This window comes from Nuphar pumila, chromosome 2, assembly GCF_984573655.1.
Source record: "Nuphar pumila chromosome 2, dmNupPumi1.hap1.1, whole genome shotgun sequence".
Classification (NCBI taxonomy): Eukaryota; Viridiplantae; Streptophyta; class Magnoliopsida; order Nymphaeales; family Nymphaeaceae; genus Nuphar; species Nuphar pumila.
The window spans coordinates 83922190-84498905 of record NC_143250.1 but is presented as its reverse complement, the minus strand read 5'-3'; the positions used below and the strand labels follow the sequence as shown (position 1 = coordinate 84498905).

Genomic DNA, 576716 nt, shown 5'->3' with positions numbered 1-576716 from the left:
GCATAATTCTCATGGCTTCTTGCTCTAGGAGGGATACCAATATCTATTAAATCCTATGTCTTTGTAGGTTATATGATAAGAGTCTACCACCTTGCCATAGGTCTAGAGGTAAGTATTGATTTCTTCTAGCAAACATTTTTCTATTTCATTCTAACCTCTGCCTCTGAGGCAATCGTGTGACCGAAGCTTGCCATCTCAACATGGATCCAAAGGTAAGTATTGATTTTTTTTCTCTTTCTTCCTTTTCTTTTTTTTTCAATATTTTTTTCTTGAGATAAAAGAAAAGGCTCATTAGGAGACCAACCTATGAAGCATATTTGGCACTGAAGATATTCAACAACCAACCCTTTTCTTGTTGAGTTGGTCGCCTAGGTGGGTTTCTACTAGATCTATATTCATGCATTGATAATAATTTTGTACCCCTATAATTCATCCTTATAGACTCCTGAGCTAAAATTATTGGTGTAAAGTTCATTGGCCTCAGTGTATCACTACCTTATTTTTTTATAAGAATTGAATATCTTATGTGATACACTCTCCTGTTGTGAACCTCAATATGGACCCATAGTTTGTCATTGTTGATCAAGCACGAGCAAGAGCCACAACTTTAGCTATAGGGAAAGCACATGGGTAAGGTTGAACCTGCACATGTCACATGCATATGTTGCACGACCAGGGCGCATGCACCAGGGGCATGCGAATGGAGCACAAGCAATGTATGCACACACGCGCAACGCACAAGCAATGGGCACACATGCACGAGCGTGCAACACATAAGGGCGAGGTGGCATGCACACGATGTGCACTGCTGGAGACCATGCACATAGACCATGACTCTACATGAGTGAAGTGGCAATATGGAGATAAGGTCCTCTGATTAGAGAAGTTAGCAGGAGCCAACTTTGACTAGCCACATCAGCATGAGTTGACTAAGAAAGGAGCTTTCACTGTGTAACCTGGTTGGGCCTATAAATAGGACCTCAAGCCCTTCATTTGAGAACTCTTGAATCTTTGGAATTAAATAAAGATTTCTTAGCTCTCTTTGAGAGAAGGCCTAACTCATGTCATCTCTCACCTCTCCACTTGTCTCCTTAATTCTCCACATCAATTCCTATCATTCTCATCGTAGGATCTATTTAGATCTACATTACCTACACAATTGCATATTTGATCATTTACATAATGGTGCAACGGATCAGCAGTGAAATCACAATGTGAAGACACCATTTGATCACTTTACAAGCAATAGAACACTGATTTGAGGAAAGTCGATGTTTGATCTGCAGATCTGTTGATCGATTGATTATAGGAGGAATTTCAGAACTACTTTAGGTTGATAAGAACTGTGTAGAGACTGTAGAAAGGATTTAACCATACAGATAATTCTTGCGAAGCTACTATAGCTATTGATTCAACCTTCGAATCTAAAATTACATCGCAGATGTTGTGCTTCATGCCACATACTGCATATCTTCTGGTTAGATGCTCGGGAGAAAGATCAATGTCCGAAATGTTCATGCTCATACGTCGGATGATGGATCCACTTTTATTAGCAACGTCTTCGACTGCAAATCTCTGCAATTCACTTTAGAACATTGGAGCGAAAGTATAAGTTCATATTTACCATTTGATCCTTGCAAATTCAAGTGAAGAATTGTTGATCGAGGTTCATCATTGCTGGATTCTATTGCAGATCATCTTAACTGCATCCTTACCTCGACAAATCGAAGTTCTATTCATTTAGATCAAGTTCATCTAGTTTTTATCAGAATTCAGGCTTCTTGAATGTCTTTTCTGTTGCAAAATTTATTTCGGTTAGTTGATAGCACTTCAACTAAAGATAATTGCATATTCAAATTCCTCAGATCAAGGGCTATCAAATCAAGTACTTATATGCCAAAAAAAGAGTGGAATTCACTTCTGAAAGTGACTTCAAAGTTCAGTTCATCTTAGACATGCACATGTCACTTGGCCAAATTCTTGAAGCTATTTTCTGACAAATCATACACGCATTCTCGGTAAACATTTAGTTTATGCTGGCAACTCACATATGATGAATCTCATGATGGCATGCACTTGGCCAATTGAGGAATTCGAACTTTGAGGATTGTTTGCACATACCGCAGAGACTTGCTCAGGTTTGTGAAGGAGCCTAACTGCAGATTAATTGCTCGTGCACAAGCGTTCCAGGTGTGTCTCAACATAGATCTTGGGAGTTGTGAGGTCACTCCACAATAAATGGTATCAGAGCCATATGTCATGAAATTCCTTTGTGAAACGTGAATTAAAGCATTATCAGATCATTGGTTTGCTTCAACCGATGGTCAAATCGCACATGTTCATTGTGATCATTTAATCGTGCAGTGAGGCCTTTCATATAAAATTATTGTTACGAGAATTTTGTGAGTAACCTGATCATACAGGAAGTAACTACGACATAAGGTCTTGGGAAGCAATCCTGAAGGGACCGCAACAAATGATATTAAAGCAGTTTGTTGATAATATCAATGCCGAAAAGACTGCAAAATATAATTGTTCTAGTTCACACTTTAATCTGATCAAGTGCGGAGACCGAACACTTTAACATTGAACGAGCTCAACCGTGAGGGAGAGCATATGAAAGCATGCCTCCATTGCGGTTCTTCCATCTTCATTGTTGTTGCAAAGAATGTCAAGATCACAATGCTCATCCATAGAATCAGTGAGTGCTTGACTTCTTTACAGAATTTCCCATTGCACTTTAACACACATCACTTACAACTGTGCACTCATTTTGTTGATGTGCTGGATATTCAACTTGGAATGAGAGTAATGGCGCATGCACCGAACAACCCTTGTAGTTGATGCATGGTTGCAAGCTCTTCTTGCATTTGCCAAAATTGAAGGGAGGTTTTCTGCCAACCGAGTGCACACAACCACTACAAGAAAAATGCGTATTAGCAATGGACTCTATCCATCACTAATCCATCACAAAATCTGTCGCTAACGTGTTTAGCAACGGATAGCGTCCGTCGCATAACCCTAGTCGCAAAACTGCGACAAAATTTATTTGTCATCAATCCATCGCTACTTAGTGACAGTTCATGTCCGTCGCTAAATAGAGATTGATTTAGTTATGCGATAGAATTTAATTCATCGCTAAGCTGTAATGAGGGATACATATCTGTCACTAATGTCTGTCGCCAAATTGGCGATGGACATTAACGATGGCTTAAATTTCGTCGCAAACCAACGACTGATTTAAATTGGCGATGGAGTAGCAACAGATAATATCGGTCGCTAATTTTTATTTTTTATTTTTTTTTTTTGAAATATGAAACTCGAGAAAAATTTCTCCTTATACAATTTATATAACCCGCATATAAAAAATAAAGTACACATAAAAAATACATATACAAGTGAAACAAATTTAACACAAGTTCTAAGTTAAACAACTTTAATAACCAAATACAGTCCTTGTCAAGTTATAATTAGTTACAAGTACGTCAAACAAATTAAACACATGAATCTAATCCTCGCCAAGATTTTGGGCATCATCCTCTTCATTTTTTCGATCTGCCCCTCCCTCCATGCCTCCATCAGCTCCTCTACGCTGATCATCTCCAGCATCCTACAAGAGAACCAAAATGTTAGTATTTATAAACAAAATATAATGAAATAAATTATATGCAATGCACCTAATCTAATACAATAAAGTAAATGGCTGAATGACACATAGACTAGCAATAAAGTGAAGGATATTAACAAAATTCAAATATCTGTTCTAAGTCTAGAAACAAAATTTATAGCGATTCAATCATGCTGATATATATTCTAAGGTTGTCAAAGAATGTCATAGTGATTCACATATGCATATATGGTTTATAAGGTTGTCAAATAAATGTGTTATATATCACAATCATGCACATATGTGTTACAAGGCAGTCAAAAAACTTTCATAGTGATAAAAGCATGCTTATATGTGTTCTAAGGTTGTCAAAAAACTTTCATAGTGATTCAATCATGCTCATATGTGTTCTAAGGTAGTAAAAAAACTTTCATATTGATTCAATCATGCATATATGTGTTCTAAGGAAAATTTTATAGTAATTCAATCATGCATATGTGTGCTCTAAGGCAATAAAACAATTTCAGTGATGAAAGCATGTTTGTATGTATTCTAAGGTTGTCAAAAAACTTTCATAGTGATTCAATCATACATATATGTGCTCTAAGGTTGTCAAAAAACTTTCATATTGATTCAATCATGCATATATGTGTTCTAAGGTTGTCAAAAAACTTTCATATTGATTCAATCATGCATATATGTGTTATAAGGCAGTAAAAAAACTTTCATATATGTTAATATCATGCTCATATATGTTATAAGGCAGTCAAAAAACTTTCATAGTGATTCAATCATGCTCATATGTCTTCTAAGGCAGTCAAAAAACTTTATATGTGATTCAATCATGCATATCATGTTCTAAGGCAGTCAAAAAAATTTATAGTGATTCAATCATGCATATATGTGTTATAAGGCATTAAAAAACTTTCATATATGCTAATATCAGGCTCATATGTGTTCTAAGGTTGTCATAGTGATGAAAGCATGCTTGTATGCATTCTAAGATTGTCAAAAAACTTTCATAGTGATTCAATCATGCGTATGTGTTATAAGGGTGTCATAAAAATTGTATAGTGAATCAATCATGCATACATGTGTTCTAAAGGTGTCAAAAAAATCATAGTGAGGCAATCATGCATATATGTATTCAATCATGCATATACTAGCTTGGATTCTAACAACATGAAACAAATGACATGAATCTTTATACCTGACGGGCACCAGAGCTCATGTCGAATGCAAACAAAGTTTTCCTGTCCTGAAAAAAGTTGCACAACTCATTATGGACAATGTTGGGAATGACTTCATTTAAAGTATCATAATCATCTTAAAATCTCTATGCCCGACAACCGTGTAGGTGGACCTTCTATTTCAAATGTGCCTGCTTGGAACACATTCCTTTGTTGTCAGAACGCATTATCGTTGGGTAAAAATCGACGGTGACAATCAAACCAACACGGCTTCCTTTCATGCATCAATCTAAAAGATTTTGTATCCTCCATGTAGTACACACATGTCAACCTCTCATGTGTGCTCCAACCAGATAACATATCATATGCAAGGAAGCCACTAATTGTCCATAGAACAACAACCTTTATATTAAAGTTTTATTTTTTGTTGGCATCGTACGTGAGAACACCGTCATCCCACAATATTTTCAGTTCATCAATCAATGACCTTAAATATACATCAAGATTTTGGCTCGGAGAAGTTGTACCAAGGATCAATAGAGACAAGTAAAGATTTTGACGCTTCATACACAAGCTTGAAGGAAGGTTGTATGGGGTGACAAATACCGGCCAATATGAGTATGGGATTGATCTACCGCCAAATGGATTAAATTCATCTCTACATAAATCAAGCCTAACATTTCTCATTTCCATTGCGAAGTTCTGATGAGTACGATCAAAGTGCTTCCAAGCATTCGCGTCAACAGGATGTGTGATTTTGTCTTCATCATGTCAAACCTTATTTGCATGTTATATCATGTGTTTAGCTATCCTTGAAGACATATACAGTCGTTGCAATCTAGGGGTGAGAGAGAAGTAGCAGAGTGACTTGTATGACACTTCTTTTGACCCCGTGCTACCATTTCTTCTTGTCTTTAGCTTGAACCGAGGATGCCCACATGATAGACATGATCTGTTATTTTCTTGATATTTGAAATACAACATACAATGATTTGGACAAGCATCTATCTTTTGATACCCCATACCTAGAGCGTTGATCATAACCTTTGCACGGTAGAGATTTTTTGGTAATTTCTCATCTTTGGACAACACACTCTTCATAATATAGCACAGACGATCAAAACATGATTGACTCAAATTATACTCTGACTTCAAATTCAGTAGTTGAAGAACTATAGACAAGATAGTGTGACTCTCGCAACCATTAAGTAAGTCATAAAATTTACTAGCTGCATCGTTTGTTGATTCTTCCTCTACCCCAGTTGGTATATCACTAGGTTCCATAGCAGAACTCATTTATGGTCCTGCGACATCAAATATCAAATCCACATATAGATTATCGTGCACTACATCCATCCGTGCATCAAAATTATTATAAATTTTTTTACCATGAAGCATCCAATTCTGATAACCACTAATAAAACCCTTCTTGTATATGTGATGTCTAATGCCATGAGGTTCTATAAATCGATTGTTCTTACACATCGTGCAGAGGCATCTGATCCGACCGATGGAATCCACTGTACTGACACTTGCCGTTGCAAATTCAATAAAATTGTCAACATCATCCATATATTCATGCGACACCTTATTATCAACTATCTTACGGTACATCCATTCACGGTTTGCAGCCATTTTGTCCTATAATGTTACGAATATTATCATCACCAGTTAAAAGAGAATCATAATAATGCTATAATAAAAAAATATCTAATTAATCTATTAATTCTTGTTTGGTGATCGTTTGTGAGTAATTTTTTTATTTCAGTTAATGCATAAATTTTTTTCCCTCTATACCATAAACATGCTTAACATAAAATGCAATTTTATGAACTATTATGCATGTATTGATATTTCAATATTTTCGTGTGTAACACCATGACATCATATTTATACACATCACGAGGATATTTAGAAATATGAAATCACATTTCATAAAATGATACATTCATTTAAAATATATTTTCATGATACAATTTCACATAGAAGGCATAATCAAATGAAAAATAACTTCATACAGGCATAGATACAGACACATCAAACATTGAAATACATTCAAATCATTCATATCAAAACAATGTCAAACATGTACCTTCAGCAAACACACTCCAATATCTCGCTAACTACTACCATGCCTAGCATGAAATCCGAACTTCAAAAATAAGAACACTTCTATTTTCATACATTAAAATCATGCTCAACATGATCTTCAAACTCCATCAAAGCATTCCTAGATATCAACAACTAAGTGAGTGTGTGAATAAAAAAATGTTGCATCCAAGAAATTAAATAACATGTGATGCGCTTGCATCACTTACTCACCACGGGTATTTACCCGATTTGCATTGCTTTTGCCTTTGCATTTTTTTCTTTTTTTTTTTGCATTGCATTTTTAGCCGCATGCGATGCTTAGCACTAAGCATCACATAATTAGCTCAGCAACGTACCTGCGAAGCATAAATATATAAAACAATACAAGGAGGAGGCTCGACCCCTCCCTGACGAAAAAGAAAACAAGGAGGGGTCAGAGACCCTCCCTCGCATCTCGTAAGCCAAGGAGGGGGCTCGGCCCCTCCCTCTCATCCCGTAAGACAGGGAGGGGGCTCAGCCCCTCTCTGGCGAAAACAAAAATAGGGAGGGGGCTCAGCCCCTCCCTGGCGAAAAAAAACAGGGGGAGGGGGGGGGGCTCGACTCCTCTCTGGCGAAAAAAAAATAAGGGAGGGGGCCGAGTCCCTCCCATGCATCCCTTAAGATAGGGAGACAAGGAGGGGGCTCGGCCCCTCCCTGGCAAAAAAAAATAGGGAGGGAGCTTTGCCCCCTGCCAGAAAAAACAAAAGGAGCAGGGGGAGCTCTGCCTCCTGTCGGAAGACACACAAAGGCAGGGGCCGAAAGACAAAACCGAAGGCAGGGAGGCTCGCCCCCTATCAGGAAAAACAAAAAGAGACAAAGGGGCGACAGGGCTTGACCCCTGCTCACATGCCGAGAAAAAGAAGGGGAGGCGGAAAGGGCTTTTCCCCCGTTAGCCTACCAACCAGAGGCAGGCAGGGGGGGCCTGCCACCCTGCCAACCAAAACACAAGGGCCCCTCGGGAGCCCTTTCTCAAGTCGAGCGAAGAAAACGGAGGCAGAGGCTGAGGCCTCTGCCAACTGAAAAGAGAAAGGGCAGCAGAGGCTTGGCCCCTGCCAGCCATTCGACCCAACGCATGCGACAACCCTACTGCCTGCCGAAGGAAGAAGGTCGAAGAAGATGAAGGAGAAGAAGGCTAAAGAAAAAAGGGGGGGAGGAGTTACCTGAGGAGAGGAACAGAATGAGAGGCGTGGTGATGCTCGTTGGAGCAACAACGACAACACTTGGCAGTCGAATGGGGCTCGGGGTTATGTCGACGGCAACCGGGAGGGTTTGGGGGAGGTGTCGCCAGAGAAAAGAGGTCGTCAATCGAGGGAGGCTCCTAGAGAGCGAGGTCAGAGAGGGACGACAACGTGGAGATCATCGACACAGTCGCCGACGGCTCTAGTCGTCGGCTGCTGGGAAACGAGAGGAGACACAGAGAGGGGGGGGGGGTTCTCAAGGTTGTCGGGTGTCTTCTAGACATAGGGAGGAGGAGGTGGACGGGGCAGTCACCGGAGAGTGGTAGCTGTCCAGGGCGGTCGCCGGTGAGTGGTAGGTGGCCAGGGCGAGCAACATGGGTGAGAGAGAGAGAGAGAGCAGAGTTAATTTCGTGCCCTAGATGGGCGTTTTACATCGAAACTCAGTGACGAATTCACGATGAAACAATGTTATTGCCAACACTTACGCTACTGAGCGATGGATTCGGGACGAAAACATTCTGTCGCTAATAAGCGACATAGTAGCGACGGGAAAAAACCGTCGCTAATCCATCACTAAGTTGCGTTATAGTTTGCGATGAATGTAATTCCGTCGCTAATTAGTGATGGATTAGTGACGAAATTGTTCGGTCGCAAATTCTGTAACTAAATCAAATTTTAGGGATGACTCATTTTCTCTCGCTAATCCATCGCAAAATTGTGATGGATTATTTCCGTCACTAATTGACATTTTTCTTGTAATGAACGCATCAACATGAAGAACAACATGACATTCATTCCAAACTTACCGCTCATTCCAGGATCGCGTTTCATCTACAACAGTTAAGAAATCTCTATGGGCAGGGTGCTAAGCAAGCATGGTGATGGGTAATCCCTTGCACCACTCTTGTGCGCGTTGTTCTTGTCAAACGTTAGGCAGTTGTGTCATCAGTGCAGCCTATGCCACCGCACCTTCATGTGCACACTTGTGTTTCCCTGCAGTGCGCTAGTATCTGCAGGCGCTCAACACCGCATGTGCATGCGCAACACCCAGAGCCGGACCTGTAAAGAGGCCAATGAGGCTTGGGCCTCAGGCCCAAAAAAATTTTAGGGTCCCATTTTTAAGACGAATGAGTATTGTCTAGGTAGTTTATATAAATATTTTATATATTTTTATTTAATATAATATAAATATTTGAAATATTATATTTGTTTAAGGTGAATGCAAATTTTATTGTTATTTTGATTGGGAGGCACTGCCCCAGAACTCACTATTAATAGGGGGCCCATTTTTTCCCTCCGCCTCAAGCCCCATGAAACACAGGTACGGCTCTGGCAACACCTATGCTTATCGCAGAGTGTGCATCTGTCAGCACACGATGTGCAATGTACTCATGTGTTTGTGTGCTTGCCGTGTAACACGCAACCTCAGTTGCATGCACAACTACAGCCAACGCCAGTGAGTGTCGAGCCTTCTGTTGCACCTGTGCATTGATGTTCATGCCTGTGCTTGCATCCCAGTACGAGCCGCCTATGGTCATGCTAGCGCCTGCGCGTGCCGCAAGTCAAGTGTGCCTTCCTGTGATAGCTCAGTGCATGTGTGCAATACAGAGCTCATAGTCCTATAATAAACTCTGTGCACAGGGCCGATTGTTGTGAGCCACCTGTGCACAAGGTGCACCTATTGTGGTGAGCCTGGACATGAGATACAGGAGTAAGTTGCAACGTACGACCAACCGGGCCACAGACTTCCACCGTAGACTGCATCCGCAAGTATGGAGCATCTACAACAACATATTGATGAATAACTAGAAGTTGCTGAAGACTGGGTCACCTCACTAGAAAGAAAATTCTCTGCAGTAGATGACCGAATGGCAGGGGTGGAGTCTCAACCAGCTAACTCAAGCAATGGGCAGAATATGAGCAAGGATATATGCAGATAAACAGAGTACATATATGTAAAGTGCACACATGGAAGATCTTTACGAGTAAGGAGCATAAGCGTAGAATGCATTCCTATATGTTGCACATGCATATGGTGTGCACACGCATGACGAGCATGCATATGCCATGCACGGCCATGCCATACACTGGCATACTACGCACACACAATCATTGCACGCGCAACCCACGTATGTGCTAGCAGTACCATAGCATGTCGCACATGTGTATGCCGTGCATGCACCCGCAGTGTACGCACAAGCATTCACGCGCAATGCTGCTACATAAAGCGTGCGATGCACGAGCGTACATGCGCAACACATATGCGTTGAATGTTTTTTCACCATCTGCTTATTCTTGATGTTCAAGAGCAAATTCTTCATTTCATCGGCGTTGTGAGTTTTGTCTCTCCATCCATGAGAAACAAATTTTGCAGGACAAGTATCAATCACAAAATGCAGGAATAAAATAATATGTTTGCACCATTTCTCTCTATTCTTATCAAAATTCTCTAAACTGATCCAATTGACAAGCAAACCATGCAATGTCCTTATTTCAATAAGTTGTGTTATTATTGTTGATCAAAGAGTACATCCTTGAGCATTCCACTGGCAGCAGATTAAAAAAAGACAATTAACATTGAATGGGGCATATCATGTGTCTTGAAGATGACCTTAAAGAAGTACCTTCTTTTGATCAAAATCTTAGCCTTTCAATTGGATTTATGTGCATGCAAATAAATTGTGAAAATATATTATAATACATAAAAATATTCAGCAAAAATGTCCTAGTTAAATGCATTTCTAAAGCTTATAATCTTCTCAAATTTCATAACACATGCAGCTTTAAGCAAGAAATATCCTACTGAGATGCTGATCGAACTACTTTTGCCAATATTCTAGACATATCCTACTTGAAGCTCAATATGAAAGAAAGTCAACTCACTTTTGACCATCAAAACCCAAGTAAAATACTTAACAATTGAAGTTTTATGTAATACAACTTTATACATAAAAGAGGGTGTGTGTTTGGGGCTTTGGTTTGCTTGTGTGGAAGATATAAATTTACCAATGTCCATACTAAAAATGTTCAATGTCTCAAAAAAACACTACTTATAGAATATCAAATTTCAGATTCTCATGGTCTTAAATGGTTGACAACTTATTTGACTTAAAATGTAATAACAAATCAGACCCCATGTTTCACATTCACTGAAACTTAGGAGACCAAATAACGACCAATGCTTTGACCGTTGATCCAAACCTTCCCTTTTCCATTGCTTGAGAGATCCAAAGCAACATGTGTTGGGGTTTGTCTCAAAATTAGTGAGAAATAACCTAGCTATAGCCTATCTATTCACCATCATTTGCCTAAGTTTGGTTTCTGGAGGAAAACTACACGTTTTTTAAAAAGGTTTACTCCTGGAGGTAAAGAATTGAGGAAACTTCTCATGATTTAAATAGTGTAGAGTTGCATTTATGGGCAAGGACCATTGAGGGCATATCAATTGAACTTTGGATCTTGGATCATAGACTTTGGGTTTGGGTTTAAGTGTAGGTCTGACCCCACCCGACTCAATTCGATTTAGTCTTGATCATGGTCATTCTTTGATTTTGACTAATTTTTTTAGCTCTTGAGACAATTTTATCCCCAAGACTTTGACTGATCCTCTTTAAGCCTTGATTGAACCATTTAATGGGTTTTAGCCATCCATTTTGGACCTAGACTCAGTCAACTTACTGTTGGAACCTCATTTAACATAGTCCAATGTTCCTGCATGCATCTCCTTAACGGTCCAACATTCCAAAATCTTTCCTCTTAATTCCAAACTATTGACGTTTGATTGCATCCCTCTTTTTTAATGAATTTGATCATGAGAGGGTCATTTCTGACCCTTTGACTATCCTTTTCATCATTGAAATTAGCCCAACTTTTAATCCCCTCTCCCTAGTCATTGGACCCTCTTGAAGGCTATTTTTTTTTGTTCATTATGGCTAGTCGGTAGGCTGATGGTTATATATACCCCTACCGTCTCACATTCCCTCTATTGTACTCCCAAGGCTTGTTTGATTGCTTGTCCAGGATTGGATGAAATGAATAAAAAAAATGGATAGAACATTAGTTTTGTTTGTTTCGTAACAACTATACCAAGTTCAATGTTTGTTTGGACCGTACTTAGATGTGTTTCAAATGGCCTTTATTTTCGATCGTACGACCCGATCAATCCACCATTTTACATGTTTTAACAAGTTTATTTTGGATTTTTGGCCTAGATATGGATCCAATTATGAAGTTATGTCTAAAATCATGGATTTTTGCCCCGAATGTAGATCTTGAATTGGATCCAAATACCAAAACATACAAAAATGTATGTAAAACAACTACACAATAAATTTTTTTATATGTCGACATTATAATTGGTATCGGATATGGATTTAATTATGAACACATGTCTAAAATAATGTATTTTGGCCTCAATATGGATCTTAAATTGGATCTAAATACCAAAACATACAAAAACATATATGAAACAAATAAAAAAGCCCTAATTCAAACCCTAACCAAAGAAAATAAAAAAAAATCCCTAATTGAATAAAAGAAAAACTTTAATCAAATTATCAATTAAAAGCCTTAATTAAAAAATTTTGATTCAAAGCCATAATCATAAAAAATAAAAACTATAATCAAATCAAAGAAAACCCCAATCAAATTAACTATAAAAAATTATAATTTAAAAAATTTGATTTGAAGCCCTAATAAAAGAAAATCAAATAAAAAACCTAATTAAATTAACTATAATAAAAATATAAATATATCATAAACCTTGAAATGCAAGAAAATTATTCATAAATAAACCAAAAAACCCTAATCTATAAGAAAAATAAACCAAAAAACCTAAACTATAAGAAAAATAAACCATAAATAAAAAAAGAAAACTTAAACTAAAAGAAAAATAAACTAAAAAATCATAAACTACAAGAAAAATAAACCACAAAATTAAACATACAAAGCCCTAATTCAAACCCTGATCAAAGAAAAATGGAATCCCTAATCAAAGAAGATCAAAGAAAAAATTAAAGCCCTAATAAAAAAAAATAAAAGAAAAAATCAAAGAAGATCAAAAAAAAATCAAAGCCCTAATAAAAAAAAAGCCTTAAAAAGAAGAAGAGAAGAAGAAGAAGAATAATGAAGAAGGAGAACAAAGAAGAAAAGAGAGAAGAAAAAAGAAAAATGAAGAATGAAGAAGGGGAAGAAAAGAAGAAGAAAAAAAAACTTGCCACCGGCCGCCCCTTCGATCGTTGCATAGGAGAGAGAGAGAGAACATGTGAACGAAGCATCGAGGGACCCCTAACTTTCTTTTTTCTTTGGTTCCCCTCATCCCTGTTCTTTTCGTAACAAGAGGGGTGGAATGGTGATGTGTATCTGCCACATCCAACGTTTATTGAAAACATTATTCTTTTTGGATTTTTCATTCCATATGATAAGCATGACACACCATCAAATGTGCTCTCTCTCTCTCTCTACTCTTTTGAGATCTCTAGCTTAAATGAGCTTTCTCTCTCACTCACTCTCTCTAGTGCTCTTCCCGACTCTATCTCTTAAGTGAGTTTAGACCTTCACTTAGTCAAGGCTCTACTTAAGTTGAGCTAAGGATCTAACCTTAGTTGCGCATAGGGAAAAGTTGCACAAATACTTATTGCACCAAGGACTTGATCCTAGTCAAAAGTCTATTTAAAGTAGTTTGTGTCGAGTTTCTCGGTCTCATCCAGTGTAGGCATGATAGGTGAAAACTCGGTTGTATCCTAAGAGAGAAGTTGCACAAATACTTATTACACTAAGAACTTGATCCTAAGTGGGGCAACTATTGCTTGAAAGATAGTGTCTAACACGTGCCCTCAAACGCTCTTGATTCAAGTTGAGATGTCATACCCATTGAGTTAATTTTCTAACAATATGTTCTCATCAAAGACTTTATGAAGAGTTATTACAATTATTAGCAAGTGACACCAGACATGATGGTCGCACATTAAGCACATACCCAAACTCCAATTGCAAAGGTTCTTGCTGATGTTGATGGAGTAGCACTAGGAAATCACTTCCATGGGAGTTTAACCCACCGATGATGTTGGAAGAAGTAGCTACACCAAGGGGTTGTTGCCATGTTGAATAGCCAGACAGAATATCATCAATAGATATGGTTGTTTGCACAAATTGCTTTAGCAAGTCAGAGTGGGACTTTATCAATGGTTGAGCAAATGTTGCAACCCTCTCAAACCAAGTCTCCCTTGGATCCATGTACCAATTGTGTCGGCATGCTAGTGAGACTACAACACATCTCTTCGTTGAATGTGAGGCGATTAGAAAATTGCATAGGCTGTTTTGGAATCAATGTATGCCTGTGTATATCTATAGCTCACGTGACTTGTTCCTTCACCGTTGGCAACACAGGGAATGGGGGGGGGGGGGGGGGGGGGGTTAAACAACTTAGATTGGAGGTGCTGGGTTGTCACAGTGTGGAAGCAAGTCTGTATGCATAGAAATGAGGTTCTCTTTGAAGGTGCAGTCTGAATATAAAGTTGATCCAACCGAGGGTTGGCCGAAAGTGCAGAGAATGGAAGAGGCTCAAAGCTTAACTAGTCGGGACAACTCACCTCCCATATTGCAGATTTAGAAGGCCGCATGGCTTTCTCATGGGCCCCAGGTGATCTCTCCTCACCCACTTTATGGCTTGAAATTTTTACACTATACTGCCTGCTCATGTTATTCGTAAGGTTATGAATAAAAGTTTGATTCAGACTTTTTCTCAAAAAAAAAAAAGTCGCCCTTGGATCCATGAAAGGATGCTTGTAAAAGGGTAGGGTGGTCCACAGTTGGCACGACCAAGCTTCCAGTGTGATGACCAATTATCTCTGCATGCAATGCAGCAAAGATCTCAACATTCAACGTTGAATGAAAGAAGGTTGTTGGGCAATTTTTTTAGAGGTCATGCATGAATTGGAAGAGGTCTCAGGTCTCCAATTTAGCAAAGAAAAGTTGATATCCATTCCATTTAAGGCCAATCACATTCATATTGATCAAGTTTTCAGCTTGTATATACTAGTGGCGGTTGAGAGGGTTACCTATCGATTATCTAGAGCTAGGGTTGCCGAATTTTCAAGGAAGCCTAAACATTGGCAGAGTTATATTACCACATACCAAAGTAAAATTGATTCATGGTGTGGCAAAATGCTTTCCTTGGTAGATAGGGTGGTGCTTCTGGTGTCCATTCTTTTCATCTTTTTAATCTATTGGATGATGTGTTTACAAATGACAAAGGTGGTGATTAATAAGTCAGAATACTTGTGAAGCAGTTTTTGTAGTGTGGGAATGAGAGTCATAATAAAATGCTCTTAGTTGGGACATGATGATATGCAAAACCTCATTGTCAGGGAGGGTCGGTGTTTTTTTTAAGGAATAATAATTCATTAAAGAGAAAAACAAACAATGCAGTGCATAGGGTGATGAGATATCACCCCTGCCAGGACCCCAAAGTAGCCTCAACAAAATATAGAAAGGAAGAGACATAACATAATAACCAGTACTAATTTTAGAAAGACTTAAAAGTCATAAATTAAGCATTCCTAGCTAGCTAAATCTTCTTGGAAAGTAGCTTAACTATCCTTGGATGAAAATGAAAATTACATAAGTCAAATACTACATACACAAATTGCATGTGGTTTGGTTGAAAGTGGGACACATATCTTGGGGTTGGAAATCAGTGAGAGTAGGGGACACACATTATGGGGTTGGAAACCAGTGTGACTGGGGATTGATATAGTGAAGGGTGCTCGATGGAAGTTGGGATCTAGTGCAAATGTTGAATTCTGATTCGACCCCTATTTTGGCTATTTCTTCCCTCACAAGCCTCCTCGAGGGAAACATTGCAAGAGATTTCTATAAATCCGTGAGGTTCATACCAGCTCATCAAGTTGTTGCTAATCATGATTTCATGTTGTAGTACCTTTCTGTTTTTTATGTGCATGTACCAAATTCGATGATGCAAGCATTAGTGAGCTAGACAGGTACGGGTCTCGATCAGCTGGCATGGACAAGATCTCAGGAACTTAATTCCAAAGAAGCTAGGGTGATGGTGAGATATCATGGCTAGGCATTCCCTTTGTACAAAGTAGTTTGGGTAGTGGTCATGTTCCTCGATTTGCTTTGATGCAGGAGCAAGAGTGAGATACCACTGGACTAAGTATTCATTTAGATCCATTTTGATTATTTGGTTTTTTTGTTAGTTTGGATTTTAAATTAGTTTTGTATCTATCTTAAATCCGTGAGCGATTCTCCTGTCCACTGCATCATGCCTTCACCTTGAGGATTGTCATGGAAGACCAGCTGATTGCTCAGGTCAGACTCCAATGCCTTGGGCAGCAAACGAGGTGTAAATGCAACTTGTGTGATGCGGGTGTGGAATGCAGAACTCATTTCTTCCTTCATTGTAACATAGCTTGGAAAGTTTGGATTGAAGCTTGTAAGGCAGATATGAGAAACTATGAGCAAGGTCACCTTCAACGATGGAGGAATGTCAGGGATGGAGGCATCCACTTCCTCGATGGACAAAACATTAGCCATGCATTTTCAAAAGTATCATTCTTTTAAGGGTATTTTAGTCATTTTATAATATTAAATTAATCTAATGTTAGATTAACCTAATAAATATATAACTTTAAGCATGTTTGTCTCTAGACAGACAACAAGAGATGAACATAGGGGTGTCAAAAAAATGTCTTGAACCGACTAGACCTGTAAAACCTTTAATTTTTAAGGATTATTAATAAATAAAAAATTTGGCTTTATCTTAAAGTTAGAAATGTGTTTCTATCTTTTAAATTTCATTTATTGGTGTTTTACATGATCAATTACTCATTTTTGGCTAACAAGGGGTAAAATTGGTATTTTTAAAATTATTTTAAACAAAATATTGTTAAAATGTTTAAATTATTATAAAAACTATTTGTTTTAGTGAGTCACAAACTCATCCAGGTGGTGCCGTGGTGTTTTAAACTCAACTAGATGTATTTTGATGGTTTTCTAAAAAGAGTTTTCAAAAGGGTGTTTTGGTAAACAATAATTGAAGCGGATATTTTAACCTAACACAATTAGTTATTAATAAGTTTTTAAAACAATGATTGGCTTAAAGATTTGATAGTGTATTTTGTTAGTGAAATATAGGATTTTAGTTAGTAAAGGAAACAGATTTACACATGGAGCTGCAGTCCATATGGTTGGACCCAAATGGGTCGACTCAGTTAGGGTTTTAGGGTTTTTGATGACTAAACAAAATATCAATTAAGTATAATTTGAACTTTAAACCAACATTTGGAAAGAATATAAAATATATTAATGTAAGAATTGAGGATTTGGGAAAGACATGAATGTAAAAGGGCTTCTCGCCCCTTCTCCCATCATCTATCTTCTTCTTTTCCTTCGCATTTTATCTTCTTCAAACTTGTTTTCTTCTTTTCCATTTCCATTGCGGGACCATAGAACCATGAACCTCATCTCCATTAATTAGCTAATTGTTGCTGCCATTTTCGGTGAGTTACAATGAAGCTTGGGTCGCCATAGATGTTCGATCAACGTCCGTGCCGGAGTAGGCATACACCCAGCGAATTTGAGGCCTCTTCTGACGTCTACAACTCCAAAAGGTCAGAGACAGTAGGCTGATCAATCTCTTAAGGGCATTGAGTGCTTGAAACTCATCTTGCGATTGTCTAAGACTCGTCGGAGTTCGTCGATCGAATTTCTGTTTCTATTTGCCAGAAAAGGATTGCAAGCACATGTCAATTTCAGCCATCTCTGACGATAGATGATTGATCTGGGTCCAGATCCATATTCTTTAGATATTGGTTAACTATCTAGACTGAAATCAGCCTGATCCAATGGTTTGATCTCTGGTGTGAGTCACTGGAAGTCCTCGGACTGTCACGCGCATGCTCAGGTGCGTGACTAGGTTTCGTCTACCATTCCCTATAAATTCTGACCACCGGAGCACTTTCCATCTACGCTCTTGGGATTTCTATGGGCAACACCCCCTTCCCCATCGATCTGGCTGACCTCCACCAACGGAAGGATCTCCGGCGAGCCCAATGCCAGCGACCATCTTCTGTGCACGTGCAGTCGAGCTGCCTCTTGCAGCCATTGTGCATTGCATAGGTGTTGCAGCCACCTGCGGCCAATGTGCACTTGAGCAAGGTGTGCATCAATGTGTGCACGCATCCTGAGGCACCACCTTCTCTATGCTTCCAGTTGCACCATTTCATGCGCCACCTCTTTGTCACCACAACCACTTGTGGCAGGGCCCTCGAGGGAGGGTGGTGTATGTTCTCCCCCGATGATTCACTGAATCCCACGTCTGTGTTCGGGGGTCTGAATGAGCACCACGTATACGAGCACATGGGGCTCGTATTCTCGTGTATGTTGACATCACTTAGCATTGGAGTCTAGAGTGGTTGTAAAGACTTAAGTACCCTTTCTTGCTATTCTTCTCATAAAACGATGGTTTGAGAAAATGATAAAAATGCTCTTCATTCAAAAAAGAAAAAACAAACGGTTCAAAAAAGGACAAACATGTCCTCAATCTAGAAAGTTGAGGATGATGTTGACTCTTTAAAGTCTACACAGTGAAACAAACCTTAATCGTTTCGCCGATGGTGATCCAGCGAAACGATGGTGAGTCGACGATCCGATGGTGAGTCGACGATCCAATGGTGAGTCGACGATCCGATGGTGAGTCAGCGATTCGATGGTCATCCGGCAAAACGAACCTGAGCCATCAAAAATGTCTGTTTGAACTTTTCATCGTCATCTTCTTCTTCTTCCTTCTCCGTAAAACGCTGTAAAACCCTCTCTCTCTAGAGAAGAAATCAAGGGGGGCAAAGAGTTTCCCTTAGAAAAGGCCATGAACATCAACCCTCTCACTTTCTCTCCCTTCTTTTTCTATTTCTATGCACATCCAGCAGACGATCCTACATTGCTCCATCAAACATCGACTGACTTGCACACTGACTGTAACATCATTCAACTTGATGAGTTGTGGAGCCTGATTCATAGTTTTTGCCCTTACAGGAGGGGGTTTGGAGGCTCCTCTCAGCGTGGGTAGCATCATTCAACTTGATGAGTTGTGGAGCCTGATTTAGAGTATTTTCCCTTACAGGAGGGGGGTCCGGGAGCTCCCCCCGGCGCGGGTCCCGCTGATCGCTATAGTTGTAATGCCCCAACTTTTTATAGTGAAAATTTTGGAGTAAATTTTTTTTTTTTTGAAATAGCGGAAGTGCGTAAAATACAAGTCGGTCGCATTACAGGGTAAAACAGAGAAGTACTAAACATATCATTCATTAATTGAAACATTAATGTCATTAATTTCATCCCATAACAGAATTGTAAATCTACTAATCAGAGTTCAAACATAAAATACTGAATAAATGAGATCTCTTGGCTTTATCCAAAACGACACCTCGATGCTCCAATTAGTTGCTACCTGAAAAACATTTAAAGCAGAAGGGTCAGACTCCCCTGTCTGCGTAAGAAGCATTATATTTATATGTGGTGCTCAGTGACCTGTGTACAAATATGTGCAAGTACTGCAGATATAACTAGCATGAAAGTTTATAACATTTTAAGAAGATGATTATGCTTTCTAATTCATGATACAGTGCAAAGGATGACTGAACTAGAGGTATATTTATCCACATTAATACAAGTTGTAGATTCTACAAGTTTTACTAAAGTCAACTCAACAGAATGTAATTCTTTAGAGATAAGTTTCTAGTCAACTTAAATTATTTAATGCTTATCTTACTCTTACCCTGTGGGTACGCACAGGCATAGACATTGTAGCGGACCGAGACCATACGGGGGTCTATTATTTAATAACCCGTATGACTAGCCGTACGGATATCCAAACGGGACGGTCAGTGACCGAGAGAGAAGTCCCCAGTGGCTAGAACAAAAATTAGGATGCACCCTGTACTTCTGCAGAAGACATGGATCTACCACCTAGGACATACTGGTAGTCCTGGTCCCCTAACTTCGTGGACTGGGGACCGGGTGAGGCACCTAGCTCTCACAAGAACAAGAATATCCATGAAGCTTGTACCACCTACCCTCTCCAAGGTAGACCATGGGTCCAGTAACATACACCATCTTTCAGGTGTACCCAGAGCCCTGGGAAACCAGTAACATATACCATTTTCAGGTATACCCAGAATCCAAAATATTTAATTTATATGTGTATAAATTTTCATTCTTACTTGTTTGGATCCAGTAACATACATCTTCTTTCAGATGTACCCAGAACCCTAAGAAACCAGTAACATATACCATCTTTCAGGTATACCCAGAATCCCATATTTAATGTGTATTTATTCTTATATGCAAGTCTTTGCACCACAGGGAACTTTCACAACCCCAATTTGTACTCAAGTTGATCTTAGTATATGCACATTACCCATCGAATGCCTCAAAGGCACCGACCACAATTTCTCATAATTCTGGTTCAACTTTGTGTCGAGTACTTAAACATTCGGCATTTTCAGTTTTGTTTATGAGCTCGAGTGTACGTTTCCTACCCCCACTGGTTATGCCGCAACATGGCAATATCCAACTTTATCATGTGTGTTTCATGTATTGGACATAATCTTAAAGTCCATATGTGAATCACTTATTTAGTTTACCATCAAAACTATTTTTTTCATAGATATTTCAGTTGCATTTCACCTAAAAAGTCTTTAGAAAACTTTTCTAAAAAAACCCTTCATGAAAATCCTTTTAGAAAACTCTTTACTCAAATTTTCATGTTTATTAGTCGACGAATAGGCTCACCGGTCGACCAACCCTTTTGGCTTCAAATCTTTTAAGCAAAACGTTATTATTTTTTTTTTGTAAAATTAGTCGACCGAAGAATTTATCAGTCGACCGGACAAAATGTCTGTTTTCTGGAAAAGTTTAGCAGCAGTCGACTGAAGGGTTTATCAGTCGACTGATCATAAAATTAGTCGACCGAAAGTTTTATCAGTCGACCGGACAGAATGTCCGTTTTTTTAAAAATTTAGCAGCAGTCGACTGAGGGGTTTATCAGTCGACTGAACAGAATATCAATTTTCTGAAAATTTTAGCATTAGTCGACTGAAGGTTTTATCAGTCGACTGATCAGAATATCTGTTTTCTGGAAAAATTTTAGCATCAGTCGACTGAAGGTTTTATCAGTCGACTGATCAGAATGTCTATTTTCTGGAAAAATTTTAGCATCAGTCGACTGAAGGTTTTATCAGTCGACTGATCAGAATGTCTATTTTCTGGAAATTTCTGCAGCAGTCGACTGAAGGTTTTTATCAGGCGACTGAACATATTATCAGTCGACTAACTATTGTCTCAGTCGACTAATTTTGCCGTTTTTCTGTAACTTTTTAAAAGGGCGTATCTTTTTATTTTTCAAACATTTTGATCATTCTAAATAGACTGTTTTGCCACCCCTTTTATCCTCAATGTATGGAATCTTTCAACTATAAATATGAGTGCATTCTACACTCAAAAACATCGAATCCAATCGAATTACCCAATAGGAATGATATATCTTTATTTTACCATGATGTGAAATAGCAATCACGTATACATAACTTCAGACTTGATTAAAACCATTCAATCTACAAAGTAGGAAAGGTGTATTGAACAAGAAAATACAACCAAACAATAATTTCATGAATAATAATCCAAGATACTTAAGGTTCCACGCCATTTGCCTACTTTATTTTTTGTTTCGATCTTGAATCCATCATGGCTAACACCCACACCAAAAATATATGCATCTTCCTACATAGATTCGAACTGTAGGTTTTGATATGAGTACTACCTATTACCAGGCACACACATAGGAACAAAATGCCCTTACAAAGAACACCACAGTGCCCCAACGTTGGCCAAGGGTGAGAACCATTGGCTGAACCACTACATATTGACCTATTGGCCAGTAGGTGTTTCAACTCATGCCACCTGGGTCTCAAGGCCCTAAACATACCTACATATAGGTGGTGCTTGTCACGTAACCTCTATGTTATTGCAACATAGATGTGCAACAAGGCATCAAGCACTTACATACAAATAACAATGCTCCTTACCTTTTTGGAGTCTCACGACGGCAAGGCTGCAACCCCTTCTCTTCGTTAGAGCGGCACCCCACGTCGATAATGGATGTTCACGCGTTCAGCAAGGGAGGTCCACACAGTCCAACAATGGAGGTCGACCACCACCGTGAGAGAGAGATGGTGAGAGAGAGATATACGTCTAATGTAACTCCTTACCAAAAATCTCTCATTTAACTCCTCTATTTAGGGGGAAGTTACCAAATTTTAAAAGCATTTAATCTTCACCCAAATCTTACGTTTTTTGTTGGGATAGCATCTCTTCCGATTTTGCCCTTTACTCCATGTGTCATTTTTTTCAACCTCCACTCTCTTTTTTCCTTATTGTGGTACCCCTCATCCCTTGATGCATGGTATTCTCCTCTATCTTTGGTAAGGTGAGAGGAGTTGCTCACGTTTTTGGTGGAGAGAGACAAAAAAAGTAGGGTTTAATTTGAGCCCACGTTTTTACCCTTTTCACCAAGGTAGAAATCATCACTTTCTTGTGAAAAAAATAATTTGTTCATAGGGGGTTTTGAACTTGGGTTGTCGTATCACACACCGTGTGTCTTACCACAACACCACACCATCACTTGGTGTTTACTTTTGCAAAAATATTCTTTTTATGTCATATTGGGGCGTTTTTCTTTGTTGATGGATTTCTTCCATTTTCAAGTGGATTTTTCACCCGTTGGTTTTAAACTTGCACTCGGTTACTTTAAATGTGCTTTGGATCTCACGCTATCATCCTGAAACCATCGGTTTTCCTTACTTGGACTCGTGAACCGGGTCGGATCATCGGATCTCGTCAAAGTCCGGATCCAAGTACCCTTTCCAGTATTCGTTTTTGGGTTCGCTCGACTGACTCGCAAGCCTCAAAATCACATTGAATATCTCATAAACCATATTATTTCACGTAAACACACATTTTTATTTCATTGAAAATTCTTTAAAATTCATGGGTTTTACAATAGTGATTTGCAAAAGACACTACAAATCGCTATAATGAGATCCAACAACACTATAAATCGTTGTGGGGCTCGATGGAGACCAAAATACTACAAATCGCTATAGTGATTTGCGAAATACACTACAAATCGTTGTTGGAAGACCGGACAACACTATAAATCGTTGTGGGGCTCTTTGAAGACCCGACAACACTAAAAATCAATGTAGGGGAGTCATTGAAAAAATCGTGGAAAAGAAACAAAAAAAGAAAATTAGAAAAATCGTGGGAAGGGGTGTTACGAAAACCTCGAGCAAGAAACAACTGAAGGAAACATGCGCCCCACGATTAAACAAAACGCTTTATTGCTCTTTTTCGATAGTTAAAAGAGGAAAATAAAATAAAAAAATTATACAAGGCCCAAAGAAAATTTGGTCCGGGGGCGCTGCCCTCCGCCAAGGGCGGCCCCCCTTGGACCCCTGCCCGGTGATCGCACAACGGGACCCGCGCCGGGGGGGGGGGGGGGGGGGAGAGCCCCCAGACCCCCCTCCTGTAAGGGCAAAAACTCTAAATCGTGCTCCATAACTCATCAAGTTGAATTATGCTATCCACGCTGGGAGGAGACCCCAAACCCTCCTCCTGTAAGGGCAAAAACTCTGAATCAAGCTCCACAACTCATCAAGTTGAATGATGCTACCCACACTGGGAGGAGCCCTCAGACCTCTCTTCTGTAAGGGTAAAAACTCTGAATCAGGCTCCACAACTCTTCAAGTTGAATGATGCTACCCACGCTGGGAGGAGCCCCCAGACCCCTCTCCTGTAAGGGTAAAAACTCTGAATTATGATCCATAACTCATTTAGTTGAATGATGCTACCCACGCTGAGAGGAGCCCCCAAACCCTCCTTCTGTAAGGGTAAAAACTCTAAATCAATCTCAGTCGATGCTTGATGGAGCAATATAGGATTTTCTGTTGGATGTGCACAAAAGTAGAAAAAGAAGGGAGAGAGAGAGTGAGAGGGTTGATGTTCATGGCCTCCTCCAGGAGAGATTTTTTTCTCGGACAATCCTGCAGTGCAGAGACTGGGTCTTAAATAATCATCTTTGGGGCACTTAAGTCTTTACAACCACTCTTTTTCTAGAATCATCATTTTTTTTGGCGCCAATGGATGAGAGGGTACTTAAGTCTTTGCAATCGCATCAAACTCCAACGCTAATTAATGCTGACAAACATGGGGATACGAGACACACATGCTTAAATACGTGGTGCTTTTTGGGACCCCCAAGCATGAGATGCCCTGTTTGGGGGGGGTAACATATAACCTGCTTTGCTCGAGGTCCTCCTTCCCTATAGTGCAGTACCAACCTCACTGTACACGTGTCTCGCGTGCACACACACATTGAGTTTCTCACCAAAGCACCCACGGTCCCAAGATCAGACAGTGTTACTGTCAAGACAGTTTGGATAGTGCAAACTATTTGGGACAACATGAACAGAATGGACAGAACAGAAGGCCCTACTTTGCTTATTTGTATTTTGTTTTGATTCTTTTGATTCATTTTATTTTTGGGCTTATAATAAGGACCTATATACCACCATCGAGCCCCGTATCGTTGCCTCGCTGCCCCAGACACCTTATATTGCATGCAGTCATCATGTAGAGTCTTGTTAGCATGCAAAATGCCCCAGTCAATCCATTATGTGCCCCCAATTTTGAAGCTTTTAGCATTTTTTACTGCACACTAAGTGTTGAGTGCTTTATTAGCTTGAGCCATCTTTGCAGATTTTGAAACCCCTCGGTCTTTGGGGTTTCAATTCGTTGTTCTTCATATTATTAGTTGTAAGGTACCTTAACTAAACTTGTAAAGAGCATGTGTACGCATTAATTATGTAAGCAAATTATACGCACACACTGCACTTAGTTGTGTATATCTAGGGTTGTTATGTATGCATAAGTTTCCCTATATGTTTAACTGATCTGAGTGTAGGAAATACAAAAAAATGTGATACTTATACTAAGTATCAAAACAACTATAAATTAACATGTATTGAATGAAATATAATGCAAAATGCAAATCGGGTAAATACTCATGGTAAGTATACATGATACAAATGCATCACACAATAATTTATTTTTATTGTATGCAATACTTGCATGTGCATACATGCCACTTAGTTGTGGATATCTAGGACTGTTGTGCTTGAAGCTTAGAGATAATGCTAAGCATGATTTGAATGTATGATAATATAATTGATTCTCTTGTTGTGGTTCAAGTGATCATGATTTTAGATAATGGAATATGGAGTGTGTTTGTTGTAGGTACATGTTTGAGTATGCATTATTGAAATGAATGTTGCATAATTGATATAATAACATAACTAAATTGAATTGCTTGTGAAAAACAATATTTTTATGAAACATGTTGTGTATATTATGAATGAATCATGCACGAAAGCATGTGTGATAGATTCATATTATGATAGGATTATGCAAGTACCGTTATGCATAGGCTGATAAACACATTATATATGAAATGTTTGCTATGCATATTAATTCACATGGTGAAAATATATATATATGACTCGAATCATGTGTGCATAACTCAAAATACGTAGGAGTTATATATATTCAGGTTTAATTTCTTTGTATTATGGAATATGCATGTTCATGTATGCATGCTTAAAATTACAAGTCTTATTACACATGTTTTGAGGTTTAATTTATGAAATACAATATTTTTTGTGGCAATATTATGATATGAATGATGACATGCTTCTGTATGACATGATTGAAACATCTCATGATGTGAAATAATAAATGCATGTGATAAATGTTTATGTTTAGGATTGAGCTATGGTTCATGGAACCTTGTCGGCAAAATATATGATTTTATGAGTTAAATGTCATGATATATAATGTGATGCATGTTTATTGACACATAAAATGAGATATGCAATGGATCTTGTTGAAATCAATTTAATGTTCAAGCCCGAATAGTTGCTCATGACCTTATGTTCGGTCGATTGAATTGATATGTATTGGTGCTCCGAAGTACTAACCTAAAATCTTGTGATTTGCCAATTGATTATATACATGCTTATGCCCATATATTGATGCATATATGACAACAGTTTTCACTAGATAAGGTATCCGTTGAAGAATTATTCTCGAGGAATTCTTTGTGAGGGTGTGCATGACCAAATTAGGTAATTTGGCTAAAGCAGTAAGCTTCTATGAGAAAGTACATTGTCCAAGAGCAGGTAGCCCGCAAAGACGGTATACCCATATGAAGAAGTACATTGTTTAAGACCAGGCATGTCATCCGTCTAAGGCAATAGCTCCTTATGAGGTTGTACATTTTTCAGACCAAGCACCACAACAAAGCAGTGGATTAGCGACGACCACATTCTGTCGCTAACCAGCTTAGCGATGGATTAGCGACGACGAGGCGACGATATGCTTATGTCATGAATTTTTCAACGCTAACTGGCGACGGAATAACTTCATCGCCAGGTCCGTTGCTAATTGCGACGAAATAACGAGCGATGTATTCCGTCGCCAATCTGGCGGTACTAAACGGCGACCTCGGCTTGGCGACGGATTTACGTCCGTCGCAAAGACGTCACTAGATTTATATGCATAGCGACAAATGGTTCCGTCGCTAATCCGTTACAAACACGGAAAAAAATTAAGTTTTTTTTTTTTAAATTAAATACCAAGAACGGTACAATTTATATTTCCTATATAAATTATATTTCCTGTAAATAAAAAAAAACTACACAAAAAAATCCATATAAAAGAAATCTACAACAATTAATTGTTTCACCTTAAAATTAACAAGTTTAATTATTTACAATTCAACAATTACATTTAAGAAACAAAAAAAAAAAAAACTTCTTCAACACAGTTCTCTAATCCTCGCCAAGATTTTGTGCATCTTCTTCTTCATTGCCTTTATCTGTCCCTTCAGCTCTGCTACGTTAATTATCACTAACAGCCTACACAAAAAAAGAACAGTCAATATTGATAAACAAAATATAATGAAATAAATTACACACTATATGTGATTCTATCATGTGCTCATATGTGTTCTAAGGCAATAAAAAAACTTTATATGTGATTCTATCATACTCATATGTGCTCTAAGGCAGGCAAAAAACTCTATATATGATTCTATCATGAATTATATGTGTTTTAAGGCATTTAAAATATGCGATTATATCATGCTCAGATGAGTTCTAAGGCAGCTAGAAAAACTCTATATATGATTCTACCATGCTTATATGTGCTTTAAGGCAGGCAAAAAGCTATATATGTGATTCGATCATGCTCATATGTGTGCTAAGGCAGTCAAAAAATTGAATATGTGATTATAGCATGCTCATATGTGTTCTAAGGCAGACAAAAAAACTCTATATGTGATTCTATCATGCTCATATGTGCTCTAAGGCAGGCAAAGAAAAAAACTTTATATGTGATTCTATCATGAATGATATATGTTCTAAGGCAGTAAAAAAACTCTATATGTAATTTTGGCATGCTCATATGTGTTTTAAGGTAGTCAAAAAAATGAATATGTGATTATAGCATGCTCATATGTGTTCTCAGGCAGTCAAAAAACAAAATATGTGATTATAGCATGCTCATATGTGTTCTAAGGCAGTAAAAAAACTTTATATGTGATTCTATCATGCTCATATGTGCTCTAAGGCAGGCAAAAAACTTTATATGTGATTATAGCATGCGCATATGTGCTCTAAGACAAACAAAAAACTATATATGTGATTCTATCATGCTCATATGTGCTCTAAGACAGGCAAAAAGTTATATATGTGATTCAATTATGCTCATATGTGTTCTAAGGCAGACAAAAAACTGAATATGTGATTATACCTGAGAGGGACCTGCAATCGAAGATCCCCTGTTCAGCACAAGATTGTTGATCTCATCTCGGAGAAAGGGGGCGACGATGTCATGGAAGTAGTCATTCATTGTGTCCTTAATGATCTAGCATACATCATCACCAGAAAGAATAGGTTGTTGCTTGGAGCTTATGTCGGCGACAAAAGTCTGTGAGTCGTAACTGGAAGAAGCAATAACTGGTGAAGTGTTCAGATTATTCCCAAACCCGAACACGCGACCTTTTTTGGGTTCACCTGCTGCAGTCACCCATGCTGCAGGATCAAATGATGGATGCTGAGTAGCGTCATCGCTATATCGCTCTATCATATGTTGCTCATATGCCTCCTACAAAATAATGTTTAAAGTATGCATTAATAATTAATGATAATATTATGATAACTTGCATATTGCAATGATTATTAATAGAATAAAAACATACCATTGTCGTTCTCGCCTTCTCTGATACGAAGACTCCCATGGTCTTCCATTTATGTGTTTCAACAAACACATCCTTATATGGTACAATGCCTCCTTTTTCTGCTTCCTACGAAGTTAAAGGACAAAAGATTTAGTTCACAAGTTTGCAACAATACTTATAAAATTAATATTATATATTGATGAGTTACCATTTTCTTCAGGTGACTCCCAAATGTCTTAGATCCACCTGTGTGTAGATGGGTTTTAGGCATTTTCGCTCGATTTTGTGCAGCCTTCGCAGAGCGATTTCGAAATGCATATCCCCCGACCACTTATCGCATATTTCATCTCAATAATCTCTCCTGATAGTAATAGGGCCATGGCCCTTCCACTGTAGTGGATCATCTATTACACTAGATGCTTTTTTTGCTTTAGTCTTCATATTGTGCAGCATATCTGCAAATCAATTGGCAGTCACCTTCTGTCACACCTTCCATGCATCATTTTCTTCCACCGTAGTTGCGAAGCGATTCGAAGCCTACAAATATTTTCAGAAAGTTAGTAGACATTACTTAAAAAAATTAAATATGAAACACATTAACTATGAGAAACAACTGTATACTGTGTATGAGGACCACAATCTGTCTAACACCTCCTTTGGGTACTCTTTCTATTGAGCAACCGGTCCTGGTAGATGTTGAAGAAGTGAATTCCTAATCTCCCATACTACTTCTTGTGGCTCAAACCTCGTGTTGAACATGAATTGGTACACAGTAAATATCAATATAAAATATTTATAAGATATGCAATAATTGAAAATGAAATACTTACAGTCGATTATCGATATACACTATTCGAATGAGTCTTCTTATGGCAGACTGAGAAGACCCTGCTTTCTGTGTTGGCTCATGACTTGTGTGATCAACTGGTGTAGGTGGGTCGTGTACAGGCAAAACATCATCTATAAAAAAATATGATAGAAATTCTCAGAATGCGCATTTGAACTGATCAAGCATCCAATTAGTTAAATGATATACCTATCACAGGAGCCCGTGAAGATGAAGGTTGGGCCTGGCTACTACTGGATGAGTGACCACTGTAACCTCCACGAACCATATTTTAACAAATAACATATGTCATACAATATATTCAAATAATTCACATCAAGTATTACAATACATTCAAGTCATTCGCATCAAGTATTACAATAATTAAAATCATTCACATCAAGTATTGCAATATATTCAAATGATTCGCAACAATTATTACAATACATTCAAATCATTCATATCAGGTACTGCAATGCATTCAAGTCATTCACATCAAGCATTGCAATGCATTCAAATCATTCGCATCAAGTATTACAATGCATTCAAATAATTCAAATCATTCACATCAAGTATTGCAATAATTCAAATCATTCCTTGCATAAATTATAATACATTCAAATAATTCAAATAATTCACATCAAGTATTGCAATGCATTCAAATCATTCATATCAAGTATTACAATACATTCAAATCATTCACATCAAGTATTACAATGCATTCAAATAATTCATATTAAGTATTACAATACATTCAAATAAAATTTTTAATCATTCAAATCAAGTATTGCAATACAACTCATTCATTCGCATCAAGTATTACAATACATTCAAATAATTCAAATCATTCACATCAAGTATTGCAATGCATTTAAATTTAGGTTTGTATTACAAGATTTTGCTCACTAGCTTGAGAATTCTTCCTCGTCACTTGTTTGACTTTCTTCTTCTTCTTATTCTTCTTCTTCATTGTTTGCCCATCCACTTGGTACATCATTTGGATCACATTCCTCTATGAATGTTTCATCGGCAAATGGAGATATGACATGCATATCATGCGCAACATCGTGACCATAAGCGAAGTCATAGACATCATCTGATTGATAGTAATCGCTGTCTTCAGCTAACTCATCTTCCTGTAACTGATCATACTCAAGGTATAGTTTGGACTTCACCTTGCAAACTACCCACCGTTCATTTCTATCTGACTTTTTTATACTCGGATATGAAGTATAATAAACTTGTTGAGCTTGCGAGGCTAATATGAATGGTTCATATGTTCCAAACCTGGATTTATGATTCACCTCCACAATGCCTGAAGCTTTGTCGAGTCTTGTTGCAGTTGGATCAAACCAATGACACTTGAATAAAGTTACCCTGTTATTTATGCCTAAGTAAGTCAACTCCATTATTTCCTCTATAACACTGTAGTAATCATGTTCATTTTCACCGTAGCTGCTACCCTTGACACACACGCCACTATTCATCATTGATTTGTTTATACCGTAATCTTTTGTATGGAATCGATAACCATTTACGATTTACCCGTTGTAGCACTGCACAACTTTGGTCAGACCATTTTCTAAATCACATATTCCTTGGTCTTTAACATCACCATGGCGAACCTATGTACAGACATAAACAATGATTATGATCACGATCAATTAAGTAACTTAGTGTTGTTTATAAGTACAAAATTTATGTTAGCTTCTTTACCAACTGTTTCAACCACTCCACAAACTTAGTTTCATGTTCTTTTTGTACTTCTGCATCAGTGAGATGTGAAACTTCTCTTTGCAACTCCAGATCAAATCGTCTGCAAACCATAAATACTTATATTACCGAGCCATGTATCCATATATAGAACATAAAAGGATTTATAATTATGTTGCGTCTACATATACTTACTCGATGTATGGGTCGATCGCCGAGCAATTAAAAAGAATATAGATGTGTGATGCGTCTTGCTCTCGATCTGTCAAACGCCTTGATCGACAACTACCAAATGCATGCTCAAGTGGTTGAAATATCGACAGTTTGTCAACTAAAGTTACTTGTTCTCCATCATCGTTACGAGGCGGGCATGTGTAACGTGTTGGAATATGAGGTTCAAAGTACATAGATGAGAAATTTGAAATCTCTTCTAAAGTGTACGCCTCACAAATAGAGCCTTCTACTCTTGCTTTATTACAAACCTTTTTTTTGAGGTCGAACATGCATCTGGCAAAAATATACATTTCAAATTTTAAATATCTATCATTAAAGAGACAAATATAAAAAAACATATACCTTTCAAATAGGTACATCCATCGATATTGCATAGGGCCACCAACTCTTAGTTCATATGGCAGATGTATGATCAAATGTTTCATAACATCGAAAAATGCTGACGGAAATATCTTTTCCAGCAGACAAACAGTGGTGATGACAGAGTCCTCGAGATTCTTTACATATTATACTACGACCTCTGATGCACACAATGTTCTGAAAAATCTGCTCAACTCAGACAATACCCCCCATATAGGTTTGTCTAACATATTATGGAATGCTAGGGGTATCAATCGTTGCATAAAGATATGACAATCATGTCTCTTCAACCCATATAACTGTCCATCGTCAATCTTCATAGCCCGAGCAATGTTAGAGGCATATTCATATGGAAATCTCAATTGTCTCAACCATTGAGATACGTGTTTTATTTGATCAGGTCCGAGCACGTACTTTGCCTTTGGTTTCAGTACTTTTCCATTATACTCTTTGAGTTCCAATTCTGGTCTTTTACATATTAATTTTAAATCCATACGGGCCTTCGGATTATCCTTCGTTTTTCCTTTAACATTCATTACTGTATTGAACACATTATCAAACACATTTTTCTCCACATGCATCACATTCAAATTATGTCGTATCAATAGAGTCGGCCAATACAGTAGTTCCCAAAAAATAGATTTCTTCGTCTAATTATGATCCTTCCCAAAACCACGAAAGGGTGTAGGACTGCGGGCATCTGTTAATACATCTGGAAAGTATCACAATCTTCTTAGAATCTCTATGCCAAACAATCTTGAGGATGGACCTTCCATTTTAGTTGTGTCTGCTTTAAACACATTCTTTTGTCGTCGGAACGGATGGTCGCTGGCTAGAAATTGACGATGACACTCAAACCAGCAAGGCTTTCTTCCATGCCTCAATCTAAAAGCTTTGGAATCCTCCATGCAGTACGGACATGCCAACCTCCCATGTGTACTCCAACCAGATAGCATACCATATGCAGGGAAGTCACTCATTGTCCATAGAACAACGACCTTCATGTTGAAATTTTGTTTTTTGTGGGCATCATACGTGGTAACACCGTCATCCCACAGTACTTTTAGTTTATCAATCAATGACCTTTAATATACATCAAGATTTTGGCCAGGTGAGGTCAGACCAGGGATCAATAAAGACAAGAAAAGATTTGGACGTTTCATACACAAGCTTGGTGGAAGGTTGTATGGAGTTACAAATACTGGCCAGCATGAGTATGGAGTTGATCTACCCCCAAATGGATTAAATCCATCTGTACATAGACCGAGTCTAACATTTCGCACTTTCATTGCAAAGTTCTGATGAGTACGATCAAAGTGCTTCCAAGCTTCAGCGTCAACAAGATGCGTGATTTTGTTTTCATTGTGTCGAACTTTATTTGCATGCCATCTTATATGTTTAGCTATCCTTGAAGACATATACAATCGTTGCAATCTAGGAGTAATAGGAAAGTAGCGGAGCGACTTGTATGAAACTTCCTTTGATCTCGTGCTACCATTGCCTCTTGTCTTTGGCTTGAACCGAGGATGCCCACATGACTGGCATGATATGTTGTTTTCCTGATCCTTGAAATACAACATGCAATGATTTGGATAAACATCAATCTTTTTGTAACCCATACCTAGAGCGTTGACCATAACTTTCGCACGATAAAAATTTTGTGGCAATTTCTCATATTTGGGCAACATACTCTTCACAATCATGCACAAACGGTCAAAACATGATTGACTCAAATTATACTCGGACTTCAAATTTATTGGTTGAAGAACTGCAGACAAGATAGTGTGACTCTCGCAACCATTACAAAGTAGCTCATCAGCATCTCTAAGTAAATCATAAAATCTACTAGTTGCATCGTTTGGTGATTCTTCATCTACGGCAGTTCTTACATCACTAGAACTTATAGCAGAACCCAGTTTTGTTCCTGCAACATCAAATATCAAATTCGTATATAGATTATCATGCACTACATTCACTCGTGCATCAAAATCGTTTCTAAATTATTCTCCATGAAACGTCAAGTTCTGATAATCACTCACAAAACCCTTCATTTATAGGTGATGTCTAACGCTATGAGGTTCTACAAATCGATTATTCTTACAAATCTTGCAGGGACACCTAATCTGACCTGTGGGATCCACTGTAATGACACTTGCTGTTGCAAATTCAATAAAACTATCAACACCATTCATATATTCATACGATAACTCATTGTCCACTATCCTACGGTACATCCACTCATGGTTTGCAGTCATTTTCTTATGATGTTACGAATAATAGCCTAACGAATTAAAAGAGAACAATCAGAATGCTACGATGAAGAAAATATCAAATTTATCATGCAATATATGATGTCATACAATAACAAGAATTTTGATGCATGCATTGATAACTTAATATTTTCATGTGCAAACTATTAATGACACGATACAAACATTTGAAACATGCTTTCATTATACAATTTTACATGGAAGTCATAATCAAATTGAAAGTAACTACATGCAAGCATGAATACAATTACATCAAACATTGTAATACAACGTAATCATTTATATCAAACAAATGGCAAACATGTACCTATAGAAAACACACTTCAATATCTCACTAACTACTACCATGCCTAGCATGGACTCCGTACTTCAAAAATAAGAACACTTCAATATTCATACATTAAAATCATGCTCAGCATGATCTTCGAACTCCAACAAAGCAACCCTAAATATCAACAACTAAGTGAGTATGTGAACAATAAAGTGTTATATCTAACAAATTAAATAACATGTGATACACTTGCATCACTTACTCACCACGGGTATTTACCCGATTTGCATTGTTTTTGTTACTTACTTACCACAGGTGGCTGAGCACGAGCTAGTTTCTTTGAAAAATCTGCACAAAAAAATACTGTTTTAAAATGAAGTCACCACGAAGAAAAAAAGAGGTCGACCCTCAGCCTTTTCGCTAGTGAGTCGACCCCCTGTTTGGGCAGGGGGTCGACCCCCAGCCTTTCTGCCAGTGAGTCGACCCCCTGTCGGGGTCGACCCCCAGCCGCAAAGGCAGGGGGTTAAACCCCCTGCTGTTGCAGGTTAAACCCCAGCCGGAAAGGCAGGGGGTTAACCCCCTGTCGGAAAGGCAGGGGGTCGACACCCTGCCGGAAAGGCACGGGGTCGACACCCTGCCGGGGTCGACACCCTGCCGAGGGTCGACCCCCAGCCGAAACAGGCATGGGGTTAACCCCCTGCCTGTTCTGGCAAAGAGTTAACCCCCTGTCGGAAAGGCAGGGGGTTAAACCCCGTGCCGGAAAGGCAGGGATTTAAACCCTCTGCAGGAACAGTTGGGGGTTAACCCCCTGCCGGAAACGGTAGGGGGTTAACCCCTGCGTTTTTGGCCGGGGGTCGACCCCCTGTCGGAAATCGCGGGGGGGTGGGGGGGCGTCCTTTACCTGTCTCCGGGCGGTGGGACCGGCAGACAATGGGACCGGCGAACGGCGGGAGTGGGATCAGCGAACGGTGAATGGCGAACGGCGGGAGCGGCGAACGGCGAGAGCGGTGAACGGCGGGATCAATGAAAGAAGAAAAGGAAAATTTGTCTGGGATTAGGGTTATTCGAAACTTAGCGACAGCTTAGCGACTGAATTAATTCGTCGCTAAGCCAACGTAAATCAAATTTACGAAACGAGCGACAGACTATATTCCGTCGCCAAGTCCGTCGCTAAGTAGCGACAGACTAGATTTTGTCGCAAAAGCTGTCGCCAAATGGTGCGGCCGTAACGACAAAACAATATGTCACAAAATCCGTCGCTAAGTAGCGACGGACTGAGCGACAGACTATATTCTGTCGCTATTTTTGTAAGCTTCATTAATTATAGCGACGGATGTTTGTCGCTCGTTAATCCGTCGCTAACTAGCGACGGAATATTTCTGTCGCTAACAACGTATTTTCTTGTAGTGAAGTGATCTGACAGATCTTGTGAATATTTATTATGATTAAATGAAATGTTATAATAAATTATGATAATCTTCGGAGTTAGTTGAAATAACCAGTTATGAATCTCTGGATTTGGTTTTTCGATTGTAGCATAATTATATATTGAACTCATATGTGAGAATCAAATCCTTATAGATTTGCAAATCTTGATATGAGGTTATGATTAGGATTCTTATGTTAGTGTATATAGGTGAATGATACATCACGCCTACAAATGACTAGATTGACTTAATTGGTGAATGACGCATCACACCTACATAATCTTGTTGCAAATGATTGTACTATAATTGTCTGATTAAGATATATCATACCTATATATCATGATTGATATATATCATGAATATCTAACTGATTTACTTAGAAAGTATCTATATGTGTTTCACATTAGAGTGGTCAAATATGATTTGACCTATTATTTATAAGAATTATTAATGCATATGAAAATGATGCAATGACCTGAATGTCTTATATATATATATATATATATATGAGATGACTTGTATGTTCTCAATGCATATAGATTATGCTTTATGATGTGAGTTAAGGTTGAATGAAATATTAAGTGATGGAATGCTTTTAAATGTCTTATGTTTAAATGCTTGAATGGATGACTTATAATACATTGTTCTCTTATCTATCACTTAATAATTGATGAATAATACATCATGTCTTTACCTTTGAATGCTTGATATGTTTTCTTCAAGTTTGGGTTTGGGTTGCCCTACTAAACTTTAGTGAGTCTGACCCTATTTTATGAGAGACAGGTAATGCAGGTAAATTATAATGAGTAGTTGAAGTGAAGGACATGTCAAATTGCATCCTCAATGGTCTACTTTTACCTTACGATCTTGGTAGACATGATCTTCTTATTTTAAGTATTTGATCACGTAGAAACTAAATTGTTGTTTTTATACTCTGATTTGAAATGAAATTAAAATTTTTCATATTTCAGTCTTATATTGTATGTAGTTTCAAAATGTGTATATCTCACACATTTTGATTTGATTGTTATCTTTAATGTAACCCTGTTCAAAGTCTTAACCATTTTTTAAAATTATTTTCACATTATAAGATCTGATTTACTTATAATTATACTTATAAAAAAAAAATTGTCACCAAATTTTAATATTGGTAAAATAATTAAGGTTAAAATTTTGAAGGTGTTACAAAACCAGACCCGACCTGATTCTGACAGACCTATGGACTTGGGTTTAGATCTAAACTTGTCTAAGAAATATATTAGTTCTTGGGTGAAAAAATGTAGACTCAAACCTAATCGTACAAAATCCACTTCCATGACCAGACAGTTTCTACATATATAAATTGCACCCAAATTGACCTGAACTTAAACATGATTTTGTACCCAAACGTGTGTCATACCTGAACTGACCCATCACTTGAATCGACCCAAACCCAGTTTGTACCCAAACAGGTTTCAAGTGATGTTTTTTACATCTATAAATTTTGGTATATTTTAAAATAGTGATTTTTATAAGTTTTACGATTTCTAAGTGCTTACATTGAAATTTTCTTTCTATTTAATTTTCTGAATTGACAAGCTTTATGCTGGTGTTAATTTGTTAATATACAATCCTGTTAAATGGTAATGTCTGTTCAGATTAAAAAATGAACCCAACCTGTTTATACTTGACAAGGTTTATACCAAACTCATTAACCCATATGGGTCTACAATTTGAGTGGAACCACGATTGAATGTGAACTTGAATAAATTTGAGTTAGGCTCAAATTTTCACACCAGATTAAAAAATGGATCTATTTAAAACCTGATCCATTTACAATCCCATTTCAAAAACCTGATGTAAGATCTGGTTGATCAAGAATACGCAAGAAAAGCTTAGATGCTTATAGATATTTTCTATGTAGATTTGTAGATGGTTGGTTTATGAATGAATTTTGAGTATTTTCTTTCAATTTTTTTGCTTATTTTTCCTTAAATTTGAGCTTTCATAATTTAGTTACATAAGTGTAGTCTGTAGAGGTAGATTTTCTCGTAACTTCGGATTCAAGGTTACATCAAAGCCTGACCTTAAGAAAGTGTTTGACAATTGGTATAAAAAGTCTAGGACAACTCGTCCTTGATGAGTTGTTCTAGACAAAAGAACCGCACTCCTAGCAGAAAAACAATGAGACAAGTTGTGTGGAAGGGAAGTAACAGTGCCAATTTTTTTCCCGATGTGGGGCCCACATGATTTTGGAACGCAGTCTCCCTGGATCGTTGCATGACAATCAAACGACCCTGAATTCGAACTACACGAGAGGGTGGTGTATGTTCGCCCCCGATGATTCACTGAATCCTACGTCTGTGTTCGGGGCTTTGAATGAGCACCATGTATACAAGCACATGGGGATCGTATTCCCGTGTATGTTGACATAACTTTGCATCGGACTCTGGTGTTGTTGCAAAGACTTAAGTACCCTTTCTTGTTATTCTTCTCATAAAGTGATGGTTTGAGAAAATGACAAAAATGTCCTTCATTCAAAAAAGAAAAAACAAACAGTTCAAAAAAAGGACAAACATGTCCTTCATCCAGAAAGTCGAGGATGATGTTGACTCTTCAAAGTCTTCTTCTTTTTCTGTTCAAAAAAAGGACAAACATGTCCTTTATCCAGAAAGTCGAGGATGATGTTGACTCTTCAAAGTCTTCTTCTTCTTTCTCCGTAAAACACTGTAAAACCCCCCCTCTCTCTCTCTTTCTACAGAAGAAATCAAGGGAAACAAAGAGTTTTTCCTGAAGAAGGCCATGAACATCAACCCTCTCACTCTCTCTCCCTTCTCTCTCTACTTCTGTGCACATCCAACAGACGATCCTACATTGCTCCATCGCCATCTTCTTCTTCTTCCTTCTTCGTAAAACACTGTAAAACCCTCTCTCTCTCTAGAGAAGAAATCAAGGGAGGTAAAGGGTTCCTCCTGGAGAAGGCCATGAACACCAACCCTCTCACTCTCTCTCCCTTCTCTCTCTACTTATGTGCCTGATTAAAGTTTTTGCCCTTAAAGGAGGGGGGTCCGGGGGCTTCCCCTCCGGACCAAATTTTTTTTGGGCCTTTCAACATTGATTTGTAGTATTATCGGGCTTTCCTACAGCAATTTGTAGTATTTTCGGGTCTCCAACGAAACGCTATAGTGATTTGCAGAAGACACTACAAATCGCTATAGCGATTTGCGGAAGACACTACAAATCGCAAATCGCTATAGCGATTTGTAGTGTCTTTCGTAAATCGCTATAGCGATTTGTAGATTCTTACGCAAATCGCTATAGCGATTTGTAGATTCTTCCGCAAATCGCTATAGTGATTTGTAGTGTCTTCCGCAAATCGCTATAGCGATTTGTAGTGTTATTCAGTAAGCAAATCGCTGTAAATTGCTACCCGAATTAGGACCAACTTGTCAGGGCCATATCTCCCTAACCGGAGGTCATATTCCAAATCCGTAAAAAGTGGTGTCTTTGTTATTGAGTCTAGTTTATTTTTGTAAATTTTCAGTGATTTCTATTGTCATTTCATTCTCCATTTTAACTTCAACGATACATTACAACCACAATCATCAAAAGAAAGATTGCCCAAGCTAAAAGTCTTGAGAGAGTAGAGGAGGGTCTCACCACCCACCAAACAACAAAAAATACAATGACTCAACTTCAAGTGCAGTAAGAACCCAGAGTCGAATAAATTTAGAGGCAGCTCATCAGTAAAGACCCACAACAGTCAATGTGCAAGTCAGTCGGTGCTTGATGGAGCAATGTAGGATCTTCTGATGGATGTGCACAGAAGCAGAAATAGAAGGGAGAGAGAGAGTGAGAGGGTTGATGAGCCTCCAAACCCCCCTCCTGTAAGGGCAAAAGGCCATGAATACGCTGGGAGGAGCCCTCAGACCCCCCTTTTGTAAGGGTAAAAGCTCTGAATCAGACTCCATAACTCTTCAAGTTGAATGATGCTACCCACACTGGGAGGAGCTCTCAGACCCCCATTTCTGTAAGGGTAAAAACTCTAAATCAGACTCCACAACTCTTCAAGTTGAATGATGCTACCCACGCTGGGAGGAGCCCCCAGACCCCTCTCCTGTAAGGGTAAAAACTCTGAATCAGGATTTACAACTCATTTAGTTGAATGATGCTACCCACGCTGGGATGAGCCCCCAAACCCTCCTCCTGTAAGGGTAAAAACTCTGAATCGGGCTCCACAACAGTCAATGTGCAGGTCAGTCGGTGCTTGATAGAGCAATGCATGATCTTCTAATGGATGTGCACAGAAGCAGAAATAGAAGGGAGAGAGTGAGAGTGAGAGTTGAATGATGCTACCCACGCTGGGATGAGCCCCCAAACCCTCCTCCTGTAAGGGTAAAAACTTTGAATCAGGCTCCACAACAGTCAATGTGTAGGGTCAGTCGGTGCTTGATGGAGCAATGTATGATCTTCTAATGGATGTGCACAGAAGCAGAAATAGAAGGGAGAGAGAGAGAGTGAGAGTGTTGATGTTCATGGCCTCCTCCAGGGGAGATTTTTTTCTCGGATAATCTTGCAGTGCAGAGACTAGGTCTTAAATAATCATCTTCGGGGCACTTAAGTCTTTACAACCACTCCTTTTCAAGAACCGTCATTTTTTTTGCACCAATGGAGGAGAGGGTACTTAAGTCTTTGCAATCGCATCAAACTCCAACGCTAATTAATGCTGACAAACATGGGGATACGAGACGCACATGCTTACATACGTGGTGCTCTTTGGGACCCCCGAACATGAGATGTAGCTAACTGCCCTGTTCGGGGGGGGGGGGGACATATAACCTGCTTTGGAACTACACCCATAGATGGACCAAAGGATAAAGCCATCAGCTATTCTTAACAAGGATGCATGTCCACAGATCCAGGCATAACTGGAGTTTGGGGAGATTAATTTGCTTAATGTGAACTCTGAGCAAGCCTTGCTGTAGGATGGACTTATGCTTGTAAAGTGCAATTTGAGGTTAGTGTCAATTGGTGTGGATTTGATTTCCCCAGTTTCCTTTGCAGATAGATAAGTATCCCTACTTTTGGTTAGTTTTAAATCTCTTCACTTTGTTGGATATGCTTGGTGTCTTATGTCTCGAATCATGGATGCTGCTTTCTGTTATTGTTTTTTCTTCTCAGAAAGGGGTATCATATATGGCCATGAAGTTGATATACAGAGTATCATTCATCATTTCATTAGGCTCTCTGCAAAAAAGTCATCTTGGTGCTTGGTCTCTGTACATAAGATAGGAAGAAAAATTACGTGAAGATTAACTTCAAACGAGTTGGGTCGCCGGATCCTCGTTAATGGCTTGCTTTTGTTTTTCTGGGCTGCACTCATTCTCCTTGCTCTTCCCACACAGCAACATGTAAAGGCCAATGACCATCACCACAGATCCTAACACGCTGCACAAATCTGAGAGTATCAGAAGACACTAAAAGTATACTAGAAAAGAATGACCTCTTTTATGTGAAACCACAATCAGAATGGAACAATCTACAAGATAAAGAGAGGAAGAAAAAAAACAGGACACAAGATTTATGTGGTTTAACACTCAAGCCTGGCGTAAGCTAAAATTTCACTAGCAAGCTCCAAGGACATACAGTGGCTCGATGCAAAGCTCTCAAAACCTTAATCTTCAATACACCCAAAAACTCTCATACCCAACTCTAAAAAGGTGATGACAATATATATATAATGAAGGGCAGAAAACCCTGACTAGTATAAAAAGAAAACTTACAAAACTAGACAGGCCTATACTGCAAGGGCTCTGTCAAAAACTAGACAAGTCTATACTGCAAGGGCTCTGTCCTGGCACCCCTGAAAGAATTTTGTGATGGGCTCCAAACTTGTGTTATCAGCCCAAATCCTCCACGACCAACACAAACATCATGGAAAATTCTTATTGTACAGTCTCCAAAAATATTTTCAAATCGGGTCATCGATCAAAATGAGTCCAAGATTCAAGACACCCAAATTAAACAACCTCAAATGAGGGTAATTGAGAGCTCATCTAGTGATGTTTATGCATCATATCTTTGGTGGTATGCATTGGATGCCCTTATTAGGACTCAATGTGAGTTATAATGGAATACGGGTCCCATCATTTGAAATAGGACGGGTTCCATCATACATTCAATCCTTGCCATCCGTTTCCTGTTCAATGCTTTCCATTTGTAGATAAGTGTGACCAATCAAAATGGAGCCCACCATCACCTACTATCTGCTAATTGATTGAGATCAGACATAAATGAAGAAGAGGGGGAAGGGACCCACCTTCCTAGATGCAATCGTTCGTGCAGAAACGTGACCTCGATGATGGCAGCCACCAGCTGAATGAGTGGGCTGAATGCTGCAGTGAAGACGGGGCCCCTCTTCTCAACACACCATGCCATCAGGGTGTAGGCTAGGCAAGCTCCCACAGCACCCTGCATCCAAAGTGCAAATTCTCAGCCAAATTTGGGAATATTAGCACTAACTCTGCTTCTTCCTGTAGTCCCTCACGCAATGCTAAACTGCCAGTCTTTGGAAATTAATTGACGGTGCCCCCTGTTTGTTGCCAATTTTATCAACCTAGAGCCAATTGTGAGTTGAGCTCGGCAACTACTCTTTTTGGCTAACTTGCAATTTCGAATTCTATGCAACAAATATCAGCTACATTTTTGTAAATATCGGGATTTTATCGTGATATTTTCAAAAGCAAATAAAAAGTGCCATACTTTCAAAATAACACCTACTTTGAAAATAAAACATTTGTTTTCAATATTAATGTGATGAAACCACATTTTCTATTTTTTTATATTTTTGTATTTTAATTAAAGCAATATAATTTTTACATTTTTTATTTTTTATATATGTCAGTATTATCCTCCCAAAGATCTTCACTGGTATCTAAAGCATGAGAGGCTGATTTTTTTTAATGGAACACCTTGATGTTTTTAATTAAACGTCCACTCTATATCTTGGTATACACCTGCCTGGGTTGCTTAAGTGGGAGCGGGCCTGGGGAGAAGGCGATAATCCCTTAATTTGTCCCAAGTTTAACTCCCACAGGGTGTGCTACTTGAAGGATTGGGTGTTGGTGACACCACCTGAGGTTTACCTCACGGGTTGGTGAGCCCATTAGGTGACCGGGTTCTCAGCGAGAGTTCCTTGTCATAAAGCAAGAAAAAAAAAACGTCATAATTAAAACACTTACAGCGTACATGACTGTGATAAGCTGGAGTTTTCCTCTGAGTACCCACAGAGAAGGTTCCCGGTGAAGCACCAACGTGAGGGCAGCAGACTGAAGGGCGCTCAGGAAGGACACGATGGCGTTATTGGAATAGAGGGCAGGGTAAGACTTGGCGATCTTGGCTTGGATTATGAACCAAGACGCCCATGCAACGCTGCCGGCAAACAGCGACAGGCAGCCAAGGATCCACTCCTTCTGTGACTCCAACTTCTTTGAGGCTTCATGATTTTGGTGCAACTCGGATGAAGGGTGCGTGAGTGCTCTGCCTTTGTACAGGGTCAGCAGCATCGCACCGCCCACGCACACCACCGTGCCCATCACCTTTCCCACTCCTGACTTGCTTTTGATGTTCACACTCTCCATCCTGCAAGACAAACAAGGAATAAGGGACGCCCCCTACGCGTGAAGTCGTTGAGATGAAGGCACCAGATCATCAAACCTCATTAAAGCACGGGTGTGTCTGGAGCTTTTAGAGGTGCCCACCTAGTGTTGATTTGCAAAAGAGTGGGCGATGCCCATGAGAATCGAACCTTTGACTAACTAACGTCTGTCATTGCTTATTTACCGAAAAACATGCTTTAGATTGAATTGATTCATCAAAAAAAAAAAAAACTCTAATATTTTATCATCAAGTGTTTTTGCAATATAATATGATTGCACCGTCCAATCCAAATAAATAAAACGTTCCAGTGTAATATGAACCACTGATTTTTTACCTCGCTAGAAAATAGATAAGAACGTGAAAGGTACCTAATCCAATACGTGTTTACTATTGATCAGTTATAAACTATGAAACTAGATTTGTATTCTATTTATTTCTTACTACTTAGCTAAGTTTACGTTGTATTCCTTCAGCTAGATTGGACTGGAGTAGATACGAGTTAATTAAATAGGCACAAAACAACTGTGGAAAATGTGAATTTTTCGATTTAAAAAAAATGTATAAGAAAAAAACACTTAAATTGTTTTTGAGCTTTTTTTTTCAGACTTAGTTGGTACTCCAGTTAGATCGTTTTAATTAATGTAAGGAAATAATTCATTTAGGGACCAACCTTTTACACTGATCTAAAAAATGAGGGGTTCGTATTTTCTTAATTTCCTGATATTTATGAGCCTCCATTTTCATGGAAAGAGACCTACTCTTATGCCATACCCATTTTCATGGAAAGAGACCTACTCTTATGCCATACCCTACAATCCTAGCATCGGCAGAGTAAAACTTCAGGCTAGGACGCGTGCCCCTCAAGGCCTATCCTAGGAGTTGGCTTGTGCAGAGGGGCGTGCACCCATGAGAATTGAACCTTGACTGTCCATCTAGCAGCTAAGGCTCCACCCCACTAAACCAACCCGGCCGGTTGAGGCTTGAGAGCCTGATTGAATTGATCAATTCATAGAATTAGCAAATGAGGGTACCATCATATGCCATATGACCTGTCCCATTCTCCATTTTCTCATACCATGCAAGGGTTGATGTGACTAGGGGTGGCAAAACCTGACACGCCAACCCGCCTCTTAGGCGGGCTCGGGTTGGGCAAAAACGAACCTGTGTAATAAATGGGTCGACCCGCCTGCCTAACCCGTTTATTAAACGGGTCGGGTTCGTGTTAGGGGTATGCCAACCCGCCAACCCGATTGACTCGTTTAATAAACGGGTTAATTAGCCAGGCAGGTCAACCCGCTAACCCACCAACCCGTCCGCCAACCCGACCACCAACCCGCCAACCTGACCCGCTAACCTGCCAACCCGTTTACCCGACCCAACCAGTTTATTAAGCGGGTTGGCGGGTCGTGTCGGGTTACCCGTTAAATAAACGGACCGGGTTCGAATTGAGGTATGCTGACCTGCCAACCCTACCCGATTGCCACCCCTAGATGTGACTTTCCCGAGTTTCCCATTTGCATTTCAAAAGCTCAAAAGTCAACAAAACCACGTGGCATTCATCCAAAATACAAACAGACGGCCACGATGTCCGCATGAGCAAAAACGCTCATTTTCAGCATGACCTGATCTGCTTCCCATGGCTTTGGCAGTGGAGCTTACGTGGTGGGGGCGAGCAATACGGTGACAAAAGTTAAAAACGTCAACACATCGGCAACCAAAAACTTGTAAATCTCATGTTTTTCAGCAAAATTTCCGTAATAAAAAATAAATGAAAATATAAAATTTTATAAGGAAATATAAATAAAATTTATTCAAAATAAAAAACCATACGTTTTTTTCACAATAAATAGCCATAAAAATATAATTATCACTGTTAAAACACGTTATTTATATTTTTGATGAAAAACTCTCAAGAAATTGAAAATAGCACGAGAAAAATACCATTTTTTGAACTTTTGGGTAATTTCTCGCGATATCTTGGTGAGATTTTCATAAATCTCCCCAGATTTGTCACAAAACGAGCAACACATTAGCTTCAGAATCATATATATTTCGAATTTTCAGTACTACCAGAAAAGTTGCGTAGCGACAAAAAAAACGACAACCATGAACGCATTGGTTATCAGCCTTAGTCTTAGCTAGGGACAATTGTGGGACCCAACAGTGAGATGGAGGGCAGTCAGGTGCTGCCGGTCACTTTTGGTGTACACCTGATCTGCACTAACGGATGGCTCAGGTCCGGAAGGCAGATCAGGTGCAATCACATTGTAAACTTTAAGTGTACTGCTGCACGTCTCTCGAGCATTGTCAGCTGTGGGGCCCAATAGAAGATGGAAGGCAGATCAGCAGCAGCACATTAAAGTGTGCAGTGTGATTGCACTTGATCTGCCATCACAGGTTTGAGGCATGGCTGTGGAGTCAAGTTTCTTGCAAAGGTCTCTAAATCTGATCTTTCTAAGCCTATAGGTCACACGCTAAACATAGTTTTTCATAGAAGAAGGATCCGCAGATTCATGGCTCTCTAGCTTGAGAGGGTTCGGAGAAGAATTCTCTCTCTCTCTCTCTCTTAGACGCGAAAAGAAGTGGAGGACTATTTGGAGAGTTTGGTTATTTACAGTGTGGTGGTTTATATGAATGACCAGAAATGATGTTACTTTTCGGGATGTTCTGTTCAACCTTAATCTTTTGACTCATAGGGTCTTGGCTTATGTGTATTCTATCTTACGTATATATCTCAAAGACCTGCCTCTGCCTTCAACCGATCCTCATCTAGATGTCTGTTGTCTTTGATGAGTTTTCTGTTTTGTGTTTGGGTTTTTCTGTTTTTGTGTAAATGATGTTTTCATGTTGTGCGGTTGTGTTTGTGCTTGTGCTTGTGGGACTCATCGCTTTGTTGAGTTTCTCTTCAAGGCCAAAGCACCCGAGTCAGAATCCAACATCTTAGAATCTCATATCACCTCAGATCTGAGATCTAAAGCAATCAAACACACCCGTAGGGCCTCACCCACCACTATGCAAGACACTTGAGCATCCACCAGAATATCATCAAAGGGTCATGGCATTTGACTGACACCTTTTCAGCAAACCAAGCCAAATAACTAGGTTTATGTGCCTTGGTCCACATAAGGGGCTAGCTATTGTGGATAGAAGGCTAGCAATTATACAGTGCTTGTGTGTGCTTTCTCAAAAAAGCAAAAGCACGAGCTAAATAATGTGCCTAATACATCAGTTAGTGCACCAAACGTTATCCCACCACCACTAAGGAGACACACTGCAGTCAGTATTATTGTTGATAGTTTGGCTTACATACCCGAATGGGAGAGCAAATAGGAACGTCAGCACAGGGGTCATGTTGATGAAGGCGCAGCCGAACGTAGCAGAAGTGTGCTCCAGCCCAAAGAAGAAGAAGTACTGCGTCCCTGTCATCCTGAATCATGCCCAAAAGTTTCGTTATCAGTTGTGCCTACCTCAATTGAAAAGTATAGGAACTGTAGCCATCACATAAGCGTTGCATCCTGGCTTTTACTTTTTGCTATCATATGAATTTGACGCAAAAACAGAAATGGTTGGCTTTTACTCTTGTATTTATAAAAAAAACAGAAAAGAAAATAGTTGTTTTCAGCACTTGACATAAATGAAATGATGAAGAGCCGCACAAACGTAGGTGGTGCATGCACTCATGTCACATCTTATTGGTAGCCATGGTGTAGGGTAGGGCTGGTAAATGAACTGAACAGCTTGCGACTCGGTTAGGCATGAGCTCATTTGTGATCGGCTCATACAGCTGGTGAGCCGAGCCACCAGCAGCTAGTTTAGCTTAAATAAGTCGAGCCCGAAAGCAGGGTCATTGACTTGGCTTAGCTTGGGTGAGCTCGTATAAATAAAAAATATATATATTTTTAGGTGTAATATATATTTATATTTTAAGTATCTTGTGCTCGAATCGCCTTGTTTAGGGACAAGGTGGCTAGACACGAACTTGATCGAGCTGACTCATGAGCCCACTCCAATGGTAAACGAGCCAAACCCAAACATGCCTTATTTGATCCATTCGCCTCGTTTACCAGCTCTATGTAAGGGAAATCAAATTCTCAGAAGCAATGGAATGTTATTGTTTTTCCCGTGTTTTAATTGAAAAATATCAAAAAAATAACTAAACAAATAACAAAAACAATAAAAATTAAATAAAGTGACTCACTTTACCCAAGATATAACTAATATAAAGCGTAAAAAAAAAATCCGTTAAAACAATAATATTGTAGATGATTAAAAACATCGTAATATTTTGGCCTTTATGGCATCTTCAAAATATGGCCAATATTTGTTGCTTTGTTGGTTGGCACACCTACTACTGAACATAGTATTCACCATGCTGCATCATCTACAGTAGGGTATAGACCCACACTCCCATAAGCATTAAAGATGGCAGTATTTGTAGGATCAAGCATGGTAATGGTGCGCTGGATCATCTACAGTAGCACAGCTCTTGATCCCTATGGTCACGTTTGGAGTCAAATGGTGTCCTTGTATGTCTCGACCATGGAATCAAGAAAAGGAAAAAATGGATAATGTAATAATCATAGTTTGGAGGCAGACATGCTTACCCTAGTAAGGCACTTAAGAAAAGGAGCAGAAAGATGCTGATGGTTATTTTGGGCCTCTTATTCCTGCAGACAAAAATTTCATGCATGTTATTAAAAACATCCCTACATTGTATTATAAAGAAGCTACTCCTATATATTTAGCCCAAAAAAAATAAAATATATCATAAAGTAATGAAATATTAGATGTCATATCACAAAAGTAAATCCCCTTTTTAGTTTCAAATATAAAAAAAAAAGGACAAGAGCTATATATTTAATATAGTTAATTGTACGTACAATCAAGTGGGAATCTTGTAAATGCATTAACATGATCAATTTAATGGAAATCGACCCTTGTATGATGTTCTTTTAGTAAAAAAGGACGTTTTATAAAGTCGAAAAAAATGAGTGCATTTGCAATTTTTCACCGTCAGGGAAACCTATACACAGTTCAGATTCCAATGATCTAAATAAACTAATTCCTACTGAAAACAACATGAAGAACTGGGGTTAGGCAGACCCCTACCAGTTATACAACTATACCATTGGGTTTTGCATCTGCAACGCTCCAACACAAGATGATCTAAATAAACCAATTCCTACTAAAAACAACATAACGATCGCATCCATGAAGTGATTTTTTTTTTGAAAGGCAAGCTAGGGTTAGGCAGACCCCTACCAGTTATAAAACTATACCATTGGGTTTTGAACCTGCAACGTCCCGACACAAGGTGATGTGCACTAGCTGCTCCTAACAGACAAGCAGAGCCTCGTTGGTATCCATGAAGTCATTTTTACCAAAAAAAAAAAAAACAGGAGTTTGCTAAATAGTTTATATATACAAATGATCATATAAATGAAAAGATAAAATGTAATTCCTTCTTTTGTGTCCAAGGCAATTATCACAAACCACTATATAAGTTTCTCTTTTACGACATCTCCTTTTTTGGCTGTCAAGTGCTCACTTTTCTAGCATGGGCACAACATAAAGAGATTTAGAAACATATGTAGCAAAACAATCATCAAGTCGACTTCTTAGTATCATAAACCAATACACATGATCTCCCGAGTAAATGGTCAAATATATATTACTAAATTAATCATATCAGAACAATCAAGTTAGTTGTACTCTTAGTATTTTAAATGAATGCACATGATTGCACAAGCAAGTGACCAAATATTACTAAACTAACGAAACAAAATGCATTAATGTCACCCATTGAGTTTCCACGGCTCTAAGCTATTAATAAATACAAAGGTTGAATACATGTGCGCTACGAGTTTGCCCATTTTCCTTTTCAAGTTTTCAACAACAATTCATCCATTGAAAAAGGATAATAAAACTTCCAAGAGAAACTCAAGTCTCAAGCCATCGCAGTAGTTTCACCATACGATACCTTTTTTTAATAAAAAAAAATATATTTTTTATTTAAAAGCATCATTCTCAACATTTAGAATCATAGACCTTTTCTTTAATGATGAGGAACATCTAACACTATCTGGCAACTAGATTAACCAGAAGTGTGTTATCGGGCACAAAGGACACCCACCAGGCAAGCCACCAGAATGATAGGATAGACCTTGGAACTAGAGTAACCACACAATATGCTTACCAATCCATCTAAGACTACCTGCATGATTCTAATATCACCGATCAAAGTAGGAGGACGGGATTTTGTACAGGAATGTGGAATATTTCTGTAATTTTGCTAGACATGACTTTGCTCAATGGAAGGGGGCCTACCCCCCCCCCCCCAACACACCTCTTATTTCCTCTTTAGAAAGAAAAAAAATTATCAGTACCTCTCCACATAGTAAGCTATGGGACCAATGAAGATTGTTGCAACAGACTGCCGATACGTGATCAACACAAAGCGGCTCATTCCTTCATCCAGAACTTGCTTGACCAGCACATTCATCACAGCAAAGGCAACCTGCACCATCAGCACCACGGCCACCGGCAGCCAAATGCTGCTACCACTCTGTGCCTGTGAAACCATTTTTTTTTCTTTTTGATGACGAAGGGAAACCCTCACCTAGAACCGGGTCACTTAATCTTTGATATGATTTTCTGTTGAACCTTACTTTGGAGACCTGGCCGGCAATCTCAGGGATTTTATAGTCGTTTGGAGGTGGTGTGTAGTGGTCTAAACTCTAAACTTTATTCTGTGGAAGTGGGGGCAAACCAAAAGATTAAATTCTCCAGTGTCACTTCCCTACTTTATGTTACCTACCTTTTTAGGTTTTTAAAATTTTCCTTTTAATCTGTCAAAAAAAAATTTCCTTTTAAGAGTGCAAATCACAGGAAGATCACTTCCCATCATACTCGTCGATATCGCTGATATTTTTTTAACATCAGAATTTTATTACAATATTATACAAAAAAAAGAGAGAGATATTTTCAAGATAACAACTATTTTTAAAATATTAAAATTTAACCCGTTAATTATTAACGCAACCAAAACACTTCTTCGCCTAGTCTTTTGTATTATTTATATTTATATTTTTGCTTTTATATATATATATATATCATAAAGTTATATAATCTCCTCAGAAAACCCCATTTTTTCAAAAGCATCACGTGCGGATTTTCCCTCGCTGATGCTTTATTGTGACTATGCTTCCATCGATCGTTCTCCTTAGAAAATAAATCTAAAAGTGATCAAGGATTATGTCCTTTTCATGAAGGTTTTTTAATTACAATATAATGATCCTTAATTAAGAGGGAACTTCTTCCAGATCGAGTAGCGGCAACTCATAGTGGATCACTATGAAGACCTTTTAATTTATACCTTAGTTGCCTGGAGCTTTGATAGAATTTGAAACAGTACTGTTCCATACGCATGAGCATTCCCAATTAGGAATCCAATGATAAAGATTTATTTATCAACATGCAGTTTGACATGGTTGAGTACAACACAGTACCCCCCCCCCCCCCCATCCAATCCATGGTATTTGTCTTTGTTGTTTTTGTTAGCCAAGTTGGTGTTTGGCACGATTGCACCACCTTCACTCATCCATAGAATAACAGTTAAGTCAGCATAGTATTGCTAGCTAGCTTGCTACACATGCAGGAATGCTCTCATTTGTCTTTTTCACTTTTTAAGTTGACAAAATGATATGCTTGATAGACCGATCTTTAAAAAGCATTTGATTCTTTAGATTGAAAATTCTTGGTTTGTAGCATGAAAAACATAAGCTTTGGTGACAGATGGATTTTTTGGATTGAACGTTTCTTACAAGCTACTTCAATTGAGGTTTCTATGAATGGTGTGAGAGGTGAACCTTTCGAACCACGTTCGGGCCTCCGCCAAGAGAATCCTCTTTATTCTTTTCTATTTATTTTGGTCAATGGAGGCACTTTCTGTTATGATTAATTTGGCCGAGGGGCAGGTATTTTTTGTGGTTGTAATGTGAGCATTTTTCACCTCTTGTTTGCGGATGACCTATTGTTATTTGGTGAAGCTATGGATGAAAACATGTAGAGATTGAAAACATCGATGTTGACTAGTGATGGAATCTATTCTACTTCTTCAATGTACAAGGCGTCTGCTACACCATCAATGCAATGGCTGTCAGCGAAAGCACTTTGAGGAGGCGGGTTACTGTTAATGAGCTCATTCACAGGGTGGGTTATTTTGCAGGGCGGAATCAAAATAGAATGCAGGCTTAAAAACTTGGGTTTTCAGCTATGTAGCAGGTGTTCACTTTGCCGAGGCACCTATTTTGGGACTACAAACTCATGAGGTTTGTAGGAAAAACGAGATTGAGAAATATAGGAATTGGTTGAAGCTCACTTAATTGAATTTACAACCTCCTACAATCAATGTATATATAGAGGAACAAGTACAATGATAATCTCATTATCTTCTCATGATAAACTCGACTTCCTTATCTTCAAGTTTGACCGAAACTCTTGAATTGACCGATATTCTTAAATCTCATGCTTGGCCAGGACTTTATGGTAAGATATAACAACCGACCCAACAAGCGTCTATACATCCCTGGATCTTTGAGTAAAACACCATCGTCATTGTTGACTTTGACGTGCAGTTCCATGGGAAATTGGCTGGGCTTGGCTCCAAGGAGGCCCATATCCTGCAAAATATCAAGAGCATATTTACGCTGAAAAAAAAATACCAGCTTTGGATCATGTAACTTTAATGCCGAGAAAGTATTTCAGGCGACCAAGGTCTTTCAATCCAAAGTGTTGATGTATGTTAGACTTAAGTTGCTCGATGTATTGAATATCATCACCTGCAATGATGATATCATCCACATAAACTAGAACAAATATATGTGCCCCATTAGGGATCTTGAAGAAAAGAGAGTAATTGACCTTAGATTGTGTAAAACCTTCATGAAGCAGATAATGTGAGAGCATGGCAAACCAGTATCTAGATGATTGTTTAAGGTTGCACAATGACTTGTGCAGTCTACAAACCTTACACCCCCCCCCCCTGAACTGAAAAACCGGGTGGTAATGTCATATACACTTCTTCTATGAGATCCCTGTGAAGAAAAGTGTTATTAACATCTACTTGGAATAGATGCCAATTGAAGACCGTAGCAAGGGCTAGCAAACATCGCACCGTGACTAACTTGGTGACAGGAGCGAAGGTTTCATTATAATCCAAGCCTTCAATCTGGGTGTAGCCCTTGGCCATGAGTCGGGCTTTGTATCTTTCAATGGAACCATCATAATGATATTTGACTTTGTAGACCTACTTGCAACCAACTGGGTGTTTTCCCACAGGCAAGTCTACAATCGACCAAGTGTGATTGTCTTACAATGCCCGAATTTCTGAAGTCATAGCCTCATGCCAGTCCTGGGACTTCATGGCATGGGAAAAGGTTTTGGGCTCTGTGGTTTGAGAGATGGAACTTAAGAAGACACGATGGTCCAATGAAAAATGGCCATACCTTAGAAATTAAGAAAGCTCATGATCGATGGTGGGGACCGCCTCTCGTGTCTCAATCGACTAGAATATGGGGGCAACCGTGTAACAACTATAGTCCTTGAGATGCAATGGCGGTTGTTGACTTCTTTCAGATCGATGGGGATGGGTGGGAATGGGATCAACGGATTCAGAATTTGGATCAGGAGGAATAGTGGGAGCTTCAGGGACTGGGTTGGCTGAAGAATATTGAGTTTCATAAGATTGGGGCTAAAAAATGGGAATGGGTAGGATGTGCCCCTCTTCTTCATCCAGAGTGTTATGATCTTGAAAAGGAAAAATATTTTCATAAAATTTAACGTCTCGACTGACAAATATATTGTTTGTCCTTGAGATGCACTGGCAGTTGTCGACTTCCTTTGGATCGACGAGGATGGGTGGGAACAGGCTCAACAGATTCAGAGTTTGGATCAGGAGGAATAATGGGAGCTTTAGGGACTGGGTTGGATGAAGAATCTTGAGTTTCATAGGATTGGGGCTCAAAAATGAGAATGGATAGGATGCTCCCCTCTTCTTCATCCAGAGTGTTATGATCTTGAAAAAAAAAATATTTTCATAAAATTTGACGTCTCGACTAAAAAATATATTGTTTGCTTTATGATCATAAACCCGGTATCCCACTTGACTATATGGATATCCGACAAACACTCTCTTTTGTGCACGATTGTCAAATTTATGAGAGTGACGTATGTTGTGAGCGTAACATAGATATCAAAAAATGCAAAAGTGTTCATAAGTCAGGTTCTTCTTATAAAGTAACTCGTAAGGAGTTCTGTCCATTAATGATTTGGAAGGAATGCGGTTGATGATATAGGCAGCCGTTAGAACGCATTCTCTCCAAAACTTGATGGATAAAGAAGCTTGAAATCTCAAAGCTCTGGCAACGTTTAGCAGATCTCTATGTTTATGTTCAACAACACCATTTTGTTGAGGGGTTGCAACATAACTATGTTGATGCTCAACACCATTATTTTAAAAAAATGCATATCATTTAAAAAAAACTCAGTTCTATTGTCAGATCTGAAGCTTAAAATTTTACTGTTGTATTGGTTTTCAACAAACGAGAAAAATTTATTGATTTAAGCAATGACTTTGGATTTGTGCCGCAAAAGGTGAACCCATGTGGTTCTAGAATAGTCATCTACTATGGTCAAGAAATATTGCTCTCTGGATAATGAAGTGGTTTGATATCCTTCCCATATATCACAATATATGAGTTGAACTAGTTTTGTCGAGGAAATAGATTCACTGGGGAAGGGCAAACAAATTTGCTTGGCCATGTGGTAAATGTCGCAATAATCATGAGGAACACAACCATGCAGTCTATATATTATTATCAATAAGGGTTTGTAATCTAGTATTTGAAATGTGTCCAAGTCTTAAGTGTCAAATACTAGAATCAAAAGAAGAACTCTTTAATGAAAAAATATCACTGATCTCAAGAACATAGAGTCCTCCTTGCAGCTTACCCACTCCAATCTTCCGCTTTGAGAGATGGTCCTATAAAACACAATGATCACGATAAAAGCAGACATCACAATTTAGATCTTAGATCAATTTATTCACAGAAATGAGATTAAACTTAAAATATAGAATAAAAAGAACATTTGAAAGGTTGAGGTTTGGTCCTAGTTGGGCACTGCCAGTGTGGGTTACTTGTGCAAAAGACTCATTTGGCAAGCCAATAGGAGAGAAAACGATGAGTTTAGGAAGCATTAAATTTGATAAGGAATTAGTAATATGATCTATAGCACCTATATCTATGATCCAGTTTTCAGGCGGTAAGGAACAAGCAAGGGAGACATGAAGATTACCTATTAGGTTGGCGGCAAGTGTTGGTTTGGTATTACCTAGATTTATTGCGGCTAATATCTGATCGAGTTGCTTTAGGGTGAAGTGTTGAGGATTTTGGACGGGCATGGGTTTGTTGCCTTAAGAAGTCATCGAAATTGCATTGGCCTAACTCGATTGTCGGGCATTGGTGGGAGAACTAGATCGATTCGAAAAGTTGTGAAGATGAAAACACTTGGCCTTTACGTGGTCGAGTTTTCTGCAACGGTCACACTTTGGGCGGACATGATTCTGTCAATTTCTGTTAGGATCTGCACTAGTTTGAGCATTGAAACCTTTTACACTTGCCGCAACCAGTTCTTGGATTGACGTGATTCTAAGGTCATGTTGCCTTTCCTCTTGCACGAATAGTTCAAAAGCCTTGGAAATACTTGGCAATGGTGTCATTAAGAGCACTTGGGTCTTTATGGCACTGTATCTCACATTTAGCCTCATTAAAAACTATATTAGCCTTTCCTGATCTTGTTGTTCATGAATGTCCTTTGTCATGTCGCATGTACATAGATAAACAATCATATATGTGGACATCTCATCCTAGAGACCTTTCATCTTTGTATAATAGGCTGCCACAAAAGTTTGCATCTGTTTAAGATTAATGATCTCTTACTGAATCTGGTATATGTGTGGAGTATTCGATTAAGAGAATTGCTCGTGAAGTTCGGCCCATACCTTGACTACAGTCTCGACGTAGATGACACTTGATGATAAATGCGAATGCAATGAATTGAGAAGCCATGATAGTACCATGTTATTGCAGTGTTCTCATGCACTAGTAGATTTTGTTGGAGACATCGGTTTTTTGATGGATCTATCTACGAATCCAAATTTATTTTTCACAAATAGTGTCATGGTCATTGCGCGACACCATCTAGTGTAGTTATCACCAGTCAATGGTTGTGATACCAGTGCCATACCGAGATCGTCTTAATGATGGAGGAAAAAAGGGCTCTCCATCTCTTCAGAATACATGGTTGATGTACTTTCGACTTCGCTATCCATATATGCACAGAGAGAAAAGAAGAAAATCTGGGCAGTCGATAAAACGTCGATCCGGTCTTGCAGTAGGGGTTGAATATTGTGCTTGAACGAAAACTATAACCCATGCTCTGATACCATGTAGGAAAAACAAGAACAAGAAATATTGGAATCAGTTGAATTATTGCTCACTGAATTGAATTTATGACCTGTTACAATCGATGTATATATAGAGGAACAAGTACAATGACAATTCAATTATCTTCTCATGATAAACTCGACTTCCTTATCTTCAAGTTTGACTGAAACTCTTGAATTGACCGGGACTCTTAAATCTTATAAGCTTGACCATGACTTGTGAATAGTCCTTAACATTCTGCAGTGTGAGAGTCTTGCAGTGAGAGAGTCCTTGATAATGTCGACAATCAAGGACTGTGAGTGTCCTTGAGAGTAATGTCGATAATCAAGGACTCGATCTCATGATCTTCATATTATCAAATATGAAGATCATGTAAAGCTTTTAAGGTTCTTGTTGACACAGGCTTGGGGCAATCTGGGAATAAATTGAGACAGCATTATTTTCCCCAGGCAGGTTCTTATTGTGGGTAACCTGCAGTCCAAAGGCAAGAAGTGGATCTTTTTGTGGTGCATAAGGGTGTTGATAGCATGGAAGTTGGTGTGGCAATAGCGCAACCAACATATTTTTAGGAGCTTACGTAACATCTCAGAACTATTGCTTCACCAACTGCGTTGAGAACTTACTTATCAGGATCGCAGGAGGTGGGTGGCTTGATCGCCCGATGAGTTGGATTGGCTGCAACAGAAATCTTTACTGAATCACGGGGTGTGTAGCGTATCTTCATCGATTTTTCTGGGTCCAACTGATTTACCATTGTACCATGTTTTTCCCCTGTAGCCTGATTTTCTCCTATGTTGTTTCTGGTTTGTTTTCGAGTGGGATACCTCATCACACTCCTTACTTTTAAGCTCTGAATGAATATTCTTCTTTTGAAAAAAAATATGCTTGATAGACCGACCCATAAGGGCGTCCTTTGCTGCATGGTCGAAGATGAGTGTATATTGCCCAGTAAAAAGAGGATACCTCAAGGGTTCTTAATGTAGTGATATGGGCAAGCTCGAGGAGAATGTGATGAACACCACAAGAAAAATGCCAATTAGCGATGGATTTTTTCCGTCGCCACTTTGTGATGGAGTTAGCGACAGAAACTTATTTGTCGCTAAGATTTGTAATATTGACGGATGTAGCGACGAAAAAACGTTTGTCGCTACATCCGTCTCTAAGTAGCGGTGGATTAGCGATGACTCATTTTTGTCGCAACAGATGCAAGGATTAGCGACAGATTTAGCGATGGCTAGTTTTTCGTTGCTACTTAGCGACGAAATTAGTGACAAAAATATTCCGGCTCTAAGGAGTCATATAAATTTACGATGGAGTTGCGACGAAATTAATCCGTTGCTAATTTTTGCGTAAATCCCTAATCAGAGCCCCTTTTCCTCTTTCCTGTTTCGTCTCTCCCACCCGACCGACGCAACCCTCTACTGCTCGGCGCACTCCCTGGCCTGCCGGCCGCCGCCCGTCGCTCCCTGGTCCGCCGCCCGGCCCGTTGCCCCCCAGTCCGCCGCCCGGCGCCCCCCGTTCCTCCTGGTCTGTCTTCCCCCGTTCTGCCGCCCGACGCACTCCCCGGCCCGCCGGCCACCGCCTGTCGCTCCCCGTTCCGCCACCCGGCCTGTCTCCCCCCGGTCCACCGTTCGTCGTCCCCCGCCCGCCGCAGGTAAATCCCAGTTTTTTTTACATGTGGCAAGGGGGGCGTCTGCCTTGTGTTTTGTTTTTTCCGGCAGGGGGTCGACCCCCCTACCTAGTTTGTTTTTTCCGGCTAGGGGGGGCGACCCCCTGCCACTTTTTGTTTTTTCAGGCAGGCGGTCGACCCCCTGCCTCGTTTGTTTTTTCCGGCAGGGGGGGCGACCCCCTGCCGCGTTTTGTTTTTTTCGGCAGGGGGTCGACCCCCCTGCCTCGTTGCCACTTTTTTTTTCGGCAGAGGGGCGACCCTGCATGTTTTTTTTTTTTGGCAGGGGTCGCCCCCGTGCCTCATTTTTTTCTTCGGGCAGGGCGTCGCCCCCTGCCTCGTTTGTTTTTTTCGGCAGGGGGGGTCGACCCCCTGCCGCGTTTTGTTTTTTCCGGTAGGGTGTCGACCCCCTGCCTCGTTGTTTAATTATTCGGGCAAGGGGTCGACCCCCCTGCCTCGTTGCCACTTTTTTTTTCCAGCAGGGGAGGCGACCCCTGCATGGGTTTTTTTTTTTCGGCAGGGGGTTGTCCCCATGCCTCGTTTTTTTATTCGGGCAAGGGGTCGCCCCCTGCCTCTTTTTTTTTCTGGCAGGGGGACGACCCCTGCCTCATTTGTTTTTTCCGGCAGGGGGTCGCCCCCTGTCATTTTTTATTCGGGCTGGTGGTCGCCCCCCTGCTTTTTCGACAAGGGGGTGACCTTGCCTCATTTTTTTTTCGGCAGGGAGTGACTTCATTTTAACATAGTGTATCTTACAGATTTATCAACGGAACCTGCTTGTGCCCTGCCACCCGTATTAAGTAAGTGACAAAAATAATGCAAATCGGGTAAATACCCATGGTGAGTAAGTGATGCAAGTGCATCACATGTTATTTAATTTATTGGATGCAACACATTATTGTTCACACACTCACTTAGTTGTTGATATCTAGGACTGCTTTGTTGGAGTTTGAAGATCATGCTGAGCATGATTTTAATATACGAGAATAGAAGTGTTCTTATTTTTGGAGTACGGATTTCATGCTAGGCATGGTAGTAGTTAGCGAGATATTGAAGTGTGTTTGTTGCAGGTACATGTTTGACATTTTTTTATATGAATGATTTTCATGTATTGCAATATTTGATGTGATTGTATCCATGCTTGCATGTAGTTACTTTCAATTTTATTATGACTTCCATGTGAAAATGTATAATGAAAGTATGCTTCAAATTAATGTATCGTGTTATGAATAGTTTGCACATGAAAATATTAAGTTATCAATGCATGCATCATAATTCTTGTGATTGTATGACATCATATATTGCATGATAAATTTGATATTTTCTTTGTCATAGCATTCTGATGGTTCTTTTTTAACTGGTTAGGATACATTTCGTAACATCATACGACAAAATTACTGCAAATCGTGAATAGATGTACCGTAGGATAGTTGACAATGAGTTACCGTATGAATATATTAATGGTGTTGAAAGTTTTATTGAATTTGCAATTGCAAGTGTCAGTACAGTGGATCCCACAGGTCGGGTTAGGTGTCCCTATAAGATTTGTAAGAATAATCGATTTGTAGAACCTCATGGCGTTAGACATCACCTATACAGGAAGGGTTTTGTGAGTGATTATCAGAATTGGATGTTTCATGGAGAAGAATTTAGAAACAATTTTGATGCACGGGTGAATATGGTGCACGATAATCTATATATGGATTTGATATTCGATGTCGCAGGAACAGAACTTGGTTCTGCTATGGGTCCTAGTGATGTAAGAATTGCAGTAGATGAAGAATCACCAAACTATGCAGCTAGTACATTTTATGATTTACTTAAAGATACTGATGAGCCACTTTGGAACGGTTGCAAGAGTCACACTATCTTGTCTGTAGTTCTTCAACTAATGAATTTGAAGTCCGAGTATAATTTGAGTCAATCATGTTTTGATCGTTTGTGCATGATTGTGAAGAGTATGTTGCCCAAATATGAGAAATTGCCACAAAATTTTTATCGTGCGAAAGTTATGGTCAATGCTCTAGGTATGAGATATAAAAAGATAGATGTTTGTCCAAATCACTGCATGTTGTATTTCAAGGATCAGAAAAATAACATATCATGCCTGTCATGTAGGCATCCTCGATTCAAGCCAAAGACAAGAGGCAATGGTAGCACGAGATCAAAAGAAGTTTCATAAAAGTCGCTCTGTTACTTTTCTATCACTCCTAGATTGCAACGATTATATATGTCTTTAAGGACAACTAAACACATGATATGGCATGCAAATAAAGTTCGACATGATGAAGACAAGATCATGCATTCTGTTGACGCCGAAGCTTGGAAGCACTTTGATCGTACTCATCAAAACTTCACAATGGAAGTGAGAAATGTTAGACTCGGTCTATGTACAGATGGATTTAATCCATTTGGGGGTAGATCAACTTCATACTCATGTTGGCCAGTATTTGTAACTCCATACAACCTTCCATCAAGCTTGTGTATGAAGCATCCAAATCTTTTCTTGTTTCTATTGATCCCTGGTCCGACCTCACCTTGCCAAAATCTTGATATATATTTAAGGCCATTGATTAATGAACTAAAAGTACTGTGGGATGATGGTGTTACCACGTATGATGCCCACAAAAAACAAAATTTCAATATGAAGGTCGTTGTTCTATGGACAATCAGTGACTTCCCTACATATGGTATGTTATCTAGTTGGAGTACATATGGGAGGTTGACATGTTTGTACTACATGGAGGATACAAAAACTTTTAGATTGACACATGAAAGGAAGCCTTACTGGTTTGAGTGTCATCGTCAATTTCTACCCAGCAACCATCCGTTACGATGACAAAGGAATGTGTTTTGAGCAGGCACAACTCAAATGGAAGGTCCACCCACAAGATTGTTTGGCATAGAGATTTTAAGAAGATTGTGATACTTTCCAGATGTATTAACAGATGCCCGTAGTCTGACGTCTTTCCTTGGATTTGGGAAGGATCACAATTGGACAAAGAAATCTATTTTTTGGGAACTACCATATTAGCCGACCCTATTGATACAACATAATTTGGATGTGATGCATCTGGAGAAAAATGTGTTTGATAATGTGTTCAATACAGTAATGAATGTTAAAGGAAAAACAAAGGATAATCCGAAGGCACGTATGGATTTAAAAGTAATATGTAAAAGACCAGAATTGGAACTCAAAAAGTATAATGGCAAAGTACTGAAACCAAATGCAAGGTACGTGCTTGAACCTGATCAAATAAAGCATGTATGTCAATGGTTGAGGCAGTTGAGATTTCCAGATGGATATGTCTCTAACATTGCTTGGGCTGTGAAGATTGACGATGGACAATTATATGGGTTGAAGAGCCATGATTGTCATATCTTTATGCAACAATTGATACCCCTAACATTCCATGATATGTTAGACAAACCTATATGGGGGGTATTGTCTGAGTTGAGTGGATTTTTTAGAACATTGTGCGCATCGGAAGTCATAGTATCTGATGTAAAGAATCTCGAGGACTCTGTCATCACTACTGTTTGTCTACTAGAAAAGATTTTTTCGCCAGCATTTTTCGATGTTATGGAATATTTGATCATATATTTGCCATATAAACTAAGGTTGGTAGTCCTGTGCAATATCGGTGGATGTACCCATTTGAAAGGTATATGTTTTCTTATATTTGTCTCTTCAATGACAAATATTTCAAATTTGAAATGTATATTTTTGACAGATGCATGTTTGACCTCAAAAAAAAGGTTTGTAATAAAGCAAGAGTAGAAGGCTCTATTTGTGAGGCGTACACTTTAGAAGAGATTTCAAATTTCTCACCTATGTACTTTGAACCTCACATTCCAACACGTTACACATGCCCGCCTCGTAACGATGATGGAGAACAAGTAACTTTAGTTGACAAACTGTCGATATTTCAACCACTTATGCATGCATTTGGTAGTTGCCGATCAAGACTCTTGACAGATCGAGAGCAAGACGCAACACACATCTATATTCTTTTTAATTGCTCAACGATCGACCCATACAACGAGTAAGTATATGTAGACGCAACACAATTCTAAATCCTTTTATGTGCTATGCGTGCATATATGGTTCGGTAATATAAGTATTTGTGGTTTGCAAACGATTTGATATGGAGTTGCGAAGAGAAGTTTCACATCTCACTGATGCAGAAGTACAAAAAGAACGTGAAACTAAGTTTGTGGAGTGGTTGAAAGAGTTGGTAAGGATGCTCACATAAATTGTGTACTTGTAAACAACACTAAGTTACTTAATTGGTCATGATCACAATCATTGTTTATGTTTGTGTGTAGGTCCGTCATGGTGATGTTAAAGATCAAGAAATATGTGATTTACAAAATGGTCCAACCAAAGTTGTGCAATGTTACAACGGGTACATCGTAAATGGTTATCGATTTCATATAAAAGACTATGATATAAATAAATCAACGATGAATAGTGGCGTGTGTGTCAAGGGTAGCAGCTACGGTGAAAATGAACATGATTACTACGGCGTTATAGAGAAAATAATGGAGTTGACTTACTTAGGCATAAATAATAGGGTAACTTTATTCAAGTGTCATTGGTTTGATCCAACTGCAACAAGAGTCGACAAAGCCTCAGGCATTGTGGAAGTGAATCATAAATCAAGGTTTGAAATATATGAATCATTCATATTAGCCTTATAAGCTCAACAAGTTTATTATACTTCATATCCGAGTACAAAAAAGTCGGATAGAAATGAATGGTGGGCAGTTTGCAAGGTGAAGTCCAAACTATACCCTGAGTATGATTAGTTACAAGAAGACAAGTTAACTGAAGAGAGTGATTACTATCAATCAGATGATATCTATGACTTCTCTTATGGTCACGATGTTGCGCATGATATGCATGTCATATCGCCATTGGTCGATGAAACATTCATAGAAGAATGTGATCCAAATGATATACCAAGTGGATGGGCAAACAATAATGAAGAAGTTGAAGAAGATGAAGACGAAGAAGAATATGAAAGTCAAACAAGTGATGAGGAAGAATTCTCGAGCTAGTGAGCAAAATCTTGTAATGCAAACCTCTATTTGAATGTATTACAATGTTTTTAATGTAATGCAATACTTGATGTGAATGATTTGAATGTATAGAAATGTATTGCAATGATTTGAATGTTTTGAATGTATTATTGCAATACTTGACGCGAATGATTTGAATGTTTTGAATGTATTATTGCAATACTTGATGTGAATGATTTGATTGTTTTGAATGTATTATTGCAATACTTGATGTGAATGATTTGAATGTATAGAAATGTATTGCAATGATTTGAATGTATTATTGCAATACTTAATGTGAATGATTTGAATGTATAGAAATGTATTGCAATGATTTGAATGTTTTGAATGTATTATTACAATACTTGATGTGAATGATTTGAATGTATTATTGCAATACTTGATGTGAATGATTTGAATGTTTTGAATGTATAGAAATGTATTGCAATGATTTGAATGTTTTGAATGTATTATTGCAATACTTGATTTGTATGTTTTGAATGTATTATTGCAATACATGATGTGAATGATTTGAATGTTTTGAATGTATTATTGCAATACATGATGTGAATGATTTGAATGTTTTGAATGTATTATTGCAATACTTGTTGTGAATAATTTGAATGTATTGCAATACTTGATTTGAATTATTTGAATGTATTGAAATACTTGATGTGAATGATTTGAAAAAATTTGAATGTATTGCAAGATATTTTTTATTTGTTAGAATATGGTTCGTGGAGGTTACAGTGGTCGTTCATCTAGTGGTGGCCAGTCTCAGCCTTCATCTTCACGGGCTTCTTTGATAGGTATATCATTTAACTAATTGGATACTTGATTAGTTGAAATGTGCATTCTGAGAATTTCTAACGTATTTTTTTACAGATGATGTTTCGCCTGTACATGACCTACCTACACCAGTTGATCATACAAGTCAGGAGCCAACACAGGATGTAGGGTCTTCTTAGTCTGGCACAAGAAGACTCATTCGAATAGTGTATATCGATAATCGACCGTAAGTATTTTGTTTTCACTTATTGCATATCTTATAAATATTGTATATTGATATTTACTGTGTACCAATTCATGTGCAGCACGAGGTTTGAGCTATAAGAAGTAGTACGCGATATTAGGAATTCACTACTTCTATCAGGACCGATCGCTCAATGAAAAGAGTATCCAAAAGAGGTGATAGACAAATTATGGTCCTCATTCATAGTATACAGTTGTTTGTCATAGTTAATGTGTTTCATATTTAATATTTTTTTATAGTCATGTCTACTAACTTTCTTAAAATATATATAGGCTTTGAATCACTTCGCAACTACGATGGAGGAACATGATGCAAGGAAGGTGTGACAGAAGGTGGTTGTCAATTGATTTGCAGACATGTTGCACAATATGAAGACTGCAACAAAAAAAACAACTGGCGGAATAGATGATCCATTACAGTGGAAGGGTCATGACCCTATTACTATCAGGAGAGATTATTGGGAGGGAATGTGCGATAAGTGAGTGGGGGATGCATTTCGAAATCGCTCAGCGAAGGCTGCAACAAATCGAGCGAAAATGCCCGAAGCCCATCTACACACAGGTGGATCTAGGACTTTTGGGAGCCACCAGAAGAAAATGGTAACTCATTAATATATATATATATATATATATATATATATATATATATATATATATATATATATATATATATATATATTGTCAATTTTATAAGTATTGTTGCAAACCTCTTAACTAAATCTTTTGTCATTTCACTTCGTAGAAAGCAGAAAAAGGAGGCATTGTGTCATACAAGGATGCGTTTGTTGAAACACATAAACGTAAGACCACGGGAGAGTTCGTATCAGAGAAGGCAAGAGCGACAACGGTATGTATTTATTTTATTAATAAACATTATAATAGACAAGTTACTATGAATTACGTTATCACAAATATTGTAATTCTTAATTATTAATTCATATTCTAATCATTACATTGTAGGAGTCATACAAGCAGCAAATGGTACAACAATATGGCGATGACTCCACTCAGCATCCGCCTTTTGATCCTGCAGCATGGGTGACTGCAACCGGTGAACCCAAAAAGGGTCGTGTGTTCAAGTTTGGGAGTAACATGAACACCACACCAGTCGTTGCCTCCTGCAGCCCGGGCTCACAGAGTTCTCCCGCCAACATCAACTCTCAACGTCCTAATGACCCTGCTATGTCTTGGGATGGTGTCTGTCAGCGTCTTGAGGACAAAATGCAGTACTTTTTAAATGAAGTCATTCCCAACATTGTCCGTAATAAGTTATGCAACTTTTTTCAAGACAGAGGAACTTCGTCTGCATTCAACATGAGCTCTGGTGCCCGTCAGGTATACAGTTTTTTTACTGCCTTAGAACACATATGAGCATGATAGAATCACATATGAAGTTTTTTTACTGCTTTATAACACATATGAGCATGATAGAATCATGTATAAAGTTATTTTATTGCCTTAGAACATATATTAGCATGATAGAATCACATATAAAGTTTTTTTACTGCCTTAGAACACATATGAGCATGATAGAATCACGTATGAAGTTTTTTTACTGCCTTAGAACATATATGAGCATGATAGAATCACATATAAAGTTTTTTTATTGCTTTATAACATATATGAGCATGATAGAATCACGTATGATGTTTTTTTATTGCTTGATAACATATATGAGCATGATAGAATCACGTATAAAGTTTTTTTACTGCCTTAGAACACATATGAGTATGATAGAATCACATATATAGTTTTTTTACTGCCTTAGAGCACATATGAGCATAGTAGAATCACATATACAGTTTTTTTACTGCCTTAGAGTACATATGAGCATGATAAAATCACATATACAGTTTTTTGTCAGCCTTAGAACACATATGAGCATGGTAGAATCATATATACAACTTTTTGACTGCCTTAGAGCACATATGAGCATGGTAGAATCACATATACAGTTTTTTGCCTGCCTTAGAACATATATGAGCATGGTAGAAACAAATATACAGTTTTTTTACTGCCTTAAAGCACATATGAGCATAGTAGAATCACATATATAATTTTTTTACTGCCTTAGAGTACATATGAGCCTGATAAAATCACATATACAGTTTTTTGCCTACCTTAGAACACATATGAGCATGGTAGAATCCCATATACAACTTTTTGACTGCCTTAGAGCACATATGAGCATGGTAGAATCATATATACAGTTTTTTTACTGCCTTAGAGCACATATGAGCATGATAGAATCATATATGAAGTTTTTTTACTGCTTTATAACACATACGAGCATGATAGAATCATGTATAAAGTTTCTTTACTGCCTTAGAACATATATGCGCATGATAGAATCACATATAGAGTAGGTTATATTTCAGCATATTTTGTTTATCAATACTGACATTTCTTTTCTCGTGTAGGTTGCTGGCGATAATCAGCGTAGTGGAGCTGAAGGGACAGATCGAGACATTGAATAAAAGGACACACAAAATCTTGACGATGATTAGATTTATGTGTTGAATTTGTTCTACCTTCTTTTTGTTTAAAAAATGTAAATGTTAAATTGTAAATAATTAGAACTTGTGAATTCTATGGTGGATCGATTAATTGTTTCAGTTTCCTTTTATATGTATTTTGATGTGTATTTTGTTTTTTATTCACAGAAAATATAAATTGTATCACGAGATTTTTTTTTCGATATTTAATTTTCAAATATTTTTTTAAATTTTTTTACTTTTTTTATGATGAATTAGCGACAGATATATCCGTCACTAATTACTATGGGTGTTGAATTTAGCGACAGATTAGTAACGACTCTAAATCCGTCGCCAAACTGAAGTCGTCATTTAGTGATGACAGCCTTGCGACGGATTTTGTCATTCATTATTCCGTCACAATTTAGCGACGGACCTGGCGACAGATACAGTCTGTCGTTACTTAGCGACGGAATGGGCGACGGATATATGTCGTCGCTTATTAGTGTCGAAAAATTCACGATGAAAGCTATTTGTCGCTAATTCATCGCTAATCCGTCGCTAAGCTGTTTAGCGATGGATTTAGGTCGTCGCTAATCCGCTGGTTTGTTGTAGTGGAAGCCACATTTGTGCCTAAGCCAAGCCCCCCAGGGTTAATGACATCATTTCTGGATTTAAACTTTCAGAATTTATTTTGTCAATATTTGACATAAATTTTGTCCAAAAATTAAATTTTTTTTGAACATTTAAGAATTATTTTTTATTTTGAATTAGGATTTATCTTTGATTAAATCATCGGATCAGGGGTTCTAAGATAGGTTTTGTTTTTATTTTAAAGTGGTTGAACCTATTGAGCCATAAAGAGCCTTCATTAGACAAAAAAAAATAGTTGTTGGACTCAACCCAATTCATTGGGTAGGGTTATGTGGTTATTCAAAGCTCTTCTTTTCCTCTCCCTTTGGGTTTTTATGGAGGAGAACCCTAAAAACGTAAACAGTTTTGTTTGCTTGAGAAACTATTGTTTTAGGACAGGTACCATCTCTGAGTTTGTATGCATCTGTTGCATACTTTAATGTGGGCAGGGAACCTGGTTGGACGTGGTTCAATTTGCTCCAAACTTAAGTAAAATTTCTGTTATTGATTTTGTTCAATGACTGTTAATTCTGATAGTTAGCGTTACAGAAAATTTAGATGTTCCTATCGTTGTTAGGCAGAGGCGTTAACCTAGGGTCGTATTTCTTCGGAGTTGCATCAAATTTGATTGTGTTATGCTTTGTTTTGATTCTGTTTTGGACTGAATTTTGTGCTTGTTTGAAACATATCGAGTCTGAAATTAAAAGTTAATCTCTCTTTATTTTACTGCTGATCAAACAGTAAAATAAAGCACAAGAGTCAAAATGAGCATCCCGTGTGACATAGGCTGCACACTAGGGACACAAATGGGTCAGATTTCTAAGCAGTGTTCAAACCAGATCCTAGCCATATTGTTGGATGCGGATGGTATGTATTTAAATCTGTGCCAGATCTGTAACGGATATACTTGACTCTATTAAGATTCAGGTCGGAATTATTCAGCTAGCAATATACGACTGAACCTGGATCAAAATGGGGACAAAAGACCCATTTACCTTGCTTCAATTGAGTCATTATTTTCTCCTGTTTTGGTTGTATTCAATGTCATAGGATACTAAACTCCAATATGTGATCCAAGTTGGCTGATGATCTAGAACTAGATTGACTCTTCAATTTTTCGATCCAGTGCCTGATTGAATTCATGCAACTCATATCTGACCCATGTTGCATCCCTACTGCACACCACTCCATTACTAGTATCATGCTGCTGCCGATAGGGATGGCAGTGGACCGGGGGAAAGCGGAGCCCCGCCTCGTCCCGTTTGGACCGGGGATGAACACTACAAGAAAAACGTTAATTAGCCACAGAAATTGGTGACTGATTATTTCTGTCATCAATTTGTTAACCAGAGAAAATTAGTCGTCACTAAGATTAAAATTAGTTACAAAATTAGCGACGGAAAAAAATTGTCGCAAAAACTGTCGCTAATTAGTGATAGATTAGCGACAAAAATTTTTTGTCTCAAACTTCATTGCAACTTCGCGACGGATGAGCGACAAAAAAATTTCGTCTCAAACACCGTCGCAACTTCGCGACGGATGAGCAACATAATTTTTTTGTTGCTAATCCTTCGCTAATTAGTGACGGTTTTTGCAACAGAAATTTTCCGTTGCTACTTTTTATTATAAAACAGTGTGAAATTCTCCCTTCCTCGCTTTCTCTCTGATTACCCCCAAAGGGAGGTCGAAGAATTCTGGTTTCTTCTCCTTCGTGAACTTTGATTCCTTTATAAGTGGATTCTAGGGTTTCTGATGAAGGATGTGTTAGGATTTTTCCCTCTTCCTTCATTTTGTGCTTCTTTTGAGACGGAATTGAAAGGATTTCCGTAGAAGAAGCGAGCGTTTGTACTTTTTGTTCTTGTTTTTTTGTCTTCTGGTTGTTCTGAGATGGGATTGTTGAGGTTTCTGCACGGGAAGTTAAAGCTAAGTTGTTTCATCGTTTTCTTTGAGTATATTCGTTCTCTGGTTGTTCTACAACGCGATTATAAGGGTGGAACATGGGGGTTTTTGTTCTTTTCTTTTTGGATTTGTGGTTATGGTGAGACAGTTTTTAGCAGAGATCAGTGGCTTATGAGGGGGTTTTGCTTGTGATTCGTTTCAATGGAGATTGTGTCGTCGAAGGTGTCGATCAAGGGAAGCGGGAGCAACGAGATTCAACAGTGCTTCTCCTCCACGTGCAGCGAGCCGAGCAATGGCGGGATGTTGCAGAAGGCTACAACGGAGCTGCTGAGGCAATACAACGGGTTTGCGGCTGGCGATGAAGGTAGTCTCTGTCGGGGATAGGGTAAGCTTTCGGATCTCAGTTTGGGTTTCGTGTTTGCTTGGGATTTTGTTGGAGGATGAGGAAAAGCTTAACTTTCATTTTCTGTTTTTTTCACTCTTTTTTGTTGATTTTGTTTTAGAAATGCAGGATCCGTTGTACAATGAGCTCTGGCATGCATGCGTCGGACCGCTGGTGACTGTTCCGCGACAAGGCGAGTAGGTTTTCTACTTCCCCCAGGGTCACATAGAGCAGATGGGACGGGATTTATCGATCTAGTGTTGGGGCGAAGGGTTTTTTAGAGGGGTTTTTGTAACGACCCGATCCAGGGCCTCTCAAGCCCGGGTTCATGGACATTAGTTCCCAGAGGGAAATTACTCAATAATCTCAAAAGCAACTCCAAACCATGACAGAAAAGTTCTTTTTCATTTAATAATTAAAGGTCTATACATCCAGTTACAATATCATAACCATCCAAAGACAAAAGCAGAATAGAAAGTAAAGGTAAACCATACTTCTGAAGTGGCAGAGTCGCAGTCTTATACTAGGTCCTGTGAGTGATGGAAGCAATTCCTGAACCTACAGTTGCAACCAAAAGAAGGGGGTGAGTCTACAACCCAGTAAGATTTCATTTACAAATAGACACGACCGTTGCAACTGTAGTGAGCTCTAAGCTCCTAGTCTTAGTTTAGTTTGTTACTTATGCACATATGTTGTTATAAGTTTTACCCCCTTTACCGCATCTCTATTATCATTTTCAAACACATCTTCTACTCTAATCGGCTATTCTAGACATAGCCTCCTCGGGTGTAGCAACCCATGTAGACAACTCAGAGTCTACGATGTTGGTTAGACTTATGAACCACTCACAACAACGCAGTCCAAACCGGCCCAGACTATGGACACAGGTGTTGCAGCAGCTCGCCGGTTGCAAGCTAGGAGCGAAGGAACTCAAACGGTAGCTAGTCGAAGAGCCAGGGTGGCTATACCTGCCCTCAAGGTGTCTCAAGGAGCTATACCTGCCCCCAAGGTGTCTTAAGAAGCTATATCTGCCCCCAAGGTTTTGTGGTTCATGCTACGTCCTACATGTGTCTAGTGGGCAATGTTCTAACCCCTAAGGGTCACCTAGAAACGTCTAAGATATTCTTAGGTTACTCATGAGGTACACACCCCAACATTACCCTAGACCATGCCTCCTAGTAGAGTTCCCATCACACACCGGGTGGTCATCCTATAGATAACTTTTACTCAACATTCACATCTTGAATTTAGTGTGTTATATGATCCTCAATGTATATCCACTAATTACTTTTTAACATATATTTACATGTCTGAACTGTTAAGGATGGCAACCCACCACAGATTAATTCATGACACTTACAATTCTCCTCCCAAGGCATAAGCGTGACATTTCCCAAGGTAATACCTACCCTGAGACTCTGGAACTCTACCCTCAATTTTCACATAACACATCAACCTCATACATGCAATCATGTCATGCCACTTTTATTTCATAACTCAAAAAATATGCATGATCAAGTTTAAGCATTACACTTGAACTTTATAGATTCCTAGGCATGCAAAACAGTGTCTCTTTACAATAAACAAAACTAGCATACTTGAAGCACATAGAATCATATATAAAGATGCCTAAACTAACTAGCATGTGTTTTAATCAACTAAAGAGAAATTTGTAAATATTCACTTACCTGGAACGCTTAAATTCCAATTGCAATCATTGATCCGAAAACAACAAATATCTCGTATCATCAAAATTATCAAAACACCCTTAGAATTAACTGTCAAACTCTGACTCCATTCTTTCAGAGTTTGTCCTCACATCCCCTACTAATAGATTCTACTCAAGCAGTAGAATCTACGGATTCAAGAATCACATGAATCTGACTTTGGGGCACTTAGTTATGTCTTGTATGCTTTGTAGGCATATCAAGGGAAAAATGGTCTTTCTGCTCTTTCAATCATTCATAATGACCTCTATGTCATCTTTACTTCATGTTACTTTAAGATCCACCTCTATACTAAAATTTGACCCCTTAGGTCCTCAACTCAACTCCAATTTGGATCTTGGATTCAGTACTCTTGATCCAAACCCGCTTGAAATAGTTTGTCTGGATCTAAATCGAGTCATCTTATCAAGTCTAACTTGAGTTTTGGGTCCAAACTGGGATCCAACCCTGAATCCAATTTGTAATGAAAAAATTGAGTCTTTACTACTTCAATTTTTTCACCACACGCGCACACGTATCTTTATGTACCTTACACATCCGATCTATCTCGGTCTAGACTAAGTCGGTTTGACACATATTGGGCCCACCTTTGGTTTGGACCGAATCGATCCCCCATTACAAACCCGACTCTGTCTGCTTACTAATCCGGACCCGACTTGGTCTGAATAGACCAAGACGGTCTGTCACGGTATATAGCCCCGACTTGGTCCGTTAAGACCGAGTCGATCTGTCAGAGTACTCAGACCTTGGCTGAGTTGGCGTTGATCTGGCTCGATCCGGGTCATGCCCAAACCGAGCAATATGGCCCACTCGGTCTACAAAAAATGCAAACTGAGTTTGCACTGTATTGACTCTGCAACAATTATGGCGACACCATTGTCACCGAGTTGTTGCAGCTTCTGCATATGGGCTGATGCCTGTGGTGATGAGGGCAGCAGTCGAACCTCCTGCCTCCTCGCGATAGCCGATCCTCCCCTCCCCGTTTTTGTCACCAACGAGAGACAATAACAGAGGGGAAACCCCTATGTCGCTCTCCCTCTTCTATTGCAAGGCAGAGACAGGGTTCTCCTTGTCCCTGTTTTATTGCAACTCGCCAACAACTTCATAGTTGTCGGCGACCCCCGTATTTAAACAAACAACGAGAGGGAGAGGGCTTATCTGACGGAGACCGACGACGGCTGCAACACCTCCTCCCGTTTCTCCCTTCATACTCCCTCTCTACTCCTCTGGTGATCGAATAGGGAAAGGGGAGTAGCCCCTCCATGGCTTTTATAGCGATGGGGTCGGTTACCCCATCCCTTCTGTAATAAATGGGGCAACCCCCTTCCTCTCCCATGATCTGATTCGTGGGAGAGGAAGTGGCATTGTTTCCCCCTCCTTCCGTAACCCCCCCACAATGGGGGAAGCGTTACAATTTTGCTCTTGTATTCCCTCAGATCTGAATGCTATGTGTTGTTTTCTAAGGTGCTTGTGTTCTGTTTCAGGTGGAGGCATCGACGAATAACCAAACACTTTCACCATGTCATTCCAAACCATCATAAAATTTGTGTCATAGTGGGATCAACCAAGCACAAGATTCTCTACTTTTTTACTGACCATTGTGGTAGCATGCATACTCTGGAGGATCTCTTTCCTAATGGTACTAAATTCAGACTTTGATTTTTGACAGGTGTCAACAGTTACAAGCTGAATATGTACTGCTAACTTGAGATGTCAAAATTTGCCAAAGTTTCCTTCATCTTGGAGATCCTGCAGTACCTAGCTTTCCAAAGTGGATGGTCTTATTTTTTGTCCTGAAGAAGATTTGTCTAATTGAGATTTAGAAGAATCTCATCCTCCTAGCCAAGATGTTAAACTGAACCCACCAAGTATTTCACTTTGTCTTGGTGAAGTTAGTTTCATGGATAGTTTGTCACAGGTGCTGCAGCTGTTGGAAACATTTAGATATTTGGCTTGCCTTATGTGTCCATTCCTAGGTTTAGGCTCCAACTATGTTGGTGTGTCCTACTATATTGAACTATTCTCCACTACTGAGCTTCTCCATTCAGCATGTCATATGTGTTTTCCTTTTTTCTGCATTTTTCATTTTGTTTCACTGCATGTAAGTGGTTGGTTATTGACTTGCATATGAGTTCAATATAGTAGGATCCGAATCCGAAGCAGTATATTTTACTTGTTAATGGTTGCAGTTATGCAATATATTCACTATGTTGGTGTAAGTGGTTGTTTCACTGCAGTATATTTTACCTGTTAATGATATTCCCGAAATCATTTTTGCACTTGATAAAGTATTGCTTAAACTGCATTAAATTATTTTTTTCTCTTGTTTTGCACAGATCCGAAGCCATGAACATAAGTACTTTTTGAAGGTTCAAAAGAATGGCACAAGTGAGCATGTGCCACCCCCTCGACCCATGCGGAAGGCAGCTCATCCATATCCACAAAAGGCTTCTAAAAATGTTAAGCATACTTCATCAAGGTGTTTGACAAAAAATGTTTGAGTCTGAGCTTAATCAAATCTGGGGCAATCTTGAATTTAAAGTCAAGTCTCTGACCATATTATCTGTCAGTCAACACTTATTTGTTATCCTGTTAGTTATTTGTGTGTTCTTTTGGGACTTGGCTCAGCTTTCGGGTCTCATTTAAGTTGTCTTTTTTTAATTGATTTTGTGGTACAACAAAATAAGTGGGTTCTATCTGGACAATTTTGCAGCCCCACTTCTACCACAGTTATCAGGAACTCCACAACAATTGTAGCGGTGCCTTTCTGGGCACACAACACCATTCTCCGGGTGAATTTGTCCCATATTAGTAAAGGTTTTGGACATGACTTCTCTGTCTGCTTTTTTTTGGTGCTTTGCTTTTAATTATCAATTTACTCAGTTCATTGTCTTTATAGACAATATGAGAGCAGCAGGGCCAGGAGTATTAAATAATTGCAGTTGTAGTAGCAACAAAATCTCTCCCAGACAATGACTTACACATCTATTGTCTTGGTATAACTATAAAATTTAGTTATGCTTTTAGATCATGGTTTGTTCAGATGTGTGCTTTTGAATTTATGTCTGTTTAGTAACTCTTAAATTCCAAATGTTATAGGAAACAAGAAGAAGAAAAAGAGACTCAGAACACCTTCTAATTGTAAGTCCCTACTCCCTACCCATGTATTTCTATAGGTCAGTGTGAAAACCTAATTAACCAAAAATTGTTGTATGGCTTGAATTATAATTCTAACTTCTTTTCTTATTTCAGCTATGGACATGCAATGGGGAATTTCTCAAGATTTTGGTGTTGAGATCTTTGTAATGCTTTATTTTTAAGTTGTTTACAAGATATGGAATCAACTATTTCTGCAGTTTACTTGGTTTCATGGTCTAATTGTATGGACAATTTGTGCACAAATTGTTCTTACATATAATCTTTCATCTTGTTTTAATGTGAAATTCAGGACGGATTATGATCTTGAACGCAAATTGTTGGCTGAGGAACTTGAGAAGCTCCATTCCTCTGAAGGGCGATATGTCAAAAATGGACTTCATGGGGATGCAACACAGAATAATCTAAAGTAGCTTTGTTGTCATCTTAGTTTCTGAATTTGGGGAATCCCTCATGTCTATAAAGAATGTTATTAATCACCACCATCGCTTGCCTGGGTTTGTTTTGCAGACAGCCTTCTCATATTTCATGGCATATCTGTCTGGATGTGTGTGTGCATATTGGGCCTGTGGGTGTGCATACTGGGCGTGTGGGTATATGTGTATATTCATGCCTGCATGCATGCAATGTATGTGGTTTACCTCTGAACAATGATCGAGAATATTGAAACCTCTGAAGTTTTGTGCTTCTTGTTGGAAAACATCATTCCAGATATTGATCATATGTAGGCACTTGGGCATCTGTTGACCAATTAGCAACCACTGTTATTTCCTCAACTCCTGTGTTGCAGCCTATAGGCACTGAATTCATCACTGCTTTATACTTACTGTAAGTTCTTACTGTCTATTTACTTCACAAGCTGCTGAAAGGCAAAAATCAAATGTGCTGCATCAAGATTCATCTTCAAAAGAACCTTCTACATAAGTAGTTCTTCTTTTTCACATTGCTATAAGCTTCACACTTTAGCAATTACATGTAATAATACAAGGTCTAAAAAGTATTACCCTTTCTCTTTTACCTCATTGTCCATTGCAAAATTACACAGTCAAGAGATCTCATCAACCATGATTTGGCAGATTGGACAGGAAATGGTTCTCTAAGTTTTGACAGTTCATATGCCATCTGTTGTCACCCACAGAAATTCCTTTAAGAGGTAAGAATATATACCTTATTATCTGTGTGGTTAGGATATAATCATTCTTATATTCCTTCCTGATTTGTGTTTAGTTGGGTCTTCATCGTGAATTTTAAATGTTGAACTGGGTGCTTTATCATCGGCAACTTTCTTTTTTGCTTATGAAATGATACTGATTGTTGATATTAGTGAAATGCTATGCTAAAGAGACTCAACAAAATAGGTGCCGCATCTGCATCGACGCGATGCGATGCGGGTGCGGCACCGGGTGCGGTTCATCTATTTTTTGGCATTAAAAAAAAATCCCCCGATGAAAAGGAGGATTAGGGCAAAAAATTTTTTGCCCTAATCTCTCCTCTCTCGCTCAACTCGAGCTCTCTCCTACCGACACCCCGACACCACCTCCTAGGCTTTTCCTCTCCTTTCGTAGGTACATACCCTCTCTCGCTCTCTTCTTGTGTCGGCAGGGGAGGGGCAAAGCCCCCCGTGCACCTTCTCCCTCTCTTGTTGGGTCGACAGGGGAGGGGTCGACCCCCCCCCCCCCTCTCACTCTCTTGTTGGGTCGGCAGGGGAGGGGTCGAGGCCCCCCTTCCCTTCTCACTCTCTTGTTGGGTCGGCAGGGAAGAGGCCAAGCTCCCCCCCCCCCCCCTGCTCTCTTGTTGGGTCGGCAGGAGAGGGTCTGAGCCCACCCACCCCTACTCCGTCCATTTTCAGCAAGGGAGGGGTCGATCCCCCCCCTCTCGCTCTTTTGTTGGGTCGGCAGGGGAGGGCCGAGCCCCTCCCCCCTCTCGCTCTCTTGTTGGGTCGGCAAGGGAGGGGCTGAGCCCCCCCCCTGCTCCCTCTGTTTTCAGTAGGGGAGGGGCTGAGACCCTCCCTATTTTTGGCAGGGGAGGGGCCAAGGCCCCCCTCTTACTATCTTATTGGGTCGGTAGGGGAGGGGCTGAGCCCCCCCTGCTCCCTCTATTTTCTGCAGGGGAGGGGGTTGAGCCCCTGTCCTTGCTCCCTCTTATTTCAGGGGAGGGGCTGAGTCCCTCCCTGTTTTTGGCAGGGGAAGGGCAGATCTCCCCTCCTTGCTTTTGATTTTATATATATTTTTATATCAAGATAATGTCTGTATAATTGATTTGAAATTTTGAATGTATTTTTTTTTATGTTTTTAGGATAAAAATGATGAATAAAGGAAAAGGACTTATGTCATCCTCATCCCAACATGTGAGTTATGTTGCTAGTTTTGCTGATAGTTATAGTGGGATTGATGATATGGGGCCACTATGAGCATATATAGATAAACTTGCAAAACTGGAGAAGGAGGTGGTGAAAACAAGAGATTTTGATGCAAACTCTACGAAAAAGATTTTATTGGGTCTTATACAAGAGTGAAGGCTCATTTGTTGAAGATACCAGGACATGACATTTTAGGATGCAGAAAAGTTGATGAGGCAATACGAAGACAATACAAGAAGAATATGAGAAGAGAAAGGCAATGGCCGATTCATCTGCAGTTAGTGTGCCATTTGCAAGCCACCAAGAAGATGCTGAAAAAAGAAAAGAAAAGTCAATGTAGGAGGTAGAGAAACGATACAAGCATCATTCAATACATATGGGAGAGAAGAATTGGATAGAAAAGTTAGGAGGTATTTTTATTCTAGTTCACTCCCATTTAATGCGGCTAGAAATCCTTATTGAAAGGATTTAGTAACATCCTTGGCAGATTGTAATTTGAGTAGCTATGTGCCTCCAAGTTCAGAAAAAATACGAACCACACTTTTTGCAGAAGAGAGGGCAAATGTGGAGAGGTTGCTGGAGATTAAAAAATATTCATGGGATCAAAATGGAGTTTCTATTGTGTCTGATGGATGGATAGATATTCAAAGGCGTCCACTGATCAATTTCATTGCTTGTTCGCTTAGTGGCCCCAATATTCTTGAAAGTAGTTGATGCATCTGGGGAATATAAAAATGCAGAGTATTTGAAGGGATTGTTTTTAGAAGTCATAAAAGAAGTGGGTGATCAGAAAGTGATACAAATCATTACAGACAACACACTAGTTTATAAAAGTACAATATTGAGTTTGGAGAGTGAGTACCCTCATAATTTTTGGACTCCTTGTGTAGCACATAGCTTAAATCTGGCCCTAAAGAGCATCTGTAACCCCAAAGAAGAAGAAAATTCACAAGCATATGCTTTATGTTCATGGATTGAAGATTTAGAAAGAAATGTCAAAAGCATTAAAAATTTTGTTGTTAACCACCATCATACTAATGCTATATTTAATAGGCATTCTGACCTAAAATTGTTAAAGGTCACTGAAACGCATTTTGGGTCCATCATTGTGATGGTGAAGAGGATTAAAAGAGTGAAGAATGCTTTGATTGACATGGCGACTGATGAAAATTAGACATTCTATCATGCTGATGATGATATCAAGGCTAAAGAAATTAAAAAAATCATTTTTGATGATGAGTTTTGGGATAAAGTGGTATACTTCCTTCAATTTACGCAACCTATTTAGGAAATGTTAAGAGAAGTTGATAAGGATGAGCCCATGCTTCACAGAGTTTATGAAATGTGGGATAATATGATTGAAAAAATACAAGCTATAGTTTTCAAGCATGAACAAAAAAATCTAGCATTGGATGATTCAGAATTTTTTAATCATATTCATTCAATTTTAGTCAGAAGATGGGATAAGAGCAACACTCTTTTGTATTGCATGACACATTCTCTTAATTCAAAATATTATGCAAATAAGTGACGGGCTGGTGGTATTGGTCGCGTCCCTCCAAATTTAGACCCAGAGCTATCAAGACATAGAAATATGTGTATGACAAGACTTTTTCTAGAAGCATATCTTCTACATCAAGTCACACAAGAGTTTGGAAAATTTTCATCTTCGAGATTATATGGACCAACATTATTCACGAGATAAGAGGATAATATAGATCCTATCACATGGTGGTCAACATTTGGATCAGAAACACCTCTTCTCCAACGTCTTGCATTAAGATTGCTATCGCAACCTACTAGTTCATCTTGTTGTGAAAGAAATTGGAGCACATATTCTCAAATCTACAACATGAAGAGAAACAAACTCACCAGCAAGCGTGCAGAGGATTTAGTATATGTTCATTCAAATCTTTGATTACTTTCGTGAACCAATGATGAATACAGATACTAATTTGCTCTTTTAGTTATTTGATTATTTCTTAGTTTTTCATTTAAATATACTTGTATTGTATTTAACATTTGCAAATTGAGTTTGTAACGCAGACAAGGAACATCCAAATTTGGGGATATAAACCCAGAAGAGTGTGACTTCGAGGGCGAGCATGATTTTAACATAACAAACATAGATTTAGTTGAGCCCAGTATTCCTTCTAATAATGCATTTGATGATGAATAAGAAAATTATTAAGATCAATTATTTCATCAGGATATACTTTGGTGTATAATTTAGTTCTTTTCTGCTTTACTTATTTGATTGATATTTAGGTTGATTTATGTAATTGCTTTACTTATTTGATTGATATTTAGGTTGATATATTGCATGATTGATGAATGATATTATGACAATGTTAAATGTTAACCGTTAAAACTTCAAAATTATATATATATATATATATATATATATATATATATATATATATATATATATATATATATATATAATTTTGTTTTTACATTTTTGCCCCTACAACACCCCTGCACCCTAGGTTTTTGAAAGTGCCGCACCCCTGCACCCATGTGACATAAATGAGACGGTTGTCTTTGCTGTCATTAGTGATTTATCATGTTTAGTGTACAAGTAGGTGAGTTTTCACCAGTTTGATGAAACAAATGGTTTCTTGGACAATCCTAGTTCAAGTAAAATGAGGATTATGTGGCTTTTAAATTACTTTATACTATTTTGGTTATAATATAAATCCTTTATGATTAGGCCTGTCACATAAACACAAATACAACTATGAGACATGAAATGAACACATATGGTATGACATACTAGTTTTGTAAAACTAGGACAGTAGGACATGGCCACACATGATGCTTATGTGCGTATGCACACATATAGATGTACATTTGCATGCACACTCCCCATGAAAATTTTCCCTTTATCATGAAAGCATGAGCTGACATCCGTCCTGTTTTTTTGGAAGTGACAAGCATGGGTTTTTGGACTAAGAAAGTGCTCTCTCTCTCTCTCTCTCTAATTCATCTTGTGATGGTCATTTGTTAGTTGCTTTCCTTTTTTTCTTTTTTTTTATACATCAGCGAATTACAGATTGATGAGATTTGAGCCTTGTTTATAATTTAATCTTCAAATCCATTCTTATAACGGTGTTTATTGGATTTCTTGGATCGCAGGAAACAACCTTTTGTCAGTCTCGAATTCATGGTGTTTGGCCTGTATTGATTGACATCCTCTTTGCAGATGTTTTGCTGGACAAAGATGGGGCCTAATGTAATGATTCTACTAAGACTGTTAAGAAAAGTAGGAAACGTAGTTCCACAGAGAAAAACCTTGCCAAAGCGTGTTGAGTGTTTTTGTAGCCTTTTAATTGAAGAACCTAAGACTCTTCAAGTTGGTCTTGGGGTGCAATGATCTTGGGTTACAAGCTTTTCCAGAATGGACTTGACAATGTGCCGCCTGGTAGGCGTCTTTAACAAATACTTTCTGCAACATGCTTAATTAGTCCCAAATGCTCATCATCTTTGCCATTGGTACTGTTGTCGACACCAAGATCTGTCATCCGAGACACTTTGATTTTTACATGTGTGCTCATGCAGGAATGATAGTAACTAGTAAGCCTTCTCTCGTGGTTCCTACTTTACCCCACAACTTAGACACAATTGTTTTAATTTTTCTCTCGCGGCTCCTGCTGCTGTGGTCAACTGGCGGGGGGTTATAAGGGGGCAGCACCCCCCTTAAAAGATTTTTTTTTCTCGGGCTTATGTTCGGGACCCGATTTCTTATGGATTAGACCCGATTCGTTTAGATTTTTGTTAATTTTTTCTTAAATTTTGTGATGGATTAGCGACGGATAATATCCATCGCTAATTTTTGGTTTTGCAACAGAATGTAATATGTCGCTAAAATTACGATGGATTATATTCTGCCGCAAAACCAAATCTGTGCTTCTTTAGCGACGGATTACATCTGTTTCTAATTAGCGACAGATCAGTTCTGTCGCTACTTAGTGACTAGGATTATGCAACGGACACTATCCGTCGCTAAACGGATTGGTGATGGATTAGCGACGGATATCATTCGTCGCTAATTCACAGATTTCTTGTAGTGGAAGGGCATGAAATGGGGATGAAGGTTAAAATTCATCCCCGTGTGGGGATGGACTTATGCTTTCCCCCGCCCCGCCCCCATCCTTGTCTCAATCCCCGCCTTGCCCAGCCCTGTTCCAATCCCAATCCTTCTAAGGGATGACACTAAACCGAGGGGAAATGCCCCCCCCCCCCCTGTTTGGTCCAGGGACGGAGGACATGAAACGAGGATGGAGGAGGGGGTGGAGGTTAAAATTTATCTCCGTGCTGGAATGGAGGTTCAGATTTTGAGACGGGGCGGGAGTGGAGACCTTGTCCCCCGCCCTTGCTCTGGTCCATTGCCATCCCTAGCTACCGACAAACACAACCTATGCACTAGAGGTAGATCAACCCTGCCCTATTGGAAGGTGGGTTAAACCAACTGGCTCTATGTTTGGAGAGTCGCTTATGTATGGGGACTTTCATAGTCATACGACCACTGTTTTGGAAAGCAGATCAGGTCATTTTGAAAATGAGCCTTTTGCTCATCCTAAAATCGTGGTTGTCCATTACTCATTTCAGATAAACACCACGTGTTATGTAACTTGTTTGTTAATGGCATCAAATGTTAACATTTAAATGTAAAGAAAAAAATAATAAAAGATTTTTTTTACGAATCCGCCTTTCGGGTCCTTTCCCTCTCATCTCTCTCTGCAGACATTGCAGTCCCTACCTCCTAGCTACGCTATCGTTCAGGAGGGTTCTCTTCCCACTGCTTTGCCGAAGAGCTTCGTCCTCTCCGACGTCATTGACGAAGGCGATGATGACTCTATTAACGAATATAACAGATATGGTGTGATACCTTTTGGTGTGCTGGTTTATCTCCTCCAGATTTGGTGCTGGAGATATTTTTGGTTATTGGTATATTTTATGTTTATCTGTTAATATCTGATATGTCAAGAGGGTCCATCAAATATGGAAAGACCTTCCTTTATATTTTGGTTGATGTACCTCCATTGAGAATGAGAAAAATATCATTGCTGCCTTCCCGTGGATGTAGGTCTACCATGACCGAACCACGTATCTTTTCTTCTTCTTTTTTGTTTCTGATTATTGAGATAGTCATCGTATGCGACAAAATCTTCAACATGGTATCAGAGCGCTCTTGAGAGCAATCGATCTGCGAAGAGAGATTCGTCTTCTTCAAGATGTGTAGCAGCGGTAATCCGCAGTTGATTGACGACTCCTCTTCGAACATCGAGTTATCATCCGCAAGGTGGATCATTCATGATCAAAATCCCAGTTTGAAGATCACATCCGTTCTTCTAAATGGATCGAACTATCTTGGGTGGTCGAAGGTTGCAAGCCTGTTTCTTAGTGGAAAAGGGAAACTCGGGTATGTGAATGGTAAAATCTCTAAACCCGATCTTAATGATTCTAGCTATGATGAGTGGGAATCCTCAAATCATCTCATCATGTCTTGGCTTCTTAACTCGATTGAGCCAACTATTGCGGAAGGAGTACTATTCCTTGAAACAACCCAAGAAATGTGGGCTAGTCTCAAGGAAGTGTATGGGGAGCAAAATCACCTGGCTCGGATTTATCAAATCCAACAAGATATTGCTCACCTTCAACAAAGCGATAAGTTGTATCATATGTATCTCGGCCAATTTCATGGGTTGTGGGATGAGATGCTTCAATATCGACCAATATTGATCGATTCTGAAGTGATTAAGAGAAGGTTAGAAGAAGATGAGATCTTTAACATGCTTGCGGGTCTTCGAGAGGATTTTGACACTATTAGAAGTCAGATTTTGATGTCACAAACTCTTCCTTCATTCAACTCTGTTTGTCAAGTTATTCAAAGAGAGGAAACTAGGCGACAAGTAATGGGTAAATCTTCTAAAGCAAAAGAACCAGATCAGGTGCATGAAACTGTGGCATGCAAGGCTGAAAACAAACATGATTTCAACATCAGTGATAAACTTCCAAACTTCAGTGAAAATCAGATGTCGAACTGTCAACGCCCAAAAATGAGATGTTCTTATTGTAAAAAGGTCGGGCACACTAGACAACGATGTTGGGATCTCAATGGGCGTCCATCGAAGCCGAGAGCTACACGACCTTCATTCTCATCAGCTAAGCAAGCCAATGTTGCTTCCATAAGCATTGATGACCTAGCAAAGTTTTTCCAAAACATAAGTCAAGCGAGTCTGGCCACTACTACTTCTACCGATCAACAAGTTATTGAAAAATCAAGTACATATCTCGCCATGGCTGCTTATACTAACTCAGATTTCTGGATTATAGATACGGGAGCAACTGATCACATGACAGGGCAAAAGACACTTCTAAAAAATTACCGACCAGCATATAAACAACCTGTTTGCATTGCCGATGGGTCCAAATCATCTGTTTTGGGAACCAGTGAAATCAATTTCTTGAATAAAAAATATGAAGTTTTATACGTTCCTGCATTTCCTACCAGTCTATTATCGGTTAACAAACTCACAAAACTCATCATTGTATAGTTGTTTTTTCTGCTGATGGTATGGAGTTTCAGGACAGAGTGATGAAGGAAGTGATTGGTAAAGAATCTCTACACAATGAGCTCTATATCTTGGACTCTGATCTTCAGGCTCTTACAACAAAAGAGGATGATAGCGTGTTGTGGCACGAGCGTCTGGGGCATCCATCAATAAGAGTGTTGAAAAGTCGTCTCCCATATGTTTCACAATCTGTTTTAAATAATAAGTCATGTGATGCATGTGAATACTCAAAATCTACTAGAATGTGCTTTCCTAAATCAGGAAGTCAGTCTGATAGCATTTTTCAGTTGATACATAGTGATGTTTGGGGCCCAGCACCGGTTAAGTCACATGCTGGCTTTATGTATTTTCTTACCTTTATTGATGATCATTCTTGAATGACGTGGGTCTATTTTCTAAAGCATAAGCATGAAGTTGCCAAATATTTCAAAGAATTTTATGACATGGTTTTTACTCAGTTTAACATCAAGATCAAATTGTTCAGATCCGACAATGGTGGTGAATTCATCAATGCCATGATGAGTGACTTTTTCAAAGAAAAGGGAATACTTCCACAAAATACTTGCGCAGGAACGCCCCAACAGAATGGGGTTACTGAAAGAAAAAATCGCCATCTCTTGAATGTAACCCGTGCCATAATGTTCCATATGAACATACCTAAGGAGTTCTGGGCTGAAGTTGTATCCACGACATGTTACTCTATCAACTGTCTTCCAAGCAGCTCCATTGCAGACAAGGTGCCTATGGAAGTTCTCTACAATAAACAGGTATCTCTTACCCATCTTCGAGTATTTGGTTGTAAATGTTTCATTCATCTCCAGCAGAAGGATCGTGAAAAATTGTCACACAGAGCCGTAAAATGTGTGTTTCTCGATTATTCCTTGATAAAAAAAGGTTTTAAGTGTTATGACCCCTCCACAAAAACCTGGTACATTTCTCGTGATGTTCATTTCTATGAACAAGAACCATTATTTGACATCCCTCTTACATCCGTGTTCGATGATGAAGTTAACCGTGAGGGGGAGAACTCACATCATGAAACCGAGATCGTGCTACCTAACCTCTATGCTGAAGAAAATATCAATCCTTCACCCATAAACCATGAAACCGAGAGCCTCAATGATTCATGCGATACTACCTGTGAAATTCCTCCTTCTGATGTTGTTCCCCTCAGGAGGTCCACTCGCATTGCTCAGCTCTCCTCTAGACTTCAAAACTACTTTACATATCTAGTTTCTAGTTCTAGTGACTGTATCTACCTGATTGAAAATTATATCAAGCTAGATTGATTGAATCCCATGTACTATGCTTATATTGCCCAAATCTATAACCAAACTGAACCAAGAACGTTTCTTGAAGCCAATCAGGATCCAAAGTGGAAGGAAGCTATGGAAGAAGAGTTAAAAGCTTTAAAAAAGAATAATACCTGGGAATTCATAGAACTTCCCAAATACAAGAAACTAGTAGGATGTCGATGGGTTTATAAAATAAAGTATCAAAGTGATGGCAGTGTAGAACGATACAAAGCTAGGCTTGTGGCAAAGAAATATACCCAAGTTGAAGGCATTGATTATAATGAAACTTTTGCTCCTATAGCAAAAATAAATCCAGTTCGAATTTTATTGTTTGTGGCCGCTAATTAGAGATGGCAAACATATCAGATGGATGTAAAAAATGCATTTCTAAATGGAGACTTACTCAAAGAAGTCTATATGGAACCACCTCCAGGTGTTGCCCCGCCAAAGGTTGGTATGGTGTGTAAACTAAAAAAGGCTCTTTATGGTCTGAAACAGTCACCAAGAGCATGGTTTACAAAGTTGAGAGAACCTCTCTTAGAACAAAATTTCGAGCAAAGTAAAGTAGATCACACTATGTTTTCCCAAGTTCAAAAGTCAGGAACTGTGATCATCCTTGTGTATGTTGATGACATCATCATTACAGGAAATGATGAAGAAAACATAGCACACATTAAACATATCTTGCGAAAAAAGTTTGAAATCAAAGACTTGGGAAAGTAAAGGTATTTTCTCAGTCTCGAAGTTGCTCATTCTGAGAAAGGATTGTTTATTTGCCACCGTAAGTATGCTCTTGATCTGTTGAAAGAAACAGGCTTACTCGAATCAAAGCCAGTCAACACTCCCCTTGAAGCCAATCATCAGCTAAACAAAAAAGATGGTCAAGTTCTCACCGATATAAATGCCTTCCAACGATTGATAGGGCGGCTAATATACTTGATTGTTACGCGACCTGATATTTCCTATGTTGTAAGTGTGTTAAGTCAGTTCATGCATCAGCCTCGAGAACCACATTTGAAAGTTGCATACAGAATTCTTCGCTACATTAAAGGATCCCCAGGATGTGGCATTCTTATGAAGAGAAATGACAATCTTGAAGTTGATGGGTATACTGATGCTAATTGGGCTAGAAATGTCGATGATAGAAGGTCTACAACAGGTTTTTGCATATTTGTAGGAGGAAATTTGGTCACATGGAGAAGCAAGAAACAAAACGTGGTTGCTAGATCAAGCACAGAAGCAGAATACAGGGCTATGGCTCACGGTACCTACAAATTGGTATGGGTTAAGGCCTTATTAAAAGACATGGGTATTCACATCAAAACTCCTATGAAGCTCTACTGCGATAATCAAGCGGCTATTTACATAGGAGCTAATCCGGTTTTTCATGAAAGAACAAAGCACATTGAACTGGACTGTCACTTTGTTCGTGAAAAAAACAGTGCAGGAGAAATCCAAACTCCACATGTCAAGAGCAAAGAACAACTCGCAGACGTGTTTACAAAATCTTTAAGTTGTGACAATCATCATCATCTTATTCGCAAACTGGGACAAATTGATATTTGTTCACCAACTTGAGGGGGAGTATTAACGGATATAACAGATATGGCGTGATACATTTTGGTGTGCTGGTTTATCTCCTCCAGATTTGGTGTTGGAGATATTTTTGGTCATTGGTATATTTTATGTTTATCTGTTAATATCTGATATGTCAAGAGGGTCCATCAAATATGGAAAGACCCTCCTTTATATTTTGGTTGATGTACCTCCATTGAGAATAAGAAAAATAGCATTGTTGTCTTCCCGTGGATGTAGGTCTACCATGACCGAACCACGTATCTTCTCTTCTTCTTTTTTGTTTCTGATTATTGAAATAGTCATCATATGCAACAAAATCTTCATCAAACTCTACCACCATGAAACTACAGGTGGTGACGGCGACAGCCCCGTGGTCCCTAGATCTCTTCGCTTCATTGTACAAGATCAACGACTGGGGCGCCCCCTACTTCTGCGTGAACGCTGCTGGAAAACTTTTTGTTCGGCGGCACGACATCGCCACCATGCCGCACACGGAGATCAATCTCATGAAGGCTGTCAAGAAGATCACCGAGCCCAAGTCACTCGGCGGTCTCGTTTTGCAACTCCTGCTCATTGGTCATCTCCCAGACGTTCTCCGCTACCAGCTCGAATTGCTGCAGTCGGCGTTCGAATCGGTGATCCGCTCGCAAGGGTATGAGTCGAGCTACCAGGGCGTCTACCCCGTGAAGTGCAGCCAGGATCATTACATCGTTGAGGACATCATCGACTTCGACCTTGAGGCCGGGTCGAAGTTGGGAGCTCCTCCTCGCCACGAGCGCGTTGTGCAAGGTAAACCCTGAATTTTTCCTCGTCTGCAACTGTTGGTATTTGTGTATGCTTTGAAACTCTTTGTTTGTTGTGTCGGTTGAATCTTTTATCTTAAAAAAGAAAAAGAAATTTGTTATAAGTGAAATGTATGATTGTTTATCAAAATGTTCATGGCTGATGTTTTGGTTCTGTGTGTTTCATACAAACATGTACACAATGGCACACACATAGTCAATATGTGAAAAGGCAACAACTTGACCAAATCTATATTTCCTAGTGCACCGTGTAAGTTCTTTATTTTATTTTGCTGAAGATTTTTTGTGCTTTATTTCGTTTTGAGCATTGAAGATTACGAATTTTCTGTTGGTATTACTATTTACCATTAAATCATGATGTTTGTCAAAACAATCTTTCTTGAAAACAAGCACCTCAAAGAGAGACTGCACTGACTTTTTTATTTAATGAAAAGAGCCACCATATGGTTTTTCTTACATCCTATACCTATTGCACAACAAATCTTATAGTTAAATGATTTTTTGAAATTTCGAAAAAGAAAAAATAAAAGGTCTTAGAATGTTTAGATCTATATTGTTTGAAGCAACTAATCAAGCTATATCATTCTTATTTTTTTAAAATTTTGAAAAAAAGAAAGAAAGAGAAGGAACCATAAAAACTTGCACTAACTAGGAGATTCCCTAACTGTTTGTCATCAAGCTTTCACATTAGTTAGTTGTCAACACTTTAAAGGCTAGAGCTGTGGTATCAATCAGTTCATGGATTTAGTCATACAAAAACTTAACTCTCTTGTGATATTGGACAAAAAAAAAGGATTGGATTCAAACAACACTAGTGTTCTAATTGCACACAACATTTATGTCTCTTTCTTGCTTCTCTGAAATTGTCATTAATACTTTTGATCAACGTCTTTGATTTGGCCAATATCAGGATGCGACTGTTGAAGAAGGCAAGAGCCTTGCTAAATCAGATGAGATGTTCTTCATAGAGACCTTTGCACTGGATTCGACAAGCGTTAGAACCGCCTTCGAGATCATTATTCGGGAGATCTACAACAATGTCACTCGGAAAATCTTGAACTCTGACTCCTACGAAGCACAACTATCAGCAAACAGGGACGTGAGCCTTGTCAACAATGGGGTGTCTGATGGATCTAAATCCCAGAAAACTACAAACAGCTTCTCTTGTTCGAACAGTCTCTCCAATATGAAACAGTTTCCAAATCATAGGTTGTTCAATTGGTCATTTAGATTTTCCTCACTTTTCTAGAGAGTCTTTTATTTGATGGGTTGTATTGCTATAAAACAAAACCAAGTTTCTTGACATTAGTGTGTCATAGATCGTCCTGCTTGAAAACAGAGGCATGCAAAAAAAATAATGCTCCATGGTTTGAATAAGAGTACATTCAATACAAGTATGGAAGCCTATTTTCTACTTGCCATTGTTCTTTTTTACTTCCACATTACTGGACAAATGATTCCCATTTAGTCCCATCTCATTCAACTTTGATATATTTCAATAACTACTTGACCAGGTTATCAATGTTATGTTTAAGGTGCATTTGTGTGCTGCAGAAGAAGGTTGTGTGCCATGGGAAGTGTTCTTGTCCTGGAAAGGGGGTTTCCTGTTGAAAGCAAGCTCCTCTTTCCGTGGGAAATCAATTTAACGAAAAGATGGTGATAAGTCCAAGGAAGTTGCTAAGAAGCAATCGGCACATTTTCATCATCACCACCATTATTATCACCTCTTGATATATTTCAATAACTAGTTGGCAGGCTGCTTAGTTTTTAATAATTCTATTCCATTGAAACCAATTTAGTGGAAGAATATGATCCTTTTAATTTAATGAATTAATCATTGAATTCTTGAGGGAATGAAAACTCAAATGTTCCAAGTGAATAAAAGAGTATCAGTTATTAAAAAATCTTTCATTTTTTTAACTAGTGCAATACGAAGTTGAGGGGAGCCCTGGGTGCAAAACTGATTCAGTGCCCAACTCACTTGCACAAGGGCCACCACCCACTACTACCCCCAACTAATTTCAACAGCCAACAAATGAAAAAATGTTGCCTGAAATGATGAAAGCGGCAAAAGCAGTACAAGATCCCACATTAAATATGAACAGCAATTGTAGTTATCCACCTAGTCACATCTGCAACATCTCCTATTTGAAGAACTTTTTGAATTAGCTATTTTGCTCGTCTCACCTACCATCTATGTCACACGGACTCGGCTAGGGAGGCGCCGCACCCGAGTCGACATGCCCCGACATGGGTGCAGACACAGGTGCGGCTTTGGACTCGGTCAACGCTGAGTCGGACTCGGTCAATGAGTCGAGGCCGAGTCCATCCACATTTTGGACTCGGTCAACTTTGACCGAGTCCAAAAATGTCTATTTTTAGGACAAAAAACAAAAAAAACAATTTTTATATATCTTTTTTTAAAAAATATATATATAACCAGACTGTGCAATGCAGTTGCGCAGTCACAGACTGTGCAACTGTAATTGCAATTGCAACTGCACAGTCACTACACACAGTCTATGACTGTGCACAATCTGTGCAACTGTTAACGTATAAAGTTTAAACATTTGAATGTCAAAACTGAATAAATCACAAAGATGTGAATGCTATAGTAAAAGGGTCATTTCAAAAATTGGACCAATACAGATTATAAACCATTTCAAAAGTTCATAGTTTCAAGTTTTTTTTCCTTTAACCATGGCCCATAGATGTGTTTACCTTAATTTTAATTGTTTACTAGAATTATTGTTATACATATATACTCGAGTCCCCGTGTCCAAAAATTTTGAAATTGCGCTGCACCCGTGTCCCACCCGCACCCGCACCCATGTGACATAGCCTACCATCATTGATACAGCATATGTGGCCCATTCTAGCCTTCAATGATTCATGCTTCATGGAATTGTCTGAGATTTCCATTGTTTGGCCCTCTCAAACCCATTCTTGTAGTAATGATAGTCATCAATAGTTTGGTCAATCTTAGGTTGGGTGTTCATCACAAATAGACAATATTGCACAATAGTTTCATTCATAGGCTAACCACCAATGAGAACAAACCTCAGTGGCTTTGAGGATTTTTTCCACACACTGAGGCAATATCCATGGCACAGAACCAGAGCATGGTTAGCAGTTGCAGGTGAGAAATTGGTGTTTTGGAGGACAGCCTCGCCTTCGATGATGTACACTAAGGCATTCCATGGCTCTAGAATAGGTTGATGCACTTGAGCATCGGGTTTCAGTGTGAAATCCAAATACATTGTTGTGTCCTGGTTTAAACTAGTGATTTGATTCTCATTGATTCCCTAGCTATAACCCGGACTTCTACGCCATTCATCTCTGCTCCATTAACGTCTTCCTTCTGCAATTCTTGATATCAAGGTTCAATCCTGTGATTTAAAAGTGAAAGTTATAGTTTTCCCACTAATTTACTTTTATTCTGAATGCAACAAAGTATAAAAAACCACCACTTTGGTTCTGCTCATTACACTTTCTCCTTTGGTAGAGAGATTGATCCATAGTTGCAAGCCTTTTTGGGCCCCTTCCCTAGCTGGCATTTCTGAATGAATGATCCCTCTTCCAGTAGTCATACACTGTAGAGAAATCAAGGTTCAACAAAGACCAAGATATTAAAATTTTTTCCATTTTGATTGATATCATATGCTTAGGAGACGGCCATTTTCATAAGTATACCTGCAGAACACTAGTTCTAATTGTCCTCGTATGCTCTGCAAAATCTTGATGGGTGAAGGCTCCCTGAAATTCAGAATTTCTACACTTACACATATAGAAAGAAAACTGTATTGCAAATGATCAAAAATAAAAGATCAACACACTTGCAGCATGCATGTAACAGTTTCAAATCCAGGAAAAACAGAAACCCATTCCAAGAACCAAAATTAAGAGATATAAACTCTTCCCTAGATCTGAAACATCAAATCCATGGAAAACTGATGTAAATCAAGCGGTTTCGATTTACGAGAAAAATCTATGTTACACTACTTCTATGCATAGAAATCAAGAATAGTGAAAAAATATGAGAAAATGACCAAAAAGCAGGAAGATATAGGAAATAAAGAGGAAACAGAAAATTAAAGGAAAGAGAATAACTGATTTATCTCATTCAATTGTTCATCTACAAAGATCCATCATCTATAAATAGATGAGATTTTACCTAATTCTAATTAAAGCAAATTACCCGATATGATAAAAAGATAAGATTTATCCTAAAAATATGGATTTGATATAGTGATCCAAACACAAAAACCAAATAAAAATCTAAAATGAAAATAGATCCTTATGGACCAGGTTCTTCTACTATGCTTCTGCATCATTCTCCTTGGGTTATAGAAGACTTGGCCTCAAGTTTGGATCTGGCTTGAGCTTTTTTTAATCCCATTCTACCTTATGGGTTATGGGCCCAAAATTCAGAACTGAATTCTTATATTGCACCATAAATTGAGTAGTCCAATCAGGATTAGTTTTAATAAGTACTTGAAAACCTGAAACATTCTTTCCAAACCAACCAAAGTTAAGCGGGACACCTCCAATGTAAAATGGACCAAACAGATCTAGAGCCGATGCTTGAGATAAAATTTTAATCCACTTTGAAAGAACATCATTCATAGCCACTTATGGAAGCCCATACTGATCTAGTTTGAGCAAGTCCAAGGTCTTAAATGGGTTTAGGTTATAGAATATGGATTTAGGACAGCCATTGATCTAATGGTTAGGGTTGGGATCAAGTATATGTTTAGGCATGGGTAAGGTTTATGAAAGGTCACTTTAGTTTGGGTTAAGTGGGTCTAGGGTTGGATTGACTGGGTTTTAGGGAGAAAATGGATCCAAAAAACCAAAAAATAGGTTCTAGATCCCATATACGGGTTGAACCAGGTTCAAATTCCCAAGAACCAGTTCTTAAAACTCGATTTGCACAGGTTTCTATGTTGTTCCAGGGAAGAACCGGCCTATCCACCCAACCCAGATAAATCGGGTGGGAAAACCCCAACCGCATGAGGCTGAGGTGGAGGAACCCCCGACCCAGCCTGCAGGTGGGGTGTTTCGACGGGGACAGTGGCCTGCAGCCATGGCTGTCGCTAGCCAAGGAAGGTTAAGAATGGCTCGCCGATCATTCTCCAACCGACGGTCAGGCCGCCGGCCGACCATTGGCCCACCTGACCACGGCAAAGATGAGGGTTGGCTCCCCCTCTATCGGGCTCCCACGGGGGTACCTTGACGAACCACCCAGTCAGCATGGGTCATGCGACAGAGGGTCATCGAACCTGGACTGTCCAACGGTGGTGGTGTGGTAGGTTGGGAGCAACCCAAAAGGGAATAACCATAACCTTAACAAGAAAGGGATCTCGATGATAGCATCGCTACCTTCGGCTCCCTCAGCCATTAGAGCCCTTTCCAGATGGGGATCTCGATGATACCACTTGATGTAAATCAAGATTGCTCGATTTATGAGAAAAATCTATGTTATGCTACTTTTGTGCACAAAAATAAAAAATAGTAAGAAAATGACCAGAAAGCAAGAAGATACAGAAAATAAAGAGGAAATCAAAAAATTAAAGAAAAAGAGAATAACTGATTTATCTCATTCAACTATTCATCTACAAAGATCCACCATCTTTGAATATATTAGATTTTACCTAATTCTAATTAATGCAAATTATACAATATGATAAATTTCTAAAAAGATAAAATTTATCCTAAAAGTATAAATCTGATATAGTGATCCAAACACAAAAACCAAAATAGAAATCTAAAATGAAAATAGAACCAAATGGATCCTTGTGAACCGGAGTCTTCTGCTCCACCCCTGTATAAAAAAACAACTCTTTATACAAAGAATAAAACGATCAGCAACAAGCATAATCAAATAGACAAACAAAAAACCTATACTTTCACCAATCTACCAAAAATAAAAAAAGATCAGTAACTCATAGAAAGAGTTTCAAAGCACACACAAATACCAGTCGTTGCAAACAAAAAAATAATCAGACTTTCCCTTAGCACGCTCATGGCGAGGAGGAGCTTCGACTACGACACGACCTCGAGGATGAACCCAAATGGCTAGCCGAACTTGATGATATCCTCGATGATGTAATGATCCTGATTACACTTCAGAGGGTAGATGCCTTGGTAGCGCGACTCATACCCTTGCGATCGGATCACTGATTTGAACGCCAACTATAGTGACTCGAACCGATCGCGATGAACGTTCGCGAGGCAAACAATTAGCGGGAGGTGTAGAATGAGACCGTTAGGGGACCTAGGCTTGGTGACCTTCCTGATGACCTTCAGAAAGGTTCCTGTTGGTGATGTTGTGCATTCTGACATAAAGGTTTTCGGTGGTGGTCACGCAGAAGTAAGGGGTGCCCCAACCATTGATATTGTACCCCGAAGCAGAGAGATCTTGGGACCATAGTAACAAACGTTAAAAATGGCAAAATCTCATTTTTCAGAAACTTGCAAGAATTTGAAAAAAAATCATAATCTCTCATTTTTTGGCAAAATTTTGACAATAAAAATATAAAAAATATTTTTTGTAAGAAAATATTAATAAATAGTATTTTAAAATAAAAAACATGCAGTTTTTTCATGATAAATTGTTGTTTAAAATGTAAATATCATGTTTAAATTGTGGGTATTTATTTTTTTCATAAATGTCACGATATTTTAAAAATCTCACAAGAAATTACTGTTTTAAACTTTGAGGCAATTTCTCGTGATATTTATCACTATGCTTGGGACCACAGGATTGTCATCATCACTATCAACAGTCCTACGATGGTAGAGTCATAATCGTCTTCATCGATAACACCAAAAAGGATGAACCTCTTATTCTTTGATCGAAGCAGGTTATATGTTCCCCCCCCCCCCCCCCGAACAGGGCAGTTAGCTACATCTCATGATCGGGGGGTCCCAAAGAGCACCACGTATGTAAGCATGTGCGTCTCGTATCCCCATGTTTGTCAGCATTAATTAGCGTTGGAGTTTGATGCGATTGCAAAGACTTAAGTACCCTCTCCTCCATTGGTGCAAAAAAAAAATGACGTTTCTTGAAAAGGAGTGGTTGTAAAGACTTAAGTGCCCCGAAGATGATTATTTAAGACCCAGTCTCTGCACTACAGGATTATCCGAGAAAGATATCTCCTCTGGACATCAACCCTTTCACACTCTCTCTCCCTTCTATTTCTGCTTCTATGCACATCCAACAGAAGATCTTACATTGCTCCATCAAGCACCGACTGACCTGCACATTTACTGTTGTGGAGCCTGATTCAGAGTTTTTACCCTTACAGGAGGAGGGTCTGGGGGCTCCTCTCAGTGTGGGTAGCATCATTCAACTTGAAGAGTTATGGAGTCTGATTCAGAGCTTTTACCCTTACAGAAAGGGGGTCTGAGGGCTCCTCCCAGCGTGTTCATGGCCCTTTGCCCTCACAGGATGCTACCCGTTCGGGCTCATCAACCATCTCTCGCTCTCTCTCCCTTCTATTTCTGCTTCTGTGCACATCCATCACAAGATCCTATATTGCTCCATCAAGCACCGACTGACCTGCACATTAACTGTTGTGGGTCCTTACTGATGAGCTGCCTCTAAATTTATTCAACTCTGGGTCCTTACTGCACTTGAAGTTGAGTCGTTGTATTTTTTGTTATTCGGTGGGTGGTAAGGCCCTCCTCTACTCTCTCAAGACTCTTATGTTAGGAAAACCAAGGCGACCATGGCTACCATCGACGTGGGCCTATGACAGCTGCGTGAGGTTTGGAAGGGTGAAGCCCAACTGTTGCAGCCAACCGTTGGAGAGGTGGAAGAAGAAGAGGAGGTTGCGGCGTTTGAGACGTCGATGGAAATGCCACCCCTCGAAGCCGAAATCAAGTCCGGCAGGGCAGATTGATCCGGAAATTACAGGTTAGAAGGTGCAATGAGGCCGCTGCCCGGGCTGTCCGACTGGTTTCGGCGATTAGAACCCAAGTTCGGAGGAGGTTGGAACAAGGTTGGGATCTATGGGGCTTTGAAGGCATCCTTAGGGAACATAAAGTGTCAGACCAACGTGATAAGGGCTCTGTTTGAAGCATGGTGCTGGGAGACCAACACCTTTGTGTTTTCGTGGGGAGAGATGACGATCACCTTGGAAGATTTGGCGATGATGGGACTCCCATTGCTTGGAGAGCTCGCTCGAGAGGACCCCAACAATTTCAAAAGCAACAGTGCAGAATCCGGCAAAGAACTGAAGGAACGATTCAAGAAGCTTCTTAAGCGTGGTTCAAGCAGGGTGACGTTTGCTATGTGGATGGAAGAGTGGGCGCGAGGCAAGGAAGAAGAAGAAGAGGAGGAGCCTTCAATGCAAGAGAACCAGGCGTTCTTGGTGTTGTGGCTGTGCCGCAGCGTGATCTGCTGCTCGAGGGGGCAGTGGGTGAGGAGGGGAGTCTTCAAAATGGCGGTGCGCCTCTCTCTAGGCCACTCCGTAGCGCTCGCTCCGACCGTGCTCTGCCTCATTTACGACGTTCGTGAAAATGAAAAAACTGCCCTCCATCGATATCGCGGGAAAAAGTTCTGCAGGTGCTTGTAATGTATCGTTGAAGTTAAAATGGGGAATGAAATGACAATAGAAATCGCTGAAAATTTACAGAAATAAATGCCCTCCTTCTAGAAAACTGAATCGTCGGTTCCTCTTCCTCGGACGGACATAAATGCCCTCCTTCTAGACAACTGAATCGTCGGTTCGTGAAAATGACAAAACTGCCCTCCATCGATATCGCGGGAAAACGTTCCGCAGGTGGTTGTAATGTATCGTTGAAGTTAAAATGGGGAATGAAATGACAATAGAAATCACTGAAAATTTACAAAAATAAATGCCCTCGTTCTAGAAAACTGAATCGTCGGTTCCTCTTCCTCGGACGGACATAAATGCCCTCCTTCTAGAGAACTGAATCGTCGGTTCGTGAAAATGACAAAACTGCCCTCCATCGATATCGCGGGAAAACGTTCCGCAGGTGGTTGTAATGTGTCATTGAAGTTAAAATGCGGAATGAAATGACAATAGAAATCGCTGAAAATTTACAGAAATAAATGCCCTCCTTCTAGAAAACTGAATCGTCGGTTCCTCTTCCTCGGACGGACATAAATGCCCTCCTTCTAGAAAACTGAATCTTCGGTTTGTGAAAATGAAAAAACTGCCCTCCATCGATATCGCGGGAAAACGTTCCGCAGAGTTTGCGTATGTAGCAAGCGTTATGTTGTATGATACAAATAGTTCAAAAAAATCCTTTCTCGCTCTATGCACTCTACCGGAGATTCTTTGCTTTCATCTCGAGTTGCCGGAGCATCCTTTCCTTTTTACCAGAGCATCTGTTTCCGTCTTACGCGCAGTTGCAGCATCGTTGCCACCTTCTGTTGCGTATTAGTTGTTACTGTTGCTTACTCTACAGTTGGAATATCCAAATTCCCATCGTTTTAGTGAGTTTCGTGTAAGTTTTCTTTCTTCAATCTGAAGATTGGTTCTTATACAAGGATTTGTATTATGAACCCAAATATTCCGACGATTTGTAATGATGATGATCGTGTATTGTGTTGTGCAGGTTAGCAATGTTTGCGCCTCATCAGATTAGAGATACCCCGTCATTCTATGGGTTGTCTATTAGAGAAGTGATCTGCAAGTCCCATCTATCTAAAGTTTTTGAAAGATACCAAAATATACTTAAGATTGAGAACGATGAAGACAGGGAAAAAGCCTTGGAATCGTATTTTGCGGAGGATTATCCATCAGATATCGAGGCTGCGGACCAAAGGAAGAACTCTGAAGAACGAAAGATGCAGAACAAGGATGACGAAGAGAAGGCAAAGGCCAGAAATATTGATGAGAATATAAATAGACGGCGGAGGATTAACGCACAGCAGATGGAAAAGAGGAAGAAGAAGGCGGAGGAGTGGGAAAGGGATGTTAGCAATATGATGGCGGAGGCTCATAGGAGAAACTTGGAGAGTAGAGCAATGAGACACAAGGCAAGGCTACTGAAGGAGGCGGAGGAGAGGCGAAGGCAAATGAATAAGGAGGAGGAAGAGAAGGAACAGAATATTCCTCAGTTTGAGGAAGAAAAGGAAAGGCGAAGGACGAAGTTGGAGTTCGAGGAAGCTAAGGAAATGCAAAGGCAGCAGAAGGAGAATGAGGAAAAGAAGGAAAGGCAACGGAAGGAGAAGGAGGAGGAGGTAGAGAAGGAAAGAGAAAGGAAGACGCGGGAGGAAGAATTGTAGGAAAGAAGGAAACAACAACTGCAAGAGAAAGAAAGGCGGCGGAAGGAGAAGGAGGAAGAAAAGGAAAGGGAAAGGGAAAGGAAGAAGCAGGTGGAAGAACTGCGGCAAAGAAGGAAACAAGAAATCAAAGAGAAAGAAAGGTGGCTGAAGGAGAAGGAGGAGGAAGAAAAGGAAAGGGAAAGGAAGAAGCAGGAGGAAGAGGCGAAAAGGGAGAGACAAAGGAAGCAGAAGGAGGAGGAGATAAAGGAGAGAGAAAGGAAGGAGGAGGATGCGAAAAAGGAGAGAGAAAGGATGCAGGAGGAGAAAAGGGAGAGAGAAAGGAAGGAGAAGGAGGAGGAGAAAAGGCAGAGAGAAAGGAAGCAGAAGGAGGAGGAGGAGAAAAGGGAGAGAGAAAGGAAGGAGAAGGAGGAGGAGAAAAGGCAGAGAGAAAGGAAGCAGAACGAGGAGGAGGAGAAAAGGGAGAGGGAAAGGAAGGAGAAAGAGGAGGAGAAAAGGCAGAGAGAAAGGAAGCAGAAGAAGGAGGAGGAGAAAAGGGAGAGAGAAAGGAAGGAGAAGGAGGAGAAAAGGGAGAGAGAAAGGAAGGAGAAAGAGGAGGAGAAACGCGAGAGAGAAAGGAATCAGAAGGAGCAGGCGAAAAAAGAGAGAGAAAGGAAGCAGAAGGAGGAGGAGGAGAATAGGGATAGAGAAAGGAAGCAGAAGGAGGATGAGAAAAGGAAGGCGAGAGAAATGAAGGCGACGGTGGAGCCGGTAGAGATGGAGATTGAAAGGCAGTTCGAGGCAGTGGACCCACCAGAAAGTCCCAGGTTGGAGCGAGAACAGCAGAAAATAGCGACCAAGGTAAATATATCCGTCCTGTCTGCGAAGATTTAATAATATGTTTAGCGATTTTGGTATAGCGATTACTGTGTTAGGTATTGATATTTATAGCGATTACTGCGATAGTATGTCTGCAATCGATATTATTTATAGCGGTTAGTAGAATAGTATTTATAAGTACAAATGAAAGTAATTTATAATTTGTAGGAATAATATGTTATTTTGTGTTACAGGGAGGTCACAGGAGAAGTAGAGCACCAGGTGAAAAGCTCGGAGGTCGCTGTCAATGGTCTGTAGTTCTGTCTTGGTATGGTCAACTGAGTGCATATCAGAAGGACCGACTACGAAATATGCACTTCGGTGGCCTTTTGGACCAACAATATTTTGAAACTGGCTGGAATACCATAACTCACCTGGTAAATAAGTGGAATGATAAGACTAACACATTCTAGTTTGATTCTTTTGAGATCACCATGACTCTAGAAGATGTGGCGAGGATCACTGGCCTTAAGTGCGATGGCAGTGCTGTCCTATTATGGCATTCAAACTATAACGCAAGGGAAAACTGCACTGTCCTTCTAGGAATGTTGATGGACGAATGAAGTCAATGTATTTCTGGTGGAAGCAATTTCACATCAATGAAGGTCTCAGTTTTTCGTAATAAATGGGAAGGCCACTCCGCTACTTGTGCATCTGAAACAGCTGACCAAGAGTTGCGCGGCTTCCTTCTATATTTTTTTGCTCTTACATTATTTTCCGATTCTTCTGGTTCGAGAATAAGTTTCATGTGGCTGCAGTACCTGGCAGACTTAGACGAAGTCGACAACTATGCCTGGGGTGCCGCTATGCTCGCACACCTGTACAGTCAACTCCACCGTGCGAGTAATGGTACGAAAACAGTTGGCGGATTTTGGCCATTTGTTCAGGTATTTGTTGATTACATACTTAGTATTTGTAGACAAATCTCATTGCAGTCTGTGGCGTTGCTAATAATATTTTTTTTGTTAGGCCTGGGCATTGGAACATATTATACCATTGCGTCCACGGTGTGGCCCTCCGATTTGTGGTTTTCCAAAGATCGGTCGCTGGGCCAGAATAAACGTCGCAGTTTATAATGCTAAGTCCATTTTAGATGGGCTGCAATTAAACGAGGTAAACGTTCTAAAATTGTTTACAATTGCGTCAGCATTTACCATTGAGTATTATAAGTCGTTGTAATGTTCAGCATTCTTAAGTATACATCGCTGCAGGATTGTCTTCCGTAGTGCATATCGTTGTTGCCATATCATGCGTAAATAAATTTTAATATATTTGTCATTCGTTATTAAAAAGAATTACCAATGTACAGGTTTTGTGGAGACCTTATGGAGATGGGGGCGATGATGAAGACGTTGTTGCGGAGGCTGCCAGATTGTCTGACCGCGATCTGTGGCTATTTTGCAATTTTGAAGCCGAGTTGCAGCAAGGTAGTTGAGTTCTCCTACAATCTGGCTTGGGGCAGTCTATCCCAAATAAGCCTTTGGAGGTGAGAAGGAAGATGAATATTGGTGGGGGCAGGCACGTGAATTGGAGCGATCGCTACAGGAACGAATTATTAAATTGGAACTCAGGTGGTTTCCCTACCGTACCGTATGATCATGAAGGACTACAATTTGATCCCTTCTATTTCGAAAGCTATTGGGAACCAATGCGGCGAAATCGGAAGATTGAGAAAATTGTCAACTCATGCCTCCCAATTGTCCCTTCTCATGTTGTAGCCCAGCCTCTACAACCAAAACGTCGTCTCGCTCTGGTTAATAAGACTAGTCCATCAGTAACAAATTACGAGGAAGACCGAACACTTGCTCCAAAAGAGAAGACTGTCTCTGCCGCAAGGTTCGAACTTATTGAGAGGGAGAATAAGAAATTAAGGACAGAAGTAAGCACTATGGGGACCCAATTGAATGCAGTGGTGGACATGATGACCAGTCTTCTTAGGCAAGGTTTCGCAACGAGGAGGCCACCCAGGATAGACAGTCCACCAATAAAAAGTGAAAGACAAGTCTATGAAATTTTATCAGATTCATCCAGTGACTCGGAATAAATCCTAGATTTTCATTTTTATCACGCTATACATTTATTGTAATTGTATAATGAGTTGCGGTAACATGAAATTCTTTTACTGTTTAATTCTTTATTATTACATCTTTCCGACTTTGTGGAAAACCCAATTTTGCAAAACAGGTTCTCCCTACGTTACCAACCTGGTTTAGAACAGGGGAGGGAGGCCTATTTCCCACCCCTTCTTCTCTTCTAGAAGAAAAAAAAAAACTCCACCATCAAAACTGAGTTCGGCCATCAGTTGAGAAATGGCTGGATCTGTGGAAGAATCAAAGAAAAAAGAAAAGTTAAAAATAATAATTGAATGAAGGCACACATGAAACAGACAATGCACGTGGTTTGATTCTAATAGGAATCTACGTGAATAATAGAAAACCTCACTCTCCACTCTTTCCTGGTCTATTATCTTAATTTAAATAAAGATTACAACGCAATTTAGAAGGCAATTCTATCTTAGGAAGATACAGAATATTTTCCTTAGCTTTACATTTGTTGTTATCAGATTGTTTATTCTCATCCGATTTTCTTTGAATCAACTCTTGGATTTTAGGATCCGATTTCTCCAGCTCAACATGTTCCCTGATGTTATCGATATCCTTAATATGCCCCATCAAGCTTAAGGGGTGGTCACGGAGCTTGAGCTTGTCCCTAAGAAAGATGAACTTGGTTGTGCCCAAAGCTTTTATCAGAATATTGCTTAACCTCTTTGGCATCGCTAAGATATAGCATTTCTGTTTAGCAATCGCTGTATTTGTCTTCGCCTCGAAAGAATAACGCACAAAGTATTGGCGATCTAAGCCATGAACAATAATTTAACGAGTTCTGACGGCACAAAGGTTTGTATCCATATACGATAATCGTGAAAAGGTATTTGTGTTAAATAATCAATAGATAAGGAAAGGATTTGTTGTCATCGCTGGATACTTCGTGCTTTGAGTCGGAGAGCGATCTGTGGCATCGCAGCATAGTGATTTGTGGGTATTGTTCGAATGTCAAATCACACGTGGAAAACGTATTTTTGAATATTTAAAACTTAATGAGCGGCATGGAAAGACGTATTTTTGAATACTTCGAACGCAAGCATTTAATTTGGCGGTGGTTATCAAAAAAAGGCGTCATGCGAAAAACCGTATTTATATTTTTTTTAAAGGCAATCAATTAATTAGCGGGCTGTTTTCAAAAAATGGTTGCACGTTAAAGGACTTTACCTTTGTAGGTGAGGACGGCGTTTCAGTATCTCCGTTGCAAAGGTGCCATCGATATCTCCGTCCAGACATGGCGCTGAAGAAGGGGACAATCAGAGCAGTACGATCAGCCATGGTGGACAAGAAGAGGACTAGTGGAGCAATACGACCCGACACGACGCCAAAGACGATGGGAGCACTACGACCGGGCACGGCGGCAACGGAGAGGACGATGGTAGCAAAACGACCAGGCACGGCGCCAGAGGAGTGGACGAGGGGAGAAAAATGACCAGGCACGGAGCAAACGGATAGGAGGATGGGAGCTAAACGACCAGGCACGTTGCCAATGGAGTGGACGATGGCAGCAAAACGGCCACGCACGGCTCTGAACAAGAAGACAACCACATCCACAGTACCAGGACTAGCGCTTAAGAGGTATATTCTTTGAAACGCCTGAGCGGTTTAGTGAACATTTGGCTTTTCATGTCGTATTTGGACTAGTGTTGTTTACTGTAGACAATAATTTCAATGTCAATCCTGAATACCACACTCATGGTGCACTTAGTGCAACGACCACAGTCTCGGGTGGGCGACAACCCCCTGACGAGTTCGTAGATGACATCGAGCAGATGCAAGATGAATTTGCAGATGGGAACACTATCAGTAATTTTGTAAGTATTTGTCCACTATCAATTTCTAGGTCATCGGTTTGCATGTTCTGAAGTTCGTAACTTTGTGCAACCAGACAATGTATGATTTTGTCAATTACATTCAGAGCAACCCAACGAGCAATACAGTACGCATCATCAGCCCGTATTTCATGGTATGTCTGTGCCGCTGTTGTTCTGTTTGCTTTCATGACGTACTCACGTTTCTTGGTGGTTAAACCTTGCTATTTCGTGCAACAGATGTACGTCCGGCGAAAGCCATACGGCATAGGATTCGAAGATGCACTACCTTGTTGGAACAGCGATGATGAGTGCATAGACATTTTGAAATTTGGAAAGGTAAGTGAACGAACCTCTTATCCAAGGTTTATTCGTAACATCCCCATCACGATAAGTCTCTGGAATGAAACATGATTTTATCGATTCACAGATTTTACTTCCTACACTCTGGCAACATCCAGACCATTGGGTCCTATACGAGATGAATTTTCAGCTAAAACAACTATGGTGCTATAACTCATTGGACTGCCACAGTGGCGTAGAACGCGATGCTATGCATTTGGTAAGCTTGTACCCAAAGGTGAAGTAGCTATTCGAGGTGGACCGGACTATAATATATTATCCCTTTTTCACAGGCGGGATTCCTTAACGGGCAAATGGGTGTCGACATTGGTGAGTGGATGTTGCTCTGTGCTGACGATGCTCCGTTACAAAGTAATGGGGTCGATTGTGGCATATTCGTAATGAAGCATATTGAAGCAATATTTAATGGAGAACAACCTTGTTTCCACGCTGTATGAGCTTCGTATCCGATGTTATTGGGTATTCCTGTTATATATTGGTTTCACATTACCTGTTTTGTTGCAGGAACATATGTGGGTAATACGCGACGAAATATGCGGAAAATTGATTAAGTTTAAAATGAACGGCAGACAGAATAGTATAAAGTGAAACCTATCGATTGCTCTGTCTGTACAACCTAACGAGACCCTCCATCACCGTTCTCGCCGTCCTCCTCGACAGTAACCCAGTAGGTGCAGTCGCGCTGAGGGTGGCCAGCAGGAGCTCCGCCAAGTCCTCTTCCTCTCCCTAGCGAGGTCTAAGCGGATTTGTCGTTCCGGTGACGGGTGTTCATCTCGTTCCGTTGACGGGTGTTCTATGAAAAGTAAATTGTATTCAGAAATAGTTTTGTGTTGTATACGCATAACCAATGCTGGTAAAGTTGTTCTTAAGCAATGAAGAATACTGTACGGCGAAAGATATTTCTAAATATCGCATTACGTGAACTTATCAATAAGAAAGGTTTGTTCTTAGAAATTGCTGTATTGATGAACCGACGGTAATGTACACCTAAGGCGATTTCTTTAGACGTACTTGTAGATTTATTTGAGACCCAAAGATTCGGTCAAATCGCATTGACTACCATTCAGAATAGCCCTCTGGCATGACATTGTTTTCATTAATGCGGAGTGCTTTTTTATTTAAGATTTGCTTTTGGTTTAATGAAACTGACGTATATACTCGAAAACTGACGGAGGGTGATAGGACATTTCATTAATATTTGAATGACACATCACACAGTTCCACTTTGCTTCGCGAATAAGGAACCGACATAATCGACAATTCCTGCATACACGACTTATTCTTGAATCGAGTGCATAGGCAGCTTCGACGCAGTTGTCGTATCCGTCTATACCTTTTTCATAGGTCTGTAAGATCATAATTGAAGAAACCGTCGTTTAAAATTCAAGCAATTTTCAAATGCTGGCACAGGTTTTCATGGTCGTAGCAGTGTAGTTTGACGTTAGACCACCAAGCGTATCGCTTTGTACTATTCGTAAAATACGAACGCGACATTAAAGCGATGTTTAAGCATACAACATTTCATAGCGATGTTGAATATTATCATTTCGAACATTAGAAGTCTTTGTTCATTGCACACATCGCAGTCTCACCCTGCGACTGTCAATCACGCGGGTTGAGCGCACATCTTTTATCAATTACAAGCCTTTTAGATCCTCGCCTCCGTCAGTTTCTCCTCCGAAATTAGAAAGGACGTCAACTTTTTGCAGAGTTCTTCGCGGAATCCGGGTATATCAACCAGCAAAAACAGATTGTAAACTAGAAGCAATAGACATGCCCTTAATTGCCAATAACAGAGGCCAAGGAATGGCATACAGCGTCGAAACAGGGTTCTGCACCATTGTATATCGCTTCAATGTACTTCATTACAAATACGTTGCAATCAACGCCATTATCTTGTAAAGGAGCATGGTATGCCGTGCGATAGATCCACTCGTTGTCATCGACTCCCAAAATGGCTATGAGGAAACCGATCTGAGAATAATGCGATCGAAAGTAAATTCATGACCCCAGTACACTACATGATACTCATATAGATGGAATCTTACGAGATGGGAAATGTCTAGCCGTAAACCACTGTCAACTTCCAACGAATTGTAACACCATAGTTGTTTTTCGCGTAAATCCATCACGTATAAGACCCAATGCTTTTCAGACTGCCAGAGTGTAGGAATCAATATCTGCAAATAGATCGAAAAAATGTTGTTACCACTGTCACGCTGTAATATTGCACTGTAGGTTTGTTTGCTTACCTTTTTCACTTGTCATAAGGTCTCTGCAGTGATTACCGTTAACCCAATAAGGTTTGCCGTCTTGAAATCCACTGGAGTATGGCAAACGGCGTAATATAGTCTGCAAACCGAAAGAAACATTGCTAACACCAACGTTAACATACGAATCAATTGGATTAAATCAATAATGAAAAGCAACATAAAATACAACCGATATACCATGAAATATGGGCTGACGACGCTCATAGTCTGGCTTGGTGCGTTACTTTTAATATAATTTACGAAATCGGATATAGTCTGTTTGCAACAAATATGGTGTTGTATTGATCATACGTACACATGGCTTACGTTTATAGACAACTACTACTAGTTTCATACTAACAAAATTACTGATCATGTTGCATTGTGTGAATTCACTGCGCATTCGGTTGATGTCCTCCAGGAGTGATTGACTAAGTTTTCGCCCAACTTTGTCAGTGGATGTTCGACTGAAATGAATGCGGACATTGCAACGACCGATATTTAAATTACATTATATAGTACACAAAAACAAATCGCAAAAAACGCATGAAAGAGACGGATTTTGCTGAACATGTAGACTATGTGTAGACAATATACCCATGATTCGCCATTGTTGGTCGTGTAGCTGTCTTCGTCTGCCTCACCGACTATAATTTTCTATGTTCGAGGGCGGATCTCCAGGTTTATGAAGGAACCGTCGGTTTGGTTGTTGCTGGTTCACGAAGTAGAAGACAAACACACCTTCCAGTGCTTGTGCGACTATTTATGACCTAAAAGATGTACTGCTCAACCAACATGATCAATGAATACTGTACGACAACTCAAACATTTATGGGTATTCATTGGAAAATACACATTGAGTAGCTTTTTATTTATAATATATGGATACAACTTTTCACAAGATAACAATAATGATTTCAAAAGGCAAGTGGAGGTGTCGGGAACGCGAAAGATTTGCTGGAGAAGAAGTTGACTGGAGGTGTATGGCGATTTGTGGTTATCGTTGAATAGCGATCTGTGGCATTGCAGCACAGTGATTGACAGTCCTACGCTGCGATGCCACACATCGCAGCACACTTGAACAATCCTTCGCATCACGCTAAGATTGACAGTCCAACAATAATCAACAACGTTCTACGCTGCGATGCCACATATCGCTATTCAACGATAACCACAAATCGCCATACAGTGATGTCATCATTCGCCTTCCTGCAGAAGCAAAAACCCGCTATCTATCGATTTGAACAAATTCAACCACGAACCGCAAGTCATCAATGACAAACGACTATAAACTCTCAAAAAATCTGGCATTGTGGAGATCGAGTCATGCAAAGAGGCATGACAACTAAGTTAATAGCCCACACGAGATTCCTGTGTCCCAAACCTATCTGTCGACTGCATCATAGCCTGTCATGAAAGAGAAAATATTAGACATTGAATTATGTTACACAAGAAATGCGTACCTCCTCGCAACATCGATTACATACCAAAAGCCTTGTAAAACTGTAGCGATCGTTGCCGGAAATCTGGTATGGAGGAATGTAGGTTTGAACGTTTGCCGGTACTTTTGCAGGGTATTGCTGCATGATGGACATTACACGAGTTAGCTATTTGACAAGCTTCACGCAATGGGAAGCAATATAATGTTTTACATACCTGTTCATTCGAAGGGCTTTGTTGTTTTTTATTACAGGTTGGTTGTTTCTTAGTCCTTTTCTTGCCAACCAATTCTAGTGCACCCTTTGCCCTCCGACGACTGCGATCAGAGGCAGGTTTTCTTTTGATACCCTGCGCTTCATGAATATGTCCATCATAATCAACAACGTTCACTACTGACTTGTTGAAGATAATGTTTACGCTTCGGCGCAACTTCTCGGGAGTGTCAAGCGAGACATGATTTTGACCTATGTTGTTCGATCCCATTATCTTCGGCTGGTATTCATTCGCTGCAACAGACTTAATGTGAATTAACTCCACGTTTTCAAGTAACTCCGTTGCAGCTTTTCTCACACATGCATAGCCTTCTTTGCTTCTCGATGCCAAATCAGCAACATGCATGAATGACCTACACAGTTGTTGGTAATGGGAGGCTATGTGGCACTTCTCGTCAACACCAGATTTACTCGCATTGTCCATAACGAGCATTTCAATCTTCGCGCGTCTTGTCCATCTTCGCATTACGTAAGACTCAGGTATTTCTTGTATCTTCTCTTAATTGAGTGCCTTTAATGCATGACAACATAGGATACCTTTGAATTCATACATTTTGCACGAACATTCTACCCTTCTGTTGTCAACATTGTACGTGACATGCGCTTCTTGCCTTTCCTGATGCTTTTCGCCCTGACAAAAAATATGGTATTTGTGCATATTCTCGGTTTGCACCAGTTCTTTTATTTTGTAATTCATGACATGCAACACCTCTTTCTTAATCCATTCAAATACAGTTAGTGTATACAGAGCTGCAGGTCACATCAATATTTTCATGCCAAAAGTTAGAGGTCGTGTATTGAAGCATTTCACGTCTTGTTCAAGCTCATTCTGTCTTAGACCGTCTATAAATAATTCATATTGTTCCATGAAACGAAACATTGTTAAACATGAATACAGGGTTTTCTTCAGCGTGGCATGCATAGATTCGGCTCTTTGTGTGCTTATCATACCTGCACAAAAGTATTGTCTTCCATATGCCAATGCCCACTTCTCTTTTTCTGCATATAAATTTTGTAACCACAGACAATCAGCAAGGTCGTATGTCTTAATCATTTTGTCCCAATCTGACTTAAAGGTGACCTCGTCTACGCTATGAAGTACACACCTTGTAAAATGTTTGTCAAACCCTGTATTCTGATTAAATATGTGTCCTATGTTCTTTGCTGCATTTTGAAAGATATGCCACAAACACAGGCAATGATGTGCATCTGGCCACACATGAAGCACTGCAACCGCAATTGCGTGATCACCATCTGTAAGTACAGTTTCAGGATGCTTCCCGTTCATTGCCTGTGTAAATACTCTGAACAACCACTCAAAGGTTTCCTTGGTCTGGTCATACACAAAAGCACCGCCTAATATACAACTTTGTGCGTGATGGTTCACTCCCACAAACTGCGGAAATGGCCACTGTTCAGTGTTAATCTTTACTGTAGTATCAAACACAAGCACATCATTGAAGCATTCATAATCTAATCTAGACCTTGAATCTGACCAAAACATATTCACGGCATATCCATCTGCGTCCACTTGCATTGCACTAAAGAAACCATGTTCATTACTTGATTTATTCTGTAAGTAACGAACCAAACAACATATTTCTCTGTTTTTCATGTTATCTGTCCTCTTCCTGCTCAAGTGGTTTCTAAGATCCAAAGGTGTGAATGGCACATTTTCGCGACCACCATCAATGCGGGTAAAAAAATTGTATGTATTCCTTGGTGCAATGCCGGCGCTATCGGCTATTTCAGCCATTGCAGCATGAGCTACAGTTACTTTACGATGTGACCTTAGCATAGGAGTCATAAATGATGCAGATAAATCATGATTATGATCACTGATTAAAGTACACACGATAAATTTCCCATTCGGATGTCTTCTCAAAACCAATCTCGCCTGACATCCACATCTTGATTCTGGCGTGCTCCTAGTTGGATTTCCCATTGATTTCTTCCAACCTTGCTTGGAACAAACATATGTCTTTCTAACCAAGACACCCTGTGCATTTTTTGACCAAGAAAACCTTCTCACACTGAAGCCAACTTTTAAGGCATAATCATTGTAAAATTTATATGCATCTTCTTCGTTATTAAAATGCATTCCTTCTACAGGAACATAGTCAAGTGCAATTCCATGTACATTCCCAGTTCCTACGGTTTTATTAAGTGTACTGACATCAAAATCAGGATCATTATTGAATTGCATTTCTTCTCCTGAAACATTGAAGTCAGGTGTACTTCCGTGTACATTCCCGGTGCATACACTTTTATTATGTGCGCTGTCATGGTAGTCTACCTCATCATTGAATTGCATTTCTTCCATTGGAATATTCAAGTCAATAGTGGGTCTAATGCCTGCACCCTTCTTTTCATGTGCATCGTCAGTGCAGATGTTCAATTCTTCAGTTGGGTCATAAGTATAGATATTCAATTCTCCAGATCTTTCTATTGATTGAGCTACATCGTCTTTATTACAACCTGATGATAAGCTCAATAATGTTTTAAGCAATATATCAATTTGTGTTTGCAGTAACATGGCAAACAAGTCGATATTATCTCACAAAAACGAGAGTCTGTTACTAATACAACGGTTTGAGATACAATGCATATGATGAGTGAATGTAGGATACCTGATGGGGTAGAGGCCCTTCCTAGCATCTGCAAACAAGCATTCCTGTCAACAGGTCCCAGCGTCTTACAAATATCGATAAGTTTCCAACCTTCGTAAGAACAAGATCTACCTGCAATAACCAAACAAAGCCTTAATGACACACAAGACGACATGCCTTCTTCATCGATAGCATGATGCTGGGAAGCTACTCACGCCGCCTTGATGAAACTGGTTGGAATGTTTGTGCATCATTGCTTTCTTCCTTAATGCCTAACAACAACGACAAATAAAAGAAGACAGTGGAATGTTTTGTAAGCAATATATCAATTTCCGTTAGCAAGCGGCATAGGTTTACTACGATTTAATCAGGATGCATATAAGAACGGATACCACTAGGGTTACGCAAGTCAAAGCAACGATTTAATGAATGAAAGTATCAAAGCAAGTGCGGTTTGATGTTTGCTTATGCTGAGCATCGACGTGTCGCTTACCATGCCAATAAAATAAACATGTCGTACATGTGTGTTGACGATAACGCTCTCATAATATCCACGAGGCTCTAAAGCTAGTTCAATAGAAGTCGCTGAGAGAGCAACGATATGCATGCGAAAATCGCCCCGCCATGCGTGTCAAGATGTGTTTCTGCACCCAAACGTTTTCAAAGTCTGTGTACAAATATCTTACAAATACATATTACAAAACATATAATATCTTACAAAACGATATGTATAGCGATTTGTCAGATATTGAAAATCGATACGGCAGTTCAGTATTTATAACTTATAACTCGACGATACAAAAACATACTATCTAAAAGGTCGATAAATATATCGCACAATAAATTACAAATCGATAAGGAAGAACTTGAACATAATAGCAAACAAATCGATATTAACTAACAAAAATGTATCTCACAAAAACGAGAGTCTGTTACTAATACAGCGGTTTGAGATACAATGCATATGATGAGTGACTGTAGGATACCTGATGGGGTAGAGGCCCTTCCTAGCATCTGCAAACAAGCGTTCTTGTCAACATGTCCCAGCGTCTTACAAATATCGATAAGTTTTCAACCTTCGTAATAACATGATCTACCTGCAATAACCAAACAATGCCTTAATGGCACACAAGACGACATGCCTTCTTCATCGATAGCATGATGAGATGAAAAGCTACTCACGGTGCCTTAATGGCACTGGTTGGAATGTTTGTGAATCATTGCTTTCTTCCATGATGCCTAACGACAGCAGAAATGAAGAGAAGACAATGGAATGTTTTGTAACACAAGGCAGGCACGAGAAGGCAGCAGTGTGTTATACAACAGGATAAAAAACAAGGCGGAAAGCTCGACTGGAGACGAAGGCAAAGTTTGCGTTGATAATGGGAGCACTGTTACAGCAGATGGCGCAGGCGAACGTCTCCACTTTAAATGGTTAACATCAAACTTTCTGGAAGGAGGATTTTTTTGTCCTTTTCCCCACCCGTCGTTTCACAACTTTTGAATGAAGGATATTTTTGTCATTTCCTCGAACCGTCATTTCAGGGCAAGAAAAGCAAGTAAGGGTGATTAAGTCTTTGCAACAGCACCAGAGTCCGATGCAAAGTTATGTCAACATACACGGGAATACGAGCCCCATGTGCATGAATACGTGCCGCTCATTCGATCCCCCGAACACGGACGTGGGATTCAGTGAATCATCGGGGGCGAACATACACAACCCTCTCTTCTTTGATACATGCATAGATTGTCTTCAGAACGATCATGCCTTGATCTAGTGGTTCCCCAGGAGTCTCGAAGGGGTAGCTTTGTCTTGGTTTTCTACCTTAGATGTTCATCCAATCCACTACTTCCCCACTCTCATGAATTTGTTCATTGAGCGCTTATGTTTCAAGATAGATGCTCTCCCGCTCGGTTACACGATTTTTTATTGAAGAAAGATGAAGATGCCCAAGACTTCATCAATCGATGGAGGTAGATCCTTTCCCAATGAAAGCGTAGCCAGGAGGCAGGAGAGAGAGAGAAGGGGAAGGGAGAAGATGGGAATAGAGAGAGAGAGAGGTCCAAACTAGTTGAGAGGGAAAGGACCCAGAAAGGAAGTTCTGTACAATTTTTTTTTTATTTTTTCCTTTACAATTCTTTTTTTTAGAGAAAGAATAATTAATTCTGAAAATTATAGAAGAAGTTAGGTCCAATGACGAGAGATCACCAAGAACCTCAAACAGATAATAAAATCATAAGAATACATATTAAGAAATCTAAAGGCATAATGTGCATTAGACAACGCCCTTGTGGCATCTCCTATCAGACGATTTCCAATCCACAGCAACGACTTGCCTGGTCATTTTAACTGCACATGCTCCCGGAATATGAGTTTGATGGACTGAAAAGCAAACCAGATAAACTAACGTGTCCCACGAAAGAACCTATTGTTCCTTTCCAAACACACACACCTCCACATGATAAGGAACCAACAACGCCATACAAACACCAATTTGAAACCTATTCCAGCGATCTCTTACGCCACTAACAGCTATCTTAAGTCAGAAAATGCTAAAGTTTGATGCCGTTAACGGAAAAGTTACATGACACGTGGTGTTCATCTAGAATGCATAACAGATGGCCACGATTTTTGGATGAGCAAAAGGCTCATTTTGAAAATGACCTCATCTGTTCCCATGGTTTTGTGCTTGGCCACAAGTTGAGGTTCGAGCTACACATAGGCATCTAGGGGGGAGTGGGGATAGGGTGGGAAATGGGTTTTGCATGTAAGCAAGTTTTTTAAGGGTTTTGAAAATCAACCTCCCACGAGGTACCAAAATTTGATGACTCAAAAGTTATGCCCCTATATCTGAAAAATGCATTCCAAGTTTCCATCCTAAGCAAATAAACCATGCCAGATAAATCTCTCTTTTATATATATATATATACATATATATATATATATATATATATATATATATATATATATATATATATATATATAAGAGAGAGAGTGACAGGTTGATCATGATTTATATATAGAAAGCAAAACCATTATTTGGGTTGATGGGGATATATTTTGATCGCACTCAACATTCTTAGGAACGTGTAGAATGGGGATAGAATCTAACGTCTGTCACTGCAATCTTTGTTGGACGTTGCTGCTCTGCATGTGGTGGAGGGTACGTGAGAGGACGTTTGGTTTGATGGCCGGTGAAAAACAAAACATGCACCAATGACACGCCCTTGTCCTTGTCCAAATCTAATTCCCTTCTCCAAAGGTTTGAATCAGGTAAACCGTGGGCCTTCAAACACGAAGAGCAGATGGGGGTAGTTACGGCACTGTTTGCTACAGTACATATATAAGCATGTGTGGCTCGTATTTTCATGTGTGTTGGCATCACTTAGCAATGGAGTCCGGTGCGATTGTAAAGACTTAAGTACCTTTTTCTGTTATTCTAACCATGAAACGACGATTCGATAAAAGGACAAAAATATCTTCTATTCAAAAAAAGGAAAATGATGGTTCGAGAAAAGAACAAAAATGTTCATCCCGAAAGTCGAAGATGATGTTAACTCTTTAAAGTCCAAACGTTCCATTTTCGCCCTAAGCAGTAAACTTTTGCACCATCTGTTGTAACAGGAGTTCCCTTTGACGACATACCCTTTACCGTCGTCTGCTGCCGTCGGAGCAACCTTTGTCGTCGTCTCGAGTCCAGGTTCCCGCCTTGGTTTTTAGCTTGTGTTACAAAACATTGCCGCCTTCTCCTTCCTGCCTTGTGTTACAAAACATTCCTGGGTTCGCGATCGACTAGTTCGATCATTGGTGGGCATCATAGGAGCATTTGTCGACCATCTCTTTTTTACAATTCTCTTCTTTTTCGTTGTCGCTAGGCAGTACGGAAGAAAGCAATGATGCACAAACATTCCAACAAGTGCCATTAAGGAGTCGTGAGTACCTTTCTATGTCATCATGCTATTGTTGAAGAACGTATGTCATCGTGAGTGTCATTGAAGTGTTGTTTTGTTATTGTAGGTGGATCTTGTCCTTTCGACAGTTGGAAAATGAAAGATATTTGTAAGACGCTGGGACCTGTTGACAAGAATGCTTGTTTACAAATGCGAGAAAGGGCCTCTACCCCATCCGGTATCATTCATTCACTCAGTATATGCAATGTATCGCAAATCGTAATTGTAATAACATACTACAGATTTGTGAGTTATTGTTTTATTTGTTAATATCGATTTGTAAGCTATTATGCTGAATTTTTGTATCGATTTGAAATATATTTTGTGAATATGTATATCGATTTGTATGATATTATGTGTTTTGTAGTGTCGATTTTTAAGCTATTATGATGAATTTCTGTATCAATTTATAATATATTTTGCGATATGTATATCGATTTGTAAGATATTATATGTTTTGTAGTATCGATTTGTAAGCAAAAAAAGATGATTGTCGTATCGATTTGTAATATATTATGCGATATGTATATCGATTTGTAAGATATTTTGTGTTTTCTAGTATCGATTTGTAAGATATTTGTAGAAAGAATTTTAAAATGTGTGCATGCAGAAATACATTGTTGCAAGCTTACGGTGATGCTTTTTGTATTCAAATCGCTGTTCATTTAGCGATTTCTATTAAAATCGCTTCACAACGTCGTAGATATAATTAAATCGTTGTCACATGAATCACTATTGTCAACACACATATACAACAAATCATTTTTTTATTGGCATGGTAAGTAACAACTCAATGCATAGTATAAGCAAATAAGAAATCGTTGTTGCTTTTATATTGTGATTCATTCAATCGTTTCTTTGAATTTCTTAACCTTATCGGTATCCGTTTAACTCAAAATGATATCTTGCTTATGACAGTGGTGAGCTTATCATCTGGTTGCAATGAAGATGATCTATCTTAATCATTAGAAAGTTATGGAGAAGTGAACATGTGCACTAATGATGCATATGATAAGAAGGGTGTAGGCATTGGATTCACTCTTGACTTGAATGTTCCAACAGAAGAAATGCAATTCGATAATAAGATAGGCGATCATGACAGTACACTTGATAAAGGTGCAGGCACTGAGAATGAACATGATAGTACACTTGATTATGTTCTCACAGAAGGAATGCAGTTTAATAATGAGGAAGTTGCATATAAATTTTACAATGATTATGCCTTAAAACTTGGCTTTAGTGTTAGAAGGTATTCTTGGTCAAAAAATGCATAGGGTGTCATGGTGAGAAAGGCATATGTTTGTTCTAAAGAAGGTTGAAAGAAGTCAAGTGAAAATCCAATAAGGAGCAAGCTAGATTCAAGATGTGGATGTCCAGCGAGCATGGTGTTAAGAAGACTTTCGAATGAAAAATATGTAGTTTGTACTTTAATCAGTGATAATAGCCATGATTTATCTGCTTTATTTATGACTCTTATGTTAAGGTCACATCGTAAAATAACTAAAGCGCATGCTGCAAATGCTGAAATAGATGATAGCTTTGGCATTGCACCAAGGAAGACATACAATTTGTGCACACACATAGATGGTGGTCGCGAGAATGTGTCATTCACACCTATGGATCTAAGAAACCACTTGAGAAGAAAGAGGACAGATAACATAAAGAATGGAGAAATATGTTCTTTAGTTGATTACTTACAGAAAAAATCAAGCATTGACCCTGGTTTCTTTAGTGCAATACAACTGGATGAAGATGAATATGTTGTGAATATGTTTGGGGCAGATTTAAAGTCAAGAGTTGATTATAAATGCTTCAATGATGTACTTATTTTTAATATGACATTGGAGATTAATACTGAATAGTAGTCATTTACGCAGTTTGTCAGAGTGAACCATCACTTACAGAGTTGTATATTAGGTGACACTTTTTTGTATGATCAGACTAAGAAAAGCTTTGAGTGCTTGTTCAGTGTATTTACATAGGCAATGAATGGGAAGCAACCTGAAGCTATACTTACAGATGATGATCACGCAATTGTGACTACAGTGTCTCATGTATGACCAGATGCACATCATCGCCTATGTTTATGGCATATCTTTCAAAATGCAGCAAAGAACATAGGACACATATTTAATCAGAAGTCAGGGTTTGACAAAAAGTTTATAAGGTGTGTACTTGAGAGCTTGACGAGGTTACATTTATGTTTGATTGGGAGGCAATGACTCAGATATATGACCTTAAAGATTGTTTGTGGTTACAAAATTTATATGTAGAAAAAGATAAGTGGGCATTGGCATATAGAAGGTAATACTTTGTGCAGGTATGATAAGCACACAAAGAGCTGAATCTATGCATGTCTCACTAAAGAAAACTCTGTATTCATATTTAACAATGTTTCGCCTCATGAAACAATATGAATTATTTGTAGATGGTCTTAGACAGAATGAGCTTGAACAAGATGTGAAAAGCTTCAATACACGCTCTGTAACTTTGGGCATAAAAATATTGATGCGACCTGTAGATCTGTATACAATAACTATATTTGAATTGATTAAGAAGGACGTTCTACAGGTCATGAATTATAATATAAAAGGATGCATGCAAATCGAGAATATGCACAAATATCATATTGTATGAGAGGGCAAAGAGCATCCGAAAAGGCAAGAAGCACATGTCACGTATAATGTTGACAACAAAATAGTTGAATGTATGTGCAAAATGTATGAATTCAAAGGTATTTTATGTCATCATACATTAAAGGCACTTAATCAAGAGAAGGTACAAAAAATACCTAAGTCATATTTAATACAAAGATGGACGAGACAAGCAAAAATTAAACTGCTAGATACAGATAATGTTAGTCAATCTCGTGTTGATGAGAAGTGCCACATAGCCTTCTGTTACCAACAACTGTGTAGGTCACTTATGCATGTTACAGATTTGGCATCGAAAAGTGAAGAAGCTTATGTATGCATGAAAAAAATGTCAAGGGAGTTACTTGAAAACATGCAGTTAATTCACCATCAGTTCGTTGTAGCTCATGAAGGCTAGTCCAACAACATGGGAGCGAACAACGGAGGTAAAAATCATGCTTCCCTTGACACTCATGAGAAGTTACGCCGAAGTGTAAACATCATCTTCAACAAGTCAGGAGTGAACATTGTAGATTATGATAGAAAAATTCAACTAGTGAAGGGTATCAAAAGAAAACCTGCCTCTAATCGCAGTCGTCAAAGGACAAATGATGCACTAGAATTGGTTGACAAGAAAAGGACTAAGAAACAATCAACCTCTAAGCAAAAGCAACCAAGCCCTTCGCATGAATAGGTATGTAATACATATATTGTTTCCCATGTAAATTGCATTACGTGCAACTTATCAATATCTAACTTGTGTAATTTTCAACATGCAGCAATACCCTACAAACGTGCACTCCAACGTTGTAACATTCAATCTTTCCGACCAATTTTTTCTGGAACGATAGCTTCAGTTTTTTAAGTCTTTTGGTATGTAATCAATGTTGGGAGGATGTTTGCATTTCTTGTGAAACTTAATGTAGTGTCTTATATTGTTCTGTTTCATGACAGACTCATATCAATTCGAAAGTGTGCTATAGAACACAAGAATCGCGTGTCAATTCTGTTTAAGTCTTATCATAAAGTTAGTTGTTATGCCTCTTTGCATGACCCAATTTTCACATTATCAGATTTGTTAAGAGATTAACAAAACAAAAGTTGAATATCCTTATACACTGGATGGTCTTATTAAGAAAGAGTTTTTGGCTGAAGTCATTTTCATGAATCATGAGCCATAAAAAAAAATTGTTAACATTTTTGTGGATCACCATTCATGAAAATGGCTTCATCTAAAAAGCTATGGAACACTGGAATGGTGTGTGAATTCTATTTAATAATGTATCTTTCATATGTATAAATCATTGTAATATGTATCATTCACATGTATAAATTATTGTCTCATCTAGCCTACAGAGCTACAATTTTGGAACTGTAGGTAAATTGCCATTGCTTAGTACTTATACAATTAGTGAAAATTGTTGTCTCATCTAGCCTTCACATATACAAATCGCTATACATATATTGTATCATTTATATTGTATGGGAGGGCCTCTACCTCATCTGGTATCGTCCATTCACTCAGTATATACAATGTATCACAAATCGTGGTTGTAGTAACATACTATCGATTTGTGAGATATTGTCTTGTTTGTTAATATCTATTTTTAAGCTATTATGTTGCATTTCTGTATCGATTTGTAATATATTTTGCTATATGTATATCGATTTATAGGATATTATGTGTTTTGTAGTGTCAATTTGTAAGTTATTATGCTGAATTTCTGTATCGATTTGTAATATATTATGCGATATATATATATATATATATATATCGATTTGTAAGATATTATATATTTTTAGTATCGATTTATAAGATGTTATACCATGTAGTGTCCTATCGCAATCTACACAATGACGTCTATGTCGGCCATAACTGGATGAAAATCGCAATGTGCATGAGTACAAATCGCGATAAAAGTTTGTGAATACAAATCAATTTCGTTCACAAAGACTAACAAAGACATATCATTGTTGTGGTAACTTCATAAATATAAATTGATTTCGTTCACAAAGACTAACAAAGACATATTATTGTCGGGGTAACTTTAAAACTATAAATCGATGTGATTTACAACCGCAATCATTTACAAAAAAACCTATTCTTTTTTACCTGGCCACAATCAACCACAATCTATTTGTGTACATGTGCGTAAAACCCTGCAAAATATAAAACCCTAATATAGATCTATATATAAAACCCTACCTGACCCGTTGTCCAGGTCTAAAACCCTAATCTATTTAACCTCTCTTCCTCTTTCTTTTCTGTGGCAGCGCAACTTCTTCTTCTTCTTTTTTCTCCTCCGCCTTCTTCTTCTCTTTCTTCTTCTTCTTGTATTTTTTCTTCTTCTTTCCTTCTACTTGTGCTTGATGGATGAGGTTTGATGCTAATAACGGAGTTGGTTTACACCATGAGGAAAGATTTGTATAATCTTCGATGATGATTATGGTGGTTATCTTCTGTGTATACATCAATATATTCATGACACATACGATTGTGGCATATTTGTCATGAAGTATATCGAAGCTTACGCAGAATATAACGACCATAATTATTGTCATCATACCGCCTAACCCTCCATTGTTCATAAACCATACTTTACAGTTAAAAAAATATTGGACTAATCTTCGATATACTTCATGAAAAATATGTAAAAGCGATTTATCATGTAACCCATCAGTTCCTTCAAGGGGACAATGCCTGAGCTGAAGTTTTTGAAGCATATTCTCAAAAGTGCACCATTGCTAGAGTCTCTAAGAATCAGCCTTAGTCCGAGGAAAATGGTGCAATGGGTTGCCATTACTAACGAGCTCATTTTCTTGGAGAGGATGTATCCTCAACTGCACATAAAATCACTTTGTAGCAGGAAATGAACTCGATGATGAACATTATAGATATTTTGGTGATGTCTTCTGTAAAAATGGGAGTCTCTAAAAGATAGATATGTGTTTGCCAGAAATGTCCTTCTATAGATATTATAACTAAATAATAATATTTTTTTTGTATATGAATGTGGTTGTAAATCATGTGGATTTGTAGTTACGAAGTTACAGCAAGAACGATATGTCTTTGTTTGTCATTGTGAACAAAATCGATTTGTATTTAAGAAGTTAACTCATTTTGTATCGTTGAAGTAAAACTCAAAATCCTTAAACCTAAAACCTAAACCCCAAAACCTAAAACCTAAAACCTAAACCCCAAAACCTAAAACCTAAAACCTAAACCCTAAACCCTAAACCCTAAATCCTAAACCCTCAACCCTAATCGCTTGTAAAAGCGATTAGAAAATATCGTTGACATAGACATAGCCCGTAAAAGCAAATCGCGCTAGCACGTAGCCTTCATACGTTATTGTGTAAATCGTGATGTTACATATCATTGACATAGACAAAGTTCATTGTCTAAAAGACAATGGTATAATGATTTACACAATGACGTATATGTCAGTCACAACTGGATGAAAATCACACTGTGTATGAGTACAAATTGTTGTAAAAGTGCATGATCAATGTTTGTGCAAATCATTTCAGTTGTTAATCAATGTTTGTGCAAATTGTTTCAGCCTTATATAAAGGCTTGTTCAATTTTAAATTACGAAGGTCGATTATTATAACGATTTGTTCAGTGACATTTGTGTGCTACACTTACAGAATGTCACGTTACAGAAAATAACTCATTTCTACTGTACACAAGGCTAATTGCTTTTACGATTTTTATTTATGAAGGGTGAACATAACAACGATTTTCCTTTACTATAAATAGCAGTTCAACTTATTGGCGTGTTTAGTAAAATTGAAATTTTATTTATTTCAACCTAGAGAGATTTACATAATTTGTATACAGTCGTACAAAATTTGTATACAAAATTTGGTTATACAGTCTATAAAATCTGTTAGAAGTTGATGTACATCATATTACTCCTGAGGGGTCACATCGTTCGTTGCCTTCTAGGTATTCTTGTTGTTTGAGTTTTTTTCTCTTTCGTAATTAGAAACTCCTTTAATTTTTTGCATAATTCTGTGCGAAATTCAGGTATATCATCCTGCAACAAAAATGTAATGTGACACCAATATATAAACTGAGTCTCCAATAATAGGGGATAATAAAGAGCATACAACGTCGAAATCAGGTTCTCGTCTATTGTATATTGCTTCAATATACTTCATTACAAATACGCCACAATCAACACCATTATTTTATAAAGGAGCATCGTGTGCTAAGTGAAACCTCCACTCACCAATGTCGACACCCAAAATGTCTTTGACGAATCCCACTTGTGGTTAGTGGAGAAGCAAGTAAATTCTTGGCCACCGTATATGATATGATACCCTTATAGATGAAAACTTACCAAATGCAAAATGTCACGATCTGCACCAGTGTGAAAGTCGAATGCGTTGTAGCACCATATTCATTTTTTCTGTAAATCCATCACGTATAAGACCCAAGGCTAAGCAGTTTGTCAGAGTATAGAAATCAATATCTTCAAATCGATAAAATATCTTACAAATTGATAATACAAATCATGTTAGAACTGTTATGCGTAAACCTTGGACAAGAGGTTTCTTCACTTACCTTTTCACTTGACCAAAAGTCTCTGCAATGATCATCGTTGCCCAAGTATGGTAGTCCATTTTGAAATCCAATGGAGTATGGCATCGGTGAACGAAACTCTGTTGAACGAAACAATCATAATAGTAAGGTTAAAACACGAAGCAACAAGAGTAAATCAAAAAATAAAATAAACATATAAAAGAACCGATAAACCAAGAAATAAAGGGTGACGATGCATCTAGTATTAGTTGTTGTGTTGCTTTAAATATACATGACAAACTCAGATATAGTCTGTTTGCAACAAATATGCATGTGTTAACATGCATACCCATGGCATACGTAATATATAACTGATAGTAGTTTCATAAGTATAAAATTACTAATAGTGTTTGTTTCTGCAAATTTGTTTTGTAGTCGTTTGATGTTATCTTGGAGCACTTTGTTGAGTTTTCGGGCACCACTTTTTTTTTATGTTTCACTGACATTAACAGAATATTCAAGAAACGATATTGAAATTCCTTTCTACAGTACACAACACAAATTGAATATACGCCATAAAAGAGACAAATTTTGAAGAAACTCATCATGAGGTTTAAACAATATATGCCTGATTTGCCATCGTTGGTTGTGTAGCTATCATCTTCTCCTTCCTCATCTCCTTCCTCGACATCGATACCCCCTTTACAACGAAGCAAGTTATATATTTGATTCATGAACACGTCGTTTATAAAGGAAACGTCGGTTCATGTGTTCTTTGTTCATGAAGCAAAGTGAAGTGACACTGTCCTGAACTTGTGTGATGTGTCATTCATATATAAAAGAAATGTTGTTTCATATACCGCTAGTTTTCAAAAAATACTGCCAATTTTCAAAAAGTGTGAGCAAATAAATTTCATTGTGCATTAATTAAATTAAAAAATGTTATTTCAACTACCTTTTACAAAACTAGTCAATGCGATAAAATGTATCAAGCAAATCGTGTTAGCATGTATAGTTACAGTGAAATTGATTTGCAATTAAGTCTCAATTTGTAGTTTACTAAGTTTAAACATCGTGTTAATTTATTTATTATTTTTCTTGACATATCGTTCACATTGACAAAGCTCATAACAACAAATCGTGATAGGAAAATCGTTCATATTACCAATAAACATCATGTCAATTTGTTTTTTCATCATCTTTTTCGTCTTTTAACAGTCATTATGTAAATCGTGATAGGAAAATCATTAACATAGACAAAGCTCATCAAATCAAATCGTGATAGGTCAAATCGTTGCATTGACATCAATTTGCAACTGTGACTTAAATCAGTATCAAGTTATAAATCGATTTATATTTAAGAAGTAACCTCGATTTTTACTTTATCTATTCTAAACATCGTCTCAATTTTTTTATTGTTTTAGTTTTCTACCTTTTATTAATCAGTGATTGTGTATATCACGATAGGATATATCGTTCAAATAAAAAAAACTCATAAACCCAAAACCCTAAACCCCAATTTCTAAAGCCAAAAACCCAAAAACCTAAAACACAAAGCTCAACAATCACTATATTATATATCGATATCAATCATAAAGATAAACAAAAACATATCATTGTCGCAGTAACTTCATAAACCCTAAACCCAAAACCCAAAACCCCTAAAACCATAAACCTAAACCTTAAATCCAAAACCCCTAAAACCATAACCCTAAACCTTAAACCCTACAACCTAAACCCTAAACCCTAAACCCTAAACCCCTAAAACCCTAACCCTAAATCCTAAATCCTAAACCCTAAACCCTAAACCCTAAACCCCTAAACCCTAAACCCTAAACCCTAAACCCCTAAACCCTAAACCTAAACCCTAAAACCTAAACCCTAAACCCTAAACACTAAACCCTAAACGCTACTGTGAACACCCCAAATTTTTCAAAATCTTGTAAATATTCTCTTTTTCCCTTGGCCCCATTTTTCTGAGAAAATTGAGTCAATTTCAATCTAAATTTTAGTTATTCTTTGGATTAACTGGAAACAGAATCCATTTTCTATAGCTGACTCAATGTCAGATCCGGATCTAATATCAAAATCTAAATTTGAGCCTCATTATCCAATTTTTAAACCAACATTACAAAAATGCCAAAAATAGTTTCTGAAAGGCTCAGATAGTCCATCCGGTGTCCATTTGGATCCACCATTCTATATTTCTCGGTTCAAAGTTCAAAAACTCAAATATTTCCTCAAAATCTGGATTTAAACCCATTTTTTGAAGAAATTTCAAAACTAAAAACCCGGGTTATCAGAAAATCCCTTTTTTGTAAATATTTCCCAAAAGTACAAAAAAAAAAGTTTTTAAACCCCTCATTTGCCTAGATTCTAGAATATATTCCAAAATCACAAAAAAAATGTAGAAAATGCAAAGAGAAAAAGAGAAAAAAAATCAAAAATAGAAAAAGGAAATCGAAAAAAATAGCTTTTTAAATACTCTTTTTGAAAAGAACGATAAGAGAACCCTTGTTTGGAAAATTTTGAAAACATGGAGGGTCAGCTTTTTGAAAATCTCGAAATCAAAGGGGACCTCCTTTGAAAGAAGCCTAACGGCCTCCTGTTATAAAACAGGAGGTGCAGGTCCCTGATATCCCATTCGTTTTTCACCATCGCACATTTCTCCTTCTCGATTCCTCTCTCCTCTGGTGTTTTCCCCTCTCCACTAAAGGAAGTCCTCCCTCCTTCAAAATTTCTGCAAAGCAAGGAAGCCAGCCTCTACAACAGGATCACAAAGCCACACTTTCCTTCTCTCAATCGAAGCTTAGTCGTGGTTAGAGGACCCCTTTCCTCCTCTCCCTTAGTTTGATTTCTTTTCCCTAGTTTTTTTTGTCCTTGCTTCAGTAAAGCACCGACTGGTAGTATCGACTTGCGCATAGCAATACCAATCTATCGATGTGCAAAATCAAGGGGGCGATCATGTTCCAACATCCCTTGTCGGTTTTCTTTTCTTCTTTTCTTTTCTTTTTTTTTTATTTTTCTTCTCATTTATTATTTTCATTCTGTAAAGTTATGATTAAAAAAAATGTGTTATTCATCTTGATGATTGGCATCTTATGGATGACGCTTCTGTAAGTTGTGAATTAAAGGGGCTATTCATCTGGGTGACTGGCATTTTCGGAGAGAATATCCCTACGATTAGTTGCTAATGTATATTCTCAATCTAGTTTTCATCTCATCCATGTTAGGTCTTTTCTCACCCCGTATACCGCAATTCTAATTTGAATCTTGTTTTATTTTTTATTTCCCTTTCTTACCTCGATTTCTCGGTTATATTTACTCCATGATCCATTCATCACTAAACGGCGCGCCTCTCTCAAGTGTAAGAGGTGTCTTCGATTAATGTGAATATGGCCTTGATACAACAACATTCATCCCCCTCCCCTTTTGATTTTTCATAAAAAAAAATTTAGGTATTTCTTTGTTTTGATATTATTAGTTACTTTTCTTGCTTTCCTTCCAAACATGATTCACGGTGTCGATGTTGCACCTGCGTGTCATGATATTAGTTTGTTTCCTTTTCCCCATTGTTTACATTCAGCATGCCATATACATTCGTAGCATAATGTTACCTTGTTTCATTTCATTTCTTCCACATTGTTCTAACTTTTTCCCTTCGCCTTCTCTTGTTTATGGAAGGCATAAGAGGTGGCACCGGTCTACTTATAGGCGGTACCGACCTACACATTGCAACAGGGTACAGGCTTCATTCTGTCTGCGTTTACCATCAGATTGTTTATGCTTCAGAATGTTGGTCTTTTGCAACTCATTATTTTATTATTATTGTCAGAAACGATTTACTTATTTCTGTTTCCATCAACATCTATCATGCTAAATTCACTTCTTACATTTCAAGTTTTCATGAAAATTGGGCTAAGATCTCTGTTCCATTTATGTTTGCACAAAGGTTTGATTTATAGTATCAGTTGTTGGTTGATTAACAACATTTCCTTTGTTGTGTTATCTTCTTGTTTGTTTATCCCCTTTCGTTCTTTAGCATATCCTGTTAGGTGCAATTACTTCTATGGATTATTGTATAAGTTTGCAATATATATGCATTCATGGTGTTCTGAACACCCATTTTTCATTCACATTTAGTCATATATTATAGTTTCATTATATATATTTTATCGCCCATGCATCTCATCTGATTGTCTTTCTCATCTTGCATTATGTCACTGTGTCTTTCATTCCATCCGTACAAATTGAGTTGGACATACTTTGCTCAAAGATTGCCCTGCATCTTTGTTGCATCTTTGTTCCATCCCTTATGTCATTGATCCACCCCCAAACTGTTTTCCAAACCTGCTAAACGGCCTGGCAAACAAGATTATACGTCTTTTCAGCATCAAATATGACCTGTGAGGGGTATCTCTAAGGCCCCTGGACTCGCTGCTCTCAATAAAACTCATTCAGCAGTTTGGTCTATAGATGTGTCAGAAACAAGAAAGCATTTCATCAAATCTGGAATCCAGAAACTTATTCATAGCTAGTTTTGGAAGCAACAACCACTGAAATACTTCCCCTGCTATTGACTGTGTCTATTCCTGTTCAGATTGTTGTCCATGACTCAGTATAAGCTCTGGAATTTGAGCAATGCCAAATGTTGTTAAGCAAGGTATAGGTCTGTCAACATCCTCTTCAGATGGAAATACAGATATCTGTGAATACTAAATGATCCACTCAATATCTGGGAGAAATTTGACCATTTCTGTCTCAAAAATTGGTCACATGAGCCCATCATTCGTTGGTTTGATGATTTAAATTCGTTGTCATGCATGACAATCCAAGCTTGTGGGCTATAATTAGCTCAACTCCCACCAGATTTTTATATACAACTCTATGTGGATGCATTTTGTGTAATGAGAGGGGTGTTGGTGGCTCACGTAGGCAATAAAGTCATCCAGGGAGTTAGACCCTGCAGCTGGATGCATGGTGGAATCCAACCTAGGCTACTCAAGATAATACCTAAGCAGCCACTATTGTTCCGTGGATTGGATATCGGCTGATAGAAATGATGTTGCTGACAGGTTGTTTGCGACACATTCACCCTTTCCTGCATCCCAAAGTTGCAGTTACTTGTCTCTGGAATCCCTGTGTAAATTTTCTGATATTATATGCTACTATATTTCCAGTTCATCCATATTACATTAGTCTTCCATGTATGCCACATTCTCATTTTCTTGTATTTGATGCATCTTCATATCATATTTTCATGCTTTTGCATCCTATTACTGTCTATCTCCTAAATCAAATGGGTGTTCCTATAGCATCACATTTGATTTTACAGTGTGTCGTATCATTGGTAGGTCATGGGATTTCTTGACAACATTCAATCCTTAGAGCATGTCATTAGATTTTCTTTTAACAGCGTCCTACAGTATACCACTAGATTCTCCCTACAATATGTCATTAGCATATCACTGAACACATGCTTCATTGCACAGCCTTTTGTGCACTCCCCACTCTTGTCAGCACATGCACACTTTCTATTCCCTCACCTCATTGAGTTCACTATTGCCTGTATTCCATCATCGCCACTCACTGTTATACTTTCAACAAACCCAGTCATACTTCTGATCATATATCATGAACCTTCACGTCCAGTTTCAGCCTCCACCCTTCATTAACCATATACAATATCTTTTCCATCATACTATTACAACAATATTCTGCTGTAATTTTATTTCATCTTTTCACGTGTTTCCTCCATAGCCGTTTGCACCCAACCCTTAGCATCAATTGTACTATTAACAACTACCCTTCTTCATTGCATAACAATACAACCTTCCACTTCGTAGCCATCATACAATATCCAGTCATTTTATCTTCTTCCCTACACTTACATCTCTTGCTATAGTTCCCAACCCCAGTTACCTGCACTTAGATATTAATGAGAACTTTATCTTTTCAAGCATAGATTAGAATGTATGAGCATGTAAATATCATGAATTACCTGTTTCATATTATTTTGCTTTTATTTCAAAAACCCACAAATGGTGAAACACGAATGACACGTGCACCATTCTAATAAAAGGTGATTAAATCCTAAGTTGACGATTTGCATCAATGGCCATAATCAGGATGTGAACAAAACTTAGGATTTTCATCTTTTATGGAATAACACTGAATCTTTTTCAAAAAATCATCATATTTTCCAATATTTTCTCCTTTTATCAGAGCTTAACTTAAAATTAACTCAAAATATATATCAATGGCCATAGTCAAGATATATTGAGAGTTAATTTCATTTTAAACTCTGTAAAAGCACTAAAAAAATATATATTTTATTCCCCACCTGAATTCAAATATAATTATTATATAATACATTCAATGACCATAGTCAGGGATGTATTATATCTTCAATCTTATTTTAATTCACTTAAAGAATGAAATATGCTTTTCAAATCCAATTTCAAAATCTTTAAATTCATTCATCATTTACGATAGAATTGTATCATATTTCTTCTTCAAAATCCAAGTGATCTTGAATATCTTTCTTCAAATTCTATTTCAATTCATCAATTCTATCTTATTTCAAGATTCAAAATTCAATTTCAAAGTCCAATTTGACTTTGAAATTTCAAAATTCTTTTTTATATTCAAAGTTCCATTTCAAATTCAAATCAAATTTCAAAGTTCAATTCAACTTTGGAATTCTAAATTCATTTTCAGGATTCAATTTTGAATTCAAATTAACATCTCAGATCAAAATTTCAAAGCTCAATCTAAACTTTGAAATTCCTTATTCATCTTTTAAAATTTAAAACTTCAAAATCAAACTTATTTTTCATCTTCAAAGTTCCACCTAAAGATTGAGTCCCGATTATCAATTAAAAATCAAAGTTTTGAGATTGATTCTGAATAGCAAAAATTCAATTTTTTTTAAATTTTAAATCCAATCTGGGTTTTCAAAACCCAGATCCATCTTCAAAAGTCCCATTTGAACTTTCAAAATCTAAAATTAGAACCCAATTCTAATTTAGATCCAGATCCAATCTCCATTTTGGATCCCAGACTTCGGATCCAATTCCATTTTAGGATTCCAAAATTCAACCTCATCTTGGATCTCAGACTTCGGATCCAGATTCTATTTAGGATTCCAGATTTTGAATCCAACCCCATTTGGGATCTCAAACTCTGGATCCAGATTCCATTTAGGATTCCAGATTTCAAAAGCCAATTCTATCTTGATTTCTATATTCTAAAAATCAATTCCATTTTTTCATATCCCATCTAGATCTCTTAAACCCAATTCTATTTTCAAACTCTATTTGGATTTCTCAAATCCTAATTCCATCCTGATTTCAAACTTCAAATATGTAATTCAATTCTATTTTAAATTTCATCTCCTCTCCTAAATCCAGGTTCAAAATTCCAATTCAAAGTCCATTTTAGACTCTGAAACTTCATTTCTTTTTTTCTCAGCTTCAAATCATTCTTTTCAATTCAAGATTTATTTTCCCAACTCTGATTATTTCAAAGACTTAGAACTTCAAATATCTTTCCTGATCTATCTCAAGTTCTAAGTTAGATTCAACTTTCAAAAACAATTTCTTCACTTCATTATCAAGTTCATCTCAGAAACACTTGGAAATTTCTAAATCATTTTTTCAAAAGAGCATACATCTTCGCATTCACACAAGCATGATTCTTTGTGCATTTTAGACTTAGGATAAATTATTAGGCAAAGTAAACATAAATTTGATCCTTGGTTCGATTACCCCTGGTAAAGGCGTCAGGAACGGTCGAACCTCATACCGACGAGCGAATCCCGTCTCTCCATTTTTCCCGCAAATTTTCAAAATGGAGGCGAGTAATTTCCTAAAATATTTTCAAAATTAAGGTCAAGTGAGACCTTCGCGAAAGAGTTCCTCTCTCTCTTCTTTTCTTTTATCTTCTCTCTTCTTTTCTGTCTTTTATTTTCTCCTTCAAAAAGGGAAAATAGAAGTTAGAAAGGAAAAGAGAAAGAAGAGAAGGAAACACAAGAGGAAAAATTTTGCGATGATCACACCTACACCCTAAACCCTAATCCCTAAACCCTAAACCCCAATCCCTAAAACATAAAATCCAAAAACCTAAACCCCTAAACCCTAAACCTTAAACCCTAAACCCCTAAAACCCTAAACCTAAATCCTAAAACCTAAACCTTAAACCCCTAAAACTAAATCCTAAAAACCCTAAACCCCTAAAACCCTTAACCCTAAATCCTAAACCATAAATCCTGAACCCCTAAAATCCTAAACCCTAATCGTGATTGGGCATATGATGATGTCTGTTTTCTATGATTTATAGTTTACTAAGTCTAAACATCATGTCGATTTGTTTATGAATCAGTCATTGTGTAAATCACGATACGATATATCGTTCACGTAAAAAATACTCGTAAAAGCAAATCACGATAGGAAAACAAACCCTATTTTCAATTCTTACTAATATAGCATTATTGTGTAAATCACGATTTTTATTTATGAGTGTTAAACGTGAGTTGATGATTTATAATAACAGGTTCTTACTAATAACAGGTTCTTACTAATATAGCATTGTGTAAATCATGATAGGACATCGTTCACATAGACAAAGCTTGTAAACGCAAATCATGATAGGTCAAATCATTTCCGCTTTATGTTTGTTGTTATACAGATCATGATAGAACACCTTCTATAAAACAGTGTTAGCGATTTGCAACTTTTATTAAAAAATTATATCAAGTTGTAAATCGATTTGTACTTTACTAAGTCTAAACATCAAGTCAATTTGTGTAGATGTGGGTAAAACTCTATTCTATATAAAACCCTAATATAGATCTATGTAAAACCCTATTCTATGTAAAACCCTACCCGACCTGACCTGACCCGTTGTCCACGTCTAAAACCCTAATCTATTTAACCTCTTTTCTTCTTTTCTGCGGCAGCATAACTTCTTGTTCTTTTTTCTCTACCTTCATCTTCTTCTTCTTCTTCTTCTCCTTCTTCTTCTTCTTTGTATTTTTTTTTCTTCTTTGTTCTTCTGTGTTCCTTCTACGTGTGCTTGATGGATGGGGTTTGATGCTGATAACGTAATTGTTTCACGTCGTGAGGAAAGATCTATATAATCTTCGATGATGATTATGGTTGTTATCTTCTCTGTATACATCGATATATTCATGACACATACGACTGTGGTGTATTTGTCGTAAAGTATATCGAAGCTTACATAAAATATAATGACCATAATCATTTTTAATCGTTGCCGCCATACCGAAGCAAGCACAGACATTTTGCATGATAGACAAGGGGTGTTGCTGATGTCCATCTATTTGATCTATTCCTATTGTCGATCCCTCCATTATTCGCAAACCATACTTTGCAATTGGAAAAATATCTGCCTAATCTTCGATATACTTCATGACAAAATGATGCAGTACAATGGAAGTATCCTCAACTGCACATAGAATCATTTTGAGTTCATTTTCTTGTAGAGGATGTACCCTCAGCTGCACATATTATCATTTTGCAGCAGAAAATGAACTCGATGATGAATAATATGGTTGTTTTTATGATCTCTTCTGTAAAAATTGGAGTCTCTAAAAGATAGATATGTGTTTGACAGAAATGTTTTCCCATAAATAGCTTTCCATGATGTATTGTAACTAGTGAAGGCCACTTAGTAAATTGGAGGTGCTAGTCGTACAGGTTGTATCTTCTCTGCCTGTTGCAATCCATGCCTTTGATATACTTCAGTTCTGCCTGAAAGCAAGCTGGATTTCATGCGCACCTGGATTGCACTCGAAGCACATAACTATTTGGACGTGGGGATGATGCTGATGATGATATTTGTTTTCTTTGATGATGATGGTTATGTATTGTAACTAAATACTCGTATATTTTATAAATGAATGTGGTTGTAATGTATCGTCTAAGTAGATTTGTATTTATTCACATTTTATCAGTCAGTGTAAATCGCGATAAGACAAATCGTTGTACATATAATGTATCTGAATCGTTATACCAGATATTGTCCGAGAATGATTTACACAATGACGATGTCAATTTTTTCTTTACTAAGTCCAAACATTATGTCGATTTATGTAAATCGTGATGGAACGTATCGTTCGCTTAGACAAAGCTCGTAAAGGCAAATCGTAATAGGATATTCAAACGGATTTGGTTCGATTATTTGATGGGTTTTGGTGGCATGGTTGTACAGATCGTGATGTAGTAAATCACGATAGTACGTAGTCTTTATACATACAAATCATTTCATTCTTTTATCAATGTTTGTATAAATCGCAATATGAAGAATGCTCATAAAAGCAATTCATAATTTATGCAGTACACAATGTTAAACGCTTCTTTGATTTTTTTTTAATGAAGGTCGAACATTACAATGATTTGTTCAGTGGCACTTGTGTGTTATGCTTATTAAAAAAAAATTATATATTTATAGAATGTTACTTTACAAAAAAGAGTTATAGAATTACAACAAAGAATTATAGAAATATAATAAATAAATATCGGGATAAAAATATCATATAATGTTTATTCAGTGGCACTTGACGACTCAGATAGACTTTGACATACAAATCATCTCTTTCTTTTTCTTGGTGGACTCTCTTTCCTTGGTGGCCTCTTGGTTCTCTCGATCTTATTAAAACCACTGGTAATCAACTCTACCAGTGACCGTATTTGTCTCACCTGCTTTCGTAACTCTTTATTCTCCCTCTCCAACATCTCAAACATGGCAGAGACTACCTTCTTTTTAGTGAGTTGTGTTTGCTCCTCATCGTGTACTGCAACTAAGAGAATCGTTGTTGTAGCTGGAGGGTCACGATGAATGTATTTTCTATGCTGGGAGACGACATGATGGGGGACATTAGGGACACATGGGTTTTTAACATTTCCACGTTCCTTATTCTCAATCTCCAGATTTCGACACATGGGTTCCCAATATTTTTTGAAATAGTTGGGGTCATATTGTTGTTCTTTATAATCATATACTATGGCATGAACACCTTCTTTGTTCCAGCTATTGAATTGTTCCATGAAGCGATTATGCCCATTCACGTTCTTGGACCCACCACTTTTCATCTTCCTTCTCACTTCCACAGGCTACTTTGGGGTAGACTGTCCAAAGCCAGCTTGTAGGAGAACTCGACTACCATGCTGCAACTCGGATTTATAATTGCTAAATAGTCAAATATCGCAAGCAGACAGTCTCGCAACCTGAGCAACAATCTCTTGGTCCTCGTCCTCCCCATCTCTATACGGTCTTCACACAACCTGTACATTGAAGATTATGGTTTAGGTATATACATAATTATTCATGCTAATGAATGCTAATATTAAAATGATTTATAATAACGAGTGCTAAATATATTAGAACAAATGTTACTAATGAGAACTTTGTATTAAAATAATTTACACTAATGCATGCTACATATTACAATGATTTACAATAATGAATGTTAAATGCTAAAAAGATAACGCTTTGTACTAACGAAGAAATAATCTTGAAAAAATCATTACTTAAGAAAGCTAACGATTACAACGATTTACACGCGATAATGATTTATACAAAGGAATACAAAATCCTGCAACGATCATTACTTAAGAATGCTAAGGATTACAATAATTTATACTAATGAAAGTTAAATGCTAAAGCAATAATGATTTTTACTAAAGAATATAAAATCCTGCAACAATCATTACTTAAGAATGCTAATAATTACAATGATTTACACTAATTAAAGTTGAATGCTAAAGCGATAACGATTTGTACTAAGGAATACAAAATCCTGCAATGATCATTACTTAAGAATGCTAACGATTACAATGATTTACACTAATGAAAGTTAAATGTTAAAGTGATAATGATTTGTACAAAGGAATACAAAATCCTGCAACGATCATTACTTAAGAATGTTAACGATTACAATGATTTACACTAACGAAAGTTAAATGCTAAAATGATAACAATTTGTACTAAGGAATACAAAATCTTGCAACAATAATTACTTAAGAATGTTAAACATTAAAACAATTTGTACTAACAAAGTAAAAATCCTGCAGTGACGATTACTTAAGAATGCTAAACATTTCAATGATTTATACTAATGAATGATAAATGTTGAAACGATTGTAAACGATTTTAAACAATTTACCTCATTTAATTGCAAACCATCTAAAATGAACTTAGCATTATCTTGCTTTACATTTATTCTAGCCCACCAGCCGATCTTTGAAAAACCATAAATTACAGGGCCATACTGATGATGCAAGGCGGCAATATGCTCCCACAACCAGGCCTACAAAATCATATATATTAGTATAACTATAACCTTCAACTATCTTAGTCTACAACTAAAAATATGTAATAAATAATTACCTAAACAAATGGCCAAAACCCTGCAACGGTTTTTATACCATTACTCGCACGGTAAAGTTGACTATACAAGTGTGTGAGCATAGCAGCACCCCATGCATAGTTGTCGACTTTATCTAAGTCTTCTAAGAATTGCAGTCACTCACAGGTAACTTATTCTCGAACCAGACAAATTAGAAGTAAGTTCAAAAAAATAAAGACGGAAGTCGTGCAACTCTTGGTCAGCTATTTCAGATACACATGTAAGGGACCGGCCTTTCCATTTATTACAGAAAGAATAAACTTTCATCGATGTGAAATTGCTTTCACCAAAAATACATTGCCTCCAGTCCTCCATCGATATTCTTAAAAGGGTCATGCACTTGTCCCTTGCGGTATAGTTTGAATCTCGTAATAGGACAACACTTACATGACACTTAAGGCTCGTAATCTGCATCACATCTTCTAGAGTTATGATGATCTCAAAAGAATCAAATTAGAATGTGTTCGTCTTATTACTCCACTTATTTACTAGATGGGTCATGGTGTTCCAGTATATTTCAAAAGAATGTTGGTCCAAAAGGCCGTCGAAGTGTATATGTCGTAATCGATCCTTTTGATATTCACTCAGTTGTCTATACCACGACAGAACTGTAGGCCACTGACACGACCCTCTGAGCTTTTCACTTGGTTCTCTACTTCTCTTGTGACCTCACTGTAATACAAAATAGCATATTATTCATATCAAATCAAAATTAGTATCACTTCTACTTCTACATGTTGTATATTATAATCGCTATAAATAATAATCATTGCACACTCACTATACATAGTAATCGTTATCACAGTAATCACTATACATAATCATACCTATAATAATAAATCATTCATAGTAATCGTTATCACAGTTATCGCTATCACAATAAATCATTCATAGTAATCACTATACATAATCATACCTATAACAGTAAATCATTCATAGTAATCACTATACATAATCATACCTATAACAATAAATCATTCACAGTAATCGCTATACATAGTAATCGCTATCACATTAATCGCTATACATAGTAATAACTCTCATAATTAATCGGGATAGACAGAATCGATTTATGTACCTTGGTCACACTTTTCTCCTCTTTATTCCCTCCCTCCATCCTTTGACTTTCTTCTTCCTTCAGCTCCCTACTTTGTTTTTCAATTACTTCTTTATTTTTCATTTCCTTCTCTTCATCTTCCTGCTTTTTTCTTTTCATTTCCTTATCTTCATCATGCTGCTTCTTCTTTTCCCTTTCCTTCTCTTCCTACTCCTGCTTTTTCCTTTCCCTTTCTTTCTCTTCCTCCTCTTGCTTTTTCCTTTCCCTTTTCTTCTCTTCCTCCTCCTGTTTCTTCTTTTCTCTTTCCTTATCTTTCTCGTCCCTCTCCTTCTTTTGCCTTTCATTCTCTTTCTCCTCCTCCTTCTTCTTCCTTTGTCTTTCCTTCTCTTTCTCGTCCTCCTTCTTCTTCTTTTGTTTTTTCTTCTCTTCTTCATCCTGATGCTTCTTCATTTGCCTTTCCTCTTCCATCTTCATCATTTGCCTTTCCTTCTTTTCATCCTCCTTCTTCAATTGTCTTTCCTTCTCTTCCTCGTCCTCCTTATTCTTTCTTTGCCTTTCTCTCTCCTCCTTCTTCTCCTTCTCCTTCTTCCTTTGCCTTTCCCTCTCCCTCTCCTACTCCTTCATTTGCCTTTGCTTTTCATTCTCCTCCTCCTTCTTCCTTTGCTTTTCCTTCTCTTCATCATCCTTCTTCTCTTTCTTCAGTGATCGTTCTTCCTCATGCTTCCTTTGATCTTCAGCCTTAATATCTGATGGATATTGCTCTGCATAATATAATTTCAACGCTTTGTCCCTTTTTTTATCATTCTCAATCTTCATTATAGTTTGGTACCCTTTATAACGCTCATATAGATGGGAATGGTGGATCATTTCATTAAGTCTCATGAAATTGAACTGCTGGGGATTTCTTGTCTGACAAGCTTTATACATTGTTAACTTGCACAACACATAAATTTAATTGCATCATTATATGTTACAACTGTCTCCCCAAGTATATAATATTACAAATTATCCCATTCACTAAACAATCACCAACATTATAAATCATCGCAATATTTGGCTTCATAAGTAAAGATCGTTGTAAGATTTAGTAAACTTAAGTATAAATCGAGGTAACTTCATAAATACACATCGCTACTGCTTTAAATGTATAAATCATTGTTGCTTCAAACTTACAAATCATTGTAGCAATCACAACCTTCATAAGTAAGTATATATTGTTATAACGTTTGGGCTTCATGCGTGAACATTGTTGTACGATTTATCAATCTTAAGTACAAATCATGGTAATTTCATTAAATTGTTACTGCTTCAAACATATAAATCATTGTTGCTTCATAAAAACAAATCGTGCTAACTGTTTTTCGACACCCAAAAGGTGAATAGGTATAAATTGATTTTTTTAGTATGAAAATAGGTGTTATTTAGCATGAATAGTAAAACCAGTTGTAAGATTTAGAATTCAGATTTATAAATCGATTTGTTTACATAACGAAACCTTACACGAAACTCACTGAAACAATAAGAGTTTTGGTAATTTGACAGTGGAGGAGAAACACCCAAAACCAGAAGGTAGACGCAACCGATGATGACAATGATGTTGCCACTGCGTAGAACGTTTGGATGCTCCGGTGGTAGCAGACGACGACAAAGGGTGCTCCGGTGGCAACAGACGATGGCAAAGGGTGCTCCGGTGGAAGCAGAAGATGACAAAGGAGGGTTACGATGGCAAAGGCTGCGTCGTCAAAGGGAACTCCTGTTACAACAGATGGTGCAAAAGTTTACTGCTTAAGGCGAAAATGGAACGTTTGAACTTTGAAGAGTTAACATCATTCTAGAATCGGTGTTTTCACTTTTCTAGATGGAGGATCTCGATCCGCCGTTCCACTTTTCTAGATGGAGGACATTTTTATCCTTTTCTCGAACCGTCGTTTCTTGGCGAGAATGTCGGGAAAGGGTACTTAAGTCTTTGCAACCACACCGGACTCAGATGCTAAGTGATGCCAACATACATGGGGATACAAGCCTCATGAGCTTATATACATGGCGATCATTCAGACCCCCAAACACGCACTGTAGCAAACAATGCGTCTTCGGGGGGAACATATAACCTGCTTTGTATGGGAGCTGATATTTTAGAGTTTATAGCTTTGGAAAGGTGTATGCTACCAATTGTTGGAATTCTCAATTACCACCTATAGGAGGTGATAGTAAATTGATGTTTTGAGTGCAATGCACATGGGATATTGTCGGCATTTCCTTTCTCATTTCCATGCTACCTTCTCAATGTCATTCTCCCAAACAATCAGCCTAGTAATTTGATCAAATTTAAACCCAGATCTTCAACTCCCGTCCCAACTACCATCTCCTAATCATGTCCTAAATGCTAGTTCAGGTTATAAATTGGGCTGGAAAAGTAGAGATAAGAGCTACTCGTTAAAGTTTAATAAGTCAAGTGCAAACAAGGGATGTTTGACTCAGCTTGGCTTGGCTTGCATAAGCTAGTTATACACACAGTATAGAAATCAAATCCTCTAAAAAAACATTTCCATATACAAGAAAACTTCTCTCCTTAATAATAGACTTGATATTAGGCTTGCCATATGACATTCTTATCTCCAGCTTCCTTTCTCAATCTCCTCTCCAACATTAGTATCATATTCAGTTTGCCTTTTCAATCCTTTCCAATATTTATGCCCAATATTTCTTAACTCTAGATTTTAGATATACTCTAATACTCCCCCTCAAGTTGGGGCATGTGCGTTAATGATGCTCAACATGTGTACTAATTGTATAAATTGATCTCACTCGAGCACCTTAGTAAGGATACTGGTCTTTTGATGCTTTTTTGGAACATATTTAGTACATATGATCTTTTGTTGAATTTTCTCTCTGATTACATGACAGTCGAGCTCAATATGTTTCGTTCTTTCATGAAAAACAGAATTAGTTGCGATATGCAAAGCAGATTGATTGTCACAATAAAGTTCTACAGGTTCGGATGAGAAAATCTGAGATTCGTCAGTAGATATTTTAGCCACTGCTAGCAGTTGCTATGGATTGATATTTTGCCTCAGTTAAAGATCTGGATATAGTAGTTTGTTTCTTTGTCTTCCAGGATATCTGACTTTGTCTTAGTGCAGTAGCATGTAGTTGACCTTCTGGTAAATGGATATCTGGCACAAACGGGGAATCCTTATAGCAACTCAGTTGGATTGTACTATTGGCACTTGACAGAATTCTCTGTCATGTAGTGCCTTTTAGGTATTGTAGTGGTTTCATGGTTGCACCCCAATGTGGTCATCGTGCTTCATGCATGAACTGGCTCAATATTTTAACTGAATAATTGATGTCCAGATACATAATAGTTAGTTTAATCAGGTGCCCCACCAACTTTCTATACTGAGTTGAACCTTTGAGAAGATCTCAAATGTGATCCATGTTGTTGCTCCATGGGAATATCACTTGGACAGGATCCCAAATATCTGGTTTCTTGTAGAAGTTCTAAGGTATATTTCCTTTAATTGAGAAATAGCCTTTGTTTGGATTGAGCTACTTCAATCCCAATAAAATATTTTTGCTTTCCCAGGTCTTTAGTGTGAAGCCAAGAATGTAAACAACTTATCGATCATGGATTCATCATTTTCATTGACAATTATGTCATCTATGTAGACAATTTGCAAGTGACTCGCAAAATCTAGCTTGTTGGAAGGCTCGAGAAAAATTGACAAACAATTGCCTTGAAGCCTATTCATTTTACCAATTCTGACCTGGATCAAGTGAACCTGGCAGTACTTTTTGTTCTGGATATGACCTGTTTATAAAACAAAAAAATTGTTTTGTTATATTGATTGTGATTAGGGATGACCAGGGCAGAGGTGGGGGACAAGGTCTCCACCCCCTCCCCGTCTCAAAATCCTGCCCTCCATCCCCGCCTGCATCTCTATTTCATGTCCTCCATCCCCGCCTGCATCTCTATTTCATGTCCTCCATCCCCGGTCCAAATGGGGTGGGGGCCCGTTTCTCCCTGGTCCACTGTCATCCCTAAAGGTATTTTACTAACGAGGATCGAGGACAGGGCGGGGGAAAGCGTAAGTCCATCCCCGCCTCCTGCACGAGTTTTGATTTTAACCTATATCCCTGTTTCATGTCCTCCATCTCCTGTCCAAACTTGCCATCCCTAATTGTGATATACGTAAGGTAAGGCGCGCAAGGTCCTCTAAGCGATAGTACAACCCTTGCATGGGCTTAGTCGTTTCAGGAAATGTGGCCAAGTTTGAGTATAATATGCTTGTGCAGTTCAGGAAAGAATTGGGCATAATTTTTAAAAATTAATAATAACTCCTAACTGAGGTGTTTATATTTATTCCCATACTCAGGATCATATTGGTATTGAGGAGAGGATAATATGGCCATTGCCTTTCTCTGAGCTCTGTGTGGTCTCTGTTTTTCCTTTTTATTCTTTGTGATTTGGTGACATCTTGTCACTCCCTCGTTTCTTATGTTTGCGTTTATAAATTGAATGGATTCTTTAAGGAAAAAACAAGGAAATGTGGACCAAGTTCACGATCTTTGGGGCTATCCCAAACTAGCTCATGAAGTAGGTCACGTGATTAGTAGGGATGGCAGTGGACCAGGGGACAACGGGCCCCGCCCTGCCTCGTCCCGTTTGGATCGGGGATGAAGGGCATGAAATGGGGATGAAGGCGGAGATGAAGGTTAAAATCTATTCTCGTGCGGGGATGAAGGCGGGGATGGACTTATGCTTTTCCCCGCCCTGCCCCATCCCCGCCCCGCCCCGCCCCCAAATCCTTCAAGGACTATAGACTAAGGGGAAACGAGGCCCCGCCCGGCCTCGGCCCCATTTGGACCGAGGATGGAGGACATGAAATGCGCATGGAGGTGGAGGTTAAAATCCATCCACGTGAGGGGATGGAGGTTCAGATTTTGAAATGGAGGCAGGGGTGGAGACCTTGTCCCCCGCCCCGCCCGGTCCACTGCCATCCCTAGTGACTAGGGCAAGCATTGTTAATAGAGTTCATGAACGTTGTCACACATCACATCATTACTTTATGTAGAAAAAACTATGGGCTAAAATGCCATGTTTCTTCCACCAGCAATATAGTGGAATCTTTGCTTTACCATTGCATAAGATACAAAGTTTTTTGAGGGGTAAAAAATAAAAGATAAGATACAAAGTTGATAGTTGTACTCTTTTACGAACAATATGTCTAGTCATATCTTGTCGATTTACATATTTAAAGGATGCTTTCAGAAGGCCTACTCGTGTTGTCACTGGGGTGGTGTTTAGAAGAAGAATTCCAACGTGCAACCATGGTGTGAAAAGATAAAAAAATTCCGCACGTTTAGATGTAATTATTTAAGATGGCTCCTAGATTTTTCAAGCCCATTGCTACTAGAAAAGCTCTCAAGGTGCAAGAGTTTTTATGTTTTTGGTTTTCCAGTTCCATTTTAGTGGAATCCAAAAGCATGTTTCCATAACCCGGTTTTGAGGCATGGTTAGGGGATCAGCCCTTGAGCCACACAAAATACAGAAAATCGCAAAAGCGTGAGACAATTTTCACCGTCTACTGCATCAGTATTACTCCAAAGCTACATTGTTTCATGCAAATGCCATTTTAACTTCTAGGTATAATCCAAACTTTCACCTTCTACCTTATCTCAAAGCCACACACACACAGAGAGAGAGAGAGAGAGTTGCCTAAATCGTCAGAGCATCCCATACTAAACCATGAGCGCATCCCTCCTCTAAGTGTAGTTGCCTAAAATTATGGTCGTTTATCTTGTAGTCTTTTTTACGGCTGAGGTGTAACGGATCTAGGGGATTCAACCACGATATACCATGCACTCACACAACACACACAAAGACAAATTTACATCGTTTGACTATGTCCACGATAAGAAGGATCTGCTCTCTCTCTACCAATGATTTTTAGAGGGAGGGAAAGGTCTATATTTATATATTTCATTTAATTACAATGGAGAATAGGACTCTTGAAGCTTCCCTATTGCAATAACTTTGACTCTCATGTTTACAATCTTTTATAATATTTCCTTGAATATGACTTAGAAATTTTCTTACTAACGTGAGTAGTCCTTCTTGGAGTCTTGATCTTGATCCTTCTTGAAGTGTTTGGTAGATCGTAGAGACGCAGACTCTAGTCTAGAGAAGAGTGGTTTCTTCCACATTTCCCGTCAAGCCAATCTCCTTGAGATTGAGCTTGTCTCTTCACTGACAGAAGTGTGACCCTGTCAATGTATCTGCCAATGCTGATGTGACGAAATGAGCTTGATTTCTATTTCTTGCCTTGCTATATTTTGTCTAACAAAATAAAATTTAATTTTCACATGTTTGGTAAACTTTAGATTTGCATCTAAATAGCTTCCTCCCATATTGTCGCGCCATAATATATGAGACACATGGGTGCTGACCCCAAGATCTTTCACCAATTGATTTAGAGGATCCCTTGTACTCAACTTTAGTGTTGGATTTTGCTATGGAGTGATGTTTATTTGAACTCCACGATAGCAGATTAGGCCCCGTAGCCACCTATAGACCTTCTGTTATTCGGAACATCTAGGACATCTAGCCTTGTCAGCATCAGTATACACCCTAAGCCAGAGGGACTTAAAACATATTATATGGTGACCTATATTTATTGTGCTTTTAAGATATCTGAGAATTCTCTTGACATGTGCTCAGTGTTAATGCAGAAATTGACATACTTTATTAACTAAATATGAGATGTTTGGTCCTACAAAAGCTACATATTGTAGATCTTTCACAATACTTCTATATTTTGTATAGTCGTCCAATGGTTTCCCTGCAAATTTGGATAACTTAATGCTTGATACAGTTGCCATTTGAGAGGCTTTGCATTCTCTATCCTAGTTTTGACAATATCATAAATGTGTTTTCATTGGGATAGAATTATTCTATTTTCATTGGGTATGACGTTTGTTCTTAAAAAATAATGTAGTCTTTCAAGATCTTTTATAAAAAAAAAAAATTGTGTTGGACTTTACTACTAGAGTAACCTTTGACAATTATATCAGACATAGACTAACACATACAACGTTATTTCTTGGGATATCTTAATAAAGAGAGATGTGTTTGTATTTGAACCCACAAAATCCAACCGAAGTAAATGTTTTCTTCACCTGTCAAACTAGGCTCTTGGTGCCTGTTTCAAACCATACAGAACTCTATTGAGTGTACACACATAATGAGGAAACCTTTTGTCTTCAAACCCAATTGGTTGATTTATGTACACTTATTCTTTGATATAACCATGCAAAAAGCATTATTAACATCTAGTTGGTGCATAATCTAACCTTGGTTGATGGCTATGCACAACACAGTCCAAATAGTAGTGGGTTTTTATAACAAAGTTGGTCTCAAAGTAATCAATACCTTCTTATTGGCTATAACTCTTAGCTACCATTTGAGCAATTATATCTTGCTATAAACCCATCAATATGTTGTTTTATGCGGTATATCCATTTGCAACCAACAATATTATGAGACTTATAAGGAGAGATAAAAGTTCAAGTATTATTTCTAATCAAGGCATCAATCCAAGTATATATTATTTCTAATTAGGGCTTCATATTCACATCTCATGGCTTCTTGCCACTTGGCATCACCCGCAACCTGCTCAAAGGAGTTTGGTTCATTTTCTTGGACTAGCTCGCTTAGGAGTCCCATCCAAATGCATATCTTGTGGCCATAAAGGTTTTTGGTTTTAAGGTAACTTCCTGTGACCTGGTCACCATGTGGTGGGTCCTGCTGGAAGGAAGGGAAGGTCCAATTACTTCATGTTCAATGGTTTGAGTGGACTCTTCTGGAGACAACTCGGTTTGGTGAGCCTCAGACTTGATTTCTTGTGTGGACTCACTCATTTGATCTGGCTCAGTGAGAGGAGCAACACCAGACTGATTGGAAAGGATGTTTACAAGTTCAACAAATTTTCTATTCATAAAAGGAGTTTTGTATGCTAGACTGCATGTCGATTGAGAGGTTTGTTGGTCTTCTTTAACTAGCATAACACTTACAAGAAATTTTTTTCATTGAAAACATGTCTGGAGATATAGACTCTTTGAGCTACCGGATCAAAACACAAATAACCTTTGTAACTGGGTTCATACCAATAAAAACGCATGCCTTGAACTTAGGTGACAACTTGGAGCTAGCATAAGGAGTAATCTTTACATGTTCATACACAGGATGTTTTCTCAATAACAACTTATAAGGGGTTTTTCACCTAATTTCATGCTTGGAAGATGATTTATAAGATGAGCAGCATCTCTAAACTCATCAACACAAAACATCAAATTCAGTTAGGCATAGGTAAGCACACTAAGACCACAATTAATAATATGTTTATGCTTGTGTTTTACAATACCATTCTCTTGAGGGGTATGTTGACACGTAATCCATCTTATAATAACATGTTGGTCCAAAAAAATCATTGAATGCATTATTAATTTCTCCTTCTCCATCACTATAAAATATTTTAATGTGATGGCCAATTTATTTTTTTCATGATAACCTTAAATTTTGTAAAACATGCTAATGTGTCTGACTTATTTTTCAATAGAAATAACCAACATAATATTGAAAAATCATCAATAATAAGCAGATAATGTCACTACAAGAAAATACGTTGTTAGCGACGGAATACTTCCGTTGCTAGTTAGCGACGGATTAACGAGAGAAAAAAATATGTCACTATAATGAATGGAGTTTACGAAAATAGCGACAGAATAGCTCCCGTCGCTAAGTAGCGACGGATTTCACGACATAGTGTTTCGTCGTGACAGACACAACATTTGGCGACGGCCTTTGCGACGAAAGATTTTCCGTCGCTATGTAGCAACGGATTGGGCGACAGAATATTTTCTGTCGCTAGTTTCATAAATTTCATTTACATCGGCTTAGCGGCGGAATTAATCCGTCACTAATTTTCGAATAACCCTAATCCCAGACAACTTTTCATTTTCTTCTTTCGCTGCTCACGCTCCCACCATTCGCCAGTTCCGGTCGTTCGCCCGCTCCCGCCGTTCGCCCACTCCCGCCGTTCGCCGGTCCCACCATCCGCAGGCCCCGTCGTTCGCCGTCGCCCGGAGACAGGTAAACGAGGGGGTCCCCCCCCCCCACATTTTTCGGCAGGGGGTCGACCCCCCTGCTTTTTTCCGGCAAGGGGTCGACCCCCTGCCTTTTTGGCAGGGGGTTAACCCCCTGCCTGTTCCGGCAAGGGGTCGACCCTGGCAGGGGGTTAACCCCCTGCCTTTCCGGCAGGAACTTAACCCCTTGCCGGAACAGGCAGGGGGTCGACTCACTGGCGAAAAGGCTGGGGGTCGACCCCCTATCGGAACAAGCAGGGGGTCGACCCCCTGCTAGAACAGGGGGTCAGTTAACCCCCTATGTTCCGTAAGGGGGTCGACCCCCTGCCGGAACAGCAGGGGAGTCGACCCCCTGCCGGAACAACCTTTTTTTTTGTGGTGACTTCATTTTAAAACAGTGTTTTTTTGTGCAGATTTTTCAACGGAACTGTGAACACCCCAAATTTTTCAAAAATTTGCAAAATGACCCTTTTTGCCCCTGACTCCATTTTCTGAGAAAATCAAGGCAATTTCAAAGCTAAATTTCAGTCATTCTTTAGATTTTCTGAATTAAATTCCACATTGATATATTCAAACTCAACTCCAGGTCTGAACCCAGTGTCTTAAACCCAAATCTAAGCCCCGTTGCCCCATTTCCAAAATTAATTACAAAAATACCAAAAATAGTTCTAAATGGCTCGGGCAATTCATCTGGCACTCTGTCGGATTCACAATCCTATATCTCTCAGTTTGAGATTGTAAAACCTCGAGTATTTCCTAAAAATCCGGATATAAATCCACTTTCTGAAGAAATTTTCTCAGAAATCGTCTTGAGTTCTCAGAAAAACTTCTTTTGTAGATATTTTTATAAAAACACCAAAAAAATCAGTTTTAATCTTTATTTCTCCCGTAAAACCTTAGGATTTTATTCTAAAAATACGAAAAAATAGAAAAATAACATGAAAAACCAAAAAAAATTGGGAAAAGTTACAAGAAAAACAAAGGATTTTAAGCCTTGTGAAACAATTTTGCTAAAAGCCTCATTCCCCTAACCATTTTTTTCAAAAATTTCTTAAAAGGAGTCTTCTTTTGGAAAAAGAGAAAATTCACAACAAACTCTTCCCGCGCCCCCTCCTCTCCTCTTTCCATCGTTAATCTCAAAACGGCCTTCTTCGCTCTTCACCCTCGATCTTCAACGGACCTTCCTCTCGAACCTTCGTTCTTCCCCTTTAAGAGCAACACTCGGGGAAGAACGGGGGATCCCATTTTTTTTTCACATCATCAACCTTCTCCAAGTAATACATCGTTCATCAGGTTCTTCCTGAGAATGAAATTTTCCAATCCAATTTTCACCTGACAAACCGCCCCTCCAGGCCACTGAAGGACTCCTTCATTCCAGATTTCTGCTTCGACCATCGATTTTTCTTGAGAAGAAAGGACTTCAATCCATCCAGCATCTCTTTCATCCAGGAATTTCACCGGCGATCGGATTCTCCATCTTTCCTCCCCTGCAAGGACAAGAAGAGGAATTCCCCTGCAAAACCAGGTAAGGATCAATCTCTTTTATCATCTCTGAATCTGTTTTTGATTTTTATGAAATATTAGTGCTAGTTTAGAATTCAATCCCTTCTGTTTTAATCTATAATTCTATGTTTTAGGGTTCGATGTTTGTCTTTATTCTGAATCTATGGAGATTTTCGATTTTCTCTCACTTGGACGCCTTTCCTTTCATACTGATATCCGACGATGCCTCGCAATGGCATCGTCGGATCATCTGAACTTCAAACTTTAGTTTTATCTTCACCCTTTTGCTTACCCTTTTTCTTTTCTTTTCGACGCCATGATTCTGTTTCAAAAGCCTCTTGGTGATGTCATCATTGCTTATGGCAGCATTGATCCACCAATGCGCTACAGCGACTGGAATGTTTCATTTCAACATGGTTCCCCTCTCAATTTTTCCTGCATTTTATTCTTTTTTTTTTCTTGCAGTAGCTTGTGTTTTTAGACCCCTTTAATACCCCGATTTTCCTGATTATTCCGCTAAATAGGTGTATCCTAATTTTATCTCTAGTTCATCTTCTGTTAATGTTTCTTTCCTTTAATTCACCCCAACATCCATTTGTTCTGGTTGGTTTCACAGCATCACGACATACTAAGCCCCAGGCACCATTCCTCCTTAGGATCGGTTGCCATCCACCCTTGGCTTTTCATCTGTGATATTTTTTTTTTTTTTACATAGCATCGGCCTCCTTCACTCTGCATTAGCATTTCTTTGATTAAGGTCCTGTTGCACTCTCGTTATTTGATTTTTGGCTATGTTTTTGTTAATTATAACTCTACTTTGTCTTGTTCATATTTTCTGTTATATTCTGGCTAGCGAATTTTCAGTCTCGATTATGTTTCTGATTAATTTCCTGCTGGGAGTCTTTATATTTGGTGTTAATCAATCAACCCCCAAGCCCCTTCACATCCATGGAAGAAAGAGCCATGATCTAAGACATCATTTGAAGCATCTTGGTCATCTCTGCTGCAAGTTGAGCTGCCCATTTCTACTAAGGCTCCAAAATCTTTCGTTTTAGTCTTACTACCCAGCAAAATAGAGTTGGTTGCTCTTTGGATATTATTGTTTGCATGCGTACTGATAGAACCACCGCTACAGCTCAAACTCTGATGGCCCTTGCAGCCTTCGTTGATTATCATGGTGGCGCCTTTGATGCTCCCATTCTGGTTGATTCTGTCATGTCTGAGAGAATGTATATGTTTAAACTCGAAAATCTCTGCAGGTAGATGCTACAGTACATTACATGGTTTGAGTTACGGTATACAATGAATTGTGAAAGAGCTGATACAAGTCGGCAACAGTAGAAGTGTCATTACAGTGGAAAAGAAAGAGCCCCTGCAACACTTGGTATTTTTGTATATCCTACAGCCAATCACCACATTTTTTTTTCCCTCTGTGTTGGCACATCACACAGCACATCCATTACATCTCTATACCCTCCAGTATATGCCACGTCACCTGCATTCACTGCACAACATCAACATCCTTTTCGTCATTGTTGTATCTGCTGCACTTACACTTGCCACACCTACACCCCTAGCATCACCATTGCACTTATCTAAAATCACTTTAGCCACCTGATGCCATCGGCTGTTTCATTACCACCTTTTCCCAGCTGCATATTCAACCTTCCTGTTTCGATAAATATACATTCATTCACATTCCTCTGCGTTGATATACAACCAGACTCGATCAGGTGTTGGACTTGTCCCCTTATTTTTCTCACCTCTGCTGTAGCAATGTTGCTTAGAACATGTATCTGTCTGAAAGGGAAACTCGCTTTGGAAGTTCAGGATAATGATAAGTCCCAATTTGAGTTCGCTAGTTGAAGAATTTGTTGATTCATCTTCTTCTCATTTTACAGTAAATCAGTATAACTTTTGAAAGTGAAACAGGTAGTCAAACCCATAACCTGCGCTCTTAATGATAAGTATCTTAAGGATGGAGTCCTTGTCATGACACAAGGAGAGCATTGCATTGTGAGGTGTAGGTTCGATACAGTTGGTGTTGGACTGACCAACCTTCTTGTTTCAGCCTCGCGTGATCGAGGAATAGGTTGTGGAAAATGCAGTATCATACTGTAATGCTGGGTATCTAGTTTTGTCCAAAAAAAAAGAAGAAGAGATTCAATCTACTGAAACCTTGCTGAAAGTGATTTGAGAAATTGATTTGCTCATACAAATCCATTGGCTTTTACCCATGCCATACTCTATTTAAGACCAGATTTTAATTCATTTTCAAAATGCTTTATTCAAAACCATTTGTGATCTACTACAAAACCCAGACCCTGCCGAGTCAAACTTAGATTTGTTGTGCTTCATTCCACCTGCATTAGGTATGGCATCAGCATTTACCTCTTTCTTGTGGCATCCTCACCCCACATGTACACTCACTCTCACTCATATCACACAGTCACTATGTAATCACACTCAGCAGCACTACCACCTCTTTATGGTTCCTCAACACTGTAAAGGCAGCTGCAGTTTCAGCATAATTGCACCTTGTCACCATCACCTACAGCAACACTCTTATTCATTTATAGTGAGTGCATATCACATGTGATATACATATATATATATATATATATGTATATATATATATATATATATATATATATATATATATATATATATATATATATGTTCATATATATGTATAGGCAAGCATGTATATACATGTACATAAGTATATATGTCGTTTTCCATCTTTCTATCATTTATGTCTTGACATATGAGCCTTTCATCATTGATATGTACAATTCCTTTTATATTAATCAAGTGTTTTGCAGGGGATATGTGGAAGATATCATTACTTGGAGTCATAAAATTTTCATATCTTGTAATAATTAGATCTTGAATGAAAATTTATATTTCCTGTCTTAGATAGAATGAATGAGCATTGTAAATCTCATAAATTGTTTATTTTCATGCTTTTTGTCTTTACTTCTCAAAATCCCCACAATGGTGAAACACGAATGTCACGTGCACCATTTCGTAAAGAGGTAAGTTAACTCTAAGTTGACGATTTACATCAACGGCCATAGTCGGGGTGTGAACAAAACTTAGAATTCTTATCTTTTACGAAATAACATCGAATCCACACTGGATCCACTTTCAAAATCCATCATATTTTCTCAAAATATTATTTTCTTTTATCAGAATTTAACTTAGGATTAACTCAAAATATATACCAATAGCCATAGTCAGGGTATATTGAGGGTTGATTTCATTTTAAATTCTATAAAAGCACTAAAAATGTATTTTATTCTTCTTTTTGAATTTAAATATATATTATCATATAATACATTCAATGACCATAGTCAAGGATGTATTATATTTTTAATCTTATTTTTAATTCATTTAAAGAATGAAATAGCTTTTCAAAATCCAATTTCAAACTTATTCAAATTCATTCATCATATAGGGTAGAATTGTATCATATTTTTCAAAATTCTTTCAAAAACCCAAGTGATTTTTGAACATCTTTTCTATTTCAAATTCCAAACCTATCTCAATTTCAAAGTCCAATTTGACTTTGAAATTTCAAAATCATTTCATATTCAAACTTCAAATTTCCAAACTCAATTCAACTTCAAAGTTCAATTTAACTTTGAAGTCTCTAAATTCATCTTCTGATTCAAAATCCAGTTTTTCTTCAAAGTTTTAAATCAAAGTTGAGATTAACTTTGAATCTCAAAAACCCAAATCTTCTCAAGTTCAAATCTGGATCTTTAAAAAACCCAGATCATCTTTAAAAGTCCCATTTGGACTTTTCAAAAGCCCAAATCCAAAGTTTAAACTCTAAAAATCCCAACTTGGATCCAAATTTCCAAGTATAAAACTCTATTTCATTTTGGATCTCCCATCACAGATCCAAATTCCATTTAGGATCCAAATCCTTATTCTACTTTGGATCTCCAATCACAGATCCAAACTTCATTTAGGATCCAGACCCTCATTTTATCATGAGATCTCAGATTCAGATCCAAATTTCAACTCTTAGGGTCCAGAATCCAACTCTACTTTGGATCTCAGACTTCAGATCCAAATCCATCTTAGGGTCCAAAATTCCAATTCCACTCTGGATCTCGAATTACAGATCCAAATTCCCTTTAGGATCTAGAACCCAATGCTACTTTGGATCTTAGACTTCAGATCCAAAATCCATTTAGGATTCAGATCCCATTCTACCATTGGATCTCATATTCAGATCCAAATTCCAATTCTTAGGATCCAGAATCCAATTCTACTTTGGATCTCGGACTTCAGATCCAAAATCCATTCTTTAGAATCTAGAACCCAATTCACCTCGGATCTCAGATTTCAGATCCAAGTCCAGTTTAGGATCCAGATCCAACTTTACTTTGGATCTCCAACTTCAGATCCCAATTCCATTTTGGATTCCAAATCTTGAATCGGATTCCATTCAAAATTCCAAATCCAAAACTCCACTTTAAATTCCAAAAGCCAATTCCATTTCATTCTTGATTTCAAATCAAGTTCCCATTTCAGATCCTAAATTCAAAACTCAACTTTGAACTCTATTCAGAATCCAGAACTTGGATTCGGATTTCATCTTATTCCAACTTTTACAAAATCCCATTTCTCAATTCCTTTAGATTTCCCATTCAAAAATTGGAATTCAATTCCATTCCAAATATTCATTCAAGTTCAAACTTCTAAATTCAAAGTCCCTTTTATGACTTTTGAAAATTTCCTTCATTCTCTTTTTTATCTCAAAAACTTTAAAATTAATTTCCAAATTCCAGATTTATTTTCCCAAGCTCTTGATTATTCTAAAAATTTAGAACTTTAATCTTAAGTTCTAAGTTAGAAAACATTTCTTCACTCTATCAGATTCACTTGGGAATTCTTCAAAACATTTTCAAAAAGATCATACATCTTTGCATTTGCACAAGCATGATTCATTGTGCATTTAGATTTAGGATAAATACTTAGATAAAATCTTTGCAAAGCAAAAGGCATAAAATTCGACCCTTGGTTCGATTACCCCTGGTAAAGGCACCAGGAACGGTCGAACCTCGTACCGACGAGCGGATCCCGTCTCCCAATTTTCCCGCAAATATTTCAAAAACGGAGGTGAGTTATTTCAAATATTTTCAAAATTAAGGTCAAGTGAGACCCACAAAAGAATTCCTCTTCTCTTCTCTCCTTTCTTTTCTCTTCTCTCTTCTTTTTCTCTCTTTTATCTTTCTCCCTTCAAAAAGGAGGAAAATAGAGGTTGGAAAAGGAAAAGAGAAGGAAGAGAGAGAATATTATAAAGAGAAAAAATTTTGCGATGATCACAGGAACCAGCTTGTGCTTAGCCACCTGTGGTAAGTAAGTGACAAAAACAATGCAAATCGGGTAAATACCTGTGGTGAGTAAGTGATGCAAGCTTATTACATGTTATTTAATTTATTAGATGTAACAATTTATTGTTCACATACTCACTTAGTTGTTGATATTTACACTACAACAAAGCAGTAGATTAGCGACGACCATAATCCGTCGCTAACATGGGTAGCGACGGATTAGCGACAACGAGGCGACAGTATGGTTACGTTGCGAATTTTTCGATGCTAACTGGCGACGGATTTATTCCGTCGCCAGGTTCGTCGCTAATTGTGACGGAATAACGAGCGCTATATTTCGTCAACAATCCGCCGGTACTAAATGGAGACCACGGCATGGCGACAGATTTACTTCCGTCGCTATGCCGTCGCTAGATTAATATGAATAGCGACGGATGGTTCCGTCGCAAACACGAAAAAAAATTAAAAAAAAATTATTTGAAAATTAAATACCGAGAACTGTACAATTTATATTTCCAGTACAATTTATATTTCCTGTAAATAAAAAACAAACCACACAAAAAAATTCATATAACAAGAATCTACAACAATTAATCGTTCCACCTTAAAATTAACAAGTTTAATTATTTACAATTCAACAATTACAATTAGGAAACATAAAAAAATAAAACTTCTTCAACACAGTTCTCTAATCATCGCCAAGATTTTATGCGTCTTCTTGTTCATTGTCTTTATATGTCCCTTCAGCTTCACTACGCTGATTATCGCTAGCAGCCTACACAAGAAAAGAACAGTTAGTATTGATAAACAAAATATAATGAAATAAATTACACACTATATGTGATTCTATCATGTGCTCATGTGTGATCTAAGGCAATAAAAAAAACTCTATATGTGATTCTATCATGCTTATATGTGCTCTAAGGCAGACAAAAAGTTATATATATATATGTGATTCTATCATGCTCATATGTGTGCTAAGGCAGTCAAAAAAGTGAATATGTGATTATAGCATGTTCATATGTGTTCTAAGGCATCTAGAAAAAGTCTATATGTGATTCTACCATGCTCAGATGTGCTTTAAGGCAGGCAAAAAACTATATATGTGATTCGATCATGCTCGTATGTGTGCTAAAGCAGTCAAAAAATTGAATATGTGATTATAGCATGCTCATATGTGCTCTAAGGAAGGCAAAGCAAAAAAATTTATATGTGATTCTATCATAAATGATATATGTTCTAAGGCAGTAAAAAAACTCTATATGTGATTTGTGCATGCTCATATGTGTGCTAAAGCAGTCAAAAAACTGAATATGTGATTATAACATGCTCATATGTGTTCTTAGGCAGTCAAAAAACTGAATATGTGATTATAGCATGCTCATATGTGTTCTAATGCAGTAAAAAAAACTTTATATGTGATTCTATCATGCTCATATGTGTTCTTAGGCAGGCAAAAAAACTTTATATGTGATTATAGCATGCTCATATGTGCTCTAAGGCAATAAAAAAACTCTATATGTTATTATAGCATGCTCATATGTGCTCTAAGGCAGTCAAAAAACTGAATATGTGATTATAACATGCTCATATCTGTTCTTAGGCAGGCAAAAAGTTATATATGTGATTCGATTATGCTCATATGTGTTCTAAGGCAGACAAAAAACTGAATATGTGATTAAACCTGAGAGGGACCTGGAATCAAAGATCCCCTTTCCAGAACAGCGGCCTTGATCTCATTTCGGAGAAAGGGGGCGACGGTGTATTGGAAGTAGTTATTCAGTGATTCATTAACGATCTGGCGTACATCATCACCGGAAAGAATAGTCGGCTGCTTGGAGCTTATGTCGGCACAAGAAGTCGGTGAGCCGTAACTGGAAGAACCAATAACTGGTGAAGTGTTCATATTACTCTCAAACCCGAACACGCGACCTTTTTTGGGTTCACCTGCTGCAGTCACCCATGCTGTAGGATCAAATGATGGATGCTGAGTAGCGTCATCGCCATATCGCTCTACCATCTATTGCTCATATGCCTCCTACAAAATAATGTTTAAAGTATTCATTAATAATTAATAATAACATTATGATAACTTGCATATATATTGCAATGATTATTAATAGAATTAATACATACCGTTGTTGTTCTCGCCTTCTCTGATACGAAGACTCCCGTGGTCTTCCGTTTATGTGTTTCTACAAACACATCCTTATATGGTACACTGCCTCCTTTTTCTGCTTCCTGCGAAGTTAAATAACAAAAGATTTACTACACAAGTTTGCAATAATACTTATAAAATTAATATTATATATTAATGAGTTACCATTTTCTTCAGGTGGCTCCCAAATGTCCTAGATCCACCTGTGTGTAGATGGGCTTCGGGCATCTTCGATCGATTTTGTGCAGCCTTCGCAGAGCGATTTCTAAATGCATCTCCCGCCCACTTATCGCACATTTCATCCCAGTAATCTCTCCTGATAGTAATAGGACCATGGCCCTTCCACAGTAATGGATCATCTACTACGCCAGATGCTTTTTTTATTGCAGTCTTCATAGTGTGCAGCATGTCTGCAAATCGATTGGCAGCCACCTTCCTTGCATCATTTTCTTCCACCGTAGTTGCGAAGCGATTCGAAGCCTATAAATATTTTTAGAAAGTTAGTAGACATTGCTTAAATAAATTAAATATGAAACACATTAACTATGAGAAACAACTGTATACCATGAATGAGGACCACAATCTTTCTAACACCTCCTTTGGGTACTCTTTCCATTGAGCAACTGGTCCTGGTAAATGTTGAAGAAGTGAATTCTTAATCTCCCGTACTACTTCTTGTGGCTCAAACCTCGTGCTGCACATGAATTGTTACACAGTAAATATCAATATAAAATATTTAAAAGATATGCAATAATTGAAAACAAAATACTTACGATCGATTATCGATATACACTATTTGAATGAGTCTTCTTGTGCCAGCCTGAGAAGACCGTGTTTCCTGTGTTGGTTGTTGACTTGTGTGATCAACTGGTGTAGGTGGGTCGTGTACAGGCGCAACATCATCTGTAAAAAAATACATTAGAAATTCTTAGAATGCGCATTTGAACTAATCAGGCATCCAATTAGTTATATGATATACCTATCACAGGAGCCCGTGAAGATGAAGGCTGAGTCTGGCTACTACTAGATGCGCGACCACTATAACCTCCACGAACCATATTCTAAAAAATAACATATGTCATACAATACATTCAAATAATTCACATCAAGTATTACAATGCATTCAAGTCATTCACATCAAGCATTGCAATGCATTCAAATCATTCGCATCAAGTATTACAATGCATTCAAATAATTCAAATCATTCACATCAAGTATTGCACTAATTCAAATCATTCGTTGCATAAATTATAATACATTCAAATAATTGAAATCATTCACATCAAGTATTACAATGCATTCGAATCATTCGTATCAAGTATTACAATACATTCAAATAAAATTTTTAATCATTCACACCAAGTATTGCAATACAACTCACATCAAGTACTGCAATACATTTAAATAGAGGTTTGTAGTATAAGATTTTGCTCACTAGCTTAAGAATTCTTCTTCGTCACTAGTTTGACTTTCTTCTTCTTCTTCTTCTTCTTCTTCTTCTTCTTCTTCTTCTTCTTCTTCATTGTTTGCCCATCTACTTGGTACATCATTTGGATCACATTCCTCTATGAATGTTTCATCGACCAATGGAGATATGACATGCATATCATGCGCAACATCGTGACCATAAGCGAAGTCATAGACATTATCTGATTGATAGTAATCGCTGTCTTCAGCTAACTCATCTTCCTGTAACTAATCATACTCGAGGTATAGTTTAAATTTCACCTTGCAAACTGCCCACCATTCATTTTTATCTGACTTTTTATACTCGGATATGAAGTATAATAAACTTGCTGAGCTTGCGAGGCTAATATGAATGGTTCATATGTTCCAAACCTGGATTTATGATTCACCTCCACAATGCCTGAAGCTTTGTCGAGTCTTGTTGCAGTTGGATCAAACCAATGACACTTGAATATCGTAACCCTGTTATTCATGCCTAAGTAAGTCAACTTCATTATTTCCTCTATAACACCGTAGTAATCATGTTCATTTTCACCGTAGCTGCTACCCTTGATACACACGCCACTATTTATTGTTGATTTGTTTATACCGTAGTCTTTTGTATGGAATTGATAACCATTTACGATATACCCGTTGTAGCATTGCACAACTTTGGTCGGACCATTTTCTAAATCACATATTCCTTGATCTTTAACATCACCATGGCGAACCTACGCACAGACATAAACAATGACTGTGATCACGATCAATTAAGTAACTTAGTGTTGTTTATAAGTACAAAATTTATGTTAGCTTCTTTACCAACTGTTTCAACCACTCCACAAATTTGTTTCACGTTCTTTTTGTACTTCTGCATCAGTGAGATGTGAAACTTCGCTTTGCAACTCCAGATCAAATCATCTGCAAACCACAAATACTTATATTACCGAGCCATGTATCCACATATAGAACATAAAATGATTTATAATTATGTTGCGTCTACATATACTTACTCGATGTATGGGTCGATCACTGAGCGATTAAAAAGAATATAGATGTGTGCTGCGTCTTGCTCTCGATCTGTCAAGAGCCTTGATCGGCAACTACCAAATGCATGCCCAAGTGGTTGAAATATCGACAGCTTGTCAGCTACAGTTACTTGTTCTCCATCATCGTTACGGGGCGAGCATGTGTAACGTGTTGGAATATGAGGTTCGAAGTACATAGATGAGAAATTTGAAATCTCTTCTAAAGTGTACGCCTCACAAATAGAGCCTTCTACTCTGGCTTTATTACGAACCTTTTTTTTTAGGTCGAACATGCATCTGACAATAATATACATTTCAAATTTTAAATATCTGTCATTAAAGAGACAAATATAAAAAAACATATACCTTTCAAATGGGTACATCCAATTCTGGTCTTTTACATATTAATTTTAAAGCCATACGGGCCTTCGGATTATCCTTCATTTTTCCTTTAATATTCATTACTGTATTGAACACATTATCAAACACATTTTTCTCTACATGCATCACATCCAAATTATGTCGTATCAATAGGGTCGGCCAATACGGTAGTTCCCAAAAAATAGATTTTTTCGTCCAATTGTGATCCTTCCCAAATCCACGGAAGGGTGTAGAACTGCGGGCATCTGTTAATACATCTGTAAAGTATCGCAATCTTCTTAGAATCTCTATGCCGAACAATCTTGAGGATGGACCTTCCGTTTCAGTTGTGTCTGCTTTAAATGCATTCTTTTGACGTCGGAACAGATGATCGTTGGGTAGAAATCGACGATGGCACTCAAACCAGCAAGGCTTCCTTTCATGCCTCAATCTAAAAGCTTTGGAATCCTCCATGCAGTACGGACAAGCCAACCTCCCATGTGTGCTCCAACCAGATAACATACCATATGCAGGGAAGTCACTGATTGTCCATAGAACAGCGGCCTTCATGTTGAAATTTTGTTTTTTGTGGGCATCATACGTGGTAACACCGTCATCCCACAGTACTTTTAGTTCATCAATCAATGGCCTTAAATATACATCCAGATTTTGGTCAGGTGAGGTCGGACCAGGGATCAACAGAGACAAGAAAAGATTTGGATGTTTCATACACAAGCTTGGTGGAAGGTTGTATGGAGTTACAAATACTGACCATCATGAGTATGGAGTTGATCTACCCCCAAATGGATTAAATCCATCTCTACATAGACCGAGTCTAACATTTCGCACTTCCATTGCGAAGTTCTGATGAGTACGATCAAAGTACTTCCAAGCTTCAGCGTCAACAGGATGTGTGATCTTATTTTCATTGTGTCGAACTTTATTTGCATGCCATCTCATGTGTTTAGCTGTCTTTAAAGACATATACAATCGCTGCAATCTAGGAGTGATAGGAAAGTAGCGAAGCGACTTGTATGAAACTTCCTTTGATCTCGTGCTACCATTGCCTCTTGTCTTTGGCTTGAACCGAGGATGCCCACATGATTGTGATCACGACCATGGCGGACCTACACACAAATAAAAACAATGATTGTGATCACGACCAATTAAGTAACTTAGTGTTGTTTACAAGTACAAAATTTATGTTAGCTTCTTTACCAACTGTTTCAACCACTCCACAAACTTAGTTTCACGTTCTTTTTGTACTTCTGCATCAGTGAGATGTGACACTTCTCTTTGCAACTCCAGATTAAATCGTCTGCAAAACACAAATACTTATATTACCGATCCATGTATACACGTATAGAACATAAAATGATTTAGAATTATGTTGCGTCTACATATACTTACTCGATGTATGGGTCGATCATTGAGCGATTAAAAAGAATATAAATGTGTGCTGCGTCTTGCTCTCGATCTGTCAAGAGCCTTGATCGGCAACTACCAAATGCATGCCCAAGTGATTGAAATATCGACAGTGTGTCAGCTACAGTTACTTGTTCTCCATCATCGTTACGGGGTGGGCATGTGTAACGTGTTGGAATATGAGGTTCGAAGTACATAGATGAGAAATTTGAAATCTCTTCTAAAGTGTACGCCTCACAAATAAAGCCTTCTACTCTTGCTTTATTATGAACCTTTTTTTGAGGTCGAACATGCATCTAACAAAAATATACATTTCAAATTTTAAATATATGTCATTAAAGAGACAAATATAAAAAAACATATACCTTTCAAATGGGTACATCCATCGATATTGCATAGGGCCATCAACCCTTAGTTCATATGGCAAATGTATGATCAAATGTTCCATAACATCGAAAAATGTTGGCGGAAATATCTTTTCTAGCAGACAAACAGTGGTGATGACAGAGTCCTCGAGATTCTTTACATCTGATACTACGACCTTCGATGCGCACAATGTTCTGAAAAATCCGCTCAACTCAGACAATACCCCCCATATAGGTTTGTCTAACATATCATGAAATGCTAGGGGTATCAATCGTTGCATAAAGATATGACAATCATGACTCTTCAACCCATGTAACTGTTCATCGTCAATCTTCACAGCCCGAGCAATGTTAGAGACATATCCATCTGGAAATCTCAATTGTCTCAACCATTGACATACATGTTTTATTTGATCAGATTTGAGTACATACTTTGCCTTTGGTTTCAGTACTTTGTCATTATACTCTTTGAGTTCCAATTCTGGTCTTTTACATATTAATTTTAAATCCATACGGGCCTTCGGATTATCCTTCATTTTCCCTTTAACATTCATTACTGTATTGAACACATTATCAAACACATTTTTCTACACATGCATCACATCCAAATTATGTCGCATCAATATGGTCGGCCAATACAGTAGTTCCCAAAAAATAGATTTCTTCGTCCAATTGTGATCATTCCCAAATCCACAGAAGGGTGTAGAACTGTGGGCATCTGTTAATACATCTGGAAAGTATCACAATCTTCTTAAAATCTCTAGGCCAGACAATCTTGAGGATGAACCTTCCGTTTCAGTTGTGCCTGCTTTAAACACATTCTTTTGTCGTTGGAACGGATGGTCGCTGGCTAGAAATCGACGATGGCACTCAAACCAGCAAGGTTTCCTTCCATGCCTCAATCTAAAAGCTTTGGAATCCTCCATGCAGTACGGACATGCCAACCTCCAATGTGTGCTCCAACCAGATAGCATACCATATGCAGGGAAGTCACTGATTGTCCATAGAACAACGACCTTCATGTTGAAATTTTGTTTTTTGTGGGCATTATACGTGGTAACACCGTCATCCCACAGTACTTTTAGTTCATCAATCAATGGCCTTAAATATACATCAAGATTTTGGCCAGCTGAGGTCGGACCAGGGATCAACAGAGACAAGAAAAGATTTGGACGTTTCATACACAAGCTTGGTGGAAGGTTGTATGGAGTTACAAATACTGACCATCATGAGTATGGAGTTGATCTACCCCCAAATGGATTAAATCCATCTGTACATAGACTGAGTCTAACATTTCACACTTCCATTGCGAAGTTCTGATGTGTACGATCAAAGTGCTTTCAAGCTTCAGTGTCAACAAGATGCGTGATCTTGTTTTCATCGTGTCGAACTTTATTTGCATGTCATCTCATGTGTTTAGCTGTCCTTGAAGACATATACAATCACTGCAATCTAGGAGTGATATGTAAGTAGCGGAGCAACTTGTATGAAACTTTTCTTTGATCTCGTGCTACCATTGCCTCTTGTCTTTGGCTTGAACCGAGGATGCCCACATGACGGGCATGACATGTTGTTTTCCTGCTCCTTGAAATACAACATGCAGTGATTTGGACAAACATTAATCTTTTTTTAACCCATACCTAGAGCGTTGACCATAACTTTCACACGATAGAAATTTTCTGACAAATTCGAATCTTTGGGCAACATACTCTTCACAATCATGCACAAACGATCAAAACATGATTGACTCAAATTATACTCGGACTTCAAATTTATTAGTTGAAGAACTGCAGACAAGATAGTGTGACTCTCGCAACCGTTCCAAAGTGGCTCATTAGCATCTCTAAGTAAATCATAAAATCTACTAGCTGCATCGTTTGGTGATTCTTCATCTACGACAGTTCTTACATCACTAGAACTCATAACAGAACCCAGTTTTGTTCCTGCGGCATCAAATATCAAATCCATATATGGATTATCGTGCACCACATTCACCCATACATCAAAATCGTTTCTAAATTTTTCTCCATGAAACGTCTAGTTCTGATAACCACTCACAAAACCCTTCTTGTATAGGTGATGTCTAACGCTATAAGATTCTACAAATCGATTATTCTTACAAATCTTGCAGAGACACCTAATCTGATCTGTGGGATCCACTGTACTGACACTTGTCGTTGCAAATTCAATAAAACTTTCAACACCATCCATATATTCATGCGATAACTCATTGTCCACTATCCTACGGTACATCCATTCACGGTTTGCAGTCATTTTCTTATGATGTTACGAATAATAACCTAACGAATTAAAAGAGAATAATCAGAATGCTACGATGAAGAAAATATCAAATTTATCATGCAATATATGATGTCATACAATAACAAGAATTTTGATGCATGCATTGATAACTTAATATTTTCATGTGCAAACTATTAATGACACAATACAATCATTTGAAGCATGCTTTCATTATACAATTTCACATGAAAGCCATAATCAAATTGAAAGTAACTACATGCAAGCATGAATATAATTACATCAAACATTGCAATACATCGTAATCATTCATATCAAACAAATGACAAACATGTACCTACAACAAACACTCTTCAATATTTCACTAACTACTACCATGCCTAGCATGTCTCTAACATTATTGAATATGGAAGTGTTCTTATTTTTGGAGTACGGAGTCCATGCTAGGCATGGTAGTAGTTAGTGAAATATTGAAGAGTGTTTGTTGTAGGTACATGTTTGTCATTTGTTTGATATGAATGATTACGATGTATTGCAATGTTTGATGTAATTATATTCATGCTTGCATGTAGTTACTTTCAATTTGATTATGGCTTTCATGTGAAATTGTATAATGAAAGCATGCTTCAAATGATTGTATTGTGTCATTAATAGTTTGCACATGAAAATATTAAGTTATCAATGCATGCATCAAAATTCTTGTTATTGTATGACATCATATATTGCATGATAAATTTGATATTTTCTTCATCGTAGCATTCTGATTATTCTCTTTTAATTCGTTAGGTTATTATTTGTAACATCATAAGAAAATGACTGCAAACTGTGAATGGATGTACCGTAGGATAGTGGACAATGAGTTATCGCATGAATATATGGATGGTGTTGAAAGTTTTATTGAATTTGCAACGGCAAGTGTCAGTACAGTGGATCCCACAGATCAGATTAGGTGTCTCTGCAAGATTTGTAAGAATAATCGATTTGTAGAATCTTATAGCATTAGACATCACCTATACAGGAAGGGTTTTGTGAGTGATTATCAGAACTAGACGTTTCATGGAGAAAAATTTAGAAACAATTTTGATGCACGGGTGAATGTGGTGCACGATAATCCATATATGGATTTGATATTTGATGTCGCAGGAACAAAACTGGGTTCTGTTATGAGTTCTAGTGATGTAAGAACTGTCGTAGATGAAGAATCACCAAACGATGCAGCTAGTAGATTTTATGATTTACTTAGAGATGCTAATGAGCCACTTTGGAACAGTTGCGAGAGTCACACTATCTTGTCTGCAGTTCTTCAACTAATGAATTTGAAGTCCGAGTATAATTTGAGTCAATCATGTTTTGATCATTTTTGCATGATTGTGAAGAGTATGTCGCCCAAAGATGAGAAATTGTCAGAAAAATTCTATCGTGTGAAAGTTATGGTCAACGCTCTAGGTATGGGTTAAAAAAAGATTAATGTTTGTCCAAATCACTGCATGTTGTATTTCAAGGAGCAGAAAAATAACATGTCATGCCCGTCATGTGGGCATCCTCGGTTCAAGCCAAAGACAAGAGGCAATGGTAGCACGAGATCAAAGAAAGTTTCATACAAGTTGCTCTGCTACTTACATATCACTCCTAGATTGCAGTGATTGTATATGTCTTCAAGGACAGCTAAACACATGAGATGGCATGCAAATAAAGTTCGACACGATGAAAACAAGATCACGTATCTTGTTGACACTGAAGCTTGAAAGCACTTTGATCGTATTCATCAGAACTTCGCAATGGAAGTATGAAATGATAGACTCGGTCTATGTACAGATGGATTTAATCCATTTGGGGGTAGATCAACTCCATACTCATGATGGTCAGTATTTGTAACTCCATACAACCTTCCACCAAGCTTGTGTATGAAACGTCCAAATCTTTTCTTATCTCTGTTGATCCCTGGTCCGACCTCACCTGGCCAAAATCTTGATGTATATTAAAGGTCATTGATTAATGAACTAAAAGTACTGTGGGATGACGGTGTTACCACGTATAATGCCCACAAAAAACAAAATTTCAACATGAAGGTCGTTGTTCTATGGACAATCAGTGACTTCCCTGCATATGGTATGCTATCTGGTTGGAGCACACATTGGAGGTTGGCATGTTCGTACTGCATGGAGGATTCCAACGCTTTTAGATTGAGGCATGGAAGGAAGCCTTGCTGGTTTGAGTGCCATCGTCGATTTCTAGCCAGCGACCATCCGTTCCAACGACAAAAGAATGTGTTTAAAGCAGGCACAACTGAAACGGAAGGTTCATCCTCAAGATTGTCTGGCCTAGAGATTCTAAGAAGATTGTGATACTTTCCAGATGTATTAACAGATGCCCGCAGTTCTACACCCTTTCGTGGATTTGGGAAGGATCACAATTGGACGAAGAAATCTATTTTTTGGGAACTACCGTATTGGCCGACCATATTGATACGACATAATTTGGATGTGATGCATGTGTAAAAAAATGTGTTTGATAATGTGTTCAATACAGTAATGAATGTTAAAGGGAAAATGAAGGATAATCCGAAGGCCCGTATGGATTTAAAATTAATATGTAAAAGACCAGAATTGGAACTCAAAGAGTATAATGGCAAAGTACTGAAACCAAAGGCAAAGTATGTACTCGAACCTGATCAAATAAAACATGTATGTCAATGGTTGAGACAATTGAGATTTCCAGATGGATATGTCTCTAACATTGCTCGGGCTGGGAAGATTGACGATGAACAGTTACATGGGTTGAAGAGTCATGATTGTCATATCTTTATGCAATGATTGATACCCCTAGCATTTCATGATATGTTAGACAAACCTATATGGGGTATTGTCTGAGTTGAGCGGAGTTTTTAGAACATTGTGCGTATCGAAGGTCGTAGTATCAGATGTAAAGAATCTTGAGGACTCTGTCATCACCACTGTTTGGATGCTAGAAAAGATATTTCCGCCAGCATTTTTCGATGTTATGGAACATTTGATCATACATTTGCCATATAAACTATGGGTTGATGGTCCTATGCAATATCGATGGATGTACCCATTTGAAAGGTATATGTTTTTTTATATTTGTCTCTTTAATGACATATATTTAAAATTTGAAATGTATATTTTTGTTAGATGCATGTTCGACCTCAAAAAAAGGTTCGTAATAAAGCAAGAGTAGAAGGCTTTATTTGTGAGGCGTACACTTTAGAAGAGATTTCAAATTTCTCATCTATTTACTTCGAACCTTATATTCCAACACGTTACATATGCCCACCCCGTAACGATGATGGAGAACAAGTAACTGTAGCTGACACACTGTCGATATTTCAATCACTTGGGCATGCATTTGGTAGTTGCCGATCAAGGCTCTTGACAGATCGAGAGCAAGACGCAGCACACATCTATATTCTTTTTAATCGCTCAGTGATCGACCCATACATCGAGTAAGTATATGTAGACGCAACATAATTATAAATCATTTTATGTTCTATATGTGGATACATGGCTCGATAATATAAGTATTTGTGGTTTGCAGATGATTTGATCTGGAGTTGCAAAGCGAAGTTTCACATCTCACTGATGCAGAAGTACAAAAAGAACGTGAAACTAAGTTTGTGGAGTGGTTGAAACAGTTGGTAAAGAAGCTAACATAAATTTTGTACTTATAAACAACACTAAGTTACTTAATTGATCGTGATCACAATCATTGTTTATGTCTGTGCGTAGGTTCGCCATGGTGATGTTAAAGATCAAGGAATATGTGATTTAGAAAATGGTCCGACCAAAGTTGTGCAATGCTACAACGGGTATATCGTAAATGGTTATCAATTCCATACAAAAGACTACGGTATAAACAAATCAACGATAAATAGTGGCGTGTGTATCAAGGGTAGCAGCTATGGTGAAAATGAACATGATTACTACGGTGTTATAGAGGAAATAATGAAGTTGACTTACTTAGGCATGAATAACAGGGTTACGATATTCAAGTGTCATTGGTTTGATCCAACTGCAACAAGACTCGACAAAGCTTCAGGCATTGTGGAGGTGAATCATAAATCCAGGTTTGGAACATATGAACCATTCATATTAGCCTCGCAAGCTCAGCAAGTTTATTATACTTCATATCCGAGTATAAAAAGTCAGATAAAAATGAATGGTGGGCAGTTTGCAAGGTGAAATTTAAACTATACCCCGAGTATGATCAGTTACAGGAAGATGAGTTAGCTGAAGACAGCGATTACTATCAATCAGATAATGTCTATGACTTCGCTTATGGTCACGATGTTGTGCATGATATGCATGTCATATCTCCATTGGCCGATGAAACATTCATAGCGGAATGTGATCCAAATGATATACCAAGTGGATGGGTAAACAATGAAGAAGAAAAAGAAAGTAAAACAAGTGACGAGGAAGAATTCTCAAGCTAGTGAGCAAAATCTTGTAATACAGACCTTTATTTAAATGCATTGCAATACTTGATGTGAATGATTTGAATTATTTGAATGTATTGTAATACTTGATGTGAATGAATGAGTTGTATTGCAATACTTGATGTGAATGATTAAAATTTTTATTTGAATGTATTGTAATACTTGATACGAATTATTCGAATGCATTGTAATACTTGATGTGAATGATTTGAATTATTTGAATGTATTATAATACTTGATGCGAATGAATGAGTTGTTTTGCAATACTTGATGTAAATGATTTGAATTATTTGAATGTATTGTAATACTTGATACGAATGATTCGAATGCATTGCAATACTTGATGTGAATTATTTGAATTATTTGAATGTATTGTAATACTTGATACGAATGATTTGAATTATTATAATACTTGATGTGAATGATGTGAATTATTTGAATGCATTGTAATACTTGATGCGAATGATTTGAATGCATTGCAATGCTTGATGTGAATGACTTGAATGCATTGCAGTACCTGATATGAATGATTTGAATGTATTGTAATACTTGTTGCGAATCATTTGAATGTATTGCAGTACTTGATGCGAATGATTTGAATTATTGTAATACTTGATGCGAATGACTTGAATTATTGTAATACTTGATGCGAATGACTTGAATGTATTGTAATACTTGATGTGAATTATTTGAATGTATTGTATGACATATGTTATTTGTTAGAATATGGTTCGTAGAGGTTATAGTGGTCGCTCATCCAGTAGTAGCCAGGCCCAGCCTTTATCTTCATAGGCTCCTGTAATAGGTATATCATTTAACTAATTTGATGCTTGATTAGTTCATGTGCAGCAAGAGGTTTGAGCCACAAGAAGTAGTACGGGAGATTAGGAATTTACTTCTTCAACATCTACCAGGACCGGTTGCTCAATGGAAAGAGTACCCAAAGGAGGTGTTAGACAGATTGTGATCCTCATTCACGGTATACAGTTGTTTCTCATAGTTAATGTGTTTCATATTTAATTTTTTTAAGTCATGTCTACTAACTTTTTGAAAATATTTGTAGGCTTTGAATCGCTTCGCAACTACGATGGAAGAAAATGATGCAAGGAAGGTGTGGCAGAAGGTGGTTGTCAATCGATTTGCAGACATGCTGCACAATATGAAGACTGCAGCAAAAAAAGCATCTGACGTAATAGATGATCCACTACAGTGGAAGGGCAATGGTCCTATTACTATCAGGAGAGATTATTGGGATGAAATGTGTGATAAGTGGGCGAGAGATGCATTTCGAAATCGCTTTGCGAAGGCTGCACAAAATCGAGCAAAAATGCCCAAAGCCCATCTACAAACAGGTGGATCTAAGACATTTGAGAGTCACCTAAAGAAAATGGTAACTCATCAATATATATTATTAATTTTATAAGTATTGTTGCAAACTTGTGAACTAAATCTTTTGTTCTTTAGCTTCGCAAGAAGTAGAAAAAGGAGGCATTGTACCATATAAGGATGTATTTGTTGAAACACATAAACGGAAGACCACGGAAGTATTCATATCAAAGAAGGCGAGAACGACAACGGTATGTATTTATTCTATTAATAATCATTGCAATATGCAAGTTATCATAATGTTATCATTAATTATTAATGCATACTTTAAACATTATTTTGTAGGAGACATATGAGCAATAGATGGTAGAGCGATATGGCGATGACGCTACTTAGCATCCATCATTTGATCCTGCAGCATGGGTGACTGCAGCAGGTGAACCCAAAATAGGTCCTGTGTTCGGGTTTGGGAGTAATATGAACACTTCACCAGATATTGCTTCTTCCAGTTACAGCTCACAGACTTCTTCTACCGACATAAGCTCCAAGCAACAACTTATTCTTTCCGGTGATGATGTACACCAGATCATTAAGGACACACTGAATGACTACTTCCATGACATAGTTGCCCCCTTTCTCCGAGATGAGTTCAACGGTTTTGTGTTGAACAGGGGATCTTCGATTGCAGGTCCCTCTCAGGTATAATCACATATTCAGTTTTTTGTCTGCCTTAGAACACATATGAGCATAATTGAATCACATATATAACTTTTTGCCTGCCTTAGAGCACATATGAGTATGATAGAATCACATATAGAGTTTTTTGTCTGCCTTAGAGCACATATGAGCATGCTATAATCACATATAAAGTTTTTTGCCTGCCTTAGAGCACATATGAGCATGATAGAATCACATATAAAGTTTTTTTTACTGCCTTAGAACATATATGAGAATGCTATAATCACATATTCAGTTTTTTGACTGCCTTAGAACACATATGAGCATGTTATAATCACATATTCAGTTTTTTGACTACCATTAAACACATATGCGCATGCCAAAATCACATATAGAGTTTTTTTACTGCCTTAGAACATATATCATTCATGATAGAATCACATATAAAGTTTTTTGCTTTGCCTGCCTTAGAGCACATATGAGCATGATAGAATCACATATAGAGTTTTTCTGTCTACCTTAGAACACATATGAGCATGCTATAATCACATATTCAATTTTTTGACTGCCTTAACACACATATGAGCATGATCGAATCACATATATAGCTTTTTGTCTGCCTTAGAGCACATATGAGCATGGTAGAATCACATATAGAGTTTTTCTAGCTGCCTTAGAACTCATCTGAGCATGATATAATCGCATATAAATTTTTTTTAATGCCTTAAAATACATATAATTCATGATAGAATCACATATAGAGTTTTTTGCCTGCCTTAGAGCACATATGAGCATGATAGAATCACATATAAAGTTTTTTTATTGCCTTGGAACACATATGAGCACATGATAGAATCATATATAGTGTGTAATTTATTTCATTATATTTTGTTTATCAATGCTGACTGTTCTTTTCTTGTGTAGGCTGCTAGCGATAATCAGCGTAGCGGAGCTGAAGGAACAGATAAAGGCAATGAACAAGAAGATGCACAAAATCTTGGCGATAATTAGAGAACTGTGTTGAAGAAGTTCTATTTTTTTTTTTCTAAATTGTAATTGTTGAATTGTAAATAATTAAACTTGTTAATTTTAAGGTGGAACGATTAATTGTTGTAGATTCCTTTTATATGAAATTTTATGTGTAGTTTGTTTTTTATTTACAGAAAATATAAATTATACAGGAAATATAAATTGTACCCTTCTCGGTATTTAATTTTCAAATAATTTTTTTTATTTTTTTTCGTGTTTGCGACGGATGTTTCCATCGCTATGCATATAAATCTAGAGACGGCTTAGCGATGGATGTAAATCCGTCGCTAACCGAGGTCGTCGTTTAGTACCGACGGATTGGCGACGTAATATGTCGCTCGTTATTCTGTCGCAATTAGCGACGGACCGGGCGATGAATTTATTCTGTCGCCAGTTAGCGTCGAAAAATTCGCGACGTAAGCATATTGTCGCTTCATCGTTGCTAAGCCTGTTAGCGACGGATTAGTGACGGAATAGCGACGGAATGTGGTCGTCGCTAATCCACTGCTTTATTGTGGTGACAGACGCAGTGACCCCAGAGATCAGTATGGACAACCTTTAAGGGCTTTTTCGTAATGGACTCTAATAACTCAAAAGGAAGTTTATGCATTTTACTAGGGCAAGAGGTTAAAAGTTTGTCACCAGATAAACTTAAATAAATGTTTTTCCTGATAAAATCATGTCTTTTAACTAGGGTGTCCTAGTCAAAGATGCCACTATTGAGAATCAATCACCGCAACTGATGTTGTTTCTTTACTGGTAGATTTTCCTTTTGTGATCGGCCACACATGGACGCCTCATCCACTCGGTCCTTTTTGGAGTATATTCCCTTTGTGTTGAACCCTAACATAGAAACCATTAGGATGAAACTGAATATATCAATTATTATCTCTAGTTAACATAGCAATTGGAATCAAATTAAGCATGATTTGGAGAATATGTAAGACATTCTTGAGAGCAAAATTATTTTTCTTTGAACCAATATGTTTTATTGAAAGATTGGCTCCATTGCCAACCAACATGTTGTTTGCGCCTTCATACTCTAATTTTTGGGTCATACTGAAGTCATCATATGACATATGGTGGGATGCCCCACTATCTGGGTGCCAGTCTGGATCATTAACAGAGTTGCCATCACCACGAATGCCTTTGGAATATGGTAACACTGACAGGCAATAATTCTTTCTATCACAAAATTGACAAGTAACTTGGCTCTCATTCTGATTTTTGAAGGCTCTGTCATTTTGATATGTCATTTTGAAAAAACCCATGACCTGGATTTCAATCACGACCATGACCTCTAAAGGGTTGTCCACGCCACCTGCCTCACTGAGTGAAGGTCATGATGGTGCTTTCACTTGGAGGATTAGGCTGACTGGGCTTTGAACAAAGTATCTAGAGATGCTTTTCTTGATTTAGGAGCATCTCATAGACTTCCACAAACTCTGAAATTTTTTAAAAAGTGGTGATTGTGGTAACAAAGCTTTTATACTCACTAGGCAGGTTGTTCAATGTGTATTGAACACGATCAATATCTGATATCTCTTCTTCGACAGCACTTAAAGAATTAGTAAGAAATTTTATCTTGTTTAGGTAGTCGACCATACTCAACTCTTGATGTTTTGCATGTTGCTCTTAAGCTAGAGAATATGAATATTCGATTGTGAGGCATTGGATCGTTCAAGTGTTGCCCATGCCTCATGTTGTAAGGGAATCCATATAATCTGGGCCAATACAGACTCAGTGATAGTAGCTTTTATCTAACTTAAGGTTAGTTGGTCTGATGTTTTCTAGACCATGAATTTAGGATTAGGAACAGTATTAGTTTAATTATATATTGAGAAAGAGCTGCATGTGATCTATCAACAAACTTGATGAGATCTTAACTATGCATATGATCTATCAACAAACTTGATGAGATCTTAACTATGCATAATAGATCCAATATGTGATCCCTATAATAAATAGTTGTTGTGATTCAAGCTTTATTGAAACTAAACTAGAAAAGGCATTCCATTGAATGATTGTATTTGGCAACAACGAAGAGGATGATGCTTGAGCATCCATGAGATTGAGTACCTAATTTGTGCACTGATTTGATGTAGAGGACGACCAAAGGGCTGCAAACTGAACTTTGTGCACAGAGGCTTTTTCAAGAACTTGTGCCCCTCACAGTTGAATGAGATCTTGGCTCAGGATCTATATGGCTCTGATACCATGCAAAGGATCTAGATACGCAGTATTCTAGGGACTCACATGTGATATACCATGCACTCACACAAAACACACAAAGACAAATTTACATGGTTCGACTATGATCAGCCTACGTCCACGGTATGAAGGATCCTCTCTATGTCTCTCTAAATAATTTTCAGAGAGAGATTTGTTTTTATAGATTTCATTTAATTACAATGAGGAATATGACTCTTGAAGTTTCCCTATTCCAATAACTTCAACTCTCAAGTTTACAATAGAAATTTTTTGACAAATGTGTGAGTCCTTGTAGTTATCCTTAGAGTCTTGATCTTGGTCCTTCTTGGACTCTTTGGTAGACTTTACAGATGTGGACTCTAATGTAGAGAAGAGTTCAGTTTCTTCCACAGAAGGAATCCTCACCTAGAATCAAAACACTTAATGGGTCTGCCTCCCTACGAGGTAAAACTCCAAGTTGAGAACAGTACCACCCAACCTTACATTTCCCAACCATGATAAACTTGTCATATTTTTGGGCTATCTAGATCTGTTTTTCACTTTGGGGAACGATGAAGAAGCAAAGGTAATGGTCAAATTTAATTGAAAAAACAAGGAATCATTAAGCTCGTGCCAGAAAGCTCAAGAAAAGAAAAAAAAAACAAGTCAAGGAGAAAGGAAGCGGAGATGTGTGTATAACTTCCATAGTCATGCCTTATGTGTTATTCTCAACATTTAATATGTAGGATTGCTTTTAGTGACATTAGAGATGTCGGTGGATCAGATTTTATCTGATATCTGACTGAATATAAGTCTACTTAGATTTGGCAAGCCAAAACTATACTTGACTATAATCGATGCGGATATGGTTTTAAGTTTTTGCTACCAAATCTGATGCATTTTCAGATTTGAGAGATATATGAATTTGGTTATAAGTAAAAAAACCAGATTTGGCCTTTTAACCATCTGAGTCCCAATCTGAGCACAAATTGATTTAGCCAATATCCAATTAATCAAATCTGGTATTGTTGCATCCAGTCTGAAACCAAATTGTTACATCCCCAGGTGACGTTTCATTAAGTTCATGAAGCAATTTCTTGCGAGCCTGAGTGTATATTTCCTCTTTTTATCTTCTTACCAAATTTTTATTTCTTCAAAAAAAATGGAGAGAGAGTTGTGATAGTGGAAGAGAATAATAGAATAATAAAATGCGAAATAAAATAGGTAAAGCAATTATCTAAAACATGAGAAGTAAAGGCTGAAATGAAATGGTATACCAATGGGGGGATAGAGGTGCTCCCCTTGTTTGGTAGGAGCTGTTAGTGCACATCACCTTGTGTTGGGACATTGCAAGTTCAAAACCCAATGGTATGTTTGTATACCTGGAGAGGGGTCTGCCTAACCTCAACTTGCTTATAAAAAAACTAAAATGGCATGGGTAAATGGGTGTTTGACAAAATTATCACCCCCGCCCCAAAAAAAAAACTAAATGCAAAACATGGCAGCGCTTTTATACCATGTTTGATAGTTCTGTGGGACCTTCAGTGATGAAAGAATCATTTGCTCCCCATCAATTTATTTTTTAATATACATGCTCACATAAATGTCAGAATTAAATTCTTAAAACACACATCAAAATATCCATTCTCATGGGTGTCACTCTCTATGCAAGGTGACGGCCACATAAGCCCCGAAGCGAAGGTCCTAGCCTCCAAGTTTTACAGCCGGAATGACAACCGTAGGAACGGCAAGCTAATCCAGTGCTACTAGGTCTTTGTGTTGGGTGCAGTTTCTTTGAGTTATAAATAAAAAAAAAAAAGTTTGTTGTAAAAAACCAAATTGTTGGCTTGGATTATCCCCAGTTTTACTTTTATATTATTAATTATTCATTATTGTGATTATGATATGAAAAACAGTGTCAAATATACAAAAGAATGTCTTTGTTTTATTGGAATCCAAGAGCATGTTTCCATGAATAGTAATGAATCTTGTAATCGTTTTTTTTTTTTGTTAAAGTAAAATCTCATGATAAATTAGAATTTTCTTCTCATGAAATCTCAAAAATTAGATTTGTAAATAAATATATAAAACAATAAGAAAGAATTTAAAATAATTATGATACAATAATACATTTTTTTTATATTTCCAAACAATAAAGTATTTTTTAAAGTACATAGAAAGAAAGTTTTCATTAAAATATTATTTAAAAGTTTTAAAAATGTTAAAAATTATAGTTATGCACATGCATGTTAAGGTCGTGTCAGCATTTTGTAACATGTTCAACATTGTAAATGGCGTGTCATTGTGAAATGGGTCAAGATGATGTCTTAATTTATTCCTCTAAACTAGAAAATAAGACTAGGGAGCTTGGTTAAGCGCAGGTGGGGCATGTAAACTTGCGGTTTCTTGCTTCCATATGCAATATCACTAACCTTTCAAAATACGCTAGCCAAAGCTTGAATAGAATGTGAAAGTTTGAGTGACAAGATAAAATGTGCAGTTACTTATAATCATTAAAACTCTCTCATTATAAAATGTATGTAGGTTTTGTCCATACTTTAATCTTGGTAGAGCAGGTATTTAGTCTTCAACAACTACTGCTTTGATCATAGCTAGTATTAAAAGAAACCATGCAAATAAATAAGACTAGTCACAATGATAGGGCAAAAAGATAAAACTACTAAAATAGAAAAACAATGTCCATGACTCTATGGTGTCATGTTTAACAAGTATGAAAGTATGAATCGCAAAGTATGATGTTTAACAATAACTATGATGGTGATGACGGTTGTTAGTGAGTGATCAGATGATGTGAGAGAAATATGATGATGGGGTAAAAAGACAAACCTTCCTCTATATCACATTCACGATGTCAATAATGTGGAATGTCAAAGTGTTTAGTTACTTAAAATTGTTGGAACTCTAACATGACGCATTTTGTGTTTGACCATACTTTAATTTTAGTGAGCGGCTTGAGCGGATCTCTTGTCTTCTAAAGTGCTTTGATGAGAGCTGGCAAGCAACAAAACTATACGAAAAGAGAAATAACATGACTACAAAGTGGTCAGGTAAATAATAAAAACTATCTTTAAAATATAAGCTATGTTGATGCCAACATGGTGTTATATTCTACAAGAACAAGTGTGAACATGTCATTAAAAAGAAATGACGTTTTAAAACAAGTACTTTAGTGATACTTACTTTTAGAGATTGACCATACAAAATAGGAAAAATAGAAAAGCTACACGGGGATGGTGTAAAAAGACAAAGCTACCCTAGTATGCAAAAAAATAACAAGGCAACCACAATGCCCTCTTGAACAAGATGAAATGTGAAAGTATGAGTATCATGAGACTATATTAGCTACTTAAAATTTTGTAAACTCTAACAACATTACGCATGTGGGTTTTGACGGTACTTTAATTTTGATGAACAAACTGAGCAGGTAGTTTGTCTTCATGTATTTTTATGATAGGTAGTTTTAGACAAGGCCTTGCGAAAAGTGATAAATAGATCGATGACACAATGGTGAGGTAAAAATACAAATCCACCCCAAAAATAATTTTTTTTATCAATATATACTTGGTGTCAGGTGTAACAAGAACAAGTATGATTTTTTTTTTTAGAATATATGATCAAGTGTAAAATTTTTTGAGGATATATGATGTTCAATAAGTCCACTAGTGTTGGATAATATTAGAGGTTGGCCTAATGAAATTAATACAAATAGGAGATCTACATGATGGTGGGGTAAAAAGACAAACCTACTCCTATATGAGCATGTTCAACAATACACCCACAAATATATATATATATATATGTGTGTGTGTGTGTGTGTGTGTGTAAATACATACATATATAAATTAAAACCTCATTTCTTTTCTTAAACATGCAATGGGTTTAAAAACTCACCCAATCCAAGTTTGTCCGGGTGTGGACCTTATTGACCCGATCAGGTTGCATCCAGGCCGATCTCCTATCCGTTCAAGCCCGAACCAAGTAAGTCTTTATGTATATTTTTATATATTTATTCTTTTATCATTATTATTATTATTATTTTCTTTAGGACCGAGACAGAGAGGAAAAATCCTCTCCGTCCTAACGTACCAGACCCAGCTCAATATGGTATTACCCAAACCAAGTCAGTCTACGCATATTTCATGAAATCGAGAAAGAGTCGAGCTCTGTCTCTTTTATCTATTTGACCAACCTTGGTCTGCTAAGACAAGCCAAGCCTGCCTCTTACCATACATGGCTCAGTCTGGTATTACCAAACTGGTTGGTCTGCCAGACCAAGTCAGCTGGGTATAATCTGACCAAATTAATGGGGAGAGCCCTGGCTCTTTGTCTTTATCCTCATCAAACCGGACTCAGTCTGGAGGTGGTCATTTTTCAACCATCGGTGCCAACAACCATTTTGGTTGCTGGCCAGAAAGGTATTCATCACCGGTGCCGTCAACCACCATGGTTGTCGGTGCCATGAACTTGAAAACAAAATAAAAAGAGAAATGAGAAAGAAGACTTACCTTTTGGCTGAACAGAGCGTAAGGGATCTCTCTCTCTCTCTCTCTCTCTCTCTCTCTCTATATATATATATATATATATATATATATATATATATATATATATATATATATAAAATCCGCTCATCTTGGCATATCCACGAACATGGACCCGTTCGTGGATATGCCTGGGCAGTTATAAAAACAAGTTTCAAAAAGACTTTTTATAAAACCGTTTTCAAATGTGCGTTCCAATAATCTCGTTGAACCTATCTGCATAGCTGAGCCAAAAAGGAGATCCGAGAGATGAAAAATTATAAATCATGCTCAACACTTGATGTGTGAGATACACAGCACAAGTTTAAAGCCTCTTAAAGCAAACCTTACAAAAGGCTTAAACAGCCGATCTTCTTATTCTCCCTCTTCTCCTGATTTTCAAAGATCTCTGCTCGGTTCACCTGCTGCTTCGATCGTCTGTTGTGCACTCTATCCATCAGGTACGCTTATGAATCTTGATGAATTTTTTATTATTCTTTAGAAAAAAAATAAAAACAATAAAAATAATAAAAAAGTGGAACACGGACAAAAACTCAACTTGTCTAGGACACCTTGGTGCCCAACCAATAATTTACACAGGACTGTTGTACACAGTTCTGTCCATGCAATCAAACCCCCTAAGATAACACCTGTTCCAACCAATGTTGGTAAGATCTTGCCCCGAGCTGTCCAGTGGTAAGGCCAGTTCTTGAGAAAATAGTGGAACCCCGTCCGCAGTGGTGGCTTGCTCGATTGATCTCATTTGCAGGTCAAGGCAACACTCAGGATTTACTTATCTAGGGACGGAGGGATGGCATCCTAGGCAGGTTCTTCATATTGAAGACAGAAGAAAAGGTGTTTTCCAATAAAAACTTTTAACATAAAAACAAAGCTAGAACATCAAAATTTATATCCAATTGCACTAGATCCTCACGTTCAGTTCAGTGGGTCTTGGATTCAGTCTCATAGTTCCTACACTATAGCTCAGCTGCCAATAAGAAGTCATTTATGAATGTGTGTGCACAAGCATATGTATGTATGTGTGTGTGTGCAGGCGTGCATTTTTATCAGCATTTTATAAAATCAAATCCAAATTACACTCATATATATTATTTTCTTTTACTCTAACTCATTTTTGTGCATTATTTTTATAATTTATTTTTTACCACTTATTCATACATCCGTGAACTTCTGTTCTTTTACATACTGTTAATCATTTTCTAACTGTCACATACTTTATGCTAAGAATCATCAGATATTTGCACGAGTAATAAAGCTACAACAAACATCATATTCTGTACAAAAGAAAATATTATTGAGGGCATTTTTTATGCAGACCGGTGCAGCCTCTTACAGCCACCCATCTCAACATTTCTCTAGATGGACTACACCCATCTCGAGAAATGTCAAGATGGGTGGCATACAATGGTGTGTGTGAGAGAGAGAGAGAGAGTAGGGGGCATACCCCCCTCCCCACTCTCTGCCCTGACCCCTTTTTTTTTGTTAAAGGGTGAGAACGCGGTGGTGGTGGAACGCTGAAACAACATTCCTGGGATGCAGCAGACGGCGGCCATGCTGCAACGTGCCCTCTAGTAACAAACAACTCTTCTTCACAGGCACACAAAAGAGGCCTACTACCGTGACAAGACAACATCCATCAGTGATCTCAACAAGATCAGCGGTGGCCAAAGCATTTTTGATAAACGAATTCCTGTTAGAAAATGAGAGGAAGTTTGGCAGTTTACCAGATCTTTAATTATAATCAGCTACATTATGAAATCACGATACAGAGGTCATGAAACAGAAAAGAGGCTTCCAGTCCATCTTGCAGACCAGCAAACGCACATTTAGAACCTGAGGTAACTGAACCAGACAAGGGAAGAACTGCAATCAAAACATGTGCTGCACATGTCTGTACAGGCAAGATCATAGCAGAACAGATGCTCCGAGCTCTTCATACCCTTTTATCTTATCAGATCAAAATCCAAGATAACAAGGCCTAATCAAATTGCAAAAAGCAAATGAAAGCAGTGCGAGTGTCTCAACATTTTATATAATTCATTAAGGCCATGGAAATTTTCTGGCAAGCGTCATATATGGATGAAATAATGAGAATGTTGATTTCAACATCACTCCACTGTAATGGAAGGAGAACCTAACTTTCAATTTCTCACACTAACGTCGGGATCACTTGCATCTAAGCCTGCCACACGTACTCATGAAACAAGGGCCAAACCAACCCAAAAATCCACTTGCAATGTTTTGCAATGTTGGTTTTTTCTCCTCAAAACAAGAAGCTACTTTTCTTCTATTTCCAGAATCCATACACATTATTATCATATAGTAAGAAAAAGAAATTACAAGATTTGTAAAAACAACATTTTGATTTTACAATTTAAATAACATAAAGGGACTCTAAAAGTTAGTGTGAACTTGTAATAGTTCTTTTACCAAACGTAATGGATCATCCATAATTACAACCCTTTTCCTGTTACAGGCAATGCTTTCATGAATGATCATAAAATTTTCCATTACTAGTTCAATAAATGTACAGTTAAAGACAGCAAGGAAAAGAAGCACTTATTCTTAGTCCCAACTTGCTTTGTTTCTTCTAGTTGCCTTCTTTTCAGAGAGAGCCTTCTTGTTTTGCTGCCTTCTCTGCTCCTCAACAGCAGCCCTGGAAACAGTAATGAGGAAAAAGTAAGAACGAGCAAAATGTATGAACTGGGAGCCATTTACCTACATGGCGTTAGCATCTTGTATTCTTGAACACAAAAAAATGACAATATCAAACAACATCCATATAAGCAAAGAGACTAGTAGACCAAAATGAAAAGCATGACTAATTGAAACACTACATACAGCTTGGCTATTCTCTTCTTTTGCTCCTCCGAAGGTGGAGGGGGGACATAGGAAGCAGCATCAATTATTGCCTACACAAAGAGAAAGGAACTTAGTAAAGTAATCAAAGCAGCGTTGAACTTCATCAACTTTAAGACCCAGTGGGGTCCACAATGGAGTCAAACAAGGCAAGTCACAAATAGACACAATAGGATGATTGTTTGTCCATAAAGACAACTTGAAACAACAGTAAAAAGGTAACCACCTACCATAAAAGGTCTAAAATATGGTTCTTACTAAAAAACTTATCTTACTAAAAAAGCATTGAGACAAAATTTGCATTCAAGTTCGTAAGTACTGGGTTTTCAATTTTTGGATGACAATCTACCCCGTGACACAGTGTATCAGCATTGGGGCATGTAATTCGAGTGATCAAAGTTCAAACATAGCATATCAGGGTGCTTGAACACCCAGAATCCCGAAATTGCTACCCATGACCACCACGAAGAGATGAATGATCTTTATCTTAAGATATCTCTAGCCCTTCAACCTCCAAGAACAAGACAGAAAACATGTTTTCATTGTGCACTTGTACGTGTGTGTATCCGTACGCACCAATTTTTCATTTTCTTAAAGCAGGCAATTTTGCTTGAATCAGGTGGAACAACAACGTCATGCCCATCAGGGAAATCTGCAGCCATTCATATGCTATAGCTCCACATATTAGCCATTCATATATGGAACTTTATAGGAAAGATGACATTAAAATCCTAGATCAGTGAGACTGATCAGGCACGTTTAACTTTAGAGTATAGGCAGTGTAGTGTAAAGCCAAGGACATTTACAGTACCTGCAGTTTCTCCAAAGCATCTTCAATGTTGCCCCTGCAGGATCACAACATAATAAAATAATGTACCCCGAGGTTGTGTAGTGAACTGATAAAGATGAAAATTGTAGACAAAAGTTTACTTCTGTGTTCTTGTCTTTGTAGAAGAAATTATAAGTTCTCCATCCTTGTTTATACGATTCTTTTCCTGTTGAAAACAATCAGCACGAAGAAATCCTCATGAACCAGTGTACAGCAACATCATATATACATGGTATGCTCAGAGGCATGCAAGTGTAACTGCACACAAAAAAGAGAGTAGCAGTATATTGAGGATGTCTCACATTGAAAAAGGGGACACACCATTTGTAGAATTTTCTCCCTGACCCTGTCGCTTAGCCAATATGCACCTTTTACATTGAACCGCATATCCACCTTAGTATTAACTGTAACAAACAATAAGATTTTAATACAAAAGCTTCAATAGTTGCATTTGATATAAGATGATACAACGAAGCTCCCATGAAAACTGAATAATCAACATAGAAAGCTATGTCAGATGGATACAGATATGGACACATACAATATGAATCCAAGATGCAAAATACATGGTTTTTATGAAAAGTAGGAAACGAGGACATGTTATTTTCTTGTTTTAGAAAATGTATATTTTAATAGTATGCTATACTTATTAATAATAGAATACAACAATTTAGAAAATGTATATTTTAATAGTATGATATACTTATTAATAATAGAATGCAATAAACTATTTTAACAAATATAAAAATATATCAGGAACATGTCACAGCAAGCCCCAACAACAGGAGGGGAAAGCATAGCATCTCGACAGTGGATTCCATGTGGCATGTCCACATGTCATGTCATGTCATGTCCCATAGATGCGGGACCCAAATAGTCATGGTGTCATAGACAGAAAGTGCAAGACCCTAAACAAAATTATACCACTTAACAAGTGCATAATCTGTGCTCAATAGATGCCAAAGAAAAAAACATCAGCTCAAAAGCCTTACCTTCAGAAAAAATCCTAACTACAGAACTTTTTAATAGTGCTAGTCAAAAATGAAGGTCAACTCGTAACAGAGCAAGTTATCAAAATAAAATGAATGAGGCATTTTATCTTTGATCAAATTTGTACCATATTTCATTGATTAAAGATAGTAGAATACAAAAAATATATAAAAGATGTGGAATCCACTTGCACATAGAGATGACAACTAACAATAGTTACCTATAACAGAGGCATAATCTTTTCTTTAGAGGAATAAAAAATTCACTAGAACAACTTAGGCAACAGATTGCACTAAGAACAGAGTTAGATACAAAATTAGGGCCTAATCTCGGAATAATAGTCACAAATATCGCTGAGGATTTCAATTTCTCACAAAAAATACAACTCACATATTTTTCCCATTTTATATGCAATATTTTGAAAATATTGCTTAAATTCAATTTCTCGCATTTAAATCATGTTTTTTTAATAAAACACGAGCATGTGCTTTCACAGCAAATGGTAAGCTTTCAAAGCCCCAAATGCTTAGCTTAGTGTGGTCCCAATGGGTGTACATGAGGGTAATTTATAGGCAGGCGGAGGGGCCTCCTCTCGCTGCATCTTCGATATGGACTAAATAAAACCCTCTCTCGGTATTTTATAGGCAGGGTATTTTATGTCATTGAAAGCTGTGCCATCTACACTCTCGCTTTTTTTTTGTGAAAAACACAGTCTACACTCTCATAAATGACTTAAATAAAACCCTAACCACATTCACAACTTTTAAGAATTTTACCAAAATATCCTCATGTCTCACAACTTTTGACTGATGGTGGGTATACAATGGGTTTGTAAATGACTTAATTGTCCTCATTTTAATGGCAATGGCATTCATGTCGCAAACCCTCTTATACGATGAAACTGCCCCTTATTTTGATAGAATAATGTGTTTTCCATTTTATGTTTCCTACAATTCATTTACTTTTATAATTTTTTAATTTGCCAATATTTTTCGGAGAAAAACATTTTTTTTAAAATCTCCCGAGATTTTCTCTTGCCAAGAAATATCCGAGAACGATATTTGTGACTATGCTCAGAATCCAAGATAAGTCTGAGCTAAGCAGAACCGAACTAGCAAAACAATCAAGCTGTATCCTATGATGAATTGAAGAAATGCATGTCCAATTATCATTAAAGGTGTGTGTGTTTCTCTCTAGCCAAAAGAACCACCATGCTGAGAAAAGCCACCAATTCCAAAATTTTCTCCAATTACATGATTCTGCAGCCTATCTGTACGTCGAAAGCTACCCAGGCCATGCAAGTTTATTTAACAAATGGAAGTAAAAGCAAAACCAGAAAAGATGTGATTTGGTTCCCTCGTCTACATAGGACATAACAAATCAGTTTGCGAGCTGAATCTCAAATAGTTTGAGATGGTCAAGCATATGTGTCTTACCTGAAAGAAGGACCCAAGCAAAGAATGTTACCTGATGCAAAGGGCCCCCAACTACAAACAGAGAGCTTCAGAAATAAATTCATACCAGGCTCAAGGGCCAAGGCTAGCCTGATAATAGTCCATCCTGCAAAAGCTTCAATGCAATAGTTTTAAGCCCAAGTGACTAGCGACTCAAGTCAGCATGGGTTTTGTCATGACTTGCCATGTCAACTTAGTGACTCAGCCGAGTCATGATGACTATTTTCTATAAAATATGTAAAACAATATGTTTGTATATATTATATTTCTAATTGTTACATGCAATATGTATTATAATATACAAAATATGTCACCTTGGTACTGGTGCGGGTGCAGGTATGGAGGGTACGACACTGCAATTCTAAAAAATGTGGGTATGGGGACATGGCCATATATATATATATATATATATATATATATATATATATATATATATATATATATATATATATATATATATATATATATATATATATATATATATATATATATATATATATTAAACATCACATAAATACAAAATAAACTGAATATAATCTAAATATATATTATATCTAATATATATATTATATACTGAAAATATAATTATAAATTATAAATTAAATACAAATTTGTATGTACGAAGGGTAAAATGGTGTGTCCAGGTGTCGACGCATGCCTACATGGAGATACACATGTCAACATGGGTACGGAGGGCAAAATGGAGTGTCAGGGTACCATAGTATACATATTATGTATACAAAGTATATATATCATATTATTAATTTATGAAAATATATCACATACATAATATGCATATATACATAAAGATAGATCATATATGTATGACTTGGCCTAGTCAATCTATGACTCGGACTGGTCATGCCGAAACTCGGCTGACTTGGGCATGAGTCGGCCAAGTCTCAAACCATGAATCAGCCAGGTTTTGTTAAGTTTCAGGTAATTCAATAATTTAACCCATTGAATGGCCGAGTCAAGCCGGGTCAACTGAGTCACCGAGTTGACTCGATGAGTTTTTAAGCATTGATCCCATCTTGTCCTCCCGATAGAACCCTATCTGAAAGGGTGCTCATGAGTTGTAGCCTCCCTCACATGGTTACGAATGTGGGAGTAGGACACAACGAATACCCTTGGTACAATATGATGGTCATGATGAGAAAATTACATTTAGGAGCCAACCCTTTGCCCCTAATTCTAAATATAGGCCTCACATTTCCGAAAATCCAAATATAGACCAAACTTTTCCTGAAAACAGTCAAATAGGTGCGAAAATCTCTACAAAAAGAGATTGTGTATAACACCACAATACAAGAAATACAAAGAGTGCACAAAGGCACAAAGGAGAACACTCACAAGTGCACGAAGGCACGGATACACATGCACAACAGCATGAAACAAAATGAACTTCAATTCATAAGTTCCCAAGAGGGGCTTTACAATATTGCATATGCACTCACAAAAAAGAATATGTTTACAAGGGCCACTAAGGCCTATTTATAATGCAAAAAGAAGCCACAGGTGCAGCTCAATATGACTATCGGAGCTGCACCCAACGGTCACATTTGTGATTGTTGGGGCAGCTCCAACAGCTATATGGAGCTGTCCCTTTCACAACAGTCAAAAAGAAAAAAAAAAGTGTAAAAAGCAAAAGTAAATAAAAAAAGAAAAAGTAAAAATGTTAGCTCATTAGGGTGGCTGACACCTATTGAGTAAAAGGACTGAAATACCCCTGATGGGTATTTCAGTTTACAGTTAAAAGAGACATAATATTTTAACACTCCCCCTCAAACTTAGGGTGTCACGACCGAAAGTTTGCCAAGAAGGAAGTTAAATCTTGGAGAACACAGCGCCTTAGTGAAGAAGTCTGTCAGTTGATATTCTGATGTAACATAAGGAAGGTCAATGGTTTTTCTTAAATATTCTTCACGAACATAGTGGCAGTCCATCTCGATATGCTTCGTGCGCTCATGAAATGTGTGATTTTTGGCAATGTAGATTGCATTTTTATTATCACAACATAATTTTGTGGGCCCTTGAACTTGAATATTCATATCTTCCAACAAGTTGCGAATCCAAACAATCTCCATGGTAGTAGATGCCATGACTCTATACTCAGCTTCGGTGGATGAAAGCGATACTTTTTGCTGCTTCTTGCATTTCCAAGAGATTAATGATTCACCTAAAAAAAATACAGAAACCAGTGGTGGAGTGACGGTTATTTGTGTCACCTCCCCAATCAGAGTCAGTATAAACAATTAAACTTAATTCAGACGTAGAAGATAGAAATACTTCCTTGTTTACTGTACCCTTTATGTATCTGATGATGCGAAGGATGGCGCTCATATGGACTGTAGTAGGTGCATGTTGAAATTGACTAGCAACATGTACTGCATGAGAAATATCAAGCCTGGTAATGCTGAGATACGTTAGGGATCCAACCAGTTGCCGGTAAGGTGTGGGATCTTTTAAGAGAATCCCATCATCAATCTTCATCTTCGAACCTACTATTTCAGGAGTTTCGCAGACCTTGTCATCTGTGATTCCTGATCTATCAAGAATCTCACAAGCAAGTTTAGTTTGAGACAAAAAATAGCCTCTCTGAGAATAGGCAACCTCAATTCCCAAAAAATATGTCAGAAATCCTAAGTCTGACATTTCAAATTTTGAAGTCAAAATAGATTTAATGCTCTTGATTCCTTTGATATCATCACCTGTTATTAACATATCATCAACATATAACAATAATATAACAATCCCTGCATCAGATTTCTTAACAAACAATGCAGTGTCAGTATAGCATGAAGTGAAACCATTTTCAGTCATTACATTGTTAAACCTATCGTGCCAAGCCTTGGGTGCTTGTTTCAGTCCATAAAGAGCTTTACGAAGACGAAGAACTTTATTTTTAGGGATTTCCATACCAGGTGGAGCATCCATGTAAACTTCTTCATTAAGATCTCCATTTAAAAAGGCTTTTTTGACATCCATTTGGTAAATATTCCATTTTCGAATTGAAGCAATGGTGATAAGACATCTGACAGTAACCATACGAGCTACTGGAGCAAATGTCTCTTCATAGTCAATCCCATATTCTTGACTGTACCATTTAGCTACAAGACGAGCCTTATACCTTTCAAGAGAACCATCACTCTTAGTCTTGACCTTGAACACCCATCGACATCCTATAGTTTTCTTGCCATTGGGAAGAGATTGAAATTCCCAAGTGTTAGCTTTCTTAAGAGCTTTGAGTTCACTCTCCATGGCTTCTCTCCATTCAGTACATTGTTTGGCTTCTCCAAAAATTTTTGGTTCAAAATAAGAGTGAATGACACTCAAACAAGCTCGATATTTAGGAGAGAAAGAATCAAAAGATACGAATCTAGAGGGAGTCCTTCTAGTTCTTTCAGTTCTCCTAGGATGAGAATCATGAGTGGAAATAGTCTCACTAGGTTCACTATATAGTTCAATAGCACTCCTAAAGGTGCTTCTATCTTTATGCGAATAAGTGATGGGTTCTCTAGATACATTTTCTTCTTGAGGGGTAGAAGGGTTAGAGTTATTGTTGATCACAACCATTTCATTTTCACTATTATATGTTGATTCATCATCACTAGAGATATCATCATCCTTAGATAAAAGGTCAAAAAGAAAGGAGTAATCGGTATTTTTAAAATGAGATTCATTTTTTTCAAAACCACTATCATTTTCCAAAAAAGTTACATTCCTTGAAACATATAATTTATCATTCTTAGAGTCATAACATCGAAATCCTTTTTGAGTTTCTGAATAGCCAAGGAAAGCACAAGGAATGGCTTTTGGTGAGAGTTTATCATTTTTATCGGTAAGAACAAAGCACTTACAACCAAAAACTCTCAACCTATTATAATCAGGTTCTTTTTCATATAGAATCTCAAAGGGAGAAATTTTATCTAAATTTTTGGATGGAAGTCGGTTGATAAGATAGACAGAAGCAAGAGCCGCTTCGGCCCAAAAATTTTTAGGAATATTTTGGGAAATGAGAAGGGTTCTAGTGGTTTCAATGATATGTCTATGCTTTCTTTCGGCCAAACCATTTTGTTGTGGGGTCTTAGGGCACGATCTATGATGGACAATGCCACAATCCTCAAGATATTTCTTAAACTCATTAGAGAGATATTCACCTCCGGAATCGGTCCTAAATATCTTTAAATTACTATTAAATTGATTTTTAATCATCATATGATATGTTTTAAAACATGAAAAAACTTCATGCTTATGTTTGAGAAAATGTATCCAACAATATCGTGAGAAATCATCTACAAAAATCACATAGTAAGCAAAACCACCTTTGGATATGACAGGTGCCGGTCCCCAAACATCCGAGTGAATAATTTCAAAAGGTTTAGTACTAAACATAGTTCTTGGTTCAAAAGGTATACTTCTCATTTTTCCAAGAATACAATCATTACAAGATAAAGTATTTTTACAAAGATCTTTAACAAAATGTAGATAGGATAACTTGGTAATGTTGGGATGACCAAGTCTCTTGTGCCAAACATTTATGTCTTTATGTTGGGCCACATTACAAAAGGTGTTTTTAGGAATTTGAAGAAAGTCCACATAGTACAAGTCTCCTTTCCTAGAGCCTTCCCCAATCAATCTCCCGGACCGGTGATCCTGTATTAAACATTTATTAGATGAGAATTGAATGTTACACCCAAGGTCCGTGAGTTGAGAAACGGAAAGCAAGTTTAAATTTAATTTTGGTATAAGTCTAATTTTTGGAATAAAGAAGTTTTGGGTTTTAAAATTTCCAATTTCCTTAATTTCTAGAGAAGTACCATCCGCGGTCCAAACAAAAGAAGGTCACACATTTTTAGAATACTCGGAAAGAGATGAAATGTTTGGGGTCATATGAAAGGATGCACCTGAATCTAAGAGCCAAGAAGTTTTACCTGGAGAAGAAGAGGTGGATACGGCGGCACCGGAAATAGCTCCCTTTAGAAGAGGTTGAAGAGCCTCCACAATTTGATTGAGAGATAGAGCTTCTTATGAAGAATTCTCTTTGGATGGTTGAGATGTAGTTGTCATTGCTAGAAGTTTCTTCCATTTTGGGCAAACCGGTTTGATATGACCCGGTTCTTTGCAAAAGTGACACGAGATTTTGCTATAATCTCTTCTTCCTCCTTGATTTTGATTCTTAAAATGAGGAGGTCTATATGTTCTTAAATTGTTACCGGGTCTAGAAACGGCATTAACACCATCACATTCTTCTTGATTTGTGGACATTGCAAGCACACTAGGATTTTGCTTGCTAATGCCCATACGGGTTTCCTCTCCACTTAATTTAGTTAAGACATCTTCAAGAGAAGGAGAGGTAAAAGAGGATAGGAGAGAAGATCTTATTTGCTCAAACTCGGGCCTTAGCCCATTCAAAAAATTGAAGAATCGGTCTTCTTCTAATTGCTTATGATGAAGCTCTATGGCTTCTCCACTCCACTTGGGTTCAAGCATGGCAAGCTCATCCCAAATTGAAGAGAGTTCCGCAAAATACTCTCTTATAGACATATCACCTTGAACAAGAGTTAACGCTCTCTTTTGAAGATAATACTTATGGGACAAGTCCCTAGAAGTATACATCTTCTCAAGATACTCCCACGCTTGAAAAGCCTTTTTAAACTTTATAATGTTGGCATTAATCCTTGTCTCAACGGAAGAGAAAATCCAAGACAAGATCTTAAAATTCTTCATTTCTCATTGCTCATGTTTCCTACTATATTCCTCAAGAGCATTAGTTCTTTCATCTCCCTCAAGGATTTTGATTTCTCCTTCTTTAACCAAAGTAATTTTAGGCTCGGGTTCCAGAATCGAGCCTTGAATGTAACCCCAAAGCCCTTTTCCTTTGATGTGAGCTTCCATATTTCCGGCCCACACATGATAATTTGAGCCATTTAGCTTGAAACCAAGAGAAAAATGGGAGTCTTTCTCACCCATTAGAGAGGAAAGAAGAAAGAAAAGAATATGTACCACAATAAGATTTTAAATCTTTCTTGTTGTAGTAATCTTCTAAAATATTGAATGAAGAAGAGCCTCCACTCCAATCACCAAAAAGTTGAAGGCACGTTTTTCGAGGCACTTGATATTGAGAAGAATCACACCAATTTCTTTCTCCAAACAACCTTGCTTTGATACCATGTGAAAATCTCTACAAAAAGAGATGGTGTGTAACACCACAATACAAGAAATACAAAGAGTGCACAAAGGCACAAAGGAGAACACTCACAAGTGCACGAAGGCACGAATACACATGCACAACAGCATGAAACAAAATGAACTTCAATTCATAAGTTCCCAAGAGGGGCTTTACAATATTGCATATGCACTCACAAAAAAGAATATGTTTACAAGGGCCACTAAGGCCTATTTATAATGCAAAAAGAAGCCACAGGTGCAGCTCAATATGACTGTTGGAGCTGCACCCAACGGTCACATTTGTGACTGTTGGGGCAGCTCCAACAGCTATATGGAGTTGTCCCTTTCACAACAGTCAAAAAGAAAAAAAAAGTGTAAAAAGCAAAAGTAAATAAAAAAAGAAAAAGTAAAAATGTTAGCTCATTAGGGTGGCTGACACCTATTGAGTAAAAGGACTGAAATACCCCTGATGGGTATTTCAGTTTACAGTTAAAAGAGACATAATATTTTAACAATAGGGACCTCAGGCCAACATCCATCATATAGGAAAAAAGTGAGCCCTTTTTGGTTTCTTGTATTGTCCACTGAAAATTGAAAAGTACTCATTCACCCTCATAAAAAAGAAAAAGTAAACAGTTCAGATGAAGGTCGCTATTGTAATTTGACTTATGATTTGACCTAACATAAGGACATACAGGCCCTTGTTTAACAGTTTTCAGGAAAAGTTTGGCCCATATCTGGAATTTCAGAAACATGTGGCCCATATTTAGAATTAGGGGCAAAAGGTTGGCCCCTAAATGTAATTGTCCTCAATATGATCATTTTAAAAAATTAGGACACGGACACGGCTGTACCCACATATAGAACTCAAGTGAACATGAAGTTAGTAATAAGATCTTAAAAAGAAAGGATCAAGTTAATGACACAATGTTGAATATGGGTGGAACTGGTTTGACCATGTCCATGAAGTGTCATGTTAAGCTCATGAAGTGCCCGAGTGTCGTGTTGTGTCAACATGGAATATGAATGCTAAGTGAAGTGTCCATGTGACATAGGTTGTACCCACCCAAGAATTCCAATTCTTCGAGTCCTCTATGAAAAGTCAAACGTCAATCATTTTGAGATGTCAAGTAGTGTGCAACAGTGCAGTCTCAGAATCTGGCAATGCAAAAAAAGTGAGCTGAATGTGATAGAGAGGCTTATCTCCAACCCCTTTCTCCTTCCAAAAATATATGGAACATTGGTCGCCCAATATGATACTAATATTTCCTTGAACGCATCTAAGACCAAGATGATACCTTTCCAAATGCAGATGCAGATTTTCATCTGTTGTTATGAGACCATGTCCATGGTCCAACCGAGCTGAAATACTTTGTCTTATCGGGACTCATCCACAAGAAAACCTCCATACTTAGCCTCGACCACCATTTTTCTATCATTAATCCAAGTCTAAAGCCGAGCAACTTAGGCAGTGTAAGAAACCAAGTGAGCAGCCGCATTTGCAGCATTGTGTTTTCTACAAGAAATATCTCATGAGTTTGGTAATGTGCTGCTCCATCTTTCTTGGGAGTTTGCTTAAGTACATTAGGTAGGGCAGCACTGAAGCAATCACATCATTACAGAGGTATAACTAGAGGACCATTGCTTGGTGCAATGGTAAGTGCTTGGACTATCAGCATGGCGATGTGGGTTCAAGCTTCAAGGGTGGCCACTTGTAGAAAATAGGAAGGCTAGGACCCATGTCACACGGACTCGGCTAGGGAGGTGCCGCACCCGAGTCGACACGCCCCGATACGGGTGCGGCTTCAGACACAGCCCGGACTCGGACAACGACGAGTCGGACTCGGTCAACGCCGAGTTGAGGCTGAGTCCGTCCACATTTTGGACTCGGTCAACTTTGACCGAGTCCAAAAATATCCATTTTTAGGACAAAAAACAAAAAAAAAATCATTATATATATATATATATTTAAATATATATATATATATAACCAAATTGTGCAATGCAGTTGCACAGTCACTGCGTTGCACAGGCTGCATTGCACAGTCTGTGCAACTGTTAACATATACAGCAAGATGGACATGTCCTATAGCCCATTAGGAGAAGTCTAATGGGCTACAGCAAGATGGACAGATGTACACAGTTGAAGTCTCCTAATGGGTTATGTTAGTCTACAGTTAACGTATGCAACATTCCCCTAATGGGCTATAGCTGACTTATTATTGTTATATATATATATATATAGCTGAGTCCCCGTGTCCAAAATTTTTGAAATTGCGCCGCACAAGTATGGCCCCTTAACAAAAGCATAGCTTACTATCATTGCTTTCATGTTTAAATAAAGCAGCATGAAGGGTTCTTCTCACACCAAAGATTTTGACCAGTGTCGTTAAAAATGTGCCTCAAGGCACAAAAGTTGTACCTCGCATCGAGGCACGACCCCCGGTGACTTGAAGCACACTTAAATAGCACACAGAAGCCATGGTGCATGCCTCATGCACTATGAGGTGTACACCTCAGGGTGAGGAGAGGCGCACCTTACCCTGAGGCATGCACCTCATTTGATTTAGGTCAAAGCCCCCATTTGACCCAAATTTGGGGCGAGTCCGACCATTATTAGGGTTGGGCCTTGTCTTCTTTGCCTCTCTCGCTGCTCAATCCTCTCTCTCATCTCCCGTCTCTCCCTCCTCAATCATTGCTTCATCCTCCTTCTCTCTCATCTTTCATCTCTCGTCTCTCCCTCCTCTCTCGCTACTCCATCCTCCCTCTCTCTTGTCTCTCGTCTCCCCCTCCTCTCTAGATGCTCCATCCTCCCTCTCTTGTCTTTCATCTCTCCCTCCTCTGTCGTTGCTCCATCCTCCCTCTCTCTCTCTGTCTCTCGCTGCTCGTCTCTTACTCTCTCATCTCTTCTTCATTTTTCTATAGTGTTTGGTTGACTCATTTGGTGAGGATAAATCGATTTTAGCGCTTTAAATTAGGAGCTTTTGTATGTTTATTAATATTCTTGCATTCTGTTGTGTGTGTGTGTTAATTTTTTGGCACTCTATTGTGTATATAGATGCAAAAAATGTGCTGGCTGACCTTTTTGACATAGTGTTGGGTGAAGATAAATGGATTTTAGGGCTTTAAATTAGAGGCTTTTGTGTGTTTGTTAATATTCTTGTGTTCTTTAGTATGTTTGTTAATTTTTTGGCATTCTGTTGCATATATACATGCAAAAATGTGTTGGCTGACCCTTTTGATATAGTTTTTGGTGAAGATGAATGGATTTTTGGCATTTTTTTATTTATTTGTATTTTTAGATATTTTTAAAGTTTTTTTAATTGTTCAAAAAACAAATTTGAGGCTTACGCTTTACGCCTCGAGGCTTACACCTTGCCTCAGTTTTTTGTGGAGCACCACGTTACGTGTCAAAGCTTTTCACAACATTGATTTAGACAGTTATAGATGAAGCAGTAACATGCTAAAAGCACCATAATGTTTTTTATCTGGTCTTTGACTAACTATTAACAATTACTGATCGCACTCATCTAAGCATAACTGGCAAAAGAACAAGAAGAGCATCCAGAGTGGGCAATCAACTACAAACTTTCAAAATTAAATGTTTGTAAGATCTAACACAGAGAGACATGTCCTTCTCCAGTTCTCGGAGAGTGTATCCAAGCATGTACGCATAAAAAACTACAGCTTCCCCTTGGATTTGCAGAGAAAATTAAATCATGAGCTACAACTTCAAGTATTTGGTTCTTCAACTCAGACAGAAGTCCCTCTCCTAAGCCTGCTGCTTGTGTAAGCTTTTGCAGAATGAATTTCCAGTTTCTACACCTCAGCACCAACATGTTCTTTGTCAACACCCCATTACGCAAACTTCATGAAAGCATCTGCCAACAGAGCCTGCTGTATTGCAAGAGTCCTAGAAGAAGAAATAAACTATTCGCTTAATGTCAACGTTATGTTGATTAACTAGTTTCTTGTACCTAGTGCATAAGACTTCCAAATCTACAGTTCTAATAGCTCCCAATGGAGCAGTATTAAAAAGACCCTTAAAAAAGTATAACACGAAAGTCTTTTGAAGAAGAAATTGGTTGAGAACCCACAAACTGTCTAATTTGATGCACTAGAGTTCTTCCTTCACATTTACTACAAAAAATCTCTAAAAAAGGTCCCAGACATGATTCAGGCAATCTATGGAGCATAAACAACAAAACCATGTAAACTAACTGCGAGATAAAAGCGAATTAAACTCGATTATCAAATAGATAACAATTGCAGCAGCTTCAACCAGGTTATCTCCAATCTCCATTAAACACGAAAACAAATGCGAGGAAAGTACGATGAAAGCAATAGAAGACGTCGCTTAGCATCATTCAACTCCATGATTTCGTAGAAATGATTAAAAAAACTAAAAAAAAAACAGAGGAATTCCATTCATCCAATTCTATACATCACTAAACTAGCGAAGACACCAAAACCTATAACGACAACACATTATATATACTTAATACAACCGATGAAACAACACACAAATGTGGGAAAGAAAAAAGGATGAGGATGAAGAAAAGGAAACCTTTATTGACGTTCTGGCCTCCGGGGCCGCCGCTTCTCGCGAAGCTGACCTTAACGCGATCTGCAAAACAGATTGGAACGCAGAGAAATGAAAACCCTAATTTCGATCTAACCGACGCCAAAGAAAACCCTAATTTCGATCTAACCGACGCCGAAGACTCTAAGCGTTTAGAGTTCGAAGGATCGAATAGAGAATCTAAGGAAAGAGGGAAAAAGGGGGCTCTGGTTGATAACCTAACGTGATCTTCGGGGTGGGATCGTTGGAGACGGCGGCGGCCCTCACCTCGGCCTCCTGGAGGAGCTGCTGTATCTGCGACAGCCGGGCTGGGACCTTCCCGCCGTCGCCGACGTCGCCGACGTGATTCGGCGACGAGTAGTGGATCCGGCCGACTCCGACAAACGCGAGACGTCCACGTGTCGCGATGCGGGAAGCGAACGGCTCGATGGAGGGGATGAGGCGCTTGAAGGCGGAGATCCCCCTCTCGAAGCGTAGATGATGGAAGTGTCTCGTGAACAGGGAAGCCATGAGAGAGAGAGAGAGAGGAGAGAGAGAGAGATGTGGAGTTCGAATTGTTGTACAAGTCTACTTGGTAGAGCGAAGGGGCAGAACCGGTTTGGATCCAATTTGATCCAGTAGTCCGAATCATATTGGATCCGAACCGATTTCGCTCAGTATGTAAATATCAACGGGTTGGATGTAACCGTAATCCGAATCCGATTAGTCTGATTGGGTAACCAAATCCGGATCTGATTAAAAATCAGATTCGGATTTGGTATCAATTTTAAATTAAAATCCGAATCTAAATCTGATTAAAACCAGAATCCGACTAAGAACCGAATCCAAGTAAGTGTAAATATTGGGTTTTAGACTAGTCGGATGCGGATTTAGTTTTATCTTTTTTCATCCAACACCGAATCCAATCAGATCGGATCTGATTCAGTTGTATCTTTTTTCATCGGAATCCGACCCGTTGACATAAAATGTGATATTTTTGCAATGTTTTCAGAACTAATACTATCACGATTATCGTCACTATGATGCTGAAAATATGAAGTTAATGGGGGTATCACCCGGAAGTGATCCATATCCAACTTTGGCTGGACTCATTAACAGACCAGCGTGGTATCTCCAAGGTTATAAAATTTGCAGGTCGGTCTAGGTTTTTTTTGGAATTTGGATAGTTCAACGAGGGATGTCAACGGATTGGATGCTATTTGATATCCGATCTGGATCAAATTCTGATCAGTCAGATTCGGTAAAGGAGATTGAATCTGATTAATAATCAGATTTGGATTCAGTTTAGGATTTTATTACTGAATTCAATGGATATACTAATCCAATTACAGGCAATTAGTCGGATTGAACCATTTTCCATCCCAATATGAATCTGAATATGAATTCAATTAGCCAATATCCCATTATGTTAGTAAAGGCATTGGAACCTTTTTTTTTGGACGAAGAAAGCTGGGGTTAGGCTAAGGGTGTCAACGGGTCGGGTTTGGTTCGGACTCAGGTGGAACCAGGCTTGGACCAGATTTTTGGGTATGGTATTGGGTCCGGACCCAGGTCTAATCGGGTTTACTATAAGAAAACCCATAACTGGACCCGATAAGAACTACATGGACCATACCCGGTAAAACCATATTTTTTTATCATTTTTACATTGAAAAAGTGTGGGTTCGGAACTTGGGTCGGGTCTAGTATAAAATTTCACAAACTATACCTGAGTTCATGTATTAATTAGACTTTCAGGTTCGGACTAGGTCATAATCGTACTTATTTATCTCCATACCCAGACCCTATAGGATTTGGTTCAGGTTGGGTCCGGGTAAACCAGGCCCGTTGACACCCCTTGATTAAGCAGACCCCTACCAGTTATACAACTATACCGTTGGGTTTTGAACCTGCATCGTCCAAACACAAGGTGACGTGCACTAGCTGCTCCTACCAAAAACTTTTTTATTGAACACACGTTTCTCTTGTGAAAGTGAGAAAAAAAGTATGAAGGGTCCACTTTTTCTTTTGTTGTGGATTACTAAGATCTGTCACTCGATATAGGATGACCACTGTTCGAAACAGACGAGAAGCATCGCTTACCACAAGGTCTAGACTCGCCATATTCTTCTGTGGATAGAGAGGGCCTTAAAGGTTTTAATAATAATAATAATAATAATAATAATAATAATATTATTATTATTATTATTAAATTTTCAAATTTCAAAAAGCTGAGTGGATTTAAACATTTTAAATTACTGTTCAAAAAAGTAATATTTTGGGGCATATAACCAACACCGACTCATCCCAGATATTCATATCCAAATACAAAAATATGATAATTGGTATTAGCTAAAAAAACTTATATTCACCTAAATAAATATGAAACATTAAAGTCGAGCAAAGGCATTACGAATATCTAATAAAAATCATGACCCAAACCTAATCCGCATATTACACAAATCGAGTTCAAATTGACCAAAAAAATCTTTCAACTGATTTTTTTTTTTATGTCCATGCCTCGGTATTGGGCCTTGGGTCAGGTTGGACACTCGATACAAACCCAAGCCAATCCATGGTGTTCTCAAAGTCCCAACAGCGGCCAGATGATTAACAGGAGTTTACAGTCAAAGTTTGTCACAAGTTTGAATCTCATGGGTGGTGTCTCTGGTGGTAAGGTCGAAGCTGGGTGTACACTTACTGGTGGGAAGGTCGAAGCTGGGTGTACCCTTGTCTCTGTTTTTTCCATAACGGGGTGAAACATAAATAACGATTAAATACTGTGTTCTTGGCGTTTTTTCAGTCCTGCATGACTCACGGGACAAGCCATCAAACGTGCACTTAAGGGTGTTACCAGCTAGGCCAAAGGTGTGGTCGGTGATGGTTTAAAAAAAATAAAAATTTGTGTGGGCCCCACTACCAACTTTGCTCCCCTCCGGAGCGAAAGGGCCGAGAAAATAAACATTGAAAATCCCTTCGAAGGCGTTAAAAAATAAATATCCCCGAAGTTGTCTGGCTCTCCTCATCCTTCCGTGTCCCAAACAAGGGAAGACTGCGGGCTGTCGATCACGATCCCTACAGCTTCCACACCGTCCGATCCCCCTTCTCCGGCTGAATCTTGCGATCGGAAACCGGATTCTGACGGAGGCATGACGATCGGTTCCGGCGGATCCAGCGTTGTCGGTCAGTGACCTTCAGGATTTCGTCCTGTTCGATGATCTATTTGTTTCCCTCTTCGTCTTCTTCTTCCCATGTTGTGACATAAATCGCGTTTTTTTCTGAGCTCCGATATGGTTTTCGGTATAGATCGGGTGGTTTTATGTTGTGAAATCCGTTCGTTTTGTGCGACTCTGTTCAGATTTTGCTCCGATCGTTGGAGATCCTGTTCATGTGCTTCGATCTCCGGGGAACGATTCGATCCCCTATGAATGATTGCATTTTGCTTCGATTCGTGGTTTTTTTTATGATCTGCCTTAAGGTTTCTGATTGCGTTTACAGCAACATCTGCATATTTGCATACATCTGGTGTTCACATGCGTGTAGAGAATGATATCGAGGGTTTCTGAGAGCGTCTGGCTTCGAAGCCTGCAAGATTTACGTGTAGACATGCACATATTCACACACATAGATACGTTAGTATTTAATGCTTTGCATACTTGGAGGATATACAGATCAGCAGCGTCAAATTAGTTCCCCATATTTTGCGAGTATTAGATATTACTTGAATTTCGGTGTTCTGTTCCATAACCAAACTACAGGGTTTGGAGAAAAACTTTGTTCTATCTCTTTATTTTCCCTGCGTCCTTTGCTTGTTTTCACAATTTGATGCGTGTTTGAAAATTTCCATCAGGCTTTTCCGACAAACTTTGGTGGTGTAGGAATGGAGTTTCTAATATATTAATGGATTGCAAAGCGTAGGTTGAACATGGGCTTTGATAGGATCATTGGACCTTCTTGATTACCATGCGGATTTAGGGGTTGTAATAGAAGAGAGAAGGCAATAACTGAATAAGGAACTAGGGTTAATTGGAAGAAACCAGACACGTGTAAATTTTGCGCAACTACTAGTTTTCTCTATCCCCTATCCCAAAACAAAATTTATCTGTTAATCATTAGGATACTATCATTGCTGGGCTCTTTTTTGCGGACTTCTTCTCTACGGCCATTTTAACCTAGTTCCACCATCTATTCTTTATCTTGTTCAACCCATCCTACCAAAGGCTCATGAGAAACACTTTTCCTCCTTTCACTGGTGGTGAGAACCATTTCCAACAAAGATTGGCACATTCTGGTCGTCCCCCCAGCTACGTGTTCCTCCTCGTATGTCACTCGCTCATTGGGGGAACTGATAGCAAGTTTGTCTTTGGGAAACTTATCCTCTTAGAACCATGTGACAGATATGGTTCCCATCATAATATGAGACGTGCACTACTAGCGTCAGGTGTTCAACAATCTTTTCTTACAGTGCTTGCTGAAATACCCTAATAATATGGTCTACAAGGATGGAGGGCTAGCCCTCAATCACAAAGTTTTTCATCCAACAATTGAATAAGATGTCACGTAAACAAGGATGGACTCACTCTTTTCACCGCATTTGTGGAAGAATGTTGCTTTAAGTACTGACTAAAGAAAGAGAGATCTCTGCTATAACCTCTTGAGAAGCAGGTTTCTAAACTATCAATTTGAAGTTAGTAGTTCAATTATCAAAAGAAAATTGAGGAAACGCAAACTAGTGAGGACAGTGTTGAGCAACATCAACTTGAGATTTGTACTTTTGAAGATTAAAAAAATAATATTCCTAATCAGTGTTGCTCACGGAAAAAGTACATAAAACTCAATATTTTTTTTTAATCAGTGTTTCTCATGAAAAAGGTACATAAAACTCAATCTGTATAGCTTCAACTCTAACAAATATTCTAGTGACTGATATAGATTTTGCTTCCAGGAGAACACTTTTTCTGGTATGTATCATGTTTCAACCTATTTAGAAAAGCATCCTAATGAATATATGCAATTCACAAAATTGCAATGGATTGTATGGGAAATAAACTTTATTAGAATTGCTCAGTAGTTAGGTCCACTGACAATGGTGTGAATTTTCCAATCCAAAACATTAGGCATATGACCTAACTGTCTGAATTTGTAATGTGGTTTTCCCATGGAGTCCCATTTATCTGTAAAATCTTCAGTTATCCAGATCATTGTAGTGGATCTAGAATAACAAGATCTTGGTGAGTATCCTCAAAAGAAGTGTTGTGCACGCACACGAGTTTCCGTGTAGAGTGAACTATTCATAATTTGTTCCATCCAACTTTTATGGTCTAAATGATTTAATTTTTTTCGCATTTTATGAGATGTTGCCCTTAAAAATTCAGTTGGCTAAATCTGGCACCTGATATGTAATTTATCCTATAAAAGTTAGTGTTGGACGACGATGGAAATTGGAAAATGTATCTCTTATGTGAATGTGAATGTGTATGTGCATAGGCTATACATATGTACATGTGTGTGTTGTGCATGTGTATGTGTGTGTGCCTGTGTGCATGTGTGTGTATGTGTGTAGATAGAAGGCAGAGGTTGCTGCCAACTCTATTTGCTAAAATGCATGTGTGTGCGTGTGTTGTATGTTTATAGTTAGAAGGGGGAGGATGCAGCCAACTCTATGTGCTAAAATGCAAGACAATAATTTGGTGCATGCACAGTCTTTTTTTTACAATAGACACAGGCAATCACTCTTTGTCTCCTTTGCTTCATGGTTTGATATGACCAAAATAGATTGGTTCTTTTTCTTTCACATCTCCTAGATTTTTCCTCGGATTATTAATGACATTTTTCGTTGGTTTTAGGGGTGCTTATATGCCATTTGGATGTACATCCCTAGCATTTAATGGTCAACTTTCTCTCCACTCTCATTGAATACTCACCAATGTGTGTGTGTGGGGGGGGGGGGGGAGGAGGATTAAAGAAAGAACAAAGGAATTAAATGATTTTGGTTGCTGAAAATTCACACTTTGAATCCATAGATAGTTAAGTTTACAATGTATGAGAGGAAAAGGAGAGCTAATCTATCTTGGTCTTCAACAAAGGCTTCTAATCTATGGCTAAAGGGAATAAAATAACCAAGGAAAGAATCTAAGTTTTCAAAGTGAGATGAGAGGGAAATCTAACTACACACACACAGACACACACACACACACACACACACACACACACACACACACACACACACACAATTTAACAACTTGTTCTCTCAACCCTTTCCAATTTAACATGTTTGTGTGCTGGTTTGTATTTGATTGATGATTTGACCTGATTATCGGATGTGGAGATCCAACTGTTTGTGCCAATAGCTTTTACCAATTGCCTGTTTCTAAAACAGTAATCTCATTTATTCACATGAGGACACCATTCCTATTTGCAATGACACGTTATAGTTGTGCTGAAAAATTTTCCTAGTTGGCTAAATGGTTAGAAGCAATGTCAACATTGGAAAGTTGACTCTTTGCAAGGGAATGCTATTCTGGTGATCTTTGATTTCAATCAATGTAATGGGTATTTTGTTGATTTAGTATGTTCCTTTTGCTTCGTAGATATGTTATTTGAAACCTTTCTTTGCTCATAGTACTTGGTAACTGAGTATTTCCTAACATTTATGTTAGCCATGATTCTTAGTGGTGAGTATGTTAGCCATGATTCTTAATGGTGAGAAAACATGCTTCATGTTTGCATGGTTATATTTGTGTAGTCCCTCGTAACTTCAGATTGCTGGAAGAGCTTGAACGAGGAGAAAAAGGAATTGGGGATGGCACAGTTAGCTATGGAATGGATGATGGAGATGATATTTACATGCGGTCCTGGACTGGGACAATCATAGGACCTCATAATGTATGGTGATATATTTGTGTCTCCTTACCTTGACTTTGGCTATATGCTATACAAGTGTACACAGTGCATCTTACCTTTCATTTGTTTACAGTCTGTTCATGAGGGGCGTATCTATCAACTGAAGTTGTTCTGTGACAAGGATTACCCTGACAAGCCTCCCAGTGTTAGGTTTCACTCAAGAATCAACATGACATCCGTAAATCATGAAACTGGAGTGGTAAGCAAGAAGGATGCTTTCTAAACCAGAGAAATTGACTGGTTGATAGCAAAATTAAGTTAGTTATTAATATCATCTCTGTGCTGAACTGAGCGGACACCTTTCATGTTTAATGGAAGTCATCCAGTAATATTCATGTAATTCTTATGACAGGCCGAATGGAACTGCTCAGTTCCTTCCAGCCAGTCTTCCTATCTGTGCCTTCCATGATGAATTTCAGCTGTACTCATAGAATGCACAACGAACATGGAACAGCAGATGAATATTGCTGGTTGCATTCTTCTCTTTGTCCAATTTTTCTGGTTATTTCACCTCAACTAAAAAAAAAAACTTAGTGTTTTCAACATTAAACCCTATTGTAAATTTGAGAAAATGATCCCTTACAAAGGGGGGATGTTACAATGAAAATCAGTTACTAAGCTGTGTATCCTTGTTAACACCTGTATGCGTGTTCATGTGTTAGCTGATGCAACATTGTTTCTGCATAGGTTGAACCGAAAAAATTTGGCATGTTGGCAAATTGGCAACGTGAGTATACAATGGAGGACATATTGACACAGTTGAAAAAGGAAATGGCTGCTCCTCACAACCGAAAACTAGTTCAGCCACCCGAAGGCACTTGCTTTTAGTTCATGGTTTGCCCTTGTGAACTGTTTTTAAGGAGCTGAGTGCATGCCTGATGATGCCACTTGCAATATGTATATTTCTCTGTTGGTTGGAGTTGGAAATCTTTGATGAAACAGCCGGTAGGAACAGTCAGAACTGCGCAGAGATGCGAATGTTTACTTTGCTGGTAAGTTGATTGTTTATGTTTCTAGGAAGAAGGTTTGAGAATTATTGTTGCATTAATCAGTGAAATTTTCTACTATGACTGTACAACTTATAACTAATCAGTTTGTCCTCCTGCCTCGACACGAAATCTTATCCAAGTAATATAAAGCATGTCTACTAAACCTTGATCAAATTGCAAGGATACTCCGCATGGGGCATGGTTTTCTGCTGCAACTGTGATTTTTTTTTTTCGTATGCTCTTTAGGGCACGTTTGTTTGCCAAAGAAAGGGCCCTCCATGCATCATAACACGTGGAGTCTCTCTCCTCGGAAACGAAGTCCGACCCACACCCGTCGGACTTTGTTTCCACTGAAAAAGCGGGCTCCTGTTGAAACACGGGCCTCTTTCTTTGCTGAAAGAGAATCCTGTGTTTCAACAGGAGGCTGTGGGGCTCACGTAAACACATGGGGCCTTGCGTGTTTCCATGGAAACCCCCACTTTCTGTGGCACGCAAGGTGTTTTCATGTCATGGAAAATGGAGGCTTTGGCAACCCCTGCATTTCCGTGGATCCCACCATGCAAACGCCCCCACTTTCTGTGGCACGCAAGGTGTTTTCATGTCATGGAAAATGGAGGCTTTGGCAACCCCTGCATTTCCGTGGATCCCACCATGCAAACGCGAGCTCCTCTTTCCCCACGTCAAGACGACTTCTTTTTCAACGTTCCACCCCCCCTTTTCTGCGGTAATGGTTCCTGTGGGGGGTGGTCGGACTCCTCTTCCGCCTAATAGAGTTCCACCATGTAAGGCTACCGTGGAGTTATCTTCTGTGACATAAACGCTCCCTTGGTGTTCAAGCAGAGATTTCTGATTTAACATGCCTTGCATTAGGTGCTAGTCTGCTAGCACTTTGCAGATATAGTTCACTTTCGCCCAGAGTCTCCCACTCGTGTGATACATTGTGGGTGTTTCAGATAGGGATGGAATAGGGCTGCCTCGCCCCGTTTTAAACGGCGATGGAGACAGGGATGGAGGTTAAAATCAAAACCCGTGCAGGGATGAAGGACAAGATTTTGAGACAGGGCAGGGGTGAAGACCTTGTCTCCTACCCCAGTCTACTGCCATCCTTAGTTTCAGATAGGTGCTTTTTCTCCATATGCACGGGTGTGTCTTAGAGCTCGATAGCTATATCTTGGTCCTTAAGTGCTTTATCATAATTAATATTTATAAGAAAAAGTCCAATGTAACTAGTTTCATTACTTCACCACGGCCATGGTTACCCATGTTGTCAGTGGGGTTGTGTCAAGCTGAAGACATGGGATGGCGCATGGAGCTGTTGTTGCTTAACCACGGTTAAGGCATGTAAGGCTGGGAGTTTTACCTTGGAGGCAGGTCCAGAGGGTTCCCTGGTCATTTAAAAAAAATGTCTCACTTCTAGCCTGGTACTCTTTTTAGTTTTACTAGAAGAGACCTAGCTGCTCTGTCTCAGCCTGCCATATTTACAGTTGCTGTCCTGTCAGCTTAAAAACTCCGAGGGCTTACCCCTCGACCACAAGGGAGTCGCCAAGCTTCCGCCCATGGGATTTGAACCTAAACTCGTGACACATGCACCTTAGAGCATTGCTCTAAACAAGGTGTACCAGATAGCATCCATCAGGAAGATCAACTTCCAACATTACCCCACTCTAGTTTCTACATTATATTTTTTCCGTTTTTCAAATGATGAATCCGGCTAATGCTAGCTTTTTTCTTTTTTGTGTGTTATTTCTGAAGACAAGCTGGCGTTGGGCAGGCCCTACCAGTTATTCAACCACACGGGAGCGTGCGCACACACATTCAGACACCCTTTTTACCCTTTTTACAGACAAGCCCGGTTGGATTTGAACCTGTGACTCCTCAGTCATGACAGTGAAACCTAACCATGGAGTTATGCTGGACTGTGACACGGACTGCCCCAAATCTGGCTTGTTTTTTTATTTTATTTTTTTAAAAACTCTGGGGATGAGGCCCTTGGATTGGATTAAACAAACGACTGCACAATCTTGTACATAAGGAACATAAACCCTTCTTTGAAATTGAGAAAGTTGATCTAGCACTTGTACAACCACATTTCTTGGCCTTTAAAAATGGTATCTCTAATCAAACAAAACAAAGCTTTACTAGCTTAACCTGCTGATGTTACAATACACCAGTTGTCGTCGCCATCTTTCGTGAACTATCTGTGTGTATATTTTCAAAGACTAACCCTGACGTAAACAAATAATGATAATAATACATGGATTTATGAATATCTACAAATAGAAAGGATGGTACCCAGGACTTGCAATTGACACTGTTCTTTGTACAACTCTCCTCGTCCATTCATGACAGCAGTGCAAGGCAAGCCGAAGTGCAGTTCCCAGTCCCAGTACAACCAGAACACCTGCACGAGTCCATGACATGAGACTCGAGCACAATGCCCATGCGTGAGTGTGTGCAAGGAAAGAAATGGAGGAAGATTGTACCAATGATTATATTAACAGGCAGGGCTGAGACACCAAGCGTCATAAATATCGGCACATCCAAAAGAAGGCTATATTCTCCGGTAGAATAATCATCACTCATACATCAGATTTTGGTACAGTAAATACCCAAGCACAAGTTAGGACCCAAGTAAGAGCTGGTGCCAAGTCACTGAACAACAGTGACACTGGTAGGGTACCAGTCAACCTCAGAGTCAGAACTCAGCTACGGTTGGTTACAGTCAGATGATCGTCTCTGTTATATATTTGGAACATGAAAGGGGAACACATTTGCTACAATCGTTTGTATGTACAAACCACTAAGCAAATTTTCTTTTTCTTTTTTGTTTTTTAGTCAATCTGACCCCATAGATGTGATTTACATAATCCGTTTAGTGGGGATTGACATTTCAATCGCTGGATTATGTAAATGGAGGAAGATTTTGAGACAATCCTCTATATCCACCTAGGAAAAATATATATATATATATATCAAGATTATGAGAGACAGAGAGAGAGAAAATTGTATTTTTTTTTTCATTAAAAATATGACTTTTTGAGTGTTAAATTTACAAGGGAATCACTAATTAAAGGGGATCTTGATTATTTGAGACTTCCTGTCCAATCTCATGAAAAACAAGAGGGAGATGATGGAAAGAATGTGAGGACCTAAGTTTATATAACAAATCCCTAATCACCTGAAGTGGTGGTGTGTAGGTTCAACATGTGGCAGTCCTGCCTGGTCAAAATACCACTGGGTTTTGAACCTGCAACGTCCCACCACAAGGAGACGTGCACTGTCAGCTCCTACCAACAGCACGGTGGGCCGTTCGCTTCCTTCTGTTTCTTTAACGTAAAGGAGATTGGAATTTGGAAGTGAAAGTTGGGGGAAACGGGAAATGAGAAATGGACCACTCGCCAGAATTCCAGAATTCGATGGAGAAAATGATCCGAACCGTTCGGCGTCCACCTGGGTTGGCACACGGGGAATGCCCATGGATCAGATTTGCGCTCATGAACCCGGGTCCAATCAGCAGCTTATCAGTTTGCAGTGGTAGGGTACGAATCCATCTCAGTAGTAACTGGACCAAGGGTTAGTTCATTAGCGCGATTCTAACCTAGAACTGGATCCAACCTGGCATCCAACAAAGATCTATGGAAGGGAGAAGTTAATTGGCTATAGGCAGTTAGGGTCGGATTTGGATCCTGTCAAGGGCTGGCTACATTATACTGCGAATTAGGGCTGAGAAACGAGCCGAGCCTCCACTAACGTTTCACCTGTGAAGATCTTTTAAGCTTGTAAAATATGCTTGCAAGCCAAAAAAAGAACAATAGCTGGTAATATAATATAGAATAAATGATTAAAGTATTTGGTTTAATAAAATCTTGTTTCTTTCTCCACGCATGACATGTCTCACCTCTGTGTTGATGTTTCACCTTATCTGATCAATTAGTGCACAACAAGTTTTGCAGATAATCACAAATCTCGTCATTTGGATTTTCTTGGCAAAGGAAAAATCTTGCAATAAATTTTTTTTTTCAAGAAAATCTCCTATGCTATGCAACCCGAAATCGGCTAATACCGAAGCGGAAAGATGAGCAAGGTCAAGAGGGTGAAATGCTGGGTGAAAAGGACAGAGGTGGATGCACACTCCAATGGTTGCGTAGGAACAGCCAATGGAATATATAATCAAAGCTTCATCTCACTAACTATGTCTGGATTTTAAATAAGATAGGATTCAACCTGGACACATCAAGAGATATACATAAAAGAGGCTCTTGGGTTTTGTGAGTTACAACTGTTCATTTATACTTATTATAGACCTTCACTAGTGCCCATTATAGACCTCCACCAGATATTTTTTTAGGGTGTGGGTGCACCTATAATGCCTCAAATTTTCAAAACAATACCTTGTGCAAATTTCATGAATTATTTTTTTTCTTTACAGCAAAATTTAGAAAAGAATTAGCAGTGAAAATAGGCGATAGTTAGTCATCGATTTTAGAAAATGTTGGGCAGATCACAAGTATGTGGTCAATCACTCATTGTCCACAAAAATATTTCATTTAAGCAAACCAAAATGAGTTATTTATTACAAACAATACTGCTTAGTAAAGCAGTACTAGATACTGGGTTTGTAAACAAAATGTCTAACGAAGTCTGAAGAAACCCTGAATCTTGATGTCGCCCTATTCTGCACCCAAAACCGCATGTTCAGTACATGTATCACCCATAAAATAGGGTCAGAACCATTCCTGTTTTTGTAAAAAAACATTTCAGTTCTAATAAGTATAATATATTGAAGACATAAAAGGTCACACCAGGGATTTTAGAAAAGACTTTAGCAACAAAAATAGATGATAGTTAGTTATCCATTTTAGAAGATGTCGGGCGGTTCACAAGTATGTGACCAATCATTCATTGTCGACAAAAATATTTCATTTAAGCAAACCAAAATGAGTTATTTATTACAAACATTATTGCTTAGTAAAGCAGTACTAGATACTGGGTTTGTAAACGAAATGTCTAACAAAGTCTGAAGAAACCCTGAATCTTGATGCCGCCATGTTCTGTATCACACACCGTAAGTTCAATACTTGTATCCCTCATAAAACAGGGTCATAACCATTTCTGGTCTGCTAGAAAAGCATTTCAATTCTAACAAGTATAATATATTGAAGATATAAAAGGCCACTCTAGAACCGCAGTTGAAAACATTGCAGCTTAAGTCTCCATAACTTAGCATATAGGTATTCCATGGACTAAAGCAGGTGCTCCTCGAGCTTAGCTTAGTCATACAGGTATAGTTTGAATCCTTTACCAAATCAGTCCAACAATATATCACGATCAATACCTTATATAAGGTGATGCATAAGTAGTACTAACGTACATTCATTTATTTGTTAGTGTACCTATAACTAATATATCGTTTCAATAATTATAAGTTTACACCCTAGTACGCAGAAGAACCTAACTTTGGTATCAAACAAAGCCATCTGGGTGTTTACACAATGTCCTGATGTTTACATAATCTATGAAAAATTCCCTGCTGCTTCAAAATTTTGAAAATTGGTTGCGAATGAATTCACCTCCAGCATCACTTTGGAATGTTATTATAGAAAAATCCAATTATTTTTTTACAACTTTCTAAAAAAATTTAAAACATTCCAAGCCATCATTTTTTTTACATAAAGGAAACACCCATGAAAACCTCGAGAAATCATCAAGTAATAAATAATAACGATAATCATCTTGTGAGTCAATTGGAGATGGTCCCCACAAGTCATCGTGAATGATCTCAAGCGGGGCATGAGTCTGAGATAAAGAGCTACTAAATGGCAATCTATGAGTTTTTTCCAACAAGCAGCTAAAATACAAAGACAGATCTAGTTGTCTAGACACCTTAATAAAATTATTTTTGTGCAAATAACTCAACACTTTTTGGTGAGGGTGCCCAAGCCTTCTGTGCCAATCATTTAGAGAAATAAACTTGCTTGAGAAACTGTTGCAGGCTTATTGAAATCAACAACGATTTTTTTAGTGCAGCTCTTTCTCGCAATGGTCCACTATGATTGAATATAGCTCGTCATGTATCGGTCCTTGATGAAGAGTTATGCATGTCTAAAGATCCTTTATCATAAAACCAAATTTTGTGAAAATGAAGGAGCAATTGTTATCCTTGGTGAACCGACCAACTGATATAAGATTATGAGCAATGCTAGGAATGTGCAAAACATCACGAAGAACAAACTTATGATTTGAGGAAGGTAAAAGAAGTGTACCAAAATTTCATATAGGTAGTTGGGGGCCTCATTCCCTACTATCACTTAGTCACATCCATTGTAATAAGATCCTTGAATCATATTCTAATCATTGATGGTAACATGGTGTGTCTCTCCTGTATTAGGGTACCAAGCCTAATCAGCTTGAGATGAGCTAAGGCTGAGAAAACTTTGGCAATGTCAAAGCATTGGCAGAAAGTATGATTGTGCCTACCATAATATTGACAAATAACACCATCTCCAGAAGACTGGTTGTTCTGTTGATTTTGGTTACCTCGATGATGGTTTTGATTATTTTTTTAATTATTTGACCCCCAAGCATTCTCAGATGGTCGACCATTTCTGTCATTATAGAAACATCATCCACTTCCTCTACAATCTCCTCTCCCTCTTTGAATAAAGAAAGTGACTGAGTTTGATTCATTATTCGATGAATTAGATCGAATCAACTTAAGTCTTCTTTCTTGGCTTTTTAGCATATCATAAAGGTCGCAGAACTTTGGCAACTTTCTAGTAGTTGTGATAGTGGCAATGAAGCTCTCATACTCGAATGAGAGACTGTTTATAGTGTATTGCACCAAATCACCATAAGAAATGACTTCATTCACCATAGCCAATGAATCAACAAGAAAACTGACTTTGTTTAGATAAGTGGTCGTAGCATCCCCTCCTTTCTTAACATCACAGAATTGGTATTTCAGTTGAATAATACACAATGATGACTGAGATGCAAAAGATTTTTTCAAAGCAGTTCATGCCACTCTTGCAGATTGCACTCTAATGATTTGTCGAAGGACATATTTCATAAATGTTGCCTTGATCCAGCTCAAGGCAAGTTGATTAGAACATCGCCAAGCTAAAAAATCAAGGGTCTAAACATTGGATGACCCTTCAATAAACTTAGTCAGGGCAATACATGACCCATCAACAAATTTCAAAAGATATTGACTCAACATCATATATTATATCTGTGATCTCCATAAAAAGTAATAGTTTCTAACAAACATGACAGAAACAAGACTAGCAAACACATTCCATTGGGTTACCTAAAAGTTTTCCACACTTGGATCAAATATTGATGACCGAGCGGCAACACTTGATGAAGCCATAGCAGTGACTGAGGGAGAACACAAAATAGATCATGAATACATGATCAATATCTAGCAGCTTGACACTTAAAGAAAACAACCATTTTATGTAGGATAAAGGCATCTAAACCAAAGAAAAGAGGCAAACCACACAAGAAAACTAGGATTTAACGTGGTTCAGTTTAGTGTAAACCTACATCCATGAACACATAGTCACTCACAATAAACTCTCATTTGTGACAACTCTCCATTTATTCAATATATCAAGCTAGTTAAATAGAGTGGTTATCCTCGTCCCTTCCACATATATCATTTCCTTTATTATAGCAGCTCAAAGTTGGTAAATCTTTATCAATTGTAACCTCCTTGGATTCATGAGTCTCATATCATGTAGTTATTGTAATACATGTGAAATTTTCATAATTATTTAATAAATAAAAATAAAATTTATGTCTCAATTTTAATTTGAAATTGAATTTAGTGTGAATCTTAAATTGAATTGAAATTCATTTGAGATTTAATTTCAATTTGAAGTTGAATTTTATTTGAGATTTAATTCTAATTTTGGTTTGAATTCTAATTTGAATTTGATTTTCATTGTGCATTTAATTTGGTAGTAAATTTGGATTGGATTTCAATTTGAAACTTAATTTAAATTTATATTTAAATTAGAAGTTAATTTGGGTTTAAGAAATTTCAATTAGAAATAAAGAAATTGGACCAATAGGGTGGGATGCTATGTGGGCCCCTTCTACTTTCCCAACTCTCTCTACTTAATCTAAAGTCAACCTAATTAATGATTTTCTTAATATATTAAGAAACCTATACTAGCTAGAGGTTTTCTTAATAGATTAGGAATCTTAATTTGTGCAGTTTTCTTATTAAACTAAGAAGCCACATGAGTGGCTATTTAAGGAGGTCTTTATCTCCCTCCTCCCACATGCCTCCTAATATTTCTCTCTCCTATTCTCTCTCGAGTTCTTTATCTTTCTCTCTCCCTATTTCCCCTTTCTCCTTCCTTCCTCACGCCCCTCTCTCTTTGGAGAAAAAGGAGTTGGTGTGATTGTTTCATTGAAAGTGGTGCATACGTAAAAGAAAGCTATTTAGTATTGATGTTTTTCGGTTGATTTTTTCAATTTTGAGGTAGATACACCACAGCTTAGCACGTGTGTATGAGATTGGATACATGAGAATGTTGTAGGAATGATCCGTGGATGTGTATCAACATGCATACCAACCTAGATTCACCTAGGTTCTAATATGAGTTTGATCATGGAGGTTTTTATAAACCCGAAATCCTTTTTCGAAAATCAATTTTCAAAAAAATGTATTCTCTTAAGTAAAAATGTTGGATCTTGTGTTTAATTCATGATGTGTATGATACTTTTGTGTTTACAACATGCTTAGATATGTATATGCATGAATATGATGTATTTTGATGAATCAAAATCATTATATATATATATATATATATGTTTTTATATTTTTGATGAAAAACATAAAGTTCTTAATATATTTCTTGAAAACTACATATTGTGTTTATTTATTCTGACCAACCTTAAAAATAAATCATGAACCCTTAAATCCTAAAAAAATTATAAGGTTGTTTCAAATATATATAAGCAATCCAAAAAAAATGTGGACTTAAAAGAATCATGGACTGGAAGATATGATCTCTACAAATGGACACAAAATTTTTGTCCTGACAGAAATCTATGTAGCCTGTATATTTTTATAAAAATCATACCTCCCAAAATATTCTGAATTTATGGTTGAGATTTTTATGTGTGTCAGTTTGTATATGTAAAAACATATGATAAAAATCTTGGCAGCTAACTATTTACAGTTTAGAAATTAAAAATCACGAAAGTTTGGTCTAAAACCTATAATTTTTAGAAAACAGTATGTTAAATAACAAAAATAGTCTATATCACAAGATTCTTAATTATTTATGAAAAATAAATTTAAGTTTGGGTTTTTGGGGACTTGTGTTAGCTATATCAACTAACCACATTAAAAATCTCAGAATTTATTTCATTTTGCATGATGTATGCCTATTTTTTTATTGGAAAGACTGAACCAGACAAGACTGTTTTGAAAAAAACAAAACAACCAATGTTCCCAAAATGTTTATTTCCTAATCTAAAATGAGTTTAGGTCTAAGTTTTTTTCTATAGACAACTAACATGTATAAGAATCTACAATAAAAATCATAGAGCCAAAATCATTTTGTATGATTTATAATAAAAATTGTAATGACTGAGAAATTTTGTCTTAACAATCCAAAATTGAGAATTTGTAGTTGAATGCATGCTATAGTTTCGAAAGTTAATTAGATGGACATGGTTCCAGAGATGAACCAAATGGACATAAGACCTATTGATATATTGTATGTAAGATTAATGAAGTTATAAGATTGTGCCATCACTTGTGAATATATTTTTAATGTTATGTTATAATTTTTTATCATAATGATATAATGGGCTGCATGATGTGATGATATGCAAGATGATGTAATTATATGCAAAATGATGTTATGATATACAACATGATGTTATATAATGTTATGATGTGCTATAAGACATGAAATGCATGCATGCACTTGTTGATAGTCATGAATGATTTTGTGGTTCAAATGAACCAATATGGTGACATAAGTGCACAAATATATTGTGTGGCATATGATGATGATGATGTGTTGTAAGGTATTGAACGCATGCATGCACACAGAGTCGCTCATGAACGAGCAAGGGGTTTATGAGAACCCATGGGGTGTTAAAAGTTTACCAGGTTATGAAAAATAATACATGCAAACATAATAATTTGATCATCGCATTCACAGGTAAGATGCTCGACTAGTTTAAATGCACATGAGCATTCTAAATGGGTTATTAACATGAATGAGCTAATATAACTGTGTAACTACCATGAATGAGTAGTATGGTGCATATGTCATGAAAGACAATGTGAAAACCTATCCTGGAGGGGTACATGAGCTATTGAGCCATGGTGTGCTCAATGATGAAAATGCACAAGTGATGTAATGCATGAACCATTGTTTTAATAAGAACACCCAATAACTCATTTAGATCAGGCTTACCTTGAAAAAGGTAGGTAGTACAAGGCTTCGTTGGACCATTATGTATTTTGGGAGCAAAAGCATCTCATTGATCTCAGGTCATCGAAGTTAGGGGGGCAAACTACTAAATATATCGTAGGTGGTAGGTTCATGTCTTTTGCAAAAGTGTTAAGATGCATCATGTTGGTTGCCACTAATGGGGTCTCTCTTGATCATTATATCACCATCAGTAGGACCCACTTCAGTACATCACTCAGGAAAATAAAATACATAGCATATTAAACACCCGAGTGGTCTCCTTTATTGTGGTGACTTATCTTGTGTATAACCACAGGAGTGGTAAAAATAAAAATAAAAGCCTTACACTTGAGCATATTTATTTTATATTAAACTTGTATTAAAAACATGCTCTAATAATGAAAATGCTCAATTATAGATATATTCATGTTTTAAAATGTGTTGCATGGATTTAACTCTTATAATCATTCATTGGAATGCATCGTGATTGTTTATGTTAACTTGTACATATTCTAAAGAGATATATGTTTCATGTATACTTATCCTTGTACACACATGTATTGTTATTGTGTCTCTACAAAGACTTAATGAGTTTGACCCCTATATTACAACTATTCAGGTAATGAATCAATTATCTGGAGCGATAATAGAATATTGCAGGTGGTGGCCAAAAACCAACAATTTTGGATCCAAGATTAGTTTTTAAAAAAGAAAGACTTGTTAATTTATTTTGATAATTATTTAAAAATAATTCATTAATTGATGCTTAGTTTACATTTAATTCATAAATTGTCTCGACTCTTTGATATTTCAGATTTAGATTCCTATGTTGGATCCGACTAACGACTTGGACATGGACTCAATGTCATTACGAAAATTGGATCCAGTCCCATGATGAGTTAATCTACTTGTAATCCACTTGAAATTCTAATCAAGACTAAAATAAATGGTTTCCACTGTATTTATGTTTTTCTTTGATAAATAGTTCTTGTCCTTGGCTGTCACTTTCTTGAACTTAGTTTTAGTCGGCTAATATACACTAGCATTTGCGCACAAGTGGGCCCCCTAGTGCTTAGTCCGGTTAGAGCAATGTCATCGATAAGGCCTTGCATAAAAAACAAATCTTGTATTTTTGGGTTAAAATTTTGGGGCATTACAATCTTAACTTTAAGATGATTATCCAAATCCATTTATCTGGTTGTCATTGAACTCATCTTGATCGTCTTGGGCTGATTCAAGCTATTTGAATCTTGAGCACATGGATCTTATCCATTTACTCTAATATCTACATGGTGCTTATGAAAATATAACTGGATTTTGGCCCAGGATAAGACCTATAAAATGTCTATCCCCACTTAGGATCAATCAATTTAATACCATGTAGTCAATCTTTAAAGCTTGATTTCTTTTAATGACACAAAAGTGAGGAAAATTGGGTGGGGCTCCACAACCACCATACCTTACGCAGCCCACCTCTGAAAGCTACGAACACACCCGTGTGCCAGTGGGGTTTGATCTGGTGCCTTCATCTCCACCCTACTGGCCACATGGGTGACCCCCGTGGTGGTTAAGGCTTGATTTGAATATCATCTACAAAATCCAAATTTTATTTTTTGATAATCGGGAAAGCCACCTCTCTCACTTGCACACTCATCTGTGTTAAAGCCCTAAATCCCCCTTTCTCACTAGGAGCACACATAGCTTTGGTTCATGGCAAAGGACTTGCACCCATTGTTAGAGAAATGGGTTAGCTGGAGCAAGAGCATTTCAGTAGTTCAAATCCGGTTCAAGGAAAGGAAGCTCAACATGTCAAATGTGAAGAACGATCTAGAAGATCATAAGATAAGATCTCCAAGAGTCTTGCTAGCTAAGAAACTTTACTATCTTATCTTGCAAGAAGTCTCTCTCGCAAGAAAGTTTCTATTGTAGTTTCTAAGGAGAATCCTTATGAAGGGAAACCTCCTAATTATCAACAAAGAAAGAGGAAAGGCTTGACATCTTACCAATCTAATATACCTTATACGTATAAGAATGAGATGAATGCAATAGAACCAAGCTGAGAGAGAGAGAAAGATGATTCAACCTTATCGTGGACATAGGTCACTCTGACCGAACCATGTAAAAACTATGAGTTGATATTGTGTGTGTTTCATGTGGTTTGTGATCCATCTCCCTGCACTCTTCTTTCTCTTATACCCATGGATTTCAACTTGTGATGTCCTTCAACTTGATGAAATTTATAAACTGCCCCTACCAGATGAGCTGAGGGAGAGCCCTCTTCGGGTCATAGAGTTTAATATGCTTAATCTTGATAGTTTGAGATACAGGTCAGGCCATGTATGCATACTTAATCATCCAAGCCAATCCATTGATCCCCTTGCCAATTAGACTAATAGCCTGATTGGCATAACTTTGGGTGAGATTACCAACTGAGCCTTTCATTTTTAATTGGAAGGAAGCATATGGATGAAAAAATCATTAATTACAACTAGGTTGAAGAACTTTTCGAAGAAATATGAAATTTCCTCATTGATTCTTATAAATATGTCCAAAATCCATTTAGGCTCTGCTTGGAAGCCAGAGTTACCAAATCGCATATTTGGCAAATTTAGTATGTTAGTGCCATCAGAATTGCCAAATCATACAAATTGTTTGGTAGTCAACTACTGGAATTGGAATCTCCTTGCCAGCCAACAACTCCCAAACAACCAAATATATAATAAGTTGCCAAATACAAGTGCAAATGGATTAGAATATGGATTGAGGACCTTGAAGTACAACCCGAATGTGCATTTGCATCAAATCAGACTGTTTCAAACCCAAATTAAATTCAGGTCAATATTTTAAGTCAGATTAAGTTTGTATATAGATCAAAATCTGATCTATTTACATTTTGTAGGTCAAATTAGATTTAGATTTGGATCATAATCTGATCCATTAACTTTTTACATGCAAATAACTTTTGTAATACCCAAGAATTTTTAAAAATATAAATTCAGAATTTATACATAAGATTATGTAACTTCGGATCTGAGAGAGACCCAAACCCATCGAGTTCGGGTTCAATGCGGGCTGGAACAAACCAAACCTGATATCTAATATGAAACAAAGATGGAGCTACGCAGACTTCAAAGGAATGATCCGTACGGGATTCAGATTGATAAAGAATCCAGAAAGCCCGTTTAATGCGAAGCATATCAAATACGTATACGGGGTTTAGATTAAGATCCAAACAACCTGAAGCCCAAAAGAGCAACTATGAAGGATTTTTTTTGGGTTTTTTGGTGTATAGCGGGATTTTGTCTTTGAGGGGAAGTCCCACTACTGCAGACTTTGTTGTGTTAACTTTGGGCTATATGTGCCCCATTAATGTCGAACAACTTCACTATTGAGCTACCACGTGGTGCCCCCTCTCTCTAATCTCTCTTCTGCTCTCCCTCTCTCTCTCCGCTCTTCACACCTTCCTCCCTCTTTGCTTCTTTCTCTCTCCCCACTTCCCCCTCCCTCTCCCTCTCCTCTCATGACCACCTATCCCTCCCTCTCTATCTCCCTTCCTCCCACTCTCTCTCTTCTCTCTTCTCTCTCCTTTCTCTCATACATCCCTACTCCTCTTTCCTTCCCCCCTTTCACGAGGCTGACTATCAGCCTCCAACCGCCGGCCACCTCTCTAGTTGCAAGCCACCACTAACCCTATGACCTCTGCTTGTTGACTGCCTCTAGCTGTCGGCCACCTCTCCAGTTGCAGGCCACCACTGACCCTACGACCTCTACTTGTTAACTGCCTCTTGTCGCTGGCCACCACCCTGCCAGTAGGAGCTGCACTCAGCCAAAGCCCACCTAATCCCCTTTTTGTTTCATTGTATTACAGACCACCACTACCGTTCTCGATGGATGGCCGATTGACCACCTCCCATGCCAAACTGTCGAGCGACCATGACCACCAATCACTAGAGTTCCCCACCGCCAGCCACCCTATGTTGACTAGATCCCCCCCATTGCCGACAACTTCCTCTCTATTCACCAGAGCTCTCCACTGTCAGACCCCACCTAACCCCCCTCTATTGCATTTGTCTGCTAGGACCACCCTCTGTCGGGACCACCTTCTATCATAGCCACCCTTTGTCGGGGCTCCTTCTTGCCGAGGCTGCCTGAACCCTAGTCGTCCTCCTCTCTGTTCGCATGTCATTCTCTTGTCCGGCCACCATCCTCAGCTATAGTTGCCCGTTATCCTCTCTGTTGTTCTTAGTGAAGGAGGAGAAGGAAGAAGAGAGAGAAGAAGAAGAAGATGAAGAAGGAATGGGAGAAGTGGAAACCCTGTCGTGCCGCGACCACACCCACGCTTTATCACGCGTTGCCACATATTGTCGGAGTTATAATCGCCCCATCGGTTGGATGGGCCCTGCTGGCAGAGTGGGCCCTATTAACATTGGGCAGCAGTTACTACCGAACCCGCACCTTCTGCATTCGTGTCATGCAGACGTGGTCCCTGTGCCATTGTCGTAGTTTCTCCACCCATGCCAGCCACACCTCTATCGTATAATTCACGTGTGTTTCCACATACCCACACTGAAACTGCCCCTGTTGCTAATGTTGTGTGCCCCTCGTGTGATTGACCCTATATCGATGTGTGTGCCAAGTTTGAGAAATTTGAAGAGTCCCCAAATAAAAGAAACGACTAGAGAGGTACAATTACTTGGTTTGTTGTTGCATCTTTAGGATAATCATGCAGAAATAGGAAAAGCTCTGCTCTGACTTTTGGTGAGCTATGTAGACCCGAAAGAGGCATCTTGGGGTTTGTAAATGTTTAATGGTACTAATTGGAGTTGGAGAATTGACGAATAGGAGATCAAAATTATAAAACCAAGTAATCTGGGTAGAATGAATTGATGCATGTAGTAGAATTGAACTACATAGGGTATATTGCATTCATTAGAAGATTTCTATTTATGATAGGTTACGTAAGAATGGGTGGATATATACCTATGAATTTAGAAATATTGATCCCATATGATCTCTGCAAAGGTGAAGTTTCATTGTCCGTGTTTAACAATTGCGAATGTGGCAAATGGTGGGTCATAAATGGGATACTTGAATCATTGTGTACTTTTGAATGTGAAAGTGATGGACATTGACCCATATGATGATTTCGAATATGAGTCAGTATTCAAGCGTGATAATTGACTATTTTGTGAATGCATGGTGATGTATGTTTATTGTCATGGATTTTTAAGGGTCAACCCGAATGATTTATTGGAATATGAGTTTTTCTATTCGTCTTAGACATTCGCAAGTTTGATGAATGATATGTGATATGATGCATGAATAACTGACATAAATTATGGGTGTTGATCCAAGTACTTGTTTGCTTATTGTAAAAAATTATGTTATTCGTAGGTTAATTTGTAACTATGGCAAGTGTGATATTCATGAGATATATGATAAATAGCATGAGATGTACAGGTATTAACAAGAGTGTGACTATGAATGCAAAAATATCTGGGCGTGTGTATTGCTTGCAAAAGGACATGCATCAAAGAAAAGTCTTCATAAGATAAGATAAGTTGCAAAAATCAGGGTTAGGTTTAAGCTTGTGATACCATAATACAGGCTCGTGCTATTAAGGTCAAGCAAGTGGGTCAATTATAAATCTGCGTTGCACAGACTTCGAAGATTAGAGTGAGCATAGATGGAAGTCATTCTCGACAGGTCAGATATGAACATTTTTCCCACCCCAGCAGTTTTAGAGGACTTGTACTCTAGAATTGTGTCAAAGATTCAGCTATAGTTGTATACTTGCATAGTATGAGATTTTTAGTCAAGGATTGACATACAGACTCTAGTGCAAGTTTTCTTATAGTCCCTTGGGTTAAAATATGAAAAATATGCATATATTAAATGAACACTCTCTTGTGAGACATGAGTTCCCATAGATTGGCTGAGAGTGATGTCTTGAGAAACATGATGAAAATAAATGTGTATAATGTCATGCATGGGTTGTCAGGCGAGTAGAATTGTAGCCCTGCATGCATTATATATATAATTATATGCTGAATTTAAAGTGATTATGATTGCATATTGAATTCAATGTGAACATAAATGCGCTTAAATTTCATACGTATATAAGTGTATGTTAAACTGAGTGATTATGATACTAACCTGTTTGAGATCAATTGATAATTATATACTTGATTGTTTATGCATAAGAGTATGCACAAGCTACTTGTATGCATGAGTTGTATATTTTATACCCATTAGTATAAGCTTGCGTGGGGTACTATTGACCTACATATAAAGATATATGTAGATTTAGATCTGATTATGCATAAAGGTAGGCATGACTTATGTGGCATGGCATATACATAATTGTATGCATATTTCATTTTGAATCATCATAGAATGATCATGGTTATGTAGGTATGTATGCAACCTATTATGGTTTCAAAATTTTGTGGTTGATTGAAATTAATGCATGAATTTCATATGAGCATAAAAGTATGCACAATTTACTTGTATGTTTAAGATTATATGTTAGGATGACATATGTGCATACGAGTATGCACAAATTGTGTGTTTAATTATTCTAGGTGTGCATAATTTGTATGCTCATATATGTATAAAGGTATGCACACATTGTATGTTTGATATACGCATGAAAACATGCATAAATGGTTTGCTCTTGTACGTATAAAGGTATACGTGCAGGGTATGCATGAATTTTATGTTGACATCATCATAGGATGATGTATAAGTTATGTAGGTTACAAAGTAACCACTTTTCTCTTGTACTTTCTTGAGTAACAAGACAAGATAAACGTGTATAATAGGATGCACGGGTTGCTAGGAGAATATGATGTTATACCTATATAAATTTTATGTATAATTGTATGTTTGAGTTATTTATGAACCTAATGGTATGCTTGAGTGAAATGAATATATAATTATATACATCAATTGCAAGTGAGTGTAAGAGTACACTCAAATAACCTATGCACATAAATATATGCATAAATATAAGTAAGTATGATTATATGTTAAAATTCTTGTATGTATAAGAGTATACGCGATGTGTATGTTTATTTATGCATAGCGGTATGCATAAGTTGTTTGCTTATGGGCACAAAAAAGTGTATACGTATATTTTTTGGTTATCTATGCATAATAATATGTGTGTCTCATATTTCTTATATCATTGTTGGATGATGTAAATGTTACGTAGTTATATCATAAACATTGGATGTTTTATTGCTTGTGTATAGGTGAGACCTAATAAGGGTCCGTTGAATTGTACTGAGACATGTGTCTCACAATATATACTTTACACTTTTTATATTCACATAAGTGGATGGATGAGTGCCACAACATGAGGACTTTGGTGTGTGAAATAGACTAGACTTGACTCTTCTGATGTCTTTCTATCTTTTTGGATTATAAACCTTGAACTTCATTTTGTAAAATGAATGGTTTGAATTTTGGTTATATTTGAATTGCAATGGTTTGAATGGTTTGATCATAACTTGTGATGCATCCAAGTCTTGGGGTTGTTTTGAGAAGTCTTCCATTGTGTTTTTTTTTTTTTAAATTCTTCTAGTTTTCTGAAAGCTAGGACATTACAACTTTGCTTCTTTATATTTTTTATGAATTCCAGAATTACAATGTATAATTTGGATCCATATCTAGCCTTACCTAATCGAATCTTCTTTAGATCCAAAGTTGAATTTTGATACTCTATGCATTTTGCATGAGACTTGGATCTAGCATAATCATATATTCACAAATAGTTAACAACATGCTTATGATTTTTGTCAAGTAATAGTTTATTTAAGACAATTTTTTTGTATAAAATGATAAATTAACTGAAAATACGGGTTGATCCTAAGATCTAATTGAATTTCTAATAGTATTGATGGTGTAGCTTGCTTTTTAAAATTTGGAAATATTCTTAGTACAAAATTCAATACCCTATGAAAATAATAACTAATTGTTTCTTCAGATCTATAAAAACAACTTACAATGACACGTTTACAAACATTATTCCTAAGAGTATGTAAAACATTACTTCTTGTTCTTCAAACATTACTTTTGTTGAGTTTGAAAGTAACCTTGTAACATGTAAGAGGTGAAGTAAAACATCATTAGTCATCCATAGCTGATTAATACATGTCACATTATTGTCTCCAATAATTTCATTAATATAATATTTTCTGTGTATCTTTATCTTGAACATGTTGTTGATCAATGTAGGTATTGACGATCCAATAATTAATTGTGTATATAGCTATTGTCACTGCTAATATGATCATTCCAGTGACATTCTTTTTCTAAATTATATTCAATCGAGACATATATGTTCTAACATGTAAAAAAAGTAAAACACACATGAAAATAGTGACATCATAGTAAAAATATGTTAGTATTTGATGTCACAAAATCCAAGAAATCCACATTTGGAAGAATTTTATCCTACACACAGTGCAAATTGCAAACAAAAAATGATTGTATGGTACGAAAAAAATGTGTTTCCTAAAATGCCCTAAAATTTTCAAAATTTGCCCACTGTCTAAAACTATAAATAGGCAACTTTTATGACCTTTTTACCGTTCGCACAAGTGAACGCCATGAAGTTTGTGTGATATATCATTTTGCCCATCGGCCAAGGCAAAACCTCACTTAAATGCATATTTGCACATAATTTTTTGTAGTCCTTAAGAAATACGCAAAAATTATGTTGTTTATGTGGTCTTCTCTGTTAATCGTAAAATCACAAATACCTTAGTAAAATCACATATTTTATAGCAAACTTATGGGAAATTGTATGAACCTCATTTCTCTTTTCTTTAATTGTCACTTAAATGTATGTTCATGCCTACTTTTTTTTGTCTTCACGAAGCATGCAAACACACATTTTGTGAATCTCCTTATGATTGCAACTTCGTAAATACCTTAGTAAAGTCATATATTGCATACTAAAGTTGTTGAAAACTGTGTGAACCTTCTTTTTCCTTTCTGTAACCCTCACTTAAATGTATATTCATACCTTTTTTTTGCGGTCCTTATGAAACATGCAAATATAACTTATGTGAACCTCCTTTAAGTGCAACTTCATAAATAATGCAGTAAAATCATATACTTTATAAGAATATCACATATTTACTTAAGGTATTTGTAAAGTTATGATTAAAAGAGGTTCACATAAGTTAAATTTGTGTGCTTCATGTAGACCACAAAAACAAGCACTACAAGAAAATTGCTAATTAGCGACGAACATTTGTGACAGATTTTTTTTGTCGCAAATTAGCGACGGATTGGTGAGAGAAAATAATTTGTCGCTAAACTGTGAAATATTTACGAAATTAGCGACAAAAAAAATTCTATCATGATTTCGTCGCTAATTAGCGACGGACTCGCGACGGAAAATTTATGTCGCAAAGGTCCATCGCTAATTAGCGATGGATGTGTGACAATTTTTTTTTCATCGCCAATTAGCGACAAATTTGCGATGTAATATTTCTATCGCTAAGTCCATCGCTAGTTTTCGATAAAAACTGAGCGCGAAATTCTCCCTCCCTGCCTCTTTTTCTCTCTGATTACCCCCAAATCTGTGATGCCTCGTCGTAACCACCACTGACCCGCAAATGTCTGTTGCCCTCAGCTCACAATTCTCCTTCTGGTTCTTCACCAAAAGGCGGATCTTTCCAGTGGCACTCTGTCGAACGGAGACCGACGACGATCTAAGAGATGAGATAAACAAGATGATCATTGGCTCGAGCTCCTCCTCGTCCATGCTCTCCAGAAACCCTAGAATCTCTTCCTCCTCCTCTTCTGACGGTCGTTCCCCAAATGCCATCCCTACCTCCAACTCCAGCGGAGAGGCAACGGTGTCCCGATCAGCCTCGTCAGATCCAACCAAAATTGAGGTGAGGCGCTAGAGCTCGTCGGAGATGTCGCTGTTGCAGGCGGAGAGATCACTGAACGCCTGCGAAAGATTGAAGAATTCATGGGCATCGCTGAATGAGATAGGGGAGCCCATGAGCCGGGCGAGGTCGATGCCTCCGGAGTCGGCGAGCGACGAGGCATCGGAAGGCGGGCTCATTAAGTCATTATGATAAAAGTTCTCTTTCTGATGATTTGCTCTTGTCCATGTATTTATTTGAATCTCCACATAGGTTCATTTTTCCTTTTACCAGAGATTTATGTTCCTTGTAGTTTTTAACAAATTTTGGCTAAAATCGATGCAAGATACATATGGATTATTGCAAATTGTATTGCATTTGGACATTGCTTTTCTGATAAGAAGATTTTCATTGTTCTTTATTTCATAAGGTGATTATTTCACACAATTTTGTGGCTTCAGCTTTCTTATTCTCTTTGAAGAAATGCAACAGATTTTCCAACAAATCTTGTTCTCTTGTTTTTCCCTAGCTTTGTATGTGATGAGTTGGACGGACGGTTTGCTCGCATGCATAATCAATGTGAGTAAAGTTTTCAGGAGCAAAACATTTTTCAATGTCTTTAATAATCCATGCTTGTTAATGATTTTAGAGTAAACCATAATCCATGAAAATGCCTTATTTATTTAGTTATTTATATTTTTGTATTTTGTGCTTCAGTATACATCTGTATGTGCATGAAGTCTTTAAGCCTTTCCATTGTGTTTTGATAAAGTTTGTTTTTACTCCTTTATTATCTATCAAATGTTATATTGTGTTTTTTGTAGTGATGATCCTTTAGCAAGGCTTAATCTATTGAAAAGTTTCCCTCCTAGAATACCTTTAGGCTTGTAGTTCTTTTAACTTTTCTTTTTACTTATTTGTTTACTTGTTATGCAGTATCAACTTTTGAAGCAATCCTTGACAAGTTTTCCTCTGTTCATTTTTAATATGATATCTTTTTAGTGCCTCATTCAATTGCATGATTGTCCCTATGTTTCTTATCTTTTGGTTGTAGTCTGGTCTAAAAAAGCTGAATATTGGAATGTTTCATATCTTTCAACACCACTTCTATGTTCAATTCTAGCTTCTATGTTCAACTCAACCTTAAGCTTTTTGTTCACCTAAAGAGCTTGAGGCACGCCTTGGCTCGAGGTGTGCGCCTCAAGGCGTATGAGGCGCACGCCTTAGGGCTCTTTTTTTTTATTTTTTATTTTTAAATTAGTGACAACTTAGTGACGAATTATTTTCGTCGCCAATTTCAATCAGGCGATGGTTTGCGACAGACTTTAATCCGTCACTAACTTGTTGACGACAAGTTAGCGACGGATTATATCTGGATATAGTCCGTCGCTAGTCTGTCGCTAATTAGCGACAGACTAGCGACGAAAATAAGTTGTTGCTAGTCCATCACTAATTAGCGACGGACTAGCGATAGATAAATTTTGTCGTCATTTAGCGATTAAGATTATGTTATGGACGCTACCGTCGCTAAACACGTTAGCGACAAAATTTGTGATGGAGTAGCAACGGATAGCATCCGTCGCTAATACACATTTTTCTTGTAGTGAAGGGGTATATATATATATATATATATATATATAAAGTGAGGGTTATAGAAAGGAGAAAGGAGGTTTGCATGGTCTCCAATGACTTTTGTATAAAATATATGATTTTACTAGGGTATTTGCAAAGCTACGATTATAAGGAGGTTTACAAAACTTGTTTTTGCATGCTTTATGAAGACCATAAAAAAAGTGCAAACACACATTTAAGTAATGGTTAAAGAAAGGAGAAAGGATGTTAGCATGGTTTTTTGTGACTTTGGTATAAAATATGTGATTTTACTAAGGTATTTGTGATTTTACGATTTAGAGCGAAGACCACATAAATAACTTAATTTTTTGCATGCTTCTTGAGGACTACAAAAAAATGTGCTAATATATATTTAAGTGAGTTTTTTTCCTTACGGACAAAACAATATATTGTGCGGACTTCATGATGTTCGCTTATGTGAAGGGTAAAAGGTCATAAAAGTTGCCAATTTACTGTTTTGGACAATGGGCAGATTTTAAAAAATTGTAAGTTTTTTTCGAAAAACACATTATTTTGTCATAAAGTATGATCATTTTTCAAATTTCAAAAGTGTCACCACTGAGAGAGTTTGGTAATGTTATATTTATTGAAGTTAGATAAGCCCCACAAATATAATATAAGCTTCCTAATATAGGCCCTTATACTGCAAAATATGTACAAAGAGATAATCATATTCATGCCATTAATTACATTTAAAATTATGATGGTTATAATTTAGAAAAAACAAAATGAAACTCTTGCGAAATCATAGGATAATGTTTAATATGGGCAAAAAAAAATTCCATTCATGGTAAAATTAAGAGTACTTAAAAATACTTTCATAGAAACACGAGCTTTTCACCTCTAAGAGTGAAAGTTATAGCTCTAGACCTGTAATATGTGGTATTTTGAACCACACCTTACAAAGCAACTTTTATACTGAGTAAGTTGTGAGAACAATACAAGGTAACCATTCTAAACAAATGACAAAGATAAAAAGAAAGATGGTTCAAAATATTTTGCCTCATATGAAGCAGACGTTTTCATATTGTGGTGCTCAATACTCATCATAGCATTTACGGATGCTTCCTAATAATTTCTAGGAAGAAGAGGCATCATGCTCACCATGACCTGAAGCATCAATCTCATAGCCATTCTAGATCAGTGCATATGGTTCTTCTCTTAGATGCACCTCACCTGAAGTTGCCAAAGCTTATATTTTTTGAGTCAAAGATGAGTCGCATCTATTAAATTTCTTTGTGTGAAATAATCTTGTACCATCCAGAATATATGATAAAAGAATGATTGCATATGCTCATCAACCACCTTAATGATCTCTAACTTCATAAATTTTGGACCTTCAAATTGTGTGTATCTGATGGTCCACATTGAACCTGCTAAAATTGGCATGAGCACCTCGATCATGTAATAGCAGCTTCACGATCTTACCCTTCTCAGTTGGCATGAACAGCAAAATTTCATTGGAGGTGAATAAGTGAACATGGCTCAGTTGTACGCACCCTGTTCGTACCTTCAGATCCTCTGCCCCCCGTTTCTCTTGGTTGTCTCCGCATCTTTCCCGGGTTCCAGTATGGTCCTCTCACTACTTATCCCATACAATTCCTTCCCTCTTTCCCCGTTTTGCCACTTGGTTAGTTGGCTGAATCAAGAGCCTACTTTGCCTGCTGCTCCTGTCGCCTGCGGTTGTTGAGCTGTTGGATCCTCTCTTTTGGTGAAAAGAGATGGTTTCCTCTCTCCAATGCCAGCTTCTTACGGTTCATATGGAGGCTCTTGATTCAGAGCTCGGGCGGCGGATCAACACAGTTCCCACGCCCCTCAAGAAGATTAAGAGCCACCTACGTTCCTTGGAGGGACCTGTTGAGATTATTGAGGCCTCTCCTGTTGGCCCGTGCTGTTCATCCAGGAGGGTTATATAGGTCCCTTTTTAGGAGGCCATGACAGGCTCTTGTATGGAATATTAGGGAACATCTCGAAAAAGCCCTTGTTCATGGGCAACCTTCATCACGAAACTGACCTCGACCTAGTTGAGATTATTGAAACAAAAATGGAAATTTTTGACTAGTTGTTTGTCAGAGGCATGTGGCGATAGTGTGATGGCTTCCATTTTCTTCCATCACGTGGCCGCTCGAGAGGGATCCTCCTCGTGTAGCCTTAGGTGGCGACCAATTCTCTTGATCCAACAAAAGGTCTGACCCTTGCCTTCGCAAGTTAGACCAGGTCCTTCTATCTCATGGGATCTTGTATGTGCTTCATAACAGCCAGGGTTCTATTCATTCTGGAACAATCTCAGATCACGGTCATTTGATTTTTTCATGGGGATCAGGCTTTCGAAGAGGCCACCGGTTTCGTTTTGAGCATGGGTGGTTGGGAGAGCCATGTTTTATTGAGCTAGTGCAGCGCTGTTGGGCCACCCGATCGATGGGACTTGGGCTGCCTATCATTTGCACAAAAAGCTTTCTCGCCTCCGTGTTGAGGTTATGCAATGGTTGAGGGAAAATGGTGCCTCACAATTTCACTTGATTGCAGAGTGGGAGGCCGAGTTGCTTGCCTTGTCCAATCCCTCAGAGCGGGGAGGCACATGGTTGGATTATGGTGAGCCTTTGGCGGGGAGCCAAGTTGACGATCTCATTGCATGTATCACGGAGTGACACATAAGGGAGGAGTAGAAATGACACAATCATTCTTGAGAGGGTGTTGTGTGTTCTCCCCCGAAGACGCATTGTTTGCTACAGTGTGTGTTCGGGGGTCCGAATGAGCGTCACGTATATAAACCACATGGGGCTCGTATCCTAGTGTGTGTCAGCATCACTTAGCATCAGAGTCTGGTGCGGCTGCAAAGACTTAAGTACCCTTTCCTGCTATTCTTGTCATGAAACGACGGTTCGAGAAAATGACAAAAATGTTCTCCATCCAAAAAGTTGAGGATGATGTTAACTCTTCAAAGTCCAAACGTTCTGTTTGCACCATCTGTTGTAACAGGAGCTTCCTTTGACGACACACACTTTACCGTCGTCTGCTGCCGCCGGAGCAGCCTTTGCCGTCGTCTTGAGTCCAGGTTCCCGCCTTGGTTTTTAGCTTGTGTTACAACACATTGCTGCCTTCTCGTTCTTGTCTTGTATTACAAAACATTCTCAGGTTCATTACTACCTCATGGAGATAACTATAAATCGATCGACTGGTTCGATCATTGATGGGCATCATAGGGGCATTTGTTGGCCATCTCTTTTTTACAGTCTTCTTTTCTTTTTTGTTGTCGTTAGGCAGTATGAAAGAAAGCAATGATACACAAACATTCCAACAAGTGCTATTAAGGTGCCGTGAGTACCTTTTCATGTCATCATGCTATTGTTGAAAAATGTATGCCATCGTGAGTGCCATTAAGTTGTTGTTTTATTATTGTAGGTGGATCTTATCCTTTTGATGATTGAAAAATAAAAGATATTTGTAAGACGTCGGGACCTGTTGACAAGAATACTTGTTTACAAATGCGAGGAAGGGCCTCTACCCCATCCGGTATCGCCCATTCACTTAGTATATGCAATGTATTGCAAATCTCGGTTGTAGTAACATACTACCGATTTCTGAGATATTGTTTTGTTTGTTAATATCAATTTGTAAGCTATTATGCTAAATTTTCGTATCGATTTGTAATATATTTTGTGATATGTATATTGATTTGTAAGGTATTATGTATTTTGTAGTGTCGATTTGTAAGCTATTATGCTGAATTTCTGTATCAATTTATAATATAATTTGTGATATATATATCGATTTATAAGATATTATGTGTTTTGTAGTATCGATTTGTAAGTTATTCTATTGAATTTCCGTATCGATTTATAATATAATTTATGATATGTATATCAATTTGTAAGATATTATGTGTTTTGTAGGGTTAATTTATAAGCTATTATGCTGAATTGTCGTATCAAGTTGTAAGATATTATGTTTTTTAGTATTGATTTGTAAGATATTTTTAGAAAGAATTTTAAAACGTATGCGTGCAGAAATACATTATTGTGTGCTTGCGATGGCGATTTTCATATTCAAATCGCTGCTCATTTAGCAATTTCTATTAAAATTGCTTCACAACGTTGTAGATATAATTAAATCGCTATCACGTGAATCACTATCGTCAACATACATATACGACAAATCATTTATTTTATTGGCATGGTAAGTAACAACTCGATGCATAGTATAAGCAAATAATAAATCATTGTTATTTTTATACTGTGATTCATTGAATCATTTCTTTGACTTGCTTAACCTTATCAATATCCGTTCACTACAAGAAAAATGTTAATTAGCGATGGAAATTTGCGACGAATTTTTTCCGTCGCAAATTTGCGACAGATTAGCTAGAGAAAACTTTCTTCATGAATCCGTCGCTAAGTAGCGACGGATTAGCGATGAAAAACTTTCATCGCTAAACAGTCGCTACTTAGCGACGGATTAGCGACACCAATTTTTTTTGTCGCTAATTCTCAATACAAAAAAAACATTTTAGCGACGGATTAGCGACAGAAAAATTCCCTCACTAAATCCGTCGCTAATTTTTGATTTAAATCGAGCGCGAAATTTTCCCTCTCCCCGTTCGAAATTTAAACCGACCTCGCTCGATTTAAAATGACTTCTTCGGAGGATGGCGACGTCGAAGAGCGCGCTGGTTCATGGAGGACGGTGACGCCAGAGAGCATGCATGCCGGTTCATGGAGGACGGCGATGTCGGAGAGCATGCATGCCGGTTCACGGAGGACGGCGACGCCAAAGAGCATGCCGGTTCACGGAGGACGGCGACGCCGGTTCACGGAGGGCGACGATGAGGCATAGCGATCGTTGGAGGACGTCGACGCCGAAGAGCACGTCGGTTCACGAAGGACGGCGACGCCGGAGAGCATGCTGGAGAGCACCGGTTCACGAAGGATGGTACAAGTCCGACGATGAGGCAGAGTTGTCGTTCTGTGCAATGTCTATCGGGTGCGATACAAGTCCAGCTTATTGCTGCCGGAATACCGCCCGACAGGGATCACTTTTTTTATTTTGTTTTTAAAATTTAGCGACGGATAATGTATGTCGCTAATCTATCACAAATTAGCGACGAAAGTAACGACAAATAAGTTTTTTGCTAATTAGCGAGCAAAAATTTGTGATGGGCACTATCCATCGCTAATCCGTCGCTAAACAGTTTAGCGATGGCTTAGCGACGGATTAGCGATGGATATAGTCTGTCGCTAATCCATGTTTTTCTTGTAGTGGTTGTTATATGCATCTTGAATAAATCATAGTAAATGTATGTGTTGGCTAATGCAAAATGATATCTTGCTTATGACAGTGGTGAGCTTATCATCTGGTTGCAATGAAGATGATCTATCTTAATCATTGGATAGTTATGGAGAAGTGAACATTTGTACTAATGACGCACCTGAATAAGTGAATATGTGCACTAATGATGCACATGATAAGAAGGGTGCAGGCATTGGATTCACTAGACTTGAATGTTTCAGCAGAAGAAATGCAATTCGATAATGAGGTAGACGATCATGACAATACACTTGATAAAGGTGCAGGCACTGAGAATGTATATGATAGTACATTTGACTTTGTTCTTGTAGAAGGAATGCAGTTTAATAATGAGGAACCTGCATATAAATTTTACAATGATTATGCCTTAAAACTTGGCTTCAGTGTTAGAAAGTATTCTTGGTTAAAAAATGCATAGGGTATCGTGGTGAGAAAGACATATGTTTGTTCTAAGGAAGGTTGGAAGAAGTCAAGTGAAAATCCAACAAGGAGCAAGTCAGATTCAAGATGTGGATGTCCAGCGAAAATGGTGTTAAGAAGACTTCTGAATGGAAAATATGTAGTTCATACTTTAATCAGTGATCATAACCATGATTTAGCCGCTTCATTTATGACTCTTATGTTAAGGTCACATCGTAAAGTAACTGAAACACATGCTGTAATTGCTGAAATAGCTGACAACGCTGGCATTGAAAGACATACAATTTGTGCACGCACATAGATGGTGGTCGCGAGAATGTGTCATTCACACCTATGGATCTAAGAAACCACTTGAGGAAGAAGAGGACAGATAACATGAAGAATGGAGAAATATATTTTTTGGTTGATTACTTATAGAAGAAATCAAGCATTGATCCCAGTTTCTTTAGTGCAATGCAACTGGATGAAGATGGATATGCTATGAATATGTTTTGGGCATATTCAAAGTCAAGAGTATATTATAAATGCTTCAATGATGTGCTTGTTTTTTATACCATAGTGAAGATTAATACTGAACAACAGCCATTTGCGTAGTTTGTCGGAGTGAACCATCACTCACAGAGTTGTATATTAGGCGATGTTTTTTTGTATGACCAGACCAAAAAAAGCTTTGAGTGGTTGTTCAGAGTATTTACATAGGCAATGAATGGGAAGCAACATGAAGCTATACTTACAGATGGTGATCACGCAATTGCGGTTGCAGTGTCTCATGTATGGCTAGATGCACATCATCGCCTATGTTTGTGACATATTTTTTAAAATACAACAAAGAACATAGGACACATTTAATCAGAAGACACGGTTTGACAAAAAATTTATAAAGTATGTACTTGAGAGCGTAGACGAGGTCACCTTTATGTTTGATTAAGAGGCAATGATTTAGATATACGACCTTGAAGATTGTCTGTGGTTACAAAATTTATATGCAAAAAAAGAGAAGTGACCATTGGCATATGGAAGACAATATTTTTGTACAGGTATGATAAGCACATAAAGAACTCAATCTATGCATGCCACACTAAAGAAAACCCTGTATTCATGTTTAACAATATTTCGCTTCATGAAACAATATGAATTATTTGTAGACGGTCTTAGACAGAATGAGCTTGAACAAGATGTGAAATGCTTCAATACATGCCATGTAACTTTAGGCATGAAAATATTGATGTAACCTGCAGATCTGTATACACTAACTATATTTGAATGGATTAAGAAAAATGATATACAGGTCATGAATTGCAACATAGAAGGATGCATGCAAATTGAGAATATACACAAATACCTTATTGTATGGGAGAGCGAAAAGCATCCAAAAAAGGCAAGAAGCACATGTGACGTACAATGTTGACAATGAAACAGTTGAATGTACATGCAAAATGTATGAATTCAAAGGTATTTTATATTGTCCTGCATTAAAGGCACTTGATTAAGAGAAGATACAAGAAATACCTGAGTCATATTTAATACAAAGATGGACGAGACAAGCAAAGATTGAACTGCTGGATACTGGATACAGATAATATCAGTCAATCTGGTGTTGATGAGAAGTGCCACATAGCCTTCCGTTACCAACAACTGTGTAGGTCACTTATGCATGTTGCAGATTTGGCATCGAAAAGTGAAGAAGCCTATGTATGCATGAGAAAATTGTCAAGGGAGTTACTTGAAAACATGCAGTTAATTCACTATCAGTCTGTTGCAGCTCATGAAGGTTAGTCTAACAACATGGGAGTGAACACTAGAGGTGAAAATCATGCTTTCCTTGACACTCATGAGAAGTTACGCCGAAGTGTAAACATCATCTTCAATAAGTCAGGAGTGAACGTTGTAGATTATGATGGAAAAATTCACCCAGTGAAGGGTATAAAAAAAATGGCCTCTGATCGCAGTCGTCAGAGGACAAATGATGCACTAGAATTGGTTGGCAAAAAAATGTCTAAGAAACAACCAACCTCTAAGCAAAAACAACCAAACCCTTCGCATGAACAGGTATGTAATACATTATATTGCTTCCCATGTAAATTGCATTACGTGCAGCTTATCAATATCTAACTTGTATAATTTTCAATATGCAGCAATACCCTACAAACACACACTCCAACGTTGTAACCTTCAATCCTCCCGACCAGTTTTTTCAGAATGATAACTTCAGTTTTATAAGTCTTTTGGTATGTAATCAATGTTGGGAGGATGTTTGAATTTCTTGTGAAACTTAATGTAGTGTCTTATATTGTTCTGTTTTATGACAGGCTCAGATCAATTCAAAAGTGCGCTATGGAACACAAGAATCACGTGTGAATTCTGTTTAAGTCTTACCATAAAGTTAGTTGTTATTTCTCTTTGCATGACCCAATTTCCACATTGTTGGATTTGTTAAGAGTTTAATAAAACAGGAGTTGAATATGCTTATACACTGGATGGTCTTATTAAGAAAGAGATTTTGGATGAAGCCATTTTCATGAATCGTGAGCCATAAAAATAGAATTATTAATATTTGTGGATCACCGTTCATGAAAATGACTTCATCCAAAAAGCTATGAAACACAAGAATAGTTTGTGAATTCTGTTTAATAATGTATCTTTCATATGTATAAATCGTTGTAATATATATCATTCACATGTATAAATCGTTGTCTCATCTAGCCTATAGAGCTACAATTTTGATACCGTAGGTAAATCGCCATTGCTCAGTGCTTATGCAATTAGTGAAAATCATTGTCTCATCTAGCCTTCACATAAACAAATCATTATACATATACTATAGTTGAATTAGTGAGCAAAAACCATACTTCGTAGTTAGAAAAACATCGGCCTAATCTTCGATATACTTCATGACAAATATGCTACAGTCGCGTGACCTGTTGACAAGAATGCTTGTTTACAGATGAGAGGAAGGGCATCTACCCCATCTGGTATCGTCCATTCACTCAGTATATGCAATGTATTATAAATCATTGTTAGAGTAACATACTTCTGATTTGTGAGATATTGTTTTGTCTATTAATATCGATTTGTAAGTTATTTTTTTAATTTCCGTATTGATTTGTAATATATTTTTCCATATGTATATCATTTTGTAAGATATTATGTGTTTTGTAGTGTCAATTTGTAAGCTATTATGCTGAATTTCTGTATCAATTTGTAATATATTATGCGATATGTATAGCAATTTGTAAGATATTATATGTTTTCTAATATCAATTTGTAAGATATTATACCATGTGGTATCCTATCGTGATCTACACAATGATGTCTATGTCGGCCACAACTGGATGAAAATCGCAATGTGCATTAGTACAAATCGCAATAAAAGTGCACGGATAAATCGTTGTCTCATCTAGTCTTCAAATATACACATGGTTGTACAACCCAATCCAATTACTCCCCAACCTAAACCCATAATTATAAATTGACAAGAAATTCAATAAAAAATCAAGGTAAATTCGAAGTGATTTACAACATGATATCGATTTACGTTTTATAGAGAAACAATAATTTAGTAACAGTTGCAAATCGATGAGTAACTTTAAAACTATAAATCGTTGTGATTTACAACCATAATCAATTTGAAGTTACGAAGTTACGGCGAGAACGATGTCTTTTTCTGTCTTTGTGAATGAAATCGATTTGTATTTAAGAATTAACTCGATTTATATCGTTGAAGTAAAACCCAAAATCCTTAAACCTAAAACTTAAACCCCAAAACCTAAACCCTAAACCCTCAACCCAATCACCCGTAAAAGCGATTAGGAAATATCGTTGACATAGACATAGCCCATAAAAGCAAATCGCGATAGCACGTAGCCTTCATATGTCATTGTGTAAATTGCGATGTTATGTGTCGTTCACTTAGACAAAGCTCATTGTCTAAAAGACAGACGTCATTGTGTAAATCGTGATGGTATAACGATTTACACAATGACGTCTATGTCGGCCACAACTAAATGAAAATTGCACTATGCATGAGTACAAATCAAGGCAAAAGTGCATGATCAATGTTTATGCAAATTGTTTCAGTCGTTTACCAATGTTTGTGCAAATCATTTTAGCCTTATATAAACACTTGTTTGATTTTAATTTATGAAGGTCGATCATTACAATGATTTGTTCAGTGACATTTGTGTGCTACACTGATTAAAATAGATTTATACACTTATAGAATGTCACGTTACAAAAAAGAGCTCATTTCCACTGTACACAACGCTAATCGCTTTTACGATTTTCATTTACGAAGGGTGAACATAACAACAATTTGCCTTTACTACAAATAACAGTTCAATTTATTGACGTGTTTAGTAAAATTAAAATTTTATTTATTTCAACCTAGAGAGATTTACATAATTTGCATACACAGTCTTACAAAATTGCTATACAAAATTTGGTTGTACAGTCTATAAAATTTGTTAGAAGTTTATGTACATCATATTACACTTAGGGGGTCGCATCGTTCGTTGCCTTCTAGGTATTCTTGCTGGCTGAGTTTTTTTCTCTTTCACAATTATAAACTTCGTCAATTTTTTGCATAGTATTGTGCGGAATTCAGGTATATCATCCTGCAATAAAAATATAATGTGACACCAATATATAAATTGAGTCCCCAATAATAGAAGATAATAAAGGGCATATATCATCAAAACCAAGTTCTCGTCCATTGTATATTGCTTCAATATACTTCATTACAAATATGCCATAATTGATGCCATCATTTTGTAAAGGAGCATCGTGTACTGAGTGAAACCTCCACTCGCCAATGTCGACACCCAAAACATCTTTGACGAATCTCACATGTGGTTAATGCAGAAGCAAGTAAATTCCTGGCCACCGTACATGATACAATACCCTTATAGATGGAAACTTACCAAATGCAAAATGTTACAATGTACACCAGTGTGAAAGTTCAATGATTTGTAGCACCATATTTGTTTTTTCAGTAAATCCATCACGTATAAGACCCAATGCTGAGCAGTTTGTGAGAGTGTAGGAATCAATATCTGCAAATCGATAAAATATCTTACAAATCGATAGTACAAATCATGTTAGGACTATTATGTCTAAACCTTGGACAAGAGGTTTCTTCACTTACCTTTTCACTTGACCAAAAGTCTTTGCAGTGATCATCGTTACCCTAGTATGGTAGTCCATCTTGAAATCCAATGGAGTATAGCAATCGGCGGATAAAACTCTGTTGAACGAAACAATGATAATAGTAAGGTTAAAACATGAAGCAATAAAAGTAAATAAAAAAAACATATAAGAGAATCGATATACCATGAAATAAGGGGTGACGATGCATCTAGTATTGGTTGTTGCGTTACTTTGAATATACATGATGAAATCAGATATAGTTTGTTTGCAACAAATATGCACGTGTTAACATACATACCCATGGCATACGTAATATATAACTGATAGTGGTTTCATAGGTACAAAATTATTGATAGTGTTTCCTTCTGCAAATTTGTTTTGCAACCGTTTGATGTTATCTTGGAACTCTTTGCTGAGTTTTCAGGCACCATTTTTTTGTGGATATTCCACTGACATTAGCAGAATATTCAAGAAACGATATTGAAATTCCTTTCTACAATACACAACACAAATTGAATATATGCCATAAAAGAGACAAATTTTGAAAAAACTCATCATGAGGTTTAGACAATATATGTCTGATTCGCCATCGTTGGTCGTGTAGTTTTCGTTGTCTCGTTTCTTTACATCGATACCCCCTTTATGATGAAGCAGGTTAAATATTCGATTCACGAACACATCGTTTATAAAGAAAATGTCGGTTTGCTTATTCCTTAATCACGAAACAAAGCGAAGCGACACCGTTCTGAACTTGTGTGATGTGTCATTCATATATAAAGGAAACGTCATTTCATATTCTGTCAGTTTTTAAAAAATACTGCCAATTTTTAAAAAGCGCGAGCAAATAAATCGCATTGTGCATCGTTTTATCTGCCTTTTACAAAACTAGTCAACGTGATAGGACATATCAAGCAAATCGTGATAACTCATATTGTTATAGTGAAATCGATTTGCAACTAAGTCTCGATTTATAGTTTACTAAGTCTAAACATCATGTCAATTTATTTATTGTTTTTCTTGGTATATCGTTCACATTGACAAAGCTCGTAACAACAAATCGTGATAGGACAAATTGTTCAAATTACCAATAAACATCGTGTTGATTTATTTTTTCTTCCTCTTTTTCATCTTTTAGCAGTCATTGTGTAAATTGTGATAGGAAAATCGTTAACATAGACCAAGCTCGTCAAAGCAAATCGTGATAGAACAAATCGTTGCAGTGAAATTGATTTGCAATTGTGACTTAAATTGGTATCAAGTTGTAAATCGATTTGTATTTATGAAGTAACCTCAATTTTTACTTTATCTATTCTAAACATCATCTTGGTTTTTTTTATTATTTTAGTTTTCTATTTTTTTATTAATCAGTTATTGCGTAAATCATGATAGTATATATCGTTCACATAGACAAAGCTCATCAACCCTAAACCCTAAACCTCAATCCCTAAAATATAAAGCCTCAAAACCTAAATCCTAAATCATAAACCCTAAACCTCTAAATTGTAAACCCTAATCCCCAATCCCTAAAACATAAAACCCAAAAACCAAAATTCTAAACTCTAAACCCCTAAAACCCTAAACCTAAATCCTAAAACCTAAATCCCAAACCCTAAACCCTAAACCTTAATCGCTAAACCCCTAAAACCCTAACCCTAAACCCTAAACCCCTAAAACTAAACCCTAAACCCTAAACCCTAAACCCTAAACACCTAAATCCTAAACCCTAAACCCTAAACCCCAATCCCCAATCCCCAATCCCTAAACCCTAAACCCTAAACCCTAAAACCTAAACCCTAAACCCTAAACCGCAAACCCCAAACCCTGAATCCTAAACCATAAATCCTAAACCCTAATCACGATTGGGCATATGATGATGTTTGTTTTCTTTGATGATGATGGTCATATATCGTATCTAAGCCAAACCATTGGTCATGATGTATTGTAACTAAATACTCATATATTTTGTAAATGAATGTAGTTGTAAATCACGTTGATTTGTAGTTATGAAGTTATCGCGATAAAAATATGTCTTTGTGAACGATGTCGATTTGTATTTATGAAGTTACATCGATTTGTATTTATGAAGTTACCTCGATTTATAGTTTACTAAGTCTAAATATCGTGTCGATTTGTTTATGAATCAGTCATTATGTAAGTCGCGATACAACATATCGTTCACGTAAAAAATACTCATAAAAGCAAATCGTGATAGGACAATAAACTCTAATCCTGATTCTTACTAATATAGCATTGTTGTGTAAATCATGAATTTTATTTATGAGTGCTAAACGTGAGATGATGATTTATAATAACGGATTCTTACTAATATGGCATTGTGTAAATTGCGATAGGAGATTCACATAGACAAAGCTCATAAATACAAATCACGATAGGACAAATCATTTCTGCTTTATATTCATTGTTGTACAGATCGTGATAGAACACCTTCTATAAAACAGTGATAGTGATTTGCAACTTTTACTTAAATATTTATATCAAGTTGTAAATCAATTTGTACTTTACTAAGTCTAAACGTCGTGTCGATTTGTGTACACGTGAGTAAAACCATATTCTATGTAAAATCCTAATATAAATATATGTAAAACCCTTACCGACCTGATCTGACCCATTGTTCAAGTCTAAAACCCTAATCAATTTAACCTCTCTTCCTCTTTTTTGTGGCAGCACAACTTCTTCTTTTTTTTTCTCCTTCGCTTTCGTCTTCTTCTTCCTTATAATTTTCTTTCTTCTTTGTTCTTCTGTGTTCTTTCTACCTGTGCTTGATAGGTGCGGTTTGATGCTCATGATGCAGTTGTTTCACGTCGTGAGGAAAGATCTGTATAATCTTCGATGATGATTATAGTTGTTACCTTCTGTGTATATATCGATATATTTATGACATATATGATTCTGGCGTATTTGTCATGAAGTATATCGAAGCTTATGCAGAATATAATGACCATAATCATCTTCAATCATTGCCGCCATATCGGAGCAAACATAGATATTTTGCATGATAGATAGGAGGTGATGCTGATGTCCATCTATTTGATCTATTCCTACTACCGGTCCCTCCATTGTTCGCAAACCATACTTCATAGTTGGAAAAATATCCGCCTAATCTTCGATATACTTCATGACAAAATGGTGTCGTGGGAGTATCCTCAGGTGCACATAGAATCATTTTGAGCTCATTTTATTGGAGAGGATGTATCCTAAGTTGCACATAGAATCATTTTACAGTAGAAAATAAACTTGATGATGAACAATATGAATGTTTTGGTGATCTCTTTTGTAAAAATGGGAGTCTCTAAAAGATAGATATGTGTTTGACGAAAATGTCCTCCCATAAATAGCTTTTCATGATGTATTATAACTAAATACTCATTTGTTTTGATTGTTCTATGTGGGGTTCTATCTGTGATGAGAATTTGAGAACTTTTGGAATCATTTCATTGAGTGTTAAATTCTCCCTGGCTAGTGATAAATGCATGACCTGAAAGATCATTTGCTTTTGCAGTACATTCCTCCAGCCTTTGCAAGGCATATCAAGTTAGATAAATGTGCTAATGTCACCTTAAACAACTAAAGATGGTGGCATGTTTCTCAAGAATGGTTGGCCAACATTTGTCGCATGTCATTCCTTGCAATTTGGAGAATTTTTGGTGTTCAAGTATAATGGTAATTTGGATTTTGATGTTAAGATATTTGGTAGAAGTGGATGTCAAAGGGCAGCTGCATATCTTGGTAAAAGTCTATGCATGGGAAAAGTCAAGCAACTCTTATACGTTAGGAGGAACACATGAAAATAAGTTTATGCATAATCAAGAGGTACAAATGCGCTGCAAAAAAAAGTTGCAAAGAGATAAGGACCTCCATTGGTAGATAGATTTGCCTTCTATCATTCCGAGTGACTAGTAAAGACCACTCATTAAACTGAAGGTGCTAGCCATGTGGGCTGCATCTTCTCTGCCTATTGCAATCCATACCTTCAATATACTTCAGTTCTGCCTGAAAGCAAGCAGAATTTCATGCGCATCCAGATTGCACTCGAAGCACATAATTATTTGGACGTGGGGATGATGCTGATGATGATATATGTTTTCTTTGATAATGATGGTCATGTATTGTAACTAAATACTCATATATTTTGTAAATAAATGTGGTTGTAATGTATCATGTCGATTTGTTTATTGTTTTTTCTTTCCGCCTTTTATGAATTAGTCATTGTGTAAATCGTGGTAGGACATGTTGTTCACATATACAAAGCTCATAAAATTAATTTGTGAGAGGACAATCGGTATCAAGCAAATCGCTATAGCAAGTATCGTTACAGTGAAATTGATTTGCTATTATTTCAGAATTTCTAGTTTACTAAGTCTAAACATCATGTCGATTTGTTTATTGTTTTTCTTTTCCGCCTTTTATGAATCATTCATTGTGTAAAACGCGATGGACATATCATTCACATAGACATAGCTCATAAAAGCAAATCGCTAGAGGAAAAATATTATTATATTATGATACTTAAAGAATTATGGTTCTAAGTAGATTTGTATTTATTCGCCTTTTATCAGTCAGTGTAAATCACGCTAAGATAAATCATTGTACATATAATGTATCTGAATCGTTATACCAGATATTGTCCCAGAACGATTTACACAATGACGTTTGTATCTTTAAAGTTAACTCAATTTGTTCTTTACTAAGTCTAAACATCGTGTCGATTTGTTTAGTTTTCTTTTCCACCATATATGAATGTCATTATGTAAATCGTGATGGAACGTATCGTTCGCTTAGACAAAGCTCGTAAAGGCAAATCACAATAGGATAATCAAACGAATTTGGTTTGATTATTTGATGGGTTTTAATGGCATGGTTGTATAGATCGTGATATAGCAAATCATGATAGTACATATTCTTTATACATACAAATCATTTCATCTTTTTATCGATGTTTGTATAAATCATGATATAAAGACAGCTTGTAAAAGCAATTCATAATTTGTACAGTACACAATGCTAAACGCTTCTTCAATTTTTTTTTTATGAAGGCCGAACATTACAATGATTTGTTAAGTGGCACTTATGTGTTACACTTATTAAAAAAAGAACTATACATTTATAGAATGTCACTTTACAAAAAATAATTATAGAATTACAACAAAAAAATATAGAATTATAAAAAATAAATGTCATGATAAAAAAACATATAATGTTTATTCAGTGACACTTGATGACTCAAATGGACTTTGACATACAAATCGTCTCTTTCTTTTTCTTGGTGGACTCTCTTTCCTCGGTGGCCTCTTGGTTCTTGCGATCTTATTAAAACCACTGGTAATCAGCTCTACCAGTGACCGCATTTGTCTCCTCAAATTTCTCACCTACTTCTGTAACTTCTTATTCTCTCTCTCTCCAGCATCTCAAACCTTGTGGCTTCTTCTACCTTCTTTTTGTGAGTTGTGTTCGCTTCTAATCGTGTACTGCAACTGAGGGAATCGTTGTTGTAGCCAAAGGAACACGACGGACATGTTTTCTATGCTGGGAGACAACATGATGGGGGACAGGAGGAACACATGGGTTCCCAACATTTCTACGTTCCTTATTCTCAATCTCTAGATTTTAATGCATGGGTTTCCAATATTTTTTGAAATAGTTGGGGTCATATTGTCATTCTTTATAATCATTCGCTATGACACGAACACCTCTTTTATTCCAACTATCCAATTGTTCCCTGAAGCGATTGTGCCAATTCACATTTCTAGCCCCACCACTTTTCATCTTCCTTCTCACTTTCACAGGCTGCTTTGGGGTAGACTGTCCCAAGCCAGCTTGTAGGAGAACTTGACTACCTTGCTGGAACTCAGCTTCATAGTTGCTAAACAGCCAAATATCGCAGGCAGACAGTCTCCCAGCCTGAGCAACATTATCTTGGTCCTCGTCCTCCCCATCTCCATATGGTCTCCACACAACATGTACATTAGAGATTATAGTTTAGGTATAGACATAATTATTCATGCTAATGAATGCTAAATATTAAAATAATTTATAATAACGAGTGCTAAATATATTACAATGACTGTTACTAATGAGAGCTTTGTATTAAAATGATTTACACTAATGAATGTTATATATTACAACGATTTACAATAACGAATGCTAAATGCTAAAAGGATAACCCTTTGTACTAACGAAGAAATAATTCTGCAATGATCATTATTTAAGAAAGCTAACAATTATAATGATTTACATGCGATAACGATTTGTACTAAGGAATACAAAATCCTGCAATGATCATTACTTAAGAATGCTGACAATTACAATGATTTACACTAATGAAAGTTAAATGTTAAAGTGATAATGATTTGTACTAAGGAATAGAAAATCCTACAATGATCATTACTTAAGAATGTTAAACATTAGAACGATTTGTACTAATGAAGTAAAAATCCTGCAACGATGATTACTTAAGAATGTTAAACATTTCAACGATTTATACTAATGAATGATAAATGTTGAAATGACTATAAATGATTTTAAACCATTTACCTTATTTAATTGCAGACCATCTAAAATGTACTTAGCATTATCTTGCTTTATATTTATTCTAGCTCACTGATCGATCTTTGGAAAACCACAAATCGCAGGGCCACATTGAGGACGCAAGGCGACAATATGCTGTCACAACTAGGCCTACAAAATCATATATATTAGTAAGACTATAACATTCAAGTATCTTAGTCTACAACTACAAAATATATAATAAACAATTACTTAGACAAATGGCCAAAACCCTACGACGGTTTTTGTATCATTACTCACATGGTAAAGTTGATTATACAAGTGTGTGAGCATAGCAACACCCCATGCATAGTTGTCAATTTTATCCAAGTCTTCTAAGAATTGCAGTCACAGGTAACTTATTCTCGAAGCAGACAAATCAAAAAATAAAGTAAGTCCTGAAAGTGCACTAGGATCTAGGCAACGAGCACTAGAGGGGGGGGGGGGGTGAATAGTGCTTTTAAAAAAATTGTCTGTAGAATATTTAATGATTTTGCAAATCTCAAAGCAAACACACAAAGAACACAAGATTTTATCCTAGTTCGGTCTAACCCGACCTACATCTAGTCCCCAAGCAAAACCCGCTTGAGATATTCACTATCAACCTTGTAAACTACAAGATCACACAGACCATAACTGGTCCCACTTTCAGTAACAACCCTACTGAAACCAAACAACTCCTTTACACCAAGGAGTCTTTCTTTTTACAGAAAATAAGTAACAACTTACAAAATAACCTATGAGCCTTCCTTTTGAATGCAAAATGAGATGCAATTGGCTTTTGAGGTTGTTGAAATACTCTACTCACGAATTCACTATATCTCAAAGTGATTTGAGTGAAAAACTGAAGTGAAAATATCACGTGAGTAAGAAAACAAATACTTGAATGAATAGGAGTGAAAAGCAATAAGTAAATGATTCAAATCGATTGAATTTTTGTTGTTTTTTAGTGTACAATGCACTCATATTTATAGTTAAAGTTTTCCATACGTTGAGGGTATGAAAGGGTATCAAAACTGTTCATTTCGAACGATCAAAATGTTTGAAAAATGAAAAGACACGCCTTTTTGAAGTTTCAAGAAAACGGCAAAATTAGTCGACTGAAACATCAGTTAGTCGACTAATAGTTAGTTATTAGAAGACTGACAGTTATCGTCGGTCGACTGATCTGTTAATCGAGCCGTTTGAAAATCTGAACTTTTGAAACTTAGTCGACTTGAGAAAAGTTAGTCGACTGATAATATCATCAGTAGACTGAAAAACCTTTTAGTCGACTGCTGCTAAAATCTTCTGAAAAACAAACATTCTGTTCGGTCGACTGATAAAAGCATTAGTCGACTGCTGCTAATTTTTTTTCAGAAAACACATGTTCTGTTCAGTCGACTGATAAAACCATTATTCGACTGCTGCTAATTTTCCAGAAAACAGACATTCTGTCGAGTCGACTGGTAAAACCTTCGGTCGACTAATTTGACAAAAATAACTTTTTAGAAAATATGGCGCGAAAGGATTAGTCGACTGGTAAGTCTATTGGTCGACTAATAAACATGAAAATTTAAGAAAAGAATTTTCTAAAAAGATTTTCATGAGGGTTCTTTTTAGAAAAGTTTTTCTAAAGACTTTTAAGGTGAAATGCAACCTAAATATGCACTCTAAGTAAGGCTCTTACAAGAATCTAAGACTTTTAATGAATTAAACATTTGCACACTAGTCTTCAAAGATTCTTCACTGAATTCTTCAATTTCTTCATAGCCTTAGCTGAAATGCAGTTGATTCCACTTGCTCACCATCAAAACCTTGTACTTAAAGTATCATGTATGGCTTCATTGTCGTAACAATCTCCCCTTTTTGATGATGACAAACTTAATCAAAGATGAAGCATTTAGATGCATAGATGGAGATTTTACTCCCCCTATCAATATGCTGCAAAACATTAAAAGTTAGCACATTTAAAGCACATATATCACATATTGATTGGTTTGCATTTCCATTCATTATTACTTCATGCATTCATTCAAAGCTTTCTTTTACTCTTAATTTTGCATTTCTCATGCAAGATCAAGATCTCCTGCAATTGCAATGTAATGCTATCTTTATATGCAAGATCAAGATCTCCTGCAATTTCAATGTAATGCTATAATGCTATCTTTATCTTTTTCTCCCCCTTTGTCAGAATCAAAAAGAGTAAGGGCAGAAATAGCATAAGCAAAATTGAGATACAAGTTTAAAATATTACAACCCATAAAGTATGAAAGTTCAGACAACAAAGATTAGAAAAGTGAGTTGAGCAAATCCTTGATTGAAGTAATCTCTTTCTGAATCGAAGATAGTTGTTGAGTCACATCTTCACGAAAAGTATGTTGATGCAGCTCTAAAGCTTCCAGTCTCTGCATAACTTCATCATGGTCTTGACTTGTCAAAAATTTCTTTCTTTTTGCATGAGATGAAGGTGTCGCAGAAGGTGAAGGTTCAGAAATTGATGGTTCATTAGGATCAAATGGTTCAGTTTGATCAACATTTAAAGGAGGCAGATATTTAATTTTCATTCTTTTAAAAATTGGTTGATCAAAGAACTCTTTTTGCTCAATGTATTTTTCATTTGTTAAAGGAACTTTGAAATGTCTAAAAATACGGGTTAAAAGACAACCATAAGGAAGAAATGGTTTTTGTTTCCACAAGTTTGTAAAATACACATTGGCCCAGTTAACAGAAATATTTCCAAATAAAACATAAAGAGCCGTAGATAGATCTATGGAATAATAATCAAAAGAACCAGTTTTGGGTAGAACATTGTGGGCAAGGATTCGTCCAGCAATGCGTGCACGAGTTTGAAGATTAGTATTTTTGAAAGGAGGGCAGTGAGGTGCTCCTGGAAGAAGAATTTGTTCAAAAACTTTTTCATCATTCAATTCAATAGTGTTGAAAAGAGTGTCTGAAAGTGGAATTTCAAGAATTTCTCCAAGTAATTTCGAATCAAACTCGATTTCAACATCACGAACAAGAGAGGACAAAACTCCAGTTTCATGATCCATTTGTAAATTTGTGTAAAACAAGTGAATAAGAAATGGATAGTGAAGGGTATCTGCACAAGCATCAAAAAGATGTGAAATTCCAAGAAATAATTCTCTTATATTGTAACGAGAAAATAAGTGAAATAGAACATTTCGGCCTGGTAAAATAGGTAGTGCAGAAATTGATCCAAAAGTATCATAGAGAAGAGGATTGCGAAGTAATCTTAGTGAAAAACCATGTCTTGAAGAAGGTGTAGGAGGAGGAGAACCTAAACCTTTTGCAGATGCAGACTTCGTACGAGGCATGGTTAAAAAATAGAGTTACCAAAAACAATGACGGCTTCCAAATGATTTCCGGCAGAAGTAGAACGTTGTCTGGCGATGTGAAACAGAACCAGAGGAGGATACAATGGCTGACGACGAGTGAGAAGTCGGCCACAAGGGGATTCCGGCAATGCACTGTCACACAAGAGGGTTCCGGCGTGTTTTGAAGATGCGCCAGTTACTGCAGGAGGATTCCGACGTTTCAAGATCACAACCAGAAGACTCTAGCGTCTCCTTGTTACGGTAAGAAAATCACAGCGAAAATGGGATCAAACGGCACTCCGAGGGTTTTTCGGAAGAAAGAGAGGAAAGAGACCAAAAGGGGTTTTCGTTTTTAAGGGTTTCGTTTTTAAGAAAAATGAAAAGATACGAAAATGAAGTGAAACAATGCTTATTTTAAAAAGAACGGGTGTTTTAAAAATCCAAGGGGTATCGGGTCCCTTCATTTAAAAAATTTTAGTCGACTAAATCTTTATCGGCCGACTAAGAATGTGTGACTCATTCTAAAAATATCATCAGTCGACTAGAAATATATCGGTCGACTAATATGGTGCGACACATTCCAAAATTTAAAACACCAGTCGACTAGAATTTTATCGGTCGAGTAATATAGTGCAATTTTGAGATTTTGTTCAAAAATCAGCATTTTTATAAATCAAAAAACGAGCAAATACCTAGTTCTCTCATAATTCTCCTAAAATCTTCATTTTTAAGAGGTTTAGTGAAGATATCGGCATGTTGTTCTTTAGTGGAAATAAAATTTAACGAAATATCTCCTTTTAACACATGATCTCTTAAAAAATGATGTCTCACATCAATATGCTTAGTTCTTGAGTGCTGAATAGGATTTTTCGAAAGATTTATAGCACTAGTGTTATCACAATAAATAGTTGTTGTGGAGTAATTCAAACCAAAATCTTTTAAGGTCTGTTTCATCCAAAGTACTTGGAATATGCTAAACTAGCCGCTATATATTCTGCTTCAGTTGTTGAGAGTGATACTGAATTTTGCTTTTTACTAAACCAAGAGACTAAGGAATTTCCTAAGAAATGACAAGTTCCACTAGTACTCTTGCGATCAGATTTACTTCCTGGAAAATCTGCATCACTATATGAAACCAAAACAAAGGAAGATGATTTTGGGTAAAACAATCCGAAATCTGAAGTATCTTTTAAATAACGAAAAATTTGTTTTACTGCAGTTAAATGAGATTTCTTTGGATTAGCTTGAAATCTTGCACACATACAAACACTAAACATAATATCAGGTCGACTAGCAGTTAAGTATAATAGAGATCCGATCATACCTCTGTAGAGTTTAGTATCTACACTTTTACCATTTTCATCTTTATCAAGAGAAGTAGTTGTACTCATAGAATTCCTTCTTGATTTCGATGAGTCCATCCCAAATCTCTTGAGAAGTTCTTTTGTATACTTAGCCTGATTGATGAAGATTCTTTCTTCAGTTTGCTTTATTTGAAGTCCAAGGAAGTAGTTTAATTCGCCCATCAAGCTCATTTCAAACTCTTCCTGCATAGCTTTAGCAAATTCTTTACAAAGAGAATTATTAGTAGAACCAAATATTATGTCATCAACATAAATTTGTATAATAAGAATATCTGAATTAAGATTTTTAATAAATAAAGTGGAGTCTACCCGACCAATGGAAAAACCAGATTGTTCTAGAAAATTTCGTAGTCTTTCATACCACGCTCTTGGTGTTTAGGTCCATACAAAGCTCTTTTCAATTTGTAGACTTTTTCTGGATATTTCTCATTTTCAAAGTCTGGAGGTTGCTCTACATAAACTTCTTCATTGATGTGTCCATTTAAGAATGCACTCTTAACATCAATTTGATATAACTTGAAGTTCATGTAACTAGCAAAAGCAAGCATCATTCGAATTGACTCTAATCGAGCCACTGGTGCATAGGTTTCATCAAAATCTATGTCTTCTTCTTGATTATAGCCTTGTGCCACTAGCCTTGCTTTGTTATGAATGACTTCACCATTTTCATCCAGCTTATTTCGGAAGACCCATTTTGTTCCAATTACCGGATAATCCTTTGGTCTATCAACTAGATCCCAAACATCATTCCTAGTAAATTGGTTAAGTTCTTCCGACATGGCCAAAAGCCAAAATTCATCAACACAAGCCTCATTGATATTCTTTGGTTCTAATTTAGATATGAAAGCAACATTTGCAATATATTTTTCTAATTGCCTTCTAGTTTGGACACCACTCTTTATTTCACCAATAACTTGTTCATGTGGATGATTAGGAACTTCTTTCCAAACCGGTTGAAGAGGAATATTTTCTTGAGAAGTACTCTCTATCAAGGGTTCTTCTTGAAGTATTACTTCTTCTCCTTCGCTTAGAGGTATAACCTGCTCACAATTCTCATCAAATGCAACATGTAAAGATTCTTCAATACAAGATGTTCTTTTATTGAAAATATGATATGCTTTACTTCTAGAAGAATATCCAAGAAATATTGATTCATCTGATTTTGAATCAAACTTATCAAGATTATCTTTGGTATTTAACAAGAAACATTTACTACCAAAAATTTTGAAATATGAGATCTTTGGTATACAATCATAATACAATTCAAAACATGTTTTATGTAAAATTGGTCGAATAAGAACACGATTTAAGACATAACATGCTGTATTAATTGCTTCAGCCCAAAAGTATTTTGGTAAATTTTTATCTTGAAGCATGGTTCTAGTACATTCTTACAAAGTTTTATTCTTTCTTTCAACAACTCCATTTTGTAGAGCCGCTCTAGGAAAAACAAAGTTATGAGATATACCATATAAATCACAAAATTTTAGAAAAGATTCATTTTCAAATTCATCACCATGATCACTACGAATTTTAATAATAGATGTAGATTTTTCATTTGTAATTCTTCTACAAAGTTTAGAAAATTCTGAAAAAGCATCATTTTTGCTTTTTAGAAAAATCACCCATGTAAACCGAGAATAATCATCTACTATAACAAAAGCATACTTGCTACCATTCAAACTTTGAATTCTAGATGGTCCAAATAGATCTAAATGTAAAAGTTCAAGAGGACGTTTTGTTGAAACTATATCTTTTGCTTTAAAAGAACTCTTGATTTGTTTACCCCTTTGACAAGCATCACATAAGTGATCCTTTTTATATGGTATTCTAGGTAGGCCTCTTACAAGATCATTCTTGGATAACTTTGAAATAATTTTAAAGTTAACATGTCCGAGTCTCTTGTGCCATAACCATTGAATTTCATTTGAAACAATAAGACATTTTTCATTAAAAAAGGGTAATTCATCTAGATATAGTTCATACACATTGTTTCTTCTTTTACTTTTAAAAATGATCTTTTTAGATTGAAAATAAAAAATTAAGCATAAATCATTTTCAAAAGAAACATGAAAACCTTTATCACATAATTGACTGATAGATATTAAATTATGTATTAAACCATCTACTAAAAGAACATTTTTTATCAAGGGAAATTTTGGATTACCAATATTACCAATACCTATCACTTTTCCCTTGTTATTGTCACCAAAGGTGACGGTTCCTCCATCCTTATTTTGGAGGGTGGAAAATAACTCCGGCCTTCCAGTCATATGTTTGGAACAGCCGCTGTCCAATATCCATTTGCTCCTTATGTTGTGTACCTACAACAAAATTAGAAAACAGAGCATTTGACCCCTTTCTATTTTCGGGTCCATGAGAGTTAGTCTTAGGAACCCATATCCATTTGGATTTTGGTTTCCTTTGATAATAAATATTTTTTCTATAAAAGGATTTAGAATAAACATGTCTAGAATAATCATATCTAGATGCATTTCTATTAGAACTAGAAAGTTTAGTTTTATGAACAAAAGGTTGAGAATAATGTCTTTGATTTTTCACCACATAGTTTGGTCTATTTTGAGTATCAAAGAAGCTATATCCCAATCCGGTTTTATTAACCGAGCATCTTTGAGAACCAAGAAGTTTTTCTAGATTCTCTTGACCATTTGTGAATTTGGTCACTATAGAAAGAAGATCATTTGACTTTTCTTTAAGACTAGATATTTCTTTTTGTAAGAGATTGGTTCTAACTCCAATTTCTTTTATCTCAAGTACTTGGCAAGAATTTTCCTTCTTGAGATCTTCTATTTCTTGAAGTAACACTTTATTTTGAGACTCAAGAGTTAAATTTTCAGTTTTTAACTCTTTATTTTTAGAACTAAGACTCTTAAATTTAGCATATAAATCATTAAATGCTTCAAATAACTCATCATAGTCAAATTGACTTACCGAATCTTCTTGTGCTACAAAACACATGTTGGCAACTTTTTCATTTGATTCTTCATCGGAAGAGGAGTCACTATCATCCCAACATTCTTGAAATGCCTTTTTCTTCTTGAATTGGTCCTTGGGCTTGATTTTGAGAAGAGGACAATCTTTCTTGATATGTCCTGCCTTTTTGCAGTTAAAGCACTTTACTTCATTGGGAATGGAAGAATCTGCTTTCTTTGACTTTCTTTGAAATTTTCCCTTTTTGATGAATCTTCTGAATTGCCTTGTGATGAGGGCAATATCTTCATCTTCTTCTGAATTTTCTGAGTCAGAAGTAACCTTAAAAGCAAGAGATTTCTTCTTAGGCTCTTCTTCTTGTCTGTCTTGAAGTTGGACCTCATATGCCATTAGGTTACCAACTAAGTCTTCAAGAGTGAGAGTATTGAGATCATTTGCTTCTTCAATAGCAGTGGTTTTTCTCTCTCATTCAGGAGTTAAACACCTTAGAATCTTTCTGACTAAATCCACTTATGAATATTCTTTTCCAAGGGATTTCAAATTGTTAGTTATATCGGTCATTCTAGTTACCATGTCCGATATAGATTCATTTTGCTTCATTTTGAATAATTCAAATTTATGAACTAAAGAAGCAATTTTAGATTCCTTTACCTTTGACGTACCTTCGTGAGTTACTAGAAGAGTATGCCAAATTTCATTTGTTGTAGAGCATTGAGAGATGCGATTGAATTCTACCTTGTCAACGCCACAATATAATGCATTCATGGCTTTGGCATTTAGTGAAACAGTCTTCTTTTCATCATCGGTCCATCGGCTGAAATCAGTTGATGGAGTTTGGTACTTTTCTGAAATAACTCTCCAGATATCGAGATCCATGGATTGCAAGAATATTGTCATTCTTACTTTCCAGTATCCATAGTTTGTTCCGTCGAAGAGAGGAGGACGAACAGAGGAGCATCCTTCTTTGTGCTGAGATGTTGTAGTTGCCATGCTAGATGATGGTCAAATCAAAGTAATAGCAAACCTGTGCTCTGATACCAAATGAAAGTGCACTAGGATCTAGGCAACGAGCACTAGAGGGGGGTGAATAGTGCTTTTAAAAAAATTGTCTGCGGAATATTTAATGATTTTGCAAATCTCAAAGCAAACACACAAAGAACACAAGATTTTATCCTGGTTCGGTCTAACCCGACCTACATCCAGTCCCCAAGCAAAACCCGCTTGAGATATTCACTATCAACCTTGTAAACTACAAGATCACACAGACCATAACTGGTCCCACTTTCAATAACAACCCTACTGAAAACAAACAACTCCTTTACACCAAGGAGTCCTTCTTTTTATAGAAAATAAGTAACAACTTACAAAACAACCTATGAGCCTTCCTTTTGAATGCAAATGAGATGCAATTGGCTTTTGAGGTTGTTGAAATACTCTACTCACGAATTCACTATATCTCAAAGTGATTTGAGTGAAAAACTGAAGTGAAAATATCACGTGAGTGAGAAAACAAATACTTGAATGAATAGGAGTGAAAAGCAATAAGTAAATGATTCAAATCGATTGAATTCTTGTTGTTTTTGAGTGTACAATGCACTCATATTTATAGTTAAAGTTTTCCATACGTTGAGGGTATGAAAGGGTATCAAAACTGTCCATTTCGAACGATCAAAACGTTTGAAAAATGAAAAGACACGCCTTTTTGAAGTTTCAGGAAAACGGCAAAATTAGTCGACTGAAACATCAGTTAGTCGACTAATAGTTAGTTATTAGTAGACTGACAGTTATCGTCGGTCGACTGATCTGTTAATCGAGCAGTTTGAAAATCTGAACTTTTGAAACTTAGTCGACTTGAGAAAAGTTAGTCGACTGATAATATCATCAGTAGACTGAAAAACCTTTTAGTCGACTGCTGCTAAAATCCTCTGAAAAACAAACATTCTGTTCGGTCGACTGATAAAAGCATTAGTCGACTGCTGCTAAATTTTTTTCAAAAAACACATGTTATGTTCAGTCGACTGATAAAACCATTAGTCGACTGCTGCTAATTTTCCAGAAAACAGACATTCTGTCCAGTCGACTGATAAAACCTTCGGTCGACTAATTTGACAAAAATGACTTTTTAGAAAATATGGCGCGAAAGGATTAGTCAACTGGTAAGTCTATTGGTCGACTAATAAACATGAAAATTTAAGAAAAGAGTTTTCTAAAAAGATTTTCATGAGGGTTCTTTTTAGAAAAGTTTTTCTAAAGACTTTTAAGGTGAAATGCAACCTAAATATGCACTCTAAGTAAGGCTCTTACAAGAATCTAAGATTTTTAATGAATTAAACATTTGCACACTAGTCTTCAAAGACTCTTTACTGAATTCTTCAATTTCTTCATAGCCTTAGCTGAAATGCAGTTGATTTCACTTGCTCATCATCAAAACCTTGTACTTGAAGTATCATGTATGGCTTCATTGTCGTAACAAGTCCAAAAACTAAATAAGGAAGTCGCGCAACTCTTAGTCAGCTCTTTCAGATGCACATGTAGCGGACCGGCCTTCCCATTTATTACAAAAAGAATAAACTTTCATCGATGTGGAATTGCTTCCACCAAAAATATATTGCCTTCATTCCTTCATCGACATTACTAGAAGGGCCATGCACTTGTCCCTTGCGATATAATTTGAATCCTGTAATATGACAGCACTTCCATGGAACTTAAGGCTCGTAATTCGCGCCACATCTTCTAGGGTCATGGTGATCTCAAAAGAATCAAACTGGAATGTGTTCGTCTTATTATTTCACTTATTTATCAGGTGGGTCATGGTGTTCCAACACGTTTCAAAAGAATGTTGGTCCAGAAGGTCGCCGAAGTGCATATTTCGCAATCGATCATCCTTCTCCTCCTTCTTCTTCCTTTGCCTTTCCCTCTCCCTCTCCTCATCCTTCTTCATTTGCCTTTGCTTTTCATTTTTCTCCTCCTTCTTTTGCTTTTCCTTCTCTTCGTCATCCTTCTTCTTCTTCTTCATCTTTAGTTCTTCCTCATGCTTTCTTTGATCTTCAGCCACAATATTTGATGGATATTGCTCCGCATAATACAATTTCAACGCTTTTGTCCATTTCTTTATCATTTTCAATCTTCATTATAGTTTGATATCTTTCATAACACTCATATAGATGGGACTGACGGATCATTTCAGTAAGTCTCATGAAATTGAATGGCAGGGGATTTCTTGTCTGACGAGATTTGGACATTGCTAACCTGCACAACACATAAATTTAACTGCATCATTATATGTTACAACCGCCTTCCCAAGTATATAATATTACAAATTATCCCATTTATTAAACAATCACCAACATTACAAATCATCACAATATTTGGCTTCATAAGTAAACATCATTATAAGATTTAGCAAACTTAAGTACAAATTGAGGTAACTTCATAAATACACATTGCTACTACTTTAAATGTATAAATCGTTGTTGCTTCAAACTTATAAATCGTTATAGAAATCACAACCTTCATAAGTACATATCGTTGTAACGTTTGAGCTTCATACGTAAATATTGTTGTACAATTTATCAAACTTAAGTACAAATTGTGATAATTTCATTAAATCGTTACTGCTTCAAACGTATAAATCGTTGCTGCTTCATAAGAACAAATCGTGCTAACTATTTTTCGACGCCCAGAAGGTGGATAGGTACAAATCGATTTCTTTCAATATGAAAATAGGTGTTATTTAGCATGAATAGTAAAACCAGTTGTAAGATTTAGCATTCAAATTTATAAATCGATTTGTTTGCATAATGCAACCTTGCACGAAACTCACCGAAATGATTTTTGGTAATTCGATAGTAGAGGAGAAACTTCCAGAAGGTAGACGCAGCCAATGGTGGCAATGATGTTGCCACTGCGCAGACAACGACAAGGGATGCTCCGACAACAGCAGACGACGGCAAAGGGTGCTCCGGTGGCAGCAGACAAAGACAAAGGTTGCTTTGACGGCAGCAGACGACGACAAAGGGTGCTTCGACGGCATCAGACGATGGCAAAGGGTGCTCCGGTGGAAGCAGACAAAGACAAAGGTTGCTCTGACGGCAGCAGACGACGACAAAGGGTGCTTCGACGGCATCAGACGATGGCAAAGGGTGCTCCGGTGGAAGCAGACAATGGGAAAGGAGGGTCCTGGGGTAGCAGACGACAGCAAAGGGTGCGTCGTCAAAGGGAGCTCCTCTTACAGCAGATGGTGCACAAGTTTACTACTTAGGGTGAAAACGGAACGTTTAGGCTTTGAAGAGTTAACATTATTCTCGAACCGGCGTTTCACTTTTCTAGATGAAGGATCTCGAATTAGCGTTTCACTTTTTTAGATGGAGGACATTTTTATCATTTTCTCGAACCGTTGTTTCTTGGCCGGAATGACGGAAACGGGTACTTAAGTCTTTGCAACCGCACCGAACTCTGATGCTAAGTGATGCCGACACACGCGGGGATATGACCTGCTTATATATGTGGCGCTCGTTCGGACCCCAAGCACACTATGTAGCAAGCAGTGCATCTTGGGGGGAGGGAGGGGGGGCGACATATAACCTGCTTCGATCATTCTTGGGTCCTTTGGCTAAAGGACAGGAATGGTAACACCAGATTCTTTCACAGCTATGCTTCCAGCAGAAAGCAGGTGAACAAACATGATTTTATGAGGATTGATGGGGTTCTGGTGGAGGGCCTCGAGTTGCTTCCAGCAGTTTCTGCATACTTTCACTGACTTTTTAATGTAGCCAAAATCCAAGGTGGCTCCATCTCAGCCACTTTATACCGCCATCTACCGGTGGAGCAAGGATCCTTGTTGGAAGCACCTTTTCTGTTAGAGATCCTTGTTGCAGTCAAGGGCTTATCGAGGCTTAAGTCCCCTAGCATGGACGGGTTCCCCGTGGATTTTTTTCTTTGGTTCTAGGAGGTTGTCAAATCCAACTTACCATGTTCATGGAATTCTTTCAATATTCCAATCTGCTCAAGGTGTTTGGTTGATCTGAAATTATCCTCTTGCCTAAGATGGTCAACGTAATGGATATTTTATCGTCCAGGCCCATTTCCATCTTCGGTGGCTCCATATCGTATTCCCTCAAAGGTGTTGGCATGTAGGATGCAGACAGTCATCTCAAGCATTATCATCGGAGGCCATCCATAACATTTCTACTTTGTGTAAGCCTTATTTCATGCTTAGATTGGACATTTCTAAGGCATTTGACTCTGTCTCGTGGCCGTTCCTCATGCAATCTCTGGCATATATGGGTTTTGGTAATCAGCGGTATGGTCGGGTGAAGGAGTTGGTCCAGTCTGCATCGGCTCAGGTTAGCTTGAATGGTGACTCAGGTCAGGCCTCTGACTTGCATCGGGGTCTCAGGTGGGGTTTTGACTTTACATTGCTTCAGTTTGCTAATGACTTTAACCTTTTTAGGGAGGCTTCCATCGAGCAAATGTCAAGGATTCTCTGCATCCTCAAGCTATTTGGACTCTTACATATGAATGAGGCCAAGAGTAAGGTTTTTATATGTTTAATGTTAGTCATGTAGCTATTGTTGATGCGTCTCATCTTTTTGGTTGCAGGATAGGTCAGTTGCTGACCTCTTACCTTGGTTTGCCTCTTCATAACTAATTGTTGCATGCGGACTTGTGATCGCCGGCAATTGACCGTGTGGATGCCTATCTGCAATTCTGGCGAGGTCGGTACCTTTCCTCGCATTGGCAAGATTACTCATACTAAATCAGTTTTAGCTGCCATCGCTTCCCATTTCATGTCAGTGTTTAGGATATTGGCTAAAATTGACAAGCACATTGTTAACATTATGCAAAAAAAATTTGTGGGGGTGGGTGTGGGGGGCTGATGACCACAAAAAATGGCTCTAGTTGCTTGGTCACATGTTTCAAAATCAACGACAAGGGGCGGCTTGGGGATCACACTGCTCTCCCTACACAATTAGGCTCTCTTATCTCAAGGTGGTGGTGGTCTATCAGCAGAAATGGGGGGATCTTTCTTTGTACTTTAGGTCTAAATTAATATTCCTTGTAGGGCTCCCCTAGGGAGTGATTGCCTAATAGGGGATCCCGGGCTTCTTCTGTGGTTTGGTTGCATTGATGTCGGATTTGGCCGAAATTCATATCTGAGCTGGGGCTCGCTGGATGGTCTGGCTATGTAAAACCTGTAGATTTTTTAGATTATAAATAAATAAAGAATTCAGCCTTATCGATGAGTTAGAGATGTATTCTTATTTTTTTAGTATTATTTGCAAGTATTGGTATTATACATGCTAAATTACTTAATTCTGGATAATAAGGGTAAAATAATCATTTCAATTATTATTTCAGACAAAATATTGATTAAAACATTTAAATTATTATTAAAATTTATTATTTTAGTGAGTCACAACTCATCTAGGTGTTTTGAACTTAACAAGACACATCATAATGGTTTTCAAAAAAAAATCTTAAAAGAGTATTTTGGTCATAAAATAATTTACGAGAAATGCTCTAATCAATAAATTATTATTTTAGAAAGTATCAAAACCTTGAATTATTTAAAATTAGCTTAATTATTTAATCTGAATAAAAGGTAAACTTATTTTAGAAAAAAAATGAAATAAAATTTATGGATTTTAAAATAGACCCGAACTCTATACGGGTTGGACCGAAATGGATCGACCCGAACATAAAGCTTTATGGGTTTTAAACATCTAAATGAATATTACATTTAAATGCTAAATTGAACTTTAAACAAATATTGTTTAAATATAACCTTTATATGTTGTGTTAATTTTAAGTTTTTAGTTTAGGAATCGATTATGTTGTTTTTTTTTAGGAGTTGTTTGGGTTAGCGCACAAAAGGAGAAAAGGGGAAAGAGTCGGACCCACTTACGGCACCCGATTCCTCCCTCTTCTTTCCCATTTTTTCCCTCAACCGCACCTCTCACCTTTTCTGTTTCTTCTTAAACAACCGAACAATTTTCTTTTCGGCTTCTTCATCTTCTCCCCCTTCTACTCTTCCTTCTCCCACACCCTCCCATCACCCCAAAACCAGGAGAAAGCCCCCACTAAGCGCCTTAATAGCAGTGCCCTCCCCAAATCAAGCAACTCTCTGCATCATCCTTCACTGAAATCCCTGCCGCATTCTGGTTCTCGTCACGACCTCAAAAGGGTATGCTCCTTACTGTGCCTTTATCAGAACCCAGACTTTGATCTTTTGCTTAATGGGTGTGTTTCATATTCCGATTTGGTTTTGGGCATTTTGATGAATTATAGACGCTTAGGGAGGAAAACCACATTGGGTTTCTTCTCTTGGGTTGGATTCAAAGGGGATTTCCAGTTTGATGATCAAGTGATTGAATTCATGGCAGATTTTTTTTGTTTAGGCCGACAAAAGCCGTTTGATGATCTCAAGCATTTTTTGAAGACAGTTTTGTCTAATAACAACTCCTGTGGATGAAGGTAGTAGATCAATGGGTGTCATTGATACTGCCATTTCAATTTTTTGGAGGATATGTTCGATAGTAACATTATTTTTTGTTTATGCAAGTTTGGTAGATGTCAAGAATGGCGTCTATATTAAGAATCTCACTGAAGAGTGTGTCATGAACATGGCTGATTTTTTTTCCTGTATTTTTGGAAGAAGCAACGGTGAGAATGCATGTGTTTTTTCATGTTCTGTGGGTAATCATAAGCAGAATCCATTTTCTCTGAGCAGCAGGTTAGGTCGAAAAGGGGTCTAGCTCATTTACTAGCTAGGGTTCTTTATATTTTTCCTATATTGAAATGTGTGCCCAACATGTTGAACTCAGTTCCACATTTAGGTATGTGTTGTTCCCTATTTTTCATTCTTAGTTGTTGGTCCCTTATTGCTTAAGTAAATTTCTAACCAAATTTTATTGTTTTTGGTTGCCTTATTTTGCATGCCCAATTCTCAACATTGGGAATCATGTCAGGCTGGTGTCGACATCGCTGTCAGCTATGACAAGTTATCCTTTTCTTTGCTAGCATTTCTTTAGATATTTTTTCAGTTTTGGATTAGATTTTCAAGGAATATAATTGTTCTCTTTAACTCGTGTGTCTCGATTTGTGTGCCATCACTAGGGTAGTGCTTTGGACAATGTATAAACCTGTGGAGATGCTCCACACAACTGTCTCAATCATGTTTTGGACTTTTAGTATGTTGTTGCATGGTTTTCGCAAATTGGGTTACCGATTTATATTATAAATTTTATCAAACATATGTGAAAGTGTATTTCGATAAATTTATTGTTATGTGTGCAACACTGTAGCACTCTCCCATTGTGAGAGGACACCCAGCTGACCCTGTTCTGGTGTTTTTGCTTGGTGTTGCATGTTGCACACTAAATATTTAGTGTTTTGCCTACACGACAAATCTATTGTAGTTTTCGTGGGACTTCTTGGTTTTCAAGTTTCACTACTTTTTTTGTCATATCACAAAGGTAGGATTCCTAAACTAAATTTGTAGAATACATATTCTTGTTGTTTGTTACTAATCTAGTATGTTTAAATATTTTATTGTGTAAGAATCTAGTGTGGTGTTTCTTTAGAAAATTAGGCGTAGAAATGCATACTTTTAATAGTTTTGCTTGAATTAAATTAGTAATGTCTTTGATTTTGGTCATGAGCATGATTAGCATAATGTATTAAAATGGGTAAGCATGTTGTATGGTTTCTTCTGAAATTTGAATATCTTAGGAATTTCATCGCTCGCCAAGTATTCGGTGAAATGCCTATACGAGACCAAATTCTAGATTTGAATTGTGGTTTCTAACAGAGTTTCAAAAGGATTTTTAAATATTGTATATGCATGTTTGAAACTGTCTTTCAAAATAGGTTTTGTACATGTTATTGATATATTGATGAGTTAGTTGTTTGCAACATGAGCATGCACTTGAGAGTGAGTGAATGTGCATAGCTAACCAAGTTAACACATACATCGCGGGTGCGATCTTCACACATACACATGCATAGTTATGTTTGCAAATAGAATATGCTTAGAAGAGTTTAATAGTTTAACATAAATAGTAAAAAAATGCTTAGAGTCACACACACACACATATATATATTCCACTGTGTTAATTTAATTGCAGGTATGATAAAGGAAAAATAAATGATACTTATTGCTAAGTATCGCTTGCGATTAGAAAAGCCATGCACATTAAAAATAATCCAAATTGCAAATCTAGTGTATACCTGTGGTAGACATGTGGTGCAAATGCATCACACTATGAATTTATTTTTATTGTATGCAACACTTTTCTGCTCACACATGCCACTTAGTTGTGGATATCAAGAACTGTTGTGATTGTAGTTCAAAGATCATGCTGAGTATGATTTGAATGTATGAGAATAGAAATACTTGTATGCCACACTATTATACACACACACACCACCTAGTTGTGGATATCTAAGACTGTTGTGATTGTAGTTCGGAGATCATGCTGAACATGTTTTAAATGTATGAGAATAGAAGTGATTTTATTGTTGTAGTTTTGAGATCATGCTTGTCATAATTTTAGATAGTGAAATATGGAGTGTGTTTGTTGTAGGTACATATTTGGGCATGCATTGTGTAAAATGAGTATTGCATGATTGATTGTGATTGACATGCCTACTGTGAATGCTTGTATGATATGATAATTTGGTAAAGCATGTCACGTATATAAAATATGAATTTTGAATGTATGCCTTGAAATAAATGAATCATATTGGGAACATGAATATGTTTTAACATGTATCATATTTGTGTGTTGAATTATGATGTGACATATATTAAGCAAAAAAAAAAATTAAATAATCTATGACACGTTCATGCATAAAAATACATGTTAGAAGATCATGCATAAGGCATATTATAATTGATATCATACATGAAAGTATGTCAGAAATGCGCCATGCATGAAAGCATGTGTAGCACAAATCATAACATGATAAGACCATGCATAAAAGTAATTATGATTATGTCATGTACATGCACGAGAGCACATAAGATTAAGTCATGCATATGACATAAACTGTTTAGTCATGCGAGAGGGCATGAGAGAGTTATCCTATAAGATAATGACACTTGAACGTGACATATGACTTAATAATAAAGATAACCCTAAACTATGGGTCCTTTTGAGGCACCGATGAAGTCGGGCTCTCTGAGATGGCTGGGTTCGTCTCATTCTCCTGTCTTCTTGAGAGAGGAAAGGGTGGTACAAGCCTCATAAAATATTTTGAGTTTTTGAGGGTTGAAGGCACTTTTTGTCACTGTCCCACGAAGGTTAGGGGACAAGTCTGCCAATGAGTCCTAGGTGGTAGTACCATAGCTCTACAGAGTTAGTGATGCATGCTCAATTTTTTGCCAGTGATTTTTGTTTGACGTAGGCCAAAACCTAGGACTTTGGGTCTGTACTCTCAACCGTTGCATTGCATGGTTGAATCGCTCAAGAAAGAATTAGTTAAGGCATAGGAGGGAAAATAAAATACATAGAATAATAAATACTCATATGATTGTTTTTGGATGTGTATACCCTATTTTGTACTAGATAGGTCTCAATAAACAAGAAAAATAATAAATTAGCATATGTGAAAGTGTATTTCGATAAATTTATCGTTATGTGTGCAACACTGTAGCACTCTCCCACTGTGAGAGGACACCCAGCTGACCCTGTTCTAGTGTTATTGCTTGGTGTTGCATGTTGCACACTAAATATTCAGTGTTTTGCCTACACGACAAATCTATTGTAGTTTTCGTGGGACTTCTTGGTTTTCAAGTTTCACTACTTTTTTTGTCATATCACAAAGGTAGGATTCCTAAACTAAATTTGTAGAATACATATTCTTGTTGTTTGTTACTAATCTAGTATGTTTAAATATTTTATTGTGTAAGAATCATAGTGTGGTGTTTCTTTAGAAAATTAGGCGTAAAAATGCATACTTTTAATAGTTTTGCTTGAATTAAATTAGTAATGTCTTTGATTTTGGTCATGAGCATGATTAGCGTAATATATTAAAATGGGTAAGCATGTTGTATGGTTTCTTCTGAAATTTGAATGTCTTGAGAATTTCATCGCTCGCCAAGTATTCGGTGAAATGCCTATACGAGACCAAATTCTAGATTTGAATTGTGGTTTCTAACAGAGTTTCAAAAGGATTTTTAAATATTGTATATGCATGTTTGAAACTGTCTTTCAAAACAGATTTTGTACATGTTATTGATATATTGATGAGTTAGTTGTTTGCAACATGAGCATGCACTTGAGAGTGAGTGAATGTGCATAGCTAACCAAGTTAACACATACATCGCGGGTGCGATCTTCACACATACACATGTATAGTTATGTTTGCAAATAGAATGTGCTTAGAAGAGTTTAATAGTTTAACATAAATAGTAAAAAAATGCTTAGAGTCACACACACACACACACACACACACACACACACACACACATATATATATATATATATATATTCAACTGTGCTAATTTAATTGCAGGTATGATAAAGGAAAAATAAATTATACTTATTGCTAAGTATCGCTTGCGGCTAGAAAAGCCATGCATATTAAAAATAATGCAAATTGCAAATCTAGTGTATACCTGTGGTAGACATGTGGTGCAAATGCATCACACCATGAATTTATTTTTATTGTATGCAACACTTTTCTGCTCACACACGCCACTTAGTTGTGGATATCAAGAACTGTTGTGATTGTAGTTCAAAGATCATGCTGAGTATGATTTGAATGTATGAGAATAAAAATGCTTGTATGCCACACTATTATACACACACACCACCTAGTTGTGGATATCTAAGACTGTTGTGACTGTAGTTCGAAGATCATACTGAACATGTTTTGAATGTATGAGAATAGAAGTGATTTTATTGTTGTAGTTTGGAGATCATGCTTGTCATAATTTTAGATAGTGAAATATGGAGTGTGTTTGCTGCAGGTAAATATTTGGGCATGCATTGTGTAAAATGAGTATTGCATGATTGATTGTGATTGACATGCCTACTGTGAATGCTTGTATGATATGATAATTTGGTAAAGCATGTCACGTATATAAAATATGAATTCTGAATGTATGCCTTGAAATAAATGAATCATATTGGGAACATGAATATGTTTTAACATGTATCATATTTGTGTGTTGAATTATGATGTGACATATATTAAGCACAAAAAAAAATTAAATCATCTATGACACGTTCATGCATAAAAATACATGTTAGAAGATCATGCATAAGGCATATTATAATTGATATCATACATGAAAGTATGTCAGAAATGCGCCATGCATGAAAGCATGTGTAGCACAAATCATAACATGATAAGACCATGCACAAAAGTAATTATGATTATGTCATGTACATGCATGAGAGCACATAAGATTAAGTCATGCATATGACATAAATTGTTTAGTCATGCAAGAGGGCATGAGAGAGTTATCCTATAAGATAATGACACTTGAATGTGACATATGACTTAATAATAAAGATAACCCTAAACTATGGGTCCTTTTGAGGCACCGATGAAGTCGAGCTCTTTGAGATGGCTGGGTTCGTCTCGATCTCCTGTCTTCTTGAGAGAGGAAAGGGTGATACAAGCCTCATAAAATATTTTGAGTTTTTGAGGGTTGAAGGCACTTTTTGTCCCCGTCCCACGAAGGTTAGGGGACAAGTCTGCCAATGAGTCCTAGGTGGTAGTACCATAGCTCTACATAGTTAGTGATGCATGCTCATTTTTTTGCCAGCGATTTTTGTTTGACGTAGGCCAAAACCTAGGACTTTGGGTCTGTACTCTCAACTGTTGCATTGCATGATTGAATCGCTCAAGAAAGAATTAGTTAAGGCATAGGAGGGAAAATAAAATACATAGAATAATAAATACTCATATGATTGTTTTTGGATGTGTATACCCTATTTTGTACTAGATAGGTCTAAATAAACAAGAAAAATAATGAATTAGATTTTTTAGAATTACTGTTATAATATGCATAAACATATAGATGTGAACATGTAGAAACTACAAATGTTTGCATATGTCATTGCATATGAATTTCATATATGAATGAAAAAAATATATTTTTATGGTCATGTGATTGACCTGTTGATACAAGCCTCGAGCTTGTTTGTTGCACGTGAGGTGCTTGTGTGTGTGAGACACATAAAAAATGTCGAATCATGACCTATTCCACACACACACACACACACACACACACACACACACATATATATATATATATATATATATATATATATCTGAATGCAAAGGTGCATAAATGTTCTAAGAATGAACATGAGAATTGATAATTTAGATAATGCATATCATAGTCATGAGTATACTCTTTTTGAGGATAAAGAAAGTGAAAGTTTACATTTTCATGGAGTATTGTGTTTTATTTCACATTAAAGCATTCTATGAATTATGAGTTCTCATTTATTTATGCGAACACCTATCATGGATATGAATGAATGCAATGTTTAATGCCATGAATGAAAATGAATGCGAGTTGATTTCATGGATACAACTTACACAATTATGAATACCATAGAATGGATGGTGATAAATATGATTGAATGTTTTGATATGGATTCCCTTGACCTTCATTTTTTTCATGATGAGAATCAACTTTGATTGTACCATTACAAACTTGATTTGTATTCTCCAAGTTTAGTTTTAGGTTTTCTGAAAGCAAGTGGTTGATGCCTTACAACATTACAAATAACCTCGTGGAGAACTAAAGTAAAGTACAGGTTGTTGCACGGCTGAAGGCTCCACTCTTACTTATTATGATCCTTAGAGAACCCAAACAATTTTTTATGGTTATAAACTTGTAATAATTTAACTCTTTTATGTCTGAATCTTTACATTTAAATAATTGTAATATTTTAGAATGAAAATATTTTTGAATTCTATCATTTCACTTATATAATGGTTATGCTTACGGTTTATAATTTTTAAATCTTTACGCAACTTCTCAATTATCTTAAACTTTAAATAAATTTTGTCATCCACATTTTTCTATGTGTGAGGATCCTTAAAGTAATAACCTCAATCGAGTTGTGTTTATGGATGATTTTGTATTAGATCTGATACTGGGAGGCTAATATAAACTTGCACTTGTGCTAATGTGGGCCATTTAGTATTTAGAACAATTGACATATTACTTTCGAGAATTGTGAAAAAATTTATAATAAATAAAAAGTTTCAGATTTTTCTCAAAATTTTGGGTTTAGAAAAGTTTTAAAAAGGTTAGATTTTTTAGAGACATTACAGGCTACGTGCGTATGATCCCATTTTAAGATGAGTAAGTTCTCAGTCACCTCTTTTTGTTTGTCTTTTGGTGACCTCTGTGTAGATCCTTTGTCGAGGGAGCTGGTGTAGGCACGTGGACATTCCTCTAGATCTCAGAATTTTGGTTGGTTGGTTATTTTGGATGAAGTCTTGACTTATGAGAATTTGTCAAGATGGGGTTTCTATATGGCGAGCGTTTGCAGTTTATGTAGCTCTCAAGCCAAATCTTCCCTCCATTTATTTTGATTTTGTCCCTAATTCTAATATATTTTTTGGTATCTTGGTGTACATTTCACCTTTCTGTTCATGAGGAGTCTTTTGCGAGGGACATGCTTTTCAATCTTAGTCTACCTGCTAAGTGTAACAAGTGGTTCTACCTTTGACGGTGCTAGTTATTCACAACTTTGTGGGTGTTCTGGAGGGAGCATAACTACAAGACTTTTGAGGGTCAAAACAGGTCATAGCATTTTCTTCTATTGGGGGTCGGTTTCTCATCACCCTAGTCCTCTTGCCTTTCTACATTAATAAAATTAACTTTACCTTTTCTCAAAAAATAAAAAGAAAGAAAATGAGATAAAAAAATATAAAACTATTGTACACCAAGCGTTTGTTTCACAATCTCATGATGATTGCCTCATAAGCACAAAAACATAAATAAATGGTTTTCCTTTTTGTGCTTTTCTATGTTAAGATAAGAAACAAACCGAAGCAGGTTATATGTTCTCCCCCCCTCCCGAAGATGCACTGTTTGCTACAGTGCATGTTCGGGGGTCCCAATGAGCACCACATATGTAAGTATGTGTGGCTCGTATTCCCATGTTTGTCAGCATCAGTTGGCGTCAGAGTCTGGTGTAGTTGCAAAGACTTAAGTACCTTTTCCGCCATTGGTGCCATAAAATGATGATTCTAGAAAAGGAGCAGTTGCAAAGACTTAAGTACCCCAGAGATGGTTATTTAAGACTCAGTCTCTAGACTGTAGGATTATCTGAGAAAGGAATCCCCCTTGAAGAAGGCCATGAACATCAAACCTCTCTCTCTCTCCCTTCTCTTTATGCCTCTGTGCACATCCAGTAGATGATCCTACACTGCTCCATCAAGCACTGACTGACCTTCACACTGACTGTAGCATGGTTCAACTTGATGAGTTGTGGAGCCTGATTCAGAGTTTTTGCCCTTACAGAAGGGGGGTCCGGGGGATCCTCGGGCGCGGGTCCCACTGTGTATTCAATGGGTGAGGGTCCAAGGGGGGCGCCCCTGGCAGGGGGGGGGGGCAGCGGCCCCCAGAAGAATTTTTTTAGGCCTTGTATAAATTCTTTCTTTTCTTTCCCTCTTGTAACTGTCGAAAAAGAACAATAAAGTTTTTCCTCTAGGCGGCCATGGTTTTTTACTCCCTCTCGGATTTGAGGAGAAGTTTTTCCATGTAAATCTATGTGTCATTGTGTTTTGTTTGATCGTTCTTGTTTATTGTTTCTTCCAGTTGTTTCTTGCTCGCAGTTTTTGTAACACCCTTTCCCACCATTGCTGTCATGAAATGATGATTCTAGAAAAGGACAAAGTTTCTTATTTTTTGGTACACGATTTATGGAAATTGTGTTGCAATTTATCTTTTTTTTTGCAACGCAATTTAGCGATTTATGAACATCGCGTAGCGATTTGCGATTTTTTTTTTGCTACGCAATTTTCGTAAATCACTACTCAATTTAGCATTTTTTTGTTTTTTTTTTGCTATGCAATTTTCGTAAATCGCTACTTGATTTAGCGATTTTTTTTTTTTGCTACCGATTTTCATAAATTGTTACTCGATTTTGCGATTTTCTGTTTTTTTTTCTACACGATTTTTGTAAATCGCTACTCAATTTAGCGATTTGCCATTTTTTTTTGCTATGCGATTTTCGTAAATCGTTATATCGAGTAGCGATTTGTCATTTATTTATTTTTGTGCTACGCGATTTTCATAAATTGCTACTCGATTTAGCGATTTGTCATTTTTTTTGCTACACGATTTTTGTAAATCGCTACTCGATAGCGATTCGCTCTTTTTTTTTGCTACGCGATTTTCGTAAATTGCTACTATGTGTAAATCGTAAATCGCGATGCCAAACTCCACCCCCTTGAGCATGATATTTGTCATGATCAGAGTGTAGTCGCTAGCCATCCCAATAGCAGTCTTGAGTTCCGTGACGGGGAAGCCGGAGAGGAATGTGCCATTCCTGACGTTGGAGGGGAGGTGGGTCTTGTCGGAGAGCACGGCATCGAAGGTTGAGATGAGGACCTCGTGGTGCCAGAACTCTACAAATGCCCGCCAAGACTTGAGGGTGTGAACGCCATTGTTCAACAGCGTTAGGGTGGCTTGGAAGACATAGCCCTGGTCGAAAGTATTGCCGATGTAGGGGTAAATGGATTGTACTTTGAAAGACTCCGTTGTAGGTGTACTGGAGGAAGATTCTGTTGTAGGTGTCTCTCGAAGGCGGCAGAGGGGCCGCCGCAGTCGGTTGCCCGCTGGACAAGGACATCATTCCGACCACTGCTAGCAGGAAGAGGACAACGATTGCCATCCGATCGTCGGCTCTTTTTCTCCCTTAATTTCTTCTCTAGAGAGAGAGAGAAGGTTTAACAGTGTTTCACGAAGAAGGAAGAAGAAGAAGATGGCGATGAAAAGTTCAAACAAAAAAGAAAGAGAGAGTGCTTCAGGTTCGTTTCACTATTTGGACTTTGAAGAGTTAACACCATCCTCGACTTTTTGGATGAAGGACATTTTTGTCATTTTCTTGAACCGTCGATTCCCTTTTTTTTAATGGAGAACATTTTTGTCATTTTCTCGAATCATCGTTTTATGGTGAGAATAGAAAGAAAGGGTACTTAAGTCTTTGCAACCGCACTGGACTCCGATGCCAAGTGATGCCGACACACACGGGAATACGAGTCCCACGTGCTTATATATCTGGCGCTCATTCGGACCCCGAACATGCACTGTGCATCTTTGGGGGAGAACCAACGGTAAAAAAAAAATCATATTAGGAACAGAACCATAGCCATATCAAAATCACAGGACCAACAAAATAACATAAACAACCAGATGAGGTCTAGGGTTTAAACATCATACCTTTCAATGGCTAAATCAACTATTGATCGACACCTACAAACACAATTTTGATTACTCAATCAAAAACATAAGAGTAAGAAACACAAGGACAAAGATATAGAAAAGAAGAAACCGTAAAGACTAGGCAGGAAAAAGAAATGAGAGGATTTATGGACATCATACTTTGGGCGATGGTTTCTCCTTTTCTGGGCACCTTTGTGGTTGCTAGATTTGGATATATTATTTTTAATGTAATGGATTCATCTTGGATACAAAATAGACCTAGGGTTTCTCGTGTTCTCTTATGAATACTCATAGGGTTTTCTCAATTAGAGCATTAGGATGAAATTATGAATATTTTTTAGAATTTTCAAATTTCATTATTCTTACTTTTGGTAGTGTAAATCATAGGAGTAGCCTAATTTAGTTGTTTCTTCATGAATTCGATCACAGATTTGCTATGTCAAAAGTGGTATTACAGCAAGATCTTGCCCAGGATGCTGCAAAATTAGCATAGTGATAAAGAAGCCCAAAAGACATGCATGTGTTAGCGTGAGAATTGCCTTTGCAGAAGATAAAAAAGGATGTGCACAACATGATTCAAGAGCTTGATTTAACATCAAAGATGGTGAACGAATGGTTCAAAGATCTAGTTTGCTAGAAAAGAAGTTTGAAGAGTATATGCGGTGTTTAGATTATCAACAAACAACAACAACTACGCCTTCATCCCAAAACAATTGGGGTCAGCGATATGAACCAAAAAAGAAATTCATTTTGGGTCTTCCACATGAATCCTTTTCCTCCAATCATTTCTATCCAACGCCATGTCCTCGGTGAGGTTCAAAGCATTCATATCCTTTCCTATCATCTCCATCCAAGTCTTCTTAGGCCTACCCCGACCTCTTTTAACTAATATATTTTCCCATTTCTCCAACCTTCTAACTGGAGCATCATTAGGCCTTCGCCGAATATGTCCAAACCACCGTAAACGATTCTCTCGCATCTTATTTTCAATGGGTGCAACACCTACCTTCTTACGTATCTCTTCGTTCCGAATCTTATCTTTTATTGTATTTTCACACATCCATCTAAGCATCCGCATCTCAGCTACACTCATTTTTTGAATATGATGTCTTTTGGCAGCCCAACATTCCGTACCATATAGTAAAGCGGGTCTAATAGTCGTCCTATAAAACTTTCCCTTCAACCGCAATGGCATTCTACGATCGCACAACACTCCAGTAGCACTTTTCCATTTCATCCACCCAACCTTTATCCTATGATTTACATCTCCATCAATTTCTCCATACTTTTGAATGATGGATCCCAAATATTTGAAATAATCATTCACCGGTATATCTTGCTCACCAAGCTTCACTACACTCCCATCCCTACTTCGTTGCTTACTAAACCGACATTCCATATATTCAGTCTTACTCTTACTCAACTTAAAACCTCTAGCTTCCAATGTCTGTCTCCATAATTCTAACTTAGCATTAACCCCAGCTCTAGACTCATCAATCAAAACAATATCATCAGCAAACAACATACACCACGGTACATTTTCTTGAATTGATCTCGTAAGCTCATCCATCACTATCGCAAATAGGAAAGGGCTTAAAGCAGATCCTTGATGTAACCCAACAGTTATCGGAAAATTGGTTGTCACCCCTCCACAAGTGCGGACATTGGTTACTACTCCTTCATACATATCTTTAATTATACTAATGTACTTGAGAGAAACACCTTTCTTCATCATTGTCCACCAGAGAACGTCTCTAGGTACTCTATCGTATGCCTTCTCTAAATCAATAAAAACCATATGCAAATCTTTGTTCCTCTCTCTATATCTTTCAATAAGTTGTCTAAGAAGATGTACAACTTCCATAGTTGATCTTCCAGGCATAAAACCAAATTGATTCTCCGATATCATGACAACCTTCCTCAACCTAGACTCAATCACCCTCTCCCAAAGTTTCATAGTATGACTCATGAGTTTTATACCACGATAGTTTGTGCAATCTTGTATATCACCCTTATTCTTATATAAAGGCACCAAAGTACTCTTCCTCCACTCATTAGGCATCTTATTTGTTCGCCAAATCAAGTTAAAAAGATTTGTCAACCATTCTAAACCTTTCTCTCCCAAGCATTTCCAAGCCTCGATAGGTATACCATCTGGGCCAACTGCCCTTCTTGATTTCATTTTCTTCAAAGCCTCTGCAATTTCTTTCTTTTGAATCTTGCGCATGAAGTCACGATTTATCTCATGAAAAGGAATGGAGAAGTCTCCAAGATCTTGAGCATGACTATCATTAAATAGCTTATCAAAATAATCTTTCCATCTCTCCTTAATCTCCTCATCTTTGACTAAAACCCTTTGCGTTTCATCTTTGATACATCTAACCATACCCAAATCCTTCGATTTCCTATCTCTCATCTTTGCAAGCCTATAAATATCCTTCTCGCCTTCTTTGGTATCCAACTTGTCATAAACCTCCTTATATACCTTAGCCCTCGCGTTTCGAACAACTTTTTTAGCTTCCTTCTTTGCTATCATATACTTCTCCAAATTCTCATTATCACGACTCTTACTTAGATTTCTATAACACTCTCTTTTAACCTTAATAGCTAATTTGACATCCTCGTTCCACCATGATGTATCCTTACCTAGTGGTGCACCGCCTTTAGACTCAACCAATACCTCCTTAGCTACTTTTCTCATTCCACCCGCTATCTTATTCCACATTGATTCTGAATCCTCCTCGAGACACCAATCAACTTCCTTAACTACCTGCTCTACAAACATTCCTTGTTTAGCTCCTTTCAGTGCCCACCACTTAATTCTAGGATCTATCCTATGTCTATCCCTTTTGCGGCATTGTCTAATTCTAAGATCTAAAATTAAGACTCTATGTTGTGTAGCTACACTTTCTCCTGGTATAACCTTACAATCGATGCAACAACCCCTATCTCTCTTTCTAAGTAGGAAAAAATCTATCTGACTCGTATTAACCCCACTTTTAAATGTTACTAGGTGAGACTCCCTCTTCCTAAACCAAGTGTTTGCTAAGATCATATCATAGGACAAACAAAAATCTAAAATCCTTTCTCCACTTTCATTTCTTTCTCCTATACCATAGCCTCCATGGATATTCTCAAATCCATCCCTACTAATGCCTACATGTCCATTAAGGTCACCGCCGATGAAAAGCTTTTCTCCATAGGATGTCTCTTGTACTACTCCATCTAAATCTTCCCAAAATTGATGCTTAATGGAATCATCTAAACCTACTTGAGGTGCATAAACACTAATAATATTAATAATATCCGTACCTAATACTAATTTAATAAGTAAAATTCTATCACCCTTCCTACGGACCTCAACTACATTATCTATAAACTGACGACTCATAACAATCCCTACTCCATTCCTATTCCTATTTATTCCTGTATACCAAATCTTATATCCCCAAGGTTCTATCACTTTAGCTTTCTCACCTACCCATTTGGTCTCTTGAAGACATAAAATATCAATCTTTCTCCTACACATAACATCTACTAACTCTACCAACTTACCAGTTAAAGACCCTATGTTCCAAGTGGCTAACCTAATTTTATGGTCTTGGACTAACTTCTTTACCCCCACCCGTCCAACAAAGTGAGGGAACCCTTGCCTATTTGACACCACACCCGGGCGCCGGTGTGACGCGTCGCTTCTCGGCGACGACCTAGCAACCCTTGCACATTTATCACTGCCTCCGGGCCTAGAGAGTACAGCGCGTCGCTCAGTAGGGAACGCCCCAACAAAATTCTCATATTGGTTCATTTTCATAGGATATGACAAAGTTTTTATGCTGGCTGTCACAGGCCTACCGCAACCCTCCTCCTTTATCCGGGCTTGGGACCGGCAGTGTATAACTACACAGGCGAAGTTCGGTGTTTAGATTATCAGAGGAGCAAAAATATGTATGCCCTAGGGGACGACAACGAGGACCCGAGGTGGTTCTATGGCTTCGACGTTTGTTTGTTCACAACTACCACCTCTTGGCAGTGACAAAGGGATTTCTATGGATCCTCTACTGGCGATGCACGATCTGAAGGTGTGTACGCAGCAGCCCCTCTACTGGCGATGCAAGTTTGTTCCTTCTATGTCTCTCCCTTTCGCTCCAGGCGTCACCTGGTATGCAGGCACTCTAGTGCTATCAGCCATCCTCCTCCTTGCGATCGGGTTCCGTCCAAGGTTAAGAGCTCGCGGTGCAAGGCCTCCTTCTCGCCTTGGGTGAGAGTCACCGAACTGCAGGACCCCTCCTCTTCCGTCCTGGCCATCAAGATCGGGTCATTTTGGGTGCCAACGCGTTTGCCGCTGTCATGTCCGATGTCGTTCACGGGTAAGCGATTTATGCTTGGTTCGAGTCGGGTCCGGCAAGGTGATCATCTAGCACAATTCGCTCCCCCTGGATCATGCGATACTTTGCATGTCCCTGCGCCCTCGTGTGACGCCGCCGGATGTTCGGGGTCTCCTTTCTGTGTTTCTTGCAAGTATGGGAGGTCGCCTAGGTGCTCAGTGGGATTTGAGGGTGTTATGAGCTCTCCTAGCAGGCATTTTTTATCCTTTGCTAACCCTTTCTCTGCTACCCGAAGCATCTTTGAGGCCAGGAGAATGGTGGGTTGCCCCTTCGCTTTCCCTCGCCCTCGTGCTAGGTGTTCTTGCATTGGGAGGGTGCGTGGGTTTAGCGTCGCTCGAGGATCGTTGCTATCTTTGGCCTTGGTGGCGCCATCTTCGGTCGTTGCTAGGCTCTCGTGCCAAGCTGAGATCTCTGAGGGGTCGCGGAACGCTATCCGCTCGTCTTTCAAGGATATATCACTCGTGGGTCTTTTCCATGATGGTCCTCAGTTTTGTGTGCCGGCTTATATGTTGCAGCTTACTATCCAGCCTTTCTTGGGGCCTACATGCAGCTTTTATCTGCCCCGTTCAGTTCCCATGCTGCTGTCATCTTTCGTCGCCTATCTTTTGAGGGACTCGAGAGCCGGTATGGATTGGTGCCTTTGGGGGGCGCCCCGAGGTGCTTGGGCAGCTGGGGCTTGTCTGGGGGGTGGTGTTTGCGGCTATCATCCTTTTGTTTCACTCCCTATTGATGAGCTTTCTCGAGGCAGTGGGCTCGTTTGCGGGGGGGGTCTGGCAGTGTTATCAGGTCTGTTAGGCTTCGATCGCCCCCCAACTGGTTTTTGAGGGCTCGAAGACTGGTTAATTGGTGCGATGCATCCTTGCTTTTAGTGGCAACGAGGGCTCTGAGCTTTGGCGTCTCGGTGGCTTCTAGGGCTAGGGGCTTTGGCATCTCTCCTTCTATCGAGGTTTGCTCTGGTCGGGTGTGCTTGCCTCGGTCATCGACTCAGGTCTCGACGTGTGTAGTATCTGTGGGGATTTCCTATCGGCGTCTGTATGGAGATCTGGCCCCGCCTAGTATACGCTGCTTGCTCGTAGAGGGGTTCTCGTTCGTGGTGTCGGCTATCGGTGATCGTTGCTGCCCCTATCCGTTATGTCGAATTTCATGCAGTTTCATCCCTACACCCCCTTCATTCGCAGCTGTCGGACCACACTCATCTCCTATCGTGCTACATCCACTCAGGGAGTCAGGTTTCGATGGGCAAGATGTTCCTCCCGTTCAGCAAGCGTCTTCAGTGGTCGATCAGTATTCTCAATGCAACCACCTATATTCTTTTTTGGGTTGTTCAGTGGACGTAGCAGCTCGGCGTCTTCATCTATCGCTCTCTAAGTCGCAGTTGCATAACATCTCTATCATGATGGAGGAGTCGTTCGCTGCTATCATCGAGGATTTGCCGTTGGTGGACGTTGGTGCCTCCGATCCTCCTCCAGTCTCCGCGCTGTCCTCGTCGGCGATCGGAGAGAGCTCTCAGTCGGGGCGAGAGGGCGCCTCACTTAGGGGTAGGCGACGGTCTTCGAAGGTCTCTGCATCTCAGGTTGGGGTATCTCCAAGGCATTCGGCGCGGATCCGCTCTCCGCGGGAATTTCCTGATTTCTTGACATGAAGATTCTATGCTGGAATATCAGGGGCTTGAATTGCCCTCAAAAGCGCATGTTCCTTGTTAGTTGGATCCGACAGGAAAACCCTGACCTTGTCGCTATTTGTGAAACCAAGATGACAGAGGTTTGTCGCTCAGTAGTATCTGAGATCTGGCGTGACACAGTTTCTTTCTTCAAGCCATCGTTGCTATTTGCAGGCGATATCCTTGTCCTTGGGAGGCCGTCCCTTGGAGTCTACTAGCTTGATGAAGGCACATTTTCTCTATCCGTCGCCATTCCCCTTCCAGCTAAGCCGATGCCAGCAGTGGTCACCATGGTGTACGGTCCGCACCGCCCGAGCCGTCGAGAGGAGTTTTGGGAGGACCTGAATAGGATCCTTCTGTCTTTCGGGGACCAACACCTCATCATGGGCGATTTCAACTGCCTGTTGTCCTCTTCCGACTTGAGTAATCCTATCTCCTGCTCGGCTTCTATGCTTGGGTTCCAAAATTTCATTCAATCGAACCAACTGTATTCGGTTCCGCATCATGGTGAAGCTTTCTCTTGGTCCAATCGTCACACTCTCCCATGCTACCGCTTGCTTGACCGTGTTCTCGTCTCTCCTGTTCTACCGGCCTCGCTAAATGACCTCTCATGTTGTCTTCTCCCTCCATCTGTCTCTGACCATAGTCAGTTGGTCATCCGATGGGGGCATGGTTTTTCCCGCCACATCAAATTCAGATTTGAGCAATGGTGGATCACAGAGCCAGATTTTGAGTCTGTAGTCCGTCTATCTTGGTGTGGCTCATGCACCGCAGCTAGGGCGGCTACTCGTTGTGTGGTTAAGTGTCGCCGCTTGTCTCGAGCAATTAAATCATGGCTTATCTCAAGGCATATCAGTAAATTTCAGCATATAGAGGATTGGGAGCGTGAGCTATCGTCGATCCACCAGTCTCTCTCAGACTCGGCCTCCATGTCAAACTCAGGTATTGCCTGCCTGAACGCTAGATCCGCAGAGCTTACTCTACTTTTACGGTCGTGGCGCATGAAAGAGGAGATTCGGTGGAGGCATCGGTCTCGTGCTATTTGGCTTAAAGCGGGTGACGGAAATACTCGTTTTTTTCACTCTGTTGCCTCTCATAGGCATCGTAGGCATGCCATTCCTTCCATATGCATTGAAGGTGTTTACCACTCTGGGGATCAGGTTCTACCAGCGGTGACTGATTTCTTCATCAAGCTTTATGCCAGAAACCCCTCAGCCAGTGGGTCGATGGGTACGGACTTCATTTGTTGCATCGACCATGTGTTATCCAAGTCTTTGTAAGTGCCCTTTTCGGAAGAGGAAATCTTTGCGACAGTTACAACTTAGTCCGGGTGGAAAGCCTCTGGTTTTGATGGTTATCCTGTGGACTTCTATCGCACTTTTTGGACGTGTGTTAAGGGTGATATTCTAAGTATGTTCGTTGAGTTCCACCGCAACAGTCGGTTACCATCTATCTATCACCTGACCATTGTATCTCTTATTCTGAAAGATGCTACATCGGTGGACATAGCGCGGTACCGTCCTATCTCGGTCTTAGGGGGAATCTATCGGATCATCGCCAAGAGGTGGTTCACTCTATGAAGTCCAGCGAGAGACCGTTCTTTACTCTTAAACTTGACTTCCACAAAGCGTATGACTCGGTGCACTGGCCTTTCCTCTTTCACATGTTGGATAACTTTGGATTTGGTCGGCGCTTCTCTAGCTGGGTGCGTGAGTTGGTCACTAATGCACAATCCCAAATTCAGATTAACGGGGCCTATGGTAAGCAGTTCAAGGTTGGGCGTGGTATTCGGCAAGGATGCCCCTTGTCCCCTCTGCTTTTTAACGTCGTTTCTGAAGGCATTGTAGTCTTGCTCAAGAGGGTCGTGTGGTGTGGTTTTATTAAGCCACTAGGATTTCAGGAGTTCCAGAGCAATATTCTTACTTACGCCGATGATATGATTGTTTTCGGCATTGGATCCATCGAACAGATGTTAAGAGTCAGGCTCATCATCCTCTTCTTCTTATCGATGTCGGGCCTCTCGCTAAACAATGATAAGTGTTGCATTTCCATGATCAATGTTCCTACGCATATGCAGGCCATTGGGCAGAAGATCTTTCAGTGTGCCACTTCATATAAGTTTTTCTCCTACCTTGGTCTGCCGCTTCAACTCTCACGGATTCCATCAGTTGCTTGGAACGCCACTCTCTAAAAGGTTCAGACTAAAATTTCGACTTGGCAAGCCTCCTACCTTTTGATTGTCGGCAGACTTACTCTCATCAAGCATGTTTTAAATGCGATGCCAGAATTTATTATGTTTATGTTCCTTATGCCTGTGGGGATCAATAAGAAGCTCTCTAGAGTATTGACCAGATTTCTGTGGTCTGGGCAAGGTAACAATAAAAAATGTCACATTGTGGGTTGGGAAACGATAAGGCTACCGCAGAATAGAGGGGGTTTGGGGATTTCAGACTCTAGGTTAAGAAGTATTGTTCTGGTTGTTAAGCAAAGTTGGCTTGCACATCAATCGGGGTCCCCTTGTGCGAATTTCCTTCAGGCTAAATATGGATCAGTGGAGTCTTTGTTTGGGGGTCAACATGCAATTAGGTCGCCCATTTCGCATCTGCGGAGATAGTGGATTCAAGCTTGGTCTGCTGTGTGGGGTGGTGAGGGCGACGACGTCGCTCAGAGCCAGTTCCTTTGTAGAGCGATCACCCCGACTGGCTCCGTCCGCACTAAAGACACATACCTTTCTCTCCTGTCGGCAGGTGTGAATCGGTTCCATATGAGAATTATCTGGGGCAAAGGTCCTCCTCCGAGAGAGCGCTTCCTTACTTGGCTTATTTTGCATGATCGGGTGCAGACGGATAGCTTCCTCAAGTCTATAGGTTTCTGTATTGTGAGTAAATGTGTTCTCTACGAGAGGGCCGAGGAATCTGCGTTGCACCTATTCTGGGAATGTCAGGTCTTTCAAGATATCTTTAAGGTTACCTCGAATAAACCGGTCGTGTCCGTGCGCCAAGAGTCTTTCTCTGTAGACCTCTTGTGGGGACCCCAGCCAGTTCGTAGATGTAAAAGTTGGCGGATCATTTGGAGAACTTGGTTGCTCTCTTCCTGGTGGGCCGTTTGGATGTCGCGCAACAATGCTATTTTCAGGCAGACCCCGGTTAATTTCAACAAGTTAGTAAATTATATTTTGGCGGATGTATACGCATCGTTACGCATATGCCTTCCGGATCTTCAACGCCACTTGCCGCTAAGGCCTCCCCCGGATCCAGACTGATCGCCTCGGATTTTATCTGTATTTTGTGTCTATTTTTTGACTTATGTGTTCTTTGTCTTGTTTGTCGGTTTCAACGGTTGTTGAACCTGTCGTAATGTTGATATCTTTGATTCGGCTCTCTCTCTTCTTTCTTCAGCCAATATAAGTCCATGAGGGACATGTCCAGCGACTTTTCCCTGCCTGTGTCTCCCCTGCCTTTCTGACTTGCTCACCACCATCGCCTGTTCTCCATTCTCTTCTTTTCACTCTACTGTTCCCTCTCACGTCCTTGGCTCCCCAACATGCATGGCTGAGTGAGGGCATCCAAGCCCTTGTACAAATATTCAAACCCCACACCCACCAACATTTCACCACCCAAATTCTGTGAGAGGGATGGCCATTGGCCAGCACCCACCTGGTGGGCGATCTGCTGCCAACCAGGGTCGATCGGCGACAACCTCTCCCACCGGCCGATGCTCTTCCCAACCACTATATCATGGTGGCGGTGGTGAATGGCTTTCAAAACCCCATGAGGGTGATACATGGGAACCAAACCAATTTGGTATCGAACAAGTTCATCCCTCTGCACCTTGTGACGCAACTTGTGGAACCAGTTCCAACCATAGTGACAAACGTGTTTATGGGCAATTTCTCGTTTTTCAAAAACTCGCGAGAAATTGAAAAAATTCCTGCATTTTTTTGGCAAAATATCGACAATAAAAAAATAAATAAAAATAAAAAAATATTTTTATAAGAAAATATTAATAAAAATTATTTAAAAAAATACATGATTTTTTTTGCAATAAATAGCCGTTTAAAACGTAAATATCGCATTTAAATTGCGGTATTTATGTTTTTTTCATAAATCTCTCGATATTTTGAAAATCTTGCAAGAAATTGCCTTTTTAAACTTTCAGGCAATTTCTTGTGATATTATCACGAGATTTTCATAAATCTCGCGATATTTGTCACTATGGTTCCAACCCTTCACCCTTCCCATTCTATTATGAACCCAATATTGCCTCTAAACCCACTTGACCTTATCCAGTTAACCCCAAATAAACCAAAAAACTTATAAAATGGGCCGAGACTTGACCGTAAACTTTGTTTAATTACCCAACCTCATTTGTTTCAATTGCCCATCCACACTTACCTATACCCTCTTTGACAAATAAAAATCTCGTGATAATATCAAGAGAAATTGCCTAAAAGTTTTAAACGGTAAATTCTCTCGAGATTTTCAAACCATGACAAATATCTCGATATTTACCTTTTTAGCATATATTTATCATGAACACCCTGGAGATTTTTATTTTTAAATGTGTTTTTTTTATATTTTCTTATAAGAATTATTTTTTATTGCCAAGATTTTGCTGAAAAATGAAAGATTTATAAAAAAATTCAAAATCTTTCAAGTTTTTTACTGCCGATATTTTGCCGTTTTAAACTTTTGCCATTATCCCTATACCATTTAAACCTATCCACCACTTAATCAACCCTTAAAGAACCATTTTGACTAAGTGAGGCAATCTTGGCCTATCAGTTATAATTGGATTCAAGTGTATTTATTGTTGGATCTTCCTATCATGGCTCATGTACTGCAAGTGGATCCATTTGGAGTCATTTTGCATCGGCCATTAAGAAGCAACAAGGTCCAAATTATATTATTTCTATTTGGATAATTAATAAAACAAATCCTTCCATTTTTCTAGATCTGTGCTAGATAGACTACACCCATTGGAGATTGCATCACTTTCATGATTCAAAGAAGTCAAGTCAAGTGGAATTGAAACAAACGAGGTAAAAACTTCGGAGCAAGTCTTTCCAACTCGGGGGAGAATATTGTAGGAGTGAAGCAGCTTGCAACTCGGGTCAGTTTTACTTTAGGCTTTTTATTTGGATTTTTTTAATATAATGAACCTATCTTCAATCTGAAATAGACCTAGCTAGGGTTTCTCAGTTAAAGAATCGAATGAAATTGTTGATATTTTATGATTTAGCTAATTATCAATTTCCAGGTCCTATCAAATGATATCTCTCTACACTAATTAAGATCCAAACAAAGTAGGATCCAATTAGAAGGTCTCTCGTTTTATTAAGATTGAACCCAAGCCAAAGCAGAAGGGGTCACGTGAACGGTGTTATTCATAGATCCAAAAGTTCTGTCACACTTACATCTCATGCTTTTGTAGATGAGCAAATGGATCAGATACAGGCTGAACCATATCAAATCTGAATTCAAATCCCCAAGGCCAGACGTAGATCCAAATCTAGTTCAGATCCAAATGTTATCAGATCAGACTACCTAACGTACAGGTTCAGTTCTTTCGTCTTGTTTACCAGTGGTAGATGAAAACCTACAATATGAGACATTTTTTTTTTCAGTTTTTTCTTTTTAAATTCTGAGCACAAATATGTTATCTAAGCGCTTGATTCCATAGAGATTGGCTTTAGGTTTGTGAAATTCCCATTGTGATTAGGCTTTTTTAATTTTTGAAAAATAGACTTAAAATCTTCATAAATTGTTTAAGTTAATTTTTTTTCTTTGATAGGAAAAAAAATGAATCAGGTGTCACTTCCTAACAAGTTGTCTATGCTAAATAAATCTAACGGGTTAAAATTATGAAAAAAGTGCTGAAAAACCCACTTCCCTGTATTTTGCATCATTGTGTGTTTCATTTTGCATATTCTCTTTTTCTTTAAATGCAAATGTACTGTTGGATAAGATTTGATCCGAAACTACACCCAAGGAGTTTGGCCTAGTGTGATGGGGCCTAGACAGTTTGACAGGCAGCATAGGTTCAAATCCCATGGGTGTCACCTCTGCAAAAGCCAAAGTTTGGAGACTCCTTGGGGTCAAGGGGTAAGCCCTCAGAGTTTTATGCTGACATGGACAGAGACCGTAAGTACGGCTGGCTGAGCTAGTGCCGTTAGGTCCGGAGCAGTTTCGCTGAGTTAAAAAAAAAAAGATTTGATCAGAACTCTGAGACAGACCCAACATAAACACTGATACTAATCAGTTCCAACTCTGAACATATTGATTAAAATCACATCTGAATCTGAAAATAATTCTATTAAACCAAACCGAATCCGCTCGAAATGCACAAATGCACATTTAGATAGACATCTATTATTTTGAAGGTGTCCCAAAATAAGTTGGGTTTAATATTTGGTGTTTTTGAAGGCACAAAACCATTAAGTACAATCACATTCTTTTGATATTTTTAGGCGTTTTTTTTTTTGTTTGTAGATGAGACTTTACAGAGAGGAAGGATCAGGTGCAATATGATTGCACACTTTTAGAGCGAGTTTGATTGCACATCACGCTGGTCACGCTCCCGCTATAATACAGCGGATGCATGGAAAACTGTTTTCTGTACCGATCCTCCTTAAATCGTTGAGGACGTTTACACTCTTTTAGAAAAAAAAAAAACTCTGTCCAGGACAAAGTAGACAGTATGTCCTGGACAGGAATACTGTCTTGTTCGTCCTGTGTCGTTTGTTCTATCTTAACCTGAAGAGGGAATTAAACACACCCTTAGTGTGTCGCTGCACCTGATTACCCTCCACCAGTTCTTGGGCCCCACAATTGACAGCCCTTATCACTAATATAGAGGGTGATAAGGTACAGAAGCACAGTAAAAGTGCACAATGCACCTGATTTTTTTTTTCTTTGTGAATGTGATCTGCAAGGTTTATTTAGTAGAAAACAGGTTTTGAATGATTTGTTCGTGACACCGAAACGAGGTTTTGAGGGCATAAAAAATCAACGGCTCAGAGCGCACTAAAATTTTGTGAACTATTCTATGTGGTTCGTCAGATAAAAGCTTGAACCAATAAATTTTCAGCTCAATAGTTCCGTGCTGTCAAAAGCACCAAATATTTAACCCATGAACAAATTCGGATTCGGATCAGATATCGGTCCAAACCCAATCAAGTTGAAAACCCTACCCTGTCATGTCCTGTGTCCCTTATCTTTTAAATCCCTAATCTCTACGGCCGTTTCTACGCTCTGAAGAGTAAGAAGAGAAACCCTAGCTTCTCGAACCCTAAACTTCCTTCCTCCTCTCTTTCCATCTGATCTAGGGCTCCTCTCCGATCTTCTCTGCAACAAGAGAGATGGGGCGAGTGAGGACGAAGACGGTGAAGAAATCGTCCAGGCAGGTGATCGAGCGGTACTACTCGAGGATGACCCTCGACTTCCACACCAACAAGAAGATCCTGGAGGAGGTGGCCATCATCCCTTCCAAACGCCTCCGCAACAAGATCGCGGGGTTCTCCACCCACCTCATGAAGCGCATCCAGCGCGGCCCTGTCCGCGGCATCTCCCTCAAGCTCCAGGAGGAGGAGCGCGAGCGCCGCATGGACTTCGTCCCCGAGGAGTCCGCCATCAAGACCGACCTCATCGAGGTCGACAAGGAGACCATCGACATGCTCGCTGCCCTCGGCATGGCCGACCTCCCCGGCGTCGTCAAGCAGGTCGATGCCCCCACTGGTGGCGCCGGGTACGTCAAGCCCGGTGGTGGATACCAGGGTCGGAGGATCTAGGCTTCTTCCCCCTGCCCCCTTCGGGTTTGGCGCCCGGTGGTTAGTGTTCGGTTGTTCTTGTTCTTTTTTGTCTTGCTGTTCGCTGTTTAGAACTGTTCAATTCTGGTGAAAGTTTTCCTTTTCGGTAGGAATTTGGAACTTTAGTTGTCTTAAGATTTTTGGCGCACGTGATTGTGCTCTGATTTTGTTGAACTTTTAGGTTATTTTTTTGGGTATTGAAAGTTTTTGTGGATGAAATCGCACAGACGTACTCTCTGTCTTATTGTTGATTTTGATGCATACTGTGTAGGAAATGCAGCCCTCTAGTACTCATTTCTCCCTCTCCGCCTCTCTCCTGCGTCTTATGATATTCGTATTATGTAGGAAATGAATTCCTCTGTTTTATTTTTCCTGTACGACATGATCGTCGTCACTGAATGAACAATCTTATATGAGAAGAGGTGGCGTTGATTCTCGTTTCCGTTGTTCCTGCTGCTGTTGTTGAATATTATGTTTTTTGGGGTGTGTTGTTGGATACTATGTTACTGAATGAGCACTACCATCACAAACTGTTGAGTTATTATTGGTACATGGTTGGATACACCTACATTTTCCCGCAATGGTGCAACAGTTGAAGTTAGTGTTGGACGCAGAAAAAGTGATTGATGTTGGGGTGGTTTTGATTGCACGCTTGTTGCATAACAATTTTTTGTTGTTATTTGTTCTGGTGTTATTATTTTCCCCTTTACCCCATCTGGATATGAATTGCTATTTTATAATAATTTTGATTGGATATGCTACCATAATATCATTTTTTACATCCTCGTACTAGTCATTATTGTGGGGGATTTTGTCTATCTGGATCTAGATTAGTTGACATTACTTTTCTTCATGGCTGTTGGGTTGTCATGATTTTGATATTTGTATGATATTTGTGATTTACCCTTTTATTTTTGTATGCATTTGCACTCTCTGTTCATTCATGCGCAGAATGCATGTTTTTAATTATTCCATTCATTGTCATATCTTTTCTTATTATATATCTTCCTGTTATAGTTTTTCATCCTTTACCCATTGGTCAAGACTGGTGCCGACCCCAATTGTTTGGGATGAAGGCGTTGTTGTTGTTGTACCCATTGGTCAAGACTGGTGCTACTACATATTTATCTTATCTATCAGTTTATGCAGCATTTTTCTGCTTGCGCTTTTCTAAAATAAGTTTAAACAAGTCCATTTTCTTTTTATTTTTGACTTTTTGGTATATTATTTTGATAAATTATAACTTCTGTCTCTGTTGGTTATACACATAGAGTTGAAATGCATTGTATCACCTCTACCCCTTTAATAGTTAAATTTATTTGTGCCGTTCAAAGGATGCAAATCTGGAAATCGTAGGGAGTAAGAGACCTGATAGACAAACAATGGCGGGTAATGTGGGATGGGAATCGTCAGTGTTCAGTTTCCCTAGAAGGAGGTGATGCAAGCTTAGAACTGTTTCTCAAAGTGTAAGGGTTAACATATGACAACCTAAACTGGGCATAGATGGAACTCAAGGGATCATCATGTGAGGATAAGGGCGGATCCATCACTGACTTTAAGAGAAGGTGTAGGTCTAAATAGTTGCAATAAATATGATTTTTTTGGAGCATATACTGAGATTTGTCTGGATGGGTAAGAAACTGATAAAACAACCATGTAGCGGGGAAATGTCTCCTTGTTATTTTGTTAATGTGAATATATGTGGACAGCAACAAGATTGAAGGTTGATGATGTCCAGGTAGTGGAATGACTGGCATGGGCTCTAGAACTCAACTTTGAATTTGTGAAGCACATTGGGCCCCATTAACTATTGCTTCATGTCTTGCTTTGCATAAGACAGTGAAATAACATTAGTTTCCTTGAACCTGCTAGGCGTGCTTGACATCCATACTGCTATAATTTGAGCTTTGAATTGAGTCTGTTGAGCTTTTCAACCATACTGCTGCCTGATTCAACCATATTCTGTATGTTTGCTGTGGAACTTGTGATGGAAAATGATTCTAGTATGGGCGGAATGCCTTCCTTAAGCGTGTTATCTTCAATCTTGTTCTCCATTTCTCCATGATTCCATATCTTTCAAGTTCTGCTGAGATTAAAGTATGTATTTGGTTGGCTTCATATGCCTCCATCCTGATTGCTGCAGTGCTTTCCAACCATTCCAATGAGATTTAATTGTCTATAGTAATTTTTCTTCTGACTTCCTTTTATTGAATCTTGTAGTTTTGTTAAGCTAGGGGCATTTTTAAAATGAATAAGTTTTAGGTATAAGCTCATGATGGGGAAGATATGTAGTGACGTGTTTGCACAGCAATTTGATGTCATTTTTTGCACGTGTGATATGCTGAGGCGATCTATCCTTTTACTGTTTTACCTAGGATAGGAGAGTAGTTATTATTTGTTATCAGCTTCTATTAATCAAAGCGCTAGCTGATTGCTGAAAGATTTCTGTTATTTTAGCTGCCTTAAACATTTATGTGATAACCATAAAATGACTCTGTTTATGTGATATCCATAAAATGGATGCTAAACGTATCTAGGGTGACTGGGTGAGAGAATTGGTTGTCTTGGGCTGTTCAGTTTTGTTTCTCTATGCATATTGGTCCTAACAGGTTTCTATGCAGCAGCAGTTTTGGAAGCTTGTAAATTGTCTTGTAGATTTTGCAAATTGTCTTTAGATGTTGTCCGATATTGTCATGTCTATTCCTAAATGCACAGATTAGTTTTCAATTTCTATCAAAATGTTCATTGCTACAAAATCTGTATCCAGTGCTTTGTGCTAGTGGATTGGTCTGTCTAGATTGGAAGAGAAGAGTCAGTGTAGGCTGTTTCAGCTTGAAAAGCTGCAGATCTGTGTTGCTTATGAGGGATTGTTTAGAGTGGGTAATATGCATATGGAATGGTGTTGATAGAAATGATGCATGATTCTAATTTACCGAGGCTTATTTGGAGGTTCTTGATTCATACTCTTAGTTGAACAAATATTCTTAGATCAAATGTGTTGGTCTCTTGTTAATTGAAGTTGAACAAATATTCTTAGAACAAATATTCTTAGATCAAATGTATTGGTCTCTTGGAAGGGGAAGCAGTGTGAGATAGGAAGGGTTATGAGGTGGCTCGAGTTAGGAAGGAATGGAGAAACTACACTCACAAGGCTGACCCAATGGAGTTGGTATAAGGCTTGTTGATCATGATGATGGTTTATGCTTTGATTAGATGCAAGGTTGTCGACTTAGGAGCATTATTGGTGAACAGGGTTCGTTTTTGGATGTGGGATAGACAATGGACCTTTGAAATTATAGGTGAGAAGACAAATGGTTATTGTTAATGTTATGCCTTTTGTTTCTCCATGGTCATTTTGATGCAAACTGAAAGCAAGGAACGATCAGTGCCCTTTTGGGTTCGTTTGGATCCAAATTTCTAATTGAATTTTTGTATTTAGATTTTGGATTTTAGGTTGAATCTACGTTAGGGTTAAGGTTCTTTTTCCTTATAAATTGGCATATAGAGACTTAGTTGATAGATTGGTGATTGATTATTACAGGTATTTTATTATTTTCCTACAATTTTCTTCTATTTTTAGTACGTTTCTAGTTTAGCATAGCTTAATATACATTAACCATATATCAGTGTAGTGTTTCAAATCTCTCTTTGAGCTCTACCTCAAACTGGTATCAAAGCAAGTTTTTTCCTTCATATTGTTGTTAGATATGTGGAAGAGTTCGAGGATTGATCAAATGGTAGAAAAGATCAACGATTGCATTGATTAACTTGAGCGTGAAGGATTTGCTAAGATGCATAATGCGATAAAAAACTCAAGATTAATATTAGCCAAAGATTACTAAAATTTTCATGACGGCAATTAGAAAACAGAGATTGGAGCAAAAGATTGAGAGCAAATATTGGGTTTTCCATGCGCAACCTAGGAAGCAGGTCTAGATGAGTGTGATATATAGGGTTTGCTTGTAAGTTGCTCGTTGAGTTTCTGGTCAAACCCTAGGCTCGTCGGAAGCATCTTCTTTGGTGTCATTGCACTTACCAAGACTCCTTTGTATTAATTGGGTGGCAGAGGGTCTGCTACCAGTGGCATGCAGCTGCTAGATTTGACCAACAGAACACCCTACCTCTTGTTGGAAATCTCTCAGCCCGTGTTATCTACAATGGCAGTAGGTGGATGTACAAGCTTAAACATCACCATCCTTCTTCTCCCTGTAATTTAGATCCAAAAGGTTGGGGTTTCTTGAGCCCAACCTTGCCACTTCTCTTTTCTTATCTCATTGTGGGTGGGATAGAACTGGTTTGACCCAACGCTTTTGACCCCTTGCACTTTTAAACCAGATTTTGGAACCAGTTCAAATTTCCAAAGCCATTTCAAACCTTTGGTTCACTCATTTAAAATCCTTTTTTGGACCCATTTTTTCCATTATAGTTCAGAATTGACAAGGTTGGCCTTTTAAACCATATTCTAGACCTAGATTTGATCCAAATAGTTTGTTGCAACCTAAATACTTTGTTGAATTTGTTAGGACTAATCTACACCCGTCTTGATCTAATTAGTGCTAACTTGGGTCCAATTAACCCTAATTGGATTTAGGAACATATTAAGTTAAAATGTTTCCAGCTTGACCTTGTTAGAGTATGTTGATTCATCTACCGCCCTTTTAGCAACAACTGCCAATAAATAGGATCTTCACACTCCTAATGCTTGGAACCTTCGTGGATCAGATGCCATCGCAACTAGTCCTTCTTGATCTACATCTAGCATATTTGCATCCGTGGACAATGCATTAGGTCAGATAAAAAGAAAAGATCAATTGAAATTAGAATCAGGTACAAGATGATAGTTTTTTTTTCCCTGGCTAGGCCAAGGGAAAACCCCTCAGCACCAACCGCCCTTTGGCTGAAGTTTGGTTGGTAAAACCCTTGATGTCCGCCTTGCCCTCTGCAGTGTTCATCCAGCTTCAACCTTGAGGCCAAGAACTCCTTGTGTGTTTCGAACTGGTGTTCTGTCAACTTGGTGACATTCATAAGTTTCTCTTGCCATATGAGCGGAGGCCTTGTGGTCTGCAGGCATGAGATCTAGACTTTAGGATATGTCATTTTTTAAACTTGGCGAGGATCATGCAGATTGGGATTGAGACACAATTGGGACCCTTTGGATAGATCCAATCTTATTTTTTGGATTTTTCCCCTCTATATGTAGTCATGTAGAGGTTCAGTTGAGAGATAGATAATTGATTGATTATTAAGAGTTTTTTTTATTTTATTTTTGTAATTTTTTTTAAAAATTTGGATAGATCTTTTATTTGGAATAGCTTTGTGTGTATTTAGTCATGGATTGAAGTGTAGTTGATCAAATCTCACTTGTGTCCTTCATCACATTCTCACATGAGAGACATTGCACGAATTGGTTACTGGATTGCCTTATTTATGTCAATCAGATTATTTGGTGGTAATATCAAAGTTCTGTTGCAAGTAAGAAAAATAATATGGATTTTTTATCTAAAAAACAATATGGATTTTTAAGCTGTGTTTAGGAGACAAGTCTTGGGAGGGAGTTGGGGAATTGTGAAAAATAAAGCTTTCCAATTCGGTGTATTTTTGCTGCAAATTCAAAAGGGTTTACTGCATCTCATCAAAAGCCTTCTCAATGCCTTTCCCAAACAACGAGTGCCAGAGGCCGTTTACCCCAACTCCAATCCCAACCCTCAGCTTCCACCTTACTCCAGATTCAATATCTTAAAATAGAGGCAGATTTCACTTGGATTGAGTGTTACTGTTGAGAGAACGATAGTTTAAAGATTGGTGGGTTGCCTGTTTGGTAGTGCCCTCAAGTTTTGGACTTGGCAAATGCTACCTCTTTGGAGATGGTATTTGCGAGCTCCAGTTTTGGGTGCAAATACAAGGGAAAACAGTAGAGTTATCTCCTCAATTCCTCAAATCCCCATTCATCGCCTGTCTCTCTCGAGTATCTTTTTCAGGGTCGCTTGACCGGACTGTAAACCAGTTCCTTGATTTCCACTGCAACTGCGGTTTCCCAGTAGGCCTACTTGTCTATGGTTAAGGGCTTGATGTTCAATGGATATATTATATCGATTCCTATTTAGTTGAGAGTTGAGACATTTTCAGTAAAATTGGAAAAGTTTTTGCGTGCCTAATCTCAACCAATATGTCTTCATAATCCGTCGGTAATTGCAGTTATTTGAGTTTTGAGTTCTAATTGTCTTGTGTATTTGTGTATGCTGTGGCTGCTTTAATCTTAGGCTGTTTCAAACAAGCATGCTTTTCGACATGAGATCATCTCAAGAGCCTTAAGAACTGTATAAGATGCAGTCTTTTGCCATAGATTCATGATCAGGGTGTGGTATGTAGGGATGAACAACGAGCCCAGGCCTGGGCTCAGCTCCCCTCGGGCCGTAAATGAGCTGAGCTTGTACAAGCTCTTATGCTCGGACCAAGCAAATGAGCCGAGCCTGATCAGCTTACCAAACTCGACAAGGCTCGTTTCGCGAGTACTTCGGACCTGCCCCGCCCCAACCCGACCTACCTTCTCGAACCCCTCCCTCTTCTCGAGCCCCTCCCCCTTCTTTTTTAGAAACTGTTGAGAGGGATGAGTTGCAAAAATATTGTCCTCATCCTGAAGACGAAGGGGCAACCAAATTGGCTCAATTCAGGTCAATAAGCCTATGCAACTTCATCTATAAAGTGTTAATGAGAATTATAGTAAGGAAAATGAGTGAAATTTTGAAATGGATCATCAGCTACATCCAAAGAGTTTTTTTGAAAGGGAGACATATTAAAGATAACACAATGTTGGCTCACGAGTTGATCGAATCGATGTTGGTTAGCAAAAAGAAAGGATTGATATTCAAAACAAATTTGGCAAAGGCCTACGATAGGGTGAAGTGGTCATTTCTGGCTGATTCCATGGAATTCTTTGTCTTAGAGAGTGGATCAAGATGGTCGTGGAAAGCGTCTGCTTCCCATCCTTCAAGGTGCTTATCAATGAGAGGCACAATTTTGGAGTTCATGGAGCATTAGACAGGGAGACTCCATATCTGTTTTTTTTTTTCATGAAGAGGTTGTCGAGGAATCTTAATCAAGCATAACTCGAAGAAACTATTTATGCAGTAGAGAGTAGGGGATTTCAGTGAAATCATACACTATATGATGATGATGCACTCCTTTTCTTTTGCGTGATCAGAGGCAGTCTATTCATATATATTTTTGGAAATAGTGATATTGTTCGAACAAGTCTCGGGGCTGAAAGTTAATAAGGAACACTGTCTTTATGCCCTTTAATCTCACTCAGCAACAAATCTTACAAATTCACAGTTGGAGCAGGTGAACTATGCAGCTCCCGCTGACTTACTTGGGTCTTCCCCTCTTTAGAGGGAAGCACAAGAGGCAAATATGTGAAAGCCTCATCACAAAATTTTGTATAACAATGGAGAGGTGGAATGGTAGGCAACTGGTTATGGCTGTTAGGCTCATCTTGATTAGGTCAATCCTCAGTTTCTTTCCCTTGTTTTGGATGTGTTGCCATGAGCAGATGGTTGTGATCGTCAATAGACTGGTGGTTGATGTGACTTCACACGAGAAAGCGATTTCACGCACAATTGAGTTGTTTAGAGGACTGGACGACTAGGTGACGAACTTGCGAGAGCAGGTAAACATGTTGATGAGACAAGTTATTTCGCTGACTACGACAGTGACCACCCTATAGGCTGAAGTGGAGGAGCTTCAGTTGAATAACCACACTCTGCAGTAGACAGTTATGCTCAATGGCAGAAATGGTGATAGGCCATCAATGATAGATGTGTTGAGGCCATCTAAATTCAATGGTTCCAGGGATAACAAGGCTATAAAATTTTTTTTATTCCATGTGAAAGACTACTTGAACATTAAAAATGTATTGGTTGGAGATCTCAAGGTAAATGCGATAACAACTCTACTCGATGGAGATGCTATAGCCTGGTGACGAAAGCGCAACGACATAGAAAGGGGTCACTACGTGATTGATACCTTTGAAGCCTTCAAAAGTGAGCTACGAAACTACTTTATGCCAAAAAATTCACATCGCTAAGCTTATTGGATGGTAGCAAAACTCAAGCACACTGGAAACTTGCAAGACTACATCAGGACGTTCCAAAAACTCAACTGGTTTATTGTGGGACCACAACCTTGGGCACATTCTGAAGTAAAAAGGAGCAATCCTCAGACTTTAAAAGATGTGTATGTGACGATCGAGTGACTAGTAGATACTCCATCGACTAAGGCTGGAAAAAAGTCAAACCACGGAGGCAAGAAGGGAGATCGATGCAATAATAAAGGTGAGTCGTCGACCCAACACCATTCTAACAAGAAGCAGAATTATAGAAAGCACAATAATAACAATAACAAAGAGCCGGTTGTGACTTATTGGTTTTGTGGTGAGGGACATATTACCGAGCAATATCCAAAGTGCCTCGTGAAGGATGACAGGCGGGCCAATACTGTGCAGGCAGAGAGCAGTGATGCTGAGGTCGTGCAACCAAGGATGAGAGCTATGTAGATGATCAACGCAGTTAAAAGTTGCGCAACCGAGAGCATGTCGGTTAGCAAAGTGCTCATGTATCTGAAAGTCATTGTGAATGAAAAGTTTACTATGTTAATGGTAGACTTCGGGGCCATGCATAACTTCGTCTCGTGGAAAGAGGCAGAGCGATTGAGCTTGAAGCCTGGGTCAAAGTAAAGGACCATTAAGATGGTGAACTCTGAGGCCAAGCTAATCCGTGGTGAAGCAAGGGATGTGACTATCCAAATAGGGAGTTGGGTCGACAAAACCAACTTCTTAGTAGTGTCCCTGGACGACTTCAAAATAATTTTGGCCCTAGAGTTTCTTCGCGGCCAGAATGTGATGATGCTATTGAAGTTCAACTCATTGACAATCATGGGGCTAAACTTTTCACACACGATGCAATGTTTTATTCTTGGAAGTAAGTCTTCAATGTTATTTGCTATGCAATTGAAAAATAGTGTCAAGTATGGAGATAAGATATTTCTAGTCGTCGTGCGCATCAAAGAAGGGAAGGTAAAAACATCAGTGTCGTCGACCCTTGACGCACTATTGGTTGAGTTTCGGGAAATGATGCCCGCAGAACTGTCGAAGCGTCTTCCACCAAGACGCGAGGTCGACCACAAGTTAGAGTTGGCCCCTATAGCAAAGCTCCCTGCCATTGTCCCTTATCACATGGGGCCGACTGAATTGAAGGAGTTGTGCATACAATTAGACGAGATATTGGAGGTAAACATTATTCGTCCTTCTAAAGCACCCTTTGGTGCTCCAATACTCTTTCAGGTGAAATATGATGGCTCCAAACAACTATGTATAGACTATCATGCATTGAACAAGGTCACAGTGAAAAATAAGTATTTGTAGCCACTTATAACAGACTTGTTCGACCAACTAGGCAGTGTCTGTGTCTTTTTAAAGCTAGATGTGTGATTGGGTTACTGCAAGTGAGGATTGTTGACGGTGATGAGCTCAAGATGACTTGTGTCACTCGTTATGGTGCCTATGAATTTCTAGAGATGCCATTTGGGTTAACTAATTCTTCGGCCACATTCACGATGTTGATGAACAAGATCTTCTACCCTTACTTAGACAAGTTCGTGGTAGTCTATCTCGATGACATCGTGATTTACAACAGCAACATGGAGGAACATGTCAGGCACTTGCTGTAATGCCCTCAAAATTTTGACCTTAATTATTGTTTAAATTTGAAAATTTTGAGGCCAATTTTTTTTTTATAAGTAAATCAGATCTTATAATGTGGAAAGGATTTTAAAAAATGGTTAAGACTTTGGGCAAGATTACACTAAAGATAGCAATCAAATTAAAATGTACGTGATATACATATTTCAAACCACGTACAATATAAGACTAAAATTTAAAGAATTTTAATTTTATTTCAAATTAGAGTATAAAAACAACACTTCAGTCTCTATATTATCAAGTACTTAAAACAAAAAGATCATGAATACCAAGATCGTAAGGTAAGAGTGGACCATCGAGGATGCAGCTCGACCAACTCTTTGCTCAACTACTCATTATACTTTACCTGCATTAACTGTCTCCCATAAAATGGGGTCAAACTTGCTAAAGTCTGGTAAAGCAACCCAAACTCAAACTTAAAGAAAATATATCAAGCATTTAAAGGTAAAGATATGATATATTATTCATCAATCGTTAGGTGATAGATAAAGAAACAACGTCCTATGAGTCATTCATTGTAAGCATTCGAACATAAAATATTTCATCACTTAATATTCTATTCAACATTAACTCACATAATAAAGTATAATCTATATGCATTTAAGTCATACAAGTCATCACACACACATACACACACACACACATATATATATTCTATATACATATTCTATATATATCTAAGACATTCAAATTATTACATCATTTTCATATGCATTCATAATTCTTATAAACAATAAGTCAAATCACATTTGACCATTCCAGCATGAAACACATGCATATACATTCTAAGTAATTTAGTAAGATATTCATGATACACATCAATCATGATATATAGGTATGATATATTCGCTCAGACAATCATAATGCAATAATTTGCAATAAAACTATGTAGGCGTGATGTATCATTCAACTAATAAGTCAAAACTAATCATTTGTAGGTGTGTCACATATATGCTAACATAAGCGTCACAATCATAACCTCATATCAAGATCTAAAATCAATAAGGATCTGATTCTCACATCTGAGTTAAACATATAATCATGCTATAACAGAAAAGCCAAATCTATAAATTCATAATTAGCTACCTCAATCAACTCATAATATCACCATAATTTATCATAATATTTTGTTTAATCATAATAAAGATTTACAAGATCCACGCCGGATCACCTGCTTTAAGAAATATACAACCTCACAAGGAGTTACCGCCCTAGACGGATGATCTACCTGGTCTTAGACAATGCACTTCCTCACAGAAATATACCATCTTTACGGGCTACCCGCTCTTGGGCAATGCATTTTTTCATAGACACTTTCCGCTCTAGTTGGATTACCTGATTTGGTCATGCACACCCTTACAGAGAATCATTTAGGAACAGCTCCTCAACAGGTACTATATTCAATAAAAACTATTGTAATACATGCATCAATACAATTAATCACTCTGAGGGTCAATAGCCACCAACACAACACAAGCATGTATACAATCAATATGCATCACATCATACATTACTTCATATGACACTTAAATCATAAAATCACAGATTTAACCAATAAGGTTCCATGAACTATAATTCACTATTGAACTTAAACATTTATCACATGCCTTCATAATTTTATATCACATGACATTTAAATCATATCATACATAAGCATATTATCCTATGCACCATATCATCGCCACAAGAAATATTGCATTTTATAAATTGAACCTTAAAGCATGCATAGACAAAACATGAGTTCTATGCATGCATACGTGAACATGCACATTTCATAATATGAAGCAACTAAACCTCAACATACATGACTCCTACATAGTTCGAGATTTGCACACGATAAAAGTCAAATGCATTTTTTACCACATGAATCGATATATCACCTTAGATATAATTGTATAAGGGTAGGTCAAAATCTTATTGACCATTCCATCGTACATCATACACATATATTTCTTAAGCAAAAAAAACATACAGGTTCAAAACAATTTATAACATTCGCAGTATGCATCGAACACGACTTACACACATTCATAGTAGTTATATGTGCACCATATATCAAATTCATACAAACACACAAAGCAACATAGTACGCGCAAACTAAAGTATGATGGCATACATTGTGTACATATTATACATTCATAAGTGTACGTGCATTCAAACTCACACACAGGTGTACCTACAACAAACACACTCCATATTCTGCTAACTATAATCATGATAGGCATGATCTCTGAAGTACAATCACAAGAGTCATAGATATCCATAACTAAGTGAAGTGTGTGAGCATAACTTGTCTTTTTAATTCATTTAGATATTCAGTGCAACAACATCATGCTTACACAATTAGTCTCTAAACATGCTCTTTATAAGTTCAGTTAAGGTACCTTACTTTAATAATGTGAAGAACAATTAATCGACACCCAAAAGATTGAGGGGTTTCGAAGTCTGCAAAGATCGCTACCCAAGCAATACAACGAACCCTTCGTGTGTAATCGTAAATGCCAAAAACTCAAAAAATGTCAATTATAACAAGATTAGCCAAAAATAACAAATTACCCTATAAACCATTACCAAGAGCCGCATAACACACAAATACACTTCAATAATTTATAAACTCTATCAATATATATATATATATATAGTGATTTATAGTCCAAAACAGTTCTATAAACACAAATTATGTCCTGGTTGGCTTGAATAAACAAATGAACATTTAATATATCAATAAATGAAATTCAAAAGCTAGAAACACATTTCTAATTTAGAGATAAAAAATGAGTTATTTATTTATTAGTAACCCTTAAAAATTATAGGGTTTACACTTGTGAACATTGTTTTAGGTGTCAAAGAAGAATGACCTTTATGTCAAGCAAGATAAGTGTTTCTTTGGCCTAGAAAAGATTAGCTTCCTTGGACACATCGTGGGGCGTGGTTTGCTGCACATGGACGAACAGAAGATAAAAGCCATCCAAAAATAGAATTCACTGACTAAAGTATCAGAGTTGCGGTCATTTCTTGGCTTAGCCAATTATTATCAGGGATTTATCGAAGGCTACTCCCTCATTGTTGCGCTCCTCATGGATTTGCTAAAGAAGAATCAGGTATGACTCTGGACAGGAGTCTGTCAAGATGCTTTTGATGACTTGAAGAAGGTCTTGGCGAGGGAACTAGTGTTGCGGCTGCCAGACCACTCCAGACCTTTTGAAGTCCACACAGACGCCTTAGACTTCACCATCGACGGAGTTGTTATGCAGAAAGGTCATCCAATTGCTTACGAGAGCTAAAAGTTAAAGTATGCAGAGAGACGTTACACAGTGCACAAACGTGAAATGATGACCATCATGTACTGCCTTAGGACCTGGCAGCACTATCTTTTGGGTGCTCAGTTCATCATCAAGACAGACGTCACCACAAGCTATTTCTAAATGCAGAAGAAGCTGACACCCAATCAAGCTTAATGATAAATGTTTTTAGCCGAGTTTGACTTCACTTTAGAGTATAAGGTGGGAAAGACCAATGTTGTTATCGATGCTCTAAGTCGCAAGGTAGAATTGGCGGCTATGCGGGTGGAGCCTTCCAAAAGTTCACTTGAAGGGTGCATTGCTGGATCGTATCCGTGAATGAATGCAACAAGACACAACAGCATAACACCTTATCTCTTTGGCGCAAACAGGAAAAACATAGTGATTTTGGCTACTGGATGACCTCCTCATGACTAAAGGTGGACACATCTTTGTGTCGCAGTGGGAAAGCCTTCATCGCGAATTATTTAAGGAGTGCCATGATATTTTATGGGTAGGTCATCCAGGTTAGGAGTGGACCTTAGCACTCTACGAGCGCGGTTACTATTGACCATAAATGAGAGATGATGTGGTGGGGTATGTGCAAACGTGCCTCATCTGCCAGCAAGACAAGAGGACCAACCAGAAGACTGTCGGTCTTCTTCAGCCTCTATCTATCCCAGAATATACTTGAAAAAGAATTTTCATGGACTTTATTGTGAGCTTGCCCAAGGTAGATGACTTCAACTCCTTCCTGGTGGTAGTGGACCATTTTTCTAAATACACCACTTTTATCCTAACTTTCAAAAAATACTATGCAAAGAAGATGACATAGCTGTTCGTCAAGCATGTGGTGAAGCACTGGGGTGTACCAAGAAGCATTATGAGCGATCGCGATGCTCACTTCACGGGTAAATTCTAGCGTGAAGTGTTTCGGCTACTCGATTCTGATATGCTATTTTCAACAAGTTTCCATCCACAGACCGATGGGCAGATGAAGCACATCAACGGATTATTTGAGCAATACATCAGGCACTTTGTTAGCGCTAATCAGAAGGACTGGATAAAGCTCTTGGACGTGACCCAATTCTGTTATAATATCCAAAAGAACGAGTCTTCAGGCCACAACCCGTTCGAGATAGCCACAAGACAATAGCTGCTGACCCCACACACTCTACCCGCATAGGAGAAGGTAAGGCCATCCTTTGCCTATCAATTTGTTCGAGATTGACACTAACAGACCGAACCGACGAAGGTGTTTCTATATAAAGCAGCCAAGAGGATGAAGAAATGTGCAGACAAGTACTGTCGTCTTGCTGGGTTCCATATTGAGGATCAGGCGTTAGTGAAACTCTACCCGGATCGCACAAGCATCTTTCATGGACGACACCGCAGATTGATCAGGAAGTACAAGAGACCATTCACCATAAAAAAGAAAGTGGGCAACCTAGCGTACAAACTGGACCTACCCCCAAGCTTCAAGATGCACCTAGTGTTTCAAATGTGCAACCTAAAACTGTTTCATGCAGACGAGAGAAATCCAGAACGTAGCACGCTACAACGCGCTTTTATCCTGCAAAGGGCCCTAACAGCACAACGGGCTGAGAAGCATCTCAGCAAAATCCTTTGCCACAAGGTCAATTACTTGGGCGAAACAAAGAAGTATCTGGTGCAGTGGGAGGAAACAACGAAGCCGATGTGGGAGTCAACATTCCAGATGAATATTTGTTATTATGTTGAAGTTAGGGCCTACCACGAAGCAGATAGCGTCGAGGGCGGCACATGACTTGAAGGAGAGAGTTTGTTCTCTTGTGACCTACTTTGTACAGTTGTGTCTAGAGTTTGTTTGGCTTTGGTTGAGTCTTGATGTAAAGTGTTGATTCACTTGCAAATTTTTTTGGGCCACCCATTTTCTTTGGTTTAGGTTGAAAAGTACCTTAAAGGGTCAGCCCGTAGATTTGAATTGTAACAAGCTTTCGGGCAAAAATGTGAATGAATGTAAATGCGAAGAGCTTTTTTTTGTTCTCTCATTGTGATCGCTTCCGAGTGATTATGATTTCTCTTCTTCTCTATTTTCTCGCTTTTTTGTACTTTCAGTTATCAAAGTTTTTGCAGTTGCAAGTGAGCGAGCGAAAGGCTTGCGGTGGTAAGAAAGGACCGTCACACCACACTGGCTTATTGAAAAAGTAGGCTTGTGACACCTCTAGCCAGTTTATTATATGTGAATTAACAAACGAAGTGAGCCAGGCTTGGCTCAAGCTCGACACAAGGCTGAACACAAGTGGTTCAGGCTTGGGCCAAAGCTCGAGTTGACCGTGAGCACCATTTCACGTGAGTGAGCCAAGTGTGTGCATCCCTAGTGGTATGTTCATATCTCACCCCCTGATCATGAACGATTGACTCAACCAGGCGACTTTCCATCATGCTTTCCTCTTTTGGTTGAAGCGTGGCACTTCTGGCTTCTTCCCGCTTAGAAAGCGCGCTTTCCTGTCAAGGGACTTCTGGCACTTCTGGTAACTATGGTAGACCTAACTGAGCGAGGAGAAATAGTATGACGCATTTTGTGAAATCGGAGATATCGGGTCGCTGCTCTTTTTCCTTGTGGCATGCAGGAACCAAACTCGTTAAAAAAGAAGGTCCATGCAATTCTCCGTTATATAATGGTAAATGGGGTTACATTTGTAGCTTAATATTGAGCCAAATAGGCTTAGATATGTGTTGAATTCGGGTCCGAAATTAACTTCATCCAATCTATTTGAACCCCTGCTACTTAAAACTTAAAAGGCCACCCTTCCCAACGGACTTGGAATTCACTGGATCTTGATTTTCCTGGAGCCATTGTAAGAACTCGAAGCCCGATCCAGCTGTTCAGCTAGTCTGGTCTAAGATATGAATGGACCTGGATCTAAACTAGATCCGAATTTTCTCGAAGTAATGTTCGAAAATCTCGAAACCAGATCCAGCCGGTTATCTGGCCCCGGGTCTTAAATTCATAACCGGTAGTCGTCGGGTCAGAAATCTGAACAGATCCGATCCGTTACCTGTTTCGGTAATTTTTTAGAGCTCACCGCAGCCAACGGCCCAAACGCGGCAGCGCGTAGGCTGAAGGCCACCACCGGTGGATGGCCGGCGGCGAGGCGTCGATCACCGAGCTGGTGGCGGCCCTCGAGCACGCGACCCTGATCGCGAGGCAGCTCTCGCCGTCTGCGCGCTCCCCGCAGCTCGCTGAGGCCAGGGAGTCCCTCAGAACCGCCCGTAGCCGGATTGAGAGTTTCCTCTCCGCCATCGACGCCTCCCTCTCAGCCCAGGACGACGAGGCTATGGCCGAGCTGGACGAGTCTGAGGTGGAGAGCCTCCAGCGCAGCGTCGAGGAGTGGGGGCTGCACTGCAAGCGCCGGAAGCGGCGGCCTTCCCCGTTGTCTTCCTCCCCCGAACGGCCGGACGTCGCCGTCCGGGGCTTCTCCTTCGATCGGGCAGCCTACCACCGCTCGTTGGATCTCGTGTTTCAGTTCCACGGGTGAAAGAAGAATCCGACGCCCCGATAAAAAAAAAAGAAATCGTTTCTGCTCGTTGAGAAGAGGTGAGAGAGCCAAACCCTAACCCTAATCCTGATTTCCCGTTGTTTTCTTTCCTCTTCCTTTTTTCTTTCTTCCGATTGCCTTTCTGTTCCTTTTTCCTGGTGTTTAGTTAATGCTGGTAAATCCGAACGTCAAGGCAAGCTAGTAAATAAGTGCCTTCTGTTTCGGGAATTGAGAAATAAAAGAGATTAATTTGGGAATTCTTTGAGGTACACTAATAATAGCGTGACGAGTGATCCTAAAAATCAATCCAGCACTCTCATTTTGAAATCTCAGTATATTTATCCTATAATTAGCAATATAAGAAATTGAAGAGAGAGTGTTGAAAAAATATGAAGGGAAAATATCTTAATTTTACGCTATATTCGAGTTAAAATGACGATATATTGGAACTGTTTTTTTGGGGTTGCGCTAAGCCATTAGAAATTCAGTGTAGTGGCGATGTTTCTGACCATACCATGAACCAAAGAAGGTACAATCTGAGAAGAAGACTTAAGCGTTTAGCTCCATGACATATATACAATTGCAGGGGCTTGTTTTTCAAACGTAAGTCTGGTGATGCAATCATATTTCTTTTCTTTTTCCTTTTTGGATATATCAGTGTTTGGTTTTCTCAAGGTTAAAAACTGTGAATGATAGAACTGATATATGGCTAACCAGATATGTTCTTTAATCTCAGAAAAACTTGAAAGAAACGGAATCATGGGGAAATGGAGAACATGATCTAAGATCGCACAAGTAAGGAGGGCATTCACCATCACAAGTTCCATACCAAATACACAAAATATGGCCGAATCAGGTTGCAGTGTGGTTTGTAATGCTCGAAGGAATATTAAAGCTGAAATTCGAATTATAGAAATACGGATGTGAAACACACATAGTAGGTTGAAGGTAACTTATGTTACCTCATTTCCTGATATGAGGCAAGACATGCAGAAATAGTTAATGGGGCGCAATGTGCTGTCACGAATTCAAAATTGAGTTCCAGAGTCCACAATATGTAATTTCCAGTCCTTTCCTCTACCTGGCTATCACCAACCTCCCATATGTTAACTTGGTAAAAGGGGAAATATTTCTCTGCTATATGGTTTTAATATTGTGCCCTTACCCATCCATACATATCTAAGTATACACTAAAAGGCAAGATTGTAAAAACTAAAAAGCATATGGTAACCTGTATAGGCCGGGCCCAAAATAAGATGTGTATCATATCATATCATAAAAAATCATATTTTCAATAAAACAACCCAAACATAATAGAAAAAATCAGAAAATTTTAAAAAAACATAAACAATCATAAATGCCACCATAATAGCACATATCAAACAATTATGAGCTGCGTGAGACATCAAATATCCAATAATCAAGATAATATGCTATGAATGACATGCATATCTCACAAGAAAATGTAAACTATGAAGTAATATGCATATTAAACAACAAAACTAAGCTAACAAGTCACAAGATTCATGATAGTGTTTTTCAATACGTAAAAATTTTGCATAACCAAATATTTTTCAAAATTCGAACAAAAAATGAACTAGATAATGTCAGTCATGATTATGATCATCATCATCTTCTTCTTCTTGCAAGAAATCAACCCCAAATCACCCTCAATATCTTTAGGAATGAATATGAACTTGCCCTAAGGGGCCTTATGTTAAAAAACAAAAAACAAAAAAATCAAAATCAAACTGTACTGTTTGTGTATCATAAACTACGATACACCTAATACAAGTACAATACACATCAGTATTGCGATACGAGTGTATCATATCGATTTCCCCAAAAGTTTTGATATGTATCGAACCGACAATACGATTCTTTCAACACTCTTAAAAGAATCATATTTATTGCAACTGTTTGCATCTTCACCTTCTCTTATAATCAATGATGGATTAACCTTTATCGTTACATGATGACCCCTTGACTTCCATTTATGCCCATGTTGTCATGTTCTAACCTTTATCCTTTGAGAAGCAGTTCTAATCTTGCAACGCCTCTTTTGAGGAAACTCAATACTAACAACATGTGCCCCACATTTGCCTTCATTTCTATTAGACTATGTCACATAGGTGCGGGTGCTGATGCGGCGATGCAGCACTTTAAAAAAACTTGGGTGTGGGGTGTACAAGGAGGCTATATATATAATTTTTAACAGTTTTAAGTTAACATTACATGTATGTGTGCATATATATATATATATATATATATATATATATATATATATATATATATATATAAAATTGGACTTGATTAGCGTTAACTGAATCTACTTTTGGACAGAAATGGACCTCAATATGGTTGACTTCACCTGACACAAAGGAATCCGTGTCCAAGTGTTGCACCCACATGGGTGTGGGTGCAACGTGGGTGCGGTGCCCTGTTAGAAGAGCCCGTGTTACATAGCTATTAGGTGTATTCCTCCGTGCAATTTCTGTTCCGCATCCATTATTTCTTCTCTATATATGATGTTTTCTCCATGTATTCATGCTCCTTTACTGGATAAAATGAATAAAAAGATGACCGTATAGTTCAGATTATATGGGCTTATGATTCAGAATTTCATATTGTGATGTGTTGTTTACCAGTTTTCAACTGTAGCTTATTTATTATTTTTTTTGGGGTGAAACTGAAGCTTATTTGTACACATCACATATTCATTTTTAACATTGTACTAATTGTACTGCAAAATTTTGATGTTTTCTCCACAAAATAGAAGACAAAATGACACATCTTTAGTTGTCAAAAGCGTTAGTCGGAGCCTAGGTGGAAGACCCATAAAAGGACTAATCGGGGCCTAGGCGGGGACTAAGTGGCTTAGGTGAGACCAAAAAAATAAAAACATCAAGAAAAACAAAAGGATTACAATAAATAGTTAAATTTAGTAACAGACATATGATTATAACTATGAATGAAGTGTGTAGTTCAATGTAACATATCCAGTGTTATTAAAAATGTGCCTTGAGGCGCAAAAGGCACGCCTCGCCTTGAGGCGAGGCCCTTTGCGCCTCAAGGCGCAAGCCTGAGGCATGAGGTGTGAAGAAGAAGAAGAAAGAAGAAAAAAGAAAGAAGAAGAAGAAGAAAAAAAAAGAAAAAAGAAAGAAGAAAGAAGAAAGAAGAAAGAAGAAAGAAGAAAGAAGAAAGAAGAAAGAAGAAAGAAGAAAGAAGAAAGAAGAAGAAGATATATTTAATTAGTTTCTTAGTTACTTTTTATATGTTAATCTCATATTTTTTAACTTTTATAGGTTAATCTCATATTTTTTAGTACTTATTTGAGATTTTCTATTGCTTATTGGTTGTTGCTTTATAGGACATTATATTTTTCAATTATATAATTAGTTTTCCAGTTATATAATCAGTTTCTTAGTTACTTTATATGTTTATCTTATATTTTTTCGTACTTATTTGAGATTTTCTATTTCTTATTGGTTGTTACTTCATCAATAAAGCATTTCTTTATTTATTTGTATTTTTAGATTTTTTTTTTATAATTTTTTTAAAGTTTTTTAATTTTTTTTTGAGGCTTACGCTTTATGGCTCGAGGTTTGTGCCTCGCCTCAGGTTTTGGTGCAGCGCCTCGCTATGCCTCAACGCTTTTCACAACACTGAACATATCACAAAGTTCATGAAATTGCATAATATTGAACATACACACAAAAACTTTGGCACACCATCCAAGTACTATATATATATATATATATATATATATATATATATATATATATATATATATATATATATAGAGAGAGAGAGAGAGAGAGAGAGAGAGAGAGAGAGAGAGAGAGAGAGTTATCTTGCCTCTTTTTCGTTAGGTCACTTAAGACTCAAAAAAACATAGTTTTTAGATGTTTTATGCTTGATCTGAACCATTGGATGTGTTTATGATAGAAAGAACATGTAATTGATTGAGCCATCATTATGCTCAGCTATGTCACATAGGTGCGCGTAGGGGTGCTGACCTCAGTGTGGTTGACTTCACCTAACATAAAGGAAGCTATGTCCAAGTGTTGCACCTGCCTGGGTGCGGGTGCGGGTGCGACACAGGTTCGGTGCCCTGTTAGAAGAGTCCGTGTTACATAGATGCTCAGATGTGTATTTTAAAGAGGTAAAAAAAATCATCGGTTGACATTGTACTAAAATATCATGATAAAATGTTCGCCTTCTTCTGTGACAAGCAAACCCTCCCTTAGGGGCTAACCTTTTCTCCTAATTCCAAAAATAATCCTCACTATTGTGAAATTACTGATATGGACCACAAGTCTCCTGGAAACTAACAAATAGAGACATCAGTTAACATCCATAATCTTGAGAAACATGATTATTTTGTGTTTCATATTGTCGCTATTATTTTAGTTTGACTAGAGAGCTAACCTTAGTTAATAGATAATAACAAAGGTAGGCCTTTGTTTGGCAGTTTGCAGAAATTCAGAGGCCGATATCAGGAAATTCAGAAACGTGAGGCCCATTTTTGGATTTAGGGGCAAAAGGTTGGCACCTAAATGGAATTTTCCCTTTGTTTTAACATGAGAGCCATCTAGGAAAATCATGTGCATTGCAAGGTGGAAATTATTTAAGAATAAAATTCGTAGTTGAAAAATATCTAATTTTGGTTGAACAAACTTTTTTTATTTATAATGTTATGTTAAATGGCATAATGTAATTCAAGCTCTCTCAAACTCAACTACAAAACCAAGTATCATTGTGACCAAGGTGTTTAGTGATTGGTTGCCTGTAAGAATGGTCAACTTTCTAAATGGATCTGGAAACTTGTCTGTTACACCCATTCACTTTATCCCGTGGTGCTTGAAGAAAACTGTGGAATCAGTATGGTTGTAGGAGGATGGATTAAATTGTTTAGCTAGCAATTAAGACTATGGTGTCAACTCACTCCATCTCCTGTGACTGGGATGCATGGGACTGTTTCCTGCCTTTGGTTCAAACAATGAAGGATTTCTCACCATGCACTTCTCATAAACTTGCAGAATTGCTGGAATAGACGGGATAAAGTGGATGACCCTAATTGAACAATCTAGACTAAATGTATTATGATTGTACTTGGTGCGGCTGCATGTTGCTGGGTTGTATAGACTTCAAATGGTTATACTACAAACCAGGGTTTAACTGCTGGTATGGAAGTCTTCTTGGTATTGGCTATGATATATTTCACCCTCTTGGGCCTCTCCGTTTGATATAACTATTTCTTTTGTAGCCCTGATTACTCAGCAAAGTGGTCTTGTCAAATGGTATAATTTGGGTTTCAATGAACCTTTGCCCAAGATAGTTCACTTTGTATCAATGAGTACTGTCGTACTAGGTACTTCGGAACATGTGTACTCAAAAGGGTATCAAGGTTGAAAGGAAGTGTACACTCTTCTTCAGAGCGAGTCTACAATTGTCTATATGTGAACCTGTCTTTGGTTAAAGGGGAATACAAAAAAGTTGATATGGAAACATGTTAAATTATCAACTGTGGCAAATGCAACATGTTATATCATATATCAATTCTACTCTAGAACTGGAGTAAAAGGTGAAAAATAACTGAAAACAAACGATCCCTTGGAACCAAGTGTCATGGGTGTGGTGCTCTGAATAAAGGACAATCCTTTATTCTAGATCTGAAATTCATACTTTTCGTAACAGCATCACTTGAGCATCAATTCAGCTATACATTGACATGGATTAAGCTCCTGGTTTTCTGTTTTTACCTGATCTTTGATCTTAATTCGTAGTCTGCCCTACATGTTTGCAGATTCTGGATGACAACAGTGGATGTTTGCATGCCTTGAATCTACTACATGAAATTCAAATTCCTGCAGTCTACCACCGCATCTATGTAATGTTGGTGCATGCTGACTTTTAGAATCAGAGAATAGTTGTAAATTATTGAATTTGATGCAGTTTTGCTTCAATCTGGATAGCGAATTAAGGTAAATGTTGTCTTATTTTCTTTTTAGTCATCTATTACTTGTTTTCTCCTACTTGGCTTAATCCTCAGTCGTGTGTGTGTGTGTATGTTGGACACACGCATGCATGCAGACAAAGTTGCTTCTTAGTTTTGCTAGTTGTGCATAAATAAGTCTGATACTAGAACACTTAAAAACCGTGCATTTATGTCCTTGTAGAGAGTGGTTGATGCTGTTACAACATTTAGATTATGTCCGTAATTGTTGTAACCATAGTCACCTATACCGTTCAAGGTATTCTCTAGGTGAGGGTTTTTTGCAGAGAGATTTTCAAAAGTTGGTTTTTCTTGGGAAAATCTCGGGAGTTTAAAAAAATTGAAAAAATATAAATAATAATAAAAAAGTGAATAGTATAAAAAACAAGTTTTGAAAGGTTTGAAATATAAAAGAAACAAAAAATAAAAAATATAAGATTAAAATAAAAAAAATCCCAAAAATATTGTGATATTATCACTATAATATCGTGATATTTTGAGTAAAATATCACAATATATTGCTGATAATATCGGCTGACCTTAGTTTGCCAATATTTTCAAAACGTCGGCGATATAGTTGACACACTGGTTGTAACATACTTAAAATGATAAAAAGGGGCTGAATCCAAAGACGTGATCACTTTGGCTACATTTCTAGGTTTGGTAACCACGGTATGCTTCTACACAAGAAAGAACAAATAACTTTTTAATGACCAGGAGTTCTTTCCTTTTTTCTCTTTGCGACTTTCAACTTTGATTGTAAGATCTTGATCTTAGCCAAAAGGCCGAGAAAGGTATACTTTGATTGTAAGATCCAATCAAGTTTCTTTTCCCTTATCTTATTAGCTTTATACAGCCCTAGAAAAGTTTTGTTTTATTAGTATTCGGTCTAGTATGTGCACGATTCTGTAGTTACATTTTGATGGATATGCTTGGTTTATCTATATGTTTATGTTTTTTCCATCATTGAGTAATAATGTACCAAGGCGAGGGATTTCTTTTATTTGGAAATTGAAACCACTTTGGAGAAGATCTATTAACTTCTATGATAATAGAACAAAAACATGCGCCATTGGAATGCTAAGCATATTCTTGTCTAGGTTTTCCATAGCTGGCATTATATTTAATAGACTATTTCAGATTTATCCTAGGAAGAAAAATGAAATTGAACATTTCAAAAAATCGTCTATAGAGCAGATTTATTAGCTGCATTGATAACAGAGAAAAAGTAGACATTTTCTCCCAAAAAAGGAAAAAAAGGGTATAGTGCTGCAAGTTTTTCCCAGAAAAGATGGTGCAGATTCGTGATATATATATAGCCCATGGTCCTCATGGGAGTGACACTGTTACTGGTCTCATAGACAATGATTTGTGCAACTGCAACCTTCAGAACCAAATAATGCACCCCTACCAATATCATTACTTCAAAAAAAGTAATACAGTTACAGATTGAATGGTGTTATATATCTCCCAAAAAAGGGGACCAGTCAGGGGATTTATCCTTCCAAGTCTTACAGACCCCCCTTGGTTAAATTTGCTAACATTTTTGGTATGTAATGACCTGTTTTGGTCGGTTTCTGTACATGTACTCTATCACATCTATGCAAAATTTCCTGCACATGTGGGGATGGAGAGTGTGATTCTCAACATTCAATTTTTTCTTTTTAACTTGGCAAGTAAATCTACTCGGCCAGATTCCAGAATTACCTTTGATTCTTCTGCTATTTGGTTTAGAATGTTGCTCCAGCCACACCACTCCTTTGCTGTTAAGTCGTTTTCTACAGTGAAGCAGCCAGTTATGATGAATCTACATGTGTTCTCTGAATCCGAAATCCAGGTGCCAAGCTTTGTGGTATATGCGGTGGATTTGTATCTTCCATTCTGGGCCCAACAAATGCCTGCTTTGCATCCATCTCCAGTTCTTTGCTGCCATGGATTCTGAGTTGAACACTGTCATTACCTGCTCTCTTACCGCAGCCAAATTTACCCATTGAATTTGGTCGTGTTTTTTGACTTCAGCAAAAACTTAGACAGTTTCTAGTTGTCCAGATCCTCCGTATAATGGTTTGAAATGCTTTTTCACATCGGGTTGCCATTTGCTGTCTAATTTTCTGCAACCTATCCTGTGTGAGTAGCTGCCCCTCAAAAGCCCACCGTACGGTGAGTTTTGCACAGGGACAGGGTCTCTTGATCCAAACATGCTAGAAAATTTGCTTTTTTTGGTCCTTTGAATGCAGTGAATCCCATGAAGCATTCATGCTAAATACCCTGTTTTGAATCCATTTTAACTAATCTACTGCATTGGGATTCCAAACCTTGTTGTTCACCATGGATTTAATAATGCGAAAAATGATCATAGTGCACGACAAAAATGACACGTTTCCTAAAATGCCTTGAAAGTTTTTAAATCGGTCTGCTATCCAAAATCATAAATAATATTATTTTTAGGATTATTTTAGCCTTCACACCTATTATTTTTGGTGCTATGTTTCTCGGTTTGAGTTTAAATTTTTTTTTCAGATATTTTATGCGAATTTAAAAAAAAATTATGCAAAGTAACTCAGATATTTGCAATGTTTGGAGGTGTGAGTTTAAAAGAAAGTTTGCTTGCACTTATTTTATGTGAATTTCGTAAATTTGTTATGCGAGATAACTCAAGTATTTGCGAGGTTTGTAGGAAAGAGTTTGTAGCTTATTATTTCTTGTCAAAAGGGAATGACCTGAGTTTTTTTCTTAAATTACCTTGCAAGCATGTGTGAGATTTGAAGGTTTGAGTTTAAAAAAAAGTTTGCTCGCACATATTTTATGTGAATTTAGTAAATTTTTTGTGCGAGGTAATTCAACTATTTACGGGGTTTGGAGGTTCGCGTTTAAAAGAAAGTTCTCTTGAACTTATTTTATGCAAATTTTGTAAATTGTTTATGCGAGGTAACTTAAGTATTTGTGAAGTTTGTCAGTTCAAGTTAAAAAATAAATTTTTATGTGATATTATTATATTTTACATTATAGGTAACTTAAGGAAAGAAACTCAGGTCATTCCATTTTGACAAAAAAAATGCGCTATAAACTATTCTCTACAAACCTTGCAAATACTCGAGTTATTTCACATTAAAAATTTATGAAATTCACATAAAATATGTGTGAGCGATTTTTTTTTTAAACTTGAACCTCCAAACATTACAAATACCTGAGTTACTTAGCATAAAAAATTCTTAAATTTGCATAAAAAATCTGTAATTTTTTAAAACTTAAACCGAGAAATATAACAAATATCACAAATATAATAAATACTTGACTTACTTTGTATACAAAATTCAGAAATGCGCATTAAAAAGTTGTATGTTTTTTTTAACTCAAATCGAGAAACATAACAAATATAGCAAATACCAGAGTTATTTCACATAAAAAATTCAAAAATATGCATAAAAAAGTTGTAATTTTTTTTTAAATTTGAATCGAGACACTTCGTAAATATTTGAGTTACTTCACATAAAAAATTTACTAAATTCACATAAAATATGTGTGGTTAAGGCATTTTCAATGGAGACAAAAAATTCTAATATAAGGTATATTTGAAAAGTTTGACATTTCAGAAAACATGACATTCTTGCCGTATACTATGGATTTTTGTGTACTTTGAGGCATGTCCTGAAGAAGGGGATCATGGGTCAAACCATAATCCCACCGTTCTTCCATTACCAATTCCCCATTTCACATTATCTAACCTGTTTAACCCCCTTCCAACCAAAGGATTCGGTCCTTATTCCCCTAGGGCATCACAACGATTCTGCCTTTATGTATTTCTCTCTCACCAGTCTGGTCCATGGCGATTCAACATGATTCACTAACCTCCAGGCCAGTCTAGACAGACTAGCCAGGTTGGTTTCGTGCAAGGAGTGTATCCCAAGGCCACCTTCTTCCTTTGCCTTTCAACTAGGGGTGGCAAAACCTGACATGACCCGCCAACCCGCCTCTTAGGCGGGTTTGGGTTGGGCTTAAACTAACCTGTTTAATAAATAGGTCGACCCGCCTAACCCGTTTATTAAACGGGTCGGGTTCGTGTTAGGGGTATGCCAACCTGCCAACCCGGCTGACCCATTTAATAAACGGGTTAGGCGGGCGGGTCAACCCATCCGCCAACCCGTCAACCCGACCCGCCAACCATCCAACCCGACCCGCCAACCTGTTTACCCGACCCAACCTGTTTATTAAATGGGTTGGCGGGACGTGTCAGGTTACCCGCTTAATAAACGGGTCGGGTTCGTGTTTGCCACAGCCGACCCGTTTAATAAACGGGTTGGGTTCAGGTTGAGGTATGCTGACCCACCAACCAGTCGGGTCGACCCGCCAACCCGACCTGATTGCCACCCCTACTTTCAACATTGCTCCGAGCTGATCAGGTGGTGTTGCTTTGACTCACTTGAGTTCTGCCACAGGAATCTCCTGATCATTTGTTCTATGCTCTTTATCACTTGTGCGGGAATGAGAAAAGATCCCATCCAATAGATGGGGGGTGCCTGCAGAATTGATCTAATCAAAGTCTCTCTAGCAGCCATGAAGAGAGAGAAAAGAAGATTGGCAGCTGGTAACTAAAGCATTTTCTGTAAGCAAAGTGACCCTTTTTAATACAAGGAATATTTTTCAGAGGTGGCTGATAAGGTAGCCAAGGCTTTCACTAGTGTTCACGTGATGCACATACATCATTTAAGTGCAATAATGTTTGGCTTTTCTTATCGTTAAAAGCATACCCACTCCCTTTTAGCATTACCTGGTTTTGACTCAACTTTATCCATTTCATGCTTTGTTAGTAGCTAATGGTTTAAGGGTTCATCTTTTGATGTCCATGGATAAGCATATATGCTGATCTTAAGCTCTTAATAAAAGACTTTGCCTTTTTCTTTTTTGGTCCTTGAGGCCCGATGAACTAATGGTTTAAGTGTTCACGTGATCCCTTTTTGTACACCATCTACACACATACCCACATTTCCAGTGGGGGCAGACTGTCTAAAAAATGCTCATAAATATCTTACTATATATGGATTTTGGACCATTACTATATATATATATATATATATATATATATATATATATATATATATATATATATATATATATATATATATATATATATATATATATATATATATATATAGAGAGAGAGAGAGAGAGAGAGAGAGAGGTATGTGCTAAATGGTTTTTTTTGCCCTTCTTTTGCAGTTCTAACCCCATAAATGTGTTGGTTGATTTATGAGAAATCTATACCTGGATCATGTATTTTCGATGAAAAAAAAAATTACAAGGATTTTGGACAGTTAATTTTTTGAACCTTATAAAAACTCTATACCTAGGTAGTCGCCCGGAAGCAACGCGTCACACCGGCGCCCGGGTGTGGTGTCAAATAGGCAAGGGTTCCCTCACTTTGTTGGACGGGTGGGGGTAAAGAAGTTAGTCCAAGACCATAAAATTAGTTTAGCCACTTGGAACATAGGGTCTTTAACTTGTAAGTTGATAGAGTTAGTAGATGTTATGTGCAGGAGAAAGATTGATATTTTATGTCTACAAGAGACCAAATGGGTAGGTGAGAAAGAAAAAGTGATAGAACCTTGGGGATATAAGATTTGGTATACAGGAATAAATAGGAATATGAATGGAGTAGGGATTGTTATGAGTCGTGAGTTTATAGATAATGTAGTTGAGGTCCGTAGGAAGGGTGATAGGATTTTACTTATTAAATTAGTATTAGGTACATATATTATTAATATTATTAGTGTTGATGCACCTCAAGTAGGTTTAGATGATTCCACTAAGCGTCAATTTTGAGAAGATTTAGATGGAGTAGTACAAGGGATATCTTATGAAGAAAGGCTTTTCATCGGCGACGACCTTAATGGGCATGTAGGCATTAGTAGGGATGGATTTGAGAGTATCCATGGAGGCTATGGTATAGGAGAAAGAAACAATAGTGGAGAAAGGATTTTAGATTTTGGTTTGTCCTATGATATGATCTTAGCAAACACTTGGTTTAGGAAGAGGGAGTCTCACCTAGTAACATTTAAAAGTGGGGTTAATACGATCCAGATAAATTTTTTCCTACTTAGAAAGAGAGATAGGGGTTGTTGCATCGATTGTAAGGTTATACCGGGAGAAAGTGTAGCTACACAACATAGAGTCTTAATTTTATATCTTAGAATTAGACAATGCCGCAAAAGGGATAGACATAGGATAGATCCTAGAATTAAGTGGTGGGCACTGAAAGGAGCTAAACAATGAATGTTTGTAGAGCGGGTAGTTAAGGAAGTTGATTGGTGTCTCGAAGAGGATTCAAAATCTATGTGGAATAAGATAGCGGGTGGCATGAGAAAGGTGGCTAAGGGGGTATTGGGTGAGTCTAAAGGCGGTGCACCGCTAGATAAGGATACATCGTGGTGGAACGAGGATGTCAAATTAGCTATTAAGGTTAAAAGAGAGTGTTATAGAAATCTAAGTAAAAGTCGTGATAATGAGAATTTGGAGAAGTATATGATAGCAAAGAAGGAAGCTAAAAAAGTAGTTCGGAACGCGAGGGATAAGGTATATAAGGAGGTTTATGACAAGTTGGATACCAAAGAGGGTGAGAAGGATATTTATAGGATTGCAAAAATGAGAGATAGGATATCGAGGGATCTGGGTATGGTTAGATGTATCAAAGATGAAACACAAAGGGTTTTAGTCAAAGATGGGGAGATTAAGGAGAGATGGAAAGATTATTTTGATAAGCTATTTAATGAAAGTCATGCTCAGGATCTTGGAGACTTTTTCATTCCTTTTCATGAGATGAATCGTGACTTCATGCGCAAGATTCAAAAGAAAGAAATTGCAGAGGCTTTGAAGAAAATGAAATAAAGAAGGGCAGTTGGCCCAGATGGTATACCTATCGAGGCTTGGAAATGCTTGGGAGAGAAAGGTTTAGAATGGTTGACAAATCTTTTTAACAAGATTTGGCGGACAAATAAGATGCCTAATGAGTGGAGGAAGAGTACTTTGGTGCCTCTATATAAGAATAAGGGTGATATACAAGATTGCACAAACTATCGTGGTATAAAACTCATGAGTCATACTATGAAACTTTGGGAGAGGGTGATTGAGTCTAGGTTGAGGAAGGTTGTCATGATATCAGAGAATCAATTTGGTTTTATGCCTGGAAGATCTACTATGGAAGCTATACATCTTCTTAGACAACTTATTGAGAGAAATAGAGAGAGAAACAAAGATTTGCATATGGTTTTTATTGATTTGGAGAAGGCTTACGATAGAGTACCTAGGGACGTTCTCTGGTGGACAATGATGAAGAAATGTGTTTCTCTCAAGTACATTAGTATAATTAAAGATATGTATGAAGGAGTAGTAACCAATGTCCGCACTTGTGGAGGGGTGACAACCAATTTTCCTATAATGGTTGGGTTACATCAAGGATCTGCTTTAAGCCCTTTCCTATTTGCTATAGTGATGGATGAGCTTACGAGATCAATTCAAGAAAATGTGCCGTGGTGTATGTTGTTTGCTGATGATATTGTTTTGATTGATGAGTCTAGAGCTGGGGTTAATGCTAAGTTAGAATTATGGAGACAAACATTGGAAGCAAGAGGTTTTAAGTTGAGTAAGAGTAAGATAGAATACATGGAATGTCGATTTAGTAAGCAACGAAATAGAGATGAGATTGTAGTGAAGCTTGGTGAGCAAGAAATACCGGTGGATGATTCTTTCAAATATTTGGGATCTATCATTCAAAAGTATGGAGAAATTGATGGAGATGTAAATCATAGGATAAAGGTTGGGTGGATGAAATGGAGGAGTGCAACTGGAGTGTTGTGCGATCGTAGAATGCCATTGCGGTTGAAGGGAAAGTTTTATAGGACGACTATTAGGCTTGCTTTACTATATGGTACGGAATGTTGGGCTGCCAAGAGACATCATATTCAAAAAATGAGTGTAGCTGAGATGCGTATGCTGAGATGGATGTGTGAAAATACAATAAAAGATAAGATTCAAAACGAGGAGATACGTAAGAAGGTAGGCGTTGCACCCATTGAAAATAAGATGAGTGAGAATCGTTTACGGTGGTTTCGACATATTCGACGAAGGCCTAATGATGCTCCAGTTAGAAGGATGGAGAAATGGGAAAATATATTAGTTAAAAGAGGTTGGGGTAGGCCTAGGAAGACATGGATGGAGGTAGGGGTGGCAATCGGGTCGGGTTGGCGGGTCAGCATACCTCAACCCAAACCCGACCCGTTTATTAAACGGGTCAGCTGTGGCAAACACGAACCCGAACCGTTTAATAAACGGGTAACCCGACACGACCCGCCAACCCATTTAATAAATGGGTTGGGTCGGGTAAACGGGTTTTCAGGTTCGCGGGTCGGGTTGGCGGGTTGATGGATCGGGTTGGCAGGTAGTCAGGTTGGCGGGTCGGGTTGACGAGTTGACGGGTCGGGTTGGCAGGTTGGCGGGTCGGGTTGGCGGGTTGGCGGGTTGGCAGACGGGTTGGCGGGTTGGTGGGTCGGGTTGGCGGGTTGACCCACCCGCCTAACCCGTTTATTAAACGGGTCAGCCGGGTTGGCGGGTTGGCATACCCCCAACCCGAACCCGACCTGTTTAATAAACGGGTTACGCGGGTCGACCCGTTTATTAAACGGGTTGGCTTAAGCCCAACCCGAACCCGCCTAAGAGTCGGGTTGGCGGGTCGTGTCAGAAATTGCCACCCCTAGATGGAGGTGATAGGAAAGGATATGAATGCTTTGAACCTCACCGAGGACATGGCATTGGATAGAAATGAATGGAGGAGAAGGATTCATGTGGAAGACCCAGAATGATTTTCTTTGTTGGTTCATATCGCCGACCCCAATTGTTTTGGGATGAAGGCGTAGTTGTTGTATAAAATCTCACCCATGTGCCAGAATCAAACACTTCAAGAGCTAATCCCTATAAAATCAAGTACATAGATCACATATGTAATTAAAACAAAAAATCTCTGAAAAACTCATTTAGCACCTACCCATTACTCTCATATATCTATCTATATATATGGTTAATATTGGCTTAATCAATAGGTGTCTAAATGTTGTTGATGCTCAGCCTTTTTTATGGAAAAATGCAAAAAAATGTGTGAAAAAGGGTATTAGCGGTACTTTTACAGCACCACTAAAGGTCTTAGTTCTGCTGGGACCTTTAGAGGTGCATAAAAGCACCACTAAAAACAATTTTCAAAATGTCATGTGTATCCCTAGGGACCATTTAGCGGTGCTTTTATGCGCCACTAAAACCTTATTTGGCACAAAAAGTCTGTTTTTAACAATTTTTTTGTGTTTTTTTCGCACTGACCGTTCATCACGAGCGTATGGATGGTCAGCATAATTAAGCACAGGTTTAGCGCTAGGAGCGTAGATAGGATTCATGTGAGGGGGGGGGGCAAACAAGGATGTAGCAAAAAAAAAAAATTGGTGTGCTAGTCGGGGGTTCGGGGGCAGCCCCCATGAAAATATATTTTTGAGATAAAATAAAAAATGGCTACAATTATTAATAAAAATCTATTTCATATGGACAAATCAAACTATCTACTGCAGTCTTTCTCAACCTCAACGAAAAGTTCTTAAACATTATCTAATGGCAATATATAACACTGGTGCGATAATTTGAAGTTCATAACAATGCATAAATTTTATTTATGACAAAATAAATCAAAATACAAAAGTACCAACTAAAATGGACCCTGACGGTTACCCACAACATAAAATTCATCTATAAGAGAATCTATAACTAAAGTCATAGTATATTCTCGTTCGATGTACAATATCATACAATGAGCAAGAAAACCGTCGTCCATTTTGTTACGAATTTTCGTTTTTACATGCTTCATCACTGAAAATGCTCGTTCTGTAGTGACCATAGAAACTGGTAATGTCAATACAAGATGAAATAATTTAGTTAGCATGACATAACTTTCTGACCTTCCACTTGCAACCAACTTTTGATACAAATCAGGTAGAGTAGGTACTTGAAATCGAGGATTAGAAACCACATCAATCTGATAATGTTGTAACTCTGCTTTCAAGTAAAATATATCTTGAATATCAGAACATTAAAACACAAGTTAGAAGTTAGGACTTTTTTATAATTCTATATAATTTGAGTAGATAAAGTAGATAATTGATTCTATAATCCAGAAATCAGGATTTATTCTAAAATTCAGAAGTCACTAATTCACAACCTTCTCCTAGCTTTGTTTCAACTAAAATGAATAGATAAAGTAGAATTATTGCACTAAAAAACATAAATTACCATCAACAGTCAACATTCATATTCCACTTTAATTTAATTTGTAAGTCAAACAATTAACATGAGATAGAAGACTGAGAGACATTTGCATATATGTATATATGTATGTAATATATACATATATACATAGGAATATATGCATATGAGCTCATTCAGGAACAAATAATAGGATTTATCCCTAAAATGGGTAAATTGTTTTTTTATTTTAAATAAAATTTAATAAAAAATAAATGCAGTGAATTGTTTCAGGTCAGGATCAACCCTAATTCGGAGTTGATTTGATTAAATCCACTCTAATCCACCAATAATTTGATTAAATCAAACTAGCACATATTTGATTAGTCAAATTACCTAAAAGATCGATGTCTCATCATCGTGCTCAGTCAGTGTCTCGTCATCTCGCTCACTCAGGAGCACAGGAGCAACACTAGAGGCTTGGAAGAGAAGCGTAAGCGGCCGGCGTCAGAGGAAAAGCTCGGCCGACATCGAAGAAGAAGCTGGGCGGTTGGGCGACGTTGGATCGATCGTCGGGAGTCGGGGGATTTGGGGAAGACGAGGGCGAGGTCACTCAAAATCAGGATCGAAGAAGAAGAGGGGCTAAGGGGTAATAAGTTAAACAGGTTGGATCCAGCACGGGCGGGTGCCCGCCCTCGCCAGGTGCTGGATCTGACCCGGGAATCAGGGCTGGGCTTTTAAAAAAAAAAATTAACTGGGCCGGGAGGCATCCTTCCCTCCCCCCGGAATCAGGGCTGAGCTAGGACTGGCTTTTAATTTTTTTTTTTAACTGGGCCGGGAGGCAGGATGGGGCCTTTGTTTAGCATGTGTGTGTATGTGTGTCTATATATATATATATATATATATATACAAGACCATAAGTAACTATGGAAGATAGGATTTACGTACCGGCACATGAATCCAACAGTGGATCTATCATTGCACTATGAGGGTAGTCTTCTGTATCCTAAGAGGGTTTTGCAAATATGGTTCTCAATCTCAGCTTCCACTTATGGGTCATAAGTTTCTACGTGAAAAGCTCAGGTGTGAATATAAATGAAGGTGCCAATACTTTATGCTTTAGTTTGGTAGTGGACACCTTCTTGGTGAAAGGCAAAAAGCAAAAAGCATAACCTCTTTGCTTTAATGGATGTCAAATGGCATTGAGGTGAAAAGTAGATGCATTATTTTATTCAATTCACATAAAGCGTCTGATGTAGGGATACCTCTGTTGAGCGTTTCTCAAGCAATGGGATCATCCCGGATATTCTTGAAACACAAGAGGCAGTTGGATTTTCAAAGTCTCAACTGGTAGTTTTAAAGAACGATGGCAAAATAGAATAAAGAAATCAATCCACGATGCAGAATAATGGTATGTGCACGCAGCAGTGCGATTTTGGGAACTAAATAGACAGAAAAAGAAGATTTTGAGAAAAAAACTATTGCCATTTTACTCGTGCCTGCAGGTTATGATTGGACTTGTTTAACAAATTCAACAATGTTAACCTCACAAAATCCTCCTCGATTTGCAAATTTCCTTTTTTTTTTTTTCCTTTCACCCCTTGAATTCGAACCAAGAGCCGTTTAACTTATACAACAATTGATATTTTTTTGTGAAAACATTGTAACTACAAGGGGATGGACACATCAAGCCATCAATTTTAGACATGCACCACTTCTGTACACCTCAAAGACCTCAAACTTGTAATGGTTACTATGACAGAGACCTCAAGAAATTGATTTTTAGAGGATATGAGCAAGTTGAAAATCAAAGTCAAGACCATAAAAACTATGAAACAAAACTAATGTTTCTGTTTTTTTTTTTTAAATATTGGTTTTAATTGTAGAGAGGTTTCTTAAGTGAGTGTTGGAAAATCGTGGTAGGTTGGGATCACTAAATAACCTATAGAACATACAAAAAGATATTTTCAATAAAATTTATTTATTTATATTTTTTATGATTTTAGTTTGAGTGTATCATTGAAAACAATATTCATTTTATCTTGAATAACACATCACAAAAATAACAAGGCAAACGTCTGGTCTTCATACATTAAAGCGGCACACCATGTGTATACAAGCATCTTGCCATGTGTTATTTAATGGAGACGTGTGCATAGTTGTAAGTAATCATGACCAAAAATAAATAGTATGTTGCCTTGTTTTTCGACAGATAGTTGCTATTTGTTGTTACTAACAGTTAAACATAATCTCTCTCGAAAAAAAAAATTAGTTGAACATAATCCAAGCATGAATTGCTTATATATATTTCTAGACATCTAATAAAAAATCCACTAACCAAAAACATAATTTTCCACCTTTACATGCTCACCCGGCATTACCCACATAGAACGTATAGCTGGGTTGTCATGGCTGATGGCCATATGAGCATGCTATGGTTTACATGCTCAAGCTACACATTGAAAACCGAGAGCACCTTTAGGTCAAAACTTTGATCTAATAATCAAGCATCATGAAATAATGAAAAGGAAATAAGCACAATGATTATCATGGAAAATAAGACAAAATAACATTATTGTATATCATGCTTTAAAAAAACAATAAATGAGATCATAAATGTGGACATTAAAATGATTATTGTAACCTTCACACGTGCAGACTTTTTGAAGATATGCGGATTTTTTATTGATTTTTTACTCAAAATTAATGAAAGATTCTAGAAAAAAAACACTGAAAAAAAAACAAACTAGACAAAATTCATTTCCAATGTCATCTGAATAGCTGAAAAATGATGAACGAGTGTTGAGATACAATCCCGATAGTGTTTCAAAAAAAGAAGATAAACATGCACAATTGTGCCAAGCCCGATTATTCAATGTTATTTTTCGGCCACTTATACTAAAAGTAAAAAAATAATAAGAAAGACAGAAAGACAGAAAGATCGGCAAGTTAACTTTCTAATACCATCAAGATCGCCTTGATTTGATGATCAATTTGAGAGAAATATTCTCTTAAAGATAAACTTTTCGGTTGTATCACATGAAGTCCACATAAAATATAACAAGGATATAAAAGTTCATATAAAATATAGGCAAAAAATGACCAACATTTGTGAGGATGATAAAGTTCACATATATTGTATGCAAAGATGAAGAAATTTGCAATATTTTATATGAGGATGAGAAAGTTCGTATATATTTTATGTGAGGATAAAGAAGTCCATATATATTTTTTGAAGAATACCTCACGAAGTTCACATAAAATATATGTAGACTTTCTCATTCTCATCTATATTTTATGCAGACTTCCTCATCCTCACAAATGATGATTATTTTTTTATATATATTTTATGCGAACTTCATAAGGTTTACAAAAAAAATCATGTGAATTTACCTTTTAGTCAGAAGGTGCTATACAACTGAAAAGTCTATATCTTTTAGAAGATGTTTCTCCCAAACTGCTCATCAAATCAAGGCGATCTTAGTGGCGTTGGAAAGCTAATGCACAAATTTGTATGTTTTTTTTTCCTAAATTTTCATGTAGGTAGCCAAAAAACAATATAGAATAACTGAGCTAGGCGCGGTTGACTTGTTCATCTTTTTTTTTTTTGGAATGCTACCAAGGGTGTATCTCAACATCTATTTTTCTTCATTTTTCAATGATTCAGATATCGTTGAAAAAATATTTTTGTCTAGTTTCTTTATTATTTTTTGTGTTTCTCCGTAATCCTTCAATTTTTGGGTTGAAAATTAATAGCAAAGTATGTCACGATAAATTTGCATATCCTCAGAAGGTCCACATATGCGAAGGTTAAGATAGTCATTTTAATGTCCAACAATTACAATTTTGGTCATCGAGCATATTTTAATAAATTATGAGATTTTTAGAAAAATGCATCATTTTTGTCATTCAGTGCTATAATTTTCCATTAAAAATTATGTTGCCATGACTAACCAAAAAAAAGAAAACTAACATGTATACGTTTTTTATTTACAAGTCAATAATACCACTATGTTGGTCATGCAAAACAGCGTGTCCTAATTAAATAAATGACAAAAACAATAACAAAGAAATAAGCTAGGTAGGGTTGGAAGAAAACAATATTAATATTTAATGCGTAACACCTAACATTGAATCCGTGTAAGCATGTTGCTCACCCGGTGGCACACATAACGGTCAAGTAGTTTGGTCATACAAAAACAATACCCGTATGGGAAAGGGTGGTGTATGTTCCCCCCGGATGATTCACTAATCCCACGTCTGTGTTCGGGGCTTTGAATGAGTACCACGTATACAAGCACATGGGGCTCGTATTCTCGTGTATGTTGACATAACTTTGCATCGGACTCTGGTGTTGTTGCAAAGACTTAAGTACCCTTTCTTGCTATTCTTCTAATAAAGTGATGGTTTGAGAAAATGACAAAAATGTCCTTCATTCAAAAAAGAAAAAACAAACAGTTCAAAAAAAGGACAAACAAGTCCTCCATCCAGAAAGTCGAGGATGATGTTGACTCTTCAAAGTCTTCTTCTTCTTTCTCCGTTCAAAAAAAGGACAAATATGTCCTCCGTCCAGAAAGTCGAGGATGATGTTGACTCTTCAAAGTCTTCTTCTTCTTTCTCCGTTCAAAAAAAGGACAAACATGTCCTCCGTCCAGAAAGTCGAGGATGATGTTGACTCTTCAAAGTCTTCTTCTTCTTTCTTTGTTCAAAAAAAGGACAAACATGTCCTCCGTCCAGAAAGTCGAGGATGATGTTGACTCTTCAAAGTCTTCTTCTTCTTTCTCCGTAAAACACTGTAAAACCCTCTCTCTCTCTCTAGAGAAGAAATCAAGGGAGACAAAGAGTTCTCCCTAGAGAAGGCCATGAACATCAACCCTCTCACTCTCTCTTCCTTCTCTCTCTACTTCTGTGCACATCCAACGGACGATTCTACATTGCTCCATCAAACACCGACTGACCTGCACACTGACTGTAGCATCGTTCAACTTGAAGAGTTGTGGAGTCTGATTCAAAGTTTTTACCCTTAGAGAAGGGGGGTCTGAGGGCTCCTCCCAGCGTGGGTAGCATCATTCAACTTGATGAGTTGTGAAGTCTGATTTAGAGTTTTTGCCCTTACAGGAGGGGGGTCCGGGGGCTCCCCCTCGATGCGGATCCCAACAGCGATTTGTAGTGTTATCGGGCTTTCCTACAACGATTTGTATTATTTTCGGGTCTTCCGCAAATCGCTATAGCGATTTGTAGTATCTTTTGCAATCGCTATAGCGATTTGTAGTGTCTTCCACAAATCACTATAGTGATTTATAGTGTTATTCAGTAAGCAAATTGTTGTAAATCGCTACCCGAATTAGGACCAACTTGTTAGAGCCATATCTTCCTAACCGAAGGTCATATTCCAAATCCGTAAAAAGTGGTGTCTTCGTTATTGAGTCTAGTTTATTTCTGTAAATTTTCAGCGATTTCTATTGTCATTTCATTCTTCATTTTAACTAAAAATCAGACCCCTATTATTCTGTGTTATTTGAGTTGCACAACACCATTCTCGCTTGACATCCACATCTTGTAAGGGCAAAAACTCTAAATCAGGTTCCACAACGAATCAAGTTGAACGATGCTACCCACGTTGGGAGGAGCCCCCAAACCCTCCTTCTATAAGGGCAAAAACTCTAAATCAAACTCCACAACGAATCAAGTTGAACGATGCTATCCACGCTGGGAGAAGCCCCCAAACCCTCCTCCTATAAGGGCAAAATCTCTGAATCAGACTCCACAACTCATCAAGTTGAATGATGCTACTCACGTTGGGAGGAGCCCTCAGACCCCCCTTTTGTAAGGGTAAAAACTCTGAATCAGACTCTACAACTCTTCAAGTTGAATGATGCTACCCACGCTGGGAGGAGCCCTCAGACCCCCTTTTCTGTAAGGGTAAAAACTCTGAATCAGACTCCACAACTCTTCAAGTTGAATGATGCTACCCACGCTGGGAGGAGCCCTCAAACCCCCCTTTCTGTAAGGGTAAAAACTCTGAATCAGACTCCACAACTCTTCAAGTTGAATGATGCTACCCATGTTGGGAGGAGCCCCCAGACCCCTCTTCTGTAAGGGTAAAAACTCTGAATCAGGATCTACAACTCATTTAGTTGAATGATGCTACCCACGCTGGGAGGAGCCCCCAAACCCTCTTACTGTAAGGGTAAAAACTCTGAATCAGGCTTCACAACAGTCAATGTGCAGGTCAGTCGATGCTTGATGGAGCAATGTAGGATCTTCTGCTGGATGTGCACAAAAGCAGAAAGAGAAGGGAGAGAGTGAGTGAGAGAGTTGATGTTCATGGCCTTCTCCAGGGGAGATTTTTTTTTCGGATAATCCTGCAGTGCAGAGACTGAGCCTTAAATAATCATCTTCGGGGCACTTAAGTCTTTACAACCACTCCTTTTCAAGAATCGTCATTTTTTTTTTACACCAATGGAGGAGAGGGTACTTAAGTCTTTACAATCGCATCAAACTCCAACGCTAATTAATGCTGACAAACATGGGGATACGAGACACACATGCTTACATACATGGTGCTCTTTGGGACCCCCGAACATGAGATGTAGCTAACTGCCCTGTTCGGGGGGAGGGGGGGGGGACATATAACCTGCTTCGCCCGTATAGACGTCGTCCAAAACAGCATATCAATATCTAGCATGCTAACAAGATGTAGCTTTCACCCATTGAAGCTTCACAAGTACAAGATAAGGACTTTTAATTACTTTTACCTCAAGTCACCATCAATGACTTAATCAGCCTCAAGGTTTTGATGTTCATCCTTGGTTTGGGAAAAAATTGAATGCAGCGGACCTTGAGCTCGCCTTGCACTAGACTAAGCAAAAGGATTTTTAATGCTCTCCCAAGGGCGCGACCTCCATTTTTAGTGTTGGAAACCCCTTTTCTCATTAAAACAGTTGTTGTCTTTATTTCTAACTACAATTTTCAAAACCAATTCAAACTCTCATTAAATAATGTTAATTAATAAATTAACTCTTTTAAAAAAATTATAAAGATTTTGAAGATACCAAAGTAATGTTCATAAAATTTTTTTTACCAACATCTTCTAAAAAACATGGTTTATAATAACTTGGTTAATAAAATCATGATTTTAACTCAATATACATAATTATTATAATATATTAACATAAGTCAAATTGAAAGATGTACGAGAAGTTTGGCTTGTATGGTGTGCTCACGTTAGGTACCACAACAAGTATTAGAAAAAGGCACATACAAACCAATAATTGATATGATAATTGTCCAAAACAAATGTTTACTTAGCCAACTCAGCTAGCGATTGTGGTTGCTAACCATCATCTCTTCAGAAGGCTATATGCCCTTCGCACATCAAAATGCCTAAACGACATAGAGAGACAATGGGGTTCTCCTGCAAGCATGTACGCTGAATGTAAAGGCAGAATTAGAAAATTAACTGTCCCAAGCAATCGGGTACCATCTGGTAGTAGGGATGTACGTAGTTGGTTAGCTTCCCACTATATATATATATATATATATATATATATATATATATATATATAGAGAGAGAGAGAGAGAGAGAGAGAGAGAGAGAGAGAGAGAGAGTTTGGGTGGGTGGGTTGAGGCGGCACAACATTCTGGTGCCCACCCTGGCCCATATGTGGTTCTGCGTATGGTATGGCTGGATGCTTCACGGTTTTCTACTGGGTCCATAGTGGCATTGTAAGTAGGTCCATGTCCTAAAGGCCTCATCTTTAAACGGTTCTCTACAGAAAAACATAAAAAAAATAAAATAGCATATTGAATCACCCAAACTCATTTAGGATTTACCCATTACATGATATTTAAGACATTAAAGGTAGATAATCCTACACACATTATAATTGCATGCAATAATACAAAATTGTTCATGAACAAAATTGAATTTATTCATTTAAATATTCATAGATTTCTTTAAAAAAAAGTATGTAAGGCCATACAAAATTTCAACCTGAGAAGATCTAGTGATTGGGCCAAGTACCTTGATATCAATGGATGCTACATAAATCTTGAGGAGAGTGGATCAGGTCAAGATGGCCTCTCATGTTAAATCAGTGTGTGGTTCATTGGATGTCATTCATCATAAAATTGAACCACATCCATAAAACATGTATGAATGACTCTTTTTCAGCCATTCATTTTTTTATTTATAACTCGAAGAAACCACACTCGACATGAAGACCTGATCATGTTGGATGTATCGGTGTATTCTCGTAATTAACTCATTAAATTCATTAATGAATTAAGTGCATGCATGTTTAAATCATTAGTTATGATGAAATTTAATGAATACTTCAATTAGGTTAGTTTATTTAGATCCAGATATCATATAGGATCCAATTATGGATTTTGTGTAATGCTTTTGGGGGATCCGATTATAACTAATTGGATCAGGATATTGTGAGATCCGTTAGATCAAAGCGTGTGTGCACATAAGCTCAAGAGGATAGGACATCCCCACCTCTTTGTAATAAATGTGTGTGTGTGTATATATATATATATATATATATATATATATATATATATATATATATATATATATATATATATATATATATATTACAACCAACATTAATTAAGATAAAATGTAAAGTTTATAAGATAAAAGAAAATAAGAGAGGAAGATTAGGAAAGAAAAGAAAAATGTTTAGGAAGGAGACTCCCATATGGTAGGAGCCCCTTAGCATTAGGAGAGTGAAAGAGATTATATAAACCCCTTTCATGTTTCCCTTCTTCACACATCTTTCAACTGCGGCTTCTCTCTTTCATGCTCTCTCTTTCTTTTCCCTTCTCTCTCTCTTTTGTGTGTGAACATTAGGGTTCTAGGGCTTCCTCTTCATTCTTCTTCTCATCTCTCATGTCTTAAGAGGCCGATTGTTGTCGTTGGAGTTGCAATAGGGAGACAAAATTCATAAAGTTGTAAATTTTGTACAATAAGGCCAGAACATTGGTTCTTTTTGTGATTCAGAAGTAGGATACCTAGACCATACACATGTGTATAGATGTAGGCATGCTTGATCAAGAAACTCTTTATGCTTAATTTGTGTTCTGTGATTTTGTGAAAAAGAAACCAGATTTCTATGTTCTTGAAAAGGGCTGTTATGCATTTTATAAAAATGGCGATTTTTCACTAAAAAAAGCATGTTTGTTAAGTCTTAAATTTGTTTATAGATGTTTATCCCAAACTTATTAGAAAAAGTTTTGTCGTATGATCTAATTTAAGGAGTTCATTATCTATTTTCGGATAAATAGAACATTATTGTTTCTTTTATATTCAGAACATACTTATTTTTGAAGTCTGAATTGATTTGTGAACATCTGTACGTGGAACATGGTTCTTGAACTGATTTGTAAGTGTTTAGAAGTGGTTTGACGTTCTTTTTATGTGTATACTGTTTTATAATTTTTATTGGATTTTAGTGGATTTTTGTCGTGACTGCATGTTAAGAGTTTGAACGATGAGACTTTTATCCAATAAAGACTACTTTAAATTTTTGGTTCTTGAATATGGAGACTTCATATTTGTTGCTTTGTTGTAAAGGACTACCTACAGGTTCTATCGTATGTATAATGTTCAGTTTTTGCAAGTATGAACTGAGTTGCATAATATGAACAAGTTTTCTTTCGTTAGTTTCTTGAAATTTATGACTTCTATTTGAATGCATGTTAGAGAATGAAACAAATTGATTTTTAGCAAGATTTGAGTTGTATTTATTGCATAAAGTGTGTTTGATGCATGCTTTACTATTAAATTCAGTTTTGAGGCATTGAATACAACCTTAGTTGTACTTAACTGCGATTCTAGAACAAAAGAGTCGACTCACTGTTTTGAAGAGTCAACCCTTAGTTAAAAAGTGTCAACCCTCACAAAGTGTGAGTCGACCCTTGGTGACCCGAATAGACCCTTGTACCACAGGAGTCAAGCCTTGCTTTTAGAAGAGTCGAGTCCTGGGCACAAAGGGTGTTTTATTGATGGTTTAAGCTTGGGTAAGAGCGATTAAGCCCGAGATTCGAGTGAATCACCATGGTAACAGATTGTGTGGATTGAATTGGCTATGAAATCGAAGGTAAGTGCTCAATGGTCCTATGAAGGACTTGTTTTGAGATTAGAATGCACATGTAAGGTATGATACAATATTATATTTATTGTTAGAACTGAAGATATTCAAATGCATGATGTGTTATTGCTTATATTGAATTATGCAATGCATGGCATTGATTATATGCATTGTATGATGATGAAATTATGCATGCATGATTTTAACAATATGCAAATGAATAACATGTATTGCATACTATTGAAATGTGTAAATGCATGCTCGAATGAATGATATGCTATTGCAAAATGATAAAACATGAATATGAATTATATTTGTTTATGCATATGAACATCATATTGAAAGGATGCATGATTTGATCCCAAGTTGTAGCTCATGACCTTATAAATTGTTAAACTGAATTGATTGTATGATAAAGCCTAAAGTGGTGGCCGATATTCTATGTATGGTTAATTGAAATCATATGTACTTGTGCCCTTAAAAGGCTATTGAATCTTTAATCGTTTATAGACCATTTAAGCATGTATGTTAAGAAAATTAATTATAAAGAATGTAAATGTTAATTCTCTTATAACTTACAATGAGAGAGTAAGTGGTAATACTAGGCTCCATGGGGTTTTATTAAGCACAGAGGGTTGCTTTCTCAACCATAGAGACAGTGGATAGCTGCCACCAATACCCCAGGGTGGTAGTGAAATTTGTTTTGGTTGAAATAGAAATTTCTCAACCAAGGAGTCCTTCCTTTTACATAAAATAAGTAACTTACAATACAACCTATAAGTCCTTCTTTTGAATACAATTGGATTTTAAGGTTGTTGAAATACTCTACTCACGAATTCACTATCTCTCAAAGGAATTTGAGTGAAAAGCTGAAGTGAAAAATATCACGTGAGTGAGAAAGTGAATATGAGTGAAAAGCAAAGAGTAAATGATTCAAATTGATTGAATTGAAGTGCTTTTGAGTGTAAAATGCACTCATATTTATAGTTGAAAGTTTCCATACGTTGAGGGTATGAAAGGGTGTCAAAACAGTCCATTTTGAACGATCAAAATGTTTGAAAAATGAAAAGACACACCTTTTTGAAGTTTCAGGAAAAACGACAAAATTAGTCGACTAATAGTTAGTTATTAGTAGACCGACAGTTATCGTCGGTCGACTGATCTGTTAATCGAGCCATTTGAAAATCTGAACTTTTGAAACTTAGTCGACTAGAGATAAAATTAGTCGACTGATAATATCATCAGTAGACTAAAAAACCTTTTAGTCGACTGCTGCTAAAATCTTCTGAAAAACATATATTTTGTCCGGTCGACTGATAAAAGCATTAGTCGACTGCTGCTAAATTTTCAGAAAACACATGTTCTGTCCAGTCGACTGATAAAACCATTAGTCGACTGCTGCTAATTTTTCAGAAAACAGACATTATGTCCAGTCGACTGATAAAACCTTCGGTCGACTAATTTGACAAAAATGACTTTTTAGAAAATATGGTGCGAAAGGATTAGTCGACTGGTGAGTCTATTGGTCGACTAATAAACACGAAAATTTAAGAAAAAAGTTTTCTAAAAAGATTTTCATGAAGGGTTCTTTTAGAAAAGTTTTTCTAAAGACTTTTTAGGTGAAATGCAATCTAAATATGCACTTTAAATAAGGCTCTTACAAGAATCTAAGACTTTTAATGAATTTAACATTTGCACACTAGTCTTCAAAGATTCTTTATCGAATTCTTCAATGTCTTCATTGCCTTAGCTGAAATGCAGTTGATTTCACTTGCTCATCATCAAAACCTTGTACTTGAAGTATCATGTACGGCTTCATTGTCGTAACAATCTCCCCCTTTTTGATGATGACAAACTTAATCAAAGATGAAGCATTTAGATGCATAGATGGAGATTTTACTCCCCCTATCAATATGCTGCAAAACATTAAAAATTAGCACATTTAAAGCACATATATCACATATTGATTGGTTTGCATTTCCATCATTACTTTATGAAATTTTCAGTGTTTTAACATGATGTAATTTCCTTTTCACATGATGTAATTTCCATGTCATAATGCAATATGCAATTTCTATCTTTTTCTCCCCCTTTGTCATAATAAAAAAGAATAAGGGCGTTGATGCAGCTCCAATGCTTCCAGTTGCTGCAAAACTTCATTATTGTCTTGACTTGTATAAAATTTCTTTCTTTTTGCATAAGATGAAGGTGTCGCAGAAGGTGAAGGTTCAAAAATTAATGGTTCAGTAGGACCAGATGGTTCAGTTTGATCAACATTTAAAGGAGGCTGATATTTAATTTTCATTTTTTTAAACATTGTTTGATCAAAGAACTCTTTTTGCTCAATATATTTTTCATTTGTTAAAGGAACTTTGAAATGTCTGAAAATACGAGTTAGAAGACATCCATAAGGAAGAAATGGTTTTTGTTTTCACAAATTTGTAAAATACACATTGGCCCAATTTACAGAAATATTTCCAAATAAAACATAAAGAGCCGTAGATAGATTTGTGGAATAATAATAAAAAGAACCAGCTTTAGGTAGAACATTGTGGGCAAGGATTCGTCCAGCAATGCGTGTACAAGTTTGAAGATTAGTATTTTTGAAAGGAGGGCAGTGAGGTGCACCTGGAAGAAGAATTTGTTCAAAAATTCTCTCATCATTCAGTTCAACAGTGTTGAAAAGAGTGTCTGGAGATGGAATTTCTAGGATTTCTCCAAGTAGTTTTGAATCAAACTCGATTTCAACATTACGAACAAGAGAGGACAAAACTCCAGTTTCATGATCCATATTTAAATTCGTATAAAACAAGTGAATCAGAAAAGGATAATGAAGGGTATCTGCACAAGCATAAAAAAGATGTGAAATTCCTGGAAATAATTCTCTTATTCTGTAACGAGAAAACAGGTGAAACAGTACATTTCGGCCTGGTAGAATAGGTAGTGCAGAAATTGATCCAAATGTATCATATAAAAGAGGATTTCAAAGTAATCTGAGTGAAAATCCATGTCTTGAAGAAGGTGTAGGAGGAGGAGAACCTAAACCTTTTGTAGATGCAGACTTCGAACGAGACATGGTTAAAAAACAAATTTACCAAAAAGAATGTCGGCTTCCAAACGACGTCCGGTAGAAGGAAAATGTTGCCCGGCGTTGTGAAACAGAAACAAAGGAAGATATGGTGGCTGACGGCGAGTGTGAAGGCTGCCACAAGAGGATTCCTGCGAGATTTGAAGATGCACCAATTATTGCAAGAGGATTCCGGCGTTTCCCGGTCATGGCCAGAAGATTCCGGCATCTCCCTGTCACGGCAAGAAAATCCCGGCAAGGATAGGATCGAACGGCACCCCGAGGGTTTTTCGGAAGAGAGAGAGGAAAGAGAAAGAGGGTTTTCGTTTTTAAGAAAAACGAAAAGGTGTGAAAATAAAATGAAACGATGCCTTTTTAAAAAAAACGGGTGTTAAAAAAATCCAAGGGGTATCAGGTCCCTTCAGTTAAAATTTTTAGTCGACTAAAACTTTATCGGTCGACTAAAACTTTATCGGTCGACTAAGAATGTGCGACTCATTCTAAACATCAGTCGACTAGAAATATATCGGTCGACTAGTATGGTGCGATTCATTATAAAATTTTAAAGCATCAGTCGACTAATATAGTGTGATTTTGAGATTTTGTTCAAAAATCAGCATTTTTATAAATCCAAAAATGAGCAAATACCTAGTTCTCTCCTAATTCTCATAAAATCTTCATTTTTAAGAGGTTTAGTGAAGATATTGGCATGTTGTTCTTTAGTGAAAATAAAATTTAACAAAATATCTTCTTTTAACACATGATCTCTTAAGAAATGATGTCTAACTTCAATATGCTTAGTTCTTGGGTGCTGAACAGGATTTTTAGAAAGATTTATAGCACTAGTGTTATCACAATAAATAGTTATTGTGGAGTAATTCAAACCAAAATCTTTTAAGGTCTGTTTCATCCATAGTACTTGTGAACACGCTAAACTAGCTGCTATATATTCTACTTCAGTTGTTGAGAGTGACACTGAATTTTGCTTTTTACTAAACCAAGAGACAAAGGAATTTTCTAAGAAATGACAAGTTCCACTAGTACTCTTGCGATCAGATTTACTTCCTGCAAAATTTGCATCACTATATGAAACTAAATCAAAGGAAGATGATTTTGGGTAAAACAAACCGAAATCTGAAGTATCTTTCAAATAGCGAAGAATTTGTTTTACTGCAGTTAAATGAGATTACTTTGAATTAGCTTGAAATCTTGCACACATACAAACACTAAACATAATATCAGGTCGACTAGCAGTTAAGTATAATAGAGATCTGATCATACCTCTGTAGAGTTTAGTATCTACACTTTTACCATTTTCATTTTTATCAAGAGAAGTAGTTGTACTCATATGATTCCTTCTTGATTTCGATGAGTCCATCCCAAATCTCTTGAGAATTCTTTTGTATACTTAGCCTGATTGATAAAGATTCCTTCTTCAGTTTGCTTTATTTGAAGTCCAAGGAAGTAGTTTAATTTGCCCATCATGCTCATTTCAAACTCTTCCTGCATAGCTTTAGCAAATTTTTTACAAAGAGAATCATTAGTAGAACCAAATATTATGTCATCAACATAAATTTGCACAATAAGAATATCTGAATTAAGATTTTTAATAAATAAAGTGGAGTCTACCCGACCAATGGAAAAACCAGATTGTTCTAGAAAATTTCGTAGTCTTTCATACCACGCTCTTGGTGCTTGTTTAAGTCCGTACAAAGCTCTTTTTAATTTATAGACTTTTTCTGGATATTTCTCATTTTCAAAGCCTGGAGGTTGCTCTACATAAACTTTTTCATTGATGTGTCCATTTAAGAATGCACTCTTAACATCAATTTGATATAACTTGAAGTTCATGTAACTAGCAAAAGCAAGCATCATTCGAATTGACTCCAATCGAGCCACTGGTGCATAGGTTTCATCAAAATCTATGTCTTCTTCTTGATTATAGCATTGTGCTACTAGCCTTGCTTTGTTACGAATGACTTCACCATTTTTGTCCAACTTATTTCGGAAGACCCATCTAGTTCCAATTACCAGATGATCCTTTGGTCTATCAACTAGATCCCAAACATCATTCCTAGTAAATTGGTTAAGTTCTTCAGACATAGCCAAAAGCCAAAATTCATCACCACAAGCCTCATTGATATTCTTTGGTTCTATTTTAGATATGAACGCAAGATCTGCAATATATTTTTCTAATTGCCTTCTAGTTTGGACACCACTCTTTATTTCTCCAATAACTTGTTCATGTGGATGATTAGGAACTTCTTTCCAAACCGGTTGAAGAGGAATATTTTTTTGAGAAGTATTCTCTATTAGGGGTTCTTCTAGAAGTATTACTTCTTCTCCTTCGCTTAGAGGTATAACCTGCTCACAATTCTCATCAAATGCAACATGTAAAGATTCTTTAATGCAAGATGTTCTTTTATTGAAAATACAATAAGCTTTACTTCTAGAAGAATATCCAAGAAATATTGATTCATCTGATTTAGAATCAAACTTATCAAGATTATCTTTAATATTTAACAAGAAACATTTACTACCAAAAATTTTGAAATATGAGATCTTTGGTATACGATCATAATATAATTCAAAACATGTTTTATGTAAAATTGGTCGAATAAGAACATGGTTTAAAACATAACATGTTGTATTTATTGCTTCAGCCCAAAAATATTTTGGTAAATTTTTATCTTGAAGCATGGTTCTAGCATATTCTTGAAAAGTTCTATTCTTTTTTTCAACAACTCCATTTTGTGGAGCGGCTCTAGGAAAAGCAAAGTTGTGAGATATACCATGTAGATCACAAAACTTTAGAAAAGATTCATTTTCAAATTCACCACCATGATCACTACGAATTTTAATTATAGATGTAGTTTTTTCATTTGTAATTCTTCTGCAAAGTTTGGAAAATTCAGAAAAAGCATCATTTTTGCTTTTTAGAACCATGTAAATCGAGAATAATCATCTACTATAACAAAAGCATACTTGCTACCATTTAAACTTTGAATTCTAGATGGTCCAAATAGATCTAAATGTAAAAGTTCAAGAGGACGTTTTGTTGAAACTATATCTTTTGCTTTAAAAGAACTCTTGATTTGTTTACCCCTTTGGCAAACATCACATAAGTGATCTTTCTTATATGGTATTCTAGGTAGGCCTCTTACAAGATCATTCTTGGATAACTTGGAAATAATTTTAAAATTAACATGTCCAAGTCTCTTGTACCATAACCATTAAATTTTATTTGAAACAATAAGACATTTTTCATTAAAAGTGGGTAACTCATTTAGATATAATTCATACACATTGTTCCTTCTTTTACCTTTAAAAATGATCTTTTTAGATTGAAAATCAGAAATTAAGCATAAATCATTTTCAAAAGAAACATGAAAACCTTTATCACATAATTGACTAATAGATAATAAATTATGCATTAAACCATCTACTAAAAGAACATTTTTTATCAAGGGAAATTTTGGATTACCAATATTACCAATACCTATTACTTTTCTCTTGTTATTGTCACCAAAGGTGACCGTTCCTCCATCCTTATTTTGGAGGGTGGAAAATAACTCCGGCCTTCCAGTCATATGTTTGGAACAACCGCTGTCCAATATCCATTTGCTCTTTATTTTGTGTACCTACAACAAAATTAGAAGATAAAGCATTTGACCCCTTTCTATTTTCGGGTCCATGAGAGTTAGTCTTAGAAACCCATATCCATTTAGATTTTGGTTTTTTTTATAATAAATATTCTTTCTATAAAAAGATTTAGCATTTCTAGAATAATCATGTCTAGGCTTATAAGTATTATAAGTTCCATGATTAGATGCATTTCTACTAGAAAATTTAGTTCTTTGAACAAATGGTTGAGAATATTGTCGTTGATTTTTTACAACATACTTTGGTCTATTTTGAGTATCAAAGAAACTATATCCCAATCCGGTTTTATTAACCGAACATCTTTGAGAACCAAGAAGTCTTTCTAGATTCTCTTGACCATTTGTGAATTTGGTCACTATAGAAAGAAGATCATTTGATTTTTCTTTTAGACTAGATATTTCTTTTTGTAAGAGATTTGTTCTGATTCCAATTTCCTTTATCTTAAAAGCTTGGCAAGAGTTTTCCTTCTTGAGATCTTCTATCTCTTGAAGTAACACTTTGCTTTGAGAATCAAGAGTTAAATTTTCAGTTTTTAACTCTTTGTTTTTAGAACCTAGACTTTTAAATTTAGCATATAAATCATTAAATGCTTCTAATAAATCATCATAGTCAAATTGACTTACCGAATCTTCTTGTGCTACAAAACACATGTTGGCGACTTCTTCATTTGATTCTTCATCGGAAGAGGAGTCACTATCATCCCAACATGCTTGAAATGCCTTTTTCTTCTTGAATTGGTCTTTGGCCTTGATTTTGAGAAGAGGACAATCTTTCTTGATATGTCCAACATTTTTGCAATTAAAACACTTAACTTCATTTGGATTGGAAGAATCTACTTTCTTTACCTTTCTTTGAAATCTTCCTTTTTTGATGAATCTTCTGAATTGCCTTGTAATGAGGGCAATATCTTCATCTTCATCTTCTTCTGAATTTTCTGAGTCAGAAGTAGCCTTAAAAGCAAGAGATTTCTTCTTATGCTCTTCTTCTTGTCTGTCTTGAAGTTGGACTTCATATGCCATAAGGTTACCAACCAAATCTTCAAGAGTGAGAGTGTTAAGATCATTTGTCTCTTCAATAGCAGTGGTTTTTCTCTCCCATTCAGGAGTTAAACACCTTAGGATCTTTCTGACTAAATCCACTTGTGAATATTCTTTTCCAAGGGATTTCAGAGTGTTAGTTATATCGGTCATTCTTGTTACCATGTCTGATATAGATTCATTTTGCTTCATTTTAAACAATTCCAATTTATGAACTAAAGAAGCAATTTTGGATTCCTTTACCTTTGACATACCTTCGTGAGTCACAAGAAGAGTATGCCAGATTTCATTTGCTGTAGAGCATTGAGAAATGCGATTGAACTCTACCTTGTCAACACCACAATATAATGCATTCATCGCCTTGACATTCAGTGAAGCAATTTTCTTTTCTTCATCGATCCATTGGCTGAAATCAGTTGATGGAGTTTGGTATTTTTCTGAAACAACTCTCCAAATATCGAGATCCATGGATTACAAGAATATTGTCATTCTTACTTTCCAGTATCCATAGTTTGTTCCGTCAAAGAGAGGAGGACGAACAAAGAAGCTTCCTTCTTTGTGCTGAGATGTTGTAGTTGCCATGCTAGATGATGATCAAATCAAAAAAATAGCAAACCAGCTCTGATACCAAATGAAAGTGCAGTAGGATCGAGGCAACGAGCACTAGAGGGGGGGTGAATAGTGCTTTAAAAAAATTGTCTGCAGAATATTAACGAATTTTGCAATTTGAAAAGAAAACACATAAAGGAACACAAAATTTTATCCTGGTTCGGTCTTTCCCGACCTACATCCAGTTCCCAAGCAAAACCCGCTTGAGATTTCCAATATCAACCTTGTGTAACTACAAGATCTTACAGACCAAATCCGGTCCCACTTCCAGTAACACACCTACTGAAAGCAAACAACTCATTTAAACCAAGGAGTCCTTCCTTTTACAGAAAATAAGTAACAACTTACAATACAACCTATAAGTCCTTATTTTGAATGCAATTGGATTTTGATGTTGTTGAAATACTCTACTCATGAATTCACTATCTCTCAAAGGAATTTGAGTGAAAATCTGAAGTGAAAAATATCACGTGAGTGAGAAAATGAATATGAGTGAAAAGCAAAGAGTAAATGATTCAAATTGATTGAATTGAAGTGCTTTTGAGTGTAAAATGCATTCATATTTATAGTTGAAAGTTTTCATACATTGAGGGTATGAAAGGGTGTCAAAACAGTCCATTTTGAACGATCAAAACGTTTGAAAAATGAAAAGACACGCCTTTTTGAAGTTTCAGAAAAAATGGCAAAATTAGCCGACTGGAACAGTAGTTAGTCGACTAATAGTTAGTTATTAGTAGACTGACAGTTATCGTCGATCGACTGATCTGTTAATCGAGCCATTTGAAAATCTGAACTTTTGAAACTTAGTCGACTAGAGATAAAATTAGTCGACTGATAATATCATCAGTAGACTAAAAAACCTTTTAGTCGACTGCTGCTAAAATCTTCTGAAAAACATACATTTTGTCCGATCGACTGATAAAAGCATTAGTCGACTGCTGCTAAATTTTCAGAAAACACATGTTCTATCCAGTCGACTGATAAAACCATTAGTCGACTGTTGCTAATTTTCCAGAAAACAAACATTATGTCCAGTCGACTGATAAAACCTTCGGTCGACTAATTTGACAAAAATGACTTTTTAAAAAATATGACGTGAAAGGATTAGTCGACTGGTGAGTCTATTGGTCGACTAATAAACATGTAAATTTAAGAAAAGAGTTTTCTAAAAAAAAAATCATGAAGGGTTCTTTTAGAAAAGTTTTTCTAAAGACTTTTTAGGTGAAATGCAATCTAAATATGCACTCTAAGTAAGGCTCTTACAAGAATCTAAGACTTTTAATGAATTTAACATTTGCACACTAGTCTTCAAAGATTCTTCATCGAATTCTTCAATGTCTTCATTGCCTTAGCTGAAATGCAGTTGATTTCAGTTGCTCATCATCAAAACCTTGTACTTGAAGTATCATGTACGGCTTCATTGTCGTAACAGAGATATCTATAGCAGATGGTAGGAAATGGAAAGAGGCAGCATGGGACATTGGCGACTGTGAAGGAAACACCTTATGCTGAAGACTGATGTACATGTTATAACACCAATGTTATCTCATGCTAACCCTGGTTCAACATTATTTACCTATGCTGACTGTTAAGACACATACTGACTTATTACAGACTATATTCAATCTCCAGGGCTAACTCCTTCATTTGTAAGATTTACACCTGCGCACAGATTTCTTGGCATTTACCCCAAAAAAAAAAAGAAAAAGAAAAAGAAAGAAATGGATCCTAATTTCGAACTCTGATGCAACACAGTAAACTCATATGTAAAGAAAGACTTCAAATGTACAACACGAGTGTAATATACATTAAGGTCTATTACAAAAACTCAGATGCAGCCATACCTAATGATAGTTGTTGGTAAATGCAAAATATACCTCAGTGATGCTGCTTATCAGACTTATTTCTAATGAACATCGGCACATTCAATAGCAATTGGATAAATGTTAAGATCAATCACTGAAGATTCTCCCAACCGAGATGATTTTGGGGGATACATTTGGGTTCTCTTCAAATGGGTGGCCTTTAGCTGGCGCCACAGTTTCTCCAGGGACCGCCAAACAAATCAACTCAGCAAACTTGATATAAGGAACAAAGTTTTCCATGGATATGCTAAAGGAAAAGAAAGAAAAAAAAATGCTGGGATGAAAATATGAGGATGTTGTGAAAATTTGAATGGTTAGTGTGACTAAATACCAACATGAGCTAATGAAATAATGTGACTAGACATCTGATATTTTGATTTATTACCTTGTATAAGGGGTCTTGACAATGCAATAGTACCACTCTTTCACAATAGTGTCTGCTTCAGATATTTAATGAAAGGCTTCCCTGGTAAGTTATATAACGGAAATTAACTGTATAGGTACATGGTTCAGCTATGAAGATGAATGCTATAATGGGTTTGAAAACAGTAAGCAACCAATGAAAAATGTAATGAATATGGATAATAGAATGCAACGACGAAGAAGAATATACATAACATGTTATATGGTGTGTGGTGACCAGTGCATTTTGTAGGAGATTTACACAGCATAAAGTGGTTGTTAAGTGGGCAGTGAATGCCGTGAATACATAACCACACATACTTTGGAAATGACTCATAACCAATATCCACAAAATGTATTTGCCACATAATTTATATCAAACGCCTTATGAAGTGGACCTTTGTAAAGGAGTCTGCAATGGTACAGAGTACCATTTGCAGAGAACGTAAATACAACAATGTATAAGGTGATCTATATGCATAGAATGTTGAGATCAAATATGCAAATGTTATGCTATATATATTCCAAAAAAAAAAAGATGACAGTGGTTACCTTGCTGTGAGTGAACACTATATCCAATGGGAAGGAAATAGATGCAGGATGTCCCAACGAATGATGTACCCACCGAGGGTTATGATATATATGGTTCAGTCTTAAACTCACTACTTAGGAGACCAAAAAAATCTCGAAAGAATCATGGCGCAAAGGACCCAACAGTTGAAATATGGAGGTATTCACAATAGTGCATTAAGTATGACAGCCAATGAAACGATATTCAAAAGTTATCAATGGCCTCAGATGTGGCTGTAACAACCAAAATAAAAAATCTCAATATCTTTAATGCTTCACCACAGGATTTTGAAGTGAACAGAAAATATATTGTTGCTCTCGACCATCAATGAAAACAGTGCCATTCACCTCTATAATTTCCTCATTTCCATCGCAGATAGAGGAGCTTTTAGATGGACTTGAATAAAGCCATATTACCTGTGCTATTAGGGGCTCACTCATCGACCATCAATGATATAAAATCTATGTTGGACTGAGTTGAAGTCTTGAACGAAATATAGGTATCGAGATACTGTACCCAATTTTCCTGCAATGTTGCTTTAGCAATGGTGAAACATGGCATGCTTGTTATCTTTTTAACATAGATGACAAGATGCGATCGATAGGCTATTGAGCAAAGACAACACAACCGAAGCCCGATGCATGGGTGACTATAGTGATGCTTGATAAAAGGAGAAGCATGACAGAAAATGCAAGTGCAGGCAATATGAACCCATCTATGCAATGCAAAAGAAAGAAAAGAAAGAACAATTCAGACACAAGCTTAACTTGAGACATGAAAGTATATTAAATCATACTTAGCGTATGATCAGGATGATCACTAAGTTATAGTGGCAAAGAAAACGAAACAAATAAATTCTAACGATCCCCTGTTCTTTGAAGGTTCACTCTAAAGACTATGCAGCATTTTCCTTCTGATGTGAGATTTCCACCATCGCTGAGTTGATCTGTGGCTGCTTCAGTGTTTAAACCTGATACTTGGGGCTCAGAAGGGGTCGATCTTTATGATTGCTCGGAAATATCTTGTCAGAGCTCGCTTATTGCCATTTCCCACTTAGCAGAACGTACCCTCAAGTACCTATTGGCTTGATATTAAGCTACTTAGGAGAAGGCATTGAACTATGATAACAATCTAAAGCTTTCTCACACCAACGAAACCCAAGTAAATAAACAACGAAAACAGGAGAAAAAAAAAACAACAGATCGCGGAATGCATAGAGACCATTAGAATATGCAGGGAATGGAGAGATGTTAACACCATGGAATGGGATTTCAACACAAGTATGAAGCCGGAAGGCCTGCAGATCTACTGTTTTGATCCAATGATAATATTATTCTGAACAAAGCAAGCAATCAGATGTTTGACATCGTAATGTCAACAGGAAAAATGATTAACAAAATAAATTCGAGTATCAAGAGATGAGAATATAATGTAAAAAAAAAATCCAGAATCCATGAGAAAATAACCGTGAAAGTTAGATTGAGAAACTAGCGGGGAGATTAGATTGAAACACAGATGAACCATAGGTACTTGTTGAATCATAAGCCAGGGTAAATCGCAGAATCAATAAAAGGAACAAAATGGAAACTAGAAGAAATATTGGAATTAAGAAATTCCATTTTCTTTTCGCAAAGGTGTGAGGCGATCCTGCTATATGCAGGTCATCTCTGGCACCAATCGCGTTGTGGTTTAAGGAAAATAAGTGAAAAAAGAAAGAAAGAAAGGAATAAAGTAAAAAAGAAAAGAAAAGAATATAATGAAAAGGGATGGAGATATTCCAAGGAGATTGAACGAAGAAAAGGGGGGTATCGCTTACCTCTCCACCGCAGGGAATGGTCGATCCTCTTTGGATGGCTTGAAACTTCGAAGCACTAAAAGGGGCTATCCAGGAGTAAGACTCGGTGTTCTTTCCTTTCTGCCTTGCTTTGCAGGAATTCTGAAGGATGAAGGAGGATGAAGTCGATGGGTGGAAATCGATGGAATGGATGGTATTGCCAGAGAGGGTCTTTTTTTTCCTCTTTTCCCTCTGCATCCATTTTATAGAAGTGGGGGAGGAAGAGTCTGGAAAGGGAAGTTGTTGGGGATCAATGGTGGAGAGCGTAAGGATGGCGATCGAAGGATTGAGAAAGGGAGATGAGCAAGGTTGTTGCGGATGAAGGGCAGATGAGGGGATCAGAGGGTGGAGGCCATGGGTGCTTCAGGAAGGCCGAGAAGGAGGGGCTTCTTAACCCTAAAGAAAATACAATTTTTTTCTTTTTTCATTAAAACCCTCCTGTTTTAAAGATTTTCAAAATGCCGGTGGTTTTCCAAAAGCTTTTGCAAAAACTGTTTTTAGTAAAAAAGGCTTATTCTTCAAGAAGAAGTTTTTTTCAAAATCAATTTTTGTTTCTTTTCTATATTTTCATTTTTTTGTTCTTTTCTTCAGTTTATATATATATATATATATATATAGAGAGAGAGAGAGAGAGAGAGATTTTTGGAGTAAAATCCTAAAATTTACAGAAAAAACAAGGATCTAAACTCATTTTTTGTGTTTTTGAGAAATATTTACAAAAGAAGGCTTTCAAGGCTACTTTGGGGAAATTTCTTCAGAAAATGGGTTTGGACCCAAGTTTTGAGAAAACATTCCAGTTTTAAACCTCGAATTGAGAAATACAATTTGATGGATCCAAACGGATACCGGACGAACTGTCTGAGCTTTTCAAAAAGTTATTTTGGAAATTTTGATTTAAAAATTGGGTAACGAAGCTCAGATTTGGATCTTGACAATGGATCCGAATCCAAAATTGGGTCAGATGCATAAAATGATTTAATTTCAGTAAAACCTGAGAAATAAACTGTCATTTTAGATTTAAAACTGACTCAATCACCCAGAAATTGGGGGCAAAGGGCAAAAAGGGAATATTTACAAAATTTTGAAAAATTTAGGGTGTTTACACATGCCTCATGCCATGGGGGTCTCTCCAGCCACCCGTGGCCATATGCCATGCTTCGGGGGTGTTATGCCACCCGCGATCCGTTTCAACTTCGTATTCATAAATGAAAGCCTTCCATGCAAAATTCATGTGTCACAGTCGAGTATTCTCTTGCATAATCATACATGAGAAATGCGCACATAAAGTCAGAACACTAAAATAAGTTACTTCATCCGGAGGTGCCATATCGGTGCCTACGTAGGCCCTTTTGAACTTTGAGGCTGCGCATCTCCTTGCACGTTGAGAATTACAGAGCCAAGATCGAAATTTCATCGATATATTCATATATAGGGAAGTCCCTGATGTGGTCAATTCAACAAAATATAAAGTCTTTGTTCGAGAACTTTATTGAGAACAAAAGCGGTGTATTTGTAAGAGATATTAGGGTTCCTCCTATTGGTGTGGGGTCAACACCCATAACACCTATATATGAGACCTTCCTCTTGACTTGCATTGATATACCACTGTATAGTTTGAAGTGAGCAAACTGTATATCTTGTGAGTAATAGTTCAGAGTGCACGGGGGTGCTCACGAGTATGAAAATTCTCCATAGGCATCTCAGGCATGCGCGAGGCCCGCTCTTGTTGTCCAACCTCGCACCCTTGCAAGAGGATCGACGAGTTCATATCGAGTGATGGTGATTTCTCTTGGCTAGAGCTTCACTACATCAAACTAGCAACTCGCTTTAGGTTGGAGGCTGAAAGGTCATCTTTATCGCAACAGTGGGCTACTCGTGGGGCACGCATTATGCTCCGTAGTGCACATAGGTGTTAAAATACAATATGCCCCTCGTTCAGTGCTTCTTGGAAACTCAATGCCCATCTCAATGTCCATGATGCTTATTCAAACGCGTAGCTGGCTCTATCGACTCTTGATTGCTCGTGCGCTTGTCACAAGAAGGCAACACACCCATCCCTCGTTGGCTTAAATACTTTTATGTTAAAGACTTTAGCATCACCCCGTTCTATGGACTCATTTGACTCTGTCGCTTCAAATATTTTGATGTGCTAAGCGTGCATGAGATATGAATTGCCTCAAATCCGCTTTCGCTAGGCTTGCATAGCTCATTGCCTAAGTCAAGATGCATGTCACATGACCCTAAACCCCATCAAGTTCTCTCTCTACACACAATAGGAAAACATAGAGAAAAAAACTGTGACAATTGGTATCAGAGCTCACTTAGAGCATACCATACTAGCATAAAAGTTTTCCAAACTAGTATCAGAGCTGCCCCAAGTTGTTCTTTTGCGGTTTCTTTGCTGGCTATTTGGTCCCTGCTGATATTAATTATGATAACACTTCACGTTCTTTGTATTGTCTTTTACTAGTTAGTTTATGGCAGACTGATTGAGATACAACACACCACAAGTGTGATTTATGGTGAAGTTTATACTCGGAAGTCTGTCATCTATGTTGAGGGTACTTGCAACACTGTTGGAGGTAAATCATTGCTTGATTGAGTTTCTAGTTCTAGACGCAACTTTTATACTTCCTTCACTTCTTATTGCTTGGAGTCACAAGAGAGTGACCCATGCTTGCTACTTTGCCCCTTCTTCTACAGACAGATGCTGCTAGCTAGTTGAGCAAAACAATTATGGGATATTTTATAAGGTTTCGTAGTGATGTTGATTTCAACAGATGCTTACAGTAACATAGGATGTTGCTCATCGGTTGGCACCTTACTATATTGACCATTTCCTCTGCAAGTGCATTAAGGGATGCATTCTGCTTTAGTATGATCTCTGAGGAGTAAGTCTTGCAGGTAGAGTTTGCTCGCTTTCAGTACTTGCACGATGATGTGGTAAGGGAGCTGCGTAGTGCAATATGCTGATTTTATACACCTTCTCTGTGGAGGAGACTCATCACACTTGGTACATCTACTTGGTAGCTTGCCTTGGTGCCGCTCGCGCTCGTTGACCATTCAATTCTGTAAGCTTTCCATCGTCAACACCATATGCTTGGTTCGTCTTCACTCGGTCAATTTCTTCATCTAACTTGTGTCAGGTCATAAATGACATCTCGATGGTCGTCTAGGGGATATTCACCACTAGGATGATGCAAGGACCCTTACACTTTATCACTCCTCTCATGTTCAGGAAGCAAACACTCTAGACACTCTGTGTTACACCTTTCGAAGGCCAAACCTTTGCTCTTTGGCACATATGAGCAAACTGTGAATACATTTCATGCCGAACCTATTGGTTGTGCTTTGCTAGCTCCACAACCCCTTTTTGAAGGACCATCAATTGCTAAAAGACCAACTTATCTATTCAAAAATTGTATCGCTTTCTTGGCCCATGTTGCTACAATCTTTTAGGCCATGTGTTGCTTGTGGTCGCATTGCACTGCTCAGCAGGCCACTGTGGGTTGAAAGACACTCACTCTGCTAGGTGGATCGGGCCGCCTCTAACCTCAAAACTTCATGGTTGCTTATTGACTTCGCACATCTTCATGGGTGACGATTCCCACACTATAGAGTGGCCTTGCCTTATCAGGAATTTCATGACAGCTTTAGTCTCCTCTAAATCTATGAATCATCGATGAAGACGTCAATTTATTTTAGTGAAAGAGAATGTGCCATGTCGCTGCATTTCTTGGGTCATGTCTGCTCATGGTTGCATTGCTCTGCTCAATGGACCACCTCGGGTGCTAAACACCCGCTTTACTTTGGAGGACTGGACCACCTCCAACTTTGAAACTCTCTGACGGCTTGTTACGCCACACATTTTAGTGGGTGGTGATTCCCATATTGGCACTTCATGAGCTTTCAGATGCCACACTATATGGGATTGACAGTGACCTCCATCTCAGAACCCGACTCTACTTTGTTGCCTTGCACACGATCTCTTGAAGGATGTTTGCTCTACACCATATCCTGCGGTTCGGCTTCAGTCACCTCCCAATTGAAGAAGTATCGATGAGGACATCAATTAGATGCCACACTATATGGGATTGACAGTGACCTCCATCTCAGAACCCAACTCTACTTTGTTGCCTTGCACACGATCTCTTGAAGGATGTTTGCTCTACACCATATCCTGCGGTTCGGCTTCAGTCACCTCCCAATTGAAGAAGTATCGATGAGGACGTCAATTTGTTCTAGTGGGAGAGAATGTGCCAAACTTTATTCATCATTGACTGAAAGCAGCGCACATGTGTATGCGATGTGGTGGGGCTTATAGTGATACACGCATTGCTAAGTAGAAAGTCTTGTGGCTTGGCTATGGCATGCAGTGATGACATAAGGCAATGCTACATCGCTTGTAAGAAGCTCAACAAGCAAGCCTTAATGTGCATCACATCTCAAGTATATTTGCTTAGCTCCATGCTTCGTGCCATGGGGGTCTCTTCGGCCACCCGCGACCTTGTGCCATGCTTCAGGGGTGCTATGCTACCCATGACCTGTCTCAACTTCATGTCCCCAAACGAAAGCCTTGCATGCAAAATTCATGTGCGACGGTCGAGTATTCTTTGACACAATCATATATGAAGAATGTGTCCATGAAGTCAGAACACTAAAATAAGCTACTTCATCCGGAGGTGTCACGCCGGTACCTACGTGGGATTGCCGCACATCTCTTTGCACGTTGAGAATTACAGAGCCAAGATCAAAATCTTGTTGATAGATTCATATGTGGAAAAGACCGTTGTATGATCGTTTCGGCGAAATACGAAGTTTATGTTTGGGAACTCCATTGAAAATAAAAATAGTGTATTTTTAAGAGATATTATGGTTCTTCCTATTGGCGGGGGTCCGCGCCCATAACTCCTATATAGGGAACCTTCCTCTTGACTTGCATTGGTGCACCACCGTAAGGTCCAGAGTAGGGCAACTCCTATATCTCATACGTAGAACATCAGAGTGTATGGGGGTGCTTAGGAGTATGCAAATTCTCCATGTGTATGTCAGACATGCACGACACCCACTCTTGTCGCCCACCTTACCACCCAACCTCGCACCCTTGCGAGAAGCTCGACGAGTGCATGTCGAGTGATAATGATTTCTTTTGGTTAGAGAGCTTCATTGCGTCAAACTAGCAATTAGCTTAGACTGGGGGCTGAAAGGTCTTTTCTATCATAGGGGGGTACCCATGGAGTGTGCATTGTGCTATGCGTAGCACGCAGGTACCAAAATACAATATGCCCCTCCTTCGGTGCATCTTAGGAACTCGATGCTCATTATAATGTTTGTGATGCTTATTCGAAAGTGTAGCTAACTCTATTGACTCTCAACTTCTTGTGCGCTCATCACAGAAAGGTGATACATCCATCCCTCATTGGCTTGAATGCTCGTACGCTAAAGACTTTAGCATCACTTTGCTCTATTGACATATTCTACTTTGTCACTTTACATATTCTGTTGTGCTAAGCAATGCATGAGATATGTATTGTCTTAAATCCGCTTTCGTCACGTTTACGTATAGCTCCTCGAATAAGGTAAGCTTTGTGCCACACCACCTTAAACGTCCATCAAAGTTTCCTCTCCATGCGAGACAGAAAGATGCAGAGAAAAAAACTAGGACAATGCACCCCAAATGAGTGTGGGCCGTTGTGTAGGTCTCGAGGTGTTGTGTGCACACCTCCAAGTCTTTTGTGCGCGCTGATGGCATCCGCGGTGAGTGAGGCTGTTAAGCGCAGATGCGCATGCTGTGTGCTTATTTGATTTAAACCATGGATTTGAATATACCCCTAACTGTATGTATCTATCATGTTGTGAACAAGAATAAGATATACACTATCTATATCCAAATAAGATAATGTGAATTGAATCCGGTTTGGTCCTTTGGTTAAAACTCCCACCCATTTTTTTTTTTTAATTCCTATTAAATAAGGCAACAAAGGTGATTGTGACGCATAAAAGCAAGAAAGAATTTTGGGGTTAAGAAAAAATAATTTTAGTCGAGTGAAAAGGTAAAGGGCAGTAGTACGTTGCTACTTTTTTAAAGGTAAGAATCTCAAACCGTGAGTTAAATTAAATGAAGACTCATGGTTAAGCTACCGACACATTTTGCTTATCAATTGACAATTAATTCTTCGTTGGACATTTGAAAGGCTGAACACGCTTGGTTGTTATATTAGACAAAAGGCAAACATTGGGTCTGGACCAACCTGTTTCCCGGCCCTACTTTTTCCATGTATGAAGTTTTTGTAACCACATTACTTTCTTCTGACCCTGTCCTTGCAATTCCAAGTAAAACTAAAGTCCTTCAGTAAAAAAAAAAAAACAAATTTACACGGGCCCCACTCAAGGCCCCCACACACACAATTGGGGGTGACGCACTTGGGGGGCCCACAGTAGGACGTCACAAAACCGGAACACATTTTTTTACAGGGAACCGAGACGGGAACAAAATCGGAAATCCAAGTCGTGATGACGCGTAACTGAGGAAAGGGACAAACCAGGTGGCTTCTGGGAAGATTCACTCGGTCCAATTATTCATAGTGGGTCCCACCACAAAGTGCCCTTCCATTCCACGCCCTCGTTCACAATGGCTAAACTTTTCGGTTCAGACGAAAATCATCAAACCCTGTTCTATACCCAAAAGCTAGTAACAAAAAAAAGTAACAACATTTTTTACAAAACCTTCACTTTGGGGTCCCATCTTTTACCTGATATTTACCGGAACCCCCTCACATTTTTACAAAGTACATAAAAACACAATGTGCATATATGCAAATGGTCGGACTCGGCAACCGATTTAATCAGATCCGTATTTGGCTTCACAGTGATATGGTAATACCAAGTTCGGATCCAATTAGCTAATCCAATATATTTTAGGTGCAATCAATTCGGATTTTGCTTGGAATTCAGCATTAGATTTGGATGTAAAACTGCATGATGAATCCAAATCCTATTACTAGAGTTAAATTTATGGTTGAGTTGCACAATAGAGTTCGTTTTTTCAGCTTTAGGTTTGGGTGGAAGGCAGACAGAGTAGAGGTGGGAAATACCCAGCTATCAAAACTGTTTGGGATGGATGCTATTATGGAAAAAACGAAAGAGCTGGAGTGGTATGTATTTGATGACTCCAGTTTCTCATTTCACTTTCCATTTGGATGAGGGTGAGAGTTACCAAGTTCCCACACCAGTGAATATTATGATTACTTAGATGAACTTCCCAAAAGTCTTTCTAGTTTTAATTTCAGCTTTTCTAACTGCATTCTAAACAGCCATACTAGTGGAAGTGGTCAAACCGTTTCACTTATCCCAAACAATCATGTGGATTTGTCAAAACAGCAAAATTATGGGGATTCTGCCTCTCACATGCAGTTTCCAAACATAGCCTTTGAGAAGTGGGTGTTGCTTATATTTCCATAAAATAAGGTCAGTCATTTTTAACTCATAGTTAACCTCAGGTAATTAGACTGAGATTTTATTTGACAGTTTTATGGAAAAAGATGAGTCGTTTTTTTTTTTGAAAGAAATGGAAAAGATGAGTCTTGAAACGTCTTTTCAAAATACTTGACCGTTTTCTAAATATCCGGCAAAAAGAGTGGCGTTTGTGAATAATTTCACTTTTTCATTTTATGTTCAGGAAGTGAGAAAAACCAATTTGCTTCTCGAGGCATAAATCTTCGTCGTTCTCTCTCTCTCTCTCTCTCCCTCTCTCTTCTCTCTCTACTCTTGCCGAGAATTTTGGCCTCAGAAGATGAGAGCAATCTGAAGTTACGAACTATCGACATCTTCTTCTCTTTCTTCTCCGTTTTCTCGTCTCCTTTCTTCTTCTTCTCTCTCTCTTTCTATCTAGGAAATGACGGTCCTGTCGGTAGCCCGTCTGCCACTAGGGTTTCGGTTCCGTCCGACGGACGAAGAGCTCGTGAATCACTACCTGAAGCGGAAGATCAACGGCCAGGAAGACGGGGTTCAGGTCATCCCCGAGGTCGATGTCTGCAAGTGGGAGCCATGGGACTTGCCTGGTGAACTCTCCTTTTCCTTTTTTCTTTCTTTCTTTGATTTTGGGAATTAGGGTTTGTTTTTTTCCTTTCCCCTTTTATGGATTTTGGGAATATAGGGTTTGTAGTTTCTGAATTCTTTTAGGACTCGTTGCAGGGAAGTCGGTGATCCAGTCGGACGATCCCGAGTGGTTCTTCTTCTGCCCCCGTGATCGGAAGTACCCGAACGGGCAGAGGTTGAATCGCGCGACGGGGGTAGGGTACTGGAAGGCCACGGGGAAGGACCGCAAGATCAAGACGCGGAAGCCGGAATCGCTGCTGATCGGGACCAAGAAGACGCTGGTTTTCTACCAGGGGAGGGCGCCCGGCGGGAGGAGGACAAACTGGGTAATGCACGAGTACCGCGCCATTAAGTGCGAAGAATTGAACGGATTGCAGGTTAAATTCCCTTCCTTTATCTTCTCAGAATTGGATCTTTTGGTGTTTCTAGTTGGAATCCCTGATGTGGTGGTGATTGTTTGATTCTTTAGTAGACTTTGGCACGTTTTCTTTGCCCTGTGGTTCTTGATCACAACCATAGAAGAATCACAAGCTACACAAATAAGAAAAGGTGTAGCCTGTGACTCTTCTGAAATCTCAACTGTGAAAGTTGATAACTTGTAACCTGTGAAAGTTGGTCACAAGTAATCACAGGATGAGGAATCACAGCTGTAACCAAAACAAACGTTGGTATTCTGCTTTTTTCCTGATGGATTCAAGCTTAATCCTTTTTTGCCCCTGTACGAGCAATTTTTTAATTTTGCAAATTGTCACGATTCTGTTGCTTGGTAGGTTTATTATGTTGGAAGAGTGGCGCTGTTGTCTACATACGTTCCTTTTTATTTTCTCCTATTTCCGTTTCTTGAGTTGCCTCCAGAATTTTAATTTGCACCATATATACGAATCATTTCCCCTGCTTCCTTAATGTCTCAATTTTTAGAAATTTGTAGCTGTAGGAATAATTGGTTGAACTAAAAGTCGCTCTATTCCACGCTAATGTCGACTTGTATATTCAATTTAGAGGATCAATTTGTTGTCGATTCCATATATTTATGATCAGAAGCTGCATTGATAGAGCCAATGCACATCCTATTGTGGAATGACTAAAACATAAGTCTCCTTTGACAAATTTGTGTTTTTCTTATATTTGGCCTTAAGCTAAGTTATAGCTGTTTTATTGATTGTTTTTATCGATTTCGAACAATGTCATAATCATGTATGTGATGCGCATCAGCTTAACCTCCCACGGACGAGGCAGTTGGAAGATCCATGCCAGGTTAGAAAATATTTAGGCTTCTAGACTGCAAATGCAGTGATGGTCCCTTGAAGGAAGCACATTCGCTTCCTTATAGAAACTGTCAAACCCTTGAGCATGTTGTTGAAGCAAATCCAGATTTCTTCAAAGCTGCTACTTAATCCATAATACAGACCATCTGTACATGAAGAAATGATTGGAGTCACAGGAAATAGGCACCAATATTTTGTGAAATGGAAAAAGTAGCAATTTTCTTTTCCCAGTTATGCATAGGACTAGTGAAATAGTATGTTGAATTTAAATAAGGTGAACCATAAATCACATCTGCAAAGAAATGAAACCCCAAATCCAAATTGTGTGTTACCCTAAACAGTGCCTTCTCAGGTAGTTGCGTCTCTGTATCTTCTCTCAGCTTTCCATTTTTTTTCCGTTGTTGTTGCTGAACCTCTTGTAGCTAGCCACTGAATTACTCTAACTTATGCACTTACATGCAAGCTGCTTGAAATTTGCAGGATGCCTTTGTTCTGTTCCGTCTTTTCAAAAAGCCTGATGAAAATACTGTTAGCTGTAACTATGATCTTGTGGATCCGAGTGGACTTTCTCCTACCACAAGCAAATCTTGTCCTGATGATGATGTAGGTGATGAGCCAATTGACACCCCAAGAGAAGAGAAACTAGAGTCAGACACACTGGAGGTTCAGCATACTGCATCTGCGGCTGTGGAAGAGGAACAAGAAGGCCAAATTGACGTTGTTCAGGCACTGGAGCAGATATTGGATGTGCCGTCTGATTCTCCTCTAGAAAATGGAGCTACTGATAGAAACTGCATGGTTTGTCATTCGTATTCAACAGAGGGATTTTAACGTTCTTAAAACTTTTCAGAATGTTAGAAACAGTCATTACATTTTCTTGTTCCCTTTGCCTCTGTATATTCTATGTGCATAATGCTTTTCCAATTTGTATATCACATGTTATTTCTATATCAGCACATTTTCTTGTTTCCTTTGCATCTATATTTCTCTGCATCTGGAAAGCCGGTCTTATTATGTGCATGATGCTTTCATAATTAGTATATTGCATCTAGTTCTGAGGCTAAGGTCTACTTATTTTGTGTAGGATAACATATAGATTCTTAGAGATGTATAGCTGAAAGATGGTTCTTTTGAATTCCAGGCTGATCAAGAGGTGGATGCGTCCAGTTTGTTTAAGGAGCCAATATTTGAATCCCTGGATGATGTTTATTTGAAAAGGTTATCTGCTTATCAATCATTTAATATCGACTCACCTTTTGATGGTGGCTATGGAACCAGCACGGACAAAATGTTCTTGTTCCAAGACAACCGTTGTGGGCAGTACATTCTCTCAGACTCTTCTACTGAAGCAGCAGATGAGATGTTCGATGTCAGTGATTTTCCATTTGGAGAATTCCCTGGACATCAAACTTTTGCTGAAAATGTTGAAGATGAAAATGAAACAGGGATTCAAATACGGATACGTGAGCCAACAAATATGACAAATCAAGTTTTCCCATCTCAGGGAACTGCTCCCAGAAGAATTTGCTTACAAGTTGCTACTGACAACAGATCTAGTGATGCTGATCATAAGGAAGAGGTGGGTGTCAGCATTCTTCTCGGTGAACAGTCTTGTTTGCTATACTGGTTCCAAGTCATTTAATTGCGCTTGTTGTGTTGTAGGTGCCAAGTATTAACTGCATCTTTGCTGAAGAAAGAAGAATACCAAAAATCCGTCGTCACCATGTAAAGACTTCCAGACCGAAGCTAAAGATAACCCGTCTTAGTGTTGCTAAGGTTGAGAAGCACCAGGAAAACCGTCTTAGTGTTGCTAAGATTGAGAAGCCCCAGGAAAATGGTATCAATCAGTACTTTCTCCATTATCACATTTGAAATTGTCATTTCTTATCTGGATGTTTTCTTTGCTCGGTATCTTTGACTTGGCTGATACGGAGGAAGATGAGTGCACAAAATCATTACACTAAATGAACTTTGTCTGTGTTATAAAGAAGATAATTTGGCCATTAAATATAACTAATTACGTTCTCGTGCAGTATTTGAGGTTACAGGAAGAGCTATTGCAGACGAGATCACAAATGCATCATGCTTTGGAGATGCCGTTGTTCATCAGGGCTTTACTGAGTCCGAGTCGCCACATAAGACGCAAAAGGAAGAGTATCTCAGCACTCCTGAGAGGCTTGAGTCATCTTCCATCGTTTCTAGTGGTAGCATATCTGCCAAAGATGAAGTGATAAAAGGGGGCACAGGAGTGAGGTCAAGATCAGCATCTGTTGATGAAAATGGTATCCACGAGGCCCCATTGTTGCAACAAGTTGTCTCCAAGCCCCCGTCAGTGACATTCCGTGTGTCTGTAATCACAATCATACTTGTGGTACTTCTAGTAATATGGCTGTTTTCCAGTTCTTCCTTGTACATAATGTAGCATCAATGATCACAACAATCATGTCGTTTGTTCTTCCTAGAGGAAATGCATAGGTGAATGTGGTGTGTTATTGTATATAATATCTATACTACTATGTTTGACATAGGGTCCTTTAACCAGACTAGGTTGCCTTCTGAGATCATTTTGTTTATTTGCCCCATGGGAGGGTTTAGATGATTTTATGTAGTGCTTGATAACACTAAATTTGAAGAGGGCCCTTGTACATGGCTGATGTTCTCTCTCTCTCTTGCGTTCTTGCCTTCATTAATTTCATTTTAGTGATCATTTGGCGGTTGACCTGACCCTTTTATCAAACTGAAAGGTATTGCATATGGTTTACATTGTGAATTCATCATGGAGGTTTGACCTCTTGTTTGGGAGCTTGAGTCAGAGGTGTATTGTGGTTTTCCCCAGTGTGCTCTCTCCTGTTTGTGAGGAGTTTTGTTCTGAGAATGGATTAGGTAGCCCGTAGCCTTAACATCACATTTCAACACTATTGGCAGGAGGTTGTTCTTGTCCACTCCATCCTCAAGACCAACACCATTTTGGTGACACCTGAAAATTCACATTTTTTAAATTATTTTTCGATCGATTCAGATAAAATACACTTGAGTATCTGATGTAAATCGAAGAAAGGCTCGATTTACAATAAAACCATCAACTACAATTACCTCTATTATAGATCTAAGAAAAGCTTGAAAAAACAGGAAATAACAAAAAACACTTTAAAAAATAACAAATTTTAATCATTCAAACTCTGATTTTCCTTCCTACCTAAAAAGTTAAAAAAAATTTATGACAAAAGAACCCTCACCAAGAACCAGGTCACTAACAGGCCCACTTCCCTATAAGGTAAAACTCCTGGTTGGGGGACACGACCACTCAGCCTTACGTACCCCAACAATGTACAAGCAACATCAACCTCACGTGGCAGCGGGTGGGATACCACCTTAGTGGTTACATAAGTATTTATAAAGAAACACGATAAACCTTAGGTCTACTTTGGATATAAGGTTTACTTTGGATTTGAGAAAGATCCATTACATAAAAGAAAACAAATTTTAAACCAGAAATTCAAATAAAAACTTAAAACTAAATTAGATCCAAATGAATTTCTATGAACCCGAGTCTTTTGTTTCGCCTTCTGCATCAGGGATCTGGATCCGCCGATACACCTGAATATTTGGCCAAACCATACAGGTTCGATTTTGATACTGATAACATTGGTTTTAACCTCATTACAAAGGCTCCCAAACAGAGCCTTACCCTTGTGGAAGGCAAGCGAGGGAAGGAAACACAAGACGTATGTGAACGCAGACTGCTTGACTTTTGGTGCACTGTGAAAATTAGATAACTAGAAAATGTTTGGTATCAAGGTGAAGACATTAGAGCACTTTGATGCTAGCTTACAGAGGCAGAATCAGTCGCGAGTCTGGCGACGTGTCGTTGCTATTGGCAGGTAGCGTGCAAGCCCTAAAAAATAGGCGTCAGGCAAAATAACAAAAAATGAACAGCTAAAAAACTGTTTTTTGTACGTCTTAATATATATTAATGTTTTTATTTGAATATTATTAAAAATTTTAAAATCGTGTCATGCATGATGGACTTTCTAAATGGTATGTCACTGACATAGCTAGACTAGCTCCGCAACTCCAATAAAGAAGACAGTGCTTAGATTGACTTAGACTTTACAAGGCAGCCCTCCCGTTGGCACACTCTCATGGGATTGATAGTCTGCTGCTAGCTGGGTTCGGCTCAGCACAAACTCATCAGTTCATGTAGCTGGCGAGCCGATTCATCAGCTGCTCTTTATCTTAAAATGATGTTGGATTTTGGCTCAAAACTGTTATGTTTTTTCTCTAATTTTTCATTTTTTTCTAAGTTTGTAGGTATTGAGTTCTCTACAAAAATTTAGTCGCACATTAAAGGTTTTTGAAAAGTATTTTATCTTTATATAAAAGAGTGACACTTTAAAGGGTAAGGCCCTCAAAGACACTAGATTTTGAGCTTGTGCATCACTTTATTCTTGGACCTTGTTATTGACTCTTGACTCTTAACTCTTGGATTCGGTTCAGTTTGACTTTGATTTTTTTTAGTATTTAGGATGAATTTAATCCTCAAGTCTAAAATACATTTTTTGACTAGCACATTTATGAACCTTGACTTAACATTGAATCTTATTTGAATCTTTTTGGATTTTATCTGAATCTGTTTGAACCTTGCCCAATGATTTTGCATGGGCATTAAATGTTCAAAACGTTTCATACCTGCTTCTTATCCTCATCCTGGTTTGACCGTTGACCTGTTGACTCTATCAAGGTCATTCTTAAACCTTCTAGAGTTATTTTGAACCCTTTTTTATGCTCCTCTATGTATAACAGTTTGGGATTTTATAACTAACCATTGTGGCCAGCCGTAGCCCATTATTTCTTGTTGGAAGGGCCTCTTAAGGACTTATGACCTTAATGGGTGGCCTAGGGTAGGGACCTATATAAACCCAAGCCCTCTCTTATTTTTCTCATCCTCAGCTCTCTCATTTCTCCTATCTCTCAAGTGCTCTCTCTTCCTCTCCTACAAGCTCTACTTTGCTCTCTTTTTTCTTTTTTGGGTTTTTGAGATTCTAATTTGGATCTTTATCTAGGATCCGGATTCGATTGTAGTTCAGGTCCTTATCCAAGATTCATATTCGATTGTAGTTTGGATCTCTATATAAGATCCCAATCCAGTTGCTAATCAGACACATATCCAGTTGTTATTCGAATCTCAACCCAATTGTTAGAATCCAGATCCATATTCGATTCAACCCTATTCAAGAGGTTGTTCAAGGTGGTCTGTGTCAAGGTTGTTGGGATCACCTAGTGCAGGGCGTAGTTCGATCATTTATGAGAAGGCGAAAGCTTGGCTCCTAGGAGCATAGTTGCAAGAGTATCCATTGCACTGAAGACTTCATCCTAAGTAGGTCAATTATCGCTTGAAAGATAATACATGTATACGCGTGCCTTCAAGCGTACCTGATTCAAGCTTAGTTGCCTGACCCACTAAGTTAAGCAATATTTTTAACCATTTTCAAGCGATATTTCTGCAAAATGGCAACTATAAAGGTTAAAACCCAAAAGTTAGCCAAGTTATCTCAGTTGGATAATGCCAATTTCAAATAATGGCAACACAAAGTGCTCATCTTCCTCAAGATTGCAAAAATGATATACATGCTCACAGAGGACTATCCAAAATAACAGAAGGACAAAACCATTGCTAAAAATCGTAAGAGACTAAAGTGAAAACATGATGACTTTGTGTATCACAGACATATACTAAATGTACTCTTTGACACCCTATTCGACCTCTACTCAGAAGTCAGCACTGCAAAGAAGCTATGGAAAGCTCTTAAAAGCAAGTATAAAATGGATGATGAAGAAAATCATAAGTTTTTAGTTAACAAGTATATGGATTTCAAACTCTTCGATGATAAGTCACTGCTACCTCAAGTCCATAACATGCAAATCTTGGCTAATTAGATGAAGTGTGAAGGTATGAACCTTGATGAATCATTCTAGGTGGCTACAATCATTGGTAGATTACCTCCATCTTGGAAAGATTATCGAAATGAATTGAAACATAAGATTGAAAAACTTACCTTAGAACAACTTCTTCAATATTTTAGAATTAAGGAGGAAACTCGATCTTGAGATAAGAAAGATAAAGTAAAAGATGTTTGTGTTAAGATAAACATGGTTGAACTCAAACCAAGGTTCAAACCCAAACTTAAAAACAAGAACACAAAATCCAAATTTGATACTAAAAAAAGAAAGACTATTTCCTGCTATACTTATGAAAAACTGGGTCACTATGTGATAGAATGCCGACATAGAAAGAAATTTCAAGACAATAAAGCTAGTAAATCCAACGATAACCTAGTAATTATAGTTAGTGAGATATTTATGATTAATGTAGATAAAGGGTGATATGTGGATTCTGGATCAATGATCCATTCATGTAATGATAGAAGTATGTTTAAAACATACAAAACCATGAAAAAAGACCATATAATTTATATAAGAGATAAACATGAAGCTAAAGTTTATGGAAAAGGGAGTCTGAAACTTCAATTTACCTCTGAAAACTGTTTAACCCTTTAAAATGTATATCACATACCTATCGTTACAAAAAATCTTGTATCTTCCTATATGCTTACAACCCATGGTTTTAAACTTGTAATAAAATTCGACAATATTATACTATCGAAGAACCAAAAGTTTGTAGGCAAATACTACACCACCAATACGTTGTTCAAGCTCAATCTGATGAATAAAGTTGATTATGCTTCTGTTTATATGATTGACTCATATGATTTATGATATGCTATATTAGGACATATAAATTTTACATCTTTGAGAAGCATGTGTAACTTATGACTTATTTCTAAATGCAAAACTGAATATCTTAAAAAATGTGATGTTTGTATTCAAGTAAAGTTTGTGAAAAAGTCATTTAAGAGTGTTGAAAGAACTTCTAAATTATTAGATTTAATACACAATGATGTATGTGATTTAAAAAATACTTCAACTCATGGGGGTAACAATTATTTTATAACATTTATTGATGATTTCATAAAATATGCTTATATCTATCTCATAAAAACAAAAGATAATCATTTAAAAATTTTACTATTTTAAAGTAGAGGTTGAAAACTTTCATAATTGCAAAATAAAGTCTTTTAGATCTGATAGAAGTGGGGAATATCTTTCAAATGAGTTTATTAAATTTTATGAGATTCATGGAATACATAAACAAAATACTAATTTGTATACTCCTCAACATAATGGTGTAGTTAAACGTAAAAATATGATTCTAATTGACACGATTAATTTAATGCTTATTACTTATGGTATAAATTGTAATCTATGGGGTGATGCATTGCTTAGTTCATATCATATTCTAAATAGAGTTTTATATTTTGTGATGCATTGCTTAGTTCATGTCATATTTTAAATAGAGTTTCATATTTTAAGCCAAACACTACACCATATGAATTTTGGAAAGATAAAAAATCAAATTTAAATTATTTAAAAGTTTGGGGTTGTATTGCTTATGTGAAGCTTATTGAACCACAATTAACCAAACTAGATCCAAAAATCAGAATATCTGTCTTTATTGGATATTCTCAAAATAGTAAGATATATAAATTTATGGATATTAAAACCAAAGTGATTTTAGAATCAATCCAAGCCGAATTTAGAGAAGATTTAACTTTAAAATCACTTGAACCTCCAAAAGTTATTAAAAATAATCTAAGGAAAATAGTTTGCGAGTCTAAAAATCTTGAAATTCGAAAATGTAAAAAATTAAGAAAACTAAAAGATTTTGGCCCTGATTTTCATCTCTATACGATAGAGCGATACCTTTTTTTTTTGAAGCTATGACCTCTCGTGATGTTTCTTTTTTTAAAAAGGATATAGAAAGTAAATTAGAATTTATCATAGAACATAAAACCTGGATTTTGGTTGATTTACCCATAGTTTTAAACTCTTAGGATGCAAATGAATTTGACATGAAAGACATGGGTTTAGCTAATGTCATACTTGATATTAAACCGATTAGATATAAGAATGATCATGTATTAACTTAATCCCACTACATTGAGAAAATATAATTATTATGATTGTAAGCCTATTGCTACTCCGATTAATCCTAGTATTAAGCTATTAATTAACACTGAAAGAAACATATCTCAAATGAAGTATGCAAGTATTATTGATAGTCTCATGTATGCTATGAATGAAACTAGACCAGACATAACTTTTAGCATGAGAAAGTTGAGTCGTACTAGTAATCCAAGATAAAAACATTGAGATGCAATACATCAAGTCTTGAAATACTTGAGAGAAACACTAGAATATGAAATATTCTATGAAAGAGAACCTATTGTACTTGATGGATACAATGCTGCAAACTAAAATTCTAATTTCAATGAGTCATTATCCACAAGTGAGTCATTATCCATAAGTGATTAAATATTTACTCTTGGATCTGAAACAATTGTTTAGGGATCAAATAATCACACTGTGATAACCCATTCTATAATGAAAGCAGAATTAATAGCACTAGCATACGTTAATATGGAAGCTAAGTGGATAAAAACTATTTTAATGGAGATACCATTAAGAGATAAACCAATACCCTCGATAGCTATGTGTTGTGATATTCAAGCAGCTACATACAAAGCAGAAAATAATTTTTTTGGTAAAAAATCTAGACATATCAATTTAAAGTACAATTATGTGAATAATTTACTTAAGCAAGAAGTAATCTTAATGGAATATATGAAATCTGGTCAAAACTTAGAGGATCCATTGACAAAGAGACTTTCTTAAGATATCGTCTTTAAGACATCGAGGAAAATGAGGTTAAAGTCTATAAAAACAATCATTATTGATGAAAATCCAACCATATGATAAGGGTCAAACCATATTAAGTGGTTCGATGAGAAGAACAAGTCTCTAATTGATTGGATTGAACACTAAATAATTTTTCCATTCTTGATGTCGAGCACTCGAAACCTATGTAAGAAGGATTAGTTCAAATTAAACTCTTAATAAGATCCATAAGCCTTATGACTGGGGTATTTCAAACAGGTTTACACCCTTAATGAATTTATTTATGTGAGTGTGAAGGTGAATGTCATCTTCTATGAGACTAAGACTTTGTCTCTAGAGCACTCATGAAACTGGGATACAACACAAGACCTTTAATGTGTGATTTTTATATATTGGTTGGCACACTATAACCACATAAAGTGAAAGTGTGTGTTACAGTGTCTAGAAGGTCAATTAGGATTCTCAATTCAAAGCTAATGCTATTGAGATCTCAGACTTATTAAGACTAAGTAACATTAATATAGAGGTTCAAACCCAAAAGGTACTTTCACTTATGCACTAAATCTTCATGAACAACCACTTGAGTCTTCTTTTATAGTTTTGATCTATGTGAAAGATTGTTGGATTTTTGCTCAAAACTATCCCTATGTTTTTCCTCTAATTTTTTCATTTTCCCCCTAAGTTTATGGGTATTGAGTTCTCTACAAAAGTTTAGTCCTACATTGAAGGTTTTTTGGAAGTCTCTTGTCCTTATATAGAGGGGTGATGCCTTAAAGGGCAAGACCCTCAAGGATATTGAATCTTGGGCTTGTGCATCACTTTATTCTTGGACCATGGACCTTTGATCTAGGATCTTGACTCTTTACCCTTGACCTTTGACTTTGGACTTGGATTCGACCTGGCCCAGTTTGGTTCGGCTTAGCTTTGACTTTCTTTTTAGTAATTGGGACAAATTTAATCCCTCAAGTCTAAAATCATCTTTGACCAGTACATTTATGGACCTTGACTTAGCATTAAATCCTATTCGGATGTTTCTAGATCTTATCCAGATCTGATTGAACTTTGCCCAGCGATTTTGCATGGGCATTAAAGATTCAAAACCGTCCATAACTGCCTCTTATCCTCAGCCTTGTTTAATCATTGACCTGTTGACTCAGTCTAGGTCGTTCTTAGACCTTTTAGGGTCATTTTGGAGCCTTTTTTATGACCCTCTATATATAACGGTTTGTGCCTTTATGGCTGACCATTTTGGCCAGCCATAACCCATTATTTTTAGTTGTTTGGGCATCTTAAAGATCCATCATGACTTTAATGGGTGGCTTGAGACTAGGGCTTATATAAACCCCAATACTCTCTCATTTCTCTCATCCTAAGCTCTCTCTTCTCCCCTATCTCTCAAGTGCTCTCTCCCACAAGCTCTGGTATGCTTTCTCTCTCTCTCTCTCTCCTCTTTTGGGTTTTCGAGATTTTAATTCGGATCTCTATCCCAAATCCAAATCTGATTGCAGTTTGAATCCTTATCTAGGATTCAGATCCGGTTGTAGTTTGAATCTCTATCCAGAATTTAGATCCGGTTGTAGTTTGAATCCCTATCCAGGATTCATAACTAATTGTAGTATGGATCCCTATCCAGGATCTAAATCTGGTTGCTGATTAGACCCATATCTAGTTGTTGTTTGGATCCTGACCTAGTTGCTGTTAGAATTCAGATCCATACCCAATTCAACCCTACTCAAGAGGTCATTCAAGGTGGTCCGTGTCAAGGTTGTTGGGCTCACCCAGTGCATGGCATGGTCCAATCATTCGCGAGAAATCCAAAACTCGGTTGTATCTTAAGAGCATAGTTCCTAAGTAGGACAACTATCAGCGTGCCTTGTTCAAGCTCAACTGCCTGACCCACTAAGTTTAGCAATATTTCCAACAAATGAGTAGCACGTATAGATAAAAATACACATTTTTATGTATAATATATATTTTAACTGTAATATGCAAAAAATATGTACACAAAAGATAAGGATGCGTGAAAATATATAAATAAAATATGAAGGGTGCAGCTCCTGATTAGCTTGTCTCATTTAGGGATGAGCCGAGCTTGAGCTCAACTCTGGTAAACACAAACACGAGCTGAGTCACGAACATGCTCCAGTAGTAGACGAGCTGAGCTCAAACATTCTCTGTTCAGTTCGTTTGGGTCTTTTATCAGCCCCATGCTCAAGCATGTTCGACTCAATCATTTAATCTGCTGCCACTAATGGGGAACTTTTAGGCTGCTATAAACGAGGATTCCTATTTGCTCTTTACCACGATAAACATGGTAATCTGATTTCATTACTTTGTCACTGCTGCAATGTGCAATATACTCCAGTGTTACAATTCCCGTTGTTGGGTTCTCATGGCGAGGGTAAAACTCAGGAATTCTATAAGAGGTCTGTTGTCAAGAAAAACTTGAGGCGTGCATGTGTGTCTAGGAAAATCTGAAAATATAAAGATGACTGTTTAAAGATATTTGGAATTTTATGTGTGTAGGAAAATCTGAAAAATATAAAGATGACTGATTAATGTTATTTTGATTTTTTTATGATTTATCGGGATCTTAAAATTGTGTTTTGAAAATATCATAAATATTTATTGAGCAGATATATTCATAGATGAGCAATCGTGTTAAGAGATAAATAGATCTCAAGTTTCAGCTGTTCATAAGTTAATGAGAAGGAAATCCAGGGTAATTTAATCAATTGAGCAGAATTGTATCTCTCTGGTTAAAGTTTGGATGAATACATGCATCATGTATACATATTAGTGATGTGATTGATTTTTTAGGTAAGTTTCTGCCACCAAAGCATGAAAGGCAGCTCCCAATGGAAGAGCCTTTTCGTCCAAGAAGAAATACGGAGAATGAAGTGGATGAACAGGGCCTGCACTCTCATTCTTCACACCAATGTAAAACATGGCACCCGGTATTTGCTGCAAGTAAAACGAAAAGTCCTCTGCCCCCATTATAGGCTTCTCATCTTCATGCACATTATTTTTTCCTAACAATGCTACACTCACATTCTTCACATGCTCATACATTGTGCGATCATTCACAACGGGAGGATAATGCCGTCGCTCCTCCTCCATGAAATCCACAGTTGCAATGCACCTGTGCACCGAAGACTGAGACTCTATGACCTGTTGTATATTTATCACTTTCAGTTAGGTACCCACATGGATGAAGTGCATTGATGACTAAATGCAGTAAAAATGGAGTGATAGCAACATATAGACACAAAGTATTAAGAGCATCAAGGCAGATAAAGCAGCACAGTAGGTGAACTGTATTTCAACTCTAATTGAACGCCTATCTTTAGACATGCACTAGAGATCCATGTAAAAATACTGAAAGAGATAACCATGACGTGCTTTAGTAACAGGGAGGGACCACACATTACCTCTTTGATTCTTCTAGCAAGAACAGAAAGCCCTTGCAATGACAAGCTTCGGAAAGTGCCACCAAATATGACCTTAGTTGGAATTTCTCCAAGATTGTCACCAGCATTTATAAATCCAACAGAAACAACCTTGAGGAGACACGAGAAAATAAAGTAAATAAAAAGAGTCCACCCTTTTGTTTTTTGTCAAAATGAGGTTGGAAGCTAAAAACTTGCAGATTCATCTTACAGGCACCAAAAGACTCGGAACATGCTCAGTGAAGCATAATGCAGATATGGAAACCAGCGGTGGCAGTCAAACTACTGCATTAATAGCTAAAGATGCATATGGTAGCATAAAATTTTACTCTTATGCTTGTGATGTGAAGTTTAAGATGCATGCTTTACAAGATGCTGTGAGCAAGATTTAACATAGTTGCCTCAATCAAAAAAAGATTTAACATGGTTTCAAATATGTCAGTGTATTCAGATTCCATAAATGTAGCATTGATAATGAAAAACATACCGAACTATCGAGTGGATTGGTTTCGATAGATGTGATAAGTTGCAGGCTGAGTACTGCAAATGCTGAAGCTACAACTGGATCTATAGCTTCATGGATATTAGCTGTGGATCCACCTCTACCCTCGACTACTGCTTGAAATCGACCTGAAGCAGCTGTAACTACTCCAGGTCTTGAAGATATTTTTCCAGTTCTCATATGAGGATTCACATGTAATGTAAAAATGGCCTCCACATCTTGAACAGCTCCATCTTGTATCATTTGAAATGCGCCCGCTAGACCTTCTTCAGCTGGTTGAAAAACAAGCTTCACAGTGCCCTTTAAGTTCATACAAACAACCCTCATCAACACAATCCTTTCAAGAGTTCATGCAGAAACAACTACAACAGATGGTTTTGCTGGTTGAACTTGAGATCCACAGAACTCCAAATCAGCAGAAATCAGTTCCACCATCTCATCAGTTATAAATGGCACCTATCCAGTGCCCATTAAAATTTTACAGACTTTTTTTTGAAAGCCAAGCTGGGGTTAGGCAGACCCCCACCAGTTACACAACATACCATTGGGTTTTGAACTTTCAACGTCCCAACACATGGTGACGTGCACTAACAGTTCCTTCCAAATAAGCGGAGCCCCCTTTGGTTAAAATTTTACAGACTAGTTAACAAACGAGTTCTCATAATCTTGCTGCCATATTCAAGTGAATAAATTGACGGTGGTGGGGAAAATGAGTCCAAAATAATTCATCTTCACAGAATCCAAGCACTTCCTAAGAGGATGCTGGATTCATCCTATCCAGAAAAATGGGGTAAGTTGGGAAATTGCATTCTACTTCACAATGAAAATTTCCAGCTTATCCTACTTTTTGTGGATAAGTGGATGTATTCCAGCATCCATAATTAAGAACTTCTTTATGCTGTGTCAATGATCCCACAGAGAAACTCCTCAATTTGCTGAAAAGAAAGTGTGGCATCTTAGACCAAACCTGCAGCATGTCCCTACGTCTGTGTAGCAATTTTGCAGCACCAAGAAGCATAGCAACATGAGCATCATGTCCACAGGCATGCATCTTACCGCGCCGCTTGCTCTTGTATTCCCAATCCACCAATTCCTTCAAATTTGAAAGCCCAATTTTAGAAGCAGTTCAACAGAACGCAGCAGATTTAGAGGGCACTTGAAGCCCTGGGTAAAAGCCGGTTGGGACGCCAGAGTCGGATGCTCCACTGACATCCCATTAATTTGGGACAAAATGGCCCCCCACTGGGACTGTTTTGTCGCTGGGGTGGGGCACTGCAATTAAATTGCATAGCAACTGAAAAGCCATTTTTTATTTTAGCTTTTAAGAGGGGAAAAAAGAAAACCTCCTTGATATTATTGAGATCGCGAACGTCACCAAGGTCACGAGTTCGAAACCACAGGTATGTGTCCCTTGCCGTGAGGTTGAAGTTGGGTGTACTCCTGGATCATGGCAAGGCAGACCTGGCGTTTTTATTCTAATGAGTTTGTGAGTGAGCGAGCGAGGTTGGTTTTCTCTTATTATTCAAAAAAGATTGAGAATTTTCTTTTTTTCATAATTGGGATTGGTACTCATAATTAAAAGATAATTTTCCATGTAAACCAACGTGGAAATGTCATTCTTATTTCTTGAACCAAAAAGTCCAATCGATTCGTCTCTCTCTCTCTCTCTCTCTTATACTTCATTTGCTTAAAAAAAATTATAGAATCGGCTCATGAATCAAACATGCTATATTTTGAAACTGGTTTTTCTTGAGAAAATCTTCGGAAAATACTGGCACATAAAAAAAAAGGAATATACTGTAAACAAAATACAAATAATAAATAATATTACAAAAATACTTCTTAATGGCGCGATACACCGTGATACTTTCAAAACAGGCAGTATGCTTTAAAGATATCGCATACTTTTTGGCGTTATATATTGGCCTTTGAAAACATCGCTATTTAATCAGGATATCTTCAAAATATCGGCGGTTTTGTGGGCGGAAACCACTCAATCGCCAGATGGTTTGTCTGTCGATTTTTCTTTTTTTCGTTTTAGAGCCGAATTTTAAGATTTCTAAAGAAATCAACCGATCGCGAATGTTCGGAATCCCGGAACAGTTTTCCCACAAGGGCAACGACGGAACCAAACAAAAGAATTGAGAGAATTCGCTCACCTCCATTGGGAGGGCGTCCATGTCGGCCCGTATAGCCACGACGGGACGCTGCCCGGACCCGATCGAGCCCACCACGCCGGTTCCCGCGAACGGCCAGAAGCAGTCCACGCCCATGGATTCGAGCTCGGCCCTGACGAGTTCCGACGTCTCGAATTCCTGGAAAGCAAGTTCCGGGTTCTGGTGGATCCGCCTTCGGACGCCCCTGATCCAGTCGTAGAACTCCGCGTCCCCGGCTTGCTCCAGGAGCTCCCCCGCGAGGCGATCGACGGCAGCGGAGGAGGCCGGCGAGATCATCGGACGGCTGAGGACGAAGAACGCGAGTGTGAAGAGGAACCCCATCGCGGACGTACGCTCGGGGAGAAACGAGAGTTCGAGGGAAACATTTTCCTCGGAATCCTCCGTTTTATGTTTGATGCAGGAAGGCCAATGACATCAACTGACGCGTGCACAAAAAACGACAGATTATTTTCTTGTTTTATGTTTTATTTTCCACCGTTATTTTAAATTTTCCGTGGTTCGCGTTCAGATTCGTGCACGACTTTGATACTTAAGAGAGGTTCAAGGTTGGTTATTTTGAAACCATATAAATGCATATTTATATTTTTACATCAATATTTCCTGATGTTTTTTTTTTTTTTGAGAAAAACTGGATGTTTTCTGAATATCACGAGATTTTTTCAACCACAGCGCAATATCTGTGGCATCACAAATCTTGTGCGTCCGAAAATCTCAGCAAGCAAAATCTAATGTAAGTTAAGATTTTCTTGAGAAAATATGGGAGATGCACATATAAAAAGTAAAAATGATATATTAAAAAATGTACGTAAAATATAAAAAGTATAAAAGTATGTTGTCCAATGTTTTATCACGATAATACATTATATTTTTCAAACAACTTAAAATGGGCAATATTTTGAAACTATTGCGTGTTTGAAGATTATATCAACTTTTGAAAATAGCAATATTTCAAAAAATATGGGCGATTTTTTGTGAGTTGTAACAAAAGTGGAGATAAAGAAGGAAAATGGGTCGGATTTGGGTCAGGTCATGCTTGATCCCACATTATATCCAAATTTTAAAAAATGCAGCTGATCCTTACTCAGATCTCATAGTCCAGGATCCGGCTCTGGTCTCGGTAGCTATAATGCAGAATCCAATAGTTCTAATACGAAGAATGTAAGCTGGTTGGCTTTAATCCAATTGGAGCCCGGATCTAAATGTATGTTCTTCAAATTCTGGACCGGATTTGACAAGAACGCAGTTGTATGTTCCGAACCTGACCCAGATTTGCGTATCTGCTGCCCATATCCAAAAATCTGGGTCAGGTGCAAAGTTCTGGGTTAGAATTACAAATGATTTTACATCTCCGGCTGAAACCCAAGAGGATGATCCACTTCCAGTTTGGTATATTGGAACCAAGATCCTAATCAGGTTATGTGGATCGACGTGGTTTGGGATTAGACCATCGAGTTGACGATTTGGATTCAATTTCGATGATGGCATTATGAGTCCTATGAAGAGTATACGAAGCACGGCAGGGTTCAGATCCACATATGCACTTGGACAAAGAAAAACTGTTACCTGGTCCGGATCCATTTAGGTTTGCGAATGTAAACTTGAGTCTGCTGTAACCGGTCTTGGGATTTTACTAGAAGCATGACATCTTTCTCCTTGGGATGTGAAAAACCAGTCTAGATAGGGTTTAGTGTGTCCATGTAATTGGATCCGGGCAGATCTATTTGGTATTACCTGATCCGGCTAGATATGGAACTAACCGGACTGGTCCTTGCATTCCCTATGTGGAGACTCCAAGTGTGTGTGTGTGTGTGTGTGTGTGGTAGGGGGGGAGGGATGAAAATGGATCAGGTTCCGATGGACTTGTGATCCAAATACAATGCTTCATTTCTGGATATGGATCGTTAAGATCAGATGTCAATCTTCACTCTGATCAGTCCCAGATTTGATTGATCAGATTATATATTTTTTGGATACTATTAACACTTTTTATGGTAGTTCATGTTTGGATTCCAAGGAAATCCTATCTGTTTTTACTTTTTACTGGTAAAAATGCATGTTTCCAGTGTTCTAATGGTTCCAGAATTTACCTTATTTAGTTGGATCTCATTCGGGCTCAGACTCAGACTTGCATCCATTGCTTCAATTTGGATTTGGATTTTGATAAAGAATGATCTAAACATATCTGGTCCATTTAAACTCTATCTCTAAACAAGCCAGCCCATAAAATGAAATTTAATCAGTCGGACCCATTATCGGTTCCAGCTCTAAAAGTCGGGTTTATTTTCATGCTCAGTTTTGGTTTTGTAAAATCACAAACGAAACGGTTTAATGGATCAGATCCAAAATCCAGAAACCCAATTTTCTGAAATGTGGAAACCTGGTATGTGTGACCCTTGTTCTTTTTCAGTATGTTATTATACTGACCTGGATCTGGATATGGATACATGTATTTAGATCTGATATAGATCCGGGACTGAGTTTGCGTCAGCCATTAGCTCACAAGAGCCTGGCAGATTCGAAGGAATTCAATAGGCTATGTCCTTACTTTTGACCAACGGGGTCGGTGTGACATAAAATAATAATAATAGTAGACTTGTTGAAGATGTATTGGCTGAGGAGGGCGGTCGGTGTGACATAAAATAATAGTAGTAGACTTGTTGAAGACGTATTGCCAGAGGAGGGTGGGGATGCACACGAGCGTGCGTGGGCTGTTGAAGACGTATAGCGTTAAGTCATTGTCCGATTTCGGCTTGGTTTTGAGTTCGAACCAAATCGAGCTTCAACAAAATCTATTAAAAAAAAAAATTGTGGAGAAAGGATTTGAACAGTCAACTTCTCTAACGTTAATCTAAAGCACATCTTTCAATTATTATTACTGAAACAATTGTATACATATTAAAAATTCTCAATGAAAAAGGTACAAAAGACAGGATTCAAACCCAACACATTCTAAAGAAAGACTAACGTCCTACCCATTACAATAACAATGGGATTGTGAAATTATTTGCAAAGATATTATATATATTACAGTAAAAGTTGATGTCAACATCCAACCACACTTTCTTAATTAACAATGTTATCTCTTATAAGTTAAGATTTTTAATTGAAGTAAGACTCTAAAAGTTATAAATATTTTAAGGTTATTAAAAACAAAATTTAACCAATATGATAATTATAAAATATCTCAAAAATAAGATTTACAAAAAAACTTGTTTGATAAATATATTCGTATTTTACCTAATACACTATCTGAGACCACATTGAAAGACATACTAAAGGTCTAGCCTTAATATAATGCGCTCGTGTTAGTTACCATTATAAGCATCAAATTTTTTTTTGCTCATTCAGTACAAACATACATTATTAATATAAGACATACTAATTGTCTAAGACCAAAGTTTACGTAGCTAATCTTATTTCGAAGGCTATTAATGAGTGTGGTTATTAACCATTGTCTCTCAATAAGGCTATCTGCCTTCACCCATATCAAATTGCTTAACTGATAGAGAGATAATGTAGGATCTACTGCAAGTATGTATATCACATGCTCAACGATCTTTGTTGGGTCCTTAGTGATTTCTTAATAATGCTGCCATGAGTAGGTTTATCAAGAGACCCTATTGTAGAAAATGAATAAAATACATTGTATTGTCATAATTCACTCGGGGTTATACTTCTAACATAATTTGTGAGACATCAAAGGTAGTGTATCTAAAGTTATAAGGCTGGAGTTTTCTTTTTGTATCCAATTTGTCACTACTTATATAAGTATCTAGATGATCTCATCCTGCAACTTAAATTGGTAAAATCATGACAAAATCTTGCATAAGTCATAGTTGCATGCAATATCAAGACTATTCATGAAACATAATCACGATCATATTTGAATATTCATGAATTCCATCAAGGATTATGCAAGATCATATAAAATTTTCAACATGTTCATCGCTCCCTCTTCTTCTCTAGTGTTTCGTCTAACAAAGAAAAACCTTTGTTACCCATTCTATTCTTAGCATGATCAAATTAGATGGTCACCTCAAAGGACATTGTCATTAGGGATCATCGCTCTTGACTCCAGATGTAGGTGGACTTGGAGCAATTGTTTGGACATAAACTGGTTGCATTTTGTTAACTTATTATACCAAAGATTAATCAAACCAAATTAAGATGCAGAGTGAGAATAAGATATACAATTATTTCAACAGAATATGAAATTTGAATCCAATTACTAAAATTAAATTTAAATATGACTGAAATTGGCCCAATTGAGTTAGGGGTGTCAACGGGTCAGTTTTACTTGGACCAAACCCTATAAGGTCCAGGTATGATGATAAATAAGAAGACCCGATTAAGCTTGTAGTCAATGCATTGCTGCATTTGGGTTGGCCTTTTGTCATCTAAGCTCCTTCTTGAACAGTTCACATCACTCCTTTATATAAGCCTTAGCTGTAGTAATTTGGTGTCCATACTCAAATATCCTAACACTATTTTTGATGCTACTGCACATGCGTGGTCAAGGAGCAACACTACACATGTGCTCCTTGGTATAGGGCTAGTAGACGGGGATACACCTGAATGCTTGTTGCACGTGCACAGGTAGCTCGATAGTGCCCAGTTTTGAGTATTTTGCACACAGTACAAGCCAAAATTTTGAGGCTACAACTTACGTGGTTGGCTAGGATTGAATCCTCATGGATTGACAGAAATCACAAAATTCTGGTGTTGGATTAGGTACCACACTACATTGTCATGCTATAGTCGTGCGAAAGAGCTGATGCAATTTATTTGATTGTTGTTTGCAGTGTTCCAAAAGAGAATGCATCGGTCAGCAGTTCCACCACCTGATGCAAGAAGGCCACTTTGATGAGGTGACCAAGCAATGGCCTTCACAGCAACAGTGTGCTCTGTAAGCTTCAGAAGAGGCTGCTGTGAATGTTGATTCCATATCAAGAGCTGGTTCCAAAAAAAATAATCCAGTTGTAAGCAATGATCAATTTTTAAAGCGAAAAATGTTCTCTGCATCAAATGAATTACTATCTTAGCATATTGCAGACCTGATTGTCATTTCCACCTGATGCTAGTTCTCTGTCGTCATGGGACCACTTTAATTCACATACCTATCATTATAGCAGAAAAAGTAGAAGATAAATGTTAATCTTTCCATCATGAACAAACACACAAGCACATATAGTATGAGAGATAATCAAAATGGCATTAGCAAAAGCAGTACACCTCAGATTTATGACCAACAAGTTTGCTAACAAAGTCATTAGGGACACGAATATCATGTTGAAGGATGTGTTTGTCTCTATTTCCAGAAGATAGTATGCATGAGCTCCATGCTAGCACTCATGTTCTTGTTTGATGACCATCCATGCTTCGAACTCTTTTGCAGCAAGTTCCATCCCATATCTGTTAAAGCACATGCAATTGGTAATCACTATCTAAATTGCACAAAATTATGTGACTGTACATAGGGCTTTGGCCTGTTAAAATCTTCATGATGAACGGAGAAGATTAAAATTGCACATGAAAAATGCAACAATGACAACTAAGCGACATGCAAGAAAATAAATAGATGACCGAAAAAAGGCCTGATGTAAATTATAGTAACAGAAAACATAAATATAATCCACCCTCAAAGACTTACTCATTGCCAACTATTCCCAAGGAATTCATTCACAGAAATGGCATTCTGCCCATACATAAGTGGTGAAATCCAGTAGCCCCAGATCCACCATTTCTTAATATCATCTGTTGCAAATGAATATGATTCACTAAATAACTATAATTTTTAAGAAAATGCTTACATCTTAATAAAGAAGGATGCATCTATAAGAAAAGGAAAGAAAGAGAACAACCATATGGTAGCCTTACCCATGGAGAGTATGAAACCACCAAGAACCACAATCTCAAGCATTGTGAAGGATCCAAATGTATTTGAAATAATCAGGTCACGGCCCAAGGAAGCAACTAAATGGAAAAGACCAGATGCCATTTGGTTAATTTCTAGAAACAGGAGATATTGCCTAAACATCCTGTAGTTATAGCATGGGAGAACATTTTGTATTTGAATTGCATTAGATTCCAACTAAGGGAAGCAATATATTATTATTTCTTGTTCATACAATATTCTCTTGTTTAGGCAGAAAATGTGAAAGAGGTCATGATTTAATCAAAGATATAAATAATCTTCAAAATGAAATTAATGCCTCACCTGCCAGCATTTGGATCAAAACCCACCACATAGTAAGTCAAAAACACTCATACAACAGCCTCAACAATTGATACAGGGACGTTAGCAATCCATGCAGGGAGTGAATACACCCATGCTGGATAGAAACACAAGTCTCTTTGCTTATAAAAAACAGGCAGTCTTGCAATTGTCATAGAAAGCTCAGCAAAGCCATTGAACATAAGCAAGACTAGCCCAAAAAATAGAGCACCCAGATAAATTACTCCATCATTCACAGTGTTTCGGTGCATCTCAGTACGTAGAAAGAGTGTCATTGTGATAATGCCGACGACCGTAAGCTGTAACAAGATTAAAATATATAAAACGATTGAGCAAATCATGAAAAAAATCTTGTCAATAAATTGAAAGTGCAATAAGGTTTAGGAAATCAGCAGTGTTTTTTTTACTTTTATTTCTTGAACTTTTATACAAGCCAAGCATTCTCAGTTTCATCACAGGATTTGAGAATGAATGCATTTTAGGCCAACAAAAACCCCCAACAAAAAAGTGATATGTTAACGAGTGACAAAAACCCCCAACAAAAAAAGGAATTAATAAGCATGAACCCATCTATCCCTCTCTCTCTCTACCTCTTCTGCAATTCCTCAAAATGAACCATCGGCACCAAAATCCACACCTCTGAGCCCTCCAACTCCACCGTCAATGACCCGTTCTTCGTCCAACTACGGTCGCCGATTGCCTTCGACTGGAGCTCCTCCAGCAGCACATCATCGTATTTCTCAGCAAGGGGATCGGTCTCCTCGGCAACCGCAACAGCAGCTGCGGCCGACGACAGCTTCTTGCTTAGGGCTTTGCCTTCCTCCTCCGCTAGCAAGGAGGGGTCGTCGTCGTCGGAGATGACGCGGACGACGACGGAGTCGACCTGGGGGAGGAGGGAGGCGAAGCGCCCTAAGCATAACGAGAGAGAGAGAGAGGGTGGGAAAAAATGCGTCCTAATTTGGTAGCTTTAATCGAAAGTTAGCGAGAGAAATATTTCGTTGTCAATCCGTCGCTAATGTGCTACAAATGTTGCGACACAAATTTTTTGTCGCCAATCTGTCGCTAATTAGCGACGGATTGGCGACAAAAGTTTTTTCGTCGTTAATTTCGTGAATATTACGAAGATTGGCGACAGATAGGTTTCTCTCGCTAAGTCTGTCGCTAATTTGCGAAGGAAAAAAATCTGTCGCTAATCAGGGTTTTTCTTGTAGTGTATTGCACGTGCACAAGTAACTCATAGTACCCAACTTACGTGGTCGGCTATGATTGAATCCTCATGGATTGACAGAAATCACAAAATTTTCTTGTGTTGGATTAGGTACCACACTACATTGTCATGCTACAGTACTGCGAAAGAACTGATTGCGATGCGTGTCAACTCATAAGCGAACCAGGATGAATTTGACGATGCCAATCAATTTTGTAGTGAAAGAAATCCTTAAGGGTCATTTGGGACAACCCCCACGAACAGACATTGTATGAATTGCCCAAAAATGTTTTGAAAGCATGGTAAATGGTATACACATGCAATCTATATCTCTAGCGAACTCGGTGGCCCGGATCTCCACTCTAACACCAGATTTAGCCCTCAAATGAGAGATCAGATTAGATTTTTGTACTGGGTTCAACATGCTTCTGGATAGATGGGTGGTGCCTCAATCTGTGCACCATGAGATGCCTTGGTCTGTTACACACTTCTTGGGCCAAAGTAGCTCTAATACCACTTATAGTACATTGGTCTCTACTATTTGAGAATCCTTGGGATCCATGCATAATAGAAGAGAGAGAGAGAGAGAGCTGAAATAAGATCAACATTAATACTCATGAAGATCAACAAAATGTTGAACCCATGAACCGAACAAAATAAAAAACAAAACTAAAATATAGAAAAAACAAAAGCTAAAGAAAAAGAAACTACAGACAGCTAGCAACAAACAACAAAGCCAGCTCAACCAGGATCCACGGGATTAGAAGAAACCACCGTTGAGTGAATGTTGTTCAGATGAAAGGAGAGGTCTCTAAGATGCATAAGTAAAATCACATATAGAATAAGAAAAAGAGAGAGAGAGATGTCGCCGCCCTCCTAGGGTTTGTGACTCTTGCCCTAGGCCAAATCTCAAGAGATATAGAATAAGAAAAAACCAAAGCAAATCCTTCATTAATTTGGGAATCCAGAAAGTAAAAAATTCAAAAGATTGGTAGACTTAGAAGGATTGACCTTATTAAACATATCCTTCTGGAATGGGAAATGATGTTGCTTTTCCATGAAAAGAAAAACATAAAAACAGAATTGTTTTTCTAAATCACATGCCTGTTGAATAGTAGTAAATGAGTAAATTCCAGGTGCAATATGATACACAAAATATTGTGCATTAAGCACCTGCTCTCGTGCTATCAATCAGGGGTCTTGGGTCACACACACCTGACAGGCCCGTCCCGAAAATGAAAGGTGATTAATGCAAAAGTATTTATGCAATCATATTGCAACTGATCTTTTCACCTGTTAGCCAAAGATAGAGGGCTGCCAGGTGCAGAGGCACACGCTGTTAGGTATGACCAACTCCCAAAGAACATATCAACAAGGCTCCGCGTGGTTGGTAGGAGCTGTAAGTGTACATCCCCTTGTGGTGGGACGTTGCAGGTTCAAAACCCAGTGATAAGTTGAATAATAACAGGTGGGGTCTACCCTAACCCCAGCTTACCTTTTCAAAAACCGAAAGAACAAATGACAAAATTAAATGCCAGAATGAGAGTTTACTATATATGTAAATCAGGCATGCACTGTTAAGTTGGCTTGAATGGGCATCCCAATGAGGAAATACCAAAAATATACTTTGTGATGCAAAAATGAGAGTTTACTATATATATGTAAATCAGGCATTTACTGTTAAGTTGGCTTGAATGGGTACCAAAAATATACTTTGTGATGCAAAAATGAGAGTTTACTATATATATATATATATATATATATATATATATATATATATATATATATATATATATATATATATATATAAATCAGGCATGCATTGTGGATACATGTGAATGGCCGCCCAAAGACGAAATAACAAAATTTGTAATGCTAGCGTGAGAGTTTAATTACACTCGGGCATGCATTATGGATATGCGTCAATGGGCTTTCTGATTTTGTTTTTTGTGATGTTGGGTTTAAGTTTGGCCTTTGGGTTTTTGGCGTTGATCTTGTATTCTGTTTTACTCGTTGACGTTGTTGAGATTTTGGGAGCGTGTTGTTAAGAGGGATCGCATGATCTTTGGGATGTATGGACGTTAATTAGTTCTGTGGGAAGATCTATCTTGATTTGAACTGGCATTTTTTAGAAAATGATTGTTGGGGAAGTTCTTAGTTCTATACCTAATTTTGTTTCTTAGTAATTTCTTTCTCTTCTAAAGTTTAGATCTTATGCTTTGAGGCCGAATTTGGTAAACATCATACAGCCTGATCCTTGGGAAGATCTATCTTGATTTGAACTGGCATTTTTTCGAAAATGATTGTTGGGGAAGTTCTTAGTTCTATACCTAATTTTGTTTCTTAGTAATTTCTTTCTCTTCTAAAGTTCAGATCTTATGCTTTGAGTCCGGATTTGGTAAACATCATACAGCCTGATCCTTAGCTGGAATTTGTTTTCATTAGACTGAGATTTTCATGAATGATTTATAGAGGGCAATCACTGGATTTTTGCGGCACATATTGCCGGTTAATTATTCTTTGCAAGTGATTTTTTTTGTTTCAAAATGTACTGCTGCTATATTGACAAAGTTATGTGTCTTCACACAAAAATCGATCATTTATTGGATTGATGTATTTATAGTATTGTATGAATCGACTTTAATTATCTATTATCTGTCACTTGTTACATTCACTTTTTTATGTTATTCAGAAGAATTTCCAGCTATATATATGACATGGACAACTGCAGACAATTTACACTGCTATTATACTCTAAAAGTAGTCTGGCACTTCGGTTGATTTGAACAAAATTATTGTCACGGTGTTCTACATGCGTGCACCCCAATGACTGTTGCTGCTGTTATTTTTTGTTGGCACCGTAACCATTCTTTTTATTTCTTTCTGTTAAGAGAAATAAAGGCTCACAAAGATCGTGTTTGAAAATTACATGCAAAATTTGTTGAGTTGTATTGTTGCACAATCATTAAACTGATGTAACTTCTTTTGAACGGATAATTTGACCTTATTCCCTAAAAACTCTATAATTTCTTATATTTCTCGTGATATCCAAAATCGCAAATATCCGATATCATTAGAATCCTTTTACCTTTCGCAACTGTGAAGTTATGCTTTATTGCGATAAAATTTTATTGTCCATCGGCTAGTTCTAACTCTCACTTAAATCAAGAATCACAGTTTTTTTATGCGAAAAGACCTCACGAACTCGCATAAATTTATTTGCAAGTTTTTGGCGAAACTGAAACCACCAAAATCGCAAATATCTTACTCTTTCGCATATATAGGTCGACGTTTCACATAAAAATATTTGTGAAACTCTATTTAAACTAGAACTACTAAATCCTATTGTTTCGCATAAATCATACTTTTCGCATATAATTCACAATTACGCATAAACATATTTTCAAAAATTCTTTTATTTTGCAAATGAATTGGTTTTTTACGACTTTAGTCATTTCAACGGTTATGCGAAACAATATGATTGTTGCAAAATTATCAAATTTGTGAGAATCAATAAGATTTTTGCAAATATTTTTTGCAAATTTATGAATTAATATGTGAAAAAGTATGATATATGTAATTTTAGTGGTTTCAATTTAATTGGACATATGTTTAAGTAAATCTACACAGTATTTGTGAATTCAGTGGTTTCAGTTTTTTAAGTGGATACATATAACTCAAATAACAGTGAATGTAAGCAAATATACATTCAAATCATTTAAACATTCAATGATTTGAAAACATATAAACATATAAATGACATTATATACAAATCATTCAACTGTGCTTTCAGTTTGAACATTCAAATCATTAACATTCAACAGTGTTTTAAGTTTTACATTCAAATCATTTAAACATTAAACAGTGATTTTAGTTTTACATTCAAATCATTTAAGCATTCAATTAATGGCATTATATACAAATGAAAGAGAAACAAATGACTTTATATAAAAATTTATTCATAGAAACATTCAAATGACATTATATACAAATCAATGAGTAATCAATGAGTTATAATGTTTATCTTCGAATATATATAAACAATTAAAAAAACAATCAAATGAATTTTTCTGGTTGAAGATGTTGTAATTGCCACGATCGTAACTCTTCGATGACCTTATTTGTGTTCTCCAAAAAGCCAACTTGAGTATGTATCATATCCTCTTGAGTACGTATCATATTCTTCAGCATGCAGATTTCATTAATTGCAAGAGCCAATTCTCCCTCCGATTCACTTACAGTCTTTCTAAGCTTCTTTTCAACTTTCTTCTCTCCCTGAAAGACCCTCTTTGTCGTTGAAGAACATGCAACTTGCTGGGCGACTACAAAATCGTCATTGGTGGCACATTTCATGAACGACAAGCTGATGTCTTTGCCACTCTCGCACCAACCTTGAAGTTTGGAGATGAATACTGTGGGGTAATATTTCGTTCGATCCTTTATGACATGCAATAAAAATTTGCTAATTGTGCGAGGGCGACTAGTTGGTTGGTGAACAACCCAAATTGCCGAACGACTCAACAAGCTATTTAACACTCAACTTCATTCATGTTGTGCATCTAAATATCCTTCCTAACGATGTTCTTCGCGCTCACAACCACATCGACATTCTCCTCCTTCTCCAACATGCCTTTATAGGGGTACCGGTTTATCTACATTTATTTTATGGTTAGGTCTACAAACATACATTTATTAAAAATATATACGAAATATCAACAATAATACTTATGTTTGCCCTAGTCAGCCTGTGAAGCGATGTAGCGCAGTTGGCACATGACATACGATGACCCACTAATCTTCGATCATGATCTTCTTCATTGCATAACTAACTACACATTGTGGCACATGAAAATTCGTGGGCAACATCACACATATGGGGCCTTTCAGTGGATATATGCTCCCATATCCAAACCTGCATTATAAAAATGATTAACAAGGATTAATACACATGCATGCATTGTGGATACATGTGAATGGCCACCCAAAGACGAAATAACAAAATTTGTAATGCTAGCGTGAGTTTAATTACACTCGGACATGCATTATGGATATGCATCAATGGGCTTTCTGATTTTGTTTTTTGTGTTGTTGGGTTTAAGTTTGGCCTTTGGGTTTTTGGCGTTGATCTTGTATTCTATTTTACTCGTTGACGTTGTTGAGATTTTGGTTAATGACAATTCATAAAAATTAAGCTTTTAAGGAACGAGTTTGAACTTATATGATTGCTTTGCAAAGTCTAATATTTTTAGAGAAATTTTAAGCTCCAAAAAAAAAACATGGATCTAGAAAAGCATGGTTATTTATGTGGATTTCAAAGAGATAACGATAGATGCATGTTTGAGTTTATTTTGAATCACAAGTATGAATATGCATAGTTTTATTTTTGAAAAACTAAGCAAATGAACAAAATTGAAAAAAGAGCTCAAAAAGTGAAAAAAGCATATGTTTAGTTGTTTGATTTCTTTGTATTCCCTAGTAGCTCGGTTCAGACAAAAGTTGAAGTGTTTGAGTTTCATGTCGAAAATGATAATTAAGGAAATCACTTCTTTGTCTTTTGGTTTGAGCAAGTAGAGCTTGAGGGGTGTTTATACATGGTGCTCTAAAGTCATCTGGCTCGGGAGCCACCGGCCTGAAAGCCCACTACATGAACTTTATAGAGAGCCTAATAGATATTGGCATTGTACATGACAGAGAAGCAGACTATATGTAAACTATGAAAATTGAAGGTCTAGTGACTCGAGCAATTAAGTCTGAGGGATACTTTGTATCTGGTGCCCTAAGGTCGTCTGACCTAGGAGTCACTGACCCAAAGCTTGTTACACTGTTACGAAAATTAGAAATTTGATATAGTGCTCAACAAAGAAAGAAAGAAAAAAAAAGTATAAAAAATTAAAAATCAAAGAAAAAGAAAAGAGCATAAAAGAAGAAAAAGTTCACTGCTTAGAAGCAAATATTGAGAAAACCTGTGCAAAAAACATATGAGTGAGGATTAGTAAATAATGATATGTACTTATTTCATTTTCTGAGAATAAAACATGAATGATTATGCTATTTAGAAAAGTGAAAGAAAAACTTTTTTTCTATGGTGGTAGGTAAAATACTCAAATCATGTTTTGATAATGTAATGACACAAAATATTTGTGAAAACAAACTCCTTGGTTGCCTAATGCTTTGTGAAGTTGAATTTTTATACATACATGACAAAGATGTTTATGGGTAGCATCATTGCAAACCCTCACTAGACTTTACTCATCCACTAGGGTAACTCAGGGGTTGAAAGGGTCTGTTGCATATGCTAAATGCAACTGTGATTCCTACAAAAGTGAGTTAGGCTTTTGCTTTGAGTAGTTTATTAGCTTTTGTTTACTTTTTGCTTCAGTTTGCTCGAGGACTAGCAAACGATAAGCATGAGGGTATTTGATCATGCACAATAATTGCATTATAGTCATCTCATTTTATGCATGATCTAGGTAAAATTTCTTCAAAACTCAATTTTAACGTTGGTTTTGAGAAACTACATTGGAATTGAAATTATCAAAAAAATTGCATATTCCAAAGTTTTTCCCTGCGTTTTTAGCATTTTTCATTAGTTTAGCACTTGTTTAAACTTTATTAGATTAGGTTTTTATCATTTGAGCCTTAATTAGTGAGAAATGTGATTTAACAAACACGTTTTTCAAAAGGGCCTCTCTTTGGAAAATTTAAAAAAATAACTGGACCTCATTTGAAAAAAATGTGTTTAACTATAAATAGACTTATTAGAGATGGAGGAGACATTTTTCCAGCCTAGGGAAACACGCCCCCTCCATCTTGCCTCCCACTTCTCTTTCTCCTTTGCCTTCTCCCTCTGAAAGCTGATTTCTCCTTCTCCCATCTTCTCCTCTTCTTCTTCTTCTCCCTCCTTTTCATCAAGCTTCGGATCCTCTCTTCATCGGCAACCTCTTCTTCATCGTTGGGGTAGCGTGTGCACAGCTGGAATCACCATCTTCTTCCCAACCTCTCTGTTGGAGGCGAACTGCACGGTAAACCTCTTCTCCTCCTCTTCTTTATTTTTACGCACTTAGCTTAGAAGTCATTTTTCTGTTGAATGCATCAAGTCAGTTTCATCATTGCATATTGCATAGCATGATCCATCATTAAGTGCATGTACTTTGTTATTTATTTTATTGTGTTACTTGCTAAATAATTTTATTTTAGTTCAATCAGAGACCAGCAAACAGACCTGCGTTTTCACGCAGACCTGTCGGTATTAGTGAAATATTTGGATCTGGCGTGAACCCATGTTCACAAAAATCACAGTTTGATCTTGCGTTATTAGAACATTGTGAAACACAGTTCACGTTTAGGCAATCACGCCTTATTGTCTTTGATCATATGTTGCATTTTTTTTGTTGACAAGTCGTTTTATTTGTTGTAGGTAATATTAGCTAGTTAGTTAATGTAGGTTTTGTTTACCTAGTATTGTTAGATAAATTTATTTGTTTAGACGTTGAATAGTTCCTGCACGGTAGGTTCATTAATCCATGCTATAACCATTTTTGCTAATAGCCGGTTTCGGTTGGTGATTGACCAGTTTGATCATCCAACAGTAGGTTTCTTTAAAGTGTTCTATAGGTTACTGACGTTAGTTGAAACAATATTGAGGTTGGGCAAAAGGTTGGGTCTGATCAAAACGAGGCATAAGCCTTTCAATGTCTTCTAGTTTAGTTATTAGTCGTGTTCGTACATATTCAATTAACGTTAGTGCATATTTAATTGACATCTTTAATAGTTCAATTAATATTTTAGTAGGTTAATATTAGTTTATTTCAGTAGATTAGTTAATCAATAATTTTCTTACTTATTTAGTTGTGTTGCTTATATGTTCTTTCAGCAACAAGTTAGGCATTCTTGCATTAGTTCCAGTTCATTAACGTTTCATCTTAATATTTTATAGTAGACGTTGTTGCAGCCCAATAGCTAGGTATTTTATTAGTATTCATGTCATAGGTTGTTCAATTTAGCAATTATTCTTCTCACCCATTCTTTTTATATTAGTTTATGTCATTAATCATTTTGTTTTTATTAGTCATTCATTGTTTTTTCTTTAGCACATTAGTATTAAGCTTCCGTTCTTAGATTAATTGTAAGTTTTGTAGTTAATTCCATTATCCATTTAGAAATTTGATTTGCATACATTAGTTTCACATTCAATCATTTAGTTAGTTTCATAACTAGTTAATAGCTTGTTAAAAGTTTGTTTCACTTATTCGTCTTATAGTGTTTTGTTAGAAGTTAGTTTAGATTTTGTTTTCACTGTTTTTATGTTTGGATTTGTTTTAGTTCCATTTGTGTTATTGCGTTCTGTTTCTTTTTTTTTTGTAGGGAAGCATTAGAACATGCAGTAGAGACCTTTTTGTACCCTAAAAGTACCCTCTGAGGTTCCTTCAAGCCCTCAGAAATGCCCTCAGAGGGACCACAAAGTGATATGCAAATAAGAAAGGCAGAAGAAGGGAACACAAGAGGACAAAGACTCAAGCATTGAAGACACTTTTGCTTTTAGATTAGGTTTTCATTTTTAATTCAATTCAATTATTGGGTCTGTAATAAAACCATTTATTTTTTTGTTTAAAGCCCTCTGCGTAGGGCCATACTCTCTTAGTTATTTAATTATTTAATTATTTAATTAATTTTTTTATTTTTGGCAATAAAGAGTAGTGTAGACTGTGTGATTGAATACAAGTATCTCCCATTCCCTGAGACTAACTCGGACTCTAGCACTTGTGTGAGCCGGTTTTATATCTTTGGTGTCAGGCTTTCACTTGATTTTATTTAAAAATATTATTTTAAAAAGCGTTTTCATAAAACTCACACCAAATTTTGGCATCGTTGCTGAGGAACGATGAGTGATACAAGTATTCACTTTATTGTCATTGTTTGTTCACGTTGTTTAGGTTGCTAGTTTACTTTCTGTTCTTTAACTAGGACTGTTTAGTTTACTTTCTTTGTTTATTACTTAGGATTGCTTAGTTTGCTTCCTGCATTTTGGTTTAGAACCATGTGTTTGCACACCGTAGAGACCAACTTACTCTTCCTGCACAACCCACCTACTAGGATACCCGTAGAGGTGACTGCGAACGATTGGTATTGTACTCATAAATTTCTTTTTCTGCAAAATCCCTGCTAAGTGCAATTGCATGGTGCTTATTTATTTCCTGCTCTCATGTTATTTTCATTTTTGTTCACTTTGTGGTTTTGTGGTTTGGTCACTTAGCGCGTTAGGTAGGTAGAAAACCAGTGTCTAGGATGGTTATTGAACCAGTCTACCTTTTGGTGCATGCACGAGCGACACTCACTTGACCCCGAGCTTGCTGAGTTTGTCGAGGACCCCGAGTCCCTCTTTAGGAGAGCCCATCAATCCGGCCCCATGACTGAATATTAGCAGTTGATCTGTCCCCTTAGAGAGTACTTCATGCCCAACACATACACTCCCGCCTCCTGCATCATGAGACTTGATGTAGGAGCAAACCATTTTGAGATTAAGGCTAGTGTTATCCAGATGTTACCCTCATTCTACGGCCTTAGCAACGAAGACCCATATCGTCATCTCAATAAATTCTTTGAGATATGCTCTATGGTACAGATCAACAATTTTAGAGATGACGCGTTAAGGTTGACGTTGTTCCTTTTTCCCTCAAGGATAAAGTCAAGCACTGGCTGAATGCTCTCGATACAATTCAAATTACCACTTGAAAACATATGCAAAGGGAGTTCTTGAAGAAATATTTTTCAATTGGTAAGACGAACCAATATCCGAAAGCCATCACCAGCTTTTCATAGATCGAGAGAGAGATGTTTCATGAGACGTAGAAGAGGATGAAAGATCTTCTCCAGAAGTGTCCTCACCACTAGGTGCCCTGCTGGCAACTGGTGCAATATTTTTATGATGGCCTTACTGAGAAGAACCATCAAATGGTTGACGCTGCTTATGGGGACACTTTTATGCTCAAGAGTGAAGATGAAGCATAGGCGCTTTTTGAGACCCTGAGCGAGAACTCGATGCACCATGCTTCTGCTTCACGATCCGAGAGGGCCACACCTGCATAGGTGTAAACACCCCAAATTTTCACTCACCTCCCCGACATTTCCACCAAGCATCATCATCCAGCCTCTGAAATCGCCGAAGGGCAAAATGGTCATTTTCTGAGCCTGAAACTCGCAGAAAGTCCAGATTGCATCTACAACTCTCAAAATTTCAGTATTTTTAGCTCAGATGTTTAAAATTCTATTCCTGATAGGAGACGGGAATCTCCAAATCCTGATTCAAGATTACATTTCATAAGACATGTCATTGCATAGCATTGCATGAGCATTTCATATCACTTCACTGCACAGCATGTCATTTCGAGGTCCAGAACTCTTGATTTCAAAATTTTCAATCCAGATTCGAATTTCAACTCTTCTCAAAATTGATTTCAAAACCCTGGGTCTTCAAAATTATCAATTCTACCCCCAGGACTCTGCATTTCAAAATATTTCCTCAGGAAAACGATCTGGATAGTTTTCAATATGGATTTCAGCCACTTCATCTCAGATTTTACCCTTTTGTCAGCAATTTCCAATATCATTCTCACCCCATAGGGGCCAACTCTTTTCAAAATTTCTGTTTTGCCAATTAGTCCAGATTTTTATGAAAATTCCAAAAAGAGGTTTTCTATCTTGTCTTTATTTCAATAAAGAAGTAATGTGGAGCCCACACTCTCGTCAGAGATTTGATTGGTGATCCGTAAGTTGAAGTGGTTTTATCTTGATGTCTAGTATTTACTGTATTTTTTTATATTTTTATGCATCTGTATGTTGTTTTTCCTCTGTCAGAAGATAGAGTCAGTTTCTCAGAGCTTGTTACACCTTGTTTAAACCCTAGATCAACTTGTGTCGATCATATCTCCTTAACTAAAGCTCTGATTGATGATTCATAAAAGGGAAAATCTTCCTGTATGTCTTTGATGTTTACTGCTACAATTTTAGAATTTTTAAATGTGATTTGTTATATTTCTTTATATCTGAAACTGGATGCATGCATTTTAACTTGTTATATATTCGTTGTAATTGATCATATATTGCCAGAATGATATCTTCCTAACCAAAGATGATTTTTCTAATATGTAAATAGGAAAATATCTATTTTTATGTCTAGTATCTCTCTGTAAATTTTTATAAATTTCTATAGTGATTTAATACCTGATTCGAGCCTGACACTCTGACAAGTACGTGCACATGGGAAAAAGTTGCATATTTTAGAGTTTTATTCAATTTTTATATTAAAATAATATCAAAAACATTTTTTTATTCTATTTTAATTTTATGGTTATCAGAACTATCCATGTCAATTTATGTTAATTTTTAAGTTCATTTGATATATTATTTGATTAAATCATGAAAACAAGATGCCCGCGGAGTCTCGATTCGAGTAAAACACTGGCAAAAATTATTATTTTTGTGATATTTTAATTTTTTTTATAAAAAGTTTCATGTTTTTAATGTTTGATCATGTTTATAATCATGTTAGGGTACTTCATACCCGATTTGGCTTTGATTTGAATCCATTTGAGCCCTAAATCCAAAGTTTTACAAAGATATTTTTTGAAAACACTGATTTCAAGACCATAGTCTTGTTTTCAAGGGTATTTTTATCATTTTTCTTCAAAATCCAAATTTCAAAGTCATTTATTTTTATTATTTCTTCAACTTTACATCATATTTTATTATGTTTATCTCAGGAAAATATGGAAAAAGGCTTATATCCGGATAAATCCAGTAATTTCCATATATTATTAGATAAATCCAAAAAAGCCGATATATTTTCACAAACAAGTTTTATAGTTTTGCATGGATATTCAAGACTATATTTTATTTTATTTTTCTTTATTTAAATTCAATTAGTGATGTAAATTAATTATAAATTTGAAATAAGAGTTTAAATTCTTGCTTAGATTAGGGTTTGCATGTGCATATAGTTTAATTTTTTTAATAAATGTTAATTGTGTGATGGATGATAATTCATGCATATTTCAATTCTATCATGGTCTACACAAATGGCACGTGCACTAGCTTCTAGGGAGTTGATAAACTCGATTGAGTTCGTATTTGTGGTCATAGTCAGAATACGAACAAAATCCAGATTTATCATCTTCTTTTAAGCCACAATCAACCTACACTCTTAGGCTATTTTAAAAAAATCATTGCATATTTCAAGGTTTTCTAAATATTTTCTCCTTTTAGAATTAAATAGATTAGATTCAATCCATATTTGTGGCCATAGTCAGGGATATGAGGAAAATCTATTTTATTGAAATTCTATAAGGCACATAAACTCCATTTTTTAAATAATTTTCTCAAAAGTTCTTCAGAAATGTTTTCTTCAAAATTGCATTTATTCATCTAAGTTAGATTGCATCATGAAGGGATTTTCATAGGGCCACACGCCCATCCCTTTTGATATATTTTCCAAATTCATCTTAGAAAAATCAATTTTCTCATACTTATTTGAATTTTCTTAGAAATCGATTTTCACAACACATCAAGATTTCTTCAGAAATTGATTTTCCTTTTCTTTAGAAATATTTTTCAAATATGATTCACGATTTTCAAAGTGTTTCCTTTTCCAATTATTCCAAGCAAACATCATGTTCTCAAATCTGCATTTTCAGAAATTCATAGCACATGCCTGATTCTTTGTGCATTTAGGAATAGAACATCGATTTAGACAAGTTGAGCAAAGAAAAGCATAAGATTGATCCTTGGTTCAATTACCCCTGGTTATGGTGCCGGGAACGGTTGAATCTCGTACCGACAGGTGAGTCCCATTCCTCATAATTATCCTACATTTTAAAATGGAGGCGAGTTATTTTCAAAATCTTTTTCAAAGGTCAGTTTGACTTGAAAAAGTAAAATTTTGCAATGATAACATCTTTCTTCTTCTTTTTATTTTTCTTCTTCTTCTTCTTCTACCCTCATTGTCATAGGTGTCGAACCCAGCCCCGAACCCAACCTACGATGATATAAACTTTTTATACATTATCTAAATGTACTATTTTCTTATGTATTTATATTATTTTTGAATTTGATCATGCATACATTTATGCATTTTATGCATCTTATTTTATGCATGATCCATGTGAAAATCAATTTAAAAACCCATTGTTATTGTTAGTTTTGAGAAATCGCATTGAAATTGAATTTATTAGAAAATCACGTATTTCAAAGCTTACCCTGCATTTTTAGTATTTTTATTAGTTTTAGATTTTCTTAATTATATTTTAATTAGGTTAGGTTTGAATTGGCCAATATTAATTAGTTTAGGAAGTTTTGTTTTTTCGAAAAACACATTTTTTATAAGAGACCCTGTTTTGGAAATTATCAAAAATCTTTGGACTCTTTTTGAATTTTTTTTTTTAACCTAATTAGAGAATTATAAATACATCTTTTCCAGCAAGAGTAGACATTTTTCTAGATTGGAAAACATGCCCCCTCCTTCTTGCCCCTCTCTTCTCTCTCTCCCTTGCTCTCTCTCGCTCTTTTGCTGATTTCTTTCTCTCATTGTTCTCCTCTTCTTCTTCTTCTTCCTCTTTTTCTTCAAGCTTCAAAACCTTTCGTCATCGGCAACTTCTTCCTCTTCTTTGGGGAAGCGTGTGCACAGTTGTAATCACCATCTTCTCTTCTCAACCCCTCCGTCAGAAGCGATTCGTGACAAGTCATTTCTTTCTCTCTCTTTTTCATCATAGTTTTAGGTTTTGCATTGCATAAAGCATTGCATAGCATATATTTTTAGTAGATCATCACATCATATGAATACTAGCTTAGTTTAGATTAGTTTTATTATATCTAAATAAATAAAAAGAACAAAAACATATTTCATGTTGATAGTTTAGTCGTTTCTTGAATTAAATATTAGATAATCTTGATTTCATTGGAGCATTAGTTTTAGAATAAGGTTTCATGTATTTTCGTGTTTCTTAATTAATTCGTTGAGTAAGTTAGGATAGATCTAGTTTATAATAGCTTGTTTCATGTTTTTAGTTTGATGTTTTTTTAGATCTAGTAAAAAATATCTTTTGTTTGCTTTAGTCAATAGGCCTTATTTTATCAGGCTATCGTTTCTTCTTATTAGAATAGCTTAGATTAAATCCTATTTTATTTTCTTTTAACGGTAAAAAATAGTTAGTTTTGTTTATTTCAGAAATGTTCTATGCATTAGTTTGATTAGATTTAGTTGTTTGACATCATCGATTGTCATTTTAAATAGATGTGCTTGGTAGTCATTTTACATAGTTATAGTTTGTAGTATTTTTTTATTATTTTATTCTAGTTTTTGATTCATGTCAAATTCTGCTTGTTTACAGATTAGATTAGTGTTAGTTTTAGTTTAATGTTATTAAATTAGTTTACTTTAATTAGCCCTTAGTTTAAATTCATGTTAGTCAATTTAACCGATTAATGCCATTATCGTTTTCTTGCTAGCATAGTTAATTTTATATCTTTATATATTGTGTTTTGCTGTAGCCTAGCTTAGGAATAATATTAGTTAGTTTAAATTCTATTGAGTGCACATTAGATGTTTTAGAATTGTTAAGTGTTCTTTATTGTGTAGATGTAGTTAAAAGTAGAATAGCCAATTTACCCCGTTATTTAAATTAGCATTGTCCCTTAGAAAGCATCATTTTTATTTCCGTTCAATCATGAATTGCTGTATTAAAATATTAGTTTCATTCAGTTAGTCAATGGTAGTGTTAATTAATTCATGTCAGATAGTTAGTTTTGATTTCAATCTTTCAAATAGAAATGGATAGTAAGTGTTGAATAGGTTAACCGAGTATTGCTTGTTAATTTTTGTTTAATTAGATCATATCGTTAGGTATCATCTTATGTCCAGCTTTGCTATTGTGTGTTAGCATAGCCATACAGCACATCAGTAGTTAGCTTTTTTTATTCTTGAATTGCTTGTCAGTAGTTAGTCGGCTTCGTTCAATTGATCGATATAGATTAGTATTAGCCAATTTTTTTTAGTTCTTGTTAATTGCTTTCTTTATTAACTTGTTAATATTAGATTAACTTCTTAGTTTAGCTGAGTGCTTTCTTGATTTCTTTAGAGTATTTTAGTTTCTTGAATTCTTGATTTCTTGCATTAGTTAATCATGGTTTGTTTTAATTTAGTTTCTTGAGTTGTTAGTTAGGTAGTTTTATTATTTTGTCTTTTTAGTGTTAGGTTGTTACAAGCTTGTTATTAGTTAGTTTATGTTAGTAGTTAGTTCATGTTAGTTAGTTAATTCAAATCTTGTTTTTGCTGAATTTGTTAGTCATTAGTTAGTCAATTTCTTGTTCATTTTTCTCGTACCGCTTTATTTCTTATTTTTGTGTTTTGCAGGGAAGCGTTGAACATGCGGTATAGCCCTTTTTATGCCCTCAAAGTACCCTCTAAGGTCCCCTCAAACCCTCAGAAGTGCCCTCAGGGAGCACTCAGAGAGCCCTTTAGCAAACCATACAAAAGTGTTCAACCCAAGTATCTAAAGGATACACAGAGAGAAGGATAAAAGGAAGCAAATCAATCAAGAAGGGACAAGAAGACTCAAAGCACTGAAGCCTTTTCTTTTCTTTTTTTAGATTAGGATTTTATTTTTGTTATTTATTCAATTATTTGGGTTGTAATAAGGCTGTTAATTATTGTCTAAAGTCCAACGCAGAGGGCTGCACTTTCTCCCTTATTAATTCAATTAATTAATTTTTATTTTTGACAATAAAGCATAGTTTAGATTGTGTGTTTGAATATAAAGTATTTTCCGTTCCCTGAGTTTGACCCAGACTCCACCACTCGTGCGAGCTAGTTTTTATATTTTTAGTGTCTGGTTTTCACTTGATTTTGATTAAAAATATTATTTTAAAAAGCATTTTCATAAAACTCATACCAAATTTTTGGCACCGTTGCCGGAGAACGACGATTAATACGAGTATTCACTTTATTGCCATTGTGTTTTTGCGTTTTGTTAGGTTACTAGTTTACTTTCTATTCTTTACCTAGGAATGTTTAGTTTCTTTTCTGCATTTAGGTTTAGAACCATGTTGCTTGCAAACCCTAGATACCAACTTACCTTTCTTGCACGGCCCACCTATTAGGATACCCTTAAAGGTGACTGTGCATGATTGGTACCGTGCCCATAGTTTAAATTTTCGCAAAATATCTATTGGGTGCAAGTGTGTGGTGCTTGTTTATTTATTGTTTTCTAGTCTTATTTTTCTCTTACCTGCTTTGTGGTTTATTTTGGTTTGGCCACTCTGCACGTTAAGTAGATAGAAAGCCCTTCACTTAGGATGGTTTCTGCACCGATCTACCCTAAGGTGAATGCAGGGGCAACGCTCGCTTGACCCCGAGCTTGCTGAGTTAGTTGAGGACCCCGAGTCCCTTATTAGGAGAGCCCGTTGATCTGGCCCCATGGCCTCTTAGGAAGTACTTCACTCCCAATGCTTACACTCTGGCCTCCTGCATCACTAAACCCGATGTAGGAGCGTCGCAGTTTAAGATTAAGGCCAGTATAATTCAGATGCTTTCATCTTTCAATGGCCTGAACAATTAAGACCCTTACCATCATCTCGATGAGTTTCTCGAGATCTGCTCTATGGTGCGAATCAACATTTTGGGGATGACGCATTGAGGTTGACGTTGTTCCCGTTCTCCCTCAAGGACAAAGCTAAGCACTGCTGAAGGCCCTCGATATTGTTCAAATTACCACTTGGGAATATATGCAGCGTGAGTTTCATAAAAAGTATTTCTCAATTGGTAAAAGAACTAGTTTCATAAAACCATTATCAATTTCTCTCAGATTGAGGGAGAACAGTTTCATGAGACCTAGAAGAGGATGAAAGATCTTCTTTGGAAATGCCCCTACCACCAAGTGCCCTGTTGGCAACTAGTGCAGTACTTTTACGATGGACTGATCGAGAAGGACAGGCAAATGGTTGACTCTTCGTATGGTTGCACGCTCATGCTCAAGAGCGAGGATGAGGTATGGTCCCGATTTGAAACGTTGAGCGAGAATGCCATGCATCATGCCATGTCCTCGCGACTTGATAGGATCACACCTATTCCTAATGGTTCTAAGAAGGAAGGGATTTTTGAAGTTGGGTCCGAACATGATTTGCAAATCAAAGTGGACCAGCTGACCAAAAAAGTAGATCAATTACTAGCTCACCCAACTTCGATAAATTCAATAGAAAAAGTGTGCGAGCTATGCGCTAGCCCTACACACTTTGTTTCTGAGTGTCCGGCATCACCACTCTATCTTGAATTCGTTTAAGAGCAAGTGAATATTGTCCAAGGTTTCACCAGACCGGTGCACGATCCTTATACACCCACCTATAACCCGGGATGGCGAAATCATCCCAACTTTGCATGGAGAAATCTATAAGAGTCACCCCACATGCCTCTCCAAATACAACACAGACAGGGTAACCTCCCATAAGGTTACTTGCGTCTCATGTTTCCACATGTTCATCCCCAGCTTAGCTTGCCTTCTCTTCAGGAGCCCACATCGAGCCTATCTTTTCAGAAAAAATTGTTAGAGGCCTTCTCTGACATCAAGGTCAATCTCAACTCCCATACGCAGTTGATAGCAAAGCTAGAGACTCAGATGGGACAGTTGGCTGAGGCCTTAAGCTGGCACAGCGAGGGAAGCCTCCCGAGTCAGTCTGTCATCAACCCGAAAGGTAAGGAACCCATGTCTTACGGCCTGCACCTTACAGAGTCCCACTATGAGCAGGCCAAATCTATTATGACCCTTCGAAGTGAAAAGGCATTTTACCCTACTCAAGTGTCGATTGGTGAGCCCACTGCCACACCAATTGACCAATCGATCTCCTCCACCAAGCTCAAGGAAAGCGGACTGGCCCACGACATGCACCCTCTCCTTCGTACGTCCCTAGAGCCCATTTTCATGAGGCCTTGACCAACCCGCATGATTTTGGCAAGCAGAGGCATGTATGCACGAAATGCTTGATATATTCAAGCAGGATCACATCAACCACCCTTTGCCTGACGCTGCTTATATTGATAGATATTTGGTTCTTGGCTCTCCACCATTTGAGAATAGTCTCCACGTGGAGACTAAACTCCTTCATTCCAGTCTAGAGGGTCATCGTAGGGTGCATAGGGGTAGAGTTGAAGAAAATATAGTGCGCAGTGTCATGGATGACACCATTTTCCTCAGAACCCCTCATTGAGCATGACTTCACGTCCATTGATCTCATGGATGATGAAGGGTCACCAGAGATCTGTCTGACTGATGACGTAAAACTTAGCACTTTATGGGAGGCAACCTATATTTGTGATGTACTATTAATAGTCTTAGTAGTTTTCTATTTTTAGGTAGTTTTCTTCTTTCATGAGTTTGATGTTTAGAGCATGTATGCATTACAATTGTTTGTACATTTTTATGAGTTGCATAACATTGAGACAAGTGGAACCTCTGCAGACCCATTCACATGCCGTATTAGGTAAGGTTCTACATTGTGGATCAGGTGACTTTTACTCATTTCCCCACATTTCTTTTGTTCTCATGTGCATTCATATAGCTTCATGCAAGCATGGAGGAGTGCCACTGAGGACAGTGTCATTCAAGCATGAGGGATGGTGTAGTTTGCACACCCATTTTTTTTTTTTTATCTTTGTACTTGCACTTTTGATAACAACTCATAAAAATTTGAGCTTTTAAGGAATGAGTTTGATCTTATATAAATGCTTTACATAATCTAATGTTTTTAGAGAATTTTTAAGCCCCATAAAAATATTTTTCTGACATAGATCTAGAAAAATATGGTTGTTTATGTGGATTTCAAAGAAATAGCGATACATGCATGTTTTTCACTCCTATTCATTCAAGTATTTATTTTCTCACTCACTTGATATTTTTACTTTAGTTTTTCACTCAAATTCTTTTGAGAGATAGTGAATTCATGAGTTGAGTATTTCAACAACCTCAGAAGCCAATTGCATTTCATCTGCATTTATAAGAAAGGCTCCTAGATTGATTGTAAGTTTGCTTACTTATATTTTTCTATAAAAGGAAAGGACTCCTTGGTTTAAAGGAGTTATTTGCTTTCAGTAGGGTTGTTACTGAAAGTGAGACCGGATTTGGTCTGTATATTCTTGTGGTGACACAAGGTTGATAGTGAAAATCTCAAGCGGGTTTTGCTTGGGGACTGGATTTAGGTTAGGAAGACCGAATCAGGATAAAATCTTGTGTTCTTTATGTGATTTCTATGTGAATTTCAAAATCCTTTAAAATTTCAAAGACGTTATTTTAAAGCACTATTCACCCCCCTCTAGTGCTTGTTGCCTTGATCCTATAGCACTTTCATTTGATATCTGAGCAAGGTTTGTTATATCATGATTTTACTATCATTTAGCATAGCAACAATATCATCATCTCAGCACAAAGAAGGATGCTCTTCAGTTCGTCCTCCTCTCTTTGACAGAACAAATTATGGTTATTAGAAAGTAAGAATAACAATATTCTTACAATCTATGGATCTCAAAATTTGGAGAGTTGTTTCAGAAAAGTACCAAGCACCATTAACTGATTTCAGCCTATGGACCGATGAAGCAAAGAAGATTGCTTCACTCAATGCCAAAGCTATGAATGCACTATATTGTGTCGTTGACAAGGTAGGGTTCAATCGCATCTCTCAATGTTCTACAACAAATAAAATTTGACATACTCTTCTCGTTACTCATAAAGGTACATCAAAGGTAAAGGAATCTAAGATTGCTTCTTTAGTTCATAAATTTGAATTGTTTAAAATGAAGCAAATGAGTCTATATCGAACATGGTAACAAGAATGACCAATATTACTAACACTCTAAAATCTCTTGGAAAAGAATATTCGCAAGTGGATTTAGTTAAAAAAATCCTAAGGTGTTTAACTCCTGAATGAGAGAGAAAAACCACAGCAATAGAGGAAGCAAATGATTTAAATACCCTTTCTCTTGAAGATTTGGTTGGCAACTTAATGGCATATGAAGTCCAACTTCATGATAGACAAGAAGAAGAACCCAAGAAGAAATCTCTTGCTTTTAAGGTCACTTTTGAATCTGAAGATTCAGAAGAAGATGAAGATATTACCCTCATCACTAGGCATTTCAAAAGATTCATCAAAAAAGAAAGATTTTAAAGGAAGGTAAATAAAACTGATTCTTCCAATCCTAATGAAGTCAAGTGCTTTAACTGCAAAAAGGCACAACACATCAAGAAAGATTGTCCTCTTCTCAAAATCAAGACTAAAGACCAATTCAAGAAGAAAAAGGTGTTTCAAGCAAGTTGGGATGAAAGTGATTCCTGCTTCGACGAAGAATCAAATGAAGAAGTCACCAATATATGCTTTGTAGCATAAGAAGACTCGATAAGTCAATTTGAGTATGATAATTTATTAAAAGCTTTAAATGATTTATATGCTAGATTTAAGAGTTTAAGTTCTAAAAACAAAGAGTTAAGAACTGAAAACTTAACTCTTGACTCTAAATACAAAGTGTTACTTCAAGAGATAGAAGATATCAAGAAGAAAAACTTCTGTCAAGCATCTGAGATAAAAGAAATTGAAATTAAAACCAATGTCTTACAAGAAGAAAAATCAAGTCCGAAAGAAAAATCAAATGATATCCTTTCTATACTGACTAATTTCACTAATGGCCAAGAAAATCTAGAAAGACTTATTGGTTCTCAAAGATGCATGGTTAATAAAACCGGATTGGGATATAGTTTCTTTGATACTCAAAATAGACCAAATTATGTGGTAAATAATCAAAGTCAAAATTCTCAATCATTGGTTCAAAAAACTCAATTTTTTAGTCATAATAGAAATGCATCTAATCATAGTACTTATAAAGCTTATAAGCCTAGACATGATTATTCTAGAAATGCTAAATCTTTTTATAGAAAGAATATTTATTCTCAAAGAAAACCAAAATCCAAATGGATATGGGTTCCTAAGACTAACGCTCATAGACCCGAAAATAAAAAAGGGTCAAATACTTTGTCTTCCAATTTCGTTGTAGGTACACAAAATAAGGAGCAAATGGATCTTGCACAACAGTTGTTCCAAACATATGACTGGAAAGCCAGAGTTATTTTTCACCCTCTAAAGTAAGGATGGAGGAACCATCACCTTTGGTGACAATAACAAGAGAAAAGTAATCGGTATTGGTAACATTGATAATCTAAAATTTCTCTTGATAGAAAATATTCTTTTAGTAGATGGTTTAATGCATAATTTATTATCCATTAGTCATATATGTGATAAAAGTTTTCTTGTTTTTTTTTAACATGATTTATGCTTAATTTCTGATTTTCGTTCTAAAAAGATCATTTTTAAAGGTAAAAGAAGGAATAATGTATATGAACTTTATCTAGATGAGTTACCCACTTTTAATGAAAAATGTCTTATCGCTTCAAATGAAATTCAATGGTTATGGCACAAGAGACATGAACATATTAACTTTAAATTAATTTCTAAGTTATCCAAGAATGATCTTGTTAGAGTCCTACCTAGAATACCATATAAGAAGGATCACTTATGTGATGCTTGCCAAATGGGTAAACAAATCAAGAGTTCTTTCAAAGCAAAAGATATAATTTTAACAAAGCGTCCTCTTGAACTTTTACATTTAGATCTATTTGGACCATCTAGAATTCAAAGTTTGAATAGTAGTAAATATGCTTTTGTTATAGTAGATGATTATTCACGATTTACTTGGGTGATTTTTCTAAAAAGCAAAAATGATGATTTTTCTGAATTTTCTAAACTTTGTAGAAGAATTACAAATGAAAAATCCACATCTATTATTACCATTCGTAGTGATCATGGTGGTGAATTTGAAAATGAATCTTTTCTAAAGTTTTCTGATTTACATGGTATATCTCACAACTTTGCTTTTCCTATAGCGGCTCTACAAAATAGAGTTGTTGAAAGAAAGAATAAAACTTTGCAAGAATGTGCTAGAACCATGCTTCAAGATAAAAATTTACCAAAATACTTTTGGGATGAAGCAATAAATACAACATGTTATGTTTTAAATCGTGTTCTTATTCGACCATTCTTACATAAAACATGTTTTGAATTGTATTATGATCGTATACCAAAGATCTCATATTTCAAAATTTTTGGTAGTAAATGCTTCTTGTTAAATACCAAAGATAATCTTGATAAGTTTGATTCAAAATCAGACGAAGCAATATTTGTTGGATATTCTTCTAGAAGTAAAGCTTATCGTATTTTTAACAAAACAACATCTTGCATTGAAGAATCTTTACATGTTGCATTTGATAAGAATAGTGAGCAAATTATACCTCTAAGTGAAGGAGAAGAAGTTATACTTTAAGGAGAACCTTTGATAGAGAGCACTTCTCAATAAAATATTTCTCTTCCACCGGTTTGGAAAGAAGTTCCCAATCATTCATATGAGTAGATTATTGGAGAAATAAAGAGTGATGTCTAAACTAGAAGGCAATTGAAAAAATATATAGCAAATATTGCTTTTATATCAAAAATAGAACCAAAGAATATCAATAAGGCTTGTGATGATGAATTTTTGGCTTTTGGCCATGTTTGAAGAACTTAACCAATTTGCTAGGAATGATGTATGAGATCTAGTTGATAAACTAAAGGATCATCCAGTAATTTGAACAAGATGAGTCTTCCAAAATAAGTTGGACGAAAATGGCGAAGTCATTCGAAATAAGGCAAGGCTAGTAACACAAGGCTATAATCAAGAAGAAGGCATAGATTTTGATGAAACCTATGCACCAGTGGTTTGATTAGAGTCAATTCGAATGATGCTTGCTTTTGCTAGCTACATGAATTTTAAGTTATATCAATTGATGTTAAGAGTGCATTCTTAAATGGATACATCAATGAAGAAGTTTATGTAGAGCAACCTCCAGGCTTTGAAAATGAGAAATATCCAGAAAAAGTCTACAAATTAAAAAAAGCTTTGTACGGACTCAAACAAGCATCAACAACATAGTATGAGAGACTACAAAATTTTCTAGAATAATCTGGTTTTTCCATTGGTCGAGTAGACTCCACTTTTTTTATTAAAAATCTTCATTCAGATATTCTTATTGTGCAAATTTATGTTGATGACATAATATTTGGTTCTACTAATGATTCTCTTTGTAAAGAATTTGCTAAAGCTATGCAGGAAGAGTTTGAAATGAGCTTGATGGGCAAATTAAACTACTTCCTTGGACTTCAAATAAAGCAAACTGAAGAAAGAATCTTCATCAACCTGGCCAAGTATACAAAAAAACTTCTTAAAAGATTTGGCGTGGACTCATCGAAATCAAGAAGAAATCCTATGAGCACAACTACCTCTCTTGACAAAGATGAAAATGGTAAAACTGTAGATACTAAACTCTACATTGGTATGATTGGATCTCTATTATACTTAACTGCTAGTTGACCTGATATAATGTTTAGTGTTTGTATATGTGCTAGATTTCAAGTTAATATGAAGGAATCACACTTAATTATTGTAAAACAAATTCTTCGATACTTGAAAGATACTTCAGACTTTGGTTTGTTTTGCCCAAAATCATCTTCCTTCGACTTAGTTTCATATAGTGATGCAGATTTTGCTGGAAGCAAATCTGATCGCAAGAGTACTAGTGGAACTTGTCACTTCTTAGGATATTTCTTAGTCTCATGGTTTAGTAAAAAACAAAATTCAGTGTCACTCTCGACAACTGAAGCAGAATATATAGCGGCTAGTTTAGTGTGTTCACAAGTTCTATGGATGAAACAAATCTTAAAAGATTTTGGTTTGAACTACTCTACAACAATTATTTATTGTGATAGCACTAGTGCTATAAATCTTTCAAAAAATCATGTTCAACACTCAAGAACTAAGCATTTTGAAGTGAGACATCATTTCTTACGAGATCATGTGTTAAAAGGAGATATTTTATTAAATTTTATACCCACTAATGCACAACATGCCGATATCTTCACTAAACCACTTAAAAATAAAGATTTTATGAGAATTAGGAGAGAACTAGGTATTTGCTCATTTTTAGATTTAGAGATTTATTTTTTAAACGTTTTGTTTTTGAAAAATCTCAAAATCAAATTTTTTTTAGTCGACCGATGAAAATTGATTAGTCGACTGATAACTTTCTTTTAAATTTTAAACGGAAGGGACCTAATACCCCTTGATTTTATTTTTAGCAGGGAAGTCATTTTCTTTTTTTAAAACACGCCCGTGTGTTTTTCCTCCTCAGAAGCCAAACACACTCCCTCTCCTCTGCCATTCTTGTCCATCTTCTACAAACCCTAGGAGATTCAATCTCTTGCCGGTCACACTCCTCTTCCTCACCGAAACCTTCTTGACCGTGACAGAGTGCTTCTACAATAGCTCATGATTACTATGCCTCAACATCCCTCTGCAGCACCGGTTATCCTCCACGATGCTGGACGACATCATCCCCTCACCAGACGTCATTCTTAAAGCGTTGGAGAGCCGACATCCACAACATCTCTGCTTGTTCCTCTCTGTGACTTCGTCGATCATCCACTCCCAGCGGCACTGCTTCTCCTCGACAGGTTCACTCTTTCTATCTTTGATTCTTGACGAACATGCCTCGTCAGAAAGCCACCTTCGCACAAGGTTCCTCTTCATCTACACCTACAGGCAAAGGACGTTATGGATTTTCTCTTAGCCTACTCAGAAATCCCCTTCTATATGACACATTTGGATCTATTTCTGCCCTTCCCATCTTACCCGGTAGAAGTGTTCTTTTTCACATTTATTCATGATATGATCTTGAGGCATTGTTTACAGGGATTTCATATCTTTTTGATGCATCTTCCGATCATGATTATTATCCGTTCTTGATTCATTTGTTTTACACAAATTTGCAAATCGATCATGATACCGGTTTTATTTTTTCTCTTGTTAGAGACATTGAAATCGAGTTTGATTCCAAACTCCTTGGACAAATCCTCAATGTTCCATCTTCAAGAACTTTATTCAATTCTATTGAACTTAATGATGAAAATATTTTTGAACAAATTATTCTTCCCGGTACACCTCATTGTCCTCCCTTCAAGAATATCAATCTTAAACCTCGCGCTCGCATTGCCGGACAAATTCTTGCCCATAATGTCCTCCCTAAAACCGGATCCTTTGATTACTTTTCAACAGATCTTTCTACTGCTCTTTATGTCTTATTTGGAAATATTTCTGCAAATTGGGCAAATGTATATTTTACTACATTGTGAAAACAAAAACCCTTTCTTCCATATGGATGTCTTCTTACCTGCATTTTCAAATATTTCAAAGTGCCTTTGACTAATGAAAAATCTGTTTCGTAAAAGGAAATCTTTGATGAAACTATTTTTAAATGCATGAAACTTACCTATCTACCTCCTTCATGTTTTGATTCCCCTACATCTTCTGAACCATCACCATCTCTTATGTTACCTCCATCTCAAGGCAAACGAAAGAAAGTCCCTATTAATCAAGATCATGATGAAGTTTTGCAATAAATAGAAGCTTTGGAGCTACATCAACACACTTTTCGTGAGGATGTGACTCAACAACTTTCGTCAATTCAGAATGATATTGTTGAACTCAAAGAGATGATCAAGCAACACTTCTCTTGAACTTTGTTTAGTGTTATTGCTTTGATATAACAACATTTCTTTTCCTGAACATTGATAATTTTTGGAGTTGTAATATTTTGAACTTGAAGTTGCATTTTGCTTATGCTATGACTGCACTTACTCCTTTTGATTATGACAAAGGGGGAGAAGTATGTGATATATAGGGAGAAAAAAAACAATTTGCATAAGAACCATATGTTATATATGCTTTAATATTGCTAACTTTTTATGTTTTGACAACATATTGATAAGGGGTGTAAAATCTCCATCTGTGTATCATTGCTCTATCTGTGACTAGTTTGCCATCATAAAAAAGGGGCAGATTGTTATGGCAATGAAGTTGTACACGACACTTTAAGTACAAGGTTTTGATGATGAACAAGTGAATCAACTGCATTTCAGCTAAGGTAATAAAGAAAGATAACAAGAATTAAAGAATTCGATGAAGAATTTTTGAAGACTAGTGTGCAAATGTAAATTTCCTTAAATGTCTTAGATTTTTGTAAGAGCCTTACTTAGAGTGCATATCTCACTTGCATTACACCTAAAAAGTCTTTAGAAAAACTTTTCTAAAAAAAACCTTCATGAAAATTGTTTTAGAAAACTCTTTACTTAATTTTTCATGTTTATTAGTAGACCAACAGACTCACCAGTCGACCAACTCGTTTGTGCCAATTTTTCAAAGCAAAACACATCAACTTTCTGATTAGTTGACCGGACAAAATGTTTGATTTCTGGAAAATTTAGCAGGAGTCGACTGAAAGTTTTCTTAGTCGATCAGACAAAATGTTTGTTTTCAGAAAAAATTAGCAATAGTTGACTGAAAGGTTTTAAGTCTACTGATGATTTCATCAATTGACTAACTTTTCTTTAGTCGACTAAGTTTCAAACGTTAGATTTTAAAACGGTTCTGTTAAACACAGTAGTCGACTGATGAAAACTGTCAGTCTGCTAATATTTGATTTCAGTCGACTAACTACTATTCTCGTCGACTAATATAGTCATTTTTCTGTAACTTTTGAAAGGTGTGTCTTTTCATTTTTCAAACAAATTAACCGTTCAAAAGTGACTGTTTTGACACTCCTTCATACCCTCAACCTATGGAATCTTTCAACTATAAATAAGAGTGCATTCCACACTCAAAAACATCGAATTACATTGAATTACAAAGATCGAATTCTTTGCTTTTCACTCCTATTTATTCAAGTATTCGTTTTCTCACTCACTTAATATTTTCACTCTAGTTTTTCACTCAAATTCTTTTGAGAGATAGTGAATTCATGAGTTGAGTATTTCAACAACTTCAGAAGTTAATTGCATTTTATCTGCATTTATAAGAAAGGCTCATAGGTTGATTGTAAGTTTGCTTACTTATATTTTTCTGTAAAAGGAAAGGATTCCTTGGTTTAAAGGAGTTGTTTACTTTCAGTAGGGTTGTTACTGAAAGTGGGACCAGATTTGGCTTGTATATTCTTGTGGTGACACAAGGTTGATAGTGGAAATCTCAAGCAGGTTTTGCTTGGGGACTGGATGTAGGTCAGAAAGACCGAACCAAGATAAAATCTTGTGTTCTTTGTGTGATTGCTGTGTGAATTTTAAAATCCTTCAAAATTCCAAAGATGTTATTTAAAAGCACTATTCACCCCCACTATAGTGCTTGTTGCCTCGATCCTATACTACTTTCAGGTATTTGATCATGCATACATTTATGCATTTTATGTATCTTATTTTATGCATGATCCATGTGAAAATTGATTTAAACACCCATTGTTATTGTTAGTTTTGAGAAACCGCATTGAAATTAAATTTATCATAAAATTGTGTATTTCAAAGCTTACCAAGCATTTTTAGTATTTTTATTAGTTTTAGATTTTCTTAGTTATATTTTAATTAGGTTAGGTTTGAATTCTCCAATATTAATTAGTTTAGGAAGTTTTGTTTTTTAGAAAAACAATTTTTTTCATAAGAGACCCTGTTTTCGAAATTATCAAAAATCTTTGGACTCTTTTTGAAAAATCTGTTTAAACATAATTAGAGCATTATAAATACATCTTTTCCAACAAGAAGAGATGTTTTTCCAGATTGGAAAACATGCCCCCTCCTTCTTGCCCCTCGCTTCTCTCTTTCACTTGCTCTCTCTCGCTCTTTTGCCGATTTCTTTCTCTCCTTGTTCTCCTCTTCTTATTCTTCTTCCTCTTTTTCTTTAAGCTTTGAACCCTTTCATCATTGAGAACTTCTTCCTCTTCATCGGGGCAATGTTTGTACAGTTGTAATCACCATCTTCTCTTCTCAACCCCTCCGTGAGAAGCGATCTCTAACAGGTCATTTCTTTCTCTCTCTTTTTCACCATAGTTTTAGATTTTGCATTGCATAGCATATATTTTTAGTAAATCATCGCATCATCTGAATACTAACTTAGTATAGATTAGTTTTATTATATCTAAATAAATAAAAAGAACAAAAATATATTTTGTTTTGATAGTTTAGTTGTTTCTTGAATTAAATATTAGATAATCTTGTTTTCATTGGAGCATTATTTTTAGAATAGGGTTTAATGTATTTTTGTGTTTTTTAATTAAGTCGTTGAGTAAGTTAGGCTAGATCTGTATATGATTTAAAAATATTTTTGAAAATCTAGAATGTTTGCAGATTTGATATATTCTTTATGAACATTTTTTGGAATGCTGGATAGTTGAAGATTATGTATTCTTATAAATGATTTCTTAAATTTATAATATTTACCAAATTAGTGTTCTTTAAATAAATTTCTATGTTTCTTGGTGATTTTGTTGAAATCTTTATGGTTAATGAGGTTTCTATACTTCTTGTTGTTATGCTATAATTTTCATGTTGAAAATCCTCATTATAGCTTGATGTTTGAATGTATCTACATGATTGAGAAGAATGTATTTGCATGATTGAGATGAATGTTGTTCAAGATTGGTATTTATTGAATTTTCAGTTGGATGGGAGCTATTTGACATTATGAAATATAGGAGTTGACTCCTATACTAGAGGGTCGACCCCTATTTGTTTCATAGGTGGTTGGGTCGACCCGAGAGTCGACTCTTCATGGGAGTCGAAACTTGGGACCCCTGGTGTTGACCCTGATTTGAGGGCGCCGACCTGTATTTTTTGAGGGTCGACCCTTAAGAATCCAGAGATGACCCCTGAGATTTGAGAGTTGACCCTTTCTTAACAGAATAGACCTTTGTTCAGAAAGAGTCAACCCTGGAGGTTGTTGAGTCGACTCTTCCTAGACAGAATAGACCTCTATTAAAAAATAGTTGACCTTTAAGGTTTGTAAGTTGACCTCTGGCTAGGGAGAGTCAACTTCTTAGTTGACTGAGTCGATTCTTTTGCATTTGTATGCATGGTTATGATGGTTTGAGCTTAGATAAAGACTGTCTAGCCTAGTTTTTGAATGGATCAACCCTGGTACAGGTTGGTAGACCTATGTTGATTGTATTTATGGGTTGATTTCATCAGTTTGTGTTTGATAGCCCAATGAGAGACCCAAATCATATTAAGATGCATAATATAATGTGTGTGAATGAGATTATGATATTTATTACAGATTTGTATGTTGTATAATTTTCATATCATTGAACATGATACAAAGTGGTTTAGATGTGAGCATGATTAGGTGAATAATATATATGTATATATATGTATATATATGAACATGTATGTGTTTAAGGTTGAGCATCATGCATACATGTAATTACTAGAACACAGGGGCTTGGATTGCATATTATGTACATGTACTAATTTTGACTATAGCACTAGGTTGAGTGACATGTTCACATGATAGATGCTTGCAGATATGTAGGTCTGAATAGACTATATACTAGGTTGTGAGTTTTGTGAAATATTATCTTACAAAATTACCTTAGTAACTTATTTTAGATCCTGAAAGACAAATCTCCCAAGTGTGAGCCTACTGCAGATGGCAATGTAGGCTAGAGTTGAACATGATGTTGATTGTGTTGATTGGGGCACCAAGGTGACCCCAAGTGTGTTACTAAGAGTTTGCACAATAAATTGATAATTTTATAAGTTATAGAACTTATTGTAATTTGTTGGGTAAGGCCCTGCATAACCGATGGGTACAATAAGAACTAAATTAATAATGAATGTTAATTTAAGGTGGAACAAGTTACACAGGAATTAAAGGTTATGCCCTGAAATATAGGGTGACCTATAATGGACTCTACTTGTTGAGCGAGTTAGCACCAACTCCGTGGATGGATGGTTGACATGTTGTGGGTGAGGTCTCATCTTTTGGTCACTAAGGGTGGACCAGTCCTCAACCACTATGGATTAGAAGATGAGGACTCCTTATGGAGGAGGTCCAACTATATACACTATCGATAGTGCACTATAAAATTTTCAAGAAAAGAAATTCTTGACTGAGGGTTATGGACTCTTAGTGTCATCATAACCGCATACTCTTGAGGTTAATAAAATACTTAAAATACCTATGTTTTGAAAATACACCCCTATATAGATCAGTGAACTTATAGTGTCCCACGCAGTGGTGCCCCTTGGACATAATTAATTAATATTAGAATAAGTAATTACATCATGGTGCCCCTTGGACACAATTAATTAATATTAGAACAAGTAATTACATCATGTAGAGAGAAAAAGAGAAAGATTAATGAAAGATAATAAAATATGTTCATGCATTTAGGAGATGCATGTGTGTTGTTCTTCCTATTAGTTAGAGGTAGAGCCGAGTTAGATCTCGCAGGGAGTTGAGAGTTTAGACTAATGTTGAAACACAAACTTGATTTGAGTCTGTTTAGGCTAGTGACCTATCCATGACCACTATTACGGGATGGGAGGTCTTGTTCATGTTGAGATGTGTTGTTTGTCTCACCTCTTCTTATGTCCCATTTTTTTAGATACTCTCAGGTAGGCGGCATTTGTGGTGATAGATGCTGAGGACTTTGGATATCTCTCAAGCTTATTCAAGGACTCTTCTATTCTTGAGACCACCTTTGTTGTTTTGGAAAATTGTTAGGTGTTATGGGACTTGTACTTTTTGTATGTTTGAGAATATCCCTGTTATTCTCTAATGTGAACAATTTTGTAAAAAGATATACTTGTAGTTCACCTAAGTTTTTGTATATGAACTTTTGAAATACATTAATAAAATATTTTAAATTTTATTATGCAATGAATTCTTAAATGTAAATAAAATTCCTTTTAATTGGGATCCAAAAAAACCTTTCTGAAAATAGTTCTTCCGTTGTGTTCTCTTTTAAACTAAGGACTTCCATGTGTTTGAATTTTGATATTTTATAAATGAATATTTATAGCTCATCAGATTTTGTAAATAGACTATTTATGGATGAACTTTCCTTTGAACAAAAAGAAAATGATTAGTTGGTTTTGAATTTTGAGATCAGTTCAGAGTTGAGAATGCTTTCTCTTTAAATCTGTTTTCACAAACCAAGATTCCTTCTGCCACTATCTTATATATTCCTTTTAAATATAAAAAAATGTTAAATTTTGATGCTTTCATAGTGTTGGTTGCTCTTGTTTGGACTCTTGTTTGCTTATTGAACCCAGACTGAATGGGCCAAGAATCAAAGAAGGGTATCCAATCAGAGCTTCCTAAGAATTCTAGATCCTCTAAGATGGGTTTTGTATCCACTAGTATGGATCAAAACCAACAACCTAAGTCAAGGTTGACACAACACCAGAGGTTTTGCAAAAGCTCAATGACAACAGGTCCTAGAGTTACCAAGCAATTTGTAAAATCAAGAATTGGAAGTGTCCCAACTCAAATAGGATAGTCTATATGATCAGCCAAAGGGTCTTGAGATGAATAAAAAGGATGAAGAGGGAGAGATTCAGTTGATCCCTCATTCTCTGGATACGGAGAAAAGTCTTTTCTAAGCCACAATAGTCAGGTCCACTTACCAAGATTTGAAAGATGAAATTGTTGCTCTAAGGCTTATGATTCATAAGATGCAACAAAAGATGACCAAAAATGAGATCAAAACCAAAGTTGTCTAGTATTGGCTAAGTAGGCCAAGCTATATGTTTATTCTTATCAGACAAAGTCAACTCATTCAATACCAAGAGGATCCAGTTCCTCGAGTCAAAAACCAAGGTGCTCTCTAAAATAATACGAAGGTTTAGGTCTGCATATTAAAGGATGAATTAAAGAATGTGAACCACAAGATTAGAAGCGTCAAGGGTGAGAGAAGACTCTACAAGATACAAGACTTTGTTTTTGGTGGAAGCAATGAGCCTGCAAGTACTATCTGTAAACACCCCAAATTTTCTAGGTCCATTCTGAACACCCCCTTTTCATAGATGTCAACCCTGTACTATAGTGTAGGAGTCTAACCTCCAGGTCCATGTCAGTCTAGGTATCACTTCACCCCATTTCACCTAAAAATTACTATTTTAGCCCTAGGTCACTTTAGACCCTTGTCAGTTAGACCCAGCCAAGCTCATTTTAAGTTCAAAAGAGTTAGAATATCAGTCATTTTTAGCTCCTCTGAGCTCACGATGAGTAAACCCTATTCATTTTAGCTAAATTTGGTTCACTTCGTGAGAAATGAGCTTATTTCTGGCTCAAATTCCAGTCAATTATTCCAGAGTCAGTCAATTCCAGTCAATCTTGTTCCCCTACATCTAACTTGTGCTCACTAGGAGTTCAAGTGATCCAGTTCCAGTTCAAATATGTTTCCCATATTGTTGGAGTTCACTTTAATCCATTTCAGCTCATTTCAGCGGAAATTAAGCTAAGTTCAGCTAGGATTCAATTTGTCTAAGCTCTAGAATTAGTTCACCTCAGTATAATTGAATATCATCTCAGCTCAAATCTAGTACTCACTTCACTCTACAGTAAAATTCTCATCATTTCACTGAAAATTGTGTAATTTCTCGATCATCCAGTCTAGGAATCTAGTTGAGTCAATGTCTTTTTAGTTCATTTGAGTTTAGAAACCCTAGAGCCCAGTTCAATCTAGTTCAATCCAGTTTAAATCAGTTCAACCCAGTGTCACTCCTTGCTCTGCAGGGGAAAAATCATTTCTTGATCATTTTATTTCGAACATCAATTCGGTCAATTTTTAAGCTGGGACAATTCCCAATCTGGACTCAGAACAATCTTCTTTCTGAAATTTTATCTATATCTGAGATCCAATTCACATTTTAATTTAGACATTGGATTCAATATCGGATCTGATATCTGATATCTGATATATGATATATGATATCTATTTTCTATTTTGAACCTGAATCCTTTTATTCAATCCATTTTGCTATCTACATCCAGGGTCCAATTTTCTTTCTAAACCTGGATTATCTCATCAGATATCCAGGATTCAATCATTGGTCATCTCGAATCCATTCTTTAATCCAAGATCCATTTCTAATCCAAGATCCACTTCTTAAGTCCATCTCTTATCCGGGATCCATTTCAATATTATCTTTGATCCAGGCTTCTTGTATCACAAATCGGACTCATGGTTTGAGATCCAGATCCATTCGTCATTTTAAAACTTTGGATCAAGATTTGAATTTAAACTTTCTTCTGATTTCAAACCTAGGATTCAAAACTGATCTTTTAAATAAAAAACCCAGTGCTTTACATTTGATATTTTGAAATGATTTTTAGAAATATATCTTTTTTAATGTGTCAGATCTGGATCCAAATTGGATTTTGATTTGGATTTTTATCAAAATCAAGTTTCAAAATGGATCTTAGATCCAATCCAAATCCAAAAGACCCATATAGGTGGCACCATTTTTGGATTATCATTTCATTTGAGTTTTTAAACTTTTATTATTTTAGAACTCTAGTTGATTTAGGACTCTTTTCTTGTTTTTAACCTTTAGTTTTATTTTCATTTATTTTTAACCCTTTTAAAAAACCTTTATTTATTGTTTTAAAAACCAAATATGAGGCCCACTAAGGTGGAGCCACATTTTGATTTGTTTCAATAGAATTTCAAATGGTTTGAAGTTTGAAAAGTCAAAATGGATTTAATTAGGTCTCCTTTGGAAAATCGCCCCCCCCCCCTCCCTTAGAAAACCTTAATCAAATCCTAATTAAGCTAATTAGAAATCCTATCTTAAACTCTAAAAAAATCTTATAAATAGGGTACAAGCACTGGACGTCGATCCCATCCTCTCCAGCCCTCTCAACTCTCTCTCTCTCTGTGTGTGTGTGTGTGTGTGTGTGTGTGTGTGTGTGTCTCCTCTGCAGTCCCTTAGCCTTCTCCTTCAAGCCCCCAAGGTATAGCTTCTTCCCCTTTCTTTATTTAATTTTTATTTTTTTTATTGCTTTCCTCCATTGCCACCCCTCACTTTTCCTCTTCTTTTTCATCTAATTTTCACGTGGTAGCATCCATGACCAATCCAGCCATAGTAAACCCTCATCCTTTTGATCTTCTTGATCTCTTTGATGTTCTTTTTATTGATTTTATTTTAGCCACACGAAAGAAGGTGATTCAATCTTTCATAGATCAAATCCCTCTTTTGATCGACCAGATCAAAGCCAATCCCATGTCATTTTTGTTTTCTGTATTTTCCTTATTTTATATGCATATTAGATTTAGTTTTTTAATATTTCATCCATAAAAAAATTGAAAAATATTGCAACTATAGTTTTCTTTACGTTTTATGCATGTTAGATCAAGTTCTTGAATTTCCTTTAACAGGATTGTGAGAATCTTGATTCTGGCCATGCGATAACTGTCTTATTTTATGTGCATTTTTTAGTCTTTTGGATATGGATTTTTTATGATAGTTATATTGATATATTTGCATGAATCTGACAAATGTTTATGATTTTTGGGTATCATATGTTCTATTTATAAATTCAAGAACCAAAACCTGCTTTCTGCACTGTCAAAACTTTGTGCAGAATCAGGAGCAACTTGTTAGAGTCATATCTCTCTCATCGGAGATCATATTTCAGATTCATAAAAAGTGACTTCTTCTTCTGTGTATCTAGTTTATTCTGTGTGATTTTTATGATTTTTGATGGTCGTTTACTATTTTATTTTTACCCAACAACAGAACCTATTTTTCTTGAATCGTCAGGCACGGTTCAGATCCAAGTTCATCTTTCCGAAGTGATATCTCCCTAATCGAAGATCATATTTCCGATCCGTAAAAAGTGTCATCTCTATTTGCATGTCTAGTTTCTTCTGTGTGATTTTGGTAATTTTTTCAAGTAGTTTTCTATTTTTTTTTAACTTGAAACAAAGGTCTATCTTTCTTAAATTGTTAGGTATTTGCCTGAATCAAGTGCATCTTGCCAGAATCATATCTCCCTAACCGGAGATTATTTTTCCAATATGTAAAAAGGAGTATCTTTGTCATCATGTCTGAGTTAATCTCTATAAAATTTCATAAATTTTCATCTTTGTTTGATATGTCTTTCTGATCTAACATCGTGACAGGTACAAAATAGTATGTTCAATAGCCTGTTTTCTTCCTTTTATTTAATATTTGTTTCTTAAAAAATCATAAAAATTTATTTTTTAATTGTATACTATTTTTTAGGGTTGTTAACAGTGTCTAGGTCAATTTTCATAATTTTTATAAGTCATTTGATATCTTGTTTAGTTGTTTTGCAAAAATTGGATGCCTATAGAGTCCTGTTTTGCTGAAACACGGGCAAATTTAATCTTTTTCATTTATTTCATTATTTTCATGAATTATTTTTGTGATTTCAGACTTTGATCATGTTTTTTATCATGTCAAGGTACTCTCTACACAATTTGGCATCATTTTGAATTTGTTTGATCCCCAAGTATATTTTAAAACCATTTTCTGAAAAACCCTGATTTTTAACCATGTTTTGCAATTAATTTCAAGTTTTAGGGGTATTTTGGTCCTTTTGCCCTAAATTCTGAATTTCTTATTTTATAATAATTATAGTTTCATATTTTATTAAATCATGCATCATCCTTTATTTTATTTAGAATTTTTATTTTATGAAAGCATGGGAAAAAGACTTATTACGAATAAATATCCTTTAATTTCTAGATATTGTTGGATAAATCCCAAAAAGCCAACATATTTCTACTAACATGTTTGTTGATTTTGCAGGAAAGCTCAAGATTATATTTTCTTTAGTTTCTCTTTTATTTCTTTATTTTATTATTCAATTATTCAATGTAAATTATAATCAAATATAAAAAATAGTAGAAATTTCTTTTTCTGCATAGATTAGGGTTGTATTTGCATATAGTTTATTTTCAATATCAATTGCTATGGTTTGACATTCATATGCATATTTCAAACTCTACAATGGTCAACACGAATGGCATATGCACTTTCTTCTAAGAAGTCAATAAACTTAGTGGAGTTCGTATTTGTGGCCATAGTCAAAATACGAACGAAACTTAAATTTATTAATTTCTTTTAAGTTACAAACGACCTACACTCTTAGGTCATCTTAAAAAATCATTACATATTTTCAACGATTTTCTATGTTTTAAAACCCTTCTATTAGGATTCAATGGGGTATATTCAATACATATTTGTAGCCATAGTCAGGTATATGTGGCAAACTTATCTTGTTCGAATTCTATAAGGCACAAAAAAACCCTTTCTCTTTTTGCACAAAACAAAATTCTGAAACAAAAGAGATTTCTCAATAATTTTTCTTAAATCTTTTTTTCAAAAAGAATTTTGATAAATTGCATTTGTGCATCATTTAGAATAAGGAGGCATCATAGGGCCACACGCCCAATCATCTGGATTTTCCTTCTTCAAAAATCGATTTTCCCAAAATATCGCCTTTCAAAGCAATTCCAAGAATTTCAAGCATGCATCATGTTTTCCACAAACAACTTTTCCAAATCATGTTATATGGGCTTTTAGTTTCTTACTTCTGCATTCAAGGATTTAGAATAATCTCTTAGACATTTAAACAAAATATGGCATATCGTTCAATCCTTGGTTCGATTACCCCTGGTTATGGTGCCAAGAACGGTTGAACCTCGTACCGACAGGCGAGTCCCATTCTCTCTCAATTTTCCTATATTTTTTCAAAACGAAGGTGAGTTTTTCTTAAATCTTTTCAAAATGTCAGTTTGAAAGCGAAAGTAAAATTTTGCATGATAACAAGTTTGGCGACCGAGATGGGATTTGTCTTTAAATTGATTGAACTTATGCCTTGCCTTGTTTAATTCTCTAAGTTATTATTCTACAATATCAACTTTTTACTTGTGAACCTAAGAACCTAGAATCTAACTCAGTTGACATGTTGCATGTAGACTTAGGCATGGTTTGGTAGGACCAATTGAGGAGGTCTATTCATGTTCACTTAGACCTAGGTCAAATACAACCCTGCTCAATCTAGGCGTTGAATGAAAACCTTGTATGCAAATGTATGCTTCTTATGCTTTTCAAATTTCTATCTCTTTAGGTCTTAGAGCTCTTTGATTTCTTGCATGCTGATCATATTTTAAAAACATCGCTACCTATGTTGTCCCAACTACCACGTTGTTGGGTTTTCTTTCTGAACCATAGTTCAGGACAAAGCCTCACAACTAAGCCACTTATTTGGGCTAATAACCTCTCTGCCACATACCTAGGGCCATAGTCCAAAGTATATCGATAGGTGCTCAAGGATGTTGGAAAACCATGAACTTAGAACCAGAGATATATATTTTTATGCCACGTACATTGAGCTTCGGCTCGAGTATATCGGCATAACATGATTGGACATAGATGATCTGAACCTTAGAGTCAGGTTAGGGTCATATGAGCCTTTTCAAAAAAATATATGCATGACAGAGTTAGCCTTTAGGGAGTGTTGTATGTGCATCTTTGTTTGTGTAGTTTTGTTGTGGTATGAATGTGACTCTGTACAGTTTCTTGTTTATTTTCTGCATTTTCCTACAATAATTTTCTCAAACTCTGGAGGTCTCTTCAAAATTTTCCTTTGTTTTCCAAAACTGGCGGCGTGTGTTTTTCCTCCTCATCCTGGATCTTGATTCTTCAATCAGATCTCGATCCTGCCACATTTCATCTTCAATAAATGAAGCTCTTTTATTATTCTTTCTATCTTTTCTAGATCCAATGTGTCTTCTGACTATCTAGAGTGGTGGCAAATTGTCCGCCCGCCTTCTTTTGTCCATAATCTGGTATTTTTGAATCACTCAATGAAATCCTTTGTCTTCTCATATGGAGCTTTTTGTCAAAAGATACCCTTTTTCAAAAACTTTGGCATTTTCATCATGGTTGATGACCTTACCTAGGTAACAAGGTGCATTTTAGTTGTTTATTTCCTCTCACGAAATAACAACGCAATTATCGCAATTTTGTGATGACCCAGTCTCTGGTAATGAGATATCCTTTCTAATTGTCAACCCAACTCTCATTTTCTTACTTATTCATTGTTTTCCCTTGAGAATCTTTTCAAAACTTTCATTTGTTTAACCATCCCTTTTTGTTATAATCCAGAGAACAATGACACTTTCATCATGGTTGACAACCTTGCCTAGGTAACAAGGCACATTTTAGTTGTTTATTTCCTCTTACGGAATAACAACGCAATTGTCGCAATTTCTGTGACGACCCAATGCCTGGTAATGGGACATCCTTTCTAATTGTCAACCTGATTTTTGTTATTCGTCCCTCTGCTTTGTCTATGTGAACATTTTCCAAATTCTTATTCATTGTTTCTTTCCTGCAAAATTTTCAAAACTCCCATTTTTCTATCTCTTTTGTCATCTTCCAGATTTGTCAAAAAGCATTCTTCAAAAAATTTCATTTTTTTTTCTTGGCAATGTTTATTTATCCTTCTTTCTTTTGTCCAACATTCCTTTTCTTTGCTATACTGGGGCATCTTTTATTATGAGACTTTGTTTTCACCCCAAACATCTTACGTACATGGCAGGATCGAAAGATTCTTTATCATTAATTTTTATCATGCCATGATCAAGTTCTTTTCTTCCCTAATCAGGATAAGGGACAATCCTAAGATCACTTATAAGAGCGATACGATTACCTATAGGGGTTTATCCAAAATCGCGAACCTTTTTGAAAATTTTTGCAAAATCTTTATCATGATCACCGAGACCTTTCAAAGTGCCAATCTTTTTCAACATCAACCCTCGGGTTGAACTTCTTTTTCAAAACTAGTTTTTCACCGGCCTTTTCAAAATCAATCCTCAGGTTGAGTCTTTTTATCAAAATTAGTTTTCACTAGATTTTTCAACCCTCGTGTTGAGTCCTTTTTTTTCAAAAACTTCTTCTCACCGGTCATTTTCAAAATTTGATGTTTGGGTTGAACTTTTTTTCATCGGTCATTTTCAAAATTTAACCTTTGGATTAAACTTCTTTTAACAGTTATTTTTAAAATTTGACTTTTAGGTTAAACTTCTTTTCACCAGTCATTTTCAAAATTCGACGTTGGGTGAAGCTTCTCTAGTCAAAACTAGTTTTCCACCGATCCTTTTCTAAATCAACCTTTGGGTTGCGCTTCTTTTACAAAAACTAGTTTTCACCAAATTCAGCCTTTGGATTGAGCCTTTTTCAAAAACTAGTTTCTCTAATCTTTTTCAAATCAATGCTCGGGTCGATAACCTTCTATCAAAATCGGTCCTTTTCAACATCAACCCTCGGGTTGAGTCTTTAAAAAAAATCAATTTTTATCGGTCTTTTTCAAAATCAATCCTCAGGTTGATCATCCTTTTATCAAAACCGATCTTTTTCAAATTCAACCCTCGTGTTGATCATCTTTTTATCAAAAACCAATCTTTTTTAAATTCAACCCTCGTGTTGATCGTCTTTTTATCAAAACCGGTCTTTTTCAAATTCAACCCTCGTGTCGATCATCTTTTTCTCAAAACTAGTCTTTTTTCAAATTCAACCCTCGTATTGATCTTCTTTTTATCAAAACCGTTTTTTTTCAAACTCAATCCTCGTGTTGATCATCTTTTTATCAAAATCGATCTTTTTCAAATTCAGCCCTCGTGTTGATCATCTTTTTATCAAAACTGGTCTTTTTTAAATTCAACCCTCGTGTTGATAATCTTTTTATCAAAATCGGTCTTTTCAAATTCAACCCTCGTGTTGATCATCTTTTTATCAAAACCAATATTTTCAAATGCAACCCTCGGGTTGAGTCTTTTTATTAAAATTGGTTTTCCCACCAGTCCTTTTTCAAATATAGTGCTCGTGTTGGTCTCTTATCAAAATCCAATGCTCGTGCTGGTCTTTTATCAAAACCTAGTGCTCGTGTTGGTCTTTTATCAAAATCCAGTGCTCGTACTAGTTGATTCTTCAAATTCAGTGCTCGTGCTAGTCCTTTAAAATCCAGTGCTCATGCTGATACTTCAAATCTAGTTTTATACTGGTCTTTCAAATCTAGTTTTCATGCTAGCCCTCTATAGTCCAATTTTCAGGCTTATCTTTTACAATTCAACTCCATTCAACCTTCTGGTTGATCTTTATATCAAATCCAGCTTTTGAACTGATCTTTTTCAATTCAACCTTCGGGTTGAGCTTTTTATCAAATTCAGCTGGTTTCCAAAAATCAACCTAAGGGTTGATCTTTTTGTCAATGCCAATCTTTTTTAAAGATCTAACCTTCAGGTTGAACCAATTTTTGAACTTGCTGAATATTTTAATCATTTATCATCTTTTGCAAATGACCCTTTTTCCAGGGACAGTTTAAGGGAACTCACTCCTTTTGCAACTACCATTATTTTCTTTCGCAAGAACCCTTTTTCCAGAGAGAGTTTGAAGGAACTTGTTTCTTCGCGAAGCTGTTTGCAAAACAACAACCTTTGTCTTGCACATGGAATCCTTTTTTCAGGGAGAGTTTTGACGGAAGCTCATTTTCTTAGTGGCCCCTTTGTTAGCTTATTTTGGCCTCCCCCTTAATAGAGGATCCCTTTTTTCAGAGAAGAGTGTGATGGAACTCACTTCTCTATGATACCTTTTCAACATTTTGTTATTGGCCACTTTCAAAAAGAGAAGCCTAAGATTAGGGAGTTTTGACGAAAACTTAATTTCTCTTTGAAAGATTCATTTTGCAAACACCTCCTCTCTAGGGAAAAGAGGAGTCCTTTTTATCACTCGTTCAGGTAAGGGTCAAACTTGTGCCTCTCTTTGGGGAAAGAGAGAGGTTCAATCAAGTCAAGGATTTCATCAATTTGATGCCAAGCAATTATTTTCATAAATGATTACAGGTTTTTTTGTCAATATGTTATCAGAAATATTTGTTGATTTAAAAATTTTATTCATTGCACAAAGCTTTATCTCGAACTACCTCTTGTATCCTCTTTAAAAGGGTGAAACTTCTGTGAGATAAAGAAGAAAAATTCAAGATTTTTCTATTGGTCGACTAAAAAGGATGAAGGAAAAATCCTCGGTATGGATGGCAAAGGAAAAAATTTAATGATATTGAGAAGCCAGAAATGAATTGATATTGACTATAGCAATAAAACATTTGTAAAGGCAGTTCTTTTGGCAATAAGGCAGTGGAAATATCTCGTGCGGTATAGAACCCACTCCATTTATCCAAACATTCAAGCATAGTGAATTACCTACAAAAGAGATCTCTCAACTATATCTAAGTTGAAGGATGATATGAGAGTTTAGATCTCTAAAGACAAAGAAGACTCAAATCATCACCAAGTTGAAGGTTGATGTGATGAACTTTCCCCACAAAATGCTTGCTTTATGCTACAAAGAATAAATTTTAACCAAGAAAGACACGATATGTTTGTAAGAGGGAAATTATCAATTGTCACCAAGTTGAAGGTTGACACGAGTGTCTAATCCTCGAAGACAAGGAAGGCTCTGATCATCTCTGAGTTGAAGGAGAATGTGAGGTGCTCTTCTAGAGAAGATTTGAAATATCTTCAAGTTGAAGGTTGATAGGGCAAACTTTCTGCCAAACCCCAAAAGGGCTTAAATCTCTAGTTTATGTGTCAAAGAATGCAAAGAGATATGATGGGTAAACCCCAGATATCAAACTGCCAAATTGCCAAGAATCATCTTTACCTATGTGAAATACTTTGTTAATATCATTTTATTCACTTGCTTCTATGAAATTGAGAATGATTCATCTCTTTTCATACCAAGGAAATGGATAGCTTCCTTGAAGAAAGCCGATAGCAACAACTTGAATTTGATTCTTGATTTTATGAGGTTAACCTAATTTGAGATAATACTCTAGGTAGAAGAGGGAATATCCTTTGCACATACGTACATATTTATAAATATTTTGATCAACTATAATTTCTGAGATATTGGCATTTTTTCCTGGCTATCCTGACGTGAAGTGAGAACTTGACTCCCTTTTGATGAATCCTTACACCTTTTTATTATTCTCTCTTCAGGTTTTTGAAAATTTAAGTTTTCAAATTCCTTTCCTTCGTTTTGGTTTGAGAGTCCGGGCTCTCAAATCTTGCACATTCCCTATTTTTCTCCATTGTCCCGCCATAGACAGTTTATGCTCAGGTTAAGGTTGACATGAATCTTTGCAAAAGGTTATTTTAAAAGCTTATTTTGTCTCAGTCATGAGACCCCCCCTTTGTAAATTTTCTTTTTCAAAGCTTTAGGGACCCCATTTTTTTCACCTTTTGCAACCCTTTCGGATTTTGTGCAAAATTTGAAAGTCCCATCATGGTTTTCTCACCCCTTTTTTATCAAAAGCCTTTTGTCTTCGAGGATTCCATTCTTTTCAACCCATTTAGGTTAAGGGTTAAACCTGAATCTTTGGTCTCAAGACCGCCCCTTTGTTTCAAATTTCCCTTTCTCAAAGGCTTTCGGGAGTTTGTTATATCCTTTTTTGGGATTCCTCAGCTCTTTTTATCAACCCATTTATTTTCAAGGATTTCATATATCCATACTCGTTCAAGTAAGGATTAAGCCTGAGCCTCATACTATGAGGTGAATCTTCTTCCCGTTCAGGTTAAGGGTTAAGCCTGAGCCTCATACTATGAGGTGAATCTTCTTCCTGTTCAGGTTAAGGGTTAAGCCTGAGCCTCATTCTATGAGGTAAATCTTCTTCTCATTCAGGATAAGGTATTAAACCTGAACCTCATTTTATAAGGGCCATTCAAAATCAATTCTTCCATACTCAGTTCAGATCTTCTAACTCAGGCATTTTGTCTTCCAAATTTGGTGTGTTTTTCTTTGCCACTAAGCTCGGCTTTCAACCGGCTTAGTAGCAAAGAGGGGCATCTGTAAACACCCCAAATCTTCCAGATCCATTCTAGACACCCTCTTTTCACAGATGCCAACCCTATAGTACAGTGTAGGAGTCTAACCTCCATGTCCATGTCAGTTTAGGTGCCACTTCACCCCATTTCACCTAAAAATTTACTATTTTACCCTTAGGTCACCTTAGACCCTTGTCAATTAGACCCATCCAAACTCATTTTAAGTTCAGAAGAGTTAGAATATCAATCATTTCTAGATCCTCTGAGCTAACGATGAGTAAACCCTATTTATTTCAGCTAAATTTGGTTCATGTCATAAGAAATGAGCTCATTTATAGCTCGAATTCCAGCCAATTGTTCTAGAGTCAGTCAATTCCAGTCAATCATGTTCCCTTACATCTAACTTGAGCTCACCAAGAGTTTAAGTGGTCTAGTTTCAGTTCAAATTTGTTTCCCATATTGTTAGAGTTCACTTTAGTCCATTTCAGCTCATTTAAGTGGAAATTAAGCTAATCCCAGCTAAGATTCTGTTTGTCTGAGCTCTAGAATTATTTCACCTCAATATAATTGAATATCATCTCAACTCAAATCTAGTACTCACTTCACTCTATAGTAAATTTCTCATCATTTCACTGAGAATTATGTCATTTCTTGATCATTCAATCTAGGAATCTAGTTGAGTCAGTGTCTTTTTAGTTCATTTGAGTTTAGAAACCCTAGGGCCCAGTTCAATCCAGTTTAAACCAGTTCAACCCAGTGTCACTCTTTACCTTGCAGGGGCAAAATCATTTTTTGATCATTTTATTTCGAACATCAATTCAGCCAATTTTCAAGCTGGGATAATTCCCAATATGGACTCTAAGCGATCTTCTTTCTGAAATTTTATCTATATTTGAGATCCAATTCACATTTTAATTTGGACATTGGATTCAATACCAGATCTGATATCTGATATATGATATCCATTTTCTATCCTGAACCTGGATCCTTTTATTCAATCCATTTTGCTATCTACATCCAGGGTCCAATTTACTTTCTGAACCTAGATTATCTCATTAGATATTCAGGATCCAATCATTGGCCATCTCGGATTCGTTCTTCAATCCAAGCTCCACTTCTTAAGTCTATCTCTTATCTGAGATCCATTTCAATCTTATCTTTGATCCAGGCTTCTTGTATCACGAATTAGACTCATGGTTCGAGATCCAGATCCATTTGTCATTTTAAAACTTCGGATCTACATCTGAATTCAAACTTTCTTCTGATTTCATACCTAGGATTCAAAACTGATCTTTTAAATCTAAAACCCAGTGCTTTACATTTGATGTTTTGAAATGATTTTTGGAAAAAATATCTTTTCAATGTGTCAGATTTGGATCCAGATCGGATTTGGATTTAGATTTTTATCAAACTCAAGTTTCAAAATGGATCTTAGATCCAATCCAAATCCAAAAGACCCATATAGGTGGCATCATTTTTGGATTATCATTTCATTTGATTTTTTAAACTTTTATTATTTTAGAACTCGAGTTGATTTAGGACTCTTTTCTTGTTTTTTACCTTTAGTTTTATTTTCATTTGTTTTTAACCCTTTTAAAAAACCTTTATTTATTGTTTTAAAAACCAAATGTGGGGCCCACCTAGGTGGACCCACTTTTGGATTTGTTTTAATAGAATTTCAAATGGTTCGAAGTTTGAAAAGTCAAAAGTCAAAATGGATTTAATTAGGTCTCCTTTGGAAAATTCCCCCCCCCCCCATAGAAAGCCCTAATCAAATCCTAATTAAGCAAATGAGAAATCCTATCTTAAACTCTAAAAAATCCTATAAATAGGGTACAAGCACTGATCGTCCAGCCCATCCTCTCCAGACCTCTCAACTCTCTCTGTCTCTCTCTCCCTTGCAGCCCCTTAGCCTCCTCTTTCAAGCCCCCAAGGTATAGCTTCTTCCCCTTTCTTTATTTATTTTTTATTTTTTTATTGCTTTCTTCCATTGCCACCCCTCTCTTTTCTTCTTCTTTTTCATCTAATTTTTATGTGGTAGTATCTATGACCAATCTCGCCAGAGGTAAACCCTTAACCTTTTGCTCTTCTTGATCTCTTTGATGTTCTTTTTATTGATTTTATTTCAACCACACGAAAGAAGGTGATTCGATCTTCAATAGATCGAATCCCTCTTTTGATCGGTCACATAAAAGCAAATCCCATGCCGTTTTTGTTTTCTGTATTTTCCTTATTTTATATGCATATTAGATTTAGTTTTTCATTATTTTATTCATAAAAAAATAAAAAAATATTGCATCTATAGTTTTCTTTACGTTTTATGCATGTTAGATCAAGTTCTTGAATTTCCTTTAACAGTCCTGCGAGAATCTTGATTCTAGCCATGTGGTAATAGCATTATTTTATGTGTGTTTTTTTATCGTTTGGATCTATATTTTTTATGAGGGTTATATTGATATATTTTCATGAATCTGAAAAATGTTTATGATTTTTGGGTATCATATGATCTGATTTTTCCTCTGCTATTTAACATTGCTATGCAGGGCCTCTCCTCCATGCTTGCTCAGGAGAATGGGTTATTTAATGGTGTTCCTTTACTTGGGAGTTCTCGATTTAGTCACCTTATTTATGCATATGACCTCTTAATTTTTGGAGAGGCAACTTTGCCGAATAATGTGGTCATTATGGTTGGTGTTGCAATGTTTTTCGGCTATCTTTGGCTTATAGATCAAGAGCCAAGTTTTACCCTTTAATGTGACAGAGGAGGTATCTACTGCTGCGCCAATCATCTTTGGTTGTTAATTGGCATGATCGCCATTGCACTATCCATGGATCCCATTGCATGTGGGTGTCACTAGGGACACACCCATTGAGCAAGGGTGAAGGATCGAGTTTCTAAGAGGATTGACAGCTAGTTTGGTCATTCACTTGCAGCTCCTAAGAGGATCACTTTGGTGAGGCATATGCTTATTGCCATTCCCTCTCACCTTATGCAGATTCTTAATATGCCGGCCAATGTCGAAAAAAGAATCACGAAGGTCATTAAGAAGTTCATCTAAGGTGGGTCTAACATTAGAAAGGTGCCCCATCTGGTTCTTTGGGATCTCTCTCTCTCTCTCTCTCTCTCTCTCTCTTTCTCTCTCTCTCTCTTGATCTCTCTTGACCATGGTTGTCTGGGGCTAAAAAAATTTGCGGAAATTGAATGGGTTTGGTTATTGTGTATTGTTGATAAGGATTGGGCCATTGTCATGAGAGCCAAGTACAGGCTGCATGGTTGGCTTTGGTGGTAGGCAACTAGTCGTAAATGGAAATCAGGATCCAGTATTTGGATGCCTTGGTGCAAAGTGGTAGATCTCGTTGTAGAGGGGTCTTTTATTAAGATTGGCAATGGTGAGAACACCCTATTTTGGAAGGACTCTTGGTTTCTAGACTCACCACTTTTGATTGTCTTTCCCTCTCTTTACTGTGCAACTAGGCATAAGGGTTGCTCGTTGGTGGCCTATTGGTCACCTAATGCGGGATGGGATGTCGTATTGCATTCCAATCCCTCATCTCAAATGACCCTTGAATGGTTGCAACTCATAGAATTATTGTCGCCTATTGTGCCCAATGGGGCTGCTGATTGCCTTTGGTGGAAGGCATCGAGAGAGCCTAAATTACCTTTGAGGCGTGCATACGAGTTTGTTTCAGGCCCATGGTGCAGTGACTTCTTTCAAACGTGTTGTGGGGCCAAGAGATTGCTGCAAGAGCATCCTTTACAGGTTGGTTAGTGATTTTGGACAAGATCCTCATAGATGCAAACTTGAAGAAGTGGGGCTTTCATCTCTCTAGTTGGTTCTCCCTTTGTCTCGCTGGAGTGGAAGGCACTATCCACCTATTTTGGGGATGCTCTTGGGCACAGTTCTTGTTCAGAAGCTCATGGGGAGACAAGATCCTTTCTTGGGGACCCAATAGACCTCTCCGTTCTCTCATTATCGCCAAGGAGATATGCAGTTTGGACTCAAAATGGTTATTCATCTGGCAGTGCTGGATTCAGATGCAGGTGTACGTGTCATTTGTGTTGATCATTGTGAATTTGAAATATGTATGAATCATCATCTATCATAATTAATATTAAAAATAAATTATATGCAAATGCAACACTAATCTAAGCAGAAAGAAAAAATTGTATTTCAACATTACAATTACAATTTACATCAATAATTGAAAGGAAATAAAAAAAAGAGGAAAAAAAATCTAATCTTGAGCTTTCCTTAAAATTAATGGAGGAAGCTGTTGGAACTTGAAGGAAAGAGAGGAGAGAGAGCATGAGGGGGTCGGAATTCTATAGGGCTCTATTTATGAAAAAAAAATGACTTAGGTTTAGAGAGTTTCGATTTAGTCGGAACTCTCTTAATTAATTAAGAGATAAGCTAAAAGGGGAGGGACAATTTTTCTTAATTGTTTTAATTTGAAAAGGAGTTTGACTAAACCTAATTAACACCCTAATAAAAACCTAAACTAGCTAAAACACTCTCAAATGTGGCACCACCTATGTGGGCGCCATTTAGTTTTTCAAAAATGATTTTAAAAGGATGAAATTAAATGGGTTAAAAACAAGATTTTTAAAAAGCTTAAAAATGACACCTATATTTGTAAAAAAAATTGTATTTTGAAATAGACAAAACATGGAAATGAGATAAAATTGAATAAAAATAAAAATTATGGTTTGGCACCCCCAATAGGGTGGGCTACATTTGAAGAAAATTGGTAAAAATTAGAAATTGATTTAGGAATCAAATTTAAAACAAATCTAGATTATTTTTCTAAGAAAAATGCTTTGAAACAAGGGGATATAAAGCCCTGGGGTCACATAGCATTTTTCGTATGTTTCTCAGACTGCGCTATTACAAGCCATAAAGTCCTCTCTCCGCGAACGTATCTTGTGCAAATGGCCTGGTTCCGACGTCAGCTGCATTGGAGAACGTCAGATTGGCTAGATGTTAGAGCATTGTAGCAGCTGAATTATATTTTCTGTTATGTTTCTGTGCTTTCTGTTGGGGAACTTTGCTGACTGATTTAACCATCAAAAAATAAAAAAGAGTGAAACAAACGCCTCCTAAACGCTCGAAATTTTTCCTTTATTGCAATGAGAGAGAGAGAGAGAGAGAGAGAGAGAGAGAGTATTGATAATAAAGGAGAGAACACGATAGGTGACATTAAAAAAGAAAACAGAATAAAGACCTGAAGAACACCACAACGAAGACCATAGCAATCGTAGTCTGCCCGCTAGGGCCGAACTGGCATACAGATTCTTATTCTCTCTCACACTCTTTTATATATATATATATATATATATATATATATATATATATATATATATATATATATATATATATATATATACTAAGGCCACACAAGCCCCGACTTACCTTGGAAACAGTCTCTTTTTCCTCATTCTTTTTCTACCACACTTTTTGTTCGTTCTTTTAACGCCCACGCACACACATAATAACAAAGATAATCAGTTGTATGTATAGCCGTATTCTTCTCTGCTAGTCTTTTTTTATACAGCGCAAGTCTTCCACACGTAAATCCTGTCTCCACCACTGCACGATCCCATGTGCCACTTTTGCATTAGTTGGAGCTGCTCCTTCTTCTGTCAACACACGGGTAAGAATTGCCGACGCCATTCGGCTAGACTGTGAGGGATCATCCAACTTGTTCCATTCGGTGAAGTACGTGATGTATGGGCTGCAAATGCTGTCTGCTGGATTAACGAATAGACGAGGAGTCCATGCGTGGTAATTATTTTCCGACAATTCATTGTCATTATTATTCTCATGGACATGCTCGTTAATAATCTTGAAGTAAAAAAAGATACCCAACCCGGTAAGCACAAATGCTTGGCCTGACCCTACAGCGGCAGCGAGAGCAGCGAAGCCGAAACACAAACGCCTCGCAAGCTTTTCTATCAGGAGCCCGTCCCTTCTCGTGGGGTCCATAATAAATGGCGGGTTGAACAGGAACGTATCGAGAAAGATTCCCTTCTTAGCCATAAGATGTCCGGCAAGTGCAGCGATGGTTGACCCGAGGGAATGGCCACACAGCCGTACCTTGGTTCCGTTGGTAGAGGCATTGTGCCGCACGGCTTCCATGGCCACCACAAAACTGTGACGCTTATCAAGTTTTCCCAAAGCGGCCCAAAAGTCTGTAGAGCTGTCACGAAGCGACGCTGTGCCTCGAAATGCGATGACTAGACGTCGGGGCGACACGTTGACGGTATATGGAACCGAAGATCGAGGAATCGACGAAGTCGTCGACGAGAGGTTGCTGGAGTTCGAAGCCGAATGTTTCCCACCAAGGTGGTGCCAAGGCTCTGCTCCCTGTGCGGTTCTCCTTGAGATCGACATCTTGAACATAAACACCATTCACTAAGCACGCCGCTACTGACCTCTGGTGGTCGTCCTTCTCCCTGAGCATGAGAATGAGGAAGGGAAACAGAGCAATTTTATTGATATGAGAGGCCAACATATGTTTCTTGGACGACCAAATCACCTATATTCCGTGTTTTGGCATCTTCTCCATCCATTCAAGCAATCAACGGCAGTCGGTGGGGCTGATGAAGGACGGAATGGATGGTGACCATGACAAAAAACAGTGATTTGGCATATCACCTCATCATAAGTTTTCCTTATGGGCGGCAATCCCTTATTCAACTAATGCTTTTGCCAAAACTTTCCCTTTTATCCTTTCAAAGAAGAGTCAAAACCAGAGTTACCAGGAACCCAACTTGTATGTGGAAAATCTTTTTCCTAGAAACCCTTTTCAAAATGTTAAATCTAATATTTTTTAACTTGTGTGGGAAACACATGAAAAATATGTTTGTCATCAAGCAAAAACCTCTGATCCTATGGATGTTTTGATTTGTAAATTTTGGTTCCAAACCCCTTGAGGGAAGTCATTTTCACTACATCTGATCCTATGGATGTTTTTATCAGGGTCAAAACAGTACTAACTGACCCTTGGATGATATGCTTTTGATGTAAGAGGTTGAAAGTTTAGTATATTGTAGGTCATCGACTTTTTAATCCCATAGAATTTCGAAATATATTTATAATAAAAAATATGATCCAAGGGCTGGATTGTACTAAAACAAACATGTAAATCATACGTGGACTGTCAAATGTGAAAAAAAGAGAGCTTCCACTAGAGTGATTGAAATTCACAAGGTAGCAAACATTACCCCTATATATATATATGTGAGAGAGAGAGAGAGAGAGATTTTACCAATCAATAGTAGTTAAATATGTAGGCCCTTTAACTTCAAATTCGGCGCTATCTTCTCCACTTTTGAGAAATTGAATGAAGTCGGAAGGGGAAGGAATCCCGGTGCCACATGTTCTGCGGAAACCTGAAAGTTGCTCAAGAAAGAATACACTCAATAAGTCCACGTAGAGAACACACTCATAACACCACCTGCAAAGCAGGTTATATGTTCCCCCCCCCCCCGAACAGGGCCGGTACTGAGATCTCATGTTCGGGGCTTCCAAATAGTGCCACGTATACGATCGAGACCGGCATGGTTCCCGATGACAGTCCGCATCATACTGCATCGTAATTTGGTGCCGCAGCAAAGACTTAAGTACCCTTTACCGCCATTCGCTTCATCTTCTTCGAACGGACATAAATGCCCTCCTTCTAGAAAACTGAACCGTCGGTTCGTGAAAAAGACAAAACTGCCCTCCATCGTTATCGCGCCAACGAACGTTCCGCAGAGTTTGCGTATGTAGCAAGAGTTATGTTGTAGGATTCAAATAGTTCAAAACAATCCATTCTCGCTCTAAGCACTCTACCGGAGATTCTTTGCTTTCATCTGGAGTCGTCGGAGCATCATTTCCCTTTGTTCCAGAGCATCTGTTTTCGTCTTACCACTGCTTACTCTACAGTTGAAATATCCAAATTCCCATCGTTTCGGTGAGTTTCGTGTAAGGTTTCTTTCTTCAATCTGAAGATTGCTTCTTATACAATGATTTGTTTCTTATGAACTCAAATATTCCAACGATTTCTAATCATGATGATCGTGTAATGTGTTGTGCAGGTTAGCAATGTCTGCGCCTCATCAGATTAGAGATACCCCGTCGTTCTATGGGTTGTCTATTAGAGAAGTGATCTGCCAGTCCCATCTATCTAAGGTTTTTGAAAGATACCAAAATATACTTAAGATTGAGAACGATGAAGACAGGGAAAAAGCCTTGGAATCGTATTATGCGGAGGATTATCCATCAGATATCGAGGCTGCGAACCAAAGGAAGAACTCTGAAGAACGAAAGATGCAGAACAAGGATGACGAAGAGAAGACAAAGGCAAGAAATATTCATGAGAATTTGAAAAGAAGGCTGAGGATTGACTCACGGTTGAGGGAAAATAGGAAGAAGAATGAGGAGGAGTTTCAAAGTTATGTTAGCTATTTAGTGGATGAAACTGCGGCAGAATGTAAGAGGAGAGGCTTGGAGCGCAGTGCAATGTTTAAGAAGGCATGGCTACTGAATAAGGAGGAGGAGAGGCGAAGGCAAATGAATAAGGAGGAAGAAAAGAAGGAACAAAATATTCCTCAGTATGACAAAGAAAAGGAAAGGCGAATGAGGGAGAAGGAGTTTGAGGAAGCTAAAGAAATGCAAAGGCAGGAGAAGGAGAATGAGGAAAAGAAGGAAAGGCAACGGAAGGAGAAGGAGGAGGAAGAAGAAAAGGAAAGAGAAAGGAAGAAGCAGGAGGAAGAATTCCAGGAAAGAAGGAAACAAGAACTGGAAGAGAAAGAAAGGCGGCGGAAGGAGAAGGAGGAGGAAGAAAAGGAAAGGGAAAAGAAGAAGCAGGAGGAGGAATTGCTGGAAAGGTTTAGGAACAAGCAGGAGGAAGCGGCGAAAATGGAGAGAGAAATGAAACAGAAGGATGAGGAGAAAAAGCAGAGAGAAAGGAAGGAGAAGGAGGAGGAGGCGAAAAAGGAGAGAGAAAGGATGCAGGAGCAGAAAAGGGAGAGAGAAAGGAAGCAGAGGAATGAAGAGGAGAAAAGGGAGAGAGAAAGGAAGGAGAAGGAGGAGGAGAATAGGGAGAGAGAAAGGAAGCAGAAGGAGGAGGATGAGAAAAGGGAAAGAGAAAGGAAGCAGATGAAGGAAGAGTTGAAAAGGGAGAGAGAAAGGAAGCAGAAGAAGGAAGAGGAGAAAAGGGAGAGAGAAAGGAAGGAGATGGAGGATGAGGAGAAAAGGGAGAGAGAAAGGAAGGAGAAGGAGGATGAGAAAAGGAAGGATAGAGAAAGGATGGAGAAGAAGGGCGAGAAAAGGAAGGCGAGAGAAAGGCATGCGATGGTGGAGCCAGTAAAAATGGAGATTGAAATGCAATTGGAGGCAGTGGACCCACCAGAAAGTCCCAGGTTGGATGGAAAACAGCAGAAAATAGCGGCCAAGGTAAATATATTCGTTCTGTCTGTGAAGATTTAATAACATGTTTAGCGATTTTGGTATAGCGATTACTGTGTTAGGTATTAATTTGTATAGCGATTACTGTGATTGTCTGTCTGCAACCAATATTATTTATGGCGGTTAGTAGAATAGTATTTATAAGTACAAATGAAACTAAATTATAATTGGTAGGAATAATATGTTATTTTGTGTTACAGGGAGTTCACAGAAGAAGTAGAGCAGTAGGTGAAAAGCTCGGAGGTCGGTGTCAATGGCCTGTAGTTCTGTCGTGGTATGGTCAGCTGAGTGCATATCAGAAGGACCGATTACGAAATATGCACTTAGGTGGCCTTTTGGACCAACAATATTTTGAAACTTGCTGGAATACCATGACCCACCTGGTAAATAAATGGAATGATAAGACGAACACATTCCAGTTTGATTCTTTTGAGATCACCATGACTCTAGAAGATGTGGCGAGGATCACTGGCCTTAAGTGCGATGGCAGTGCTGTCCTGTTACGGCATTCAAACTATAACGCAAGGGAGAAATGCACGGCCCTATTAGGAATGTCGATGGACGAATGAAGTCAATGTATTTCTGGTGGAATAAATTTCACATCAATGAAGGTCTCATTTTTTCGTAATAAATGGGAAGGCCACTCCGCTACTTGTGCATCTGAAATAGCTGACCAAGAGTTGCGCAGCTTCCTTCTATATTTTTTTGGTCTTACATTATTTTTCGATTGTTCTGGTTCGAGAATAAGTTCCATGTGGCTGCAGTACCTGGCAGACTTAGACGAAGTAGACAACTATGCCTGGTGTGCCGCTATGCTCGCACACTTGTACAGTCAACTCCACCGTGCGAGTAACGGTACGAAAACAGTTGGTGGATTTTGGTCATTTGTTCAGGTATTTGTTGATTACATACTTAGTAATTGTAGAACAATCTCATGGCAGGTTGTGGTGTTACTAATAATATTGTTTTTGTTAGGCGTGGGCGTTGGAACATATTGTCCCATTGCGTTCTCGTTGTGGCCCTCCGATTTGTGGTTTTCCAAAGATCGGTCGTTGGGCTAGAATAAACGTCGCAGTTTATAATGCTAAGTCCATTTTAGATGGGCTGCAACTAAACGAGGTAAACGTTCTAAAATTGTTAATATATTATAAATCGTTGTAATGTTCAGCATTCTTAAGTATCCATCGCTGCAGGATTGTCTTCCATAGTACATATCGTTGTTGCCATATCATGCGTAAATAAATGTTAACATATTTGTCATTCTTTATTAAAAAGAATTACCAATGTACAGGTTATGTGGAGACCTTATGGAGATGGGGAGGACGATGATGAAGATGTTGTTGCGGTGGCTGCTAGATTGGCTTACCGCTATTTGTGACTATTCTGCAATTTTAAAGCAGAGTTGCAGCAAGGTAGTCGAGTTCTTCTACAATCTGGCTTGGGGCAGTCTATACCAAATAAGCCTTTGGAAGTGAGAAGGAAGATGAATAGTGGTGGTGGCAGGAACGTTAATTGGCCCGATCGCTATAGAGACAAATTATTAAATTGGAACTCAGGTGGTTTGATCCTTTGTATTTCGAAACCACATGAAGGACGACAATTTGATCCCTTCTATTTCGAAAGGTATTGGGAACCAATGCGGCGAAATCGGAAGATTGAAAAAATTGTAAACCCATGCCTCCCAACTGCCCCTTCTCATGTTGCAGCCCAGCTTCTACAACCAAAACGTCGTCTCTCTCCGGTTACTACGACTGGTCCCTCAGTAACAAATCGCGAGGAAGAGCGAACACTTGCACTAAAAGAGAACATTGTCTCTGCCGCAAGGTTTGAAGTTGTGGAGAGGGAGAATAAGAAATTAATGGCAGAAGTAAGCACTATGGGGATTCAATTGAACTCAGTGGTAGAGATGATGACCAGTTTTCTTAATAAAGGTCTCGCAACGAAGATGCCACGCAGGATAGACAGTGCACAAATAAAAAGTGAGAGACAATTCTATGATATTTTATCTGATTCGTCAAGTGCCTCGGAATAAATCATAGTTTTTCATTTTTATAACGCTAGGTTTTTGTTGTAATTGTATAATGAGTTGTAGTAACGTGACATTCTTTTATTGTTTAATTCTTTTTTATTACATCTTTTCGTCTGTGGATCTCTGAAATAAATAAACTTCAATCGAAAATAGATGTTTGTTCAAATATCGTGGCATTGCCTAACCTCTGTAGCATCGCTAAGATATATCATTTCTGTTTAGCAATCGCTGTATTTGTCTCCGCTTCGAAAGAATATTGCAATAAGGATTGGCGATGTAAGCCTTGAACAATAATTTAACGAGTTCTGACGGCGTAAATGATAACAGTCAATAGCGATAAGAAAAGGGTTTGTCGTTGCATGAATATATCGATGTATCCATATACGATAATCAATAGAATAATCGTGAAAGATGAGTCATACCCAAAAGCTTGTTATTAGGGGTGGCAATCGGGTCGGGTTGGCGGGTTGGCGGGTCGGGTTGGCGTGTCAGCATACCTTAACCCGAACCCGACCAGTTTATTAAACGGGTCGGCTGTGGCAAACACGAACCCGACCCGTTTAATAAACGGATAACCCGACACGACCCGCCAACCCATTTAATAAATGGGTTGGGTTAGGTAAACGGGTTTTCAGGTTCGCGGGTCAGGTTGGCGGGTCGGGTTGGCGGGTTGACGGATCGGGTTGGCAGGTAGGCAGGTTAGCGGGTCGGGTTGACGGGTCGGGTTGGCGGGTTGACGGGTGAGGCAGACGGGTTGGCGGGTCGGGTTGGCGGGTTGACCCACCCGCCTAACCCGTTTATTAAACGGGTCAGCCGGGTTCGCGGGTTGGCATACCCCCAACCCGAACCCGACCTGTTTAATAAACGGGTTACACGGGTCGACCCGTTTATTAAACGGGTTGGCTTAAGCCCAACCCGAACCCGCCTAAGAGGCGGGTTGGCGGGTCGGGTTGGCAGGTCGTGTCAGAAATTGCCACCCCTACTTGTTATAATGCGACCGACAAACGACGAGGTTTTTATTATTTAAAAGTTAATAATTAAATTTTGGGTGTGTTTTCGAAAAAGTCTGGCATGTGAGACGACGTATTTTTAATTATTTCTATCGAAAAAAGGGCGGTTTGTGGAAAGACGTATTTTTAAATTTTTCGAAAGCAATCATTTAATTTGGCGGCGGCTATCAAAAATAGGGCGGCAGACGTATTTTTATTTATTTAAAATGCAATCATTTAATTAACGGGCTGTTTTCCGAAAATGTCTGGCATGTTAGACAACGTATTATTAATTATTTGTATCGAAAAAAGGGCGGTTTGTGGAGATCGGTATTTTTAAATACTTCGAAAGCAAGCATTTAATTTGGCGGCGGGTATCGAAAAAGGGTGGCATGCGAAACGACGTATTTTTATTTATTTAAAACACATTTAATTAGCGGGCTGTTTTCGAAAAAGGGCGGGACGTTAAAGGACTTTACCTTTGTATTTGACTGAGGACAGTGTTTTTGTATCTACGTTGCAAAGGTGCCATTGATATCTCCGTCCAGGCATGGCGCCGAAGAAGGGGACAATCGGAGCATTACGACCAGCCATGGCGTCCAAAAAGACGACTACGGGGCCAATACGACCCGGCACGACGCCAAAGATGATGGGAGCACTACGACCGGGCACGGGGGCAACGGAGAGGACGGTGGGAGCAAAACGACCAGGCACGCCGCCAACGGAGAGGACGATGGGGGCAAAACGACCAGGCACAGCGGCAACGGAGAGGACGATGGGAGCAAAACGGCCAGACACGGCGCCGAAGAAGAACACAACCGCATCCACAGTACCAGCATTAGCGCTTAAGACGTATATTTTTTGAAACGCCTGAGCGGTTTAGTCAACATTTGCCTTTTCATGTCGTATTTGGACTATTGTTGTTTACTGTAGACAATAATTTCAATGTCGAATCCTGAATACCACGCTCATGGTGCACACAGTTCAACATCCACAGGCAAGGTTGGGTGGCAACGCCCTGACGAGTTCGTAGATGACATCGAGCAGATGCAAGAAGAATTTGCAGTTGGGAACACTATCAGTAATTTTGTAAGTATTTAACCACTATCAATTTCTAGGTCGTTCCGGTTTGTATGTTTTGAAGTTCATTAATTTGTGCAACCAGACAATGTGTGATTTTGTCCATTACATCCAGAGCAAGCCAACGAGCAATACAATACGCATCATCACCCCTTATTTCATGGTATGGCTGTTCCGTTGTTGTTTTCTTTGTTTTTATTACATACTCAAGTTTCTTGATGGTTAAATCTTACTATTTTGTGCAACAGATGTACGTCCGGCGAAAGCCATACAGCATTGGATTCAAAGATGCAGAACCTTGTTGGAACAGCGGTGATGAGTGCCTAAACATTTCGAAATTTGGAAAGGTAAGTGAACAAACCTCTTCTCCAAGGTTTAGTCGTAACATCCTCATCACGATATGTCTCTGGAATGAGAAATTATTTTTTCGATTCGCAGATTTTACTTCCTACACTCTGGCAAAATCCCGACCATTGGGTCCTATACGAGATGAATTTTCTGGAAAAACAATTATGGTGTTACAACTCATTGGACTGCCACAGTGGCGTAGAACACGACGCTATGCATTTGGTAAGATTGTGGCCATAGGTGAATCGTAGCTATTCGAGGTGGACCAGAGTATAATATATTATCCCTTTATCACAGGCGGGATTCCTTAACGAGGCTGTGGGTGTGGACATTGCCGAGTGAATGTTGCTCTGTGCTGACGATGCTTCTTTACAAAGTAATGGGGTCGATTGTGGCATATTCGTAATGAAGCATATTGAAGCAATATACAATAGAATAGATGTTACTTTCCACGTTGTATGAGCTTTGTATCCGATGTTATTGTTTATTCCTGTTATATATTTGTTTCACATTACATGTTTTGTTGCAGGATATTATGCCGGAAATACGCGACGAAATATGCGAACAATTGATTGAGTTTAAAAAGAACGGTAGACAAAATATGTGAAGTGAAACATATCGATTGTTCTGTCTGTACAACCTAAGGAGCTCCGCCATCACCGTTCTCGCCCTCCTCCTCGGCAGCAACCCAGTTGGTGCAGTCGCGCTGAGGATGGCCAGCAGAAGCTCCACCACGTCGTCTTCCTCTCCCTAGCGAGGAGGTCTCAACACAACCGTCGTTCAGATGACGGGTGTTCATCTCGTTCCGGTGACGGGTGTTCTACGAAATGTAAATCGTAATCAGAAATAGTTTTGTGTCGTATGCGCATAACCAATGCTGGTAGAAGTTGTTCTTCAGTAATGAAAAATACTGTACGGAGATAGAAATTTCTAAAAATTGCTGAATTGCTGAACCTACGTTAAGGTAGTACGCGTAAGGCGATTTTTTGGGATGCGTGTGGACGTACTTTTGGATTTATTTGAGATCAAAAAATTCGGTCCAATCGCATTGATTAATATTTGGAATAGCCCCCACATTATTCAATTTCATTAATGCAGAGTCTATTTTGACTGGTTTTGGTGTTTGTTCTTAGAAATCGCTGTATTGCTGAACCTACGGTAAGGTACGCCTAAGGCGAATTTCTTGGGACGCGTGTGGACGTACTTTTGGATTTATTTAAGATCGAAAAATTCGGTCCAATCACATTGATTAATATTTAGAATAGCCCCCACATTGTTCAATTTTATTAATGCGGAGTGCATTTTTACTGAAGATTTGCTTTTGTTTTAATGAAACTGACGTATATACTTGAAAACTGACGGAGGGTGATAGGACGTTTCATTAATATTTGATTGACACAACACACACTTCCATTTTGCTTCGTGATTAAGGAACCGACAAATCGATAATATTCACATCGACAAGTTTTCATGGTGGTAGCAGTTTTTTCATATGCCAGCAATAAAGCGATGTTTAAGCATACAACATTTCATAGCGATGTTGAATATTATCATTTCAAACATTAGAAGTCTTTGTTCATTAAAATACATCGCAGTCTCACTCAGCGACTGTCAACCACGCCGGTTGAGCGCACAGCTTTTATCAATTGCAAGCCTTTTAGATGCTCGCGAGACCTCCACTTTCTCCTCCGCAATTAGAAAGGACGTCAATTTTTTGCAGAGTTCTTCGCGGAATCTGGGTATATCAATCTGCAAAAGCAGATTGTAAGGTAGAAGCAATAGACATGCACTTAATCCCCAATAACAGAGGTGAAGAAATGGCATACATCGTCGAATAAGGGTTCTGCACCATTGTATATTGCTTCAATGTATTTCATTACAAATACCCCGCAATCAACGCCATTATCTTGTAAAGGAGCATTGTATGTCGTGCGATAGATCCACTCGCTAGCATCGACTCCCAAAATGGCTTTGAGGAAACCGATCTGAGAATAATGCGACCGACAGTAAATTCATGACCCCAGTACACGACTTGTTCCTCACATAGATATTGAAACTTACGAGATGGGAAATGTCTAGTGGTAAACCACTGTGAACTTCCAACAAATTGTAACACCATAGTTGTTTTTTGCGTAAATCCATCACGTATAAGACCCAATGCTTTTCAGATTGCCATAGTGTAGGAATCAATATCTGCAAATAGATCGAAAAATTGATGTTAGCACTTGCTATGCTGTAATATTGCACTGTAGGTTTGTTTACTTACCTTTTCACTTGACAAAGGGTCTCTGCAGTGATTACCGTTAACCCAATAAGGTATGCCGTCTTGAAATCCACTAGAGTATGGCAAACGGCGTAAGATAGTCTGCAAACCCAAACATTGCTAACAATAACGATAACATACGAATCAATTGGAATAAATCAATAACGGAAAACAACATTAAATAAAACCGATATACCATGAAATACGGGCTTACGACGCATACAGTCTGGCTTGGTGCGTTGCTTTTAATATAACTGACGAAATCGGATATAGTCTGTTTGCAGCAAATATGTTGTTTTTAACGGACGTACACATGGCTTACGTATATAGACAACTGCTACTAGTTTCATACTAACAAAATTACTGATCATGTTGTATTGTGCAAATTCACTCTGCATTCTGTTGATGTCCTCCAGGAGTGATTGACTAAGTTTTCGCCCAACTTCGTCGGTGGATGTTCGACTGAAATGAATGCGGACATTGCAACGAACGATATGAAATTACATTATACAGTACACAAAACACAAATCGCGAAAAACGGCATGAAACAAACGGATTTTGATGAAAATGTAGACGATATGTAGACAATATACCCATGATTTGCCATTGTTGATCGTGTAGCTATCTTCGTCTGTGTAGGTTTGTATGTATGAAGGAACCGTCTGTTTGATTGTTGCTGGTTCACGAAGTAGAAGACAAACACAACTTCTAGTACTCGTGCGACTATTTATGACCTAAAAGATGTACTGCTCAACCAACATGATCAATGAATACTGTACGACAAATCAAACATTTATTGTTATCCATTTTAACTGAGTAATTCCACTTCATATTCGCTGCATGGCGATTTGTGGTTATCGTTGAATAGCGATTTGTGCAGCAATACTCGGCCTTTGTAAAGGGTGTTAGTCAATGCCGATTTGCGGTGTTAAACGATACTAGTATAAATTGATAGTGAACGTTTGTCCATAATAACCCCACGGATCTAAAAAAAACCCACGGGTTGAACCACATATCTTAAGAAATGAAGTGAGGAAGAGAAAAGACACATTGACTAGCCTTTTATTTATAATATATGGATACAACATTTCACAGGATAACAATAATGATTTCAAAAGGCAATTAGAGGTGTCACAGGAGTCTCGTGTGGGCCATTAATTTAGTTGTTATGCCTCTTTGCATGCCCCGATCTCCACAATGCCGGATTTGTTTTTGCGTTTATAGTCATTTGTCACTGACGACTTGCGGTCCGTTGTTGGATTTTCTTAAATCGATAGATAGCGATTTTTGGCTTATGCATGAAGTCGATCAATGACATCACTGTATGGCGATTTGTGGTTATCGAAGATTAGCGATATGTGGGGTCGCAGCATAGCGATTTGAGGGTATTGTTCGACTGTCGATCTAAGCGTGATGACAATGGTTGTTCAAGTAAGCTTTTTTGGGGCATTGACCAAGGTTGCGCTTCATTTTATGATCCAAGTAGGCTTTCAACCGCGCAAGTGATAGCATACTTAGATCATAAAATAGAACGCAACCTTGGTCAATGCCCCAAAAAAGCTTACTTGAACAACCATTGTCATCCCGCTTTGATCGACATTCGAACAATACACTCAAATCCCTTCGCTGCGATGTCACATATCGCTAATCAACGATAATCACAAATTGCCATACAGTGATGTCATCGATCGACTTTATGCAGAAGCCAAAAATCGCTATCTATCGATTTAAGAAAATCCAACCACGGAGCGCAAGTCGTCAGTGACAAATGACTATAAACGCAAAAACATATCCGGCATTGTGGAGATCGGGGCATGCAAAGAGGCATAACAACTAAATTAATGGCCCACACGAGACTCCTGTGTCCCATACCTATCTGTCGATTGCATCAGAGCCTGTCATGAAAGAGAAAATATTAGACACTGAATTAAGTTTCACAAGAAATGCATACCTCCTCGCAACATTGATTACATACCAAAAGACTTGTAAAACTGTAGCGATCGTTGCCGGAACTCAGGTCGGGAGGAATGTAGGTTTGAACGTTTGGTGGTACTTCGGTATGGTATTGCTGCATGATGGACATTACACGAGTTTGCTATTTGACAAGCTTATCGCAATGGGAAGCAATATAATGTTTTACATACCTGTTCATTGCAAGGGCCTTGTTGTTTTTTATTACAGGTAAGTGGTTTCTTAATCTTCTTCTTGCCAACCAATTCTAATGCACCCTTTGCCCTCCGACGACTGCGATCAGAGGCAGGTTTTATTTTGATACCCTTCGCTTCATGAATATGTCCATCATAATCAACAACGTTCACTACTGACTTGTTGAAGATAATGTTTACGCTTCGGTGCAACTTCTCAGGAGTGTCAAGCGAAACATGATTTTGACCTACGCTTTTCGATCCTATTATCTTCGTCTGGTATTCATTCGCTGCAACAGACTTAATGTGAATTAACTCCACGTTTTCAAGTAACTTCGTTGCAGCTTTTCTCACACATGCATAGCCTTCTTCACTTCTCGATGCCAAATCAGCAACATGCATGAATGACCTACACAGTTGTTGGTAACGAGAGGCTATGTGGCACTTCTCGTCAACACCAGATTTACTCGCATTGTCCATAACGAGCATTTCAATCTTCGCGCGTCTGGTCCATCTTCGCATTACGTAAGACTCAGGTATTTCTTGTATCTTCTCTTGATTGAGTGCCTTTAATGCATGACAGCATAGAATGCCTTTGAATTCATACATTTTGCACGAACATTCTACCCTTCCGTTGTCAACATTGTACGTGACATGTGCTTCTTGCCTTTCCTGATGCTTTTCGCCCTGACAAAAAATATGGTATTTGTGCATATTCTTGGTTTGCACGAGTCCTTCTATTTTGCAATTCATGACATGCAACACCTCTTTCTTGATCCATTCAAATACAGTTAGTGTATACAGAGTTGCAGGTCGCATCAATATTTCCATGCCAAAAGTTTGAGGTCGTGTATTGAAGCATTTCACGTCTTGTTCAAGCTCATTTTGTCTTAGACCCTCTACAAATAATTCATATTATTCCATGAAACGAAACATTGTTAAACATGAATACAGGGTTTTCTTCAGGGTGGCATGCATAGATTCGGCTCTTTGTGTGCTTATCATGCCTGCACAAAAGTATTGTCTTCCATATGCCAATGCCCACTTCTCTTTTTCTGCATATAAATTTTGTAACCACAGACAGTCAGTAAGGTCGTATGTCTTAATCATTTTGTCCCAATCCGACTTAAAAGTGACCTCGTCTACGCTATGAAGTACACACCATGTAAACGTTTTGTCAAACCCTGTATTCTGATTAAATATGTGTCCTATGTTCTTTGCTGCATTTTGAAAGATATGCCACAAACATAGGCGATGATGTGCATCTGGCCACACATGAAGCACTGCAGCCGCAATTGCGTGATCACCATCTGTAAGTACAGTTTCAGGATGCTTCCCGTTCATTGCCTGTGTAAATACTCTGAACAACCACTCAAAGCTTTCCTTGGTCTGGTCATACACAAAAGCACCGCCTAATATACAACTCTGTGCATGATGGTTCACTCCCACAAACTGCGCAAATGGCCACTGTTCAATATTAATCTTTACTGTAGTATCAAACACAAGCACATCATTGAAGCATTCATAATCTACTCTAGACTTTGAATCTGCCCAAAACATATTCACAGCATATCCATCTTCGTCCACTTGCATTGCACTAAAGAAACCATGTTCATTGCTTGATTTATTCTGTAAGTAGCGAACCAAACAATATATTTTTCCGTTCTTCATGTTATCTGTCCTCTTCCTTCTCAAGTGGTTTCTTAGATCCAAAGGAGTGAATGGCACATTTTCGCGACCACCATCTATGCGGGTAAACAAATTGTATGTCTTCCTTGGTGCAATGCCGGTGCTATCGGCTATTTCAGCCATTGCAGCATGCGCTACAGTTACTTTACGAAGTGACCTTAGCATAGCAGTCATAAATGATGCAGATAAATCATGATTATGATCACTGATTAAAGTATGCACGACAAATTTCCCATTCAGATGTCTTCTCAAAACCAATCTCGCCTGACATCCACATCTTGATTCTGGCATGCTCCTTGTTGGATTTCCCATTGATTTCTTCCAACCTTGCTTGGAACAGACATATGTCTTTCTAACCAAGACACCCTGTGCATTTTTTGACCAAGAAAACCTTCTCACACTAAAGCCAACTTTTAAGGCATAATCATTGTAAAATTTATATGCATCTTCCTCATTATTAAACTGCATTCCTTCTACAGGAACATAGTCACGTGTAATTCCATGTACATTCCCAGTTCCTACTGTATGAAAATCTACCTCATTATTGAATTGCATTTCTTCTCCTGAAACATTCAAGTCAACTGTACTTCCGTGTACATTCCCGGGGCCTACACTTTTATTATGTGCACTGTCATCAAAATCTACCTCATTATTGAATTTCATTTCTTCTCCTGAAACATTCAAGTCAAGTGTACTTCCGTGTACATTCCCGGGGCCTACACTTTTATTATGTGCACTGTCATCAAAATCTACCTCATTATTGAATTGCATTTCTTCTCCTGGAACATTCAAGTCAAGTGTACTTCCGTGTACATTCCCGAGGCCTACACTTTTATTATGTGCACTGTCATGGTAGTCTAACTCATCATTGAATTGCATTTCTTCCGCTGGAACATTCAAGTCAAGAGTGGGTCTAATGCCTGCGCCCTTCTTTTCATGTGCATTGTTAGTGCAGATGTTCAATACTTCAGTTGCGTCATAAGTATAGATATTCAATTCTCTAGATCTTTCGATGGATTCAGCTACATCGTCTTTATTACAACCTGATGATAAGCTCAACAATGTTTTAAGCAATATATCAATTTGTGTTTTGCAGCAAAATAGCAAACAAATCGAAATTAACTAACAAAACGGGAGTCTGTTACTAATACAGCGGTTTGAGATACAATGCATACGATGAATGAATGTAGGATACCTGATGGGGTAGAGGCCCTTCCTAGCATCTGCAAACAAGCATTCTTGTCAATATGTCCCAGCGTCTTACAAATATCGATAAGTTTCCAACCTTCGTAAGAACAAAATCTACCTGCAATAACCAGACAATGCCTTAATGGCACATAAGACGACATGCCTTCTTCATCGATCGCATGATGAGATGAAAAGCTACTCACGCTGCCTTAATGGCACTGGTTGGAATGTTTGTGCATCATTGCTTTCTTCGATAATGCCTAACAACAACATCAAATAAAATAAGACAGTGGAATGTTTTGTAAGCAATATATCAATTTGGGTTAGCAAGCGGCATAGCTTTACTACGATTTAATCAGAATGCATATAACAACGGATACCACTAAGGTTAAGCAAGTCAAAGCAACGATTTAATGCATGACAGTATCAAATCAAGTGCAGTTTGATGTTTGCTTATACTGAGCATCGACTTATCGCTTACCATGCCAATAAAATACACATGTCGTACATGTGTGTTGACGATAACGATCTCATAATATCCACGAGGCTCTAAAGCGAGTTCAATAGAAGTCGCTGAGAGAGCAGCGATATGCATGCGAAAATCGCCCCGCCATTCGTGTAACGATGTGTTTCTGCATCCACATGTTTTCAAAGTCTGTGTACAAATATCTTACAAATACATATTACATGAAATATAATATCTTACACAAACGATATGTATGCATAGCGATTTGTAAGATATTGAAAATCGATGCGGCAGTTCAGCATAATAACTTACAAATCGACGATACAAAACCATACTATCTAAAAGGTTGATAAATATATCGCACAATAAATTACAAATCGATAAGGAAGAACTTGAGCATAACTGCAAACAAATCGATATTAACTAAAAAAAATGTTTCTCACAAAAACGGGAGTCTGTTACTAATACAGCGGTTTGAGATACAATGCATACGATGAATGAATGTAGGATACCTGATGGGGTAGAGGCCCTTCCTAGCATCTGCAAACAAGCATTCTTGTCAATAGGTCCCAGCGTCTTACAAATATCGATAAGTTTCCAACCTTCGTAAGAACAAGATCTACCTGCAATAACCAGACAATGCCTTAATGGCACATAAGACGACATGCCTTCTTCATCGATCGCATGATGAGATGAAAAGCTACTCACGCTGCCTTAATGGCACTGGAAGGAATGTTTGTGAATCTTTGCTTTCTACCATGATGCCTAACGACAACAAAAATGAAGAGAAGACACTGGAATGTTTTGTAACGCAAGGCAGGCACGAGAAGGCGACAGTGTGTTGTACAACAGGATAAAAAACAAGGCGGAAAGCTAGACTGGAGACGAAGGCAAAGTTTTGGTTGATAATGGGAGCAACTGTTACAGCAGATGGCGTAGGGGTTTAATGAATAGGGAACGTCTCCACTTTAAATGGTTAACATCAAACTTTCTGGATGGAGGACTTTTTTGTCTTTTTATCGACCTGTCGTTTCACAACTTTTGAATGGAGGATATTTTTGTCATTTCCTCGAACCGTCATTTCAGGGCAGGAAAAGCAAGTAAGGGTGATTCAGTCTTTGCAACAGCACCAGAGTCCGATGCAAAGTTATGTAAACATACACGGGAATACGAGCCCCATGTGCATGAATACGTGGCGCTCATTCGATCCCCCGAACACAGACGTGGGATTCAGTGAATCATCGGGGGCGAACATACACCACCCTCTCGCCTATACATAACGGCACAGAATTTTCGAATATTTTTAGTAAATTTATGTTAATCCGTATAAGCTTGTCTCTACTTCTGTCGGAAGCAGATCAGGTCATGCTGAACATGAGCGTTTTTGCTCATGCTGACATCGTAGCCGTCTGTTTGCATTTTGGATGAATGCCACGTGGTTTTGTTGACTTTTGACCTTTTTAAAATGCAAATCGGATGGCCACGATGTCAGCATGAGCAAAAACGCTCATGTTCAGCACATTTCTGTCTGGATGATGGGTCCAATATTTCAACAATTTGAATCCCCTACTTAGGACATGATTTGGAAAAAGCACGACAGTTTGCTGCCAGGTAAAATTAAGGAATAGAAAGTAGAAACTAAATACAAAAGAAAATGAAGCCTTGCTTTTAACTGTCACTTACTAAATGATATGTAAAGTCCGGTCAATGAAAAACTTGATTTTTAGAGAAGGAACACCGTTAATTATCATGAGTCGTAGAATTTAGACCTTTTTTTGGTTGGACGATCTCTTTTTCTTATATATATGGCGGTTGCTGCGTTCCACTTTTTTAGCTTACTGTCAGCCTACTGCGAGTGAATGGCCATTGTCGTGTTGTTTTTCACAAATATGACTGCAAATATATTTGGCATTGTTGATTTGCTAGGAAATAACACTTGAGTCATGTTTTTTCAATAAAAAACATGATCTTATGATCCTTCAATAAAAAATTTATAGTCAGTTTTTATATCTTATGAAAACCTACCTGTGTCCGAATATGATGATCCAATAGTAGCTTCTTATAAAATCAAGCATTTAGAATAGAACTATATAATCAGATTTAAGGAAAATATAAAAACAAACCCTTTAAAACCCTGGTAGGCTGGTGGAAGGTCAGCTACCAACTAGTGGTATATATATATATATATATATATATATATATATATATATATATATATATATATATATATATATATATATATATATATATATATAAGAAATTTTGAGTCAATGATGTGTTCTTTCACAACCACGAAGTTGAATTAAAGAATTCCTATTTCTTGCCTTATAATCAGCACCAAACTATGAGCAATTAGTTGTATAAGGAAAAATATATACACTTGAGAAAGGTAAGTGAAAAATATATATTTCTTTTTCTAAAATTTTGCTGAGAAAAACTGCAAGTGCAGGCATGACAATATTGTTACTGTGGTTGCAACGTTCATCACTTAGGTCGGGGCATCTCTGTTATCAATAGAAATAGAAATGGAGAAAGGAGAGTATTGAGTCATTTTATGGTCTAAAGAAAAGGAAAGAGACATTGGAATTACTTTAAGATTCAACAAATGAAAGCCAGTTAAAGCCTTTTAAGGCATTGTAGATGTACCCATTTCACTGGATTGCTCACACCTAACAAGCTATGAGATTCATTTTAAAGGGATAAAAGATCAATATGTTCTATTTTACAACAAAGGGCACATTTGTTTTGCAGGATATAAATTTTCAAATAGGATTTTTCTTTTAAAGAATTTAAAAATGTATTAAGGTGGGAAGAATTAGGTACAAAAAAAGCAAGGGTGCAGGATGATGAGCTATCACCTTGAAAACGAAGAGAAAAAACAGACAAACAAATGAAAAATAGGATTATGCTTGCAAGTAGGAACGAGTCACTCCATTATATAATCTCGTCTTTTACGTCCATTCATAAAAGTTGAAAAACATGTGAAATCCGCCTTCTGAGGCAAGGTGATTCACTACAAGAAAATTGCTAATTAGCGACGGATAGTAGCGACGGCATTTTTCCGTCGCCAATTAGTGACGGCTTAGCGACCGTAACTAATCCGTCGCTACGTTTCGTGATATTCGCAGATGTAGCGATGGAAAATGGATCGTCGCTAAGCCGTCGCTAAGTAGCGACGGCTTAGCGACGGACCAGTTTTGTCGCAACAACATGCTGCGGTTAGCGACGGATGGGGCAACGGTATTTTTCCGTCGCTACTTAGCGACGCCGTGAGCAACAAACATATTCTGTCGCTAAGGAGTTGTATATATTTGCGTCGGCTTAGCGACGGAATAAGTCCGTCGCCAATCCGTCGTAATTTTTGCGTAAATATGATCAGAACCCTTTTCCCTCTTTTCCTGTTTCCTCTCTCCCGCCCTCCCTACGCAGCCCGACGCCTTCCGCCGCCGCCCGCCGCCCCGTTGCCAGCCGCCCCGCATTCCGCCCGAGCCGTCACCCCGCCGACCGACCGTCGCCTCGCCGGAGACAGGTTCGCCCGCCCTACGCGTTTCAAGAAGGGGATAAACCCCCTGCCTTTCCAGCATGGGGGGTCGACCCCCTTCCGGAAAGGCATGGGCGGTCGACCCCCTGCCATGCTTTCCGGCATGGGGGGTTGACCCCCTGCCGTGCCTTTCCGGCAGGGGGTTGACCCCCTGTCGTGCTTTCCGGCAGGGGGTTAAACCCCCTGCCTTTCCGGCAGGGGGTCGACCCCCCATGCCTTTACGGCAGGGGGTTTAACCCCCTGCGTTTCCTGCAGGGGGGTCGACCCCCTACGTTTCTGCCAGGGGTGGTCGACCCCTTGCCGGAAACGCAGGTGGGTTAACCCCTGCGTTTCCAGCAGGTCGACCCCGGCAGGGGGGGTTGACCCCCTGCCGGAAAGGCAGGGGGTTAAACCCCCTGCCGTGCCGGAAAGGCAGGGGGGTTGACCCCCTGCCGTGCCGTTGCCGTAAAGGGATGACGGCACAGCAGGGGGTTTAAACCCCCCTGCCTTTCCGGCAGGGGGTCAACCCCCCATGCCTTTACGACAAGGGGTTTAACCCCCTGCCTTTACGGCACGGCAGGGGGTTTAACCCCCTGCGTTTCCGGCAGGGGGGGTCGACCCCCTGCCTTAAACGCAGGTGGTTTAACCCCTGCGTTTCGAGCAGGGGTTAAACCCCCTGCCATAAAGGCAGGGGGTTTAACCCTCTTTCGTGCCGGAAACGCAGGGGTTTAACCCTTGCGTTTCCGGCATGGGGGGTCGACCCCCTGCCTTTCCGGCAGGGGGTTAACCCCATGCCGGAACAGGCAGGGGGTTAACCCCATGACAGAACAGGCAGGGGGTCGACCCCCCTGCCTTTACGGCAGGTCGACCCCGGCAGGGGGTCGACTCACTGGCGGAAAGGCTGGGGGTCAGTTAACCCCCTATGTTCCGTAAGGGGGTCGACCTTCTACCGGAACAGCAGGGGAGTCGACCCCTTGCCGGAACAACTTCCTTTTTTTTGTGGCAAGTTTTTTTTAAAACTGCATTTTTTGTGCAGATTTTTCAACGGAACCAACTCGTGCTCAGCCACCTGTGGTAAGTAAATGACAAAAACAATGCAAATCGGGTAAATACCCGTGGTGAGTAAGTGATGCAAGCGTATCACATGTTATTTAATTTATTAGATGTAACACTTTATTGTTCACACACTCACTTAGTTGTTGATATTTAGGGTTGCTTTGTTGGAGTTCGGAGATCATGCTGAGCATGATTTTAATGTAGGAATATAGAAGTGTTCTTATTTTTGGAGTACGGAGTCCATGCTAAGCATGGTAGTAGTTAGTGAGATATTGAAGTGTGTTTGCTGCAGGTACATGTTTGCCATTTGTTTGATATGAATGATTATGATGTATTGCAATGTTTGATGTAATTGTATCCATGCTTGCATGTAGTTACTTTCAATTTGATTTTGACTTCCATGTGAAATTTTATAATAAAAGCATGCTTCAAATGATTGTATCGTGTCATTAATAGTTTGCACATGAAAATATTAAGTTATCAATGCATGCATCAAAATTCTTGTTATTGTTTGACATAGTATATTGCATGATAAATTTGATATTTTCTTCATCGTAGCATTCTGATTGTTTTTTTTTTAATTCGTTAGGATACTATTCGTAACATCATACGACAGAATGACTGCAAACCGTGAATGGATGTACCGTAGGATAGTGGACAATGAGTTATCGCATGAATATATGGATGGTGTTGACAGTTTTATTGAATTTGCAACGGCAAGTGTCAGTACAGTAGATCCCACAGGTCGGATTAGGTGTCCCTGCAAGATTTGTAAGAATAATCGATTTGTAGAACCTCATGGCGTTAGACATCACCTATACAGGAAGGGTTTTGTGATTGATTATCAGAACTGGATGTTTCATGGAGAAGAATTTAGAAACGATTTTGATGCACGGGTGAATGTGGTGCACGATAATCCATATACGAATTTGATATTTGATGCCGCAGGAACAAAACTGGGTTCTGCTATGAGTTCTAGTGATGTAAGAACTGCCATAGATGAAGAATCACCAAACGATGCAGCTAGTAGATTTTATGATTTACTTAGAGATGCTGATGAGCCACTTTGGAACGGTTGTGAGAGTCACACTATCTTGTTTGCAGTTCTTCAACTAATGAATTTGAAGTCCGAGTATAATTTGAGTCAATCATGTTTTGACCGTTTGTGCATGATTGTGAAGAGTATGTTGCCTAAAGATGAGAAATTGCCACAAAATTTCTATCGTGTGAAAGTTATGGTCAACGCTCTAGGTATGGGTTACAAAAAGATTGATGTTTGTCCAAATCACTGCATGTTGTATTTCAAGGAGCAGGAAAATGACATATTATGCCCGTCATGTGGGCATCCTCGGTTCAAGCCAAACACAAGAGGCAATGGTAGCACGAGATCAAAGGAAGTTTCATACAAGTCGCTCCGCTACTTTCCTATCACTCCTAGATTGCAGCGATTGTATATGTCTTCAAGGACAGCTAAACACATGAGATGGCATGCAAATAAAGTTCGACACGATGAAAACAAGATCACGCATCCTGTTGACGCTGAAGCTTGGAAGCACTTTGATCGTACTCATCAGAACTTCGCAATGGAAGTGCGAAATGTTAGACTCAGTCTATGTACAGATGGATTTAATCCATTTGGGGGTAGATCAACTCCATACTCATGCTGGCCAGTATTTGTAACTCCATACAACCTTCCACCAAGCTTGTGTATGAAACATCCAAATCTTTTCTTATCTCTGTTGATCCCTGGTCCGACCTCACCTGGCCAAAATCTTGATGTATATCTAAGGCCATTGATTGATGAATTAAAAGTATTGTGGGATGACGGTGTTACCACGCATGATGCCCACAAAAAACAAAATTTCAATATGAAGGCCACTGTTCTATGGACAATCAGTGACTTCCCTGCATATGGTATGTTATCTGGTTGGAGCACACATGGGAGGTTGGCTTGTCCGTACTGCATGGAGGATTCCAAAGCTTTTAGATTGAGGCATGGAAGGAAGCCTTGCTGGTTTGAGTGCCATCGTCGATTTCTACCCAGCGATCATCCGTTCCGACGTCAAAAGAATGCAATTAAAGCAGGCACAACTGAAACAGAAGGTCCATCCTCAAGATTCTCCGGCATAGAGATTCTAAGAAGATTGCGATACTTTCCAGATGTATTAACAGATGCCCGCAGTCCTACACCCTTTCGTGGATTTGGGAAGGATCACAATTGGACGAAAAAATCTATTTTTTGGGAACTACCATATTGGCCAACCCTATTGATACGACATAATTTGGATGTGATACATGTAGAGAAAAATGTGTTTGATAATGTGTTCAATACAATAATGAATATTAAAGGAAAAATGAAGGATAATCCGAAGGCCCGTATGGATTTAAAATTAATATATAAAAGACCATAATTGGAACTCAAAGAGTATAATGGCAAAGTACTGAAACCAAAGGCGAAGTACGTGCTCGGACCTGATCAAATAAAACATGTATGTCAATGGTTGAGACAACTGAGATTTCCAGATGGATATGTCTCTAACATTGCTCGGGCTGTGAAGATTGATGATAGACAGTTATATGGGTTGAAGAGCCATGATTGTCATATCTTTATGCAACGATTGATACTCCTAGCATTCCATGATATGTTAGACAAACCTATGTGGGGGGTATTGTCTGAGTTGAGCGGATTTTTCAGAACATTGTGCTCATCGGAGGTCGTTGTATCAGATGTAAAGAATCTCGAGGACTCTGTCATCACCACTGTTTGTCTGTTAGAAAAGATATTTCCGCCAGCATTTTTCGATGTTATGGAACATTTGATCATACATCTGTCATATGAACTAAGGGTTGGTGGCCCTGTGCAATATCGATGGATGTACCCATTTGAAAGGTATATGTTTTTTTATATTTGTCTCTTTAATGACAAATATTTAAAATTTGAAATGTATATTCTTGTCAGATGCATGTTCGACCTAAAAAAAAAGGTTCGTAATAAAGCAAGAGTAGAAGGCTCTATTTGTGAGGCGTACACTTTAGAAGAGATTTCAAATTTCTCATCTATGTACTTCGAACCTCATATTCCAACACGTTACACATGCCCGCCCCGTAACGATGATGGAGAACAAGTAACTGTAGCTAACAAGCTGTCGATATTTCAACCACTTGGGCATGCATTTGGTAGTTACCGATCAAGGCTATTGACAGATCGAGAGCAAGATGCAGCACACATCTATATTCTTTTTAATTGCTCAGCGATCGACCCATACATCGAGTAAGTATATGTATATGCAACTCAATTATAAATCCTTTTATGTTCTATATGTGGATACATGGCTCGGTAATATAAGTATTTGTGGTTTGCAGACGATTTGATCTGGAGTTGCAAAGCGAAGTTTCACATCTCACTGATGCAAAAGTACAAAAAGAACGTGAAACTAAGTTTGTGGAGTGGTTGAAACAGTTGGTAAAGAAGCTAACATAAATTTTGTACTTATAAACAACACTAAGTTACTTAATTGATCATGATCACAATAATTGTTTATGTCTGTGCGTAGGTTCGCCATGGTGATGTTAAAGATCAAGGAATATGTGATTTAGAAAATGGTCCGACCAAAGTTGTGCAATGCTACAACGGGTATATCGTAAATGGTTATCGATTCTATACAAAAGACTACGGTATAAACAAATCAACGATAAATAGTGGCGTGTGTGTCAAGGGTAGCAGCTACGGTGAAAATGAACATGATTACTACGGTGTTATAGAGGAAATAATGGAGTTGACTTACTTAGGCATGAATAACAGGGTTACGATATTCAAGTGTCATTGGTTTGATCCAACTGCAACAAGACTCGACAAAGCTTCAGGCATTGTGGAGGTGAATCATAAATCCAGGTTTGAAACATATGAACCATTCATATTAGCCTCGCAAGCTCAACAAGTTTATTATACTTCATATCCGAGTATAAAAAAGTCAGATAGAAATGAATGGTGGGCAGTTTGCAAGGTGAAATCCAAACTATACCCCGAGTATGATCAGTTACAGGAAGATGAGTTAGCTGGAGACAGTGATTACTATCAATCAGATGATGTCTATGACTTCGCTTATGGTCACGATGTTGCGCATGATATGCATGTCATATCTCCATTGGCCGATGAAACATTCATAGAGGAATGTGATCCAAATGATGTACCAAGTGGATGGGCAAACAATGAAGAAGAAGAAGAAGAAGAAGAAGAAAGTCAAACTAGTGACGAGGAAGAATTCTCAAGCTAGTGAGCAAAATCTTATACTACAAACCTCTATTTAAATGCATTGTAATACTTGATGTGAGTTGTATTGCAATACTTGGTGTGAATGATTAAAAATTTTATTTGAATGTATTGTAATACTTGATACGAATGATTCGAATGCATTGTAATACTTGATGTTAATGATTTCAATTATCTGAATGTATTATAATTTATGCAACGAATGATTTGAATTAGTGCAATACTTGATGTGAATGATTTGAATTATTTGAATGCATTGCAATGCTTGATGTGAATGACTTGAATGCATTGTAATACTTGATGTGAATTATTTGAATGTATTGTATGACATATGTTATTTGTTAGAATATGGTTCGTGGAGGTTATAGTGGCCGCTCATCCAGTAGTAGCCAGGCTCAACCTTCATCTTCACGGGCTCCTGTGATAGGTATATCATATAACTAATTAGATGCTTGATTAGTTCAAATGCGCATTCTGAGAATTTCTAATGTATTTTTTTACAGATGATGTTGCGCCTGTACACGACCCACCTACACCAGTTGATCACACAAGTCAACAGCCAACACAGGAAACAGGGTCTTCTCAGGCTGGCACAAGAAGACTCATCCGAATAGTGTATATCGATAATCGACCGTAAGTATTTTGTTTTCAATTATTGCATATCTTTTAAATATTTTATATTGATATTTATTGTGTAACAATTCATGTGCAGCACGAGGTTTGAGCCACAAGAAGTAGTACGGGAGATTAGGAATTCACTTCTTCAACATCTACCAGGACCAGTTGCTCAATGGAAAGAGTACCCAAAGGAGGTGTTAGACAGATTGTGGTCCTCATTCATGGTATACAGTTGTTCCTCATAGTTAATGTTTTTCATAGTTAATTTATTTAAGCAATGTCTACTAATTTTCTGAAAATATTTATAGGCTTCGAATCGCTTCGCAACTACGATGGAAGAAAATGATGCAAGGAAGGTATGGCAGAAGGTGGCTGCCAATCGATTTGCAGACATGTTGCACACTATGAAGACTGCAGCAAAAAAAGCATCTGGCGTAGTAGATGATCCATTACTGTGGAAGGGCCATGGTCCTATTACTATCAGGAGAGATTACTGGGATGAAATGTGCGATAAGTGGGCGGGAGATGCATTTAGAAATCGCTCTGCGAAGGCTGCACAAAATTGATCGAAGATGCCCGAAGCCCATCTACACACAGGTGGATCTAAGACATTTGGGAGCCACTTAAAGAAAATGGTAACTCATCAATATATAATATGAATTTTATAAGTATTATTGCAAACTTGTGTACTAAATCTTTTGTCATTTAACTTCGCAGGAAGCAGAAAAAGGAGGCAGTGTACCATATAAAGATGTGTTTGTAGAAACACATAAACAGAAGACCACGGGAGTCTTCGTATCAGAGAAGGCGAGAACGACAACGGTATGTATTAATTCTATTAATAATCATTGCAATATATATGCAAGTTATCATAATGTTATCATTAATTATTAATAAATACTTTAAACATTATTTTGTAGGAGGCATATGATCAACAGATGGTAGAGCGATATGGCGATGACGCTACTCAGCATCCATCATTTGATCCTACAGCATGGGTGACTGCAGCAGGTGAACCCAAAAAAGGTCGAGTGTTCGGGTTTGGGAGTAATATGAACACTTCACCAGTTATTGGTTCTTTCAGTTACGGCTCACCGACTTCTTGCGCCGACATAAGCTCCAAGCAGCCGACTATTCTTTCCGGTGATGATGTACGCGAGATCATTAATGAATCACTGAATAACTACTTCCAATACACCGTCGCCCCCTTTCTCCGAAATGAGATCAAGGCCGCTGTTCAGGATAGAGGATCTTCGATTCCAGGTCCCTCTCAGGTATAATCACATATTCAGTTTTTGTCTGCCTTAGAACACATATGAGCATAATCGAATCACATATATAACTTTTTGCCTGCCTAAGAACACATATAAGCATGTTATAATCACATATTCAGTTTTTTGACTGCCTTAGAGCACATATGAGCATGCTATAATAACATATAGAGTTTTTTTTATTGCATTAGAGCACATATGAGCATGCTATAATCACATATAAAGTTTTTTTGCCTGCCTAAGAACACATATGAGCATGATAGAATCACATATAAAGTTTTTTTGACTGCATTAGAACACATATGAGCATGCTAGAATCACATATATAGTTTTTTGACTGCCTAAGAACACATATGAGCATATTATAATCACATATTCAGTTTTTTTGACTGCCTTAGCACACATATGAGCATGCTATAATAACATATAGAGTTTTTTTACTGCCTTAGAACACATATGAACATGCTATATATCATTTATGATAGAATCACATATAAATTTTTTTGCTTTGCCTGCCTTAGAGCACATATGAGCATGCTATAATCACATATTCAATTTTTTGACTGCCTTAGCACACATACGAGCATGATCGAATCACATATATAGTTTTTTGCCTGCCTTAAAGCACATATGAACATGGTAGAATCACATATAGAGTTTTTCTAGATGCCTTAGAGTACATATGAGCATGCTATATTCACATATTCAATTTTTTTACTGCCTTAGCACACATACGAGCATGATCGAATCACATATATAGTTTTTTGCCTGTCTTAAAGCACATCTGAGCATGGTAGAATCACATATAGAGTTTTTCTAGATGCCTTAGAACACATATGAACATGCTATAATCACATATTCAATTTTTTGACTGCCTTAGCACACATATGAGCATGATAGAATCACATATATATATAACTTTTTGTCTGCCTTAGAGCACATATGAGCATGATAGAATCACATATAAAGTTTTTTTGACTGCATTAGAACACATATGAGCATGCTATAATCACATTTTCAATTTTTTGACTGCCTAAGAACACATATGAGCATGTTATAATCACATATTCAATTTTTTGACTGCCTTAGAGCACATATGAGCATGCTATAATAACATATAGAGTTTTTTTATTGCATTAGAGCACATATGAGCATGCTATAATCACATATAAAGTTTTTTTGCCTGCCTAAGAACACATATGAGCATGATAGAATCACATATAAAGTTTTTTTGACTGCATTAGAACACATATGAGCATGCTATAATCACATATTCAGTTTTTTGACTGCCTAAGAACACATATGAGCATATTATAATCACATATTCAGTTTTTTGACTGCCTTAGCACACATATGAGCATGCTATAATAACATATAGAGTTTTTTTACTGCCTTAGAACACATATGAACATGCTATATATCATTTATGATAGAATCACATATAAATTTTTTTGCTTTGCCTGCCTTAGAGTACATATGAGCATGCTATATTCACATATTCAATTTTTTTACTGCCTTAGCACACATACGAGCATGATCGAATCACATATATAGTTTTTTGCCTGCCTTAAAGCACATCTGAGCATGGTAGAATCACATATAGAGTTTTTCTAGATGCCTTAGAACACATATGAACATGCTATAATCACATATTCAATTTTTTGACTGCCTTAGCACACATATGAGCATGGTAGAATCACATATATATATATAACTTTTTGTCTGCCTTAGAGCACATATGAGCATGATAGAATCACATATAGAGTTTTTTTATTGCCTTAGATCACACATGAGCACATGATAGAATCACATATAGTGTGTAATTTATTTCATTATATTTTGTTTATCAATACTGAATGTTCTTTTCTTGTGTAGGCTGCTAGCGATAATCAGCGTAGTGGAGCTGAAGGGACAGATAAAGACAATGAACAAGAAGACGCACAAAATCTTGGCGATGATTAGAGGACTGTGTTGAAGAAGTTCTATTTTTTTTATGTTTCCTAATTGTAATTGTTGAATTATAAATAATTAAACTTCTTAATTTTAAGGTGGAACGATTAATTGTTGTAGATTCTTGTTATATGAAATTTTTTGTGTGGTTTGTTTTTTATTTACAGGAAATATAAATTGTACAGGAAATAGAAATTGCTCGGTATTTAATTTTCAAAAAAAAAAAAATTTAATTTTTTTTCGTGTTTGCATCGGATTAGCGACGAAACCATCCGTCGCTATTCATATTAATCTAGCGACGGCATAGCGACGGAAGTAAATCCGTCGCCAAGCCGTGGTCGCCGTTTAGTACCGGCGGATTGGCGACGGAATATAGCGCTCGTTATTCCGTCGCAATTAGCGACGGACCTGGCGACGGAATAATTCTGTCGCCAGTTAGCGTCGAAATATTCGCGACGTAAGCATACTGTCGCCTCGTTGTCGCTAATCCGTCGCTAACCATGTTAGCGACGGATTAGCGACGGAATGTGGTCGTCGCTAATCTACTGTTTTGTTGTAGTGATCGTGGGGCTCCACCCAGGGTTTTCCTCGCTTCGAGAAGGGTTAGTCATCATTGAAAAAAAGATATTTAAAAGACATAAATTACTTCTACTGTTATGCAAACCACAACCAAATGTGAAGTCAATAACAAGACAGAAAGAAAAAGAAAATAAAAGAAGACACGAGATTTTACATGGTTCGGCACTCATCATGCCTACGTCCACAGTGAAAAAGAAGAGTAAAATCTACTAGCAAGATGTGAAAAAATACAAAGGCTAGATACTGAGCTCTCAAAACCTTAATCTTCAGTACACCCAAAACTCTTATATCCCAACTCTCAAAAGGTGGTCGCTATAAAAAATGACAAAGGGCATAAAACCTTAATAGGTATAAAAGAAAAAATTACCAAACTGGACAAATCCATACTGAGCCTAACCGCACGATCGATCCCTCCACTACCACCACAAACCCTACAAAAATTCTCATTGTATGGTCACCAAAATATTTTCAGACCGGGACATGGATCAGATTGGGTCCAAAATTCAAAACACCGACAACATCTCCCGTTAGAAAATTTGCATGTGACAACTTTTAGTTGCAGGGTATTAACAAAGTAGCGTTACTAAACATTCCAAAATAGGATTTATATAAACCAAAGGGTGCACCAGTATCTTTTGTTGCGTGTATGCACGTACATGCTGGCGCCTATGTGTGGAGACTGGAGAGATAGAGAGAGATACGCTCAGGTAAATCTGCCCCTATTCTATGTCAATTCTAGCCGTCCAACCGATGCATCTGGAAGGCTAGGATTGACATAGAATGTATTCAATAACATGTCGTATAATGCAATCTGTGTTCTTTGCTATTACCTTTCAAAAATGGCATGTTTGCTCTATATATCTAAAATTCGCTTCCCAGTATTTCTTTGTGAACCTGCACAAGGACAAGAACTTTCAAGACTTTGAGTATGTTTACGTTAATTCCCTAAGAGGCCGTTGTTTTCACCTCTTTCATTCGAAAGGCGCCCCTTTTCATATGAAACAGGCCAGGGCTGTCTCCCATGATTGCTGAAATGAATGCCTCCGTTTCCCATATTGGTGGCTGAAATGAGCACCTCCACGGGAAACAGGTGCAAGACCCACATCATGGGAAAGAGGTGCAGGGCCTGCACTGTTTAATGGTGCGTCCCTCGTTTTCTTGTGAAATGTGCATGCTTTCACTTCCTCCATGGGGAACCACTTTTGCATGAAGGGGGCTTTCCTGTGAAAGCATGCAGCTTCCCGCCCTACACTTTTTATTGAGAATGTGTTTACTCTGTGCTGTAAGCGCACTGCGATTAAATGGACATGAAAATAACAGGAGCATACCAGTACTGAAGAAGAGCACTTTAGCTTTCAGACCACAAACTTTTCTGTCGTGCCTATCATCCGGTGCCACCAGCTCTATGTCCCTGCTAGACTCGTTCCTATTAGGCTGAGCCCTTTGTTTTGAAATATAGTCTTTAGGACTCGAAAGAGGAGAAAACTAATTGTTTTGTTTGTGCTGTTATCATTCCCTTTATGAGGCATATATAGTGTGTATCATGAATAATTAAACTGGCTTTTTCTAACCATGATTTTTTCGGAAATCATTATTTTAAGCTGCATGACTCACGAAAGCTTGACCTTGTCTTTGTTGCATGACTCACGAAAGCTTGACCTTGTCTTTGTTGCATGACCGATATCCTCCATTCTGTTCCACTGACACGGCAAGTACAGAATGTATTGGTTGACGATAATAGTGTTTTCTTCTAAAAGCCCCTAGGGGTTTGGTGCAGTGGAAGGAGCCTTGGCCACTAGACTGGTGGCCAGGGTTCCATTCCCATAAGTTCCCAACCCTTTTCATTAATGAGAGCAATGAATAAAAGTCAAGGGGTAAGCTTTTGTTTATCCCTTGCTCAACAGAAGCTGGGCAACTCGTTTGGACAAGGGGTGTGCCACACGTTTATACCATCGGAAAAGCGACCGTACGGCAGACTTAGCCAGTACGACTAGGTCTCTGAGGGTGGTTTCCGGTCCTCATGCAAAAAAAAAAATGTTTTCTTCTAAATGAAACTGATGAATGATAATAAATTCAATAACATCATAAATTAATGAAGTTTGGCTGTTATGTATTTTGCAAGTTGCTTAATATTTAACTCCCTTATTTTGCATCACACTTCAGCATACCTTTTTTTTTTTTTGTTTAAATGAAAGTCAACTTTTATTAAGAAAGATAGGAAGAATAAGAACAGAGCAGACAAGTGATGAGATATCACTGTCTAGACAAACGAAAGCAAATAACAATGAAGAAGCTTAATGCCCTAGTCTGAACCGGCCCAACACATTCGCAGACTTTTGTTTTTGAAAGAAAAATATGATTTCATTTGGTTCCAATGCGAACCCTATACGAAGGATCCCCTTTCTCCAACGACACCCATAGTGACTCTCTTGTTAAATATTTCTTCCTTACCAAGATTAACCAGGGCTTGTTTTCCTGTGTGAAAACCATCCATGTCAATCTAGTAGTGCATGCCCTATTCATTTTCTCAAGGTTTCCGATGTCTAGCCCTCCCCTCTTTGGGCTTACAAATTTGGATGAACATGCTTTTTGTGATCATTCCATTAATTTTTTACATCTTTAAATTATATATACGTCTGTGCATAAAGAAGCTTAATCAAATATATGTTCTCTATTTAGAAAACAATGATAAACACATCTAATGGTTCAGATAAAACACCTAAAACTATGATTTTTAGAGTCATAATTGGTGGCCTAACAAAAAACGATATTTATATATAGAGATATAGATATAGATATAGATATGAAGAGAGAGAGAGATGCAATTCTCTTAACCAAAATCCTTAGGTTCTTTTAGGAATTGAAAATGAACATATTAGAAATTTTCTAAATATTCAAGACCTACAAAAACATTTTTGTTCTAAAAAACACAATCCAAGTGTTGATTTCTATCAGACCATGTTGGTTAGATATATTTATAAGTTCATATTTGTTAGTTTATATATTCTAATGACTATATATATATATATATATATAGAGAGAGAGAGAGAGAGAGAGAGAGAGAGAGATGGGCGCTTGTAGGAGCCCTGATGACTGTCCGATATCGGACGGCCAACAGTTTCCTTACCCAACACCCATCCACCACTTGTCTCGGCCTTTCTGCCCCCTCCATTGTCTCTCCTCCCTTCTCCCAAACCCCCTGCCTCCCTACCCACAACCCCTTTTCCTTCCTCCCTCACCCCCTTGGTCGTTGCTACTCCCGACTTCCTACCTCCCCCCCCCCCCCCCCCTTCCCCTCCTCCCTTCGCTGCCTCTCTCCCTCCCTCACCGCCCCCTCCGGCTCTCACTACTAGGATGAGGGTCAATAGCGACAACTCTTTAACGGTGACATAAAAAGTCACCGCTATTGACTGAGCAATAATGGTGACTTTAGATATCCTCGTGAATACCTTGCCTCGAACAAATGTCACCATTATGGACATGTCTATAAGACGCCTTAAGATATCATCGTTATAGGTATGTTTATAATGACGATATTATATTAATGCAGAGCATCCGGATCTTCAATTGAGAGAAAATAAGTTGGATCCAAAACCAACTCACCATACCCAATCTGAGATGCAATACACTCGGAAATCCAATCTCATGCAGAACTATTCGAGTCCAATTGGATCTTCGAGCAAAATCCATTTTGATTATTGTATTCCAATTTTTGAGATTTTGTTTTTACCTTCTCAGAAATTGCATTTTTTAGTGTCAATTCTATTTTGTCAAAGTAAGGAATCATATTAGATATTTTAATTTTATATTTTTTTTTAGGTGCCGAATTCTACGGATCCGGATAGTTCTAGTGCCCTATAGGATCTTTTTGTGGTACTAGAGGGTGTATGGAGTTTAAGGATAGTTTTTATTTTTATTTGCATTTTTATTTTAATGCATTATCGTGTGAGGGTCCAGTTCACAACATGTTTGGATCTTACCCAAAATCCAAACCCATATTTGACCCTAGTTGGCGCCACCCATGGGTGGACGAGTTCAACCTTCATTTGAAAATTCTAATTTGACTTTGAAAGTCAAATTACCTATTGAAGCTAAGGTAAATACTTTCTCAAACTTAGCAATGGAGATGCTAAGTTTGGGTGGCTGCATTGGTAAGGTCCTTCTCTTCATAATGATAGTTCATTTTGGGTGTTTAAGAGCCCAAGAGGGGGGGGGGGTCCAGGAAGAGGCTTTTTTTTGTGTTTGAAAAAATTTTCTGGAGAAGTCTTGGTGAGAGGAAGAAGGCCTGATGCATGTGCTTTTGGTTCAGCAATGAGGACAACACTTGTGCAGTGTTGTTCAACATTATGGAAGTGGCTGAAGAGTTCTTCAATCTTGTTGGCTGCACAAGATAACAAATTTCCAAAACCTTGTTATTTCTTGTGTTATGTTATTTGCATTTTGGTTGTCATCATATACTAGACTGCTTGTTAGAGTTTATGAGATTATTTACAAAGTGAAAGTGATATTGTTTGTATGTTTCTAATTTCTCCAAATCTCGTTTTGGATGAATACCTATTGGTTTGATTGAATCTCATTTCTATAAAAGAAACTCGTTTCTGTACTCAGGTCTGTCTAATACAGTCCTAATGTTTTGGTTGTATCTCCCTAGATACGGGTCCAAATTGGGTGATCTTTGGTTTGTTGGAAAGCTAAGATCCAACCCGTCTAGTTTGCTATTTACTGTTTGTTCCGAATCATTTTTGTTTGGCCATGAAAATTTTTGAAATTTTGCTGACGCCTGGATGAGAACCAAGTTCTGACCGATGCAACGTGTCCCTACTACTGTTCTTTATTTTCAGCATATTTTTTTATTACTGAATGAAAAATTACAAATCATATCTTATTAGAAAGATAACATCATAAGCTACATCTTTTATGTTTATGATTTTCCTTGAATCAAATTCATTGATAGCCTAAAATAGCCGATAATCTCTGCATGCCGATAGCAATTTTTTGAACTGACCTCTCTGTTATTTGCTTGAAAGTCTGTCATATGTGTTGTGTATCTTCAGCATCCATGCTTAGTTTTTCAAATTGAAACCTGATCTGAAAATATAGCTCTTTGCTTGAGAATATTCATGTTCTAAGTTTTTGTTGAGTCGATCATCAGATATATCGAAAGGTTGCTTGTTTTGCTGTATGCTAGAAAATTTGTTCTGCATCTCGATTAGTCTAAAATAGAAAATATAGCAACTTGATTTAAGTAGAAGTCACAAAACATTACTTCAAAATTTATAAACTTTGGTTAGTTGGAAAGTTAAAAAAATTTCACAAAACTTTTTAGTTCTGAGTTTTCCCAAATTTGTTCGTCAGAGGGATCATAAATCCCCTCAAAACAATCAGACTGGTCACCTACCAATGCAGGGTGTCATGTCCATCCACCTTGTTGAATATATCATAACTTTGTCTATGCAGATTCAAATCCAGTGTTTTTGGATCTGTTGGAAAGTTGTGCATGTTTTGTAATTTTTCTGTGTTGGCCACCTATGTCGAAACAGAGTACTCAGGCTTTGAATCACTGATTGATTGAGTCCTTTTTGGACTCACCTACTTAGTTTAGCTTTTGTGCGTGGAGATCCATTTGGATCTTGGATCGTGAGTCGACTCATACGTCGATTCTACATCATATATGGTTTTAACTATGTCAGTATTATAAACATACATATATTGGTGACCTTAGCTATCGTTGTTAGCAAGGATGAGGGTCAATAGCAGCAATGACGTTCTAATGGCGATAATAAAAATTGTCGTGATTGATCAATTATGGCACACAAGTCGCCATCATAAACATACCTATAACAACAACTTTATATATCCTGTTAAAGATACATCTTTAACAACAACATTATTTGGCCATTAAATATTGCAGTTAAAAACACTTTAATGACAATATTTAACAGTTGATAATCTCACCGTTAAAGATGAACAACGGTGACATATAAATGTCATCGTTATAAGGTTTTATTTAATAATGGTGACCTTGTATTTCACCATTATATGGTATACTTATAGACTCTATAATAGCAATATTTATGTCACTGTTATAGATTATTCTATAATGGCGACATAAATGCTGCCATTATTGAGTATATAATTAGGGCCTGACAGGCCCTTTTGAACTCTCTCTCTCTCTCTCTCTCTCTCTCTCTCTCTCTCTCTCTCCGGCCTCCCTCCTCCCTACTCGGGTGATGCCACTGAATCCTGGCATCCCTCATCCCTTCTCAGGTGATGCCGCCAGACCCTAGCCTCTCTTTCAAAGGTATCTCTCTTTCTCTCTCATCCTTCTTTTCTCTTTTCTTTTGTAAACACCCCAAATTCTTCTCGTGCAATTTCAGACACCCCCCTGCCATAGATCCCAAACCTGTAGGTCAGTGTAGGAGTCTAACCCCAGGTTTGTCCCCTTTTAGGTGTCATTTCACCCTCATTCTATCAGTAAAATTCTCATTTTACCCCTAGGTCACCTTAGATCCTTGTCAGTCATAGTGGACCAAGCTCATTCTTAAGCTCGGAATAGTTAGAATGTTAGTCATCTCTAGCTCACCTGAGCTCACGATGAGCAGATCATGTTCATTTCTGACCATTCTTGCCAAAATGAGTTCTTTTCCTGATAAATGAGCTCATTTATAACCTGAATCCCAGTCAATTATTCTCAGGTCAGTCAAACCCAGTTGACCCTATTTCTTTGAGTCTAGCCTGAGCTCGCCAGGAGTTCAAGTAGCGCGGTTCTAGTTCAAATCCATTTTCCACAATCTAGGAGTCCATTTTAGCCCATTTCAGCTCATTTCAGCTAAAATTAAGCTAAGTCCAGTCAATTGAGCTAGTATTTGAGCTTCAGTTTTAGTTCATCTCAGTATTACTGATCTTTGTTCTATCTCAAACCCAGTTCTTGTTCGTAACTGACTTCACTCCAGTGATCATTTTTCACTATTTTTCTAAGAAATGATATCATTTATCATCATTTAGTTTAGGAGTTTAGTTGAGCCAGTGTCTTGTCAGTTTATTTGAGTTATGAAACCCTAGAACTCGGTTCATTCCAGTTCAAACTAGTTTAAAACCCAACTTTTAGTATCACCCTTGGCCCTGCAGGAATAAAAAACCATTTTTTAAATCATTTTGTTCATTTTTATTAATTTTACCACTATTTAAACTAGTACAACTGTTGATCAGGGTCCAATACCTGAAATCCTTTATCCAGGGTTTGTGTTTCACATGATATTCCATATCATATCTCATCATTTCATATCATTTCATTTTCGAGATCCAGCACTCTGGTTTTTCTAAATATCTAATCCAGATTCGATTTTAAAGTCTTTCTTTCGAAAGCAATTTAAAAAAATTGGGTTTTTAAATTGACATTTGCCATTTGGCTAACCCCCGAGAGATTCATTTCAAAAGCATTTCTTCAGAAAAACAATCTGGATTCATTCCAAACCAATTTTCAATCTATTTTAAACCTCAGATGAGACCCATCTAGGTAGTGTCGCTTCTGGGAACCTTCATTTTTCAAAATTTTCAAATTCTCAAGAGTCCTAGTTGGATCGGGCTCTATCTTTTCACCTTTTTAAGCCTTTTCAAAATTCCATTTTTGTTTTAAACCAGAAGTAGCCCTACCCCTTTGTCCATTCCTTTCATTTTGGACAAAATTTTAGAGTTTTAGTTGGACTAGGACTCTGTCCCAGAGTTTCAATCGGACTAGGACTCTATCCCGATTTCATCCTTTATTCATGTTTTCACTTCTTTTCAAAAACTTTCTCATTCGGCTTTTAAAAAGACAAAAATCTTAGAGTCCCAATCGGAGTAGGATTCTATTCCAGAGTTTCAGTCAGATTAGGACTCTGTTTCTCGTGCTTATTTTCACCCATTTTTAAGATAACCTTTTAAAATCTTTTAAAGTAAGCAAAATTTTAGAGTCCCAGTTGGATTAGGACTCTTTTTCAGAGTTTCAGTCGGAGTATGACTCTATGCTTTACCTCTATTTTTACCTATTTTCACAAAAAATCTTTCAAAATCTTTCAAAGGAAGTCTAAATCTCAGAGTTCCAGTCGAATTAGGACTCTTCCGCAGAGTCCTAGTCGGATCAGGACTCTGAACCCGACTCCAATTTCAATCTTATTTTCACCTATTTTCTAAAACCCTTTCATTTGTTTTCTAAGAACACCCTAAATTCTGACAGTTTTAGTAGAATTAGGACTCTGTCCCAGAGTTCCAGTTGGATCAGGACTCTAATTCTGATTTCAGTTTTCATCTTGTTTTCACATATTTTTGTGAAAAGCTCTCAAAATCTTCTTGTCTGTTTTCAGAACAATCAAAATTTCAAGAGTTTTAGTCGAATTAGGACTTTGTCTCAGAGTCCTAATCGGATCAGGACTTTGTTCTGATCTCTATTTTAACTTCCATTCTTACCTATTTTTAAAACCCTTTCGCTTGTTTTCGAAAAAAATCAAATTTTGTAGAGTTTAATCAACTTAAGACTCAATTTCAAGAGTTTCAGTTGAACTAAGACTCTGACTCTAACTTCATTTTTCAGATCATTTTATCAAATTCTGAGAAAACTTTTTAAAATTCCTTTATTTATCCCTAAAAATGCCAAAAATCTAGAGTTTCAGTCTGATCAGGACTCTGTCCCAAAGTCCTAATCTAGTTAAAACTCTATTCTGAATTTCTATTTCTACTTCCATTTTCATTCTCTTAACTTGTTTTTCAAAAATTAGTTCATTTTACAGAGTCCCAGTTGATTCTGGACTCTATTTCAGAGTTTTGATTGAGTAAGGACTCTAACCCTGACTACATTTTTTGAATTATTTTTTCTAGTTTTAAGAAAATCCTTCAAAAACTTCTTCGTTTGGTTTTCAAAAATCTAAATTTTAGAGTTTCAATTGGTTTAGGACTCTGGTCTAGAGTTTCAGTTTGCTTAGGACTTTATTTTCAAAACCTCTGATTTTTATTCAGTGATTTTAGTTCTGTTTTAAAACCATTTCCGATCTTTATTCCAACTTTTTTCAAAACCCTGATGTGGGTGGGGCCCACATAGTTGACACCATATCTGGAGGAGTCTCAATCCATTCAGAACTCTAATGGATTCAAAACTTTCAATTTCAAATCCAATTTCCTTTTAACCTCTTTTAAAATCTCTTATTTTTCAGTTTTTAAAATCGTTTTGAAAATCAAGTGGGGCCCACTCTGGGTGGTGCCACATTTGAGTGTGTCAGGGTTAGATTAGGGTTAGCCAGTATCCTAATTAGGTTAGGAGTTTGAAAATGTCCAAATTGATTTTAAAACTTTATTTTACTTTAGTATTTTCAAAACATATTTTTAACTTTTAGATTTAAACCTTTAAAAACCAAATGTGGGCCCACAATAGGTGGGGCCACATTTGGAATTTGTTTAGTCCAATTAGGATTCAATTAACTTAATTGGAATCTAATTAGGAGAGTTTAAAAGTCAACCCAATTAGCGAAAATCGTCCCCCCCCCCCTAATCAACTTAATTGAAGAATTTCAAAACAATTAGGATTTTTCCTAATTAATGCTAATTAGAGCCTACAAAAGGGGACCAAGGGGGTAGACCCCTTGTGAACACCCCAAATTTTCCAAAAAAATCTAAAAAGTTCCCTTTTTGCCCCTGGGTCCATCTTTGAATAATCAGGTCAATTTTTGATAAAATTTTCATTCATTCCTCGGATTCGCTAGAATCCAGACTCAATTTTCCTATCTGACCCAATCTTAGATCCAAATCAAATATCCGGATCCAATTCTGATCCCGGAACTTCTATTCTTCAAAAAAATCAATTTTATCGGATGTTTTATCTGGATCCAATCTCAATTTGAGATCCAAACCCAATATTTTCTAAAAATCTTGGATCCAGATCCATTTCAGGGGTCATTTTCTAAAATAAATCATGTAATTTTCACAAAAAACCCATTTTAAGAAAACTTGCAATTTCAAAACCAATATTTTTACAAAAATCCTTCAAAACCTCGTTTTGGATCCCATTTCCCTAAAAACCCCCATATTTTCCTCATATCTTTAGAATTTTTATCAAAAAAGAATATAAAAAGAAAAATTTCTGAAAAGTATAGCCTTCTACACCATTTTTTAGAAAAATTTTGTAGATGGGCCCTCTTTTTGAAAATTTTCCAAAATAAGGGGACCATCTCTGAAAAAGCCCCTAACGGCTTTTCTTTGTGAGAGAGGCCGTAGAGGTCTCCCGCGCTCTCTCCCTCGAGCTCTCCAGATCCCTCTCGAGCCTTCCATTCCCTCTATAAGAAGAGGCATCCAAGCCTCTTCTCGACCATCGTCTTCACCCCTCCACAGCCTCTTCTTCTCAGTCCTTCCTTCCTTCTTCTTCCACTTAACATTTTTTTCTTCTGACTCTCTGAAGGGAATGCGACAGCAGAGCTTCTTCCCTCTTCTGAAGAGATTATTCCAGATCCGTCTTCACCCTCGCACATTCTCCATCACGCGTCTTCTCTTCTCCTCCTTCTGGGCATTATTGAAAGAAGATCAACCCTCCAACAATCTGTAGTGAAAGACCTCCATGGTAGAAGAGGAGCCTTGATTCCATCGCTTTAATCCTGCAAAAGCCACGGTGGGTACCCTCCTTCCCCTTATTTTCTCTGAGTTTCTTTTAATTTCTTTATTTTGACTCCATCAACGCACCTGTTGTAGCATTGGTCTGCTTATTGCATCACCAGCCTACACATTGCAATATCAATGGAGTTTTCACTCCAACATCTCCTTCCTCTTTGTTGATTCTCGATTGCTTGTTTATACTTTAATTTTCCTTTCACTTGAGTTACTGATTGCATTTCATTTCAATCATCCATCGCGCATTGATTTTCATTTGCCTTTTTTTTCCTTTGGTTTTCGATTGGCCTTTTGATTATCGGCTTTAATATCTGGCCATTCTTCTTGCTATTGCATTTCATTTAACATTTACGTAACCAAATCTGAGCCACCATCAGGTTTGATCCTGGATTTGAGTTCGATTCCTGTAACTAGACTCGATTAGGGTCATCATCATTTGAATTTGTAATAAGTTGGGTTCACGGTTGATGGCCATAGCAGTAGACCGTGATCTATGTTTAATCCCAGGGTGTTTTGAGGAATGGTAGGAGGCCCCTCTAGTTTCCTCTCAAGACATCGGTTATACATTTTTGTTCACGGATCAAAAAATATCATCTACACCAGTTGGTCTCGAGCGTAGCCCTATTGGATTTGTTGTGAGCAGGGTTACGCCCATGGTAAATTCTAATTAAGAGATGGCGTTGGGGGTATTGCATATCATCCAGAAGTCCATCATGGTCGAGTTCCAGGAATTCCCATTTCCCATCTTCACTTTGCTGTTATCTTGTATATTAATGGTATATATCTCAATGATGATTGAATTACAGTTTTTCGCATTTCATCCATATATTGGTTTGTGCTTTTGCTATCATCAAAACCTCTTCAATTTTGTTGGTCTTGTTCAGATCCCAATAAGACTTTAACATACACTTTTGTTTTCTGATTCATTTCATAACAACAGTCGTGCTTTTATGCTTGCATTGTATTTAACTTAGCATTTCCTGTTTTCTTGGTTCGTGTATCTCTTTTTTTTTTTTTTGGAAGCTGACAACAATTTCAGCATATCTCTCTATGTATATTTCTGATTGATCCCCTATATTTACATGTATTTTGTTTTTTGTTTTTAATTGATAATATTGATTGGATTCATTTTAGAATTGGAGTCAGCTCAGTATTTGATGGGGTTTGTATGGACCCAGGGTGGATAGATTGGATACTCTGTTCTCATGGGGAATAAGGCATTGAATAGGTTTTGTTCAAGTTTTGAGTGGGAATTACATGACTGGGATCAGCGTTGCATGATGGGAGAGGGATCACCACACCCACCATATTTCCACCCAAGTAAGCTATATTATGAAAGAATTTAGCCAAGCATGGCCAGGATGTTCATACATCTCTTTATCGAGAAATTGCAAACATTTCTGCAATAAATTTCATGAAAAAATAGATGGGCACAAGCTTCCAGCCTGGGTCAATTGGTTTGCAAAATGCTATGAAGCCATGGAAGTTGCAGTCGATACAATGTTGTGACTGAAGCAAGACAACAAGCTATTGTCTTTGCCTTCATGATGTCTGATCACAGGTATTTTTTTTTACAGTAGCTCTGCAAGTGACCGTAAATACTTCACTTCATTATAATTCCTCAACCAACAGATTCATTCTAAATGTCTGTGCCATGATTTGAATTTACATTGTTGTATGTCATTCCCATTTCATTTTGATTTACCTTCATTTACATTTCATGAATCAAATGCCCAGGGAATCTGTATTCCACTGTTTGTTTGTTTTTTGACATGCAGAAACCACTTAGCATACGCCTTCCACATGTCTCCATTCACGTCAATGGCCACCTTCCATCCATTCATTCCCCTGTACTTTCAGCATTTTCTAGCATATCATTCACACTTGTCGCATGGCTGCAATTCATCTTTATAGCCACCCCTACGTTTTCTTCTATTCTCATGCATCGGCTTTACACCTATAACATCCTCTGCAACTTCATATCAACATCCATTTTTTTCTTTTCTCTGCTATAATCTCCTGTGCACGTCTTGCAGCACCACCTATGCTCCATATTACATGGCCACTTAATAGGCATGGCATGACACTACACTTACAATACTATTCACCCTTACAACACTATCACATATACCCCACCTCCTGTAGCATTCTCACACTTAGCATTATCCACTTGCATATATTACATCACACCCCCACTGCTCACCTTCTGTTATAACATCCATCACATGTCTACCATCACATTCCAGCATTCCACTTAATCACTTGCCTTCACCTGTCACCTACTTTCATTACACAGCATCAACACCTTCTTCATCACTATGGCATCTGTTGCACATGCACAATGTCACCCTTCATAGCAGCATCACTTGCATATCATTTCAATATATGTGACTGCATTGCATTAATAGCATGTGAACATCATTTAGGTACATGTATCCCATTACAGCAATATGATCACTCATTGTCAGCCTTTAGATTGATGTACCCATTGTTTTCATAGCAGCAGTGCTCCAGCCGCTGCTGCACAAGCACCTACAGCTTCATCAATGCCACTGTCAATATTTCCACCATACCATGTATATGTATATTTTACCTGCACTCCACACCTTTGCATTCATAACTCTCAGTATATCACTCCTACAACCCACCACACAGCACATTGCTATAGCATGTGCAACACTCTTCATCCACATGGCTTCATCACTTAGCACACCAATCTACTGTCACCATTACCCAGCAGCATCTTACCTTCCTTGTCATTGCTGCTACAGTGTTGTTTGCAGTAGTCTGGGCATAACCTATTTCTTCACTTTGCAACGTATACACATGTGCATTTACTACTTGTGTACATCCCTTTTAGCTAACCTTCCTTTTGCACACTTACCTGTCACTCATGCTGTTGCATTTTCATCTAAACTCCACCCTTTTGCACAACGGCCACCTAAATCACACCATGTGCATAATCAATGCATGCTTTGTAACCCATTCATCAACACTATTTCCTTGCATTCACAGCCTCACATTTCCCTGCAACATATCACCATTGCCCTCTTTACACTCCACTGGCATCTACACTTCATATACACCCATGCTAGTCTCTCCCACATTCACCCCAGTTGCCCATCACCCAGTTGTGCCATCCTCTGTCATAATATTATCACTTTTCTGCTAGTCCCATTATGTTTCATTATATATAATATGTATATCCTAACACTTGCTTGCCCTGCACCTATGTATGCATTACACAGTGATTGCACATCACTACCTTCCATTTTCATCCCCTAATACATCTGGCTACTTGTCACTATCATGATCATGGTTGTTGTAACTACAGCAACACCTCACTTCTATCGCACCTACCATCATAGCTCTCTTCCACTTGGCCACAACATATCACATTCATTCTCTGCATCATGCTTTTCCACCACTAACACCTACCAGCACACATTGTCTGTTATACTTTACTGTTGCAATACCCTAATACAAGCTCCTGCATCTTCCTGTCACCCACTGCCTTCACGCTCTCCAACACCCAACCTCCATTAGCTGTATCTCATATACCATCTTCAATCCCAACATCATTATGTCACTATCCATTATCCATTCAACCCATCATATAATTTTCCTGCAAACAGCACTTGAGCCCTGTTATCATGCACTTCTTTAAGCCCGTCCATCATACCCTTTTCCACTCCCCTCTGCATTCATTTCCCACATCATACTCTCACCTTCACTACCATTCATATCCCCATCATTTAGCATTCATTGGTTGCATCTCCAGCCCATCTCCTGCTGCATCTTCCCTGGTAAATCATATATAACCTTTTACATTTGCCTTTTATCACAATGTATCATATAGGCGTTGTATATATTTTGTTCCATCATTTAAATATACCCCAATGCATATGCTTCCTCATTCATGACGTATTAGAATTTCATTAGCTTGACACATAGGCATGAGCATTCCATCATTTACATTTCCAATCTAATATGATACTTGTCTCTAAATTTCTTTTACCTTGTTCGAACTTGAGTGTTTGTAGGAATCAAGTAGAAAAGGCAATCTTTCTACTTCATTTAGGAACTTGTGGTGTCAATTCCATTCAAAATTGTAATAAATTAAAGATGAATAAAAATTTTACATTTCTGTTCTAGATTAGAATGTATGAGCATACATATCTTCTAGAATTGCTTGTTTCATATCATTTTATCTTTTATTTCAAAAAAAAAATCATGAATAGAAACACGAATGGCACGTGCACCATTTTATAAGAGGTGATTAAACCCTAAATTGACGATTTGCATCAATGGCCATAGTCAAGGTGTGAACAAAACTTAGGATTTTCATCTTTTATGGAATAACACTGGATCTTCTTTCAAAAAATCATCATATTTCTAAATATTTTTCTCCTTTACCAGAGTTTAACTTAAAATTAACTCAAAATGTATATCAATGGCCATAGTCAGGATATATTGAGAGTTAGTTTCATTTTAAACTCTATAAAGGCACCAAAAATGTGTTTTATTCTTCACTTGAATTTAAATATGATTACTATATAATACATTCAATGACCATAGTCAGGGATGTATTATATCTTTAATCTTATTTTAATTCATTTAAAGAATGAAATATGCTTTTCAATATCCAATTTTCAAAATTCTTTAATTCATTCATCATTTAGGATATAATTACATCATGTTTTCAAAATTCTTTTTCAAAATCCAAGTGATTTCCTTCAAATATCTTCTTCACTTCTCAAATAAATTTTCAACTCTTGTAAATTCAAATACTATTCTCAGATTCTAACTTTAATTTCAAAGTCCAATTTGACTTTGGAATTTTAAATTCATTTCTATATTCAAAAATTCAATTTCCGATTCAAAACCAAATTCAAAGTTCAATTCAACTTTGAAAATTCAGATTCATTTCCATTTTTGAGGATTCGATTTTAAATTCAATTCAATATTCTAGATTGAATTTCAAAGTTCAATTCAATTTTAAAATTCCAAATTCATTTCCAGATTCAAGTTCAAATTCAATTTAATTTTAAAGTTCAAATTCAACTTTGAAATTTCCAGGTCCATCACTTGATTTCAAAATTTAAATTCTCTATCCTTCTTTCCAAATTTTGATCTAGGATCTCTCAGATCCAATTTCAGGTTTTATCTAGATTCCCAAAGTCCAGATCCATCTACAAATCTCTTCTAGATTTCCAAGATCCAGATCCATCTTCTAATTCCATATTTGGTTCCAGATTCAATTCCATCTTGGATTCCAAACTTTAGATCCAATTCCATTTAGGATTCTAGATTTCAGATTCAACTCCATCTTGGATTTCAGACTTCGGATCCAACTTCGTTTAGGACTCTAGATTTTAGATCAAATTCTACTTTTTAAATCCCATCTTGGATTCTAGATCCAATTCCATCTCAGATTTCGGATTTCGGATCCAATTTCATCATGGATTTCAGATTTCACACCCAATTCTAAATTCCAAATCCCATCTAGATTTCTTTCACTTTTCATTCTGATTTTAAATTTTCCACTCTATTTTCAAATTCCATCTTGACTCTCAATTCTAGATCCATTTTGAAGTCCATATTCAACTTTCAATTCCTATTTTCTAAACTCCCTTCTTCAAAATCAGGTTCATCTCAATCTTTGATTATTTCAAAACTCAAGATCTATTCTAAATCTTAAGTTAGAAGATCTAACTTCTCCAAGTTCGTCTTCAACTTTCAAAAACCATTTCTTCATCATATTGTTCATAATTTCAAATCACTTGAATAAAATTTTTAAATTCTTCTAAAAAGAGCATACATCTTTTGCATTTACACAAGCATGATTCTTTGTGCATCTTTAGACTTAGAATAAATTCTTAGATAATATTTAGGCAAAGCAAAAAGGCATAAATTCGATCTTTGGTTCGATTACCTCTGGTAAAGGCGCCAGGAATGGTCGAACCTCGTACCGACGAGCGAATCCCGTCTCTCCCTTTTTCCCACAAATATTTCAAAAAAAAAACGGAGGCGAGTAATCTTTTAAATCTTTTCAAAATTTAAGTCAAGTGAGACCTTCGCAAAAGAGTTCCTCTCTCCTCTCTTTCTTTCATTTCTTTTCTCTTCTCTCTTCTTTTCTGTCTTTTATTTTCCCTTCAAAAAGGGAAATAGAGGTTAGAAAGGAAAAGAGAAGGAAGAGAGAAAAATACAAGAGGAAAAAATTTGCATGACCACACCCCTATGTGTTTTTTTCTCCTTCTCTCCCTTTAAAAATCGTGGTGCTCTCCTCCTTCAAGCTCTCCTCCAGCAGTAGCCCCAAGGTAAGTCATCTTCCCCTCTTTCTTTTTGTGTTTTCTTTCTTTTTTTTTACTCTTCACCATTATCGTCCCTTTATGCATGATCTTCTTGTTTTTTTTTTCATACAAACCCCATAATCCATGATTGAATAAGATGATCTACTGATCATCTAAGATGATTTACATGTTTTTAATCCATTAAAAATGTTTAGATCATGTTTATTATGTTAAACGCCCAAAAAAAGATCGAGATTCGACCGTTCAATGGTTGAATCCCTCTTTTAATGACTAAATCAAATTTCAACTGTGCTTTCCCTGATTTTTTTAGTTTATTTTATCATGTTAATGCTTATTTTACATGTTCAAGCATCAAAATATGATTTGTTGCATATTTTATCTTTTTTTATGGTTTTTGCATGTTTAAATTAGGTTTATTCATGTTCTTTTTAGATAATACGCATTTTTTATCTGGGGCACGCGGAAACAACATTATTTCATGTGTGTTTTTTTGTCAAAAAAATCTGGTTTTTTAGGGTTGGTTCACGGGTTTGTCAGTGATTTCTTGTAAAAAAATTGGATTATTTTGGGTTCTAGAACACAGTAAAAAAAATAGAAAACCGAACCATGATTTTTAAACCGTGAAATCGCTATTGGGATTCAGGAACAACTTGCAGAGGCAATATCTCTCTCGTCAGAGATCCGATTGATGATCCATAAGTTGCAGTGATTTCATCTTGATGTTTAGTATTTACAGTATTTTTTTATTATTTTTATGCATCCGTCTACTATTTTTCCTCTGTCAAAAGGTAGAGTCGGTTTTTCAAAGTTTGTTACACCTTGTTTGAACCCTAGATCGACTTGTGTCGATCGTATCTCCTTAATCGAAGATCCGATCGATAATCTGTAAAAAGAAAAATTTTCCTCTGTGTGTCTGATGTTCTCTACTAAAATTTTATAATTTTTTAATGTGATTTGTTGTATTTCCCTATACCCAAAACTGGATGCATGTATTTCTACTCGTTATATATTAGTTATAATTGATTGTATATTGCTGGAACAATATCTCCCTAACCGGTGATGATTTTTCTAATCTGTAAAAAGGGAAATATCTATTTTTCTGTCTAGTATCGCTTTGTAAATTTTTACGAATTTCTATAGTGATTTGATACCTGATTCAGGCCTGGCACTGTGACAGATATGTGCCCACGGGCAAAAATTGCATATTTTAGGGTTTTATTCAATTTTCATATTAAAATAATGTCAAAAATATATTTATTTTATTTTAGTTTATTTTTAAGGTTATCAGAACTATCCATGTCAATTTATGTTAATTTTTAAGTTCATTTAATATATTATTTGATTAAATCATGAAAATAGGTTGCCCACGAAGTCTCGATTCGAGTAAAACACTGGCAAAAATCATAATTTTTGTGATATTTCAATTTTTTATAAAACATTTCATGTTTTAATGTTTGATCATGTTTATAATCATGTTAGGGTACTTGATACCCAATTTGGCTTTGATTTGAATCCATTTGAGCCCTAAATCCAAAGTTTTATAAAAATATTTTCTTAAAACCCTGATTTCAAGGCCACATAGTCTTGTTTTTAGGGGTATTTTTGTCATTTTTCTCCAAAATCTGAATTTCAAAGTTATTTATTTTTATTATTTCTTCAACTTTACATCATATTTTATTATGTTTATCTCAGAAAAATATGAAAAAAGGCTTATATCCGGATAAATCCAGTAATTTCCAGATATTATTGGATAAATCCAGAAAAGCCGACATATTTTCACTAACAAGTTCTATAGTTTTGCAAGGATATTCAAGACTATATTTTCTTTTATTTTTTTTTATTTAAATTCAACTAGTGATGTAAATTAATTATAAATTTGAAATAAGAGTTTAAATTTCTGCTTAGATTAGGGTTTGCATGCGCATATAGTTTAATTTTTTTAATAAATGTTAGTTGTGTGATGGATGATGATTCATGCATATTTCAATTCCACCATGGTCTACACGAATGACACGTGCACTAGCTTCTAGGGAGTTGATAAACTCAATTGAGTTCGTATTTGTGGCCATAATCAGAATATGAACAAAATCCAGATTTATCATCTTCTTTTAAGCCACAATCAACTTACACTCTTAGGCTATTTTAAAAAACCCATTGCATATTTCAAGGTTTTCTAAATATTTTCTCCTTTTAGAATTAAATGGATTAGATTCAATCCATATCTATGGCCTTAGTCAGGGATATGAGGAAAATCTATTTTATTGAAATTCTATAAGGCACATAAACTCCCTTTTTTTAAATAATTTTCTCAAAAGTTCTTCAGAAAACATTTTCTTTAAAATTGCATTCATTCATCTAAGTTAGATTGCATCATGAAGGGATTTTCATAGGGCCACACCCCCATCCCTTTTGATATATTTTCCAAATTCATCTCAGAAAAATCAATTTTCTCATACTTATTTGAATTTTCTTAGAAATCGATTTTCACAACACATCAAGATTTCTTCGGAAATTGATTTTCCTTTTCTTCAAAAATATTTTTCAAATGTGATTCACGATTTTCAAAGTATTTCCTTTTCCAAGTATTTCCAATTATTCCAAGCAAACATCATGTTCTCAAATCTGCATTTTCAGAAATTCATAGCATATGCCTGACTCTTTGTGCATTTAGGAATATAACATTGATTTAGACAAGTTGAGCAAAGCAAAGCATAAGATTGATCCTTGGTTCGATTACCCCTGGTTATGGTGCCAGGAATGGTTGAACCTCATACCGACAGGCGAGTCCCATTCCTCAAAATTATCCTACATTTTAAAACGGAGGCAAGTTATTTTCAAAATCTTTTTTGAAGGTCAGTTTGACTTGCAAAAGTAAAATTTTACAATGATAACAGGTTTGGCGAGCGTGATGAGACCTATCTTTACCTGATCAATCTAATGCTCTGCTCTGATCAAATTGTCAAAATCGTGTTATACAATGTCAACTCTATTTCATGTGAACCTAGGAGCCTAAAATCAAACCCAGCTGACATGGATTTTATATAGACTTAGGCATGGTTTGGCAAGACCGATTGAGGAGGCATTATTCATGCTCACATAGACTTAGGTCTAATACGATCCTCCTCAATCTAGGATCTGATTGAAAATAATGTTTGCTTCTTATAAAATTTTCAAAAATTCTGCTTCTTTAGGTCATTAGAGCCTTCTGTTTTCTTGCATGTTGATCATATTTCAAAAAACAATCTCACCTACTTTTACCTGGCCACCACGTTGTTGGGCTTTCTTCCAGATCCATAGTTCGGGACAAAGCCTCACAACTGGGCCACCTATTTGGGTTGATCCCCCCCTGTCACGTACCGAGGGCTATAGTCCAAAGTATATCGGTAGGCGCTCAAGGATGTTGAAAAACATGAGCCTAAAACTGGAGAAATTGATTTTATGCCACGCACATCGAGCCTCGGCTCGAGTATATCGGCATAGCATGATTGGACACAAATGATCTAAGCCTTAGAGTTAGGATTAGGATCCTATAGCTATTTCAAAATTTGTGCATCTAGAGTCAGCTTTTAGGGAATGTTGTATGTGCATACTTGTTTGTACAGAATGTGATTGAATGTACTTTGGTTATTTCCCTTTATTCTCTTTATTTTCTCATATTTTTCATAATTTTTTCTAAAAATACTGGACGATTTTCAAAAACTCTTATTTTCTACTTATTTTCTCATATTCTCTTTATTTCTATAAAGATCTTCTCAAATCCTGAATGATTTTCCTAAATCCCCCATTTTCTTCAAAACTCCAAGTGATTTCCATCTTTCCTTTCCTCTAGATCTCAAAGTTTCAGCCTTGTTTTGATCCTGCCTGCAATTTCTTCAAAAACCATGTGGTTTTCCTCAAGTCTTATCCTTACTTCTTCCTTATTTTCTAACCTATTCTGATGGCATTCAGTCAACTTGATTCAGTCCTTCTCGAGAGCCATATCTTTTATGAGGTGCTGCAAGGTCTCCTCGATCATCAAACTTTGAACACCGGACCTTTCATTCCCCGATGGTACTATTCTTGGCTCAAGAACTTCTCTCGTATGTTTTTGGACCATCTGAGTGATTGCGGATTGAAACTGGCATCAGCAGTGGGAGAACAGTTCATCAACGACAGTTTGATTCAAGCATTAGTAGAGCGGTGGAATCCGCGTACCTGTACCTTTTGGTTCTCATGGAGAGAGATGACTCTACTACTGGACGAATTCTCAGACATCATGGGTCTTTCTGAGCCAGCTGGTCAGTCTGATGATCTCATAGAGCAGCAATTTTTTATCAATATCAAAGGACTTGACCCCCGAGATGCTTTAGCCCGTATGACCGGATGCAGATCCTAGCCACTGATAAAGGCATATGAGATCCAATATGTCGACTTGTTTGAGCTATACCAACAGTATAGAGCATTTGAAAAAGTTGACTCCTTATCCCGAGTAGCATGAGAAAGAATTTATCATGCGATGGTTTTGTGCACAATAGGGCTAGCCTTCTTCTACGATGGACAGAACTATACAGATATCAGAATAGTACAACTTTTAAGAAGATGGGGAAGTCGACAAAATAATCGTCTCTCTATCGCCATGGCCTCACTTGCCCTTTTATATCGTGGATTGACCCATTTCATGCTTAAAGATTCTATCTTAGTAGAAGGGTGCATCTACGCATTACAATCTTGGTTCCTCCGGCATGTGCCATCTAGAGCCAGCTCATTCAGATATAACAGCAAGAAGCCATTCCCCATTTCTTGGTATAGATTCTTGATCGAGAACCTCCATGAAGAAGAGATCGTGTGGGACTACTTCGATCGTCAAGAGTCTTTTCCTCGGTATACCTATGCATATGGCAAGCGATTCAAGTTACTCAGACCTTTCTTCTTAGTTTATTACCAACCAAAGCGATATGTCTGACAGTTCTCATAGAGACAGAAGCGCATTGAAGCTCGATTATTGTCAGGCATTGTGCCAAAATTTGATCTGAAGTCTGCTCAGTGGTCTGGAACATACCATTCTGCCAAGAATAGTTGAGATTCTTTTGTTACTCTCACTGTTTTTCCTGGTACTCGAGTGTCTTCTGATTATCATGAGTGATGGCAAATTGTTTGTCCGCCCCCTCTCTGTCAAGTCTATTATTAATAAAATCATTTTTCTTTAGCAAATAATATTTTATTACGGTTTGACGACCTCGCCTAGGTAACAAGGCATATTTTAGTTGTTTATTTCCTCTACAAGAATAACAACTCAATTGTAGTGATTCCAACGATGACCCAATCCCTGGTAATGGGATATCCTTTAAATTGTCAACCTAACTCTCATCAAATATTTTTCCCCTATTTGTTTTAGCCTAAAACTACTCTTCAAATCTAAATTGCCCTTTTTATTTTGCAGAGATCATCAGTATTCTCAAGTGGTTCAGATCAGATTAGGCAAGAAGATGCCACCATATCAGTGCATCAGTGATTTCAGCAACACGCAAGAAGAGATGAATTCTCCAAGATTTGCCAGAGGACAGAGTCAAACTGATAGGAATGACATCGATCCCACTGCATATCAGTTGTTCAAGAAAATGATGATTAAGATGATGTCCAAAGAAACTGAAGACAGTCCTAGAAAGGCTCCCATCAAGAAGAAGACATCTGTCACCTTCTTAAAAAACATCACTAGAAACATCAGCAGTACGGGAGGTCCTAAGACCTACAAAAGCAGCAATGAAGGCAAAAAGGGAGATACCTTTAAGCAAGACAACAAGCCTTTCCAGTCAAGTTCTCACCAAAAATCCCAACAGAAAGAAAAGATAAAGCGGAACGGTTGGGGTTATGACCGACTGTTTACTCCCCTAGAGTAGTCGCTCGAAGAAGTCCTTGAATACATGCTGACCAAGGGACTAGTCAAGCTCCCCAGAGCTACAAACCCTCCCACGATCATGATAAGATTCATGAGTCAATTTTGCAAATTCCATCGGGCAATAGGGAACAATACCGACAACTATTTTGTCTTCAAGAACATCATCCAAGACTATATCGACAAGAATCACTTCGTTGAGGATGAAAAAGAGGACCAGTCGACTGTTCTGGCCAAGTCTTGACAGAAATCAAGTGCTCGACAAAAGATACAACGCGATAGTCGGAACCATGACTGCAAGCTTACCCCATTAGATCAAACGCTCGAGAGTATTCTCGCACACATGCTCACAAAAGATATCGTCAAACTTCCGAAGGCCGCTAATCCTTTTGTCACTATAGGAAAATGGAAAGATCAATTCTGCAAGTATCACCGAGCATTAGGGCATGACATAGAACACTGCTCTAATTTCAAGAACATCGTACAGGATTGCATCAACAGAGGACTTCTTGAGGCAGATAGAGAATCAATCAACTATCCTGCCAACATTCTTTCGGGATGCGAAGAAGAAGAATGATGCCAATGCCATATCATTTCTTTCATTTTGCTTTTGTCATTTTGAAGGGGTAATGTAGTCTCAGTTCTCTTATCAATTTGTTATTCCTCTTCTCTATTGCATCAATAAATTTTTCTCAAAACTTGGTGTCATCTTTTGTATTTCTCCTTCTTTACAAAATATCTTTTTGCAAGGAGTAACCTCTTTCAGAGTGCCTCCTGAATCCATCAAGAAGCACATCGTCAATCTTTCCATTGTTATCTTCAGAGAGTGTTCTTCAAATATCAATTATTTATCCTTTCGTCCAATATCTTACTCCCTAGTTACACTAGGGCATCTTTTAAAATTTTGTTTTTTCTTCAAAATGTCTTGTATGCAGGCAGGATCAAACAAAATTTTTCACCATTCATTTGCATTCATCTGCATTCATTTGCATCAATTTGCATTAAATGTATTTACTCATTCAGGATAAGGGATAAATTCTGAGACCTCGACAGTTGTCCAAGTCATCGTGAGGGTGAAGATTGAAAATCTCCCATCATAAATTAACAAGCACTTTTTTTTTAAAAAAAAACACTAGTCTTTTCCCAAATCAACCTTTTGGTCGAGTCTTTTATCGAAACCATTTTCACCAGTCTTGCCAAAATCAACCTTCGGGTTAAGCCTTTTTCTAAATCCAGTTTTTACTGGTCGAATTCTCTAAACCAGAGTTTCGCTAGTCAAGGTTTTCGAACCTAGTTCACACTGGTCTAGTTTTCCTTTGAAGATTCAAGTTCCGACTCGAATTTTCTAATTCCCTTCGGGATTCGAGTTTTGACTCAAATTTTCTTTCCTTTAAATCTGAATTGGTTTTCCTTTGGGATTCGAGTTCCGACTCGAATCTTCTTTCCTTTAAAACCTAATTGGTTTAACTTTCCTTCGGGATTCGAGTTCTAACTCAAATTTTCTTTTCTCTAATTCTGAATTGGTTTTCCTTTGGGATTTGAGTTCTGACTCAAATCTTCTTTCCTTTAGAACCTAATTGGTTCAATCTTCCTTCATGATTCAAGTTCTGACTCGAATCTTCTTTCCTTTAAAACCTAATTGGTCTGATTTTTCTTTGAGATTCGAGTTCTGACTCGAATCTTCTTTCCTTTAAAATCTGAATTGGTCTAGTTTTTTCTTTAAAGATTTGAGTTCTGACTCGAATTTTCTTTCCTTCTTTTAAATTTCAGATTTGGTCTAAAAGATCCAATTTCTGACTCAATTTTTTTTTCCAAATCCAATTCATCTAATTTTCCTTCTTTTAAATTCCAGAATTGGTCTAGAAAATCTGAGTTTCAACTCAAACTTTCTTCCAAATTCAATTCATCTAATTTTTCTTCTTTTAAATTTTAGAATTGGTCTAAAAAATTTGAGTTTCGACTCAAATTTTCTTCCAAATCCAATTTGTCTAGTTTTCCTTTGAAAATTTGAGTCTTTACTCGAACTCTTTTTTAAATTCAAGAATTGGTCTAGAAGATCCGAGTTTCGACTGGAATCTTCTTTCAAATCTAATTCATTTGATTCTCTTTCCTTCAAAATTAAGAATTGGTCTAGAAAGTCTGAGTTTCGACTCAAACTTTCTTCTAAATCAAATTCATCTAGATTTCCTTTAAAAAATCAAATTTCTACTCTAACCTCCTTTTAAATTCAGGAATTGGTCTAGAAGATCTGAGTTTCAACTGGATTTTTTTTTTTCAAATCCAATTTGTCTAGTTTTCTTTTGAAGACTTAATTTTTTACTCGAACCTTCCTTCCAAACCCAGCTTCGCGTCGGTCCTTTCACCAACTCCAGTGTTCGTGTTGGTACTTTTTCAAAATCCAGTGTTCGTGCTGGTACCTCTTTTTCAAAATCCAATGCTCGTGCTGGTACTTTTTCAAAATTCAGTGTTCGTGCTGGTACCTCTTTTTCAAAATCTAGTACTCGTGCTGGTATTTTTTTAAAATTCAGTGCTCGTGCTAGTACTTTATCAAAATCTGGTGTTTGTGCTGGTACTTTTTCAAAATCTAGTGCTCGTGCTGGTGCCTTATCAAAATCCAGTGCTCGTACTGGTACTTTTTCAAAACCGAGTGCTCGTGTTGGTACTTTGTTTTCAAAACCCAGTGTTTGTGTGTGAACACCCCAAAATTTCCAAAAAATCCAAAAATTTTCCCTTTTTTCCCTAGGCCTATCTTCTGAATAATCAGGTCAATTTTAATCAAAATTTTCATTCATTTCTCAAATTCACTGAAATCCAGGCTCAATTTTCGTATCTGACCCAATCCTAGATCCAGATCTGATATTCGGATTTAATTCTGAGTCTGAATCTCTTATTTTTCAAAAAAAACAAAAAGTCAAAAATTTCAATTCTTTGTATTTTCTCAGAGGTTTTCTCAGTTCAAGATCCAATCTCAATTTGAGATCCGAATTCTAAAGTTTTACCAAAAAAAAATCTCGGGCCCAGAGCCATTTCTGAAACCCAGTTGCTGAAATTAAACCAGGTATTTTTCACAAAACATCATTTTCATAAAAACCTCAAATTTCAAAAAATAAATATCCTCTTAAATCACATTTAGATCCTCTCTTTCTTATACTTAAAGATTTTTCCTTCAAAAGCCTTAAAAGAAAAACTTTCAGAAAAAGGGTTTTGTCCTCATTTTTTTGAACTTGTTAAAAACCTTATTTTTGCAAATTCTTGAAAATGGAGGACCCATGTTGAAATTTATCTAACGGCTCATTGTTATATAAACAGCACAGGGGCCGAGCTCCTCTTCATCCGTCTTCACCCTTCCCCTTCCTGGCTCACGCGTCATTTCCCCTTTTCCTTCTTCTTCCTCCTTTCTCCCGATTTCCCCCCCCTTTTGGTCCTGCTCCTTCTTCTTTTAAGAGTTCGATCGAGCTTGCAGAGTGCACAGACGGAGGTCGATCACCCCCACCAACAGTCAGAGATAAGAGCCTCATCCCCTTCTCCTTGTCTTTTCGTATTGTCTATTTCTTTTGCTGCTTTACTGCATTTCTTTTTGTTTTTCCCGATTTTTTTTTATTTCCTTATTTTGAATCTATTGACGCACCCTCTGTAACATCGGTTTGTATATAACAAATCGGGTTACAGAAAAGCAAGATCAAAAGGAACGACCCCGTTTCAATATATTTCCCATTTTTCTTCTGTATTTTTGATGTTTCATTTATAATTCCAATCCATAGCTTGCTTATTTCGATTTTCTTTTACCATTTCAATTTCCCGTTACTAATCAAATTTTTGGTTTCATCTTGATAATCGACGGGTATTTTGATTTGGGTTCTTTCTTTGGTCTTCTGGTGATTGTGATTATGCGTTGTCTCTCCCCTTTCATTTCTTGTTCTCGGCTACATTTCAATTATCCTTCTGATGGCATTTATTTATTTATTTATTATTTTTATGGTGTTTCAAATATATATCGCTTCATTGGGTTTTCATGCATCCAAATGTTTCCTTCAACATTTTATTGTTTTCACTTGATTTAGATTTCTTGCTCCTTCTTCTATCCATTTACATTACCTCAGTAGCATTGATTATTGGAATATCATCAGAATCGTTAGCAAGGATAACATAACATCAAAAGGGTTATGCTATATCATTTTTTTTTATCTTTTTTCATTTTGATTGATTCTCTATTCTGTTTTGGTTCTTGCATAGCATTAATTTTCATCCCATTTGCATACCCATCTAATGTCTTCTGGTCATTTGATTTGATTTTAGAATTACTTCTCTCATCCGATTGGTATTTCCATTTGCATTTCAAAAGATTCCTGATCTACATCTTATTTCTATTCATCCGATCTACTTGCATCATCTGTTCTCATATTTCTGCATCATGCAAGTTTACATCACTAGACTTTGTTTTCCCTATAATCATTTTTACCTTGTTTACATGGTTTCTGCATCTTCATTTGCCTCTTTTCCTTATATTCCTTTCATTTATTCTCATAGCATTGTATCATCATCTACAACTATCACTTACTTCAATTTGCTTCATCACAACATGGCATATCGTTTTTGGCATCCCTTGATTCATAGTACTTCTGGCCTTTTTGTTGCATCACGTAGCATTGCTATGTTATTATCGTGTTATATTGTTGCACATTGTATGATTGTTCCTTTTATACAAGTATTATCTGACGTTGCTGCATCTTCATTACAATTAGCATTTCATCCATTGTATCACTCTCATTAGATGCATTTCATCCTCATGCCTTGCGTGCTATCTCTGCTCCTGTTTCTCTCTAGATTTCCTGCAATACCTATATACCACACCACTCGATATAACATTTGCACAAGATCGTCTCCTGCATATTTGGATAGGCTATTCTGAAAATCTGCTATAGGAAATACAAGGAAGTTTAGAGAACCAAGATTTGAAGCTGCCGTGTTTTGGGACCCATCCCTAAATGATAATAAAGAGGCTGAAAAGATCATTAGCCAAATTGGGGAGTTCTGTAACAAGGAAGTCATCTGTTATACAATATTTAAACCTATTGTATATTGACCTCTGTATATCCGAATAGCAGAAATCAATTTGTGTTTGGCTGACATACATTTGTAATCAGTGGTTGTGTGATATTTGCATTCAGCAAATAACATTACTATTTACATTTGGTAGCCTTAGCTTGAGTAGTTCATTTGTATTTGATTCCATTTTTTTTTTTGGTCTGGGCATGACAGCAGTTTAGACACTCAGTAGGGTTGATTCAGCTCAGCAGTTTTGGTTTGATTTAATGCCATATTTTTACTTTTTAAATGCTTTCCTTACATTGTAAAAGCACATCACTAATGGATTATACAACGAATTGCTGAATAGAGGTCGATTTAGACCTTTGTCATTGGTTGGTTTGTTATTGATAATATCACCATCTGTGGGAATCGGTTTGCAATTGTCTTCCCGATAAAGTGTCACTTAGGCATAATTTCTCCTAATAAAATTGTTATTACAAGGTGATACACACCAATTGCCTTGCCAGATAAGTTGATAAATTCATCAGCTTCCTTTTGGTGAAGCCATAAAATTGCTACTTTGTCAATATCGCATTTTTTTTTTCTTTTCTTCTTTTGGGATAAAAGGGTAGGCTCAGGTCATTGTTTTGGCCCAATTACCCTGTCTTCATAATTTACCAACAGAGGGAGTTCTGCAAAATTAGAGCTGAGTTCTTAGGTAGGTAACATGGTGCAATCAGTTAATTACATTGATTGGGTTAGTGTTTCTCTTAGGGACTCTCTATGATTGCAGTATGTATTAGTTATATCAGTTATACTCTCATGTATTATGTTTTATGATACGCATTTGTTCTCAAAATGTTGAATGGCTTAGTCATGTTTTCCATTGGTGCTACTGACAATGCAAGGAAAAGTCGGCTAATCAAAGAAGCAACGATTTTACATAAGCATATCTTATTTCCAACTGCAGATATCGTACTATTGATAGTACAGAAGTAGATTTTGGTAAATGTTCAGAATCTCAACCCGCACTTCAGGTGCGTGCAACCCTCAGTATGCTATCCTTTTGTATCCTCCATATAACCTCTGCAGTCTTCCACTCCTTACCTGCCACACCTTTTACATTGCACTATGTTTCCCTACTGCACCTTACCTTCCCCTGTCACTTACCATTTTGCTGCTACAGTGTTGTTTGCAGCAGCATGAGCATACCCTGTTACAAATCCCCTGCACCTTCATTTCCCTACACTGCCACACACTTGCATTTTCCTGCAAATGGCACTATTTGTCACAACAATACTACATGCATCTTAGTACACTCCTTCACTTCATCAATCTACCCATTGTATGCATACTACCTTCATTTTATTTTTTGTGCCTTCTCTGCCTAGCACCTATTGTATTTTACATTTCACTATTCAAAATCCTTATGCTTTTTTAGGTTGTGCCATAATCCACCTGCATTTACATATTACAACACCTTCATTATCCATCTTATCGCATCTGCACCAGTTCTATTTGTGGTATCTCTGTGGTTTCCTCCCTTTCACTTACCACCTGTGTAATATGATCCCCAAATCACAGATCCACAAATCGATTTTCTGGGATCCTTGTTCAAAATTTCTCTGCGTCATGTGTTATATCTCCTGCATCAGTCTTTTATGGGTGCCACATTCTCATTTTCTTGTACTTTATGCATCTTCATATCATATTTCATGGCTTTGCATCTTATTACTGTCCACCTTGTAAATCACTGGATGTTCCTATAGCATCCCATTTGATTTTACAGTATGTCATATCATTGGTAAATCTTGGGATTTCTTGACAGCATTCAATCCTTAGAGCATGTCATTAGAATTTTTTTTTTAACAGTATGTCATTAGGTCTTTTAACAGTAATTACCTATATACATCCCAACTCACCACCTTCTCACTTGGTGTGTTCATTACACGCCAAGTGAAGTCTCACTGTATCTCACTTACATCATCCACCAACAGCCCCTGACACACTTTAACACTCATTCCACTAGGTATTGCGCAGTGCCCGCTCTCCAAGCATCTTAGGGGTTTTCCTTGCATTTACAACAGTGTAAGCCACGACTGTGGCTCATTTGAACCCACAACAATGTAAAGCATTGTTGTGTTGCCCTTATACTTACAGTAATACAACAACATTGTTTTCCTATATATTTACCTGTTACCACCAGGGGTTGGTATTCCATACCACTTCCAGTAGCATATTCACTTGCCACACTTGCACCATATGCATATTCACAGTCTCCATTTGTGCTCCTTTCCCACCCAACTTGCATCTCTTATTGCTTCTACACCCTCATCTTTACTTCTCGGTTCACCGTTATCTTCAGTTAATGTGTCCCTGTATACATTTAGGTAGATCTCTTTATTCAATATGAGCATAATATCCAGATTTTGCCTCATATTGGCAACCTTGTTTTGTACTAACTCTGATTTTTGCAGGAAGTGTATAAAGAATGTTATTTCCTCTTTTGAGATTATGTAAATTCTAATTAGATGATGTAATAGTTAGACCATAATGGGAAACTTTATGTTTCTGCACTAGAATAGAATGAATGAGCATGCATTTTCATAGAATTATTTTCATATCATACCATTTTATTTTCATTTCAAAAATCCACCAATGGGAACACGAATGGCACATGCACCATTCTAATGAGAGGTAATTAATCCTAAGCAAATGACTCACATTGATGGCCATAGTCAAAATGTGAGCAATGCTTAGGATTCTTATCTTTTATGGAATAACACTTGATCCACACTGGATCACTTTTCAAAAATCATCATATCTTTCTAAATATTTTTTTTCTTTATTGGAGTTTAACTTGAAATTAACTCAAAATATATATCAATGGCCATAGTCAGAATATATTGAGAGTTAATTTCATTTCAAACTCTATAAAGGCACAAAAATGTATTTTATTCTTCATCTGAACTTAAATATGATTATTGTATAATATATTTTATGACCATAGTCAAAAATGTATTATATCTTCAATCTTATTTTAATTCATTTAAAGAATGAAATATGCCTTTCAATATTTAATTTTCAAAAATTATTTAATTCATTTCATCATTTAGGATAATATAACATCATATTTTTTAAGTTATTTTCAAGTTCCCTTCAAAATCCAAGTGATTTTGAGAAGATTCTTCACATATCCTCTTCACCTCTCAAATCAATCTTCAATTCTTATCTGAAAATTCAAATTCATCTTTTTATCCTCAATTTCATCTTATTTTAAATTCAAAACTCCAATTTCAAAGTCCAATTCGACTTTGGAATTTCAAATTCATTTCTAGATTCAAAAATTCAATTTCCAATTCAAATCATATTTAAAAGTTCAATTCAGCTTTGAAATTCCAAATTCATTTCCAGGATCAGGATTCAATTTCAAAATCAATTCAATATTCCAGATCAAATTTCAAAGTTCAATTCAACTTTGGAATTCCCAGATTCATTTCTTGATTTCAAAAACCAAGTTTTATTCTCCTATTCTTCACTTCAAATTCCCAAAATCCCCAAGTTCTTTTGAAATCTTCTGAGTTTTTAATCTTCAAATCACTTTGAAATTAAGGATCAACATTTTAAGATTAGTGCCAAATCCAAAATCCATTTTCAAGTTCTATCTGGATTTATTGAAATAAAATTCTATCTGGATTCCCAGAATCCAGATCCATCTTCTAATTCCATATTAATCCCAGATTTTCAAATCCAAACTCATCTGAGATTCCTGATTGCAAAATCCAATTCCATTTATTCTAGATTTCGAATTCAAATCCATCCTGAAATCCATATCTAAAATCCAATTTTGTTTTCAAATTCCACCTAGATCCAAGATCTATTCTAGTTTCATATTTTAAAAATCCAGAATTCAATCCTATTTCAAAAATTCCATCTCAAATTCGAATTCTAGATTCAAAATCAAACTCAAAGTTCATTCTAACTTTAAAAATTGATGTTCATTTCAAAAATTCTATCTCAGTATTCAAATCTCTCCTCTTTTTTCATTTCTTCAAATTCAAGATTTATTTGCAAGTCTCTGATTATCCTAAGACTTGGAACTTCAAGTCTTCTTCCAGATCTATTTCAAGATTTTAAATTATATTCAAAATCTAACTTCTTCAAAACCAAGTTCAAATCTTCGAATCATTTCTCCATTCCACTATCAAACCTATCTCAAAATCACTTGAAGACCCCCCAAAATTTATAAACTATTTTTTTCAAAAGTATACATTTCTGCATCTGCATTGCACAAGCATGATTCTTTGTGTATTTTTAGACTTAGAATAAATTATTAGACAATATTTAGGCAAAGCAAAAAGGCATAAATTTGATCCTTGGTTCGATTACTTCTTGTAAAGGCGCCAGGAACGGTCGAACCTCATACCGACGAGCGAATCCCGTCTCTGTATTTTCCCGCAAAATTTTAAAATACGGAGGCGAGTAATTTTCAAATATTTTTAAAATTAAGGTCAAGTGAGACCTTCGCAAAAGAGTTCCTCTCTTTCTTCTTTCCTTTTATTTTCTCTTCTCTTTTCTTTTTCTATCTTTTATTTTCCCCTTCAAATGGAGGAAATATAGGCTAGAAAGGAAAAGAGAAAGGCAAAGAGAAGCATACAAGAGGAAAAATTTTGCGATGATCACATGGTGTTGGTACTTTTTCAAAATCCAGTGTTTATACTGGTACTTTTCAGAACCCAGTGTTCATGCTGACACTTTTTCAAAATTCAGTTTTCATACTGGTCGCTCTTCCAAAATTCAATCTAAACACTAGTCTCGCATTAGGATTCAGGCTCAATGCCAATCTTCAGACCTGCGAGCCAAACAATCTTTATCAAAACTTCGGGTCACTCTAGTCTATTAATCAGACCTCTGGTCACCAATTTTGTCAAAATCAATCATTTTTATACCCTCGAGTCAATCAATTCTCATCAATTGATTTTTATCAACTAATTTTTTATCAAATCAATTTTTATCAATCAGACCTCTGGGTCACCCATTTCATCAATATTGTCAGTCAGACCTCTGGTCATCAATTTTTATCAAGCAAACCTTCGGGTTATCAATTCTATCAAAGTCAATCATTATTTTCCAACCTTCGGGTTGCATCCGCCAATCATGGTCTTTCAAGATTCAACCTTTCTGTCAAACTCGCTGCCAATTTGCTCAAAATCAATTATCAATCATTTCTCTTGCAAGAGACCCTTTTTTCAGAGAGAGTTCAAGGGAGCTCATTCTTTTCGCATGCAATTTTGTTGGTTCGCTGAACCCCTTTTTTTAGGGGGAGTTTGAAGGGACTCATGTTTCATGAACAGTTTGCAAAGCAAATTTTTTTATTATTATTGTCACACAAGGAACCCTTTTTTCAGGGAGAGAATTTCAATGAAAGCTCATTTTCCTTGTAACCCCCAAACATTTCTTGTTAGGTCATCCCGTCATTGAGGACCCTTTTTCTAAGGAGAGTGTGATGGACTCACTTCTCTATGACATTTTTCTCAACCTTTGTTATCGGCCACCTTTCCATAAGAGAAGCCTAGAGATAGGGAGTTTTGACGAAAACTTTATTTCTCTTTGAAAGTTCATTTTGCAAACACCTCCTCTTCAGGAAAGAGAGGTGTATTTTTTATTACCCGTTCAGGTAAGGGTCAAGCCTGAGTCTCTCCTTTGGGGAAAGGAGAGGAGAATTTAGCCACGGATGTGTCAATTCGACCTCAAGCGATTTCTTTCACCAAGGATTCCAAGAATATTTTTTCAATTTGTCATAAAAAATAGTTATTGATCTCAAAATCTTTATTGCATAAACTTTACCTCGAATTACTTTCAGTATTCTTTCTAAAATGACAAAGCTTTTGCGAAGGAAGAAAAAAATTCAAGCTTTTTCTGTTGGTCAACTAAAAGGATGAAGAAAAATCCTCGATATGATCGGCAAAGGAAAAAATCAATGATGTTGAAAAGCCATAAGTGAACTGATATTGATCATAACTATGGTGCATTTTTAAAAACTATTCTTCTGATAATAAGGCAGTGAAAATATCCTGGGCGATATAAAAGAATTCACTCAATCTCAATTTCAATATTTCTTTAATCAATCAAGCTACAATCAACTATCTGCAAAAGAGATCTCTCAATCATTGTCAAGTTGAAGACTGGTGGATGAGTTCGACCCCCGGGGCCAAAGAAGACTCAGATCATCTCCAAGTTGAAGGAGTATGTGATGTGTCCTTCCAGAAAAAGTTCAAATCATCACCAAGTTGAAGGTTGATGCGATGAACCTCCCGACAATCCCTTAAAGATATTTAATCACTGTTATCATAAAAAGATTTTCAATCCAATGAGACAATTTTATCAATATAATTCTTGGGACTAAAGAAGACTCGAATCATCTCCAAGTTGAAGGAGTATGTGACGCTTCCTTCCAGGAAAAAGCAGAATATCACCAAGTTGAAGGTTGATGTGATGAAATTCTCGCCAAATCCCAAGAAATCTCACTTTTTATGTCTCACAAGAGCGCAAAAGATCATCAAGAGATTTTAATTAAAGAGACAATATTATCAATATAATTTCTGAGACCAAAGAAGACTCAGATCATCTTTAAGTTGAAAGAGTTTGTGATGTGTCCTTCCAGGGAACATCAAAATATCACCGAGTTGAAGGTTGGTGTGATGAAATTCTCACCAAACCCTAAGGAAAGCTCATTTTCTACGTCTCAGAAGAGTGCAACAAGATCATCATGGGTAAACCCCAGATATCAAACTGCTAAATCCGCCAAGAATTTTCTTTATTCATGTAAAACTCTTTTATCAATATCTTTTTATCAGGTGCTTTTATGATACTAAGAATAAATTTGGTTCTTTTCATATCAAGAAAATGGATAGTTTCCTTGAAGAAACCTAACAACAATAATTTGATTTTGATTCTGGATTCTACGGAGTTAGCCCAGTTGGAGGTAATACTCTAGGTAGAAGAGAGAATATCTTTCTAACAAATGTGCCTACATTTTAATTATTTTGTATCAAATATAATTTTTATCTTATTGGCAATCTTTTCAAGTTATCCTCACATGAAGTGAGAGCTTGATGTCCATTTTGATATATCATGGCGTTATTATTATCCCTTTTTAGGACTTGATAACAGGAGTTTTTAAGATCCTTCCCTTCTTGTTTTGATCTGAGCGCCTGGGCTCTCAGATTCACACACTTCCCTGTGTTCCCCACTGTCCCACCATAGACAGTTCCCGTTCAGGATAAGGGTTAAACCTGAATTATTTCTGTAAAAGGTCATCTATTTTAAAAACCATTCAGTCTCAGCAATGAGACGCCCAAGATCAATATCTTTTCAAGATTTAGGGAACCCCATTTTCTTCCTCTTGCAAACCCCTCTCGGATTTATTGTGCAAAATTTGAAGGCTTCATCATGGTTTCTTCATTTGAGGATTTCGTTTTTGTCCCCTTTAGGATAAGGGTCAAACCTGAACCTCGTTCTTCTACGAGGTATTTTTCCCCCTCTCAGGATAAGGGTCAAACCTAAACCTCGTTCTTTCATGAGGCATTTTTCACCCCTTTCAGGATAAGGGTCAAGCCTGAATTTCGTTCTTCCATGAGACATTTTCCATCCTCTTCAGGTTAAGGGTCAAGCCTGAACCTCGTTCTTCCATGAGGTATATTTTGTCCCATCTAGGTTAAAGGCTCTGCCTGAGCCTCATTTCGATGAGGTGAATTTTCTTCTTCATTCTCTATTCCATACCTACCATTATCACCAGAGCCAATTCTTTGGCACTCAGTCAGATTCTTCTAACTGGGGCATTTTTATAGCCTAAATTTGGTGTATTTTTCTTTGCCACTAAGCTCGGCTTTCAACCGCCTTAGTAGCAAAGAGGGGCATCTATAAACACTCTAAAATTTTCACGTACACTTCCAAACACCCCCTGCCATAGATGTCAAACCTATAGGTCAATGTAAGAGTCTAACCCTAGGTTTGTCCCTGTTTAGGTATCATTTCACCTCCATTCTGTCAGTAAAATTCTCATTTTATCCCTAGGTCACCTTAGATCCTTGTCAGTCATAGTCGACCAAGCTCATTCTTAAGCTCAGAACAGTTAGAATGTTAGTCATTTCTAGCTCATGATGAGCAGATCATGTTCATTTCTGACCATTCTTGTCAAAATGGATTCATTTTCTGAGAAATGAGTTCATTTCTAACCTGAATCTCAATCAATTATTCCCAGGTCAGTCAAACCCAGTCGACCCTATTTTTTTTAGTCTAACCTGACCTCACCAGGAGTTCAAGTAGTGTGGTTCTAGTTCAAATCCATTTTCCACAGTCTAGAAGTCCATTTTAGCTCATTTCAGCTAAAATTGAGCTAAGTCCAGTCAATTGAACTAGTGTTTGAGATTCAGTTTTAGTTCATCTCAGTATTACTGATCTTTGTTCCATCTCAAACCCAGTTCGTTTTCATAACTCACTTCACTCCAGTGATCATTTATCACCATTTCTCTAAGAAATTATATCATTTCTCAATCGTTCAGTCTAGGAGTTTAGTTGAGCCAGTGTCTTGTCAGTTCATTTGAGTTCTAAAACCCTAGAACTCAGTTCATTCCAGTTCAAACTAGTTAAAACCCAAGTTTTCAGTGTCACCCTTGGCCTTGCAAGAGCAAAAAACCATTTTTTGAATCATTTTATTTATTTTTATTAATTTTATCACTTTTTGAACTGGTACAACTATTGATCGGGGTCCAATACCTGAAATTCTTTATCCAGGGTTTGCGTTTCACATGACATTTCATGTCATATCTCATCATTTCTTATCATTTCTCATCATTTCATTGCATTTCATTTCATTTTCGAGATCCAACACTCCGGTTTTTCTAAACATCTAATCCAAATTTGATTTTAAAGTCTTTCTTTCGAAAGCAATTTCAAAAATCTGGGTTTTTAAATTGACATTTGCCTTTTGGCTAACCCCCCAGAGCTTCATTTCAAAAGCATTTCTTCAGAAAAATAATCTGGATTCAGTCTAAACCAATTTTCAATCTATTTTAAACATCGAATGAGACCCATCTAGGTGGTGTCGCTTCTAGATTCCTTCATTCCTCAAATTTCTCAAATTCTCAATAGTCCTAGTTGGATCAGGACTCTATCTTTTCACCTTTTTAAGCCTTTTCAAAATTTTATTTCTGTTTTAAACTAGAAGTAGCCCTACCCCTTTATCCATTCCTTTCATTTTGGCCAAAATTTTAGAGTTTCAGCTGGACTAGGACTCTGTCCCAGAGTTCAGTTAGAGTAGGACTCTATCCCGATTTCATCCTTTATTTATGTTTTCACTTGTTTTCAAAAACTTTCTCATCTGGCTTTAAAAAAGACAAAAATCTCATAGTCCCAGTCGGAGTAGGATTCTATTCTAGAGTTTCAGTCAGATTAGGACTCTGCTTCTCATGCTTATTTTCACCCCTTTTCAAGATAACCTTTCAAAATCTTTCAAAATCAGCCAAAATTTTAGAGTCTCAGTTGGATTAGGACTCTTTTTCAGAGCTTCAGTTAGAGTAGGACTCTATTTTTACCTATTTTCACAAAAAAACTTTCAAAATCTTTCAAAGAAAGTCTAAATCTCAGCGTTCCAGTCAAATTAGGACACTTCAACAGAGTCCTAGTTGGATCAAGACTCTGAACCTGACTCCAATTTCTATCTTATTTTCACCTGTTTTCTAAGACCCTTTCATTTGTTTTCTAAGAACACTCTAAATTCTGAGAGTTTAAGTCGAATTAGGACTCTATCCCAGAGTCCCAGTTGGATCAGGACTCTAATTTTGATTTTAGTTTCCATCTTGTTTTCGTGAAAAGCTCTCAAAATCTTCTTGTCTGTTTTCAGAAAAATCAAAATTTTAAGAGTTTTAGTCAAATTAGGACTTTGTCTCAGAGTCCTGAACGGATCAGGACTCTGTTCTGATCTTTGTTTTAACTTCCATTCTTACCTGTTTTTAAAACCTTTTCGCTTATTTTCGAAAAAAAACCAAATTTGTAGAGTTTAGTCAACTTAAGACTCTATTTCAAGAGTTTTAGTTGAAATAGGACTCTGACTCTAACTTTGTTTTTCAGCTCACTTCATCAAATTCTAGGAAAATCTTTTAAAATTCTTTTATTTATCCTTCAAAAATATCAAAAATCTAAAGTTTCAGACCGATCAGGACTCTGTCCCAAAGTCCTAATACAATTAGGACTCTATTCTGAATTTCTGTTTCTACTTCCATTTTCATTCTCTTAACTTGTTTTTCAAAAATTAGTTCATTTTGCAGAGTCTGAGTTGATTCTGGACTTTATTTTAGAGTTTCGATTGAGTAAGGACTCTAACCCTGACTGCATTTTCTGAATTATTTTCACTAGTTTTGAGAAAATCCTTCAAAAACTTCTTCGTTTGGCTGTCAAAAATCTAAATTTTAGAGTTTCAGTTGGTTTAGGACTCTGGTCTAGAGTTTCAGTTTGCTTAGGACTCTATTTTCAAAACCTCTGATTTTCATTTAGTGATTTTAACTCTGTTTTAAAACCATTTTTTATCTTTATTCCAACTTTTTCAAAACCCTAATGTGGGGCCCGCACATTTGGCACCATATCTGGAGGAGTCTCGATCCATTCAGAACTCTAATGGATTTAAACTTTCACTTTCAAATTCAATTTCCTTTTAACCTCTTTTAAAATCTCTTATTTTCCAGTTTTTAAAAAAATCGTTTTGAAAATCAAGTGGGGCCCACTCTGGGTGTCGCCATATTTGAGTGTGTCAAGGTTAGATTAGGGTTGGCTAGTGTCCTAATTAGGTGAGGAGTGTGAAAATGTCTAAATTGATTTTAAAACTTTATTTTACTTTAGTATTTTCAAAACATATTTTTAACTTTTAGATTTAAGCCTTTAAAAACCAAATGTGGGCCCACAATAGGTGGCACCACATTCGGACTTTGTTTAGTCAAATTAGGATTTAATTAACTTAATTAGGAGAGTTGAAAAGTCAACCCAATTAGCCAATACCGTCCCCTCCCCCTAATCAACTTAATTGAAGAATTTCAAAACAATTAGGATTTTTCCTAATTAATGCTAACTAGAGCCTATAAAAGGGGACCAAGGGGGTAGACCTCTATGTGTTTTTTTCTCCTTCTCTCCCTCTAAAAACCATGGTGCTCTCCTCCTTCAAGCTCTCCTCCAGCAGCAGCCCCAAGGTAAGTCATCTTCCCCGCTTTCTTTTTGTGTTTTCTTTCTTTTCTTTCTTTTTTTTTACTCTTCACTATTTTTGCCCCTTTATGGATGATCTTCTTTTTTTTTCATACAAACCCCATGATCCATGATTGAATAAGATGATCTATTGATCATCTAAGATGATTTACATGTTTTTGATCCATTAAAAATGTTTAGATCATGTTTATTATGTTAAACGCCCAAAAAAAGATCGAGATTCGATCATTCAATAGTCGAATCCCTCTTTTAATGGCTAAATCAAATTTCAACCATGCTTTTCCTATTTTTTTTTATCATGTTAATGCTTATTTTACATGTTGAAGCATCAAAATATGATTTGTTGCATATTTTATCTTTTTTATGATTTTTGCATGTTTAAATTAGGTTTAATCATGTGCTTTTTAGATAATACGCATTTTTGATCCGGGGCACGTGGGAACAATGTTATTTCATGTGCATTTTTCTGACAGAAAAATCTGTTTTTTTAGGTATATGCTTTTCTTTTGAAAAACCTGAATTTTAAAAAACCCAAAAATATAGGAGCCTTGTCCCTGGATTGGTGCCACTTGTCTTTTTTTCTCTCCTCCCATTTTCCTGCCATGTGTCAGCATGGGGTTCACCTAGAGGTGACACCACTTGTCTTTTTCTCTCTCCTCCCATTTCCTTGCCATGTGTCAGCGTGGGGTTCACCTAGAGGTGGCGCCACATGTCATTTTCTCTCTCTTTTCATTTCTTTGCCAAGTGTCAGTGTGGGGCCTCTCTGAGATGGCGCCACATGTCCACCATCTTCACCCTGTGCCATGTGTCATTTCCAAGTCACCATGAGACGCCAAGTGTCATGTGCTGCCCTGTTTAGAAAAAGTAAAGCTTGTCTCCTCTGAGGTGGCGCCATTTGAAGTGTGTCTCCTGCAGAGGACACGTGTCAATCTCTCCCTTCTTCAGATAAAGCAGACTGACACATGTCTCTCCCTACTTTTCTTAGAAAGGTAGGTGACACTTGTCATTCTCTGCTCTTCTCAGAAAAAGCAAATGACACATGTCATTCTCTGCTCTTCTTAGAAAAAGCAAATGACACATGTCATTCTCTTCTCTTCGCAGAAAAAGCAAATGACATATGTCATTTTCTGCTCTATTCAGAAAAAGCTAGAATTCAAACATTCAAATCCTTCCAGAGGTGGCACAAATCCTAAACTTTACCTTTTCTATCTGGTCTGAGATGGCACCACATGTACTTGTCCCTCCTTCTCTTCCCTCCGCCACATGTCAACCTCTGCTCCCTCCAGAAAAAGCAGAAATTTGAATGTCCAAACTCCTCAGAAGTGGCGCCACATGGCATGCTCCTACCTCCTCTAGAATCAAACCTCAAACCCCCTTTTGAGGTGGCGTCATTCCAGAACCGCACTTGGCTTCCTTTTTTATTTATTTATTTTAATTTTTAATAAAGGTAGCCCCATGAGGTGGCGCCATATGAGAAGCTTCAGAAAAGCAGAGTTTGAATTTCAAAAACCCCAAGCAACCCCCTCTGAGGTGACGCCATTTGGGAGACTCCTGCAGAGAAAATCAAGCTACATTTTGAAAATTTTCAAAATCCTCTGCTGAGGTGTCTCACCCACAAAATTCACATTTTTATTTTCTCAAATTCCAAAAAAATGGCATGCCCTGAGATGGCGCCACATGGAGGGCTCAAATTGAGCCTGTTTGAAATTCAAAATTCTCCAGAATTGCTACAAATACCCTAGCCCACGCCCAGTACAAGGGGAGCTCTAGTTTGAGAACTGAACTTCAAAATTCCATTTTTTTTCCTTTCTTGGTTTCCTCTGGATTCACGCCCCCTCTGGAGCCCATTATCAAGGTAGTCGTTCATTTCAGGAGTTCCAAAGCTGCAGGAGAACGCAAGGTAAACCCCTATTCCAATCGATTTTATCATGACAATGCCTTTGGTTTGATTTGTATTGTCGTTTTGAAGAAAGAGCTCATCCGATGGATGGATCGAACTATTCTCATAAAATGACGTATATCAAAAGTATTTTTTTATACTTCCTTGATTCAAATTTTTGCATTTCATCATGTTCATGCATTAAAATAGGGTAGATTTATATTTTATTTTATTTAAATAGCATGTTCCATGAATTTATTCAATATTTCATGCATTCAACTTCATTTAGGCCACTCTTTGTTTTTGTCAGTCAGTCCACACGTAATTTTATGCATTTTTTTTTGTTAAAAATGCTGAGAAAATTATAGTATGTGCCCTTAGGTGTCCCGAACAATCTGCCAAAAATTCAGAACGATTTGAATTTGTTTACTACGGTAAAAGTTCAAAATGGTAGGTCGGGTTTTGTTACCCAGGATACGTTTTGAAAATCCATTTCTGACTTGTAAAATCGTGATCTCTCTCATATGAGATTCGATTTTTTATCCGAAAGATGTTCGAAACTTAGAATGATGTCTAGTTTTTAATCTAATTTTTTCAGATTTTTATAAATTCTTTCTATGTCTGACAAAAATCTGAGAGTTCGAGACACGTGTCAGAGCTTGATTTGAACCTCTGAGACTTTGGATCGAATTAAGTCGATGGGTTCTCTTTGGGTATTGCTCCAAATCCGAATCTGTAAAAAGTGAATGTCATGTTCGGGATGTCCTATGCTTGCATCTGAAAGCTTATGATTTTTATAATAGTTTTAATATCTGTTTCAGATTTTTCTTGTCAGTCTCCTGTTTTATGATATTTATCTGCTCTGTTGATTTAGGCATGAAAAGTCGTATTTTTTTCTCTGTTTCTGTTGATCAAATTCCGAAATCATAAAAATAAAAGTGGTTCCTATGTGTGTCTTTAGTTACTCAGTTAAATATCAGAAATTGCTATGGTCGGATGCTATTTTTTATGCAATTTTATATCGGATCAGGTTGATTTTGCCTCCGTCAGAACCAAATTTTCGTTACCGAACTCACCGTAGTTCAAATCCCGAGGATGTAAAAGACAAAATTGCTTATTTTCATGTCGTTTAGTAGTCTGCAAAATCTCAGATGTTTCTATGGTGTAATTCTCGTATTACTGCATTAAGTGTCACATTTGGTTCGGGTCCGCAGGCGAAATTCGCCCATTTTAGGATTTTTTGTAACTTTTCGCATCTAAATCATGTCATTCTGTGCGTTTTAGCATTTTAAGCTGTTCATAAGGGTAGAGGGGTGCCTCATACCGAATTTGGTGTGATTTGGAATTCGTTTGATGCTCGGTTTAGCCGTATCATCAAAACAGGGCCCTACAGGACCCAGATCCAAGCAAAAAACAAGCGAAATTCGTTATTTTGGATGAATTACAAAATGTAAAATTCTGATTTTACAGTCCTAGGGTGTTTAACAGCATGTCATCATGTCTCATCTTGCATTTCATCATCATTTGGTCCAATTCAAATTTCAAAATCTCGATTTTTACAAAATTTCCTTCAAAAAACCCTGATTTTAAAGGTGTAACTTCAATATTAGGGGTATTTTAGTCATTTTGACCACAATTTCGAATTTCAAACTATTTCTTACTGAATTTCTTGCATTTACATTATTTTAAATATCAAGAAAGCATGAGAATAGGGTTTATATCTAATTAAGTCCAATAATTTCAGAATATTATTGGAAATCTTGAAAAAACCCACATATTTGAGCTAACCCCATTTCAAGTTTGGCAGGGACATTCAAAAGAGGGAGCTGAAGTCTGCAATTTCTATTATTTCATTTAATGAGTGATGTAATAATGTAAATTTTGGAATAAGAGATTTAATTTTCTGCTTAGACTAGGATGCATATCATATAGTTTAAATTTCTGCAATATCCTGATTATGTGATTCATGCATTTTATTTCAAAAGCACTATGGATGTACACGAATGACACGTGCACCAACTCTTAGAGAGTTGACGAACTCGGTGGAGTCCATATTTACGGCCCTAGTCGGAATATGGACGAGACCCAGATTCATCATCTTTCTACCAGTGACATTGAGCCTGCACTCTTAGGCTATCTTAAAAATGCACATCATATTTCCAATTTTGCAAAGTATTGTGCATTAAATCAATTAAGCTCTGAACATGTTCATGGCCACAGTCAGAATATGTGAAGGATTTATTTTGACTTAATACACATTTTTCCAACAAATTTCTCAGAAAATCTTTTCAAAGTGCATTCATTCACTCATATCATTTGCGTCATGAAATCATTGGTTTTCTCATGATTTTCTCAAAAAAACTTTAATCCATGGAAATCAGTTTCTCAAGAAATTTCTAAAATTTTCAAAGTTGGATTTTCCAAATCAAGTCTCCCATGATTTTCCCTGGAAAATATTCCTTTCTTAAAATTCATTTTCAAAAGAAATTTCTCATCTGTCTCAAGAATCCAAATCGATTTTCAGATATTTCAAAGACAATATTCTTAGGATTTCAATCTCCTAAGTTTTACATTTCCTTATCCAAAGAGTTTTCCTATGAATTTTCCATCATTTTCCTAAGAAAATTCTCAAAGTCCGAGTTTTCCTGACAAGTGTTTTCGATTTCAAATGCTCATATTTTCTCAAGAATCCCTTCCATTTTCTCAAGATTCTCATTTCTTCAAGATTTTCCCAATCTTTATAAACTTTCTTAAGATTTCTAATCTTTTTCATCTGAGTTTCCTGAGAGATTGATTTCCATTTTTTTTTTCTGAGAAATACTTTTCAACTCCAAATGTTTTCCAAGCATACATCATATTTTTCAACTTGCATTTTACAAAATTTCATAGCACATGCCTGAATTCTCTGTGCATTTAGGATAGAACACAATTTTTATAATTCAACTAAGTCAAGCACATTTTGGTCCTTGGTTCGATTATCCCTGTTAAAGGCGGCAGGAACGGTCGAACCTCGTACCGACAGGTCGAGCCCCATCCCATGGATTTTCCCGCTATTTTAAAAAACGGAGGCGAGTATTTCAAAAACAATTTCTAAAATTTGGTCAAGTTTGAATCATGGAAAACCTTTTCCTCTCTCTTCCGCAGGGAAGGGAAGACGGGAAAATTTTTTGCGACGATAACAATAGGATGGCGCAAAGAAGGTTGGTATATTCGAGATAGGGATGCACCTTGAGTTGCAAAACAAGGTCGACCAATTGTCCCAAAAATTGGATCAGTTATTATAGGGTCCCTCTTCAGCCCTGCAGGTGTGTGCGTTGTGTTCTAGCCCTACACACCATATTGTTGACTGCCCTGTGGCACCACAATATCCTTAGTTTGTCCAGAAACAAGCTCAGATGGCGCATAGTTTTGCTAGACCCACACACAATCTATATTTCAATACCTATAACCCGGGTTGGCGAAACCATCCCAATTTCTCGTAGAGAAATCCACAAGCTCAACCCCCCAACCCTTCCCAAAACCAACCCAGGCAAAGCGGTTATGCGCTTGGTTTTCAAAGAGTAAGCTACCCTCTATACCAGCCCACACACAATCAACCCCAGTCCCAGGAGCCATCTTCCAGTCAGTCCTTCGAGGATAAGATGATGCAGGCTTTCTCAAATCTCAAAGCGAACCCGAGTTCTCATACGCATTTTATTGCAAAACTTGAGACTCAAATGGGACAACTCGCTGAGGCGCTTAGCAGACAAAGTGAGGGAGCTTTACCTAGCCAACTGGTGGTAAACTCTAGGGGTAAGGAGCTGATGCATGACCTGCATATGATAGATGCCTATCAAGAGCAAGCTCAAGCGGTGATAACCCTTAGGAATAGAAAATAGTATAGAGCGAGGGGGGTGCAGAAGAAAGTGAGAGAACAAGTGAGAAGCAACCAATCCCTATTGCCCTACCTCAGGAAAGTGAGAGGGCTCTCCCATCTGAGCCTTCAAAGACCTACATCCCCAAAGCCTCCTTTCTTAAGGCGCTAGAGAGATCAAAGTCATTGAGAAAACATGGAGTGAACATGCAAGAGATGCTTGAGATATTCAAGCACGTCCAGATAAACCTCCCATTGCTTAATGCCATCCAGCAAGTCCCTGCATACACAAAGTTCCTAAAGGAGTTTTGTACGCAGAAGAAAAAGTTGAGGTACCAAGTGCCCAAAAAGATCTACTTGGCAGAGCAGATGAGTGCGGTGTTGCAGCACCAAACCCCACCAAAGCTCAAGGACCCAAAGACTCTGATTATTTTGTGTGTCATATGAGATATTATTATTGGGCATGCCTTGCTTGACCTTAGGGCAAGCCTCAATATCTTACCGGGTTTATTTTATGACAAGGCAGGTGACCTGAGTTGGACCTGGCATTTCAAACCGCTTCTAGAGTTGGCAGAAAAGCCAACTCGATCGTCCATTGAGAGTCCACCCGAGCTAGAGTTGAAGCCCTTACCAGCCTCACTCAAGTATGCCTTCTTAGGCAAGGATCAGACTCTCCCCGTCATCATTTCTGCAGACCTGACTCACACTCAAGAGTGTCAGCTTTTGCAGGTTCTGCACAAGCATAAAGAGGCAATTGGATGGTCGGTAGTGGATCTGAAGGGGATAGACCCCTCATTTTGCATGCATAGGATTATCATAGATGAGGGTGTTAAACCCTCAAGAGAGGCATAAAGGAGGTTAAATCCTCATATAAATGGGGTGGTGAAGAAGGAGGTAGTTAAATGGTTGGATGTCAGGATCATTTATCCCATCTCTGATAGTTAGTGAGTGAGCCCCACCCAAGTTGTCTCCAAAAGTCTACGCTCACCGTGGAGTTGAATAAGAAAGAAGAAAGCATCTCCATGAGGACTACCACGGGGTGGCGAGTGTGCATCGATTATAGGAAGTTGAACAGTGCAGCTAGGAAGGATCACTTCCCATTGTCATTCATCGACCAGATCTTAGAGAGACTCGCAGGCCAACACTATTTTTGTTTCCTGAATGGTTATTAAGGATACAATCAGGTGGTCATTCATCCCGAGGACCAAGAGAAGACGACGTTCACCTGCCCATATGACACCTTTGCTTATAGGAGAATGCCGTTTGGGCTCTGCAATGCCTCGACAATATTTCAGCGGTGCATAATGGAAATCTTCTCGCATATGATGGATGACGTCCTTGGGATTTTCATGGATAATTTTTGGGTCTATGACTCTTCCTTCGATGATTGTCTCTAGAAGTTATCCTGAGTGCTTAAGCGTTGTAGGGAGATAAATCTTGTGCTTAGTTAGGAGAATAGTCATTTCATGGTTCAACAAGGGATTGTTCTTGGATATATCATGTCCAAGAAAGGGATTGGGGTCGACAAGGCCAAAGTAGAGTCCTTTGCCAGATTATCTCCACCGACCTCTATGCGGCAGGTGCATTCATTCCTAGGTCATGCATGTTTCTATTGATGGTTCATCAAAGATTTCAATAGGATTTATAGACCGTTGTGCAACCTGTTGTCGAAAGACCAGTCGTTTATTTTTTATGATGCTTGTCCGAAGGCATTTATGTTTCTAAAGGAGGCCCTGGCCACAACTCACATCCTTCGTTCTCTCAATTGGTCAGTACCTTTTTAAGATCATGTGTGACGTGTCTAATTACGCGATTGGAGCCATTCTTGGCCATGAGATAGAACATAGGTCTCACGTTATTTATTATGCTAGTAGAACCCTCTTTGATGTGCAGATGCAATATACCACCACAGAGAAGGAACTGCTAGCAGTAGTCTTTGACCTTGAGAAGTTTCGTTCTTATTTGTTGGGCTCCAAGGTCATCGTTTACTCAGATCATATCACCCTGCAGTATCTAATGAGTAAAAAGGATGCCAAACCGCGTCTCATTCGGTGGATCCTATTGCTATAAGAATTTGATCTCGAGATTTGAGATAAGAGTGGATGTGAAAATCTTGTAGCAGATCATCTGTCCAGACTGGCTGTGGAGATGCCCACTAACCAGAGACAGATTGACGATTCATTCCCAGATGAGTAGCTCTTTCATGTCAAGCGTCTACCCTGGTTCACGCATATCATCAACTTCCTGGTAACCGGAGAGTTCCCTGTGCATTGAAACCGCAATGAGAGAGATCATTTTTTCGCGCAGGTGAAACATTATTTCTGGGAGGAACCAAAGTTGTTTCAATTATGCTCGGATCAGATGATTCAAAGGTGTGTCCTTGAGGAGGAGTATGACTCCATCTTGTCTTTATGTCATTCCTTGGCTTGTGGAGGCCATTTTTCCAGCCAGAAGAGTGCCGCAAAGGTCCTATAGTCTGAATTTTGGTGGCCGACATTGCATAGAGATGCTCACGATTTTTGTAGGAGGTGTGTGCACTGTCAGCAGATAGGACACATTGCCAAGCGTGATATGATGCCCCTTCTTTCCATTCTTATTGTTGAGATTTTCAATGTGTGGGGCATTGATTTTATGGGCCCTTTCTCGCCTTCGTATGGGTTTGTGTATATTTTAGTGGCAGTTGATTATGTCTCCAAGTGGGTCGAGGCCGTAGCCATCTGGATCAATGATCATAAAGAGGTGCTTTGATTTATCAAGCATAATATCTTTAGTAGGTTCGAAGTTCCGAGAGCGATGATTAGCGATGGAGGTGCATGCTTTTGAAATGTGCAATTAGCTTCCTTACTTAGAAAATACTCGGTACATCATCAGATTGCCACACCCTACCATCCGCAGACCAGTGGTCAGGTTGAGGTCTCCAACAGAGAGATCAAGCAGATTCTTGAAAAGACAGTCTGGCCAGATCGTAAGGACTGGTCCCAACGCCTCGATGATGCCCTTTGGGCCTATAGAATTGCTTTCAATACTCTAATTGGCATGTCCCCATACTGTCTGGTTTTTAGGAAACCATGTCATCTCCCTGTTGAGTTGGAGCATAGGGCATATTGGGCTATCAAAAAGTTCAATTTTGATATGGCCCAAGCTGGCGCAGAAATAAAATTGTAGTTGATTGAGCTTAAGGAGTTGCAAAATGAGGCTTACGAGAGTGCCAAGATCTACAAGGCTCGAACGAAACATTTTCACGATCAGCATATTTTGAGAAAGCAGTTCGAGCCTAGTCAGAAGGTCTGGCTTTATAATTCGTGTCTCCATCTTTTTCTAGGGAAGTTGAAGTCCAGGTGGGATGTCCCGTTCATAGTTCATAGAGTGTTTTCACATGGAGCTATTGATATTTTGGACTCTCGAATGGGCAACATTTTTAAGGTCAATGGGCGTCGGCTGAAGCCCTACATTTCTGATGTCGTGGTTAGTCAGGACAGTGAGGTCATTGACCTCATTGATGAGTATAGCACAGTTCTGATCCTTGTATATTGTACTCTTAGCATAGATTTTTGGTTATGTCAAATTTTTTAGGACTTGTTTGCTTTTTTGAATGATTTTAGAGATTAGATCAGGTATGCATCGCATTCTTTTGCGTATTTTTATGAGTTGCATGATAGGTAGACAGGTAGAACTTTTACAGAGCCATTCACATATTGTATCAGGTAAGGCTCCCCAGTGCGAATCAGGTGACTTCTACTCATTTCTTCTATTTATTTTATTCTCATAAGCATCCACTTAGTTTCATACAAGCATGAGGGAGTGTCACTGAGGACAGTGTCATTCAAGCATGGAGGAGGGTGTAGTTTGCACACCCATACTTTTTTTGTCTTCGTACTTGCATTTTTAATGATAATTCATAAAAATTGGGCTTTTAAGGAACAAGTTTGAACTTATATGATTGCTTTGCAAAATTTAATATTTTTAGAGAATTTTTAAGCCCCAAATTTTTTTTCTAACATGGATCTAGAAAAGCATGGTTATTTATGTGGATTTCAAAGAGATGATGATAGACGCATGTTTGAGTTTATTTTGAATCACAAGTATGAATATGCACGGTTTTATTTTTGAAAAACTAAGCAAATGAACAAAATTGAAAAAAGAGCTCAAAAAGTGAAAAAAGCATACATTTTAGTTGTTTGATTTCTTTATATTCCCTAGTAGATGGGTTTAGATACAAGTTGAAGTGTTTGAGTTTAACGTCGAAAATGATAATTAAGGAAATCACTTCTTTGTCTAGTTGATATATGTGGCCTATTTGGTTTGAGCAAGTAGAGCCTGAGGGGTGTTTATACCTGGTGCTCTAAAGCCATCTGGCTCGGGAGCCACCAGCCTAAAAGCCCACTACATAAACTTTATAGAGAGCCTAATAGATATTGGCATTGCACATGACAGAGAAGCAGACTATATGTAAACTATCAAAATTGAAGGTCTAGTGACTTGAGCAATTAAGTCTGAGGGATACATTGTATCTGGTGTCCTAAGGTTGTCTGACCTGGGAGTCACTAACCCAAAGCTCGTTACACTGTTACGAAAACTGGAAATTTGATATAGTGCTCAATAAAAGAAAGAAAAAAAGTATAAAAAATTGAAAATAAAAAAAAAAGAAAAGAGTATAAAAGAAGAAAAAGTTCACTGCTTAGAAGCAAATATTGAGAAAACCTGTGCAAAAAACATATGAGTGAGGATTAGTAAATAATGATATGTACTTATTTGATTTTTTTAGAATAAAACATGAATGATTATGCTATTTAGAAAAGTAAAAGAAAAACTTTTTTTTCTGTGGTGGCAGGTAAAAGACTCTAATCATGTTTTGATAATGTAATGACACAAATATTTGTGAAAACAAACTCCTTGGTTGCCTAATGCTTTGTGAAGTTGAATTTTTATGCATACATGACAAAGATGTTTATGGGTAGCATCATTGCAACCCCTCACGAGACTTTACTCATCCACTGTGGTAACTCAGGGGTTGAAAGGGTTTGTTGCATATGCTAAATGCAACCGTGATTCCTGCAAAAGTGAGTTAGGTTTTTGCTTTGAGTAGTTTATTAGCTTTTGTTTACTTTTTGCTTCAGTTTGCTCGAGGACTAGCAAACGATAAGCATAGGAGGATTTTTTTCATGCACAATAATTGCATTATAGTCATCTCATTTTATGCATGATCTAGGTAAAATTTCTTCAAAACTCAATTTTAACGTTGGTTTTGAGAAACTGCATTGTAATTGAAATTATCAGAAAAATTGCATATTCCAAAGTTTTTCCCTGCGTTTTTAACATTTTTCATTAGTTTAGCACTTGTTTAAACTTTATTAGATTAGGTTTTTATCATTTGAGCCTTAATTAGTGAGAAATGTGATTTAACAAACATGTTTTTCAAAAGGGCCTCTCTTTGGAAATTTTAAAAAAATACCTGGACCTAATTTGAAAAAAATGTGTTTAACCTAGTGTTTAACTATAAATAGACTTATTAGAGATGGAGGAGACATTTTTCCAGCCTAGGGAAACACACCCCTTCCATCTTGCATCCCACTTCTCTTTCTCCCTTGCCTTCTCCCTCTGAAAGTCGATTTCTCCTTTTCCCTTCTTCTCCTCTTCTTCTTCTTCCCCCTCCTTTTCATCAAGCTTCGGATCCTCACTTCATCGACAACCTCTTCTTCATCGTCGGGGTAGCGTGTGCACAACTGGAATCACCATCTTCTTTCCAACCTCTCTGTCAAAGGCGAACTGCACGGTAAACCTCTTCTCTTCCTCTTCTTTATTTTTACACACTTAGCTTAGATGTCATTTTTTGTTGAATGCATCGAGTCTGTTTCATCATTGCATATTGCATAGCATGATCCATCATTAGGTGCATGTAGTTTGTTATTTATTTTATTGTGTTACTTGCTAAATAATTTTGTTTTAGTTCAATCGAAGACTAGCAAACAAATCTGTGTTTTCATGCAGACCTGTCGGTATTAGTGAAATATTTGGATCTGGCGTGAACCCATGTTCACGAAAATCATAGTTTGATCTTGCATTATTAGAACACTGTGAAACACGGTTCACGTTTAGGCAATCACGCCTTATTGTCTTTGATCATCTGTTGCATTTTTTGTGTTGACAGGTTGTTTTATTTGTTGTAGGTAATATTAGCTAGTTAGTTAATGTAGGTTTTGTTTACCTAGTATTGTTAGATAAATTTATTTGTTTAGACGCTGAATAGTTCCTCCACGGTAGGTTCATTAATCCATGCTATAACCATTTTTGCTAATAGCCGGTTTCAGTTGGTGATTGACCAGTTTGATCATCCAGCAGTAGGTTTCTTTAAAGTGTTCTATAGGTTACTAACGTTAGTTGAAACAATATTGAGGTTGGGCAAAAGGTTGGGTCTGATCAAAACGAGGCTTAAGCCTTTCAACATCTTCTAATTTAGTTATTAGTCGTGTTAGTACAGATTCATTTAACGTTAATGCATATTTAATTGACATCTTTAATAGTTCAATTAACGTTTTAGTAGGTTAATATTAGTTTATTTCAGTAGATTAGTTAATCAATAATTTTCTTACTTATTTAGTTGTGTTGCTTATATGTTCTTTCAACAACAAGTTAGGCATTCTTGCATTAGTTCCAGTTTATTAACGTTTCATCTTAATATTTTATAGTAGACGTTGTTGCAGCCCAATAGTTGGGTATTTTATTAATACTCATATCATAGGTTGTTCAATTTAGCAATTATTCTTCTCACCCATTCTTTTTATATTAGTTTATGTCATTAATCATTTTGTTTTTATTAGTCATTCATTGTTCTTTCTTTAGCACATTAGTATTAAGCTTCCATTCTTAGATTAATTGTAAGTTTTGTAGTTAATTCCAATATCTATTCAAAAAATTGATTTGCGTACATTAGTTTCACATTCAATCATTTAGTTAGTTTTATAACTAGTTGATAGCTTGTTAAAAGTTTGTTTCACTAATTCGTCTTATAGTGGTTTGTTAGAAGTTAGTTTACATTTTGTTTTTACTGTTTTTAAGTTTGGATTTGTTTTAGTTCTATTTGTGTTGCTGCATTCCGTTTCTTTGTTTTTGCAGAGAAGCGTTGGAACATGCGGTAGAGCCCTTTTCGTGCCCTAAAAGTACCCTCTGAGGTTCCTTCAAGCCCTCAGAAGTGCCCTCAGAGGGACCACAAAGTGATATGCAAATAAGAAAGGCAGAAGAAGGGAACACAAGGGGACAAAGACTCAAGCACTGAAGACACTTTTGCTTTTAGATTAGGTTTTCATTTTTAATTCAATTCAATTATTGGGTCTGTAATAAAACCATTTATTCTTTTGTTTAAAGCCCTCTGCGTAGGGCCATTACACTACAAGAAAAACTCTAATTAGCAACAAAAAATTGTGACGGATTTTTTCCGTCGCCAATTTGCGATGGATTAGCTAGAGAAAACTATTCGTTGCTAACATTCAAATTATTTGCAGACTTAACGACAAAAAAAATTCCATCGAGAATCCGTCACAAATTAGCGACGATAAAATTTTGTCTCAATTTTTGTCGCAACTTTGCGATGGCTCAGCATCAGAAATTTTCTGTCGCTACTTCGTCGCACATTTGTGACGAAATGTTTCCGTCGCTAAATTTCTCGTAAATCCCTAATGCGAGCCCCTTTTCCCTTTCTGTTTCGTCAATCGCTCGACCACCGCCCATCTGCCTCTAGTTGCCCGCCCGCCGCTCGTCGTCCTGCCGTCGCCCACCCGCCACCAGGCGACCTTCCGTCGCCCGCTCGACCGGCGACCTCCTGTTGCCCGCCCGGCCGGTGCTCGTCGACCTCCGTTGGCCCGTCTGCCTCCCGTCGCCCGCATGCCGCTCATTATCTGTCGCCGCCCGCCCACCGCCAGGCAACCTCCCATCTCCCGTTCGACTGGCGACCTCCCGTCGCCCGCCCGACCGGTGGCCATCGACCTCTGTTGGCCCGCCCGACCGACCGACGCCCGTCGACCTCTCTTTCCCTGCCATCTTCTCTCTCTTGTTGCTCCCCCTTTAGATTTTTTGGCGAGCCCCGTCCACAGGTAATCATTCCCCCTTCCCCTATGGTCTAGCCACCCCCTTCCTCCTATGGTTGCCGGAGGGCCAACAAAGGCTCGACAACCTCTGTCAGACCCTCCCCACCCCTGTGTAGTCGGTGGAGGCTGGCAGAGGCCTCGATCTCTTCGGCAGGACAGGGGGCTTCGCCCCTGTCCTCTTTTTCTCTGGCATGACAGGGGGCTTCGCCCCTGTCCTCTTTTTCTCTAGCATGACAGGGGGCTTCGTCTCTATCTTTTTGAATGTCGACAGCCCCCCTCCTATCCTCTTGACTTTGCCGACAGGGGCCCCCCTGTTCGTTGTCGAAGAATGATCGGTAGGGAGAGAAACCCCCTGCCCTTTTGTTTTCCCTGGCAGGGGGTGGCTTCGCCCCCCTCTCCTCGATAATTTTGATAGGGGGCGAAGCCCCCTTGCCCCTTGTCTTTTTTGCGTGACAGGGGGCGAATCCCCCTGCCAGGAAATTTTGCCCGGCAGGGGGCGGAACCCCCTGCCGGGAAATTTTGCCTCGGCAGAGGGTGAGACCCCCCTTCCTTATGATTGATACGGGAGGGGGTGAGACCTCCCTGCCTTGACCTTACTACTGGTAGGAGCAGCGCCCCTGTGTGTCTCGCTTTCACTAGAGGGTTGTGTCTCCCTGTCTAGGCTCATTTTCGACAGGGGGCGTCACTCTCCTTGTTATCGGCTAATAAACTTCATTTTAACAGTGTCTCTTGCAGTTTTCTCAACGGATCTTACTTGTGCCCCACCACCCATGGTAAGTAAGTGACAAAAGCAATGCAGATCAGATAAATACCCATGGTGAGTAAGTGATGCATGTGCATCACAAGTTATTTAATTTCTTGGATACAACATTTTTTTGTTCACACACTAACTTAGTTGTGGATATCTAGGACTACTTTGATAGAGTTTGGAGATCATGCTGAGCATGATTTTAATATATAAAAATAGAAGTGTTCTTATTTTTGGAGTACGGATTCCATGCTAGTCATGATAGTAGTTAGCAGGATATTGGAGTGTGTTTGCTACAGGTATATGTTTGACATTGTTTTGATATGAATGATTTGAATGTATTGTAATGTTTGATGTGATTGTATTTATGCTTGCATGAAGTTACTTTCAATTTGATTATGACTTCCATGTAAAATTGTATCATGAAAACATGCTTCAAATGAATTTATCTTGTTATGAATAGTTTGCACATGAAAATATTAAGTTATCAATGCATGCATTATAGTTCTTGTGATTATATGACATTATATATATGTGTGTGTGTGTGATATATCAAATCATTACATCTACCACGAATGCATGATAAATTTGATATTTTCTTTATCATAGCATTTTGATGATTCTCTTTTAATTGGTTAGGATAATATTCATAACATCATACGATAAAATGACTGCAAACCGTGAATAGATGTATCGTAGGATAGTTGACAATGAGGTATCGCTTGAATATATGGATGGTGTTGAAAGTTTTATTGAATTTGCAATGGCAAGTGTTAGTACAGTGGATCCCATAACACTCGAAGACCCTGTGGGCGAACTCATAGACATCGCCGATCACAAGTTCTCTTGATGCTTTGATACCACGGTTGGAATCCAATGGTTCTTAAATTCTGTATAAATGGGGTCACCGAATCAAAGGGGCTTGTGTACCTCCAACCTTGTGAAAATACACACTTTACCTCTAGTTCACAAAAGGGACCCAATACTCAGGTGGGGCCTTTTTCTCATCAAGTAGGTTTCACTCACTGTCAAGTTTTTTTCCTCTCTGTTTTTTGGTTTTTTGGGTTAACAAGCTGGGGTAAGGAAGATCTTTCTTCATATGTTGCTTTTTGGTGTCAAGTTCCTTTCAGACATTGTTAAAATTGAACTGAATTAGCCTGAATCAACCGAATCAAATTAGATCGACCCTTACCAATTCATTGAAAATTGGTTTCTTTTTTTTTATATTTTGTGATAATTATGATATTTATTTTCTATCATATTTTTATTAAATATTAAATGCATGTTTTAGAATTTGACTTAACCTCTAAGTCATCATTAATTTAATTTATATGTTCTTTTAGATATTTCTCTCATTTGTTTGATTCTTTATGTTTTTTCCAATTTTTAGAAAAAAACAAAAAAAAACAATTCGATTAGATTAATGCTGATTTTCTAAATCATTTTGAAAACAATTCTGTCCGATTCTGACAACATTGGTTTCTTTCTTTGATTGCTTTAGAAACCAGACTTTGTGCGTGTGGGTGTGTGTCCATACTGTTCATTGACAATTATGTCACAATGACACGTACGCACCTTGGAGACTCCAGTTTTTGAGACATGAACGCGCAGTTCTTTTGAGACTAAGATACAAAACCCCACAATCTTTTTAATTGACAAAACAATAAGTTTTCGGCATTTTAATACATAACTTTTTATTATAAAAATATTATTAACATCTGAATAACATTAAATATTATTAAATGTATCATGAAATGTCACGCAGCGTGTCTTCATGTGATCGTGTCATCTTACATACACTCTGGACCGTAAATGGCATTCCCTCGTGGCATGTTTGATCACGTGTCCCGCTGCGCAATGCTTTAATCAAACCCTGTAGGGGGCGTTCGTGCATGTCCGCCACACAACGCGCATCCACCACATCCATGGAATGGTGATTTACCATTCTAAGCCCCCCCCCCCCCCCCCCCATTACGCTAAGAACAGGAACTGGGAACATATTAAAAAAAAAGTCGGGTAGGGGGGTCGACCCCCTAACCCCCCCTCTCTCACTCTCTCTCTCTCTTGTGCAGCGAGAGGCTACCTGCGATGGCATTCACTCTCTCTCTCTCTTTATCGCTCAAACCCCTGTGTAGCAGCCTGTTCTATCTCTCTCCTCTTTTTTCTTCTTTCTTCCTTTTCTCCCTCTCTCTTATTTGATTTAGGGTTTTTTTATTTTTTTTATTAGGGATTTGAATCAAATTTTTTTAATTAAGGATTTTTATAGTTAATTTGATTTGGCCTGTTTTTTTTATTAGGATTTGAATTAGAGCTTTAATCGATTTTTTTATTAGGGACTTTCATATTTAGTTTGATTATTTTTTATTTTATTTTTTTATTAGGGCTTTTACAATTTTATATCTTTGATTTGATTAGTACTTTTTTCTTTGATTTTCTTTGATGAGGGCTTTGAATCAAATTTCTTTAATTAAGGGTTTTGATATTTAACTTGATTAATGTTTTTCTTTGTTTTGATTAGTATTTTTCTTTAATTAGGACTTTGAATCCAAATTTTTTAATCAGTGCTTCTTATAGTTAATTTGACTAGAGTTGTTATCTTTGATTAAGGTTTGAATTAGGGCTTTTATATTTAATTTTATGGTTTATTTTCTTGTGGTTTAGAGTTTTTTATTTATTTATGATTTATTTTCTTGCAATTTTAGGATATGATTTCTTTGATTTTATGATTTATTTTTCTCATAGTTTAAGGTTTTTGGGTTTATTTATGATTTATTTTTTTGTATTTTTAGGATTTTATGATTTATTTATGAATAAAAAATTATAAATTCTTATTTTTTCAAATTATCTAAAATTTAAACATTTTTAGTTACTTGGATCTAGTTTGACATCTATATTTGAGGATAAAATCTATAATCTTTTAATAAATTTCCATTAAAGCATTTATATATCAAAGAAATACCAATTCTTGTTTTTTTTTAAATTATTTAAATTTTAAATATTTTTTTGATATTTAAATCAAATCTGAGGTTAAAATTCATAATAAACATGTTAAAACACTCATATCATATGGTGGGGCTATACATATGCTTTCAAGTTGTCCCCACAATGTAAAAATCAAATGATGGACACAAGGAACACAACTTCTTGTTGCTACAAAACAGAATGTGTGAGTTTTATTGATCCGTTCAACCTTGGACTTGGACAAACAATCAAACACACCCTCAAGTTAACAAGAAAATGAGTTTTATCAAATTGAAGATATGCATGTGAGCTAAATCCAATACACATTTGACAAGTCCCAAAGGGCACATTTGTGTGCCAGGGCCTTTGATGTGCAGAGTCTCTCCCCACGTAAGCCAAGTCCAACCACCCCCATCGGACTTTGTTTTCGTTGAAAAGGGATGGCTCCCGTTGAAAGAGAATCCAATGTTTCTCCCCACGGGTCACTTTCTTTGTTGAAAGAGAATCCAATGTTTCAACGAGAGGTTTGTAGGTCTCGTGAAAATGCATGGGGCCTCATACATTTTCGCTGACCCCCCCCCACTTTCTATGGCACGAAAACACGCCCATAGGGTGTGTTTGATATGCAGAACACACCTGCGTAGGGATTGGCCCTTCCTTGTCTGAGTGGTGTCCCGTGTTTGATACGCAGGAACCGGCGATCTGGACTAAAACCGCTTGCTTCCTGCCGCTCTATATTTTAAAGAGTAGGATGAAACCAATGAGTCGCAACCCTAGGGGTGTGACTCACATGTCCTAGACAAACGCCAGATGGTCTGTCCAGCATATCAGCCACACTCATACAGTTCAAAATTTGATGCAGGAGCGGAGTAACACAAACTTGGTCTATTTGGATCTGTTTTAGATTTTAGGTTCTTTTATTATTTGGATATTTGGATATTTTGTGTTTAGATATTGGATCTATTGATTGATCCATACTTTAGGATAAGTCTTATATTTTTTCATAAGGTTATCAAAATAAGAAATCTGTGTTAAGGAAACCTTCATCTTTAAGAGGATGTGAGGGCTAGATGACAAATGAGAGTTGGAATGTGAGAATTTTTTTTATTATTATTAAATTTCTTGTTATTTGTAGTTATTCCTTGTATTTCTTTCATTTTTTATTTATTTTATAGATATTTCTAGATAATTTAGTGTAGCTTTGGTTTCTGCAGATTTTCAAGAACGATCTTAGTAAATCTCTACATCAAATTTGGGTTGGATATTTGGTACAATTCAAATCCATTATCTATTTGGGAGCCTTTCAGTAAGATGGAAACACCATGTTCTTGCCAAAATACGGTGTTAAGAAAGCATCCTCTTATATGTATAGTATTAAAATGTGGTATTGGGGGGGGGGGGGGGGAGCCAACTTCATTCTGAATGAGGTGTTTTTGGCAACACCATTCAGCAAAGAGAATGAGAGCATTGGTGAAAGCCGCAACTCCCCTTTGATTAAGGCTCTCACAGATCCAGCTTTACTTTTCTTTTATATATATATATATATATATATATATATATATATATATATATATATATATATATATATATATATATATATATATATATATATATATATATATATATATATATATATATATTGAGGGGAAACCTTGGTATAGCCCATCCCCAAGTTGTTGAAACCCACATCAGCCACTGCCTTTGGCCACAAGTGAGTCTGCTGCCTTTGCCACAGGAGCTTGCTTAGATGTTTAAAATGAAAAATAAGATGTTTTGAGAGCAGAAGATGAGAGGAAAGATGATATTTAATGACTGTAACTAATACCACCTATCCTGGCATGTGTTTGGAAACCATGTTTTGGGAGATGAGAATGAAAATTTGTGGTCTTTAGCTGTTGGTTGGGACAATGATGTTAGTATCTAAATCATTTAGCCAACGATTCCAGTGAATTCGACGATACTGATTTTCAAGTGAATCGTTCTGAATTGGTTACAAAAATCACGTTAAAACTATTAAAATAATATTAAAATAACATTACAAATTAATTTTAAGTATTTTTTTATATTTATTAAAAAATAATCAATTCAGGTTAGTATCGTATAGATTTTCTGCCGAGAAGATACGTATCAGATTCAGGTCGATACTGACAACACTGGTTTGGGATAAGTGAAACTGTTGATCTGAAGATTTACTTCATCTACACTCCCATAACTCCTCTCATCTCCTCCCCTGTTTAACCCAAACAAAGCCCAAATCTCTCTCTGAATTATGAAGATGTCTCTGGGTCCCACATTGGTAGGTAGAGGGATTGGGAGCTCTTCCATCTCAAAGGAGCCGCCTCTTTCTCTCTTTCTGATTTTCTTAGTCTTTTGTCGTCAGGTGACCCAAGATTGTTCAACCACTGTTTGAAGCTTCTCTCTCCCATGGCATCTGGTGTCTCCATTTACTTCTTCGTCGTCTCCTTCGTTGCTCCTTTCTTTCTCTTCTTCTTCTTCTTCTTCTTCTCTGCGGAGGCTGATCCCTTCTCGAGCGAGTCTTCCTACTCGAGGGCTCTCCTGAGGTCGGCCTTCGGCGAGAGGGATTGGTTGGTGTCGGTGAGAAGGAGACTCCATGAGAACCCGGAGACCTCATTCGTGGAGCACAACACGAGCGCCCTCATCAGGGGAGAGCTCGACCGTCTCGGTATTCCCTACGAGTTCCCACTCGCCAAGACGGGAATCGTCGCCCAGATCGGCTCCGGCAATCACCCAGTCGTCGCTCTTCGCGCAGACATGGACGCCATCCCCTTGCAAGTAATCCTCAAAACAACCACCCTTCTTCCCATTCCCTGCCCACCACAAGAAGAAGGAGCCCTAATTCACAACGAAAATGCCCTGTTTTTCTTTTCTTTATAGGAATTGGTGGAGTGGGAACACAAGAGCAAGATCGACGGGAAGATGCACGCCTGCGGCCACGACGTCCACACTGCGATGCTTCTCGGCGCTGCTAAGCTGCTGAACCAACGACGGCAGCATCTCAAGGTTGATTCTCAATCCTCCTTTTCCCCCTTTCTTTGGATTGGGTGGTGTTTCGATTCCCGGGATCGTAATTGCAATCCACATTCATTCCACCTGATACTTGTTGGGATAGAATATTTTTTCTGGATTTCTCTTTCTTTGATCAAAATTTCACGTTTTGTATCCTGGAACCAAACGGAACGCATCCCCAGAATTTTTGGTTCGTGAAATCCAGTTGTGCTGGGTTCTTGACAAATCAGGAGCAAGACGCCACCCAAGGCTCAAACAATCCTTTTGGATTCATTTTTTGAAATGTGACGTTTATTTTTGTTGGGCCTTATGGATTATAAGTGGATATTTGAATCTATATTTGATTCATATTTAAGGTTTCATTATGTTTTTGAAAAGTGAGAATACTGTTTTAAAAGTGATTAACTTTCAAAATCTCGTGAGACCGCTTGATACAGTGAATCCCAAACAAATAAAATTTGCTTTTTAAATCTCATTTTTAGGGTTTTGTGCCAACTCGAGAGGTTTACTTTTGAGGTTTTATGTTAAAAAAGTTTTATGTTTGATTGCTTTGAATACTGTTTAAATGAGATTTGGGATTCCCCCGTTCTCTTCTCTGGCCACAGATGAAAAAATCCGGGGGACCATTTTGTCCCATATTTATGTGGGTCCCGTGGTCGAAATCAAACCTGGTAAAAAAAACAACCATCAATTTCGAGTTTATAAGACACAAAGTCCCCCAAAATCAGTAAAAAATGTCGAACCACTGGGGTTCTCTCCTGGGGTTTAATACTATGGGGTAGGTCCAATTGGCGCAGGCACCCAATCCTCGTCATAAGAAAAAACTTTGATTTTCATTAGACTTTTACCTTAATCCTAAATAAGAATGCAATAGATGGTAGATTATAATGTAGATATGTGTGATCCCACTTTAATCCTTCACCAATATTCAGTTCCATTGCTAACTTATCAAAGTATCTAAATGCTTCTATGAATTATAGATTATGGTTAGGAGATTTTGATTATTTTAGTATTATTTGGATTTCTTTTGCAAAGGGGACTGTGAGGCTGCTATTTCAGCCTGCTGAAGAAGGCGGTGCAGGTGCGCATCATATGATTAAAGAAGGAGCTCTAGGGAATGCTGAAGCAATCTTTGCAATGCATGTCCACGCTGGACATCCTACTGGGAAAATCGCATCGAAGGCAGGTCCAATCATGGCTGCTGTGTCTTTCTTTGCAGTTGAGATTGCAGGGAAGGGTGGGCATGCTGCTGCACCACACTTGAATGTGGACCCAATTGTTGCTGCATCATTTGCAATCTTAGCTCTTCAGCCACTCACCTCTCGCGAAGCCAATCCGCTCGACAGCCATGTAAGCCTGCAACTACATTTCTAAGTGTACTTACATTTCTACAGTTCATTATTTGTCTTCATGGTGCTTTGCAATTATTCTGTTAACTGTATGTTTTATTGCTCTAGTTTGTTTATTCATATGCTGACTTCCAATGTAAATGCATGGGAATTGTGTCTTTCATGTCAAATCAAATATGGAACTAAACGTGTTAGTGATAGAGTAGATGATGATGTTTCTTTTGATTATCTTATGGGACTTTGAACTTTGTTTCTGTCAAACTATGCAGATTTTGTGTGAGCTTGTTATGTGATTTGCAATGGTTTGCAGTTCATCTTCGTTATTGAGAAACTTGCTCAATACTAGAAAATAGGCATGGGATTAGTGCTTGTTTCAGTTGGTTACTGTCTTCCTCTGCAGTTCTTTTGCCTTTTTGTGGGCTTTGGTGGTCAATGCTCAATGGTAAACTGAACAATTGGAATACAGGATTATTTTTTTCATGTCATCGAATTAGACTAAGCAGCTATGTCACACGGACTCGGCTAAGGAGGTGCCGCACCCGAGTCGACACGCCCCGACACGGGTGCGGACTCGGGTGCGGCTTCGGACTCGGCCCGGACTCGGTCAACGCCGAGTCGGACTCGGTCAACGAGTCCAGGCCGAGTCCGTCCACATTTTGGACTCGGTCAACTTTGACCGAGTCCAAAAATGTCTCTAAAAAACTTATTTTTTATATTTTTTATTTAAAAAAAAATATATAAAAAAGGCACTGTGACTGTGCAGTCTTTGCAGTGTGCACAGTCTTTGCAGTGTGCACTGTGCACAGTCTGTGACTGTGCACAGTGCACAGTGCTGTGACTGTGCACAGTCACAGTCTGTGCAGACACCTGTGGCATTTTAAAAATAAAATAAAATTATATATATATATATATATATATATATATATATATATATATATATATATATATATATATATTTTTTTTTTTTGCCGAGTCCCCGTGTCCAAAAATTTTAAAATTGTGCCGCACCCGTGTCGCACCCGCACCCGCACCCGCACCCATGTGACATAGCTAAGCAGTCATATATTCTCAAGGCCGCTCTTGTGGCAAGGATGCAAGCTATCATTGTTATTTGATATGGATCCAACTATTGTCTTTAGAGCAGCAACATTGGGTTCAGAGATCTATATAGGAGTGCTTTAGAAGGCTGGTAATTTGGAACCAGCCTGAAATTGGCATCAGATATATAAAACTAGAGATGAGGTCAGAAGCTATGTCACCTGGGTACAGAGGATACTACACGGCAATTTCAAAAAATAAGGGTACGGGAACACGGCTATATATATATATATATATATATATATATATATATATATATATAAAGAGAGAGAAACTTGTTTTTTAAAGGTTTTTTGTTAGCTTCGTTGACCATGTTTGGATTTGTCTAAACCTGGTCAACGAAACCAACTTGCCAAGTTATAAAAAGGGGGAAGGGCATGGCCCTTCCCCCTTCTCTCTCTCTCTGTTTGTTGCAGCGAGAAGTAGAATATGTACTCTCCCTCTCCCTCTCCCTCTCCCTCTCCCCTTGGTCTCACGCTCCCCCCTCTTGGCTCTCATCTTTCCCCTCTTTGTCTCGGTAAGACGAGAGAGAGGGTAAATTGAGAGAGCAAGCGAGAGAGAGAGAGAGAGAGAGAGAGAGAGAGAGAGAGAGAGAGAGAGAGAGAGAGAGAGGGAGGGGGGGGGGGGTACTGAGGTTCGGGTACCAAGTGTACCCGCACTGCACCTGGTGCCTGTACCCGTGTCGACATGGGTACAGGCAGCTAAAATGCCGTGTTGAGGTGACATAGGTCAAAAAGGGATTCCAAGAATTTGCTTTCAAATAAGTTATCCTTAATGCCTATAGATCTAATCCAGCATGTGTGTGTGTATTAAGGGAGTGAGAAGATACTTTGAGGTAACAACTAATTTTCTACAGGGTTAGGATCAGCATTGCAGCTCCTCTTTCTCAAGTTGTTTGTTGTTATTCAGTTGCTTAGTAGGAATAAACTAGTTTGTGATTCTGGTTCATGTTTTAATTCCATTGTCTTTATTTTTTTGAGGGATAAAAATGAAAGAAACCCTGAAGCTCTGCACCCCAAGCCACTGAGAGTGAATACTAAACCATGTGGTCCACAGAAAGGAGTTTGTGTGATACAGTTTCAGATGGAGGGTTAATGCACACTACCTCTACTTTACAGTTCAAGATGCAAGATTTGACATCCATTTGCATAGGCCAGCTTTGAATAGAAACGATAGTGACAGACACCATTTGCTGATTAGCTACTAGAAGTAATATCTGACTTCCATCACCAGAATACTTCAAAGTCCATTTGGCTCGAAGGCAATCAAAGCCATATGGAAACAACCAAAAGGGATCAGGCAAATAGAAGATTGGTGTCCAATACAAGAAATCATGGTGGAGTTGAAATTTGCCACCATGCCTATGTACAAGCAGGGTATAACGTGCAACAAAGGGAGCATTTGTTAACGTTTTTCTGTAATACAAAACCAGCAATATGAGCCAAGGCTTGGGAACCATAAATAGCATAGGATGGTTCCTAAAGGCAATGCCCAATATAAGATTTAAATTAGATAGAGATTTATAACTCAATGCTAAGTTGAGGGCATTTTGCAGCTGTGTTTATCAAGCCATTAACTGGATACATGGAGTCGGTTCCTGCCGTCCATAAACTGAGCACAAATTGCCAAGGCCTAGCCGAGGTAGTTGCATTTTGTTGATGAAATGACAGTTGTGAAATGTGTACACAATTTGGGAATTCTTAGGTTGTTCCTTCTTTGAAAATTGAGCCACCCCCTCTTCATGATGATAGAAATGGGTGTACACCTGGAAACAATTATCTTCCCACCCAAGATCATCATAATTATGGTTGGACCGCTATATGTGCCACCATGTTCTCCCATTCAATCTCAGTGTTATCAGAAGATAGAGCATGAAGAATTGAACTTCTCTTGCTTTGAAGATCTTCGATTTACTTGATTTCTTCACCTTAGAGATTCACCTCATCTATTCAACCTTCTTCTATCTTGGGAAGAATTAGCAATGGTATTCATTGATGATAAACAGCTTGTCCTTGTTGTGAGAAGAAGGTAAAAGAAGATTCTATGAGAATGGTCTTATGGAAACTAAATGTGAAATAGTCATATGTTTGAAGTGAAAAGCTTTGAACTTGTTTATTTGCTCATTGACAAAGATTGTGCGTGGAAACATGCTCACAAAGTTTACCTTTCAGCTTTTGCCCATGATAACAAACTGTCCTGTAATAACCATGTTATTGCCTTGTAAAAGTAATGAAGTATATTTTCCTTTAACAAACTAATGCTCTTGATATATGGGTCATCAATTTAGTGGGGTGGATACCATAGATTCCAGCTAGTGGTCCAACTCTGATTATCTTAAACTTATTCTGAACTGTTACAAACTTTTCAATGATAAAAGATAAAAAGGAAGCTATGTCTGGCTGGTATGCACCATTCTTGGGTGTGTTACCGGGCAAGTCATTTGTATTTTGGCTATAGTACAATAGGCATCAGGTGCTTATTTATTTTGATGAGAATTAATCTGGGTTTCAACCATCGCTGCTCAATCTTGTTCTGATTGACAGCAACCTATTCAACTAGAACTTATAATATGTGGAATCAAGTTAAACTAGTTCGAAGCTGATGAGTTTTAGGTGATCGTGACTAGGATGATTCTTGTCAGTCTCTTATTTATGTCAAACTGGATGGTGATTATCTTGTAATTTATGCTTCGATATGGTTTTGGTGTAGGTGGTATCCGTAACCTTTGTCAAAGGTGGTGAGGCACTGAATGCAATTCCTTCAGTTACAACGTTTGGAGGGACCCTGCGAAGTCTCTCTACGGAAGGGCTGTACCAGCTCATTAGAAGGGTCAAAGAGGTGCTTATCTGTTATACTTCTCTGGCACCTGTATACTTGTTTGATTGATTTTTGCTGTACTATTTCAAAAATAGTCATCAATTTCTTTCTGACTGCTGTAGCCTATTCAGGCTGGTAGATGCTTTTAGAGTAACCATATCTAGTGGGAATTGGCATACAGAGCCAAAAATAAATTTTACATATAAAGCACTCCAGGATGTGGCTTTCAAATAAAAATTTCTGGTTTCAGGTCATTGAAACTCAGGCTGCTGTTCACCGATGCAACGCAACTGTAACCATGAGAGATGACGACTACCCAATGTATCCTGCTGCTGTGAATGATGAAAAATTGCATCATCATGTTCAGCGTGTCGGAAAACTCTTGCTTGGAGAACACAATGTGAACCCTGGGCAGAAAATTTTGGCGGGCGAGGACTTTGCGTTCTATCAGCAGATCATCCCTGGTGCGATGTTGGAGATTGGGATCAGGAACGAAGAGCTGGGGTCTGTTCACTATCCACATTCCCCTCATTTCTTTGTGGATGAGGATGTTCTTCCTATTGGTGCTGCAGTGCACACTGCATTGGCGGAGTATTATTTGAACGAGCATCAGTAGCCTGGAGATGATGAACTATAGGAGGATTTGTTAATCATGGTATCGCACATGAGGAAATACACACAATGCATGTACATGTAATTTCTTTTTTCAGGATAAGCACGATGGGGGATTATGGCCCCTTCCACATATTCATAAATAATTAATCAATCACAAGTTTTGTAATGATTGTTACCTGTCACAGGGATACCTTTGCATATCCACCGCAGTATCTGTTAGGAAAAACCACGAGCAAGAGACAATCAAAAGGAAACAAAAAACAAGAACGATCAAACAAAACACAAGAACACAGATTTACGTGAAAAAACCTCTCCTCAAATCCAAGAGAGAGTAAAAAACCACGGCCGCCCAAAGAGAAATATTATTACTCTTAACAGACAGTTACAAGCTCGGGAAAGAAAAGCGAGAATATAAACAAGGCAAGGGCGACAACCCTAACCAAATCGGGTCGGATCCACTGAAAACCGGGTTCCAAACATAAGCCCCAGAAAAAATTTCTTTGGGGGGACCCGTGCCGGGGGGAGCCCCCGAACCCCCCCTTCCTATCCATGTGACATATGGTTACCACCAGTAGACAGTGACTCAAGTGGTTTATCAAGGAAAAGGGCTATATTTCTTGTTGGTTATGGTTAGGGGTGGCCTGCAGACTCTCTGGTACCCTGCTCGACTCAGGTTGGGTCCGGGCCTCATTGTCAGGACCCAGCCTGAAAAATGTCGTGCCGGGCCTCACCCAATATCATAAAAAGAATAAACAAACAAATTTTGCATTCCTCTCGAGCCAGGCCTGACCCAATATCATAAAAAATAATAATTTATACATTCCTTTTGTAATCCAAGCTGTTTTACGTTTTTGAGTCTTGGGTTGGGTACAAACATAACAACCCCAATTCGTTGGATTAAAAAAGTGAAGCTCTTTCTTTTATGACCATCCTCGTCTTTTACTTTGATTTTTCGATACTAATGGATGATATATGAGTGAGTTTCTTTTTGCGTATCATAAATGCCTTGTTATTAATATTCTTTCCTTCTTATGTCAATGGAGAGTAGGCCCCCATTCGAAGCATATAAATGGAGGACACTCCCTTACACATTTGCACAAAGGGTCTGTTTTTAAACCTATAGGCCAGTTTGCCTCGACCTGACCTGATCTGATTGAATATTGTCGGCAAGTCGTGGGCAAGCTTTATACCCGAGCCCGAAGAATGCTGGGTCCAGCCCGACCTGATAACTATCGGGTCGGGTTTTTGGTGGCTCATAATTCTCATCAGACTTGTCGAGCCCTAATGGATTGCTAATCGGGTCGGCCCGACCTGACCTAACCTAATGTCGACTTCTAGTTATGGTTAATAAATGGTCAATTCACCATGAAGTCCAAAATGAGGGTTTATTTTTTCATGAAACTAACCCTGCTGGTGTGATTTACATGGTTTGGTTGGTTGGAATGTGGGAACCCCACCGTGGATCGATCGTTCCATTACTGTATGCAATGAGGATTTTGTGAGCCTTCAAAAATCAATGGCTTACACTATATGATGCTTTTTTTTTTTTGGATAATACAATGTAGGATGTTTTTTCCTGTTAATAAAAAATGCAGAAACAACCTTTAATGATATTTTAACAGCGGTTGGTTTCTTTCTGACCGTTGCTAAATGATGTTTTTTTTTTCGTCGGTGCAACCATATGACTGGTGAGACTTTTCAGGGGACAAGTGAACATGCTGTTTAGGTGTTGGTTCTTGAGAATATGCAGTGGGCCTTAGCTCTCTGGATGTGGTACAAACCAACAATTGACAATGTGGTTGTGCCCCTTGGCAGTACGCCCAGATTCACATTTTCCGGCGGTCATGGGGCCCCAAAGATTGCAAAGCAGTATTGGACATGTTCAATGTGTTCCAGCCCCCAAACAGCCACAAGACATGGTTTTCTGTTGAAGATGCCATTTGTATTGGACTATTTTGGTTGCATGCATGACTTTAGTCTTTTTTTCAGAAAAGGACCTTTGATATGCGGGGACGAATGTGTCCTGTAATGACGGCCCCCACGCTCTGCATCAAACATGGGACATTGTATCCTGCCCCAAATGGGGCGCAAGAGTGCCTTGCATCATATTTGGGTGAGACCCCACCTCCACCCCTCCCCCAAAATTACCTACTGCACACAGGCTGGCCTCCGGTTGGTAAAACCTCTCCACACTGAGAGTACACCCAGCTTCGACATTACGGCAAGGGATGACACTTGTGGGTTTTGAACTTGTGACGTCCTGTCAACTTGATGACATTCACAAGTCACCCCTATCAGATGAGGCGGAGCCTTTGTGAGCATTTAGGAAGCAATAGTTGTGGATGCGAGAGTTTGAGATTCTTGCATCCACATACTGAACGGACCCTGTAGGTGTCCTATTCAAAAGAAACAAGGCCGGATCTGGTTAGATCCAGACTGGAATTGGGTAAACTCATTTAGTTGGATTCAGGTTTAAATTAGGTTTAACTCGACTTGCTTTTATTTTTTACAATGGAAAAGCAATAGCTTTTGCCCATTTTCAGCAGATCCAGTAAGTGACAGTCAGGTAAGGATCCAGAGCTTTAATATGATACTCCAGTCGGGTCTAAATCTAGAATCCAGTTTGTGAAATTTGGACATGTTATTGGGGAAGCATGACCCATCCAACTTTACATACTGCATTGTGTCGCTCTTTCTTTCTCTCAATGAATTTAGACTCCCTTTGTATTCCATAGAACTCCACAGAAACAAGTTGGACACAAATAAAATCCAAATGATCAAACTCCAACCAAAGATCTAACAAGGCCCAACCGGTAAAGTCTTTAAATTGGATCAGGGACATAAATTGTGTGTGGTTTTGGATCCCATCTACATGTGATTGAATCTGGCCTAAGCAGAAGAGGTGGACAAGATTGATAAAGCCTGAAATGAAGTCCTAACAGGTCGGACATAGAGACCCATTTTACCAACCAAATATCATCTGGATTATACAAAGTGAATGGAGCACGGTCGGGGTGTCTGACCTTGAGGTACTGCATTCAGCAGGAGTTGAATAACAAAAAATGATCATACTGTACAAAAAAAATGACACATTTTTTCGAAATGCCCTACAATTTTTTAAATCTTCCCTGCGTACAAATTTACAAATGTCCGACCTCTTTAGGATCTTTTTACCCTTTGCATGAGCGAACCTCTTGATATCGGTACGCGCTTCGAATATCGCAAATTCTCACTAAAAATCAGATTCACACATTGTCTTTTGTGGACCTCATGATGTTCGCATGACCAAATTTGTAAACTTCCTGTAACAAAAACCTTTCATAACATCACAAATATTTTACTAAAATTCGCATACCATAGTACTAAATTCACATGACCAAATTATGAACTTCCTATAACTAAAACATGTCCTAACTTCATAAATATTTCACTAAATTCACATATAACATTGCAAATATTTCCTCAAGTTCATTGCAAATATTTTGTAGTTATAATTGTAACTTTTCATAACATTGCAAATATTTTATTAAGTTTGCATATATGGACTAAGTTTTCATAATTAAATTTACAAACTTTTTATAACTTCACATATATAGTACTAAGTTTGCATAACACCATGTGAATCTCTTTTAATAACTATTTCTCAAGGAAATCCACAAATATGGGGTGATCTGCACAAATGTTTTGGCATGCAATTTTTTTGTTATTCGCATGCTTGCTAAATTATATATAAAGTTATTTTTTTGTATTTTGTTTATATTTTTGTTTGCTCCTGGAAAAAACCCTAACTCTTTTTACTCTATAACCTTCAGCATTTTTCGCTCTCCATGCAATGATTTTCGTGAAATTTTTTGTTGCACTATGACGAGGTTGTTGTATCCTTCTCATCGACTTCACCGGTTAGGGCAAAAGGTAATTTTCATAAAAACAAAACTATATGTGCATAATGTTTTATTTCATTCTATTTTATTTTATTTTTTTGTAGACATGAGCATTTAATAGCCCCCATGTGTATTTGTGTTTGGTTTTTATTCTAGACATTATTTATATATTTTTCTATGTTTTATTTAATATTTATCATCGGATTTATCATTTAGGGTTTATATATATATATATATATATATATATATATATATATATATTACTTATATTTGTTTGTGTTATAGACAATTTATGTTTATTTGATTATCCTTTAGTTAATATTCAATAGTTTTGTATTGGTGTAATGAGGGTAAAATTTACTATATAAAAGCATTGAATAGGGGCTAGAGGGTTATTGTGGGTAGTTGGTTTTTAGAGTAGTTGTTGTAGGTAGTTATGTTAATTGAATGTATAAAATATATATGTATGATCTTTTCTCACATGTATAAAGTATACATTAGATGAATGATATGTTGTGTAATTGGTGTAGGCAGTTAATGATGACCTCCAAAAGAGTTAAAATATATTATTCTGATCACCTTACTTGAAGATCTATAATGGTATCCAAAAATAATAGCTATAAGAAATTTATAGCTTTGATGTCTCATAAAACTAAATATACAGAAGAGTTAATAATCCTCTAGTATAGTTGTTTTTTGAACATAGATAGCCAGCATATATGCATTGGATGATGATAATATAGAATCCATGATATTTAGTGATGACGTCTACTTAGTTGCTTGCAAAGCCAAAGAAGAAGTTGTTGCTTGTGAAGTTAAACATAAAGCGGTCAGAAGTGATGTACAAGAAACAATTGATGAATGAAATAATGAGAATCTTGTGGAGAATATGAATATATTTCAGACAACATTATTAAGCTTAGTCATTTGGCGAACATCAAACTGTCTTAAACAATGAACAATATTGATGTCCTAAACATTAAGCTCAAGCATGCGGAGGGCATGCAGTTGCCTAAATCGATTAGGGATATATATGTTCGATGTGTAAGCAATGAAGAACTTTCATGAACAATTGATGATATACAAGAACAAAAGATTATTGTAAAATATGTGGAACCACATGGGCAAACTAGAGTCAGTGATCTTCATCGTAGTAATATGGGTGACATTTAGCCTTTTAGGGTAGATGACAAAGTTAGGTACAAGTTGTTAGACTTTACAATTTATGCTTTAAATGTAGATATGATGATAGATGTGATATTTTTATGGTTAATCTTGAAAGTTGAAAATGCAAGAATGTTGCATGCATGGAAGCAAAATAAGTGATATATATGATGAATTTTGATTTAGTTTATACTATAAAATAGTCAATTTATGGTAACAGTGATGATGCAGACAGTAGAAAATCAAATCATATCGATGATGATGATTATACCATGTCTACTAAGATGGACTAAAAAATGATAAGAAATGACCAAGACACTGATGACATTGGACAAATAATGGTGGGTGAAAATGATTGACAAATGGCAATTAGAAAGTCAAACCTTTGGTACGTTGCACAAGCTATATGAGTATTTGTTGGGTAGTAGACTGGTTTTATCTTTTTACAATAATGAGATATGGTTGAATATGTTATCATTTAATGAATTCACATACAACAAAGAGAAATTAAAAATCATTGAAGTGGAGGCATTTTGGTTGTATAAGGAATTGTGTAACGAAAAACTAAATGATTGTGAATAATTAAAATTTGCTTTTGGCAAAAGGTTTAATGATCTTCAATGTTGTCATAAGTTTTGAAAGATCATATGATTAAGAATAACTATAAAGCAAAATTCATGAAGAGCTACAATAACAGAGTCATTGTTATATGCATGGGAAAGAACCAACAAACTATATTGATTGACCTAAAAGATTCATTTAACATAGGTATGTGCAATAATGTTCTTTCAAGTGAAGAAGTATAAAGTGAGCATACATATAGCAGATCAGTGGGCAACCTTATAGTAGAAAAAATATCTTTCGAGTAGATTTCAAGTATTATTTATAAACAAATGCATGATAACTCAAATATGACTCCAAAAAAAATCATGAATGACATCAATTACGAGGAAGGTGTAGAGGTTAGTTACAAACAAGCACGGTGTGAACAGAAATGGATGAAGGAAGCACTATATGGTTCATTCGAAGAATCTTTTAGAATGCTTTCTACCTATTTGGATCAATTGATGAAGGCTAACCGAAGATTGCTAGGGTACATTAAGACTAGTAGAACACATCGATTAAGTATCTAATTCTATCTTTAAGTCTATGCATCACTGAGTTTTTAAAAGGATACCCTCCAGTTCTTATAGTAAATGACATATTCCTAAAGGGAAGATACATGAGTATATTGTTGCCGACCCATAGTATTAATCCTTTTGGTAGATAAAGAGTCAAAGTATTCATGGTTATGGTTTTTAGAGAATGTGAAGGAAGTCCTGTCTTTGATGAATATAATAAGAAATTGCAGTTTACAGTTATCTTAGATAGGCATGAAGGGCCAAAGTGTGTTATCTCCCATGCAAGGCCTACATGTTATGTTAAATATTATATGAAGCACTTGATAAAGAACCTTTTTTAGAAAATTTGGTTCACTACTGAGTGCACTTTGATAGAACACAACCCAAATAACCACAAGACGATAATATAATTATTTTCTTGAAAAAGTCCAAGAGCAAGATGAAGTTGCATACCATTATATTGCTATCGACATGGATCTGAATTGGGCTAATAGTTACTTTCCAGCAAGAAGATATGTGTGCTTAACATCTAATATAGAAAAAGACTTTAATGCATGAATTCTCGACATACGTGATAAGCCCCTAATTTTTTTATTTAGAAGCTTCATCTCATGCTGATAAAACGTTTTGAGAAAAGAAAAAAAACTGAAGAGCAAATGACATGTATTATAGTGCTTAAGGTAAAATAACATATAAAGGAACTAAAGATAAAGATACAACAAGTACTTGTACAAGTAGTGTATTTCCACCGATGCCAGTACAAAGCCTACGACAAATCTCACAATCATAGTGTTGATCTTGACAAGCAAGAATGCCTTTGCAAAGAATGACAGGTTAGCGGGATTTTATGTGAACATGAGATCACATGCATTTTGTATCAGGGCAAGCTACTAGAGAATTACTGGGACAAGTTCTTCACAATTGAATCATATAAACATGCATATAATGAATATCCATTTCTTTTGACAGTGGATAATATCTTAGACATGTCATCCACTATTATTCTTATCTATCTACCAAAAGTGGGTCATAGAGCAGAGTCACCTAAGGTGAAGAGATGAAAATCATAACACAAGGATGTTATGCCATATAAGTGCAATGTATGTCATGAGTTTGACGACAACATGCAGAAGCATGAATAATAGTATGTTTTAGTATGGGTGATTTTCTCATATATATATATATATATATATATATATATATATATATATATATATATATATATTTGGTAGGGGTTGTTTATGAATTATTTTTTTTATATTTATCTAATATTTTTTTAATTAACTGCTCCAGTGTCTTATATCTTATATGTATATCTTAGGTATTTCATGATGTCATCTACTACACGTAAGGAGAATCGTGGTAGCAAAAAGTGAGCCAAACCCTCACCTCCAAGCAAGAACTCAGTTATGGTGCCTAAGGTATAATGAATGTCTTGCGTTATGTATGTATACAATTTCAATTTTTTTTTATATTCAATTTTAATTGGTGATGAGAACAGGTTAATAAGATAAAAGAAGAAAGACCTCAGTCGAAAGTGTCGAAGGAGCATGAATTTTATGAAGAAACTTTGTTGGAAAGTAAAGTGTTAGGTCTGCACATTCATTTATGTATTCCTTTGTTATGTTTGTATGTGCACTTATTTGAATCTAAAATGAATGTATCACATATATTTTGATTATATAGCATATAACAAGATTTATATAAAACCCTAAAAGTCCCACAACTAAGACATAACAATAGGAGAAAACAAACAAAGACCATTTAGCTTACCATGTATTTCTCAATGAGTCTCGAAGGTGATGTTTCTGATGTATTTCTATTGATTAATAGAAACTAACTAGTAAACATTAATTATTTACAACAAATGATCAAAACTAAAATGATGCAAGATGCGGCTCGTGGATGCTAAGAGATTAGTGAATTGTCTCATCCTTTCTTTGAATCTAACAAGGTATCTGTTGGATAACAACCTTAAACTCAACATGCATACTTACAAAACATAGACTTTCCTATAATAACAATGACCTTAAACTCAATTTATGTTGTAGATCTTCATTCTTGTCAACTAGGGCAACCAACACTGAGTTCTTTGAGAAATGAATATGAAAGAGAAGGAGTTTCGATTGTTTAATTCGATGGGATTCACAACTAATGCTGATAAAAATCTAAAATATATAACATGATAATATTATTTATTTAATAATATGCTTATTTTTTTCTTATATTCGATAAGTTTAATGTTGTGTTATAGGTTCATTTTTTTAAGGTGGTTTGCCTATGACTGTTAGACTGATTAGATGACCTGTCCCATAAATTATATTTTTCAACAAAAAAATGAGTAATTACTTTATATATGTTTGTTAACTAATTTTGTTCACTTAGTATATGAGTGTTATACGTATGATTGTGGTATATTGGTTCTATTATATATGTTGACTAGTTAATTGTTTGCTAATAACTCTTTTAAAAAAATGATGTAACAGACTAAAGGAAGCATATGATCATAATTTATAAATACATGAGAGAGAAGACAACTTTTGTGGCGGTCAAAAAAAAGGTTAAGGAGGAGGCGAAAAACAAAAAAACTATATCAGAACATAGAAGGTCAAAAAACAAAAGGTGTTGTATGATGAGACATCGGACAACGAGGTGCCAGGTGGCAAGGTCTCAGAAGCTGGGCTGTGGACAATTATGAGAAATATACGTTGATTGCAAAATATTATATAACAATGGATGCAAATTTTATAGAAATGTTGAACATTTGAATATAAATTTGACAGATTTTATGATAGGTATTTAAATTTTGTTTGTTTAATATTAATTCAAGTTGAATGTTTCTTAGTTCTTTGATGTTTTATAAATTTTGGATGTTCTTTAAATAAGCAGAAGTTTTGCACTTTAAGAGAAAAATTGAATTTCATATATTTCATATATTTCATATTTGCATAGAAAATATGAATTTCACATATTTAGGAGAAAATCACATAATTAGTAAGAAATTATATATATATATATATAATATATATATATAATGCATATTCACATAGAAAATTTGAAATTTGCACATTCAGGAAGAAAATTGTATATGAACAAAAAATTCGAATATATAGGAGGAAATCCACACATATATATAGGATGATTTTCACATAGGTAATTCGAAATTCACATGTTTGGAAGAAGTCTCATGTGTTAGTTCATGCGGATCTTGTTTAAGTGCAGAATTACCTAAGTTTAGAACAACTTTCACAACTAATGGTGTACATTAACAAATATTGTTCATTGTGTAGAAAATTCATGTGGATCTTGTTTAGGTGCAGAGTTACCTTAAGTTGCGGAGTTACATGTCTCTAAACATGGAAATTTTCAAATAGTCTGCCAATTTCGCAAATATGCACATTTTTTTGCATCTTTTTTCTTGTGAAAGTCATGAATGTCCTTATGTTCTACAAATATTGGTTATTATTCACAAAAAAATTTTGTGGACTTCACTATCCTCGAAAATATTGATCATATTCACATGTAACATTTAAATTTACATGTTGTAACATTCAAATTCACCTATAACATTCAAATTTACCTGTAACATTCAATATTAAAATGTTGTAACATTCAACATTAAAGTGTTGTAACATTCAATTTTATAATTCAATAGATACACAATTCACTAGTTACATTTAAATTCACATGTGATATTTAAAATTATATGCATTCGATCGTAATTCAAAGTTAAGTTGTTACAATCGTACAAGTATATACAATTCAAACTTTATATACATTCAATGTAATCTTCAATAATTTTTGCAAATATTTTAATATATTATTGAGAAATGCACTGTTCAAAAATTGTGTACACTGGTAAATTAGCAATTTATTGTTTACTCTATTTATTTAAACATTCAATTAGGAATTTATGAGGTTTTGAATAAAGTATCTGGATCTGGATATCAAGAAAGATCCAGATTGTTGAATCCATGTGATCAGGAATGGATCCTGTTGGTGGACCCAATCCAAGTTTAAACCATTGAGTTTGGACCTGATAGGGGGGTCCGAACTCAAACAAATTTGTATTGGTTTACGAGGCTTCGATCTACATTATTTGGATCTCTGAATGAGTTAGGTCAACCCAAATGGATCCCAGTAAATAAAAAGTAATTTGAATCCATTTGGAAACTCAAATGGATCTCACTAAGAGAAATTTGGTTTTTGGATCCATTTGAAAAACCCAAATGGGTCCCACTAAGAAAATAAAAGATTAAATCTACTTGAAGACCCAATTGGATTTTGCTAAATGAATAAAGTTTTTGGATCCATTTGAGATCTAAATGGATCTCATTATAGTAAAATAATTATTTGGATCCACCTAAGACCCAAATAGATCCTCCTCTAAAGAAAAAGTGTTTTGGATCCATTTAAAGACTCAAATAGATCTCACTAAGCAAAATAAGATTTGGATCCATTTAAAATATCCAAATTACTCCAAATAAAGAAAATAAGAATGTAGATCCATTTGAGTTCCAAACGGATCCCATTTAATAAAAATGGATTTGGGTATGATGAATCCAATATGTATATATATAAAATAAATAAGAAATTGGGTTTGGATTTGATGAGACCCGAATAGGTCACACCAAATCCAACCCAAGGGCACCAAACACATACCCACTTATATTGGGTTGGGATCCAATCGGACCCAAACCCAACCCCTCTCATTTTATTCCAAACCATGCAAAACCCCCCATCAACCCTAAGTTTTTTTAAATTTCCTTTTCCTCTCAATCCAACACCCATTACCACCATTTCAGTGGGTCACCGCCATCATCACCGTGCCACCGGCACAGTGGCACGCCAGCCACCACTGTGCCACCAGACATGGTGGCCTGAGACACTGCCCCTGCAGTGGCTGACCACGGCGGTCACCACCACTTGGTGCAGGCACCTCGAGCAGGGCCCTAAGGGGGGCGAGAGTCACCTCCCCCACCACCCGCAACGTGTACAGGAAGGGGGCGGGGGTCACCTCCCCCGTCACCCTCGACAGAACCCCCAAGGGGGGGCGGGGCAAGGGTCACCTCCCCTGTCGCCCTCGTTTTTTTCCTCCATTCACGGAAAGGGGGCGGGATCACCTCCTCCACCACCCACAATATTTACAGGAAGGGAGGGGGGGTCACCTCCCATGAGTCCCTTCCCCTCTCCTCTATAAAAGGAGAGGGAAGTCTCTCCCTCTTTTGCAATCTCTCACTGATCTCAGTCTGTCTCTCGTTCTCACTCAATCTCTCTCTCTCTGCTCACACAGTCTCTTTCTCTCTCTCTTTGCTCACGTAGTCTCTCTCTCTGTCAGCTCTCTCTCACTGCTCTCATTCCCTCTCTCGTTCTCACACAGTCTCTCTCTTTGCACACGCAATCTCTCTCTCTGTTCCTACAGCCTGAGCACGACAGTCAGTGCCACCAACTGGCGACGCTGACCTCGACCTTCCACCCCTTCTTTGAGGTGTTAGCAGCACCACCCCGGTGTTGCCCCTCTCTTCCCCTTTGCCATGAAGAAAGAAAGAAAATAAACAAAGAAAAAGAAAAGAAAGAAGAAAGGCAGCTCACGAAACCACCTGCTGCCATCTCCACCAGATCGGTGGACCCCATGATCGCAGCCATCTCCAGAGTCATGCCATCACCATCTTCAATGTGGCCTCTTACTGCTCCTCGAAAACCTACGCTAATCTCAAGTAAGGTCCTGACGTTGGTTTTTGGGTAATTATAATATATATATATATATATATATATATATATAATGTAAAAAATACAAGAAGAAATATTTGAGTTTTTAAAATATTTATAAGTTTTTAAAATATTTATGAGATTTTAAAATATTTATGAGCTCTTGCATAATTGCGTGCTTTTGCATGTTTACAAGCTTCCAAAAGCTTTACAAACTTTAACAATGCATGTATACAATTTCTTATTAGTGGATTATCATATGTTACTTTACGATAAAGATTATAATTCACTTATAATTGTATTACAATGTTAATGCATATGATGATATGCTTTTAGAAATGATATGTAATGATGTTGCATGCATGCAGTGAATTGTTTAAACTCAAATATTAGAATTATGGGTCACATAACCCTACTAGCTATGCTTGCATGTTGAAATATTAAATAACTATGTGACATGATATATCCATGGCTCACATAGGGGTCGAGGGTTCAAAGAACCCATACAGTGCCATTAGGCAAGTTGGTGCATGACATTGTGATATGTTATATAATATAAGCATGCAAGTACTTATGTTGGCTCATACACGATCTTGGGATTGATACAGACCCATGAGGTGCGAAAGAGGCACCGTATCATGAAAAGTACATGCACATGTACACTTACAATATTCGCCTTCACAGGCGAAGTACTCATTAGGGATAAAAGCGCCCGAGCAATAATCAATGGGTTGAGTACATACAAATGAATCATGACTACCCTAGAGGGCTACTAGGGTTATTGAACCCTGAATTGCCTAATTATATGAGACATAAAATAACAAAAAACACCATAATAGGAACCCTGAACCCATTTAGATTTGTGGTTTACCTAAAGAGGTAGGTGGTACAAGCCTCGAGTGACAATACTATATTTATGGGAGTGAAGCATCACAATGGTCTTCAGTCACTCAGAGGTTAAGAGACTAAGGCTATCAATGTATCTTAGGTGATAGATCCCTAACAAATATAGCTAGTCTGGGATGTATTCTATACTGAACATTTACCACTATGGGAACTTCTCTCGATCTCGGATTGCCCGCTTTAGACCCCATATAGTTAGACCTTCGAGAAACTTAAAATATATAGTATAATAAATGCCCGAAGTATTTTTTCTTTTGTGCTATATACCCTCGTGTACCTGAAGAGACTGTAATCCAAATAAATAAAGACCGTATTTACATAGTCTTGAAATAAAAATATGCCTTGATAATGCATAGTTATATTTTGAATAAAGTTGCATGTTACTTCACAGATATTAATTTTGAAATATGTTGTATTATTTTTCGTTAAACTATTTCATGCCTTGATAACCTATATTAGAAATATATCATGCCTTGATGAATTATGACATCTTATATTGAAATATATCATGCCTCAATGAACTGTGGCATCTTCTATGAAAATATATATTTTAATGTTATGTAATTACCTAGGATTGGTGTATACCTACCAGACTTTCATGAGTCTGACCCTTTAAAGAGATTTTAGATGATTGATATGCTGCACAGTGGATGTCAAGATGTAGGGGCGACATCGAGAACTAGGACTTCTAAAGATTCAGGGCTAGTCTTAGAATTTATTTTATTTTGATCCAAAGTGCTTTTGTAATTATAACTCTGTCCTTTTTATCCATCTTATTGCATTCTGTGAATGACTACTTTAAAAAATATAAATAATTTTGCTTTTCATAAATAACACGTGAATGGCTATTGAATTTTATGTTGTTGATTCATACCTGGAACCCACTCCAGAGTCTTTCAACTCCCGCGTGAAAAATATTGTTTTTCGTTGTTTAAAGTTAAAAAGAAAAATTTTAAATTTTTCCTAAAATTTTAGGATAAGATTTTGGGGCGTTACATTCAAACTAGTTAAACTGTTAAACATAAATTTAATTACAACTTCATTTATAATTAGTTACAAAATATTATTGACTTAATTATAATGATTTACAAAAAAAATAAAAACATAAGTCATTGTTGTGGATGCATTATGTGCGCTCGTAGCTCTTCAACAACCTCAATGTTTCTCGCAATAAGGTCAACTTGAGTCCCTATAATGGACTCCTTTGCTTCAAGCAAATCCTTCAACATGTTTCAGCTCTTAGTATATTGAACTTTGAATCTGCTTCACTTGTAGTCCTTCTATGCTTCATACTCCTCGCCCCAAGTACCTCCTCCTCAATGCCCTCTTTGTAGAGGGACTACTTATAAACTATAGGTTGTCATCCTCATCCTCATCGTCAGTAGCTACAACCATGGATGACATGTTGATGTTTTCGCTGTCGTCGATCTAGTCTTCAAGTTTGGAGAGGAACATCATAGGGTAATTGTTTGTCGGATTCTTTATTGTACCTAATATGTTTCTACATGAGGGTGACAGAGTGGTTGTTAAACAAACCCAAAGTACCAGACCATTCAACTGGCTATTTGGCATTTAACTATATTTATATTGTGCAACCAAATGTCACTCCTCACGATGTCATTTGCAATAAAAGAATAAATACCTCTAACAACACCAACATACTAGGGATGTTAAGTCTTCCATGCCTCACGCTACTTAAACTTGCATATAGGTATGCAAGTATGGTTGTTTCCGATGCATACTCATCAATACAATCTAGGTCATGCAATAGTCCCAAATATGAACCATGGATCGTCTTTCCACTAGTGTCAATGAGGAATCCTGAGCCAAAAAATAAAGCAAGAATGCTTTCACATCTTTGTCCACCCTATGACTGTCCTTCCCTCCAAAATACGATAACTTATCCTTTATTCTTCTCCCCTTATTGGGGTTATATATAGTGGCTCTTCAACCATGATAACTTGAGTCTTTCACCTTTGAACACATCCTCCACTTCTAGATAAAGAAGACTCAAGCATTTGAAATCTCCCCACCGATGTGCACTCATTGACTCCCCATGATAGTTAAATAAATTGATTTGTGTTACGTCCTCCAACATAATGGTCATCTCAATATTTTTGAATTGGAATGTGTGTTTGTTGGCATATTTTAGAACTACACAACAAACTTTAGGAGACTGTGACTGAAGTTTCATAGTGCAATCTCAAAGAATGTTTTTAAATGCATATGATCCAACCACTCCACTTTCTACTTTAGTTTTAAGAACCACTTGTATGCTTGGAACCAGTAGAATCAGTGTGTGTCACTTTTTGGATATAATGAATTTTGTCCATATGGATTCTGCAGTTAGAATTAATTTGGCTGAAATTAGTCAAATATCACATATTAGTTATTGAATATAGGACTCAATTTCAAATAACAATCACATATAACAAATTAATCATTGAATTACCATATTCATAGAACTTGTCTTATAAACATGCTTATATACACAAGTATAACATTTTAAAGATTAAATTGCAAGATTCAATCTAGTTATCCTAAAGATATGTTTCATACATACATGACAAACTAATCAATTAATTGCAATATTCAAACTAGTTATCCTAAAAACATGTTTCAAACATATATAATAAATTAATCAATGATAATACTTAATATAATTATCTTACAAACATACTTACACACACATACAAATATAATATTTTAAAGATTGAATTGGAAGATCCAATCTAATTATCCTAAAAACATGTTTCACACATACATGGCAAACTAATCAATTAATTGCAATATTCAAACTAGCTATCTTAAAAATATGCTTCAAATATATATGACAAATTAATCAATGAATAACAAATAAAGATATAACATGTCCACAAGCACGAGATCATGTTTGCCACTGTGACCTTTTCCTTGAAGCACACACTTGCTCCAAGAAGGGCTGATCTACTAGCTTATTATCTGGCACCTCCACTTCAAACTTCTAAGGAGCCTTCTTTAATCCCTCCAAATGGTCCCCTTGAGGATCCTGTTGTGCACTCTCCAATTCAACCTCAATATTCCCTTGAGCATCCACTTGTGTACTCCACCGTAGCCTCAACCCTTAGTTGAACATCCAATCCAGTCAAAGGATCCTCACTCTCTTCTACTTTTTGAGGACCCTTTACATTAACCTTAACCTTAGGGTTTGCATCCTCCCCTTGTTGAGGTACCTCCTTCACCCTTGTATAAGATCCTTTTGTTTTATTCTCCACACCCTTTCTCTTCATCTCGCCACTACCACTGTGCATCTCCAACTACCTCTAGCCAGGTATTGAGGTTAGCAACAACCTCAGAGTGAGTTAGTGGCTCAAACTTATTCACCACTGAGCCCCCTTCCCCTCCTCAGATGCTTCAGGAATGGAAGACAAGAATTGGTCCATAATCTCATTAAACTTTTTTGCAACTTCAACCTTAGATTTGAAAAATATTGAAAGTCTCTCTGTAAGTGTTAGATGTTGCGAGTTTAAGCACAGATTTATGGGTCTTAACTTTGTAATGTTGCATTTTTTGTAAAAAATGTTTGACACCCAAACTCACGGCCATAGAGTTGGTCCCCTCTCTACCCACTTGCCAAGTTTGGTCGATACTTCAAGGTATAAAGTATCACCTAATTTGTAATATCTTATCTTTGGCTTTTGCTATTGTGTTCCAATAGTAGCCTATGGTGTAGGTGTGGCTCCCTTCGAGACAGTCTTCTCAGTCACCATTTTATAGTAAATAAATTTAAAATTTCCTACAATAACACAATAAAGAATATAGGTAAAAAGACGGGCAACAAAGACATGGAATATGCTATTGAAAAAGCATTACAAAAAACAAACAAAATAATTGACAATAAAAAAACTAAAAAATGATGCAAGTATTTCTTATTCATATTTATAATACAAGATACACAATAAATAAACAACAAAATTTTAGGATAGAGGCATATATAGGTAAATAGGCAAGCAGCAGAAGCATGATATAGACTATTAAAAAAATATTACAAAAAAGCAAATAGAATAGGTTATTGACAATGTAAAAAAAAACTCGATAATAATGCAAATCTTCCCGACTCATGTTTATAATACAAGATAGTCAATAGATAAACAACCAAATTTGAGGATAGAGGTATACCAATCGTTAAATAACAAAGCAATAAACAAACATTCATATGTAAATTATTTAAACAAAGAAAAAATGGATTATGTTGTTGAACATGCATAGATAACTTGAAAACCATGCAAAGTAACTAGCTCATACCAATGTTTTAAAAACATAATTGATTTACAATGGTGTTTCAAAAAAAATTGATTTAGCCATTAAAAATGTGCTTACTGAAAAACTCATCGTCGTTGATAAAGTGTCGCTGATTCCCCAAAAATAGCCACCAAAATTTTTGCCAGGGGGAAGAACGTTGGGAACCACAACAAAACCCTAGTTTATAAGAAAATGACCCTGGCTGCAGAGAAAGGATTTTAAAAAGGAAGCATCACATTTAATGCTTGTATAAAATTTCACATAAGAAAGGGATTTTCACAAAGTCTTTACTCCTAACATTTGCGAAATTCTGCAAATTAGTCAGCAATTCTGCATATACAGAGCATACTCACAATTCAAACATGAAACTCGTACAATATATACAAATTTAGTAGAATATTTGCGATATTATGATTTCAGTTACAAGAAGTTCATGAATTTGGTTATGCAAGATTCATACTATATATACAAATTTAGTGAAATATTTGTGATGTTGTGATTTCAGTTACAAGAAGTTCGTGAATTTGGTTATGCGAATTTAGTGAAATATTTATGATACTATGACTTTAGTTACAGGAAGTTCACGAATTTAGTTATGTGAACTTCATACTATATATGTGAATTTAGTAAAATATTTGTGATATTATGACAAGTTTCACGTATAAGAAGTTCATGAATTTAGTTATGGAAACTTTATACTATATATATGAATTTAGTAAAATATTTGTGATGTTACGATTTCAGTTATAGGAAGTTCATGAATTTAGTTATGTGAACTTCTTACTATATATGGATATTTAGTGAAATATTTACGATGTTATGATAGGTTTTAGTTATAAGAAATTCGCAAATTTAGTTATACAAACTTCATACTATATATGTGAATTTAATGAAATATTTGCAATGTTATGACAGGTTTCAGTTATAGAAAGTTCATGAATTTAGTTATGTGAACTTCGTACTATATATGTGAATTTAGAAAAATATTTACGATATTACGATAAGTTTCAGTTACAAGAAGTTCACAAATTTGGTTATGCGAACTTCATACTATATATGTGAATTTTGTTAAATATTTATGATGCTACAACAAATTTTAGTTATGCGAACTTTGTACTATATATGCAAATTTAGTAAAATATTTATAAGGTTATGATAGATTTTAATTACAAAAAGTTTGTGAATTTAGTTATGTGAGCTTCGTACTATATATGCGAATTTAGTGAAATACTTGTAATGTTATGACATGTTTCAATTATAGAAAATTTGTGAATTTAGTCATGCAAACTTCATACTATATATGCAAATTTAGTAAATTATTTAAGATGTTACAACATGTTTCAGTTACAAAAAGTTTACAAATTTAGTCATGCAAACTTCGTACTATATATGCAAATTTAGTAAAATATTTGCGATGTTATAACATATTTTAGTTATAGAAAGTTCACAAATTTAGTCATGCGAACATCATACTATATATGCAAATTTAGTGAAACATTTTCAATGTTACGACATGTTTCAGTTTCAGGAAGTTCACAAATTTGGTCATGCGAACTTCATGAGATCCGCAAAAAAATGCATGAATCTACCTTTTAGTAAGAGTTTGCAATACCCGAACAATGTATTGATATATCATGCGAACTTAAAAAGGATCACTCATACAAAGGGTAAAAAGGTCCTAAAGAAGTCAGACATTTGCAATTTTGAACATGGGCCAGATTTAAAAAATTATAGAGAATTTCAAAAAACATGTGATTTTTATTATACAACATGGTCATTTTTCAATTGAATAAACACTAACGTGACATTAACAAAAAAATTTGAACAAGTTTAGGTTGGACATGAATTAGATCTAATTAACTAGCACAATTTACATCACCCAACTCTCTCTCTAGTATAACTCTCTGCTTAGGGGTATCAATGGGTCGGGTCTAGTTCAGACCAAGGTGAGTCTGAACCCAGATCTGACTTTTATATGTGAGTACTAAGTTCGGACCTAGGTCTGATCAGGTCTGCCAATAGAAAAACCATACATGGATCTTATAATGATTATATGAACCACTCTAACCTCATAATTTTTTTTTTGTCTTTTTATATTAAAAAATCATGGGTCTTAATCAGGACTTGGGTCAGGTATGAAATTTTACAAACAATATCTGACTCCATATATTAATCAGATCCTTTAGATTTGACCCAATTTCTAATTAGGCCTCCTTTATCACCAAACCCTGACCCTATAGGGCTTGGTAAGTGCCAGTTTTATATCAAACCTAATACATTGAAACCTCAAAGCCTAGGTATTTAGACTACCCAACCAAGCTCTGCGAAGCAGTTAGAAAAATTGGCTTTTTTCACTTGCATTTATCAGATATAAAATGTTTTTTTCTCTTTTGGTAGCTTTTTATTTAATTTAGTGGCTAATGTTTGCTACCATTATGACAAGGAACCAAAGTGAAAAGATATAATTTTTTTATTTATAAATTTTTTTACACATTTGACCGTCCACATTTGATCTAAGGCTTTGTTTGGGAACCCGTGTTGGAGGGAGTTACAAGCAGTCAAGGGAAGTAAAACTATTGAAATTCAAGGAAAATGGATTTGGGAGGAATTGTGTATACCTTTTGTTTGAAAGCATAAACAACTCCTTTAAGGATTCAGGCTTGCAACTACTCCTAATTCCTCACCGTGTTTGGGAACCTGTAGCATGGTATTTGAGCTAAGCTAGGGCCTATAAATTAGACCTAAGCTCAGCCCAAAACGGGAAGGGCTGCGGACCTTATGTATATATATTTTCTATAATGCACACACACACAGACACATATACATATGTATATACTATGTATGAATATATATATATATATATATATATATAGGATTTACTGAGGTAAATAAGGTAAACATTTTGAACCAATGAAAATTTAGGAATCCACCAAAATCTTTGTGATTCAAGGAGTTGCAAAAACATCCTCTTCTTAAGAGGACTTCAAATGCGTATTTTGGAGGAGTTCGAGTTAGTTGATTCCTAGCCGAAAATCTTGACTCCTTCCAACTCTTTCTTTCAAACGTCAGACAATTACCCATATTCAATGCCACATCAACTCTGATGAAGACAAACTCCCAAAAATAGCCTAAATGTTTGTTCTAGTAAAAATTAGCCCTTGAATGAAAACTAATGAACTACAAATTTTTAATCTTCAAAAAAATCATATTTTTATGTCAAAAACATATGAACAAAGGGTAGATTCTTACTAATTTGACAATGCTCAACCTCATTTATATCTTCAAAACAACTTCCTATGAGTTCTAATTTGGTGAGACTCCTTACCCACAAAAGAGTAGCAAGTACTTTTCCTTCAAAATTCACATGTTATGCAAAAAAGATAAATGGTGGGGCCTCTATTCAACCTAAACCAAATCAATTTTTCAGTGATCCAATTGAAATTTGATTCCCTTCTATTCTAATGACACTAGTTATGCAATACAAGACAAATAAACAAGATGGTGTTCCTCCGTAATACACTTATATAATTTGCCGACTAGAGTAATGCTTTTTCAACATCATGACAATGTGGTGGTGTTCCTCTGTAGCAAGCCTAATATATATATATATATATATATATATATATATATATATAACATAAAAATATAGAATTTATTAAGGTAAAATCCTATTGTTTATTGAGGTAAAATAGGTGAATATAGGATTCACTCAGGCAAACAGGGTAAACATTTTGAACCAACAGAAATTTAGGAACCCACTAAAATCTTTGTGATTCAAGAAGTTGCAAATACGTCCTCTTTTTAAGAGGAGTTCAAATGGGTAATTTGGAGGAGATGGAGTCAGCTCATTCCCAACCGAAAATCTTGCCTCCTTCCAACTCCTTTCAAGTGTCAACCAATTACCCATATTCAGTGCCACATTATATAATTGTATCCAGTTACATCTCAACTCCGACGAAGACAGGCTCCCAAAGAGAGCCTAAATGTTTGTTCTAATAAAAATTAGCCCTTGAATTAGGAGTTGAAAATTAATGAACTACAAATTTTCAACCATTAAAGAATTTATATTTTTATGTCGAAAACATATGATCAAAGGGTAGATTCTTACTCATTTGACAATGCTCAAACACATTCATATCTTCAAAAAAAACCTCCTTATAAGTTCTAGTTTGGTGGAGCTCCTTACCTACAAGAGTAGCAAATATTTTCCCCTTAAAATTCACATGTTATGCAAGAAAGATAGATGGTGGGGCCCCTATTCGACCAAAACTGAATCAACTTTTGGCCAATCCAATTGGAATTTGATAACCTTTGATTCTATTGACACTATGCAGTACAAGACAAATAAACATGATGGTGTTCCTCCACAGTACGCTTATATTATAGAATAGAGGAATACTTTTTCAATATCATGACAATGTGGTGGTGTTCCTCCGTAGCACGCCTAATATATATGCATTTATATTATGTGCATATACATATATGTAATATATATACATAAATATTATGTATATATAACATAAAATTATAGAATTTATTAAGGAAAAATCCTATTGTTTACTGAGGTAACTTGGGTAAAAAGTTTAAACCAACAAAAATTTAGGAACCCACCGAAATGGTTGTGATTCAAGGAGTTGCAAATACCTTCTCTATCTAAGAGGAGTTTAAATGGGTATTTTAAAGAAGTTGGAGTCAACGAATTCCCAACAAAAAATCTTGCCTTCTTCCAACTCCTTTCAAACGTCAGCTAATTATCCATATTCAATTTCAGATCATTTAACGCTCTCCAATTACATCCCAACTCTAACGAAAACAGGCTTCGAAAGAGAGCCTAAATGTTTGTTCTAGTAAAAATTGGCCCTTGAATCAGGAGTTGAAAATTAATGAACTACATATTTTCAACCTTCAAAAAATTTATATTTTTATGCCAAAAACATATGATCAAAGGGTAAATTCTGAATAATTTGACAACGCTTAGCCATATTCAAATCTTCAAAACAACCTCCCTTTGAGTTCTAATTCGGTGGGGCCCCTTAACCATGAGAGAGTAGCAAATAAATTCACATGTTATGCAAAAAAGATAGATGGTGGGGCCCCTATTCGACCTAAACTGAATCAATTTTTGGCCGATCCAATTGGAATTTGATTCTCTTTGACTCTAATGACACTGGTTATGTTGTACAAGACAAATAAACATGATGGTGTTCCTTTGTAGTACACTTATCTTGGAGAATAGAATAATGCCTTTTCAATATCATGACAATGTGGTGGTGTTCCTTCGTAGCATGCCTAATATCTATCTATCTATTTATATATATATATATGTATATATATATATATATATATATATATATATATATTATGTATGTATATATATAACATAAAAATATAGAATTTACTGAGGTAAAATTCTATTGTTTTCTGAGGTAAAATAGATGGGGTAAAAAGTTTGAACCAACAAAAATTAAGGAACCCACTGAAATCCTTGTGATTCAAGGAGTTGTAAATACCTTTTCTTTCTAAGAGGAGTTCAAAAGGGTATTTTGGAGTTGGAGTCAGTTGATTCCCAACCGAAAATCTTGCCTCCTTCCAACTCCTTTCAAATGTCAGTCAATTATCTTTATTCAGTGACACATCATATAATGGTCTTCAATTACATCCCAACTATAACGAAAACATCCCCCCAAAAGACCCTAAATGTTTGTTCTAGTAAAAATTGGCTCTTGAATCAAGAGTTGAAAATTAATGAACTACATTTTTTTAACCTTCAAACAAATTATATTTTTATATCAAAAACGTATGATCAAAGGGTTGATTCTTACTAATTTGACAATGCTCAACAACATTCATATCATCAAAACAATCTCCCTAAGTGTTCCAATTTGGTGGGGCTCCCGATCCACGAGTGAGTAGCAAATACTTCCCTTTTAAAATTCACATGTTATGTAAAAAAGATAGATGGTGGGGCCTGTATTTGACCTAAACCGAATCAATTTTTGGCCGATCTAATTAGAATTTGATTCCCTTTTATTGTAATGACACTGTTATGCAATACAAGATAAATAAACATGATGGTGTTCCTTCATATTACACCTATATTATAGAATAGAGTAATGCTTTTTCAATATCATGACAATGTGGTGGTGTTCTTTCATAGCACGCCTAATATATATATATATATATATATATATATATATATATATATATATATATATATATATATATATATATATATATATATATATATATATATATATATATATATATATAACATAAAAATATATAATTTACTAAGGTAAAATCCTATTATTTATTGAGGTAAAATAGGTGAACATAAGATTTACTGAGGTAAATGGGGTAAAAAGTTTGCACCAACAAATATTAAGGAACCCATCGAAATCATTGTGATTCAAGGAGTTGCAAATACCTTCTCTTTTTAAGAGGAGTTCAAATAGGTATTTTGGATGAGTTGGAGTCAGTTGATTCCCAACCGAAAATCTTGCCTCTTTCCAACTTCTTTGAAATGTCAGCCAGTTATCCATATTCAGTGCCACATCATATAATGCTCTTCAATTACATCCCATTTATAACGAAAACAGGCTCCTAAAAAGACCCTAAATGTTTGTTCTAGTAAAAATTGGCCTTTGAATAAGGAGTTGAAAATTAATGAACTATAATTTCTTAACCTTCAAAAAATTTATATTTTTATATCAAAAACATATGATCAAAGGGTTGATTCTTAATAATTTGACAACACTCAACCACATTCATATCTTCAAAACAATCTCCCTATGAGTTCCAATTTAGTGGGGCTCCTTACCCACAAGTGAGTAGCAAATACTTCCCCTTTAAAGTTCACATGTTAGGTAAAAAAGATAGATGGTGGGGCCCCTATTTGACCTAAACCGAATCAATTTTTGGCCGATCCAATTGGAATTTGATTCCCTTCGATTCTAATGACATTGGTTATGCACTACAAGACCAATAAACATGACGGTGTTTCTCCGTAGTACACCTATATTGTAGAATAGAGTAATGCTTTTTAAATATCATGACAATGTGGTGGTGTTCTTTTGTAGCACACCTAATATATATATATATATATATATATATATACATAAAAATATAGAATTTACTAAGGTAAAATCCTATTATTTACTGAGGTAAAATAGGTGAACATAAGATTTACAGAAGTAAATGGGGTAAAAAGTTTGAACCAACAAATATTAAGAAACCCACCAAAATCCTTGTGATTCAAGGAGTTGCAAATACCTTCTCTTTTTAAGAGGAGTTTAAATGGGTATTTTGGAGGAGTTGGAGTCAACTCATTCTGAGCAAAAAATCTTGCCTCCTTCCAACTCCTTTCAGACGTCAACCAATTGTCCATCAGTGTCACATCATATAACAGTCTTCAATTACATCCCAACTTTGACAAAAATAGGTTCCCAAAGAGAGCCTAAATGTTTGTTCAAGTAAAAATTGGCCCATGAATGAGGAGTTCAAAATTAATGAACTACAAATATTTAACCTTCAAAAATTTATTTTTTTTATGTAAAAAACATATGATCAAAGGGTAGATTCTTACTAATTTGACAATGCTCAACCATATTCATATCTTCAAAACAACCTCCTGATGAGTTCCAATTTGGTGGGGCTCCTTACCCACGAGAGTAGCAAATATTTTCCCTTTAAAATTCACATGTTATGTAAAAAAGATAGATGGTAGGCCCCCTATTCAACCAAAACCAAATCAATTTTTGGCCGATCCAATTAGAATTTGATTCCCTTTGATTCTAATGACACTGGTTATGCAGTACAAGACAAATAAACATGATGGTGTTATTGTAGGGTAGAGTAATGCTTTTTCAATATCATGACAACTCCTTTCAGATGTCAGCCAATTGTCCATCAGTGTCACATCATATAACAGTCTTCGATTACATCCCACCTTTGACAAAAATAGGTTCCCAAAGAGAGCCTAAATGTTTGTTCAAGTAAAAATTGGCCCATGAATGAGGAGTTCAAAATTAATGAACTACAAATATTTAACCTTCAAAATTTTATTTTTTTATGTAAAAAACATATGATCAAAGGGTAGATTCTTACTAATTTGACAATGCTCAACCACATTCATATCTTCAAAACAACCTCCTTATGAGTTCAAATTTGGTGGGGCTCCTTACCCATGAAAGTAGCAAATATTTTTCCTTCAAAATTCACATGTTATGCAAAAAAGATAGATGGTAGGGCCCCTATTCAACAAAAACCGAATCAATTTTTGGCTGATCCAATTAGAATTTGATTCCCTTTGATTCTAATGATACTGGTTATGCAGTACAAGACAAATAAACATGATGGTTTTATTGTAGGGTAGAGTAATGCTTTTTCAATATCATGACAATGTGCTGGTGTTTTTCCGTAGCACGCCTAATATATATATATATATATATATATATATATATATATATATATATATATATATATATATATATATATATATTACTGAGGTAAAATCCTATTGTTTACTAAGGTAAAATAGGTGAATATAAGATTTACTAAGGTAAATGGGGTAAAAAGTTAAAACCAACCAAAATTTAGGAACCCTCCGAAATCGTTGTGGTTCAAGGAGTTGCAAATAAATTCTCTTTCTAAGAGGAGTTTAAATGGGTATGTTGGAGGAGTTGGAGTCAGTTGATTCCTAGCCAAAAATCTTGCCTCCTTCCAACTCCTTTCAAAGGTTGGCCAAGTATATCCATATTCAGTGTTACATCATATAACAGTCTCTGATTATATTCCAACTTTGACGAAAATAGACTCCCAAAGAGTGCCTAAATGTTTGTTCAAGAAAAAATTAGCCCTTGAATCTGTAGTTGAAAATTAATGAACTACACATTTTCAACCTTAAAAAAAATAATATTTTATGTCCAAAACATATGATCAAAGGGTAGATTCTTACTAATTTTACAATGCTCAGCCATATTCATATCTTCAAAACAACCTCTTTATGAGTTCAAATTTGGTGGGGCTCCTTACCCACAAGAGAGTAGCAAATACTTCCCTTTTAAAATTCACATGTTATGCAAAAAAGATAGATGGTGGGGCTCCTATTCAACCAAAACCAAATCAATTTTTGGCCAATCCAGTTAGAATTTGATTTTCTTTGATTCTTATGACACTCGTTATGCAGTACAAGACAAATAAACATGATGGTGTTCCTCTGTAGTACACCTATATTGTAGAATAAAGTAATGCTTTTTCAATATCATGACAATGTGGCGGTGTTCCTCCTTAGCATGGCTAATATATATATATATATATATATATATATATATATATATATATATATATATATATATATATATATATATATATATATATATATATTATGTATATATAACATAAAAATATAGAGTTTACTGAGTTAAAATAGGTGAATATAAGATTTACTGAGGTAAATGAGGTAAAAAGTTTGAACCAACAAATATTAAGGAACCCAATGAAATCCTTGTGATTCAAGTAGTTGCAAATACCTTCTCTTTCTAAGAGGTGTTTAAATGGGTATTTTGGATGAGTTGGAGTCAGTTGATTCCCTGCCGAAAATCTTGCCTCCTTTCAACTCCTTTCAAACGTCAGCCAATTATTCATATTTAGTGTCACATCACATAACGGTCTCCAATTACATCCCAACTCTGATGAAAATAGGCTCCCAAAAAGAGCCTAAATGTTTGTTCTAGTAAAAATTGGCCCTTGAATCAGGAGTTTAAAATTAATGAACTACAAATTTTAACCTTCAAAAAAATTATATTTTTATGTTAAAAACATACACTACAAGAAAATTGTTAATTAGCGACGGAAATTAGCGACGGATTTTTCCCGTCGCTACTTAGCGACAGATTAGCTAGAGATAGAATCTGTCGCTAATTTGCGACGGATTAGCGAGGAAACGACTTTTATCGCTAATCTGTCGCTACTTAGCGACGGATTAGCCACTGCATGTTTTTGTCGCTACTTTTGATTACAAGAACACCATTTTAGCGACGGATTTAGAGAGGGAACTCTGTCGTCGCTAATCCGTCGCTAATTAGCGACGGAGTAGCGACAGAATATATTCCGTCGCTTTTTTGGTATTTGGGTTTCGCGACGGCTTCGCGACGGAATTTTTCCGTCGCTAAGCCGTCGCTAAATGTCGCGTAAATCCCTAATCCCATCCCTCTTTCTCTTTTCCCTGTTTCGCTGTATTGCTCCCTCCCGCCGCCCGTCGGCTCTCGCCACCGTCCGGCCACCGCCGCTCGCCAGCCGCCGCTCCCCGTCCACCGCTCGCCAGCCGGCGCTCGCCAGCTGCCGCTCTCCGTCAACCTCCCGCCACCGTCCGGCGAAGCGCAGGTAATATTCTTCTTCTTCTTCTTCTTCTTCTTCTTCTTCTTCTAAACGCAGGGGGTACGCCCCTTCCCTGCCGGAAACGGAGGGGGTTTAACCCCCTGCCGTGCTTTCCAGCAGGGGGGGTCGACCCCCTGCGTTTCCGGCAAGGGGGGTCGACCCCCTGTCGGAAAGGCATGGGGGGTCGACCCCCTGCCGGAAACGCATGGGGGGTCGACCCCTTGCCGGAAACGCATGGGGGGTCGACCCCCCTGCCGTAAAGGCACGGCAGGGGGTCAACCCCCCATGCCGGAACTGCCTTTCCGGTAGGGGGTTTAACCCCCTTCCCTGCCGGAAAGGCAGGGGGTTTAACCCCCTGCCGTGCTTTCCGGCAGGGGGGGTCGACCCCCTGCGTTATGCTGCCTAAGTGACTTGTCAAAAAAAAAAAATCTGTTTTTGAATGCCTATGCTGCCTATATGAATCGTTTGAAAAATAAAATCTGTAGTAGGAATAACATGCTGCCGATGTGTATTGCTTTTGAAAAAAACAATCTGTTATGAGATATATTATGCTGTCTATGTGAATTGGTTTCAAAAAAATCTGTTTTTTAATGCATATGCTGCCTATGTAAATCAGTTTGAAAAAAAAATCTTTAGTAGGAATACTATGTTGCCTATGTGTTTGTTTTTAGAAAAAAAAATTGTTATGAGATACCTACGTTGCCTATGTGATCTGTTTTGAAAAGAATTTTTGTTATGGATACCTATGCTGCCCATGTGATCTCTTTTTAAAAAAAAAAAAGTTATTATGTGATCCCTATGTTGTCCATGTGATTAGCTTGAAAAAAAAATTGTAATATGAGTATATAAGATGTCCATATGGTTTTAAGTGTAGTTTGCATATATGTTGTCCATATGGATTTTAAGTTGAATTTTTTTTTGTAATGTATATATACAAGTTGTCCATGTTGTTCAATTTGTTAGTTTGTTAATGTCTACTGGTAGTTAGTTTTACTTCAATTTGTTTTCTTGAAATCTGGTTAGTTAGAGTATTTCAATCTATTGGTCTTTTATAATTATATTTTTCTTGGATAGATTGGTATTTAATGTTCTCACAATCAGTTAGTTAGATTAGGGCTATTTGAATTCTTTATGATAGTGGTGGTTAAACGGAGTTCACATCTTTTCTAGTAAACTAATTGATTGATTTACTATTCCTTTGCTAAGTAGTTCAGATTAGAAATTGTCTATGACTTTATGTTAGTCGACTGGTTCAACATGTTATAGCTGGTTTGTTAAATTAGCATCTTCTAGTTAGATTTGGCTTAACATATATACTATTTTTCTTTTCTCTTCTTTCAATTAGTTAGAGTTGTTTTAATTTGTTTTAATTTTTTTAGTTAGTGTTTCATCTTGTTTCATGATTAGTTAGTTTGTTACTTAATTTGTTTTGTTTTTGTGCAGATTTTTCAACGGAACCAACTCGTGCTCGGCCACCTGTGGTAAGTAAATGACAAAAACAATGCAAATCGGGTAAATACCCGTGGTGAGTAAGTGATGCAAACGTATCACATGTTATTTAATTTATTGAATGCAGCACTTTATTGTTCACACACTCACTTAGTTGTTGATATCTAGGACTGCTTTGTTGGAGTTCGGAGATCATGCTGAGCATGATTTTAATGTAGAAATATGGAAGTGTTCTTATTTTTGGAGTACGGAGTCCATGCTAAGCATGGTAGTAGTTAGTGAGATATTGAAGTGTGTTTGCTGCAGGTACATGTTTGCCATTTATTTGATATGAATGATTATGATGTATTGCAATGTTTGATGTAATTGTATCCATGCTTGCATGTAGTTACTTTCAATTTGATTTTGACTTCCATGTGAAATTTTATAATAAAAGCATGCTTCAAATGATTGTATCATGTCATTAATAGTTTGCACATGAAAATATTAAGTTATCAATGCATGCATCAAAATTCTTGTTATTGTTTGACATAGTATATTGCATGATAAATTTGATATTTTCTTCATCGTCGCATTCTGATTGTTTTTTTCTTAATTCGTTAGGATACTCGGCTCTGTGAAGGCTTCACAAAATCGATCGAAGATGCCCGAAGCCCATCTACACACAGGTGGATCTAAGACATTTGGGAGCCACCTAAAGAAAATGGTAACTCATCAATATATAATATTAATTTTATAAGTATAGTTGCAAATTTGTGTACTAAATCTTTTGTCATTTAACTTCGCAGGAAGCAGAAAAAGGAGGCAGTGTACCATATAAGGATGTGTTTGTAGAAACACATAAACGGAAGACCACGGGAGTCTTCGTATCAGAGAAGGCGAGAACGACAACGGTATGTATTAATTCTATTAATAATCATTGCAATATATATGCAAGTCATCATAATGTTATCATTAATTATTAATGAATACTTTAAACATTATTTTGTAGGAGGCATATGAGCAACAAATGGTAGAGCGATATGGTGAAGACGCTACTCAGCATCCATCATTTGATCCTACAGCATGGGTGACTGCAGCAGGTGAACCCAAAAAAGGTCGCGTGTTCGGGTTTGGGAGTAATATGAACACTTCACCAGTTATTGGTTCTTCCAGTTACGGCTCACCAACTTCTTGCGCCGACATAAGCTCCAAGCAGCCGACTATTCTTTCCGGTGATGATGTACGCGAGATCATTAATGAATCACTGAATAACTACTTCCAATACACCGTCGCCCCCTTTCTCCGAAATGAGATCAAGGCCGCTGTTCAGGATAGGGGATCTTCGATTCTAGGTCCCTCTCAGGTATAATCACATATATAGTTTTTTTGACTATCTTAAAGCACATCTGAGCATGGTAGAATCACATATAGAGTTTTTCTAGATGCCTTAGAACACATATGAACATGCTATAATCACATATTCAATTTTTTTACTGCCTTAGCACACATATGAGCATGATAGAATCACATATATATATATATATATATATATATATATATTTAACTTTTTGTCTGTCTTAGAGCACATATGAGCATGATAGAATCACATATAAAGTTTTTTTGATTGCATTAGAACACATAAGCATGCTATAATCACATATTCAGTTTTTTTACTGCCTAAGAACACATATGAGCATATTATAATCACATATTCTGTTTTTTGACTGCCTTAACACACATATGAACATGCTATAATAACATATAGAGTTTTTTAACTGCCTTAGAACACATATGAACATGTTATATATCATTTATGATAGAATCACATATAAAATTTTTGGCTTTGCCTGCCTTAGAGCACATATGAGCATGCTATATTCACATATTCAATTTTTTTACTGCCTTAGCACACATACGAGCATGATCGAATCACATATATAGTTTTTTGCCTGCCTTAAAGCACATCTGAGCATGGTAGAATCACATATAGAGTTTTTTTATATGCCTTAGAACACATATGAACATGCTATAATCACATATTCAATTTTTTGACTGCCTTAGCACACATATGAGCATGATAGAATCACATATAGAGTTTTTTTATTGCCTTAGATCACACATGAGCACATGATAGAATCACATATAGTGTGTAATTTATTTCATTATATTTTGTTTATCAATACTGACTGTTCTTTTCTTGTGTAGGCTGCTAGCGATAATCAGGGTAGTGGAGCTGAAGGGACAGATAAAGACAATGAACAAGAAGACGCACAAAATCTTGGCGATGATTAGAGGACTGTGTTGAAGAAGTTCTATTTTTTTTATTTTTCCTAATTGTAATTGTTGAATTGTAAATAATTAAACTTCTTAGTTTTAAGGTGGAATGATTAATTATTATAGATACTTGTTATATGAATTTTTTTGTGTGGTTTGTTTTTTATTTACAGGAAATATAATTTGTACAGGAAATATAAATTGTACAGTTCTCCGTAATTAATTTTTAAATAATTTTTTTTTGATTTTTTTTCGTTTTTGCGACGGATTAGCGACGAATGATTCCGTCGCTATTCATATTAATCTAGCGACGGCTTAGCGACGGAATTAAATCCGTCGCCACGCCGTGGTCGCCGTTTAGTACCAGCGGATTGGCGACGGAATATAGCGCTCGTTATTCCGTCGCAATTAGCGACGGACTTGGCGACGGAATTATTCCGTCGCCAGTTAGCGTCGAAATATTCGCGACGTAAGCATACTGTCGCCGCGTTGTCGCTAATCCGTCGCTAACATGGTTAGCGACGGATTAGCGACGGATTAGCGACGGAAGGTGGTCGTCGCTAATCTACTGCTCTGTTGTAGTGATATGATCAAAGGGTAGATTCTTACTAATTTGACAACGCTCAACCACATTCATATCTTTAAAACAACCTCCCTATGAGTTTCAATTTGGTGGGTCTCCTTATGCATGGGAGAGTAGCAAATACTTTCTCTTTAAAATTCACATGTTATGTAAAAAAGATAGATGGTGAGACTTCTATTTGACCTAAACCGAATCAATTTTTGGCCGATCTAATTGGAATTTGATTCCCTTTGATTCTAATGACACTAATTGTACAATACAAGACAAATAAACATGATGGTGTTCCTTCGTAGTACACCTATATACTGTAAAATGGAGTGATGTTTTCTCAATATCATGACAATGCGGTGGTGTACCTCTGTAGCATATATATATATATATTACAGAAAAATATAGAATTTATCCTATTGTTTATTGAGGTAAAATAGGTGAATATAAGATTTACTGAGGTAAATGGGGTAAAAAGTTTAAACCAACAAAAATTTAGGAACCCACTAAAATCCTTGTGATCGAAGGAGTTGCAAGTACCTTATCTTTCTAAGAGGAGTTTGGATCAAGTAAGCATAGTCCCAGCTCAGATATGGATCCGGAGCTTCTGTTCACTACGATATTCTAAGACATCAAACATTGTCTTCAGGAAAAACCAAAAATCTGACCCGTCAAGTTCCGGACTGACCCGAATCAGATCCGATTAACGAGCTTTGTTTACATCGACCACACCGCCCTTCGTCTCTCTCCCTCGCTATTGTCCACTAACCCACTGCCTCTCATGGCATTTCTCTCCCTCCTCTTCTTCTTCTTCTTCTCCTCCTCATCCTTCTTCTTCTCTGCAGAGGTCGACCTCTTCTCGAGCGAGTCTTCCTACTCGAGGGATCTCCTGAGGTCGGCCTTCGGAGAGAGGGATTGGTTGGTGTCGGTGAGAAGGCGACTCCATGAGAACCCGGAGACCTCATTCAAGGAGCACAACACGAGCGCTCTCATCAGGGAAGAGCTTGAAAGTCTCGGTATTCCCTACGAGTTCCCACTCGCCAAGACTGGGATCGTCGCCCAGATCGGCTCCGGCAATCACCCCGTCGTCGCTCTTCGCGCAGACATCGACGCCATCCTCTTGCAAGTAATCTCCCAGCTCCTCTCTGCTCAATCTTCTTACCTAACTACCGAATGGAAACGCCTTGAGCTCATGTTTGGATTGGCCTGGAATTGTGATTCCTGGCTAGCCGAGAAGTCCTTGGTTTGGATGAGTTGTTTTACGGAACGGAGTTTGCTTTCCCTCTAACTCGGAAAGGGACGATTTGTTTTCGAAATCCTGGAACTTGGGTCATGATATGATGCTTAAGTTTGGAGTTTATGTGTATTTTTTGTTCTTTCGATGCTCTTTTTCTTAATGAATTGTCAGCCAATTGGCTCTGTTGCATCAAAATTGGAGCTACTCTTCCCACTGCGGGAGTTGGGGATGAGCCTGAAATTCCTACTTACGCCATTCAGAATCAAACGCCAGAAAGATCCAAGTCCAGGAACTCCACGACCGTGGAATTCTAAGTCAAAGAATCAAACGCACATCTGTGTGTGTGTATATGTGTGTGTGAATTAGGTTTCTTGGTACTCAGGAATTGGTTGAGTGGGAGCACAAGAGCAAGGTGGACGGGAAGATGCACGCCTGCGGACACGACGCTCACACCACGATGCTTCTCGGCGCCGCGAAGCTGCTGAACCAACGAAGGGAACATCTCAAGGTGGGTTCCTCTTCCTTCTTCTGTTGTGAATCATGGTTTCTGTTTCCATTTTGCTGGTTTTTCCTGAAAAAATTTGTGTTTTCTCGAAGGGGACCGTGAGGCTACTATTTCAGCCTGCTGAAGAATCGGGTGCAGGGGCGTTGCACATGATCAAAGACGGCGCTCTCGGTGACGCCGAAGTGATCTTCGGGATGCATGTCGATCCTGCATATCCTTCGGGGAGCATTGCGTCTGTTCCCGGGGAGTTCATTGCGGCAGTATGCGTCTTTGAGGCAGAGATTAGGGGGAAAGGTGGGCACGCTGCGGCTCCCCACTTGAATATGGACCCGACTGTTGCGACGGCATTTGCCATTTTAGCTCTGCAGCAGCTGACTTCGCGTGAATCTGATCCCCTTCATAGCCCGGTAGGTGTGAGAGTGGTTCTGTAGCTTTTTCTTAGTTTTCTTGCTGCTATCACAATTTAGTTTTTCATGTTCTACATAACGGACTACAATTGCTTTATGAAGTTTTTTCTTTCTTTCTTTTTTTATATGACAAGGAACCCTCGCCGAGAACCAGGCCATTTAATTGGAGGTAAACCCCGGGTGGGGTCACTGAGATCCAAGCCCTTACAGTACACTTTTTGAACTGTGTCACAGTTGAAAAAGACCATGTGCTTCACTAATTGCAAAAAATGTATCATTATGGAAGAAATGATAAAAAAGGAAGCCATTTACTGATATAAGTGACAGCAGTAAGAGATAAAATAACGTTAGCTAGTAATTCATCTATGGTTGTAAAGGGCAGCAGCGAGATCTCAGATTATGGTAATATTAGCTACTGGAGCAAATGCCCCATTATAATCATTACCATATTCATTAGTGATTTCTTTTGCAGCAAAACAAACAATGCACCGTATGGCTATCCTATGAAAGGGAAGCTACGGGTTTTAAGAGGGACTGATTAGGGTGGAGTTTGATACAAAATCGGTCCTTAGCTAACTTACATATGAACCATCTAATATAAAAATAAGGGAACATGATATACACAAGCATGACATATTTGATAAAAATAGTGACGTAGAGAAAAGAAAATGTAGAAACTTAGGGACTTCATCCATATCCAACATGTGCAAAACTACATGGTGAATATGTTTTGCTCCAAAGTTCCAATCAGCTAATTTTCTGTTGGCAGTCTGGAAAAGTTGGTGCATCCATAAAATTACCACCAAACATTAGGGTCAGAGGGCAATCTAGTTTACATTCTTGGGAGTATTGTTCATGAGAGGCTAATAGTTTCCTTGAAACCTGTCGACTACAGTTTACACTTTGCAATTCTGTTTTCTTCTGCCCTGCTGGAAAAAGCCATCGCCCTTGCCATTTTGCTTGGAGTTTGCTTTAGTGTTAACTGCAGTCACCTCTTCTCTGCAATAACTGGGATCCTGCCCACGCCAAATATGCTTGCTACCTCTACTGATACATCAATATTGAAACTATATAGTGTCAATAGAGATGCCTCAAGATGATTCTCCTTTCCCAATGTGCTACCAGAAAATCCACTGTAATATTAGTCTTGGCTAGGTCTCCTGAGAATCTTAAATTTATTTGATTTCCTTCACTTGGAATCTTGTCTTTAACCCATGGGGTTCTCCTTGTATGTTGGATTGAAATAGCAGGTTGAATGGAGTTTGCAGAGACATCCTATGCTGATAAATAACTCTCTCTATTTTCCTGAGAGGAGTGAGGAAAAGAAAATGTCTGATTTGTCAGGAAACTGACAACTTGACTATGTTCCGAATAAATGCTTCAATCCTATTTTCTTTTTTTGGCTCATTTGGATGATGTCAAGGAACACCATTGACAATCTTACCTTGGGCAGCTTAGCAAGATTTTTCCATGTCATACTGATAGATGCAAATGTATTAAATCTGGTAATTCTGGATATCCAAAGGTAGTTGAGGCCATGAAGGGGAATTTGAAATAGTACACCAATCAAGGGGTTTTTTCTGTTTTCTATTTTTACTTCAACCATTTTGGGGTAGTTTGTTTACCATCTTGATGCCTATTGTCTCTGTCTGAATGTTCCAAATTGGTGATTGATGTTTTTTTTTATCAACATATTTTTTTCATTCTTACTTTTTCTGTCATAGAGAACAGATATCACACACTCTAATGTCCAAGAAAGAGCATTCTACCATAAACATCCACTCTAGTAGGACATGCAAATCCAAGAATGAGTACATTCCTTACTCATCTGTGGATCAAACTATTGGATCGATTGATGAGCTCTCTACAAGATAACAAACTTGTAATAGTTCCAGAGTCTTCCATCCATCTTTTATTAGTGCCGCATTTTGTGCTTCTGAAACGTGCTTCGGGGAAGCACGCTTCCCCATATGGTATGGCGCTTTCGGTAACCTTGATCGTAACCTCCTTCCCCACCGCCTCTCTCTCTCTCTCTCTCTCTCCACGAAGGAGAACGAGGAGATTGGGAGATACCCAGGCAAATCAACATCCAAACAGGTTCCAATTTTAACATGTAAAATGCCTTGTCATGATTTCAGAACTTTTGATGATTTGATTTCAGAAATCTTTTACCAGATCCAACTATTTACCACATATGGACCGTGGGCTACATCATGCACCAACATCTCTCTCTCTCTCTCTCATTCTTTCCTCTTTTCCCTGGCCGAAAACCTCAGTCGCTCGTCGGTGGCCTCTCTCTCTCTTCTTCTCCCCTCCTGCCAAAGGTGGGAAGGGGGAGGTTTGACAGGAAAAAAAAAGGAAAGAAAAAAATGAGTGTGGGTTTTGGGTTGGGTCTTAGTTTGACCCGACCCAACCCAACCCACAGATCCACATATCCATGCAGCACTCGGTACCCGTATGCATGTTGGCTGTGTCGACATGGGTACGTGGCCTGTTTCGCTGTGTCCTGGTAACATAGGCTCCTACTTGAGGCATCAGCTCTGGATAAGGGTTGAAGATGATGTCCTTTGGATATTACTTCTGGCCATGTCCCTCAACTTCATTGGGCTAGTTTATAAAGGTAGATTATCTGTGTTCAAGGGAAATTCAATCATGTTCTCATACATGTACTTCCTTTTTCTTTTTCACCTTCTGAGCATCCTCTTTTCTATGCCACATTCCAAAGTGGATTATGCCACAGAATCACAAGGAACATCCACTCTTGGAGATCTCATACCATCTTGATAAATGCAGCTATCGCAAAGCTAGATACTACCATACAATAAAATGCAATGACTGGAACACTGGCATTTTTAGTGTGAAATTTACTGATTGATGTATCTAAATGTGACGCACTTGTGAAGTTTGAAGTTAAAGCGTGGGTATGTCCAAGCTCTTGTGCTTAAGGACCAACTTGGGTCCACAAAAAAACTCATCCTTACTATTGAGAGTTATTTAGTCATTAGTTAATTCTGAACATCTTTTAAGAGATGTTATCTGCAGGTGGGCATGTGTGAAACCACGTATGTGTCATCTGGAAGATGGTCCGAGTCTAAGGTACATGAAGGGAAGAAGTCAGGGGAATGCCCTGTAAAGGGGACAATTTAGGGAATGTCCTCCCCTATGAAGTATGAACGTTAGAACTGTTTCTTTTTTTATCTTAGAAAATCAGAAGTTTTATTGTTATTGGTGAATCAAGTTAGATAAGTTGCCAGTTAACTTTGGCTATTTTTGAAACTGTGACTAGGTTAGATGATGCATGATGGATTTTTTAGCCTTCTAGCTACTTAAAACTGGAGAAACCTATACACTTGTGATGTGATCAAATCATTGATGGTTTTATGATTTATTCTTTGTTGAAGGTTATTACTGTAACATTTGTCCAAGGTGGTGAAGCACTGAATGCAATTCCATCATCCGTAAAACTTGGAGGTGCCATACAAGGTCTTTCCACTGAAGGGCTGTATCATCTCCGAAGGAGAGTCATAGAGGTTTGCATTTATTCCTAGTATTTTTTTTCAAGGAACCATCTTGCTGTAATTTTTTAAGTGGTTGCTTCTTTCTTGTTTAAATTGTATTGTTATATTCAAGTTTGTAGATCCTATACGTTTACTTGTCTATTTGTTATGGACAAGCCTGTGTCACAAGGATACAGCTGTAGACACAGGGATACAGCTTTAAGGGGATATTGTACAAATGTATCCATGTGACACGGGAACAAACAGATTGACTGAAATAAGATATGAGACTCAAGTGGTCAATATCTCAAGAAAAGTTGTCCATAGTAAAATAGTGTTATTGAATTGGGTCTTGGTTATTTGTTCTGGGGGTTTATCTCTTGAGAATTGTTTTCTATGGATTAACTTCTTTTTAGGAAGATCTCTGTGATTTGTTATTGATTAAAGAACTGGTAGGGGTCTGCCTAACCCCAGCTTGCCTATCAAAAAATATATATATCTCAAGAAAGGTTTCCTTGCAGGTAATTGAAACTCAAGCTGCAGTACACCGATGCAGTGCCACCGTGACCATGAAAGATGAGGAGCATCCAGTCTATCCTGTGGTTGTGAATGATGCCAATCTGCATCATTATGTTCAGCGGGTTGGAAAACTGTTGCTTGGTTCAGATCATGTGTTGCCTGGGAAGAAAGTGATGGTTGGCGAAGACTTTTCCTTCTATCAGCAGATGATTCCTGGCATATTATTCAACATCGGGATGAGAAACGAAGAGTTGGGGTCTGTTCACCAGCCTCATTCTCCCCATTTCTTTCTTGACGAGGGGATTCTTCCTATCGGCGCTGCAGTGCATACTGCATTGGCAGAGCTTTACGTGAATGGGCATGGGATGTCAGGGGATGGTAGAGCTCTATAAACGTGATCAGTCAGCATCATTTAAACAACCGCACACTGGTAGCTTTTGTATATTCAATTTTAGGGATTATATACTGTTAATGCCACTCTGCGTCCGTCTCTTGATTTTGACAACAGTAACATGTTTATGGGACCATCTGAATCCAAGAACTGTGTTTGTACTTTCAGGCTGTCCAAGTTTCTGGAATTTCAGTTTCGTGTTGCTCAGTGCTGACCTGATCCTGTTCTACATGAGTTCTCAGAGGACTAGCTTGACTTGTGAAGTCCATCTCTGTTGCATGACATGTGAATTGGTGGTGCAACCAGAAAACCATAGAATCATTTTGCAGTTGTTCACGCTGTTCATGGAGCTCTTTATATGCACGTAGTCTCACAGTTTTACTCTGTGTCGGAGGATAAGCATCACTTCCTGCTCCCTTTATTGACTAAAAGTGACCTTTAATTTGTTATTTTCTAGAGTGCCAAGATGACATGTTTATGGTATTTCGAATATCTTTTTTTTCATTTTAGAAAATTCTCTCTCAAGTTATATGATGAGTGCATACAGTGTAATTTGTAATATCCAAATCCAAAGTGAAGAAAAGAGGTGTCTTAGATTTCCAAAGAGTAACCTTGCTTGATGAGAAGGATCTCTTTGAAATTTATCAAAAGGTATTAGGTTTCTTTTGAAAAGATGTAACATTTTGAAGGAACATTGTACGTTTTTTTTTTTTTGGACTCTATATAAAGCTCTCATCTTTCTTGTGTTGGATATGCAATCTCATCTTATTTGCTCAATAAAATATTATTTTTTTAGTACATTTGTGTGTAAGCATGAAAAAAACTTTAAAGTTTCTTTTTTTTAACCTTATTTTTTTGTAGTTATAGACATATTTCATTGCATCAATTAGGGTATTTAAAACCCAATAAGTGGTATCAGAGTTAGGTTGATGGAGATCACACTTAAATCAAAATCATGACATGAAATTTGAACAACTCTGTCATCAATCTCTCCCAACTCTAAGTGCCCGTGTTTGATGGTGAAGGCTATGATTTTTGGAGTCTTAGACTCTATTCGTCTCACAAGAGCTTTGAGAAATTGTTCATGGCGGTTACGAAGAACCAACTGATGATGCAATTCTTGCATCATAGACCATTCCAAAACAAAAAGAATTTAAGGATAACAAGAAAAAGAAGGATGCAAAAGCACTTCTATATATCCAACTTAGAGTAATCAATGCTATATTTTTTTGAATCATGAATACAACTTCGTCCAAAGAAGCCTGAGATATTTTAAAGAATGAATTTCAAGGCTCGTAGAAGATTATCTTCATCGAGCTTCAAGCATTGTGGAGAGATTTTGATACATTGTCTATTAAAGACAATGAATCCATTTAAAAGTTTTTTACTAGAGTTGTTGGCATTATCAATCAAATAAAGAGCTATGACGATAAAATTAAGGAAAAAAAATAGTTGAATTTTTTTAAGAAGTGTCGTTAAAGTACGATTATATCGTCGCAGTCATGAAAGAGTCAAAAGATCTATCAACTCTATTATTACAAGAATGAATGAGATCCCTTGAGGCACATGAAAAGTAGATTGTAAGGATTGAATCTCAAGTGATTGAGCATGCACTCTAAACGAAGCTCAATATAGATAAAGAAAAAGAAGGCTTAAAAAAAAACTTCATTTTTCAAAAGAAAGAAATCAAAAGTTCTTCAAAGGTCGCAACAAAAAAAAAATTATTCTAGTCAACCAAGGCAGTTTAAGCAATCTGAAAAATACTATCATGTCTGCAAAAAATCTGGGCATATGTCTAGAGAATGACGATTCAAATGTACAAGATGCCGAATACCAAACCACTCTCAAAAGGATTGTTGGTTTCAAGAAAAGCATGAAGTCAATTTCTCAAAAAATGAAGATAGAAAGATTAAATTGTCTTCTCTTGCATGAACGTTGAACAAGAACCAAGTGATATATGATTTGTAGATAGTGGTTGTAGCAACCATATGACTAGAAATAAAAAATGTTTCGTCAAATTTAACAAAACTATCACCTCCAAAGTAAGAATGAGAGATGAAAAATCTCAAAATATTGAAGGCAAAGGAGTCATTGCAGTCAAAACTAAATCAGGCCAGACCAAACTCATTAATGATATTTTTTATGTACTTAGTTTAGCACAAAACTTGTTAAGTATTGGTCAACTGATGAAAAGGGGGTACTTAGTAAACTTCAATAATGACCAATGTTGTTGACAAAAATAGTCAGCAAACAATAGCCAAAGTGAAGATTACTACAAATAAAGTCTTTCTCTTGACTATTAGTTAATGTGAAGGACAAGTACTAAAGGTTGAAAGTTTAGATGTATCAAATCTTTAGTATTTGAGATTTGGACATTTAAATTATCAAAGTTTCAAATTGTTGAAGCAAAAACATATGGTGATTGGGCTTCCTTATATCGATAGAGAAAACAAAATATGTGAAGGTTGAATATATGACAAATTTCATAGACTTCGTTTCTCAAATTCACTTTGGAAGGCGAAGCGTCCTCTTAAATTGGTTTATGCAGATATTTGTGGACCAATGCAGACAAAATCTCATAATGGAAGAAAGTATTTTTTACTCTTCATTGACGACTTCAACAGAATGATGTTGATATATTTTCTCCAACAAAAGTCAGAAGCATTCTTCATTTTCAAAGAATTTAAAGTCTATGCAGAAAAAAAGAGCGGGTTCAAATTTAAAAGATTAAGGACTGACCACAGAGGAGAATTTACATCCAATAAATTTTAGAGCTATTGCAAAATCTAAGGCATCAAAAGGAAACTAAGTGCAGCAAAAATGCCACAACAAAATGGTATCATAGAGTGACGAAATTGCACTATTGTTGAAATGGCAAGGAGCATGTTAAAAGAAAAGAATCTTCCAAACAGTTTTTAGGTCGAAGTCGTAAACACAACAGTGTATATTTTGAATAGAGCTCCCACCAAGTCTATACACAGCAAAACTTTGTATGAGGCATGGTACAAGCACAAACCAAAAGTAAGTCATTTTAAAGTTTTTGATTGTTTTGCTTATAGCAGAATTCTTTCTCAAAATAGAGAAAAATTTGATAAGAAGGGAGAAAAGTTCATATTTATTAGTTATAGTGATACTTCAAAAGCCTATCGTCTCGTTAACCCAAATACAAAGGAGTTGGTTATCTCAAGAGATGTAATTTTTGATGAAAAAAGTGAATGAGACTGGGGAACACGCTCAGTAGAAGCACCTCAAAGAAAGACAAATTTGACTATGCCAGACACTTCTACAAGCAAATAACATATAGACTTAATGGACTCAAGTGATTCATAATCATATACTCTTCATAGAAAGGTGAGATCTCTTGCATATTTCATTTGAGCCTCAAAATTATGAAGAAGCTATCAAAGATGATATCTGGAAAACTACCATGAATGAAGAGATTTTTGCAATTGAGAAAAATCATACATGGGAATTGGTAGATAGGCCAAAAGAAAAAGATATAGTTAGTCTAAAATGGATATTTAAAACCAAATTCAATGAAGATGGCTCAATTCAAAAGCACAAAGCCTGACTTGTAGCAAAAGGCTATTCCCAAAAATTTTAGAGCAGACTTTAATGAAACTTTTGCTTCAATTGTGAGAATTAAGACAATTCGAGTTATGCTAGCCATCTCCGTAGAGTTGAAAGTTTCAGTATATCAGTTGGATATAAAATATGCCTTTCTTAATGGAGAACTCAAAGAAGAGATCTATGTTGAGCAACCTCTTGGCTTTAAGAAGGAAGGACATAAAGAAAAAGTTTATAGATTAAAGAAAGCCTTATATAGCTCAAAGCAAGTACCACGAGCTTGGAATATGAAAATAGACCAATATTTTCAAAAGAAAGAATTTCAAAGAAGCCTAAGCGAACCATCTCTATATATAAAGAGAGATGGAGAAGATTTTCTAGTTGTTTGCTTATATGTAGATGATTTGATCTATGTTGGATCAAATATAAAAATAGTCATCAAGTTTAAAGAGGACATGATGAAGGAGTATGAGATGACAAATTTAGGAATTATGAAATATTTTCTTGGAATACAAGTCAAGCAGAATAAAGGAAAATTTTTTATTTGTCAAGAAAAATATCTTGAAGAGTTACTAAAAAAATTTAACATGTTGAATTGTAAGCCGATGAGAAGCTGACAAAAAATGATGGTGCTAAAAAGGTGGATGCTTCTATGTATAGAAGCTTGGTCGGATCATTGATTTATCTTACTAACACAGGACTCGACATTGTAAATATCATTAGTCTTGTATCCAAGTTTATGAGTGAACCAAACAAAGTCTACCTTGCAGCAGTAAAAAGAATTTTGAAATATTTGCAAGGTACAAAAATTTTTAGAATCAAATATGTTGCTGAAAACAACATTCAACTTGTGGGTTATACGGATAGTGATTGGGCAAGGTCAGTTGATGATCCAAAAAGTACTTCAGGATATGTCTTTTGCCTAGGATTCAAAATCATATTTTGGTCATCAAAGAAGCAAAATACAACTGCATTGTCGACTGCAAATGCAAAATATATCGCAACTACCATAACAACAAGTGAAACAGTTTGGCTTAGAAGAATTCTTTTAGATTTACAGCAAAAGCTTGAAGGACCAACCATCATCAATTGTGACAACAAGTTTGCCATTGCGATGACGAAAAATTCAGTTTTCTATAGCCGCTCAAAGCACATTAAGATTCATCATCATTTCATTAGGAAATTAGTTGAAAAAGAAGAAATCATATTGAAATTTGTGCCAAAAGCCATTGCTCATAGATAAGTTCAAAATTTTCAGATCCTCTTTAAGAATTACAAGTTAAAGGAGGATGTTAAAATTAATAATTTGTAATATCTAAATTGAAAAGTGAAGGAAAGAGGTGTCTTAGATTTACAAAGAGACACCTTGCTTGATGAAAGGATGCAACTTTATGTCTCTATGAAATTTACCAAAACGTATTAGGTTTCTTTTGAAAATGTGTAACCTTTTGAAGAGACATGGTACGTTTCTTTTTGGGCTTTATATAAAGCTCTCATCCTTCTTATGTTGGATATGCAATCTCATCTCATTTGCTCAATAAAATATTATTCCTTTTTAGTGCATTTGTGTGTAAGTGTAGAAAAAACTTTTAAGTTCCTCTTCTTCTCAACCTTGTTTTTTTTAGCTATAGCCATATTCCATTGCATCAATTAGGGTATTCAAAACCTAACAAACTATATGTTAAAGTACTTGCAATTGCTCAATCTCAATCTATCCTCTTTGATTCTGACTTGCCCCCTGCGGTAGGTCTGCACCTGAAAATTCATTTATTGGTCTGGGATGCTTTTTTTGAGGCTTGCCAAGTGGAGGGAAGATCAGGTGAAATCTGATTTCACACTTTTTGGTGTGTTGTTACACGTGATCACCTAGCAACACACTAAAAGTGTGAACCACGTTGCACCTGATCCTCCCTCGTCCAAGTGATTGCCTAAAAAATGTGTAAGAAAAAAGAGAGATTCCATATACACAAGTAATAGGTAACTTAATTTATGCTATGCCATGTGCTAGACTTGATTTAAGCTTTGCTGTGAATTTAATAAGCAGATACCATGGCAATCTTAGACTTACTCATTAAAAAACAATGAAGAAAATATTCTAATATATAAATGAAACAAAAGACCTCAAGCTATGTTATCAAGCAAATAAATTAAAACTTGTGAGTTATTCGAATAGAGATTTTGCTAGTAATAGAGATCAAATAACATCCACCTCAAACTATGTATTAGCCTATAACATGACTACAATATTTGAAGTTAGATAAATATACTTTTTGAATGATTTGAAATTGGGTATTTCAAAAGATCCAACTCATATTTTTTGTGATAATAAAGTTGTCATACATTTAATTTATAGAAGAACTAAAACATATAATCCAAAAGTAAACATATTATGGTTAAATATCAACATGTGTAAAAAATGAGATTGCAATGGATTATGTACCATCAAATCCTATGGTAACCCATCCATTGACAAAAACAGTCATTGAAGATGCATATTCTAAACGGGTGGGTCAAATGAGACTGGTATATTTAATTGACATATTACTCAAGTGTATATGAGTTGAGAAAACAAGAATTATATAAAGTTTATAATAAATGTGTGAATATCATTCCAGCTAAAAATAGAGTGCCAATGCAAAACCCAAATGGGTGTAAGATTGGTGACACAAATGGCCTATTATGGCTAAGTAGATGCTAGGTAGCAGACATAAGGTGATTGTTGGGAGAGGCCATCTTCAATGGTACCATCTTCCATTAATTAGGCTATGTACGTAACAAGTAATTAGAGAACTTAAATATAATTAAATAATAAGATGATGTTTCATGTTCAGCCTATTCAAACTAGAGGATGCAACTCTTGAGACGGAGGAGCGTTTCTCTATAGAACACCTCCCATTCTGGCCCCGTTTCAATTGCTACAAAAGCCCTCAAAGCAATGGTTAAAAGCATCAAGCAATTTCAGAGCTTGTTTGTTTCATTCCTGTGTAAAAAAAAAAGGTTTTACATGAGATGGGCACAAATTTAAAAAAAAAATCCTACAAGTTCAGCCTATAGAACACCTCCCATTCCGGCCCCGTTTCAATTGCTACAAAAGCCCTTAAAGAAATGGTTAAAAGCATCAAGCAATTTCAGAGCTTCTTTGTTTCATTCCTGTGTAAAAAAAAAAGGTTTTACATGAGATGGGGACAAATTAAAAAAAAAAAAATCCTACAAGTTCAGCCTATAGAACACCTCCCATTCTGGCCCCGTTTCAATTGCTACCAAAGCTTTCAAAGCAATGGTTAAAAGCATCAAGCAATTTCAGAGCTTGTTTGTTTCATTCCGGTGTAAAAAAAAAGGTTTTACATGAGATGGGCACAAATTCTTAAAAAAAATCCTACAAGTTCAGCCTCTGCATGCATGCAGAAGCTTTCAGAGGGAGAAGAAGTGTGAAATTATTTAGACATAAAACATGGTAGGTAGTGGAAAAAACTGAGTCTCCTCCTCAGTATGAAACTTTTCCACCATTGATTTGATATTTGTTTCATTAATGACTAAAAAGGATTACACCAAGATTGTCAGCTCAACACCTTTTACATGTTTGGGGCATCTGTTGTTGGGGGGTAGGGATGGCAATGGACCAGGGCGGGGGACAAGGTCTTCAACCCCGCCCCGTCTCAAAACCTGAACCTTCATCCCCGCCTTCATCACCACACGGGGATGAATTTTAACCTCCACCCCCGCCCACTACAAGAAAAATGCTAATTAGCGATGGACATTTGCGACAGACAAAATGAGTCTCAAATTGACGACGGAGTAGCGAGAGAAATATATTTGTTGCTAAAATATCGTTTATTTGTGATTTTAGCGACGAAAAATATTCAGTCAATAATCTATTGCGACAGATTAGAGATGAATTTTATTCCGTCGCCATATCCGTTGCAACTTAGCGATGGATCAACGGTAGAACTATTGCGACACTAAGTCATCGCCAAATAGCAATGACTTAGCGACGGAATTTGGCTGTCACGAATCCGTCGCTAATGTTTTCGTAAATCTCTAATTTTTCCCTTTCTTTCTCTTTTTTGTTTCATCTCTACCGCGTTTCCCCGGCCCGCCTCTCGTCTACCCCCGGCTCGCCTCCCGTCACCCCCTGCCCGCCTCCCATTGCCCCCCCAGCCTGCCTCCCGTCGCCCCTGGCCTGCCTCCTGTGCCCCTTGGTCTGCCGCCCGTCGCCCCCCAGCCCGCCGCCCCTTGGCCGTCGCCTGACGCTCCCCCATTGCCCGACGCTCCCCCTTCGCCGACCTCCCCCCCCGCTTTCTGCCGACCTCCCCCTTCGCCGACACCCGATGCTCAAGCTGACCATTAAATTTTTTGTCGGGGATGGGCCGAGCCCCCTCCCTCTGTTAGGGGAGTCGCGGAAGGGGCTCGTCCCGCTCCCTATGTTTTTTCATCAAGAAGGGGCCCACCCCCCTCCCTGTGTTACGGGAGTTGCGGGAGGGGCTCGTCCCTCTCCCTATATTTTTTCATCAAGGAGGGGTTGAGCCCCCTCCTTGTGTTACGGGAGTCGTGGAAGGGGCTCGACCCCCTCCTATTTTTTTTTGTTAAGGAGGGGATGAGCCCCCTCTCTGTCTTACGGGAGTCGCGGGAAGGGCTCAGCCTCCTTTTTTTTTTTGCCAGGGAGGGGCCGAGCCCCCTCCCCGTCTTACAGAATGCCCAAGAGGGGCTCAGCCCCCTCCCCTTTTTTTTGTCAGGGAGGGGCTGAGCTCCCTCCCTGTCTTACGGGATGCCCGGGAGGGGCTCGACCCCCTCCCCCCCACTTTTTTTTGTCAGGGAGGGGCTGAGCTCCCTCCCTGTCTTACGGGATGCCCGGGAGGGGCTTGACCCCCTTGAGGAATCTGTCGTAACTACTATTTGTCAGCTAGAGAAGATATTTTATCAATATTTTTTGATGTTATGAAACATATGGTCATACATTTGTTATATGAACTTAGGGTTGGTGGACCTGTGCAATATCGATGGATGTACCCATTTGAAAGGTATATGTTTATTTAATTTTTTTTTTCAATACTATTGAGCAATTTATTATAATCCGAGATGTATATTGTTGACAGATGCATGTTTGACCTAAAAAAAAAGGTTCAGAATAAAGCAAGAGCAGAGCGCTCTATTTGTGAGACGTACACCTTGGAAGAGATTTTAAATTTCTCATTTATGTACTTTGAACCTCACATTCCAACATGTTACACATGCCCACCTCGTAATGATGATGAAGAACAATTAACTGTAACTGACAAATTGTCTATATTTCAACCACTTGGACATGCATTTAGCAGTTGCCGGTCAAGACTCTTGGAAGATCGAGAGCAAGACGCAGCATAAATATATATCCTTTTCAATTGCTCAACAATCGACCCATACATTGAGTAAGTATAGTTAATACGTAACATTGAGTTCTATACGTGTATACATGGTTCGGCAAAATAAGTTTATGTTAAGTGTAGACGATTTGATCTAAAGTTGCGAAGAAAACTTCCATAACTCACTAATGCAGAAGTACAGAAAGAACGTGAAAATAAATTTGTGGTATAGTTGAAAGAGTTGGTAAGGACGATTGTATACAGTTTTTCCCTTTATACAACAATAAGATACTTAATTTGTCGTGATCATAGTCCTTGTTTGTGCTTGTAGGTCCACCATAGTGATGTTAAAGATCAAGAAATATGTGATTTACAAAATGGTCTGTCTAAAGTTGTGTAGTGTTACAATGGGTACATCGTAAATGATTATTGTTTTCATACAAAAGACTACGGTATCAACAAGTCAACAATGAATAGTGGCGTGTGCGTCAAGGGTAGCAGCTATGGTGAAAATGAACATGACTACTACGGCGTTATAGAAAAAATAATGGAGTTGACTTACTTAGGCACAAATAATAGCTTAACTTTATTCAAGTGTCAATGGTTTGATCCCACAACAACTAGAGTCGAAAAAGTCTCAGGCATTGTGGAGGTGAATAGTAAGTCAAGGTTTGGAACATATGAACCATTCATATTAGCCTTGCAAGCTCAACAAGTGTATTATACATTATATCCGACTATAAGAAAGTCAGATAGAAATGAATGGTGGGCAGTTTGTAAGGTGAACTCTAAACTATACCCCGAGTATGATCAGTTACAGGAAGACAAGATTGCTGAAGAGAATGAATACTATCAATTAGATGATATGTATGACTTCTTTTATGGTCACGATGTCGCACGTGGTATACATATCATATCTCCATTGCCTGATGGCACATGCATGGAAGAATGTGATCCAAATGATATACGAAGTGGATGAGCGCTAAATGAAGAATAAGAAGATGATGGCGAAGGTGATGAGGAGGATGAAGAAGACTATAAAAGTCAAACAAGTGATGATGAGTCATTCACGAGCTAGTGAAATATAACTTGTAATACAATCTAATCTAAATGATTAGAATAATTTGAATGTATTGAAATGTATTGTATTGATTTGAATGTATTGAAATGTATTACAATGTTTGAATGTCTTGCATGGAGTTTTTTTCAATTTGATATGAATGATCTGAATGATTTGAATGTATTGAAATGTGTTGCAATATTTGAATGTCTTGCATGAAGTTTTTTTCAATTTGATCTGAATGATCTAAATGATTAGAATGATTTGAATGTATTGAAATGTATTGTATTGATTTGAATATATTGAAATGTGTTGCAATGTTTGAATGTCTTGCATGAAGTTTTTTTCAATTTGATATGAATGATCTAAATGATTAGAATGATTTAAATATATTGAAATGTATTGCAATGTTTGAATGTCTTGCATGAAGGTTTTTTCAATTTGATCTGAATGATTAAAATGATTTGAATGTATTAAAATGTATTATATTGATTTAAATATATTGAAATATGTTGCAATGTTTAAATGTCTTGCATGAAGTTTTTTTCAATTTGATATGAATGATTAGAATGATTTGAATGTATTGAAATGTATTGTATTGATTTGAATATATTGAAATGTGTTGCAATGTTTCAATGTCTTGCATGAAGTTTTTTTCAATTTGATCTGAATGATTTGAATGTATTGTATTGATTTGAATATATTGAAATGTGTTGCAATGTTTGAATGTCTTGCATGAAGGTTTTTTCAATTTGATCTGAATGATTTGAATATATTGAAATGTAATCCAATGTTTGAATATATTGCCAGTACATTTTAATTTGTTAGAATATGGTCCATGGAGGACACAGTTGTCGACCACCCAGTGGTAGCCAGTCTGAGCCTTCATCTTCACGGGCTCCTTTGATAAGTATATTATTTAAATAATTATATATTTGATTAGTTGAAATTTATATTATATAAATTTCTAACTCATTGTTCTGTAGGTGCTGTTTCATCTTCTCCGTGTGACCCACGATAAGTAATTTAAATAGTGTATATCGATGGTTGACCGTAAGTATTTTATTGTCACTTGTTCAATATTTAACTTATAAAAAATGTATATTGACGGTCGATTGCTAATGTGTATCTTTTCATATGCAGTACGAGGTTTGAGCAACAAGAAATAATACGAGGAATTACGAAGTCATTACTGCATTATCTTCCAGGATCGATAGCGCAATGAAAAAAGTACTCGAGAGAGGTGTTTGACAACTTAATTTTCGCCTCCATCTTCGTTTCATGTCCTCTATCCCCGATCCAAACGGGGGTGAGGCGGGGTCCCATTTCCCCTCGATCTAGTGTCATCCCTTAGAAGGATTGGGGATGGGATGGGATGGGATGGGATGGGGCGGGGCAAGGCGAGGATTGAGACGAGGACAGAGCGGGGGAAAGCATAAGTCCATCCCTGCCTCCATCCCTGAACGGGGATGGATTTTAACCTTCATCCCCGGTCCAAACTGGGCGAGGTGGGGCCGGGCTCGGCTTTCCCCAGTCCACTGCCATCCCTAGTTGAAGTGTGTGTGTGGACACATAAGTAACAAGATGAATGTGTCCCTGTGTCCCATCCATAGGCGTTGTACACGTTAAATGAGGGCTAAATCATTTATGTTAAAAAAAGAACGTAAGACCGACTTAACATTTCCGTTGATCTACCGATCGCATGAATCACCACTGTTGAAAAGATCACATTCAGGATGGTACAAGGTCAGCTTTTCTTGCCCTAACCACGTGTAACTTCTGTCACTCGTCTCTCCAAAAGGGATTCTAGTTTTATGTGAATTGATTAGGATAAAATTAAGTCTCATTAATTATAATTACGGTAATCACCACCATTCTCATCCGAATCATACATAGTTATTATTATCATTAATGCAAAAATATGGAATATGGTGTGATGATACAGTGTGATAAGATGATATGCAATGCACCATGATCCATGAGATAGTTTTTTCTGATGTTTTTTTTTCAGAAAACTTGTACGGTAGATTTTTTTTTCTACGAGATGCAGCAGGCGTTGGGATTCTCATCACTGAAGATCTGGGGTGGGTAGACCCGTTCGGTCACGTACATGGGTGGGTAGTAAACCATCTTCTTTGCAGCGCCGTCGTCTACTGCCTGCTTCCCTTCTTCCCCACCACCACCGGCAAAGAGGTTGCCCTTGCTCTCTTCTTCCCTCTCGCTGGCGTTGCCGTCGCTTCCCTCCTTCTCTTCCTTGTTTTCCTCTTCTTTAACATCTTCTGCTTTCTCTTCAGCCTTCGGCTCTTCTGCAGCTGGCTTATCCTCTTCAGCCTTTGGTTTTTCTGCTGGCTTCTCATCCTTCTTCTCTTCTTCTGCTTTGGATAGTGGTGGTGGTGATGGGACGATGTTGGCATGCTTTCTGGTGCGTCTGTGGAGGTAATCGACGAGTTTGTGGGCATTCATGGTGCCTGTTACTGTCACCTTACCACTGCCGAAGTCTGTCTCTGCCGTGTGAACTCCTAAGTTACAATGATCGATGGTTATCGGAGATGCTATTTGTTGTTTGGTGGGTTCTTACACAAATCATATAGTTTTGTTAGAAAAGAGAAGCTAGTGGTGTTCTTAGAAAAGCACGCAAGGATTTAGGGGCTATCTGTGAATGTCACCTAGTTGATGGGACGTCGCAAGTTCGAAACCCACGGGTGGCATCTCTTGCGGCAAAGTTGAAGCTTAGTGTGCTCGACGATGGGCAGGAGGGACTTCCAGAAGTTTACCTTCCAAATGTCAGTTAATGTGCAGTCAGTAATTTTTTGAGGGAGGGGGGCTTCCCATGGATTATCTTAAAAAAAAAAGGTAGCGTCTTTAAAGAAAGCATGTAGTTTTCTTTATAAAGACAAACTGGTAGTAATCTTGGAAAAGAAGGAATAATTTTCTTTTTGATAATCCAAAGTAAAGCCTCCCCATCACCGACAGCACCTTGGCTGTCCTCCGTTTTGTAAAACCCATTAGGTCCCCTCTACTCACCGGAGAGTACACCCAGCTTCGACTTTATGGCAAGGGACACCACCTGTGGGTTTCGAACTTGTGACGTCCCGTCAACTTTGTGACATTCACAAGTTGCCCATACTGGATGAGGGGAGACATTGTGAGCCAAAAAAGACGCATAATTTTGTGAACGAGTGACTAGTGATGTGTGAACGGCAGCATCTTTTGAGCAGCACCCATCAACTGTATTTGAATTGGATTACAAGGACCTTTTACAAAAGGGTGCAGTCTATCCGTTGAAAGCAGATAAAATCCACTGGGACAAACCAAGAGAACTTTAGACAATTTGGTTTCATTCAACAGTACATGAATTGGTAAAATATGTGAACGATGGGTGCATCTTTAAGATTAACAAAATCATCAAGCTGTGTTTCCAGTGTAACAATTTTAAAACCTAAATTTTGGTGTCTTCTATCACAGATCATTTTTCGGAGCATGAAAAGAGTCACAGTTCGTAAATATTGCTGACATTTTTGGAAAATATTGTGATTTTCTTGCAATATTTTCCCGTGCCGATATTATACCACATAAATATGATGTTTTCAGAGCCAAATTTGAAAGATCACATTTCATGGTAATATTGATGCAATAGAAATAATTTTTGCTTAGTTTTTACATGTAATATATGCATATCATATTTTTTCAAGTTATTATGAGGCCTTTCCTTGCCAATATTTTCTCAAGAACGAGATTTGTGACTATGCAAGGGACTAAGCAATGATTTTCCAAGGATTACTATTACAACATGTGAGGGTCCAGAGAATAGTGGGCATAAAAGTGGCACTCTGAATCGAACACGGATTCCCATCATTTGAAATAGGGTGGGTTCCATCATACATTCAACCAGAGCCATCTAGCCGTTGATTGGATGGCTAAGATTGAATGTATGATGGATCCGTGTTCCACTGAATCATAGTGAAAACCCGCTAAAAGAAATAGAGAGAGTTGCCAATTGAGTGTAAGGGTATCATCGCGACCCAACCGAAATATTCAGGTTTGAGAATATTTTACCCGTTTAAGTAATACAGGTCGGGTTTTGGGATTCATTTTCTTGACCCAGTATAACTGGGGGGCTGAGTACTGGAACCCAACTGGTTGTTACTTGAGTGGGTTTGGGTGAACTCAGATGGGTTGGATATATATCCAACCCATTGACTGCCCTATTTGAGAGATAACCTGTCTCCAAAGTGGTTAACTGAAACAAAAGTTTCCACTGTCTAAAGGATTGTATATATATGTGCATATTATATTAGGTTTACAAAAGCTAGGATCACGGTTAGGGGTGTCAATGGGTCGGGTTTGGTTCGGACTCAAGTGAAACTAGACCTGACTCTGATTTTCGGGTATGGTATTGGGTCCGGTATCAAGTTCCGACCTGAGTTAAATTGGACCCATCATAAGAGAAACCATACCCAGACCCAATAAAAACTACATGAACCAGACTGGGCCAAACCCGGTAAAATAATATTTATTTTATCAATTTTACATTGAAAAATGTTAGGTCTTAATCGGAAAACTCGGGTCGGGCCAGTGTCTGGTATAACATTTCACAAACTATACCAGGCTCTACGTATTATATTGGACCTTTTGGTCCGGACCCAGGTATTAATCAGGTCTTCTTATTTATCACCATACCTGGACCCTATAGGGTTTGGTACGAGTCAGGTCCGGGTAAACCCAACCTGTTGACACCCTACTGGTGCTAATTAGGTATGGATAATTACCTCTCATTCGGAGAATCTTGTGCTGGAGTTGAAGAGCACACGCCTCGCAATGCATGTTTACGTTTAGCACCACAGTGCTTAGCTGTTACAAAGGGAATGCCACCAAGAATGGGTAAAAGACAGTAAATGCTTTACTACAAAGGACAGAGCTAGTGAGATTTTCATGCTCAAAGTTTCTCCCTTTACAGCTCAAATTATTTTGTATTTCACTCAAACAAGAAATTACTTTTGTATTAAAATCTGTGCGTTTACCACCTCTGGTTTGGAGTTTTCTCCGTCCTTTGCCGGCAATGGAGAAATGACAGTGGTTCTTCTCTTGGTCTTCCTTTGTATGCTCGTGCAAAGAGCTTGAGGATCTACCGCACCCTTCACCGTAACCTGGTTCTCTACCATGTCTATCTTAAGATCTTCTACGCCTAAATATAGCCACACCGCACAACAAATTAAATGCCAATATACCAAAATTATAACAGCAAAACGCAAAAATTGGTGAGAATCCAATGCCCTGAAATTCTTCGATCAGACTGAATGGCAGAGAGAGAGAGAGAGAGAGAGAGAGAGAGAGAGAGACCTCTGTGTTTCAGGATGGTTCTCTCAACTTTCTTAGCGCAACCCAAACAGTGCATGTCCACAAACAGTACAACAGGAGCTGGCGGCTTCATCTCTTCTTTCTTTTCTTCGGGCTCTTCTTCCTTCTTCTCCTCGGCTTTCGCTTCCGTGTGTGCCTCTGCCTTCTTCTCCTCCTACAGGAAAAATAATCCATCACAAGAACACACTCACACACAAGTCAGAAACCAAAAAAGTTGACACATGCCTGTTGTGTTTCTCCCATTAGGGGATTTGGAGAGAGCTCTGCAGGCGATTGTTCTTGTTGTTATCACCAGAAGAGAGAGAAGGAGAAGCATTTAAGGATACGAGTGCGTTATATATAGAGTTTGGCCAGTTGGGAAATAAGGCTGTGACGTCAAATTCAACATTAAAAATAGTACACTAACAATTGGGAAATTTTATTTAGAACCCTACTTTTGCCCAATATTCTCGACGAGCTTGGTGTGGGTGTGCGCAGCGGCCCTGTCCGGCTAATGGACTGGGTTGTTGACCAGGTCGGCTCGGTTCTTAATGGGCTCAGGTTTGAAGAGAAGCTCATGGCTGGCCCATTGGCCCAACGGGCCAATGTGAAGCGAGCTGGGTCTGGCTCGGTCCAGCCTGACCCAATCTTAAAATGCATAAATGCTGAAATTATGGGTTAATGAGAGTATAGTAAGTTTCCATACAACTAATTTTACTTAGTGTAATTAATTAGGTAAATAGTAATAATTAATAAATAGCAAGTTCTCATGCAACTAATTAGTTAAATAATAATAGTTATCCAAGTTACTAGGTAATAGTTATTTTTTTTAAAATTTTATATTATTAAAAAATTAATAAATAACTCAAACTCATCGGCTCCGACCAGTAGCCTGTGGGCCAGCCTGAGCTCAGTCCACGTATATAACCATGCAAATGCAATCTACATACTTGGTTTTACAAAGACCAGCTCGCGAATCACCCGATTATGATGCATAAAAAAGATTTTTTATGCCTTTAAAATCAATGACTCATAATCATCATAAATATTCAAGCATATGAAAATCACAATTTTTATTGAAAATAAACAATCTTGCAAATTCACAATGCCAAACACATCCACATATAGTTAGATTTGCAAAAAAAGTAATGAAAACTTTGATGTGTTATATGGGATCATCTAGCGAGCAAGAGAGTGATGTCAAATTTCAGTATTAAAAAACGATAATTTCATTTAGAGATCCATCTAACTTTTGCCTCATGTTTCAAAAAAAAAAATCTCGTATTTTTTTTTTTTGGAAGACACTTTAGGGCCCAGCTTTTCACTAAGACTATCAAACTAATAGAGATATCATGGGAGTTATTATAATAAAATTATTAAACTGCTCGTATTTCGTAATAACACAGGCAAAACACTACTACAAACAAAAGGTTAAAATTGACATTTTGTATAGATTTTAACCTTGCAAGGCAAAATACGTGTCACTAAATGAAATTTTGGTTATTAAAATAGTACATTAATAATTCAAGGCACTTTAAACACCACTCGCCACCGGGATAACCTTCATCACCGGAGAAGGGGGAGGCATGGTTAGGTGATCGGCCACATAAAACACAAAAAGGCGAGAGAGAGAGAGAGAGAGAGAGAGAGAGGGGAAAAGGTGGGGTAAGGTGGTGAGACAGAATGGATCTAGTCGGTAAGAAAGAGAGAGAGAGAGATTGAAATTGAAAGATGAGACAAGGGGACATGTAAGGTATGGCATTGAAGTGTCAAGCAAGACCCATCAACACAAAAGTGTGGTGGGTGGGATTACCAACAACATTGTCATGAGAGCAAAGGTTAATTTGCTTTAGAAGCCTAATACACATCCTTATCTAGACGGCCCTATTGTCATAAATGTTGAACCATTAATTTCCTTATATTGGGATGTGAAAACGCAAGGGAAACCGCTCTGTTGTGACGCCCTCTCTGCTCCTTCATGACTAAGTATGCCTTGCTCTCTAGGAAAATTAACTAGGCTCCTATAAATGCAAACCTCGCTTCCAAATGGATCATATTAAGATCCCCTTAGACGAGGGCAACTATTTAAATAGTGCGATATAAAATGTAGTTGCAACAACTAATATTTTAGGTAAGCTCAACCACTGTTACTTTGTAATTCATTTACTTAAATATATCATAAACTAAGTGCATTTAAGACATTACATATTCCAATTGGTTAATTAACAGAAATAGCATGTGCATTCGTTAAAAAAAAACAAGAATAGGATGATTAATAATTTCATGCCCCGGTATAATTTGAAAAAATTAAGTGCTAATGCTGGCCTACGTCACATACAAAGCAGTGAAAGTTTTCCTTGAATCCACCTCAACCTTCCATGCTAATTTTGAAAAATGTTACAAGCAATACTAATACTACCCGAGGGCACTCTATATCATTATTCAGCAGTAAAGGAACCTTTTGGATCCTTGTTCAAGCATGGTATTGGGAAATCACTTGACAATATATAGAGGAGAAGATTCATGGGTTGAAGATTCTGTTCCTTGAAAAAAACATAACCTATTTTTCATAGTGAATGTATCCGCCCATTTTGAGACCCAACTTTAATGCCTACATTTCCTTCCAAGTCAATTGGATCTTATCATACCCATGCTTGATACTCTCCACAACATGGTCAGGTTAGTATAAAGAGCAAGCTTATCGTTGCACTATTGTGCTAAGCAAGTTCAGACTTGGTTAATGCTTTATACAGCCAGAAGTTTTTTTTTGCCATCCTAATTTATTTTGTCTTCTGCAACCAGAAGTTTTATTCATCTTTAGTGTTTCCTTCCTTTTCCAGGAAGAAGTTGACTGACACTTCCCTAGATTTTAATTTGTCCAGTCTTATTCTATTCTTAATCCAAGCCAAGGAAGGATCGATGAGCCACCACGGGAAGTTAAGCCACGATGAACTGATTGTTTTGGGTGTTTCAGTATATTATTTACTGTTTTTTTCCTTTCCCAACAAGAAATTGACTGAAACACTTCCCTAGATTTTAATTCATGTTATTCTCTCTTGCAAACACCAGTTTTATTCTATTCCTAGTTCAAGCGAAGGAAGGATCTACGAGCCACCACGGGAAGTTAAGCCACAACAAGAATTATTGGTTTGAGTGCTTCAGTATATTCCTCAGCAAGAGTAGGAGAGGAGAAAAAAAAAGATAGAAATACACCAGAAGTAAAAGGAGAATGAGAAATAAAAATATAAGGTTAAATTAACTTTTTTGCGCACCGTAATAAACTTATAGTTACAAAATAAAGATAATAGGAATCAGGATGAAGTGTACAGGATGACTAAAAGAAGCCAAGCTGCCTCATCAAGCTTATGGAAAACATTGGCTAGTCAAGCAACAAACTGCACATACCTTCAGTAATGAACAAATGAAAATTGCTAGTTCAAAGCAAAATGCATGACCAACTAGCTAACTATGCATGGGACAAGAAAATAAGAATGGAGAAAAAATGATGGCAACTGCAAAGAGTAAGAGTACCTTGGAATTAAATCTTTTTCTGACATTGCCGCTCCTGATGATTCTCATTAAATCATACAGAACTGCCATAGCATTATGTATTATTGAATTTTGTATCCTAAAGTACAAGTCTTTGGGCTACTGCTCTACTCCACAGGTCATGAACATTGTTACCCTCTAAATCTTGTGCATTATCACTTTAACAGATCCTGGATTCAGAATCCCTTCCCTTCTGCTCAGCATCAGCATCTCAGTACCTATCAAACTGGTATTCTGGCCTTGGAGGCTCAGGGAAGAAGGAACTGATTTGCCTTTCCTCACCAAATCCATACAACTATTCAAGCACTCCTATTTCTCAACATCAGAATAGATCAATCAGTTCAAAGAAAGAAATTGGGGAGACCCAATTCATCAATTACATGAAAAACGCAAACCAAAAAGCCAAAATCAAAAGCACCCAGAAGAATTACCAATTGGCTCTTGTTACTCAACCAGCGCAACAGAATGAGACCCACTAGAAACACAGCCCTCCAACAGACAAAAGTGTGTACATAACTGATGATTCAACGTATATGGCTGGCAAATTACCCAGCCGCAAATTCTCCAAACTATTGAACTTGATCCTACAGAACGAGCAGACCGATATGTGCTCTCACAGACCTTGGCAACAAGATAGCGAATTCTCCTGTGCCAATCGAACAAGAGAACTAAGGCATGGAGTACCTATACGCGTATTCGTAAATACAGAGCCGAAATGTAAATGCGTACCTGAAGATGCCATGAAATGACGTGCGGGTGCTCGGTGTTCTCCTCAACCTATCGATGCCCACAATAAACCCATGCCTTAGGCTGATGGTGACCAGGACCCTGAACCCAATAAGAATACCAGAATGTGGGCAATAGGGGTGTTGGTGGCTGATGTCTCTCATCATAGGTACAACCCCACCCCTCTCCTTTTATAATGGGAGATAGGGGTGGTTACCTCTCCACATTCACGTGACCTTCACCCACTAACTCTTCTTAACTCTCCACTAACCAGCCCACTAATAGTGTCAAATCGGGTCACCTGATGGGTTGGACCCAGACCCAAAATATCCAACATTCTTTCACTTGACCTATTGACACTAAAAGTGCACTAAATCGAGCTTCATACTGTTATCTCGATTTAATGAGTTCACATGTTATCCTGTATCACAAGAATGAATCATATTTGTCATAGAGATGAACACATCTTTATGAAATGTCATATTTTTATGTACTACAATACAATTTATTATCAGTATTTTAGCATGTTAAGATTACCTTTATGAATAGGTTAGTCTCTAACCCATTCTATTGTACATTTAATATTGTTATCCTGCTATTCTCTCTAACCAAATGAGAGATCTTTTATATAAAATCAACAATACACAATGACATTAATATTGTTATTCTGCTATTCTCTCTAACCAAATGAGAGATCTTTTATACAAAATCAATAATACACAAAGCTATAGAGAATCAATGCATTTTCACAAATGTGATCACATATAATGTATTGCCATACATTAGAAGAAATAAAAAAGATCAATCCCCTTTACATGTTAGGAGTACAATCTCGGTGCTAGCCCTTTAGTAAGAGAATACACAATTATTTCTTTTGTCCCAATTGTATCAATACATATCAGATGATTTTCAATCATTTCTTTAACAACAAAATATTTTAACTCCATATGTTGACACGAGGTTGAGCTCTTATTGTTATTTGAAAAAGACACGATTGCTTCATTATCATAAAAGATCTTTAGTGGTCTCTCAATATAGTCCACAATACCAAGACCCATAATGAAGTTTCTTATCAAAATGGCCTGAGATGAAGTCTCGTATAGAGCAATAAATTCTGCCTTCATGGTATGAGCAACAGTTGTAGACTGCTTTCTACTTCTCCATGAGACGGCACCATCTGCTAGTAGGAAGATGTATCCAGTAGTGAATTTTCTACTATTGAGACATCCTCCTAAGTCTGCATCAAAGTATCCAATGACCTCTAGGTGGTCAACTTTTCTGTAGGTCAACATGTAGTCTTTCATTTCTTGTAAATAGCGTATGACCTTCTTCGCTGCTTTCCAGTGCGTAATGCTTGAATTTGACTGATATCTACCAAGCATTCTCACAGCAAATGCTATATCAGGCCGTGTGCAGGTCTGCACGTATTGCAAACTCCCAACCGCTGAAGCATATGAGACAATTGCCATCTGAGCTTTTTTATTATTATCTTGAGGATAGTCCTTTAAGCTCAATTTATTCCCTTTCACTATGAGTATTGAACCAGGAGAACAATTCTCCATCCCATATCTTTTAAGAACCTTAAGGATATAATATTTTTAAGAGGGGCCAAGAACACTCTTAGTTCTGTCACGACAGATCTCGATTCCAAAGACATAAGTGGCCTTACCCATGTCCTTCATATCAAAATAAGAGGAAATAAAATCTTTTGTCTCATGTAATAGACTCAAATCATTAGTTGCAAGAAGAATATCGTCAACATATAAAACCTCTATCAGATGTGACTACCTTAATAACTTCACCAGTTTGTTTCTCTAATTCTTTTTTGAAGTCCTTAAAAACCTAAAAGACTTCTGATTTTTCAAATAATAAGTAAAGATACATATACCGTGAGTAATCATTTATAAAGGTGATAAAATACTTTTCACCCGTATAACATGGTGAAAAAAGGTTGCAAACATCCATATGCACTATCTCTAACTTTCCATTAGTGTGTTTGACATCTTTCTTATACGTATTAGATTGCTTAGCCTTTATGCAGTCAACACATGATTCTATATATGTGAAATCAAGAGATCTAAGGATTTCTTCTTTCACAAGTCTTTGAACTTGCTTTCGAGATATGTCCTAATCTTCGATGCCAAAATAAGTAGGATTGATCTTTCTTTAGACCACGTTTATTTTCAATCAATATGTTCTCAACATAATGAGATTCTTGAATTTAGACTTCGGTTTTTAACCGATACAAACCATCACACACAGATGCAGAACCTACATTAATAAAATTTTTGTTAATAATAAGCTTGGAGTTTTCAAATTTAAAACTAAAACCAAACTTATCAAGTTTTGAAATTGAAATCAGGTTCCGACTATAAGATGAAACATAAAATGTATCAACCAAATCCAAAATGAATCCCGATTCCAACACTACTCTATAGGTTCCAATGTTTTTGACATGTGAACGCATCTTATTTTTTGAGAAGATGCTTTTTTCATGCTCTGTTGGTTCCTTTTTATTCAGAAATGCCTGCAAAGAGTTGATAATGTGCACTATGACACCAGAATCAATCCATCAACTATGCAATGAAACATGAATCAAATTGCACCCATGAAAAACAAATGACTTATTATCTTTATTTTTGAGTCATTTCTTATGCTTCAAGCAGTCCACCTTCTTATGCTCCTTCTTCTTAGAGAAGAAACACTTTATAGAAAAACCTCATGCCTGAGATTTGGCTTTCGGTTGAGAGTTAGAATTCTCCCTAGAGGCCTTCTTGTTCTTCCTTTTGAAGGAGCTTTTCTTTGACCCGACCTCTATTTTTTCTTATGAGAGGTCATATGTACACTCGACACCCTCTCACCCTTTAGTCTCTTATCTTCTTCAACACACTTGGACAATAGGTCATTAAAAGACCATTCATCGTTATGTGTGTTGTAATAGATTTTGAAGGGTCCATATTCAGTAGGCAACGAAGTCAAAATCAGATGGACCAAGAAAGAATAAAAAATGGCGAACTTCATGTCATTCAACAGATGTAATATTTCTCATTTCTCAAATGTGTTGTCGGATGTGACTATCACCGATAAATTTCATAGATACCAATTTGGACATGAGCGTATTGGCCCTTGCCTTATTAGAATTGACAAATTGAGCCTCAATAGCTCCTAAAAATTCCTTCACTATCCTGCAGTGAGTAATGACACCTCAAATATTCTTAGTCACTCGAAACTGCAAAAGCAATGGGCTAAGTCTGTTCGAGCGCTCTCACTTCTCAGAGGCAACCTTCTGTTCGGCTGTACTCTGCTCTGTAAGAGCGGGAGGTTCCTCAGTTCTAAGGGCCAAATCAAGGTCCATATAACCCAGAATGAACAACACTATCTTTTTTCAGTCTAAAAAATTAGATCCGTCTAAAAGGGGAATGTTACTAGAACCGCTGATAAGAAAAAAACCTGATACAACAAGGAACAAAAGATAAAACTTTATTATTGCTCAGATGCGACTTGTGATGAAAAGGTAAAAAGTGAGACCCTTTATTATTCACTTTTTCTGAGACAAGCATAGTGAGTTATTATCATTCCACTTTGGTGGAAATGACAATACTTATAGTTGCTCCGTCTCTTTAATTCACAAGGAATTGACTTCAGTTGGTGAAACTAGCAGATCATGTAACCAGAGGCAATTCAGTATTATACCTTTGGGTACTAACATACTTCATGGGTTGAAAAACACATCTACTATTACACCATGTGTGAATTTGAAACACAACCTACCTTTCGGTAGAATCGTTGTTTCATAAAGACATACATAATCATAATAACGAATCTTAATAGTGTACAAAAAATTCTTAATCAACATAACTCAGATAACTTTGGTGATTGCATGAATAAGTCAATCAAGATCTTTTATCGAAAACATATTCGTATTATGGAGCATGCCCATGCACATATGTTAATGTATGTATATTTATGATAAAATATACTTTTTATCATTAAAATATAAGTTCATGCTTCAACTTATATGCAAAACTAATTCTGATAATAAAATATCATGAATTTAGTCATAATTCATGCTTAAAACATCATGCATAACTTAACTAACATAAAACACATAAATTAATATGCATAAGTTATGCTTTCTTAACAATGAACACTTATAAAGCATGAAAAATAACAAAAGCAAGCTCATATAGGTAAAACTCAGGATTCTCAAGCTGGAATCGATCTAAAAACACCCCGAACCAGTCTGAAATAGCTCAGAACCGGTCATACAAGGGTCTAAACCGGTTTTGAACCTAATGAATCAATACAAAATATGAAAAAAAGCTTATAAAACCCTATAACCGAATGAGAAAATCTCTGTATTTTCATAGATTTATGAAAATAGGGTCTCTACATCTCAGAACCTGTGAAAAATCGTAAAGAACCGGTCAAAAAAGGCTCTGAACCAGTCCCGAAAAGGGCCATATTGGTCATTGATCCGGTTCAGGTATAAATAGTGCATGGACCCTGTTACGGATCCTACCTGATCCAAACAGGATCTGAATCTTACCCGATCCAAATAGAATCTGAGTTGAACCCGATACAAATAGGATCCGGGTCGAACCCAATCTGAACTGGACCCGGGTTAGACTTGGTCCAAACAATATCTGGGTCAGACCAGGTCCAAATTGGATCCAAGGCCTACAGATCAGATCTAGATCTGTATCCCTAATGGGTCTGGGTCCGGTCCTAGGTCAAGTCCGACCCAGTAAACCGAAAGATCTGATCCACCCAAAATGGGTCTGGATCGGGTTCGACACCGGGTCAGAATACCCCAGACTCATTTGGGTTTTGGATAGAAAAGAAAATGAATTCAGTCTGTTTCAGAGAAACCAAAATCATCTCTTCAGTTTTGCAGAAACCGAAAACCATCCATCGGTTTCTCACATCATCCCATGTCTCCTTTCGGTGATGACCCTGACGAAAAGCCCCTTCCAACGAAGGGGTTCCATCAGTGGCCACTCTGTCCACATGTCAGTCGAAAGCATCACTGACGACTGTGCTACCCACAATGAAACAGGGTTGCCTGCAAGGCCGCTGGTGTTTGAAGCCCCTCGACTCCTCGGCAAAATCTCCATCGACAGGTAAAAGGGTTACCTTTTTTTTTATCTACTGACAGGGATGTCTGTCGCCATCGATGACCAGACGACACTATCGCCGACGATAGTACAAGCAACAAGAAAAAGGCCTGGCCACCATATGGATGGGTTCTTCTGGTATCTTTGCAAAGGGGACCAGATAGCAGACCAAACCCTACTCCCACTGGTGATCGATAGCAATCAATTTTTGTATGCTCGCCCCGATACTGCTACCCATCAACAATGCAAAAAAATGTGATAGCAAGTGAGTCTGCGTCAGCGGTGAAAAAATGATATGCCCACGTCGGTGAGCATGAATTAAATGCTCACGACGCACCCACATGCCCATAACCCAATGTTGGCGTATTCGCATAAACAAAACCAAAATGTAAATGTGTACCTATAGATGCTATTAAAATGATGTGTGGGTGCTCAGCGTTCTCCTCAGCCTATTGACACCCACGATGAGCCTAGGCCTTAGGTCGATGGTGAGTAGAACCTTGAACCCAATGCTAATACCAGAATGTGAGAAATATGGAGTGTTGGTGGCTGATGTCTCTCATCATACGTACAACCCCACCCCTCTCCTTTTATAATGGGAGATAGCGGTGGTTACGTGAATGTGGTCTCTCCACATTCACATAATCTTCACCCACTAACTCCTCTTAACTCCCCACTAACCAGCCCACTAATAGTGTCAAACCGGGTTACCTGATGGGTTGGACCTAGACCCAAAATATCCAACATTATGGGCCCATAACTCAATGTTGGCATATTCGCCAATACAGAGCCAAAATGTAAATGCGTACCTGAAGATGTCATGAAATGACATATGGGTATTCGACGTTCTCCTCAGTCTATCAATGCCCACAATGAGCCTAGGCCCTAAGTCGATGGTGAGCAAGACCTGGAACCCAATAGGAATACAGAATGTGGCCAACATGGTGGCTGATGTCTCTCATCATACATACAACCCCACCCCTCTCCTTTTATAATGGGAGATAGGGGTGGTTACGTGAATGTGGTCTCTCCACATTCACGTAACCTCCATCCACTAACTCTTCTTAACTTCCCACTAACCAGCCCACTAATAGTGTCAAATCGGGTCACTTGATGGGTTGGACCCAGACTCAAAATGTCCAACAGTACCAACATTAGCAAGAACAATAGAATGGCCATGACTACCATCAATGTAAAAACAGACATCCCTTGCTCTCGAATAGAAGGATACTATGACTAATTACCAAACATAAGCAAATTCACAAAGAGAGAGAGAGAGAGAGAGAGAGAGAGAGAGAGAGAGAGAGAGAGAGAGAGAGAGAGAGAGAGAGAGAGAGAGAGAGAGATGGGGGGGTTGAGGATAAACCTTGCCCTCACGATTGACGGGTGGGGTGAGGTTTATCCTCACCCATCATGAGGGACCTATAAAAAACCTTCTCAGTGAGCCCTCCACCCAATTGATACACATAGCGAGAGGAGCGCGAGGAGAAAAAAATGAGAAAGAGTGGCAAAGGGGGAGGGACTTACCGAAAATCATCGTCAGTGATCAACATGTATGCATTTTCTTTCCTTTTCCTGGTTGTTCATAGGGCCGACAAAGAAAAGAAAAAAAAATACAGAAGCAACCAAGCTGGCAGCCATGGTTGTCGTCCTTGTTGCCAAGAGAGAGAGAGACGACTTTGGATGCCAGCCCCTTTACAATAAGGAAAAAAAAATATCAAAAGGAGTTGTGCCCCTTCCACTCTATTAGTAACCGACTTGGGTCAGTCTAGGTGTGACCCAGACTGAACTATAGGATTTGGGTTACACCCAGACCGAACTAAGTAAAAAAAAATCGGTTGTACTGAACCAAACCAAACCGGTCAGACTCGGTCATATCGAATCAAATTGAACTGGTCTGGGTATGAACCCGACCGAGTCGAGTTTGATTAGGTCTTGATTCTCTATTTGGATCTAGTCTGATCTGGACTAGATCGAATCTAGGTCCAGTTTAATCTAGTCAGTCTGAACTGATCCAAATTGAACTGGATCAAGACAAATTTAGGTTTGGATCCTATCTAATAAATCTGAATCCAGATTAGAGTTGGATCTGGTTTGGATCAATGTTGAATCTAGATCAAAACTAGATCAGGTTCAGATCAATAATGAATTCATATCAGAGTTGTATCTGGATCCAACAGGATTGATTAGTTTTGGATCTAAATTAGAACTAGGTTTGGATCCAATTTAACAGTTCTGGATTCATATCAAAGCTGGATCCGGATCCAACTCATAGCTAGATGGATCAGTTCTGGTTTTAGATCAGAACTGGGTCTAGAACTAGTCTAACAGTTTTGAATCCTGATTAGAATTGGGTCTACATCCAGTCTGATAGTTTTGGGTCCAGATTAGAACTGAATCTGAATCCAGTTTGTGATTAGTTATGAATTTTGAGAATCCAATTGAGTTTTTATATCAAACCTAGATGGGTTGAGATTAGGTTCACTAAACCTAGTATTTTAAACTCAGACCAAACCTATTTTGACCTAGTATAAGTTATGTCAAATCATAAGAGTTAAAATGTCTAAATTACCCTTGTATATACCCAATATCTGATTAAGTAAAATGGGTATAACTTTGCACTCTGAACTCATAATTGAGTGAGGTTTGGTGTGCTAGACTCATATCATATAGAAGAATTTTGTTGTAATCTGGTTTTGGTCAATTCAGAGGCACAAAAATTGAGGTCTGATGAGTCAATTCAGGAGGGGTATTTTAATAATTTTGTCAAAATATAAAGAAGTTATGTGTATTAATATTAACATGCTCGTGTGATGATCATATCTTATTGTTAGAGCCTCTTGAGACTAGATTATGACTAAAGTATATCATTCATATTCGAGGTAAGTGATATCATAAGTAATCTTAGTTGTGAACAAACCATATTGCGTTGTATATTATTATTGATGTTGTATATTAGCATGTTTAGAAATGTAGCTATTGAGTATGAGCATGATATGCATAAAATGATCATGCATAACATTATTGCAATGAAATGTTTATATACATACATTAGTCATGATATGTCATGCATATTAGAAAGAGATTATTTTTATGATAATATATATGTGTCATAATCTGTAGATAACATGCATTATGATGAGATTGTGATTAGACTTGAGTCATTTGAATCTAGTCATGTTATATGAATTTTATATTGAGATTAACATGCATAACTCTTTAAATTCTAAAAGTGATGACATGTGGAAAGTGTTACCTGGTTCACAGCAAGAGTGTAGCCACCATGGAGAGTGGGCTGCCGATGTTTTAATGATGTAGAGACTATACCTCATTGCATGCTTAGTATGATATAAAGTGTGAACCCTAATGTCATTCTGAGATTGAGAGTGAGATCCATTATGATTATTTCACGATATCACTCATGGGAGAATGAGTGAAACACGAGATTGAGAGTAAGGTTCAATGTAATGAACTTAAAATATGACTTAGGATTATATTCACATAGTATCTTGGACTCTAGATAACCATAGATGGTTGAAAGTCATTATGGTTGGGATGTAGCATGAACCATGCCGAAATTGAGCTTGAGCTTGAACTTGAGCTCTCGGTTAGCTATCAGTGTGATCCCTCTTGTTGTTTCACTGCAGTGCCTAATAATTCGGGGATAAATGGAAGCGTATAGTTCATAGTCTGCCCAACTTTTTAGAATTGGGGTGTAATATGTGGGTTGATATGCCCATAGATGATTATGACCAGTATATCCGACCTAGTGTTATTGTTTGGTGTGAGTAAGTGTTTGATTGAGAGAGTTAATGAGAAACATTTAAAACATATAAACCTTATGTAGTGTGTCAAAAACTAAACACAAACTAGGGGCTTAGAGCACACTAAGTTAAAGTCATTATTTGCTTACAAATATTTTTTACTGAGTTGTAGACTCACCCCCTATATAATTATAACTATAGGTTTCAAGCACACTAACACAGGCAGAACATGATCGGCTACTTCGACTTTGCAACAGAGTACTTATTAGTTTACCTTCTTGTCATTGAATACTTATAGAATCATTATTTCTACATGTTATGAATGATGACCTTTGTCAAAAAAATTGAGTTATTAGAAAAAAAAATTAGCCATATTTTTTCAGTGTGAACTCTGCATACTTTTCCTTTGGAAAGTAATACCAACCATGCTTGGACTCTCTTGGTCTTAGATTGAGGTGTTACAAAACTATATCAGAGTTAGGTTTACACAAAAAGGTTCATCATTCATTACAAGTCCAATGACATAAAATATAGTATAAGTCTCTGCTCACTAAAAACATGATAGTGACTAGGTTATTTTGTGATTAGGAATGGCTAGTGAGTGCAATAATCATGACTCGTTCACAAGACAAAATGCTTTTATCACTGTAACCGTGAATGCTTGTATGATTTCTTGTATTTCTATACATCCTGAATCATACCTTTTTCACTACATTTATAGTTGTAAAGAGTTCTAGTTTTAGGACATACCCCTGAGAAAAATTCCTTCATCCCCTCTAGAGACACATCTCTTGAATTTAAACAGTGTAACTGTTGGAAAGGCCCTCCAATAGTCACCTTATGGCCATATGACATTATATCTCCCACTTGGTCATAAGGGATTTCTTGTGTTTATATGCTTGTTCTCATCCGGAACCTTGCATACACACTTTCTGAGTAATCTTTACTCACTCATCATTTAGATGTATCTGAGTCCCATTTGACTCACATGTCTAGTGAAAACATCCTCAGTGACTGCCTTGGTTAGCGGATCTGCTACCATGTCACTTGAAGGAATATAGTCCACTGCTATTTCATTTTTCATAAGCATATCATGAATATATTGATATTTAACTTCAATATGCCTACTTTTAGAGCTATCAACTCCTGTTGATATTAGTCTTATAGTTTCTTTATTGTCACAATAAAGTTGAACTAGATCTTTTGGAATGTGCAATTTCAACTCATTTAGGAAACGATTTATCCACACACCAAATGCGGCTGCCATGTTACAAAAAATATACTCAGCTTCCTGGGTATGTTGTGCCACGTACCCTTGTTGCTTGCATGACCATGCAATTGCCCCACCTCCTAACATAAATACATAACCAGAGGTGGACTTTGCTTCATCTCTATCACCAACAAAGTCAGCATATGAGTAGCCTACAAGCTTTAAACTATCTGACTGATAGCATAACTTGAGTTCCTTAGTTTCCTTTAGATATTAAAAAATTTTCTTCACTGCTTCCCAGTGAGAAAGCCCATGATTACTTTGATATCTACTCACTAGACTTACAACAAAACTTAAATCAGGTCTAGTGCAAAGCATTGCATACATCAGGCTTCCAATTGCTTGAGCATAGGGAACATTCAACTTTTCTTGTCCATCTTTTGGACAATCATTCTTAATTAGCTTTTGACCTTTTACTATAATAGTACCTTTTGCCTTGGTACTTTCTATTCTAAATTTCTTTATAATGTGGTCAAGATATTTTCTTTGCCTTAGACATAGCAATCTTGATTTTCCATCTTTCAAGATCTTAAATCCAAGGATATATGAAGCTTCACTCAAATCTTTTATTTCAAATCGAGAACTTAACCATGATTTAGTCATATTTATCATGTCTATGTTATTTTATGCAATCAATATATCAACATAGAAGGATAACACAATAAACTTACTTTTATTATTCTTGGCATATACACAATGATCCAAACTATTTGCCTCATAACCCAATTTGGTTACAGCATTATAAAAGTCAAATACCACTGTCTTGGTGACTGCTTAAGTCCATACACGCATTTATTTAACTTGTATACTTTATCTTCTTGACCTTCAATTTCAAAACCTTTTGGTTACTGCATAAAAATAATTTCATTTAATTTGCCATTTAAGAAGGTCGTTTTCATATCTATTTGATATAGGTCAAGATCAAAATAAGCTATCAATGCCAATATAATACGAATAGATGTCAATTTAGCTACATGAGAGTAAGTTTCTTTATAATCAATTCATTCTCGTTCAGTATAACCTTTTGCTACTAATCTTTTCTTGAATTTATCAATAAATCCATCTACCTTGAGTTTTTTCTTGAGAACCCACTTACTACCAATTGCCCTATATCCATTAGGCAAAGTAGCTAGTTCTCAAACTCCATTCTTTTCTATGGAGTTCAACTCATCTTTCATTGCTTCCTTCCATAGTTCAAACTCATTAGAAGTAACTGCATCTTCAAAACTCAAGTTATCAAGAGTTTCATCCAAATTCATGGAATAACACAACTCTTCACTCAAGAAGACGGGAGGCGAGCTGGGGGTAGACGGGAGGTGGGCCAGGGAAACGTGGCAGAGACGAAATAGAAAAGAGAAAGAAAGGGAAAAAATTAGGGATTTATGGGAAAATTAAAGATGGATTCGCGATGGCCAAATTTTGTCGCTAAGTCGTCGCTATTTGGCGACGACTTAGCGATGCAATAGTTCTGCCATTGATCTGTCGCTAAGTTGCAACAAATATGGCGACAAAATAAAATCCATTGCTAATCTATCGCAATGTAGCGATGGATTATTGACAAAATAATTTTTGTCGCTAAAATCGCAAATAAATGATATTTTAGTGACGAATATCTTTCTCTCGCTACTCCGTCGCCAATTTGCGATGGATTTTTTCCGTCACAAATGTCCGTCGCTAATTAGCATTTTTCTTGTAGTGGATTTCAGATGCATAGATTCATGCAACAGTTCTAAGTCTCGATAGGGATAGTGCTCTTGGTCCAGACGGCTATCCAGTAGTTTCATCTCTTCTTTCTGGTCGATCATTTCTAAGGACATATGTATAGCCATAAAGGATTTCTTTTCTAAAGGAAAAATTCTTTCTAGCATTAACTCTACTCATATCATCCTTATCCCTAGGGAAGCGGGTGCTCATTCTCTTTCTAAGTTCTGTCCAATTAGCTTGTGAAATTTTGTGTACAAGATCATTTCAAAGATTAAGGCCAATCATATGACTCCAATTCTTCAACACATTATCTCTCATAATCAAAGATCTTTTTTGAAGGGGCACACCATTTAGGAGAGCATTCTAATTGCACATGAATTTGTCACTTCTATGACTTTTAGCCAAGCTCCTATGATTCTTTTTAAAACGGACCTTGCTAAAGCAAATGATTGGGTGGATTGGCATTTTTTGAAGGACACACTCTGTTAGTTTGGTTTCAGTGAGGATTGGACTCACTGAGTCATGTGTTGTGTCTTTATTCCTAAATTTACGATTGTTGTGAATAGTGAGGCTGGTCCAGATTTCATGAGCATTAGGGGCATCTGATTGGGGGGGGGGGGGGGGGGGGGAGAGGGGCGGCGATCCTCTATCCCCATAACTCTTCCTACTTGTTATGGAATGGTTAAGTCGGAGTCTGCACAAAGCCAAATCTTTGGGGGGCCTTATGCTAGTGAAAGTAA

The 576716-nt window shown here is 37.4% G+C and overlaps 11 protein-coding genes and 1 pseudogene across 15 annotated transcripts; 6 read left to right on the top strand and 6 right to left on the bottom strand.

The window, feature by feature from the left end:
- Window positions 1-40871: 40871 nt before the first annotated feature.
- On the bottom strand, window positions 40872-49795 carry LOC149845897 (WAT1-related protein At3g30340-like). Its single transcript, XM_089989695.1, has 6 exons — window positions 49599-49795; window positions 47817-47879; window positions 46523-46639; window positions 42795-43194; window positions 41873-42024; window positions 40872-41001 (listed from the first exon to the last, which is right to left on the bottom strand). The coding sequence occupies exons 1-6, from the start codon at window positions 49793-49795 to the stop codon at window positions 40872-40874; spliced, it is 1059 nt and encodes a 352-aa protein (XP_089845821.1).
- Window positions 49796-89258: 39463 nt separating this feature from the next.
- LOC149845896 (pirin-like protein) lies at window positions 89259-94870 on the bottom strand (annotated as a pseudogene).
- A 79682-nt stretch (window positions 94871-174552) lies between these two features.
- On the bottom strand, window positions 174553-189614 carry LOC149845895 (uncharacterized). The gene is made up of 7 exons (XM_089997780.1): window positions 189312-189614; window positions 189079-189138; window positions 176218-176300; window positions 175998-176062; window positions 175879-175912; window positions 175050-175120; window positions 174553-174864 (listed from the first exon to the last, which is right to left on the bottom strand). The coding sequence occupies exons 1-7, from the start codon at window positions 189601-189603 to the stop codon at window positions 174774-174776; spliced, it is 696 nt and encodes a 231-aa protein (XP_089853906.1). The 5' UTR covers window positions 189604-189614; the 3' UTR covers window positions 174553-174773.
- A 2470-nt stretch (window positions 189615-192084) lies between these two features.
- Window positions 192085-197138, top strand: LOC149845894 (ubiquitin-conjugating enzyme E2 variant 1D-like). The gene is made up of 4 exons (XM_089996065.1): window positions 192085-192255; window positions 195818-195957; window positions 196049-196174; window positions 196663-197138. The coding sequence occupies exons 1-4, from the start codon at window positions 192222-192224 to the stop codon at window positions 196801-196803; spliced, it is 441 nt and encodes a 146-aa protein (XP_089852191.1). The 5' UTR covers window positions 192085-192221; the 3' UTR covers window positions 196804-197138.
- A 77558-nt stretch (window positions 197139-274696) lies between these two features.
- LOC149845893 (small ribosomal subunit protein eS17-like) lies at window positions 274697-275579 on the top strand. The gene has a single exon (XM_089996064.1). The coding sequence runs from the start codon at window positions 274837-274839 to the stop codon at window positions 275263-275265; it is 429 nt and encodes a 142-aa protein (XP_089852190.1). The 5' UTR covers window positions 274697-274836; the 3' UTR covers window positions 275266-275579.
- Window positions 275580-291418: 15839 nt separating this feature from the next.
- Window positions 291419-537552, top strand: LOC149845888 (AP2-like ethylene-responsive transcription factor SNZ). 4 transcript variants are annotated; one of them, XM_089997777.1, is made up of 4 exons: window positions 291419-291898; window positions 297649-297826; window positions 535155-535192; window positions 537348-537552. In XM_089997777.1, the coding sequence occupies exon 1, from the start codon at window positions 291441-291443 to the stop codon at window positions 291837-291839; it is 399 nt and encodes a 132-aa protein (XP_089853903.1). In that variant the 5' UTR covers window positions 291419-291440; the 3' UTR covers window positions 291840-291898; window positions 297649-297826; window positions 535155-535192; window positions 537348-537552. The 4 variants fall into 4 exon arrangements, with proteins under 4 accessions (XP_089853903.1, XP_089853904.1, XP_089853905.1 ...); XM_089997778.1 differs by lacking the exons at window positions 535155-535192; window positions 537348-537552 and adding an exon at window positions 440098-440289; XM_089997779.1 differs by lacking the exons at window positions 535155-535192; window positions 537348-537552 and adding an exon at window positions 299675-299692.
- LOC149845892 (NAC domain-containing protein 91-like) lies at window positions 338963-343284 on the top strand. The gene is made up of 6 exons (XM_089996062.1): window positions 338963-339317; window positions 339451-339731; window positions 341100-341417; window positions 341761-342198; window positions 342282-342456; window positions 342653-343284. The coding sequence occupies exons 1-6, from the start codon at window positions 339152-339154 to the stop codon at window positions 343039-343041; spliced, it is 1767 nt and encodes a 588-aa protein (XP_089852188.1). The 5' UTR covers window positions 338963-339151; the 3' UTR covers window positions 343042-343284.
- LOC149845891 (IAA-amino acid hydrolase ILR1-like 8) lies at window positions 352061-355909 on the bottom strand. The gene is made up of 5 exons (XM_089997774.1): window positions 355526-355909; window positions 354334-354459; window positions 353352-353666; window positions 352847-352975; window positions 352061-352586 (listed from the first exon to the last, which is right to left on the bottom strand). Exons 1-5 carry the CDS (start codon window positions 355862-355864, stop codon window positions 352212-352214), a joined length of 1284 nt encoding a protein of 427 aa, XP_089853900.1. The 5' UTR covers window positions 355865-355909; the 3' UTR covers window positions 352061-352211.
- LOC149845890 (GDSL esterase/lipase At4g10955-like) lies at window positions 411374-412231 on the bottom strand. Its single transcript, XM_089989675.1, has one exon. It carries the CDS (start codon window positions 412229-412231, stop codon window positions 411374-411376), a length of 858 nt encoding a protein of 285 aa, XP_089845801.1.
- Window positions 499727-506461, top strand: LOC149845889 (IAA-amino acid hydrolase ILR1-like 5). Of its 2 annotated transcripts, XM_089996060.1 has the most exons (5): window positions 499727-500162; window positions 500265-500390; window positions 501432-501746; window positions 505553-505681; window positions 505911-506461. In XM_089996060.1, exons 1-5 carry the CDS (start codon window positions 499794-499796, stop codon window positions 506274-506276), a joined length of 1305 nt encoding a protein of 434 aa, XP_089852186.1. In that variant the 5' UTR covers window positions 499727-499793; the 3' UTR covers window positions 506277-506461. The 2 variants fall into 2 exon arrangements, with proteins under 2 accessions (XP_089852186.1, XP_089852187.1); XM_089996061.1 differs by lacking the exon at window positions 505553-505681 and having other exon boundaries at window positions 499728-500162.
- A 1192-nt stretch (window positions 537553-538744) lies between the features above and the next one.
- On the top strand, window positions 538745-544739 carry LOC149845887 (IAA-amino acid hydrolase ILR1-like 5). Its single transcript, XM_089997773.1, has 6 exons — window positions 538745-539113; window positions 539607-539732; window positions 539822-540136; window positions 543538-543666; window positions 544155-544582; window positions 544712-544739. The coding sequence occupies exons 1-5, from the start codon at window positions 538769-538771 to the stop codon at window positions 544542-544544; spliced, it is 1305 nt and encodes a 434-aa protein (XP_089853899.1). The 5' UTR covers window positions 538745-538768; the 3' UTR covers window positions 544545-544582; window positions 544712-544739.
- Window positions 544740-556546: 11807 nt separating this feature from the next.
- On the bottom strand, window positions 556547-563551 carry LOC149845886 (heavy metal-associated isoprenylated plant protein 9-like). The gene is made up of 5 exons (XM_089997772.1): window positions 563378-563551; window positions 559850-560021; window positions 559505-559694; window positions 559279-559355; window positions 556547-557028 (listed from the first exon to the last, which is right to left on the bottom strand). Exons 1-5 carry the CDS (start codon window positions 563444-563446, stop codon window positions 556547-556549), a joined length of 990 nt encoding a protein of 329 aa, XP_089853898.1. The 5' UTR covers window positions 563447-563551.
- Window positions 563552-576716: the final 13165 nt, after the last annotated feature.

Coding starts and splice junctions, on each gene's coding strand:
- LOC149845892 (XM_089996062.1), top strand. CDS start 339,152: ATGACGGTCCTGTCGGTAGCCCGTCTGCCACTAGGGTTTCGGTTCCGT. Junction 339,318..339,450: donor GGAGCCATGGGACTTGCCTG/GTGAACTCTCCT, acceptor GACTCGTTGCAG/GGAAGTCGGTGATCCAGTCG. Junction 341,418..341,760: donor CTACTGATAGAAACTGCATG/GTTTGTCATTCG, acceptor TTTGAATTCCAG/GCTGATCAAGAGGTGGATGC.
- LOC149845889 (XM_089996060.1), top strand. CDS start 499,794: ATGGCATCTGGTGTCTCCATTTACTTCTTCGTCGTCTCCTTCGTTGCT. Junction 500,391..501,431: donor AACGACGGCAGCATCTCAAG/GTTGATTCTCAA, acceptor TCTTTTGCAAAG/GGGACTGTGAGGCTGCTATT. Junction 501,747..505,552: donor CCAATCCGCTCGACAGCCAT/GTAAGCCTGCAA, acceptor GTTTTGGTGTAG/GTGGTATCCGTAACCTTTGT.
- LOC149845890 (XM_089989675.1), bottom strand. CDS start 412,231: ATGTCGATCTCAAGGAGAACCGCACAGGGAGCAGAGCCTTGGCACCAC.
- LOC149845894 (XM_089996065.1), top strand. CDS start 192,222: ATGACGATCGGTTCCGGCGGATCCAGCGTTGTCG. Junction 192,256..195,817: donor CGGCGGATCCAGCGTTGTCG/GTCAGTGACCTT, acceptor ATATTTGTGTAG/TCCCTCGTAACTTCAGATTG. Junction 196,175..196,662: donor TAAATCATGAAACTGGAGTG/GTAAGCAAGAAG, acceptor GTTTCTGCATAG/GTTGAACCGAAAAAATTTGG.
- LOC149845886 (XM_089997772.1), bottom strand. CDS start 563,446: ATGGCAGTTCTGTATGATTTAATGAGAATCATCAGGAGCGGCAATGTC. Junction 560,022..563,377: donor GAAAAAGATTTAATTCCAAG/GTACTCTTACTC, acceptor TTTTTCCTGTAG/GAGGAGAAGAAGGCAGAGGC. Junction 559,695..559,849: donor AACCATCCTGAAACACAGAG/GTCTCTCTCTCT, acceptor GGCTATATTTAG/GCGTAGAAGATCTTAAGATA.
- LOC149845888 (XM_089997777.1), top strand. CDS start 291,441: ATGGCCGGCGGCGAGGCGTCGATCACCGAGCTGGTGGCGGCCCTCGAG.
- LOC149845897 (XM_089989695.1), bottom strand. CDS start 49,795: ATGGTTTCACAGGCACAGAGTGGTAGCAGCATTTGGCTGCCGGTGGCC. Junction 47,880..49,598: donor ATAGCTTACTATGTGGAGAG/GTACTGATAATT, acceptor TTTTGTCTGCAG/GAATAAGAGGCCCAAAATAA. Junction 42,025..42,794: donor TTATCACAGTCATGTACGCT/GTAAGTGTTTTA, acceptor CTTTGGATGCAG/GGTGCTGTGGGAGCTTGCCT.
- LOC149845891 (XM_089997774.1), bottom strand. CDS start 355,864: ATGGGGTTCCTCTTCACACTCGCGTTCTTCGTCCTCAGCCGTCCGATG. Junction 353,667..354,333: donor GACGTAGGGACATGCTGCAG/GTTTGGTCTAAG, acceptor ATGAACTTAAAG/GGCACTGTGAAGCTTGTTTT. Junction 352,587..352,846: donor TTGCTAGAAGAATCAAAGAG/GTAATGTGTGGT, acceptor AATATACAACAG/GTCATAGAGTCTCAGTCTTC.
- LOC149845887 (XM_089997773.1), top strand. CDS start 538,769: ATGGCATTTCTCTCCCTCCTCTTCTTCTTCTTCTTCTCCTCCTCATCC. Junction 539,733..539,821: donor AACGAAGGGAACATCTCAAG/GTGGGTTCCTCT, acceptor GTTTTCTCGAAG/GGGACCGTGAGGCTACTATT. Junction 540,137..543,537: donor CTGATCCCCTTCATAGCCCG/GTAGGTGTGAGA, acceptor TCTTTGTTGAAG/GTTATTACTGTAACATTTGT.
- LOC149845893 (XM_089996064.1), top strand. CDS start 274,837: ATGGGGCGAGTGAGGACGAAGACGGTGAAGAAATCGTCCAGGCAGGTG.
- LOC149845895 (XM_089997780.1), bottom strand. CDS start 189,603: ATGGCTTCCCTGTTCACGAGACACTTCCATCATCTACGCTTCGAGAGG. Junction 175,121..175,878: donor ATGCTTTGGAGAAACTGCAG/GTACTGTAAATG, acceptor CTCTTTGTGTAG/GCAATAATTGATGCTGCTTC. Junction 174,865..175,049: donor AAGAAGAGAATAGCCAAGCT/GTATGTAGTGTT, acceptor TACTGTTTCCAG/GGCTGCTGTTGAGGAGCAGA.